This window comes from Gobio gobio (genome assembly GCF_949357685.1).
Source record: "Gobio gobio genome assembly, chromosome: 4".
Taxonomy (NCBI): Eukaryota; Metazoa; Chordata; class Actinopteri; order Cypriniformes; family Gobionidae; genus Gobio; species Gobio gobio.
This window is the reverse complement of record NC_137100.1, coordinates 34,357,012-34,917,683: the sequence shown is the minus strand read 5'-3', so window position 1 is coordinate 34,917,683 and position 560,672 is coordinate 34,357,012. Positions and strand designations below refer to the sequence as shown.

Here is a 560,672-nt window from a genome sequence, read left to right as displayed (position 1 = left end):
TATGTCTATAGGCTCATATTTTATTTATTTGAATTTGAGTCTGACTAAGACGTGGTGGGACCACCACTACCGCCTACCACCTGAGACTGAAAAGTAGAGACTAGCTAGTCAATACATATGTAGACTTGCCTACACTTAAATAGCCTGCGCATACATAGTAGCATTTCATCTTTTATAAAATTAGATTTTGGCCAAATGTATTTTATTTTACAACCGGAAAGACAGAGTGTCCAACTGCCCATTATTATAGCTACAACAAACTAGTTTGAAACCTGCTGATAAAAATAGTTACGCCGGCGCCGTTTTAATGACGGAAAAATTGCACATTTGCACACATTCGCTGGTCAAAACCCCCTTAACTGCATAGCATTTGAGTTTGACTTTTGTAAAATGTTAACAATATATTGATAAGTAATACAACATCTGAACAACATATAATTTGTTTTTTGTTCGCCCCGCGCTATTTCATACTGGAACTTACACAAAGCGACTGTGATCCTCGTCGTCAGGCCCGTGCACAGACCTTTTGAGGGGCATGTGCTGAAACTGAAAAAGGGAGACTGATGGTGAACGGGAATATGGTTTGTGTAACATTAGCAACACATTATTAGCTGTTTTATAACGTAGTCAAGCAAAAGGCTAATTATATGAATTACTTGTAGAGATCGATAAACGCATTTCCATTCAGATACATCGACTTGTACACGAGCCTGTATTATTCACTATTCCACTTCTTCTGAATCAGTTTCTGGTTCAAACATATATGGTGGAATTAAACCAGTATTGCCACTTTGTTGCCCTCTGTTCACCCACCCATAACACTTTATTATCAAACACACATGACATGCTTTATTCAATTTTTTTTTAAAATATTTTCACTATTTTTATTGGGGGAAAAAAATGCCTTTTTGAATTTCTGTGTGATGGGAAAATGAAGTAGAGCAAGTTCGGCAAAACGCGGATTCGAACCGTGATCAATTTGCGTCAAAACTTCAAGCCATGTACTTTACCCCTGCACTATCACAGATATCATTTACATGGTGTCTTCTGCATTTCTGACTGACCCAACCAGACTTTCTGTGAAAAAGACGGCCTATTTGCACTTAATGTAACGACAACATTACTGTAACCATGTTTTACTACACATGTGAAAACGAGAGAGTATAGAGATTCATAAATTAGCGAATATGTGCATATATCAACAACGTAAATGAATTAAACATGCGACCATGATATTATTACATGTTAACAAATTAATTGTATTAGCAATCATAAATCCAAGAACAAATTTCTAAGAGATAGGCCTATATTTGACATAGATGACGAGGATCACTCAGTCACTTTGTGTAAGTTCCAGTAGGAAACAGCGCGGGCGCTCTTGGCGGTCTATGGGCGCACCTTTGCTTATTTATGATTTTTCGGTGGCAAAAACAAATTAAATGTGGTTGTATTACTTATCAATATATTATTAACATTTTACAAAAGTCAAACTCAAATGCAGTTACCAAAACTATTGATTTATTGAAGCAGGAACAAAAAACACTACCACCAAAAAAAGGGCACTTCGGAGTGTAAGGGCAAAAGGGGCATGTGCTCTGCACAGGTTGAGCCCTACCTGTGCACGTGCCTGCTCGTCGTCACCTAGGTAACATATCTTTGATTCATGATTGCTGATGATACACTTGATTTATTAACATTTAATCGTGTTAAGGTAATAATATAAAATGATGGTTATTATTCAAGGCTGTTAATATGCACACATTATTCGTTATCTAGCTATTTTTTTATCTACAGTGTTCTATACTCTCTCTGCTTGTCTTGTATAAATGTAGTAAAACATGGTTTGTTGTAGTAGTAACAAAAAAAAAAATACAGAATCAGATCAATGTGAAATATTTATATTTTATCATGTAGAATGCAATATATATATTTGGACGGTAAGATTTTTAAATGTTTTTAAAAGAGTCTCTTCTGCTCTCCAAAGGCTTCATTTATTTGATCCAAAATACAGCAAAAACAGTAATATTTTGAAATATTTTTACAATTTAAAATAACTGTTTTCTATTTGAGTATATTTTAAAATGTCTTTTTTTTCTGTGACCAAAGCTACTCTTCAGTGTCACGTGGTCCTTCAGAAATCTTTTTTAATTTGCTTTTCACGGCAACTGTACTTTTCACTCTATTTTTTTTTTCAGTGCTGGGTTATTTTAGGGAAAGTGTAGTGAATAAGAGACCTTCAAGAGACCAAACATCCCTGGTCCTCCACAGTATCAAGTTTTTGTCAGGTAGGCAGATCAGATACATGTTGGATATGCTATAGTAACGATGTGGCTATAGTTTCTTATAATCTGGAATTGTGTTGGACATAATTATTTAAATTATATTTCAAAATAGTTTGTCAAAAATACTTGGCTCATACTCATACTACTCTACCTTCCCCTCTTCTCAATGTCATGCATAAACATGTTAACCAAATAATACAAATTAGCCTATAACACTAAACAGAATAGCTAAAAATATATTTGTGTGTATTTTATTTATGTTATTATGGTTGTTACTAATAGTAAATAAATCTAAAGCTTTTGAGACTATTATTTTGCATTATTGATTTTGTCATGAAGATATGACCATTTCTTCCATTTATGTAGGCTTAATAAATAATCTTATATATATATATATATATATATATATATATATATATATATATATATATATATATATATATATATATATATATATATATATATATATATATATATATATATATATATATAATAAAAAAAGGGGTGCCCTTTTTCAGTTTCAACAAATGCCCCTCAAAAGGTCTGTGCACGGCCCTGTAGCCACTGATCTATATACTGTAAAGCTTTCAGCAGCAATGACGTGCAAATTCAAAGAAGAGAGCCAATCAAAAGCATCAGAATAGCAATGCTTTACTAAACGGGAGACATGGAAATTAAACGGTGCACATCAAAAATAGGCAAAGCAACAAATTTATATTATTCAACATAGCTTTTTACATAAAATATTCAGATGTAACCCCCTTTGTAATCGTTAACATTTTCATGAGTAACTGTAAATTAATTACACATTGTTTAATCAGTAACTGTAACAGACTACAGTTACATTTATTTTGCAATTAAATTATGTAACTCTTACATGTAACTAGTTCGTCCCCAACACTGACTGTATATGCAGAGGGATGCACTATAAAATGTTATGGGTGTGAACTGAAAAGAAAGATGCATTTGTATTTACTGGTTAATCTGCCCTCTAATTTGGAAGTCATTCTTGGTTATTCTAAACAAATTATTTAATTAAGCAGTTATATTGTGAAACATCATGCTGTCAGCTGTCATATTCCATCAACACATGAAACAAAAAAACAACACAGAAAGGTACATAACTATGTGGAGCGTATCTGGGTCAAAGACTGGGAGAAGTGGCCAGAAATTAATTCTGTTACAAGAAAAGAGTGAATAAGAAAAGTGATAGGGAGTGGGGAGTATCTATCTGGTCCGGAGGGAAAACTCCAGATACTGCTCTTCTCGAAACGTATCAGCTAGGCTACATCCGAAATTGCACACTCTCTGAGTAGGTACTTCTTGAATAAGTAATTGCTTTGTGACTGCTAAAAAACACAGTACATTTTACATAGTATGTAATCTGGACATACTACATTCACCATGTTGTCATTGTCATGTGACTTACAGCATCAGTTGTGTTGATTCACTGCCATTCACTACTCCTCTCCCGTGGCCTCATGGGACAGTAAAGTGTCCTTTATATGTGCACTTCAGAATCTTGCTGGAAGTAGTAGTAGTAAACATGTCCATGTCATCACTAAATCTTTCTTGAAAAGGATAGTTTAAATGGAAAAAAAGAGAACATTCTGTCAATTTACTCATCCTTAGTATTTCTTAGTAGAAAAGTAGTGTTTGGCGTGGTGGATATGACCAGTGTTGGGCACGTTACTTTAAAAAAGTAATTAGTTATAGTTACTAGTTACTTCTTACAAATAGTAACTGAGTTAGTAACTGAGTTACATCATTATAAAAGGAACTAATTACCAGGAAAGTAACTACTGAGTTACTTTTTTTTTTTTTTTTTTTCTCAAAACTTGGATGCCCCCAATATTAAATATGTTAAATGAATGAATCGGACACTAAATAGAATAAATTATTATTATAAAACATTGTACATTAATGTACACTATTGTAATGTTGCTGTGGGACAATGTGACAGGCACCTATCAAATGCAATACATTATTGTAAACATTATCAGTAGGCCTTCTATAGTGTAAATATTGTGTAATTATTATCAGTAGACCTACTATAGTGTAAATATTGTATAAATATTATCAGTACTATACTACTCCTTTGGTAGTGGAGCTCACGTTATCACCTGGGTTTTTAGCCAGTAATTTTGTGGCGGCATGTGATGTGAGGCGCTTCATTAGATTAGAATTACTTGCCACCGACGTGGAGAGACTCTTTCTTCCTTGGCATAAGTTTCACGTTACATAAACATTCTTACCTTTCACCTCGACGAGGGAAAAGTAGCACTTATACTTCCAGTTAGCGAAAGCTACATTTTAAGTCGTTGGACTTTTAGTGTGTGTGACTGTGCATTGCATATGCGTGTGTGTGTGTGTGTGTGTGTGTGTGAACTCAACCTATCAACCTCAACCTTGTCTCCCACCCACCAATCAATCATCATCAGTTATGTGTACCACCCCACCCACTCCCCAACACGCATGGCATTCACGCCTGCACACACACACACACACACACACACACACAAACAGGGGGGTTTTTGTGAAATGTGGGGACATTCCATAGGCGTAATGGTTTTTATAACGTACAAACCGTATTTTCTATCCCCTTACACTGCCCCTGTCCCTAAACCTACCCATCACAGGAAACTGCGCAGTTTACTTTCTGTGAAAAAGAAAACCTCATCCTGTATGATTTATAAGCATTTTGAAAAGTGAGGACATGGGGAACGTCCTCATATTTCACCCTCTTTTTGTAATACCTATGTCATACCCATGCCATTATACACATTTGTGTCCAGATATTACTTACTTACTTACACACACACACACACACACACACAACACACACAACACACACAACACACACAACACACACAACACACACACAGCAGGAACCAATCAGCTGTTCCCTATCAGCCTGTGCCATCTAGAGTTTACATTTACATTTAGTCATTTAGCAGACGCTTTTATCCAAAGCGACTTACAAATGAGAGCAATAGAAGCAACTACAACAGTCAGAGGCTACAGTATGCAAGTGCTGTAACAAGTCTCAGTTAATCTAACACAGAACACACAGGATTTTTTTTTTTTTTTTTTTTTTTTTTTAATAAATAATTTAGACAGACAGAAAAATGAATAGAATGTTAAGTGCTATTCTTGATTGGTCAGGTGCTGCTGGAAGAGATGCGTCTTTAGATGTTTTTTGAAAATGGCTACAGACTCGGCTGCTCGAATTGAGATAGGCAGGTCATTCCACCAGGTGGGGGCAGTCCAGGAAAAGGTCCGTGACAGTGATTTCATGCCTCTCTGGTATGGCACCACAAGGCGTCGTTCACTGGTAGAACGCAAACTCCTGGAGGGTGTGTATGTCTGAACAAGCGAGTTAAGGTATATTGGTGCAGAGCCAGTGGTTGCTTTGAAGGCGAGTACCAGTGCCTTGAATTTGATGCGAGCGGCTTTTGGTAGCCAGTGGAGTCTGATGAAGAGAGGCGTGACGTGCGCTCTCTTCGGCTCGTTAAAGATCACCCTCGCCGCTGCATTCTGGATCAGTTGCAAGGGTTTGATAGTGCATGCCGGAAGGCCCGCTAGAAGAGCATTACAGTAGTCCAGTCTGGAGAGAACAAGAGCTTGGACCAAGAGTTGTGTGGTCAGCTCAGATAGGAAGGGTCTAATCTTCCTAATGTTGTATAATGCAAATCTGCAGGACCGGGTTGTTGCAGTAATGTGGTCAGTGAATTTTAGCTGATCATCGATCACAACTCCAAGATTCCTGGCTGTCCTGGACGGAGTTATGGTTGATGATCCTAGCTGAAAGGAGAGATTGTGATGAAGTGCTGGGTTGGCTGAGACCACAAGCAGTTCAGTCTTTGCAAGGTTGAGTTGCAGGTGATGCTCCTTCATCCAGGCAGAAATGTCTGTTAGGCAGGCAGCAATACGAACAACAACCGTGGGATCATCTGGTTGAAATGAGAAGTAGAGTTGAGTGTCGTCTGCATAGCAGTGATAGGAAAAGCCATGTTTCTGAATGACCGATCCCAGTGATGACATGTAGATGGAGAAGAGAAGTGGTCCAAGCACTGAGCCCTGTGGAACTCCAGTGGCTAGATGATGTGACTTAGACACTTCACCTCTCCATGACACCCTGAAGGACCTACCTGAGAGGTAAGACTTGAGCCACTGGAGAGCAGTTCCTGAGATGCCCATCTTCATGAGAGTTGACAGGAGGATCTGGTGGTTAGAGTTGGTTAGAGTTGAATTACTTATTCAGTAGCCTACCTTGCGAAAATATTCATAGAGCATTCCAAATTTGCTTGTACACTGTAACAAATTCCTGTAGTTTTTACAGCAAAATTTTACAGAATATTACTGTTTAAGTATTTTACAAGATGTAGCTGTTGTGTCAGGGTTTGTTGAAGGGAAAGGAGCGAGGACTCAGAGATGCAGAGGATAATGGGCTTTTTAATGATAATAACAAAATAAAACAAGATGAAACAAAACTACCCCGAGGGGGAAAAACTGACTTGACTTGACTTGACTTGACTTGACTTGACTTGACTTGACTTGACTTGACTTGACTTGACTTGACTTGACTTGACTTGACTTGAGCAGGAAAACATGAGGTACATTTGACGACGATTCCACACTGGACTGCAAACACAAGGAGATTAAATAGGGAACAAACAAAAGAGGGTAACGAGGGAAGACAGGTGGGGCAAATGAACCAATAATCAGGAAACAAGGTGGGCGGGGTCAGACAATAGACATGAGCACATGGCACCAAGAAACACTTGACAAGACATGTGCTCACACCAAACGTGACATGAACATGCAGCTAATGAAAACTCATCAGCTGCATGTTCACACAAAACATGACAACGTGAAAGCACGCAGCCAGTGAAAAACACCAACTACGTGCCACACAACATAAGACAAAACATAACATGAAAGCACACGGCCGATGTAAATATGAACCGTGTGCTACCTAGAACAACACACAGACAGAAGAGCACACGCTCACATGACAAGACAGAGCGCACAAGAACGAGCGAATGCTCATTCCGTGCGCTCGTGACAAAACAAACACGCGGAGCATGAATGTCCGAATCCCAAAACAAAACTGAAACCCAAACTGGGATCCGAACACCACGCCCGCACACAAAACACAAGGACAGAAGAGCACGCAGCTCGAGCATGCTCAAAGCTGCGCGCTCACACAAGACAAACAATACAGGAGTGTTAGGGCTCTGTCACAAAACCATGAATAAACTAGACCGAAGTGACAGAACCCTGACATGTAGTTCATAATGCATTATGATCAAATTACGTTTTTTACAGTTGTTAACAGTATATTTCCATGTCAACTAATTAATTTACAAGGAGGTGTTGTTACTCTACCTTATGAATTTTCACAATAACTTGGGGTGTGGCATTATGGGATTGCGCAGGCTTTGTTCAAATTTGAAATCCAGTTGACTAGAGCAGCGCGAGAACGATTGAAGATCAGAGTCATTATTCATAATTACTGGTAAGTTCTTTAGAAATATACTCTTTTATAGTTATTTCATTTAATGTATAAACAATATCATGTCTCAATAGCGTGCTAACATGACATTTAGCTATATGTAAAAGTTGACAAATCCAATGTTTCCCCATACATAACGTTAGTAAAGAAATGTGTCATTTAGCCTACTTTAAGATTTTTGTTTCAGGTGCGAGGCTTTTTGACGGGGTACGCCATGGTGAGACGAACAAGGTAAAAACATCAACGAAAGCGTTGTGTTATATAATTTTAACGTGGATGAAAGCTGCAGTTTGCTATGGTTTCATTTCGCTATGCATTCAGTTAATTGAACTTGTTATAGAGAAAGCATTCATTCGCTGCTTTAACAGGCATAACATTTCTGAAAGGAGACAAAATGCCTATATGCGTGCGGTAAGCTTTGGCTGATGAAAAACATCAGAAAATGCGACCAATGTATGATTAAATGCTGCATTTAATTTTCTGTAGGTGCAAAGAATAGCAGCTGATGTGGAGAAAAGTTGGACACTACAAGACTTTTTAGGTAGTGTATAGGATAATATTATTAATTCTACTGTAAATCATTTAATAAGCTGTTGTATTTTAGATTACATTTTATATAAAAATTCTGTTGTATTGTAGGTTACATTATGCTTATATTTATTCATTTCAGGTGAACCCAGCAGATATTTGGTTGTGACTTCATACCTAAACTTCGTGGCTGGATTTGCACTCTTACAACCTTAGTCTGGTGTCCCGGGAGCAGGCATCTTTTGCACACTTGAATCTTGAATCTTTTCGTTACTTGGTTTAATTAGGCTACTGGTGCATTCAAATTTGTGTACAGTATGTTAAAGGGTTAGTTCACCCAAACATTTTATTTATGTCATTAATTACTCACTCTCATGTCGTTCCAAACCGATAAGACCTTTGTTCATCTTCGGAAACACAAATTAAGATCTTTTTGATGAAATCTGAGAGCTTTCTGTCCCTCCATTGACAGTCTACTCAACTACCACTTTCAAACACCAGAAAGATAGCAAAGACATAAAATAGTCCATGTGACTCCAGTGGTTTAAGCTCAATTTTATTAAGCGACTCGAGTGCTTTGTTTGCGCCCCCATTAAACTTTACGCTCTTGGCCACTACTGCAAGAGTGCGAAGGCAACACCGTCCCTTGCTAGGCTGATCACTTTCGTAGAGATGGCAGCAGTTAAACCAAATTCTGTAATTGATTTACAAAAAAACCTTTCACAATGCGTTCGCTGGAAGAAAAAAAAAGCCCTTTTTTTGTGTCGATACTGAAGTTTTGTGGACAACAACGGGGGGTAAGAGACTTCAAACATCTAACTGAAAAATGCAAACGTCATGAAAGTAGCTGCAGCCATCTTGATAATAGCATGAAACTAACGTTTTTGGGCAGAGTTAGCAGAGTTTCTCTTTAATGCTTGAATTTAGTCAACATGCTTCTTGGTACTGCTTTGTATTTATTTGACCTTTTATAAAGGGAATTTTTTATTGAATATATTATTAAATATAGGCTAACCTTCAGCTTTCATTTAATATTCTTAAATTTGATAAATAAATTACAGCTTTATTCCAAAATTGATTAAATTAATTATTTTCCTCAAAATTCTACAAACAATACCCCATAATGACAACGTGAAAGAAGTTTGTTTGAAAACTTTGCAAATGTATTAAAAAAACTAAACAAAACAAAAAATGACATGTACATAAATATTCACAGCCTTTTCCATGGCACTCAAAATTGAGCTCAGGTGCATCCTGTTTCCACTGATCATCCTTGAGATGTTTCTACAACTTGATTGGAGTCTACCTGTGGTAAATTCAGTTGATTGGACATAATTTGGAAAGGCACATGTGACGATCACACAAGTATGTTAATTGTACTTTAGGTATATTCAAAATTATTGGTTTCATTTTGAATGTGTTATTGTGTTATTTTGGAAAAAGAAACATTCAGAAGGGTTTTATTTTAATGTGATTCCTTGTAAAAATAAAAAAAAGAGAAGTGTGCAATGCTATTCCTGACCGTTAGGGGCAGAGTCGAGCGAACGGTGTTAAGCTGTGCGAGTCGTGAGTTTGTCATTACTCCAGAGAGCTTGAACGTGACACACTGTCTCCTCGTTTCTCTCCTGTGTGTTACAGGAGAATAATCTGTTCCTTTCGGGTGCCGTCGCCACGGTACCCGTTACAGATTTTTGGTGGCCCGTACGGGGAATGACAGTAGATGCGCAGGCTACAAGCACGACCAGAATCAGCAGTTGACATGTTCCAAGAGCTGACATCTCTTCAGGCTTGAAGTGAGAGGAAGATTGGGTGATGCATGGATCCTGCTTTCACCAGAACGAGTACCGGTGAGGTGACGATTGTTCTGCACACGTGAAACCAGACCAGCAGAGGCGAGTGAAAGTGTGACCAAGACGAGCAACCGACAGTGGGGAAGAGAGAAAAGCAGTCATGGCGGATGTCGAGAGAAAAGGCTTGGTGTGGAGCATCAAGAAAAGTCTACTCATGCTGACGTCCGACGAACTTTTCCAACTAGCCCAGAGAGTTGGTCCGGTGCCAGGGAAGGACTCATCCAAACTTCAGGTTGGCGAAGAAGAGAGTTGCTTTGAGTACATTCTAACTTTTATGAACAGTGACATGTTGGTGGAATCTGAGGATTCAGGTATGACAGTGCTGTTAGAGCTTAATGATACTGTGAATAATCTCATTCAGATTCGTTACGCTCAACCTAAACTAGGTATTGGGGAGAATGTGAACGAGACAATGTCAATTCCAGTACTGAGTGAGAACAGGACAGTAGGTCAACTAGCGACAGATACTGATAACTTGACAACCAGTGGTTCGAATATTACTCACACAGCTGCAGTTAGTGTGCACAACCCCCCACTCACACCTACTGAAGTCAAAAGCACACAGAACGCTGACACAGAGTTACAGAGAGTGCTTTCTAGTTACGCTGAGCTTAGCAATAAAGTCATGCAATACATAAACAGCCCCACATCCTCACTCACACCCACACCTCAGCCATTACAACCTACTCAACAATATGACAACACTCCCACACCAGAACAGCAGCCACATGGAAGACACGACCGAATAATTCCCCTTCGAGACCTCTCACTGCTTCGTCGCGAGTTCAAGATCCAAGGTGGACAGATCGGCGACCAGGGCTCAGATTTAAGCTACAATAGCATATGCAGACAAATCGATGAGGGTGTTAAAGAGCGATTCAGCGAGACTGAAATATTGAGAGGTGTTCTCAGAGCCATTAAACCGGGAAACTTTAAAGACATGCTAATACACAAAGACGATCTGTCGATAGACGAGCTGAAAGGCTTTCTGCAATCCCATTTAGGTGGGCGAAGCAACACAGAACTTTTCCAAGAGCTCATGTGCACAAAACAAAACGACAGCGAGACTCCACAACAATTCTTGTATCGAGTAATAGGCCTCAAACAAAAGATCCTGTTCGCTTCAAAATACGCTGACACAGAAGTGAAGTATAATGCGAACACAGTTCAAGACGTTTTCCTTCACGCCGTGTATCAGGGTCTCAGCCATAAGCATAACGACATACGTCGAGAATTGAAACCATTTCTCTCAGATAGCAGCGTGTCTGACGAGACGATCTTAAAGCAAATGATGAAGATAACAAACATTGAGAATGAGAGACAGAGACGTTTGGGGTCGGTTGTGAAGCAGAAACAAATAAGTGTGAATAGCACAGAGCTTGAAGCGGCAGCAGTACAAGGCAGTAGTACAAAGAAAGATGTTCCAGACAAACAGTCAAAGACTGATGTACTCCAGCAGTTAACTGAGAAAGTAGAGGAGTTAATGAATAAAGTTGAATTACTGCAAAGACCCCAGCAGATTCAAAACCCAGAATGTTGCCATCATTGCCAAGTTAAAGTGGATCAAAGGAAAACCAGACCAAATAGCTGTGCTAATTGCCTCGAACAGAACCGCCCAGGTTGCCCTCATTGTTTCCACTGTGGTGAGGACGGTCACAGAGCAGTAGGCTGTATGAAAAAACCCAAGCGTCCGGAAAACTGGAGCCGGTTTCTGCCACGGGACAAGCAGTGACCGGGCTTCACGTTCAGTCCCACAGTGCTGAGGGTACCGTACGGAGCTCTGAGAGTCGTTCAGAGACAAGTTCAGTTAATCAGAGACCAAAAGAAAACAATGAACAAGTCAATAACCAACTTTCTCTCTCTTTACCCACTCAAACCAGTAGACGTCTGGCCAAGTTCATAGGAGCCAAAGCCCTCGCACGATGTGACCTCAATGGGTTGACAGTCAATGCCTTACTGGACACTGGAGCCCAGGTGAGCATGATAGATAAAAGCTGGAAAGAGAAGTATCTACCAAACACACCCATTAGGCCGCTTAGTGAAATCTTTGATGAGAGAGAAGAGCTGGAAGTGCACGCGGTGAATGGAGAAATCCTCCCTTTTGATGGCTGGGTCCTTATTGCAGTCAGTTTCAGTGGAAATGGTGCACTTAGCCAGTCGATCATGGTGCCTTTTCTCATCTGTAGCATTCCGCTTGCACAGCCACTACTTGGATTTAATGTCCTAGAGGAAGTGATTCAGAATCGAACAAAAGAACTTGTTACATTACATTACATTTACATTTAGTCATTTAGCAGACGCTTTTATCCAAAGCGACTTACAAATGAGAGCAATAGAAGCAACTACAACAGTCAGAGACTACAGTATGCAAGTGCTGTAACAAGTCTCAGTTAATCTAACACAGAACACACAGGATTTTTTTTTTTTTTTTTTTTTTTAATAAATAATTTAGACAGACAGAAAAATGAATAGAGTGTTAAGTGCTATTCTTGATTGGTCAGGTGCTGCTGGAAGAGATGCGTCTTTAGATGTTTTTTGAAAATGGCTACAGACTCGGCTGCTCGAATTGAGATAGGCAGGTCATTCCACCAGGTGGGGGCAGTCCAGGAAAAGGTCCGTGACAGTGATTTCATGCCTCTCTGGTATGGCACCACAAGGCGTCGTTCACTGGTAGAACGCAAACTCCTGGAGGGTGTGTATGTCTGAACAAGCGAGTTAAGGTATATTGGTGCAGAGCCAGTGGTTGCTTTGAAGGCGAGTACCAGTGCCTTGAATTTGATGCGAGCGGCTTTTGGTAGCCAGTGGAGTCTGATGAAGAGAGGCGTGACGTGCGCTCTCTTCGGCTCGTTAAAGATCACCCTCGCCGCTGCATTCTGGATCAGTTGCAAGGGTTTGATAGTGCATGCCGGAAGGCCCGCTAGAAGAGCATTACAGTAGTCCAGTCTGGAGAGAACAAGAGCTTGGACCAAGAGTTGTGTGGTCAGCTCAGATAGGAAGGGTCTAATCTTCCTAATGTTGTATAATGCAAATCTGCAGGACCGGGTTGTTGCAGTAATGTGGTCAGTGAATTTTAGCTGATCATCGATCACAACTCCAAGATTCCTGGCTGTCCTGGACGGAGTTATGGTTGATGATCCTAGCTGAATGGAGAGATTGTGATGAAGTGCTGGGTTGGCTGAGACCACAAGCAGTTCAGTCTTTGCAAGGTTGAGTTGCAGGTGATGCTCCTTCATCCAGGCAGAAATGTCTGTTAGGCAGGCAGCAATACGAACACCAACCGTGGGATCATCTGGTTGAAATGAGAAGTAGAGTTGAGTGTCGTCTGCATAGCAGTGATAGGAAAAGCCATGTTTCTGAATGACCGATCCCAGTGATGACATGTAGATGGAGAAGAGAAGTGGTCCAAGCACTGAGCCCTGTGGAACTCCAGTGGCTAGATGATGTGACTTAGACACTTCACCTCTCCATGACACCCTGAAGGACCTACCTGAGAGGTAAAACTTGAGCCACTGGAGAGCAGTTCCTGAGATGCCCATCTTCATGAGAGTTGACAGGAGGATCTGGTGGTTAACTGTGTCAAAAGCAGCAGACAAATCCAGTAAGATAAGTACTGTGGATCTGGAAGCCGCTCTTGCCTGCCTCAGTGCCTCCGTAACCGAGAGCAGGGCAGTCTCAGTTGAGTGGCCGCTTTTGAAGCCTGATTGGTTGATATCCAGGAGGTTGTTCTGTTCAAGAAACGTAGAGAGCTGGTTAAAAACAACTCGCTCAAGTGTCTTTGCAATGAAAGGCAGAAGGGATACCGGTCTGTAGTTTTCTAAAAGTGCTGGGTTCATAGAGTGTTTCTTAAGCAGTGGGGTTACCCGAGCCTGCTTAAATGCTGTGGGGAAGGTCCCGGTGTGATGAGAGGTGTTGACAATGTGAGTGAGTGCAGGAGTAACAGAAGAAGAAATGGCCTGAAGGAGGTGAGTGGGGATAGGGTCAAGCGGACAGGTAGTGGGGTGGTTGGAAAGGATGAGTTTGGAGACTTCAGCTTCAGAGAGCAGAGAAAAAGAGGGGAGTGTATGTGTTATGGTTGTTGAGATGTGCGTGTCGGTTTGTGGTGCGGAGAATTGGCTGCTGATGGAGGAGGTTTTTTGTGTGAAAAATGATGCAAAGTCATCAGCTGTAAGAGTTGATGAAGGAGGGGGGGGGGAGGACAGAGGAGCGAAGAGAACGTTCTGAAGAGTGCACGAGAGTCAGAGCAGTTGTGTATTTTGTTGTGATAGTATGTAGTTTTAGCAGTGGAGACGTTACTAGAGAAAGAAGCGAGAAGAGACTGATACAGGGTCAGGTCAGTAGTGTTTTTAGTTTTGCGCCACTTCCTCTGCCGCCCGGAGCGCAGAGCGATGTTCGCGGAGAACATCAGACAGCCAGGGGGCAGAGGGAGTGGTGCGGGCTGGCCTGGATGAAACGGGACAGAAGTTGTCTAAGCAAGATGTTAGAGTGGAGCAAAGAGTGTCAGTAGCACTGTTAGTGTCCAGTGTTGAGAACTGAGCTGGTGGAGGGAGTGAGGAGGAAACCATAGTGGATAGACGGGAGGGAGAGAGTGAGCGTAGATTACGCCGAAAGGTAATCAGCGGAGGAGTGTGTGTTGTGTTAGGAGTTAGTAGGAGGTTAAGAGTGATGAGAAAGTGATCTGAGGTGTGCAAAGGAGTAACTAAAGTGACGTCTGTGGAGCAGTAGCGTGTGTAGATAAGATCAAGATGGTTACCTGATTTATGAGTAGCTGTAGTAGATACTCGCTTAAGATCAAATGAGGTCAGAAGAGTGGTGAAGTCTGCAGCCTGGGGTTTATCAAGGTGAATGTTGAAGTCACCGAGCAGTACCAGAGGAGTGCCATCCTCAGGGAAGTGAGAGAGTAACATATCCAATTCCTCCAGGAAGTTACCCAGTTGACCTGGAGGACGATAAATAACTACAACATGGATTTTAGCAGGGTGAGTGACAGTGATTGAGTGCGATTCAAATGAGCAGTTGCCAGATAGAGAAGGGATGGGCTCAAATTTCCAATCCTTTGAGATGAGCAGACCAGTACCTCCGCCCCTCCCAATCTGGCGAGAGGTGTGTGAAAAAGAGAAATTATTTGAGAGGGCCGCAGGAGTGGCAGTGTCTTCTGGTTTGATCCAGGTTTCAGTTAGAGCCATGAGACTGAGATGTGAATGAGTGGAAATAGATGAAATAAAGTCTGCTTTGTTTACAGCAGACTGGCAATTCCAGAGACCAATTGGAATGGACATTAATGTAGCAGAGGAAATGGGTACACTACGCAGATTAGTAGGATTACGGCGTCTAGAATGTACAGAGCGTGATTTACGGGTGTGTGTGATAATAGTAGAGATTTGGAAGCACATTGTGAATACGGGTCAGAGAAATTAGCAGATGAAAACAGGCAAAAACACAAAAGTGGACAAAGTATATATATATAGCTATACTCAAGTGCCTTGTCGGTGTCCTTGCTCGAGTGGAGTCGCGCAGAGTAGAGTCGAATGGTCTTTACACTCTTCGGTCTTCACACGAGGAGGGCTTCACACGAGGGCTGCCGCTTCCGCTGCCGCGGAGTACTACTCAATTTATACTCGCATTAAATGTCGTTATTGAATACAGCTGGCTACTCCCAGTGAAACGCGTTAGTTCGCACGAGGTCAAACAATAACAAACCAGACTACAACAAACAGCCAACTACAGAAACAGACAGCGTTCTAAAGAACAGCTGAACTACAGATCAAATGAGGAAAATGTAAACAGAACTCACACACTAGCTGTTTTCCCTGATGTTCGATGCTTCTCTCTGACTCAAAGTAAACAATGAACGCTCTATATATCACGCTGGCTTATGGCCACGCCCAGTGAAACGCGTTAGTTCGCACGAGGTCAAACAATAACAAACCAGACTACAACAAACAGCCAACTACAGCAAACAGACAGCGTTCTAAAGAACAGCTGAACTACAGATCAAATGAGGAAAATGTAAACAGAACTCACACACTAGCTGTTTTCCCTGATGTTCGATGCTTCTCTCTGTGTGTTCGATGCTTCTCTCTCTTGTTCCAGCACTTACCACGCTTCTATCTGACGCAATATCGGTTCCTGCTGAGAAAGTTGAGCTGCTGATGAACTTCATTCAGACTGACAAACCCTCCATGTATCAGAGATTGATAAGAACTGGTAATTATGAGACTACAGTCCCAGCCGGACAAGTAGCCTGGATGAAGTGTCAGGTCCCATCCGCTGTAGACCAGTCAGACCCTCTTCTCTTGTTTGAACCTAACGAGAACAGTGGCCATCTCACCGAGCTTGAGATTGAGGAGGGCTTACTAGAACTACAGACCGCAAAGAGACCTTATGTCATAATACCAGTGAGAAATAACACGAAGCATCCTGTTACAATACCAAGGAAGACAGCCCTTGGTAGCGTCCAGACGGTGGCTAGAGTGATTGAGAACAATCCATTAGGGAGCCCCAGGCCCAGAGTAACAGTCGTTAAAGCAGCAACAGCCCCAGTTAAACAGAGTGTTCCAGCGTTATGGCAGCCCCGTGTGGACCTCAGCCACCTTAGTGATGAGGAACAAGAGAAAGTCGAGAAAATGCTGTGGGAAGAATCGGCTGCTTTTGCACAAGACAGTCATGATATTGGATGTATTCCTAGTCTACAGATGTCTATCTCACTCAAAGACGAGATTCCAGTGCAGAGAGCTTACTCTTCGGTGCCCAAACCACTGTTCAAAGAGGTGAAGGAGTATGTACAAGATCTGCTCATGAAAGGTTGGATTGTGAAGTCAAAGTCCTCTTATGCTGCTCCAGTGGTCTGCGTCCGAAAGAAAGACGGTACACTCCGCCTCTGTATCGATTATCGTCTTTTGAATCAGAAGACCATCCCTGATCGACATCCCCTACCTAGGATACAAGACCTGACTGATAGCCTCGGTGGTTATTCCTGGTTCAGCATCCTCGACCAAGGAAAGGCTTATCATCAGGGCTTTATCGCCAAGGACTCCCAGCACCTCACTGCTTTCATTACCCCCTGGGGGCTGTATGAATGGGTTCGTATCCCTTTTGGCCTCTCCAATGCCCCAGCAGCTGTCCAGAGGAGTATGGAAGAGATGTTGAGTTCCTTGAGAGATGATTGCTGTCTTCCGTACCTTGACGACGTGCTCTGCTACGCAAAAACCTTTGATGAGCATGTGGAAGGGGTCCGTAAAGTACTCCAAGCTCTTCAGCGACATGGAGCGAAATTGAGACCTGAAAAATGTGAGTTATTCCGATGAGAAGTAAGATATGTGGGTCGTCTTGTGTCAGCTCAGGGAGTGAGAATTGATCCCAAAGACCTGGATGCAGTGCGGTCGTTAGCCAGCAGGACACCACAGACAGTGGGAGATGTAAGAAAGCTCACCGGGTTCCTGGGCTATTACCGTTCCTACATTCAGGACTTCTCAAGGATAGCAAAGCCCATCTATGAGCTACTACAAGTCAAGCCAGGACAAGCAGCTGTAGCACGTGGGAAAAGTAAAGGTCCACAACTACCATCCAGAACACCTGTGGAGTGGGCCACCGAGCATCAGAAAGCCCTCGACCGACTTATATCTCTCCTCGTTAGCCCTCCCGTGCTAGCATACCCCAACTTCGACTCACCCTTTGTATTACATACCGATGCTTCAGACCAGGGGCTCGGCGCGATTCTTTATCAATATCAGAATGGCAAGTTAAGAGTCATTGGGTATGGGTCTAGGACTTTGACTGCAGCTGAGCGAAACTACCACCTGCATAGTGGAAAGCTAGAGTTCCTAGCCTTGAAGTGGGCCGTGTGTGAAAAGTTTAGGGATTACTTATTCTACGCACCCCATTTCACAATATTCACCGATAACAATCCTCTGACCTACGTTATGACTACAGCCAAGCTAAATGCAGTAGGCCATCGGTGGGTAGGAGAACTCTCCGATTTCAGATTCGACATAAAGTACAGACCAGGAAAGGCTAACATCGATGCTGATACGCTGTCGCGTCTTCCTTTAAACATTGAGGCCTATGCTGAGTCCTGTACCAAAGAGTGTACCGAAGACGTGGTTCGCGCAATATGGGATGGAAGTAAAGTAGCCAAACTGAAAGATGTACCGTGGGTGGCGGCTCTCAACATCTCTTCCCATGCCGACTTATCCCCCTCATTTGACCACTTGACTGCAATCAGCCACGATGAGCTTGTGGAGGCACAACATGCAGATGAAGCCATCGGTGAAATTATCAAGTTAAAAGAGGCGGGTACACCTTTAACTGACGAGATACGGAGAGCGACTAGTGGAGCCACTAGAAGACTATTTCATGAATGGGGAAAGTTAGTTTTGGAGAATGGTCTCTTGTACAGGCGTGCTAATGAAAGAACGCAGTTGGTGCTCCCTGCTAAGTACAAAGACATTGTCTTGAAGAAACTCCATAATGAAATGGCCCATGTCGGCACAGAAAGAGTCCTCAATCTTGCCAGAGAGAGATTTTATTGGCCCTTCATGGCTAGAGAGATCGAAGAACATATCACAAGGAAATGCCCATGCATAAAATCGAAGAAGCCAGTTACTCATGTTCGCGCCCCAATGGGTAGTATCACATCAAGCTCGCCACTGGAGTTGGTGTGTATCGACTATCTACACCTAGAGACCAGCCGTGGAGGTTACGAATATATCCTTGTGGTCGTCGATCATTTTACAAGATTCGCCCAAGCGTATCCGACAAAGAACAAGAGTGGGAAAACGGCAGCTGAGCGCATCTTTAATGATTTCGTCCTCCGCTTCGGGTACCCATCAAAGTTACACCACGACCAAGGCCGTGAATTTGAGAACGAGCTCTTTCGTACATTGCAACAGTTGTCAGGTATTCGTCATTCGAGAACATCACCATACCATCCCCAGGGGAACCCGGCGGAACGGTTTAATCGGACGATACTCCAGATGCTGAGAACGTTGTCAGAGAAAGAAAAGGAACGATGGAAAGATCAAATTCCACAAGTCATTCATGCGTACAACTGTACTCGGCACGAGTCGACAGGCTACTCCCCTTTCTTCCTTCTTTATGGTCGTCATCCTCGCCTTCCCGTTGACTTACTGTTTGGGTTGGTTGGAGAAACAGAGCCTGACTCGCCAAAGGGATATGCGAAGAAGTGGGCAAAGCAGATGTCGGAGGCTTATCGAATTGCTAACGAGAGTAGTAAACAGGCCAGTGCCAAGGGCAAAGTGCTTTACGATAAGAAAGCAAGGGGAGTGGTACTACAGTCTGGCGATAGAGTCTTGGTCAGGAACCTTGGTGAGCGTGGTGGACCAGGAAAACTACGGTCGTATTGGGAGAAATCGATCTACGTTGTGAAAGAACAGTTTGCTGATAACCCAGTATACGTAGTCTACCCTGAGTTTGGAGACAAGAGAAAGACAAGGACATTACACCGTAATCTGTTGTTATTAGCAAATGACCTTCCAGTTGAAGCTCTTCCAGGCCAAGATGCTCCTGAAAAGAGAACACAGAAAAGGAAACACCAGACTCGACGCACCAATGTCTCAGAACGTGCTAGTCTACAGGAAGTATCAGGTTCAGACTCATGACTCAGATGGTCCTCGTTATTGGTTGAGGGTACCAGTAGAAAAGATAAAGGAGATACCCGTGGTAGCCCCGCCACAACGACCAGTAACCTCTCTGAGCCAGCCAACTCCAATACCTGCTGAAGAAGAGGAGAAATTTAGGATGCACCACTTACCTGAAACGGATTTGTTACCTGAGGGAAACGTAGAGATAGAGGAACCCGGAGAAGATGAAGATCAGTTTGTTGTTGCGGGACCTGAGGAACAAGATGGATATGATGAGGATCCAGAGTTCAGTCAAGAGGAACAGTTTCCAGTCAGTGCAGTGCCAGATAACCAGACCCAGGTCAGAAGGTCAAGTCGGGAGCGACGACCTAAACAGATTTTCACATATGAGAACTTTGGTCAGCCTACACAGACAACACAGGCTACAGTTAATGTGACAAACACACACTTACAATCACCTGTTTACCCTGTACCTCAGACTACTCAACATTTGCACCCATTTATGCCTTATTCAACCCCAACATGTCCACTTAACCCTTATTCTACTCTTTACCCCCTATTTACATACATGCCTTATACGGTACCAGCCACACCATATATAATGCCAGTTCCAGTTGCTTGTTAAAAGAGGCTTTGAGTTCGATAAGTAGAGAAGAAAATGGTGGGACCCATTTCTTTCTGCTGGGAAGTGTGTGACGATCACACAAGTATGTTAATTGTACTTTAGGTATATTCAAAATTATTGGTTTCATTTTGAATATGTTATTGTGTTATTTTGGAAAAAGAAACATTCAGAAGGGTTTTATTTTAATGTGATTCCTTGTAAAAATAAAAAAAAAGAGAAGTGTGCAATGCTATTCCTGACCGTTAGGGGCAGAGTCGAGCGAACGGTGTTAAGCTGTGCGAGTCGTGAGTTTGTCATTACTCCAGAGAGCTTGAACGTGACACACTATCTCCTCGTTTCTCTCCTGTGTGTTACAGGTGGGTAAATGTATAAAAACACTTAAAAGTTGAATTTAACCATGCTGAAATGTGTTTAGACAATAAGTGAATTGTTTTAGAGAAGTGATGTTCGTCAGAGGTTGTTTTTGAGTTGATTGAAGCGAGAGAGAAAAGCTCGACCGATTAGCAGCCTACTGAAAACGCACATGTAACGTTGGTGAGCGCGTCAGTTAAAAATATACATTTTTCCTTATGCAAATGCACATGAAGGTATTCTATAAGCTTTAAAGGTGAATAAGTATTGTTTAATGTACTATATATGTGTATAGAATGTCAATTGATAATGGTTAATGTGTTAAATAAGGTTTAAAGTTATATTTGAAGTATATTAATAATTCTGAGAGTAATTTGCAGCATTGTATCAATGTGATACTGGTAAAATATTGTGAATAGAAATGTTTAATCATTTAAGAGAAGTAATTGAGGTATATTACTATGGTTTTTGTATTTCTTTTTTGATGAATAGAGTGAAATATAAAAATACAGAGTCAGTGAACATGAATGTGAAATTGAAAAGTTTATTTTATTGCAGATTGTGAATTGACATGAACACTGAAAGTCATTATAATGTTAAGAAGACATTGAAAATGTGATATGTGAAGCATAATGTGACTTTGAGAGACAGAGATTTGTTTAATGATATTGTGAATAAATTACTCCAGAGAGCTTGAACGTGACACACTGTCTCCTCGTTTCTCTCCTGTGTGTTACAGGAGAATAATCTGTTCCTTTCGGGTGCCGTCGCCACGGTACCCGTTACACACACACCTGTCTATATAAGGCCCCAAAGTTAACAGTGCATGTCAGAGCACAAAACAAGCCATGAAGTCCAAGGAATTGTCTGTAGACCTCCGAGACAGGATTGTATCAAGGCACAGATCTGGGGAAGGGTACAAAAAAAATTCAGTTGCATTGAAGGTCCCAATGAAGTCCCATCATCCATAAATGGAAGAAGTTTGGAACCACCAGGATTCTTCCTAGACCTGGCCGCCCGGCCAAACTGAGCGATCAGGGTAGAAGGGCCTTAGTCAGGGAGGTGGCTAAGAACCCGATGGTCACTTTGACAGAGCTCCAACGTTTCTCTGTGAAGAGAGGAGAATCAATCAGGATCAATCAGGCCTGTATGGTAGAGTGGCCAGACGGAAAGCAATCCTCATTAAAAGGCACCTGAAGGACTCTCAGACCATGGGAAACAAAATTATCTGGTCTAATGAAACAAAGATTAAACTCTTTGGCCTGAATGGCAATCGCCATATCTGGAGGAAACCAGGCACCACTTATCACCTGGCCAATACCATCCCTACAGTGAAGCATGGTGGTGGCAGCATCATGCTGTGGGGATGTTTTTCAGCAGCAGGAACTGGGAGACTAGTCAGGATCGAAGGAAAGATGAATCCAGCAATGTACAGAGACATCCTTGGGGAAAACCTGCTCTGAACCTCAGACTGGGGCAAAAGTTAATCTTCCAACACGACAAAGACCCCAAGCACACAGCCAAGACAACTCTGTGAATGTCCTTGAGTGGCCCAGCCAGAGCCCAGACTTGAACCCGAGTGAACATCTCTGGAGAGATCTGAAAATGGCTGTGGGTGGCTCCCCATCCAACCTGATGGAGCTTAAGAGGTCCTGCAAAGAAGAATGGGAGAAACTGCCCACAAATAGGTGTGCCAAGCTTGTAGCATCATACTCAAAAAGACTTGAGGCTGTAATTGGTGGCAAAAGTGCTTCAACAAAGTATCGAGCAAAGTCTGTGAATACCTATGTTTTTTTGTTTTTTATATATATATAAATTTGCAAAGATTTCAAACAAACTTATTTCATGTTGTCATTATGGGGTATTGTTTGTAGCATTTTGAGCATTGTGTGTCATACCGAAGGTCACATGAACTAACCTTATACATTATTGACAAATGAGAGGTCAAAAAATTATCCATGCTGATAACTTTAGAGTTGAAGACAGTGGGGCAGTGCAGGGGTGTGTGTGTGTGTGTGTGTGTGTGTGTGTGTGTGTGTGTGTGTGTGTGTGTGTGTGTGTGTGTGTGTGTGTGTGTGTGTGTGTGTGTGTGTGTGTGTGTGTGTGTGTGTGTGTGTGTGTGTGTGTGTCTGCTTTTCTGAGATCCGTTTTGAGGCTGCAGTGCTGTGCTGCACCGAATGTGGTAAGGTTTTTTTTTTTTGCCTTTCTGGACCAGTTCCCACCAATGCTGCATTTCTTCCTCATCAGACAGAGAGAGAGAGAGAGAGAGAGAGAGAGAGAGAGAGAGAGAGAGAGAGAGAGAGAGAGAGAGAGAGAGAAGAGAGAGAGAGAGAGAGAGAGAGAGAGAGAGAGAGAGAGAGAGAGAGAGAGAGAGAGAGAGAGAGAGAGAGAAGGTGTCCTCTGCTGGTGCAGCAAAGAGTCTGGCAGGGGACGAGCCTCTCAGCACTCTGGTATACCGCAGTGAGTGAGTACACACACACACACACACACACACACACACACACACACACACACATAGACACACACACACACACACACACACACACACACACACATAGACACACACACACACACACACACACACACACACACACACACACACACAGGAAGTCAGGTTCTTTATTTGGTTGAAACAATTGAAAATCTATAAATTTCAATTACTCCTTTTAAGTCTAGGGCTCAGAAGCCCGTCATCCATCTCAGTACCACACACACACACAGAGACAGAGACAGAGAGGAGAGAGAGAGAGAGAGAGAGAGAGAGAGAGAGAGAGAGAGAGAGAGAGAGAGAGAGAGAGAGAGAGAGAGAGCATCAGAAGAATACAGCTTGCGTTTGTAATAAACAGGCTCATGACTGACCTCAGATCAATGTAATTTAACACAAGCAGTGATATACTGTGTCTCTCAAACACATGATTTTAAACAAAATGCTTTATATACTAAATACGTTTTGCTACAATAGCAAACACACATGCCTGTGCTGATTACAAAGTTTCTCCATTTGAGGGAGAAGGATCTGTTCACTGTATTGAATGAAACCACCTCACGTTATCAATATTTTATTATAGACTTTTACATCCACCAGAGGGTGCTTTTCCACACATAATCATTTCCACTGATAACTGAAAAAAATCTAGATTGTGAGGTATGGTGCATTTTCTTTTTGAAACCAAACACTATAATGGAGTGGTTTAACTTATTAACTCTCACCCTCCTTTTCATAGATCTAAACTTAAATGTTTGTAATTCAAGAAAGCTTTGGAATACAGACCTAAGGTTTTTGTTTAAAGGTGCCTTGGCATAGTTGGATAATAAGAGTTCTGTACATGGAACTAACATACCATGAGCCTAAAAAAACACTGTTTCCTCCTTCATATGTAAATAGGGTGGCCATTTCCATAACATCAAAAAGGAGGACACTTTGCGGAATTTAGTGAGGCAAGAATAATTGCATAGGACTCGCAACTACAATACAATTTTGTCCATCATATCGATGGTATCATGATACAGTTTCAAAAACTGACCACTAAGATGAACCTGTCTTGCAAAGTGCACAGTGCCTGAAAACATAACATTTCTGGACTTCTGGAAATAACAGAAATGCATAAATAAACAAATAATGAATGCGAAAAATAAATAAATACACATTTCAGTTCTTAACAAAGAAGTTCACCCTCTGCAGCAGCTCTTTGTTAAGAACTGAAATGTATATTTATTTATTTTTCGCATTCATTATTTGTATATTTATGTATTTATTTTATACAGATTGCTCGACTGCATGATAGATTTTACAAAGCTGTGCAGCAGTGATTCTGTCACCCTGAGGTGATGTTGCTTCTCGAAAAAAATGACCTAAGGCAAGATGTAGGCTACCTGCGGCCTGTTGGTTACTTATATGTTTTTTCGTGCTGGCATGTCAGTCAATGGCGGCTTTCCCTTGACTACTAACATCCACTTCACAGCGTCACAGTGTGCACAATCCATGAAAAGCGTTGCAACTACTTTTTGATATAAATTCGTGCTCTTTTGTCCATTCCGAATTAATGAGGTCTGACGTTTCGGCATGATAACTAGGGCTGCACGATTAATCGAAATCGAAGCGCAATCGCGATTTGGCTCATGTGCGATTATGAAAGCAAAAGGCTGCGATTTTAATTAAATAAATAAATGCCCAGCGTCAATGAAGAGCGGCTCTGTGATCAGTAGTAAACGCTGCTGTGTCTGAAAGACTGCGAGTTTGAGTCGCTTATTATAACGCTTGAAAAAACAACACGTGTCAAACAACTTCACAAACTAGTAATGTGAAGTGTTCATAAACCTGTTGTCCAACAAAATACGTTTAATAACAGGTTTTAACTCACTTCATATAGTCAGTCGAGTGTTCGTGAGCTGACGTGGCTTCTTATCACAGAATGAAGCAGACAACGCTTTATTTTATAGGCAGTGTTAAAGTCTATGTCAATCAGCACTGCATACTTTATTATTATGAAAATACCTGAGAAGGCTTGAAGAACTCAAATTCACCATATCTTTATGCAGTAGTGTTTATTGTCCTCATGTTTAATCAGTCAAAGCGTTTCTATCTTCTTTTTAATCAGCCAACAGCGCTAGCTTAGCTTCACATTATGGATTTCCTGAAAACAAACGATAACTTCTCTAACGCAAATGTGGAGTTTCCTTTCGAACGGTCAGTTCGTACTGCGTCTTAAGACGCTATGGGATATAGGTTCTCCTATTCTCGAATACTGAAGTGTTTATAAAATCACGCAGTGCTACTGCACAGTCAAAATGGGGTCGAGACAGGCCATAGGCAGGTCGATGGCCAGTCTCGTGGTGTTAGAGCGCCACTTAAGGCTAAACCTCACGGAGATCAAGGAGGCCGATAAAACCGCCTTCCTCGACTCTCCCATCTCTCCGAACGGTCTGTTCAGTCCCGCGGTGGACGGTTTCGCGGAACGCTTCACCACGGCGCAGAAAGCGTCCCAGGCGATGAGCCACTTTCTGCCCAAAAGAGCCAGCGCCGCCTCTTCAACTCGGCCAAGAGCTCCGTACCAGCAGCAGCAACAGCAGCGTAGATCTGTGACTGCGACCGCTCCCGCGCTAGCTCCCGTGCAGCCCCGCCCACCTTATGACCAACGTCATCACCAGGCGAAGCGCTTCCCACCCAAGCGTCAGGGTCCCCGGCCTAAGATCACGCTGGACCCTGATCACAGGAAGCAGTCCTGACCGGCTGATCAGGAAGTGAGGAGGGGTGAGCTCCGCCCAAGCCGGTCCGCCCCCCAAAAGAATTCTCTCCCCGCGGCCCGTTATTGTTCCGGCCCGGGAGAAACATGTTGTATATGTGAAAAATGTGAGCAGCGAGCCCGCGCTCGCACGCCCTCCACTGCACTTTACCGCTGTTATTGCGGGTTCAATAAAAAATTCTAATGTTCAACAAATGAGTCTTCTTTCTCTTCCACACCACACGAATGTCGGCATGCAGCAAAACGCACCGCCGTTCGACACTATAAAACCCCTATGCAACTGGGCAGAGGCTTGGAAAGCAATCCCTGGTGTGTCACAGTGGGTTATAAAAACCATTCAACTAGGCTATTCGCTCCAATTCGCTCACAAACCACCGCGATTTGTGGGCATAACTTACACTTCAGTGAAGAGCAACGTAACTCACGTCCTCAAAACCGAAGTGGAAAGTCTATCGATGAAAGGAACTATAGAGGCGGTGCCTGCAGCTCAGAGCGAGTCAGGGTTTTACAGCCGCTACTTCCTGGTTCCCAAGAAAGATGGCGGCCTCAGGCCCATCTTAGACCTCAGACATCTGAACAAGGCTCTTATCAAACGGCCTTCAGAATGCTGACATTAAAACAAATCATTGCGCAAATCCACCCGATGGATTGGTTTTTCTCAGTAGATCTGAAAGATGCCTACTTTCATATCCAAATTATCCCACGTCACAGACCGTTTCTGAGATTCGCATTTGACGGGAAGGTCTACCAGTACACAGTCCTGCCATTTGGCCTGTCTCTGGCGCCCCGCACTTTCACAAAGTGTATGGATGCAGCTCTCTCCCCTTTAAGACAAATGGGAATGCGCATTCTGAACTACCTCGACGACTGGCTCATTCTGGCCCAGTCAGAGGAAGAACTACAATCTCACAAATCTGTGCTACTCAGCCATCTAGAATGCCTGGGTCTCAGAATAAACACAGCCAAGAGCTTGTTGCTTCCCAGACAGAGGATCTCTTTCCTGGGAACGATTTTAGACTCAGCCCAAATGAGGGTGTGGCTATCAAACGAACGTGCTCTGACTACACAGCAGCTCGCACACTCATTCAAAACAGGAACCAACAGACCCCTGAGAATTTTTCAGAGAATGTTAGGCCTTATGGCATCAGCTTCTCCAGTACTTCCGCTGGGTATGATGCACATGCGCCCCCTGCAGTACTGGCTGAAATCACGGGTTCCTTCCCAAGCGTGGCATTCAGGCTTTGGATCAAAGTGGGCCGCGGCTGTGTCAAAGCCCTGGCCCCGTGGTCACTTGGAAACAGTTTCCAGACGGATGGTGGTCACCACGGCCGCCTCCAACTCGGTTTGGGGCGCTCTGTACGAGTGTGAACTGGCCTTCGGCTCATGGTCGAGCACGGAGTCACGGTTGCACATAAACTGCCTAGAAATGCAGGTTAATTCGACTGAAGCGAAGGTCACCCGTAGTTTTAGCGCCATTGCACGGCCGTCTACGCAGTACTCCTTACCTTATCTCAGGGAACCAAGGTTACATAAGTAACCGAGTACGTTCCCTTTTGAACAGTCAGTTCGTACTGCGTCTTAAGACGCTATGGGTACCGCTCATTCCCCAGGTCTTAAAAAGAATCAGGGAATGCGGGCACACAGTCCTGCTAGTGGCTCCACTCTGGCAAACCCAAATCTGGTTTCCCGAGTTGATTCAGCTGCTATCAGCGTCCCCTTGGCCAGTCCCGCTGAGAAAAGATCTCCTATCTCAGGCGAACGGGACAATATGGCACCCCCGTCCCAAACTATGGGCGCTACATGTTTGGCCCCTCAAGGGGAACTCGAGAACCTCCCAGTGAGTGTCCTGAACACTATTGGTGAAGCTAGAGCCCCGTCTACTATGCCCTTAAATGGTCAGTGTTCTCTGACTGGTGTTCAGCCAGGAACCATAACCCAGTGTCATGCGAGATATCACAGATACTTGTTTTTCTACAAGAGATGTTGGATGCAGGACGCACTCCATCCACACTCAAAGTCTACACAGCAGCTATTGCCGCATCTCATACGCCTATAGCTGGCTAATCAGTAGGCAGACACGACATGGTCATAAAATTCTCAAAGGGAGCCAGGAGGCTTAACCCTCCTCGCCCTCCTACAGTGCCATCCTGGGATCTTTCATTGGTCCTACGAGCACTAAAAGGACCTCCCTTCGAACCAATGCAGACGGCTGAACTAAAACTGCTTTCACTGAAAACCGCACTGCTATTAGCATTGGCATCAGTTAAGCGTGTTGGTGACATTCAAGCGCTCTCTGTGAATGCATCGTGTCTAGAATTTGGCCCAGGTGATTCCAAAGTCATCCTCAAACCAAGACATTTATATGTGCCTAAAGTGCTTTCAACACCATTCAAAGCACAGGTAATCACTCTTTCTACTCTTCCACCCTCTGAGGATGAGAGATAGTTACACCTGCTCTGCCCTGTTAGGGCGCTCAGAGCATATTTTGAGCGGTCCTCCCACTTTAGGCAGTCGGAGCAGCTCTTTGTAAGCTTTGGTGGCCGCACTAAGGGACTTCCGGTCACCAAGCAAAGTCTAGCCAGATGGCTAGTTGACGCAATAGCGCTAGCATACGATACTATGGGCCTTCAATGTCCCATAGGTGTCAAAGCTCACTCCACCAGAGGCATGGCCTCCTCCTGGGCGTGGTCTAGTGGAGTGTCTATTGGTGACATCTGTAGATCGGCAGGCTGGTCCTCACCATCTACTTTTACCAGATTCTACAGTCTGGAAGTCCCTGCGCTGCAGGCACAGATCCTTGCTGTATAATGATAAGCATTAATGGGTAACCCGTCCTTATTAGTTAGGCATCTGGGTCTTCATATGCTCAATGCATGACTGAATATTTTTTCCCCTTAATTGCTGGCCTCTATGAGCCCAGTATGAATAGGGATATATATATATAAATATATATATCATGATGTGTCAATAACTCTAGTCTTGGGCCCCCTTATAGTGCTCAAACTGAGGGAGTACATACCATTGCGCTTCATCGCACGGCGGGATTAAATAGGCTCCCATAGCGTCTTAAGATGCAGTACGAACTGACGCTTCAGCTCTCCAGACTGCCATCACTTCCCGTGAGTGAGGTCAAAATTCAGGCCGGGTCATATATACATAGATACCTCATTAGTGCCTGCGTGGATGGGGAATCTACATATACATATCTTTGACCTGGCCGGAATTTTGACCTCACTCACGGGAAGTGATGGCAGTCTGGAGAGCTGAAGCGTTCGTCTGATATGAGGTGAAATTAATTGCATAAATACCATTCGGTTTCTCTTAGAAACCGATCGTTTCGTGTCTTAAGACATCAATGTGTCGTCACGAGCCGCAGGGTTTAAAGGGTTAGTTCACCCAAAAATGAAAATTTTGTCATTAATTACTCACCCTCATGTCGTTGGACACCCGTAAGACCTCCGTTCATATTCGGAACACAAATGAAGATATTTTAGTTGAAAGCTGATGGCTGAGAAAGGCTTCAGACAGGCCTCCATTGGCATTCAGTACATTGACACTTCCAAGATCCATGAAAGGCACTTAAAACGTCGTTACAAAGTCTATCTCACCACAGTGGCTCTACAATAATCTTACGATGCGACGACAATAGTTTTTGTGCGCAAAAAAAAAATCAAAATAACACCTTTATCCAACTTGTTCTCGACTTCCGTGTATGCCTCCACGACGCATGCGCGAGAATATGACGTAGCGCCGGTGTTCGGGAATCCATGAAATACAACTTCAGTCCCATTTTGAGCACTACGCCGAGACCTAAAGCACGATCAATGTAGAATCCAACAGCTTAGACACGCGCGTCTTCCTCTGCTCGTAAACAAATCGCTTCTGGGTCATATGTCCGAACGCCGGATCTGCGTCATATTCTCGCGCATGCGTCGTGGAGGCATACACGGAAGTCGAGAACAAGTTGGATAAAGGTGTTATTTTGATTTTTTTTTGCGCACAAAAACTAATGTCATCGCATCGTAAGATTATTGTAGAGCCACTGTGGTGAGATAGACTTTGTAACAACGTTTTAAGTGCCTTTCATGGATCTTGGAAGTGTCAATGTACTGAATGCCAATGGAGGCCTGTCTGAAGCCTTTCTCAGCCATCAGCTTTCAACTAAAATATCTTCATTTGTGTTCCGAATATGAACGGAGGTCTTACGGGTGTCCAACGACATGAGGGTGAGTAATTAATGACAAAATTTTCATTTTTGGGTGAACTAACCCTTTAATTTGAAGTTGTCTGTCCATGTTTTTTTTACTCTCATAGAATTAGACCCCATTGACAAGCATTATATGAGTGCCACACAGCAACGGTTGGAGTTAAAAATCTTCAGTTGTGTTTTACTGAAGAAACGAAGACACATACATCTTGGATGCCTTAGGGGTAAGCAGAAAAACATAAAATTTTCTTTTTGGGTGAACTATCCCTTTAACGTGGACCTGCACGGCCAAATCATCAGAACTTCTGCTGGTATTGTGAAGATTTGGACAATATAGTGAAAACAGCAGATCATGGATATAAATGTTATATTCTAGGCTGTGTAGGGGATGTGAGCACTTTACATACCCTTCCCATAGAACAGAACTGTCAACAGTCATGGCTGATGTTTATCTATAACAGGATACTGCAACAATTTAAATAAAAGTTTGCTCTGACTGGTGACAATTTCGTTAACGAAAATATGACGAAAAATGTTAATTGACAACCTTTTTTTCCTAGCCTGGATCCCAGCCAAACTTAGCCCCGCCCACAACATTTGAGGTTGGGAAGTTCGGTCTGGACTTGATCCGTTGTGGAGCAACTATGCTCGAACCAGTGCTGTTCGGACCAATCAAATTGTCAGGGCGGGCTTTATACGATGATGGACAGGTGCTCAACAGTAATCTAATTATGCACGTCACCAAAGAGCGGTTGAATTCGTTCTAATCCTAAACGGAGAACCTGTTCGTATATGATCAAAAATGATGATCGTGTTGGTAAGTACTCCGTGTATCCTTAAATTATTTTTTACAACACCGGCAAAGATCGTTTACACTCATCTTCTTCTTCTACTTCTTCCAGCGTGCGTGCAGTTGAGTTCTGTTGACAACTATGCATCACTCCGTTGCTCTGATTGGTGTAGGTCTATCCAACTGAATGCGAGGCATTTTCTTTCCTGGTTCAGTTGAAACACGCCTCATAATCACAGCCCACTGGAGCAGTATCAGACTAAAATTCTGACTAGAATCGAGTATGACAATGTCAGGCAATTTTTTTCCATGACTGAGACAAGACGAGATGACACAAACGTCCTTAAACGATTATTGTGACTATATAAACATGCAATATCATTGACGAAAAAAGTCAACGTTGACTAAAATGTAGTTTAAAAAATAAAAACTTGAACAAAAAGCACTCTTTGGTTTTGTCGGGGTAAAAAGAGAAGTGTTCGAGTGTTCGTGCTTGCGGTTGGCATATTTCAGTAATTTAAATCCCCAAATCAGAGCTTTTCTGTTAAAAGAACACATATTATATCCGGCGTTTTACTTAACATGTCTCTCTCACGCGTGCTGATGATGATGATCTGAAAACACCAATAAACAAGTAAGCTGCATTTCAGCAGTCTCCATTTGAGATTTTCTGCTTAAAGTGTCATTCAGGTGGTCTGTGTTCTGTCGCGACTCACGAGCCGCTTGTGTTGTTTGCAATTGTGTTTGCTGAATAACTGCACTTGTGTGAGCTACAGAAATGAGCCTTGCTGTGAAACAGCCAATCAGAGCAGAGCTCAACATTATTATTCATGACCCTTCCAAATAAGGCAAAAACAGACCATTTCATTCTAGGGACAAATCCTAGGGTTGTAAATGGACATATAAAACCGTATCTGGAGTATTTTTGCCCTTCCCTAAGCCACATGCCTTCTATGTAGATAACAATTTAAAATATTGTATCAATAAATTCTATGGCACCTTTAAAGTAAAAGCAGCTTAAAAAATTAAAGCAGACAACGTCATAGATGTTTAAGTTTACTGTAATGCAATTGTAACTAAACATTTTTATTTTATACAAAATATATATTTTACTAAATAAGTTGGACTTTAAAATAGCTAGAAAATCAAAGCCATATCAAACCAAGTGTTACAAATTTGAAGTTGATATCACAAAAATTGAGCCTGCTAAAAGGTTTTAAAGTACCGTTTTCATAGTAAAGCACTGTCCAATTTTAAAAGGGTCCGGTCCTTGTTTTTGTTCTTACTTTTTTTAACCATGACTAAATCAGTCTACTTTAAATATAGGATAATACAAGTTGGAAATGTATTGAAAGCACAACCAAAACTAGGAGTCCAGCATAAACTGGCACACAACCAGATTGATGGGCAGTACAGTAGGTGTAAAAAAAAGAAAGGTGCTTTTACAGCTTTTAAAACTTTTTTTTTCCTTTTTAAAATGTGTAAAAAAAATTCTATCAACATTTTAGTAAAATGTAACAAAACCAACAAGAAAATACAAAAACATTGTCGTCAACAGAGATTACAGGATTTCATTTTAAACTAAGAATAAAGGATGGATTTACTCATTTGAAAGCAATGTTATAAATAGCAAAATCGCATTGATGAACAGAGAAGCTCAAAACACTGAAGAGTTGAGGTTTAGACAATGAGATGGGCAGTAAAAAGAACAATCAATGTCCAAGTACAACATTTGTTCAATATTTTTTTCATGGAGTTTCTTTTTGATCCATCTATTCCATATATATTTCCAAAATGTTGTACTGGTTTTAAAATTGCATTGCTCTTTTAAACGAAGAGGGTTTTTTCTGCACAGGTCTGTGATCCAAATATAATGCGTTCATACACACATGCACACATGAACATTAAATACATGTGTGACTGTACAAACTGCCGTAAATCAGTGCAACAGACGACAACACAGAATGAGTGACTAAAAATTCTCAATCATACCTATAGGCAGCAATAGTCCATGAAGTCTGGTTTTATATACATATTTAAACTAGTTTTTCATATTTTAAGAATACAAAGGTTTCAATTTATGCATAAAAAATTACCTTTATCCCCCTTATGTTTTCATACATCAAAAAACATCAACAAATAAAATGTAAAAAAAAAAAAAAAATTGTAAAGATTACTACAAATGTGTCTGTACAATTCTAGATATTATGTTATTTCATACAATTGGGGAATACTGTGAGTGTGACATAATGTATTATTTCATGTATCACTCCTCACTAAAAGCCCAAGTCAGGCGTACTCTCTCACAACACTTGGCCCTTTGATCTGTGATCCTCCATCTCAAAACCCATGTCATTGTCCTGTCTCCGGAATACCCGCACAATGATATAGATGATGAGGATGAGGAGAACGAGGCCAATGGATCCACCCACAGCAATAGCCAGAATTCCAATTTCAGAGAATGAAACTAGAAGAAGAAAAGAGAGAGTATTCTTTATGCTCATTGCAGTTTATTTTATTCTACTTTATTTTATTATTGTAAATTGTATGATGTTGTTGTTATTTTTAGCAGTACTAGTCTTATTTTATTTTTTTCTGTCACTGCTTTTATTGCATATGCTGATGATTTGACAAAATTGTAAGTAAAATAATCATGCCAATAATGTGCTTTGAAACTAAAACTAAGGAGGATGAGAAAATTTGTTCAAATAAGAGATGTGGGAAATTTTATCAGAGGACGGTAAGCAAACTGAATACCACTCACTATTTTTTACTCTTATACTCTTCTTGTCTGTATCATAACACTTTCAGAGAAGTATGTCTGCTATTCTAGCCAGTTGATTAGATACTTCTGTCCTTCAGCTGCTGGGATCAAAGAAAGAACACAACATCCTGCTTATATAACCTTCACCTCTCCTGCTATACATGTTTGGAAGGGTGAGCAAATGAATGATTTTTCAAGCTCATTTTTCAAGCCACAGCATCTACTCTCACCTTTTTGAACAACTCTGAGGCTGATCTCGCCTGAGAAGCCCTGGATGTCGGGCGGATTTCGGACTTGGCAGCTGTAGGTACCATTAAAGGTGAACTGCAAATCTTTCAGCGTGATGGATGCGTCACCCTTCATTACATCACCAGACCATACAGCATGATCCTTAAACAAGCCTTCTACTGGGGGATATGCAGTTCTCTGGTAGTGAAAAATCTTTGAGAGAGAAATGTTGAAAGTTAAATAAGAAAGAAATATAGCCCACTGAAATGAGGTTAGAACTGGGGTAGTAAAGTGAAGAGAGGAACAAGCGACAAGGGGCAGGAGGAAAATGGGGATAGAAGATTTTTGAAGAGAACAAGGATTTAGGAGCACATGTCCTGTACACAGCCTCATTTCACCTAGTAATGAAAACAATTTATTCTGATATATTAGCCCTATAAAGCCTACTGTAACTAAATGATCAACATGATCAAAACATTGCTGAAAAACGTTTTGCACCTCATAAAACTTGTCCCTCAACAAAACTGCAGAGATTTGTCATAAGAATAAGCATTCAATAATCGTCTTACATAAGAAATATTGGTAACACTTTAGAATAATGGTCATTAGTTAACATTAGTTAGTGTATTAACTAACATGAACTAACCATAATCAGTACATGTGTGACTATATTTGTTCATCTTTGTTAACGTTAATTCATAAAAATACAGCTGTTCATGGTTTGTTCATGTTAGTTCACAGTGCATTAACTAATGTTAGCAAGATTTTAATAATGCATTAGTAAATGTTGAAATTAACATTAACAAAGATTAATAAACGCTTTATAAGTGCAGTTCATTATTAGTTCATGTTAACTAATGTAGTTAACTAATGTTAACTAATGACCATTATTCTAAAGTGTTACCGAAATATTATTGGGAGAAATAGAGTGACTGATATTCATATGCAATTTATGCAAATAGTCTGTTATTATAAAAATCTTACTGATTTACATTAGAAGCTATCAGACTTTCATCTTAGTATTTTTGCTCAGTTTGAATAAAATGTAGGTATTTTTTCCACCTCAGCTGTGAGATCCATATTCTTCTATAGATCACACTTTATGAGCCATAAAAGCCTGATGCATCACATTTGATACAACAAAACACATATGTAAACTTTTTTTTTTAGATTTTGGCTAAAGGCTCAATAAACAGTTCCAATTTAAAATGATAAAATAAAAAAATCTGACTATTATTTAATATGTCAGGCTTTACAGAGTTAACTCATTAACTCTCACCGATTCTGGTGTTTTCTTTCCAAGTGCCAGGAAGCTCCAGGATACAGTGATTGATTCTTCCGAGAGCGGATGGGTAGATTTAAATGTACATTTGAGCCGTACATCTGTCCCATTGGCTGCCTCCAACTCTGAAGATGTAAACACCTCCATTCCCTCCACCTGATATACACCTGATAACCATGGATTAATATGTTACTAAGAGAAGTATAACTGACACTACCACACAAACAACATTTCCAACAACATTTACATTCTCTAACCGGAACTTGCCACTAAAATCTACATTCTCTGTCACCTTCAACAAAACATAGAAAGAGAGAGCTATAATGTTATCTCAAACGAACATGACAGACAGACAGACAGACAGACAGATAGATGGCCTTCCAGCTAACAATATGCACCATCTAAATAATTTATACAGTATTAAATGTTGGCAATAATGAATCCACATCTACAGTATCATTCAGTCACATCATGGGAGATATTCTGCTCTAACTACCCTGAACTATTTATTAAGCATTAAGGTAAAGCTTTCACGGGTCCTGTTGTGATCAGGGTCTTTAACTCGGCTTAAGCTGAAACATTCAATCACGAGGTCACTCTCTACTCACTGCAGTTCTACCTATATAGTAGGCTATTTGTAATTACATTTCAATATGTAATATATTTTGTGTCTTCTTTCAATTTTAGATTTTCTTCCAGTTGTTCTACCTATCGTTAATCTTTCTTATTGCACCTGCTGTCCACTTCAAGCTGCTGTAATGCCTGCATTAACTCCCCGAGGATCAATCTAATCTCATATAATCGTATTTTACCAACGGTAGCACCGTGTAAATCTGATAAGCGTGTAATAGGAGCCGCAGAAACACTAAAAATTAGTCGTTGTTAAACCCTACCTGCTTGTTAAAGATCCGACTGGTTTACGTAACTCTGAGACTGCCTAAAGTATAAAGTGACCACATAGTTTCAAATTGAAAAAAGAAGCAGGCAGAGAATCTAAAACCACAAATAATGACTTGAAATGTTCAATATTTAATCACATTAAGCTAATCAAACATACTTTTTTTTCTTTCTGAAACTAAAGGAGTATCCAGGAAGTAGCCTACTAAACTCACCTGACAAGACAAGCGCACACAGCGCGGAAAACAGGTAAATCCAGATTCGACTCATAAGAAAAGTAGAGGAGAGCAGAGCTCCTATATATGATAGTCTACTATTCGCCTAACTATATCTAGCAACTTACTGTATTTACACTCAATATTTAAGTATTTAGTTGAACTTCGGAACTCCTGAGCACAGCGGCCATGCTAAACCGCTCACACAGTTTACACTAATATCCGTGAGTGAAAAGAGGAGGAGTTATCACATTTAAAAGGCGTAAACAAAACCCCGTAAACACGGACTACCTTGACATAAGTTTCCCACAAGTACAAGTAATCTGCCCTCTTTTATGTAGGCCTATCCAGTGCATGTCGCTGCATGTTTCTCAAAGGCAGTACATGTGGCAACATCTAATCGAAAGGTTAATTAGCACAGTCTTGTTTTATACGGGGATTAGTTAATTTGTCTTTCTCTCTCACTAATGTAGGCTACATACAGTTGTCGGTCATATGCAATTTATTGTATTCAATGCGAGAATACAACAAGATATTTCGTCTTACTCTACTTGTCATACATAGGCCTACTACTGAAATAATTTCAGTGTGAACTGTACAGCCAGAGAAAGGCAGCAAACTAAAATCAGGTGTGACATGCATTGGCTCTGCTGCCATCTTGTGGAATATTGAAGAAGTGCAGCTTCAGCCTTCTGGTTCAAGTGACGTCATTATTAAAATTATAGTGCTCTACGTAAATTATTTAGGCACATGCAAGCCTTTTCATCTTGTAGTTTTGAATGTTGTAAATAGATCTGACCTTTTCTCGTGCATAGAAAGTTCTATTTGTATTAACATATTTTTTTTATTGTATTTGCAATAATAAGCATGCACTCATAACAAATACTAATTCAGATAACTCCTTTCCATGGCAGAGTAAAGCCTTAATCACACTAGATTAGACAAATACATTCAAAATGTGGAAATCTACTGCACTCTCTCTTGCAATGCTGCATACAAAAACCTGCGGCTTACAAATTTGTGTTCTTTGAATTGTGTCAAGAGGTCAATCTGCTTATGGTCAAATGTTTCTGCAAATTTGTATTTAACAGCATTGGGACATTTTCACTGTATCGCCTCTCTGCTCAGTTGTGTTCAGCATTCCAGACCAAAGTATGTGAGTGGAGGAGTTTGAGAAGTTTTGTTGCTGTTGTTTGGAATTAACTACTAGAAACATGTTGAAAATGTTATCTCATGCGTCAGGCTCCAAACCAGCATTCACATTTGCGTTGCTTGGTAACACACAAAGCTTGATGCTTTGGCTTCTATTGACTATAGCCTGTTATTGAGATTATTTTTTGCTGGCAGACAAAAATACACAAGGTGCATCCCAATTAAAAATTCCCAAAACGTGGAATATGGCCAAAACGTAAGACAAAATTCTCATATCTTGTATAGGCTGTAGCCATTATTGCCTAAATCAATATGATTTTTGGAATAGTAGCTATAACACACTGCTTACATAGCCTACGATGTAAAGCATCAATTATAATTGTAACATTTCTACATAGTCTACATTTAATCAGTTGTGTTTATAGAAAAAAATAAGTTAGGCTCATCAAAGTTGTTTATTTGCACATTACATGGCAATTGAGTTTGTTAAAAAAGTAAAGTAGCCTACTAAAAATAAAACTTACACCTAAACAAAATCTGTTCCTCATCATTTGTTTAGTCACAATTCTGGTACAATTTGCTGTATGATATTAAAATTATTTTTAGAATTAATATGTAGATTAATAAGTAGCCTAAACCAATGTGTTTATGTCTGGAATTATTTTTAGCATTGAATTCTGGCAAAACATAGGCTACATGACACACTGTGGTAAAGCTATTTTGACTTTATACTGTACCTATACCTTGTTTTCCTATAAAGAACCAAGAATCTTTATATTTCTTTTGCTGGGGTTGGCAACCCTACTCTTGCGATATTATAACGGTTTTCAGTCAGATCTTGCCTATATTTTGCCTTCATCATGAGGCGGGACGGCGCTGCATGGGAAGTGCGTGACGATGGCTGTAGGCGGAAGTGAGGCTTCCAGAAAGTGCGAGGGCGGTTGCGCAGGGAAGTGGGGAGGCGGTTTGGTTGGATGCTATTCGGTTTACATAACCCAAACATTTACTGTGATTTCTTTATTAGTCAACGCGCTATATACCCACAGAATTAAAACAATAAACATTGTTATTATTATTATTATTATTGTGTGGACTAAGTCAGTTAAGGTTGCATTGCTTTCAAAGGGAGAAGGTGCGCGGCTGCAGAAACACTCATCTGCATCTTCCCCGGACAGTCAGTCAGTCGATTGCGGTGCTGCTGCTGTACGTGATTGAGGGAGCCCTGCCCTGCTGCACACACACCCGCAGCTCACTCACTGCAGACGGGATTTGCAAACACGGTAGCCAGGTTAGTCAAGAGGAGGTGTGCATAGAGACGGACGTGTGTGTGTGTGTGCGTGATGCACCCGGGAATGTGTTTTCCTTTTGTCCCGGCAGTTGATTCATTCTTCTTCGTTATACCATCAGCTAAATGGGATCATCATCCCTGACCCTGTCAGTACCAGTCACTAAAGCACATCTATGAAGCGTTAATCTTTACTGCACAACCTCTGCTGTGTGTTTGCTTCATCCGGGGTCCATCATCTTCGTCCTCCTCATCATCATCATCATCATCATCATCATCCTCAGGACTAAAAGCAAAACACGCGCTCTTTGTGCCGCTTTATAGCTTTTTGATATGCGTGTTTGGCACGCGCGAAACTACCCTTTCAAGTAGGCTATCTATATTTTGCTCGGAGCGAATATTATTACAGTTAGAAATTTGGACTCAGTCTGAACTTGTCAACAATTGCCATTCATTTCCATTACGTCAGCGCGGCCGCTCATTAGTATTGTTGGTTTACCAGCTGTGTTTGTGTTGTAGAGAATGAGCGCTGAGGAGAATCCCGCTGCTGAACCTGCGCCTGTGATCGACGTGCAGGGAGACGGACGCTGGATGTCACAGGTGTGCTCTATTGTGAAAGACTGTAGTCTTCTGTAATCATTGTGCATACTTGGTACATCTCAGAGCTATGCAAAATCTTTTCCTCTTTCATAACACCTCAGTCTGATTAAGGATTAGTGTAACATGCTCGGATTTGTTCTGTGTTGTTGCAGCACAACCGGTTTGTGCAGGAGTGCAAGGATGCGGAGCCTGATGTTCTGTTTGTGGGGGACTCAATGGTGCAGCTTATGCAACAGTATGAGGTGATTGTTATCTCGTTAATGAGTCAATCCATAAAAAGGAGAACTATTTGGTTGCAATTCCATTTGCTCAGTAAGATACTTCTATCCAAATACAAATCAGAATAGCAGAAGCAGTGAATCCAAGATATAAAACTATTACTGCTTCCATACTAATCTTCCAAAAATAGTAATCTTCCAGTGCACTAGAGCAGAAGTGAATATACAAAATGTTAAAAATGCACTAGACATGTAATGGTATGAACATGTATTACAATATTTTATATAAACTAGTGTATTTTTAGAAATATTTGGAAGCACTATATGACATTTCACAGCAATTCACAATATAAAAGTTAATATATTAACACAACTTTCCCATGATAATTAGGAATTTTAATTTAACCCTCTCTGGAATATTCCATTCTGATTGGTCTTTCGTGACATTCAGTGGTCAGATATTTGCTGTTTCATGCATACTGAGCTTTTTACACTGTTAAAGGGATAGTTCACCCAAAAATGAAAATTTGACATTTATCTGCTTACCCCCAGGCCATCCAAGGTGTAGGTGTCTTTGTTTCTTCAGTAGAACACAAATGGAGATTTTTAACTTCAACCGTTCCTGTGTGTCACTCATAGAATGCATGTCAATGGTGCACAGACAACTTCAAATTAATCCATGCGGCTTGTGACGACACATTAATGTCTTAAGACACGAAACGATCGGTTTGTGCGATAAACCGAACAGTATTTATATAATTTTTTACCTCAAATACAACACCATGTCCAACAGCCCTGAAAGCGCAGCACTTCCGCAAACGCCAGAAGTGCTCTCGCACTAGTGATGTTACGTTCGTGAACGAATCGTTCTTTTTGAACGAATCTTTTAGGTGAACGAATCGTTCTCGCTCAAGTAGTCCACTGACTCATATTTCTTGTTCACTGAAATTCCTCCCTCCACAGCAGCATGGCGCTATTAGCAGCGAGGAGCGAGCGCATGCGCAGCTCTGTGGACTGTTTCATCCTGTCAATGACAACTTCGAGCCAATAGCGATTCGAGTATAAGATGTGACGGAGCATATGATTTGTTGAATTCAGTGAACAAATACGCCTTTTACTGACCGAGATACTTTTGAGTCTGACTCTGAACCAAAGACTGATCTCCTTCTCGACTTGTTCGTGAACGAACTGTATTTCGTTCGTGAACTAAATGAACCAGCTATTGAACGATACTGATAGCGAACATGTAGAGCTCGGCTTGTGTAGTTAGGCATATATGCAGCAGAGAAAGACATTTGCACTTTACCATTTTAATGAAAACAGTGTAATAATGCAGGCTGATGGTTAAATGATTACTTAAGGACTGATGTATTGTGTTTGTATTATTTATTTTCAGTGTTGTTGTTGTTTTATAAAATTAATAAAAATTAATTCATTACGTTTGAGTCATGTCATGCAATTCTCCAAAAACTGTAAAACAAATAAAAAATGCGATATTATTGGAGGTAACGAACACGTCCATCACTGACCAAGTTGCTTTTTTGAGTCTGAACGAGAGAGATCTCGTTCATGAACGAATCGAACACTGGTACATCTCGTTCGTGAACGAACTGGTACATCTGGTTCATGAACGAATTGAACCACCGATACTGAACGAACACGCCCATCACTGAAGCGCTCGTATACGTCACTCATTGTTTACTGTATACGAGCGCGAGAGCACTTCTGACGTTTGCGGAAGTGCTGCGCTTTCAGGGCTGTTGGACATGGTGTTGTATTTGAGGTAAAAAATGATATAAATACTGTTCGGTTTATCGCACAAACCGATCGTTTCGTGTCTTAAGACATTAATGTGTCGTCACAAGCCGCATGGATTAATTTGAAGTGGTCTGTGCATGTTTTTTTTTACCCTAGTAGATTTAGTCACCATTGACATGCATTCTATGAGTGACACACAGCAACGGTTGAAGTTAAAAATCTCCATTTGTGTTCTACTGAAGAAACAAAGACACCTACATCTTGGATGGCCTGGGGGTAAGCAGATAAATGTCAAATTTTCATTTTTGGGTGAACTATCCCTTTAAAGACTTGGATTCCCATGCTAAACATGGACAAAGTTTCACAAAAAAAAGTTTTGATGGAGTATTTCTGTGCCAAAAATACTCCTTCCGGTTTCTCATAAGTTTCAGAAAGTTTTTTTTTCGAATATGGGTATGCAAGGACAGAAAGTCCTTGTACGGGCCATACGGGCTCTTCTCACGGAAGGGCGGGCGCGCGACTAAAGCGAGAGAGCAAATGCTCGCCCATTAACGTGCTCTGCTCGGCTTTAGGGAAGTCATCGGCTGCGCAGCAGTCACAGGACTTCACGAAATCAACAATGTCCCCAAAGTGTGTTATTGGTTGTCAGGGCAAGACAACCCTGCACAGCTTCCCTAAGAATCCAGCGTTAATGGGACAGTGGATGGAGCAGCAACGGAGCAAGTGTTTTTGTTTGTTCCTTGAATTTCGGCCACGATGGTTTATAAACCAGGTACAGTTAAACTCCGGATTTGTAGCTCGTCTAATGCTGAAAGATGGAGCGGTTAAGGTTAAGGTTTACGGTCGAACGTTGGAAGCAGGCGGTGAGTAAAACTGCATCAAATGTCTGTGTTGTTAGCTATCGACTCGTTCATTCAAATGCGCTACTATTCCATTGTTTTTCTATGGAAACCGTGCAAAACCGTTCCGTTTGCTATATATAAACCAAATTATGTTCTCATAAACCATGAGTAAACGCACACAAATGTTGTAAAACTCGCGCATGACAAGCCGCTAAGCAAATATATACAGTTACAATACATACCATTGAGACGTCCTGCTGTAGTGGTCGTTGCTGCTTCTCCTGTTCAATTTCAGCCTCCGGATCTGATTCTGGATCATATATGTATGGCTAAATCTGATTGATCTCAATGGTTTATTTAGGATAATGTTTTTTCCACGTTCAAGGATGTCACAGCTATCAGATGCTCTCAACGCAATAGAGTGCCGAAGTAATGACGTCACTTTGTAGGCCAAAACGCGGAAGTGAGTTAGCATTTTAGCCCTACGGGTTCCCTCGCCCTAAAGTCTATGGGTTTTTTGAATGGGTTTTTGCTAAATCGCCTGAAATAAGGTCTGTGGTTAACAAAGCCTCTAAATATTTTCACGTTTTGATCTATGACATAAAACACATTAGTTAAAACCTGCTTGTGATTTTTTAAAACTTTATTGTGTCTTAAAAACGATGGTTGCTAACAAGTTGCTAAAAGGGACTACATCCTTTGGCGGGGACTTTAGACGTCATCGTGACAAACAGGCAATCTCTCACTAGCCCGCGTTTCAGCCTGGTTTCATGAAGAACTTATGTGGCGTGAATAAATCGCGCTATTCGCGCTAAGTTGGATGCTTGAACATTTGGAGTTTACTCTCTTCACATGTTCGTCTCGTTGAGAAATGGCTAACATGGGCTGTGTTTACACGTCTTTTTGTGTTAAAATCTACTGTTAATGTGTGACAACTTAGTTTTAAGACTTTTTCAGTCGATAATGTAGTTGTTTAAAGCTCAAATCTGTGGTTTATTTATAAGAAGAGTGCCTATTTTAACATTTTATCTGGTGTTATCGGAGTTGTGAGCTCCGGCGGTCAGCGCTTGTTTAGCCGGCGAGAGTTGACTTTCCTCGGCTAGTCCTTCTGACGTCTGCCGCTGGCTCTGATGTCTCTGTGGCGTCTCCAGCTATAATTAGTCTTGTGGAGATTTAACGGCCCATATTTGCTCTCATGGATCTATAATTTGTTCCCTGGCAAATCGTTTAGGCTGAGTGCAAAGATAAGTTTCATTACTTGTTTATTTTTAGGCTATAACTGTACGTTACCGTCGTAAGTTAGCCGACTAGCACTGACTTTGAATGTTTGACTAAATTGTTTGCTTTATTTCATGTGTAGCTTATTATACGTTTTGTATTATTGATCATACATAAACTTGCATTTAACAAAAAGAGACTGGGTTGTGTTTCATGTCATTTAATGTTATCACAGTGATAATCATATTGTCTGAAAAAACATTAACAAAAGATAAATCTCAGAGAGGCACTCATAAACAAAATTAGTTTCTAACATTTTTGGAAAAAACGAATGGGCAATATTTCTCATGAAAAAGTGGATAAGTGTTCATACACAGCGCAGATCATAATGAGCGAGCGTGCTTTTAAATAAAGTTTGAGGAAGCTTGATGATGACGTTGATCCGCGACCATGGTGTGCTGTAGTCCGTTTATAGCCTACCGTTAGCATTTTATATCTGACGGCTTTATTTGGGCTTCAAAATGTATACATTTTGGATTAACTTGTAAAGATTATCTTGGTAGACAAAACGTGTAAGGTTCATAACTCTTTGTTGAACACAGATCTTATTTTTTGCGATTTTCCAAAAGTCTATGGGGAAAATGAATGGCTTTTTGATCGAGGGAACCCATGCGCCGCTAACTTCCGGGTTGGCCTACAAAGTGACGTCATTACTTCGGCACTCTATAGCTGCGCGGGCTCGTCATTCTTTAGCTCCGCCCACACGATACGCCCCCAGCTGCTCGGTTTTATTCGGAAAGACTCTGTAAAGCGTATCTTTCTTTTATAAATATAATAAAACCTAAAGACTTTTCGGAGATTTGAAGGATGCAATACTACTCTATAGGTACTCAAGATTGACATGAGATTGACTGAAAACACTGAAGTGTTTCACCCCCCCTTTAAGTAAGAAGTCATGACTTCCTGTTTGACTGGGCTCTTAATATAACGTGACACACAGGCCAAATTCCTATAGTCATCCATCACTATAGAAAGGACTAAGAGAATACAGTAATAATGTGTGATAAAAGGTTGTTGAGCTGCACAAATCATAAAATGGCTATAAGATAGGGTGACAGTCTCACTGTCAATTTTGCACATTTATGTGTAATAGTATAGTGTCGCAAAAATGACACTTAAATACAAGTTTACCTTTCCAAAATGAAAAAGGTACGACTCTTTTGCTTATACACTTTATTGTACACCTGATGTTTTGTGTCTGTTGCAGGTTATTGTATGGTATTAATAATAATCAGCATATAATGGGTTTTCAAATAAATGTACATATTTTGGTTTACACTTTTTATTGGTGCTGGTCTCAGGTGTGGAGGGAACTTTTCTCACCTCTCCATGCTCTGAACTTTGGGATTGGTGGAGACACAACCTGTAATGTGCTGTGGAGACTACAGAATGGAGAACTGGAGAACATAAGACCCAAGGTGAGGAAGAGTTTTTGGTTTGTTGTCAATAGTTTAAACAACATTTACCATAAAGCGATATGTGTGTTCACCAGTTGCGACTATGTCCTCATTTTGTTTTCCACAGGTGGTGGTTTTATGGGTAGGTACCAATAATCATGATCACACTGCAGATCAAGTTGCAGGAGGAATACTGGCCATTGCACAGTTACTTCTGTCTCACCTCCCCAAGTCCAAAATTATTGTTTTGGTGAGTTACCTAAAGCTATAAGTCTATAATTCTTGATGTGAGATTTGTGGTGTTGTAATGAATGTGTATACAGAGTTTCAACTCTCAGCAATTCAGTTTCAGGTCATTTTTGTCAAAGCTGATTAGTCGCGCCTCCTGTCATTCAGGGCCTGTTGCCAAGGGGAGAGTTTCCTAACCCTCTGAGGGAGAAAAATGCATCGGTGAACAATTTACTCCGTGTGTCTCTTCCTCAACTCGGCCCTGTTCAGTTACTTGATGTGGGAGGTAGTTTTGTCCACTCAGATGGGACAATTTCCTCTCGAGACATGTTCGACTTCCTGCATCTGACCGCTGGTGCATACAGGACCATATCGACGACTCTCCATGAGCTGCTGCTTCAACTGCTGGAGGAAACGCCTCAGGAGAGGCGGGCCTCACTGGTTTAAGAAGGGCACCACATTGGTCAATCACTGGAGAGGCAGGGTTAAGAAATGAAGGGCAGGGTTGATGAAAAGTGCAAAAAGAACAGTAAGACGGTGGCCGATTTTATATGAAAAGTATAAACTGTGTATATGTATCTAAGATGCATAATAGACAACAGTAAGAGAATGAAGAATAGATAAGAAATATTTGTGACAAGAAATAGTTTTTCTTAGGACATGTTGCTTAGCGGTGGGACTGGAATCTCTTCAAAATCCCATTGTCACAGTCTGAACAACCTTTAATAGTAGCACTTACTCTGCCAGCATCTCTGTGCCTTCATACATGCACTCGGTCACACTCACAGCGGTGTTATGATGACAGATACATGATTCAGTTCTCACAAGAGAAATCATGCCTTTGAAATATCTGCTTATGTCTTATTCCCATTTTTAAATTTGTTTGGTTTTTTTTGGCACAGAAGCATCTGAAACTTCATCTTTTGCCCTTTCATATTCCCAATAACAAACATATGATATAATGATATATTAGAGTAAGACTGGAGTGATCTAACCATATCATTCCTTGTGTATGGGTTTGTAAGTCTGAGTTTGAGAAAGCTCCTCCTCTTAAGGGTCTAATGCACAACCACTAGGTTTTCAGTGTTAATTTTTATCTCACTTGCATCCATGTTTTTGTGTATATGTCCAAGCGATCTGTAAAATATTATGTGAAGAGTTGAGTATGGTATAGCAAGTGGGCAATATAGTGATAAATACATTGTGTGGGTGTGGGTGTGTGTGTGTGTGTGTGTGTGTGCGTGTGTGTGCGCGCGCGCGCGCGCGTGTGTGTCTATGTATGTATATATAAAAATATAATCTGTTAGTATTAATGTACTCTGTGCAAGTGCTTATGTAGCTGGTGCTGGTGTATGTGAATGTTTTTGTGTTCGAGTGTAAGAGACCAACATCTATAACTATTTGTATGGTCCGCAAAGCGTGCACTATTGCTGCGGCACAACTGCCACATAATGCTTCAGATCCAAGCATTCCAATAAATTAACAGGGATCTAATTCATGTGTGTAAACTTTCTTTCACATTCACATGCTGTATATATGTGATGCTTATTTCAGTTTCTTACAGCATTTGTACAGTATGCTAGCATAATTCTAAAACTAATCCTGTGGATCTGCATTCAACCCAATAAGCTCTAAATCAGAAAAAACAGAGTTTCTGCATCCTAGTTCAATCTGTTATTTTTTTGAGTCTGCTTGAATATTCAGTGATTGATCTTTCTCAAATAAAAGAATGTAAGATCACAGATGCACTATATAACAAGAAAAGACACGGGAGGACCATGTATCATGCTGGAGGCAAATACAGTTCGTTACAATTCGAATCTGTTCCAGCCATAGACTGCATATGCAAAATTGCATAGCATATGCAAAAAATAATAACCCCATTCAACCTGTAGAGGGAGACATAGCACACCAACCTGTGAAAATAATAACCTAGTACTGCAGAATTATGTAGATAACCTAATAGCTACTGTTTATTAGTTATGGGCATTTCGGCTCTTTTTCGTGAGCCGGCTCGTTTGACTCAGCTCACTGAAAAAAGCCGGCTCTTTTGTCTCACAAACGGCTCTTTAAAAAAATAAATATTTTAACGATGACTTTGACTATGATAGGTGTGAAAAAATTCTAATTAAGTTATTAAATGAAATCATACTCACAATGTCTCACAATTTCTTTAAAAATGCATTGATTTGTTATGAAAAAAAGAATAGGGGTGTGAGTGTGGCACAAAGTATAAAGCAGGTTAGTTGTAACACACACACATGCCAGGATGACGAAACTTAGTGTATTTAGGCCTATTAGTTGCCATATCAACATTATATAGGGAAAAAATTGCGTCAAAATTAAAAAAAAATCTTTGGAAGATATCACTGAAAGTAGGCTACATTTCAATTGCGTTCATTTTTTTATCTCTGTTTTTTTGTGTTTATTTAAAATTAGACAAATCTGATATTATTTTAATCTTATATCTGTTATTTAACAGTTGAGATCATTCTTTAATGCTGATCTAACAGCAGAAGACACAAGCCGGGGTTAATTCCAGTTATGCAGGCGGGGCATGTTGTCACACCGAGCCCGTATTAGAACTGTTCTGTTATATTCTCTACTTTTATGAATTCTATTGAGAAACCATGAGAAAAATGTGAATAAAGACTGAGAGTCAATGTTGAGAAATGCTTAATTATTATTATTTTTAACTATGCTGTATGTTTTGAGGTGTGTTTGTTGTCAAACTCAAAAATGTGTTTATTTTTAATAATTAAAAAATGCCATTATTTTATTTGAAAAAAATAATTATTTTATCTTCTTGACAAAATATTTGAGTTTGTCTTAGATATTTTTTGTATTATATCAGGTAACATTTTAAGCTGTCATTTGGTTATGTTACAATGTACCCCTAACATATTACAATGTAGGCTACAATGTTACAATGTATGGGGCATAGTTTCGAGTGGCTGATGCGGTTTCTTCTCTCAGTAATTATTTGTCCTGTTTTCGAGAAGAACAGATTATTTATATACAGAGTCTATTATTTTGAATACAATTAAAATAATTCATTATTTCATTATCACATAATGAAAAAAAAAGAGTCGGCTCTTCAGATATGCGAGCCAGCTCCCGACGTTCACCTAGGCCTACTCATTCGCAAACGTCCCATCACTACTGTTTATAATCTTTTACATCTAAAAGTATAAATTAAATGATGGGCGATAAATGTAAAGTCTGCAAAATGAGAAAACAAAAAACGGGTTATTGAGAAGTAGCCTAACTGGAAATCAGTTCACAAGGTAGGCAAAAGGGCAATGACATGCTCTGCTTGAAATACATCTATTTTGGGTTCTGATATGACAAGGATTCATCAGCTTGCATGAACAGTGATAAGTTACTACTGATGATGACAAGCTCATTGAGCTCTGTTCTGATGATACAGACTTAACCCACATAGATAAACTCGTTTTTTGTATGTTGCATATAGCCTAGTGCTCTCAGAACTTGTTTGACCCTCTCTGTTACGAGAGGAGGTGGTTAAAAGGGCTATATGCAACTTTTCCCCCAAAATAAACGTAACAATAGCCTTTTTATTTTACCATTTATGACTCAAACATCTCCTGATGAGCATACTGACACCTTGTCCGCTCACAGTGGGTGCACCTATAAGCCTGTATCCTATTTTTCCTATTTTCTGGCGGGTCGTCTTTTCCCGCGCTGTCTGCGGATGTGACGTCACCACCGCTGTGAGAGCGAGCAGAAAATGAGAGCAGTTCTGTTTTTTGGCCACAGGTGTTAGTCGCGAGTTTAAATTTCAGAAAAACGCATATAGCCCCTTTAAGTCTATTAAAAAAAGTTAAATCGCTACACTGAGTTGATATTTGTTCATAAAGAGAGTGCTTCAAAGACTTACACATGCATTTTGACAATAAAAAACTGTGTTTTAACTGTCACCGTCCCGCTGGCGGGATGCCTGGCACTCTTTTTTTGATCGCCTTTTTTTTCGTGTGAAAACCGTTTTGAAATTGGATGTTGCATTACCATGGAAACGGTACTTTAAATTCTTCTAGTGGGCTCCTCCCCTTGTGGGCGGTGTCATGTTTCATATTACAACATTTATTTTACCTACTTTATAATCAAAATCTTTTGTAATCTTGACAAAACACATATCGTCGGGAAGGTCTGAGGCTCAAAGTTCCATATTTGGTGACTGTTTTGTGATGGAAGTGACATTTGGACAGAAATTTACAGGAAAATGCATAAAAAAAAATGGAATTTGGATGACACCCGGTGGCTATTTTTGGTATAGCGCCTAAACAAAATCTCAAGGGAACTTCAAGGTTTGGTACCTAACTACCTATATCAACTTCGAATTTGGAACACAACTTGGTTAGACATATGGCTTTGATTTTATAGTAATTTTAGATAAAATTTTTATTATAAAATATATATTTTATATAAAATAAAAATATTTAGTACAGTATTTTTTATTTACAGTAAATTTAAACGTCCCTAACTTTTTCATACTTTCATATTTTAAATTTATTTTCAAGTCAGAAATAATCTGCCGAGTGTCTTCTTTAAAACACTACCAAGGGTCTATTTTCCAAAGCATTCTTGAATTACAGAATTAAGTTTGGGTAGTGCATTTTCATGTGTATTCTCAAAAAGGGGGCGACAGTTAAGGGGTTAATGTATATGTTTTATATGTATTTTTTTATTTTTTATTTAAAGAATTCCTTATTTAAAATTTAAGTCCAGCACTTGTGTAGCGTAGCAGGAAGTTTAGTCAAGGTTTTAGGACAGTATATAAAATAAATTTTAGTGGACATGTTCACATTTCTGTAAATAGAAATCAGTATTATGGTTAATTTATGAATACTAAATTGAAATGTCCTTAGTTTTCAGTCAAAATGCAACTTAGCATAAGCTAATCAAGGTAATTTTACTCAAGAATGTGACCAGTTGAGTAAATCATGGGACAAAGATAACATATTGATCAATGACCCCTGACTGGTGATGGACTTTTCCCCATGACAACAGTTGATAAAATTTGATTTGGAGCAGGAGGTGGAGATCAAGGTTTGCTACACGTTGCCAAATCTGTTATGACACCGAGATGTAATCACAGATTGGTTCTGTTCAATAACAAACTGCTTAATCACAAGCTAATAAATGCCATGTTCTGCAACAAGCATAAAAACAACCTAATATTGCTATACCTGTCTTTAATTGCTGAATCACTTTTAATTGACATTATTGAATAGAGTTTCTAAAGTAGAGTTTTTAGATGCAATTAAACATCTGATTCACAGTGGTTTATCAAAGCAATATCTGAAAAATGACATTCAGAAGATATTTTCTACATTTCAATTAAAAGATTTTATCTGACAGAAATAATAGCATGGAATATCGTACATGTGATTTGTTTTGTGAGCATTGACTTGTCTACAGATATCTAGGCATCTCTTATTGCACCTTCCCTTTGAACCTCTGATGTGTAAGAGGACAGGGTTCCAACTCGACACGCACTGTTCCTGCCCTATATAAGACCTTTGCCTCTGCTGTCTGTCCTCGAACATTCAGAGAAGCATCACTCAGGTAAGAGCTCAAACCAGCAGGAGAGGAGGATTGGATCAAGATTATTCACAATACAGAGGGCAGGAGTAAAGATAGAAACAAAGAGAACTTAGATATTAGCAAAGACACATTGATAATATTATAATATTGCTCTTTTCTATTTTTTATTATATAGACCTTGGTCAAAAGTCCTTTGATGGTAGAATATGTGTATTCTCTTTCAGAGCTCAACCATGACATTTGTGGCTCTTGCACTGACTCTCCTCTTGGCTGTGGGTAAGTAACACGCCTTGCTTCACATTTGGCTTAAATGTCATCAAATTTTTCTTTAGTGTTAAAGTTCAAACAATCATGAAGTTGATGATTTTGTTGACGCTTTGTATTAATGGTCACAATTGTTTATACACCATATGTATCTTCACAAAAAGCTTGAGATAGTCTTTACTGTGGTTTATGAAGCTTTTCCTGTGTCTCCATAGGTTCCCAGGCCCAGCTGGACCTCACTCCCATCAGGTCAGCAGCCTCGGTGTACCTGACCCAGGTCAAGGATCAGGCTCAGGTGTTACTCGACAATTTGGACGGAACCGACTATGAGCAATACAAGTAAGAGACATGTGTCTCTCACTCTTTTGTCCTTTGCTTTTTCATGTCTTAATATTCTGTTCATGGTTTTTTTTTACTTCTCCCAAATGTCTTTTCGAAATACAGTATCATGTCTTCTGTATCTCTCTTTTTTATTTTTATCAAATCAGTTATTTATATAGTTCTTTATACAGTACAGGATGTTTTCCAAATCAGTTTCACACACTCAGGAAAATAAGAGTGAATGTTGTAAAATTAATTCATTATGAAACAAATTTCATTTCAGCTGTAAAGTTAATTCTATAACTGTGTCAGTGCTGCAAAGCTCAGTCATAATGGCCCGGTTTCACAGACAGGGTTTAGACTAAGCCAGGATTAGGCCTTAGTTCAATTAGGACATTTAAGTAACTTTTATAAACGTGCCCAAGAAAAAAACATTACTGGTGTGCATCTTGAGATAAAACAATGCCACTGACATATTTTAAGATTTGTCAGTGCAAGATTCTTTCAGTTAAAACAGCTCAAACATGCATTTTAGTCTAGGATTAGCTTAAGCATTGTCTGTGAAACCGGGGGTATGAAAAGTTAAATTGAGCTATAAGCAGCTCTTCAAAGGCGACAGTGGCAAGAACCCAGGGCCAAGGAATCAAAGCTTCATTAGGTGACACTAGTATACTGGAGATAAACCGTGGGAGAAACCAGGTTGTCAGGCCAGTTCTCCTCTGGCCTAAGTGAATGAGCACAGTGTGATTTATGATTCCAGGATTTGACCTCCAGCTTTAACTGAAGCGGTTTGTGTTTAAGTTTTCTAAATATATGTTCTGTTTTCTTCAGGGTGCAACTTTCAGAGAGCCTGACTAAGCTTCAAGAATATGCCCAAACCACCTCCCAGACACTGACCCCCTACGCTGAGAACTTCGCCAAGCAGTTCCAGGAGAACACCAAGCAGCTGCGCGAGCGCCTCTTGACCGACATTGAAGACATCCGATCCAAGCTGGAGCCCCACCACGCCGAGCTGTACCAGGTGCTGCAGAAGCACTTTGATGAATATCGTGACAAGCTGGAGCCCCTCTACCAGGAGTATGCCACCCTGAACCGTGAAAATGCTGAGCAGATGCGTGCCAAGCTGCAACCCCTGTTGAATGACATAAAGCAGATGCTTGAGAGCAACGTTGAGGAGACCAAGTCCAAGATTGTGCCGATGGTTGAGGCTGTACGCACTAAGCTGACCGAGCGTCTGGAGGACCTGAGGACCATGGCTGCCCCCTATGCTGAGGAATACAAGGAACAGCTGGTGAAGGCTGTTGAGGAGGCCAGAGAGAAGATCACCCCATACACCCAGGACTTCCCAGGCCGCATAGAGCCCTACATTGAGGATGTGAGGGCCAGGATAGCACAGGTGTACGAGACCATCTCCAAGGCCGTCCAGGCATAAAAGTGCACAAGGACTTTGCACACTCAGATCCTCAGACAACAGCAAAGAACAAACTTTCTAGTGTTTGGCAACGTCGTAAGGATTGTAGGTGCAAGGGTTGTGTGATGAATGTTTATGCTCAAGATAAATGATCTTTGATGTAACAATGCAAACAAATAAAAAGCACAAAAATAATTTCTTTGAGTCAGTGTTTTCTTCTCTTCTGAAACATGTATATTATCATAATACATTTCTCATTTTTAACAATATTATAATTTATTTTATATCTTAACAAATCTTTTTTTTTTTAAAGGGTGACCAAGTGATTACACTCAAAGATATTAATCAATGAATTTTTCCTCTTTAATGTATAAAACTCTCCACATAAAGGCCTCTGTTGATCCTTCATTTGATAAAATACAGTTAAATATGCCAGCAACGTTTTCCAGTTAAGTAGTTCTGCATCACTTGGAAAAATTGAAGTGAAAGAAACATTTTATTCTGTTTTGGAGTTTGTGTGCATGTTACATGACCTTTAGAAAAGCTTACATAATGAGGATTATACTTCAGGTTAAAGTTTAAATCTTTGGAATAACACTGAATACTGAAAAAAGTACAATTCATATAGCAAGGATTTCCATTGATAAGCAAAGTAACAAATTAGTGTAATAACATACTGTCCTTTATAATAATAATCATCAATTCTGAGCAGGAATGGACCAATTTGTTTTCTAACATTAACCAGATAGTTATTATAGAATTATAAAAACTTAATTCACTTGGCTCAGCTATAAGTGTGATTGTTTTCTCAATCCTCATTTGGATGGGCAGAAAGGACAAGAGTTATTCTTGCTGGACTTGAGCCAAACACTGACACACTAAATGAAAGGAGAAACGACAACAGTTATTAGAACATAGACAAAGCAAGTAATGCACCTAAATGTGTATTTTGTGAACGTTACACACTCACTTCTTTGTGCATTGTATGGGAGCATTTTGTGTTGTACTGACTTCCAGTATCCACAGGATTCTGACACATCAAACAAAACTTCCGCATAGCAGACTGACAACGACATAGAAGAAAGGTTTGTTTAAATGGTTCCAAAAAACGAATGACAAAAATAATGAAACCTGTTTCAATACATTCAAATAATCTGAAAACTGAATGTTTCCTGGTTGGTTTATGGATATATAGTAAACAATACTGTAAAATATAGTAGGGCTTTGAAATGAGATTATAAAAAGAGTAATAATATTTATTGTTAGCAATAACAATTTATGTTAATATATTTCTTTTAAAGGGGTCATGAATTGAGAAGTCAACTTTCCCTTGCTTTTGATATATAAAAGGTCATGGTAATATAAGAATATCCTGTAAGGTTCAGAGCTGAAAACTTCCTTGTTAGTCAAAGAAAAGCTTTTATAGACACCAGGCCCAGCAAATCGATTTCAGAATATGCCACACCTTGATGTCATCGTGTGGTGAACCACCGCTTCAGCAGAAGAATATCAACGCCTACTTCATCACTGTCTGTTTAGCCCCGCCCACCAATTTGCGCATTTAACATAGGCCTAGTGTTAAACCATCGAGCTACAAAGCAATAAACATGGCGTTGAGGATTACAAAATATTGTGCAGTGACTGGGTTCAACAGTAATGCAACATGTAAGTGTTCATTCTAATGCCTGATCTGAAATGTAATAATTCATGTAGTCAGATGTTCTTCTGTGTGTCAGTAAATCAGACCAGTGACTAAACATCAACTTGCGTTGTTTCTCTTAGTAGGATGAAAATAATCTGCTATTTAACAGTGATTCAATTCTATAAAGAAAGCGATCAAAGAAAGCTCTCTTTGCAACCGTTTGAGCAGCGCTCGCTGGAGCTGTCAATCAAACAGGAGAGTTTATCAGTGACTCCCGTTTTATTCAACGAATCTCTTAACTATATCACGTTTGCACTGTCAGTGAAGATGAAAGCAATCGTTAGTGTACAGAAACTGAGTTGCAATGACGAGATTGCTGCTTTCATGCGCTCAACATGTGTGTGATTGGCTATAATGATCATCACTGCAACCTTTCATGCCACAATCTTAATATAATGCCATAGATCTAAATATAATGCAATAGATCTAAATATAATGCCATAGATCTAAATATGCCATAGATCTAAATATAATGCCATAGATCTAAATGTAATGCCATAGATCTAAATATAATGCCATAGATCTAAATGTAATGCAACACTTTTCACGATTAGTTAACCATGAGAGCTGTAATAGTAAAAACACGCTAAAAGAGAGAGTAATACTATTTCAAATGCAAAAACGTTAGCCAATCACAGCAGTGGGTGTTTACACTGAACTCTCACAGCAGACACGCCCATTAAAACGGAGCGTTCAGAGCAGAGGCTAAAATCAGGGTAGGAAAAATGCCTTTGTAAATTATGACAATTTTTGCTGTAAAAAGCATTCTAGCATTATAAGTGCACCCCAGGAAACATCATAAAACAATAATTTAAAAAAAAACGCCGTTCATGACCCCTTTAAATGCAAAAACATCCACATATAACGTGGGGCAATTTGTCTCACTTTTTTCCTAAGTCTTATTTTTATGACTCTGCTTTCTTATTTTAGCTGATAGCAGACATTCTGAATTAAGCATATTAGGTTTTATCGTTGTATCATTCCTCCTTGAAGGAATGAAGGGACAGTAAAATATGGCACAGCTTACGCCACTCTCCCCTATAGTCCAGAGTAGTTTGTTAAATGGGATTTAAGAAAAGGGGTTTAAAGTTGAATTCTACCTGTGGGGGTCTTGTGTGGAAAACTTGAGCAACCGGGGGACGGAAATGAGGCCGCATGGGATGCTGTGGCTGGGCTATGGGACGCTGGATCGGGCCAACTGAAGCAGGAAAGGCTCTAGATCCAGACGGAGGTGCTATAGGTCCTGGTGGCTAAAACGATAAAGTGATCAAGTTAAAAAATATACAAGCAATGCAAAGGAAGAAAAGTAACAACAAAAACAAAAGGAAGGAAGAGTGAGATGAGTGTGCCGTCACACCGGTCTTTGGTTCTGCACAAGTCTCTGTGCAACCTGCTGAGTAACATCATCCATCGACATGCCAGCCATAGTACCGCGCTCACTCTTGATTTGCTGTAGAACACGTGTTAACTGATCTCTAATACAGACATAAACAGAGAGGCCACTTTAAGAAAGCAATCCTTACTCTTTGGCAACATCAGAATCAACAAACTGTCAACAAGACAAAAAAACTAAAATTCTACTAAAATCATATTGTCTGCTAAAAATACCTTGTGCATTGTGGGAAATGCGAGCCCAGTCTCTCCAGAAGCTTGTCCAGTTTGCCTGCCGGTGCAGGATTGGAGGGGAGGGGCTGGGGGGAGGAGTTACGTGTAGACGTGGTTTGCATGAACGTTTGGGGAAGGCGCACTGCAGCTTGGGGATGAAAACTGGCACTGTGATTATTTGGTAATACAACAAAGGTGCCAGCTGAAACAACTGAGGGTGCAAGGGAGATGCCTCCGTGTGTCTGTGGAAGGATATGTGGGGCTGGCGTGACGGGAGCATAGGATGACGTTTGAGGCCGGCAGATGGTTTGCATAGGTATTTGAGGGGCAGGTGCATGAGTTGTCATAGGGACATAAATGTTTGGGACGTGTGCAGATTGTGGACCTATAGTGACGGGTGCATATGGTGTGTTTTGAGGAGACGGGGCTGAAAGTGGCGGTGTGGCTCTTTGCGGTGGTGTGACCGAGGGGTGGAATTGGGGATGAACTATGGGAGGAGAATGTGTGGTAGTTGGTGGACCACTGTTGAAAATTGGATGAGAAGCAGGATTCTGAAGTGGACTGATTATCATCTCCAACTTCGGAAAGCCAAAGATAAAAGAAAATGACACAAAAATATACATTACTTTCATCAGTTTTTAACTATGAAAAATAATTATAATACAATTAAACTGTGTTATGCCTAAGCAGCAACTCTACAGAACATGCAGTTCTGTTATAAAAGATGATGCGCCACCATATTAGAGGTAGTTGGTATGTTATATTTACATAATCATGCAGAAATGCTTATTTTTAATAAACCAGTATATTTTACGAATAAAAAGATAAAGTACTTTTAATTACGAACTTGAATAAAGCAAACCAAAAGATATATAGATACAAGATATATACATACAATTAGTCAAGAGTCACATTATATTCACAAAACATATTCAAAATATAAATATGACTGGATGGGCGATGTTCGAACCATGGTAAAATAGCCATTCTGCCAGTTTATCAACTAAAATTAACTAGTCCAAAATGTAAAAGTTTGGATTCAATAAGATTTTTTTTGTAAGAAATTAACACTTCTATTCAGCAAGGGTGAATTAGTTTCATCAAAATTACTAGATTTATGAGATTAAAGGTTGCAAGATTTCTATTTAAAAAAATAAATGCTGTTCATTTGAACATTCGATTTATCAAAGAATCCTGGGCAAAAAAAAAACACATTCAACACCGATCTTCAACATTGACGATAATAAGAAATGTTTCTTAAACACCAAATTAGCATATCAGAATTATTTCTGAAGAATCATGTGACACGGAGGACTAAAAGTCTTTGAAACCCAAACTTTTGAATAGTAGTGCACCTCTAGCCCTAGGCCATAATGAATAAATTGACACTCACTGTAGGCACTGCTGGAAGTAATGGGATCAGGACTGAGGGCAAACTGTCCAACTGTTCACCTCTCTGCAGGAGTTGATGGTTTTCATTAAACTTATTCTATGAAAGAAAAAAACGAAAGACAGAGTGAGAGAAGCTGCAAACTCCCTACACCTGTAATCCACTGGTATTAGCTCCTCCCCTCACCTTTAGTCCAACCAGACTGCCACGGACCATTGCTACATTGTGCTCCCACTTCTGCTGCTGCTGCAGGTGCTGCTGGGAAGGATTCAATCTGTCCAGAATAAGCACAAATCCCTAAGAAATCATATCACCTTCATGCATGTGGACACACTGCGTGTGCATACCCGTCAACAAACATTCATTCACACACAGTACCTGAGAAAATTAAGATATTTTTCAGCGTCTACAATCCAGTCCTCCACTTGAGAAAGCGCAAGCTCTTTCTGCATCTCAAGTGCAGCTATCTGCTCACACATGAACCAATACACAGTCAGACAATGACATACATGATTCATTACTCTATCTGTGAGTTTTCTAGAAGAGACATGTGCTGTGAAGATTTACCTCATCCTGAAGAACGGTCTGACTGGCTTGCTCTGCCTGTCTGCAGAGCGTTTCCATTTCTACCCTCAAGTCAGCTATTTCCTGCTCCCAGGAGAGCCTGCACAAACACAAGCACAAAAAAACAGATAAACACACAGATCCAGAGGTATTTGGGTGTTTCTCAATTGACGTTTTGAATATTTTACTTCTCTTGACTCTGTTCCTCGATCAGCATCTTGAGTTTCTTTTCTGTGTCCTCCAGCTCCTGAGCCAATCTAAACAAATACATATCTTTTTAAATTCAATAAATAATATCTATCCAATATTATATATTACCGTTTATTGTATACTATTGTTTAAAAGTTTATGGTCAGTACAATTAAAGGGTTAATTCACCCAAAAGAAAATGTTGATGCGTACGGCAATCCACCGGAAGAGAGTTATTTTTGTCTATAAAGTTTTAAATATGGATATTTTTCTTACACAAACGTGCCACTTCGCTTCAGAAGGCCTTTATTAACCTCTTAGAGCTGTGTGGAGCAGTTATTTGATGGATAGATGTACTTTTATGGACTTTATTAACGAGGCAACAATTCACTGCCATTATAATGCTTGGATTAGCCCGGACTTTTATAACTCTGATTGCTTTCGTCTGAAAGAAGAATATCATATACACCTAGGATGACTTGAGGGTGAGTAAATCATGAGCTAATTTTCATTTTTGGGTGAACGAACCCTTTAAATGCATAAAAGAATGCATAAAACTGATCAAAAGTGACAGTAACGACATCTATAATGTTACAAAAGATTTCCCTTTCAAATTAATGCTGTTCTTTTGAACTATCTATTCATCAAAGGAAAAAAAAATCAAGCAGAACAATTGTTTTCAACATTGATAAGAAATGTTTCTTGAGCACCAAATCAACAAAATAGAGTGAACATTACAGACATTTCAATTATATTGTATGTTCTGCCCACAGCAGACAGCTGAATTTCACATATATTTGAATGTTAGTTTACCTTGTTTTCTCCTCTTCCATTCGATCTTTCTCTGCAGTAAGCTCTTGCCGTTTTACCGTGAAGTTTTTCCGTGTGGTCTTGCTACTATTCAGCTCCAATTTAATTTGTAAAGACTCAATTTTTTCAATAAAACCCTGTACAAATGATTTTAAAAAAAGCTATGTTTAAATACCAATGAAAATCAGGCTTAAAAAGTATAGTAATACCAGAATTTTTTAAAAGAGCACTGCACAAAGTATTACCATTATCTATCGAGGGAGATTTTAAGTACCTTTCTTGCTATTCAAATGACCATGTGTACATATCAGAACCTGTACTATTATATTGTTGTTTCTGTGATGTACAGATGTGATGCTAAACCTGGTACTGATGATTTCTGTCATCTCTTGTCTTTTCCTGACTGTGGACACAGATGGTGTGCTCCTCCTGCTCTGCTGCATGCTGCTTCACAAGAGCCTCATACTGCTCATTCAACTCAATACTGCAGTCTTCTAAAGCACGCTAAAGAAAGGGAAATATATAAAGATATATAAGAAATATATACACTGGAGTCTGAATGTCTGAGACTATTAAATGACAATTAAAATATATCACAGTTAATCATACTTTAAAAGTATATTCAAGTAATATTTTGTTCCTATTTCAAGGTCACTAATTTATGGCATTGTCTATTTGTACTCCATCCTCTGTACAAAAGGATACTCTAACTTCCATTGAAAGGATGCTCTTTAAAATACTGTTAATTCATTCAAATGTATTAATGTTTGTTGTCTTAATATTATGTAATGAAACATTTGAATTAAAGTAATATTAGAAAAATACAAAACAGAAATACTTTCCAAAAACATCTGCAAGACATTTGTAAACTCCACAAACAGTAAAAAAAAGTGCAGGGTTCCAATGCTGAATTGTTTCCCAATTCATATTTGCTAGAAAACTAGTATGACATTTGTGCAACAAATCTCTTGAAAGAACAATAACAAGGTTATTCTGTCCAGCAGTACAAGGCTAATGTGTCTCTCTCTCACACACACACACACACACACACACACACACACACACACACACACACACACACACACACACACACACACACACACACACACACACACACACACACACACACACACACACACACACACACACACACACACACGTTGGTTTCAAGTTCAACATTATGCAACCCTGTGTAAAATTTAAAGCAAATAATGTTTTCAGAATTTCAAATAGCAAAATCCCCTTTTAATCATCTTTCATAATTGTGAGCAAACTTGGTGCTTACTAGTATAACTTGTACACACACACCATGGTCATGAAGAAAACCTGCAGTAGGGTACTGAAAACTTACCATATCTGATTCCCAGTCCTCATTTGTGTTTGTAGATCTTTCCTCTGTCCAGTCCTCAGTCTATGGTGGAGATAACTCCAATTAATAAATCAAACTACATTTAGATGATAACTTTTGTGAGATGTGTCATTAGGAGGTTTTTTTCAGACCTGTACTGTTTGGCTCTGTGTATCATTGCTGTGTGTAAAAGTGCTGTAATCTTGCTCTTCAGCATACTGGTTGAATACTGTTGGGAAGCTGCTCTCAGTGGCCCAGGGCCCGGCTGACGAACTCCATAGTGAAGGATCAGGCGGAATCACTGCAGAAACGGGGTCCCTGCCAAGAGAACAGGGACAACCGTGATGATGAACCGTCCCAACTAGAAACACTTTCAAATACACTTTAAGCTGTTTTGTACTTACTGAAGTAAGTCTTCATCTAAAGCCGAACTCCACTCGGTGTGCATTTCACTTTCCATTTAACGTTACAGGCAAACCCAGCGACAAAATACTCTGGATCTAAAAAACGTCATTCAGATTTTAAACGTTAGCATAAGTATTTTTATGAACTTAATTTACACATGACAACACTGATTTTAAATGACGAAGGTTGTATTTCCAGTGAAATATGAGCGCCAAAAGCAGAGTTAACGAAAGAGCACATACATGAAACCGAAACTCACACTAAACATTAAAAGAGCTGGTCGTGGTGCGCAAATAAGTAACAGAATACGCAGAGTATATGTAATGTAAATACATTAAGAGAATAATGATATTTTTTAAAAGGCAAAGACAACTGGCGCAACTTTCATGACATCATCTAAACCGGTTTTACTTCCGGTGTTACAATATATCTAGTTCCTGAAATATTTGGTTCCATATTTAGTTCCTGTAATATTTTGGGTGGAATTTCCCATTATAGTAGTATACTTTTAGATTATTCCCAGCCAGGGGTATATGGAGAGATTTTAATGTTGTTTGCAACAAAAAAAATTGACATAAAAGTAAGTGTGCATTTACTTTAATAATTCGTCTTGATATCAATATGAGAAAACATTTGTAGTTTGGTGTTGATAAAGGGTACGTGATTGGGGCCGTGGAGGTTGGAAAATTGATGCTATCAAAATAATCACGAAATTAAGGATGACACAGAATAACACCAGCCTAGTCATATACTTTTTATTAGGCCACAGATATTTTGTAGATGTTTATTTCAGGCATTGTTGTAAACACTGCAGTAGTCACCAAATGACAATGAAGGAAGTCGACTAATCAAACTCACTCATGTTTGCATTACCTATTTATCTGAAAGCCTGTAATCAATCAGACAAAAACAGCTAAAACCATTTATTCAACAACATTCTTCAAAATATATTCTTTTGTGTTAAGCAGAACAAAGAAACTCATACAGGTTTTGGGACAACTGTGAGTAACGGTGAGTAATTTGTGACAGAATTTTCATTTTTGGGTGAACTATCCCTTTAACTTAGAGTCAGTCTACTCAGAGTTGATTGAACTAGCTCAATTCAGCTGTTCTGAAACCCAAAACTCAGAGTTCCCCATCTCAAGGTAAGTCAACTCAGAGTTCAAGTTTAAACTCAGAGTTGGTGGAACCTCCTTATTGAAACGGGCCCCTGGATCAATAAACCAGTAAACACTTGCGATTTGAGGAGCGTACACTATTTATGTTTCGCAAGGCTCTAGTTTGCGCGTTTGACGCGCCCACAATAGAGAGAAATCACAAATATTCATATAAATGACACTCAGTGTATTTATTTCAGGAACGGAATACTACACATAGCAGTAAACATGCCATATTGGCTTTACCACTATATTGCTTTACTGATGAAATCGACTGAAATATGTAATAAATACTGAAATAAAATGTATTGGCAACAGCAAGTTAACATTTATAGGCTCTATAATATAACAAATACAATACATAAAAGGTCATTGACGTAACATGAATGTTTAGAGTTTGGACAGATTATTAAGTGTTTACTGTAAAATAGCCTAGTGCCAGATCAATAAAGCTTTTTTTTGTCATGCACAAGATCATAAAAATCATGTTATCTGTTAAGAGTGGACATTATATTAAAGTTAATACAATAGTTGCTTAGTAAATCTGTGATCAGATATGATTCTAAAATCTGTAAGATAAAAGAAAAAAACATCCACGAGCATGCTGATAACAGGGAGAATCATAGTGACCAGATACTGGCCCACACTGCATGAATATGGTAAAGGTGACGAGCTTACTGACTAGAAGCAGGAACTATTTTTCACCAGTGCATAGAAACACCTTGGAAATGCCAGGTATGTGATGTTCACTTACTTATTCTGATTTATTTCCAGGTATAACTGTGCACTCAAAATGTGCCTTTGTGCCATTTATATTGTTAACTATTTTCTAAATAAACTTGGCATTGAAAAGGGTCACATGTGACATAAACGTTTGCCTTTTTTTTCTTTTTTGCATTGATTTTATCTCGCATTCAATGATTTTTTCTTGGTAGAGTGTGCAGACTTTTTTGTGCTCTTCTAAATAAACACCATATATATATATGGTTTGGTTTCTTACAAACGTTATTAACATGGCTATAATTCTGTATGATTGAACAAATTATGTATAATTATTCATAAGTATGTAGTGTCATAACTACATCTCTGACGTTTATAACAAACCAAACAGTTTGAAAATCGGTAGAAAATTGAGCAAGTTATGGTTATTTAAAAAGTACATGCACCATTATAAAACAATGTAACGAGTGAGCGAGCTGACTGTGACAAGATGGCCGCCAGGTGTGGACGTCGACCTCCATTGGCCAGCAGTGGGGACGAGACATCTAGCTTTTATTATGTATATCTATGATCTTAGCCATAGAAACAGAGCACCACGCGTCATAATCTGAAGACCACGCCCACCGGGGGGGAAAAACAATCGAACGCTCTCCATTGACTTTGCATTGCGTGAAGCGGCCTCCTTGTCATTTCGGACTTATAACAAAAAACAGAACAATGTCTAAAAGAGGATATGTGACAAAGTGTACAGCAAACAAGCTAAACAAAACCCACAACCAAAAACCCAGAAGTTTTTATAAGCTGTTGACCCAAAAAACGAGTGTTTGAGGACAAAAAGGTGGATACAGGCCATTGAGACAGAGCGTGACACGTTATATTACACTGAGAAGTACACACAGCGACAGGAAATATAATATATAAACCTGACATTTGGATATTTGACATAACAGTGACAAAATGTTTACTGCACACATAGGCATACTGAGTGTCAGGATCCCAAAATTGACCCATTCTTCCTGCTGAAGTGTCACGTTTTTTGGGTGGACAGCTTATAAAAACTTATTTCTGTGTTTTTTAGCTTGTTTGCTGTACACTTTGTCACATATCAGCTTTTAGACATTGTTCTGTTTTTTGTTATAAGTCTGAAATGACAAGGATGCAGCCTCACGCAATGCAAAGTCAATGGAGAGTGTTGGATTGCTCATCTCAAATACCCAGCCAGCAATAGACGTCAGGGCTGTGTTTGGACGGCTATTTGTTTAGGTAGAAAGATGTCTGCAAAATCGAATTCTTTGTCAGAAATATAATAACATAATCAGTTGTCTTGTGGTCCGTATTCGGGTCGAATGTGGCTAAAGCTGAGGACATGCTTATCGTCTGTGAAACATTCTAAGACTGAATTCAACACACATAAAGCCTAGCCAAATCTGGCAACCATTAGGCTACTGGGTCAGAGCTGGCTCACTTTTGGTGAGCAGCTGCAAGAACATGGCCGATTGAGCCAACACTGGCTACTTGGGCTGGTTTCCTGCATTTGCAAATAATAATAAATAAATAACTTGCATACTGTTTGTATTTAAATAATTATTGATTCAGAAGATTTTCCAAACATTTAAGAAATTAATTAATTCATAAGCCAATGCATGCTCCCATAAGAAGGAACTGATTTTTCTGATCAGTTAATTCTGTTCATGATTTGACATAGACTCCTCTCCAAGATACCCTGAAGTGCTAGTTTTATATACTCAAAACAGTAAAGTGCAGTTCCCATAATGTGCCCAAAGTAAAGAAGCAGAATTTGGTCCAGCAGAATTAGAACACCAGCCACGGGTTGAAGCTTGACTTAAAATTTGCTCAGCAGTCAGTGGGTGAAGAGAGAGGGAGCATTGTTTGTCTCTGAAGAAATGTGGATATAAAAAATAAATAGGAAGGAATAGTTCTCTACAGCATTGTACTTTATGCAAATGAGGTGCGACTCAGTGAGAGTTGAGATAGTAATCTGCTGCCTGATACTGATGGAAAGTTTAGAGTATAGGAACACCTTATAGAAATTAACAGCACAGTGACCTGCAAATATTGAATTGCTGTCCGTATGAACAGAGCTCTTCTGTACAATAAGTAAATGCAATTAAGGAAGACTGCTTTTTGCTTTCCCTTCTGCTTTATTTGACATTTTGCAAAGTGTGCAATATGTTTTTTTTTTATGGTCATCAAGTTATAGTTATAACTCTTCCCGCTGCTTCCTGTTTTTGTCTTGTCTGGGACTTAAACTGCACTGCTGGATGTAAATCCAAGTAAACCATCATCAAGGGATGTGGAGAAATGTGGTCTGACTTGGGACAGAAAAGGAAGTGCTGAAGAGAAAAGAAAAGCAACACTTTATCGTTTTAACATCGTCAACACAACTACATTCAGTATTTAGCATCACCACTTCTCAGAGGGTGTGATACATGATTCTTGTTACTGTGCGTAGCCTATACCATTAAGTGTTTGAGAGTGATGGAGCTGCAGCAGCGTTTTTCTGTGTGCATAAATGAATATGAAGAGGCTGAAGGAGATGCAAGAAACAAGGAGACACAGAAAAATAATGCTGTTAAAACAGAAGACCTTTATCAAACTCTTCAGTACCAGGTCCCACCTACGGACCAAGGAACTATTAACTGTACGGCACTGTTCTCAGGTAAGACAACAGAGGATGGGTGGATGAAATTCACAGAGCAAAATGTTATGTAATTTACAATCAGTGTTTTTGTATTAATCTTTATTCATCTCTGTTTAACAGAGTGTTATGAAAGGAAGTGCGTGTTTTTGCTGTTTGCTGTGAACATTCTTATCTCAACCATCATCCTTACCCTTGTGGGCCTAAATTGTAAGTTTCATGACACAGCATTTGAAATGTAATGGTAATCGAGAAAAAAATGGTTTGTGACAGCAGTAATGAGTACATTTGAATGTAGTTCGACCAAATATTTATGAATAACATTGGTTTTCTCCCATCTTAGACTCTCACAACAAAGAAACACAACCAATAAAAGGACAAAAAGGTTAGTTTACATTTTATTAACTGGTGAGAACTAATTTTGCTCACTTCAGCCTGTATGTGTGAAATATTCTTCATTGTCAGATTCTATCAGATGTGTTACATTTATGTGTAAAAATGCTCACACATTTGATTGTTCTTAATTTTGGCTGTTGTGTGCATCATCTTATGAGCTAAAACTGAACTGTTAAAATTGCTCTTGTGTGGTTTTGTTCTAAAACTGTCATGGCATGGCAGAAAAGTAATACTAATACAAAGCAATTTCTGTTAACTAACATACGTAATACTGAATGTTCTTTGTTATCTTTCAGAAGTGTGGCTTCTCCATGACAATGTGTTTTATTTGTTCTGGAGTGACAACAGTGACTGCTACACTGCTGAGAGCTTCTGCTCTAAGAGGAATGCCAGCCTTGCTGTGTTATCTGTGCATAACAAGGTACAGCAACTATTCATCCACTTCTCTCTCTCTTTCTCTCTCTGTTTTCTGCATGAGTACACTATATTGGTTTAATTGATCTTATTTAGGAGAAGACAATGCATTAACAAACAATACCAGCAGTACAGTGCAATAAAAACTATATTTAACAATGCATATAACAACAAATGTAATAAATGTAAAAAAAATAATAAAAAAAAATCCAACATGAAATAATAAAGTTAACATTACTGTACATGAGAGTAAAAGTAGTATAAAATATTATATACGGAGCTTATGAAGATCAGGGTAATTTTACCACTTAAATTGGTTATTATTTATTATATGGTTAATATAGCTGAGTGTGTGTAGTAGAGAGGGTCTGAGAGTGGCTTAAAGTATACTATATTACTAAATTTGTTGAAATTTAAATGAATTAAAAGTGAACTTTTTATTTGAACACATTTTGCTGAGTGTTGTGTGTGTGTGTTCATGGGCAGGTCTGGTTGATGTCTAGAACCAATGGAAAGACATTTCTGGTGTCAAAAGCTCCATCAGACGGATCTGGAGGAAGTGCTTCTTCATTTGGGGTAAAATTCGCTTTTTAACATTTTAAACCATTAAGATATTAATGAAAATTTTTCCTGAACAGGCACTTTCCAAAATTAGACAGTTGAAAAGCTTTTAATGCTGTTGAAAGGTTGTAAAATTCTAGATTTTCGAAAACAAATGGCTGTATACTGTATAATGTATCTATGGTTTATGTGTGTGAGAGAAAAAAGTATGTGTAGAAAAGATGATAAATTAAATAATAAAAAAAATAATGTTTTTTGTTCAAATTTATTTGTAAGTATTATTAAGTTATTATTAAGTTTTCTAATATCAATTATATGTGTTTCAGATTTCAATTCACATTCTGTGAACATCATTTTGATACATTTCTGTAAAAATATATTTCTGTTCTGGTTGTGTCTCAGGATGATGCTGATGATGATGAGTGTGGCATCATGACCTCTGATGTTGATACGGATCATGGAGATGGATTTGTGTGTGAGAGAGTATGAGGGAACTCACTTCTTCACTGAAGAAGGCCTGAGAGCCAAAACTTTTCCACATGTGTAAATTAAAACAACAGAAAAACACTGAATTCTGAGTACGAATTACAGTTGAATTTTTGAGTAGTTAGCATATTCTGAGCTTTTGCAGACTTTGAACTTTCATGAATTTAACTTGAGATTCACATTGTCTTATTCTTCCGTACTTCTGCCCCCTACCCCTTTTCTGATGATACTTCAAGCAGCACTTGTCCTCACAACTCCAGCAGTTTGCAGTGATCTAGATCTGTGTGCCATCATTGGCCAGGGATTTTGAATTTAAGGTGATTTAATTTAAGCCATTTGAATTGAATGTGTGTATAGGACAGTTCATGGGCCAAAGATCAGCTTCCATGAGCAAATATTCATGTTGTAGGCTACTTGATCCATATTGGTTTTATTATTGAAATAATATTTTTTACATTCAGTTTATACATTTATTTTTCAGTTATGTTTTACTTAGGCTACATTGAACTTTTCATATTGTTTCTTGCTGAATTTTACTATCCCTGAATAACCTCATTTATAATGTTTAATGCTTTATTAATTGCTAAGAATATATTATCTTCAGAAATTAAAGATATGAGGTTGTCTTTCAGTTTTATAATGCAGTGGTTCTTGCTTTAAAAACACGATGAATTTGTTAGGTAAATTGAATCATGCAGACATGAGGGACTATGATTATTCAATAAAATCAGTTAATTTCATATGCTCACTTGGTTTACCGTCTTTTTCTCCTCTCCTCAGAGTTATCTTTATAAAAGTGGTATTTCTTCGAGGGAAATGGCTACCACTGCAGTGACAAGAAGTGAACCTCTTTACCGCTGTCTAGGATATGAATAAAACGAATATAAAATATCTAAAAAATATAAACGGATTACATCAACTGGCTGACTGCTTTATGCAAACACCTGAAAGAAGTCAGCAGCAAGTCCTAGGCGTATGAGAATTTTATCCTGAGTTTTAGCGCCCCCTTCCTGCAATGTTTTGAAGTGCTAAACTGTTTTAACCGTTGTTGCAATTGAATAATAACAAAACGTAAATCTAACTAGTAATATCAAGCTAGTATTCTCACTTTAATGTTTAATTAAAATAATGTTATTATAGCCATTATATTTGTTCACTGTCTTCATCCTTGCCATAACTGAGCACGTTAACTGGTGATCAGAAGAATCAAACAAACAGACCATTATTCAGGTATGCTAACGTTACATCAAAGAAACGTCTTACTTTATACAAATATCCTTGTACAAACTAAAATCTAACTTAAAATCTTTTTGTTGTTGTCTGTTTCGTTGCACCAGAAACAAATATTGTTCTTTCATAAGAAGTTGCTAGCTGCCAGCGCTAAATATCAAACAATTACCAGCCATTTATAATGTAACATTTATAGTTATTGATCAAACAGCAATACGCTTCATGAGTAGGCCTAAACGATTGTAGTCTTTGCGCTGTAGGGATGGACTCAGGAGATTCTCTGTCACGGTGGCTGAACTCTGATATTTTCATCGTGTTTGTGGTGTTGCTGTTGCTCCTATTGCTGGTCATCTTTGCTGTATGCTGGCTCATGAGACGACATCAAAGAAGACCAACAGAGTACTAAAACATACACAAACTAATATGCCTATTTCACAGATATGTTTACCATTAACACAATATCAATCCCACCGCACCCTGTATCACAGGTGCTCATTCCTGTTCTTGATCATCCTGCAGTTCAGAGCCAGTAACCTACTGGTCCAACACTATCTGTTTGTAATTTTCAAGTAACGTTAATCCTAATTAGCTAGTTCAGATGTATTTGAATATAACTTGAGCTTAACTTTGAAGTAAGGTAGATCTTCAGGAACAGGATTGAGCACCCCTGCTATATATCATGCCAATCATCTCTAACATGTCTGATCTCGCTTTCTACTTCTAAAGGAAAATGGCCGAAATAGAGATTATCCCAGTTGATGCTGCAAACTTGGGAAACTCGGCCAGATTCACCCTGAAGATTGTGACTGAGCAGACACATGCAACAGAGCTTGTGGAGATGTTAACTCATAGAGGTCACTCTGTTGAGGTTTCAGATCGCCATAGTAACCCCTGTGTCTCTGCTGTTACAGAAGATGACAGCGATCAAGATTACACCGATGCGCTAAAATATATATAAATCTGTGTAGTTTCGATTTTTTTGTGATTTAAAAAAAATAAATAATAACGTTTAGTTATGTTTAGTTAATTATAAATATAGAACTATGTAAACAAGTGAATTTGTTATTTTGTATGCTACAAGAACATGGACTGAAAGAAATATGAATTTTTAATTATTGGACACATATTGGTTTCCCTGCGACCCTACACAGGACAAGTGGTTTGGAAAATGGATGGATGAATCTACTCAGTCTAAATACTTACTGCACACACACACATATATATATATATATAAATACACTCACCTAAAGGATTATTAGGAACACCATACTAATACTGTGTTTGACCCCCTTTCGCCTTCAGTACTGCCTTAATTCTACGTGGCATTGATTCAACAAGGTGCTGGAAGCATTCTTTAGAAATGTTGGCCCATATTGATAGGATAGCATCTTGCAGTTGATGGAGATTTGTGGGATGTACATCCAGGGCACGAAGCTCCCGTTCCACCACATCGCAAAGATGCTCTATTGGGTTGAGATCTGGTGACTGTGGGGGCCATTTTAGTACAGTGAACTCATTGTCATGTTCAAGAAACCAATTTGAAAAGATTCGAGCTTTGTGACATGTTGCATTATCCTGCTGGAAGTAGCCATCAGAGGATGGGTACATGGTGGTCATAAAGGGATGGACATGGTCAGAAACAATGCTCAGGTAGGCCGTGGCATTTAAACGATGCCAAGTGTGCCAAGAAAACATCCCCCACACCATTACACCACCACCAGCAGCCTGCACAGTGGTAACAAGGCATGATGGATCCATGTTCTCATTCTGTTTACGCCAAATTCTGACTCTACCATCTGAATGTCTCAACAGAAATCGAGACTCAGCAGACCAGGCAACATTTTTCCAGTCTTCAACTGTCCAATTTTGGTGAGCTCGTGCAAATTGTAGCCTCTTTTTCCTATTTGTAGTGGAGATGAGTGGTACCCGGTGGGGTCTTCTGCTGTTGTAGCCCATCCGCCTCAAGGTTGTGCGTGTTGTGGCTTCACAAATGCTTTGCTGCATACCTCGGTTGTAACGAGTGATTATTTCAGTCAAAGTTGCTCTGCTATCAGCTTGAATCAGTCGGCCCATTCTCCTCTGACCTCTAGCATCAACAAGGCATTTTCGCCCACAGGACTGCCGCATACTGGATGTTTTTCCTTTTTCACACCATTCTTTGTAAACCCTAGAAATGGTTGTGCGTGAAAATCCCAGTAACTGAGCAGATTGTGAAATACTCAGACCGGCCCGTCTGGCACCAACAACCATGCCACGCTCAAAATAGCTTAAATCACCTTTCTTTCCCATTCTGACATTCAGTTTGGAGTTCAGGAGATTGTCTTGACCAGGACCACACCCCTAAATGCATTGAAGCAACTGCCATGTGATTGGTTGATTAGATAATTGCATTAATGAGAAATTGAACAGGTGTTCCTAATAATCCTTTAGGTGAGTGTATGTATGTATGTATGTGTATATATATATATATATATGTATATGTATATATATGTATATATATATATATGTATATATATGTATATATATATATATATATATATATATATATATATATATATATATATATATATATATATATATATATATATATATATATATATATATGTATATATATGTATATATATATATATATATATATATATATATATGTATATATATGTATATATATATATATATATATATATATATATATATATGCGTGTGTGTGTGTGTGTGTGTGTGTGTGTATATATATATATCTAACTTGAACATGACAAAATGAGGCTGTAAAATGTACAATGTCAAATTTTGTTTGAGGATTTAATTGCCAATCAATACACACACAATCAAACAAATGTATTCAACTAGATTGGGATTCACAACTGACACTGGGTTTAAGATCAGCAAAGTACATGTAAAATATGAATATGAAACAATTCATCTGTGCAGAATTTGAACTGGAATTTTGTCCATTTTGTCTTTTGCTCTTTTTTTGCTTTTCAGAGGACCGTACACGCCTTTTTTCCAGTTCCTTTGGTTGCCCTCTTTTCTGAAGATTAAGTGTAAAAACAAAAACAGTTATCTAATCTGACTTGTATGATATTATTAACCATAACAAATTAGCAACATACTAACTTACCTTGCTTCCGTTTACTTTTCTGGTGGGAAAAAAAAAGAATAATGTTATCAGCATGTGAACCAAATAATGTTTATGAGTTCTAAAATATTAAAACATATTCTTACAAATGCACACACTAATGTGCATGCCCCCACATGTAAACATGCATTAATGTAGAAAATGAAAACTTTTAAGTAAGGAAAAAAATGTGTGATCGTAACAAACAAAATTAAGCGGAGATAAAAAAACAAAAACAATCTTCATGTAATGCTTGCTGATGAAATGCAAACATACTTGTGATTTCATCCAATTAACGACCTCTTTATAAGCTTCTTCATTCCTTTTACACTCTAGTAATCCTTTATCTTCAAAGAACAGACAGTCCACTGTAAGTGTATTCTCCCTTTCCACAAATTTATTGCTGTCTGACACAAAGCACTCAGGGTCAAATGTGTGATGAAGCGCCACTAAAATGGCTGGCTTATTCCCTATGGAGAGTAAGCAAGAGTAGACAATTTTCAGTCCAATATATGTAATTTTATACACAGGAATGTAATGCAATATCTTCTGTAAACCATGTCTTACCTTCAATGTCTCTGACGGTGGCGTCAATGTCAGTTCCAGTGCGAGAAACAATTGGAAAGAAAACTAAAGTTATAGCCTTGTCAGAATGGCTATCCTTTTTCAAATTGATTTTCTTTGAAATCTTTTTCTTGAATATATCAGCAATGTTTTTGACACTGTCAGGAGCTTCCATTGTATATTTAACTAGAGAAAAAACATGAAAACATAAAATTCAAAGCAACTGCAAACTGAATCCCACACAACTGCATTTAAAGTATTGTGTTATTATGTAGATAATTGTGTGATACAAATTTAAAGGCTTTTAAATGTCTTCAAACTTTTATAAGAAGCTGATAGTTATATGACAAGTAAAATCAGATGTGAAATAACCAAAAAATAAATGAAATGTATGACACGTGAAATGTACTATATCCTACTTGCAGTCAAACACACTGCTGTGTTCAATTGACACTAAATGTTATTTTGGACCTTATTGGCCTTAAATGGGATATTCACCTAAAAATTTTAATTCTGTTATTATTCACCTTCATGTTGTTCTGCTTTGTAACTTTGCGAAATGTTATTAAACCATAGTAAATCACACAGCTTTATTTAGAGCAGTTTATCTTGATTCAAACGAGACAACACACAATATAACGTGATGTTTAGATCTAGAAAAAATCCTCACAGAGGGACATGACATGCTGCGTGGCTATAGCTATACTTCCAGGATCCGATCGCATCGCGATTATAGACGCAGTGTTTTCAAATGTCATTTGAAAGTTCAATGGAATTTGGATCTCATATATGGTGCGGGTATAGGGACAAGGGGCGTTGCTAGACATAAAGCTCTACTGGGGCACAGGCCCCCATTACTTTTTTTCTTGAAAGCCTGCTAGAAGTGTGTCACACAATGCACTAGGGCTAGGATTTACAAATTTCCTTCGCTTAACCCACTATTCCTACACTGCAACAAGTACTGGGAAAGGTAAACGTGTAGAGATATTAATAGGCCTATTTATGAAAATATTTATCTAAGTATCTTCTACATACTTTACATGAACATTCTCAACATGCTTTATGGCATAAAAGGCATACACTATACATGGAAATAATAAAACCGGAGAGAACTTTCTTGCAGATTTGCATTCTTCTACATTACACAATGATAATAATGACTAATTAAATCTTTTCAATACATTTCTCAAAAGCCAGGGAGGCGCTGGCCCATGATTGGCCCAGCCTCCTCCTTTATGCTTTTCCCATAAAGGAATTTTTTTTTTTTTCAGATTGCTCTGATTCCCCAGGTGATCAAGCGAACCAGGGAGGACAAACACAAGGTTCTCCTGGTGGCTCCTCTTTGGAGGACCCAACCATGGTTCTCAGAGCTGTCTCGGTTATCGCCCCTGAGGCCATGGCCGATCCCTCTGAGACGGGACCTCCTCTCCCAAGCGAGAGGGATAATTTGGCACCCCAGACCCGAGCTGTGGGACCTTCATGTGTGGTTTCTCAACGGGAGCCATTTAAAAACACTATTTCTCAGGCCAGAGCTCCGTCTACGAGACACCTCTATGCCTCAAAGTGGGCCGTCTTTGCCTCCTGGAGCAAAACTTGGGGCGGTGACCCTCTAAACTGTGACATATCTCAGATATTGTCATTCCTTCAAGACTTAATGGATAGAGGCCATTCCCCCTCTACTTTTAAAGTCTATGTTGCGGCTATAGCTGCTTCACACACTCCTATAGCAGGGCAGTCTATAGGAGGAAACAATCTTGTTGTTCGCTTCCTCAAGGGCTCCAGGAGGCTAAACCCTCCTCGTCCCCTCACGGTCCCTACTTGGGACCTGTCTGTGGTTCTCAGGGGCCTTAAAAGTCCTCCATTTGAACCTATCCAGACTGCTGACCTTCGACCCCTGCCGCTAAAAACCGCCTTGCTGCTAGCGCTGGCATCGGTAAAGCGCGTTGGAGAGATGCAGGCGCTCTCTGTGAGCCCCTTGTGTCTTGAGTTTGGGCCTAACGACTCTATGGTCATCCTGAAACCTAGACATGGATACGTTCCAAAAATCCTATCTACCCTTTTTAGGGCGCAGATGGTAGTTCTCTCCGCCCTTCCTCCTTCTCAGGATGAACAGGAGTTGAACCTTCTCTGTCCTGTCAGAGCCCTGAGGGCCTACATTGATCGCTCCGTCTCTTTTCGACAGGCGGAGCAGCTCTTGTTTGCTTTGGTGGCCACACGAAAGGTCTTCCGGTCACAAAGCTTAGACTATCTAGATGGAACGTTGACGCCACAGCTCTTGCATACTCCTCCTTGGGCCGTCAATGTCCCTTGAGAGTCAAAGCACACTCCACGAGAGGCATGGCCTCCTCATGGGCATGGTCATCTGGCATTTCCATTGATGACATCTGTGTGGCGGCCGGCTGGGCCTCACCGTCCACATTTGATAGATTTTATAATCTAGAGGTCCCTGCGCTTCAATCGCAGGTCCTTTCTGCATGAACTGTTGCACTCACATGTCTTTTGTTATATCCCCAACTTGGTCTGGGAGTAACGAACAACGCAGTACTCGCTCCGTATCTAAGGGAACCGAGTACGCTACTACGTTGTATATAGATTCAATTTCGGGATTATCAATCTAAATACATTGACAAATATAATAAAATGTTAAAATTCAAGCTTGAGATTTTACTGGGGCACAGCAGATTTATACTGGGGCACGTGCCCCAGTAAAAGGGGGTCTAGCAATGCCCCTGGTAGGGACAATGGCACTCATTTATCAAAAGTGCGTACACCAAATTTCCAGCGTACACCTGGCGTACACCCAAAACCACGTTGACTTTGAGATTTATCAATAAGGACGTTGGCGTACTGCACGCTCAAATCCTACGCCAGCTCAGGAGGTGGTGTACGCACGTTTTGAGTAAGTGCGAAAATGCGCAGAAAAACAATTCCTAACACCACAAAACGCACTGACAAAGATATGCTATTTTATGACCCACTGTAAAAAAATGCACGGGAATTCATAACGATATGCATTATATGCAGCCTAGCTCCATTCTTCGTGAAAGATAAAGATAGAAATGCGCACAGGACACAAAAACCTTGCAAGAATGATATACGATCCGCCTAATCCCGGCCAAATCACAGAGATGCCGATTCGTACGGGACTAATGTTATCACGGGACCTCGGTGTTTGGCAAAATATTGTAGGTCATTTGCAGGGGAATATTTACTCTACATATTACAGACATGGCCGATTCGCACGGGATTAAGATCACAGACATTCTCTGCAATTATTACAAATCACCAGAGGTCCCCACATATAATCCTGTGCGAATAGGGATATAGTAATTATAAACTTCAGTGTTTATTTTTGTGCAACATGGACTTCAATGTTTAATTTGTGTGACTTTACCAAAGCATTTGATTTGTAGGCATATGTATCCCTCCAGTTGCGAGCCTGTGCGCTTTACCTGACGGTTCAAGGTTAGGCCCGGCAGCTGCGCACGGACTGGGACTGAAAATAATTCAGACTGACAAAATAATAAAAATGACATTCTTCTTTTAAATAATAATAAAATAAATAATAATAATAACAACATTCTTCTTCTAAATAACAATAAGCGTCATTAATAATACAAATCATAATAATAAGATTCTTACAAATTGTCATGCAATTATATTAATGTGAATGAATGGTACTCCACATCACATCATCATCATCACTATTGTACAACCCAATACATGTGACGTGATACGAAATTAAATGCATATTATTTCACAACACATGCTGTAAAATAATGAATTGTGATAGGTAATTTCTCATCCAAACAGCTATTTAATCTGGATTTCCACCGTACACCTTTTTGTGGGCGCCTTTAATCCCACTCTTTAAACTCCCAAATAAAACAATTTAGTTTTTTTCCCACTTCCCTGGTAATGGTCTCGATCTCCACGTCAGAGAAGTCTCGCTTCTTTGCCGTCTTCCGTGTGTCCATGGCGTAAAATGAGGGCGTGGGGGAGGCAGAGACTTGAATATATAGGGGCGTGTTATTCTAATGACGATCCTTTTCAGCCGCGGCATTTATCAAGGGCAGGTATTGCGTACGCCTGGATTTCAGAGGTGCGCACAGCTTCATAAATCAGGCGGTGATCAGGCGGCATCATCATCATGTCAAGCATGAATTATAACAAAATAAATCAATAAATTCCATAACTTTTTCAGGGGTTTTCTCAACAGTGTTGTGACATACTGTAAGAACCTCCAAACATGATCAAAATCTTGTTAGTTTTTTTTTCAAAATTTTAAAGGTTTTCTATCAAATGAGACAATGTACTTGATGATGCCTTGTTTTTTTTTTTTTTGTATAGTTGCTAAAAGGAAGCCATTACTTTTAAGTATGCCACTTAAAATCATGTAAAATCATTAAAAAAATGATCATTCATCCATGCAACATCAAGCAATGTATTGAACAGTTTTTGAACAGGTGAAATAACTGGAAGTGGCTGACACCGCAAGCCTTGCACAAGTTTAAAATGGCTGCTCCCACTCTTATGTTAAAAATATGGGTCTTAGAATATCATAAAATGTTGCGTTTGAATCAGGTCTATTGGAGTAGAATTGGCTAGGTGGCATCAAGATTAAACTAAATAAATCCATGGGTTCAGTGTCAGCCCCATCTGAATTTGCCCCATTGGCAAAAAAAAACATGATTATAATTGAACCATGTAGCGATTATACATCCATCCATTTAGCATTGTAGTATTGTATTTAAGAACGTTGCTGCATCACAATTCACCTACTATGTCCTAAAAATATGTACTGTTTTTGTTAAGAAAAAGTACATGCTTTTGAGCGTGTAGCAGAAGAGTAGGCAAGCTTTGGAACATACTACTTCGTCATAATTGCGTTTTTAACAGAAAGCTCTGTCGCTTAGTTAAAGGTAGGGTAGGTAAGAATGATCTAAAACTCTTTTGTCCAAATTTGTTTAAACTTTCTTTATATGTCAATACATAATTAAAATTGAAGTACTCTGAAAAAGAGAGTGACTCTAGACTTTTTAATCTGCAATAAACACCACTCATTATTTTCGTTCGGGCCGAAACAAGTGATTGGCTTGGGCGCCTGTCACTCTCTCTCGCTACCATGGCTACCGCCGCTTTTGCTACAGGATCTGCCCACATGCGCGCACCCCACTGTTGCCAAGTCGGGCTACTTCAAACACTGTTGCCGCGGGCTGTTTTTCAGGTCCGCGGGTTGAAGCGACCCCAATTATGTGATATTGCCCCGGGATTTGCGAATTTGAGCAGGCAGCCCTACCAAAAAGACACATATTTTACCCCCCAAATGCGATTTTTACTGGAGAAACACGATTGGGCTTGTTTTGGGCTAGTTTTGAGTAGCAATTGGGCGGATTTTGTTGTGAAAACCTGGCAACCCTGGCGCACCCGTTTGATTTGAGGAGTTCAAGAGGCTGTATTTCTGCTGGACAGGTAATCTTTCATTTTGATTATAATTTTTTTTGGTTTATGTTTTCATGAAGCATGTCTCACTAGCACACGTAGCTGCCTAATATAGCTAACATAACATTACTTAGCATATGTTATACACTTAGCGAACCATTAGTAGAGATGATAAATACTCAATATGCTTAGCTCAAGTTGATCGCTGTAGTGTTGTATTTCGCAAAATGTAACTTTAGATAACAAAATGCATGTGTAAAAGCTAGTACACCGCATCCAGGAACTTTTTTTAGAACTAAGTTAGCTTTAGCTACTACCCTCTGTCTAAACTCTTTTACCATGTTCACCGGGAACTTTACCTGCACGTTTATTTCGGCCCTTGGTTTGTTTTTATATACTCTACCAATGTTTACTGATGTTTTTATCTTGTATCTGTGTGTGTCGTAGACTCTGTGTTGTGTGTGTATTTTAAACTTTACCAGTATCGTTATTCTAGCTTGATAGTGAGTACTAAAAGACATCTTATTTGTTTATATTCATAATGATAAAGTTAGATTTTTGTGATGTGATTCTGACATGATGTCACTACATGCACTTCTTCTCCGCTCGCCTCAGGTAAATAATGCGTCTTTCAGCTGAGCTGATCGCTGTCGGCGTAGCGCGTTCATGTGTTTTGGGGGCGTGGCTTTGGAAAGAGCCCAGAAGGGAGAAGGTGGAGTGAATGGAAATAATGAGCTGTCTTTAAAACAGTCGTGAGAGGTCTACAGACAATCAATTTTTATACTTTCTTTTTCAGAGTACTTACATTTTAATTATGTATTGATTTATAAAGAAAGTTTAAACAAATTTGGAAAAAAAGTTTTTTAACCAAATCTTACCTACCCTTCCTTTAGGTGCATCCTGTCACAGTTTAAACTGCCCTGCTTTTTTTTTTTTGGAAACCGATTTTGTGAGGAAATAGTTGATCATTTAATGAATGATCGACTGATTCGACTGCCTGTCCACAAGACATGTTTTAGTCTACTTTTGTTGTAAATTTTGTTACGCTTACAAATACTTTTGTTGGGAACTAAGTAGATTTTACTATGATAAAAAGGTTATTTGAAAAGAGAAGGCAGAGATGGGAATGTTGCGACAGGTAGGACTCATTTACGGCATTACCATAGCATTTAATAGTAATATTGAGTGATATTGTATATTTTCTAAAGAAAGTAAAATGTAAAAAGTAGCCTACCTACATTTTCTTTTTATGGCTTTCAGGTTTTACCAGTTATGATAAGACTTGAATTGTAATGACTGTTATAACTGCATGTATGCATATGATGCTGATATTATTCATTTGAATGAATAAAGAGAAAATGAATGATTTAATAATAGCTAAATATTGTGTTATATTGTATATTGTTTAATGAAAATAAAAAAATGGCATGTCTTTATATCTGTTAGACTTGTATTGTAATGATTTAGGACTGCTGTGTGCCTAATAAAGATTATATAACGCTTTTTATGAATGAAGGTAAAAAAAATACATATAATTTTAATGAATTAAATATGTATTAAATTACAATTAAGTTTTAGTGAAATCTTAAATGTAGTTTTATGTGCCCTGCAGAGATTCATTTCAGCTAATAGAGCTAATAAAGATATAACACCAAATGTAGAATATTTATTCACAAGATCAACGCGCTAATCCACAAGAAACCGATTAACATAAACTGCGATTAACTGTCATAAAACTTTGAGCGGCGGGCACTGACGTCATTGTCATTACATAGGCTATCACATGATCCAAGTTAGCCGTTACACTTTCTCCAATGTTAAAACCCCAGAGACCCTCTCATCTCCCCAATAATAAGACAGCCTGCATCTCAATGTGCATACTATCCTTCCTAAATAGTATGTGACATTAGTCATTTTCAATACTATTTAGGGCGGATAGGGTGGATAGTATACACATTGGGTTGCAGGGAATGGCTGCATCCGACATCACATACTCTCATTTTACACATTTTGAGCAGGTAGGCCTACTTATTTTGAATAAGTAATAACTTCACGGTCGCTAAAAAATATTTTCTATATACACTGAACAAAAATAAACTCAACACTTGTTTTTGCCCCCATTTTTCATGAGCTGAACTCAAAGATCTGAAACTTTTTCTATGTAGCCTACACAATAGGCCTATTTCTCTCAAATATTGTTCACAAATCTGTCTAAATCGGTGTTAGAGAGCACTTCTCCTTTGCCGAGATAATCCATCCACCTCACAGGTGTGGCATATCAAGATGCAGATTAGACAGCATGATTATTGCACAGGTGTGCCTTAGGCTGGCCACAATAAAACCGTTTTCAGAACTTCTTTGTACTATAGTACAAAAAAAAAAGTATAGGCTACTTTGTGCAAACATCGTTATATTCCCCACCACTACAGTAGCCTACACAATCAAAGCGGGCGGTCCAGTGTCATTCTGCCAAACAACTTGTTTTACAGGCCTACATTATGAACAACATAGGCTAAGTGTATTTTTTAGGTGAACTGTCCCTTTTACACTAAAAGATTGAGAATAGTCATTATTATATAATAACCAATGTGTGACTTACTCGTAGGCAGCATTGTCATTTTCTGAAGTGTAGAGATGGAAATGTTAGCTGCTGAAAGAAAATGCGACATTAATCAGAACAATTGTGTGTTGTGGATTTTGTATGTCGCTGCTAAATTGCGACTCTAGTAAAGAAAACGGACATGCCTATAAACTTTCTTGTAAAAACGATTCTGACAGATTATCTCACTCGTTTGCATATTGTCATATTCGTCAAATGTTACATTTCCCCTACCTTTCTTGTTCTGTTGAATGTTATTGTTCATACAAATCCGTCCGGTGAATGCTTTGGCAGAATGTGAAAGTGAAAGCGAGAAAGAAAGCTAGATAGCCTACAGAGGGCTATTGACGTCACTTTCCCCTCAGCCGGGACTGAGTGGCAACAGGGATTGTTTTTAAAATCACTTAAATTAAAAGTTGTTCTTTTTTTAAGCTTAATACATGTTAATGTGTTATTTAATTGAAGTGTCAATGAAATGTTATTTCATAGAGACATCAGTATATTAGTATCAGTGATAGCCTACTGGCCTTAATTAAAAGATGCCATTAAATAAAATGGTATGCATTGTAGGCTACTTTATGTGTTTCTCATGCCAACAATGTTAGTAAAATGATCAAATGCATTCAGTGGCACTCTTATTTCTCTTATTTTCACTGGAAAAAAATTGGCTAGTGGAAATTCTGATTGGCTGGTAACTTTAGAAAGTTATCAGCCACATTGGCTGGTGATCAAAAAAGTTAATTTAGAAACCTGCGGGCAAACAGGTGAGCTAACAAGATAGGCTACTTGACGAGACACACCTGAACTGAACTAAAACTATCACTTAGAAACCATAGTAACATGGCATTAGCTATTATTCACATTATTTATGAAATGCATATCTGATATAAAAAAATTGGATGACTAATTTCCTACTACTTAATTAGGAACCAGATATTCTAATTATTGGACCAAAAACCTCCACACGTAATAACCTCTACCACTTGATGGATGTCTGTCAATTCTTCGTCATCATTTAGGAGCCTGGGTGTGCTCTTTGACTACTACATTTGTAAAGAGTGCTAGATAAATGAATGTGACTTGATTTAATGTATTTATAGGTAACACATTATATTATTGACAGTTTATTGTATGGGTCTTTGTTTTCAAATGGATCATGTGGATCATGGGGCTTGCATGTTTGGCGGAAGAGGAGCGGGAGACGGGTGGTCGAGTCCTTTCTCTTGCCCTTTATACAGACTTTTTGGACCCCATTCTATATCCTGAAGCTCGCTCCTTGATTTCTTCAGACAAAAATGAGAAACTCATGCTGTCTGTGTCTGATTCTGAGGAGTTGGATGCAGATAGACAGGCGGGAGCATCAGCAAAGCAGTCCTCTAAGTCACGTTTGAGGAGCTGCACAATGTTGTTACTCATGCTGTGGTAAAGTTAAACCTGGAGACAGGCCACACAGTCTAAACTAAATTACTGCTTCTTCTAACACCTGGCCAGGAGCAACCTCCCCGCCACCATCTCCCGCTCAGTAGAACCTTCACACTGAGGTGTCTAGGTCTTGGAGGAATCCATACTCGGCGCCAGGGCTACTTCAGCATACTCTACGGTGCAGGTGCTTAAGGCTCTCCTCCTGAACTCCCCAATCTCACTTTCTGGCCTGTTCGACAATGCAATGCAACACTGTCGTTGACAGATACCAGGACGCTAAGAGACAGCTGGCACAGCCATCCCAGGAAAGACAGATGTTTACCCTAAAGTTTCTCAGGTTCGCTTTCGAGGATGAAGCATAACAGTTTTGAGTTCTTCCCTTTGGCTTAGCTCTATCCCCTCACACATTCACCAATGCTGCTCTTGCTCCTTTGTGACTCTAGGGCATCTGTGTGCTCAACTAGATATGATTGGCTGAGGTGTAGAAACTCCATTTGAGTCAGTTCATTGTAAGAATGAGTACACCAAAGCAACACTTGGCATATCATCAGAAGAACGAAATGACACAGAGAAAACAATTTGGACAATGTTTTTAAAAGTTATGTTTTTTTTTTTCCTTCCAAAAATCTTTATAACTCTGGAACACTAGGTGGCGCTGTGTTGAAACTTCTCACCTTTAGGGCATGCTGTCAACGATCCCTACCTAATTTTGTGCCGATATGTCAAAACATTTAAAATATATTGCATATTCCTCAGATTCGACATGACACAAGGTATCCATAGACATGATTTTCAGACAAACTGTTCAAAAGTTATTAGCAAAGTTGCTAATTTTTATATCTCACGATCTGAAGGAGGCAGTGTACCTGTTGCATTTCCTATCAGATCATGTTTCCGATAAATTATACCATTGATCAAAGTTTGGTGATACAGCCTCTGAGTCTGAACCAATTTTGGGTCAACATATTTAAGTTCACAACATAACTTTTGAACCAAGATGAATAAAAAAAATGTTTATTGACTGTTTATTCATTTCTGTGCAGCTCGGTCTAAAGATCATCTGAGCCAATTCTCATAAGAATTGGACCACATTTTGAAGGAGTAGCAAAAACACTGAATACTGAATACTCAAAATGGCCACCACTGTAATTGGTGGAGTCTTAATGTAAAATGTTGAATGTGATCAGCGTGATGGGATGAATCAGGTAGGCTACAAAGTTTCATTTTTGTAGATCAAAGGTTTCGAAAGTTATAACCGTTTCAAATTTTTTTTTTTTTTTTTACTGGTGGTGCATTATAGACCAGAGACCCCAAAATTGGTCAGATAACTATTCATTACCATCAAGTGTGCCAAATTTCATTACAGTTCTCAGGACTGCAATACACTCCCTTTGGGGAGGAAGAATAAGAATATTAACATATACAATAGGGGCCAAGCCCTTATCTCTCTGTAATAAAGTGAAATTAAATAGGCCTACATAAAATATACGTATTATTTAACCGTTTAATTATTTGCAGGTCTGCGTACTAAAGCTTCCGTTTAACTGTTTTTACTCATTTTAGGAATGCTGAATCTGAATTTTTTTTTTTTGCAAATGAGATGATAAAATGCATGCAAACATTTAGTCTAGAACTACAATAACAATTTAATTTAGACAGTGCACACTGCACCTTACTCGCGATTTCTCTTGGGGACAGGAGAGCCAATGAATAGGCCTACATGGTAAAAATGAACTCAGTAAATTTTAAATGCGTTATAATATATATAATATATACTTACTAATTACTCAAAGTGTAGTTTTTAAAAAGTAGATTACATAACTCGCGTAAATCCCTGAATATTACACATCATCTGAGACTGTCACAAATGGCGCTGCGGCGTTTGGATACTATTGAAAAGAAAAACAGTAGCTATGTTGTTGATGTTTTACTCCACACTAACCACACGGTGTCCTCAGAGGCCTAGCATTGGCACACAGACAGACTGAACGCATGTGAACGTTACTGTCTTTCCGTGCGAGGGATGATGTTGTTGTTGGGTTTTTTTCATAGGGCAATGGCCGCCTCAGAGTCTCGGAAACGCCGACCGGTCTGTATGTCGACACACGCAAACGCACGCGCGGCCACGTTCACACTCCTATTATGATCAAGCATCTTGGCAGGTGGTTTATCCTTGAAAGTCATTTCAGAGGCGGGTGTCTGTCTAGACTTCAGCCACACAAGCACATGCTCGCACGCGCACACACAAGCCTTTTTCAACATGGACGACAATCTGATAATAAAAAAGACACGGTACACTTATTTTAGTTCTCTCATTCTTTTTTCATTTTTCCATAAATTGGAGTGACATTGTCTTAATCACAGGCAATACTCATTGAGGAATTTCTGAATTTAACAGACATTTCTACTATATCCATACCATACAGTCTCCCATGCCCACCCGAGCCCAGTATTTCCCCTTATTCACAGAACTATACAGTAGCCCACAGCCTAATAACTCTCTTATTAAAACCCCTTTATACACAATTGTCATTGAATGTTTCATAGCATTAGATATACAGAAGAACAGATCAACGTTGTAACTTTACACAGACCCCTGATTGTGCATATCAGACCCTTTTCCCAATAATTTGCAGGTATTATAGACAATAAAGGATTACTTTTCTTTCTTTTTTTAGTTTCTTTTTTCTGGACTATACAGATAGTCCTTACCTACAGTATACATATGACCTTGGCTGTATTTCTACATCACTTAATACCATGTTAATGTTTTCTGGAAAGAAAGTCTGCAGGGACATACAATTTTATACACCAAACCACTCTATAAAATTGTCAGTCTGAAGAAAGAAAAAAAAATCCCACTGCTAGAATGCAGAATCTTGAAACTTCCCACTGATCTAGAATAAAAAGCATCTTTTACAGCTGCCGTGTATTAAATAAGACATAATAAAGACAATAAGGCAATCAAAATATAGTAAAGAAAAGACATGGAGCAAAATAGAATAGCCAAACACACTTTGCAGTTGGACTGGACCGACAGAAACAGACAAACAAGCACACACAAACACGATTTGATGCAGTCTTTGTTTTTGTAATGATCTACCCATGAGGTGGATTTAAAAAGGCATAAGTCCTGCTCAGGATTAGAAGTAAACACAGAGGTTCAAACTTTTAAGGGGACATTATTAAGCCCACCTCTCATTATAATCACCACCTGTTGTTGTTCTGTTTAAATCCTTAGTACAGATTATGAAGTATGCGAACGTTTCAGTTGGGAGGTATGCATGTTGGGTCATTCCACGAAATCGGTGCCTTTTCAACTTAGAAAAATTAAAATATAAAATAAGTTTAATCTATGTTTTAAAAATATCCATGAAATGAAGACAGCTTAAAATGACAATAAATTCTATTGTGCCATCTCAGGCTACGAAATTTTTTATTTTATGACTATTTATCTACCTCATGTTTTGATATTTTTGTCATCCCTGTTACAGACACAAGCGTTACTATATACAATAGTTTTAATTAGAAATATGTTATAGTTTTAACGTATTTGAGCAGTATTTTAGTCCCTCTTTTCAGTTGGATTGTTTCAAATTTTGGATAATTTTTTTCAATCTTATATTTGTCATTCAGATGACCAAGAATTTACTAATTTTAGAGGATGATCACATGCCAATTAAGAAAAATATATATTTTTACAAGAGAGATATTAAAAGAAGGGCTTTGTTCAAAATACAATGTTGATAGGTTTACAATGGAAAAACTGGGAAGGCCATTTCAAATATAATTTTAATATTTTTTATGAAATTAATGACGGTAACAGGATTGACATCATGGTAACAGGACTGACCAGAGTAACAGGGATGACAGGACACACATTCTTCAGCATACACTGCACAAATTTGTTTACATAATATTGTAAACTTTTTAAATTGCATTATATTTTTTGCACTTACTTGGCATAGCTGTATTAGTGAAGCACATTACATTTCAAAGATATCTAAAATTTTGACTACCATAGTAGGAAAAAAATATGGAGGGCGAGATCTGCTTGGTTACAAACATTCTTCCAATATCATTTGTTTTTCTGCTGCACTTAATGGCATACTACTATCATCTGAAAAAGTGCATTAAAGTGCAAATATAAAATAAAATTTAAATCACACAAATGTTAAAACTATTTAAACAGTTAATACTTTAATTACCAATAATACTAATACCAACAATTCTAACTAAAAATGTAACTGATCCTCATATACCACCCACTCTGAATAATATAGGCATTAGCTCAATAATACACGCAGGATGACATTTAAAAATGTTTGCATTTTACACAGATAAACTTTAAAAACAGTGTGGCTTAGGTGACACATTGCATGTCATCCCTGTTACCCACATGTCACAACCTGTTACTAGAAAAGTAACAGGGCTGACGGTAACAGGTTTGACAAATTCAAGCTAATTTGCTAACTGCTAGCTAATAGTCAATACCACAAAAGCACATGGTGTAAACTTTGAAGCGATATTACTTGTAGATATTGATTTCATTATGTTAAATAAATAATAATTTTAATTTATACTTTAAAAATGGTAACAGGTTTGACATTGCATGATGTCCCCACCTCAGTCAACCCTCATAAATCATCAAAAATAGAACATTATAAAAGAGAGAGAGAAAATTACTTTTGTTTTAACTGTTGGAATAATGATGAGAGATGATGTAACTTCCTGGAAGTGATGTCACTGGAATGTACAATTGTTTTTTAGGGGTTTTTGGTGAGGGTAACAGGAATGACATGGAATCAAGGGACAACGATAAAATGATTTATATGTTAAAAAAAAAAAAGTATACTTATGCCCAAACACTGCTTAACAATAAGAATATACTTATAGCTATATGCAAATGTGATTTTAGAATAATTTTGCCTTCAGTTTGCAAATTAAATGTCCTGCTGAAAAAGAACAATCATATCGAGGGACATGGCAAAAACCTTACCCTTATCATCTTAGAAGCAATTTTAATTACTTAAAATAATATTTAATTGACTTTCATTTGATGTAATATTGAGGAAACAATACATAGTATTATTATGTTTTTAAATCACAAATTTATGTTTTGTTATAATAATTCTATGTCTGATTATTTCTTAGGGACACAAAAGGCACCGATTTCGTGGAATGACCCTGTTATCTGTAATCATTGACAACCACTGTATAAGTGATGTGGAAGATGAATATTAACACTGTAAGGAAATGTCACCTCTATTAAACAATTCAAAATACTGCACTGAATGTCACATGTCTTGCGTATAAATTAACCTGTATATAATAAGCATAACCTAAGGAATCTTTTATTTGTACATGATAGACAAGGCATTCATAAGCACTATAAGGCTTCATGTTGATTCCTGGTAACTGAAGGCAGCTGTTCTGTACTATGTGAGATAAGAGTTTACATTAGCAAATAAGTGATAAAAAAATATGCAGATTGTGCAGGCAAAAGAGAAAAATATTGGTTACTAAAAATCTGGTCTTAAAAAGCATGTTTCGCTTATTTTCCTCAGTGCATGATCAATAGAGTTAGGAATTTGGCACTAAAACAGGATCATTTCTATACACGAATTGTAAAAGTCAAAAGAGCTGTTTTGACTTTTACAATCATTTAAAAAAGAACATGCTACGTTAAGACAGGCACCACTGTCTAGATGGTATGAAAAGACCCTGTTCCCTTGTAACTGAACAAAATAATCAAAAGGAAACTGGAGCACATTCACTATTACAGGGCAAGTGTGTGTGTGTTTGTGTGTGTGTGTGTTTGTGTGTGTGTGTGTGTGTGTGTGTGTGTGTGTGTGTGTGTGTGTGTGTGTGTGTGTGTGTAAAAAGTAAGTTGCAGAAGTGTAAAAACCAGTCAGAGTATCGTTAACAGGTCAGACAGAGAAATTTGATGGATATCTACTGTCTGGCCAGGTATGTATGTTTTAAATTTATATAGCAGTTCAGTCTGCTGTTAACAGAGCTACATTTGAGAGAGGCACAGTTTGAAATCTTAATGTGAGTGTATGATCGTAGTAAGGATGAGAAATACTACAATAATACACTACCCTGGTTATATGACTAAGGACAATAGGCCATGGACACACACACGCACACACACACACGCACACACACAAGCAGTTTCAGTTATATTGATCAGACCCCTATCAGTCATCAGATTTTGTGCTCCCAGCCATCTGATGCCACCATGCTCAGATTAATAGAAGAAAAAGTGAATGATATAAATGTGTAAGTGTTTATCTGTTGAGGAGCAGATGCATTTACTAAAGTTTAAATCACACAGTGCTATATGCAATCAGTTTTGATCTCCCTCTGTGTGTGTGTGTGTGTGTGTGTGTGTGTGTGTGTGTGTGTGTGTGTGTGTGTGTGTGTGTGTGTGTGTGTGTGTGTGTGTGTGTCCAAATCTTTTTTTAGTGAACTGAGGCACAGTATGGCTGAGGCTGGGATGACTGATTACACACACACATACACAAATACAGCACAGTAAGGCAATCTGAATACACAAACCATAGCAAATAAAGCTCTTCCATCTATCCAATAGTTTTTCTTCACTCTCTTATACTGTAACTGTTTTTCGACTTTGTTCAGCATGGCGAACACAAAGAAATGGGAAAGCAAAACAAACAAACAAAAAAAGATATATATAAAACATTTTTCTTTTACAAAGCACATTGAGACCTGTGTAAAAATGGCTACAATCAAAAATGAGGCACTTTTATAAAAAATGTTGTATTGATAGATAGATAGATAGATAGATAGATAGATAGATAGATAGATAGATAGATAGATAGATAGATAGATAGATAGATAGATAGATAGATAGATAGATAGATAGATAGATAGATAGATAGATAGATAGATAGATAGATAGATAGATAGATAGATAGATAGATAGATAGATAGATAGATAGAATTTATTCTCAGTAATATTATGTCTGCTATATATTTTTCATCTATCGTTATACTATTTAACATCTCTTAGAATAATTTAAAGTTTGTGGTAAAGGAAAAAAGGAATTTCATTGGCTCCTGGTTGGCAGTGGCCCTTCATAAGTGATTGAAGGACACGTCCATTTCAGTGATCTCTGGTGGAAATGACCGTTAGTCTTTTGGCACAAATTTATTTTGACTGAACCAATGGCAACTGATGAGAGTAAATGTTGTATATGAGGCAAGGGCAGTTGAGTGTCCACTGCTGAGGGATGTGGGCAATTGCACCGTTTTTCAGATCACATCAGGTGTACAGACAGACAAACGCATTCACGCAGGAAGGACAAGTGCTGACTGGACTGAATGCAGGAGCACATTAACAATCTGCAAAAAGAAAAAGATACTCAGTTAGGCACCATAAATGTTGAATGCAAGGATGCACTGATTAAAACTGACAGTAAAGACAATTATAATACACCAATAGATTTCTACTGTATTTCAAGCTATTTTTTTCTTTGTATTCATCAAAGAATCCTGAAAAATTGTTTCATGATTTTCACAAAAATATTAAGGAGCACAACCGTTTTCAACATTGAGAATAATAATAAATGTTTCTTGAGCAGAAAAATCAGTATTTTAGAATGATTTCTGATGGATCATGTGACACTGAAGACTGGAGTAATGATGCTGAAAATTCAGCTTTGCCATCACAGGAATAAATTACAGTTTTTCCTGTATTTTACTAGATCAACAGTTGGGTATATTTTCAGACAGGACGGTTATGCAATGTTTTTAAGATGTGTTGAAAAACCTCAACCTTTACAAACGTGTGAACAGCTAGATACACTCAGATTCATTCTTCCCAATATTTTTTCTACTAACAAACTTCGCCACAAAGTTTTCACTTTAATTAATTTGCGCCATAAACATTGGGTTTATGTTTATATATTTATATGACTGTTTCAAATCTCAAGGCAGCAAACACAAATTGATGTGTTTTCTCAGAGTTGCCTTCAGATTTGAGATGTCTTGGTCATTGGAGGACACTGGTGCCAGCTCATACTCTTAGTCTCAATGTTATAACAAACAGCATACCAGAGGATAACACAGTCACAGAGGCACCAAACCACTTTCAGTTTAGTCTACAGACAGGAGACAGTGAGAAAAGACTCACACACTTGAACAATTTCTTAAGGAAACTGAATAGACAGTAATGATAATAGTGTCACTAGAAACTGTAATCACTTAGATTGTTTTATTTTGTTTATTCAAAAGTCTCTGTTATTTTTGTATTCTTCTCTATTCTCAGTATAAAAACATAATTGAACAGGTCCCATGGGATTTTCAATTTTTTTCTTCACTGCACATGTTTAAAGAACATCAAAGTACTCTATTTCTGTACTTTTTACTGCCAGTATTGCAATGTGTGCATTTACACATATTCCCGGCACCCACACGCACACACATCTGTCTATATGCACAAATAGGCCAGAAAGGGTCACAGTCAAATATGTAGTGCAGTATGTTAATGGCCATCACTCCAATGAGAGGCAACTCACACACAATCAACACACTGCAAATGCAATACACTGTGTTCACACTGCAAACATTCCTCCCTGTGAAAGTCAGAAACTCACATACACGTCAATGATTCCACCCTGTCTAAATGTGCATGAATGCATACTGCATTGAAATTCTCAGGAAACTGTGCTAGAGAGACTGTCCTTGAGAATTCAGGAAATTTCAATTGCAATTATAATTCCATTTGAAGAGGTTAACGCTGAAGTTTCAAGAAGATTTCATATTGTATCTCACATTTTACAAAGTACCAGGCCTGTAACTTCCATAAAGTGGTAAAAATGTGTCTTTTTCGAGGGCTTATTCTTAAACTGTTACCTCAATATAAACGAGTGGTCTTGCAACATACAAACTATTATTTATCATTACTTACTTACCCCTAAGACTAAGCATGACATTATTTAAATCCGGTAAAGGTCTTTAGATTCTAGTACATTTTTACCACCCTGATTGAACTTCTAGTTATTAACAATTTAATTTGAGGTAATTCAGGAAAAATAGGCACTGCCTTTCCTTTATAGTTACTTTTGCAAGTAATTTTGTGAAAATAAAGTTTGTAATTATCCTCTTTCTTGCCTATGATACATTAGAAGTCTATGAAGATTAAGAATCAAGTTAATGCAATCATAAAAGTTTCTGAATATAGTCTCTGCTCACTGTCAAAATTCGAACAGAATCATTATGAATTGTATTTTTTTATTATTTTATTTTAAATGGATTTAACTGAAAACCAAAATTGGTTCACTGTCAAGGCAATAATTCAAACCCCTGACATTTGATCATTTAAAAAGGAATGGTGATGAATGGGGACATAAAGTTTGGCTGATATTCTGATTACAGACAAACATTTAACAGTGTCAAATATAACAAATAATCTGTTTTCAACTCAAGTTCAGCATCCTGTAAATAACAGCAGTAGTGGGTCGTGGGGACAAACATGTTTGTAATTTTATTACGGTATGTTCCCTTATGATAAACTGCGAAAAACTGTAATAGATCTCCTAGGGCATTTCATGTAATTTTACAGTAAAATACTGTTAAATGTAAAGATTCTGCACTTTAAAAAAGCCATAGCATTTACCGTAAAAACTGGCAGCTGTGTACTTTACCGTAAAATATATGGATGAAATATTTTAATGTTAATTTTAAAAAGTCAAGGGTCAAGTGCAACGCAAACACTGATCACCATAATAGTGTCTCAAATGAAATATTTTCAGTAAAACATCAACAAAAACCTCTGTTAATTCTCCATAAAAGCTTTCGTAGATGTATGACAAAAAATAAAGTCCAACTGGTTTGTAAGAAGTGAAGCTGATAATGCTGCTTGTGGAGTTGTTTAATCATCCTCTGCTGAGATCTTGAAAGATTTAATGTCTTCTTTTATCTTGGAAGTCAGTTAGTTCTTGTGTTTCTGCTCGCCTCTTCTCTTTTTTTTTGTTCTTGTTGTTCCTCTAAATGGACATTTCCAGAATTCCCTGTGTGGCACTTCACATTTGACGTTATTTCATTTAAATAATTATGTTTATTCTTAGTTTTTGTTATCAGTTATGAACATTATGGTTTTCTGTTACATCTTATGTTGTTTAATGAATATTTATTGCATTACTTTAGAGTCATGTGTGTCGCCATGATGGTGTTTTGTATTTATGTGTGTGACACTCAGCACCTTCTTTATATTCATGCATGGTGCACATTTGGGGACAGTTAATTTAACTCCATTTAGGGTTCATTTGTCATGGTAATTTTCTCCAAACCATGTGAGAGCGGTGTCAGTAGACTGACAGCAATATTGTAACAGTGGCCACTGTCTTGTATTCCAAATATTCATTGCTTGATGACATCATTAATCCAAGATGGCTGACAGCAATAGCCATGTGCCAAATGCCCCAGGCATATCTGTGAAAAACTTTTATACAAGGAGGTCGATTGAGCTAAAAAAAAATATTAGTTTTTACAGTATAGTATGATGAATAAGTTAGTATTTTATAAACTAAAATTTAGAGTAAAATGTCGTTTTTATACACCAAAAACTAACTGTCCACGCATTTGGACGTCATAAAACAGTGGAGTCAGATTTCATAAAGTCTGATTTCTGTAACCTGCTAGTATATCTGTTCTATTTTTGCAAATATGTTTTGTATTGTCTTATATTGTAATACAACAGACATTTAACTAATATATCAACATAAATAACCATTTAAAATGACATATTACAGCATTAAATGGCAACTTTACACATACATACCGAGACAAATTTGCATTTTGCCTTCCAAAAAGGGACAGCACAGGTCAAGCATTCAGTACAGAATAATATAGAATATCCCAGAGGACAGTGTGTGTGTGACAGTGACCGCACTGATGAGGTGTATGGGCCAGCAAAGCTCAGTCCATATTGCTACTAGGTTTCCCCATATATGTAACTACCATTACAGTTCCTACAATATGTGTTTTATCGTTGTTATATTGTAATATTAGCATTTTTAATAACTGAGCTGATATACATAGCATAACATGACACAAAAAAAACCACAATGTTCCATATTGTTATCTGTGGCTTTTTGTCCTATTTTACGCCTTTGTTGCATGGTGTACACATACGTGGACGGTTAAATAATTTTTAAATAAAACTGAATGTTGTAAAAATTTTAATGGATTTCAATTTTAGCATCATATTAAAGTAATAAAAAGAATCTTAAAAAAATCTAGATAATGTTTTTCATAATTCATGCATGAAAGGGTTAATACCTCAGCTATAGTGGAAAGCTAATTGTGGTGAACTTTCATTTATCATGTGGTTTTCTCTTTTACCACCTGTATAATTATGATGGTTATCAGTATATGTGACCTGTTCTGGCAAAATGAGTGGCAATGAGCAAATTTTCAAAAATGAGTTTTTTATTTTCAGCAATTTCACATCAGATGTTTTTCCCCAACAGTTAAAAACATCGCGCACGCTTCGGATCTGTCAGTCAACGCGAGTCATTTTTATGGACAACAGAAAGGTACTCCTCTCAGAAAACTTATAAATAAAGATTTTTGATGTTTAATTGCTATTTGGAGTATTGAGATCGCTAGACAGCGGCTTAATGAACTCACTTTTGTGAAAACCTCAAAATACACCAAAATCAAAAATTTTCACTTGTTTTGCCTGTATCTCGTATTTATCCTGTGTGCATTCCGATTCATTTTTCCAGCACCAGTCACATTATATAAAGGTATAAAGCATATTCTAGTACTTTAGTGGGATGGTGTATTAACATTATATAATTTATAATTAAATGTACGTTTTTTTTACTGTAAATTTCAGTCCAGTAAAACCTAAAATGTTGCTACCGTACTGGCAACCACAGCTGATTTTTTTGTCCAATTGAAATCCCATTGACAATATTTTACCGTACATTTAAGTCGCGTAAAACCTAAAAGTTTGCTATCGTATTTTTTCGTACCGTAAATTACATAATTTAAATAATTACAAAACTTTTTCTTTTTACAGTGCACAACTAACTTTATAAATTTATAAAAAATATGCACACAGTGTGACTCCCAATGCCTCATAAAATAACTTGGAACTTGAAAGAGGGGTGAAACGTCTTGAGTAAAAGAGAAACACATCCAGTTGACTAGGCCATTTTACTCTGATCTGGATCACAACATCCCCATATTTTCTCTCCATCCCAAACTGGTGGCTCCCTCCTCTTCTCTCAAACAGACCAGCACAGTCATGACTCATTGCCAAAGAGAGAGAACAGACATGAGAGAGACACATTCAAAGAGACTGGGAGAAATGTGTGTGTGTGTGTGTGTGTGTGTATGTTAGTGGAGAGAGAGAGAGAGAGAGAGAGAGAGAGAGAGAGAGAGAGAGGAGAGGGGGGGGGGGACAAGCAGAGAGCTGTTACCATGCATTTGGATCTGTTTATGTACTTTGGAAGGTGTGTGTAAGGAAAAATTGTGATAGGGAATGTTGTATGGATCTGTGAGAGAGGACTTGCAAAACAGAGTGTGACTTAAGTTTGAAAGACCAAGAGAGAGAGAGAGAGAGAGAGAGAGAGAGAGAGAGACAGGTCATTGAGTGTGTTTGAGTACATGTGCATTGAGCCAACTATATTACGGCTAGATTGGTGTTTACAGCAGCAGCATTTAAAATGCCTATTTATTCACTACCGTTTATAAGTTTGGGGTCAGTAAGATTAAAAAAAACTTAATACTTAAAACTTTTATTCAGCAAGGATGCACTGCATTGATCAAAGATGACAGTAGAAACATCTATTTCAAATATATGTAACATTTCAAATAAATCTCAAATAAACACTATTCTTTTGAACTTGCTATTCATCAAAGAATCGTGTGGACAGAAAACAAGATGCACAATTTGTTATGCGACATCATTGTCAAGACACATTTCTAAATTCCACTTTCTAAATAACAGAAAATATTTCAGTGATGTACAGAAAAGGCAGAAAAATATTGCTCAAAATAACATTGTCTCTATCAGTAACAATATTTTATCTAACAATAGAAATGCTCGTTTGTGATTGGTATCCCATCTCATGGTTCTTGGATGAGCCCAACACATTTTTCTGTATATGTGTGTGAACTGGCCAGCTGCCACCTTCACTTTACTGTATGAAATCCCATAGACTCTCTAGAGCAATGAAATGAATCCAAGTTCAGTAGTCTAAACACATGCATTACAATTCTCTCTTTCTCATCCTCTAAACTATCAGGCTAACTATGCCTATACCCACTCCTGCTCAGAGTGCATACGCATGAGTGAGTGTTTGTGTGTGACAGTGTGTGTGTGTGGATGGTTTGTTAACAGCAGACAGATCAATTGGCTCTGCTTTCGGTACACCCACTTTAGTTAACCATAATCTCCCGGCAGACAAGCACCTACCCACACACATATAACCATATGCACACACACACACACACACACACACACACACACACACACACACACACACACACACACACACACACACACACACACACACACACACACACACACACACACACACATACACACACACACACATTATATGTACACATTTTATAACGTAAATAGTAACATATTTCCCTCTGTCGATCTCTTATGATCTTATCACTTGAGTGTCTAGACTGAAATTGAATCTTAGGATTTCAAAAGGTGAGTTCACAAATTCATTGGCCAATGATGGAAGGCGAATTCATTGGACCATCACAGAAGGCACATGTACAAATTCTTAAATCCTCCTAGATAACCTTAAATTATTTAGAACAAAATATTTACACATTTACATCCTGGCTTTACTTTTTACTGGCTTTTAAATAAACCTAAACCATGGGATGCTGGCTGCTGGTTGCTGGTCACCAGTATGGGAAGAGGGAATGCTGGTGGACCAGCTACACCAGCTCAGTATTGCTTGAGAACTGCATAACTATGGTGGTCCACCAGCTAGACCAGCAATACCAGCTCTAACCATCATAAACCAGCCTGGACCAACTTGGAATTCATGCTGGTTTGTGCTGGATTTTTCAGCAGGTAAGACCTTGATCAGCTGGTTCAGGTGTTCGATAAGGTAAAGTGTATGATTTTCCCCCACCCAAACCCTTTAAGTGCAATCCAGGGGCGTAGGAATGACTTTGATATTGGGGGGGACATTTGGGCCACTATGAATCAACGTCCATCCCACCACCATAATAGTAACATACAGTATGGTGACGTTGTACAACATGTATGGAATCACAAACAGCAAATAAATAAACAAAATTATCCAATCTGTTTATAAATAGAGATGTATTCAGTTCAAAGGTTAGAAATATCATGAATGGCTGCAACAAACAGTAATGGTGTATCAGGATGTCCTAATGATATGCTATAACATAAATATTTAACATGGTGTATTATAACTATCATGAACTAAATATTAACACCAATTTATTTCATTAAAGGTGTCATGAACTGGCTTTTTTAATTTTTTATACTGTTGTCTGAGGTCAACTTATGACGTTTGTTTGTTTTTTGTTTGTTTTTTGTTTTGAGGCTCTCTGAAAAACACTCGGATTTGATGGGCGTGCTGCACTGAACACTTGAAAGTAAACGCCCACGGCTAGGATTGGATAAGATTTGCATATTTAATGAGCTTCAGCTACCGTCTGTCCCAGGAATCGTCTGGGGGAAATGCTCAGAGGACTCGCAAAATGTCAAACAAACACAATGATTAAATCACATACACACACACTAGGGTTGTGCCAATAGACGATAGTATCGTGTATCGACGATAGGCAGAGATCGCCGAAAGCTGAAGCTGTTGGCGATTTCAAGACGATATTTGGCTCGCTCGCCATGAATGTAATTTAAAAAATTTATTTTTCATTATTAAATAAAAATATTATGATCATAGTTATTATTATTATCATCATTACATTAATTGTACTTATTCAGCGTAGCCTTATTCACATCAACATCAAGGTGTTGCACTCGCAGGCTATGTGCCGCATACTGCGAGTGCAACACCACACGCTTTTAAAATCTTTTTGATCAAGCAAGGTGATCAACCTAGCCCTACATTCACAAATTCACATGAGCCATGGCGAAAACTGTATCATCATCATCAGGCTAAAGCATTTTGTTTTGTTTTGTTTTTCATAAATGTAAATTTATTTTATACTTATAATAATACAATAACAAATTGCTATATTATAATTATAGGCTATATAGATCCGAACAGAAAAATCAGTCAAAAAGTAAAAGCTGCTTTATTTCAAACGACTTAACAACTGAACAATAATGAACAAAAAATATTGCACATAGGCCGTTAAGATAAGATTTCTTGTTAAAGTGCAGTGAAATACTTAAATGTCAGCAGACAATGTATTTTTAGAGTAAAAAAAAAAGCGGTCATTTGAACTCCTCGAACGAACGTTTAAAAAACAATATGAAAAATCAAAATTGAATAGCTCCATAAGGGATTGAGAAAAGTGCACGCAATGAGTAATTAGCTGGGTTAGAAAAATAACGAAATTATAGTTTTTTTTTTAAAAGTAGAAAATAATATTTATGTAAAGAGATATATATTAAAATAAAAAGTGCTTAAAGGAACACAACTCTTCTTTAGTGGAAGGAAGCTTTTTTCCCTCACATGGAATATAGAAAGCGCGGATGCATTAGTTGGGTTAGTAAAATAACGAAATTATAGTGTTTATATCGAGTCTATAAAACATGAAAGAACAACAAATATATCGGTGAGAACATTCATTTAAACAGCATAGCCTACACACAGGGACATTTGACTGCAAATCACATTTTTCACAATATTGATTCTTCTTGAAATCGTAATGCAATGGACTGTGGCCTACATTAAATCTTTAAATAAAAGGTTTACACAGTCATATATAATAAACGAGCTTGTACAGCGACAGGAAATAAAAATGAATGCAAAAAACCTGCCTACCATGAGCTTCACTCATGAACCGCTCAGCGGTAAAATGGCATGCGCTCAAATCCCGCTCCGACATGACATTTCTCTGTATTCTACTGTAATAGTAGGAGCATGGCTATGGTTAACGTACACGCCCCTCGGTTAATGTGAAGGGGTGTCCCGTAATGAAATTAATGTGCGCAGGTGATGCGTGTGAATCCTGATTATATAAGTAGTGTGTGTGCCGCTCAAGAGACGCTCACTTGTGGGAAACGCTAACCGGCCGCTCGGGACAATTAGTGTCTCCGGCGGTGAAGATAGTCAGCTAACCGCATTTATAACGCGACAGGGGCTATTCGAATTTAATGTTTTAAGTTTTAGATTATGCAATGCACCAAGCACATTCCAGCGCCTTATGGATTTGGTGTTGGCGGATTTGCAGTGGACGACTTGCCTTGTTAATTTAGATGATATTATTGTCTTTGGCAGGACATTTGGAGAACATCTACAACGGCTTGATGAGGTCCTCTGTAAATTACGCCAAGCTAACCTGAAGGTTAAGCCTTCAAAATGCGCATTGTTTTCCACTCAGGTTCGCTATTTAGGACACGTTATATCAGCAGACGGAGTACGTGCAGATCCAGCTAAAATTGATGCAGTGAGGCAATGGCCCGTACCGGTAGATCAATCTGAGGTGCAAAGTTTTGTGGGTTTGGCATCATATTATCTGCGTTTTATTAAGGGGTTTGCTGAAATTGCGCGACCATTACACCGCCTCACAGAGAAAGGTCGAAAATTTAAGTGGGACGATGAGTGTCAACGGGCGTTTTTGCAGCTCAAAACAGCCCTTGTGATCACTCCAGTCCTCGCATATCCCGACCCGCATAAGGCATTCATTTTGGACACTGATACAAGTGATGGGGGGATCGGTGCAGTTTTGTCACAGGAGATGGATGGCTTAGAGCGGGTTGTGGCGTATGCGAGCCGAGCGTTAACGAAACAGGAGCGCAAGTATGCCACTACAAAAAAAGAGTTACTTAGTTTGGTTGTATTTACTAAATACTTCAAACATTATTTGCTGGGAAAAGAGTTTGTATTGCGAACGGACCACAGCTCTTTAAGGTGGCTTCATAATTTTCAGGGCTGGAGGGACAGCTGCCTAGATGGGTCGAACAGTTGGCCAGTTTTCAATATACCACTGTGCACCGCCCCGGGAAAAAGCATGTTAACACGGATGCGCTTTCATGATTGCCATCATTTCGTGCTAAGCGAGAAGATTCTGTAGATCCGCGTCTGGATGGTAGCGTTTCTGTCTGCGTTGTGCGTAAATCGGCTCCTTCTGAAGAAGTTGAGGTTGACGATGAGTTGGTAGGGGCACAGAAGACAGATGCCGTTTTACAGCTCGTAGTTCAGTTGTGGTCGCGAGGGGAGGAGGGGCTTGCGGAGGCACAGTCTAGTGCGGAGGTGAGGGGATTTTTGCCTGTGTGGAATCAATTGGCGTTTGAGCGAGGTCGGTTGGTGCACCAACCACCCTTGAATACTGATGCAGCTTCAAAAATTCAGGTGATCCTTCCAAAGGTGATGATTCCAGATTGATGATTCGGCAACAGGTGGCCATCTTGGGGTGCAGAAATTACAGGCAAAAATAAAATATCTGTTTTATTGGCCTGGGTGGTTTGAGGATGTAAGGAAATGGTGTAGAGAATGTACTGAATGTGCTTCTCGTAAGTCTTCAGGTCTAAATGTTCGTGCCCCCTTACAGCTTTCTTATGTTTCTCGGCCCTTTGAACGGGTAGCGGTAGACATTTTGGGGCCCTTGCCCTTGTCTGCGGAGAAGAATATTTACTTTTCGAAGTGGACCGAAGCGTTTGCCCTCCCAAATCAAGAGGCAGTATCTATAGCTAAGGTTTTTGTGCAGGAGTGGGTGTGTAGATTTGGGGTCCCACGCAGTATTCACTCTGATCAAGGTCGTAACTTTGAATCAACATTGATGGCGGAATTATGTCGTCTGTTGCAGATGCATAAAACAAGGACGACAGCGTATCATACGCAATCGAATGGAATGGTTGAGCGGTTTAACCGGACCCTGCTTTCCATGCTGTCGTTGTTTGTAGATAGTAACCAACTGAATTGGGACACACTCCTGCCTTATGTCATGATGGCTTATAGGAGCAGCATGCATGCTACTACAAAATTTTCACCATATAAGGTTCTTTTTGGACGAGAAATTGTTTTGCCTGTTGCTGTTGTTCTGGCAGTGGGGGAGATGGAACATTTTGATTCCGTAAGTGATTATGTGGTGAAAATAGCTGAAAGCCTGTCTACGGTAGCAGAAGCTGTGAAGACACACCAATTTAAAGCATCAGGACGGCAGAAACAATGTTTTGATTCAAAGGTTTCTCATCAGTTTTATACAGAAGGAGAATTGGTGTGGGTAAATAATATGGCACGTAAGCGGGGGCTATGTCCAAAATTACAAAGGCATTTTGTGGGGCCGTTTGTTGTCATTGAGCGAGTTACGGATGTTCTGTATCGAATAGCCCCACCGGAGAAAGGGTCTGAGCGAGTTGTACTTTTTAATACAATGTGTCTTGTATTCATATGTCATATGTCTCTAATTCCTTTGTAGGGATGCCCGAAAAGCAGAGTGGTGGGGAGGATCGAAGGCCTCCGGACTCTGCGCTGCCTCCGGACTCTGCGCTGCCTCCGGACTCTGTGCTGCCTCCTGACTCTGTGCTGTCTCCAGACTCTGTGCTGCCCTCTGCCCCTACTTTTCTATCTGTCCCTAGGCTGAATATGACTGCTTCTCTCTCTGGTGATGGACCTATGTAGTCGGTAGCCTGCGAGTCGCGGGCTGTGGCACAAAACAAACTGGTTGAGGGACGGTTGTCGCGGGCCAGGAAGTTACCAGCCTGGTTGCTGGATTATGAGCTATCTGCTTGACTCGAGGACGAGTCCTTTTTGCCTGGGGGGGGGGGGGGGGGGGGGGTGGTGATGTAGTGTAATAGTAGGAGCATGGCTATGGTTAACGTACACGCCCCTCGGTTAATGTGAAGGGGTGTCCCGTAATGAAATTAATGTGCGTGGGTGATGCATGTGAATCCTGATTATATAAGTAGTGTGTGAGTGCCGCTCAAGAGGCGTGTGGGCTGAGTTTTGTGTGGGGAGAGCTCTCCCTTGTGGGAAACGCTAACCGGCCGCTCGGGACAATTAGTGTCTCCGACGGTGAAGATAGTCAGCTAGCGGGGGGGGCAAATGTGTTAGATAGTTAGGAGTTGAATCGCTGGCTAGGAGAGCTCCCAAGGACACCGAGAGAACTGTTGAGTGACCCGAAACCCAGAAACCGGGCTGTGGATGATGCGAACCTGAGACCAATCTGCCTACTGTGTGACGTAATTGACAAGGGGAACCCCAGAGTGCCTTCCCTGTTGACGTGAGCTCGCTTACGTGTGACTGCGCCGACTGACACAAGGGGGGTAACGTGTTTTATGAGGTTGTGTTGTATTTTAACAATTAATAAAGTATTGTGTGTAAACTACCATCCTGGTGTAGTGTCCTCTACTCTCCTGGTTTCATCCAGCTGTTACACTACTATAGCCTACTTGTAGTCATTAATACACGTAATTAGTTTCAGTTTAAATATGATAATGTTATTTTTAAATTTAATTTACCCTGAAAAGTGAACAGGACACATGCATAATGTCAGAAGATGGGGGTCCTCAATAAGTTCAATAACACTTTAAAGCCTTTCTTTAAAGTGAATTTCGTTTTGTATAAATTGTATCTTAATTTTAATCTATGTTTTATCAACCAAATTGCCCGGATGTAATAAATAATAAGCAAATAGCCTATGACAGACAATGACATGGAGGCGGAGACTGCGGCGCAGCGTGAACAACAGCTTAAATGAACAACTAGAAAAGAAAAAAAACTTTAGTCAGGGGCAGCCCTTCCTATTTATTTCAGATAGATCTATATTTGATCCAGCATGTCACAAAGGGAGTTCTGGTTTGAGCGCGCGGTGCTGAGCGGAATGAGCTTCAGAAATGAACAGAATCTTCAGTATAAGGCGCTCTCCACTGGAGGAAATATTACCGCTCTTTCAACGCACACACCACAACAGTCACAATATGACCTCATGTATGTTTTAAAAACATAATTCAACTTATAAATAATATTTTTTAATGGGCCACTTAAAATGTTTATTACAAATAAATTATTAAATTCTAAAAATGAATCAAATGAACAAAAATTTGCATTGCATTTGCAATCCTTTGAAACCACCCCACTTCCCGCGCCCCTGATGATATCTGTCCTCTGGAACGCTATCGCTTTTCATTTAAAACGGTTTATTTAAAACAATTATTTTTTTCAAATAGATGGAATTCGAAATACAGGCCTGCCCGTAATAAAAGCCTGCTTCAAATAAAAGCCGGTGACCTTCTGCAGTTCAGGTAAATAAAGGCCCTGGCTTTTATTTGAGGAAATACGATAATTGCTCAGCCCCGACGCGATAAGATCGTGTATCGGCGATCTCACAGGCTGACAATATGGCGATTGGAAAATTAGGCATATCACCCAACACTAACGCCCACGCACACACTCTCGGGGACACACACTCACACACACACACACACACATTCACTCACTCACTCACTCGCGCCGACACACACACTCATTCACTCACTCGCGCAGACACACACACACACACACACACACACACACTCACTCACTCGCACACACACACACACACACACACACACTCACTCACTCACTCACTAGCGTCGCGCGGACACACACACTAGCATGGACGCAGAGACACACACACTCGCGCCTGGCCCATAACGTTACAAGAGCAAACCAATTCAATAACACCTTCTCCACCCTGTGACAGTGTGCTAAGGTATGTAATCAATAGATTTCAAACGATCTGTAATGTTATGCAAAACTAACACATATGTCGTTAGAGTCGGTGGGCGGGGCTACAGAAGCATATTTATCTGTAGAGGCGTCTAGGTCCTATTACGTAAGAGATCCACATATTCTGAGGGCTCTCGTTTTCTGGGCCTGCTGTCAATAAAAGCTTTTCTTTGACTAACAAGGAAGTTTTCAGCTCTGAAACTTACAGGATATTCTTATATTACCATGACCTTTTATATATCAAAATCTCAAGAGAAAGTTGATTTCTCAGTTCATCACCCCTTTAAAACAGCTGGCATGGCAGTAATAACTAGAGCTGCAGCAGAAGCAAATGGTTGGTTGAGGGCCTGTGACTGTCACTCTAGATTTTACACCTTTGCAGACTTCGACCCTAACGAGTGTGTGTATGTGTGTGTGATACTATTAAAGGCTTGGAGAGAACAGGAGCTGAGCTTTGGCTGACATGCAGAGACAGAGAGAAAGAAAGACAAGCAGGGGGGAGAAAACGAACAACACTCTCATTAGTATCACTAAGGAAACGAAACGGATGAGTCTTCCTTTGACGTAGGACAAATCAAAAGTCCAAAATAAGCATCAATTCCTCTCTTACTTGAATTGGAATAAACCAGGCCTAAAACTTCAAACTATATCCTTCAAATGGTCAAGCATGTATATTAACAGTAGACTCAAAAACAACTGCATTAAGTTCAAAGGCCAGAGTCTCAAGAGTCAGTCGCAGACCGTTAAGCCCAATTTATACTTTTGCGTTGAGTGTACGTCGTGTGTTGCATGCGTAGCCTATGATGTACTCTGACGCGCACCTCTCCAAAAATTTAACAACGAGTCAATTCTACGCGGACCGCAAGCGCTGTAATCGGTCTGCCAGAACCCCTCCCTCAGGGGTACAGATGCTCCCTCTGCATGTGTAACTGCACGTCGACGCGGACAAGGACGAAGAAGTATAAATGAAAATCAACGTGTAGCCCGCGGCGTAGAGGCTTCGGCGCAGGTCCGACGCAGAAATATAAATCAGCCTTTAGTCAGTGGATCATTTTAATATGCTGTGCTTCAGGAAAACAAAGACATTCTCATGATAATTGCAGCAGAGATGGCTAGGATGAAATATATATGATTTTCAGTAAATAACTTATTTCTTAATTTTCACTAGATGTTGCATTTTCAACACAATAACAAAGGCGTAGCTTGATGACGCTGTGAAGGAGAGAGGAATGATGGGATGTGTCATCTTCACCTGCACTGCCAATGGAAATCAATCCGATGGGGCACACAAATCATGTTCATGAATAAGGTAATGAAATAAAGATTGTATGTCATTCTAATGAATTAGCCGCAAGTAACGTAATGTTTAATGCTTAATTACTACTACATGTCACTTTATTTGTCAGATGAAATGGTGGGGTAACGCAGTGCAGTGTTCAAAACATTCATATTAAAAGTATATTTGAACATACCCACATAATTTTCAAAAAGGCTGACTTACTATTCAGGGCTCTAGATCAGAGATACCCAAACTAGGGCCCGCGGGCCAAAGTTGGCCCATGATGTACTTTGATGTGGCCCACCATGTCATGAGGTGAAAAATGTATTTAAATTTTTTTGTTTGTTTGTTTATTATGTGTTATGTAATAGATCATGTGCATTCAGCAACAAAATAAACCCTGACAGGGTGCAACAATATTAAAGTAATATTAATACTGAACTGAAGCTCTCTGATAAAAACTGGATTAGTTAGGCAGGTTGCTTAGTGTTTTAAAATTATGAAATCATAAATCAGGGGAACCAAGGCTAACCACTTTAAAAAATAACATAAAAGTTTGATATAATGCAACTTTTACTTTCGGCCCACAGACTTCACATTGTAAAAAGTTTGGGCACCTCTGCTGACTCATTCTTCCTACTGATGCGACTAACTTTCTCAGTTTGTCGCACCCTTTTTTTTATATTAATCATAATGACCTTGAATGTTGATGAATTGTTCTCTTAATTTATATATGTTGTATTGAAGTAAAGATTGACAGCGACTAAAAGCTTGTTTCCAACAACAAGCATACATTTAAAAGAAAACATTACTAAAATATTATCATAACATATATAACAAAAGTATGTTGTGATTGTGCCATGGGTGTTATTTTATTCAAGTATTATTTCCATGGCGACTCGTCATGCTTTTCACGTGACACACTGCAGCCACAATAGTGCTGTAATAGTTGAATCGCTTTTATTTAGTTTTTCTTTTTATTCAAATTATTTACAAACTTGTTGGCTATGTCATCAACTACCTGATATTCGATTCTCAAATACATGTAAGTGAATGTGTTTTGTTGTTGAAAACCCTTTATAATGATCATGTTAGTTGATCTATGAAGTGCGATAGGTGCTGCCATGTTGTTTGTGCTGCAATTCAGAGAATCAGATTTACAACACGTCAATTCATCCACTTCTCCCAAAATACATAAGAGTAGGTGGTCAGTGAAGTGGGAGAATAGAGTAAATGTTATAGTTAAATATATAGTTTTGCAGCTATAACAGCTTCAACTCTTCTGGGAAGGCTTTCCACAAGGTTTAGGAGTGTGTTTATTGGAATTTTTGAAGCGCATTTGTGAGGTCAGGCACTGATGTTGGACGAGAAGACCTGGCTCGCAGTCTCTGCTCTAATTCATCCCAAAGGTTTTCTATCGGGTTGAGGTCAGGCCTCTGTGCATGCCAGTCAAGTTCCTCCACAACAAATTCGCTCATCCATGTCTTTATGGACCTTGCTTTGTGCACTGGTGCACAGTCATGTTGGAACAGGAAGGGGCCATCTCCAAACTGTTCCCACAAAGTTAGGAGCATGAAATGTCTTGGTATGCTGAAGCATTAAGAGTTCCTTTCACTGGAACTAAGGGACCAAGCCCAACCCCTGAAAAACAAGCCCACACCCTAATAATAGATTAACGGGTTGAAGGTCCAAATTGCAGTCTCAATGCAGCTTCAAAGAGCACTACACGATCCCAGCCGAGGAAATAAGGGTCTAGTGAAATGATCTGCCATTTTCAACAAAGTTTTTTTCAAAACACCGGGCCGGTACTTCATGAATGTACTTCAGAGGTATTCAATCTAAATCCAAACAGTCTGCTTTATTACAACACAACGATTATCTAATCAAAATAAAATATGTTTTGAAATCGAATGCGTTTCTGATTTGCGTATTATTTTTTTGTCGGCTGCATGACGATACAGTTTGCTTTCTCACATCACTAGTTGTTAAATTGTTTTAACTGCTTGAGGTACTGTTAATGTTAGCGTCCTCTCAGTCTCGATGTCAAGGTACAAACATACTGCTGTTCTTTCCCTGCTAATGCAGCATCTAGTCAACAAATGAATTACTTTATAATGATTTGGCAACATGTACTGAAGTGTTCTGTATTCATACCGTTTCGCTGTCAGTGTTTTAAACGCGCATCTGATGTGTCAGCGCTCTCTGTGCAGCCTCACGTGCCAATATAAACAACACGAAGCTTCAGTGATAGTTGTTATTTCGCCTCTAGAGGCCGCTCTCATGCTATATAATGCCAGCAGACCCTTCTCAACACTCTCGTACAGTGTAATGACAGCGCACCCTTCTCAGCCATTCCAGCAATGGACGCAACCTGGAAAAACTATTGGTATGGATTTTTGCCGATAACCTATCAGTATCAGTTATCGGTACCAATTAATCGGCAAAACTGATGAATCGGTCGACCTCTAGTGCTTAGGTTCATTGTCCTGTTGGAAGATGAACCGTTGCCCCAGTCTGAGGTCCAGAGTGCTCTGGAGCAGGTTTTCATCAAGGATGTCTCTGTACATTGCTGCATTCATTTTGACTAGTCTCCAAGTTCTTGCCGCTGAAATCCCCACAGCATGATGCTGCAGCCACCATGCTTCACTGTAGGGATGGTATTGGCCAGGTGATGAGCGGTGCCTGGTTTCCTCCATAAATGACGCTCTCCATTCAGGCCAAAGAGAGAAATCTTTGTTTCATCAGACCAGATCATTTTGTTTCTCATGGTCCAAGAGTCCTTCAGGTGCCTTTTGGCAAACTCCAGGCGGGCTGTCATGTGCCGTCTGGCCACTCTACCATAGAGGCCTGATAGGTGGAGTGCTGCAGTGATGGTTGATCTTCTGGAAGGTTCTCCTCTCTCTACAGAGAATCGCTGGAGCTATGTCAGAGTGGCTATCAGGTTGTTGGTCACCTCCCTGACTAAGGCCCTTCTCCCCCGATCGCTCCTGGTGGTTCCAGATTTGATGGAGCCCACTGTTCTCATTGGGACCGCCAATGCTGCAAAGATTTTTCTGTACCCTTTCCCAGATCTGTGCCTCAATTCAATCCTGTCTCGGAGGTCTACAGACAATTCCTTGGACTTCATGGCTTGGTTTGTGCTCTGACATGCACTGTTAACTGTGAGACCTTATATAGACAGGGTCCATATAATTTCCAAATCATGTCCAATCAAACGAATTTACCACTGGTAGAAACATCTCAAGGGCTGTGTCTGAAAACCTAGGCAGCTGACTCATTGCCTCGCTAACTTATCAGACAATGGCTTGTAAGGCAGCGTTTGTGCATGAAGGCACCTCACAAAACTAATTTCAGACAAACTTCTTAGGCAGTGTAACAGTTTAATGATCTACAGCTAAATAGAGAGAGCTTAGGTGAGAACTAAACAAATATTTAATTACTACATTTGTAATTTCTCGCTAGAAATGACATCAGAAGTAGAAAATGTTGGTAAAAAAACGTACATTTACACACAAACTGACCAGCAAACGCAACTTTCGGATGCCATCTTTTTTTTCCAGCTCAACTGTCACAGAATGGGAAGCACAGGATTGTGGGATATCAAAGGCAGCGAAGGATACAAATATGCTGCCTTCAAAAATCGATCAAATGAAGGTATCTCTGGAGACAGGAAGTGAAGCTAACATTAGATTCGGACGTGCCTTGGCAGCCAGGACAGTCTGGATCAGGAATTTTAAGTCTTTTAGATGCCAAAGACCCCCAAATATGATCATCATCAAGTGAGTTCGGTTTTTTTTTTGTATATATATAAACCTAATACGGTAGCAATTTATATTATAAATTGATCTAAAATATAATTTGGAAAATATTTTCTATTAAGCTACATTATAATGTTTTTTTTCTACTTATAGTACTGTACTGTTAGAGGCACTATTTATTTACTAATTTATTTACTTATTTGTTATAATTTATTTACTTTTTACATTTTTAACACTGTTCTTTAAACTCTTTAAAAAGTGTTAAAATGTACTAATAAGTCATGAAAGTTTTCTAAGAATTCTAAAACCTTTTATTTAAATATTGTAACAATTATGACACGATAGTTCGTAATAACTACACTATTTGTACTGAGATGCAGAATAGGCCTTTGAATAAAATTACACTGTTCCTTTATTCAGTGGATTTTGCTTCATCGGTTCCAATTAGGTTGCAGGATCAAACTACAAAAACCCTCTAATACAGTTCATATAATGAAACATAACAACCCCCAAAAAAACTGAAACCACAAGACGCAAAATCAGCACATGGAAGCAGCTTACGAAAGGAGAGAAATTTGAGAGATCTGAGCTTTAACAACAAATATGCATGCAGACAAAATATAGCGATTCTAAACTTTAGCCCTATGAGAGGTGTGTTACTGGGAAAAGATACATTTGAGGAAAAAGTGGATTTTTTTTCTAAATTTTTTTTTACTAATGATAATTCCACTTGGGTAATGTAATGAATCACTGCACATACACAAAAAGACACACATACATTGCCATGCAATAATACTGTTGTGAGTAAATGCCCTCCTTCAGGTCCACTGTAAAGGAATGTATTCTCCTCAGGGCTGCTGATGGGTCAGCTAGATTACAGCTCCTCTGACCTACAACAACCTGCTTGTCTAGACAGCTTTGGGTTGGAGCAGATTCCCCTCTTCTTAGCACCACTGTGGTGACTGGGTTTGTATGAGGTAAAGCCTTCAGAACGTCACTTTGAGTCACACAATACCTGCATTGACGCTCTGACTCCTTATCTGTCTCTGTTAATCTTTCTCCCTCAATCTAGTCTCAACCTTACTGTCTTTCTGATGCCACATACTCTCTGTTAGTCTATTAATTTGTTCTCTGGTGTCATCTTTCTTTCAACCACTAAAAACATTTCTTTGTCTTTCATACTACTCTCGTCTTATACAATTTCCTGCACTCGTTTTTGAATCACCCCTGCTCACTTTCAAGTAGTTTACGTAAGATGGTTTTAAGGATGCTCATCGAGCCTAGACTGAACTAAATTGCAAATTTAAGGATAGTACCTACATTTTTTCTTTCTTTTTTTAAAGTTTTGGATGAGGCTAAATCTTTGTTCAGCAAATCTGAGGTATGTGAGTTATGGAAGATTGGACTCTTGGTCAAAATAATTAGTAGTACATGCACTGCAAAACACACTCAGAACACTTTAGCAACCACATAGAAAAGCCCAAGTAACACCCAAGCATTGTGATAGCAACTTCTGCATGGGCAAGCACCACTCACTTTTTCTACAGAAAACATAAAAATCTAATTGCAGTGTGCCATTTCTTTGCCACTTGCTGCACCAGATGGAATTGCAAACGAAATGGCTGTTTACAAAACACGTCCTCCATCTGCTATTGTTTGGGGAAAAAAGGTAATCCCGTCCCTTAAAACCATTGGTTGAGTCAATGTTGCCATGGTTGGCTCATCAAACAATCAGAGCAATGTTGAACACATCACAGAGCCATAGTGTTTAAACTTTCTGAGGAAATCAATACAATCAGCTATGATAGGAGAAAGCATTTGACATCAAAACTTTGCATACAGAAGCCTAATTGAGAGAACAGTCAACTTTGTGCCGAGAGCAATCAAGAAAGTGCAGGGTTGAGATGAGAACCACTGGATTACACTGACCTAAAGCCTGTCATAAGAGCAAAAGAATCCACTCATCTGACTAGTTGTTTAAGACAGTTATACGCACCCATTCTGTGGTCAATTGCATGTCACAGAGCGTAAAGTGAATTACATACAAAAATCATGTCCTTAGTCCCAATTTCTAGCTGAAACATTTAATAAAGGTTAGCTGTTAAAAGTAGTCCATTCTTGCAGAGCCAGTCAATATATTACCAATAGAGGGATATAGAAGGTCAAGATAAATAACTTAAAAGAAAGAAAGGAGAAAGAAAATGAGAAAAGAGAAGTGAGATGAGTAGAAGCAGAACCACATTCAGGAACATTTTCAGCAAGACTGAAGTTAAATAGCCATAATTATCTACAATCACAGTGAGTTAAATATATATGCGGATACAGGGCTGCTCAGAGGTATCCCTTATAAACACTTAGATAAGCCACAAATATGCTATATTCTCAATCCACACACATCAGAGGCACACACACACACATATGTCTGTACTCACACTGCCCTTATCAGGCATTCATAAACTGTAACAAACACACACTCAAAACCAACAACCTAAATGATCTGTGGTTATTACTACAATGCAAAATCTGTCAGATTCTTCTCTACTCTATTCCACCAACACTTCACAAATGAAAACAGGCAAAGAGAAGTCAAAATACAGAACTAGGCCTCTTACAATATTTACTATTGTTCTATAACAAAAGAAAGAGAGGAGTGAGGCCCAAAAATAACCCTTGATAAGCCCATTACCATCACTGTGAGCCTCAGCAGGAAAGATTTTGTCATTTCCAACACAAATACACTGAATAACAAATGATTACATGAGTCTAGAATGAATGTATGTTAGAATCATATGCCGTATGGAATATTGTTACTTTATAATCACTGTTATTATATTAAGGTTCCGTTAGAAGTGAGACCATTGATCATGTTCAGCATTGGTTAGGATAGAAAACCAGAGATTAATACTTTGAAAAACTAAACGGTAACAGTATAGAAAGGCAAACGTGAATTGGGCTTCAGTAAGGAAGCAAATCAAATGTAGTAGTGTACAATGCTTTTACCTGTGCTGTCCTTCCTGCTGTTCTGATGAACTCTCAGTTCATCTGATTTGATAAAATCAATGCTGGCATATGTGTTGATGCTGGAGGTGGTGTTTCCTCCTGCGCCACCCAATCCCCCAGTCAACCCTCCTACTACAGGAGAGAAAAATGAGTGAGGTCCAGAAGGTCCATCCACACTGGTTTGATTCTCCTTACTGACTAAGTCTAAATCAATGTAGTTCAAGCCTTGCTCAAGGGTTAAGGAAGATGCCTGAGCAGCAGGAAGAGTTGCCACTCCAGGGCTGGCACACTGTGGAGAGGGTGGCTGATTATTAGACCAAAGGTTGCTCTCTAATCCTTGCTGTCGTGGTGGACCACAATGTGGTGTTTCAGGAAAAGGAGAAGGAGAAGCAGAGGGGGAGAGGGGGAGATTTGGAGGTGCTATGAATGTCTCAGAGCGATGCCGCCTTCTTGCTGATGATTCCACCCTCACTAGACGGGCACCCTGATCCACATTTGAAAAAGCTTTGGGTGAAGGATAATTCATGTTATGCTCCTGCTCCATGGAGGACGGCAGAGGTGTTTGGCCAGGTTTAGGGGACATGGATTTTTTATCTGTATCCAATCCAAATTTCATCTCAGTATAGTCTGTGAAAGGAGCAGCAGTGACATCTGTAGATGTCAAGCCTTTCATGCTGCTCTTCCTGAGTCCCATTTCCACTTCTTGTTTTACTTGAGGAGTTCTGCTGATCTCCTCTCTGACCTTTGGGGCAGGTTTAAAAGAAGAGAGAGGAGTGAGAGAAGAGGGTGAGTTACCTAAGTCCATGTTCACATATTCAGAGGATAAAGAGATAGAGGTGGAGAGGGGTGCTGAGAAGCTCCGGGGAAGGTTGGCAGATCCACCTTGACATGGTTGTGGTCGGTGAAAGGCTCTTTGATGTCCTTGTGCCATGGAGTTCCCTGGCTCAGCTGTAGTCCTCCCCTTGTTATGTCCTCCTCGCTCACCCTGATAAACAATGCTCACATACTCTCCAGGGCTCTGGGATGCAGTTGGGAGCAAAGTCTCCCTGACTCTCGGCAACGTATTGGCTTTGGACATATCCACAAAAAAGTTGGACAACTTGTCCTTTCTTGGCTGTAAATGACCCTGTTTCGGAAAACCTGGCCCACGTTTCTGCTGGTGATGGTGTTGGGCTGAAACTTTGGGGTGAGCTCCCCCTACCCTGTGTCCTGTGGTCAGTCTGGTTGCTCTTCCCACTCCACCAACAGACAGAGACAACGATCTGTCTTCAAGGCTTTCACTGCTAGCTGAACTAGAGGAGAAAGAGGACGAAGACAGAGAGAGTTGTCCACCACCACCTGAGCCCACAGGTGTGTCCCCTCCACAATGGTAACCAACCTTTCCTCCTGCTTCACCTCTACCCATACAAACCCTGTCCAGATCATCTTCAAAACGGGTTGAGAGGGCAGTGTGTTTATATGAACGTGGCAGAGAAAAATAAGAATAGACCATCTTTGGCTGCAGTGGTTGCTGCTCTGGGTGTGATGGAGGAGTACTGCAAGCTGACCTGGCACTAATAGGTGACATGTTCATATAGTCGCTGCCTGCTCGACTCTCCATGCTGCCCCTGCTTCCCCAAATGCATCCACTAAGGCCATGTAAGTCCGGTGAACAGCTACTGTTCGGAGACATCATCATGTAGCCCTCATTAATGGGTAGGCGGATGTGCTGGGGGGGTGAGACACTACTATTGGGGGTCATGGCCATGTATTCATCTCCACCTTTTGGCACTACATCTGAACCAGAAACTGATAGTGACAATGAAGCAGGAGGAGCTGTAACACCTGGTAACATGGACATGTAGCCACTGTCAATTGAGGAGTCTTCAGGCCCCCCTTTAGTACTGACACCTTTATCTGCTGAGTTTTCCTGCACCAATGATGTGGTAGCTGAACCCCCTGAGCCTCGGCGTGAAGTGAAAGACTCTCTACTTGCACTGCGTGACATCACTGCATAGTCCTCTTCATCCTCTTCTTCCTCCTCTCTGCGGTGTGGGACCAAACGCTCCTGGGTAGATGTGGGGGGTAAGGAAGCCCGCTTGCTGAGCAGCCTGCGGTCAGCCTCACACTCGCGACTAGATGAACGACGAAGAACCCTGCGTCCATGAACACGTTTGTGACACCCTTCCCTGTGACCCATCAGGATATAACTGGCTCTACCTTCAACAAGGGCACCAGGGATCCCTGCAGCTAGCAGGGAGTGCTCTCCGGGGCTGGAGCCATACTCATCTGAGGACCCATAATCACTGGGTGATCCTGACATGGACACTCTCTGAGGAATTCGAGCATAAGTGCAGATGGGAACTGTCCCAAAGGCAGCTCCACCTAACCCACATTCTGACCCATGACCAGAGCTAGATGAGAGGCTGGGAGCTGGGGAAGGTGCAGGGTTAGGGGTGTATCGTGCTAGGCTGAGGGTGATCTTCGCTGGAGTTGGTGCTCGTGTGGGTTTAGGCCTCAAGGTTGGGGTAGTTGAGCAGGATGAACCATTGAGACTCGGACTTGTGCTGAGTGCCGTTGCTCTGCCCCCTCCATCCTCTGTACGAGCACCAATGCTGGCTGTCCGTGACCTAGAGAATCCATGCCGTGGAGTAGGAGACGTGTTGGTGTTCGAGACTCCAGGGGTTTCTGTTCTAGCACGTCTGGAAAAACCAACCTGGGAAGGGGGTAGATTTGGGTGGTGTCGTCTAGAAGGTACACTGATAGGGTTAGAGGCAGTTCCTCCTCCACAGCTCACACCAACAGTTTGGGATTTGCTTCTTTGACGAAATTCTTCACTCAGAGCCTTCATGGCCTCAAGAAGGGTCTCATGCATGTTCTGTGCCACCACTGAATCCTCTACTTGCATCCAGAATTCTCCAGGGCCTGTCATGGCAGAACGACCAACTTCAATGAAAAAAAAGTTCTCTGAGTGGCCACAGCGTCGAACATTCATCAGCTGGAGGACCACAGCTGCAACATCAGAGTTGAGTTTGACAAAGTTGACTGTTTTGTCTGTCAAGCAAAGTCTGTAGATTCCAACTAGATTCCTGGCCTGACCCAAACCTTTTGGCCAGACTTTAACTTGCCAGACCTCCTTAAAGGCAGGGCCAGGGGAAGGCAGTCCACAGTCTCCTCCACTGCCACACTCATCAGGAGTCTTACCTACAGATACAAAATAAAAGACAGGAACACAATAGAAAAGTTAAATAAACATGCATAGATTTAAAGAAATTGTAAAGTATAGTAGGCCTACTTTGTTGATTGTGTCTATAGACATAATTTAAATATTAGATCATTTCCAATTCAGAATTGTCACAAAAAAAATGTATACGTCTCCACGGCACACTATTAGCAGAAGGAAGCTTTGTCTTATTAAACCACACTAATTTAAAAAAGATGTTGGTCACATCATAAAGTTTGGGGTAGAATTTTATGAGTGGAAAAAAGTATTTTTATACGATTAGAATTAAAGTCATGAAATATACTATATTTCACTATATTTTCACAATATTTAGAGCAAAATGTTAAGATGATGATGTTGCTTTTCTAACCCAAAACTGTAATAATGGCTTGAAAATTACAGCCAATTTCCAACAGTAAAATACTGTTTTTTCAATAAACAGTTCAGTTATGTAAATTTACAGCTAATGGTCCGTAATTTAAGCACTTGCAGTAAATTTACAGCATTTAACAGTAAACCTGTTTGTTCCTGAGAAAAACGGCCTCACGCTGTAAAAAGCAGCACACAGGGCGGGACATCTTCAACACGATCGAGCCTTCGTTTTCAGAAAGCGGTTAACGGCAACGGAATCTCTTCAAAACTCTTACTGCCTGCATTTACTTTGCCACAGAAGGAAACTTTCCAAGGTCAGTTTATTTCTTTGTTGTTAGTTTATTATGTTGCATCCAACTAGTAAAATCGCGCTTTTCATTATAGATTTTTGACTGTACTACTTGCCGCGAATCGTGTGTAGCAGACAGACAAACAGTTCTTAACAGGTGAGGCATTTCACTAACGTTAGTCAGTATTCTCCAAACTCAGATTTTAACGCTAGATTTGCTAAATAGGTTTAGGAATAATTTGGCAGGCTTAAAACTATCTTGTGTGTAACTATGAAACTATTTTATTGATAATGTGTCCATGTATTTTTACGTTTATGTGCGAATGCATGTCAGAACTGTAAGTGTGTGCGTTTGTATGGGATAAAGAGCGAGAAAAAGAGACTAACTTATGCGTTCCATGGGTAATAAAACATGAAAATAGTTTAAAAAAAAATTAAGAAAATGTTTTATTCTGTTTGTTATATATATTTGCTTGATCAATTTCTTTGTGGGTTTTTGGTTATTTTGCTTTTCTAGGCTCTAAGGACCTTTGAGATAACTGAAATCATTTGGCGAAGTGATATGGAACTGTAATGCGGTCAAATCCTCAAGATGCCTGTAACTACTTGGACCTGCCCGGAACAGCTGTAGAACAGGTAGTGAAAGTGGTTTGGTTTTCTTTTATATGGACCCTTAAATTGATTTACATTAATTTTCAATTTAGAGTCAAGATCAGAGTCATGTATTCTTGCAAACTTTGTTCTGGTATTTTTCAAAAATCAGTATCGGTTCTGCATAAGAACCGGTTCTCGGTTCCCAACCCTAGTAACGCATTGTCTTTTTTTTGTGTTAAGGTTAAGGTTCACACACTAGTTCTTCTCGTTGGACATTGCAATTTACACTTTTCTCTTCAACATTGTTTTTTCCTCTTAAAAATGTTATCATACTGTTTAAAAATATAGTGCCGTATAGTTTCAAAAATAAAGATTCTCATTATTTACTTACCATAATGCCACCCAAGGTGTATATGACTTTATTCATCAGAACACAAATGCACATTTTTAATCTGGAGGAAATTGCGTACAATGCAAGAAAATGGGTTCCACCATTGTGATTAATGTAAGAAACAAATCAATAAGTAAACATTCTCAACTTTAAACTATGCTTCGGGCCAAGGCTCTGATACTGTTTGAAATGTCTTAACTTTCATGTGACATTCATTCTTCTATTACAATCAAAGCATAATTTTCTACTTTTCACATGAGCATACCAACATACTTGCATTACACAGCTATTGTCTTTATACACAGCTTTTATACACCTCTTGTTTGCTACATAAGGCATTAATTGATCAGTTTGTGCATGCATTACTTTTGGACTTTCCAAATTATTTCAGCCTTTCATTTTCATTATATGCATCTACAGATCTCAAATTTCCTTCTAAAAATGTTTGTGTTCTGCTGAGGAAAGGCAATTGTGCACATCTGGGATAGCTTCAGGGTAAATTAATTAATTTATTTTTGATTAAATAAATGGTGTTGTTAAAGCAAGTGCATTATTATGTAATGTAGTATTTATTTATATTGTAGAAATATAGCTGTAACCTTTGCTGCAAGTACAGTGTAAAACGGTATTGAAATGGTATAATTACAGTAAATGGCTGGAACCACAGCTGCCAGTACTTTACTGTGAAATTACAGTAAAGCTGCAAAATGAACAACAAGAATTTGTACTGTTGAATTACGGTAAACAGCTGGAACCACAGTTGCCAGTATTGTACTGTAAAATTACAGCACAGCTGTAAAATGGAAAACTGTTGAAACTGTAAAATTACGGTAAATGGCTGCGACTACAGCTGCCATTATTTTACTGTACATTTTTTACAGTGAATACATACATACAAATACATATGCAATTCACAAATGATTTAGTTTTATTCGGAACAAGCTTCTTAGTGTATAATAATGGTTGTACAAATACCGGTAATAAATGAGTGTGAATTTTATATTATAGGCCTACACTCATTTATTACCGGTACAACCATAATGTAATAATAATAATAATAATGTACAACCATTATTATACATTAAGAAGCTTGTTCCGAATAAAACTATTTTATATTATACACTCATTTATTACCGGTATTTGTAGGCCTACTTAACCATTATTATACACTAAGAAGCTTGTTCCGAATAAAACATATAGGCTAATATAAAAATATTTTGCTGCTGTTTGCCAATTTACTGACAAATGTTGCACATTTCGTAGCGTGCTTGTAAAAACGGAGAAAGAGCTCTCCGTGCAGTTGCTGCATGGATACTAACAGTAGGTACAGCAAAGTGAATAGCCTTTAAATACGGACGCGAATGAGGAAGGTTTATAGAATCGCTTGCTCGGCAACTAATGGCTCCATATCATCACACTGATGGCCTGCTGTTCAACCCGGTGATCGGTTCATTCAGCGGCGGGGTGGGGGTGGGGGGTGGGGGGATCATGTTTTACCAAAACACGAGGGATGGGGCAAGAGAATACCCGTATTCCAATAAACACGCACGGCTGCCGCGGCTCCCCTCCCCGGCAGAATCGCTATGACAGAAATGTAGGTTACACGTACATGCACAAATGTGTAGAAAAACAAAAACAGTCCTGAGCGCTGCAGCAGCACTGCACAATGCGCCACTCTCGCACTACGCACTATAGTAGTTCTATCTAGTGATAAGAGCATTTGAATATTTAATATTTTACACATCGATTTTCTATTAATAATTCAATTAAAATCTAATTATGAATGTGTCTATTTTTGGATGCATTGAAGGGTTCTACAAAGCATTCACCGTTATCAATCTGGTCATTTTAATAATACCGCGTGCGTCCACATTTCCAGGTGTGGTGGCTACATTAAACAGACGGGTGGGGTAGAACGTGCATTTGAATCCAAACAGCTTTGCAAATATAGATCCGCTGAAGCCAAGGGGACTCCCCATCATCAACACGCAAGCTGATGGGCAGATTAAGAAACTACAACCATCAAGGTCTATATGATGCAGCATAGGCTATATGTGAAAGACAGGTCATCCACGAATTCGACTCAAGGGTGCAACATCATTTCTGACTCACAGTTAGATTGTAGATCCAGCATGGCCTGGTACCATTCGTTTTGGACCTCCTCAGTGTCCGCGGCTATGGCAAAGCTCTCCCCGCGGGTATACAGCACTATCATGTGCTTGTTCTTTGAATCTGCCCGTTTGTTGATGTTGAAGCAAGAGTCTAGGTTCACTGCTTTCTTTGGGACTGGTGACTTGCTTCGGAATTTCTTTTCGTTTTCATAATATTCGAGTCTGGCCGGGCCCTGATCCGATGCAGCCCGGAGCACGAAAAAGCGCCGGTGCATAGATTTCTGCTTGCGGAGATAACCGCTTTTCCGCACGTCCTCGTAGCTCTGCTGCTCCATCGCCGCCTGGTTCTCCATTGCTGGGCGAGTTTCTTGTTTGTTTCTATCCTGCAAAGCCTGCCTAAAATCTGTGGTATGTTTTACATTCGTCCATGATAGCAGCAGTTCTCTTCTTTCTCATCATGCAATCACGCGCCCTCGAGGAGAGCCCAAATAAGCGCTTGAGATTGTTTTCCTCCTGGTCCAGCTTGTATGGTTGTGTGCACCCAAGCTCCACTGACAGGCGTGCACATGCGGCATGCGACGTCTGCACTAGCATGCAGTTCTAGCATGCAGTTCTGCTGTGTATCATCATTGCAAGCGTACCAAATTGTTTACTGTACAGCTCTACCTCGCACACTCGGATGCCACCCTCTGCCTGCACGTCTATGAGACTCTGGTAAACCCGTTAATGCCAGTGCATGTGGTGTACACAGAGCGGAACTGAGTCTGCACTGATTTCAGTGTTGTCTGGATATGGATTCGTTGAAAGATACAGTTAAACATCCTTTAGGTTTACCTAATTAACACATTTCTTGTGCCAGATTTTCTATTCCACATTAAAATGTTTCTTTAAATTGCCAGTTTGGATATGGCAGTTTAGGGGGAATTATTTTTAGAACTATTTTGAAAGGATAAATATTCACATGAATCTGCTTTTCACGTAGTATTGCATTTTTTAATTATTAAATGCGGAATCCCCCTCTCTACTGTCATTGGCAAGTCTCTTGCGCTAGTGCACCATTCATGGTGAGGCGTTTGCGACACCTGTTGGTTGCCTTTTGCAATGTTTTTGTGTCAGTGCATTAAGGCGAAACACATTTGACAGTTTTCACCTGTATCAAGAAATTAGATTAATTCTGAAATCTGAAATGCATATAAATAATATATTTACAACAGGAATATGATTTTTTTTAATATATAATATTTCAGCCACAAACGATCAGTTTAGTAAGAGAGGATAAACCAAGACTCAGCAAGGTTCCCTAATTTCCCTGTCAATATTCGAGGCGCCTCCAACACACAGTCTATGATTTTCCTGTTGTAGTCCTGCAGAAATTACAACAAATGTGTTTGTTTTAACTGTGTATTAGAACTTAAACTGTAATAAAATAATGAGATCTTAATGTGGCATTCATAAATTAATGCCACAAAAGTTCTTCAGGTGCAGTTGATAGCCTGCCTTTAAAGAGGACGAAACATCCACAGAAATCCATTTTTACTTAGCCTACATTATTTTAACACATAGTTTTTTTATTTTACATAGGGCTGTTAAACAACATAATGGTGCTGCAACTTTCCTACCCCATCTTTAATCACAAACAAAGCAATTCGGCATGCTCTTTCAAGCCTTCAGCTTTTTGGTCTCTTTATTTTTCTCCGTCCTCTATTACTTTTAGGGTGCTCGGCTGTGTACACAGTTGTTGACAGACACAATAACGTACTCAGTTACCCTCGGTTCCCTGAGATAAAGGAACAAGTACTGCGTCGCTAGGTGCTTGAGGGGAAAACTCCTTTTCCTCGAGATACTGAAGCCTTTATAAAATCACGCAGTGCTACTGCACAGCCATAACAGTGCTGAGGACTCTCGCATGCTATTGGCTGGCCAGTGGGAACTGCACGAACCAATGGCAGAGCGGCGCAATTGGGGCATCTGCTTATAAAAGACGCTCGCTTGCCATAGAATTCCGTTTATATCGACTGAAGCGACGTCGTTGGCGCCATAGCCATAGACGTCGTTCCTTTATCTCTGGGAACCAAGGTTACGTTAAGTAACCGAGTACGTTCCCTTTCGAATGGTCAGTCGTACTGCGTCACTAGACGCTTGGGTAACCTATCCAATCCCGCCGTGCTATGATACGCACAACGACATGTACCCCCTCAAGCTGGGGCGCTATCTTAAGGGCCCCAAACTAGAGTTATTGACATATTGTGATATATCCCCATGCAAAACTGGGCTCGTAGAGGCCAGCCACAATCATAATGAAGGGATCTGTATTAAGCACTGGAGCATTGGTGAAAAAGGCCCCCGAAGTGCTAATTCATGAAGGGACGGGCTCACAGAGGCCGCCTTAACTCCTATTATACAGCAAGGATTTGTGCCTGCAGTGCAGGGACCTCCAGGCTGAAAAATCTGGTAAATATAGACGGTGAGGACCAGCCTGCTGCTCTACAGATATCTCCAATGGATACTCCACTGGACCACGCCCAGGAAGAGGCCATGCCTCTGGTGGAATGAGCCTTGACGCCTATGGGGTCCTGCATCCAATTGCTCTTGCAGAAAAATGAGAATCTGTGATACTTTGCATGATAATGGATGCACTGCGTTTAGCGAGCGCAGTTTGTCTTCTGCCCATATAGGAGGAGACGTCTCACCAGCTGGTTGAGCCGTCTCAACCTGAGCCCGCCATGGCGGTTTTTGTAGGAAACCACTGTCGTTTTGTCCATACGGACTAGGACATGGTGACCCGAAAGACGTGGTAGGAAGATCTTGAGGGCTAGCACTACTGCCAGCATTTCTAGGCAGTTGATGTGCAACCGTGACTCCGTGCTCGACCACGAGCCGAAGGCCAGTTCGCCCTGAAAGGTTCTCAGAGGTCTGTTGGTTCCCGTTTTGAAGGAGCGTGCAAGCTGCTGGATAGTCAGAGTGCGCTCGTTTGATAGCCACACCCTCATCTGGGCTGAGTCTAAAATCGCCCCCAGGAAAGAGATTATCTGCCTGGAAAGCATTGAGCTCTTGGGTGTATTTATTCTGAGACCCAGGCATTCTAGATGGCTAAGCAGCACAGATTTGTGAGATTCTAGTTCTATCTTTGACTGGGCCAGAATGAGCCTGTTGTCGAGGTAGTTCAAAATATGCATTCCCATTTGTCTCAAAGGGGAGAGAGCTGCATCCATGCACTTTGTGAAAGTGCCGGGGGCCAGAGATAGACTGAGTGGCAGGACTGTGTACTGGAAGACCTTCCCGTCGAACGCGAATCTCAAGAACGGTCTGTGATGGGGAATAACTTGGATATGAAAGTAAGCATCTTTCAGATCCACTGAGAAAAACTAGTCCATCAGGGCGAACTTGCGCGATGATCTGTCTCAGCGTTAACATTCTGATTATAATTTATTACATTTATATAGCACTTTTCTAGGCACTCAAAGCGCTTTACATATAGAAGGGGGGAATCTCCTCAAGGGCTGTTTGACAAGGACCCTGTTCAGATGTCTGAGGTCTAGAATGGGCCTGAGGCCGCCATATTTTTTGGGAATAAGGAAGTAGCAGCTGTAAAAGCCTGACTAGCTCTGGGCTGGAGGCACTCGACACTTCGGCTTTGAGGATGTGAGACACGTTGCTCTCCACTGAAGTATGTATTATGCCCGCGAAGCGGGGTAGTTTGCGAGCGAATTGGAGCGAGTAACCACTTTGTATTTTGTTTATAACCCATTGTGACACACCAGGGATGGCCTTCCAAGACTCGGTCCGGTTGCACAGGGATTTTATTGTGTCGAGTGACTGCACACTGCCGACCCTAGTGTGGTGCGGAAGAGGAATAATGCTCTTTTTTGTTGAGTATTTATATTTTTAATTGGGTTCGCTATTACAGTGGTCGAGTGTAAAGCCGGGTGCACACTGTGCGATTTTGGCCACGATTTGGCGGTCTGAGACAAATTTTGAAATCCTAAAAGATTTCTCTGATCCTAGGCTAAAATCTGAAGTCTTTGATCCTTAGTTTGACATGTGCACCGACAACCGATTAATGACCGTTGCGATAAAATTTTACCTCAGACAAAATTCTGGCAGTGTCAGAAGATTTGAGGCGCAATCCTGCAGTGTGACTTCTCCTAGGATGACCGTCAAATCAAGAACCAATAGGAGCGCAGAACCTGATGACGCATTTCGTGCGACAACATCAAATCACAACAGGGAACATGTCGAAAAGAGTCAGGTGAATAAAAAATGCCACCGCTTGTTTTTGTTGTTTGCTGAATGCTACCATTGTGTCTGTGAATGCAGCTCACCATTACCGAACGTGTCACGGATTGATGACGTAAAACTCAGTCCGTACGAGTCTCTTGCTTGCGTCCGTTGCGTACGACTGACTGTCGTACAGTCTGACATAATGACAACTGAGATCCTACAGTGTGACATGTATTACATCGGGGATCATGTTCGTACAGTCTGACAAGCAACATTCGCAGAGGATTTTGAAAAATCGCACAGTGTGCAGGACCCTTAAGGGAGCGCGCATTAGAGCGGGCTTGCTGCTTACACTTGCAACACACACAACAACAACAACATTTTCTTCCCTGGCCGGAACTGGAACGGGCTGCTGGGAGGAAACTTTCTCAGTGGGACCCAATCCTCCTCTCTTCCTGTTCTGCCGATCAGGAAGTTAACTCGTTAAGGTTTTTCAACTTTCAACGATTTATATGTGTGTTTACATATATGCATAAATACTACATTTGCAGTGTGTGTTTATATAAAAATGTATACTATATAAATTAAAATTAAAACTATACATGAATTCCAAGTGATGTAAGTCACACGTCATTAAAATAAATGTGAAATAAATTGTGAACTTTTAAAACTTAGTAAGCTTCAAAACAATAGTCTTTTAAACACTTTAGACATTATACTAACTAACGTTGTAACTACATGTCAAATTAATAATTAACAAGGAAAACTACAAGGTACTACAACCACTGGAACGGAAACAAGAACAATACGAGTAAACATACAAAACAACAGTGTACAAGTAACAACAGTTAATCTGTATTTGTGACATGTGGTAACATGTGATCCACATGTAAAAGCCATTACAACATGTGGAAACATTTTCCACATGTTGGTAACATGTTTGTGGTGACATGTTTCCCATGTGAAATTCATGTGGTATTTCTGTAAGGGGCGGCCAATGGCACGGAGTCATCGTGTTCTCGTGGGTCGTCATCAGACCCACCGAATGAGACCAGGCCCTCGGCGTTAAGCGGAGGGTGCAGGTCCGATCAAGAAAACATCACCGGAGAGATCATGCCTCTCTGAGGCGAGAGCGAGACACGCGGGCACTGGGCCGACGTGAGCTTGCTGGCCTCCGAATACTCTGTACTCTGGCCTCCGAATACCTCTGACTCCACCGTGGTTCGGATGGGAAAGGGAACGGGAGAGCGCGAGGGGCGAGGTCGTCCTTTAAAAAGCGAGCTATCCGTGAACGGAGACAGGAAATGGGCATACTCTCGCAGTGAGAGCAGCCGGACCCAGTGAGAGCGGCATCCGCGTGGGCCTTGACCAGACAGATCACACACTCGCCGTGGCCATCCTCTTCATTCAGGTCAAAACTGCATGTGCCACACATGTGAAGGAAAATAATCTGAATTCTATGGCAAGCGAGCATGTTTTATAGGCAGATGCCCCGCCCACTTTGCAGGCTCTGCTCAGTTTCACGAGCACCGATTGGTTCGCACAGTTACACCACTCTGCCATAGAGACAGAGCGTATTTAGGCCACGCCCACACCGGGGGGGGGGGGGGGGGACAACAATCCAACGCTCTCCATTGACTTTGCATTGCGTGAGGCTGCATCCTTGTCATTTCGGACTTATAACAAAACACAGAACAAAAAATGTCTAAAAGCTGATATGTGACAAAGTGTACAGCAAACAAGCTAAAAAACACAGAAATAAGTTTTTATAAGCTGTCGACCCAAAAAAATTAGAGTTTAAGGAGACAAATGTGGATAAAGGCAGTAAAACGTGACGCTTCAGCAGGAAGAATAGGTACATTTTGGGATCCTGACTTTTTTGTTATAAGTCCGAAATGACAAGGAGGCCGCTTCACGCAATGCAAAGTCAATGGAGAGCGTTCGATTGGTGGGCGTGGTCTTCAGATTATGACGCGTGTTGCTCTGTCTCTATCGGGTCCTGCAGTTCCCACTGGCCAGCCAATAGTGCTCAGATGGCTGTGCAGTGGCTCCCCCCAAAGCGTCTAGCGACACTACAACCGTGCGTTGAACCGTTCGAAAGGGAACCTCCAAACCCACGAAAAAGCTAGTTTATGTATGGCGCGCTCAGCTTCCGGCTTCCCTTATATGGACTTGCAAACTGTGAACGTACAAAAGGCAGAACGCCTCTTCTGATTGCAGGTCTGATTGACCGAACGAAGAATGTGACAGCGTTCACTTTTGATTTTACAGTTTTCAGAGGCTGTCACGGATCTCAAGTCAGTTATTAGGATCATGTTTTTCTTTCTTTCTTTCAAAATCACCTAAACGCAATTTATCATGATTTTTTATACCTATAATAACATTGCAGACAACTTTGTGAAAATTTGTAACAAGATATATATATCGGATTTCTGACAGTAAATTTCCTTTACGGACAACTGTGTCTTATTCCGGAGTTTTGTTCAATTCGGTTATATTGGACATTTTACCAGGGTTGACGACAGTGAATTATGTGGGGGGGGGGGGGGGTTATGTATTTTGTTAGGTTTTTTTTTTAAAGGGTTAAATGGCCTCGATTAAAAAAATTGAAATATTCAATTTTATTGTTGTTTAAATGCACCCAACGAAGGGAATGATTTGGTTGGCCACCTACTAAAGGTTCGCCACTTCAGGGTTATCCAACGAACGGTGCGCTTCGTCTCTTCTGAAGATATTAGAATATTGTCGAAAAGTTATTTTAAACGAGAAAGGAAATGGAGGTAAACGGTGGTCCTGAGGTATCGTTCTCGTTTCAAGATGAACTGACTGCGACCCTTCAAAACGCGCTCGGTGTTGCGGTAGAGATCGCCGTTGCGGAGATCACCAGACTGCTTGACAGAGCGCTCAGAGATGTGCAGGGCAAGATTCAAGAAGCTCTGCGGGACAACATCGCGCTCAAGTTTAGGCTGCAAACAGCTGAAACGCAACTTTCTACTGTGTGTGGTTGCCTGGAGCAACAGCCACAGAGACTCGAAGGTTTTCCCATCGGTTGTAGCAATCAGTTGGTTACAAACCCTCCCATCACCTGCAGGGTTCAGCGTGGGGGTCGGCAGTTAAATACCCTCAACGTCGGACAACCAACCGAGTCCACTGTGGACTCAAAACATGATTATGAGGTATGTGGATCCAAGGAAACTAATATATTCCAGCGAGGATTAATCTTTGGGAACCCAAATGGAGGCGCGGTCGCTCAGACTTTAAACTCGGATTCACTTGAGGAATCAACGCACTATAGATTAGATGAGACAAATGGTAAGCTATTTGATTTTTAAAGACGAATGCATTAATTAAAGTTTTAAATCACTTAAAATGACCGTCTGTCAATAGCGCAATAACAGCACGCCTTTGTAACTACTAGCCCATTTTTACTTCATGTTTACTCTTTCCTTTTTCATGTAACCCCACGTGGGTTGTTATTAGCCATAACAGTGTTGCGGTCTCAGTAGTGGCACCCATGTACACCTTATGACAGTGTTCAAGTTATAAAAATAGATAAATAAAAACACTGTTAATTGATTTACTAAGTAATACTTTATATACGTACCATAACTTTTAAATGGTTTAACATCACATTATATGCAATTTTGCTGTGTGACATCACCTATGATTATATTTTATTTTATTTAGTTTTGTTTCTTATTTTTGTTAGTAGTAATGTACATAAGAGGTTTTATGGGTATTTTCTGTTACTGAATGTTTATTGCATTTTGTGTGTGTGTGTGTGTGTGTGTGTGTGTGTGTGTGTGTGTGTGTGTGTGTGTGTGTGTGTGTGTGTGTGTGTGTGTGTGTGTGTGTGTGTGTGTGTGTGTGTGTGTGTGTGTTGATTTCCTTAGTCAAATATTGGCCATGTTTTATGGACAGTTAACTAAAAATACATGAGAATCGGCACACTGCTGCTCCCAAAGATTTATTCAAATGAACAACGTTTCGATGTTACATTGTAAGGTAAAAAGCTAATTTTGATATTGGTTTATGAACATTATATTGCTTAATGAAATATACTGTTATACAGGCACCAATATGTCGTCCTGTAATACCTCCAACATTGTCACAGAATTTTTTTGTGGTGAATTTCTGGCAACCACAGCTGCCAATTTTTCATTGCATTTAAAGCATAAGCGACTGTGTTTACATGAATACTCATCAAGACAGCCATTTTGACATAACTGTGTGTATTTGACAGTTTGAGTGTGTAACACGACACACAAAAAAAAGAATGGCTTGTGCGCACGTTTTGGTGTGTGTGTGTGTGTGTGTGTGTGTGTCAGACAGCAGACAGCACGAGACTGCAAGGAGGGTTTTGTTTCGCAAGTTATTGCATTTAATAACTCTTTTTAAAGTCAAGCAAGTCACATAAGTAACAGTCGTGTGCCCAGTCTATTCTCTGCTATAGGCGTCGACCTAAAATGTACACTTTTCACAATGTTGAAGTAGCATATTAAAATCATTCAGATAATGCGTGCCATTGCGATATGTACATTTGCGATATTTCGATAATTTCGATATATTGTGCAGCCCTAATTGCTATTGTGCGTAGTTTGGACAGGATTGATGAAATTGAATGAGTCACTCCCTTTTCAGACATCAAGAATGATCAACACAATATGGCCAAAACAGACCAGGCATGTGCTGGGACAGTTACAAGTGGGAGGTCATCTCTTGAAGTGGCTGTAAAGGTGGAGAAAGATGAGAGTTATGATGACCCAATCCCAGGGTCCCTCTCTGTAGTGGAGGAGCCCAACTCAGACAGCCTTTCTCTGGCTCAGTCTCGACTATTGGAAGACTGGAGACCTGAGCCATTGCACTCAGAGAGCTGCCAATCAAACATGCACTGCCAGTCCACCAACCAACACCTAGGTTAGTACTGTATATAAATATTATGCCATGCTAGTAGATTGATATTAATTTGCACAGTACAATTACAACACAGGTATACACCATATTACAAGATTTTTACATGTAGTTTTCTCTTTTCTCTGCCTCTAGACCTAGATTTCCTGTCATCCTCAAGCTCAGGCCAACAAACCCACTTCCCAAAGCATCACAACAACCATTATAAGAGTCCCGGGCGCCTTGTGTTTCCCCCCGGCCGTAGCCCTTATCATTGTAGCCTATGCGGGCGAGACTTCAACCGTAAACACCATCTCAAGATCCATCAGAGGATCCATACAGGAGAGAGGCCATACACTTGCTCTATCTGCAGCGCACGCTTCCGTCACGCATTGACACTCAAGCGCCACTTCCGCCTTCATACGGGAGAGAAACCTTATGTTTGCGGTCAGTGTGGAAAAAAGTTTCGAAATGATGGTGGATTGAAGGTTCATCAATGTTCATGACAACAGTTGTATAAATGCACTATTTATGGTAGTCTTGTGTAGGAGGATGAATAACCGAAAGGTTATTAAAGGGATAGTTCTCCTAAAAAAATTAAATCTGTCAACATTCACACTCATGGTGGGGTGACTGGTTAATCTTCAAAATTAGGGATGCACCGCTGTATCGCCTGGCGGCCAATTTTGATCAATTTATTAATTTACTGCATTTAAAAATGCCTGTATATTTTACATTTAATTACTTTATTTCTGTACCTGAAAACTACGGTTAGATCTACCGGAAAAACACTGTTTATTTCATATGAATCTTTTGTTCTGTTGTATTTATGTTGGTATATGGAATGTTAAATGGATCCAATCCATGTTAGAAATTATGTTGCAGCAATAAACTAGCTAGTATACCTTAATGCATGTGTTTTTTAACTTTGCTAGTTTAAAACATGACTGAAACACTAATGGCAAATTTTAAGAGCAAGTGACACATATCGGTATCGGAATTGGCCAATAGTTGTTCGTTAAAATCGGTTTCAGCCACAAAAACAATCCTGTCGGTGCACCCCAATTAAAAACACAACTTAAGATATTTTCAATGAAACCTGTTCTTGTCCCTCTATTTAACTTCCAGGTGACCAAAACATAGAAGATCCAAAATCGAATCCATATGAATCAAGCAGTTTAAACCAAGTCTTGTGAAGAGATATGACCGCTTTATATGATGAACAGATTTAATTTGGTGGAATGAAATGAGCGCAAGTAAATAATCTCAGAATTTTTTTGTTTTAGTTGAATGATCCCTTTAAGATAATATTCCTGCATTCATCCCTGAAATGACTGTCCCTGCTTTGAATGAAAAACGTCTATCAAATGAATATCCATTATACCTTAATGCCTTTGAAAAATATCTTTCTTTCCCTAAGATTTAAAGTGTCTGACAATAGGCCCTGAATCTGGGCAGTACTTTAGTCTTTAATATGACGAGTTTGATTGAATCTCCACTCCAGAAATATTGGATCCAATCTTTTTACCATATTTCATCAGAAGACAGAAAAATGTAGTTTTTCTGATACCCAAAACCAGTTAACAGAGAATCTTATCTGATACCCCAAATCAGTTAAAAAAATCAGTATTTTGTCTGGTCCACAAAGCTATATTAACTAAAAGTCTGTCTAAGAGTTTGACAGAGGTGTGAAATTGTAGAAAGCAGGAAATGTGATTAAAAAAAAAGATCAGTTTATTGAAAAATCTAACTTGCGTATGTTTCAATGCTCAGACTTCCTCTGAACTGCATCCCTAATTCATCCGTACTTTGTCTGACCAGCACAAATTATACCAAACCAAAAGCAATGGAAAATTACTGCTTCACATCATTGTTGTGTGATGTTAAAAAACTTGAAATAGAGACAATCTACTATCTCTAACTAAACTATACAAATATCCCTTGAAACCACACAATCATAAAATTAAACAGCAATAAAAAGCAGTAAAATAATAAGTCATATAAAATGAACAAATTGATTGAACATTTGATTAAATGGAATAATAAAATGAGCAGGAAGGTGGCTGGCCGCACACTGGATTCAATACAGACTAAAAAAGTCTGATTGAGAAAAATGTTTTGATTGACTTTTTTAGTCTGTATTGAATCCAGTGTGCGGCCAGCCACCTTCCTGCTTGTTTTATAGATTATCTTGGCTCCACGCACCTAGGAAAAAAAGACTCTTTTTGTCAATTCAGAGCACAACAATTTTTTTCAGTTTACATTAAATGGAATAATTAAATTATGATTGATTCTAAATTATAATTATTTTTTTTAAATCTGATGTATGGTCGCTCTTTTAAAGCTACACAGACAGGTTGAATCGTAAATACTTGAAAATCATGTATGTATCGTTCTATATTGTACCATGAGCTGTCATTTTAAATGATAATATTGCTGGCATTTTTAGGTATAAAAGAAGTAGTGGCACAGTGGGAAGAGGTGATGTACAGTCAGTTTCACTAATAACAATATTTTACACTGACACAAGTCTGCTAGTGTCAACCAGTGCTACTTTGTTGAAGTTGTGTTTTATAGGTTTAAGTAATAATTTCCATACTTGAGTTGTTATGCCTGTTAACCAAAGTCCAGGTGAAATGTGAGGCGAGGCATAGATTCAAAGCACAGGGGAAATGGGGTCAATGCTATATTATATTTCTTTTATAGTCTGAATCCGTTTGTGAAATTAACATTTATTTTTCGCTTCTGGAAATCTTGGATTTGCATTTTAGAAAATAGTTTCCAAATCTGAATGAATCTCTGTTCATGATTGTGGCGATAAAAATCTCTGTCTTTCTGCTGTCTGCTTTGTGCAAGTTAGTGACCAGTAGTTTGCTGTATTCATGCTACAATCATCTTGTAAGCAGATGAAACAGAACCTGTAATAGCATGATGTGCATGTTACAAACTTGCATCCTTTTTCATGCATAATCAGATTGTGACACTTGGGACAGGCTCTGAACATTGGACAACCAAGCACTTTACTCTTTGGATCTGATACCACTTCACAGGTTAGCAGTGTGGAGACGAGGGGGCACAGCTTGTTGGTGCAGGCAGCAGAAGTGCAGGGGTAGAGGCAGGAGCCACATAGGAGCTGAGGGCTCAGGCATCGAGTACACTGAAGCAGTTCACTAGTAGTACACCCTTTTATACATGCAGGTTGCAGTGCAGAGGAACAAATCGGGCACTTTGGAAAAATGTAAGATATGAGTGCTAATTAATAAACATTTTCTACTTCTTGACATTGATGGGTTTGGTTCAGTCTGTAGTTAATGACAATTCAATTAAGTTAATATGCAGTGCTCACTGTGTTTGTGGGATCCGGGTTTTTTCCTTCTTTTTGAAAAGTGTTGACGGATTGGTTATCCATTACTGATAGTGATTGAGAGGGAGGAGAAAGCGCCTTCACAGACCAGAGAGAAGATGCAATGACAGATTTGATCAGTTTAATCCAGTGACTTAACCAATAGTGTTGCACGAGGCTAAACTGTTTTACTGCTTTTAAGGATATTTATATATTCGACTGGTATGATGCAACATTATAGTTATAAGCTTATAACAGAATGTCTTTAACATAAAAGTGTTCTCACCTTTACAATGTTTCCCTCCTGGCCAAGATCATTAGACAGATTGTGCACCTGTGAATTTCCTACAGAACAGCGATTGGCAATTTTTAGGGCTTTACAACATCTGAAATGTGATTATACGATTGACTGAAGCATTGGTTAGGCATGTTGCGTCATACTTTTCTCAGGACAAAGTGAAAGTGAAAGTCATTTTTTTCGATGATTGTGAATATATTTCTAAACAAACTTGCTTATAATCATTTATACATTTTGAATGGTAAAGTAATAAACAAAACAATTACCAGCTCCCATCGTGGTCTTTCTTCTTGCACCCCACCGTATAACTGTTTGTCTCACACTTATCGGTTCTTCCTTATTTGTGTTTATACCTGGGTTTTTCACAAATGTTTTCCTGGTTCTTCGTTTCATCTGATCTTTTTGAGTGAGATTATTAAAAAAATAATTTTCTCTGTAAATATCAACGCTGTGTTGTCGATCCGTTGTTCTGTGTAGAAATGAAAGTGTTTCGTTTACAGGAGCAACCCACAGCTGAGTTCTGGAAAGTCCTGGAGTTCACACTAATGAAGGTTTAGGACATGATAATCATATTTTTAGTGCTTTGAAATCTTTTGTCTATTTGTAAATTAAAAGAGGGTCAATAATAAATTCCATAATTTGTGTGAGCTTCATGAAAGACAAATATTGTTTCGGTTTCTTTTTAACATGAAAACCAGCTTTAAATCAGATAAAATGTAAGTGAATTGACTTAAACTATGAGTTATAAATGTATAGTTTATAATAACAAAGATGTTTTTAGCTGGTCAGAACTTCACTATAATGTAAATACATAAAACATTTTTTCAAATACTTTTTATACTATTTCAAAAACCATTTAGACTTAAAGGGTTAGTTCATCCAAAAATGAAAATTCTGTCATTTATTACTTACCCTCGTGTCTTTCGACACCCGTAAGACCTCCGTTCATCTTCGGAACACAAATTAAGATATTTTAGTTGAAATCCATTGGCACAATGCACTTTACACTCTCAAGACCCATAAAAGGTACTAAAGACGTCGTTACAAAGTCCATCTCACAACAGTGCAAGTTCTACAATAATGTTATGAATCGACGAGAATAGTTTTTGTACGCAAAAAAAACCTAAATAACGACTTATATAGTGATGACCGATTTCAGAAAACACTGATTCATAACTCACTGATTCATAACGCTTCGAAGCTTCATGATGCAGTGTTTTGAAATCGGTCATCATTATATAAGTCGTTATTTTGGGGGGGGTTTTCCGCACAAAAACTATTCTCGTCGCTTCATAAAGTTATTCTAGAACCACTGTTGTGAGATGGACTATGTAACGACGTCTTTAGTACCTTTTATGGGTCTTGAGAGTGTAAAGTACATTGTGCCAATGGAGGCCTTTCTGAGCCATCGGATTTCAACTAAAATATCTTCATTTGTGTTCCGAAGATGAACGGAGGTCTTAAGGATGTCGAACGACATGAGGGTAAGTAATTAATGACTGAATTTTCATTTTTGGGTGAACTAACCCTTTAAGCTTTAAACTTTAAATAGTGAGTTTTGTTACTGTAGTTGTTAGGCTCTTTTGTTTATATAAAGCTTTAAACCGAGAGGTAACCTGCCAAACAGGTTTTCTTTGCACAGAGCATACCTGTACTGAAAAGTCGAACATTTGTTTCTGTAAAATTCTTTACTCACACAATTAAACACTTGAAAACAAGCAGTACATTTGTTTAATATTTAAAGCTACCAGCTTGAAGCCACTAGACATTAATTTCCAAAAAAGAATACAAAACAATAAAAAGCTAATGTAACAATTTATAAACAAGGCTGTTTGTTTGTGCATCATTAAGAATAGCCATTATTTTGTAGGCACCGAAAGCTAAATATTTAGCCTGCCACCATGCACACAGTGTGGGGAACACATATGTAATAAAATTCATCCTCTTATACACCAGTTCATCGAGCTTCACCCACCCCAGTAAACAATGATATATGCGTGGAGGAGACTACAAATCTGGTTCTAATCCCCTGTCTTGAGCTGAAACTCCATTGTCTGATGGTCCTTCTGTGGGGAAGTAAATATTGACCTCTTTTAAATCCTAAATAGGTCACTTTTTTCTCTCTCTCTCTCTGTGTGCGTGTATGTATGTGTGTATGTGTGTGTGTGTGTGTGTGTGTGTGTGTGTATCTGCACCATTGCAATGTGTATGCACCTAGGTGTGTGCAAACAAGCATGCATATTGTATGCTTGTGATTCTGTCTGTCAATTTCTGCCTTTTTAGACTTCACACTATAAATCACGACAAAGGTTTGCATTCTCCCTAAGGTCTGAACCCAAACTGTCTAATGTGTTCAGCGTGTCTTTGATCTCCCTATAGTCCTGCCAGCGAGCACCGCTATAGCCAGTCACAACACAAGAAGGCCTCAGATGACTAGATTCCATATGATGTGGCATTAACTGTTTGCAAAGCCAGCTCTCACTCAGTACTTCTGCACATCAATTTGGTCTCTGTGAAGATAAGAAGACACTGATTAAGTGGAAATAATGGATGCTGAATGTAAGATGCTGTAACAAACAACTTAAGGAACTAAGGAAGGGAAGGTTTCCCCAAAAATGACAATTCTGACAAATCATTTACCCAAATGTTGTTACATTGGGCCCCAGTTTTCTTTTATTACATGGACAACTTTGATTTTAAATATCTTATTTTGTGTGGGTGAGTAAATTATATAATTTTCGGGTGATCTATCCCTTTAAGTAACATACAGAGACTATATTTGTGTATGTCACAAAAGAAAGTGAGAAGTTAGTTGGATGTATTTAACAGTTAGTATTAGTCACCTTATCTTTATGGCTCCTCTGGTGAGCCCTGAACTGCTCAGGGTTTGTGAACATTTTTTGGCAGAATGGGCAGACTAAATCTGGTACCCGTCCGACTGAATCTGGAGAGTTCAATTGTTCTTCCAGGTGGTCTGTCTTTGTCCAGTGCTTCTGCTTATCTGTGTGCACCATGCTAATAACCGAAGGCCTGCCGCTTCTCACCACCGCTGTGTTGCTCAGAGATCCAGAACCAGATTCTAACCTGGAACCGCAATCTGATCGCAAACCAGCTTCTGGTTTCATAGCACAGGACCTTACATTATCGAACCTCTGTGGCGCCTCTGAGGTGTAGTTGTGTTGAGGCCTCTCCTCCTTGCCTGAGACTGAGGTGTGTGGGTCTCTGGGGAAAGAAAATGCTGTAACTCTACTTCTGTCCTCGTTGTTTCGACCTCCTGTCTCAATCCTCTGGTTCTTCCTCTCATTCCCAGATTGAGAGGGCCTTTTCTGCAATCCAGAACATTCCTGTCCCCCCTCTGCGTTAAAGCTCACCAGCCCTGCACTCCAGCTTTCTAATGGAGGCACAGACAGCTGCTGAATGCAGTGGTGGAGAGAAGGGTAGTCCACGTATTTAAACTTGGGCACCTTTTCCTTAGGACTGGCGGGTCTATAGTTTGGTGCCTTTGCCAACAAGCTGGATCCCAGCCAACCGTTCAGTGGAGGCACAGAAAGCTGTTGGATGCACTGGTGCAGGGAAGGGAAATCCACATACTGGAAACGAGGCACCTTGCGAGGAACATCACAGAGGTCGTCTTTTCTCACACGCATTTGTGTGGAGGTCTCTGGGTCACCCTGCTCCTTCCTGACTGCTTTATCCTTGGTGTCGCACTCTGCAGAGGCAGAGCACTTGGGATTTCCACCTCCATCTGGAGGCAGGTGCCTCCTGCCCTCCATTCCTCTATTAGTACAATGGTGCTTTTGTCTCCTGTGACCACAAAGAGATATACAATGTTATGAAGTCTCCAAATCATTTGTTCAAGATTGGACTATTCCTTGTTAAAGGAATATTCTGGGTTCAATACAAGTTAAGCTGAGTAGGCAGCATGTATGGCATAAATGTGCAGTCACTAGCAAAATTTCAGCATTAAAAGGTTTCAAAAAAGGTAGCGATGCATAGTCACTTTCAAATTTACAAAGTTTGATTACCACAAAAAATATTTAAAAAATGCATTTTACAATGAGGCCTTCAATTAACATTGAATGTTAAAGTGGCTTAGAACAAATAATGAATACAATTTTATTTTAAAAACCCACTAATTAAAACTTGCTAATTTAAACTATAAAATTGTTCTCAGCATTTTTACAGTCATTTATGGATTAAGGGACGTTGTCATCGCAAAAAAGTTTTCAAAAACTGGATATAACTTCGCAAAAAAGGTTAGCATGTTCTGTTTTCACAAAATCGTGTTAACATGCATTTTATTTATGTTTTGTGGCTGTTCTGTTGAAAATTTTAGGCACGCATGCTTTGATGTGTGAAACAGGCTTCCACATGCATACTGGGACCAGACCCTTTAAAAGAATACAGCTCACCTTCACTGCACTCCTGAGGGGGTGTGGATTTCACGCTGTGTGGGTAGGTGGGTGGGATTGCTCTCCAAAGGCCAGGCTGGGAAAATTATAATAAAATAAAAAAAACATGTTTAAAAACAACTGTGAGATGGCAGGACACATATGAGTGTGAGTAGAACGTGTCTGTGTGCATTTGTGAGGGGAGAGATGGTCTGAGTTGCTCCTGTAGCCCTGTGCCATGGGTATAAATAGCTCTGCAGGTATGGAGTAAAGGAGAAAAGTAGGTCAGCTTCAGACTGATCGCCTTCTCCAGGGGGCCCAAAACAAAATATCTGTCACACACGCACACACACACACACACACACACACACAACACTACAATCTTCTCTTTCTGTATTCACAATGGTCAAAACCACACAAAAGCCTATAAGAGCAGCAGGCACGTGCAGAGGGGGGGGCTTTGGGTGCTCGAGCCCCTGCCCTTTTTCAAAATTAAGCAAAAGTGCCCCTCTCAGACAAATATCAATGATAATATCGTGGTCAATAAAACTAAATAAATGTGATTATTATAACATGACATTGATGACAATGTATACAATAGTAATGAACGGCTCAAAAGTCGGACAATTTCCGTTGAGGCGTTGCCATAACGCGTTGCTATGGGTTGCGTGCGTTTTGATTGACAGCTGATTTTCCTCTGTTCGGAAGCGGCTCTCGAGCCAAATATGGTCCTTTCAGAGAGCGTGTGGCCTTACGGGAAAAAAAGTAAACCAATATTTTTTTTCATCCAGAGCTAATGTGTTGATTTAATTACAAATCTATTTATTATATATTTTAAAGTATTACACAATTCACCAATGCCCGTTTGTCATGTATACACCAACCAATCGTGATCTGGCAAAGCAAGTTCAAATTCCATTGGGCATGTGAAGTGGAGCGGTAATTTTCTGTTCTTATTCATAAATCGGTTGAAAACAGACGAACTAACGTTTCGGGCTTTCGGTACGGTGCGCGCGTGTACAGAACGGTTATGAATGTAATCTATAACAGTTAACAGTCGGCTTGTTTAAAGCGCGGAACACACTTCAATCCGAGTTCCAACACGAACATATTAAGTATTCAGTCCATTTTATCACGAAATTCAAACGATAAATGCCATTTTAACGCTCTATTATGTGACGTGACTGATACGCGTATCTGTTCAACTTCAAGCGGCAGCGCGCGGCGCGCGAGTGAACGCGATCATCTCTTCTAAAGAAATGAATATTTAAAGGTATGTTGAGGATACATTATAACTTCCTGAAACGTATCATATGTTGTGTAATCGCTTCATCGGTGTTTCAACCGCGGAAAGACAATAAAACAGCTTGTAAACAAACAATGTCATGTAGAATCACATTTACCTCAGAAGTCATTCAGTGTCCACAGCTGTGAGTTCACTAGAGAGATTAACTCTTTCACTGAATACATGCACTAGATATATTCGTTATATTAGCCTATATATATTCATTATATACCACTTAGCCTGTTAGTGATGTCTTGTTTATTTAATGTATGTTTAAATAAACCTGTCATGAAAATTACAGCCACTAAATGATTATATTTCAACAAATAAATCAAAAAATAATAATAATTAGATTTAGATATTAATGCAAAAACTGCCTTATGTGAAGCTTATGAGTGTTGATTATTATATCTAAAAATAAATAGCAAATTAATTTAGGCTAATAGTTTGGGCTCTGTTGTTAATCTTTAATAGCAATATGTAAGGGCTCCCTATATAGTTTACAGCATTATCTTTAAGAAACTTTTAGTTATAACTGAATTAATTTAAGGACAGACACAATTTTTTTTTATTAAACCACTGTTGAATAAAAATTAATAAAACGCAATTTTGTAAAACTGCTGTACCGAATCCGTACCGAACCGTAACTTCAAAACCGAGGTACGTACCGAACCGTCAGTTTTGTGTACCGTTACACCCCTAATATAATATATTTACATATTGCCCCTTTTTTACATTTGAGCCCCTGCCTCTGAAGAACTCTCTGCACGGCCCTGAAGAGCAGCCCAGCCTGACTTCAGATAACAACACACACCTTTTGAAATTGACACTGGCTCACTCCCCATGTGTAATCAACAGGTGAAGAGATGTAGTTTTACCACCTGGTCAGCCCACAGGCTATGCGTAAATGGATTTTTGTTCTTCTTTTTTTTCTTCTGATCTCTCACAACCACACCCCAAGCGTTATCTATATGAATCTACCTAGTCTGCTGAGTGAAATTGAGTTTATTGAAGGCTGTGGTCAATATAGAGATCGAAGAGCTGCTTTAGGTTTCAGACACACGCGCGTGTGTGTGTGTGTGTGTGTGTGTGTGTGTGTGTGTGACACAAATGATAAAACAATTAAAAGAGGTAAGTTTTTTTTAAACATTTTATATACATATAAAACGATCAAAACATACCTATTTACTAATTTCTTATTTAATTTGTGTCAAAACAGAGAAAATAAAAACATGTAGCGACATGTACAAAGAGACGTGCATCTTAAAAACTTTCGATACCAAGTTACCTTCTTAAATAGCAATTGGATACATTTAACATTTCGTTCTTCTCTTTCATATCTCTAAAAACCCCCGAACATTGCTTGGCACAGAGACAAAAACACACACAGAACCCGCCCTGGAACCGTGCCGGGCGTGGGGGATAATAATCGTGCTCCACATTCACACTCGCTGTGTTGTTCATGAGGAACTGGGTCACGCGCCGTGGCCTACATTTTTAAGGTTTGTTGTCTTCGTTTTTTCCCCTCCCCACATTTATTTGGGCTGGCCCCGCCCTCGCTGGCTGAGCAGTGCAACGGGGGTTGGGGAAGAGCGACGGTTCGCACAGTTTGAAGCTGAGAGCCCGAGCGCTGCCAAGCAGTTAGATGCGCCCTCGCAAAATGTAGACAAACAGAGCATTCACACGCGCGTGACAGCAGAACAGAGCGCGAGCCAACGAGAAATATGCGCGTGCAGACTCAACGAGCTAATACAGAAAGATGCGCCTGTCTGTCTATATACATATTATTGGGACTTCTTATCAAGCCACAGATTCCCCTGTACAATATTACACCTGTCATGGATAGCACAAAAGAAAATAAGCTCGTTCAGACAAACCTGAGTAAAGTAACGGTGACGCAACAATTCAGATATGAGCAAATATCAGGTTTTAACAAATGTATACAATATAATTCACAGGGTTTACCTTATGTTACCGTACTCCGTGGAAGTCCGTGAAGTGCATGTCAAGTGAGTTCTCCGTCGATTTAATCGGAATTGTTTTGGTCTTATTTCAAAGAATAAAGACCCTTATTGTTTACACATTAGCTACTTGAAATAAAACAAGCAAATTATTGCTCTAAGGTCAAATTAAGGCGTTTGGTTTCCTGACGGACCTTTTCAACTTCTTCCATTTTGAAAACAATGACCAAGACAGCACAATCTTATTTATCCTGTGTTCGTATCACCGACACTTTACCAGAGACAGTTCCTTAATGTGTAAAATGTGGTTTGGCTCTAGGAGCCGCTATTCGGATTCTGATAGAGGGAGACGAAAGCCAATCATAGTTTGGTCACGCTTCACGACACACCCATGGACACGTTTCTTTGTCCAATCAACTAGGGGTTTTTTTGATACGTGGGCGGAGCTAACATGTCCTAGTTCCAGGCGAATTATAATTCAGCTCAGACTCCGTTTACTCGAGTCACCCGAGCGCGAGTTGACACCCAATCCTCCGCGCGTCTTTATCAATCAGTCATATTAGCCTTGACATATGCACGCAAAACAGAGATGTCTTTCCTTCTTTTATCACCGCACGGGTGTACAACTTGATTAAACGTTTACAATAATAATAATAATCCATTAACACTTAACACTAGGTTCTTTTGTTTCTTGTGTGTTGACATCCTCATTATACCTGTAGATCTTGTTCAATGTGGGAGAAACATCCGTGTTTGTACATTATTGCTACTCTGATGTGCTGGAAGATGTCATCTGAAACTGTCCAAATGAACAAAATATGTGATGACTAAGAAAATCTTATAACCTTTATGTTATTGATCTTTTTCCTTCAGCTACTTGTGTTATAATTCAAATATTTACATTTCATAATTCTATGAAGGTAAGGGTTATAGCCTACTGAGGATTCACTTACAGATATAGAGCTAAATAAGCACATGCACCAAGAAAGAATCTGCACACTCACTAAAACCAGCTTTTATTTACATAAGCACAGACAAGAAGATAAAATGGTGAGATTTGCAAATGAAATTCAGCTACATCCTGCTGTGACTGTAGCTCCCCTGATTGTGGTTTAGGTATCAGGTGACAGAACGTCATCCTGGACAGCCACAGGCGCCAGAACCCTCCTATCTTAATGAAGATATCCAGACCACACATTTAAAATTCTCTCTGTCATGTTAATCTTTCCAATAATGCTACTTTCGGGGCACATATATTTACTGAGTGTATATGAGCTGGCAAAATAGTGTTGAGAAAATCTTTAGATAAATCTCTGATACGTCTTCTCTTTGGTAATATTTCAGGACTCTAAAGCGGGGTTTGACATCAGGATATTATGCATGGAATGTCCTGAGTATCGAGATAATGTGCCATGCTATTATAAACCTGACAATTTGTGCCTCAGCTCACGAGTTTCCTTTTTAAAGTATCTCTTACTCTTTCTTAACTCAATGAAGACAATTGAGGTAAGCTACTCAAAGGATACCAAGTAATTGTCTGCCATATAATCTTGGGTTTGAAAGATGTTTTCTTGGCCATGAAAACTGCTCTGAATGCATTTCACTTTCTATAAAGGCCGAACAGAGCCACATGAAATGAAACATTTTCGAAAAGAAAATGTGAAGAATGCGAAGAAGTTTGAACTAACACCTATAGTTATTAAAGCAGGATATTCCTAGCAAATAAACTCAACACAGTATTTTAAATACATTTCAACACATGGATATTATTGCTGTTATTTCCACTGAATTATAACTAAATTGTCAGGTGCCATTATAAACAGGCACCATCAATTTGTTGCTTTAGTTTGTTTCACATTTGTTTAATAAACAATGAAATAAAGAACAGAATGCTCTTTGTAGAAGTGGATTAACTGGAGGGCTCAAATAACTGCAGAGATGAATGAGGCATGTGCTGCTGTTCTCATTTTCATGTCTTGGTGAGCTGTGATCTCAGCAGTGTCTTTCATTTAGTATTGGATAAACTGCATTATAAATGCATTTCAGTTTAGAAAGAAAAAAGTTCTCTGTGACCATCCATAGCAGTTGGTACAGGCCATCTTGTTGGTTTTGATGGACTGGCGTTCAGAGGTCAAGAGTTTGTGCTTCTTGTCTGATGTCCTTGTGAGGTTTTCCACTCTTTTTAGGTATGAATCGAGTAGAAAAAGGGTAGTAGAGGGGTTTTTGAACACCTCAATCCACTCCTTTCATCCCCTTGCCCCACTTTCTCCTAAATTCGATAGGCTGGTGCAGAAACATGAGCATCGCAACCTATTGGAAGGCACAGAAACAGAAAAGCATGAGTACAAAAGTTTGAACAACCTTAAGTGCTTAAAGGGACAGACACCTAAAATATGCTCTCATCATTTACTCCCTCTCATGTTTCCAAACCTGTATGATTTTCTTTCTTCTGTGGAACACAAAAAAATTTAGAAGGAACAAGGAACATTACAAGGAACATTTTATATGATATATAAATGGGGGGGGGGGTGGGGTGCATGCAGGTTTGGAACGACATCAGGGTGAGTAAATGAACTTTCATTTTTGGGTAAACTATCATTCCAGGTACTCTTACATGACATGTACATTAGAACATCAGTGAACTGTAAACACTTGAATTCATCCATTAGGCAGAAAACTAAAATCATCCAAACAAATAAATACATCAAATGTGACTGAAATCATTGAAAAGTCTGTTCTCTACCTCAGTTCCCCATGTTCTTCTGTCGATCCAGGAATTTCTGCCGCCTGTCAGTTGGAATCTCATCCAAGCTGATACCATGGTTACTCGCCCTGTTTGGCAACATAAAGAAATATATCAAAACATTAAGTTTAGATTACTACTAACATCATAGACATCATCTTAAAGATGTACATGAAGACAGAAGTGGTTTCTTTCTCACCCAGGAGTACGGTCTGGCGGTACAGGTAGTGCCTTGTTAAATCCATCTCTTCCAACCAACCAATATGTTTCCTCTACACCTTTACCCTGTTGGAGAATGACAGGAGCTCATATGACAGGCTTCAAGAGGCACTTAGTGCGGTACTGTATAATGTAGTGCATGTTCCCAGGGTATTTCTTGGGAGTTGTTAAAAATAAAATAAAACACTCTCTTCAAACACATTTTTACCCTCAGATTAGTTTATTGAATTTGTTTACCAACAATGTCCAATGGCAGACATACGTGCAACGGTGAAGAATTGTTATTTTTATCTGAACTTTTATAGTTTCTTTTCCATCACATTTCAAACGATGTACCCTGTGTAATACCATTCTGTGGTGAAAATCACGGTGATGGAAATTTTAATAAAAAAAAAAGATTAAAAAAGTCTCATTCCTTTTGTTCATGTATAACTAGCATTCATAGTGGTATTTGCCTTGCTTTTGTTTCATCACACATCACATGTCTCAAGTGTCCAAATAAAGCTTTGAAAAAAAGTAAAACTTCTGATAAATCTGTATGGGGGACAAACTTGTCTGTTGTGATGGAAATGACGCCAGAACTTTTTCTGATATTTATTTCACACAACAAATATTGAACTGATGATTATTTTACTTTCTGTTTAGAATATAGTTAGGAATATAGTCATTTTAATTACTATATTATATATTTTAGAATATATACAATTCCTATTTTCATATTATATACTGTATTTGAATAAAAATCAACTGACACTTTTCTGTGTGTGTGTGTTCATGTTTTTATATCCTGGTGGGGACAACCTGAATGCACACTGACTCATGGGAACTTGTGTCACCGTGGAGACCTAACTTGAGGTCCCCATGAGGAAACAAGCTTATAAATCATACACAATGAGTTTTTTGGAAAATGTAAAAATGCATAATTTTTTTGTATTGGGTAGGTTTAGTGTAAGGGGATAGAATATACAGTTTGTACAGTATAAAAACCATTACATCTACGGAGAGTCCCTGAAAAGATAGTAAACCAGACATGTGACGTCTGTGTGTGTCTCTGTGTATGTGTGTCTACCTTGAGCTCTGTTCTGCCTCTAGAATCTATTTTATAGCCAAGTTTGAGGCTGTTCAGGACATCAACAGTACTCTGGTTGACATGAATTCTGTAAGCTGTAGAAACAGGGAGAGCAGAAAAATTAATATTTTTCATTTAATTTATTAAATAATAAATACAAATAAATTGTTAGAAATTCATCACTTGATCATCGCCCACACTGTTTTCTTGTGAGTTTATACAGACTCAGGACATCAACAACATTATGCAGAGTTCCACTTAAGGTAATGATGCTCCCTGAGAAACCAGCACTAGATGGCAGTACGTCTCTAACTGTTAAAACGCATTCACGGTTCACTTTCAATCTGACGCACTGAACATGTTACATCACTCGAGACGTTCTGTCACTGTACCCTTCAGTCAGATTATCTGGCCAACTGAGTTCTAGTCATTTCATTGTGTAGGTGAAATCACACAGCACTAAACGCGTGCCCTTTGTGGCCTAATCTATGATAAAACATCTTTAATCTTTTTAAACAACCTGATTTTCAAACAAAGCCTTCTTGTACAATATGATAATATTTACAGTAATTCGGAGGTAGCCCAATTCAATTCAAAGTTTAAAAAAAAGTCAATTTATTTAATAAAAAATTCAGTAAAATCAATGATATTGTGAAATATTATTAAAATATTATATGAACTTTTTTTTTTATTCCTGTGTTTATTATTTATGTTAAATCTGAATTTTCAGCATCATTACTCCAGTCTTCAGTGTCAGATGATCCTTCAGAAATCATTATGATATGTTGATTTGCTGCTCAATAAACATTCATTATTATAAGCAATGTTGAAAACAGTTGTTCTCTTAAACAGGATTTATTGAAGAATGGAAAGACAAATGAACAGCATTTTTTAAAATAGAAATATTTTGTAACATTATAAATGTCCTTGCTTTCACTTTTGATCAGTTGAATGCATCTTTGCTTAATAAAAGTATTGATTTGTTTTCTTTGAAATCTTTTCAATGGTAGTGCATTAGCAATTCTTTAATCATATTTCACACACTTCTTCCATGTTCTTCAGCATGAAACGTGAAGTAAATGTTCTTGGATAAATGCGACAGAAGGTCTGATTAAAGGTGAGACAGTTCAGGGTGATAGCGGAGGCTGAGTTCTAAGAGGACATTAGCTTTAAAGCAGAATTTTCTTTCTAATTTGGCTTATACTCTTAAGAGATTACAGGGAACTCTGTACTTTAAGCCCTCTGAGCTTCTCACTGACATGCACTCACTGATCAGCACACACACACAAAGTACTAACTACTGATCCTTACAGCCAAAGACAAATTCGTGGAATCACGACTTCAGAGACAGTCACAAAAGCTTAAATTGTTAGCATCAGACACATGCTGATGTATATACATATACAACTCAAAAGTTTTAGGTGTACTCACGCAACCCTGTGGATTCCATTCGGGAAGCTGTGTTTACTGTGTCCCCGAACAGACAGTACCGAGGCATCTTCAACCCAACTACACCCGCCACCACTGGACCTGTCGAACACACATCAATATTAAGTTAGCACATTAGCGACCAGAGCTGGGTAGATAACTTACAAATTGTAATCAGTTACTGATTACAAATTACATTACAAAAATTGTAGTTAGTAACATGATCCATTACATTACATATTTAAGGTTATATAATCAGACTACTTTTGGATTACTTTTAGATTACTTTTAACCTAACTTGTTTATCACATTGATTTACAAATAGAATCTCAGGGGGGTATTTGAAAATTGTACATTTTAATGTTTTCGAAAGACAAAAATCTTCCAAAGATATTACTACATGGTTAAATAACTTACTGAAACTGAGTGATAATTCAAATAATAATCAATGTGTTAATCAGGAGTTGATTAGATATGCAATGTTGCAATGTTGAGAAAACGCTTGTTAAAAGTTAAATGATTTCTGTAAATCCAGTGATCAATTGCTGTTTGTGTCTCGGTTTTCAGTAATAGGCACATGACTAGTGGCTGGTCTGTGTGTGCAATTCAACGAACCTGGAAGACCTTCTGAACGTATACAAACAGTAGACGTTTTAAAAAAGGAAATTTAAAAGATAAAAAGTATTTGGGAGAATCAATGAATTATGAACATTTGACTGCCATTGTGAGAATAACATGTAATCATGTAATCAATAAAAAAGTAACTGTAGTCTGAATAAGAGTATTTTAAAAAGTAATGTAATTTCATTACATTCATTCATTTTTGGAATCTGATTATGTAATCCAAATGACATGTAATCAGTCACTACCCAGCACTGTTAGCGACTGCTTCAAATTTCAAGAGTTACATATCGTTGTGTCAGTCACACCTGTGCAAGCACCATGTGATCTCTGTTGAGTTGTGGGCCAGTGCCATGCTTACTAATTGGATGAATCTGTTAATTGGATGATGCCTTGGATTTACATTTCACTTGTTCTAGGAATACACAGCCATCAGAGGATCAACTGTAAAACGTATTTACATTTAGCACTATGTTCAGTTTGGTGAAGACTCTATGATAATTATAGCTGAGGGAAATTATATGGTTGATTTTGAACTTTGTGAGAAGGGCATAACGTGCTAGTAAAGTGCTTTACAGAAAACTGTTATTTTAAATGTGTGATAATATTTCACAATATTGCTGTTTGAACTGTGTTTTTGATAAAAAACAATGTACTCTTGAGATTTCTCACAAGAACATAAAAAAAATGTCCCATTGAAGCACTCCGACATGTAGTAGCGAGTTTGAGTCCTGGCTCAGGTGTCTTTCCTGATCCTATTCCCCTCTGTCTGCCACGTAGCTTCCTGTCTCTACTATCCTATCTCAATAAAGGCAAAAACAGCAAAAACAAAATCTCTTTTGAACATTATTGGTGTAGGTGTTTGTGTGCATTGTGCTTTTCTTACCAGAATGGAGTCCAATGCGGATTTTGACTTTAACGTCTGGCATATGCCTCATTTGAAATGTTCCGATGCAGTGCAGAATGTCCAGAGACATGTTGGCCATCTCTGCTGCGTGACGGTTACCATTACGGTTCGGAACCCCTGATGCCACCATGTACGCATCACCAATAGTCTCTACCTGTTAATATATATATCATATAAAATGTTCCTTGTAAAAATTCTAAACTGTTTGTATGTGCAATAGATATGACCTCAAATTATATCGTGTTGTATAAATCTTTTTATTTATTTAAATGTATTCCTTATTCTTACCAAAGATATACACTCTAAAAAATGTGTGTTCTATATGGCACCAAAAATGGTTCTTGGCTCGTAATCATAGGGGAACCTTTTTAAGTGCTATATAGCACCAATTTTGATGCTTCAGTGATTCTTCAGAGGTTTTTCACCGGTTCTTTGACTAAGGTGCTATATAGCACCTCTGAAGAACCGCTGAAGAACCACTGAAGCACCAAAATTGGTGCTATATAGCACTAAAAAAGGTTCCCCTATGATTACGAGCCAAGAACCATTTTTGGTGCCATATAGAACCTTTTTTTTTTAGAGTGTACCTTTTTATGCACTTTCGGAAAAAATGTCAATCAATATGGGCATACATTTTTTAAAAGCGTAAAAATGTACCGTTTAGGTACTAATATGTACACTTTAGGTACTTATATGTACCTTTAGGACATTATTATGCACCCTTTAGAGCTAAATAAGGTACTAAGGTGTACTTTTTGAAAGGGAACCGCCCCAGTGACAGCTTTTGTACCTGTAGCAAAAAACATTCTAAATCTGATATTATGAGATCAGCATCATGAAAGAATCTACTCAATTTCTACAACAGTATAAGTGAAACGAATGCAGACCTTGTAGACATCGTGGATAGCGATGATTCCATCGAAGAGTGTGTAGAGGTCGTTAAGCAGATCGACCACTTCGATAGGTTCACTCAGAGCAGAGATGGTGGTGAAACCCACAATATCACTGAAATACAGTGTGACGTCAGAAAAGTGCTCCGGTTTCACTGGCTTCCCTGTCTTTAATGCCAAGGCCACAGACCTGAAAGACAGAATGGCATTATAAGAAACAAGAAGAGATTGGGAAAATAAGGGTGAAATGTAAGCATCTGAAGTGGGACTCACTTGGGCAGCATCTGGGCTAGGAGAGCATCCGTTTTCTGACGCTCTACCTCTAGTTCTTCAGTCCTCTCTCGGATCAGATCCTCCAGGTTTGAGGAGTACTGCTCCAGCATCCTTAACATTGAGTCAATTATATTTGTCTTCTTCCCCTTGTTCACATTCTTAAACTGCAAGTTAGAAAGAAAGAGACAGAGAACAGTACTTTTTCTCCCCTATGTTTTATGTGGTGAATATTTTTTGTTCAGTTTATCTTCCTGAAAAAAGGACTGTTTGTTTGTTGGCTTTCTTTTTTAATGTCATGCCAGCTTCTTATAGAAAATATCTTACAATTTTACCTTTTAAATGTATATCATCTGCTTTATTTTAAAATCATTTAGTAGTATACTAGCATACATATGTGACCACAAAGCTAACACACATGGACTACAAAACACAAATCTCTTACATTAATTTCAATTTCAATTATTGTATTGTATTTTTTATTTTTTATTTTTTTTCAAATGAAAAGCTCCTCAGCCACATCTGAGTTAAAGGTCCCATGACATGACATTTTCATTTTATGAGGTATTTCAACATTAATATGAGTTCCCCTAGCCTGAATATTGTCCCCAAGTGGATAGAAATGTTGATCGGTGTAAAACCGAGTTCTGGCTGTCTTTCTCTGCCTTTGAGAAAATGACAGGCCAGACTAGCCAATCCTGAAGTCTCCTGTTTTGACGTCCACACAGGAACGGTAACCTCCCTTTCCTCCACCCAGAGAATCTGTCACGCCCATGCAAGCGCTATATTTGTCCTCGAGAGATCATGGCTTGTGAAAGAGTGAATGCTGGCAGTTTCTCAGTGTTTGGATGTACAAATGAAAACAGAAGTCTTTTTTCAGTTCCTTCTGATCTGTGATCAGTGATTTCTTACGTGTAGCTAATTATTTATTATTCGTGCACACACTGCGGCTTCTCTCTCTCCCGACAGAACGGTGTTTTCGTGTTTTCTATCTTGTGAGTCAGTGTTTTTGTACGTCCTCGTCGCGTCTATCTGTTCTACAATGTGCATACAGTCATGAGTTTCTGCTCAACATCGGCAGACTCACATCTCTTTAGAGATAAACCTCACGCACGTCGAGGCTCGGGCTGCACTGACCGGTCGGCCTTCAACATCCCCGACCCCCATTACTGCATCTGGCCCACAGCGGAGGCACCAAACGCGGCGCGAGATTAAGCGGAAGGGGGGTAAGCGTGAGGGTATCCGGCTAGGCTAGCCAGCTATCCCCACAATAAACTGGATTACATTCGATTACTGCTGTTGTGTCTTTGTTTGCGCTGTGTACTCAATGCGCGTCACTGACGCTTTTCATATGATTGGAACATATCTAAAAATAATGCTATAATCAACACTTACTAACTCATTCATCTCGCTGTAATGGTACATTGCATGTGTTACAAAGTTGGTAGAATAATGATGAAGACGGACTCGGCGTTACTGGGACTCGTGTTTATTCAGAACTCTCAGATACAAACACAATAAACTCGCGCTGACAGACAGCGCTCTCATAACTCAGTAGTTACTATAAATAACTTTGTTAGCAATCGCTCCGTCTCTGTGATGTCCGGTTCACGAACGAATCATTCTTTTGAATCGGTTCTTTTTAGTGAACCGAACCAGTTCACCAAATCGGACTGAATCGTTCTAAACGGTTCGCGTCTCGAGTCAGCGCTGATCCATAATTTACTAAAGTTACTAACTTTCTGACATGAGTGACAGCCCCTCCGACTAGAAATAAACTAATAACCTGAAGTATATTCTAGTAACTACAACAGTTCACCGAACTGAGACATGCTGAGAACTGATGAGAAGTGAACTCAGGTCCATCCGTCTCTCTGGCAGCAGCTCGTGTGTCGTAGACCTCGTTAAACCACGCCCCCTCCGCTCATTTCAAATGCAAAGATGTCAGCCAATCACAACAGTGGGCATTTTTACTGAAGTCTCACAGCAGACACGCCTCTTGAAACAGGGCATTCAGCCACAGGGCAAACAGCAGTATAGACAAAATGCCTTTTATTTCTAAATTATGACATTTTATGATGTAAAAATCATACTAACAATATAAGTGCACCTCAGGAAACATTATAAAATAATAGAAAAATGCCATGCCATGGGATCTTTAAGAATGTCTTTGTGTGTGTCCTGGTAACATAATGTCCCCACAAAGATGGCAATATCCAAAATTCTTATCCTTGTGGGGACATTTTTTGGTTCCCCATGAGGAAATCAGTTTATAAATCACACTAAGTGATGTTTGTGTGTGTGTGTGTGTGTGTGTGTGTGTGTGTATGTGTGTGTGAGGATCTTCAATTTAAAGATCTTCAGACACAGGTTTCATGAGAATTTGTGTGTGTGTGTGTGTGCACACATGAGAGAGATAAAGAAGGTGTACCTGTTTGAAGATCTCCTCAAATGTGGGTCTCTTGTCAGGCTCCTCACTCCAGGCCTGCTTCATGATCTGAATCACCTCCAGCGGAGCTTCATCCACAGACACAGTGGGTCTGCACAGCGGTGGAGGAGAGCGCACTTTATCCATGATTTCTGCACACAGAGATACAAAACTGAATTGCTCCAAAATAAATATGCTATCTTCAGCTTTTCCATTAATTAGGTAAACATGAAAAAATTAAAATCGACATGGTAAGTGATTATGTAGTGGTACTTGATGGTGTCTGACCTTCAGGAGGCATATCCAACATGCAAAAAGGTGCGCAGCGAGAGATCACCTCCTGCATGATAATAGCAAAGCTGTATACATCTGCTGCATACGTCCCCTTCTTCTTCAGATTAGGATTCCGCAGGATCTCTGGAGCCGTCCATAATTGATCTGTATCAAAGATACAGAGATCAGAGTCAATCAGAAAGACTGAATACATAAAAGAGGAGCCTCTATATCCTGGTTCTCATTACATTCCACTTGTATTATACGTACCCTCCGGTTTGCTGTCCTCCAAGATGATGTTTTGACAGTTGATAATTTCGTTGAAGCCATAATCTGTAACCTTCAGAACAAACCGGCCATCTACCACACAATTTCTTGATTTCAGGCGTCCATGAATAATCTCACGATTATGCAAGTACTTCATTCCCTGACGGGATAAAGAGGTAAAGAAGGCATTAAGAGGAAAGTGACAGAGATGTATGAGAAGATGGAAGCAGATGACATCTTTGACAGTTCATTGCTTAACAGCCAGTCATTCTTTACCACATGTCCATCCATATCTCCATCTTATCTGTTCATCTATGCATTCATTCAAACTTTTCCTTACGTCGCTTCAAGTCCTCACCCTGATCAGATCAAGAAGGAGAGAGGATTTGAACATCCAGTCCAGTCTCATTTCCTCGTTGTTGAGCAGGTCTTCCAGGCTGCCTCTGGTGCAGTGCTCCGTAACAATGCCAAATATGCCAGTATCCAAGAACAGACCCAGAAACAAGTTCAGATTCTCATGGCGCATGTCTCTCAGCTAGAGAGAGAGAGAGAGAGAGAGAGAGAGAGAGAGAGAGAGAGAGAGAGAGAGAGAGAGAGAAAGGGCAAACAGAAGCAAAAAGAGGGTACAGAAGGTAAGTAGCATTCAGTTTTCCATTCAAAACCTGTCCACAACTTATTATCTAATTTTCATTTATTTTCGCTCACTTTCTCTCTCTTACCTTGATAAAGATGGCCTGTGTGCTCTCATTGATTTCTGAAACAGAATCTTCATAGGGGCATTTCTTCAGCCAGACCCAGTCACCCTGAAAACACAGAATAATACAATTTAACACCATTTGCATAAACATAGCTGTGCCTTAAGAACTAGAATGACTAACTAGCAGTTAGTTAGGGGTAATCAGTCCCACTTTTCGGTATCAAATTAGATCAATATGTCTTTATGTATCTCGAAAAAGTCATGAACAGTCATAAAGAAAATTAAAGCTGCAAGCAGCGATGAAGGGCCCTCGCATCCGGGGCCACCGCTACCCAGTGGCCTTAGTGGCCCCAGCGAATAGTGAGCAAGATGCATTTAAGCGGGTAAATATAGGAGAAATACAGCAAAGTCATTTTGATGTGCCACTCTTCCTTCTGCCAGCAGGTGGAACTTTGACTATAACTGAATATTGCCATGTAGATGTCTTCAGGTCAGGACTATTATCAAACATGTGAAGTTTGGGGCAGATCGGACATTGTATGCCTGAGTTACAACAGCTTCCTGTTTCGTGGCGTTAATCGCATACCTTAACACTTAGCCAAGTGTTGCATGATTGAATGTGTTTCTAGCATGTTTGGTACTTCATGGAATATTTAAATGAGTTTCTGGGAGTGAATTACATTGTAAAGCATGCCATTTCCTGTTGCCAGCAGGTGGCGCTATGACAAACTGAATATTGGCATGTAGATCTTCAGGCCAGGACTCTTATCAAACTTGTGAAGTTTGGGGCAGATCGGACATTGCATGCCTGACTTACAACAGCTTCCTGTGTCATGGTGAAACATCAGACTTTGACAGGCTGCCATGGACACGTCCTTCAACGAAAACTCAAGATCCTCACAATTTAGCATCGCCAAGGCCTTAAGATTAGACTGACCAATTATGATGTTGATCTGATAAAATCTCTAGGAGGTGTTTGTTAAAGTACAACGTCTGGAAATGGGGAAATTTGCAACAATTTTACAATGAAAATTAAAAATATCTCACTTCCTGTTGGTTTTCAGATTTCGTTCCAGCAGACTTTTTTGTACGTATTGGGCTGTTACATGTGAATTTCATACCTGTACGTGAAACATAGCGGGAGGGGCACTTTGTTGAAATGTTGTAGGTGGCGCTATGGAGCCATTTTACCACGCCTAATTCTAAAACTCATATGTAGAGTTTTCAGGTCAGGACTCTTATCAGACATGCAACGTTTGGGGCGTATCGGACATTGTATGCATTGTAATTGTATTTTGTAAGGCCGCCACAGACACGCCCTTCAGGGAAAACTCAAGATCTTCGCAATTTAACATCACCAAGGCCTTAAGATTAGACTGACCAAACATGATGTTGATCTGATAAAATCTCTAGGAGGAGTTTGTTAAAGTACAACGTCTGGAAATGGTAAAAACTGCAAAAATTTTGCAGAAAAAATTATAAATATCTCACTTCCTGTTGGGTTTTTAGATTTTGCACCCAGGGGCTTTTTTTGTAGGTATTGGCGCTTAATTGAAATTTTATAAAAAAAATTACAAATTTTCGCAACTTCTGACACGTGTGCAAAGTTTCGTGAGTTTGAGCATGTTTAGGCCCTCAAAATTGCGATTCTTTTGGGAGAATAATAATAATAGGCTGAGCAATTCCAATAGGGTCTTCACACCATCAGTGCTCGGGCCCTAAGAAATGATGACTAACTTGTAAGACTAGTTTTAGCAGTTTATGCAACCAGCCCCTGGCTGGTCAGCAGCATAAGGTATGTTTTTTATGCTGGGAACTGTATGCTGGTTTGCTGGTTACCAGGATGGTAAGCGGGAGAGCTGCACCAGCTCAGTTTTGTTTGAGAACAGCATCACTATGGTGGTCCACCAGCTAGACCAGCACTATACCAGCCTAAACCAGCCTGAACAAACATGCTGGTTTATGCTGGATTCTTCAGCAGGGCATGGAGTAGGAAATGGAAAACCCTGAGTAGAGCTTTAAAAACTGGAGTGATTACTTCACAGTTTGCAGCCGCTGAAGCATAACTTTCAAATTGCTCTTCCAGTTTGGTGCATTAGGCTTCCTTTGGAACTATTTTCATTAGTGGAGAAAAATATACTACAAACTAACTGGTCAAATTTTGTCTGAAACATTGGTTACCTTCTGGTATTCCATATGAATCCCTCTTGTTTGTGTGATTTTGACTTAATATAGAACCAAAACACTTTGCTGACAACTATGTCTGTACACAAAAATGCACAAATTTCACACACCTCAAATACAGCAATGTTGGACGTTTCAGGAGTTGACGTGATGTAACTGCGACCTGAAACTGAGTGTTGTGGGGTTTTAACATCTAGTTGACTCTTCACCATACTATCTTCATTCAGCTTCTACAGAGAGAATGGAGAGAAATTGATAAGGCATTATCAATTGGCATTGACAAAAATCATGATCGCAAGAGAGAGATTGAAAGAGTAATATCTACGAAAAGACTTATTCCTGTCCTATTTATTACAATCCCACTTGCAGAAGAGCACACTCTAAAATTATACAGATACACAGAAAGAGAGAAATGAAAAGTGAGCGAGACATAGACAAAGTCAATGAGCAAGACAGACACATAGCGAGAGAGAGAGGGCATTTGTGACTGACCCTCCTGCTGAGTGTGGTGTTGATGAAGACCAAGTCGTCCAGTGTCAGCACTATTTTAGAGGGGCTTCCTCCTCCAAATGCTCCTAATATCCCCACCTGCCCATGTTTCCTGGACACACACTCATATGCTTATTTGTTTATCAGTAATACTAAAAACTTGTTCAAACTCAAGCAAGTCAGTTCATATACCTTACATGGAGAAAAAGGACACCTCCACCTATCAACACAATGAGCAACAAGAGGAGGAAGAAAAGGGTTACTCCATCCATGCCTGAAACAAAAAGAAAGAATGAGATACAGAATCAGTCATGATGATTATGTTATAAAATGTAATTTAATGAAATGTGGCATAAGAAGTTCTACTTCCTCACCTCCACTACAAGCGATATAAGGGCTGAACCAACAGTTTGAGTCACTGCTCGGAGACGCTCCAGCAAAATGAATCGCTTTCCCCAAGTATTTCAACCCTCCGTATTTTGCAAACGTGTGCGGTGCTTCGAGGGCGTGCGTGCGATGTAGGCTGGAGCCAGAGCCATCTGAATCCAGGACAGCATAGCGCGCCTGCATTCCCTCTCGGTCAGTACCTGCTGATATCCGTTGGTTAAAGCCATTGAATTCAAATCCACCGGTGTTTTTAGCCAGTGCATCACCCGATACCCAGCGCCCACTCGCAGCACGGCTCTGCTCTGCAGCCATGGCTGTATAATAGAGCATGTTATATATGGTCCCAAAAAATGGAGAAACCTGCCAAGAAAGGAAAAATCCACAAAAGTAGATCAAAAAAGTTGTGTGATTCTAAGCATTTTCTCATACAAAGAAAAACTTAATAAGTGTCTGTTGATATTTTAGTAGGCCTATCACTAATATTCTGAATTCGTTTTTATATTTATATTCTCCAATTCATGATAATTTTAGTTAAAGTTTGAGTAATTGTGTTGTTTTTCTTATTTGTCATTAGTTTTTGTAAGGATGTGTATATATAGTTTTTATTTTTATTTCAGTTTGTTATTTTAGTACATCAAGTTAAACAAAAATGAAAACGAAAAGTGTTGCATAGACAGCTAGCTGTGACATTTCTTTTATATACAAATAACGAAAATGTTTTTTTATGGGTTTTAGTAAACTATCATAACCATGTTTTATGAGAATCCTTTAGAGACAAAACACCAACCTGTAAATATCTTAACATACACAAATTATGTACATATTAAATACATAATGCTACACAACTTTTTTCTGTGATAAAAAATCTAAAAAGTCACTATTGTGGCAAAGATTCTTTCTAATAACTATAGACTTTGCTTTAGCTATCCCTGTCCCTATATTGCTCGTAGCACTAGGTCTAAAATCATTTGGTAAGACAAGTTCAAACTCTGTGTGTTACCTCTTCAGCTGGTGTGCTGCTGCGTATGTCATAGGATTCCTGCGCTGTATTAAAGGCCTCATAGAAGTTTTGTTCCCCTTGGTCCATGGTAATTGTTAAGACCCCATCGTAAGCTCTTCGCAATTTGGTGTCATTGGCCAGGACTGGATAGTTCACATTTTTATACGGCAGTGAATAAAGCAGTGTGTCATATGGAATGAAGATGTATCCTCGGTCAATCATTCTCATGTCCAGTGCTGTGGTTAGCAACTGATACTGTTCATCTCCACCAATCAGAACAGAGTGCATGCACATGATGACAACTGCACTCCACCAAAAATGAAGAGGGAGGGAAAAGAATTGAGCAATAAATGAAAGAATAATTTAATGTTAATACTTATTAAGACACAATGAGACATCACAATAACACAGAATGACAAACTTTTTCCCCATTAATATTTAAAAAGTGTCTATCCTCCTAACTAATTGAAATATTGATGTACAGACATATGGATAAGATTTTCAATCCTTAATCACTGATTTAATTTATCTAAGAATAACTGAGGATATAGAAGCAGATGAAAGATGAAACCTCCAACCAAACCACTATTCAGTAATCCTCTTTGTTAGTTAAGAGTTACTTGCTGACCATTTTTAATATACATTTCTAAACATAATTCAAATATAACTCAGAACTCACCCCTCACTCGATCTGTCTCTCGTATTGCCTTTAGGGCTTGTCGTGGTCCCTCCTTGTCCGCTTCCATGGTAACAACCGTGCCAACTGGTAGACCAAGAGCACGCAGGGATGCTGCAAGTTCATGCCCAGTCGCTTCCCACATGTCGTTCTCCGCTGTTATAATCCCAACATGTGCCCAGCGGAAAAAGCGAAGCACAGAGAAGAGCACACGAGAAGACAATGGGAGTGGCCGCAGAAAGGTGGGATACATTTCCTCATTCATGTCAGCCTTCAGGCAAGCCCAGGACAGGATGCCCTTGTTCCAATTCTTTGACAGCAGTGCAGCAGCAGTGCAGTAGCCAGGGTTTGCTGGTCCAAGAAAGGCCGAACCGTAACCCTCCAGCTCGGCAAAGCGTGCCAGACCTCTGGAACTTAAGCAATCCTCATTAATTAGTGTGTAATCATACCAGTAGCCTTTGTTGAGGTCGGGGTCTTTGTTGATGCGGCTAATGGCTAATCGGGCAGCCAGGTCTGGCAGGGCTTTGGAGTACATAGGGTCGCACGCCCATGGTCCTACGATTGCAATTTTAAAGGTGGTGCCCCAGGCCTCACAGGGCAAGTATGATAGCATTACTAAAGGAAAGAGCAAACAGTTCCCCCACCAGCTGTGGCTGCGTAGCACGGAGGTCGAGGACACTGAGCTCACTGGACCATCAGGGCTTTTTGCTTTTTGCTTTGAGGTTGGTTTTTGTCGTCGCTTTCCTGTTGAAGACTGTGGTTGCCATCGTGGGTGGTGGGACCGGCAAAGAAAGCTAGAGTTTCTGTGGTCATCCATTCCCATTTTACTTCTACTGTTAAATGTCCAGGACAATGAGAAAACAGGTGGCACTGAGAGATGTTTTGTGTTTATGTGAATATTTAGTCAGCGACCGTATGAAGGCTGATAAAAACACGCTCAAAACACCCAGCTTTCGATTTGGGTTCTACCCACTGAGGGGCACTAGCCCAAAACTATTGCACAATAACCAGCCATCACTGTTTGTTATAGAGATGAAGCAAATGTGTGCAATTGTGTTTTAGAGAAACAATAAAGGTTTGGTGAAAGAGAGGGGAAAAGATAAGGGGCAGAAACAGAACAGGAAAAAAAGACAAAAGTTAGTTTTGTTTTTGTTCTTATAATTAGAATATTAATTTACAATACATTGCAGTTCTTTTCACCACTGTTAATTTATTAGTGATGCGAAAGTGTAACAGTTACATCAGCATCAGTGTCATATAATTCATTATTGTACCAAGGTCATCAGATCTAAACTAAGGTTCAAAAGTTGGGGGTCAATAAGATTTTTTTTTTCCCCCTGTGGTGAAAATATTACACATAATGTCTATGTGGTATTTTTAATACGCTTTAAGACAAACCATGTGCAAAATCATAGGTCAACATCATTGAGGAGTATTTTCTCTTTAAAACAGCAGTGAACCAAAGACTCAAAACTCAACAACAACAAAAAAACAGTTTGAAATCGCTGGTGTTTCTGACGTCACAAACTACCTTGTAACCAATCACTGGCAGGCTTTGGCATAACCGTTCTGAAGCAGGGGAATCTCAAGAGAAGCCTGGTTATCATGGTATATTTTTGTTGATATGGAAAATCGATTTTGCAATATAGCGGGTGAATTATGTATATGATGTATATTACGATGTTATGATGAACTATGCCTTTCTCCTCTGACTTGTGATGTTTAAAGCGTTTCTAAGGATACTGACTGATACTGAAAGCAGATTGAGATGGCAAACGGGAACTAATGTTACAAATAGTGTTGTAGTACTAGAGACTAGTCTTGGTCTCAAGACCGGTCTTAAGACAATTTTTTGATAGTCATGGTCTTTTCTCGGTCTCGACCACATTTGTACTTGGTCTTGTCTTGGTCTCAGACTAAGAGGACGGGATTTTGTTTCAAGGCCATTTAAGACCACAACTGCTGGGATATTACAAAATTGCCAGTGCATTGCCTGATTTATTTATTAACATCATTAATGTGATTGGATGTAAAACTTACTGCTTCAGATGCAATCAATAATTTGATTTATTTATTGTGTCGATTCAGAAATTAATTAGGGACTGTGTCAAAAATGTCACCAAAAATGTATACAAATGCTCACAAAATTCAAGATATTGTTGCAAAAAGTTATTGTATGAGATCTGGATTTAAAATATGTGATATAATTACTGCAATAATGACTGCAAACATGATATTGCTTTAACAAACATTCAATAAAAAAAATAAAAAAACATTATCCTCAACATTATTTATGCATTTGTAATTTACCAATTCAGATGCATCTTCTATCATAGATGTATCACCTCTGTAGCACATTTTGTTGTTAATGATTTCATTTGATTAGTAACAGTGACTTATTCTACTTGTATTTATTATAAGTCATTTATTAGAAATTATAAGTGGCAATGTGGACCTCTGTGAATTTAAGGAGTGCTGGTCTTGGTCTTGTTTTGGTCTCAATCCCTCAAAGTCTTGGTCTTGTCTTGGTCTCAACACTCATTGGTCTCAGATTAGGTGGTCTTGACAACAACACTTGTTACAAATGTTACAAATGTTCAAATAAATGCTGTTATTTTTAATTTTCGATTCATCAAATAAATCCCGATTTCTACAAAAATATTAAGCAGAACTGTTTTCAACATTGGTCATAATAAAGTGTAGCCTAAGTTATTCATTTAATTTATTCCTTAGAATTATTAAACAGTGTATATGTATGTATAGGGTAGAGTGGGGGAAAACGCCCCATGGGGTAAAACGCCCCCATACTGTGTTTCCCAATATAACCACTAGATAAAATTGAGATACTTTGTTGTTGCTATGGACTACATTGACCAGAGTGATGTAGAAGTTTTCACCGCAAAGCTTACACTGGTAAAGTAGCTACCTGAGAGAAAACGGATTTCACATTTTTAACAGTAAGAAAAAAAGTGTTTTAAAGCGTGTTGTTTGCAGAAGAAAAGAATTTTAGATGTTTGCAGAACATCTAAGATTTTTGCAGAAAATCTGTGATGCAGAACATCACAGTTTTATATGATATGAGAAGGGCGAGGCCTGCAGTTAGGGAGTACTTAAATAAAATATAATTATATTTTCAGAACTACAATTTTTTTCCCCAAACCTTGTCTGTGGGGTAAAACGCCCCCAGCCACTTGGGGTAAAGCACCACCAGAATCCCACTATTATCATAATTACTGTAGTAGTTCTGAACATCACACTCTTTGTTTTCCCATCAAATTTAATCTAACTAGGTGGTTGAATAAAAATATTTGGACTTTATATTTAAAAATTACCTCACATTAGCATCAGCTAGCGCCCAGTTAGCCCACTTCTTTTCTTACTTGCTGTTGAGTTACTAGCATTGTATATTAAGAATGATGAAAGTATAAAATCTTTAAATGTTTTGGGTAGATCCTTGGTAATTACACTACTAGCAGATGATACAACCTTATTTTTAAAGGAATAAGATCAAATACCTAATGCCTTAAAAGCTGTATCTTGACTATTCATGACAGTACACAAAATGTAATTTATAATATTCCAGTCAAAAATAAGATCACATACTTGGGAATAACTATTACAAAAGAGTTAAGGGACAGGGAAGAAAATAATATTCAAGTTGTTGTGCAAAAAATAAAGAAATAATGAGTAGCTGATTACAACGACATATTTCCATTTTTGGAAGAATTATTTTAACAAAAATGGAAGGGATATCAAGATTAATTTACCCAGCATATTCATTAGCAGTACCAGAAAGGTGCATTAAGGAAATAAACCAAATTAATTATAATTTTATTTGAAACAATAAGCAGCATATGATTCCAAAAGGTGATATGGTAAAATTAGCAGAAGAAGGAGGGATGAATGTAATTGATTTTGGGGCAATGAACGGAGTTATTATGTCAAGATGGTTACAAACATTTGTAAAAGATGAAACATCTTTATGGTTTAGTCTTCTTTTTCATCTTTTCCAAAGGGTAGGGGGAATTTCTTTTCTTTTAAGATGTGATTTTGAACCATTTAAACTGCCTTTTAAGTTATCTGATTTTCATATGCAGGTGTTAATATACTGGAAAATGCTGCAAGAATAATTTTACTCCACATAAGGCTATAATTTTGAATAACAAATGTATTTTACATAAGAGGAAAAATTTATTTTATAAAGACTGGATGGAAAAAGGAGTTTGGGCTGTAATACATTTAATGGACAAAGATGGTAAAACAGTGAGGCAAAAAAGTATTTAGTCAGCCACCAATTGTGCAAGTTCTCCCAATTAAAAAGATGAGAGAGACCTGTTATTTTCATCATAGGTACACTTCAACTATGAGACAGAATGAGAAAAAAAATCCAGAAAATCAAATAAGTATTTGGTCAATAACAAAAGTTAATCTCAATACTTTGTTATATACCCTTTGTTGGCAATGACAGAGGTCAAACGTTTTCTGTAGGTCTCCGCAAGGTTTTTACACACTGTTGCTGGTAGTTTGGCCCATTCCTCCATGCAGATCTCCTCTATAGCAGTGATGTTTTGGGGCTGTCGCTGGGCAACACGGATTTTCAACTCCCTCCAAAGATTTTCTATGGGATTGAGATCTGGAGACTGGCTAGGCCACTCCAGGACCTTGAAATGCTTCCTACGAAGCCACTCAAACACTGTTTGGAATCATTGTCATGCTGAAAGACCCAGCCACGTTTCATCTTCAATGCCCTTGCTGATGAAAGGAGGTTTTTACTCAAAATCTCACGATACATTTTCATTCTTTCCTTTACACGGATCAGTCGTCCTGGTCCCTTTGCAGAAAAACAGCCCCAAAGCATGATGTTTCCACCCCCATGCTTCACAGTAGGTATGGTGTTCTTTGGATGCAACTCAGCATTCTTTCTCCTCCAAACATGACAAGCTGAGTTTTTACCAAAAAGATCTATTTTGGTTTCATCTGACCATATGGCATTCTCCCAATCCTCTTCTGGATCATCCAAATGCTCTCTAGCAAACTTCAGACGAGCCTGGACATGCCCTGGCTTAAGCAGGGGGACACGTCTGGCACTGCAGGATTTGAGTCCCTGGCGGCGTAGTGTGTTACTGATGGTAGCCTTTGTTACTTTGGTCCCAGCTCTCTGCAGGTCATTCACTAGGTCCCCCCGTGTGGTTCTGGGATTTTTGTTCAATGTTCTTGTGATCATTTTGACCCCACGGGGTGAGATCTTGCGTGGAGCCCCAGATCGAGGGAGATTACTAGTGGTCTTGTATGTCTTCCATTTTCTAATAATTGCTCCCACAGTTGATTTCTTCACACCAAGCTGCTTACCTATTGCAGATTCAGTCTTCCCAGCCTGGTGCACGTCTACAATTTTGTTTCTGGTGTCCTTTGACAGCTCTTTGGTCTTGGCCATAGTGGAGTTTGGAGTCAGTTTGAGGTTGTGGACAGGTGTCTTTTATACTGATAACAAGTTCAAACAGGTGCCATTAATACAGGTAACGAGTGGAGGACAGAGGAACCTCTTAAAGAAGAAGTTACAGGTCAGTGAGAGCCAGAAATCTTGCTTTTTTGTAGGTGACCAAATACTTATTTTCCACCATAATTTGCAAATAAATTCTTTACAAATCTGACAATGTGATTTTCTGGATTTTCTTTCTTTCATTCTGACACTTCATTCTGAAGTGTACCTGAAAATTACAGGCCTCTCTCATCTTTTTAAGTGGGAGAACTTGCACAATTTGTGGCTGACTAAATACTTTTTTGCCCCACTGTATGTTAAGTTGTGATAATCTTAAAATATAGTTTCATTTGGATTGTTCTTATAGACAATATTCTTTAGTTGTCAAAGCTTTTCCTGTAGCTTTGAGAAATCTAATTAAAGGTATATTACAATATTCTTCTGTAATACCCACACCCATGGATTTATTTACTGACAAGTATAATTAATTGGATGAAAAATTTAATAAGTTTGAAACTATCAAAGTTAGAACCAGATACTTGTCATTTCCTTTGTTACCTAAAATGAAAGAAGTACATTTCAAAACGACATTTATCCATGTAACGAATTTCTAAGAGTAAGATTTAATTTGGATAGCAATGTCTGTACATTTTGTCAAAAAGATATTGCATCTCAGGAACATCTTTTTTATAATTGTACGATTGTTAAATCCTTTTGGGACAGATTGTATGAGTGGTTGGAGACAAAAAATTTAATACCTGTCTTTGATTGTCATATTGTTAAATTTGGTGTCTTTTTGGACAACAAAGACATTGAATTTTTGTGTAATAACATGATGATTGTAGCCAAATTTTACCTACACAAATGTAGATTTGTTAAAGTTTCTCCATGTTTTGAGGCATTTAAAAATTACTATTTTTTTATTTAAATCCTTAAAACAACTAAAAATGAGGAGTGCCTTAAAGCTCTCTAAATTACTGTCAATATATTATGAAATTTTATTTAATTTAATTTTTTCTTGTGTAATATGTTACTAGTATCTTGTTTACAATATGCTGCTTGATTTTATTGTTGATGTCTATCATTGATAATATGTTAATGCCTGTTTTTATTTGAAATGATTCAACAACAACAACAAAAAAAAGCATCAGCTAGCTAGTTAGCCAGCCAGTTAGCATCAGCTAACAATATTTTTCAAAAAGGTTGATTTTTAAAATGTTTAATTAATAAATATCTATACTGTTATTTTGGATTGTCTTTTTAATTTTAAGCTTAAACATGCTTGTACTCTGATTTGGCTGTAAACGTATAAAGCAAATTGCTTTATTTACATTTTTTTTTTCAAAACTAGGATCATTATTCTAGACACATTTACCATTTGTTTCACAGAAAAAGTTACACAGTCCTTAAGGGACTATAATTTCCCCCCACTCTACCAATATATATATATATATATATAGCTTGATAATTCTAGTAAAAGGAATACATTACATTTTAATATTAATTAATTGAATTAATATAAAAACAGAAGCAGTTATTTTAAATTATATATAGAGTCTATGATGCACTAAAAGTAAAACCCATATCCACCTAAAAAGTATTATGGTTTTATATCTTACTAAAGTCATAATTGCGACTTTACATCTCACAATGTGACTTAATTTCTTATTTTAAACTATCCAGAAATAACTTTTTTATCTTTTACTCTGAGGCAGAAATAGGGTTCTGGCCTGGATGATGTGTTAAGTGAGGATGAAATATACACATATATTTATATTTACTTAACCTATTTTAAAAGAATTATATCTACCTATTACTACAATTCTCAATTAAATGCTGCTTGGTTTGCTAATAAGAGTTTTGTGGTGACCAAGGTGACACTGAGAAATAAGAAGCAGGATACTGAAGTCTTCGTCAACCCTCATCTCATACTAGCCTTTCCACTGTAATCCTAGAGATCTGATCTCTGATTGCAGGATTGTTCTGGTCAGCTGACCAACCACATCCTCACCTGACTCATGTGCCATCTGTGTTTAAAGGTAGAGCTGGGGTGAAGTGTCACACAACTTGAACCAGGCTGTCTGCCCATTCCTCTCTCTCTCTCTGTCTCTATCCATTGCTCAGAAAGCAGAAAGCAGATTACAATTAAAGAGCTCTGCCTTCATTATCCCTGGCCATAATAACTGCCAAATAACGTGAGGCTTAAACAATCTTAATCTTAATCAACTATATCTCTTTAAACCATCATCACTATGTATCTATCACTATGTACCTGTTAGAAGTCTTTTCTTCTTTGATTTATTTGTTATTCTTTAACCTTTAATCCATCCTGTATTATTTTCCTCTCTACCCCTCATGTTTTAACAGTCAGGCTTTTTTTTTTCTTTCTTTGGACCTTTAGCCAGCACTGAAATAACTCAGGATTACAGAAGATTGCACGGGACCTTGTTGTCAGACTAATGCTACTCCTGTATTTGAATGATTTACAGTCTGTGATATTGGATAACTGGCATACCCCAGCAATTTTTATGTACGGCATAACAAAACAATAGTTTCATCAGATAAAATAAAATATAAATCTATTTTAAAATTGATTTTAAATATCTAAATATTCCTTGTCGTTACTAATAAGATTTATCAAGGTTGCTTTCTGCTATTACGTTCAAAGCGGATGTCCTGTTACATACTGTAAATGCGCCAATGTTATTATTATAGCTGATCATTGGCTGCTGGAAATTACTGCTTGAATCTCATGATCTGAACATGTACACATGGATCACATTTTGTGCCTTTCTGATAGATTTTAGGCAGTAACGACCTCTAAACTGCCTATGTTTTGGCATTTGTTACCTGGATATGTAATGTGTTAGTTTAAGTGGCTAAACATACAGAAACATTATAGTGAATGGACACCTGTAATATAAAACTAAGAGAAATAAAACAATGCATATATTATATTGAACAAAATTATTTAACAAACTCCGCTTATACAAAGCGCAAAAAAGACAAAGCATGAAATGCAAACAGTCTTACTAATGATAACAAACTAAGATTACTTGGCATCCCTCAGGGAAGTGTTATAATTCTCTAAGCCTCCAGGACTACTCAAGCAAATTTCATATTGAAAACTACTTTTACTCTTTGTAAAGGATTGTTTAATAGAGGAGCAAAAGATTGGCTAACCTGTGTGTGTGGCTAATTGAGAGCCATGATGAGTGCTCGTTCCATTAGAACATCATAGGAAGAGTCAGCGGGAGACCAGAACAGCCCTCCCAGAGAGGAAATAGTAATAAGAAATAACAAAATCCAATTTAAAAATGCGAAAGTCCGAATTGAAGGTGGAGAAAGGACAGATATTCCATGTAAAAACAAATAGAAGAGCAATCTTTAAAAAATGTCTTTGAAAAGAATAGTATAAAAAAGTATAGAAGTAGAAATCCACCTTTCTCTTTTTACAATGGAGAGTTGATTTTTGGTTTGTGGTCCCTGGAGATTGGAGGCCCTCTATTAGACTGAGTCCTGCCCAAACTGGAGAGCCTAATGGGGGAGGCCACTGGAACAAGAGCCTCTCTGAGTCCTGGGTCTTACTGGGAACAGGCAGATTACAGAGAGATAGCGAGAGACAAGGAACGAGCAGAGGAGAAAGGAGGGGCAGGCCAAGAAATCCAAGTGGTGACTTCTTAACCCTCTTTAGCCTATAATCCACACATACATGGCAAAAGGCATTTTGTCTCCTCAGTATGAATGTGAGCTTGTGGCCCAGAAACATATTGATTGATGATTTGAAGTAGATTGAAATATTGCAATGCACTATTCACAGTCAGCCATGATTAATATTCCAATATTAAAAAATTGTCAGACAATATAACCGAAATAAATAAGTGGTATAGCTGGTTATGTTACCTCAATATGGCAGCCACATTGTTGAGGTCAATCATCAAATTTTGTTAAGCTACTGACATGACTAAAGTTTTATTTTTCAGAGGTGCTATTGATTTATTTCGGGGGAAAAACTTCTTAAATGAGGAAAAATATGAATGTCTCTACATACATCTATGTGACAGTAAAAGAGTATCAAGTTAACTCAATGGACAGAAAGATGAACATTATGAAGATCCCCCAGCACAACTTCTGCAAGAGTTTTAAGATGATGGTGTTAAACCATTAGTGTAACGCGTCCTCATGTCACATTAAAAAATCCCAAGTGTCAGTGTCCCCCTCTTTCTTTCCTGCTCCTCCTTGAGTTTATAAGCTTGGCTAGGAATGCCCAACAGGTGAAAGGAGATTTGAGTTCCCAGGAAGCCCTAAGCCATGATACCTTTGTTCATTGTGACATTGTGTCCTATAGCACAACACTATTACTCTCTTCTTATTATAGCTTGCTTTGACATAAAAATTACATTTCAGCCTGATATTTGTGGGTCAGACATAGAAGCGCTTAAAGGCCACTGTTATTATGAGAAGCTGTGTTAAAAAAAAAAAAAAAAAAATATCAAAGGATGGAGATATATGAAACAAGAGAGAGGGAGCTGTGAAGTAGTCATTCGGAGCTTGTGCAGTGAGTGCTCTAAGGTCAAAGCCTATGAAGATTACGTCCTGACTATATCTTCCAGCAGACCTCCAGAACTGGAGCAGTTTTCTAATTTATACAAAATAATTTATACAAATTAGTTTGACTGAAATATTAAATATTGATTTGTAAATTACAAATTGCCCAAGGCAATAAAACGGTTAAATTGGAAAATTTGACATTTAGCCATAGAGCTCAGACACGTAACATTGGCTCAGCCATTGAGTCTAAAGTACAAGAAGTCACACATTGCCAGATTACAATGGTTACAATAATATGTGTAGGGATGAATGAAGGATGATTTATATTATATTTAATTATAATACATGTATGGACATTGTTATACTGTTTGGAAGTCTGGGTCAGTATGATATCCTTTAATTTTGCAACTATGCATGCAATTGATCAAAAGTGACAGTAATGCCATTTATAATGTTACAAAATATTTCGATTTCAAATAAATGAATTTGGATTCTTTTTTGTTTTCAACATAGATTATAATAAGACATGTTTCTTAAGCACCAAATCAGCATATTCAAATGATTTCGGAAGGATATGGCACTGAAGACGGAAGTAATGATGCTGAAAATTCAGCTTTGCCATCACAGGAATAAATTACATTTTAAAATTTCTCAACATTACTGTTTTTTACTGTATTTTTTATCAAATAAATGCAGGCTTTGTGAGCAGGAGGCATTAAAAAAATCATACCGACCCCAAACTTTTGAACTGTGGTGTATGCTTTGCATCATTCTTTTCCCTCAAAGTAAAGTAATGGTTTGGTCTGTTTTTGAATGTCGCTGCCTGTCACTTGATCCTGTTAAATCTTTCCTTCCCTTTTACTGGCCCAATTAATGGTACTAACAGAAAGAGGACCTCTATGCAGCCACTGGTAATATTGGCTTAGCTTTGACCACAGTCCTTTTAAACACTATGTGGTCAGCTCACATTAATCAGAAGGCTTTTGGAGCACTGGAAACAAAGTTCACCTTTTGACCCAACATGTGCTATGTGCCGGGTGGATAAGAAAGATGAAGCGCATATATAAGGCCCCATTCACATTTGTATTACCTATTAATTTACGGGTACATCAGGACGTGTTACAGCACCACAAGTGTCTTGATTAAGGCCATAAAGGTCAAGAGGTGGAAGGGACATAAACAGAAACCTTGAAGGCTTTCACTTGGTCATGACTGTTTCCTGCCCTACACTTTTAACTTGTTGCTGATTGGAACAAGTAACTGTCTGATCTTACTAGCACTAGGCCTGCTTGTGTGTGTGTCTCACGCTAGCTCATGATTGATAAGAGTCCATTTTAAGATAATCAGATTAGTCAGATTGGGTTGTGCTGTACTGAGCTTCAACCGGCAAGCCTCTTACCTCCGGTCAGAGAGAGAAAGAGAGAGATGAGGTGGGAGGAGACAGGTAGCCTCATAATTTGTCTGAAATAATTATTAGCACATTATCATAAAACTGTAAAGTTTTACAATTTATTTGTAATTATTGTGTAAAACTGCAGGGATGTTAAAAAAAAAATGTTCACCCAACAATGGAAATTCTGTAATCATTTACTCACCCTCATGTCCTTCAAAACCTGTATGAATTTCTGTCTTCTGTGGAACAACAAAGGAGTTCCTTTTCGAACAGGAATTTGCACGTCTAACAAGACACTATGGGGAACAAGGCGAAGAAGTAGAAAAGTCTGATCCTTCTCAGCCTGCCTGCTCCGCATATGTTCAGTTTTTAGAGGTTATGGAAGAAAGAGATTGAGAAAGCATGGATGAATCCAGATTCGGCCTGCATCAGCAAGCTAATTATGAAAATATTGAAAGGATGACAGACCTGGCTCTCCAGTCTACTAAACAGACCACTGCCGCAATTAGTAGATCGATGGCAGCAATGGTGGCCACGAAGAGACACCTCTGGGTGAACCTGGCTAGTATCTGGGAGAAAGAGCAGGACTTTCTTCTCAATGCACCGGTTTCGCCTTCTGAGCAGTTTGGCACATCCGTTGAGGGGGTGGGAGGCAAGTTCAAGGAGGTAAAGGCGCGCTCGGCTGCATTTAAAACCTATATAATGTGCTGGTCTGAATTCACGGCCAAGCAAACAGGGGGACCTGGCCCATCTCAGTCTGAGGACCAAAGACAGGGACAGAAGATAGCGTTGCTAATCGTCCTCCACCAAGGAGAAGAGATACAGTACAGACATGTTCAGCGCCACAGAGTCGGTAGAGGTAAATAACATCTCCCCTACTTCCCTTTGAGGGTTGCAACCCTATTCCTGGAGGTACACCAACACTACACATTTTTGAACTCTTCTAATCAAACTCACCTGATTCAACTTATCAGCTCATTAGTAGAGCTCCAAGACCATAAATGTATGGGTCAGATAAGGGAGACATCCAAAATGTGCACTGTTGATGAGCCTTCAACAACAGGGATGGAAAACACTGCCCTAGAGCTCCACATAGATGTAGGATATAGGGCTTTTTGTGAGCTCCTCTCATTTTGGAGCCATTTTGCTGAGGCCTTCGCCCTTAGAACTCCATGCACATGATAGCTTAAAGCTGCAGGCTATTGAGTCTCTGGACCCCTTTGAGGTTGAGTGTGGTCAGGCTGCCTCTCTCTCCAGAGAGTCATCATGCTAAGGCCTCTGCTCCCCAGAGCTCTGCATAAATAGTGGGTTCCATAGTATAGAGTTTAGTTTGGCCTCCTCTGACTTGGGAGAGTTGTTCTGCTGGGGACTATGATCTGTACAGACAGTGCTCTGAAGTTGTAGGCTCTTTAAGAGTCTCCTTGGTTAACCTCTTGTTCTGGAGAGTCTTCCTGCTGAGTCCTTTGCTTCCTAGAGCTCCATATAGACAGTTTCATCAAATTGGATGACTCTTTGTGAGCCTCCTTAGTGAGATTATCTTTTGTGTAAATTAGGCCTCCTCTCGCTTTCATTCTGCTGAGGCCTCCGCACTCAGAACTTCATACAGACAGCGGTACTGGTGTTGTAGTCTCTTGGGGAGCCAACTCTGTTAACTGTCTTTAGAGTTGAGTGTCGGTAGGCCTTCTCTCATTATAGAGTCGTTCTGTTGAGGCCTCTGCTCTCCAGAGCTCAGCACAAACAGTGTTAACATTATATTGGCTCTTTGGGGCCTTCTTGGATCTCTGGTGTAAAGTGATGTTAAGCCACCTCTCATTTTAGAGAGTCATTTTGCTGAGGCCTCTGTTCCTAGAGCTCTGTACAGACAGTAGCAATAAAGGTGTAGGCCTCTTCGGGTTAAATCTCTTTAGGGCTGAGAGTTGTTATGCCTCCTCTCGTTCTAGAGAGTCATCCTGCTGAGGCCTCCGCTCTCCAGGGCTCCACACAAAGTCTTTGGAAATGAGCCTCTTTGATAAGACTGTCTCTGGCATAGAGTATGGTTTGGCCTCCTCTCGGTTTAGAGAGTCATTTTTTCTGAGGCTTCTGCTCTTTGAGCTCTGTTTAACATGTATGGTTAAGTGCAGTATTACTCCCCTCGCTTTTGAGGGTTGCTATGCAGAGTACTTTGCTTTCTAATTTCAAGTTTGAAGGCCTGTGTACCCCCTTGACATGATATTCTCAGGGTTGATTTTGACTAGTACTCCCCTCATTTAGAGGGTCGTTATGCAGAGCACTCTGCTCCCTGGGGCTATGTACAGATGTTTTATCAAGTTGGTAGGCTTTTTGTTTAGCCTCCTTGATGGACCATTTCTGCTGGAGTTCTTAAATTCACTGTTGAGTTGGTTGGCCCTCTATGGGCCTCTTTGACAAGTTGATTTCAGATTGAGCTTGATCAGTACTCCCCCTGCTATAAGGGGTCATTATGCTGAGTACTCTGCAGACCGATATCAAGTTATATGACTTTCTGTGAGCCTCCTTGATAAACTTAATTCAGAGCTTGGCCAGTACTCCTCTCAGTCTAGAAAGGGTCGCTATGTAGGGTACTCCGCTACCCCAGAGCTACGTTTGATGTTCCGTGGATCCTTGGGCCCTTACAGAAATATCGTAAAGTGGCTCTGAGCCTTCTGGACAAGCTGTCTTTGTGGTTGAGTCTGTATAGTACTCCCCTCGTTTGAAATGGTCAGTATTCAGAGTACTTTGCTCCCCAGTAGGTAACAGTAACAATAGGCTTTCTTGGGCCTCTTTTATGAGTAAAAACTCAGTATCAAGTTGAAGGATTCTCTGTGAGCCTTCTTGATAAACATACTCAAATGAGTTTGGTTAGTAATACCCTCGTTTTAGAGGATCATTATATGTAGGCCGCTCCCCCAGCTATGTTTAGTGCTCTGCAGGTCCTGGAGAATCCCTTTTTGTGCTGAGTAGAGTTACTCCCCTCACTCAAAGGGTCGATATGCGCAGTCTCTGCGCTCCTGGACTTTCTTCTCTGGAATTCAGAACGGAGCCCTCTGTGAGAGTGCTGAATCTAGAGATTCTGCTTAGGCAGATAGGTTGAAGTCAACCTCCCTTTTGACTCTAGGGGTTGATGCTTTATGTCCCCCTGAAGTGACAGGCCAGGGTCTCTTTTGTCCCTGGCCATATTACCATAAAGGAATCTTTTATTAGGTGAATGATTCCAAGCCTTTGAGCTCTACCTGGGGCCAAGCCCTTACATTCGGCCCTGCCAGGTGTGTAGAGGAGAAGTGAACTTCCTCGTTTTAGGTGTGTGCAGTTTGGGCAATGGTCATAGGGAGTAATGTCACTAACAGCACTGGTGTGTACCTTTAGGGAATTTTACTCCGGCAGTTAGGCCATGAGAGCCATTATTTTAAATGCTTAGTCACAGCACATATGGCATGCATTCCCCTTAGCATGGCAGAGTGGGTATTTATTCCCCTAAAGCATCTTGTCAGATGCTGTGGGAGTTTCCATTCGAAAGGGAACTACCCTACCCTACCCCTACTAGCGTTTTTAAACAAAAATGTTGACTAAGCAGCTTTTTCCATATGATTAAAGTGAATGTGGTGACCACGGCTGTCAAGGAAAATATTTTCAGTGTATAACAACTTAAATTTAATTCTGTTCCATATATATAAAACCACAATAAAAAATGAAAAGACTGACATGTGGATGAGTATTTTCATTTTTGGGTGAATTATAAATGTAGGCTAGAGCTACATAGCCCAGTAAGTCATTTCAGAGCTGCTATGCACTAGGCTACATTCATGCAGATGTGCAGGATGGATCCTAATGCAACAAAGAAAACATGTGACACTCCAGGAGAGCTAAAACTGTCAATGGTCATATTTACCCATTGCTGACCTTCTGAACACTATCTGTCATAACACACACCTAATAAGAGCTTGTAAACCAGTGATCATGGGAGCATAGGAGAATGGCAAACATTTTTATGTAAAAAAGAAGAATTTCAGAATGCCTGTGTTTCAGATCCCCAAAAACCAAGCAGGCCTGGAGACTCTGGCAATCATGTTTTTACAATTAATGTGGTGTAAGTATTTTAAAAATCTTTCAGTAAACTCTATAGGCTAGTCTTAAATTGATTGACAAAAAAAAGCTATTTTGATATTTATCTTTCAAAATCAATGTTGTGCGAAATGTTTTGGTCCTGAAGGCATGCATATATTACAACGATTCTAATTTTGGTGTAATAGCAAATATTGATGTAAAGATGTTTATTGATATTAATATGTATTATAATGTAATCAGAATTTCATATTTGAAAAAAAAAAAAAAAAATCTGAATCCCTTCTAAATTAACCAGGGTACATTCATTAAACTTTTTCTGAAGGGTACATTCATTAACCTTTTTCTGATCATGTATAAGAATAGCAATTTTTACAATAACATGTTTACAGTAAGCTACAGTAAGCTTAACTGGGTATTTTTCATTTGGTAGGATTGTTTCATTTGTCTTTTTTATGTTAAATTTCTCATTACAGTCCAAAAACTGTGAGACTCTGCTTGTTGTCCACCACTCTACATGGACTTATCTCATTATCTTGAAAGAAGGACAGTCGAAGTGCAAAGGCTTCATTTATTTCCCCAATGCACATTTGACGCAGGCAGCGGAAGCAGAAGTGTCTACCACAATAAGGGCAGACGATGTTGGGGCAGCCTCTTCCGTTGTGTGTAAGCAGGGCCTTGCAACCTGGACAGGCCCTGAAGTATGGACATCCTCTCACTGAGCTTTGTGGGTCACTGATTTTTGTGTCGCTGAGGAGTGCAGCACGGAGCGCACAGTTCGGCAGCATGCAGGATTTGGTGGTCGAAGCGCTGCGTGGCCATTCTCTCTGACATGCCAAGCAGAACCGAAACACGCACCGGTTCGATTTAGAGCAAGACCTGCAGACCGCGCACTGACCATCCAGAATGCCGATATCAGACTGCTGACAAATGGGACACTGGAAAAGAGGAAAATTATTTGTAGGATTTGGTCACACAATAAAATAATCAGGGGCTCTACTTCACACTAAAGATTTATTTGAGTGAACATTTGCACAACTTTTACAACTTCCATAAACAATTTTTTTTTAATAAATTGACTTAATTTTATTTAATTTTAATAAATGCATTCGATATAAATTAAAGAAAATAAAGTAAAATAAAGAAAACAAACAGGATGCGCTTTCTGCCGTCTGTGTCCGTGAACTGGAGCATGTCTCAAAAATGAACCGAAACTCAGCTTATAGGCTATACTTAGCCTCACAGACATGAGAAATATACCTATACAAAGCTTGAAATGTCTACTTTAAAAACAAACCAATTCAACTATAAAACAAAAACTCTAGGATTATGTAATTCGTATGAAAGGTGCATTTCTTTCTACTGTACTGTGTACTGTGGAGATGGCGAGTCAGCATTTTCAACTTTATCTTTGCAGACTCAGAAAACCCTAGTTTATTAATAAACTATTAAAATGTCTCCTTGTTTTTTTTCACGACACATTTATTATCATTGCTTTTGGTGGTGCATTGCGGCAAACTTTATGCGTGCACTTGAACGCGGAATAAGCTATATTCCTCCATGCATCCAGTTTATATTTAAGCAGCCTAATTAAATTAATATAAATGTGCGATTAGTTGACTACTTGCTTAAAGGAATGACTACTAATGGACTATAAAAATTGTTTTTTCGGACAGGGGCATCCCTATCAATACATTTACTTAATTGCCATTATTTAACTCGTTGTTTATCCAGCTCTTCTACATTAAATTTGTTAAAATAATTAGTTGATACACTAATAAAATAAAATAATAAAATAAAGATTAAGATGCTAATCATATTTTTCTATACGTAGGAGCATTGCTTGCTCCTGTCACCACCACACAAAGCGTCTCGGGTTACTTAACTGTAACCCTAAAAAAGCGGGAACGAGATGCTGTGCTTAGCGCTATGGGAACACATCTTCGTGTGACCATCTGTGAATTATGTGTGTAAACATGCAAATATGTCTCGTCAGAGGCTATAATTAGACGTGCTGCAGGTGCACGCTCAAGTGTCACTTTGTTTGAAGAGCTGTCCAGGCACGTCCTCAGTGCGCCCTTGAAGCGCAGCATCTCGTTCCCACTTTTTCAGGGAACAGAGTTACAGTTAAGTAACCCAGAACTTACCATGTATAATACCCATGCTTCCGCACTAAAGGTGTCTGGAGCCCTCACGGTTGTGTAGTGTGTACTCACAAGCACGCGAGAAGTCTCAGACATGAGTCTGGGATGTTAACTCAAGGACATGAAAACCGGGGGTCACATTAACCTCCAAACTAGAAAGTCTGATGAATGTGTGCGGAGAGGACCACCCTGCCGCATCACAAACTTGTTGCAAGAGGGGGCCCTTTGCCAGAGCTTGGAGGAAGCGACCCCGTGGTAGAATGGGCCCTAATTCCTGGAGGTGACGCTTGACTGCGTACCTCATAGGCTAGGGCAATGGCATCTCTCAGCCAGTGTGACATTGTTTACTTAGCGGCAATCCCCCTGTTGCTGCCCTCATAACATATGAAGCGTTGCTCTGACTTGCGCCAATGGCAACTGCAGTGGAGACTGAAGAGCACGTACTGGACACAGTCAGTGAAGTTTCTCCTGCGTTGTAAATGGTGCAGGGCAGAAAGCTTCAAGAGTGACAGGGTGAACGGCCGAGAATGGAACCGTAGGCAGGTAGTCAGGATAAGGACGTAAGATAACATTCACCATTCCTGGGGCAAAGTCTAAGCAAGATGGCGAGGTTGACAGAGCTGACAAATCACCAAATCTCTTTATAGAAGTGATTGCCATCAGAAAAAAAAAACATTTTAAGGGTCAGAAGCTTGTCAGATGCTGACTCTAGAGGTTCAAAGAGGTTCCCAACAAGCCCCTCAAGGACTATAGCTAGGTCCCATGAGGGAACTTTGACGGGCGGCCACCTCTCAAAGACAACCCATTTAGTGGCTGTGGGATAATTATGTTTTATGGGACAATTATGTGTTATCTAAGAAGGTTAACTATGTTTGGTATATTACAATATGTTTGGAATCTTTTAATATGCTTGTGTAACCACTTACAGCAGAGGCCTATGGTGACTAAAGCCAGTCACCATATGAATTAACTTGAGGCACACTCTGATAGCGAAAGTATTTGAAACCTTGGACTGGCAGTGGGGGAGCGGATATGCTTGGTATGATTTTGTGTGCAGATGCCAAATAGGGGAGGTCGAGAGGAACAAAGGCAATTTGAAGGTGTGCATCGAACCAGGAGAAGGGCGTCACCAACACAAGAATAAAAACTGCATACTTAGCCTTGAGAGACATTACAGACGGCCTGTATGGCATTACTGATATTGCTGTTCTGTAATCCTGAGCTCAGAAGCTGATCTGATTTTGCTTTATTAAACTTCCAAGTTACTTTTATACTTTTACTGAATCTCTTGCGTCTACTTATTGACAAACCAAAGAACTGGGGAGGAAACGGCAATTTCCAACAATTTGGAGGGGGCACCCGGATTTGTCACGACGCTGAAGTCATCATTGGGGGGCGATCCGCTTTCAACCTCTCTGCAGAGCATCTAAAATAAGGTAAGCAGACACCTTTTTCATAAAAGATCTGCATAATTGGATATACCAAATTATCAGGTTGAGAGGGGATTGTGTACCAATGTTTATGGTCCTACAAAATCAGATCAGTTGTTAAGGTTAAAAGCCTGGCAAGGTTGGGAAAGAGTTGACCAGGCTTGGTTAAAATGTTATGAAAACTCTGTTTATCCTGTGAAACCCGGCGTGGTGAAAGATAAAGGTTAAATAAAAAAAATAAGTTGTAAAAGCCTGGCAAGGTTGGGAAAGAGTTGACCAGGCTTGGTTAAAATGTTATGAAAACTCTGTTTATCCTGTGAAACCCGGCGTGGTGAAAGATAAAGGTTAAATAAAAAAATAAGTTGTAAAAGCCTGGCAAGGTTGGGAAAGAGTTGACCAGGCTTGGTTAAAATGTTATGAAAACTCTGTTTATCCTGTGAAACCCGGCGTGGTGAAAGATAAAGGTTAAATAAAAAAAATAAGTTGTAAAAGCCTGGCAAGGTTGGGAAAGAGTTGACCAGGCTTGGTTACAAATATTATAAAAACTCTGTTTATCCTGTGAAACCCGGCGTGGTGAAAAGATAAAAGTGTCTGAAGTCTAAAGATCTCAGTGTGTGTGATAACGAGTGTGTATAATTCCGTATTTGGGAAGTTCGAGTGCTGCGCACCTTCTCTGGACCGTCACTTAAGTGTGACCTGGTAGGAACAGACGCAGTATTCGGACAGCTCAGAGAGGAAGAGAGATTGATGAGCCCTCTTGAAATGAGAGGGTCAGAGTGAATGTAATAAAACCGAGTGATTGAGTGTGTGTGAAGAGATCATAAATAAATGGTATTAGAAGCATTGCTACCAAGACAGAAAACGCGTATCAAGAATGTACCAAAGTGTTGTGTGTAGATTGTTAGGACATAGACCGGTCTATTAGATAATTCAATGAATAAGCAGGCCTGCAAACAGGGATTGATCCGGAGGATTGAACAAACTGGTGGCCACAAAAAAAAAACACTGGAGTTTTCTCTTTAGTATAAGTGGTTTGTGCAGTTCCCTGAGGAAATCCAAATAATTAACAAAAAAGATTATAGAAATATCTGATATACAGAGATAGAAATATATGGAGAGAGAGACAAGCTAGATGTAGGTACTATGACTGTATTATACATTGACCTGTTATATGAAAATACAATTTTGAAAGTCTGAAATTTTTATCTCGTTATCCCTGGGAGAAATAAAAATTGTATCCATTGCAGATATTCAGAGAATCTTTGGATTATGTTAATTAAAATCAAATTACATTTTGTTGGATGAGCAAAATTGGGTGACCAAGTTAAACAGACATTTTTAACAGACATAATATACACATTTTACAATAATGAGAGTCATTGATTTAATCCTAACAGGGTTTGAGAGAGTATAGGAATCAATATAACGAGAGATAAAACATTACAGTATATATGAGACTGAATATAAGGCAACCCAGACAGACTGAAAAGCTGCTATTTCCTGCATTCTGCAAAGAAGAACTTGCTTTATTAAAATAGCATGGGGAAACTGTTGTTATCAACCAGATGATACATCTGAGATTAAGAGACAATTAAAAGAGATGGTTAAAGAACAGTTTCAGAAACAGGCAGGAGATAGACTAGACCCCAACATGACAACAATAGAAAGCACAAAGGAAAGTGCTGAATGGAATGAGATTGACCTGAGAGAAACTTTAGGAGCAGGGGGGGGGGGTCAATTGGGAGCCCTACTGGTAGCCAGTATGGAGACGATAGAGATCAAGTTACGGTAAGAGGGTATGAACTAGACGTAGAATACGGAAACAAAAAGAATAAAAATGAGGAGGAAGAAGATAAACAGGAAAACAGCGGCCCCAGATACAACACCAGGTCTAAAACAGATAGAAAGAACGGGAATATCTTACAGACATTCAGAGGGGGTCAAGGTAAAAAATGTCAAATGATGTGCCCTTTAATTCAAGCCAGGGGCGGGGTAGGTAATGAGTACAAACCATGGGGACATTCAGACATGAATGCAGTTTTGAGTAAACTCCCTGATATAACAAAGGGAGGAAAAATGTGGTTGGCAAAAGTCATAACATTAACCTATGGAACAACCTTGGCATTAGGAGATGTTAGGGCATTGTGGGGAAACCTAATGACCCTGACTCAGGTAGAGCAAATCGAAAAACAAGCCGATACAGTCAATGAGTCCAACCATACACCCCTACAGCAACACATTACTGACATAGGGAAGGCGTTGGATACATTATATCCAATGCCCAGATGGACTTATCAAAGCATTAAGTTCAAGCTGCAAAACGGAGAGTCAGCCTCAGCATACCTACATAGGTGTGAGGCGGAGTGGGAGGGAAGAACAGGGGAAACTCCGGATGCTAAAGAAATATGCCAGGAGTTTTTTAGACAGGCAGTAATGAAGGGGGTTCCAGATGTTGGAGTCGAGGCAATGGAAAACAGTCCCGATATGGTAGGAGGGGATAATGCTACCTGGACGAGACATTTTGTGTACCATGTAGATAGAGCCATAGATAAACGAGGAAAGGAGGACACTGAGTTAGAGAAGCTTAAAACTCAGCTGTTAAAAATGCAGATAGAGGTGGAAAAAGACAAAAATAAGAAAAAACCGAAAGAGAATTCCCAGTTGCCAGTTTTTCCAGTGGCAGGGGTCCAGGAGAAGGCTGGAACACCTGCACACAATGTGCATCCTGTTACTGGGCCATACAGCCCACAAGGGTTCCCTGGGTATCCTGTCCCTGACCCAACTCCAGACTGGCCACCACCATATCAAGATTTGAGGAGGGAATTGACCTCTAGTGAGCAGGGGTGTTTTAAATGTGGAGCTTTGGATCATTGGAGGCGTGAATGCCCACAAAATGCCAGAAGGCCAAGGGGACCACCCCTTGCACAGGGACGGGCTCCTGTTAGAGGGGGACCTCAGAGGGGAAGAGGTAGGGGTACCCCAATGGAAAGAGGTTCATGGTATGGCAACCAACAGGTGCCCAGACAAAGCCCAGTCTGGGGCCCGTCAGACCGTGCGACCTATTGACGAGACCCACAGAGAACCAGTGAGGTGGCGTTGGCTGAGCCCCTCCTAACAATACTGGTGGATGACCAGCCAGTTGAGGCCCTAGTGGACACTGGGGCCACCTTCTCCACTATACAGCTACAAAGGGTGGAGAAGGGCTCACTGTCCTCACAAAGTGAGGAAGTGAGGGGGTTCTCTGGGGAAACTGAAAAATGGCCACTGACCAAACCACTACAAGTGAAGGTGGCAGGACAGAAACTACTCCATTCATTCTTATGCTCGGCTAACACGCCCTCTGCATTACTGGGGAGGGATCTTTTGATTAAATTAGGGGCTAAAATTCTCTGCAGTCCAAAGGGGATTAAACTGATATTTCCAAATTGACTGACCACAAATTGTTCCTACGAAGCTCAGGACAGTCTGGGGAGGGGTCAGTATGTGATACAGGTCGAAAAAAAGGTTGTTGACAAAGTTTATTGGATGAGGTTAACTGAGTGTTCCAAATTGACAAAACCAATTTCTGAATGGGACGAATGGATAAAGTCTGTGCACAATGTTGAAGTCCCTCCAGACCCCTGGCACTGTACCTTGTATTATGACACCGCAGACGATGAGCATTATGAGAGAGAGTACAACAATGAACTGAAAGGTAGACTGACACAAGTCAATTGTACAACTTTATTCATAGGAGAAGAAGGAGTAGCCGTAGCAGTTCAGTTAACAGAAGAACAGCAGGGGTATTTTGAAGAGGGAGACACATCCTCCCCACACGTGTCCCTGCTGCTCAATCCAACCCACGAGGCGCGAGCATTAGGCCCCATGGTAAAACGACTACAACAAACCACTGATTGGGAACCAATAGGAGACGGTTGGGAGATGTCTAGAGCCGCGGATAGTTATAAATTCCAGTTTCAGGAACACGTCGAAGCAGTATACCAAACGGAAATAGTAACTCGAACTGTTATCATAACTAACCCAGACGGTGAAGGGACCGAGCGAATGTTAAGAGACCTACCAAACACACTATGGTCGTCAGGATCTGGAGATGTAGGGAACTGGAACATAGAACCTGTATCATTTGAGATAGAAAAAGGAAGAGTAGTAAATGTTAGGCAATATCCAATCAGCAGGGAAGCCTCAGGGGGCATTAGAGAAACAATACGAGAGCTAGAAAATGCAGGAGTTCTATGTCGTACAGTTTCTGATTGGAACACCCCCATACTGCCTGTACTAAAAAAGTCGACAGGGAAGTACCGGATGGTACATGATTTGAGACGCATTAATGAGATTGTGACCACCCCCACTCTACCCACCCCGAACCCATACACCATTCTGGCTAAGTTGACACCTGAGCAAACCCATTTCACCTGTATAGATCTGGCGAATGCATTTTTCTGTGTTCCTTTGGCAGACCACTGTAAGAACCTGTTTGATTTCCGCCATGAAGGTTGTCAATATACCTACAACCGCCTCGCTCAAGGGTTTATCCTGAGTCCTGGGATATTTAATCAAGAGCTAAGGGTGCTGTTAGAAACATGTGAATTGTGTGAGGGATCCATACTGGTGCAGTATGTAGACGATCTGCTAATAGCTTCAGAATCAAACGAGCGGTGTCTACTTGATACCGAAAAAGTGCTTCAGGTATTGTCAACAGCAGGCCTAAAAGTCAGGAAGGACAAATTACAGGTCAGTAGGCCTGAGGTAATGTTCCTGGGAAAAGTGTTAGGAAGGGCTGGGACTGGTATGTCAAATGAAACAAAGCAAGCCATTCTGTCTTATCCAAAACTAACTAAAGTCAAGGACATGTTGTCATTCTTAGGTTTGGTTGGATACAGTAGACAATATGTCCAAGATTACTGAGAACGGACAGGGATACTGTATCAAAAACAACACCAACAGAGAAGAGTGTTAAGCTATGTCATAACTGGACAAAATAGAACAAAAACAACCCCCGTGCGCCAGATATGCAGCTGGGCTGTCTAAGATGATAGAAAAAACGGAACACATAGTCATGAAACACCCATTGCACATCCTCTCTACACATTCTGTAGTGTCGTTCATTCAGTCATCTGCATTCACTTTTTCAGCACAAAGACAGAGTAAGTTGATAAAAACACTCACCGCCCCACACATAGTACACAGCCACCAAGGAGTCAACATGGCTGATTTGGTGGGGGAGGGAGAACCACACGAATGTGCACCAAGATCCCTGAAGGACGAGCAACTCAGGGAGGGGTTGAGTTCAGTACCACTGACAGATCCAGACATAATCCTCTACTGTGATGGTTGCTGCTTTAGGACAGATTTGGAAACTCTGTCAGCCAGCTACGCTATAGTCCAGCAAATAGGGTTAGACTATCAAACCATAGAAGCATGCTCCCTTAAAGACCGCCCTTCTGCTCAGCGAGCTGAATTATTAGCACTAATCAGCGCCTTGCACTTGGGCAAAAAACAAGAGAGTAAACATATACTAAGATTCGGCATAGTAGTCAGGGAAAGGTTGAACGATTGAATCTGACGTTAAAAAACAAACTCGGGAAAATTTGTTCCACCACAAACCTCAACTGGGTTGATGCACTTCCACTCGCGCTCATGTCAGTCAGATGTTCCATAAACAGAACCACTGGGTTCACCCCCTTCGAAATAATGTCAGGGAGACAATTTCCAGGCCCATGGGCAAAGTTTGATACTACGTGGGCCCTGGATGCTCCTGCTCGATATTATGACAAAGTAAGTGCAGTGGTTAACATGTTTTGTCCACAGAAAAGTTGGCCACAGGACGATACCCCGGAGATTGAACCTACTACAACCGAACTGTGGGTGAGGCTGAAACAAATTAAGAGAAAATGGTCGACTCCAAGATGGAGTGATCCAATGAGAGTCACTGCTAGAACCTCACATTGTGTCCAACTGGCAGGTAAAGGAAAAACATGGTATCATTTGTCTGCTTGCATGTTCTGTCCCCCTCCTGGCAGGTCGCTCGATGCAACCAGAATTGACCTTGTGGAAGGTCAAAGAGAGGGAGAGGAGGTGACGGAGGAAATCCAGGAGGAACAGAGAGACACACAGGACAGCCAAGCAGACACCCGAACAGAAACTGAAACATCGCACACTCAGCTCTACCAGAAAACGCTTGGAGGACACTCTGCCCTCCTATTTAGGAAAGGTGATCTGTTGAATACACCAGCAGATGTACCCATAGCTCATTGCATCAGCGCTGATTACGCCTTAGGAGCAGGAGTTGCAAAACAGATTTGTGAAAAATTTGGTACTGAAGAATTAGACACGACCATAAGCCAGCCAGGACAGTGTGTCAGAACTCAACATGGTACTAAAGTAATATATCATCTAGTAACCAAGAGGTGATGCAGGGACCTGCCCACTTACCAAGACTTAGAGAACAGCCTAGAACAACTAAAACACCAATGCACGAAGAATAACGAAAGAGTGATTGCAATTCCAAAAATTGGGTGTGGGCTGGATAAACTACAGTTTGAAAAGGTAGCAGAAATACTAGAGAGGGTGTTTCATGATAAAGAAGTACAGGTGGTGGTAATCTCAAAATGAGGAAAATACATGGGGTGGTGACATGTTGGACGGTGGGTGTGTTGATCTGTGTAGGAGTAATACTGTGGGGAATAGGGGAACAGCAAAATAGACATAAGAGAGGTAACAGTCTGGTAAAACAAGGAGGAAAAAATGGAGCAAAACTAACTCTAGAGAGGGTGACGGGAAAGGACGGACTGTGGGAGTCTGACCTCTGCCAAGTGATAGATTGTGGCAAAGATCAGATGAGATGGAGGGGTTATGACATATACGGATGTTTATGGCCATCCACCTCTGCCACACCAGTACCATGGTGCCACACATGGCATGATGTAAATTGGATGACAAAACCAGGGTATACCAAGACAGTTCTCACTAACAGCCCTTTGACCAAACCAGATCACATACAGCATAGGCTGAAATTATTTCGAGGGTACCAGCGTAGTTGGGGAAATTGGAAAAACACGTTAAGGATCTCATTGAAACATGGAAATGATCAAAAAGAAACATACATAACTCTAGGTGTAGATGTCTCGGGAAGAGATCCCTTGGGAATGATAATGATAGAACTCCAGGAACCAGAACCCACCTCAGAACCAACAAGTAAAAACCTAACCAGAGGCCCTAACAAAACAATTAAAAGCATTGATTATAGCAGATTAACACCATTAGATGTGCTGACCATGGAAACAGGATATTATGACAGCAATTTGTGGTTAGAATGGGTAGTGTAGGCAGAAAGAATAGGAGGATGTTTTGTTTGTTATTTTTATAAAAAGAGCCCCTTCCCACACAATGTTTAATTATTTTTATATATTATTTTCATTTCTTATTATTATACTCATAATATTTTCAAATGTAAATAAGAGGGGACATTTGAGGGTCAGAAGCAGGTCATTATCCGTGTTACGAGATAATACAACAAGATTTAAAGGGAATGATTTGAAAGGTTATATATTTTCTAGATCACATGAATGAGGGAAAAAGCATATATGAAAGTTTATATTGGAATTTTGAAATATGATGTGAAGTTCTATGCAAGCCAAAGAGGAAGAGGATCGACGAGCACAACAGTGCTTAGCAACTGGGCTAGACTCTACTGGTGGTTTAAAAACCCGCAGTCAGCCCCAACACCAGGTAGAACTCATGGCAAGCCTAGAGTACACCTGGCAACGGTGGAGCAACCCAGATAGCGCTCCAGGCCACCGGAAGCGTCTGTGAGTTCCTCTGGCATCATGAGACATATATAACCTACTGATTAATAGTATGAGTCACTGAAAATGAATCTACTGAAGTAGTGATACCCTGGTATAATAATCGAATTGTAGTGAATGTAATGCACTGAAATTTGATGTGTGGTTGTCATCCCCTAACAGATCCATTAGATTAGGGAGGTGGGGTCTTTTACTCCTCTCTAGCCAAAAAAAAGGGGGGAGATGTTTGACCTCATACTCCAGTTAAGTCTTGTCCACATGAGGGAAGTGATTGAGAATGATGACTGGCTGGATTCAGCCATGACTTGAATGTTGAAAGAAAGGGCTGAACTTATGGGGACAGGACTTAACCAGAGGGCATAGGTATGGGACTCGCCTAAAGTCCCAAAGGGGGGATGATATGGAAAGTCATGTGGAGGAGATGTGATCTCGTTGAGATCAAGAGAGGGAATTGTGGGATAATTATGTTTTATGGGACAATTATGTGTTATCTAAGAAGGTTAACTATGTTTGGTATATTACAATATGTTTGGAATCTTTTAATATGCTTGTGTAACCACTTACAGCAGAGGCCTATGGTGACTAAAGCCAGTCACCATATGAATTAACTTGAGGCACACTCTGATAGCGAAAGTATTTGAAACCTTGGACTGGCAGTGGGGGAGCGGATATGCTTGGTATGATTTTGTGTGCAGATGCCAAATAGGGGAGGTCGAGAGGAACAAAGGCAATTTGAAGGTGTGCATCGAACCAGGAGAAGGGCGTCACCAACACAAGAATAAAAACTGCATACTTAGCCTTGAGAGACATTACAGACGGCCTGTATGGCATTACTGATATTGCTGTTCTGTAATCCTGAGCTCAGAAGCTGATCTGATTTTGCTTTATTAAACTTCCAAGTTACTTTTATACTTTTACTGAATCTCTTGCGTCTACTTATTGACAAACCAAAGAACTGGGGAGGAAACGGCAATTTCCAACATGGCATAGATTCTTCTCGTGAAAGGAGCCCTATAGCCCTGAGAATGGTCTCAACTTCGGCTGAAACCCCAGTGTCCCTCATCTGGTACCCTTCAGGGGCCAGACATGAAGATTCCACAACTCGGGCCGGGGATGAAATATTGTCCCCTGTGCTTGCGACAGAAGGTCCCTCCTGTCCGGTATTGCCCAGGGCGAGCTGTCGAGGAGGGATATTATCTGCAAGAACAAAACTTCGGCCAATGCAGCCCTATCAGTAAGAGGGAAGACATTAAAATCCTCTAGAACTGACGAAAAGTCATGTTCTGACCTAGCCTGATATTGCTTAGGGCAGGGGTTTTCAAACTTTATGATGCCAAGAACCCCCAAATATGATGAACCTTAATGAGGGACCCCCTTCCTAAAATCCATCTATATATTTGTATGTATGAAAAAACATTTAAACTGTTAGATAAACAGTAAGTGTGACATTATAAATACAACATATTGTTTCCAAACTTAAATTGGCTATTAATGTTGGATGTATAAACCTTAAGAACATTTTCAATTAAAAATTATTTGTATAAGCAACTTTCTCAATAAATGTATGAAAGCAGCATTCAAGATAAATGAGAATATAAAGAAAAACTCACTATAAAAGATACAAAACAAATATATTAAATTCTGGAAAGTATGTATACAGCGCCGGAGACTTTATCCATTTTTGCTTTGCCTTTTTATTCTCTGAAATTTTCCGGGGACCCCTTAGAACCTTCTGGAGGACCCCTGGTTGAAAACCCCTGGCTTAGGGTGTCCAAAATAGTCTTGATATGAGCGGGAGACTGCTGTGCCCACATAGTGACCGAAACCCATATGAACCCCTAGGTATGTCGTCACCTGGGCGAGAGAAAGAATGCTCAATGTGGTGCTGGCTCGTGAAAGTAAGCAAGGTGAGTGTGAAGCACCTTAACTGTGAAAAATTCACAGTGTTCGCAATCGCCCTGGTCCAATGCACGGGCAGCATGCTCTTCCAAACAAAGCAAAACTGATTGCTGTGAACACTGACGCACACTAAACGTACTTTGCATGATGCTCATAATTTTTTTGAATCAGGAAAAGACTGCATGCCGTTTCAGTAATTTCAAACAGAAGATTTAGGTAGAGAGCTCAAAGCGCACACACACACACACACACACACACACACACACACACAGTATGGCTCTGAAAATAAAGAAACCTGAGGGTGCACCTGCGGCACATCTAATTATAGCCTCTGATGAGCATGTGTTCCAGTCACATCACTGTCAGAGGCCGTCAAGTTCAAGGCCAAATTCTTTGGCGTGTTTATACATAATACACAAAGACGTGTTCCCATAGCACCAAGCGCAGCATTGAGAGTAGCTTGACCAGTGTGAATGACCAGTGTAATATGTAGCCTAATTGACACAGAAGGTGTAATTACATTCTGATGAATAAGGAATAAAGTATGATTTCCTCCAATGTACTTAAATGTAATTGAGTAAAAGGAATAAAAATATATATAAAAATACAAGTATTTCGCTTCAAAAGTAGGCCTACTTCAAGCACAATTTCCCTTAAATAATGCTCTAGTAGCCTACTTAAGTACAGTATTGGAGTACTCATGTACTTTACAACCCAAATCTGAAGCATTAACCCTAACACAGTTACATCACCAAGCTTATTCATTCAACTACAGAATCAAAACTACAAAAAATTATAAGAGCTAATCTTACTTGTAGCCTTAAGGGTATATTTTCCCCATTTTTACATCTAAAATAGAACTAAAATGATATCTATAGCTCAATGATCCTAAAAGTTTTAACCCAGGAAGGCTCTTCTAGACACTTATCAATGGAAAACTGCGTCAGAGTTAATCAGACCCCTTGACATAGTGTGCTAAATGAAGTCTAAGAGCTTAATTCCCCTCCTATACTACTCTGTGTCAGAACAAGTGCCTAAAAATAGCGTGTAGCCTACGAAAAGTCTGACGTCATGATGGATCTCAGAGCTCTTGCGCTGTCAATCTACCTTTGGAACGTTCATGGCTCAAATCCTCCTGGACCACATTCACAGATGACAAACCTGGGGGAGAGAGGGAGAGAGAGAGAGAGAGAGAGAGAGAGAGAGGGGAAAAAGTAAGACAAAGGTATTGAGAACTGTGCTGGCAGGGACGCACACGCATTACCAAGTGCACTATAAGAACATATAAGGTATAAAATAATATGCACTTCAAACATATATGTTTTTGCCAACAAGAAAATATTTTATTTCTTCCTAAAAGAGTGAATTCGAGAAGTCTGCATTATATTCAAATAGAAGAGCAAATAACTAGAAGTAAATTTAAATCAGTACATACCGGCGATTCAGTGTTCTGTCCACTTCTTTGTGAGTAGAGACACAAAACGTTTCTGTTTATTTCCAGTAAGCTTAAAGATCGAAGGGGAATACCAACACACCTGCTTCTTTCACTTTCAGTCGTTATACAGAAAATGAAATAGATACAAAAAGATACCCTATTGACAGTCTTCCAAAACATTAATTGTCATCTGAGAAAGGTAGTGTGTGTTGTTGTTTGGCTGTTTTTTTGTTTTTGGTTGTTGTTGGTTTTTTTGTGTTTTTTAACAGATGCCAGTGATTACGCGGATGTTTCATGTTTTGGGTTTATATAGCGACATCTGCTGGCCAGTGAAGGAAAGGTCTGGCTCTGGCTGGCCCTTTATATTCTATTTTATTTATATTCTGGCTCTGACCACTTATCAATGGTGTTATTGTGGATCTGTTTTACTGCAAGCTAATCTCTTTACCATATTCTAAATATGTTCTGTGGTACTTTTCCATTCTCACTTTTCAAGATTCAGTGCAGCTTTTACAACAAATCTGCAAGATACTCTTGCTTATACACATAATTAAATTAAATTACATGCAGAAGTTTACAGTCAACCAAAATCACAAATTTAATATGAATTCTCTAATTCCAAAATATTTGTCTTCATTCTCGAGAATAAAGGCCTTATTTGAATCATCATGTTTATAATTTGATCTAAATAGCCTATTTCTGCACTTCTGTCTTAAAGGGGTCCTGAATTGAGAAATCAACTTTCCCTGGAGCTTTTGATATATAAAAGGTCATGGTAATATAAGAATATCCAGTAAGTTCCAGAGCTGAAAACTTCCATGTTAGTCAAAGAAAAGCTTTTATTGACACCAGGCCCAGCAAACGATCGTTCTCAGGATGTGTCTAGATGTGTGTTGTCAGAGTGTGGCGAAACACCGCCTCAACAGAAGAAGAAGAACGCCTGATTCTCTAGCCCTGCCCACCGACTTGTGCCTGACATATAAAGAGATGAAGATAACATAGATAAATAACATTGGCCTATACGTAGAGCTAAACCGGATCGAACTTCTGAGCAATAAACTTGCCGCATAAGCTTCATTCGGATTCCAATATTATGAATGTATGGATGAACTTTATTTTTAATGAATATCCAGCCCAAGATATTAAAACATTGCGCGTTTGTTCCTTCATTTCACCACGGATTCGTTTGTAGACAAGAGACTTGTATATTTGCAGACAGGATGAGATTACATGAATGAATGAAGCAACACACTTATGTGAGTAAAACCTTTTTTTTTTTTATAAATGATAGTATTGCATTGTTACAGATCGTTTGATATCTATTGATTATGTGTACGTGTCTAACTGAACATTAGCACGCTGTCAAAGGCTGAAGAATCCTTTATTTGTGGTGTTGTTGGTTCATTGCGATTCGTGATCAGACTCTGACATGTATGGGCCAGGGCTCGCAAAGCCCAACGTCCCAGGGCTAAGTTATGTGCTTTCCAGACAGGCTACCAAAACGTAAGTCCGGCCTGCCGACAGGCTATCTTAAATAGTGAAATAACATTCCTTTCTTGATGTGCGTAGTTCCCTCTCTTGACTTGATATTTGGAGGAAAAATACAATCGAGCGCACGTGTGTGTGTGTGTACGGTTCGCGGTTATATCCATTGATCGAGCGGGCCAAGTAATACAAAATTATCATTCCAATCAATCGCGGGTGGATGAGAGATAAATCATTGTGTTTGTTTGATAAACACATTTTGCGAATCCTGTGGGACGAATCATCATTCCGGTTGCCGTTTTCCCACACGCTCTCAAAACAATTCCCACATGTACCGAGAGGAGCTGAAGCTCATTAAATATGCAAATCTTATCCAATCCTAGCAGTGGGCTTTTACTTACAAGTCTTCAGTGCGGCATGCCCATAAAAACTGAGCTTTCCAGGAGAGAGGCTCAAAAGCAGGGTTGAAAATAGCCTATTAGTTCTTCATTATGATGTTTTTGAATGTAAAAAACACGCAAACGTCATAAATTGAGCTCAGACAAACTTTTTAAAAGCAAGTTCATGCCACCTTTAAAAAGAAAAGACAAAAACAACCCTTTTGAGTAAAAAAAAAAAGATTCTCTTTGGAAATTGAGAAATACAGTGTTCAAATGTGGAAATACAGTGTTCTCCTTTTCCTTGCTCATTATTAAACCAATTATGTTTAAATTAAATGTTATTTTTAAAAGCTTATTCAGAGTTATGAAGTTTATCCACTACATGCCTAGATGTCGAAGGGTCTCAGTGTTATCCACTATCACACATGGCTCTGGCTCAGGATCATCATAGTCGTCATCGTCATCATCATCATCGTCATCGTCCTCATTGCCATAGCATTCTGGGCGCAGGCAGCGAAAGCAGAACTCCTCGTCGCAGTGGGGACAAATTATGTTAGGGCACCCCTCACCGTTGTGTGTTAGTAGGGCATGACATCCCGGACAGGCCCTGAAGTACGGGCATCCTTTCACCGAGCTTTGTGGTTCACTGATCAGTTTCGCGCTGAAGAGAGCAGCACGGAGCGCACAGTTTGGCAGCATGCATGAGTTGGTGGTCGAAGCATCGTGTGGCCACTCGCGGTGACATGCCCAGCAGAACTGAAACACGCACCTCATCGATTTAGAACAAGACCTGCAGACCGCACGCTGACCGTCCAGCTTTACGATATCAGACAGCTGACAACGAGGACACTAAAAAGTCAGACAGACAGTGAACATTCAGCCTTTAGTGACCTGAAGGATACATCAGTACTAGGTGGGGACACATGCCTTTTGTCACTAGAGCCAACCACTAAAAAGTTGAACGTTCTATATAGAATGAATGTGTGTTGTATGAATAGCCTATAATTTGGGCGTTGTACAATCTCCATGTTGTGACCTACTACCAGCGTCAGTTGCATCGCTTCACTGCCTTTCTGGAAAGGTGTGGTCTTGTGGGATATTAAAGTGTCTATCATATGCAAGCTTCAGAATCTTGCCAGAAGTAATAGGTCATCCGCATACTTTTTGCCTACTTTTTTATGAGCACTATGAATTCAGACATAGGCCTACTTCTTGTCACATACTGTTTTTTGTCTAGGCCTATAGGGAATTATGTAATTTCAGATGCAGCCATTCTCATGATAATGACAATGAAAGTACATCCAAATTTCATTCATACTACACACATTCATACTATATAGAACACACATTTAAACTAAATGTAGTACTTATACAGTATGCAGTTTCGAACACAGCCACTGTCCTTATGATTGAGTCATTGAATTATTCACTCAACTGATTAGTTCAAAAACACTGAATCATTCTGTAACAGGGCTACTGTGTGCTGGTTGGAGATGCAATGCAGTTATTAATTGTGCTGGCTTCATTGGAACTATTTTTGGGGGCTGAGCAATAAAAAAAGAAAGCAAATTTGTTTTATTTTTTATAATATTATGTATTATTATATCTAAGTGTTGAATAAAATTCACTGTATCAGTGTATAACTTGACTAGCAACATATTGTGGTACATACATATATTTTGGAAAAATAGTTTTACACTCAGTGCTGATCCCTTGAGTGCACTAAATTGAAAATGTTCTTCCTATAGGATGATGTTACAATAAGAGCAGATTGTAAAAATTCATGAAAATAAAAGCACTACCTTTGGACTGTCCATGGTTAAAATGTTCCTGTTCCACATCCACGGATGAGAAACCTGCGAACAATACAGAGAAATACTGGTCATTTAGAGTAACTGGTCATGTTGAGTGTTTAAGCCACTGGAGAACAGCATATGCAAATTCAACACAGTCACAGTTTTCAAATCAGGCAGGAAAAGGCCAATTAGTCAATGCCTATTTTTTAATACAATGAGACATTTATTCATTCCTACAGAACAAGTCAATTCACAAATGTCAATTCTATGAGCTGAATGTTCACAATGATAACAGAACATGTAGAGGGAAGTCATAGGGATAAAAAATAAAAACCAAACAAATACCTTTTTTTATCAGCAGATCATAAACACCATCTTATACACTCGTCTGTGCCTGAACCTGTATGTTCCTGTTTGTATAAGCACATGCAGCTTGAATGAAGGGGAATACCACAGAACCCTGTAACTTTCACTTTGTCTTCACTCACTAATCTCAAGCACAACCTTATATGACCTTTTTTCACTGCTTCCTAACTGATTATATGACAGGGTGGGATCACTTTAACTGACTCTAACAGTGAGTGGAAGATTTATTGTCTGTTCAGGTTACAAACTAATTTATGGTATTCACATATTTTTTCTCTTCTTTTTAATGTGATATGATCTGCATTTAGTTATAATAAAGTTTTAGTTATAGTGTTGTTGGTTTTTTTTGTCAAATTTGTATGTTAATATTCCAATCTTAAAACTAATTAATTATCATCATTTTTAATAAGATTAAAAAATACAGCTGTGCTTACAATAAAATATTTTGTAGTATTAGATATACTTGTATTGTATTTGTCAGGTTTAGATGGTTTGGCATACAAGTCTGACAGTATTATACTTCAATATTTAATTGCACTTGTCCCAAGATTCTATCACACATTTCATCTTAGCCAAAACGATCACAGACAATTTTTCACCATCAAGTTTTTATATTCTTTTGAATGTTTTTTTAAACAACGAATTTATGTATTTAACTAAATAACTTCGATTTTAATACAGTTTTTAACTGGAGCAGCCTGAGAAAGTCGACATCGCCATCTTGTGTTTACATAAACAAACGAATGACTCGAACAAACTGTAACTGTATGTTTTGGCAGGACATATTACTATAGACCTAATAACTAATTTAATCTGTCAATTCATACTTACTTTGTCTATTTGTAGCCTACTTCTGATAAACCCATGACATATCACAACCAACAATGTAGAGATAAACTGTACAAAAGGTTCGAAGTGCGTTACCAATAATAGTGATAGTGTTCTCAATAAAGTGTTCTTGATGGTGTCATAGGTGTTGCCGAATTTCAACTCCCTGCCAAATTGGTTGCCTATCATCCCACACCTAATCATAAACCTAATGGGGACTGTAATAGGCCTACTCTGGCGGGGGTCAGAATTCGGCACAGTAACATGTGGCACAACACCGTTCAAATAGCCTACTCTAAAGAGAAGACTACGGTGAAAAGTTTGCAATACTAATAATAATATATATTTAATATATTTTTTTTTAAATAAATATTTTATTCTCGCCAAGGCTGCCTTTATTTGATCATATTTTAAAATGTTTATTTCTAAACATTTTTATTACTAAATAAATTATTTTCTACGATGACAAAGATGAACATAAATACCTGCCACAAACAGTCATTCGACAGACATAACCATAGGCGTACTAAATTTTCCACATTTTACATTTATACAAAACTCATTAACACAATGGTGCATTATACGTCACTCAGGGTGGTTCCTAACACTTGTCAATCTTTACAAATTATTAGGAAATGACAGCGTTCAGGCGAGGCGCTGTTGAAGTTTGTTTGTTTGTGATTTAATATCTATGAGTAAGTCTACAATCAGTAGTCCATGGATTTTTTATTTAATTTTTTATCTTTTATCTCGTAGGTACAATAATAAATTGTTCAAACAGGGTGTCATTCAGAAGTGATAAACTTATGAATTGCAGGTCGGAACACATTCATGTATCGAATCATATTCCAAACATCGCACTTAGGCAATGGGAACAACATAATCAGGGAGATGTGGAGAGTACACACAGTAAAATAACTTCTCACTTTTAACACGAACTATGTGTTTGTTACGAGGCGGAGTAACACTTTTTAGGATCTGATGTTCTATTCCACAGACACAATAAATGTCTATGTTCTATTCTGTAATGCCGACCAATGACGGACAGACCTCAAGCGCAATGGGAGGAGCGTGCACACAAATAAGTGTTCGTGTGTGTGTGTGTGTGGAGTTTTTCCCCAACCCTATAAACTCTGGACCATATCAGAAGAAGGTCATTTCATTATATAAGTGTGACACAGGCACATAATTGTAAAGGAGTAAGATGGGAGACATTTTAGAGTGCAGCTGTTCAATGGTGTTGTGTTGCATCGGTTTCGTTACGGTTGTATATTTCCTGCTGAGGTGGTCATGGCAGTGCTGGCATGGGTTCAAGGCGTACATGATCTCTGAGATCTGGCAAACGGACTTGAGGACATATGGCCAGTGGGCTGGTAAGTCTTTCCTCACAGCTGCAGAGTGGGTTCCTTTCTCATCCTGTAATAATACAATTATCCGTTGTTTCGTAGATGCAATAGCTACAGTGGAAGGAATAATTACAACCAAGAATACTAGTGCCATGTATGCATTTCACTGTAGGCTAAATGTCTATGGCAAGCCGCCTTCACTAAATCTATTTTTGCGTTATGAATACTTTTTATTTTTAGTCACAGTAACTATACCAGTGTTCATTACAAATGACCCATTTTGCCATTTAATTATTTGTGGCTATATGCATGGCAGTTGCTGCTGGTAGGCTACCTGTTCTAGTTTTATTAGCAACTAATCATCACATACTAATTACTTATTTATTTATTAATTATATACAATTATCCAATTATTCTACACTATAATATCTTTATAAATGGTTACTGGTAGCATATATGTTCATTATTTCTTTCCTTTTTATGAATAATGACCAACTGAATTGATCACTATTCAATTCACTACTAGTACTAGCATCTAATAAGTAGTTAATAGTAAGAATAGAGTAGGATAATATATTAATCACTATGACATTACATACTAATACTTAAAACATGTACTACTTATTTTTAAGGAATTCAAATGGCTTGCCATTAAAGTCTGGCCATGAAGATTTCGCCACAGCATTTGTAAAGTTTTACAAATTAAACAACATTTTTGACATTTTTGAACATAGAAACAGACACTCTTGTGTTCTAAAATTATTCCAGTTATATTTATATACAAGCTGCCTAAACTCATTTACTCATGCTAATGTAAAGTAAAGTTGTCTGCTCTGGATTTTTTTTTTTATTAGACCAGGAAACAGGTTTTGCCACTTGTCTGTGTTAGTTAGACTTAGATGTTAGTGATTAATCTCTTGCCCCTGCTGATGATAAAAATAAATAAAAAAATCAGCATGATTTTTGTGCTGGTCCATGCCGGTTTGTACCGCTCAGCACAAGTCTTCTGCTGGACCATGCTTTAACCAGCAAAACCCTTCTGATTAGCTAGTGGACCATAGGGAGTCTGTCAGGCAAGTGAGGCAGCAGGCTCTTGCTGTAGCAGGACAGATGTTTGCGGTTAAACAGCATGAACGGGCGTCGCACCAACATCTAGTGTCCAAAACACAACATGTGGTTTTGACCTGCTTGGCTATTTTATTCTGCAGGGGTGTTCTTTTCAATTGATTGGAACAGTTAGTACTTGTTCTTTTCATTGATTGGAACAGTTAGTACTCGTTGTGCTCAGGGCATCAGCACAGCCAGAAACTCATCATTGCTGCCTTGTCAGACTTAAAATGTGTCCAGGCAGGGATTCCAGGCATAATCAAACACCTTTGAACATCAGATACTATTGAAAGACAATTATAGTGGCTAAATGTGGGTGATCTAATGATAACTGACCGCAGAACACGAAAGAGGAAAGAGAGCTGATGTTTGAAATGGACAGATTTCACAAAACTTTCCTCTGTCTCTCACAGTTGTAACTGGAGCCACATCAGGGATTGGTCGAGCATATGCTGAAGAGGTCAGTAAATAACTTTTTTTGAAAACATTTATTACGTGGGAGTGTAATAGCATCTGTTTTGATACTAAAACCTTCACTAGTACAGATCTTTGTAGTTTGTATTTAACTATTTATCCAAGATGCATAGATAGGGGTTCTTAAATATTTGACTGCGCTTAAAACACCCTTAGCCATCACTTTAAGACAAGAAGGGTCAAGTTTGCTCTATAATTGTCATTAAATTGCTATTTTAGAGCAGTGTTTGATTGTATAGGCGAATTGCCATAACAAACCAGCCTGGAAGTCTGATATCGTAGAGGATCCAGATGCACTAGTAATTTCCGTTTTCCAAAATCTGCATGGATGTGGTCAAGTATTTTATCAGATTAAAATCCAGCGCTCTCTTGGCCGTTACAGTGTTTTCTTGTCCTCAGTCAAGGAAGAGGAAAGTAGTCTGATTAACGAGAGGATGTCCATCACACTGTAACGGTATGTGACCCAGAAGATCACAATCAAACATAAACTTTAATCTTAACTTCACAGGAACATGCAGATGGGCAAATGAAACAACAGGGACTAGACAAAGACTGAGTGAATAAGAGGAACTTAAATAGTGAACACAAACAAGATAATTAAACAGACACAGCTGAAGTAAATTACCTTATAATGACAGTGACCATGGAAACAAGGAGTGGCGGGAAACTGAACAAAGGAACACTCGGGTCACAAGCTAGAGCTCTCTCGGGACTCGGGTCACGGTCTGGAGCCGTCCACTTGGCTGGAGTGGAATGGGGTAACTGTGGCAGAGTGGACTGGTATGTGGAGGGTCAGGGTTTAGGGTGAGCTGGAGTAGCCTACATGCTTTCAGGAAGGGACCAGATGATGATTGTCCTCATAAACAGCCTCAACTATGAAATCAGAACCATTTAAATAAAGGACATAATTAATGAAGTTTGTTACAGACCTATAACAATCGCCAGCAGAAAGGACATGGAATAAGTTATCGTCCAGTCCCATCCGAAAGCAGGCATTGACTATCTGATCACTCCAGCTCACCAGATAGCAATACTCACAAAATTCCTCCACATACCACTCCAAAGGACAACCTCTCTGGTGGATGGAGAAGGGGAGGTGATAATCAGGCATTTTTTGGTGTTGGTCTTGTCATCTGTAACGGTACGTGACCCAGGAACAGGCTGAAGACTCAAAAGATCACAATCAAACATGAACTTTAATCTTCACTTCACATATGCTGACGGGCAACAGAAACACAACAGTGACTAGACAAAGACTTAAATGGTGAACACAAACAAGATAATTAAACAGACACAGCTGAACTAAATAAACTCAATGATGGTGCCCATGGAAACAAGGAGTGGTGGGAAACTGAACAAAGGAAAAAAATCAAAAGGCTTGTTCGACTTCATACAGTGCTGCACAGACCGATCGGCGGCTGACTTGAAGCAGTGCATTCTGGTTAGAAATTGTCCAACTTGAGACAGCGCTGACGCCACGTGACAGTGACATCTGCCATCAAAGGCCCTGTCCCAAATGGCACACTTTATGCACTTTCGGTCTTGTGGACTTACAATGGCTGCAGCGTGCGCTTGTCCGTTAAGTCCACGAGACCTTAGGGTGTCCCATTTGTCATTTTAGGTCTCAGAAGGGTGCTCGCGAGTGCCACCTTTGCGGTCGATATGCGCCTCGATGCGCGCTTCTGCCGAGCCCGCACTTGTGTGGGTTCCGCAGCGGACTTCTTCCTGAAAGTCAAAACGTCGTTACGTCATGAAAGTGCAGACACATAGGAAGACCGCAAGGGTTTAGGGTGCCATTTAGGACAGGGCCAAAGCACCGCGAAAGCGATTCAAGAGCAGCCGGCTGGTTCATTCTGCGCAGCTTCTCCAGAGCGGCTGCAAGAGCGCTGATGACGACACAGCTGGTCCACGATTGGCCAGATTCACCGCATGACAACGAGCACGTGTTTATTCGGACACCTTCAGTTCCACTAATGCTCACAAATCAGGTTTTTTTTAACAGTAAAACCTGTTTTAATGTAGTCGTACTTTGTGTCATGTTTATCAAAAAACGGATTTAAAAAAAAAGTAGACCCCACTTCATTGATAGATTGATTGATCTTGTATAAACAGATGCTGTATTAAAAGGAACACTCCACTTTTTTTGAAAATAGGCACATTTTACAAGTCCCCTAGAGTTAAATAGTTGAGTTTTACCGTTTCTGAATCCATTCAGCCGATCTTTGTATCTGGCGGTAGCACTTTTAGCATAGCTTAGCATACATCATTGATTCTAATCAGTCCATTAGCATCTCATTCAAAAAATGACCAAAGACACTTTCAATATTTTTCCTATTTAAAACTTGACTCTTCTACAGTTACATTGTGTGCTAAGACCAACTGAAAATTAAAAGTTGTGATTTTCTACACCTATATGGCTAGGAACTACTTTCTCATTCCTGTGTAATAGTCGCGGATCTTCGCGGCAGTACCATGGCTGCAGCAGCACAATGATATTACAGCGCCTGAAAGTAGGCCCCAGCTAGGTAACTTTCAATGTGACCGGCACTAAGTTTGTGTAGTTGCAGAGAGAGTTTCAGGCTTGCAGCCGACAAATTGTGTTGTGGATTTACCTGTGTGATTAGCCATGGTTCTGTGTGTTGTAAAGGGCTGTGATAGTAAGTCGAAGGTGTATACTACCACCATGTTTCACAGAATACCAACGAATCATTGCGCCGCTGCAGCCATGGTACGGACGCGAAGATCCGCGACTATTATGCAGGAATGAGAACGTAGTTCCTAGCCATATAGGTGTAGAAAATCGCAACTTTTCATTTTCAGTTTGTCTTAGCACACGATGTAACTGTAGAAGAGTCAAGTTTTAAATAGGAAAAATATTGAAAGTGTCTTTGGTCATTTTTTGAACAAGATGCTAATGGACTGTTTAGAATCAATGATGTATGCTAAGCTATGCTAAAAGTGCTACCGCCAGATACAAAAATCGGCTGAATGGATTAAAAAACGGTAAAACTCAACTATTTAACTCTAGGGGACTTGTAAAATGAGGCTATTTTCAAAAAAATTTTAGTGTTCCTTTAAGCAGTACATAAGTATTGAATGAAAACATCTCTGAAACATCTGTGTATTAACAAATATTGCATTTATTTCACTTCAGCTTTGATAAAGTATACAAACACAGCGCGGGTGTCACTACGGCAACCAGAAAGTGTCCGATTTCACATCTCCGTTTGCAGCTCCTGCACGTGGTTACTCTTCGCCGATCGGTTGTATGCAGCCGCGACGATGTCGAACACACCTAAACACAAGCAAAACAGACTGAACATGTGTTTGCGTATCTTATCAAAGCATTGAAAGACTCCTGTGATTGACTTCCACAATGGCTTTCATTCTATGGACAAAAATTTGAAAAGGATGGCAATAAAATCACAATACTACTATTTCCTCTATATACACATGCATATACTGTTTCTTTTGTGTATTTGTATCTTAGCTTGCCAAACGAGGATTAAACATTGTTCTGATCAGTCGCTCAGAGGAAAAGCTCCGCAACGTTGCCAAAGAAATAGGTGAGCTATAAAGTGGAATTGGAAGAAAAAAAAAAGCAGCTTCTCAAAGAAGTTAAATCTGCCATCAGAACAGACACAAATCAATTTGTGTGCATTACCTTGACCACACTTTCTGAGACTTCCGAATATGACTGAAAACAGCCATAACGTTTTTAAACTGTCATGAACCATATTTGCATATATACTACCAAAAGAACTAGTTTTCTGTGAGAAAAACTGTGGTTTTATTTTTACAGAGTAAAAATAGCACAAATCATCTTTGTACTGTTTGTGTTTGTTCCAGAATCTCAGTACAAGCGACAGACACATGTGATTCAGACAGACTTTACAGAAGGCCATTGCATCTACCCAGTTATCGCACAACAGCTAGCGGGGCTGGAGATCGGAATTCTAGGTAAGATAATGATCAAGAATGATGTGTACAATGCAGTGCGGATGGTGTAAACAATGAACTGAATTTTGACAAGCCTTAGAGGGGGTCATTGCATAAATGTTTTTTATTTCTGGATCCCAAAATTCGTAATTTAGTTTTACATGACCAATTTTTTTTAAATCCTTTTTTGCTATTGTGAAGACTACACTTTAATGTAAATGAAGGAAACTGCTAAATGTAGACTATATGGCACCTAAGGTTTAAAATATATATATACATTTTATTTTTATATATAAAGTAAAGCTGCTTTGTGAAAATCACTACACAAATTAAATTGGAAATTTAAAATTAGCTTTTTTTGTGTTTGGTCATTCTTCCCCGATATTTTACTTTCATCAGCAGTTCAATAACTGGAATAATAGAATAATAACATCATGATCATCACCTATTGATTTTTAGGAGCAATAGTGCTTACCTCTGCCTCATTATTTCAGTGTAACTAGCTGGGGTAAATTTGTAAATACCACGTAGGATTTTTCTATGCATAAATATTAACACTAATGTATTAATGTAATTATCTCTGTAAAATTCACAGATGCTGTTATTTTCTTATTTTCTATGTTGTAATTTCAATTTTTCTTAGCAGAAGCTCCATGCTATCAACAAGTAGGATAATAAAATACAAATCAATAAATAGGTGAAGAGAGGTGCATAAATGATTAATGTCTTCTCTTTTCTCCATAGTGAACAATGTAGGTATGAACTATATTGGGTTTCTGGCAAATTTCCTGGATGTCCCTGATCCAGACCAGGTCTGAAACACCTTTTCTACACCACACAGCTTGACTTTATTGTAACCTGAATCCATTGTATGAGAGAGTACTTTATATAACAGACATTCTTCTGTTTCCAGAGAATCACACAAGTGATAAACTGTAACATGCTGTCTGTCACTCAGGTAAGAGAACCTGTACGTCAACCTGTTTACACATGGCCTGTCATACAATATACCTTCTTGACATGGCACTAGCATATATTGCATACATAGGTCATTCTAAAAATGGGTGCCATTTTATGTCCTACATATGCATTTAAAAAAATATACTTGATGGATATGGATATAACAATAGATGTACATTATATAGATATAATCCAGTATTGCACTGTCACTTTTCAAATAGTTTGGGGTCAGTAAGATTTATTTTTCTTACATTAAATTAAAAGTTTTATTCAGCAAGGATGCAATAAATTGATCAAAAGTGACAGTAAAACTTTTACAAAAGATTTCTATTTCAAATAAATGCTGTTCTTTTGAACTTTCTACTCAACAAATAATGGTTTCCACAAAAATATTAATTAATTGTAACTTTTTTTTTTTTTTGAGCAGCAAATCAGCATATTAGAATGATTTCTGAAGGATCATGTGACACTGAAGATTGGAATAATGATGCTGAAATTTCAGCTTTGCCATCACAGGAATAAATTACATGTATATATATATATATATATATGTGTGAGGAAAATAAGTATTTGAACACCCTGCTATTTTGCAAGTTCTCCCACTTAGAAATCATGGAGGGGTCTGAAATTGTCATCGTAGGTGCATGTCCACTGTGAGAGACATAATCTAAAAAAATAAAATCCAGAAATCACAATGTATGATTTTTTAACTATTTATTTGTATGATACAGCTGCAAATAAGTATTTGAACACCTGAGAAAATCAATGTTAATATTTGGTACAGTAGCCTTTGTTTGCAATTACAGAGGTCAAACGTTTCCTGTAGTTTTTCTCCAGGTTTGCACACACTGCAGGAGGGATTTTGGCCCACTCCTCCACACAGATCTTCTCTAGATCAGTCAGGTTTCTGGCCTGTCGCTGAGAAACACGGAGTTTGAGCTCCCTCCAAACATTCTCTATTGGGTTTAGGTCTGGAGACTGGCTAGGCCACGCCAGAACCTTGATATGCTTCTTACAGAGCCACTCCTTGGTTATCCTGGCTGTGTGCTTCGGGTCATTGTCATGTTGGAAGACCCAGCCTCGACCCATCTTCAATGCTCTAACTGAGGGAAGGAGGTTGTTCCCCAAAATCTCGCAATACATGGCCCCGGTCATCCTCTCCTTAATACAGTGCAGTCGCCCTGTCCAATGTGCAGAAAAACACCCCCAAAGCATGATGCTACCACCCCCATGCTTCACAGTAGGGATGGTGTTCTTGGGATGGTACTCATCATTCTTCTTCCTCCAAACACGTTTTGTGGAATTATGACCAAAAAGTTCTATTTTGGTCTCATCTGACCACATGACTTTCTCCCATGACTCCTCTGGATCACCCAAATGGTCATTGGCAAACTTAAGACGGGCCTAGACATGTGCTGGTTTAAGCAGGGGAACCTTCCTTGCCATGCATGATTTCAAACCATGACGTCTTAGTGTATTACCAACAGTAACCTTGGAAACGGTGGTCCCAACTCTTTTCAGGTCATTGACCAGCTCCTCCCGTGTAGTTCTGGGCTGATTTCTCACCTTTCTTAGGATCATTGAGACCCCACGAGGTGAGATCTTGCATGGAGCCCCAGTCCGAGGGAGATTGACAGTCATGTTTAGCTTCTTCCATTTTCTAATGATTGCTCCAACAGTGGACCTTTTTTCACCAAGCTGCTTGGCAATTTCCCCGTAGCCCTTTTGCAGCCTTGTGGAGGTGTACAATTTTGTCTCTAGTGTCTTTGGACAGCTCTTTGGTCTTGGCCATGTTAGTAGTTGGATTCTTACTGATTGTATGGGGTGGACATGTGTCTTTATGCAGCTAATGACCTCAAAGAGGTGCATCTAATTTAGGATAATAAATGGAGTGGAGGTGGACATTTTAAAGGCAGACTAACAGGTCTTTGAGGGTCAGAATTCTAGCTGATAGACAGGTGTTCAAATACTTTTTTGCTTCTGTATCATACAAATAAATAGTTAAAAAATCAGAAATCCAAAAAATGTTTAGATTATGACTCTCACCGTGTACATGCACCTACGATGACAATTTCAGACCCCTCCATGATTTCTAAGTGGGAGAACTTGCAAAATAGCAGGGTGTTCAAATACTTATTTTCCTCACTGTATATAAATATAAACCAGTAACTTTAAATTGTAATCATATTTAAGTTTATCCAAAGTTTTAACTGTAAATTGGTTTAATAGGCCCTCATAACATATCTTTGTTATTTTTTACATTGATCTGTGATACTGATAACAAAAAGAGTTTGGTGGCGACAACAACAGTGATATTCATGATAATGTTGTTGATTTGTAGATGAGCAGACTCATTTTGCCATGCATGGTTGAAAGGTAAACACGCAGCCGGCTCTGATCTTATCTATTACATTATGAAAACTGTGTTTATACTTTAACTGTGGGCTTGTGTTTACTCTTAGGGGGAAAGGCCTCATTATAAACATATCATCAGAGGCAGCCTCTCAGCCTCAGCCAATGGTGTCAGTGTATTCTGCCACTAAGGTACAACTTTGTTACACACAAACCAAATTGCACATGTTTCTATGTTTGAATAAAATGCAGCCTTGCACAAACAAAAACAACAACTCTAAAGTGACTAAAATGTGTCCTGCTCTTCTCTCACACCCAGATATTTGTTACATATTTCTCTCGCAGTCTGCATGCAGAATACAAGTCGAGAGGAATCACGGTTCAAGTAAGTTCAGTACTAGTAAATATCTTGTGCATACATTGTTTGCCAAACCTTGATGTTGTTTCTCTTCCTTTGTCCAGTGTGTAGCCCCGTTTATGGTCTCCACAAATATGACTCATAATGTGCCTGTGAATCCACTGGTGAAAAGTGCTGGTTCTTTTGCTAGAGATGCTCTGAACACTGTGGGTTACACAACATACACAAGTGGATGTTTAACTCATGCACTGCAGGTAAACACCACACACAAATCAGTTTGTACAGTGTTTAAAATACACACATTTCAACTGTGTGTCCTATATAAAGATACAGGGTTAATGTGTGAATGTAGAAGTCTGAATATGTTATTGAAAGATAACTTGCCATCCTTTGTTGTTTCAGCACATTGCTCTGTCTGTTTTTTTCCCGGGCTGGCTGCGTCTCTCATCCTTTTGTGTAAAACACATGGCAAAATTTGCTCGTAGCATTGAACCGAAATTAAGGGAGAGGATGGCGCAGACAAACAACAAACAGGACTGACACAAAACCGTGGACCACAGAGATTAACAAAATATAGAATCATATGCCTAATGATATTAACAATAAGAACTATAAATACAAACTGTTTCTACTGCAGTGACAGGTAATCAGATGCATTGTGACAAAAACACACATATACATTTTCTGGTAAGTTGACAGACCTAAGGTCAATGTAAAACTAACATTTATTCATGAGTGTATTTGTATAGGAATCAGCAGTCTCAAACTATTGAGCCTTTGCCCACCAGTCAGGGTAATTTTTGAAAGAGGTTGCTGTGTTTATTTGATCAAAAATTCAGTAAAACAGTAATATTGTGAAATATTATTACAATTTAATATAACTTTTCTATTTGAATATATTTTAAAATTTACATTTATTCCGGTGATGGCAAAGCTGAATTTTCAACATCAATACTCCAGTCTTTAGTGTCACATGATCCTTCAGGAATCATTGTAGTATAGAGTGCAACAGTCGGGTTCCGGAAGTTCATTTTCTCCTTAAGGAAATAGATTTTGAACCATACACCAGAAGACAGACCTACTGTGAGCTACAAGGTTGTGTATCCATGGTATTTGCTTCTGCTGAAGCCATCAGCCCATGTTTGGTTTTTATTTTATTTTTTTATAATCCTGTTTAACAGTGGAATCACTGGTGAAAAACTACATTACCCATGATGATGTACAGAGAATTACACCAATCAGAGTTGAAAAATGCGACATCGGTCTTTAGCTCCGCCCACTCCCATGTTACACTGTGAATGACGTAATCGAGCCAATTTCCCTACGCCTTCAAACTACTCAAATGTTTATAAACATGTATATTTTTCAGTAAACTTAAAATATTTTTATACATATAATCAAATTTATATTTCTCTAGCATTTTTTGATTATGCTGTTCGCAATGCTTCATGGGATTGTAGTTCTTTACCTCACTAATACTGTTAAGAACACAGTCTTGTACCTCTTGTCTGATTTAAAAATGTTTTTGTTTCAAATCAAAGTTTGTAGTGTTGTGATTCACAGCATAGCTGATTGGCTCTTAAGTCTTTAACAAAGGCTTCTTTAAAATCCGTATGGGAAAAAAAGGGGAAAAAAAACCTTCCAGAACCAGCGCCACTGAAAAAGGGGGTGGGAACTGTTGCACTCTATTCTGAAGTGTCAAATGGTCAAAAAGAGGCACAAATTCATTTTATGTGGGATCTTGTTCCATTTACCCTGCTGTTGTTTTTTTTCTGCGTTCTAAATTTGGAAATGTGAAAATGATCCATAGGACAGGACTGGAGCACATAACTACTTTATAATAACTAGTTTATATGGTCAGTTATGACTTTTACATACATAATGTAATGCTTTACCAAAATGTGACAAGAACACACTCTAGGGTGGAACAGAATTATACTTTCAGCATAAAGAATGAGGCAATGAAGGAAAAAGATGACTGAAATGTTGTGTTTAATCAATTAGTCTTATGTTCACAAACTCTACATTTAGTCATAATTGAGCTATTGTACAGTCTATACTAGTGCGGTGTAATTGCAGTACCTCCTAACCTGTTAAGCTAAATTGATAATCAAAAGATCATGATTTTATACTGTGATTGTATGAAGATTGTAAGAATTCTAAATAATCCAGATTATATGTAAACTGGATTGTGTAAAGCAATTTTTGCATACTCAAACATTTTTTTATAAATTTTTAAATATAATAATGTATGCACAAAATGGAATTATTGTACAGCTATGATAAAGGGCTGATATTCTTGGGCTTCTGCATTGTTTTTTTGTTAATGCTAACAGCTTAACACATGCACAAATGTGCAAAATATTCAAGTATTATTTCAAGCCAGTGTCCCTTTTCAGTTCCCAAAGACCAGCAGACTCAATACAAACATCATCATCAGCTCTAAACCAATCAGATGCCATTCATGATGTCTCACCTCTGCCTTTAGCCAGCCAGAACATTCAGAAGTATAAAAAGCATTTTAACTGTAAAAATTGCAAGAAACACACAAAATCAACAACAAAAGGTAAAGCAAAATGTCAGGTGAATTTCATGAGCCAAAATATGAAATCCAGACCTATTAATGAAAACCACAAGACACACTTTCATGCTTTCTCCCTGCTTTCTCTTACAAACACACACAAAAAAGTAATAATAAACAACAACATGTCTGTCTATATGATTATACAAATCACAGTAAATACACCATGAATGCACAAATCCATTGTAAGAACTCTAATCGGAAAGCTGGGAACAGCATTTCTGCCATTACACCAACAATTATCCAAACCGGTGAGGAGGACTCACTGGCCTACAAGCTCTAACTGGGTCAAAACAGGGTCAGAGGGTCTGTTTCATACGAAGAACAAGCAGAAATGATTAACAAAATGCTCCAACAGTGCATCACAATAGCAAAAAGCAAACAAGTAAATAAACAGGTTCATTTCGCCCCATATTACTGTGCAACAATAACCACGTCTCATTCAGACAAACTCTTTTCTTCATCCTAATTAAAGTCAATGCTATTTTTTCCATACGGTGTCTTGCATAAACACAAAAACATGGATCACAGGATCTGTTTAAAGATTTACACTTACTGTCTGACACTTGAATTAACATAATTAGCAATTCAAATGTACATGCAGACACTTTACACAAATACAAAACTGTTCCTGTTTCTGTTGATGAGATCAAACGGAGATGTATGAAGATTGCAAAAATAACTGCACGCTGCAACATGATTTGGCAGTTTATACCCATAAACCCAAATTCCATCTTTAAATAACATTTTATTATTATATTATGTTATTTATTTTAAATAACAATAGCACATACTCCACTCATTTATTATGGTCTTCAAAATCACCCACCATTTAAGCACCATTTGTACACTTGTATTCCACTCCCTAATATTTCTTATGTTCCTCTCTATCACACAAACACGCTTTGGTTATTGTTTCTCAGAGCTCAGTACATGTGACTGGTGTGACCCCGTGAATCAAGAGAGCTGGGCCTAGGTCTCGCGTCAATGCGTCTAGCTGCATCAGGTACTGCTGTGACAGCTCAGAACTGGAGGGAGGGTGGGGCAAGTACAGGAAGCGCACTGCCGCCGTAGAGCTGTGTTCCCTTAGCAGGGCATTCACGGCACACAGGAACTCTTCAGACACTTTTTGCCTCTCTGAGCCTTCCCCTCTAAACATGCGTGCCACGTTATCCCACGCCACAATCTTAATAGAGGCACGAATCCTCAGCTTGCCCAGCAACTCTCTAAATTGCTCCTCTTTAGCCAGCCAGCCCTGGTCTCCCAATTCAGACTCCACACAGACGAATATACGTAACCTTGCACGGCGCCACCTGCTGGCCATGTTTAACACGCACGCCATCTGAAGCAGGAAAAGACTGCACACGTCTGCATAACTGGCACTGTCTGGGGACAGTAGGTTTGTCGGCCACACATCGATGGTGTCCATGCTGTCATTTCCCCTTTTGCATGTTACACCTTTGCTCTCAGGTGGTAGCTGGAAGAAGTACCTGGCTAAACAAACATTCTTGCCCATTTTTATGGCATCAAGGATGATGCTCACATACTCCTCAGGCTGCAGCGTGCGAGGGCTCTCCGCATGGCGAACCGGTGAAAAATGAGCCTGTAAGGATGGGAGGTCAACCCCAAAATTATCCCCCTCACCCCTATCGCCCTCACAAAAGACAGGGTCCTGCAGGAAGTAGTCCTCTGGGTAGCAGTTGTCATAGAAGCCCAAGACCAGGGTATTAGGCTTCATACCTCCTGGAAAAGAAGAGAAAGTTTTTGTTGTTATAGTGGTTATTTTGACTACATTTTATTACAAAAATAAATTCTCTACATGTTAAAGTTGGCAGAGGACCGGCTGAGGAGAATTGAGAAATCACGACTTCTGGGGAAATGCAAAGCATGGCTCTACCAACATAGATTGCTGTCCAGACATGTGGCTGTTGACACTGTATGAAATCCCTATGATAAGAGTGTGGAAGGAGTGGAGAGGAAGATCAACAAGTACCTCCGAAGGTGGCTGGGAATTCATCCAAGTTTCACTTCAGTAGGCCTCTATATAAGGTCAGGACAACTACCGTTCCCCTAGTTATCTGTGGTGGAGGAATTTAAGGTGGCAAAATGTAGAATTGTAATGCCATACAGAGACACTCAGGATGAGCAAGTCAGAAATGCAGGCATTACTACAAGATCAGGACTCAAGAGGGCCGCCAATACCTCTGTTGCACAAGCTGAAAGAATGCTGAGGCTACGTGACATCATCGGAATGTCATGCACAGGGAGAGAGGGCATCGGAGCTTCCCATTTTGAACAATGACACAACAAAGACACCAAAGAGAGGAGGGCCATGATCCAGGAGCCTGGGCTAGATGGAACCTTCCCAAGAGGAAGATCACATTGATTGATCTATGGAAATTGGAGCCTATCTGTATATCCTTCCTCAAACTGATCAGTATATGACACAATCCCAAACCCAGCAAAACTGCATAAGTGGATTAAGAGAGAGGACCCATAATGCAAGCTTTGTGGGGAGAGGGGTACCATGGCACACATCCTGGTGGGTTGTAAAACAGCACTCACCCAGGGAAGGTACAGGTGGCGCCATAAGGTGCTCATGATGCTTGCTGATGCTCTGGGGCAGCAGAGATGTAAGAAACGGCAAACACATGGGAAACCAACACCATTGATCAAGTTTGTGAGAGAGGTTGAAAGAACATCAACCACATCAAAGAACTTTCTCCAGATGGCCCAAGCCTGTGAAATGAAGGTAGACTTTGGGGGTAGGCTGCAGTTCCCCCAGACAACCATATATGGTTTTATGGTCTGAGGAGAGGAAGAAGATCATCTTGATTGAACTTACAGTCCCGTGGGAAGAAGCTTGTGATCAAGCCTTTGTAACAAAGAGTGCAAAATACCAAGATCACTTGCAACAATGCCAAGAGAAAGGACGGCAGGTATGGCTGTTCCCAGTTGAGGTCGGCTGTAGAGGATTCTCGGCCCCGTCAGTATGGAGAATGATTACAGCCATTGTATTGACAGGAAAGAAGAGGAAGGTCAGTTCACAGGATGGGGTAGGCAGCAAATAGAGACTCTTGCTGGATATGGAACAGGAGAAAGGAGCAAAGATGGAAGCCAAAGGGAAAAAATGCAGTGATTTGGCCACCACTGCCGACCCGCCAACTGAAGAGGGTTTCGGTTCAGGGTCAGAACACCCAATGAACGTTGGATACCGTCTGATGACATCAACTCCTCCTGGCCAAGGCTACATTCATAAAAATTTTATTGAATTGGCAGTTTTTGATTCACTAAAAAGAACTGGCTCACAAGAGTCATCTGTTACTGAAATGGACTACACTGGTCGTGCTGTATTTTTTTGATTCACTGAAAATAACCAGTTCACAAGAGTCATTTGTTTGAAATCAGTTTACAATGGTTGTGCTGTATCTTTATGAATAAGAACCAGGTGGTTGTGCTTTATCTCTTTGAATAAGAACCAGCTCATAGGAATCTTTGTTTGTGAATCAGGCTACAGTGGTTTTGAATGTTTTTGATGTGCTAAAAAGAACCGGCTCACAAGAGTCATTTGTGTCTGAAATGGACTACACTGGTTGTGCTGTATGTTTTTGATTCACTAAAAAGAACCACCAGCATGTAGCCCATGAGGGCAAAAGTCAATGAAAAGTCGTTTCTTGCCATTATTTCACCACACACTTGACTTGACAGACTACAAAATCACACTCACAAATCAGATTAACGGTTTAAAGGAATGTGATTTATCATAAAATCTGTAAATGCCTAACCCCAAGTCTGACTGACACAAACAGTGATTATTTACAGGTAACTCAAGATTATTTTCAGCTAAACTGAAGGAAGCACTTTCTTTGAATACCTTTAAAGTTCTCTTACAAACTGCTCTAAAGGGAACATGTTGCTTTTTTCCTTCTGATTTGAGTACTTTTATGGTATTTTTAAGCAGTCTTTAAGTTTTAATTTGTGAAATAATTTGTGCTGCCATCTTGTCTAGGACTCTGTGTCTAAGATTTCACTGGCTAGGTACTTGTATTTTTGTACAATAGCAATGAAGATCAATCTAATCTAATAGATGCCTTCTGGCTCTGTGTCAAAAAGATAACCCGATCAGGAAATGTCTCACCCAGTCCAGTGATGCGGAGCAGATGTTGAGTGCCCTGCCTGACGGAGGGAGAAAGAGTCAGATCCACAAAGGCCTTCACACCCAATTTATCCACCAGACTCAACCAGAAATTATACTGCGGCTGCACCGGGTCTGAGGGCAACACGTCTGTGAGAGAGAGTTCAGAGAGATTACAATTGGTCATTTGTTCCTTTCTATTTTGACGACCAGTGTGCAACAACGTGATAAAAACGAGTAATGGTAAAACAAGATTACAGGAGGAAGAGTGGAAGACTGTTTAGTATATTAAAGGGATAGTTCAGAAAAAAATGAGAATTCTATCATAATTTAGACGTTTGCCATTAAGAAGATATTGAGTTAACGTCTCAAGAGGTTTTTTTTTCATACAATGGAAGTTGGTTATCGACATTCTTCAAAATATCTTCTATGTTCCACAGAAGAAAGAAGTCATACAGGTTTGGAACGAGTAAATCATGATAGAATTTACATTTCTGGGTGAAGTGTCCCTTGAGGTATATGAACTCTAAAATAAATAATATAAAGTCATCTATGGGGGTGGATGAGCCTGAGTTTGCAGCCAAACTGAGTGAAATGAACAGATTACAATGGAATTAGCAGAAAAATTATATTAGCTGGAAAAATGTAACCGAAACAAAACAACATGAGGTATTTTGGCGCATTTCACTTCTGTGAAAAGTGTAAAACCCCTGTGACTCTGTGGTGTTATCAAAACACGGCTCTGTTTGTTTGAGCATCCTGACCAGCCCCGCTCAGCAACAATGACCCCGTTTACATAAACTTTGGAAATGTTTTGGAATGCTGCTTTCTCCAAAAAGTCTGGACTAGTCTGGACTAAAATGCTGCTTTTTTCTTTAAGATTAAAGGGTTTGTTCACCCAAAAATGAAAATTCTGTTATTTATTACTCACCCTCATGTTGTTCCAAACCCGTAAGACCTTTGTTCACAAATTATAAGGGGAACACAAATTAAGATATTTTTGTTGAAATCCGAGAGCTTTCTGACCCCCTATACACTCTAAAAAATTATTCAGTGGCTTAGTAAATATCACAGTAATAATTAACTTTATTAACTTAATAAAATTTCTAAATATCATTTATTTGATGGTTTGAGTTGAACATACCAAAATAATTGACTAAAAATCCAACAGTTAATTTTGTCTCAAATTTACAGTTATATTTCAGTTTTTTCCACTAAAATAATTTAGTGTTCGAATAACCAATTATTTATTTCAAATATACTTAATATATTTGTGAAATTTCTATCAAAATATTTGAGAAAGGAGAATTAAATCAATCCGTTTCAAGAACCACAAATATTACTTAATTCAAATCAAGATTATTCATATTTAACACGCACTGAAGAAATTTAGTAAGTTTACTTGATTATAACACTGCACCCCTCCCTTGACGTGACGACGGCTCGACGGTTGATTGAGCTCTGCTGTTTTCTTCTCAGGAGTTCTTTCTTCTCAGCGTCGCAGAATTGGAACATTTCCTCTGTGAAATTCAGGTTTGTGTGTCTTATTTTATCTATAAAATCATTACTGAGTTAAAAAATGTTTTATTTAGTGCAAAACAACATAAGTTACAGGGACGCAATGTGAGTAAACGAGTGCTGCATTGACGCCCCTGGTGCTACTGCCTTGCTCAAAACACACGACTTTATTCCTTAAGATAATGAATATAATTAATTTGGATGATAAAATGTTCTTAAAACTGTGCACTGTTTGTTTATTGGCAGGTTATGGAGTCAGGCGCGTTGCAGCATCTTTGAGCTACGAGTGAAACGTAGGCGGTCTGAAGTTCAAAGTCCAACGCAAATAAAAAAAAAGAAGAAGTGATTTCTAAATTTACTTTGACTTGCATTTCATTGCAGACAATATGAACACAAAATATTTCATGTTTTGTCTGGTCAACTTCATGTCATTTGTAAATATGCATCCTTTCCTGTCATTCAGACCTGCAACACATTTAAAAAAAAGTTGGGACAGTAAAGCATTTACCACTTTGTAATGTTGCCATTCCTTTTCACAACACTTAAAAGACGTTTAGGGACTGAAGACACCAAGTGATGAAGTGTTTCAGGTGTAATTTTGACCCATTCTTCCTGCAAACAAGTCTTAAGGTGGGCAACAGTACGGGGTCTTCATTGTCGCATTTTTGCGCTTCAAAATGCGACACACATTCTCTATTGGAGACAGGTCGGGACTGCAGGCAGGCCAGTCAAGTACCCGTACCCTCCTCCTCCACAGCCAGGACTTTGTAATGTGTGCAGAATGTGGTTTTGCATTGTCTTGTTGACGTCCCTGGAAAAGATGTCTTCTTGAAGGCAGCATATTATGCTCCAAAATCTCTATGTACTTTTCAGCATTAATGGTGCCTTCACAGAAGTGCAAGTTACCTTTGCCAAGGGCACTGACACAACCCCATACCATGACAGACCCTGGCTTTTGGACTTGTTGCTGGTAACAGTATGGATGATCCTTTTCTTCTTTGGTCCGGAGCACACGGCGTCCATTCCTCCCAAAAAATACCTGAAATACTGATTCATCTGACCACAGTACACTTTTCCACTGTGTGATGGTCCATCCCAGATGCCTCCGAGCCCAGAGAAGTCAACGGCGCTTCTGGACACTGTTAACATAGGGCTTCCTTTTGGCACAGTACAGTTTTAACTGGCATTTGTGGATGTAACTACGTATTGTGGTACTTGACAAAGGTTTGCCAAAGTAGTCCTGAGCCCATGTGGTGATATCGCTTATAGATGAATGACGATTCTTGATGCAGTGCCGCCTGAGGGATCGGAGATCACGGTTGTTCAGCTTAGGCTTGCGCCCTTGTCCTTTACGCACTGAAATTCCTCCAGATTCCTTGAATCTTTTAATTATGTTATGCACTGTTGAATGTGAAATATCCAAATCTCTTCCTATCTTTCTTTGAGGAACATTGTTTTTAAACATTTCAATAATTTTCTCATGTATTTGTTGGCAAACTGGCGATCCTCGGCCCATCTTTGCTCCTAAAGGATTAGACCTTTCTTGGATGCTGCTTTTGTACCAAATCATAATTACAATCACCTGTTGACATCACCTGTTTCAAATCACATCATTATTTAACCATTTTACCTCATTACTAGCCCTAAATTGCTCCTGTCCCAACTTTTTTTGAAATGTGTTGCAGGTCCGAATGACAGGAAAGGATGCATATTTACAAATTACATGAAGTTGACCAGACAAAACATGAAATATTTTGTGTTCATATTGTCTGCAATGAAATACAAGTCAAAGTAAATTTAGAATTTTTTTTTTTTTTTGCGTTTTCCATACTGTCCCAACTTTTTCTGATTTGGGGTTGTAGTTGCACAGATCTAGGCCTGGGCGATATATCGCATGACATTGTTAGGCGCATCTCGTCAGTAAAGCCGGTTCCTTGATTAGTAGTAAATCGCCATCACCTGCTTTCAGATAGAGCGGCATTTACTACACAGAGCCGTAGTTCACTGACAAGCTGAGACATATCGCATTAATGATCACGGACGTATCGCCTGCGATAATTAATGCGATATGTCTCAGCTTGTCAGTGAACTACGGCTCTGTGTAGTAAATGCCGCTCTATCTGAAAGCAGGTGATGGCGATTTACTACTAATCAAGGAACCGGCTTTACTGACGAGATGCGCCTAACAATGTCATGCGATATATCGCCCAGCCCTACACAGATCAACTTAATTTTTTTACTTGCATTTGCTCAGCTCATATGGTGTATGTAATTGATTTCACTGCTTTAAAATGTACTCAATTTTATTAGTGTAAAAATGTTTCACCAAAAAAATTGAGTAAATCATAGTAAACGTTTTTAGAGTGTAGACAGCAACGTAATTTCCTCCTTCAAGGCCCAGAAATGTAGTCATTGTTAGACATTGTTGAAGTAGTCCCCGTGAATACGATGGTTCAACCTTAATGTTATGAAGCACTGAAAATACTTTTTGGGGAGAAAAAAAAAAAAAAACTTAATTCAACAATTTCTTCTCTTTTGTGTGAGTCTCCGATGCTGTTCACGTGAGCACCACGATGCATGTGTGTGATGTTGATGCAGGAGCCGGCATGAAGTATTTTTGTTTTTTCTTGTGCACAAAAAGTATTTGCGGTGCTTCACAACATTAAGGTTGAACCACTGTAGTCACATGGACCATTTTAATGATGTCTTTACTAATTTTCTGGGCCTTGAAAGTGGTAATAATGCTGCAGTCTATGAAAAAAGATCTTAATTTGCATTCTGAAGATGAACGATCGTCTTTGGAATGACTAAATAATGAGAGAAATTTTCTTTTTGGGTGAACTAACCCTTTAAGAGGAAGCTGGAGATCTTAAGTGGTAACTAGCAAGGGTAGAAACTTTTGGTCTATGGGTCTTGTGAAACTTATACCGTCATACAATTGCCTACTGAACCTAATACCCCTTTTGTCCTACCCAGATCTCCAATCTGCACATGTCCAAGAACATACAGCCCTCCTTTCTTCAGCTGGTTGACAAAGCAGATGAGCTGACAGGAGGAGCGTGGGTTCGCCACCATCAGTAAGACCTGCGGCCGCCAGAACTTCACATGATCCTTACGGGAGTCTAACATCAGAAGATACTTCCTCACCTGAAAGAACACAGAAAGACCATCTCATGAATTTAAAGTTTATTGCATTCACATGTGTTTTGTGTGTAAGTGTATGTACCTGATGGAAGATGAGTGCTTGGCTGATGTAGCCCCAGCTGCTGGTGGGAGAGCGGTAGTGCAGGATCAACAGGAGGAGCAGCAGCAGTACGATACTGGCCGATGAATACACTGGGTTTATCACAAACATCATTACCACACAGCTGACAATACCCAACAAACATGTGTGCCAAGAGAAAAATTGAAATGTTGGCCTGGAAAGAGAGAAAGGGAAAAAAATAAGTAAAATATAGAAATAAATACACTACTGTTCAAAAGTTTGGGAACATTAAGATTTTTAAAAAATGTATACTTTTATTCCAGAGTGACAGTAAACATTTCTATGCCATTCCTTTAAACTTAACACATAATATTACTGTTTTTACTGTATTTTTTTATCCAAAAAAATTGCAAACTTAGTCAGCAAAAGAGACCAAAAACAGATTACCTACCCCCAACTTTTGAAAGGTAGTGTACATTTACAAACTAAATAATTAACAAAACATGTCATTTAAGTGATTATCAAAAGATAGATTAGGTACAATTTTTAAATAAGAATCATACAATGTGAGATAAAAAGTCGTGAAGTCGCAATTACAAGAAATAAAGTTCCAAATGCAAGAGGTAGTCACATTACAACATATGAAGTCACATTGGGAGGTTTAAAGTCACAATTACCTTATAAATAGTACACACACGCGCACACACACACACACACACACACACACACACACCAGTACCTAAAGTTTGGAGCGGAGGCCCATTCCAGAGCCAGACAGGCCAAATCAACCGCAGCATACGCCAACAGGTAAAACACTGTCACGATACCAGCAATCACATTCAGCTGTCCTGCAAACAGCGTACACTACAACACACACACAAACACACTAAATCGTAACAGACAGACATACTCTTTACATCACGAGTCACAGAAATATCATCCAAAGACACATGCATATGCACAGCTCCCAGTACCTGCACCAGGCCCCAGGTGTAGAGCACAGACACCCACGGGTTCCCAGAGCTGGAGGTGACTGCAGCCGGAGCCAGAGGCAGACCTGAAACCAGATCACAACACAGATCAACAAACCCCTGACACACTCCAACTATTACACAGGATACACCATCATATCATAAGAGTCTTGTCAAACCCAACAATGTAACCTAGTTACTGTGTCAATGGGTGGTTGACAGTATGATTTTATACAGCATTTTTAGGGAATTATATCATTTTATGTCAACACTATTTTTTCAAAAAGTTAATAATACTTTTAATCAGCAAAGATGCATTAAATTGATCAAAAGAATAAGTGAGAATAAGTACTTTTACACGGTTACTAAAAATTCTATTTTGAATAAATGCTGTTCTTTTGAACTTTCTATTCATTCATTCAAAAATCCTTGATAAACAATGTACACAAAAATACTGAGCAGCACAACAGTTTTCAACATTGATTACAACAATAAATGTTTCTTGATCAGTAAATCAGCATATTAGAATGATTTCTGAAGGATCATGAGGCTGAAGACTGGAGTAATGTCTGAAAATTCAGCGTTGCCATCATAGGAATAAATTACATTTTAAAATGTACTAAATAAAAAACGTTGTTTTCAATTAATACATAATAATAATTAAGGTTTTGACTCTCTTTGGTCATTAAAAATCCCAGGATGTCCATCGATAAAGAGTAGGGGTGTAGCCCTGGCATCCCGGCCAAATTTGCCCTTTGGCCCCTTGTCCATCATGGCCTCCTAATCATCCCCATATATATATATAGACGCCGTATTGCACCAGAACGCTCACCACACACCAGCTGATTGGTGGAGAGGAGACAGAGTGATGAAGCCAATCGTATATATATATATATACGATTGGCTTCATCACTCTGTCTCCTCTCCACCAATCAGCTGGTGTGTGGTGAGCGTTCTGGTGCAATATGGCTGCCGTCGCATTATCCAGGTGGATGCTGCACATTGGTGGTGGATGAGGAGATTCCCCCCTTCTATGTAAAGCGCTTTGAGGGCCTAGAAAAGCGCTATATAAATGTAACAAATTATTATAATAATACAGTTCTCAATATTTTACTAATTAATAATGATTATTTGATAAAATAATTTTACTATATTTTTGATTAAATAATAGCAGCCTTGGTGAGCACTATTCAAAACATTTAAAAAAAAAATCTGTAGTGTATAATGATAGTCAAATAGCGCTTTAGTAAAGTTTCTAGGGAAAAGTGTGACATTAAATCATACAATAATTTAAAATGTGTAATATGAGCAATGATAAAAGAGCCACAGTAAAACAAACAGATTCTTATTCTTTTACTTTTATGCAAACAATTGAAAAATTGTGAACTGATGTTTTCTATTTGTACATGCCATATATATTTGGATAAATGTGTACTGGTGTTTTGAACAGGCTTGAATTCTGGATATCTTACATTTATGCTGTCTTACTCTTGTTTAGTCCTTAAATTGAAACTTTTAAAGATGCTTTACATAACATTTCTACAATCATTTTTTTAATTCTGTCACCACAACCCACAGTGTGAAACATTTTCTGTGATTTCTGTGAATAATTTTTTAGTATGTCATCAATAAATTCTAAATAAGAATAGATTGTTTAGTTTTGATTATGTCAAAATTAACTGATTTCAGTAGAAAATGATCGAAGGAAATGTGTATGTATGTGTTGTGATTCTTTTAGTTAAAATTGAATTTTTTACCTTCTTGCACAGAACACGAGCTCTCACACCATATAACAGCCTAGAAAATGCGACAAATTAAGCAAAACTGAAAAATATTCACTAATAATTTTTCTTAGGAACCATGAATACCATTTTCCAAGTATTGCTCACTAATGTTTTCCCATAACACTTGTGGAGATGTCAACAACCACAACACTTATCACCATCTCAGTATCAGTTTCCAGTCTGAAACCCTAAAATGCACATAAATCCACACTAACCAAAAAGCTTGTCCAGAGCAAGAGCGTGAAGGATTCGAGAAGCTCCTATCATGGAGCACATAGCAGCTGAGAGAGACGCGCAGTACACCCCAATCGTCACAAACGGAGGCCACACGTTCACCCGTTGGAACACTGCATAATCATTGATTAACAACAACCTGAGAGAGAGAAACCAAGAAAACGACAGGAGGAATAAAAGCTAGGTGAATGAGCGGGAAAACAAAGCATAGTGTAAATGCATATGGTTTTCATCATGTTTTCCATGTGACTTGAGTGTCATTAACGGCACCTGTCGCAGGTAGAGCTCAGGAGCAGGTAGAGAAGTAAGTAGACAGTGAAGGTGTATGACACCGCTATGATGGTCCCTTTAGGTATCGATACACTGGGGTTCTTCAGCTCACCTGAGGAAGAGAGACTGTTAATGACACTCATCCATTATAAGAGTTATGTTATCAGTATTGTAAAAGGCAACACAATTACATCAGCAACCAAGGGAAGAATCCAAATAAAGTAATTGCGTGAATGGTGTATGTGGTTTTGTACCCGACATGTTGGCTCCAGCCATGATGCCTGTGCAGCTGGTGAACATCACAGCAAATACAGTGGCGAAAGACATCATTGTGTTGGTACTGTAGTCCAAAGAGTAGTGCGCTACAGTGGGAGACATTTGGACAAAATTCATGCCAGTGCAGTAATTACTAGGTTGCATTTGAGGTCATCCATAATCTTCCAAGTACTCTGCTAACTATTGTGCATTTGTGATTAGAACTGTTTTATGATTTAAGTGGAAAACAACATTTTCTTACTGTACGTACATGTCTTTACTTGTACCACACCACAATAATATCAACACCACGGAAATTCATGAATAATTTGCAGTTAACATGTTTGTACATAGGTCAAAGATAACTTCCTGTTTCGGCTGTTGGTCTCTGTATTTCTGTACTTATCCATGTTATGTTAATTATAAATATCTCTTAATTAAAAACTTTAATCAAACATTCTCTAGTTTAAACTAACTAAAAGTCTTTAATTTTACATTTGATCAAATGAGTGTGTCTTTGCTGCATGAAAACTTTAATTTCTTTAAAAGAAAACATTACGGACCTCAAACTACTGAATGGCAGTATACAAAAACTCATTGCCCAAGTATAAATATCCAATAATTTGAATATTTCACTGTCCAATATACCCTTTTTTCCACGAAACGCATAATCGAACAGACAGGACTCCATAATTGTGATCAGTCTCATTTGCCTTTGAAGTATTTTGAAATATAACTGTTAAAGATACTCAATTGTCATCATTACAACCATCCACATCATTATTGCATTGATGATCATCTCACTCACGTCCAAGGTTGTTCTTTAATGTGGTGCCATTGAAGCCTGTGTAGCTGGGGTTGACAGTGACGCTGTGGTTTTTGCCGTATGTGTGTGTGATGTTGAAGCGCTGTGGACTGACAATAAGGGGGCTGATGATGATGGAGATCAGTGACACCGTCACCACCAGCAGGATGATAAAAGAGGCTTTGGCGTAGATATGAGCACCGACCAGACACACCACCAGACATAGCAACAGCACTACAGAGGCGTACAACACGGTGTACCAGTAACCCTGCGGCAACACACGCAGCCCCTGTGCCACAGTAGACCCTGGAGAGAGAAGAAAAGAGCGAAAAGCGAAGCGTCGCTGTAAAACGACTAGGTGGCTTCGGATTTAATTTGTTTAGTACAATGTGCTTCATGCAATGTTCTCTCACCTGGATCCTTCCCGAAGACATCCAGTATGGCCTCCACCAGGCCGAGAACATACACGCCACATGCACATACCTTCGCTAAGTAAAACATCAGGCCGATACTGCCTCCAAACTCTGGTCCCAGAGAACGACTGATCATGACTAAGACTAAAGAGTTAAATTTCAACAACAACAATATGTAAACACTCATGAACAACAAATTCCAATTAGAAGTGAGCATCCCTTTGCCTTACTCACTCTGAAGAGCAAAGCCCTTGAAGGGAGGAAGGCACTTGTTTGTCAAAATGTAGCCATTTGGAACGCTCTTGGCAAAGGGAGCAACGGAAGACAATGTCATTTCCTCATTACCCTTATCTTAACCCAGGTTAGATAAAGCTGGGGCCACATTAAAAGATTTTTAAAAACTTGTAAGATTTTCAAAATGTGAGAGACCACAAACATGACAATAAGAAATCATAGATTTAACCGCTTTGTTCAGGAAAGCACACCACACACACTAACAAATTCCATTCACAAATAACAAGAGTCACGCCTGTGCTGCTGTAAACACAGGAAATCTCGCAAAATCTCTCATCAAACGTGACTTTAAAATTAAACAAACATGGCGGTCGGCCGGCAAGAAGAAATGGCGCTCATAGGCCCAGTTTTACAAACAGGGCTTAGGCTAAACTAGGATTAGGCATTACTTCAATAAGGACATTTAAGTAACTTTTATAAACGTTCCCTAGAAAAAAAACATTACTGGTGTGCATCTTGGGACAAAACAATAGCAGTGACATATTTTAAGATATATCAGTGCAAGTTCCTTTCAGTTAAAACAACTCAAACATGCATTTTAGTCTGGGACTATCTTAAGCCTTGTCTGTGAAACCAGGGGATAGTGTATGGACTGCTTCTTAGAGAAAATTCACGGGGAAAAAAGGAAAATTTTTAGATGAAGTTGTGGAGACAGTGTGAAGATGGACTTTACATGTTACAGCACGAGGTGGAGGGGAGTCTCCTGTCAGCTCCCTTTTTGATTGGGTATTGTTTCTATTCACATGATAATCTCCAGAGCACTGAGTTTATGGGTTTGTCCTCGGGGTTCCCCCCACACAACAGGATTTCTGATCGTAAATATTCAACATGTCGAATATTTACGTTTCGAGCAGATTCAGTCACTCTTAACATACCACAGGAAAATCTGATAAGATAATCTGTAGAACCATCAAGATAATCAGGACTTCACCTATTGTCGGAAGGGGAGAAATCGTTCCAAAATCACTCCGATTATCTTGTGGTGTGTACCCAGCATTAAGGTTAGTGTTAGTCATTTAGTTGGGGCTAGGGATTTATCAATGAATGTTGGGGCTACTGTAAGAATGGATTTCACCTAAGAATGAACTCAAGAAATAGAATCTGCAATAAGACAATAAAACCTCACTCATCTGATCTACAGGAGATCTACAAGAAAACACAAGACCACACCTGGCCCAATCTGATCTCTTCCTCCTATCGAGTACCTGACTCCTCTCACCCTCTCCCTCCCCTCAGGGCCCAGACAATCATGCAAATCTCACAGATACTGCCACAAGCTGTTTCTTTGTGGTCAATATAAATACTTTTGGTGCGATTGGCAAAGAGGTTTCATTCCCACATCAGTAGAACAGGGGCCCGTTTCAATAAGGAGGTTCAACCAACTCTGAGTTTAAACCTGAACTCTGAGTTGACTTGCTCTGAGATGGGAAACTCTGAGTTTTGGGTTTCAGAACAGCTGAATTGAGGTAGTTCAATCAACTTTGAGTAGACTGACTCTGAGTTAAGCACTCCAACTATGAAAAGCCACGATCAATGGAGCTCCGAAATTACGATTCACCATGGCAACAGCACCCAACAAAAAGACGTTTGCATACTTCCCGGTCAATACGTAAGTTTAATTCTTAATTGTTTTAATTTTCATGGTATCCAAAAGGCAAAAAAAGAATGTGGCAGCAGCTAAAAATGAAAAATAAAAACATAATTCTATCAGGTAAAGCTATAAGCATAAAATGTTCATGGGTGTAGGTTTAATGACTTTACAAAAATTTGACATATTAAATAAATATTGTGAATAAATCAGTGTCCAATGTGCAGCAGCTTTTCCCACATAGACCCTTTTCACAGACTGTGATGACGTTTTTTAACGGTCATTAATATCGTAAATCCTGCAACGTTTTTTGTATTATTTTTTTTTTATGCATGTACATTTATAACACTAATACTTTGTATTATATTACTTTTGCATCAAATTACAAAAAAACAAGTTACCGCTGCTGTGAGGGTGTTTCTAATACAGTGTCTATGGGAGTGATGGTGAAAATTAACATCTTTCTCTCTTTTCACTGCAGTTATCAATCTCACTCTATTTTCCCCTCTTTTTGAAAGTTGTGAAATCACTATTGTGGAGTTTTTCTTTTGCTATTTGAGCAAATGGGGACACAAATATATTTTTAATGTATTCTCTCATTCACCACTATAAAAGTTAACCCAACTATGACGACTTCAGATTCAAAGAAACCCGGAAATGTGAAAAGGGTCTATGCTCTTTTCACATAATGAAATGTTCTCTAATCCCACCTGTTACATTTATTAATTAGGGTAATGACATTAACATTTGACTTCTACTCAGGCCAGCCCAACATCAGCACCACTGACCGATGAAAAGGAGATGGAGGAAGAATATTAACATCCAACAGCAAAAATAATAAAGTATTTGTAGGAAATAAAGATGTAACGGTGACGGCCCGATAAATTCAAAAATTTAAATACATTTGTTTTTGTTTTTTGTATTTCAGCTTTGTTACAAAGATGACCATAAAAATTGTAAATAAATGTATTTAACAGCTGTGGTGGTGGTTATGGCATATATCTCGTACTACCACCTGGCAGCATCCTTCCATTCCATACAGTAATCCGTTTTCAGAAAGTGTGATGATGGGAATATGAGTGCCATCAATGCGTCCAAATCCTAAAGGAATTTCTAATTATTAGGTTTCTTCAAGAGGTTTATCAAGTGAACAGCAGGATCCTTCCTGTATAAAAGGACATGCCATTTTTGTCACTCTGACAGTGTCCTCATGATGAAAATATGAGCAATGAATGAATGTTCATTGCGTGTGTTGCGTGTGACCCTTTTACACACGAAACTGCTCTACAGACAACATTTCGGTCAAACCTCTACACATCTCAGATCATTTCTTCATCACGTTTAATCTTCAACCAAAAAATGCTTTTCTTACTATGTATTTTTGTCAAGTGGCAGATAATTTAATTTGTTTTAAGTAAACTTTGCTTACTTTAGATTTAGAATAAATGTATACTTTTTTTATTTTTGTACTTGAAATACGACCAAAATACTCAGTAAGAAAAGCATTTGTGGCGTTTGAATGAATGAATTAAGTATTTAAACACTGCTGGCGCTTTAAAAAACTCTGGGTTTACCAAAGAAAACCTGCTCCTGACCAGGTTAAGTTCACAGAGTAAGTTACCCTGGTAACTGACTCTGAGTATAAGTTACCTCTCTTTTAGAAACGGGCTTGACTTAGCCTGCTTTCTCGGGTTTGACATAACTCCCATTCTGAAATAGAAAACCCAGAGTTTCCCTTATTTCAGGATTAACATACTCAGAGTTTTCACTTAACCTCATTTCTGAAACAGGCCCCAGGTCAGAATAAAGAAAACAAAGCTTGTCCCCCTGGTGTGGGAGATGCTCATAAAGATCTTTTGATAAACATTTGCCCCGAAGCTAGGCATGACCATTTGGGCACAAGAAAAGGTTCAACCAAAAGCTGCATAAATATTTGGGTGCTAAATGTTTATTGTTCTTTTGTTCTATTTGAGTATTTAAAGGGAATTGGCAAACCACTCAAGGAAGCATCTGTAATCATAACTTCCCACAATGTTGCGGTGTGTCTCTATTGCCAGGTATGACTCTTTGAAACTATTTTCATATTAACTTTGTAATTGTGTTTTATCTTTTATGCTGATCAGTTGTGTTCCATGTTTTTTTTTTATTCTATTATTTAATGTTTTTGCCTGGCTAAAACAAACATGCATCTTGATTTATCTTGTTTTATTCTGAAATCATTATTCTAGTATAGCTCGATGTGGAGTTTCGTTTGCAACGCCCCTACAAATGGTGTCCCTTTACCTAATAGAGTGTAACAGTCGGGTTCCGGAGGTAAAAACTCTTCTGATGAAGCTGCCAGCCCGCGTTATTTCAGCTTATTTTTAATGGAATTCCAGGTGAAAAACCATTACCAGAGAGTATTAAAAAAGCAACCAGCTCCAAAATAGCTCTGCCCCCCTCCCATGAAGCACTGTGAATGACGTAATTAAGCCAATCTCCTTACACTCTCAAAATACTGAAATATATATATGTTTAATTATGTCACAATATGTTTAAGTTTATTGCAAAATATCCATATATATATCCATATATATATATATATATATATATATATATATATATATATATATATATATATATATATATATATATATATATATATATATATATATATATATATATATATATATATATATATATATATATATATATATATATATATATATATATATATATATATATATATATATATATATATATATATATATATATAGATATTTTGCAATAAACTTAAACATATTGTTTTTATACATATAATCAACATTTGTAAATGAGTAGTTTTATATCCCTCCATCGTTTTTAATTTGATTATGCTGTTCGCAATGCTTCATAGGATTGAAGTTCTTTCCACTCACTAAAAAAAGTTAAGTACACAGTTATTTGTCTTTTTGTCTGATTTTCAAAAACTTTTTTGCTTCAAATCAAAGTTAGTAGTGTTGTGATTCACCTCGTAGCTGATTGGCTTGGTTCATGGCTTATAACTCTTTAACAATGACTATTTTAAAATCCCTGTGGGAGAAATTAATGAAAAAAATACTTCTAGAACCAGCGCCTCTAAAAAAGGGGCACTCTAAGGGGCACACACTGTTGCACTCTATTACTCTTCGAGGAGCAAAAACAGCGTTTGGAATTCACCCTGCAAGGTGAAGAGATATAAGATATATCTCTCACCCTCTATAAGGCAGAGAGATTGGTTAAGGATACAGTAGGCTCCGCCCCCTTCCACCGCACCATTAGTTGAAATAGCACATATAGACAGGATTGTCAATGAAATGATGAAGTAGGCCACAAACAGCATGAGGAGACCATGGAGAAGACCAGCATGACCCATAACAAAACCTGAAACATAGACACTTGTCAGAATAATTTATGTATAAAAACACACCTGGAGCTACAGAGAGGGGTTATAATGTGATACATCACCATTTGAAAACGCTTTTTGAAATCTCCTGCCATGCTCTTCTGTCTTTCCCTATGTCTGACTTACCTGTGCGAAGAAAGAGCACAATACTGAACATGGAGAGGATGGTGGGCACCATAACACCAAAGAAGGTGTCGAGTTTGCGGGGGTTTGATTTGGGGGATCCCTCTCCTGTCACTGCAGATCCACTCCTGGAATCTTCAGCATCTCCTATCATGCTGTAGACCCCGTGAACAAGAAGAGGTGAGTGCTCGTTTGCCATGGTCTGAAAAACAGGAACCTGCAGAAGAAACCGTTTTCTGTTCAGTACAAAAACAAAGTTTTTAAACTTTCTTTCAGCTATTAAAAGAGCCTTGACTGTTTTTATTATTATTGAAATATGCATATCATTAAACTACTAATCAAATGTTTCAGTCAGTAATATTTTTATTTTGCATGAGCACATTAAATCCTGGGGATAAAATCTATCATGTTTCTACAAACATATCTGTTTTCAGTATTTAAAATAAGAAATGTTTCTTGAGCATCAAATCAGCATATTAGAATGATTTCTGAAGGATCATGTGACAATGAAGACTGGAGTAATGCTGCTGAAAAATCATGCCATTACAGGAATAAATTACAAGACACTTGAAGAAACCTACCTGTAAAAGCTACCTTAAAAACTGTGTGCAAGTGTACCTAAGACATAATCAGTTTTAAACGCAAAGGGTGGACTCACCAATATTGATTTGATTTAGTTAAAAAAAAAAGTTCATTTATAAATAAAATCTATTCATATATTTGCAGGTTTCTTCAAGCGTCTTAGAGACATTGCCACAGTTTAGTCTGTCTCAGTTTTTTCGGTTTCTTCATGTAATCAAAGACAGACTCGATGATGGTGAGATCAGATCTCCATGTGGAGAATATCAGCTGTTGTCAGACTCCTTGTGCATACAAAAATCTCACTGGATTATTACAACTAATGGCAAAAGGAATGTTTGGAAATGTAAACTGATATTTCCTAATGATACACTATGGCAAAATATATAAACAACTGGCTTAAAAAACAATTTTGGGGGTGAAAATACTAACATGCCTAAGACTTTTGCACAGTACTGTATATATTCAAATAGAAAACAATCATTTTAAATTGTAATAATAGTTCACAGTATTACTGATTTTACCTTGGTGACCATAAGATTATCTTTCAAATAAAAAAAATATATCACCAACCCCAAACTTTTGAATGGTAGTGTGTATTTTTGTTGTTGTAATGTAATAATTATTTTAAAATTGGGTCAAAAAGAAGAAATAAAACAATAATAAAAAGCAGTCCCTCTTGCTAGCATGTGGTAATGTTAAGTTCATGATTGGATAAGGATTTGTTATATAGACTATTATAGGTATATGTGTTCATCTATTATTTTACAAGCATAAGTCATTAAATGTCTTCACCGTATTCAGTGGCTTAGTGTTTTGTTAATTTTCATGTCTTTTTCAGGCCTGTAAATCAGTTTTCAAATTGCCCGACATTTCAATGACAGTGGGAACCCTGAGACTAGTACAATACATTGAATGTCACATTAGATGTCTCATTGAACGTCTATGTTGCATCGTTTTAGTAGCGGAAGTAGCCTACAGGACAATGTAAACAATCCGAAATACTTTTGAAAAACAAGTGTTATGTCCCATAAAGGTAAAGAGAATAATCTGACTATAAAATACCCCGCTGCCATATAACAACAACAACAACACCACCCCCCAAGTAGTTTGAATAAACTAGCAGGCATTCATTCCAGAAAAGGCATTTGACGTTTCTAGACGAGAGGGAGACCTCCATCTCCTTAAGCAGTCACTGATGCCTGGGCGTGTAAGGTTATTATGATACATATAACGGCAAAGTACAGTAGGGAGGTGGAAAAACAAACACAACCTACCTGCCCTTTACAGCGGCGTCGCCGATTTGAGCGGTATGTGACTTCCGCTTTTAGGAAGAAACTACACAAAACCACAAGGAAACCAAACTACCCGTTTTGAGAATGTGGATGCAGGATGTCCTAAATTCGGTATGTTTCATCAGAGCATCATGTCGAGTTGGTTTCGTTTCTTTAAAGAATCGATGCGCAGGTAGAAAGTTCTCAGATCTCGTGATTAAAACCCCCGGGACATGACGGATGGTGTGACCTCAGTGGACCTGACTATGATGAACAACAGACAGCAAGACCTAATGAAAACATAAATCTATTATGTAACGGTCCAATGAGATGTGATAATCGAAACGCGTACTCCCATACGACAGCACGGCGGGACTGAGCCGCCTGCCTCTTTATTTGTTTAAAAAAAAGGGTCACGGGACAGAGGAAGTGCCCATGTGACCACGGAGATGAAGGCTGAAATATTACAAGAGGGATATGATTTTAAGTAGAACATGAGAGAACCGTGTTGTTTACTATTTGACTCGTTTTTTTTAAAGACTTAGAAGTCAGATCAGTCTTTTTTTTAAATCAGAAATCAAACCAACGGCTACCACACACACACATATCTTAATTTTATGTTGTAGTTAAGTACATTATGCGTTTAAAATGCAAACATGCAACAACAAAAAAAGTATCAAAGTAAGTAGGCTACTAGATGACTGAATTTAATAATTGTAGTCCCCCAGTCTTTCTGACTTTATTTGTCAGGTTAAAAAAAATCTATGAAGTGCTGCATTTATAGCTAAAAATAATTCGTTTCAGTTCTGATTTATGCACCAGGATGCACATTGTTGCATGACAAACAGTGAGTAAAATGTATTCTCAAAGCAGAAAATGCATAATAGTTTATTCAGTAGGCCTATACAGTTGTGGTCAGAATTATTGGCACCCCTGGTATGATCAAAGATGGCTGTAAAAATAAATCTGCATAGTTTATCCTTTTGATCTATAATATAAAAATCGAATCTTTAATTGAAGTAAAATAATGGAAAGTCGGGGGGAAATCACATTACGAAATAAATGTTTTTCTCCAAAAAACGTTGGCCACAATTATTGGCACCCCTAGAATTTTTTATGGGTAAAATATCTCTGAAGTATATTCCCATTAATATTTACATTTTGTAGCACACCAGGGTGACTAGGAAAATGAAAATATCTAGCAATGACGTCTTGTTTCACAGGAGTATAAATATGAGGAAACACAAAGGCCAAATTCCCTTAATCATCAATCACAATGAGTAAAACCGATCTGATGTGCAGCAAAAGATTGTTGAGCTTCACAAAACAGAAAGTGGCTGTAAGAAAATAGCTAAAGCGTTGAAAACCCCCATTTCCACCATCAGGGCAATAATTAAGAAGTTCCAATCAACTAAAGATGTTACAAATCTGCCTGGAAGAGAATGCGTGTCTATATCGTCCTAATGCAAGGTGAGGAGGAGAGTTTGAGAGGCCAAAGACTCTCCAAGGATCACAGATGGAGAATCTCAGAGATTAGTTGAGTCAGAAAGCATAAACAAAAAAAAACTACCTCACCACATGTTGTTTGGGAGGGTTTCAAGAAAATTCCTCCTTGCTCATCCAGAAACAAACTCCAGCATATTCAGTTTTCAGACACGACTGGAACTTCAAAGGGACCGGCTTCTATGGTCAGATGAAACTAAAAAAAGAGCTTTTTGGCAGCAAACCCACCAGATGGCTTTGGTGCAAATAGGGATAAAAAGTACCCCACGGTTAAAAAATACAGCAGGATCTTTAATGTTGTGGGTCTATTTTTTCGTTGGAGGTCCTGGACATCTTGTTCAGATACATGGTATCATGGATTCTAGCAAATACCAACAGATAAAAAAATCAAAACCTGATGGCCTCTGCTAGAAATCTTATAATGGGCCATGGTTGGATCTTCCATCAGGACAATGACCCGAAACAAACATCAAAATCAACACAAAAAATGGGTCACTGAGCACAAAATGAAGCTTCTGCCTGCCATGATAGAAAATGAGTGGGGTAAACTGAAGTGAAGAAGCACCAACATGGATCTGGAGAGATTCTGTATGGAGGAATGGTCTCTGATCTCTTGTCATGAGTTCTTCAAACTCATCAGGTATTATAGAAGAAGACTCAGAGCTGTTCTCTTGCCAAAAGGAGTTTGCAAAAAGTATTTAATAAAAGGGTGCCAATTAGGGCTGCAGCTATCGATTATTTTTGTAATCGATTAATCTAGCACTTAATCGGTCGATTAGTCGATTAATCGGATAATTTTTATATAACGAAATAATGCATAACGAAAATGAAGAGGAAAAGCAATTTAATTTATTAATATGCACAACAGGTTTCATGCTGTAATCTAGCGGTGACATCAAAGTAAATATATTTTATGTAGATTTCTACACCTGCAGCATTTACCATTAGGATACTAACAAATAATATATATGTGGTGAGCCTATTTGCCATGGTAACCTAGCAACCTGTGTGTGTGTGTGTGTGTGCGCGCGCGCGTGTGCGTTAGGCTTCATTGCAGTTTGGTACAGCAGAAATACATACATTCATTTTTAATAGAACGCTGCATTTGGCTTGCATCACTTGCATAGCGGTGCATTTAAGGTGAAGCATCTGTTCGAAAAATCGCGTCACAACATCACGTCCCGGTGTATACAGTGAACGCTGAAATTATTGTTGAGTGGCTACATAAAAGTTTAAGCTTATGTGATGCATTGCCACGATTGGTCTGACTGGCGCGAGAGAGAGAGGAGGGTGCATGTGTGTGTGTGTGTGTGTGTGTGTGTTACTGATTTTCTACTATCAGTTCTGCGCTGCTCTCGGCTCAACTCTCCGTGTCACAGAAAAAAGCTGAGCACTGAACGGATAAGTTTTCCGTATTGTTGTTTTTGAATAGTGCACAACCGCTTCAATGTTCAAACTGGCAAGGCTTTAAAAGCATTTTACTTGACAAACTTTATGAGGATGAAAGTGAAAGCGATCTGGCTTCGGGGCTTGCGCGCGCCGCGTGTGTGTGTGTGTGTGTGGCAGCTATAAAAACGGTAATCAACTTACATAAACTGTGTAAAACATGCAGTTACTATAGTGATTCTGGGCATAAAGGGCCCTATCTTGCACCCAGCGCAATTGACTTTGTACACCGACGCATGTGTCATTCCTATTTTGCACCCGCGCAAAGCACGCTTTTCCCTCCACAGAAGCACGTCACTAAACTAGTGAATGAACTTGCGCTCCCTGGGCGGTTCAGCGCAAAAAAGGAGGCGTGTTCCGGCGCAAACAATCCCTGATGCTATTTTGCTGTTCCATTAAACAATTGCGCCACTGACCAGAAAAAACCTAGTCTAAGTGGCGCGTTGCGCGTTGTTCATTATGCTATTTTAAGGGCGCATCCTTGACCATAATGTATAGCGTGCACAACGCGCATACACTTTGCTCATGTAACCTACACAGATGCAACAGTTATTTTTGCAAATCATAAATTGTTACACTAAAAAAATATTAACACATGAGATGACGGAAATCATTGTGGTGTGCCACGAAGATGTGAAAAAATAGGCTTACAAATGATTCAGGCTAATTGTAATAATTAAGGATAAGACCTGTTTGCCCAATAGTGGCAAGACATATATGTATATAAGGACATCTGACAAATTGGTTTGTCCGTCAAGAACCAGGAAAAAAAATCGACTGAAAAACTGAAAGACTGAAAAAAAAAGACTGTGAAATCACCTTTACCATAATGTACAACATTACAACTTCACTTCTCTGTCTTTCACTGCTCTTACAAGAACACCAGTCTCCTCGGCTGTGAACCGCTCCTGGCGTGCGCCTGGTAAATACGCCATAATAATAGCAATCCATAATGGAACTTGCGCACCTGCTTTTAAAGTGAATGTTGGATGACGCTCGGATTGGTTTATTCACGTTACGCCCAAACCACACCTATGAATAATGAAGCTACTTCAGACCAACCCATTTTAGATTTGCGCCGGGCGCAAGAGCCATTTATCCCGGCGGGAAAATAGCAACAGCGCCGAGACCCGCCCACAAAGTTACTTGCGCTTCGCGCTTTGACATTTGCGTTTCAGATCGTTAAAATAGGGCCCGTAGAATCTAAACTAAATTCAAAATGCATCACGCGCTATGGTGTGCTTCCTGAACATTGAACAGCGGTCAGTGTGAATCAGATCCTGCGCGTATAGTGCGCGTCATAGTAATTTAAGGAGGCTTCGAGGCAGAATTTTTGCCTCGAGGAATTTTTGTAATCGAGTTAATAGAGTAACTCGATGAATGTTTCAGCCCTAGTGCCAATAATTATGGCCAATGTGTTTTGAAGGAAAGCATTTATTTCATAATGTGATTTACCCCCCACTTTCAATTATTTTACTTAAATGAAAGGTTGGAATTTTTAAATTAAAGATAAAAAGGATAAACAATGCAGATTTATTTTTACAGCCATATTTGATAATATTTACCAGGGGTGCCAATAATTTTGACCACAACTGTATTTGAAACCCATTTAAAGGTTTTGCAGTGTAAAGTTAGCGTCAATTTGTTCTTATGCATGGAAACAGCTCGTATATTCTGGCTGTGCTGGTTGGGTCCAATTGCTAGTTGACCAAACTGTTAATGAATTAACGTTATGCGAGGAGTGTTTTGCACAACAACATATTCTTATAAAAACAAGAATATGCAGTATGTATAGGCCTTATACAATTTGCGGTAATGAACTTACGGTATTATCATACGCACTTCAAAATACAGTGAATAATTCCAGATACCTTACTATGCGAATTGTTTATATTTTTAGAATGCACAGCTTATTTTCCATTGACCAGTTAAAACTGATGACACTGAGTGCGTGTTTGCTGCATAATAAATCTGTCCAATTTTCGCATTAATCTGAACAAAAAAGGCCGACCGGCTGAATGAAAATGCAAATTCACTCTCTGACAGTAGGTGGCACTTATGGAAAATCAGAATGATCAAATACATTCGAACTTCATATTTATTAAACACTAAGCATTTGTTTACACTTGTACATTTTAATCTGGACTGAAACATGCCAGCCCAGAAAAGACAATAGTTGAAAAATGTTCTGATGCTTTATAGTTGTGTTCTTTTGCACTTGAATCTGTTTGAAACATGTTTACTTTAAAACAATTCACAATAAAAATGTGCATTGTATGTAAATGCTCCAGGTTATTAAGAGGGCAAGTTTGTTTATCGTTTCAACCTGTTTTTGTAATGTAATTCAATACCACCATAATACCGTATACCAAGTTTCCGCAATAATCATGCTTTGAAAATGTGATATTTGATACCACCACATGCCTAGACTGAATCCAAACACTGTGTGTTGAGATGTGGCCACACATAGGAGGGCCCAGCTGGGAGGAGGGGGAAGGTGGGATTGGCCACAGGAACAAAAGTGGGTGAGTGTTTGAGTCTGTGCTTTTTGAGTTGACCGAGTTCTCTGAAGCAGCATCCGCACTCGGCGCAGCGGTACGGTCTCTCTCCCGTGTGAATGCGCTGATGCTTGTGTAAGCTGTCCAAATGGCGGAAGCGTTTCTCGCAGTATCTGCAAGGATAAGGCCGCTCTCCCGTGTGTATGCGCTGGTGTGTTTTCAAGCAGTAGAAACGTCTGAATCCCCGGCCACAAATGTTGCAGCGGTGCACTTTATCAGGGCTCTCGACTGTCCCGCTGAACCTGGAGTCACTCCCCACAGGTAAAGCCAAGGCCAGCAGAGCATCGCCATCGCTCTCCGGCACTGGAGGCGAGGAGATTTGTGGTAACTCTTGCATGGAGTTGGATGAAGAGGCTACAGCTAGATTTGATGAAGGAGGCTCTAATGTGAGTGAATCAGGATCGTTCTCGATTTTAATGGTGCCCTGTTTGACATCATCAGAGTCCTCCATCACCTGTATCAGCTCCAGCTCATTAACATTCCCAGCAGGTGTGCTCATTTCAAACTCAAACTTTGTCATGTCAGACTGGTCCTCTGGTGGGTTTGCGGAAGGGCCTGAAACTTCTGGCTCTTCTCGTCTCCTCTCAGTGTCTGTTCCTGCAGAACTGTTGTCTGTAAAACAAAGAAAAGCTCACAATCATAGGAATGAAACTATACTCTGACTGACATGTTCTTAATCCTATAAAGCCTAATGTATCATATTTGATACATTCATTTTCTAAGCCCTCTAAATTATCAACATGAAACAAAAAACGTTCTAAAGTTATTTTTAGTATAATTCGTTACTTCAGGTCGTGGTACACATCTTTTTGCTGTGAAATCTTGTGATTTTTTATAAAGTAAACGTTATAACTTTTATATTGTTAGTAATTTTTCAAGATGAACCCTTACTGGACTGAAGCAATTTAGGATTACTTGATTATCTAGAAAAAAACATTGTTAAAATGTAGTCTAAGTATCAAATATAATACATCAGGCTTTTGAGAAAAGTGTATTTGTACATTTATCAATCATCATGGTTATGCATTGCGTGTATGTTTTGCCCTCACAATTAAAAAGACAGAGCTTTGATTATAAAACTAAGCTTTTAAATATAATCTTACCAAGACATTATTGGGAGATATGAGTGACAGACTGACATTTATATATGATTATATTTATATGCATGTTATGCAAGCAGTGTTATACTGTCATAAAATTCTTACTTTTCCTTGATTTACATTACAGGCCATGCAAATCTTACTTTTTGGCCTTTTAAAGAACATCTGCACCAAATGTTTTGGCTCAGTTTGGGTCTCTGAATAAAATTGTGAGCTCCATAATCTCACTATATTCAATCTTTTTTTAGAATAGTTCCACTTCAAACAGATATTTCTAACTATTGTTTCATATATCAAGTTTTAGAGGGTTAATAAACAGCTATGACCATTACTCTATATAAGGGGTTCTCAAATCCGGTCCTGGTCCTCACTGATCTGCAGAGTTTAGCTCAAACCCTGATCAAACTAACCTACCTGTGATTTCCAGTGATCCTGGAGAGGTTAGGGTTGGAGCAGGTAAACTCTGCAGAGCATTGGCCCGCCAGGGCAAGATTTGAGGAATCCTGCTCTATGGTCACACTTGTTTGGCAGTATATGTAAATGGAATAATAGAATAATAACAACAGCAGCAACAACGAACCTTTTTCACCCTCATTCGTGATGTAAAATTGGCCCTCTGTCTCATCGTCTGGTTTATAGAGAACAGCGTTATTTTCCAGAAGGGTTTGTGCAGGCGTGGGGTCACTCGAACTGTTTCCTACCGAAGACCCTCGTGTCTTTCTGCGGTTGACACACTCACGAGGCCAGTCTGACTGTACGGTGGGGAGACAGAGGCCAACGCTAGGGAGATTTTTAGGACTGTGGATTCTTCCCGGTGAGTTCCGGAAGGTCTTGCGGGAGGATTCTCTAGTCTGCGCCTGTGATGTGTGGCTTCCATCCGCAGCGCGTGAGGGAAACACAAAGTGTGCGTCGTCCGCGTTTGGGTGCACGACATTTGACCCAGGCAAGGTTCTGTTGAGAAGTAAACACTGTTTAATGTTCTTTTCAGCTGCGGTCATGTAGTAGCGCACCGCTTTCAGCTCGCTCTCGGAGATCTCTAGCCTCTCGCGCAGGCTCTGGTTCTCTCGGTGCGACTCCGCGGCAGCATTACGAGCCGCGGCCAGCTTTATGCCAACAACTCGCGCTGTTTCTTTTAACACAGATTCTACTGCGCATCTTACCGCGTTGTCGATAGTGGATGCGAGTTCGCACTTGAGAAAAGAAACGCTGATGTCCATGCTCAAAGTCATGGTTATGATCCACGGCAGTGCTTTCACTGAGACGTAATGTTACATACGTCTACTGCAGAGCTCGAAAGAGATGGTTTGGGTTTCTGTCTTAGCTAACCTTGGACTAGAATAGAACAGTTTACGGCCTCATTATCATTACTTCGACACGTTACAATGTTAAAAGCACAGAAACCTAAAGTGTTTTGTAAATCTTGCTCAAGCTGTCGCGTTCTGCTATCATCACTACTGTCGAGAAATAATGACGTCAACAACAGCATGGGATTTGTAGTTTTTATTATTTGAGCCGTTAGATGTTGTGAGAAGACATTCTGTTTTGATTTACAATATGGATGTTTTTTTTTTTAACAAGACGAACAAAAAAAAGGGAAAGAAAAAACAGACAGACCAAGGAACAGCAGGCAAAATCGTCATAGATTAACAGAAAATTTTCAACATCATGTAAAACAGGAAAAAACAAAACAGAAAAAAAGACATATAGCTACATCTAAATTTGTATTCAGATAAGATATCCAGTTTTTCCAATATGCTTCAACAATATGGATATAGTTTTAATTAAATTGTTGAATATAAAAAGTGGATACATATAAAAATGAATGCCTTTTTATTGAAATGAAAAAGTAGGCCTATCTATGTATTGGAATGATCATAGTTATTGAGAGAGGCTATGCTCCGTGATGTTGTTTGTTTTTTAAAACGATTATTTATTTATACGTTTATTTAATTAAATGCATGAAAGAACAGTAACAACAATTGTCATCATTGTCATACCACAGTAATAGGCCTACAATAATACGCCAAGATCCTTCAGTCTTTCAGTCCAGATTAAGTGCCAGTGTTCTCTTAGCTTTTATGTTTTTAGAGAACTCAATAGATTCAAAATACATTTTCATCTCAAGTTTAAATTCCGTGATGTGTTTTCTTTTGTACAGAATTATAATCAAAGAATTTGTCATGGGGACAAAGGGCAAGTGTATTTCTACTTATCTCAGAGTAGACTACCGCGTGGAATAAAACAACAACAACTACCTGTCTAAAAAGTGCATCTGGGCAATCTGTAAATTCTGTGCGTTGAAAATGTTTTGCCTACATTTTGAGTAGTGAGACAGATTAAGGTTTTGAAACTGCTGTATGACCTGCTGGACAACTTGTTTGATTAAACCCATGCACATCAGGGTTAAACATTAGAGAGAGGCTGAAGCTGAACACTTGACAAATCACTGCTACTCCATTCTAGCTTTTGGTTACAGGTTAAAGATCAACTAACAATAACTTCCTAGAACAACCAAAGTTAAACCATTTTATAGAATCCTGTCCATTTCACTTCATTTTTCAGTTTTGATAGTTGTTGGAAATTAACTAATCCTTCAAACATAAAACTTGTAATGTGGCATTTGTTCAAATAATTCTGAACCCCCTCACCCCCCACCCCCCAGCTGTAAGAAAGAGCAACAGCGTACTCTAGAGGTCGACAAATGGAATAACACAAACTCTATTTATTTCAGACCTAATGTTGTTGCACCAAAATCTGGTCTGTCTGACTCCAGAATGAGTCTTTCTCTGCCATCTGTGAATCTTAGCCCTGTTTAGGAGAGAGGAGTGTGATCATGCTCATCATATATGTTGCCAGAGGGAAGCATGTTTAAAGCTTTTAAATACATTTCTATGGTTGTATTCTTGTTGCTTATAGTCATGAAGTTAACTACATCATAGACTGGGTAAGATATTATGTGACCTATAGCGATGAATATATGTGTGGAGGATTAATGCAGAACAGTTCATGTCCATCCAACCACATACTGCTATCTTGGTTCTCTGGAAATGGTGTTGCTGGGCAACCCATCTACAGCTACTACAGTACCTTATGGGGAGTAAGGGCAGGTGGAATGTACCATTACTACAATTGGTGAGGGGAGGGATGCATGCTGAAGATAAACCACATTTTGCTGCCCTGCTCCATAATGTATGGTGCAGTTTAAAGGGTGCACAGTTATAGATGTAAATAAAAAAGCAACTGTTGATCAATCATACACAAAATCGGAGCACAGTTTTTTTTATACAGATCATTTTATACTACCAATCAGCAAGTGCACAGTAATACAAAGTATGATCTGTCTGTGCCCCTCCCCACAACGTGTAATTATGGCAGGTGTAATTAGGAGTGTGTCTCCGGTGGGTGGCAGCTTATGTCTCTAGAGAGAAAGTGCGCATTGCATTACTGTGTCCTTACAGGGGAATTTTAATTACAGCTCTAAGTCATTTGAGAAAGTGTGAGGTTGGCGAACTTGGGTAATAATAAGCTGAATGTGTTTTAAAAAATGTTGGAAATATCTTGATTATAAAAATGTGTTCAAGAATAGTATGTTTTATAAACTAACTATACGCAATCTTTTGAACTTCAGGCCTTATATGACGCATGGTTTGCGCTCAGACGGTGTTGCCATGTCCGCGTATTATACTCTAGGCTTGTTTTTTTTATTATTATTATTTTTTTTACAGTGCAATTTTTTAAATATATGGCCAGCCCTTTAAACTTATTTTCGGAATATGTAGTCACATTTTTATTGCTGGTCCTTGGCCTCCAAATCCCAATAAACTGTGACCAACTAAAAGCACTTCCAAATAGCAGCCTACCCCCAACTATTGTTGGAGCCATACTCTCTACCATGCTTCCCTCTTTCAGCGCCGCTATGTAGCCTATTTTAAGGGAAGTCGGCTTATTTTTTTGTTTTTGTTTTTCAGACCAGTTTTTTTTCCCTGCGTGATCTGGCAACACTCTGCTCAGGCGCGCATTCATGTAGTCACTGAGCACCGCGTTGGGGGAATTCTGTAGAATGTCACTATTCTCTCCAAGTCATTTATTTGTCCATTTTTGCAAACATTTAAACTTGAGATCTACATATTCTCATTTCCACATTTCATGAAAGAACTGACATTTTGCTTTAGTGGCCTAAACTCAAGTGTGTTCCAGTGCGAGGTGCTGTTCACCCCCCTGAGCCGCTGTTTGTCGGTGGAGGTCTGCGCTGCAGTGGTACATTCGCAATGAAATGGGTGTGGTTGAATCGCGCATATGTGATGCTACGTGTTTCTGGTGCAGACCGAATGATTTCATATGGGGCTGAATTGACAGCATAGTGAGCGCACATTATTTGAATTATTTAGAAAACAACTGTACTGTTGTTTATGTTGAATTCACCCCGCCTCCTATTCTGGCACAGTCACATTTGAACTGATGGATGGGTTATATGCTGCTCCGGAGAGATAGCCAAGTCGATTTTGCTTACTTTATTTTAATTTTTTGAAAGGCCACGGGGTGCCTCGCGTTTTATTGAACAGGACATTTTTGGACGCGACTGCCAAAAACGAAGAGACCAAAACGAGAAGACGGAGGAAGAAGGCATTTGTAAGGAAACAGGCGAGAATTAAGCAACGCTATTAGACAACGACGGCGTGTAGCCTACTTAATTCGAAAGCGTTACTGTATTTGGACTTGTTACATTTGTCGCTAATTATATTACTTTAGGCGTTTTTTTCTCTCTAAAAGCAAAGTGGACCGAAATCAGGAATACCGTGGAAAAGGCTTCTTCCCATCCTCCCTAAACGATCAGAGGGCGACATGGTGGCTCCATATTTTTTGATAACATCGTTTTGATTCGTTTCATACATGAAACACAGAGTCGCTGAGGCCTAACTAGCACCAGGAAAGAACCTACAGTATGCAGTCCTAATCATTTTCCAGCAGAAAAATTCCCTGCGAATTACTTCCGCCACCCACTTCAGCATTCCACTCACTTTACGCGGAGAGTGACTAAAGCCAAACAGGAAGATTAACAGGTACTATAAATTCTAAGATTCATCAGAATGGTGGGACCCAGATGAGATATGATGGAAAGTAGGAAGGGCATCAGAGTTTTAAATGATTAAAATGGCTCATGTCAATTTGTAATGTGAGGGACAACGTTATTTTCGATCATGTGGGATTTTACATGTTTTATCACCAAATTACATCAGTGGATTGTTATTCACAATCAATAGGAATATAATGGAGATTATATATAATATTATAGTTGTATTTAAAGGTACTGCTTGTTTCATTTTAGCCGCGAGTCGTGAATTGATGGAGCAAAAGCCTCATGTTCTTCAGCTGGCCGCAGCCTCCAGCGCTTTACTCACGCCACAGCTCTGATTATGGCAAGCTGTTTTAACAATTATTCCTTTAAACTAAGTGCTAAAATTAATTAATCAGCTATTTTTCTGTAATTATTTCTCCCCTCAATTTTAACCATTAATTATAGCCATTCAACATTACCGTATAATTGAATGCTATCAATTGTAACATTTAATAGCCTTTAAATGTTGTCAACTTTTAATTTAAGTGAACTTAAAACAATTTTCACATAAATCCATAGTAGTTAATGTCACATTTAGCTGTGCCTTTAATATATCAGGTCTTTGTTTTGACCCATGTAACCTTGTGCTTTAAGATTTTCAGGTAGGTCTATCAGTTAAATATACAGAAATTGAATAATCAAACATTGCATAGTCTTAACTGCATTAATTATACATTTAATATAGATTAATGCTTATTAAAGCTACACAAAGTATTCAGTCTTTTGTTATTTGATCAACATTAATGACGGACAGCAGCAGGTTTATTTTGCTGCTGTCACTTTAAAGGAATAGTTCACCCAAAAATGAAAATAATCCCATGATTTACTCACCCTCAAGCCATTCTAGGTGTATATGACTTTCTTCTTTCAGCCGAGCACAATCAGAGTTATATTAAATAATATCTAAGCTTTGAATAGTGCCCTAGTGTTTGAAGCTCCATAAAGAACATCAATCCATCATAAAAGTAATCCATACTTTTAAGTAATCCAACAGACTCGAGTGGGTTAAAAAAAAAATCCTGTGATGGGTTTTTGTAAGAAAAATATCCTATATTTTAAAACTTTATAAACTATAATCACTGGCTTCCGGCAACGGGTGCACACGTGTTCACAAGAGTTACGTGGTTTTCGCGAGAGGCATCTATTCTCACCTAAGCTTATGCTTTGCTTACATCATACATCAGGTCAGAGGTCCCCAATGTCAGCCAGATCTCGACTCATGAACGAGTGTATGACTGTTGCCGGAAGCAAGTAATTATAGTTTATAAAGTTTTAAATATGGAAATTTTTCTAACGAAAACCAATCGTTCTTTTCAGAAGGCATTTATTAAACCACAGAGTCGTATGGATTACTTTTATAATGGATGGATTCACTTTTTGGAGCTTCTCACTCTTTAATGCTTGGAAGAGCCAGGATATTATTTAATATAACTCTGCTTGTGTTCGGCTGAAAGAAGAAAGTCATACACCTAGGATGGCTTGAGGGTGAGTAAATTATGGGATAATTTAAATTTTTGAGGTGAACTATTCCTTTAAGGCTAGAACGCATTCAGGCATCAATCGCAAGAGGACTGTAACTAGCGCACTGTTTTCTTTGCACACACACAGAGCCAAGCAAGTGAATGCCTCTTCTTTTTCTTTTGAGCTTAAATGGACATGTGCACACAAAATAAAGTCAAAATACCCGTCTCGTCGAGTATCCTCGTAAGGATAGTTGGTTATGTGTTTTAAACAATTGAGAAATAAAACGGATGCATGTCATTTAATATTAGGTCTGTGAATTTGTCTTAAAGGGACAGCATCCTTATGTACCCGTAGCTGTTTGTGTCGCCAATGGTGATCAAACAACAAAGGAGTAAATTACTTTTGTAGCTTTAACAAAGATAAACTGTATTAATTAATTAATTATATTAGTTACATTTCATTTATAGTGATAACTGTTATTTTACATTTGTTTATTGAATTTCTGTACATATATATATATATATATATATATATATATATATATATATATATATATATATATATATATATATATATATATATATATATATATATAGCAGAAAAACAAAATTATATCGTGCAGCCCTAATCGTGACTAGTATCATTTTCACTAGAAACTGAATTCACTGGACACTTAGGCTACTATTCACTTCCTACTAATAGGCATTCCAGTTGTTTCTGGTACATATTTCAGTTTTTCCTATTCATTGGGTACTAATCATTTTTGTTGTTGTTGTTGTTTAATTGGGATAGTTAATAGTATCTATTCCAGCTTTACCAGTATGTATTAAAAACAAAAGTAAATAAAGAATAGGTACTAGTAATGAAATTAAAACTGGAATATATATCAGTTGTAATAGTTATATATATATATTAGTTATATATCCCAATATAAGATACTAGTACTCAATTACACACTAGCATATATTTACATAGATACAGTTAGTTATTTAAGAGCTAGGCTACATGTTAAAATGGCTTGCCATACGCATGTCAGTAGCAAGAGAAAGAGGATGTTAACCGTGCATATGTCTGTTGTTCTGGGCGTAGGACGATCTGACTGAAATATAAACGTAACCCATATGATCCAGCAAAAGGGATGCGAGGTTTAAATAGGTTGCGGTTTCCGTGAAAACAGTGGCTGCGGCCATGGTGCCAGTAAACGATAGAAATGCCGCTTTCTTTTCTCTTTTTACTCGCTGTATGCAGAGAGTGCATATGCCACACTCTGCATTAAGCTGTAGGGGTGGGCCAAGCTTGTCATTTCTTTATAGTTAATGCTATCAGAACTCCGGCTAATCCATGGACACAAATCCCCATAACCTGTGATCATTGGCGCGTTTGTGTCGGTAATGGAATGGAACGTTGGTTTAACCGAAAAATGGGTCTGTAGACCCGCCATTCTGCGGCGACGACGTGATGGTGGAAGCCGAATGCAACATGCTGTTTCCACATCTTATCTGTTTATGACGGTCTGTCTGTAAAATAGTCGTAGAAAACATTTTACCTATGTTTCATGAGGACGGAGAAAACATTTGCCTACTCCGAGGCGGTGGCCTTGTTTGGTGCTTATCAGCTGACAGACCCCTCAAATCATGTTTAATGCATGGGGTCGTATTATTTTACATAGTGCTGACAATATAACACCACTGCAAAGAAGGAAGAAAATAGTAGGTTAATAAATAGATAATGCTTGATCCTACGGTTATTTCTAACCAATTTATACCCGATTTCAAACAATACACATCAGTCAAGAAGGCATTATGGTGCACTAGTAGCCTATGGCCCAGAGGATAACTAACCCCTCTCCCCTTAACCAACTGCTCATTTCACACCTTGGTTGAAGACCTTAAAAGGTGAAGATAGGTTTTCAGTCATGTAGATTAGCCGAGATTTCTCAGATCTTAAACATTTATCTACACGAAAGGTTTTGCGTGTAAAATGTGATTAAACACCATTGCTGCTTCTTTCTCTATGATTGGCTCTGACGTAATTTTTAAATTGGGTGTTTGTAGCTTTAATGCTCTTTCTTATACATTGCTTAATTTCTTTCTTCCTGCTGTGGTGTTGTGTTTGTGTGTATTGAGGGAGGTAAATATCTAATAAGTATGTGGGGTAAAATGGTAATAACAATAATTTTTGCATTTGTGTCTCACAGCTCTCCATCAGCATTGATACAATAGCCCTACCGTGATCTGTGTGGCTATAACTGGAAAACATGCAAAGTAGAACTGTTTATACGTTCCAAAAGACAATGTGATTGGTTGATGATTTGTGTCATATTTGACTGTAAAAATGAATGCAAAAATCCTGTGTGTTTTTGCATGCCAGTTTGAATGTGTAACCTTATGTACAGTTTCAGGTCATGCAACCTTTTCTTCTCTCTCTCTGTCCGAGACGCTCACTTTTATTTAGCATCTATTATAATCCTAATTCCAGATCTTGTTTCTGTGTTTGGAATGGCTCTCTGAACATTAATCCTATTATTTTATATATTCTTAGCCAGATTACACCAGATTAAAGATTATTCCGTAATGTTAATCTAAATCCTGCAGCACATCTGTACTATGACATGAACAGTGATGAACACATATTTTATACATATTTTAGTAACAAAAATCACACACATGATACACAGAATGATACACATAATTTAGTTTTCTGGGTGGAAACTTTCCTCAAGTGATCAGTATTGTGTGCAATATGTACAGGATTATTATTTCTTGTTAACTTTTGTAAAATCTTACAACCAATTTGAGATTTATTTGAAATTTCAAATTGCATTTGGAAGACTTCTATGATGATGTTATTTTGCTGGTCAGCTTGTCAAACTTAAAGGGGTCATGAACTGAGAAATCAACTTTCCCTGGAGCTTTTGATATATAAAAGGCCATGGTAATATAAGAATATTCTGTAAATTTTGGAGCTGAAAACTTCCTTGTTAGTCAAAGAAAAGCTTTTATTGACACCAGGCCCAGCAAACGCTCGATCTCAGGATGTGTCTAGATGTGACGTCAGAGTGTGGCGAAACACCGCCTCAACAGAAGAAGAATAATGCCTGATTCTGTAGCCCCGCCCACCGACTCGTGCCTGACATGTTATAGATAAATAACATTGACCTATATCGAGCTAAACCGGATCGAACTTCCTAGCAAAAAACATGCTGCATAAGCTTAATTCGGATTCCAATATTATGAATGCATGGATGAACTTTATTTTTAATGAATATCCAGCTCACGTGGGGAAGACATTGCCAGTTTCTTCCTTCATTTCACCACGGATTCGTTTGTAAACAAGAGACTGGATTTGCAGACAGGATGAGATTACATCAATGAATGAAGCAACACACTTATGTGGTTAAAACATAATTTTTATATATATATATATATATATATATATATATATATATATATATATATATATATATATATATATATATATATATATATATATATATATATACATGATAGGATTGCATTGTTACAGATCGTTTGATATCTATTGATTATGTGTACATGTGTAACTGAACATAACTTAGCACGCTTTCACAGGCTGGAGAATCCTTTATTTGTGGTGTTGTTGGTTCATTGCGATTTATGATCAGACTCGGACATGTAGCCTATGGGCCAGGGCTCGCAAAGCCCAACGTCCCGGAGCTATGTGTTTTCCAGACGGGCTACCAAAACGTATCACCGGCCCTTCCTATCATCTTAAATAGTGAAATAACATTCCTTTCTTGATGTGCGTTGTTCACTCTATTGACGGGGGAGCCGAAGCTAATTTTAATATGCAAATGTTATCCAATCATAGCCGTGGCCGTTTACTTCCAAGTCTTCAGTCACACCCATAAAAACAGAGCGTTCCATGAGAGAGGCTCAAAACCAGGGTAGAAAATAGCCTATTACTTATTCATTATGATGTTTTTGAATGTAAAAACCACGTGAAAGTCATAAGTTGACCTCAGACAACAGTATACAAATTTTCAAAAAGCCAGTTTGTGACCCCTTTAAAAATAAAACTGGGTTTAACATGAACACTGTGTCCTCTAACGTTATTGATATGTCATGTTTTAATCTACAGGTGTCTGAGGGAGTGAGAGAGGTCAGAGGGTAAAGGTTAAAGATTATTTCAAGATGAGTGAGCTCGAGCAGCTTCGTCAGGAGGCTGAGCAACTGCGTAATCAGATCCGAGTGAGTCCCAGCACTGATACTGCTGAAATACACTGGTCTTTATTTTACACGCTCCAGGGTTTATGTTGCCATAAGGACAGTTTGCTGTAAATTTGTCATGTCAAAGTTAAATATATGTATGTGAAATTCAATTTATGACTGATCCTCCTTTTGTAACTGCTCTAAAAACTTTTGCAAACTCAGTAACTTCACATTTTGTCAAATTATGAGTGAAATAGGGTTTGTTGGACTATGACAGATGGATTTGGCTCCACTATTCTCACATATAGAGAAAACAGTGTTTGTTTTTAATGCCAGCCTCTTTGGCTATTTCCATGATGAAAGCCATACTTGAATTGAAAAAAAAATTCAAACAGAAAATAAGTTAGACACATAAGACCCATGTTTGGATTTTGCATCATTATTTGGATTAACTTGAATGAAAAGCTTTTCAAGGGTATCAACAGAATATTCTCAGAGGGCTAACAATATTAAATCTAATAAAGTACGTTTGAGAAAACAGTGTGAAAATCGAATCAATTTAAATATTTTCAGTGTTGGTGTAGTTACTGTGTTTGCCTTTTAGAGCAGTATGGGTGCCATAAACAATTTCCAGTGATGCTATTGTGGCTTCCAATGGAATTAAGTGTGCATTGAGAAATGCTGACTTGAGAAACAGGCCATACCGCCACCTGAAAATAGTGACAGCACAGTGATACAGCTAACATTGTCCATTGTCCCTCAGGATGCCAGGAAAGCATGTGGAGATTCCACACTTACTCAGGTAAGACGTAATTACACCTAGGACCTGAATGATGTGATCTCCAGAGGTCTACTGGGTTTCACTCATGTGGTATGTGTGTGTTTTGTAGATAACAGCAGGCCTGGACCCAGTGGGGAGGATACAGATGAGGACGAGGCGCACGCTGCGTGGGCATCTGGCTAAAATCTATGCCATGCACTGGGGCTCAGACTCCAGGTATCTCTATTTGCAGCCTTCTCACAACTGTGCCAAAAAAGTTAAAAGTAGCAAATGAGCATGACTCAGCGGGTCGTGACATGGCTTTGGTTTTGCACCTGTTGGCGGCAAAGAAGAAAATTAACAACACGACACACACTGACCCACATGTTAACTCATCGTTGTTAGCTAATCATCTACGGCTACCCTAGTGTCACATTTTTGTGAGCTGTTCCATACTTTCATAAGTTCCAAGGATGTGTTGCACTAGAGTGCCATCTTCAGAGTTACAACCATAAAGCCTAAATAATACTACCATTGTCCACTTTTCGCTCTCGCTTAAGGACTATTTGTGTGACGTGATTTTCATTAATATCACAATCTGCTTATGTACACTCTGTTAATCTAATTTCAAAGGCTATGCAATATAGGGCCGCAGAGGTCATCGAGGATATCTTATTTCAGAAAAGTAACAATTATAAAATTGAGTGTTATTTCTTGTGAGGCATTGTCAAGGTTTCCGAAACTGAGGACCCAGATGCAGATTGAACAACAAAGACTTTATTAACGAGACTCTAGACAGGACACAACAAGGAAGTGGTAAGGTGTGAGTTCAAACAGCAGGGCAGGGGACAGACACCATGATGACAGGCAGGGAGGACAACCACTGAGACCAGTCCAGGGAGACCATGAAATAGAGGATGCTTGGAAGGCAACACCAGGCAGATGGTGGGAAAACCCGGGCTGGAACACCAGGAAACTGAGACTTGATGTCCTCTCCCAGAATCAGCTCCAGTCTTGATAGCCAGGGATAAGACAGTGGCCAAGGGAGACTCAGGACACAGGGCAGGAACCGACACAAGACACACACACACGACAAGACAACAAGAAATAAACAAGCAAAAATAAAAACTAAGAATAGGGAAAACACAACTAAGGAAAAGAAATCTAAAAAGAAAACAAAAGAGAGATAAATAAATAATTCAAAAATAAACTATAACAAACAAGAGGAGCTAAATAAATACTAGAAATAAAAGACTGGAACTAGAAACAAAAATAAAACAAAATTGCAAACTTGCAGGAAACTAGAGAGAGAAAAATAAGACCACTAAACTAGAGGGAAACAAAATCAAAGCTAGAGAAAACCAAAAAATAAGGCTATGGAAAATAAGGCTAAGAACAATATCTTGGCAAGAGCAACAGCTATCACTAGGACAAGATAAGCCAGACAATGAATGCAAACAAACGCAACGAACCAGCAAGGACATGAGGGAAAGTAGCACAATATAAAGGGACCAGAGCACATGAGGATCAGGTGAGCACAATTAGTGAAATGAGGACTAGACAAGGACTAAACAAGGGGGCGTGGTAAAGGGAAACAAGGAGGCAGGACAAGAGGAACACACATACAAAGACACAGCCATGTGCTCAAGCACAAGACAAACAAAGAAACACTAAACAAGGACAAAACTGACAAGACTGTCAGGGCAGGATCCTGACAGGCATACATTATTGTAATTTTTTCTTACTTTGGAATGTAATAGTTGCTTTTCTGAAATGAGACAGCCTCAATGACGTATGCAGCCGACAAATGCAACTTTCGAAGGATGCAGCCTTCGAAATGAGACAGCTTTTGTGTCTGCAGGTATTTGATTTGAGTGTTTGAAAGGTCCATTAGTGCGCATGGGCCAAATGCATTTATCCGCGCTCACGGTCAAAGAAATATACTTTGAAAGTCTTTCATGCTCAACTGTGTTTGACACGGAGCGGAGTATATCTGGGCCTTAAGTAGACAATTCAACATCATTATTGTTTTGAATTGTAAATATTACCATATTCATTTTACCATAGAATGAAATTCAGCATTTTAATACAATAGTAACTAGACCCTGTATATGTTATCTACATGATATCTATAGAGATTTAATGAGGGAATTTGAGCACAGCATGCTAATTTTTAAAACACAACTATTTGTTGCTTCTCTTATATCTTGTAATATCTTGTAAATCACTTCGGAGTCCAAGGGGGACCGGATTCTGCCCTGGCTGTCAATGTGATCAACGGGGCACCGCAGACTAGTAATCAGTTGCTGCTGTGTGAAGATAGAAAAGAAAACACAGGGCCAAATTAGTGCCCTAAGCAAAAAAACCCACAAAAACCCTGGAAAATCGATTTCTGGGTAAAAATCCCAATTTGGTGCCCCCTTATGGTGCCATACTCTGCATATAGAGAGTGGCAGTACTAAGAAAACATTAACTTATAAGCAAATAACAATAAGCTTGGTGATTAAATTTTTTTTGTTCTTGCCCACTGTTACATGTCGGTCTGTTTCTGTTGTGTTCCTTTTCATGCATCACATGTTCCTTTGTTCACTTTCCCGCCTCTTGTCTGTCTCCCCGGTTAAGATTATTATTAGTTCATCTATGTCAGTGTTTAGTTATCGTCTTCTGTGTCACCTGTGCCCCTCGTTAGTCAGTCATCAGTGTTTGTATTTAAATTCCTCTTGTTCACCCAGTCTTGGTCCGGTCTATGTTATGTTAGTGCTGTTTGGTGTTCTGTTCAACGTTTATTTGTATAAAGCCTGTCTTTGTGGAAGTCCCGAATCTCCTCTTCTCTGCTGCACCATACACTCGTAACAGAAGACCGGACCTATACAGTGAAGGGACTTCATGAATATGGGCATTTCCCTGTTCCCGCTCTCTCCAGTGTCCCCAGAGGAAGGCAGTTCTGCCGGGGATCGCCTATGGGGGATTAGGCAGAACGGTCGCCCACTGGAGAGGTATGTGGAGGAATTTTTTGAGCTTGCTTATCTGGTGAACTGGCCAGATGCACCGCTTAACGCATTTTTTCTGATGGGCCTGGACAAGGACACTATTCGTTTCCTGGAACCTGCTTGTTCCTTTTCCCTAGTCGAGACAATCAATCTGATATTGTTCCTAAATTGTTCCGAGTTCGAGATTGTAGAAGAGGTTCCTAAGAATACGTGTCTTCCTCATCTAGTCCCCTCAGAAAAGCACGCTGCCTGGTCAGTTCACCCTCAGCCAGTTTCCTCCGCATATCCCTCAGTGGGCCTGCCGGTAAGGTCCTGCCTGCCCCTAAGCCCAGGCGGACGAGGAGGTCCGCCGCTAAGCCATCGATAACGGTCGTGATGGCACGGCAGAACCACTGGAGCGGTGGTTAATAGACTTTGGGAGCGATCTTACCGCTCCGTGTCTCCTGGATTCCGCTCCAGACTCACCAGTGACCGTTCCGTGTCCTGTGTACCTGTGGGTGGCACACATGTGGGTGGGGCTCTGGTTCCGTCTAGGCGCTCAAAGACTCCCGTTCCGCCAAGGCGCCCAAAGACTCCCGTACCGCCAAGGCGGCCCAAAGACCCACGGCTCACGACCCGCCCGGGGCTCCTGCTCCACCCAGGGCTCCTGCTATGCCCAGGGCTCCTGCTCTGCCCAAGGCTCCAGACCCGCCCAGGTCTTCTGATCTGCCCGCGGCTCCACCCTGGAGGCTCCCCAGCCAGTCAGACCCCAGTGCTCCCGCCTCCAGGACTCCCTCCCTCCCTCCCTCCCTCCCTCCCCATTTGGACTTCTACGGCCCCAGGACGTGCCTACCGGGAGGGGGGCGTTATGTTACATGTCGGTCTGTTTCTGTTGTGTTCCTTTTCATGCATCACATGTTCCTTTGTTCAGTTTCCCGCCTCTTGTCTGTCTCCCTGGTTAAGATCATTATTAGTTAATCTATGTCAGCTGTGTTTAGTTATCATCTTCTGTGTCACCTGTGCCCCTTGTTAGTCAGTCATCAGTGTTTGTATTTAAATTCCTCTTGTTCACCCAGTCTTTGTCCGGTCTATGTTATGTCTATGCTGTTTGGTGTTCTGTCCAATGCTTGTTTGAATAAAAGCCTATCTTTGTGGAAGTCCCGAATCTCCTCTTCTCTGCAGCACCATACACCCGTAACACCCACTAGCTAAATTAAGTTAGAATAAAGAAACGAAGAGAGTGCAACTCAAAGCTGTAAGTGTAGTTTATAAATTCATTGTTGCCTCTGTGAAGTAAATGGGTGTGTGTAGCATGAACTGTTTCAGTAAGACCATCAGCCATTTCCCTGTCTTATATTCTTTTTTTATCTATTGTTTTATCTATATATGTCTGTTTTGCCTTCTCCTCTCCTCAGGCTTCTTGTTAGTGCCTCACAGGATGGAAAACTCATAATCTGGGACAGCTACACTACAAACAAGGTCTGTAGCTCCATCGTTGTGTTACACATACAGCACATTATGGTGATGACATATGGTTATGGTAGATGTTAACTGGTAACCAAGTTTTTAAGTTAAGCTTTCCATGAATTATCACCATTGAGTAAATCAACGGCAGGTTGTCCATGTAGTAAGTGCATTATTAGGTCACATTAAAATCATCTGGTAAACAAATTATTATTACTAACGCTGCCAAAAGGTCAGTTATATATTATGTTGTAAAGATTATCAGTATGTGTGTTTTTCCTGTCATTTATCCGATGTTCAACAACCTGTTTTAACCTTTGCATGTATGCGTAATATTATAAACTTCAGATGCACGCCATCCCGTTGCGGTCATCATGGGTGATGACATGTGCGTATGCGCCATCCGGAAACTTTGTGGCCTGTGGTGGACTGGACAACATTTGCTCCATTTACAGCTTAAAGACGAGAGAGGGCAATGTTAGAGTCAGCCGGGAGCTGCCTGGCCACACAGGTTTGATAACACACACATGGCCTCATTTATAAAACGTGCGTACGGGACCCACAGATTTCAACTTAAACTCAATGGTAAAATCTAAGGCCGTTCATAATTATAAAAATGGTGTTTGACGTGGAAATGTGCTTATCGCCACGTCAGGGTGTAAGCAGACGTACGCACTTGTCTTTATGGCAGAAAGTCGCAATTAATGGCGATAAAGTAAAGGATTTGGATGTTGACTGGTGCTCTTTAATAAGTTAATGACATTAATTACAGGGCGTTTACAATTTATAGATTTCACATCTGGAAGAGAGGCATACGCATGTTCTTTGTGTGTACGTTCGTTCTCTGAATCACATATACTCACATTCGAGAAATGATTGTAAGATCAAATGTAGGGTGATTTCTACGCAACATTTTATAAATGAGGCCCACATACTCACACCTTTATTTCAAAACTAAGCAATATCATAAACATTAAGGCTCCTATTAAAATAAATATAAATCTCTGAATTTAATTTAATTGTTTTGAGTAATACAGTGGGGCAAAAAAGTCTTTAGGTCAGCCACCAATTGTCCAAGTTCTCCCACTAAAAAAGATGAGAGAGGCCTGTAATTTTCATCATAGGTACACTTCAACTATGAGACAGAATGAGAAAAAAATCCAGAAAATCACATTGTCTGATTTGTAAAGAATTTATTTGCAAATTATGGTGGAAAATAAGTATTTGGTCACCTACAAAAAAAGCAAGATTCCTGGCTCTCACTGACCTGTAACTTCTTCTTTAAGAGGTTCCTCTGTCCTCCACTCGTTACCTGTATTAATGGCACCTGTTTGAACTTGTTATCAGTATAAAAGACACCTGTCCACAACCTCAAACTGACTCCAAACTCCACTATGGCCAAGACCAAAGAGCTGTCAAAGGACACCAGAAACAAAATTGTAGACGTGCACCAGGCTGAGAAGACTGAATCTGCAATAGGTAAGCAGCTTGGTGTGAAGAAATCAACTGTGGGAGCAATTATTAGAAAATGGAAGACATACAAGACCACTGATAATCTCCCTCGATCTGGGGCTCCACGCAGATCTCACCCCGTGGGGTCAAAATGATCACAAGAACATTGAACAAAAATCCCAGAACCACACGGGGGGACCTAGTGAATGACCTGCAGAGAGCTGGGACCAAAGTAACAAAGGCTACCATCAGTAACACACTACGCCGCCAGGGACTCAAATCCTGCAGTGCCAGACGTGTCCCCCTGCTTAAGCCAGTACATGTCCGGGCCCGTTTGAAGTTTGCTAGAGAGCATTTGGATGATCCAGAAGAGGATTGGGAGAATGCCATATGGTCAGATGAAACCAAAATAGATCTTTTTGGTAAAAACTCAACTTGTCATGTTTGGAGGAGAAAGAATGCTGAGTTGCACCCAAAGAACACCATACCTACTGTGAAGCATGGGGGTGGAAACATCATGCTTTGGGGCTGTTTTTCTGCAAAGGGACCAGGACGACTGTTCCGTGTAAAGGAAAGAATGAATGGGACCATGTATCGTGAGATTTTGAGTAAAGACCTCCTTCCATCAGCAAGGGCATTGAAGATGAAACGTGGCTGGGTCTTTCAGCATGACAATGATTCCAAACAGTGTTTGAGTGGCTTCGTAAGAAGCATTTCAAGGTCCTGGAGTGGCCTAGCCAGTCTCCAGATCTCAACCCCATAGAAAATCTTTGGAGGGAGTTGAAAATCCGTGTTGCCCAGCGACAGCCCCAAAACATCACTGCTATAGAGGAGATCTGCATGGAGGAATGGGCCAAACTACCAGCAACAGTGTGTAAAAACCTTGCGGAGACTTACAGAAAACGTTTGACCTCTGTCGTTGCCAACAAAGGGTATATAGAAAAGTTTTGAGATTAACTTTTGTTATTGACCAAATACTTATTTTCCACCATAATTTGCAAATAAATTCTTTAAAAATCAGACAATGTGCTTTTCTGGATTTTTTTCTCATTCTATCTCTCATAGTTGAAGTGTACCTATGATGAAAATTACAGGCCTCTCTCATCTTTTTAAGTGGGAGAACTTTCACAATTGGTGGCTGACTAAATACTTTTTTGCCCCACTGTAGATCAGCTTTATATTTTTTTGCATGCAATTTTGTTGTTGATAGTAATCAAATTTACAGCTCATGACAATTTTTTCCAGTATGTGAAAGAAAAGGGAATCAGATGGCAGCAAGATGTTTCTTTAACCATCATGCAGTTTCAGGGTGTGACATGTTGACTTCCTGCCTGTTCATTTCCTAGGTTACCTTTCCTGTTGCCGTTTCATAGATGACAATCAAATAATCACTAGTTCAGGAGACACAAGCTGGTAAATATGAAACCCTACTCTATACTACAGTGGTTCTCAAGTGGTTTTGCATCAGGAACCAGATTTGTGGCATCCCAACATAGTACCACATTTTTTTATCGTACAAATGTAAAGAAATGTTAAAATCAAACACTGTTAATTTTAATAATGTAAATTTGATTAACCATTAATATTAAAGGGATAGTTCACCCAAAATTCTGTCATTTATTTACTCACCCTCATGTCGTTCCAAACCCATGGGACGTTCGTTAATCTTCAGAACACAAATGAAGATATTTTAAATGAAATCTGAGAGATTTCTGTTTTATTTAATCTTGCATAGTTTTGTTCATTTTGAAGATGAAGGTTACGCAACTTGTCCATGTTGGTATTGCTAGCGTTTACTAAGTGACCAATGAATTTAGTTTGGACATCGACAGCAAATGATATAGGAAGCGTTTATGCTCTCTTTTGAAAGTTGATAAGCCTGTTTATCATTATTTGAATTTCTCATTGTTTTTTCCCTGCTGCCCATGTTCCTGTGACCCACCAGTCGAGAACCACTGCTGTACTCAAACAGCCCGTTCACTTTCAGTTACAGCTTCTTTTGAATTTACACAAGAGTTCAATAACGCATGTACAGGTTGTACGTCTTAACCTTTAACATTTGTGTTTGTTCCAGTGCTCTGTGGGACATTGAGACTGGTCAGCAGACCACGCTGTTCTCGGGTCACAGTGGAGATGTGATGAGTCTGTCATTGGCTCCAGACTCACGGACCTTCATCTCGGGGGCCTGTGACGCCTCCATTAAACTCTGGGACATCAGAGACAGCATGTGCAGACAGACATTCACCGGTCATGAGTCCGACATCAACGCTGTCTGTGTGAGTAAATGCACTGCTTAAAGACATACACATAACTGATAGTGATATATCACATTTCCCTTTTCACTCATTTTCTCCTGCATCTCTCAGTTCTTTCCCAGCGGCAGTGCATTTGCAACCGGTTCCGATGACGCCACCTGCAGGCTGTTTGACCTGCGTGCAGATCAGGAGCTGTGTTTATACTCTCATGATAACATCATCTGCGGCATCACCTCTGTGGCCTTCTCCCGCTCTGGCCGCCTGCTGCTTGCCGGATACGATGACTTTAACTGCAACATCTGGGACGCCATGAAGGGAGACCGAGCAGGTGAACATGCTGGCGTTACTATCATCTGACAGTACTTGTAACCATTTGCACAGTGCTTTATTTGTAAATTGTGAGGTCCCGTAACAATCGGATGTAGGATCTAGGAGTTTAAGCGGGTTGGAGGATTGTTCAGTCTGGTTTTGGTGTGAACATAAATGGAAAAAAAAAAAGTTTAGCACCAAATGATCCGTAACGAAGCCAAATTGCTCTCGTCGCATTAATATCAACAAAGCTGTCTACAGTGCAAGCTAGTTTTGTTGCATTGTAGTGCTCATTATTTATTTAAATGCTCATTATTAACAAAAACACCATAAAAAAAAACATCGCCTTTAACATAGAGACATTATTCCCATTTTATTTATTTTTCATGAAATGTACACATCTGTTCAGAACTTTGTTATAATTTTTTTTTGATATTCAATTAATTTTATAGCAAATATCCATTAAATGTATCAAAAGTGATTGTAAAGACATTTGTTACAAAATATATTTAGCAGCACAACTGTTTTCAACATTGATATTAAGAAATGATATTGGAATGATCATGTGACACTGGAGTAATGATGCTGAAAATATAGCTTTGCCATCACAGGAATAAATTACATTTTAAAATATATTCAAATAGAATATTTACAATTGTAATACTATTTCACAATATATAAATTTATTTCCTTTTTTTTTTTAAATGCACTGACACCAAACTTTTGAATAGTGTATGTACAGGTCATAGCATCAAATTTTTTCCATGGTGCATGAGGTGGAAATCCACTAAAATGTTTGTTTTGTTCTGGCCCAATCTAAACCCTGTTGTTACACTTCAACTCTTCACACTAATTCTCTCTTACAGGAGTGCTGGCTGGCCATGACAATCGTGTGAGCTGTCTTGGGGTCACAGATGATGGCATGGCCGTGTCTACAGGTTCCTGGGACAGCTTCCTGAAGATCTGGAACTGACAACACACAGCTCACATATTCTACTCATTATTTACTCATCATACACACTGTATGTACTTTACTGTACATATGATGTACACTTGCCTACACAGACACACATGCCTGACAAAGAACTGTACATACTATATATAAATGGCAATTAGTTAATATACGTTTACACCAAATCTTTTCAGTGCCACATCATTGTATACATATACAGTTACACTATAGGTAGGTTTGGACCACGAGTTTGAAATAGGAATGTTTACACACACACACACACACACACACACACACACTTTTTCCCTTAAGCTTTGATGGACCTACACGGTACCTTTACTCACTAAGAGACACGAGTGCATTCGGAGTCATCTAATTTGAGCGTACAATCCAAAACATTTATTTAAAACACTTTTGACATACTTTTGATCATTTTGAGATTGAACCTTGGGAGTTAGGAGTAGATCCATTGAAGCGCTTTCATTTTTATTTTGACTTCCTGTCATTCTGTCTTCTATACTCTAAAATAAGCCTAAAGTACTGATGTTTCTATGAGCATGTAGACCCTGAGACAGTTACCCACCAGGAATGTCCTGGGCTGCGTTTCTCAAAAGCATTGTGAGAGAAGTTGATCGTGGAGAACATTGGTGGCTCTCAATGCTTTTGAGAAACGCAGCCCTGGTTGACACTTTATGTAGTACATGTTTTTATAGATGCGTATGCCGGCATATTCCAGTATACAAGTAAATATATGATGTTTGTCTTTCATTTTTGTTTAGATTTTACCTTTTTTTTTAAAGCTTATTTTATTAATGTTTTCCTGTGTGCCACACCCTAAGGAGAATAAAGAAAGCTAAAAAAAAAAAGTGACTACAGGTCGATCACATATTTGTGTAAATACTTATTTGAAATGGCTGAGCTTCATACTAACTGTTCTCAACTGGTTTTGCTTCAGGACCCAGACTTCACATTGGGCCTCAGGTAGTATAACTAGTTGTCCTTAAAATCAAGCATTAGAATTTTCTTTTACATAACCAGGAAAAGCACAGGCCCAGCAAGCGAAATTATGAATCCGACAATGTTGTCAAAGCATATGCAACAACATAATTTGCCATATTATTTGTAAATGATAAATTGGCACCCTAAATGCAATAGTTTGATTTGATGCACATGCTTTTAATGTCAACTTCAGAAGATAATTTTCTTTTCCCTCCCCTACCATCTATAACCCAAAGCAGAAACTTGTTGAGAACCACTGGTTTACGGTTCCTGTCGCAATGTGTTTATTGTAAAACATTTAATTGACTTGTACTTGATTTACTCCATTTGATAATTAAATAACATGTCATAAGATTATATGAACACGTGCTAGCATAATCTAAAGACATGAACAAGTTCATCAAACAAGTGGATTCAAATGTACAGTTTCAAGAAATAAAGTGAGCTTGAATGAATAAAGAAAGGAGTTACACAAGTTGTAACAGAGATCAAGTTATTTTAATTCTCAAATAATGCTGTATTGAGACATTACAGACTTGTGAATGCATTCAATCTTTAAGACTTAAAATCATCTGTCCATGAAATCAACTTAAACATTCCCTCTCCTAAACAGAAACACTAAAAATGTCTGAAACATCTACTTTTTTTTCTGAAACAAAAAAATCTTAAAAAGTAAATGAAAAGAATAATAAATCAACCCATCACAGAGGATCAACTTTGTCAAGACCTCCAAAACCAACCTTTAAACTCTCCAGGCTACTGCTATAAGATTGAACCAAAAGCAAAGTAAAATAACTACAAATGATGAACTCTTTTTCTTTGGACTAGTAAATATTTTAAAATAATAATAAAAAAAAAACATCTAAGGGATTAATTTGTATTACTAGAGAACGACTAAAGAAATGTCACTTGTTAGCATAGTGCTAATAGCACAGAGTAGTTAAATACCTCAAACACAGCAGTAAAGGCCTTAGAACGAAAACCAGACAGCTCCACGTCTCTCTAAGACCGCTACACACATGACCTGGTCAAGCTTTTTAAAGACTGACTGTTTTGAAATTATGCTTTTGTTGAATATAAAAGAGAATGGGCATTTAAATTATAACATTTGTTCAAATCTGTTGCAGACTCTAGGAAGGGGATGGAGTGTTAAATATCATCTGTACAAATGCACCTAAACAATGGATTCTGTAAAACTCTTACAAGCCTTCAATCCAACGGACCAGTTTAATAAACCAGAATAAAACAACCTGATTACATTCAATAACGTCTGCAATAAAGCCAACAACGTGTACCCCTCTGACATGTGAGATTTCACATCAATACAAGCTTTTGTACGAGATCGGGACGGTGGTCAGCTGCTGTAGAATGACTAAAATGTGGTCGTCATTTGGTCATCAGTGGCATTTACAAACATGAACGGAGTCGCATCTGTGGCTCGAGTCCAGTGATGATGCGTGTATGTTTGACCATACTGGTCCTCAATAGCTTTCGACTGGTCTTGTTTTTCCTCGCCCCCCTGCTCTCTTTCCTCTGAGGAAATAATGAACAGCACACACACGGATATACATGCAAAAATAGCTCTCCTATTCACACATGCACAGTCGCACACCCACACGCTCTCTTTTATAACACTTGCTGGGAAAAAGAGGGGAGAGAGACGAGTCTAACTGAATGTACAGCTTTGCGCTCCCAAAAAAATGCTGTTACATACATCAATGCAATTGTTTATTCATTTCTACTGATAAGGTTACGCTCATTAAATAATTTTTTGGTCAAAAATAAGAATACTTCAGGGGTTATATATATATATATATATATATATATATATATTTAGATATATATACAGACACACATTTCCATTCATCCCGACAGGCCATGGTAATCCAAATATAAACTCCATCTAATTTATAAAGCATATTTTTCCTCTATTTTTATTTTATTTATTATATCATAATTCTGCTATAAAAACATTAATTCTGTCAATCCGTTAGCATGAAAGCTTTTATACACATTTACTATTAAGCATAAAGGCAAAATCTCAGCAAATTCCAAGAGCTCTATGGATGCCGGGGACTGTTACATCAAACGCATGTGAGCAGCTCCTCACCATGACAACCTGAACCTTTTGTGAACCTCCGGCATGAAAACCAGAGGCTTTCCCTGTTTGGCAAAATGATAGAGCCACTGAAATGGGAGCACAAGCACCGCCATCACGCACTTAGGAACAAGAGCTCATCGTGTCATGTAACTGTAGGGCGTTTGAACTGTAATATGGTGTTAAATAAACATCTAAATACTGCGGAGGAACGCACTACCTTCAAACTGGAGGAATGCACTCTATATGGCATGGCTTTGTGCTAAAACAGAGTGAGAGGAGCCTGTCTTGGTGCTCTGGCTATTGTCAGTTTAAGTGCACTTTGTTGGCACAAGACCTATAAATGCGCACTGGACTATTCTCTTCCCTGAACTTCAGTTCTTATTGAAACAATCACATGCTCAACACGCTCTCTCTTTCTCTCTCTCACACACACACACACACACACACACACACACACACACACACACACACACAATCAAATCAAATACACCCAACCCTAATCCAAGGCACTGTTATTTCAGTAAACATGGCAGTTTGATTTACTAAGCAAGAAAATGCTAAAGTTCTATAGCAAGCAAGAGATGAGGGGCGAGAACAAATGAAGTAAGTCTCAGAGAGAGTGAATCAATCAATCAATCATAATGGCACATTAGTGTTCAAGTTCAGTTTGATTTCGCTCACCTACAGATGACGAAAAATCGAACTATTAATCTCTGCCTCTCTCTGATATGCAACTATTTATAATTATTTGTCTGAAGTGTTGCGCCGCAATCACTGACTGAATGTGTCATTGGCATTTAGTGCTCGTCTAGACTGTGCGACAACAGCCAATAAGTCCAGCGGGAAGGGAGGGGCAATTAGGTAACCAATGATTGTACCGCCACAAGCTACTATACAAATCAGTGCTAAAAATGCTTTAGTGTTAATAACTAGAAAAATGTTCAGGAAGGACCAAAGTGCAACAAATATTTCTGTGATTAGAGTACACAAACTTGTTAGAGTGATATAATGGTTTAATACCAACTTTGTCAAATAGGGAAAGAGAAATAAAAAGACTAGATTGTGAGGGTTCTATTCACGTAAAATGTCGATTATCTGCATGGAAATGAGTGAGAAGCTTGAGAATAATCTCTGGTCTAGTATTGCAGAGCTGAAGACAGTAACACCAGGCACAAACCCGTCACTAATCCTTAAACTATTGCTTTATACTGATCCTACTGTACCTTACCGATTAAAATTTCCCACTGATACGCTCACACACACAAACACACTTCTTTTGCACACCGTCAGATAAACAAAAGAATATTCTTCCTCCGATCCACCCAAGTCTTTGTCTAAAACATGACGTTTCTGTTGCTAAAAAATTGGTGGGGTCCAAATATTAAACATAAAAACAGTCTGATCAAATGCACACGTCCCTGATGAACTACAAGCCTGCCTAAAAAAACTACACTTCCCATAAGCAATTAAGCAATTTTGACAGCACAAACACGAAGTGTAATACGCAGTCGTGTAGTGATTGAACTCCTAAAAAAAAAAAAAATTCATGGTCCTACTGAATACAAATGAGACTTCTCTAAATACGTTGCTATGTACAATTTACATCGTGACAACTGAACTATACGTTTATGCTGCCAAAAAGTGCTTTCAACCATATCCGGAGTAACTTACTGTATCTTCCTGCCTATAATCAGAATAACCCAAGAGAAACTCCCTCATGAAACTTCGAACAAAAACGAGCACACCGCACGTATTGCAATAGAACAGCTATAGAACAGCAGATAATAAAAGTAGGAATAATACCAAATACATTTACGTACGGAGAATATTAAACTGTAGTATATATGATGATACTTCTCACATAAAAAGAAAAAAAAAACTGCTTTGAAAAGCAAAACCAGAGACTGTTGCTCCACTGTGGGTGACTTGGTCCCACCAGCAGACTAGTGGGAAAGTAAAACGCTAGGTTCTGCTTCGTAAGCAGACACCAACATTTCCATCGAACAAACAGTTTGGTGACATAGGCGTCAGATTATTGTTTATACATCAAGAAAGTGAAAACCTTCCCTCGTTCAGAAGGGAAGCCGTCTCAGAATATGTTAAAACTCATTTTTAAATCAGTTTCTAAACTTCTACATGTTGAAAGAAAACATATCACTTTTATCTGAAACTCTGAATGCAACCATTAACAAACAACTACTACATTATACAGTGGAAATGGACAATTACAGATGTTGCAGTACCACCTCACACCACTAGAGTTTCAAGTTGTTTCTGCTGCTCAAAGTAGCTTATAAAGTCTCTCAAACACACACACACCGCTGCTGCGTCACAAGACGCGCAACAATCGAACGATTCTCATAGTTTACACACATTTCTTGTAGAATAATGTACAGTTATCCTTTTTGTCTGGTCCTAAAAACGTCAGAAATATTAGCGGAGAGGAACGTTGGCCCCAGTGAGCTGAAAGCTAACCCATAAGTAGATGAACACAACATTGAGGTCAGCAGCGTGGCAGCTCACGGCAGACACACGAATGCCTTGTACAGTTGGCTCAGAGATCACAGGAGAATGGTGAAGGAGTGTCTTCAGGAAGATGTGTAAGAAGAAAATAACTCTGTGTGTGTGTGTGTGTGTTATGTCTGTAGGTTTGTGCAGGAGTGTGTGTATTTACACAGTGTGAGAGTGCATGTGGGTGTTGTTGTGTGGGAGGACTCTATCTCTTCAGTGTTTATATGTGTGCACACAGCAGAATCTATGTTTGTGTGGCGGCTCTTTCACCAGTTCATAATGCAGTTTCTGTTGAGGGTCATAAAGTAGACCTGACTGCTGCCGCCAGAACGCACTGACGCAAAAAACACCTGAAAGAAAAAGAAAACATGATTACAGTATAAAGTGGATGAATATTTTCTGTGCATTTCTACTGAATTGATATTCAGTTAATAGTAGTAAATAATATTTGAAGTAAAAAAAATAAATAATCACATTACTTAATTATAACACCCTTTAAATAACATAATTTGTTCTCTACATGATAATCTTATCACATGTATTTAGATATGTACTTAGGTAACAATTGCAAAGCTTGCAAACATCACAGAACATAGAATACATATACTATATAAACCTCATCTCCTGAGGTTAAGTCCTATTTTGTACCCCGTTTGTGTGAAGTGAAGTTCTGTGTGTGTGTGAGTGTGTGAGTGTGTGAGAGAGAGAGAGAGAGAGAGAGAGAGAGAGAGAGAGAGAGAGAGAGAGAGAGAGAGAGAGAGAGAGAGAGAGAGAGAGAGAGAGAGAGAGAGAGAGAGAGCGAGAGAGCGAGAGAGAGAAAATATCAACAGAAAATAAGCATCACCTTGTCATTTCTTTCACACAGGAACTTAAGCCTCTGAGCTCTCTTGTGCATGAAGACTCCATCCAGGTGTCCCGTCTCAACAGAACGGATCTCAATGGCTTTCTCTCCCCAGCCCATAATCTGATTAGAGCAGATGTGGGCTATATGCAAAACACAAATACAGAAACATAAGAATATTTTATCATTAACTTCATTAGTACGGTCTCTAAGGTTCATCTGCAACAAACAAATCTACTGCAGCAAAATCCTCTGCTGGATAATTTGCGTTTTTTAAACGGCTTGTGTGCTTTTATTCAGACAGGACTGTTTTCGCAATTCTGCAGTGAGAAGAATATGTCTGTGTGTGCACACTCACCCACTGATGTGGGCATTTCTCCCCACTGCAGCACCACATCTTTAATGATGCGTCCATATGTGTTGACGTAAACACCCTCATCCTCATAACACAACAGCATCTCCATCCCATCTGAATTGGGCAGGAATACAATGGCGTGAGGAGTCACCTGTGACTGGATCTACCGCAACAGCACGAGTGAAAGAGAGGAACACAAATCAAAAGAAGATTAATTTCTCTGTAAGTGTACATTAAACTTTCTTCATTTGCCAATTGATCAACAAATCACAGATCGCTCCGGTGCAATCTTCCGTATTCTTATGAAAAATCTTGGTGCATATGACAGCGTAACTCACATGTACAGGAATGTAGATGTCATAGTTGTTTCCAGAGTCAACATCAATGGCATGAAAGCCAGCACATGACCCATAGATGACTTTTAACCTCTGACCCTCTTCTACTGTGAGGTCAACCAACAGAGGTCTATGTGGCAGGTCTCCAAATGACTGGGAAGAAAGACATACGAATGAGTAGAGGCTAAAATTACAGCACATTACAAAGATCATGTGCAGTGATAAACGAACTAATTTTGCAAAAGATTCAATCCAGTGTTTGTCTGGTTTGCTGTAATATTGGAAGGCTCTTGCTACTTTCTATTACTTTTACATGCATTATAGAATACCATTTACAAGGTTGGGGTCGGTAAGATTTTTAGAAAAAAGTCTTGTGCTCTCACCAAGTCTGTTTATTTGATCAAAAATACAGAAAAATTTTTAATATTTTGAAATAGCATCATACTTTTTTTAATTACTGATTTCTATTTTAACACTGAAAACTGGAGACATTATGCTAAAAGTTCATCTTTATCATCACAGTGTCACATGACAAATCATTGTAATATGTTGAACAAAAAAACAACTTACTGACCCCAACTTTTTTTTTTACTTTGGAATGCCCAGTAAACACCATGCAAGTCGAGTACATGATAAATGAAACAATCTGTCATTAAGACAAACTTGTGGTCTACCTTGAAGGCCATGAATTTGTGGTAAGGTTTGGGAGCCCAGGCGTAAACCTCCACCGCATTCTTCAGAGCGATAACCAGAAACTTAATCCTTTCATATTTCACTGGGAAAATAAAATGTTCACAGCATGTATAATAAATGTCATGAAGTACTTTAGAAGAGTAGGAGTTCAAAGTCAAAGTCAAATGATAAAATGACCTTGTCTGAGGTCTTCTGAACTAGCCTATGTGTCTTTTTTGGTTAGCCACTAGCCAGTAGTAGTGTACACTCTCAATATTTCACATTGTGTTGAGTACATAGTAAATATTATGTGGCCATTAATCAGTATTGGCCGATAAAAGCAATTATTTCACTATCAGCCGATTGTTTAAAAAAAGGCCAATGATCAGGGCTTATTATATTGTCAATCAAATAGGGGCGGAAAAACGTGCCAGACTCATTCTCATACTTTGTAGAAAGAACATTTCTTGTGTTGGATAAGTTAACGTGACAATAACACATTATCAGTCAAAACATAAAAGCAGGCTCTATTTGACACTATGAAGACCAAACATTAGGCTGTTTAGGTAATTATGCCTCCCATACAATAATCACGAAGAGGTTTGTGCTTTGTTACTTCTGATAGGAAACAAAATGTACAGAATGTGAAAGCGGAGAGTTTATCTCACGGAATTCAAACAATAAATGTATTATTTTTGACGCTCTTAAATGTCACTGTAGCGCCTCAGTTCAAGCGGCAGTGTGGAGCGTGAGTCTTTTCTTCCACTTAATACGCGTTATAGCAAACGCAAAAATATGCTTGAACATCAAAAGATATGTTTAAAGATACAGTACAACTTAGCATTAATCATGTCTCATCTAATCACTCAATAATCATGTCTCATCTAATCACTCAATAAAACATCTTGTGAACAATGCCACTTAACATTGCATTTACCTCAGGAAAATTATCCAAGGTTCACAGTTCACTAGTTAGCTATCAAAAAACACTACAGGGGAGCTTGTTTACTTTTAATTATATATATATATATATATATATATATATATATATATATATATATTTTATTCAAACATACATACATATATACATACATACATACATACATATACATACACATATATATATATATATATATATATATATGTATGTTTGAATAAAATTGCCATGAAGACAAGTGTTTATGAAAACTACCTTATGTGCAACTGAGTTGCATACAAACATTCAAGTTTTTATTTCTGTAATTATTATTTCTGAAAATAAATACCAGTTGAATATAACAGCTGTTGTTAATTTTAACCTCTATTACAGTAATGAATCAAATGATACATTATAATACTATAAAATTCCCTATATAGTTTACAGCTTTAGTTAGGAGAGATTTTTTCCTTAAGAAAATCAAACTATTGATATCGGTCTCTGCAGATTCTGAATCATTTCGGCGGAAAAATTTTATAATCGGTGCATTTCTATAATTTAGCAGTCTAATTGTACACTTACCCACTTTGTAGTGGACACAGCCCTCCATTTCCCCTACAGTGGTCCAGCCCTGTTTCTTCTCCACCTCTGGGTCATTATGGAGGATTTTATTCCTCAGCCAGGCCAGATAATACACACGCACCTTATTCTTCTTGCCTGAGAGAGAGAGATACTGAACATGAAGATCCTCTAAATGAAGGTGTGCTTGATGTAACCACGTGTCCTGACAGAGGGATGAGTAGATGCATGTATGTATTAGAGATGTTCCGATACCCTTTTTCCCTTCACGATACCAATACCTGGGCTCAGGGTATCGGCCGATACCGAGTACTGATCCCATACACGGGTTTCCTGTTTACAAACATTACAGGGTGCGTGCGCATCCTGGAGGCAGAAAGACAGATCGCTGAGCTGGTCCGCTACTGCAACAACCTTAAGTATTGAAGCTTTCCTTATTGTTTGTATATAACTGCTAACTCAATAAAACGTGATTTTAGTTGGATCTGTTTGTCTGTCTTTAATTTTGCAGTGTTGCTGTGATACATGTATGAATGATCATGTTAGGCTAGTAATGTACTAGCCGCATCTACTGGACAGCGCGAATTTGTTTTTATTCACGTTAAGCTTGTTTACGTTACTTTACGACCTGCCACATTTCATGACTGCACATATATACACAAAATACTAAACTGTAAATAAAATATTTGACAATGGATTACGTGGGAAGCCTTAGTACCTCCGACCGTGCCGATTATATAAAAAAACGTACTCTCAGCAATGGTGAGATTTTGCCAGATCCTTACGCTATACATGACGATCTGTGGATTGTGACACTCGCTCGCTGTCTTTGTCCTCCCCCAGTTTCTCTACCTCTATGTGCGTTTCTACAGTCTATGGTCACTATATAAGGACACGAACACACAAATGTGTGTAAATGTACAGAATATATTATCCTACTGTTGTATCCGTACTAAATAGTATTCGAAAAAAGAATTAGTATGTCCCAAATCTTAGTATGTTGAAAAAAGTATTCCAAAGATTCCCGGATGGTTTACTATTTCCGGTCAGAATCCGAAGTGCAGATCGATGCGCACTCTAACGGCTGATATTGCCCACAACCCATTGCGAGATGGACGAGGATTCGATTAGAACTACAAACGCGGATAAAAAGTGTTTAAAAAACTACAAACATGACGGTTACGCGAGTCTGACGGTTAAGTGGAGAGAATTAGATAAAGTGGTTTGAGTGAGCAATTATCAGTATTTAACCTGACGAAAAGATATTTATTCAATATTATCCACATTATATTTCTCCTTCAGCAGCATTGAGAACTTTTGGAATGATACGTTTGGCCATTAACTTTGCAAACACATGAGAGGAGTCTAAAGACCCACGAAAGGCAGATCAACGAGCGACTACATTTCTCTCCGATACGGTAGGAAATTAAATTGAAAGTGGGGGATTTGAACTGTGACGATGATTGACAGGGTAGTTTAAACGGTGACGGGACTCCCGTAAGAGTGACGAAGTAGTATGTCCCAAAGCATACTCTCCTGCTACACACTCAAAAGTATGTACTTTTTCTTCACAAAAAGAGTACATACTTTTAGGACGTAGTATAAGTAGGTGAATTGGGACGCAGCCATAGTGCTAACGCTTTTTCATTTCTTCTTCGCTGCTCTAAACAGTGGTTGCTTGTGGCAACACAGCACAACTTCCTGTGTTTGCAATGCATTCTGAGCATCGAAGAAGAACCGTGCAGCAGTTAGGCGAAGCTAGCGGTCATATTAACTAACTTAGGTCTTGTTTAAGAAAATGGTATCGGATCGGTACATGGGTTCAAGTACTCGCCGATACCAATGCCAGAATTTGTTGTGGTATCGGTGATATTTCCGATACTAGTATCGGAATCGGAACAACTCTAGTATGTATAAAGTGATGAATAAGTCTGTGTAACCTGATATAGTGATGAGGAGGTTCAGCCCCTCCAGAACGTCCATCTGCTGAAACCTGCGTGAGTTGATCAGTGGATAAACTTTACCCTGGCCACTTCGATCCAGCAGCTTTAGACCGTTCTCTGTGCCTACCAGCAGATTCACACCTGACAGAAAAAACAGTTATAACACACACCTTCATGACCTATAACATGCACACAGGCAGTGTTTGGGGAGCTAATCTGAAAATATAGCTTGTCAAGCTAAGGGCTACATTGAATTTAAAGTAGTTTAGATGCAGCCAAAACTATTGCAGTTTATCAAAACTATCAGTATCTGTAGGAGTAGCAGAAACAAAATAAAACACTGTTAAATAAATAAACTGTTCAAAACGGCAGAACACTTTATGGTGTAACTTGAAATCCAGGCCAATAGCAATGTTTGGAGCTAAAAACATGACCCTATGCCAAGTTATTCCACTTTGTTATGCCAAGTTATGCACTTTGGCCAGTGGGTGGCACTGCCACCAAACTAGTCTTGCACATTCAGGGAATTAAGGCAATGACAACCGAAAGTTCATATCAGTAAACCAAAGTGCAGCACAGATATAGCCATACTTCCTGTATGAACTCATATTTTGTGCCAAATACTGTAAATAACTTTTCACTGCCAATTGACAAGCTGATGACAGCAGGATTCATTTGGAAAAGATTTGGGCAAAACATTTCAAATGGGCAGAAAGTCGAGGGCGAGGGCAGAAATCAGTTGTTGCACTGGCATCACCACAGGACCAGAGGAAATGGTTCTGTTTATAGGACACTTGCTTCAAACGTTTTAGCGAAAATGTGCATACGATTTTGAACAGTTGGTACTCAAGGGTTTGAGACTAAAATTAGAAAGGGTCATTGAGACGCTCTCATCAGCGTTCCAAATTGGGCACACTTCATACAATAACTTCACTACCAAATCCCATGTAAAATGCTTAGTGCCTGAATTTTTTACAATTCGAAATAAACCACTCAAACAGGCCAACGAGCTAAAATTACCCAAACTGACCCAATGCTACTTGAAATCAAGGACATTTAAGGAAAGTGCTCTCGATGCGCTACTGTTTTGTACGCTGAAAATCGTTTCAGCTTTAAATTGTTAAAGTCACCATGATATCAAAATGGACAATTCTTATTTTTTTATTGAATATTGCAGTATTTATTAAAAATCATTTATCCATGCACATTTTTTTTTTTTAAATGCATGTGCCCTTGTAATCCTTAAATAACTTCCCCTCCCTCTTGTAACGACTTTTCTTCTCTGATGACGCGTTTACTGGTACAAGGCAATAAACAACCTGTCACCCACATGAAATCACAGCTATGGCAAACGACAATGATCCAACCACCCAATCAATGTCCAATGAACAAAATCAAGTCTGGCCACACAGTTTCACTCAGATAAATGTCACAATAGGGAAGATAAGACTATCACATCTGTTTCATGCCGACTTAAAAAAAAAAAAAGACAGCTGAGAAACCGTCATGAAAAATGTATTAAGTTAGTATTGCAAACACCGGCAAGCACACACACACACACACACACACACACGCACACACACACACACACACACACACACACACCTTGTTCAGTTCTTACCCCAGAGAGCAGCACAGAGGATTTCAGAGTTGAATCTCTTCTTGTATTTGCGGATTTCAGGAGTGTCACTAACTGGACGAGTGTTGGTGGGATTGACATTGACCATAGAGCCTTTCCTCACCTCCAGCTTCAGCTGCTCAAAACGAGAGCCCAGACCTACATCACCCACAAACGACACAAGTAGAGAACCGAGAAGCACAGCAGTGAGTGATTGAGCCATCTGTCAGCAGCAGCTTCACAACAATCAAGCAATGATCGCAGATGATCAGTTCTTAAGACATACTTCAAAGACTTCAGTTATACAAAGACTGTACATTAATATTACTATGAATGGATAAAATAGGAGTTGAAGTGTTGTGGAGGCAGTCAAATGCAAATATGCAGTGTGACGTCACAAACGGACGGAAGAGGAAAACAAGTCGTTTTGGCAGCTTGGTTTTAATATATATATTTTTTTTTTATAGTACAATGACCTCTTGTATGCCAAACGATTAATGCTATTTGAGTACATTTATGGGACAGTTCATGTGAGACTGTAACAAATACCCAGTAATTGTCAGTCAATTTAATACCGTACCTCCAACAGACATGTTATCTCCTGTGCCCCCTGATGGCTGGTACATTCCTAGGTCCACAAAGGTAGTAAAAGAGGACTTTCCAGAGGCCTTTACCAATCCCCTGGACTGATACTGAAATTGATTGCATGATCTGAGTTAACCAATCAACTACACACATCTTGTTCAGTGTATCTGTTAATGACTCAAACAAAGTAAGAAAACATGATAAAATTATATATGGAGGAGAGAATGAAGATTTAAAAGTTAGGTGGGCAGAGCTCACATCATAGGCAGAGTCTTTCCCAGGGGAAGAGTGGGAGGCCGAGTCCGTGGGAGAGTGGGAAGGCTGAACCACATCAGGCAGGTTGGTGTATCCATTATGACTACGCTTCTCTGGAGTCTGCCAAAAACAAACACAACGAAACAAACACATATTGGCACTGGTATTAGTGGTGAACTTGCTTTCACATAGGAAAAAAACGTCCATCAAAAGCAGTAAAACCATCTTTTTACACATGCACACAAAGGCATTGAGGGGAACTAGTGATTGAAACTTTCAAACTGTAGGTAGTGAACCACTCCCCAAACATAACCCACACAGAAAACTTCATACATTTGTTATTTAAAAAAAAATAATAATAATGTTCAAGTGGGTTTATTTAGCCATTTGAATTATAGGTACAGCTGGATGTCCTCATAATAATAATCTAGGTAAAACCAGTACAACACACACAAAAAACAAAAACATCTAGGGATAGGTGATATGACCAAAATCTCATATCACGGTATGAGTAATTTTATTTCATGTTAATATTTATAACAATATAGTTAGTTATTAACCTTAAATAAGGTTATGTGGTGTGTCCCAGGCTTAAGACGGAATGCATGGATCCAATATACTTGGGTATTTTCTTTCTCAATTGTTTATGTACACTTAAGACATAAATGACTGTTTACTTGCATAGACACGGTCGCTTTGAGTATATGTATTTAACCGTTCAAGCCCAATTAGTCAGCAAAAAGCACTCAGTTCAGTTCTCATGCGCTTTATGAGCAGCGGCTTCATGTGCGCGTTCTCTGACAGTGCTGAGAAACAGTATCTCTGACAGCCTACGCATATAGCGGAATGAGTTATGTTTTGCTGCTTACTGCACTTCAGCGGTTTAAAATCACTTTACTACCACATAGTACAGCAACGTCACTTGAGCGTAACAGCGATAATAGTCCAAAATCTCTACAGGCTGACACATTTCTACCGGTTAATCGTGTCTACCAGTATATCGGCCACCCCTACACACATCTTACCCTCTGTACAAGCATGGTTTGGTCTCCGTATCCTCCAGCACGTTCTTCGTCTCCTCCTTCACCTTCCTCCTCCTCATGGACCACCATAGTGTTTACAGAGTCAGAATCTGCATCACGTGGGCTGATACAAAGGTAAAAAAAAAAAAAAAAAATGAAAACCAAACATTTAAAAAAAAAAATCATCCAGACATTTTATTAACAGACTTTGCATCTGACAGTGAAAACGTCACACATCATTGTCTCCTACCGATCAGTAGGGCTTTCCTCTTCTGCTCCCTCTCCACTCTCACTCTCTTCACTGCTTTCGCTGCTTTCTGATGAAGAGGAGTAGTCATTAGCCTTCAGCGGGGGCCGCGGCTGCTCCTCTGCCCGCTCCTTAGAGTACAGACCATGGTCCTGACACATTCACATAAAGGAGAAATCAACAGGCAAGTGAGCAACATTTCATCACATCTCGCATCTAGAGTCACCATTACATTAACATTGGATCTCCCCAGATTGAGTCGGACCATAAGATTTTGATCATGCATTCAGTCTTTCAAAAGCTATCTGGAGTGTGGAAGGTGTGGGAATGGGATCTTGGTTGGGGAGGGTGAATGCGGTTATACAAACGACTGTCCTTCTACAGACGCTGATGTTTGTGGACTGTGCTCAGCTGAAAACAGGACAGAGATTTCTGAAAAAAATAGTGAGGCGATACGGCTACGCAATGGTCTGTGATGTGTACATAGAGCGTCCTCTTTGAACAGCTCTTAAAGGGATTGTTCACCCAAAAATGAACATTCTGTTATCACTTTCTTATTTTGTGTTCCACAGAGGAAAGAAAATCATACAGGTTTGGATTGACATAAGGGTGAGAAAATTATGCCATTTTTTAGGGGGTGATATCTCTAAGACTCGACTGCAAAATGGTTTGATGTAGACACTCGTTGTCTATTTAATGCTTTTCTCATCTGCCTTTACTCATCTGAACTCTCTTCATTGGGATGCCTTTGTCAGAAAATATATAGTACTGTTCAAAAGTTTGATGTTGGTAAGATGTTTTAGAAAGAAGTCCCTTATGCTCACCAACACTGCATTTATTTGATCAAAATGTTTCTATTTTAATCATTTATAATACATACAGGAATTCCATGTAATTTAATTCTGTAATCAGTGTCACATGATCCTTCAGAAATCACTCTAATATGCTGATTTGCTGCATTTTTCAAATAATCAATGCTAAAAAAAGTTGTACTGCTTAATATTTTTGTGGAAAACATTATTTCTTTTTCCATGATTATTTCAATAGAAACTTCAATAGAACAGCATTTATTTGAAATATATTTTTTTTTTAACATACTGTATACGTTTTTCAAACAACAAACAAGCATGGACCCCAAAACTTTTGAACAGTATTGTATATGAGATTATTATTGATTCCCTTGATTAATTCATCAGCATTTCACGCACAGTTCAATTTACTCGACTGACAGATTAATATTTTTATATTTTAAACCTTATGCGATTTATGCAGTGATTAACCAGAATTACATTTTTATTATTCATCATTTTCAGCATGTAATGCAAAAACACAACATTAATTTGACATTTAGCCTCATCATGAGAAAATGTAAACATGCAAGAACATACACCGATACAGACTGATACTCATGCTGATACACAGATACTGGAACTGACCTCTCCTATTGCTCTCTTATAGCTCTGAGGGCAGGAAGAGGGAGGAAAAGAGATTTATGTGAGGAGAGAGTGATGAGAAGGATAAAGGGAGAGGAGGAAATGTAAGGAACAGAGGTTAGTGTTTAGAGGAGGGCAGAGTGTGTTCATTCTATACAAGACACAGGCAAATGATTTGGAACTATGTGCATGAGTGCGTGTATTTTAACATGCAACTCTTATTTACGTGTGTGTGTGTGTGTGTGTGTGTGTGTGTGTGCCTCTCACCGCTGGCCTGCTGGGCCTTGATGAGGTTCGTGATTCTCCTGGTTTGTGTCGGCCATCATGAGAGAGGGTAGGGGAGGAATCCATCTTGGACGAGCCTGAAATGAACCGCCAACAACATTATACACTTTATAACTGCTGCAGACAAACCCTGTTTTTCAACTGTTAATGTCCCCAGATGTTCCCAAATGGAGTTGTCAGATTTAGCCATTTCACGTTTATTAAGCAGTCCCACCAAGATTTCGTGTGAAAGTACAATTATCTGCCCCAGCACAGACACACTCGTAATTCTGCTTTTCTGCAGGACAGGTGAACATGTATTGATTAATTTGTGTGGAATTTTGATGAAATCCAAGAGCTCTCTGATCCCTCCATAGAGAGCTATTTAATTAACACTTTCAAGGCCCAGAAAGGTAGTAAAAACAGTTAAAATAGTCCATGTGACTCCAGTGGTTCAATCTTATTTTTATGAAGTGACGAGAATACTTTTGTGCGCAAAAACATACAAAAATAGCGACTTAATTTAACAACTTAGTTCTAGCATGTGTCAGTCTACTTCGCAGTTTACAAAGGTCTTATGGGTTTGGAACGACATGCGGGTGAGTAATTAAAGACAGAATTTGAATTTTTGGGTGAACTAACCCTTTAAGCAAACCTGAAATCATTGGTGATTTCAGGTTTTACTATTTGTGGAGGCAATTTTGGCAAAACATGACCCACACAACACTCACTGAGTATGCGGTGTCTCTCTAGAGAGCCGGTCTGTGGAAGGTTGGACATGATGCTCATGCTGTCTCCTCTCTCCCAGCGCTCATTGCGACTCAGATCGGGATTACTGACATGGAAAAAAACACATGGTGCAGGAGTCAGTGCGGTCATATGATTTGTGTCACTTCAGTTGAATGTGCTTGTGTGTGTGTGCATGTTACCTTGCTCGGACTGGATGTCTGATACCGGAGGAGAGATTTGTGTTCAGTGCAGTGGCTATGGAGGCTGTTCGCTGAGGAATCTAGGGGGGAGAGAAGAATTATGGGAAAATTATACATTAAATCACAATGATATTAATAAATCACTAATTACATTGTTTTTTTGCACAAGCTGTTTTAGTGCCCAATCCCAATGAGTTTTACAAAAACTGAGATAATTATTATATATTTTTTTTACATTATTCTGTCTTACTTTAGGAGGCTGTTCAATCTCGGGAAGACGGATCCAGGGTCCCCGGTCGTCTCTCATTGGTCGAGACTGGGGGGCAGGGGTCTCCGAGGTGGGGTCAGAGTTTTGACGGACTAGTTCTCTGGAGTGTAGAGGACGAGGTGTGGGTGTGGGAGAGGGATCCTGGGTGGGGAAGGCGGACATGGTCTTAGTGGGCTGATCGCAAAGAGACTGAGAGCGAGGGACAGGCGCGGCGTAAGGTTTTAATGGCACCAGGTGGGCCATCTGGAACTACGGTAGATTGCAGGGAGGATAAGAGGACAGGATAAGAGATGAGACAGAAAAAAAGTAAGTTGACGTAAGCCAAAAGGAAAGTGGGAGGGAAAAAGTTAGGCCAATTGGGCAAGGTTAGATTTTTATTTGGTAAGTGAGGATTTTTTTTTTTTGCAAAAGGGGTTTAGAGAGAGTGTTTTAGAGAGCGGAAATTAGTAAAGCAGTTTACAGGCCATCGGGGTTGGGCAGCAAGGTAGAAGATCCAGTGCAGGATATGCAAGTGAAGAGGATGTTCCCAAAAATGATGGAGGATTAAACAGGAAGCGAGTGGGCCCCACAGGAAAGGAAAAGAAAAGAAAGAAAATCATTGAACAGAGAGTAAAGTGTTAGCCAGAGCATGCATTAAAGAATAGAAATGATGGAATCCTACTGCTAATCATGGTCTTTTTTTCTTATCAAGGCTTTTTTTATGGCTAATATTAATCAATTAAAATAAAAGTACATTATGATGACATTTAATTAATAAAAATAACCAAAAATAAATATTTGCTGAAAAAACCTTAAATGTACACTACTCTTCAAAAGTTTGGGGTCAGTAAGATTTTTTTTCCCCAAGAATTTAAGGTATAAAATTTATTAAAAAAATTATAGTAAAGAAATATTTAATGTAACAACATTTATATTTCAAATAAATGCAGCTCTTTTGAACTTACTATTCATTAAAGAAACAGGAAAACAATTATCACTGTTTCCATAAAAATATGAAGCAGCATGACAAGAAGAAAATAATAGGACAATAAGAGTAAGAATTGTTTTTTGAGTAACTGTTAGCTGTTTTTAATAAGAAGAACTGTTATTGACCAGACACTTTTGAACGATAGTGTACATCACAATTCAATTACTGAAATGTACACTTATAAAACATGTCTTTAGGAAAAAAATCAATATATTGTTTTGTATTTGCATTTCCATATCATTAAACATAAGACACTAACTCGCATACAGTCTACAGCCACCCATTTCGCTTTCAAATTTTATCATTCCAAAGCTGGTGGAGTCCATGAGACTCACACAGATGTGTTCTTGTATTCTCTGTTTGTGCTATTTTTCAATGATTTCATTATTTTTATATTATTATTTTAATATATTATTTTAATTTTATATTATTATTTTACTCCTCCATGAACTGCCACCTTAACGTGGTGGAGGGGTTTGAGTACCCGAACGACCCTAGGAGCTACGTTGTCCGGGGCTATATGCCCCTGGTAGGGTCTCCCAAGGCAAACAGGTCCTAGGTGACGGGTCAGACTAAGAGCAGTTCAAAAAACCCTTATGAAGAAAATTAAAACAAGGACCGTGACGTCGCCCGGTACGGTGCAGCCGGGGCCCCACCCTGGAGCCAGGCCTGGGGTTGGGGCTCGTATGCGAGCGCCTGGTGGCCGGGCCTTCCCCCACGGGGTCCTGGGGGACTTCAACGCCCACATGGGCAATGACAGTGAAACCTGGAGGGGCGTGATTGGGAGGAACGGCCCCCCTGATCTGAACCCGAGTGGTGTTCAGTTATTGGACTTCTGTGCTAGTTACAGTTTGTCCATAACGAACACCATGTTCAAGCATAAGGGTGTCCATCAGTGCACATGGCACCAGGACACCCTAGGTCGTAGGTCAATGATCGACTTTGTGGTCGTTTCATCTGACCTGCGGCCGTATGTCTTGGACACTCGGGTGAAGAGAGGGGCGGAGCTGTCAACTGATCACCACCTGGTGGTGAGTTGGATTCGATGGCGGGGGAGGAAGCTGGATAGACTCAGTAGACCCAAACGTACTGTGAGGGTCTGCTGGGAACGTTTGGCCGAGTCTCCTGTCAGAGAGATCTTCAACTCCTGCGTCCGGCAGAGCTTCGACCAGATCCCGAGGGAGGCTGGAGATATTGAGTCCGAGTGGACCATGTTCTCCACCTCCATTGTCAAAGCGGCTGCTCGGAGCTGTGGACGCAAGGTCTCCGATGCCTGTCAAGGCGGCAATCCCCGAACCCGGTGGTGGACACCGGAAGTAAGGGATGCCGTCAAGCTGAAGAAGGAGTCCTATCGGGCCTGGCTGGCTTGTGGGACTCCTGAGGCAGCTGACAGGTACCGGCAGGCTAAACGGACTGCAGCCCGGGTGGTTGTGGAGGCAAAAACTCGGGCCTTGGAGGAGTTCGGTGAGGCCATGGAAAAGGACTATCGGCTGGCCTCGAAGAGATTCTGGCAAACCGTCCGGCGCCTCAGGAGGGGGAAGCAGTGCCCTACCAACGCTGTTTACAGTGGCGATGGGCGGCTGTTGACCTCGACTGGGGATGTTGTCGGACGGTGGAAGGAATACTTCGAGGATCTCCTCAATCCCGCCGTCACGTCTTCCATTGAAGAAGCAGAGGCTGGGGGCTCAGAGGAGGACTCGTCCATCACCCAAGCTGAAGTCACCGAGGTGGTCAAGAAACTCCTCGGTGGCAAGGCACCGGGGGTGGATGAGATCCGCCCTGAGTACCTCAAGTCTCTGGATGTTGTGGGGCTGTCTTGGCTGACACACCTCTGCAGCATCGCGTGGCGGTCGGGGACAGTGCCTCTGGGATGGCAGACCGGGGTGGTGGTCCCTCTTTTTAAGAAGGGGGACCGGAGGGTGTGTTCCAACTATAGGGGGATCACACTTCTCAGCCTCCCCGGGAAAGTCTATGCCAGGGTACTGGAGAGGAGAATTCGGCCGATAGTGGAACCTCGGATTCAGGAGGAACAGTGTGGTTTTCGTCCTGGTCGTGGAACACTGGACCAGCTCTATACCCTCTACAGGGTGCTGGAGGGTTCATGGGAGTTTGCCCAACCAGTCCACATTTGTTTTGTGGATTTGGAGAAGGCATTCGACTGTGTCCCTAGCGGCGTCCTGTGGAGGGTGCTGGGGGAATATGGGGTCCGGGGTCCTTTGCTGAGGGCTGTCCGGTCCCTGTATGACCGAAGCAGGAGTTTGGTCCGCATTGCCGGCAGTAAGTCAGACTTGTTCCCGGTGCATGTTGGACTCCGGCAGGGCTGCCCTTTGTCGCCGGTTCTGTTCATAATTTTTATGGACAGAATTTCTAGGCGCAGCCAAGGGCCGGAGGGTGTCAGGTTTGGGGACCACACGGTTTCGTCTCTGCTCTTTGCAGATGACGTTGTCGTGTTGGCCCCTTCTAACCAGGACCTTCAGCATGCACTGGGACGGTTTGCAGCCGAGTGTGAAGCGGCTGGGATGGGGATCAGCACCTCCAAATCCGAGGCCATGGTCCTCAGTCGGAAAAGGGTGGCTTGCCCACTTCAGGTTGGTGGAGAGTTCCTGCCCCAAGTGGAGGAGTTCAAGTATCTAGGGGTCTTGTTCACGAGTGAGGGCAGGATGGAACGGGAGATTGACAGACGGATCGGTGCAGCTTCTGCAGTAATGCGGTCGATGTACCGGTCTGTCGTGGTGAAGAAAGAGCTAAGCCGTAAGGCGAAGCTCTCGATTTACCGGTCAATCTACGTTCCTACTCTCACCTATGGTCATGAGCTTTGGGTCATGACCGACAGGACAAGATCCCGGATACAGGCGGCCGAAATGAGCTTTCTCCGCAGGGTGGCTGGGCGCTCCCTTAGAGATAGGGTGAGAAGCTCAGTCACCCGGGAGGAACTCGGAGTAGAGCTGCTGCTCCTCCACATCGAGAGGGGACAGCTGAGGTGGCTCGGGCATCTGTTCCGGATGCCTCCTGAACGCCTTCCCGGGAAGGTGTTTCAGGCATGTCCAACCGGGAGGAGGCCCCGGGGAAGACCAAGGACACGCTGGAGGGACTATGTCTCCCGGCTGGCCTTCGAACGCCTCGGTGTCCCCCCGGAAGAGCTAGAGGAAGTGTCTAGGGAGAGGGAAGTCTGGGCATCTCTGCTTAGACTGCTGCCCCCGCGACCCGGCACCGGATAAGCGGAAGAAGATGGATGGATGGATGGATTATTATTTTAAACAGTAGTCTTATTAATCTTAGTATTCTTGACAAATATTTATTCACACTGCATTCTAGCTGAATATGGCCGCTGAGATCTGACTGATTTACAGAGGGAATTAAATGACAGGTTGCACACCTTTCCCTGCCCACCCTGTGGTTCCACAGGTCTCTGCATAGGTGGAGTCTGTGAAGCTCCTGATTGGTTGATTGATTCTGAACGGGACTGGATGTTGGTGTCAGAGACTGTAGTGCAGATTTTGGGAGAGCCCTGTCTGTTCAGTTTACTGCGCTCCTCCACCTGAGAAACAAAGCATGAGAATTGATATTGTGACGGTTCACTTCAGAGCACTATTGTTTTCAGCAGGATGCAAGCGTACCTCTCTAGCCCAGGCTGGTTTGTTGTTCTCTAGGTTCTTGCTGTAGTGGTACATCTGTGGTTTCTTGTCTTGTTGCTGCTGCTGCTGCAGAGAGACGAGGTACGCATGCTCCTGCTGCAGCTGTCTCTGAAGTCTCTCCGACTGTCTCTGCTCCTCCAGCTGTTTACGCTTGTACTCCTACACACACATGAACAAACAATTAATAACTTATTAAATAGCAAAATGTGAAGTCATTGCACTGCAATTTGCAGGCACAGGAAATAATTAACACATAACAGCACACTGTCATATGCGCAAACACAAACAAATATGAAAACATACGCCCCTTCCCAACATGCCAGTGAAATAGTTATGAATTCATGCATAATTACATTATTTTTTAGATTATTAAAGATCATGGCTCACATTCTTTGAACATTTTGACAAGGTACAAAGTGTTTATTGTACAACTAAACAATGAAAGAAAAACATTTCCGTTAGTTGTACAATTCTTCCATCAAGAATTTAAAGTAATTGAACAATATGTAAAACAGCCTTATTGTATTGGGTTCACAGTGATGTAATTATTGTGTGTAATTATGCCATGTTGTATTTTCTTTTGATATTTTGACCTTGTAAATTGTAAATTTAAAATGAAACTAATCCAAGCAATATATGATCAAAAATTATCAAATCAACCCTTTAAATGTTATATTAAATAAAACTCACACAAAGCTGTGAAGACACACACGAGTCACGTTTGATGAGTCTCACTTCAGCAAAGGTTCTCATGTTTAAGAACAGGGGTCTAAATCACGTTTATACTTTAGTGTTGTGTTTTCATTTAGAAAAACTACCATTCAAACGTTCTGTTTTTTTAATTAATACTTTTATTCAGCAAGGATGCATTAAATGCAGTAAAGACTTTGATCAGGTTACAAAGGATTTCTATTTCAAAAAAATGCTGCTCTTTTGAATTTTCTATTAATCTAAGAATCTTGAAAACATGCATCACTGTTTCCACAAAAATATGAAGCAACAGCACTGTTTTCAACATTGATAATGATAATACATGTTACTTGATCAGCATATGAATGATTTCTGAAGGATCATGTGACACTGAAGACTGGAGGAATGAATGCTGAAAATTCAGCTTTGATCACAAAAAAAAAAAATACATATGAAAATATATATTCATGTAAAATAAGTTATTTTACAAGTGTAATGATGTTTCACAGTATAACTTGTTTTACTGTCTTTTTAATCAAATAATTTTAAATTAAATGTATTAATTTAGAATAGACAATGAAACATTTACTCATTAAGCTTCTTAAATGGTTAGTTCACCCAAAAATGAAAATAATGTAATTTATTACTCACCATCATGCCTTTCCACACACGTAAGACCTCCGTTCTTCTTCGGAACACAAATGAAGATATTTTTGTTGAAATCCGACGGCTCAGTAAGGCCTGCATAGCCAGCAATGACGTTTCCTCTCTCAAGATCCATTAATGTACTAAAACATATTTAAATCAGTTCATGTGAGTACAGTGGTTCAATAATAATATTATAAAGCAACGAGAACATTTTTGTTGCGCCAAAAAAACTAAATAACGACTTGTATAGTGATAACCGATTTCAAAACACTGCTTCAAGAAGCTTCAGAGTGTATCGAATCAGTGTGTCGAATCATGATTCGGATCACGTGTCAAACCGCCAAACTGTTGAAATCACATAACTTTGGCGCTCCGAGCCGCTGATTCGATTTGCTGATTCATAACGCTCCGAAGCTTCACGAAGCAGTGTTTTGAAATCGGCCATCACGAAGTCGTTATTTTGTTTGTTTTGGCGCACCAAAAATATTCTCGTCGCTTTATAATATTATTATTGAACCTCTGTACTCACATGAACTGATTTAAATATGTTTTTAGTACATTAGTGGATTAATGGAGAGAGGAAATGTCATTGCTGGCTATGCAGGCCTCACTGAGCCATCGGATTTCAACAAAAATATCTAAAAAATGAACGGAGGTCTTACGGGTGTGGAACGGCATGAGGGTGAGTAATAAATTACATTATTTTCATTTTTGGGTGAACTAACCCTTTAACACTAGCTTTCTTTTACTGTATTTTTCTTTAATGCAAAATTCCATAAAATTAGTTGAAGACCAAACAATAATTAAAGACCCCTGCTCCAGAACAATTCAAAACCCTTCTTCCGATTCTGAAACCAGGAGGATTCTGATCATTCAAGCATAATCGTGGGGTCCTGTAACATGAGACGCATCAAAACTGTCTGAGGACTGACAGAGGGAAAAGAACGAAAGGAGTGTTACCATTAGCAATGCCTGCTCCTGCAGTAATTGTTGCTGCAGTATCTCTAACTGCCGCTGTTCTTCCTCCAACTTATGTCTTATAAACTCCTACAGAGAGAGAGGGATGGAGAGAGAGAGAGAGAGAGAGAAATGGGGAACAGTGGAGGAGGAGGAGGAGGAGGAGGAGGAGGAGGAGGAGGAGAAGGAAGAGACGGATCAGAATAGACTGGACCAAAAGGATGGAATAAAAAGATATTTGAGGGAGTGGACAGATACACCTGTCTGTGCAGCCTCTGAAGATAGAGGCAGACATTTTAAAAGAAGTGTTTCTGATGGGCTTTTTAAAATGGCTGAAGACACCTCGACAGAGTGAAGAGATTTGTTCCACATGCTTCATTCCCTTACTGCGGTAGAGCTGTAACGTCACGCCGCTTTCATAATCTTAAAATGGCACGCAGCGAGTGTTTACAAGTAGTTCCTGTCACTCTGAGGAATGTGTTGGCTATGCGTGTGTTTCTCCTGTCATTTAGAGGAGGAAAACTGAAGGAAGTGTGATGTGAGGCATGTACATGTGAGGTCGTTTTGAAGAGTGTCCTTTGACACACTGTGCACTAATTCATGCTGATTGGTCTTTTGTGATTCTGTCAGTTTGAATTGTATTGAATGTAGGGCTGCACACGGCTCACCCACACACACACACACACACACTGCGTTTGAGAACCTGCTGCCATGGCAACCACTCTACAGACATTCCAGGGCCAGAGCTGTGCTGAGTGGAACACCCACGCTAGGCTGTGATTGGCCAGCTGGCTGCAGTTCTGTGGCTGTGATTGGTTACCTGCTCTCTCTCTGCCATCCTCCTATCCTCCTCTCGTCTCATGTCATCGAGTCTCCGGTGAGGAGCTTTATCCTGTTGCTGCCGCACCATCTCTCTCTCCTTCCTCTGTTGCTGTGCGTGTATGAGAGATAGAGAGAGAGTGTGAGTCACTTAAACATATTTGGCTGAAATAATGAGAGCCTTCCTGTTGGTAAAAATCATCTCATGCTTTTGGGAAATGAAGGGGGAGAGAATGGTGAACATAGCCAGAGAAAAGAGAGAAAGCAAAAGTGACTAAGACATTGGGCACAGTTATGGTGAGAGAGGGTGAGTATAGTGATATTTGAGAGTCAGTGCACTGCGGTGCTGTATTTAGTCGGTTAGTGGCTAGATGGTGCTGGTGTCACCCTGTACATGGCCTATACAGTATGTAACTTTGAACAGTATAATTATTCATTTGAATTTAAATATCCACTGATAGCAAGACAAAGTGTGTTCGTGAGAAATTATGGGATTTTAATAATGATGTCTAAATGATATATATATAACTGGTTTCTGTTGTAAAATACTTTAAGATGTCATGTATTCTTGTGATGGCAAAGCTGAATTTTCAGCATCATTACTCCAGTCTTCAGTGTCACATGATCTTTCAGAAATCATTCTAATATGTTGATTTGGTGCTAAAGAAACATTTCATATTATTATTAATGTTGAAAACAGTGCCGCTGCTTAACATTTTTGTGGAAACTGATTTTTTTTCTGGATTCTTTGATGAATAGTAAGTTTAAAAACAACAAAACAGCATTTATTATAAATAGAACTTTTTTTGTAATATTTATTAATTTCATAAATGTCTTTAATGTCAATTTAATGTGCCTTTGCTAAATAAAAGTTTTTTTTTTTTTTATCTTACTTACCTAAAACTTTTGAATGGCAGTGTATCATAATTTCCGGGAAATAAAAAAGCAGCTAAAACTGTTTTCAACATGATGAATGATTTCTGAAAGATCATGAGACACAGAATACAGAAGTAATGGCTGCTGAAAATTCAGATTTGCCATCACAAGAATACATTACATCTTAAAATATTTTACAACAGAAACCAGTTAATTTAGTATTAGTGTTTTACAGTATTTTTGATCAAATAAATGCAGCCTTGGTGAGATTAAGAGAACTTTTAAAAAAAAACGTAATGTTTCCAAACTTTTGATGAGAAAAGCATCTTACGCTTCAATGGAAGAACATCCTACTGATCAATGACAAATTTACTTTTATGATTAGTGAGCTAAAAATAGTGCAGAAGAGTTAAATATTAATAAAATATAAAATGTTAAATTAATATTAACTAAATACTAATAATGTTATTAATAACAATTATTATTATTATTTTATTCTATCATATACTACCATTTAAAAATGAGTGGTCAGTAAGCTTACTACATGTTTTCAAAAGAAAATATATATTTTTAAATCTTGATTCACTTGATTAAAAATACACTAACATTGTGATTTTTTATTTTCAGTTGTTGCTGATTTTGTGCTTTGGAAACATTTATTATTGACAATGTTGAAAACTTTTCTGAATAAAAGTAATAAACGTTTGAATGGCAGTGCATTACCAATTGAAAATATATTTCAGCTCAAAATATTAGTTTGCTTCAAAAAAGGATTGCAAATTTGGTCCGATTTTTTACGAGGTCTCAGACTTTTGTACCCTACTATATATAGTTAATTAAGTGCCGTATTCTATAGCCCCCAGCAAACATGTCTTGATCCCACATGGTCTTGATTTAATTGGCTTAGCTGTGAGGGGCTTGATTTTGGGAATCTATCCTAGTGTAAAAAGGCGGACATGAATATAATGGCTTATAATGCTCAGTACATAACAAATACACAGTCCTTTGTGTTGTGGCCTATTCATCACCCCATGTATCTCAGCTAGTGCAGGACTAATCAGGCAATCATGCTAATCATGTCCTTCCACAGTCATCCAGTGACAATTACCACTCAAACTAATTCAATTAAAAGTCTGACTTTGCAATGTGTGTAGAGTTCTCACCCATTTACCCGGTTTGTCTATCAAATTCACCTACATGTACTTTACAAAATTCCACAAATACCTCCCTGCATTCACTCTAATGAAGGAAGACCAGCTCCAGATAAGAGAAAAATGTTCAGCACTTCAACAAACACTGCTGTAAATCTTCTGGCTGTGATGTACGTGTTTTTTGGCAAACATTGAATATTCTAAATTGTTCTCCTCATATAAACTTTTAGCCTCTTTTAGCCCCAATTAATGAGGTGTTCTGATTTATGTTCAGTCCATCATTCACGGACAGGAGATCAAATCTAAAATACTTTAATGATTAGGTCACAACAAAAATCTTGTCATTATTTACTCATGTCATTCCAAACCTGTATCACCTTTTGTCTGTAGAACCCAAAATAATACACTGACCATGTTTTTAAATATAAATGACAGTAAATAAAGACTGGAGCTGTTACACTTCAAGGAAGGTTGCAAAAAGCTGCATAAAAGTGTATAGGGCTGGGTGATATGGCCAAAAAAAAAAGAAAATCATCTCTGTGTATTGAATGGTGATATAGATATATACACACAGTAGGGCTGCACGATTATGACAAAAATCATAATTGACGATTATTCCCTTGAAATTGTAATTGCGATTATTAATTGTGATTATTCTATAGCATTAAACCTCAAAAGTCAAATATACATTGGTTTGGTTTCTTTAAATATATGCATGGTATTATAATGTTACACTAAAAATAAAAATAAAAACAATGGGGAAAAACTTAAGATAACCTGTAGAAAGAAAAAAAAAAACACATTAAGTACACAATAATATTACATAATAATGTAAGTGTACTTTTTTTTGTAATTGTGATTACATTTTATTGAACGATTACATAATTGTGGCATTCGTAATTGTAATCACAATTACAAATTTGATTAATTGTGCAGCCCTAATACACAGTAGTGCAAAAGTCTTAGGCACCTAAGAATTTCCACCCCCAAAAATGTTTTGTTTTGTTTTGTTTTCTCCAGAAGAACTGCAGCAATGTTTTTTTTATTTTTTTTTCTTCTTCATGTAATCCCAGATGGACTGATGGTGAGACTCGTGTGGAGAATACCCGGCTGTTGTCAGACTTCTTGTGCATACAAAAAAAAAAAAATCTCACGGGATTATGAAAATGAATGGCAAAAGGAATGTTTGGAAATGTAAACTGATATTTCCTACACTACAGCAAAAGATATAAATAACTGGCCTAAAAATTTTTTTTTTGGTGAAAATACTAACATGCCTATGACTTTTGCCCAGTATTGTGTATATTATATATTATATATACAGTGAGGAAAATACACTTAGAAATCATGGAGGGGTCTGAAATTGTCATCATAGGTGCATGTCCACTGTGAGAGACATAATCTAAAAAAAACCCCCCCAGAAATCACAATGTATGATTTTTTAACTATTTAATACAACTATTTAATACAACTATATTATATTATATTATATTATATTATATTATATTATATTATATTATATTATATTATATTATATTATATTATATTATATTATATTATAATATAATATAATATAATATAATATAATATAATATAATATAATATAATATAATATAATTAATATAATATAATATAATATAATATAATATAATATAATATAATATAATATAATATAATATAATATAATATAATATAATATAATATAATATAATATAATATAATATAATATAATATAATATAATATAATATAATATAATATAATATAATATAATATAATATAATATAATATAATATAATATATATATATATATATATATATATATATATATACACATACATACACATATACATACATACACACACACATATTAGAGATGCGCAGATCAGCTCTAACATCACCCGAATTCGCTGTTTAAAAAAAAAACCCCAATCGTCACATTACAATTATTCAAATTCTCGTAAGCGAGATGATATCGTAACACGAAGTAGGGCTGCTTTTAAAAATTTTCTTCTTTGGCGAAATTTATTTAAACCAGGCAATTTAAACCTATAAAGCACACAAAGGACTGATTACTGGGACTTGAGCAAAAGCGAGAGATGAGTTTGTATTTAATTCAGATAAAGTACATCGCAAATAAAGATCTACATTTTGAGGTAATCATTCATCATAGTAACACAGCTTGTTTTATTAAGTTAAGAGCTATAAATATGATTAAAGTGTGAAATTTAAATTACGCAAGTCAGTGAAAACGCACAGCTCTGTAAGCACGAGCACTGCGCATCACACGCACACACAAGTTAGTCTTACTCTGACGCACAAACTGCCGCAAATGAAATTTAAATGTTCAGCGTCTCATCCTGAAGCTCGACACACAGTTGTCTTCATTTAAAAATGGCGAGACTAAATTATATTAACAATTCTGATGCAGGGTATCTGCAGGTTTCACCAAATCAAATTTAAGACTTTTTAAGACCTTTTTAAGACCATTATGAATTAAATTTAAGACCTATATCACGCAAAAAACAAAACAAAAAAACGTAGCAAATTAATTTATTCAAATTGAACAAAGTATTAGTAAACTTGCACTTCCTCATAGCTCAATCCTACCAGGATTAATATACAAACACACTACCGGTCAAAAGTTTGAGAATGGTAAGATTTTTAATGTTTTTACAGAAGTCTCTTCTGCTCACCAATGCTGCATTTATGTTATTAAAAATACACAAAAAAAAGCTGTAATATTTTGACAGTTCTGTTGTGACTGTTCTCTATGTGAATATATAGTAAAGTGTAATTCATTCCTGTGATCAAAGCTGAATTCATCATCATTACTCCAGTCTTCAGTGTCACATGATCCTTCACAAATCATTCTAATATGAGGATCTGATGATCAACAAACATTTATGATTATCAGTGTTGAAAACAGTTGTGTAAAAAATTTTTTGGGATTCTTTGATGAATAGAAAGTTCTAAAGAACAGCATTCATCTGAAATAGAAAGTAAATAAAAAAAATAAAAATAAAATATTTTTGAAGGATTATGTGACTCTAAAGTCTGGAGTAATGATGCTGAAAATTCAGCTTAAAAATCACAGAAATAAATTTCATTTTAAAATATATTCAAATATAAGACACATTATTTTAAACTGTTGAAAAAATATATCAATAGTAGTGCTTTTTTGGTGTATTTTGGATCAAATAAATGCAGCCTTGGTGAGCAGAAGAGACTTCTTTAAAAACATTTGAAAAACCTTACCGTGTGTGTGTGTGTGTGTGTGTGTGTGTGTGTGTGTGTGTGTGTGTGTGTGTGTGTGTGTGTGTGTATATATACACAGGGCTCTCAAGTTTTGCACTGAGTTCCGAGTGAGATTTTGTCGACAGTAGAGGGGTTTGGGTGGGGACGAGGTTCTGATCTGAAAAATTACACGCATTTCTCTATTTCAAAGATGTCAGGGAAGAGGAAAATTAATAATCCATAATAATTTGGAATATATACATTATATATATATATATATACTTCATATATTTCAAAATTTACTGTTGTAAATATAATTTATTCTGAAGCAATATTCTCACCAGTGTTCAATCAGCTTTGACATATTTAAATCTGCATATCTTTGATATTTTTAAGGGCATTTTGCCATAATCTTATTAAATATAGGCTATGCTTCAGCTTTAATTTTATATTCTTAAATTTGATCTATAAATTAAATTAGAATAAGACACTGTAGGGCTGTTGCCAATCAAATTAAATAGTTTACACTGAAACATTTTATGAGATTGTTTTAAAAAAAATTGAATATACAAATAAGAAATGTTGGAAAGAAAACGTTAAACTAAACCACCTGTAGGCGGCAGAATGTAAACGTTGTTGTTGCAGGAATATCTAAATCTTACCCGGATACAGCAATGCTATTTTCTGATTGGCTGTTCGGTAGCTATTTTTTATTTGATTGGCTGGTGCGTGGCATGGCCTTCTGAACTTTCACTTGATTCCTCTTAATAGTGGCGCAACTTGGTGGGCATTATCCTGGAAATTTCTCTGCGTGAGAAAAACAAGGTGTGGCTTGTGAGCGTGTGAACGGGTTGAAATGTGTGTGTCTCACGCCCAATGCGTAAGACTTGAGAGCCCTGTATATATATCATTTTTTGTGAGATCAAAATTACTGATTTTGTGGTGGTCATTTTCAGAAATGTGTATGTTTTTTTTCTGTCATTATTAGGATTGCTACATTTACCATATGTTAGATGCACAATAGTCACACATGGCAATAAAACAAACAAAATGCATGAATCTTGTTTGACAAAAGGACAAATAAATACAACTTAAATATACAGATACAAACAGTGCTTTAAGTTAAGGATAGGCTTCTGTTTGTTTTTCCCCGTTGTTGTGGTTTGATTAATATTAACTACACAGACAGGAGTGGGTAAAGGCTAGGCTATATTGGGTGGCTTTCACTTTAAGACCTACAGTAATGCGCCTAGAAATAGACACATTCGGTACACTCGCGCGAGCGCTGACAGGCGGCAAACGCGTGCACAGAATCCGCAGCCAGTCTGACATCTGTCCGTGTAGCGAATCAGTTCGGGGTATACATCGCTTTTTTTAGTGCTATCGTGCATGTCATACTTTTATTTGGTCATTATGCCAGATGGCAGGTAAGAAAGAATCGCTTTCACAATCGTGTGAACTATTAGAACTGAAGCTGAAGAATAAAATCTGTTTGATGTGTCTGTGGTACAATCCGAAAGAGACTCGCGCCAATAACACCAAAGCTGATTGGCTGCAATATAAGATGCATGCTGGTCTCTTTTGTAGTTGTAATACAGCAAACTATAGTTGGACTTGCGAAAGAACGAACTACAACACACACGCACACACACTCTCTCTCTAAAACGCTGCGGGAGCATTTCAATCATAGACCGTAAAAAAATATGGACGACGCGACTTCATTGACTTCCGCTGACCAAAGTTGAAGCTTTCATAGGCCCGCTCACGGCGCTGACATCTTGGGACCGAGTCTGCGCAGTAGCGATCTCGGGACCGGAGTTGCGCAGTAGAGAACAGGAAGTAGAGGCGCGATTATCAAAAGCCCGCCCACACTCTCGCAGATGCAGAACAATTCATTATGTTGGTGTGAAATAAACAGTTATGGAAGTGTAGAAATTAAAGCTAAAGCTCCAATCTCCTCCCAAAAATCCAGAAAAAAGTCCGTTAGTGCCTCAGTGACAAGTTCATTCAGAGAACCCGTCAATCTCAGCTGTCAATCATGACGTCACACCCCTCGTTTTTATAGCATCAAATAACTCACTAAAACTAAACTTATTTAAAAAACGAACACTTGAAATGAAATTATTGTAATAAAAACTGCCTAAAATGACAGAAACCATCTTTAGGAAACAATTATTTGAAGTGTAATTAAATTGTTTAGTGTGTCTCGCGCCCATTCTAATACATGGAGAGGCGGGGTTTAGGAGCTATACTGGGACCGGCCACCTGGGGGCGATCGAGGCGCGAAAGCTTCAATTTCTGACTGAAGCACTACAGGCTTGATTTCAATGAGCAAGAGGTAGCGTTACATGGACGTAGGAAAATTAAGACCCGTATAAAATTATTTAAGACCTAGAATTCAATACTTCAGCGAATTTAAGACTTTTTAAGGCCTAAAATTTTGATTTTGAAATTTAAAGACATTTAAGACTTTTTAAGGTCCCGCGGGTACCCTGTGATGCCGCTCTCTCTCCCATTGCTGAAAATGAAAGTAAAATAGTGACGTACATTCATTGCGTTTTACGGTGAAAAGAGAGTTTGTGTCTTTATTAAAATCAACATCAAATTTGTCAAAATCATCCACCCACATCCCACCCGCAACTTTTGGAATGTTTTGTTTTTTTTAATCACTTGACCTGCCCGACCCGCGGATTATCCGCAACGCCCGCGGATATAACTGTGATCCGCGCATCACTAATACATACGCATTCTATGGTGCTCTGATACTTTGGCGCTTGCGTGCAGTAGCGCTCGTTCACTGAAGTTTGTGAAGTTTAGCGGAGACTCTCTTACATAAGGCTCGTCCACTTCTGACAGCAAAGTTGGCGAAGCCGAGCTAACGTTAGTTGATAGACTTTCGCCGTATCCGGTAGGCAAAACTTCGAACACATCTTCTTTTCTTAAGAATGACTTCAGTGCCGTTCTTTTCTCAAAGAAAAGCTTAACTCCAAGTCTTCCAGAGTTGTGGCCAAAGTCGCTGTTCGTCAGCTTCTTTGTTTACGAGTAGCACGCAGAACCTCCGCAACTCTGCCGTGACGTCATTATGTTAAGCCCGCCCACCGACTCTACACACGCTGTGATTGGCCTGACCAGAGTTTGGTTTTTACAGCTCTCAGGTCTACCGAGAGTTGCTAGACTAACACTCGCGGCAAAAAAAAAATTCTGCCGAGAGGGTGCGTCTAGATTTCTAGACTATAGTTATGGAGGAAAAATGCCACATCTTAAACAGAGCAAGTATCTATCAATACACGTATACAGACCACCTTTTATGATTGTTAATCTGCTCATATAATTTCCTGTGAAAAAAATGATGATGTTCAGTGACTTTCATGTGCACATGCAAGCCTGTGTACCTCCTCTAAGCGACGCCTCTGTTCTTTCTGCTCCTCTATCCGTTTCTGCCGGTCATGCAGCAGCTGGCGTTTGTGCTCCTCTGGGTCTCTGCGCTGAGCGGCGAGCTGCGCCTGCTGTCTTTTTAAGGCCTCTGAACGCTCCTTATTCTCTTGCTGCAGCCGCAGGAAATCCCTCCGCAATGTCGACTCACCAGGAACATTCAAAATTGAGCTTCAGACAAAATTAACAGAAACAGAGGAGAGTCAGCTGATATAAACAGTTAAGGTTTGCAAGGAGGACTGCATGTTAATTTCTTTCTCTGTTAAATCAAGGGCATGTACTCATGTGCAAGTGAGTAAAGGGATTGATCCATGTTGAGTATTATGATAAAGCATTAATGGAGCATTACAAGGAATCATCTATGCACATAAAACAGTTCCCTAAACAAATCCATTAAGGGTGAAGGGTGTATTTTCCGCCCCCAAAGCTCCAAGCACAATTGCAAAAATAGTGATTGTTTCCAAATAGCAGTTGTCATGATTTGATGATCCCACCTCAAACAAAGAAATGGCTTACTTATTTCTGACTCATTCTGAAATGAACAGACAAGACTTCAAGCCAAGTGTCAAATCAGTTATCTTATAGTTCAACTCGAGTTCACCACAGTTATCTACTAGTCTCAAATCAGTTATCTAGTAGTTCAAGTCAAGCCAGTTATGTACTAGTTTCAATCCTAAGTCGGTTATCTACTTTAAGTCAATTCTCAAGGAAAACTGATTATCAAATCAAATCTCAAGTGAAATTATATCTACTAGTTTATGTGAAGTACCAGGACAGTTATCTAATAGTTTAAGTCAGTTATGTCAAGACCATTTTCTTCCCACTTTAATGCAGCTTGACCCTAGAGTTTAGCTATAGTAGCGTTTCCATCTCTGGTCTCTATACATTAAACTGTGATAGCAGTATAAAGTATGTGAATTTTATGATGTTCAAATACTTTCTCCTAAGTTAGTAAGTTAACACAAAATGTCAATAACACTGGAGAGAGCTTCTGCAGTGTTGTGTAGTGCTATGTAGGGTTGTGTAGACACAGATGCAGTGTTTACCTGGATTCTCTCTCATCTCCCCTGTTCTCATCCTCTTCATCACTACCGCTGTACTCATACTCAGTCTCCTCTGAGAGGAATCAAGACAAAATGAAAAACCGAGAGAGAGAAGAGTGCAAGAAAATAACAAGAAAGACTTTAGGCATTAATATAATATGGCTCAACACAGTTTATGCATACTGCAGCACTTTAGAGTCTAAATCATCTGCACTCTTCCTTAACTGATACTGTATGAGCTCTGATAATACTGAACTGATGAAGGCTGCTGGCTGGCTGGATGCTTCCATTTTTAGCGGTTCCTCAAACTTCATATCCAGCAAGAAACATAGTTCAAGCCCAGCTGTGCTATTTGATTACACTTCTGGCCACAGATCTCATGAGTTACTCCAAGCTACACAAAGTTATGCACAAGCACCCTATTTGTGGTCCAAAACATTGATGAGCTCTGATTTGATGGGAGTCTTGGTGACCTCACTGCAAGTAAACAAACTTTATTAAATATTCTGTCCCACCACTCCGCAAATGGGTGGACAAATTACAATCTATAGTCTAAGAGGAGCCCCTATGGCTGTCCTGACTCTGATAACAAAACTGATTTGAGTCATGAAATGTGTGGGGCTACTGTGATTAATAAAGTTATATTCTTATATTTTGTCCTTAATCATTTGTAAAGGCAACATTAAAGAAAACAAGACATGGCACACACCTTTTTCGCCGCGTTTCTTGCGTGTGCGGTCGATGTGATCTTTGAGCTGGATGCGGACCTGTCTCTCAGTGGGCTGGTCTCTGATGAATGAGTGTTTCAGTAGCTGTTCTGTGGATGGACGACTCGGATATGACTTCACCAGACAACCCTCGATAAAGTCAATAAACTTCTTAGACCTGAAAGAGACAAAAAAAACATGCAAGAAATGAATGTATTAGTGAGAAAGTCAATTCAAGGAAAAAAAAAAAAAAAGAGATTATAGAATGGTATTTTGCAGGCCAGAGAAGTAGGAAATGCCTCACATGCGCCAGGTCAGTGCAAAAAGAGTTTCTGGCCAGTTGCAATCAGTAATTTTTTAGATAGTTTTTAAATGTTTTAAAGAAACCCCAACTTTTGAACAGTGTATAATTGTATATATTCTTTCTAACACATAAAAATGTATTGCAAAAAAGAAATATTAAAGCTGCTGTCCGTAACTTTTAATTGTGTTCAAGATTTACAAAAATTATAAGATGAATCCATTTTGAATCCAAGATGACGATTTTCCAAACAGTGTTTTTGTCTTACCCTGAATAATTATGGAGTAATGGGACACTTATAATAAGTGTTTATATTGGGACTATTTCAGACCGGTCTGGTAGGAACCGCAGCGGAGGAGCACAGTCCCTGCGTGACTCGCCATAGACATAAACAGAGAGAAGTAGCTCCGGCTGCAATGTTCTTCCACAAGACGCATGCAGTTCTGTTTATTAACCGCTATAGCGCAAAAAGTTACAGACTGCAGATTTAAACAAGAAAAACTCCTCCTTGATAAGCACTGTTATAGTTTTTAATATAATTGGTTTTATAGTTTTAAAGGAAAAAAAGAATCTAAATGAAACCAAATCAGGCGCACACACGTTGAAAAGAACAACATTTAAACAGGAAGCAGAATATCTTACAAGTCATTGCTAACAAGACATTAAAACGAAACATGGCCTTTTGAATTCAACCCCAACATATGCTCCATCTTTACTTATATAACCAGCTGTTCAAGGGCAGGGTTCTGACCAGAAGGACCAAAATATCTCCAATCTGAAAACTATAGCATGGCAAGCCAATATATATGACATCTGCAACCAACAGGAAAAAAAAGACAAAAACAAAGATGAACTGAAGGTAGAAAAGATAACTAATTTTTCATCATGCAACAGAACTCTATATGTGTGAGGATGTAGGTGTGAGAGCAAACACTGCAACACCACTGTGAAAAACATTATTAAACGTGGAAACCACATACAAAAAGAGAAGCTATATGGATGGCAGCGACCATAACTTAGTATGCAGTGCATATATATATAGTCGAGGGAAAAAAGGGGAGGGAAGGAAGAAGGAAAATATAGCTTGATCTTAAAATAACAGCTAAAACAGCGTGTCCTCACCATTTCTTGGACTTCAGTTTAGGAGGAGGGTTCCGTGGGATAAGGAACAAAGCTCGCATGGGATGCATGTCACACAACGCTGAGGGAAAGAGCACAGAAATCAAACATGCTGATAAAAGACTCTTTCACCCATGTGCCCAATTATCAGACTCAAGGTGTGACAATTCATGAAACAATTCACGAAAGTAGAACAGTGACTGGGCCGCTGCTACACGCTGTCCGTGTGAGTGTGTAAGAGAGAGAATATGACTAAGTGTTGTGCTGCATAAGTTATGACAATGATCGACCTCTGTTACTCTATTACTCCTTTTGTTCAACTGGCGTAACAGGTATGGGAAAGAGGGAGGTTTAGTATTACTGTTTGTTTGAGTTGTAAAATGTGAAATGTTTTTTTTTTTAAAAACTGAAGAAAAAAAAAAAAAAATGCTTTTACACCAAGGACAACTATAATGAAAATTATAAAGTTTTAATAATCATTTTAATTCTATAAGAATAGGGAAGTCCACGTAATAAATATAATGATAACATCAGAGGAACGATATCATTGGAATCTCTTTCAGAATTGTTTTTTCCAGCTGATGAACGATAAAACTTTGACAGCCCATCAGAATCCACCCAACTCTAAATAGCTTGAGCATTCAAAGCATCAGATGACAACAGTGGCATGCGCTTATAAGAATGTTATTGCATATATCACTCCATTTGCCTTTCAGACCAGAGTATGTGAGTGGTAAAGTGAAAGCATTAACTACGCAAACTCTTTTTTACTATTGACTTAAAAACAGGAGCTGTTATTGCGATTGTAATGTGAGTGTCATGCTGCCAGTACAATGGACTGATAGTTATTTTGTTCATATTAAGGTTTGGATCCACACTGTAATGTGAGGTTGCATCTGTATACACACAGACAGTGTACTTACGAGGTGCTCCTTCAGCCATCTCTATAGCGGTGATTCCCAGAGACCAGATATCACTCTGTTGTAAAATAAAATAAAAATAGGGGGGAAATAGGTTATTTTATTCAGGCAAAGTCACAAAATAGTACAATAATGGGCAGGGATGGGCGGATTGATCAGCATATGATAGCAGGGCTGTGTGTGATCTTAACATGGCCACCATCATGAGAGAAGACCCTCTTATGGAGCTATTTCTAGACCACTGATCTTTAAAACACAAGGGCGTAGATTTGGTTTGAACATTGGGGGGTTGAACGTTGGTATGCTGTCTGGTAATTTTTTTTTTGTTGTGTATTGTTATTGGATAATTTATTTCTTCCTATCTATCTATCTATCTATCTATCTATCTATCTATCTATCTATCTATCTATCTATCTATCTATCTATCTATCTATCTATCTATCTATCTATCTATCTATCTATCTATCTATCTATCTATCTATCTATCTATCTATCTATCTATCTATCTATCTATCTATCTATCTATCTATCTATCTATCTATCTATCTATCTATCCCTAACTTACATGCTTTAACTGATTACAAATTCAACATATAAAAATATGAAAGAGACAACATTTAGACATTTATTTTAAGATTTTTACATTCCACCTTAATGCATTTTTTTTTTTAAGGGAAACACATTGGCTCTTGAACAACTGTAAATCATTGATAATTACAGACACTATTGAAAAATGAACTAGCAAAACAGACGGCTGCTTTGGTAACTTGTTATACTGATAGTTATAGCTAAATACATTGCAATGGATTAGCTAGCTAAAATATATGTGGTGTGTTCTTAGCTATTACACAATATTCTCATACCTCATTCTCAGTACATGCTTTATTTATTTTTTGCATCCCTCTCTGACCAGCAGTTAAATATAGTCCGCTGTGCAGCACTTCTCTTCATTTTTGGCGCTAACGTTAACCATGTGCTGGCGTTGTTTTGGTGAAAGTGCGACTCATTGGTTGGGCGTTACCAATCGGTTCAATGGAAGGGGATTGTTTTTTGTCTGATTTATTATGACAAACTCATATTTGATTGGGAACAAAATTATTGTTACAAAATAAATGAATTCTACATATTTTTCATTTGATCTACTGTGATTTTGATGATGAAATACTTGAGGGGGGGGGGGGGGGGGGGGTGTTGTAACTGATGGATTTGAATATTGGGGGGGTTACCTCCCCCCCCATAAACTATGCCCATGGAACATCGTAAAATATATTCGTCAAAAGTACCAAATGGAAAAACGCCTAGTGTACTTTTTTTAAAGAAATTTATTTTATTCAGCAAGGATGCATTAAACGTATTAAGGGTGCTTTCACACTAGCACTTTTGTTGCGCACCCGGGTTCAATTGACGTCAGAGTTCGGTCCGTTTGGATGATGTGAACGCTGTCTTCCGAACTCAGGTACGCACCCATGAACCGTACCCGAGTCTGCTTAAAAAAGTGGTCTGGCTCCGGTACGGTTCGCTGCTGATGTGTATGCAATCGTACTAAATCACGGAAGTGAACCGCTATTAATGACGTATGATTTTATAACAATGTGTGTATGAGTGCGTGCTTCACTCATTTTCCTGGCGAGCGTGACTGACATACTGCAAGCAGAGAGCTGTAGATCTCATTTCTGCTCATCTTCAGCGTTCTTTAGTGCAGTGTTTCCCAACCTTTTTTCGGTCATGGCACCCTTTGAAAATGTTCTCCATTTTGTGGCACCCCCTATCATACGTTACGCTAGGGGTGTAACGGTACAGATTGCTCACGGTTCGGTTTGTATCACGGTTTTAGGTTCACGGTTTCGGTACGGTTCAGTATTTGCTATGTTCAGGGAATAAAGGGACTAATGTCAAATAAAAAATAAAAAACAAATAATTTAAATACAAGCAGCAGCACAAATAAATACTATTGAGTAAAGATACTAATAAAATAAACTATGCTTTTCAGGTTTTTCAGGTATGTCTAACATTAGTTTTCAGATACAGAAATTGATCGAATGTAAAATAGCATTGCATATTTGAGTGTATAAATTAAAGATTAATCCTATTAAACTTACAAAAGCTATTCAATCAAGAGCAGTAAGTGATGTCCTTGTCTTTTGTTGTTTGACATTAAACAGACAGCAGTAAAGGCTACTGCCCCTTTAAGACCTAAAGCATGGATATGCGTCGTCTTTCTCAACTGTATAAAGTTTACTTAAGGCATATACAGACTATGTCTGCTAGAATACTCATCAAGATGGACATGTTGACATACTTTTTGTGTGAGTTTGTCCCTTTCAAGACTTGAAAGAGAACTCAATATTTGCGCACTGTGAGACGTGTGCGCGCTTTCGGATGAGTGCACAGAGACAAATTTTCTCACAGCGCGCGAGTCTTCTCATTCACGTCTTCTGGCACTACACCCGGGTGATGACGGCGGAAATTACTCGTCATATTCGAACATACGGCAGCACTCGCATGCATTGAACAAAGTTTACAAAGAGATTTTTTTTTATATATTTGAAGAACTTTTACACGGCACCCCTGCTCTCATCAGACGCGGCACCCCGGTTGGGAAACACTGCTTTAGTGCATTTGCAGTACATTCACTGCAGATAGATGCAAGTGCCATTACATACTGAAGCTTTGGTAACAAAACCAACGGTTCAAAAACAAAAATATAAAAGTGAGGTGAGCAACGCTTTGCATTTTTCCACCTTCTCGCTCGCTGTCGTTACCAAGCAACGGGGTAAACAGCTGCTGCTTTGATGACGCAAACGCACCATGGTTCGATTCAAATAATATAATATGAACACAGTCCAGCGGGGGCAGAGGGAGGGGGGAGCAATCGAACTCATGTTCGGTCCAGGCAATCGAACCAAGTGTGAAAGAACCCTAAAAGTGCCAGTACTTTTAAATCACTCAGTTAAATCAAAGATTCCTGAAAAAATGTATCACAGTTTCCACAAAAATATTAAGCAGCACAGTATTAACAATAATACGAAATTTCTTGAGCATCAAACCTGCATATTAGAATGATTTCTGAAGGATCATGGTCACACTGACTGAAGTAATGGCTGCTGAAAATTCAGCTTTGCCATCATATGAATGAATTACATTTTAAAACAATATTCACAATATTACAGTTTTTATTGTTGACCAAATAAATGCAGCCTTGGTGAGCATAAAAGACTACTTTCAAAAAAATTAAAATCTATCCAACCTATCCAAAATTTTGAACAAGGGTTTACATCTACTGTCAGAAGCTCATTTTACCCTGTAATCATAGGTGGAGTCAGGATTCTCATCACAAGCAATGACTTCTGGGGCCATCCAGTACGGAGTGCCAATGAAAGTGTTTCTTCTGCCCACTGTACGATCCAACTGTGCGCTCACCCCAAAATCCACTACAGAGAAAGTGAGAAAAGAGGAAGCCATCAGGGTCTGTATTGTTACATGACACATTTTGCTTTCAAAGTCTTATGAAACCTGTTGCGCAGACAAAATGTTTATATTCAGCTCTGCTAATTCCTTCCTTCTCAAACACACAGACACACTCTTCCACTTCTACCACACTCTCCCTCAGGTTGTGGCGTGTGAAGATATTTTTGTCGTGGTGTCAGGCCTATATTAATGAGCTTCGGTGCTTTGCTCTAGTTGTTAAAAGATAGTGTTCTCTAATCAGACAGGATATAGGCTAGACAACACACACTCAAACACACAAAACAGGGCTACACAAATCAAATACCACAGCTGCAAAGCAAATATCCCACTCACCAAGTTTAACCTCTGCGTTCTCTGTAAGCAGTACATTCTGTCCCTTGATGTCTCTGTGGATGACTTTATGAGCATGGAGGTGAGACAGACCCTGAGGAACAGAGAGACAGTGCTTAGTGGCTGTGCAACATTACATATAATTTCATCAAAAGTAAGGCTGCAGTTAGGCATCATGTAACACGCATGTAATGTGTATTGTTAAAGTTAGCATGAAATTAAAATTGTGATTGTCTTTTTTTTCTAAGTTTTGACGTTTACAGGTTGCTGGAAGGGATGCATTATTGTCCCACACAGCCGGCAGTGCACATCATCAGAAGAGATGTCAACGCGAGGGGAAGGAGTTAATGTTTTTGATTAAAGACTACGAAGGCACATGAATTTAAAAAAAGAAATGATGTGCACAGAGAAATCATAATAAACACTGCAATAAGATTTGTCAATTTGATTTTATGGTGACTTAAGGAATCTCACTCTCAGTATCTCTCTGCAGATATAAGCAATCCAGTCTTCTTTCAGAGAGTTGCCCTTTGTGTTCTTCACCAAGTCTGTCACCGAGCCGGCGCCACAAAACTCCATCACCAACTAAACAAAAACACACAAAATTTACATATATGAAACTGCAAACAGATACAGGTCCATGATCTCTAAATATCAATATTTAATGCCATTTTAGTTAACGCCAGACTATAGCTGTATTTATTTGATCACAGTGTCATGATGCAAGACTTTTAGCAGTTATGAAATCAGTTATAAGGTCAGAAGTCGCAGATTATACTGGTGATCAAGTTCAGAGGTCTGAGGAAGCACAGACCCAGAGCTGGTCATCGTGTCCGGGTGGGCTCTTCTTCACGAAGGCTCCGTAGTAGGTGGCGATGTTTCTATGGTGACTGTACTTCTTCAGCATGTTAATCTCAGCTTTAATCTCTTCCTCCTCTTCCTCAGTCACATCCATGACCTTTATGGCCGCCAGCTGACCCGTCTTTACATGACGACCCTGAGACAGAAAGAATTTCAATAGCAAGGTAGCATATAAATGACTCATTTATTAACTTTTTTTTGTTAATACACCATAATCAGAGATACCATATTTAATTTAACATGAGCAAAAATGAGAAAGTAAGGCATAGCAGTATGATGAAAACTGACAAAAATACACTGGCATTCACAAGTTTTTTTTTACTAAATTAATACTTTTATTTAGCACAAGCGCATTAAATTGATACTTCAAAGTTTGAAAATACAATTTCCAACAGATCTCCATAACCGTTTTATTAATTTGACAAAAAAAAATAGTTAAAAAGTTTGATAAGAAATCTTGTGAAAGGGATTTTATGATTAAAACAAGAACAAATATCTGCAAACATGATCATAAAAATCAACTTAATTCCGTCATTTTTATACCCAGTGAAATATTGTTCTTGTTTTAAGCATAAAATCAATTTTGTTGAGTAATGTCTTGATTTTGCATGTCAAGTAAATGTATCTTGATTTAAGGATGTTTTGAAATTTGTACAGGAAAATAAAGATCCTGAGGAAGACATTTTTTTTTTTGCAATGCATGCAATTTAATTTCGCAATTAAATTTAGGGCCTTATGAAATTGGTTTTATATAATGGTTAAATTAAATTTTACTGACATTTACTCCCCAAGTTTACTGACCTACTTTTGATCTTTTAATCCAAAATTTGACAAATTCCGTGACACTAGACTGGGTGAACCCAGCCCGATCTACCGGTGATTTGATTCGCCCTGCAGCTCACGCTGGAAACCTGTACATATTTCTATCCTGCTTCTGTTAAAATTTTGCGGGGACCAATCACAAACCGGCTTATCCACCTGGCGCACTATTTACGGGTTTAACACAAGCAGCAATCTCCCGCAGTTTCTCTTGAGGCCAATATGGAAGTAACATATACTGCAATTCATCGACATCCAGAAGGGAGCAGAATCTCATTGAGCCCCATGTTAAAATGCCCAACTTTACAGCAGAATAAAAATGTTTACAGCCTACTACAAATTGTGGTTTTGGTTTGTATGGCTAATTTTGCCCTACATGACAACTGTGAGGGGGGTGAATTTTTTTATAACTCATTCGTTTACATTATATAAAGCCTTAAAGTTCTGCATAATTAAGGGCGTGGTCACTTTGAGTGAGAGGTGGATTGGCGTTTATCTGCTGTCTGTTAGTCATCGCGTCACCTCAGCTCCACCCACGTCCAGCCTTTCTAATCCCTTTTCTGTTATCCGGGAGTGACGCGCTGCCAAGATGGCAACGGCCAGCTCGTCCCTACTTTACACTTCAAAACTGCTCATCAGAATCCTATGGGTGACGTCACGGACACTACATCCACATTTTTTTACAGTCTATGGTTTAACACAACAATGGATAGAGAAGCGATGGATCGTTGGTCTGATTGGTTGAAGGACTATCCAATTGCGTACAGAGTCATTTGAACTATGCCCGTTGATCACGCCTCTTGTGGTCTGTACGAAATGGGATAGTCCTTCAACCAATCAGAGTCATTTGAACTATGCCGTTGATCACGCCTCTTGTGCAGTAGAAAATATAGAGCAGACTCCCCAGACCAATGTTCAATCTTAAAAGATTGAGCTTTGTCTGGTGATAGCCAATTTTTATGAATGGATTCTGCGATTCCATCCACGTTTTCTGCATTGCACAAATCATAGGGCCCTAATTTAATGCCATGATATTGAATTTAAGACTTTCTGCTTAAATTTAAGACTTTTTAAGGCCTTAAATTGTGTAAGGTCAAATTAAGACTTTTTAAGACCCGTGGAAACCCTGGCATATTGATTTTTGAAGGACCATGTGACACTGAATACTGGAGTAATGGCTGCTGAAAATTCAATAAATTACAATTTTAAATAAATATATTAGAAACAGTTATTTTAAATTGTATAAATATTTTTTACAATATCACTTTGTATTTTTAATTAAAAAAAATAGACTTGGGGAGTATAAAATACTTGCATACCACAAACTTTTGAATTGTAGTGTATTTCCACACAATTTCATCAGACAAAAAGAATGTTTTTTTTTAATCAAATCCAAATAAAGGTACATTGCATATGTAGTATATTAATACATAACATAACAGTACATTAATATATATTAAAAAACTGTACATCTGTTCTTCCCCACCTTGTTCTCATTGAAATATAATTACCCTTTCAAAATGACTGTGGTAAAACCATAGTACTTTGCGAAATACCACGAAAAGAGTAGATGCATTGTATACACTGGTCTACAAACATATTCAACACAACATTAAAACTTAGCTTGGTAAACTACCTCACTGTCTACCCATAAGCTAAACACATTCATACCACATCTCTTTATAAACTGCAGTACACACTCATTATACACCATGACAAACAATATCCTCACTAAAGTCTATAAACGACACATTTTCCAAACAATACAGCTTAAAGTACAAATTACACCCTACACACTCTTTAAAGGCGGATTATGCCATACATTGCAATAATTACAGAGGCCTTTAGGGTTAAAATCCCTATCCAAGTCTGCAAGTATAATGACTTATTACACATACACACTACATGTCATGTGTGTATTTTTTTTTTCCTATGTTAAAATACTCTCTCCTATCCCAGCTTAATCTGCAGACTATAAGCAAGCCATTTGTAGACCTATTTATCCAAAAACTGTAAACATACCCGACAAACCAGAAATAGCATCACTGGTTTCAAAAAATAAAGTGAGTTTGGGTCAGGACTATATGTTTGACTGAGTTAAGGAAATCTGTTTGAAAACCACATTTATTTTTCCAATTCCATTTAGTGGCACTAGTAGTACAGAAATTACACTATTTAGCTTTAAACATTTTATTTATCTCTATTCATTCTGTTCTGTCAGCTTCCTCCCCTCGTCCAGGCGTCTTCATCTCAACAGCGAATATTGACAGGTCTGAGCACAGCTGCAATGATCTGAGGTAGTCCATGTTATTGCACCATGCTGAGAGTGCAATGACATTCTCTCACACATGCGCTCACGTACTCATGCACACAACTGCTTTAAACCACTTCTGTCCTCTGTTACTCATGTACCAGTATCTCTAATCCATCTCCCACTGAATCCACCATCACTCTCGCACTCAAACATACCTCAATTTTTCTAAGAACGCAAATAGGAGTTTTATTTATCATTTGAGAGGTCATCGATTCTTGCTGAGTAACAATAGGATAGCATTTACTCCTTACAAATATCGCCATCCCTTTTTCTCCCGCCCTCCATCTGTAGCTCACCTTGTACACTTGTCCGTAGGTGCCGTTGCCCACAACTTCCACCAGCTCAAAGATTCCTGCTGGGTCCTGACAGAGAGAAACAGTTTTTAAAATCGTGAAATCATACAATCATGCAAGACTGTAGAGGGAAATTCATTTGGATTTACTTCCGTCCAATGACAATAAAACCCCCAAATAACTTAGGCCAGAAACATACTTTACTCAAGAATGTGAACGCAGATGCCAGAACTTGACCAACATACTGTCAACAAGCAGTCTGGTTGAACATTCCTTGATATGCACTCCTACATTGGCAAAGCAAACAAACCTCAGGGGAAGGTAGAGGTACCTAGAGTTATTTAAGTCCATGCCATTAAAACTCTATTAATATTATAATTATTAATCTATTAATTGGTGTTTAAGTATTGTTGTTTAATATATAGTTATAAGACCAATTATTAGATTATGTCATCTCTAAAAAGATATGAAGTCAATAAGTAGTTACATATTGACTTCTAATCTTTTAAGAGGTGATACAAACAAAATCTAATAATTGATCTTTAACGGTCTTAACCTTTTCTCAATAAATGTTTTAAATGTATTTTTGAAACACCATTTAATTAAAAAATGGTTAATGAAACAATTAAGTAACCAGGACATTTATGAGCTATCAGAATTAATACATTTGTGTTGAAACGGCAGATTGTTCCCATATTGTGATGTACAGTTGAGTAAAACGGTGATTATTTAAAATGTAGGGCGGGACTTGGTTTTATTTATTGGTTGTTGATTGAATGGAGACATTTTTTGAACACGATCTTGCGAATGCGAACCGTAAGAAAGGGGAAGAAATAAAACATGGATAAATCATTCAAAATAACACCAATACCATGCATTTAAAAAAAAGGAGGTGAATTTTCATTTTATGCTGAACTGAAAAAAATATATATTCATGGTATTATAGTTATAGCACCCCTTGTGGCAATGCTGAGAATTAATATTGCGTTCGGACATTTCAGTATGCAGCAACATACACTTCTAGCTATGCTAGCTTTGTGTACTTGCACTGGGTGTGTTGAGCCTTATCAGTTAGAACTTCACACTCTATACCTTCTTATTCAGTCACTCTCAGTGGAAAATATCCAAACTACACGATTTGAACTAAGTCTACACTGATCAGGAAAGAAAATATTTCATGTCCTAAATCAAGCTTATTTTTGGAGATTATTTTTCTCTCTTAGACGAGCGGCTCCCATCTGGCTCAGGATGGAAATGACAGAACCATTACCTGCTCAGCCATTGAGAACAGGACAACCTTCATGTTTTTAAAAATCCCAAGGTTTAAAAAGGGAGTTTATGCAGCATTGTCGTGTATTAGGAGCCATTATGCAACTCTCAAGCAGCATTATGTACCTCTTGTGTGTGGCTTCAGCGGGGGAACGCAGCCAAAAACTAGAATGAGTAGAGGGTTAAAAACAGCCAGCGCAGCACATACACACACACAGTGTGATTCAATATGGCCTCAGTAACAGCTCTGTGGGTGGACAAGGCTAACGTTCTTAGCTCTCACACACATATACACACCACGATCATCTCACTCTCATCTGCCTCCAATAACTACAATCTTTTTCTCTCTCACTCTCTTGATCTCCCTTTTATCTTTTCCCCTCTCCATAAAGAGATCTGGAGTGGTGAGCTGTAAGTGAGCAACACGCTCTTATGTGAAACATCAGTAAGAGGTTGAATGGAAACGAAAACAAACACAAACAGGATTAAAAAACAAGAACATTTATAACATAAAATAGCACGTTATATCAAACATACTTTAGCGCTATTATAATATAGTTTACAAAGATCATCAAAGGAAATTAGTCTATACTAAAGAGAGAGAGAGAGAGAGAGAGAGAGAGAGAGAGAGAGAGAGAGAGGACATGAGAAGGGAAATTAATAAATGAGCCAATGAATAAGATGATAAACAGATAATAAGGCTTTCCCTGGAGACTGCGGGCGGGGGGGGGGGGGGGGGGTAAATCTTTTACAGGATAAATCTAATCCATCAAACGAGTCATTGTATGTCCATGCATGTGTGATGAGTGACACACAAACTGCAATGTGCCAATATGTGTTGGTGTTCATTGAACACATCAAATTTAAAAAAAATATATTTAAATTGTCTTGCAAACAGAAATTATATGAGATAAAGGATAAAAGATGAGCAAATTAGACTAGTAAGGTCTTTCACATTGGACGCGATTTTGACGCACAAATAATTCACACAATGATTTTATTTTATGATCAGCTGTTTGTGTAATGAGTGCTTCCACACCGAACGCGAATGTGCTGTGGCGAAAAAAACAATGTTTATGTTTTTAAACTCTCACAGCGACAGAAAAGGCTTAAACCAATCACATACAAGAAAACAACAAATGTCCAGATGATGTCATAAGCTATTCAATCAACATCAACCTTTGCCAGGTATCGCATTTCTCATGAGATTACAGCTGTACAGCTGCGTTTGCCTTGTCTGGCTATCACCAGCCCAAGCTCAATTTAAGATTGAACACTGGTCTGGGGAGTCTGCTCTGTATTTTCTACTGCACACGTGAGCATAAACGCACATAAATTAAATGACTGTGTACGCAATTGGATAGTCCTTCAACCAATCAGACCACAAGAGGCGAGATCAACGGGCAACGACCCATCGCTTCTCTATGCGTCATCGTGATAATCCCTCCAATAGCGGGCCAGGTGGATAAGCCAGTCTGTGATTGGTTCCCGCAAAAGTGTAACAGAAGCAGTAGAAGTGAATGTACGGGTTTCCAGACTGAGTTGCCGGGCAAAATCAATCACTGGCAGATCAGGCTGGGTTTACCCAGTCTAGTGTTAGCCCACTGTAGGCTACAGACAACGATAACATAACCTTTTAAGTTAAAACTCAAAACCTAATTCTAAACCTAATTGTGTCCACGACTATTGGAGAGTGAATGTGTTTCCGTCAGTACGATGTAACTTAAATGTTTACTTTGTGACTCAACTGGAAACATGGCAGCACCGGATCGATTGGTTCCTGAAGTTTGTGGTTTGTCATCAGATGCGGAACCGGCTATGATAAAATTTTAGCTCCTGTACAAGATTAGCATACTCCCCTTCAGACTCTCTGTTCTTTTAAGACTGGGTGCACCCAAAACCTTATTTTCAGTCTTTTAAATAAAATGAAAAGCTCGTCTTCACTGGATGATGAAGTGTCCATGTTTTCTCAGCTGTCGCCGCGAATGTTTTGGAAAGTTGGCGCTCTGAAACGTCGATGCGAACTATTAGCACACGAAATATTCACTTTTCTGCTTTGCTTTTTCGCTACATGTCCGGTGTGAAAGGGCCTTTAGACTAAAAAACAAACTGTAATTGCACAATCAATTAAAGTTCAAAGATTCAGTTTCTCTAAACCCATCTGCAAGCATACCCGGCCCAGTCTGTTATGATTGGTTATAGGGATGAAACGGTATGGAAATTTAACATCACGATTATAGTGACCCAAATTATCACGGTTATCAATATTATCACGGTTTTGTTCAAATTTATATTTGAAAATCAACAAACAAACTAAAGCAGCTCTATGCACTTTTTTAAGCAAGATTCTGTGGGATTTTCTTCCTTATAATGGCCGTCGTCAATATAGCAACGCATAAATAATAATAATTTCTCGTAAATATAATCTCTAATATTATCTCTGTAAATATATTCTCAAGCAATATTCTCATCAGTGTTCAGCAATGATGCATTTAAATCTAGCATGTTTTGTGTAAGAGCCCAAACAGTCTCCTAGAGAAATAATGCATATCCATATTTCCATATGATTTGACAGTTTATTTTATTAAATATCAAAATGACTGCATCATACCTGACACCTAGATGATCACTTTACAGCCAGTTTTATGACTTTCATTGTCTTCAAATGCTATTAAAGTTTCAAACGTGTATAACGTTACCAATGTTGTGTGTAACTTTAGAGACGGTCCCTAAATTCACCAACTTTATGCCAGTCACATCAGATGCGCTGTGGTTCTGCTGTGTTTGTTTGAAACTATTTTCGCTGCTGAAATAGAACAAAAACAGTCAACCTCTGTATGATGAGTGAATCTCTTGCGTACATCACACACACATCTGCTTTTAGTGTAGATTTCAGCGTGTGAGCGGCGCGCGCTCTGAACAAAATTCCGGATAATCTGAACGCCTCTGATTATGAGACATTGCATTCATAAACTCAATATAAACACGTGTGAGTGGTTATGTGCAACGCGATTATAACAGATGGCTTTTGAGAAGACTATAATAAGTTCAACAGCAGAGTGGCTAGTGTGCAGCCGAAATAACGTTAACTTACACCCGCAAACGGCGGTTGTTAATGGCAAACCCTGATTATTATCCCTTAAATGTCACCCTAGTCTTGTCTGAACTTGTTCGTTCGCTTCACGTTATTATTTCCCAGACGTAGTTTTGGTATTGAGGTCAAAGTCCACTTGCCTTGCGTTCGTAGTTTTGAAGTGTTTCCCTCTATTACAGCGACTTTATTCTGGCATGTTCTGCAGACAGGTGACCAATGACCATCTTCGATTAAGTTTCCCTCAGGACTTTTGTAAAAGCCAAAATATGACAACGCCTCAGATTGGGTCCTTTTAGAGGCTGAACAATCTCCAGAGTGCTGTCACTGCCTTCTGCCATTTCTTCTCATTCAGAAAACAGCGGTGCGCGCAACAGACTGACGCTGACTGGACAAGATTTACCGCGAGTTTTAAAATCGTGATAATCACATGCGGTTTTAATGATAATTAAATTTTATACGATATTACTAACCCTCACTAAATTTTACCGTGGTTTATCGTGAAACCGGTAATCGTTTCATCCCTAATTGGTTATGACAGCTAGCAGCTACACACTGCATGAAAGGTAATGTTTGAAAAAGTAAAATAGGGGTACTTTAATATACTTTAATCAGCTATCGGTGACAATTTATCTGCAAAACCCATCAATCGCTCAACCTCTACTTTAATACAAGTAGTTAGCACAGCTAGACTACTTAATATCTGCTACATAAAATACCTCAATAAAACAACTTAAGGTTGGAAAATAAAAACAGCTAGGAAATATTCAGAACGGCATGCAGCTATCTGACAGGGAGATGAAGAAGCCATTAGACACTAAAATAATGCCCTGTCAGAGACAGCCTACGGTTATCAATATTTAAGTATTACTAGATCAAGTTACATCATTAACCTGCAACCTCATGAATAGAGATACCAATAAACATTAATAAATATTTTCTCCTTGCCAATGTATGGCAAACATATGGCTTTATGCACACGATTACTTCAGCTGGTTTAGTCGACAGCTGGTTTATTTTGATCAGCCAATGACAAGCTTCTGTTACATTTTGTAAGGTATAGCAGATTTTCCTAGTCATTATGCATATTCATTAGTTTGTGTTTAACCAATTTCTTACATCATTACTATTTGATATTTTGGTTTCTGTTATAATGTTATTAGCATTTATGTCTCATTTACACAAGCAACCCAACTGTCAAATGACTGCTATTATCATTATGTAATAGACTAATTTAAATATATGATTTTACAAAATTCCGGCACCAGCTAATTGCTTCGGCTGCTGCTTCTGTGCCAATTTGTGTGTGTATTTAAAAGTGATCCTTACAAGAACTGAAACTGAGATGACCACAAGTAAACTGGAGAGCAGGTTACTCTCAAGTTCAAAAACAATACAATGAAACTACAAACCACCTCGGCCGTGCGTGGTTCTAGCTAGAGGGCCACATGCTCTTGAGATAGTCTAAATGTGTTTTGCTCACGTAAATGTGCATCTATGAGAGTGTGTGAGAGATGTGGTATGTGGGTGTTATATGTTATATAGGACAGCTATCAAACAATGAGCTTAAATGAATCATCATGCTCTTTCTCTCTCTCTAGGGGCAATATCAGACACATCACACCCTGGAAAGCCGTGCCCAGGAACTCACTGTACCAACACACAAGAGATATAGAGTTACAGCCAGAGCTCTAACGTTTATGGCAACACACGTAACTGCATAATGTCCTATTATGTTTATGTCCAGTCCACAAGGCTCAAAGCTGTTGTTTAGGAAGGTCGCACACCTCGACAAACTATTAAAAACATTTTTGTTAGTTGAAGTAAAGCTGGAAAATAAAATATAAATTAAAATTGGTAATGCTGCCTTGGCAACAAACTAAATGATTGGAGAAGTCTGCCATATGTCACCAGAGAGAAGTCGGTCATTTCACAGGAAGATAAAGTTACTGACTGTATGACATTTTGAATAATCTAATTGACAGCTAGCCTAAGTGAAATAAGTTTCAATTTAATTAATTGGAAATAAAACTAAAACTGAAATGGAAATATAATTAATTTAAACCTAAATTGTAATAAAATAAAAATGACAAAAGCACATAAAATGAAAACAGTTTCTTTGTGCATGACAGAAATGTTCCCTTATCTATATGCAGAAATTCCCCTAATTAGTGAGCATAATTAGCCCTGAGACACTGGATTAGCCACCTGCTAACATACACTAAGCTAGATGACTAGATTAGCCTTCTGCTTGAACATTAAATACACAGGGACTATTCTAGTGGACAAAATATGATAGCTATTCTGAGGCTAATGTGCCAAGTGCAAAGGTTTGGGGTCAGTAAGATTAAAAATAATAAGAACGCTTTTTATTCAGCAAAGATGCATTCAATCGAGTCAATGTGACAATCAAGACATTGATACGTAGATTTCTTTATATTCATCACAGAATCCTGCAAACAATCATTTAAAATGTAAAAATATTTCACAGTATTACAGTTTTAATGTATTTTTGATCAAATAAATGTGGCCTTGGAGAGAATTCTTTAAAAAATACCCCAAATTTATGAATGCTGGTGTATTAGGTAAGATTATTTGCTGCTAACATATAAAAGGCTGGTTTCCTGGTAAAATAGACTTTGGTAAAGGATTATCATCTTCTTGCCATGTAGTCTGGATTAATGTCAATATAATAACCTGCATACTAAGTGGGCAACTAATTTTCTCCCCCTCACAAAATGGACTCAATCGTTGCTGTAAAAATATAAAATGTATCCATTAACTGAGACTTTCCAGCATCTGGTCGTTAGGGGACGTTGAGTTTTTGTTAAATAAATAAACCAAGAAGCCATAAAAAAAAAAAAAACAGGCAGTCCACAGAATCATTCCTTTACATTTGTATTGTATGTAAGCACAATAAGAGTGATGGCCTAAATGGAAAGTTACACTAATGATTTGCAGGGCATTCCCCGTACAACAAGAGAGCTATTCTAAGATTACAGAGCAAGCCTATTCAATGTCAACACTTATTTGAAAGGTAGGCCCTCCCAAACCACAAATGTACGTGTGTGTGAGTGAGAGAGAGAGACCTAGACTTGCACACACACAAATAAATAAACACTCCAGGCCTGGATTATTAGATCACACAATACGGCCCAAGTCTCACCTGCTCGCAGGAAATAATCAATCACGAACTAGTAAACATTAAAGAGCTCGTTTATATATATATATATATATATATATATATATATATATATATATATATATATATATATATATATATATATATATATATATATATATATATATATATATATATATATATACAATCCTCATAATAATATCGACATAAATCATACTGTTGTGGATTTGTTTGGGTGTGAAGGCCTCTGGCAGGTGCAGGCAGGTGAACAACACACTCACTCACCCGCAGGGCAGCCAGGTCGATGTCATCCAGACTCCGCGTAGGTGCGTTTTCTGACATTTTTGCAACGATTTCAACGATTTTGCAATTTCAGAAGGAAATTCAAAATGCGTACTCCAAAACTGCAGCTACGACCGCACTATTTTTATTTTATCAGTATATTTCTTTCAAGGGACAGTTCATAAAAACTTGTGAGGTCCCCGGAGAAACATTTGGCTCGTCCCCGCCGCGACCAGTTTAACCGACAACAGCTGCAGGATTTCTGACCAAAAAATGTTTGTTTCTTCTTTATCGGAGAACAAAGGCTTCTTTATGGCTAAGTTATCCGGTTCTTCGGGCAAGTGTTCGAGGAATGCCTAGCGAGCATGTATCGATGATAAAGGCTGAGGTTGAGCCTATAATCCTGAAGATTGCATGGCAACATTTACACGAGCTTGAATCAGATGTGCCACACTGCGCTCCGTCTCTACACTCATTTTGGCAGCACTGCGTAAGTTAAGCCAAGCCTACCTCAGTCAAAAGCAGTAGATAATATATACACGAGCAGTATAAATCACAAAATATGTAAATAAAGAGGCAGAACTTCAAGCTAAGTCTAAAGCCGAGCTCCAAAACAGCGGCGCTCGTGATATCCGCGTCAATCTGCCACAGCCGTCATGTTACGGCGCAACCCACGCACACGCCTTAAACGGGATTTCTGTGTGGATTTCGATGTCACTGCTCGGCTCAGTTAATGTCCACAGTTTTTAAAAGTCTCTAAAATGTGTATCGGATTGAAATACACGGTCCTGGTGTCAAAAACAAGACGTGTTTACGTCGAATAAAATTCCGCCCGCCTGGCAAACTTTCATTCCCTCCTGATGTCAGTCAGCGGCACCTCCCGGTTGTGCGCAAAACCTCCGCCGATTTGTTGGAGAGAAAGAAAGGGGGAAGAACGGGAAATCATAAACAGCAGCTTGTTTCAGCCCGGACCCTTTAAGACAGCGACTCGTCACGATGCATACATAATATTATTATTATTATTATTCAGATATTCGCCAACGAGTCGCCTCGGGAATCAACTTTGTCCTTTAGCTGTATATCGTTTGTTTTGATGTGTCAGATTGAACTTCTCTCTCCTATCTTGGTATGATCCTATTCCTACTTCTGCTGTGGTCGGGCTGTGACGTCCCTCCTCTGCAAGAATACACAGCTCTCTGTTTCCAGCCACTTATTTTTTTTCCTTTGCTCCCTCCCCTGCACTTCTCACTCCCGTCTTCCTGGACTGTGGAATTGCTACGGTGCTACAACAGGGACAAACCACCCGAATAAGCTAGTTACACTGGAGACAGGTGGTACCGGGATAATACCTCCATAACTAGAGCAGAACATATGAACTAACGTTAACAAAGATTAACTAATGCTGAACAGAGGTGTTGTTCATGTTAACTAATGCATTAACTAATGTTAACTAATACAATCTTATTGTAAAGTGTTACCACGTTTTTTGTTGTTGTTGTAATTTTGGAGATTTTACATTGACTTCTATTGCTTTTTATACTAAGTTAATGATTTGTTTTTTTTCTCACCAATTTACATAAGCCTACCTCTCACACATTAAGACCTGGTTTCACAGACACCTAGATTACGCCAAGATTAGTTCAATTAGGACATTTAAGTAACTTTTTTAACGTGCCTTAAAAACATTACTGGTGTGCATTTTGAGACAAAACAATGGCAGTGACATATTTTAAGATATGTCAGTGCAAGTTATTTAAGGTTAGACCAGCTCAAACATGCCTTTTAGTCTGGGAAATCAAGGGTAAAGCTTTAATAATTCAAGACATAATTTTGTATGTTTATTAAAGGATAGTTAATCATTTTTATTTATATTCTGTCATCATTTGCCCTTGTGCCATTCTTTACTTTCTTCCGTGGAACACAAAATATAGTGGTCAACAAGTTTTCAAAGTTCTTCAAAATATCTTCTATTTTGTTCTGCAGAATAATTTTTTACAGGTTTGGAATGACACGAGTCAATTTTAGATAATTAAGTTATACAATTACATTTTTGGTTGAGATTTTTTTAAATTATTATTATTTACATTGCTTCTATAATGGTATCCCTCTAAATTTCACTTCATATACTTATGTTCTTCTGTTTCCAATATTTGCCTTGTGTTCACATTTTTTTGTTTTGTTTGCTCTTTAAAGGGACCGAGTTTAAGAAAGGTGCTGAATAAACAACCTTTGTGGGACTAATTGGTCCTCACAGTGTAGGCAAAATTACACACACACACACACACACACACACACAACACACACACACACACACACACACACACACACACACACACACACACACACACACACACACACACACACACACACACACACACAAAGCATCTGAAGATATGAAGAACTATAATAGTATATTTATTCAGATGGAGAACAGATGAAGGAAAAATAATTGATTGCTCAATTGCTTACAAACAACTGTGTGTCATTTATAGTCCAAAAATGCATGTCATACACGTAGACAAAAACACCATAAAACAGTTCTGAAAGTGAGTTTTGAAAATTACATGTGATCTAGGACCTTTATAGAAAGCATGCCATTGTAAAAACAGCAAGTCTGTCCTTCACAGCCTAGTTTTCATCTATCCTAGCTAAGGTCTATAGTAGACGTCCGGAAGTTGTGGAAACACATAGTGTTGGCAAAGATTAATTTAAGTATTAGTCTGTGAGCTCAGTATGCTTTCTAAATAAAAGCAATTGTATAGACATAACAAGTATAAAAATGTGCAAAAGCGGTTATGTTAATATCTGAACAGGTATAGAGTGATTTTAAAAAAGCATAATTGTCAGTTCATAAAGGTGATTGCTTGATGTGATTAGAATGTTACAGTACATTAATGATTGTGTCTCTAGTGGTCAAACCCTAAAACATTCTCTTCAAGTGCAGATAAAGTCACCTACAACATTCTACAGCATTACATGGGCAGATTAGTAATCATTTACAAAGTGGGGCATTGACAAAATTAGCTTTGCTTTTCTGGCCTCCAGTGTGCTCTCCACTTGTGTCGAGTCGACACCCCCTCCAAAATATAGCAAAGTGGAATCTTCTGGGCCACTGACATTATTACATAACAATAATTTCTTCTGGTTGTCATGGAGATGGGGTTGGGGGGGTGATAAATGTTGAGCTGAGACTCCCCCTGAATATCTCACCATGTTTGATGCCCCACCTGATCTCTGCTACGTAACACTCCCCCCTACCTGTTTCTAAAAAACATTACATAATTTTCCTGACCAAGTACGCCAGCACCCGCAGTTCTCCGTTTTTACGGTTTGTCTATTTGTTCCTGCTTCTTCTCGATCTTCCTTTCTTTCTTTCGCTCTCTCTATCGCTCTCTCAGCAGCCAAGACCAAGTCAGCTCTTTATACCCGTCACCATAACAACCACAAATGTTCTGACAGATTTGCTGCTACTGCATTGAGAGGTGTAGTGCACGCAAGAAAGAAATAGAGAGAGAAAAGAAGGTAAAGCAATGCTATCCACCCACACACATTCACAACAATAAATGTACGTTCTGTTCCTTGGTCATCAAAAATACACTCTCTCTCTTTTGCCTTATTTTCTCTTTTCCTTTCCTCGTTCCTCATCCCCTCCTCGATATATATGCAGCAATTTACATTCTCGGCCACCTTAAATACTCAGATCATGACATGTGTGGCCGTAATGGGCATTTGGGGAGAAGATTGATGTCATTTCATTGTTTCTTCATAAAAGTAGCCACTGCACTGTGCGATTCTCCTAGTATAAACGCGTTTATCTTCTTATATAAGATCAGCATGTGTTTCTACACTGTTTTTGGGTTAGTGTTCAGAGCTAATCATCCATTTACTAGCATTACTTTAGTCCAAACTGAAATGGACAAAAAAAGTGTGGCATTTGGCGACAGTAGCTTATAGCTTAGTCAGCAGATGTGTGATATTTTAAACTCTGAAATCCAGTTTTACTGGCACACTATTTGATGCTTTTCCCTGCTATGTCCACACGTCCATAGGAACCATTCCTTCTTTGCTTTTAAATGACGGGAGCAAGTACTCTTCGCACAGGAAATGCAGCGGGAAATGGACCAGGATGCCCCGGATGGCCTGTAGTTCTTCTCTGGCTTTCTCCGGGTCGGTAAGACTGAGATTCTCCGCGTTCATGTGCCCCGTCAACTCACGCAAGTTACGGACGGAGTCCAGTGGAAGACATTGGAAGACCTGCACAGTGAAGAAAAGGCCAACGTTTATTTTAAGGCTAAAACATTCAGAAAATCTAATCCATAACCATCGAGATCTCTGGGATTAGCATTGAGAGTGTAAATATATGGGTAATGATAGCACAGAAGTGTATGGGAGTGGTGCTATTGTCTGCAGGACTACTGCACAACCTGCAAATTACAGTAATTGCAGGTTTTGTCATAGTTTAGACCTGCATTCAATGCATTTGTATCAGTTCAAACCCAGCACAGTGACTTTTAAATGAAAACCTTTAGTTAAAAGACATCAGATTCAAAAATGGCATAGAGGGGGTGTGGAGAAATTCAGAACACAAGCTCTGTCCCTTACCTTCTCATAGATGACAGCATTTGTTCGGGCGATTTTGTTCCAGACATCGTTGAAGAAATGATCACTGATTGGATCATCAATGTCCAGAGTTGGGTCAGATTTTGCTCCAAGAAGTACACTGAGGAGAGGAGTTAAAGGGTGAATTCAGATAGTTACAGTTACACAATAGTCAAAGGCACTTCTATCTACAGTAAGGGCATTTTCACACCTATAGATCATTTGTTTTGTTCCGAAAGAGGGACTTAATTTGTTACAATGTTGCGTTTTCTTCTTGGTTCGGGTTGGCTTTCACAGGGAGACCTTTCAAAGCGTACCAAAATGTGTTTATGCAAGTCACATGCGGGTACAACTGTCCTCTTATTGGTCTGAGTTCCCTCTGCGTCATTCATCAAGATGATTGACAAGTTTGCTCCATGAGCTTATTGTGGCTTTATTTGTAACTGTCGAGACACACGTAAACACAATATTAATGTAGCCGTCATTCCCGCTGTTAAATTATATACTACACTTACACAACGCAATTACACAACATTTTAAGGTGAAGAGGAGCTCTATTGGTTTTCAACTGTGATGTGCAGACACTTCTGCTATTTATACAGCACATTTCCCGTTATGAAATATAATACCAATTGGTTCGCTGGACTGTTGGGTTGGATTGCTTTCACACCTCATGTGAACTGTCCCAGAATTCGTTTGCAATCGGGCCGAGACCGAGCGATTGTTTTGGTGCGGATCCGAGTGTGATTTCCATGTTCACATATGCCTAAACGAACTCAGGGCGAAAACGCACCAGGTTCTGAAACAAACGCTCAGGTGTGAAAACACCCTAAGCTGACAAGTACCTCTGGTACTTCTGTTGTAATAAAAATAAATTAACTCAAAAATAAGATGTTAGTTTAATGTTGTACATCTTTATTCTTAGGGGCCATTATGTATGCGTTTTGGCCCTTCATTTACACCACAACAGCGTTTTCGGGGCCTGAAAACGCAAACTTTTGAGAAAGGATTTCAAAGGCCCTGTCCCAAATGGCACACTTCATATGTACGTATGGTCCTGTGGACTTACAATGGCTGCCGCGTGTGTGTCTGTTAAGTTCATGAGACCACAGGGTATCACACTCGCAAGTGTTTGGCATTTTACGTTTCAAAAGGGTGCTCGCAAGTGTCGATATGCGCCCTTGATGTGCACTTTTGCCAAGCCCACACTGAAGCGAGCTCCACAGCAGATATCTTCCCGCGAGACAAAGCACCGTTACATCACAAAAGGGCAAGTGTTTAGAGTGCCATTTAGAATAGGGCCAAAGTGCAAGTTTGTGAAAACGCATAATCTTTACTCTATTTAATTTGATGCAAGTGTGAACTCGTGAAGCAGTGTTTTTAGTAGTTTTCACTGATCCATGTGAACCAGGATGGTTTTGACAGTGTTGTCGCCTGTACGCGAAAAACTTTAACGTTTTAAGTACATCGATGTTGTCTAAACATATTCTTAGTGTTTTTAATTATGTTTCACAAGGCAACGCTTCAATCATATCATATTGAGAGTTAATTTCAGAGCATTTTAGAAGTCAACATCAAAAATGTGTTCAACAAACTCATTTAGACTGATAGAGTGCACCCTTGGGGTGTGGAAAGCCTGCAGAAAGTCTAATAAAGCAAATAGAAATGTGAACGGTGAAAACTTTTATGTGAGGTGATTAGAGTGGAATAATTCAATCAAATCATAGGACCCAGAGAGGTCACATCCCAAGGCCAGCAGTCAAAGGTGCTGCAGACACACGCATCATTAGAAGCATCTCACTGTTTCCCTTGGCAACCAAGAGATGTTCTGGTAGCTGGCAGTATGGAACGCAGCGTGCCAACACAAATTGCTCTGCTCTAACACGCGCACACCTCTCTCTTTCACTCACACACTCCTACACAGACGGGAGAAGTTGGACAAAATAGGAAGCTGATGTGCTTTACTGCACAAACACAGATCTATCATAGCTACAGAACCATTTTCATGTAGAAGAGATGGATTACGACTATGTTAAAGGAATTTCATGGAGAGATAATGCAAAAAGATGGCTAAGTGATTGGCTTTTGACTACAAATGATATCATAGTCGTATCTCTGTCACTCATTTCCAATGAACTGTGCTTGACATAAGGTAGCATATCATGACAAATTACATAAATTAAATACTTTAATTTGTCTCAGTCATTAAGGTCAGCTATTCCTGCAGATATTTCTGCCTTACCTCATAATGAGTCACAGCAGTAAATCATGAGTTTGTGATTCGCCTTGAACGATTAATTATAAGAACTAGCCCATGAGACTCATTTGTTCAAAAGTATGGGCTCAATAAGGTTTTTTTTTTTTTGGAAATTAATCATTCTATCAACCAAGGACACATTATATTGATCAAACGTGACAAAAAAATGTTACAAAAGATTTCTATTTCAAATAATTGCTGTTCTTTTGATCTTCCTATTTATCAAAGAATGCTGGAAAAAATGTACCATGGTTTCTACAGAAATATTAAACAGCACAACGGTTTTCAATATTGATAATAAGCTTCTTGAGCACCAAATCATCATGTTAAAATGATTGCTGAAGGATCATGTGACACTGAAGACTAAAGTAATGGTAAAATTCAAAATATTACTGTTTTTACTGTATTTTTAAATCAAATAAATGCACTCTTGGTGAGCATAACAGACAAAAATATCTTAGCCCAAACCTTTAAATGGTAGTGTACACTGGTTGCACTGTGAATGTTCTTGCTTGCAGTTTGCGAAGACAGCTCAATAGTAAAATATTTTTTCTTGTCTTTATTTTTTGGTACACAGCCACGTTATCTCATCACTGTGGATTCAGACTGAAAACTCACAATGCTGTGGCGCTGTAGATTCATTGCTGGAAACACTAGTTTTCTGAGCCTCCATGCAAAGCAAATCCAAAGAAATTTTCATTCACTATGGAACTGTCCATGACTTTTGCAAGCTGTGTTTAAAATGTCCATAGAAGACATTTGATGTAAGTTTCATATATGTGTTTAATTAGCACTATTTGTTTTGGTTGGTGGTTTTCTGACTTCTTCACAGAAAGCTTGACAAATTTAAATACATGCTTTGGTGCATCTCTGTCGCTGATTTGTATACACACCTGAAACACTCCTTTCGTAAGGCGAGTGCTAGTGGTCCAGCCTGGTACTCCTCTCCATTCATGACTGAGGGAACCCTTTCCTCGTCCTCAACCAGCACTGCCAGCTCACTGTCACGACTGCCCAGCATGCTCCTGTCATTGATGTTGGCTGACCCTGATAACAACAGGAGAGGAAGGACATTTTGAAGAACTTTAGATATGGACGTACAGGTGGATTTTGGCGGATTCAGCTTCTTCATGCAAATTGTAAGTATCATGGGTCAGTGATTTCCAAATCCCATCCCAAGGTACAAATACCCCAGGGGTACTTTTTATATTTTGCTAAATAAAATAGAAAATATTTAAAGATGGTCATCAGAACGAAGTTGAGCTTTGATGATATTTAATTTCTACCATTAAAAAGCACCTTTCTGATTGGTCTTTGGCGGTTTTCAAAAGTTTAGTGTTTTTGAAATAAGTCTCTTCTGCTCAACAAGGCTGTATTTATTTGATCAAAAATACAGTAAAGCAGTAATATTTTGAAATATTATTATGATTTGACATGACTGTTAAATCTAATTTATTCCTGTGAAGGGAAATCCGAATTTTCAGCATTATTACAGTCTTCAGTGTCACATGATTCTTCAGAAAGCATTCTAATATGCTGATTTGCCGCTCAAGAAACATTTCTTATCATTATTATGATTTTAACAGTTTAAAACAGTTGCTGCTTAATATTTTTAACAGTGATGTTTTTTGATGCCTAGATTCATTTGAAAAATAAATATTTTGTAACATTACAAATGTCTCTACAGTCACTTTGTATACATTTAATGTGTCCTTGCTGAATAAAAGTTTTCATTTCTTAAAAAAAATCGAATAGTAATGTACATAAAAAAAGTGTTTGAACCATTTTCCTTGTGTCTTATTGATTAATCTGAAGCCAAATGTCTCACCAATAATGTAGCAACGGTCGTCAGCGATGAGGGCTTTGCTGTGGACGTAGATGAGCTCTGTAACAGGGCATTGGCCGAGCTGAGAGTGTGTGCGCAGACCACACAGAGAAATATACTGTGTCCATTCATCCTGCACTGATGAGAAGATGAGATGGTCATTAAAACAATAAATGGCCAACCATCAGTGTGATTGGTTAATGGGTAGAATGCTATAATGCATGGCTAAAAAAACAACATCAGATAAACTAAATCATTTAGTCATTTATAAACAGACAAATGTGAAAGTAACAGAAGGAGAACAAGACAGGATCCAAAAATGTACTCTACAAGAGTGGCAGAATTACAGACAGCTAAATATGTTTCTGCCAGATACTTACTTTGTTCCTTTAATCTTGAAAGAATGGAGTGTTCTCCTCGATTAATCGTTCTACACACAGAAAAAGTTCTGTTAGCAAAACACAATCACATATTTTGGGTGGTGAGACTGTGGGCTGGGCTGGAGTGTGTGTGTGTGTGTACCTGTAGGTGAAGTGCAGTATAGCCTGAATGGCATTTCCTCCTCCCTGACTGATGTCACCCTCAAAGCCGGGAAGCAGGGGAATTACAACAAACACCCTGTACTTCTTCCCCTCACTACAACAATTCAAACAAAGCTTACACTTCATGCTAATAAACACAGAAACACTGCTGAATACATTTTATTTTACTGAACTTGTATTATTTTCACAGAGATAACAAACCTGTGAGCCTGTAGGATCCGTTTGACAATAGCATCTCCGATGGTGTTGTGTACATTCTTCTCATCTGAGCAGCTGATGAAGAACTGATTCTAAAAAAGAGGAGGGACAGAGAGGGGTTTGTTTCATTTGTCTCACTTTTTTGCTAAACTCTGGGCATCTATTTCCAGTAAAGCTGCTTTACTAAATGTTCTACAGCCAACGACCAGGAGCCAGATTCACAAAAAATTCTTCATTTCTTAGGAAAAAAATTCATATTATTTTGATTATTCTCCTGTAATGGCTTATTCAAACCGCACCTACAGATTTTAATCATTGGCTATATTCCCAAAAAATACATGTTTACTGATCCTGATGTCATTCCAAACCTATATGGTCTATCAGATGCCTGCCATTTCGTTCTTAAAGGTCCCGTTCTTCGTGTTTTTTTGAAGCTTTGATTGTGTTTACAGTGTGCAATATAACATGTGTTCATGATTCGCATGTAAAAAAACACAGTATTTTTCACACTATTTACTTATCTGTATACCACTGTTTCCACCGTCCTAAAAACGGCTGGTGATTTCCTTGTTCTATAAAGTCCCTCCTTCAGAAACACGTAACGAGTTCTGATTGTGCAAGCGGTTCCTGTGCTGTGATTCGACCACAGCTTAGCGCACGTGAAAGCGGTTCCTGTGTTGTAATTTGACAGCAGCTTAGCGCACGTTGGAAAGGTCACGCCTCTTAACGGAGAGATGTATGCGTTCAATAATCTCTACAGCGTCCCTGGGAAAGCCAAACAAAGGTGATTTGACTCCTGGATGAAAATAACAGCGTCTCGATGACATGGCGATAAACACACTCAACGCAACAGTTCCTTTTCTCCACGCGACCGTCCGCTTCTCCACGTGGGACAGCAACAAGACCGCGCCCCCTTTGTTTCTTTGTGGGCGGAGGTTAGTCTGTTCTACTGCTCTACTGACGTAATTAAAGAAGGAAGTACCAGGATGTAGTCCAAGCCAGCCGTTCACTGTAGGCTTTGAAAGGGAACTTCTGTTAAATAAAATATCTCGCTTGGCATTGAACTTTGAGCTTTATAATTTTACAGGTATTATTTATGCTCTAACAGCAACATTACACACTAACTAAAGTTTGAACAATGGAATCGCGAAGAAGGGGACCTTTAAGAAAATAGATAATAATTGCAAATAATTGCACTTTGTAACAGTCTTATAAAATACCTAAATACATTTTAAATAATGAATAAATTCATTTTTTTTTGTAATGTCCATCTTAAAGGGATAGTTCACCCAAAAATGAAAATGTAATGTTTATCTGCTTACCCCCAGGGCATCCAAGATATAGGTGACTTTGTTTCTTCAGTAAAAGATTGGATTTTTAACTCCAACCGTTGCAGTCTGTAAGTCGTATAATGCATGTGAATGGTAACAAAATCTATGAGAGTAAAAAAAAAACATGCACAGACAAATCCAAATTAAACCCTGCGGCTTGTGACGACACATTGATGTCTTAATGCACAAAACGATCGGTTTGTGCAAGAAACCAAACAGTATTTATATACATTTTTATCTCTAATACACCCTATGTCCAACAGCCTTGAGCGCGCGATCACTTCCGGTGCACGAGGTCTCTAAAGACCTCTAAAGACATCAATGTGTCGTCACGAGCCGCAGGGTTTAATTTGGATTGTCTGTGCATGTTTTTTTTTACTCTCATAGATTTGGTTACCATTCACATGCATTATACGACTGACAGACTGCAACGGTTGGAGTTAAAAAAATCTTCATTTCTACTGAAGAAACAAAGTCACCTATATCTTGGATGCCCTGAGGGTAAGCAGATAAACATCACATTTTCATTTTTGGGTGAACTATCCCTTTAAATAATTAATATCCATTAATATCCATATTAAATAAATACAAACGTAAATTGTAGTACATAATTTAGTCTGGACAATATCAGTGTTTGTTGATGAATTTAATGTTTTTAAATACTCAAATGTAAAGGTTTTAGCTTTCAATGCTTGTTACTGTTTTTATTATTATTTCTGTATGGACATAAACATCTGGATGTGAGGAAATATCTTCCTTGTTTAGCTGACTCGCATTAGGACCCTGTTTCTGAGCATGAGGCAAGAGCAGAGGGCTATTGTGTGTTGCCAGCTGAATGCAGTAGAATCACATGATCCTAGTGGGAGAGAACACTGTAAACAACTCCACAACACTGAGACTTTGTGTGTGAACAGAGCACAGTGTCTGTTCAGCTGTGTGTGCGTGAAGTCTTATGAGTCAGTGGCAAATGTTTTTGGTAAGGTCATAGAGAGAGTGTTACCTCTAGATAAATGAAATGCTTGCTGTTCTCAATAACATGTACATAGGCATTAAGGATAGAGTGTTCACATGTGCCAGCGGACCAGCGATCGACAGAACGAAGAACCTGGGAGAAAAAGAGAGGAGAGTATGAAAGAGAAACAGACATTAATTAAATGAGGGGGGAAAGAGGAAAAGAAAAGGCAACATGTACCTGTACAGAGGCTTTTGTAGTGCCAGGGATTGTGAATGGCAACTTATCTGCTGTGTAGTGAGATTTCGGCAGCAGGTACGGGTAGAAGTCATCCTTGTACTTGTTCTTAAAGATCTTAAAAGACAAATAGAATATAAGAAGAAAAAAATCAATGATAGAAGTGTCTAGTGTGTATGTAGATTAAAAAACAATCACTAAAATTTGTCATTTGATTTCTCACCTTGGTGAAGTTCCAGCGCTGGATGAAGTGTCGTGCAAGATCTCTGGCTGCTCTCCCATGATGCACCGCACCCAGGTCTCGCCAGGGGATGCGTGGCACCAGAGTTCTGTCAACATTGTCTGAGGGGGAAAAGCAGAAGCAACATTACTGGCTATACACACATTCAATGTTCTTATTTTTGTCTTTTCTAAGCAAGAAACATCATATATATTAAAATGATAATCATAATAGGAATTCTGTCCTTTTGAACTTTCTATTCATCAAAGAATCCTGAAAAAAATATATCATGGTTTCCACAAAAATATTATGCAACACAACTGTTTTCAACATTGATACTAATAAGAAATGTTTCTTGAGCAAATCAGCATATTAGAATGATTTCTGAAGGATCATGTGACACTGACTGAAGTAATGATGCTGAAAATTCAGCTATATATAATACACATATAAAATGTTATCTAGCAGATCTTGTTTGACAACAAGCATTGCATAGCCTATCTGAGTTTCTCTTTATGTCACTGTGAACTAAGAACATTTCCCACATCTAATGCATCAAGTAATTTCCAAATTAGCTGGGTGCTCTGGCCGATAATAGCTTTATATATTTTGATCTGTGGTCTATATAAAGGCTGATCAGAAGAGCCGATCAGATGACCCAAAACTTATGAGACCATTTTCTATGCGCATCTAAAATTGCTTCACTACATTCACCGGTCTGGCAGTTCTACCAGGTGTCTGAAAAGGACAATACATTTGCAACGTCTTTGCAGAGAGCGGAGAAATTGCAACGACAGCAACCCTACAGCATGACAGCAAGAAATTAAGGCTGTACATTTTTGTGCATTTCTTTCCTTCACCGAGGTGACCTTTCATTCTTCCCTAAAAGCCCAAACTTAACATCAGATCAGTGATTGTCGTAAAATACAGTCTACTGTTGCTAAACTGCAGGATGTGCTTAATAATAAAAAGAGTTATTAAAACTGTATTAAGCAGCGAAATATATACTGTTCCCCAAACAGCTTTCTGTGAGCACAGACAAGCAAAGTGAACCAAAAAATATGGACGTAGTGTCCACGTCACTCCTGGATAACAGAAAATGGGCAAAGAGGTGGGACGTGGGTAGAGCTGAAGTGACGTGATGACTAACAGACAGCAGACACACGGCTATCCACCTGTCACTCAAAGTGGCCACGCCCTTAATTATGCAGAACTTTAAGCCTTTATATAATGTAAACGAATGAGTTATAGAAAAAAATTCACCCCCCTCACAGTTGTCATGAAGGGAAAAATTAGCTATATAGACCAAAACCACAATTTGTACCAGGCTGTAAACATGTTTTTTTTTCTGCTGTAAAGTTGGGCATTTTAACATGGAGCTCAATGAGATTCTGTTCCCTTCTGGAGCCTGTCTCTAGCGGCCAGTTGATGAATTGCAGTTTCACTGTCCCCACGACACCACTGCAAACGAAGTTTCTAAAAATGTTCACCCTGGCAGGAGTTTTCAAAAAAGTTTGTTTTAGTGTCCGGATACTGCGTTTGCACATGGACGAACGGCCAAACTGCATAGAAAAAGATGTGGTTTTGAAAATACCCATGTTCGTGTGGACAGGGCCTAAGTTGCATGCGTAACACTATATTGGATCCATGCATTAGGTCTTAAAGTGACAGCAGCCTAATATTGCTGCTGCCGTCTGTGTCATTAATGTTAATTAAACAAGAAGAGACAAACAGAAAATCATAGGATTAATCTATATTTAACTGATACAGTGAAGACTATGCAGTGATATTTTACATTTGATTACTTTCTGTTGATAAAGACTGTTCTGTTTTTCCTAATCACCTCTAAGAGAGGGAATGGAATATGTTGCACATGTTATTTGCCAATTCATGATATTCTTTTTATACTTAAAATACATTGTTGTTAAGAATAGCTAAATAACCCCAGTGGGTCTATTTGAAGCCTTCTATTTATCGTGTAGTATTATCTATTTTAGTGAACGGTATCAGTGATAGTTTCGACCAATACTGCTTCCACTGATCAATAATCGTTGATCGGCCCAAAAAACCCTGATTGGAGCACCCTTAAGTTTGTAGTTCAAAAATGTAGTTTTTAATAAAAAAGATATTTAAGTGTTAGAGGGGTGATTTAAAAAAAATATATATGTAAGTAATTATGTAAGGTCTAGTCCACTCGTACACGGGTATTTTTATAAATAGAGTTTTACCCTCCGTTAAAAAAAAAAAATCATGTCCACATGAAAACGCAAAACCGCTATGAAGCGCTGTCAAGAGCATGCCAAACCAACAGGTGGCAATATAACCCTAACCATAAAGTCATGTTGGCCAATCAGAAGCCTGGAAAAAAGGTTATTGCCGTTCCGGTTCTCAGTGGTGTAATGTAACGAAATTATAATACTTTGTTACAGTACTTGAGTATTTTTTGGGAGAATTTGTACTTTACTTGAGTTTTTATATTTCTGTCAAGTTTTACTTTTACTCCACTACATTTCCGACATAAAATGTATACTTTTCCTCCGATACATTTCCCCAAAGCATTTTTGTTACTTACTACAAAATAAATTCGGAAGACTGCAAGTAAACATGTGCAAACAAGAGCTGGCGCAACCGCGGCTGATTTCATTTTCCGTGTTGTGTCCGTTGCCATAGCGGCTGACACGTGAGGCTGCACAGAGCGGGACACTTCAAAAACAGACTTAAAACATAGACAACAAAACTGTATGTTATACACTACAGTACATGTTTTCCTGGCACCCATAAAGCAATAAATTTGTTGACTAAATGTTGTATTAATGCCATCGAGGCTGAGAGGATGCTAACATTAGTACCTCAAGCGGTTAAAACAACGTGACAAAAAACACGCAAGTTTAATGTCACGTTTGTTACCATCTAGCCTATTTGCATTATTTTATATCCATATGGACACTTTTATGCAGTCGTTTTGCAGCAAAGTGGCATATTTGAAGCTAGTGACATGAGAAAGCAAACTGTATCCTCACAGAAACATAACCAATTCAGAAATCATTCGATTTCGTTTTTTTATATATATCTGTAACATATTTTGATTAGATAACCATCAAGTGTTCTAAAGTAGAAGCAAATAAAGTGTGAAATATACATAATATACATATACTGTGTCTTTCAATGCTATGACTTGTGTGAAAATGGCCATCTTTAAGCATGAATGTTTGGATTTATGAAATGGTAACATTTTGTTTTTAACATTAACTAAGGTTGATAAAAGTATTGTTCATCAACATTTACTAATACATTTTAAAGTTGTCTCTTACATTAGATACTGTACTATGAATTAACATGAATGTTAAAACTGAACACAATCTTGCTGCTTAAACTGTGTATAGAACTATTTTTAAAACATTTGTTTGCTCCTTTTGTGTTTTGCATTAACTTGTACTTTTACTTTCAATACTTAAGTATTAAGTATAAGTATCACATACTTTAAAACTTTTACTCAAGTAATATTCTAAACAGTGACTTTAACTTCTACCAAAGTAATTTTCTTGCAAGATATCTATACTTTTACTCCAGTATGGCTTTTGAGTACTTTATACATCACAGCGATGCAACAAGCCAAAATCTCCGTCCACACGACACCACTGCAAACGGAGTTTCTAAAAATGTTGTCGTTTTCAAAAAAGTGTCTGGATACTGCGTTTGCGCGTGGACGAACGGCCAAACCGCATAGAAAAAGATGCGGTTTTGAAAATACCTGTGTTCGTGTGGACAGGGCCTTAGTCTGCATTGGACTGTGTGTGTACCTTGATAGGGCTGATCCAGCTGTGTCCAATCTCTCTTGATAAAGTTGCTGTAATCCTTTCCTAGCCACAAGAGGGCATTAAAGCTCAGATCGACTTCATCCTCACACTCTGACGCAGATGCTGTCAGAGGGACCGCAGAGCCATCCACAGTATCAGACTGAGTTAGGAAGAGGGAGAGGGGAGGTAAGAGAGAGATATTAAACAGGGAGAGATGAAGTGTATGGGATCATTTAAGGATAGCATCATATCTACTGGTCACAACTGTACCTCTGCATGATTGGCTGGTTTTGGGGGTTCCAAATCACTCAGCCTATAGTTGCTGTCATCCCACCTCCCAAACGCAAGATCCAACCCACCCACAAAGGCAACTGATTGGTCGATTGCAACCATTTTCTCATGATGGGCCCAGAGGAACACAACTGAGGACACGTGATCAGGGTGACGCATCACCTAGGGCAAAATAAATATAGAATGAATCCTCTATAACATTTCCCGGAAAAAGAACACATTAAGATTAAGCTGTTATGATGTGAAAGAATGACAAAATTGGGAGGGAGAAGAGGACAAACAGCAGTATGAGCAGAGGTGTGTAGTAAATCACACCTTAATATTGGGATGCAGGTTCATCAGCGTTCTCTTGCTGTAGCCGCTATTGATACCCAGAGCCAGTTCCACCTCCTTATACAACAACACACACACCTTCACTCCCTGTTCCTAAACATCACACACACACCGGGTAATGTTAAAGTTTATGGCCATCAACATGTTTAAATACTTACATAGTTTGACAGATGGACTGCTTTTAAAGATAGATAGGGGGGATCATTTATTAAATGTATAAAGGAATAAATGTAATGCAAAAGGGTTTTCCCCCTTACTGCTTTGCGTTTGAGAATCTTGTCCAAGCGCCAGTATGTTCCTGTAGCTGGACGTTTGAGGAAAACCTCTGGACTGAGCCTGCAGAGAGAAAACTCAAATGTCTTCACAACACTTACTTCACATCTATTTTCACATTAAATATAATATGACAACATACAGAACAATGGCAACACAATATTGTACAACTGAATCTAAGATATTCCCAGCATCCGAATATGTCTACTTCCCTAGTAGTTTGTAAAGTTTGGAGTTTGTTAAATGTGTTAATGTTTTTAAAAGAAGCATCTTATGCTCACCAAGTCTGCATTAAATTAATAAAAAATACAGTAAAAAATGTATATATATATCATTTATTCCTGTGATGGTAAATCTGAATTTACTCCAGTCTTCATTGTCACATGATGCTTCAGAAAGCTGCTTTTTTTGTGAAAACCCTGAAATGTTTTTTTATCAGGATTCTTTGATGATTAGAAAGTTCAAAAGAACAACATTTATTTGAAATACAAATCTTTTGTAACATCATAAATGTCTTTACTGTCACTTTTGATTAATTTAATGTGTCCTTGCTGAATAAAAGTCTAAACTTACTGATCCCAAACCTTTGAATGAAAGTGTATAGCATACAAGAAGCAATAAGTCACATGAGTATTATGTCCACAGGTAAAAAATACCTAGACGACCTGTGTTTCAAAGAACACATTACTATCCCATGAGGCCATAGGAGAGAAGAAATCATCATATTCGTTAATGACGGAGAATGTGATGCAACTAATATCATAAGTCACACAGCAATGCCAACATGGTGGAAGCAGTATGTCTGGATTGTATATATACCACACACGGTGAAACAAAAATAGTTTTTTTCATCAAATGTAGTATTGGCCATGTACTGTACATGTGTGTGTGTGTATGTGTGCGTGTGTGTGTGTGTGGTAGCACACTGACCACCAATCAGTGATGAAGATCTCCTCCTTGGCCTGTTCCAGTGCATCAGCCAGGTCTGAGAAATAGCCATTCCCGTTAACATACCTGTCAATCAAACAGCAAGTCATTTACTCAATACCCACTTCATTAGACTAACTAATCAATTAATCAATTTTCTTTGAACAGAAGTTCCACCAAGGACATATTACAGTATGTAAATGCACACACCACTTTGTGAGGGTTCCCGTCCTGGGTGGGGTGAAGCCTTTGAAGCGATGGGTCTGGTGGAAATCACATCGCTCAGAGAGACTCCGAATCTCATGACTCCACCACTGGGCCTGCCTGTAGCTACTACACTTAATCACCAGCTTCCTACAAAACACACACATCAGCTATGGCTGCATACACCTCTGTAAAAGTATCAGTAGTGGGAAGACTTCCTGATATTGGTCCTCAGACTCCACTGTTTTACCTGCTGAAGTTCTCGATGCAGACGCCATACTTGGTATCAGTGTAAACACGTCCAACCAACACCTGCAGCTCAGGGTCAAACAGCAGGACAAACGACACATTGCCAGGATCTCTACACAAACCAAAAACACAACAAAAATCAATTACAAAACGAGTCATTAGAATGTAACATTAAATATTAATCCACATTAAATATGAGTATTGTAATAAACAATAACAAATGCAGAGTCTATTCAGAGCAGACTCCAGCAACATTTTATACACACACACACACACACACACACACACACATACACACACACACACACACAAAGGCTATAAATCAGACAAAAAAACAATACAGAGAACAAAATAATTTTGTCAGGTTCACATTGATGTTTTTTTTTTTTTCAAGATTTCAAAAGATGCATTTCCATTTGCATAGTGCATTGCAAATTGCAAATTGCTACCCATATGCTTCCATAGCAGACTGCTTCTACAAACATTTGTGAAAAAATGAGTCGCTCTCAGGAGCTCAGTGAATTCAAGTGTGGTACCGTGATAGGTCGTCACCATGCTGAGGCGCACAGTGCGCAGAAGTCACCAACTTTCTCAATAGCTACAGACCTCCAAACTTTGTGTGGCCTTCAGATTAGCTCAAGAACAGTGTGTAGAGAGCTTCATGGAATGGGTTTCCATGGCCCAGCATCCAAGCCTTACATCACCAAGTGCAATGCAAAGCGTTAGATGCAGTGGTGTAAAGCACGCCGCCACTGGACTCTAGAGCAGTGGAGATGTGTTCGCTGGAGTGACGAATCACACTTCTCTGTCTGGCAATCCAATGGATGTGTCTGGGTTTGGCGGTTGCCAGGAGAACAGTAGGATAACCTGACTGCATTGTGCCAAGTTTGGTGGAGGGGGGATTATGGTGTGGAGTTGTTTTTTCAGGGGACAGCCTTGGCCCCTTAGTTCCTGTGAAAGTAACTCTTAATGCTTCAGCATACCAAGACATTTTGGACAATTTCATGCTCCCAACTTTGTGGGAACAGTTTGGGGCTTGCTTCCTGTTCCAACATGACTGCGCACCAGTGCACAAAGCAAGGTCCATAAAGACATGGATGATCGAGTTAGGTGTGGAGGAACTTGACTGGCCTGCACAGAGTCCTGACCTCAACCCGATAGAACATATTTGGGATAAATTAGAGTGGAGACTGCAAGCCAGGCCTTCTCGTCCAACATCAGTGCCTGAGCTCACAAATGTGCTTCTAAAAGAATGGTCAAACAATCCCATAAACACGCTCCTAAACCTTGTGGAAAGCCTTCCCAGAATAGTTGAAGCTGTTATAGCAGCAAAGGATGGGCAAACTCCATATTAAACCCTATTAACCCTATTAAACGGATTAAGAATGGGATGTCATTCAAGTTCATGTGCATGTAAAGGCAGACATCCTAAAACTTTTGGCAATATAGAGTATGTCAAACATTTAGATAAACAACATATTATGAGGAGGTCCACACCCAGATGAGGCCAGTCAACCACAGAGACAACACCTCTGATTGATCTTTATGAAGATATGTAAACAAACATGACTGAAATGTCCTTTAAACATTGGAAAGCTTCTGAGTTTGTCAGTCTCTGGCCAATATATTTTATGATGAGGGACTCAGAGTAACATGTGAAAAGTGCCGGTACGCAAGAAAAATTTAGAGTACACTACAGTTTAAAATATAGAAGTGCCTGTACTGCATACCTTTGTGTACCGGCCCACTTCGAGCACTGCCCTCAGGGCTTTTTGCTAGCACACAATAAAGGGCTGGGCAAAGTGTCACCTCTGTTTTCAAGGAAACCATTCTGTTTTCTAGAACTGTTTGGCATACAGGCATGATGCATGGTTACTGCAACTAACTTAAACAGGCTCAAGCTACAAAAGAAGAAGGAAAAATTATGAGTCATGTCGTTTGCTGACATACTTTAAAATGCTGATAAAACACTGACAGCATTCAGTGAGGCATTCAGATCCACATTAGGATTGTACTTTAATCACCTAGTGTCTGTTCTGATTAATGACACAACACAGATGACCTCTATGACTGATATAGATTCTAGTCCTATATTATCTTTACTATTATCTTTCTACGACCTTCTGTGATTTTGATGCTGGAAGTAAGCTACAAGCTGAGAGGGATCAATATTTGTTTTGAGAGACGATCCTTTCCACCCTACATTGTATAATATTGCATAAATAAAACACGCAAGATGTAGCGTCTCTCTGCTGGATGTGGTAATCAGTATTTTCTGAGGGTAAAATTAGAGGTTTGCCACATGACAATAAAGGGTTCTGGAAAATATGACTCATGCTGATGAACAATGAATAAAAAAAATGGCTGGCAAATTTAAAAAAAAGAAATAGCTTGCAAAAACAAGTGGCTGTGTGTTCTCATCCATTCACAGCTTTGATATAAAGGCATGTTGTAACATGAAACAAAAGAAAATAGCATGAAGAGGTGACAGATAACAGTACACATGTGGGTTTATTTGTTTTGTAGTGAACTCACCTGGACATGTACAGGAGGAACGAATCCTTCACCACAAGCCAGCGGCGGGACCAGCGGAAACAGAACTGATGGTGTCCGATACAGTTGAGTCCCTGGATGCGGTGACCCCCGGACCGTTTCAGAATATAGCCTTCTCTGAAAAAACAATCAAGCAAAAAAAAAAAAAAAAGTTACAGAAAAACATGTAAGCAACAATGGAATAGTACTAAAATCACAAAAGAACAAACACAGTCTGTACTCACAGGCCTTTGGGTCCAAGGTCTCTGATGAAGGACAGCGGACTGATTGCAAGGAAGTCTAACTGAGAGCATGATATAAACACACTCTTTACTATGCATGTATACAGCCACAATCCTCTAAAACTTTGTATTTGTGTATGAGCGTGTGAGAGGATCAATTTGGATACACTTTGAAGACAAAATTGTCCCCAGAATTTAACTAAATCTGACAAAAAGACATTTTGGAGACATCCAGGGGCATCCTTAAGAAAAATTACAGATCAACCAATAATACAATACCTGATACAATAACTATTATTATTATGTTGTCCAATAGCCAATATACAGAAATATGTTTAATACAGCTTTTTGACACAATAACTAAATAATTATTAGATTTAAACAATAAAAATCAGCCTGGTCTCATTGCGAAAATGTACCTCTGGCAACGTTTTTGCAAACCCCAAAATACGTACCAATATGTACATATCACTGCAGTTTCAAAGTGATATGTCCACTGGGTGCCGCCAAAAGCTTCGTTTTTTTCCCGGAACAGATGAGCGTCAATCTGACGTTTTGTGACATTGTTTTTTTAACGTACACCTACACTAAACCCTAAACCTAACCGATAGTGTTAACAAAAGCAAATGTGACAAAAATACAATAGTAACCATGTCTTGTTAAGCTTGTGTGAACTCATCTTTGAGCTCTTTTATCATGACTTGTCTTTCACGGGATTCGTACCTGAGCTTTCATTATTACAAGTACAAATCTGTACCAGCTGAGCTACTGAGCAAACTTATTATATAAAAAAAGCCGAGCATATGGAGCAGATTAAGTGACGCAAACTCCAAAATTTATTCATTTACTGGAAAAAAAAAAACTATAAAAAGTGCTTGCTGTTTTACTGCCTCTAGTGTTCATTTCACTTTGAAACTGCAGAGATATGTACTTATTGGTACGTATTTTGGCGGTTTGCAAAAACGTTGCCGGAGGTACATTTTCACAATGAGACCAGGTTGCTAAAAATATATGCATTATTATTATTATTATTCAGTAAACCCAATATTGAAGGACAGATAACTGTCAGTCAATAAAGTAGAAAAGTATTCAAAAGGTATATGAACATCGGTTAAAAACATATCCCACATACCAGTAAATTAACATTTATTTTTAAAATAATGTTTATTTCTTTTAAATTATGTTTATTTTAATTCTAAAAATTAAAAAAATATATTTTAGGGGTAGGGTAATTATACGTATTATATGTGTATGTAAGCTTCTCACCATCCCATGATAGCTCCTGTAGAAGGTGTTTTCTAGCAAGTTGTTTAAATATTCCTCCAGATATTTCTGGAAAATACAAATAAAAACACCTTGTACAACACATTGCGTACAACTTTTGGAGGGAAGTGATGCTTCGCTTTATATATATGTACCGGCTTGCTAGACGTTCTCCTGATTCTATCGGCTCCATGTAAAGTCGGCATGTCCTCTGTCAAAGATGCCAGCTGTTGTCTCTGAATGGCAAATCTAATTCAAATCAAAAGCAAAATGAAAGGAAAACACCAGGTCGAAACACCAGGCCAAACAAATGAAGCGTTGTGAATTTGCTTGTGCGTGTGCGCTCACCTCCCCAGAGGCATGAACTGCAGCAACACTTTGTGTTTGTACAGGTCTCTGTGGAGCTCCTGGAAGTGCTTGTACTTTTTTTTCACCGTCCATGTGAACTCACCATGTGTCAGACGGACTGTGTACAAAGTACACACATTTACCTACAAACGGAATATTTGGACTGTCAGGTATAACACAACAATACACTGTTAAGTAAAAACTCACAAACGCACCTTGGAGCGGGTGGTATATCGCTCCATGTTTTCCACTTTGCAGGTGATAGGCATGCCATGAATGAGAGGAGGGATGGCTCCCTCCTTCAGGTCTGCCAGATGATGTACCACGAAAAAGTCTCGCTCCTCTGATAAAGAGACACAGAAAGACAAGAATAAAGCCACTATTGCGAAAACGCTTTTTTTACTTGCCTAATTTAATAATAAAAATGTCATAATAAATGATTAGCAAAACAATATAAGTGAAAGGTCTAATTGAAAAATCATCATGAACTTCTGTTTTAATGAAAGCCGCACTTAAGATGAATTAACTCCACACGTTTGTGTAAAACCCAGTGTTATAGTCGAGACCAGCTCACTCAAGTTCGATTTAAGGCAGAGATCAGAAGAGTGTCAAGTCTGAGTCCACATGCTCCCAATTCCATAACAAAACCAAGCACCAAGGCCATAAAAATATGCTCTCGGACTCAGATCTTAAAGGGGTGGTTGATTATGAATTAACTTTTTTTAACTTTAGTTAGTGTGTAATGTAAATAACATCTGCAACGTTATGACGCTCAAAGTTCAAAGCAAAGGGAGATATTTTCTTTTACAGAAATCGCTTTTTAAGGACTACAACAAACAGCTGGTAGGGACTACACAAGATTCTTCCCGGGTTGGTGACATCACAAACCCTAAAATTAACATAAATCCTGCCCCCGGGAACACACAACAAAGGGGGTGAGGCCATGTTGAGAAGAAGAAGAGTTATTGTAGTATTTGGGAATCTGCTCAAGCTGTCACATCCGTCTTTTTACATTTATTGCAATACAGTATAACAAATGCAATAGCATGTCATTAAAGCAAGATGAAAACCAGCATATATTCAGCATATATTATCTGGCTCTGAAGGCATCTTACAACAGTTCCCACACAAGCGATTTATAAATTATCATGACAGAATATGCTAATCGATAACTTGAAGGTAGTTAACTTCATATCAGCTACATCAATTCCTCAACTAACCATTCAGAAATCCTCACCCTCAAAAAGTGACAATTTTAACATGCTATAAAAAATGAACTGGGGGATATCTTGAGCTAAAACTTCACATACACATTCCGGGGACATGAGAGACTTATTTTACATATTGTAAAAAGGGGCATTATAGGACCCTTTTAAGACATATTTTCATGGTCTTGATCTTGTTGTGGAGCATATGAACTTGGTCTTGATTCGGACTCGAATGAGCTGGTCTCGACTACAACACTGGTAAAACTTGATCATGTTCTCCAGTATGATTTAAAGTGATCCAAAGAGCATCTTGTGCTTCAATGGAAGAACATCTGACCATCTGTACAAAGAGTCACATGATCAATATCACAGATTTACTTATTTGATTAGTGACCTAGAAATAGTGCAGATTCTGAAATATTTGTATTTTATTTTACACCATAATGATTGTTTATTTTCAAGTTTAAATTGGATTTTGCATTCCAGACTTTGGCCCCTCCGTTCCTCATTGTGTTTTGAAGAACAGCCACTGTGACAGGCCTCAGTATCAACAATGTTATATCACCAGAGGTCAAAGATCAGACGAGTCACTCAGTTTCAATGTTGTGCTCAAGAAAACAATCCTACTAGAAGTATGTGAATGAGAGAAAACAGCTGTGAAGCCAGTAAATCCTCTCTCTGCATTCTACACATTTCACTATTTTTTCACAGGGAAGTACAACAACGACCCATTGTAAAACTTTCAATACCTATTCTTAAAGCATGACTGACATGTGGATGTGGCATAAATAATCTTTCGTCCTTAGAGACAAACCAGTGATTGAAAAGAAGTCTGTAGGTTAACTGTGAATTGTGACGCAAATAACTAATAACTGTTTTAGTTCTGTAATAAAATAAATACTAATAAAATGTCACAAGCATTATGCCTGTCCCCTGCAATTCCTTAGTTGCAATGACAAAATAGGCACTGAAATTATTTGATCACATTATACCTTGTTACACTTTATTTTTTTATTTTAAGGTGTCCGTTACAGTGTAATTATACAATTAAGTACTAGGTATTAGTAATTAGGGTTAGGGTTTGGTTTAGGGTTAGTTGCATGTAACTATGCATACTTGACTGTTATTACTATAGTAAATACATGTAGGGACACTGTAAAATAAAGTGTTACCAAATATTCTTACAGCTCACATTGTCATAGTCATAATCTTGATTGTCTTTATCAGAAAACAATCTGTGTCCTTGGTACATGACACTGTACCTGCACATATAAACTGTAAACTTAAACTAAACTAAATATATGTTTTAAAAATGCTGTTGTGCTCTTGGGAGAGCAGAATTCTGCCTGAATCGACCTCACCTATCAGTAATGCAGTAATATTACAATTTTAGTCGAAACAAAAAAAACCTAATTATTTTCATGTTGTTCCATTTAAAACCGATAAATGGTTAATACTAAATGTCTAAACTATTAAAACAATAAAACAGACTGAAAACTCCAATAAGTAGTTTGGAATTTGTCCATGAAGGTGTGGACACTGGACAGGCAGCAGGAAGTTATGCAAATGATTCACATGGTGAACAAGCTAAAAAGCCAATGAAAACTGTGTGCACAAGTGGTGCTCATTCCAGCACAAATGAAAAACACATGAACTAAACGATCAAGGTCTTTGGGTTTACTTGAGAGGGCAGGGGTCAAACTTTGATCTGTTAATATAAACACTATTGTATGTGATTTGTCTCACCACTGTTGTCTTTGATAGATTTCAGCTGATCTTCAGTAAGGTTGCACAGCACAGAGTCCACACATTTTCGCCACCTTTGAGCTGCATTCGTCTCAGGACTAGCCATAAGGCTTCTGGACCACCACACACCTGTGCAAACACACCAACAAACGAACACCCACGCACACAAAGAGGGGAGACAGATGAAATTCACTTTTTTTTTCCAACAATAAAATGCAAACGTAAACATGTCATAAAACTAGATACTAGAAGCGAGCAAACTATTCTCCAGATGTATCAGAACAGCTGTACAAACATAATGTACATCCTGACACCTACACTACTGTACTGGGGAACAGCAGGGATATGTGCTGGGACCCCTGCTCTTTAGGTCAGATTACATGGCTTGTCTTTTCAAGGGTGAGAAAGTTTTGCATATTCTCTGCTACTTGCCCTGATACGTGCAATTTAACTTGATCTATAAACTTGATCTTTAAAAAATTTAGCCTAACCCTAACACATGTATCAGTATTTTAACCCTGCCTGCTGCTGTTAGGTCATTTTTGACCGAAAATTTTTACTTTTTTTAAACTTTTTTTTTTACTTCATTGGAATGTAACGAAACTTGGTAAAGGTTTTGGCACTTTCAATGTGAACACAAAAAAATATAATGGACGTGATCCGAAAAGGTTAAATGGTCCTGAAAAAATCTTCACAAATGTACTGTTTTCAGTCAAAAATTGATCGCATTGGAAAGAATGGGAAGCCAATTTAATTTAAGGGAAAGCATTTGGTACTGCGCCTAAACAAAATCTTAGCTCATTCAGCCTCAAATGTAGAACAAAACTTGCTTAGATTTATGGCTTTGATTTTCTCACAGTTTTAAGGTAAAACATGTTTTGGAAATATATATATTTAAAAATAATATATTAATGCATAATAATAATCTTCTAATATTTTTTAATTTAACTTTTTTTCACTTCAGCAGCAATAACCTGCCATGTGTCTTCTTTAAGAAAGACCAAACTTAGGTCTGTGCTCCAAAGCATTAAGTGAGTAACAGGTAATAAATGGATCATAACTATTCCATAAATATAATTTTGTACCATAAATCCCCTAAAAATACAAAATATTAAATAAAAAACATTATCGAACTAAAATATAGTACAGTCATTTAATTGAACAAAAATATCTATTGGATAGCGATCTGGGCTTCCAACACACGTTTAATAGCAGGTTGTGAAGCTCCAGGAACTAAAGGATCATCTAACCGTTCATACCAGCTATATCTTCAAGATAAATCTTTTTGCTTTTTGTTATATTTGAGGTTCTTCCGATTGGAAACCAGTAGCTCCATAATCTTCTTTGTATTTCTTCTGTGGTGTATTATCTCCTTTTATTATTTGGTTCTGTTATTTGCTGTTTGTTTGTTTTTTATAAATGCCTGTTTCATATTTTGGTAATTTGTATGCAATTTAATTGAAAAACAAATTAAGCCGCATAGAATAATTTGTATGAAAAGATGTATGATTAAAACAACATTAATTCCTGTTATTACTGTACATGTATTTTATATTCACAGGTGCAGGATTTGTCTGCACTTTTGTTATTATCGTCACATAATCTGTATTCATTTAAGCACAAGTAAAAATAACTAGGACAAAAAAGCTAAAGCGCCTGTGGCTGTTGGACTCAATCCAGATGGTCTTTGGGCTGCGTTGTATTTCTAAAGTAACTTTGCCACTAAACAAAGGGGCACAACATTCAAGCAATAAAAAAAACTTCACTCCAGCTGTGGCACAGATGATTCACTAATCTATCATTAGTGAATTCTTGGGTTGAGAGTAGAAAAATAACAAGACAAAAGTGAAATAAAATTGATAACTGATTGATTTCAGCTGATGACTGGATTTTACAGCCACTGTGGAGTCATGTAGTACAGCCACTGCATCTAAAAGTGCAGTAGGTTCTACATTTGCTTTGCAACCATTAAAAAAGTATGCTCTATACATTAATTAAATTTGAACGTACAACACCCTAGGGCTGTACGATTAATCGAAAAATAACCGAAACCGACATTCAGAACCTCTAACCGACATATTTTTCCCATGTCGGTTATTTCGGTTTTCACGTGACTCCGCCCCGTCAGTCACATCAAGTGCAGTTTGCAGGCACACAGAGAGATGCAGGAGCGGTTATCTATGTTTATAGATGCCCAGAATCACTATAGTAACTGCATGTTTTACACAGTTTATACAGGTCAGTTAATTGCTGTTCTTATAGCCTATACGCGCTGCCACCGACACACACACACACACACACAGAGAGAGAGACGGCGCGCGCAAGCCCCGAAGCCGCTTTCACTTTCGTGCTCATAAAGTTTGTCAAGTATGCGTTTTAGGCTTGCCAGTTTCAACATTTAAAGCGATTGTGCACTATTCAAAAACAACGATACGTATCCGTTCAGTGCTCAGTTTCTTTCTGTGACACAGAGAGCCGAGCCGTGTCTCTGACAACACGCGCGCGCGCCCTGAAGGCAGATCTTTCACCTGCGTCACGTGAAGATCGCGCGCAGAGAGCAGCGCAGAAACGCAGTGTAAACGCTGTCCTGTGACTAAAGTTAAGTCACTAAAGTAGCTTAGAAACTCAACCGTTATAGGCATACATTTTAATACCTTTGCAGTAAGTACACACCACAGCTTAATAATGAATAGAGACGGTATGAGTAATTCACTCACAATCACTCTCTCATTGATGCATTCAGATAAATGTAATGTAGGCCTACAGTGTTAAAGGGGTGGTAAAACACATTCTTTTGAAGGCTTGACTGTGTTTGTGGGGTGCACTGTAACATGTGTTCATGCTTCGTTTAAAAAAAAAATTGCCTTATTTTTCATATATTTGACCTTTATTCTACACTGCTCTGTCCCTCCTTGTAAAACGGTCTGATGCTTTCCGGGTTGTATGAAGCCAGTCCCTCAAAAATACGCAGTGGGCTCTGATTGGTTAGCTGGCCCAGTGTGTTGTGATTCGCTAACCGCCTAGTGCACGTTTGTCGGAAACGTCACGCCCCTTACCGGAGGCTGTGCTTTGGTCAGAAACAACGGCATCAATAAAACCATATGAGCCCGAATCAGACCCAGAACATTTGAGTGAAGATGATCGAGCAGAACCTGTTCAGTCCTCAAGAGTAAAGACTGCGGATCTATAATGATCGCTACTGAATGGCACTTTAACTTTTGTATTTTTAGAATGATTATAGCCAAATATCTGTCGCAAGAACTAACCCAAAACGAACACTAAGCACTGGCTTTAACTAGTAAGTTAGCCAAATCACACACAGAACCATGTTTAGCATGCCTGTAGATAAACAATACATAAAAGCTCTAATCAAAGAATCATTTACACTAATGTCAGGTTCGCTGTTGAGATTTTAACGTTAGTGTTTGTAACGTTAGGTGTTCGTCGGATAATGTTAAGTATGAATGAGCATTTAACAGACTGGTTTGCAGAACAGTGTTGTCATCTGTTTACTTCCTTGCTACAACCTATTACAGGAAAACACATCGATGAAAAATAAATCAGACTTACAGGTTGTGGCCCGTAAACAGCTTCTGTTTGTAAATCCAGCTTTCAGGACAAGCCGTTGTGCATATCCTGTATTGAACTCGCGAAGTTTGTGGAAGATTGTGTTGTCCTCTGTGAAATGTGCAGCGCGCGCGTCGTGCATCCACGCACCGGCAGTGTTTTTTTCACGCAGCTGACGTTGTGCAAATCTGGCATTGAAATCGCGAAGACGGTGGATGTTTTCCTCTGTTAGATGTGCTGCAGGGAGCCCTGCGCGCGCCTGTTCCCCGCTGACTCAAACACACGTGCATATAACATGCTGTATGTTAAACGCTCTGCAACGCACCCCCGTCCCAAGGAAGGCTGAACAGAGCAAGTACCCCAGACCTGCAATCCGGCATCCTTGGCATCGCGGCAACAACACTCCAGCCTAACTATTCCACAACAGTGCCGCGATACAAAATGGCCTCACCCCCCCTTATTTAATATTCTCAGAGGAGGGGTTTATGTAAATATTGAGCCTGTTGATGTCACCAACCCTGGAGGAATGTCTGTAGTCGCCTGCTGGCCGTTTGCTGTAGTTCTTAGAAACTGATTTCTTTAAAAGCAAATATCTCCCTTTGCTTTAAACTTTGAACGTTGTAACTTTGCAGATGTTGTTTATGCTCAAGCAGCAACATTACACGTTAGCTAAAGTTAGAATAGTGAAATCGTGGTTTACCACCCCTTTAATTTATCTGTATCTGATGTACAACAAACAGAAATCTGCCCTATAGACAATAACTGCTGAAAGTGAACCGTTTCATTCAAGTATTTTAAAATCACAAAGAAATGCACTTTTTCATTAGTAAAAAAAAATTCCACCTTTTAATAGTAGAAAATATTTACAGTACAAACCTTATCAGGAACTTACTCAAAAACCTTATGAGGGCAAAAAAAAAGAAAGAAGCAAAATAATCGTTCATTAATCGTAACCGAGCTCAGATGTTCAATTAATCGAGGTTTTTATTTTTGGTCAAATCGTTACAGCCCTACAACACCCGCATTGTTGTCACTGTAATGTGACTTACAGTGTCAGTTGCGCCGCTTGACTGCCATTCACAACTTCTCTCCCACGGCCTCATAGGATAATTAAGTGTCCATGCACTTCAGAATCTCGCTGGAAGTAGCAAGTCATCCGGGAACTTTTCACCCGCTATTTTATGAATACTATAAATTTGGACATACTATTGGCTCACATACTATTTTTTCACCTATTATATAGTATGGAAGTAAACATATTCTTGATTCCCCACCTTGTTCCTGCAGGCACCTCAAAAGCACACAATTTAGATATCTTTCTCCCTAATCAAACCTGATTCAACCCATCAGTGCATTAGTACCCAACAAGCAATAGCCGTCATTTCACTGTCTCAGTTAACTAGATCCAATATAGTCCGGCTATGAGTAAACCATTTTGGTTACATGTCGTTTTTGCCGAAATAACTTGCGAGGTTAATGATATTCCATCATGTAAGCAAAGTCAACAATGATTACAAAGTGTTTGGTTTCATTTCTTTGACATGTTCATGTTCTAGATGACAAGTCTATTCTTGGGCTATGGTTAAACGTCCATTAAATTTTTACTGACAGCCCAAATTTTGCCTTGTTTAGCCTAGACGTCAGGGCTATTAGACGTCTTTTAAACGCACAATTGCTTGCTGGGTAGAGACTTCAACACCTGAAATAGGCGCGTCTGACAAGGCATCCATAACATTGTGGGGAACCTCCAGGAACAGGCTGTGAAATAGTGCTGTTGTAAGTAATTAACAAAGTAGAAGATACCTTAGGTAATATGACATTAACCATGTCTCTGAGATTCTGTAAAGACACTGGATATGACTCTGACATCAACACTGACACAACTGACAGACATTTTGTTTTAAAAGAAATTAATACAATTGATTAAATTAATCAAAGTGACATAAAAAAAATCTAAAAATATTTATAATTCTTTCAAACTTTCTAGTCGTCAAAGAACCCTGAAAAAAAAATCTGTTTTCAGCATTGATAGTAGGAATGTTTCTTGCGCACCAAATCAGCATATTAAAATGATTTCTGAAGGGTCATGTGACACACTAAAGACTGGAGTAATGATGCTGAACATTCAGCTTTGCCATCACAGGAATAAATTACATTAAAGGGGGGGGGAAACACTCAGTTTCAGTCAGTCTCATGTCAATCTTGAGTACCTATAGAGTAGCATTGTATCCTGCATATCTCCGAAAAGTCTTTATTTTAATCATAATTATTAAAGAAAGATGCGCTGTTCCGAGTCTTTCCGGAAAAAGCCGTGCGGCTGGGGGCGTATCATATGGGCGGAGCTAAAGAATGTCGAGCGCGCGCCGCTGTTACTGTGTTGAGAGCGTCTGAAAGCTGCGTCATCCCTAAAAGCGGGAAAAAACTTTATTCAACATAAAAAATGGCTTTTAATCGGATACATCCATACATCTATGATCCGGAATCAGACCCAGAGGCTGAAGTTGAACAGGAGCAGCAGCAAAAACGACTAGAGCAGGACATCTCTATGTGGTAACTGTTATAAGTTACACTAACTATATAATATGCTTAGCGGCTTGTGTTATTTACACATTTATACTTTAATTATATCGTGTGTGTGTGTGTGTGTGTGTGTGTGTGTGTGTGTGTGTGTGTGTGTGTGTGTGTGTGTGTGTGTGTGTGTGTGTGTGTTTACGCGTGGTTTGTGTAGACATGATTTGTAGTAAGCGGACTGGTTTTGCGCGTCAGGCTAGTGTTTACATAGAAAGACATGGAATAGTAGCGCATTTGAATGAAGAAGCGCGCTTATTTAGTTCAACATATTTCCCCATTCTTTGTGTATTGTTGTTTGGAGTGCTTTTACAATACACAAACATACACATATAGTGGCCAGCTAAACAAATGTACACACACTATAGATCGCATGCTCCATTGATCAATACGTGGTCATGTTTGGGCTACTTGATGGGCATAGGCAAAAACAGACATTTGAAGCAGTCTTACTCACTGCCTGCGGTTCCAACGTTGGGACCTTTATCGTTGGGACCGCTCCATCCTTCAGTATTAGGCGATTTGAAAATCCGGAAAAGCAAATTCCATCCACTTTTGGCGTAGGCGTAGCCTATTGCTTTCACGCGCTCTCTCTCTCTCTCTCTCTCTCTCTCTCTCTCTCTCTCTCTCTCTCTCTCTCTCTCTCTCTCTCTCTCTCTCTCGCGCTCGCGCTCTCTCGCTCTCTCTCTCTCTCTCTCTCTCTCTCTCGCGCGCGCTCTTCCGGTAGAATTGTCCGGACGGCCCATACAAGGAAATTCCGCCCTGTTGACGTCAAGCGGACCCATGATCGAAAAAAACTTTCCGAAACTTATGACTAACAGGAAGTACTAATTTTGGCAAAGAAATACTCCCATCAAACGTCCACCTTAGCTTATGAAACGGTGTCCATGTTTAGCATGGGAATCCAAGTCTTTAACAGTGCAAAAAGATCAGTATGCATGAAACAGCATTTCACCCCCTCTTTAAAATAGAAAACAGGTTTTTTAAATATTACTTATTTTACTGTATTTTTGATCAAGTAAACAAAGCCTTGGTGAGAATAATAGACTTCCCTCAAACTTTTGAAAGGTAGTGTATTATAAATTCAAATATTTGAAGTAAAAAAGGAAGAGAACAGTAGGCTAGGAGGGTATAGACCTTAATCACAACAGCGCCATCCTTGATTTTTAACGGGAATGAAAGCGAGGCTTTGAGGGATAGACATACATCTCTTCAGTGGGTTATATATTATTTAATGTGTTTTTGGATTGCTCTGCTGACAAAACAGTGCAAAAATATATTTCCAAACATTTCAGTAGACCAAAAACCCCAGACAGGATGAGCTGTGGAAAATTATGAGTGATCTAGGAGTTATACAGCTTTTTACTGCAAATCCCATTGAAAACATATAGTAAGTCTATCCCTCACAGCCTCTCTTTCATACCTGTCATGGCACTGCTCTGAATAAGGTCTATGAGAGGGTGTTGCACTGGCTGACTGTGCACACTGTTGCCAGGCAACCAGGTTCCAGGTGAAACACAAGACTCAGTGGGAGAGAGAGAAATTAAAGTTAACTAGAAAGAGGCTGGAAGAATGGGAGGGAGATATTAAAAACATCATAAACATAAAAAGACCAAACAAATCATAAAACCATGTATGAGTAAAATGATTTGACACTGTATTTCACTCTCGAGATACACTGCAGCTGTTTGCATTTGATTTCCAAATGAGCAACTCTTTTGCCTAGATATGAAAACCAAAGTTACGAATCACTTTTTAGAAGGAACTGTGTACTTAATAATATGTAATTTCCTGAAGAGCAATACCATACCTGATAACAGGCACAATTATCTTTGTGTGCTGTCAGATATGTCAAGAGATACTTGGAATGGAAATGTTTAAGTAAAATTGTGTATTGTGAAGTGTATTCATTTCATTAGGCCTAATGTAGGCCTAAGTCCAAATCAAACTAATATTCAAATGCTTGAAATGATTCAAGACCCACCCCCCCCCCCCCCCCCCCCCCACACACACACACACACCCCCCACCCCCCAGGACAGACAGGAATGTGATTATGACTGACATCTAACCAGCCGCGTATCCTGTCCCGTGGGCACACACCTATCCCAGACACTTTCCTCTTCAAAATATCTCCAAACCTGCTTCTTCCTGGTAACCCGGATGAGGGACGCGAGTGTCCGTGAGCTGTGGGCATCACGCGTTTAAGATGCACCAAATGCTGTCTGGATAGGCAGCTCACTAGTGTTTGAGACGGATCCATTTTTATGCATCAGTGATCTTTTTCACATCGTGACCATTAACATTCCTGTCTCGTGTTTGATGAGACACTTTCTTCACTCGCCAAATAAAACGAAACTCAGACAGAAATTCGAACTAGCTGCTTTATAACACCGTATTCGATTTATAACAATAAAGGGTTTCACAGAGTGTAAGGACAAGCGTAAAAAATATATTTCAAAATTCATTGTTGAAAATGCGCGTGAAGTCACATTTTCCGATGCACGCCGATCGTAATAATACCTCTTTCTAAACAAGACTTTATTAAATATTACTCACCACCAAGGAAACTGTCGCGATTAAGTGTCCGTTTTTCCCTTTGTAGTTTCGAAGGTTGTTATTTCCCAGTTAGACTCAAACTTCTGAATAACTTTTCCTCCATCATCACAACTCCCAAGGCGTAGTTTTGTTGTAACATTCAACGTAGACAAACTTGAGAGTCCGAAATTACCGTAAAGCCCCGAGAATGATCTCCAGAGATAATGAATCCATAGTGCGTATGCATCTACCGTTTACCTGCTCGTTCTGGCGCATATTTGTGGTCCGTTTAGAGAAACATTCCATAAATAGATGATCTCTGTACGTGTTGGCTGGTTTATTAGTGTGTTTGTCATTTGCGCAAACGTTCCACGACCACACCGTAATTTGCGTAGATGTGACGCGTGCAGCTGCAGTACTGATATCCTACGCAGAGAGTCCCGATACAGAATATCATCAGAGGCGCTGAAGGAGCATCTGTGCTGGTGGGACAGTGGTTTTATGAATATTCAAACAACACACGGATAATATCTACATCAGAAGAGACACACAGAGAGCTGGATCATTCACAAGAAGCAAATACACGACAGAAACCTCTGGGTATGGCAGGAAATTAACACCCTTAGTGCAGGGCTAGCAACAGTACAGGAACTCGTCATTGGGGAATTGAAAGTACCGATTACGGACAATAGAAACCATGACAACTTGAAACCATTTCACTGTGCACACACATTCTTCTACACCTTAACTTGAAAACTAAAGTTTAACTGATGCTGAAGTAAGATTGGTTCCAAAGTTCAAGATGCAATATATCCCTCTCCACTTTTATATAGCCTAGTACAGACATATACATAAACATAGGCCTACATACATTCATGGAGATGATTGTATTTGTGTTCTATATATTAGTTGTTCTGTTCATTTGTAACTATAAACCAGGTGTCTGTAGTTTAAATATTGAGACCCATATTAAGGTAACACTGCTCAGAAAAAAATAAACCAAAAGATGTCTACACCTTTGTAAATGATTTACCCCTCAGGGCCAGAGGTTATATATCTACCTTTTAAAAGAGTTCTGCCCCATAGACAGCTTTTGTACCATTTTCTTCTGCGAGTATGGTAGTAGAGATAAAAAAATTAATCTGACAAATCTTCACCTTGAATATGTCAGTTATTTTATTCTCCGTCTTAGGTGCATGTAGAAAAATCAGAACAGCACAGTGCTTAAGGATTTAAAAGCGTTCTTACAAGCAGACTTCAAACTTTCTTCTTGTGAATTTGCAGTGCATATCTTAAGACAGTGTTAATTAAGAAAATCAATTTAATCACTGCACATTTTTCACAGGCCACATTTGTGTGTGTGTGTGTGTGTGTGTGTGTGTGTGTGTGTGTGTGTGTGTGTGTGTGTGTGTGTGTGTGTGTGTGTGTGCTTAATAAACTTAATGTAAAATTGTATAAGTAAAATTAAAAGAAAGAACATTTTAAATGACAATGAAATACATAAGATAGAACAAACAAAAATGAACATGCATCTCTAATACTACAATCAATTATAAAAAAAGTGGCTGATGTAACAGAAAAAGTGGCTGATGTAACACACTGTGAACAGTAACACACACTGTAAACAGAGACAATAACCTGGGTTGGGGCATTGCAAAATGCAGACACAGTGAACTGGAGAACCATTGCATGGTATTAAATGAGCTGAACTCCTTAGCTAGTTTATTCCTTATTATTTCACTAATATTTTTTTCACAAGTATAAGCAAAATGTACATTTCTGTAAAAATCCCCCTAGTGTAAGTAATATTTAGTACAAAATGTTAATGCATGCATGGACACCCATAGTTCTTATTATCAAATATAAGACAATATCACATATCCAGTCGAACGATACTGTTCAAATCATGTACAGCTTGTTGTACTCTAACTCCAGCTGTACAAAACTTGTCCTGGTATTTATTTTATGTACCAAATAAGCAGAAAGCTATCTTCAGAGCTTCTTATCTACTCGGGTAAGTACTTTTTTTTCTCCCAAGAAAATGGGTACTCGGGTGCCTGGTTGAAGTGACCCATGAGGAAGATGGCCACTGTTCCAACAGAGAATAGCAAGAGGGCTGCCCAGAAACAAACCTTGTCAATCATCTTTCCAATCAGCACCCAACTCTCCATCTCCTAAGAAAAAAAAGTGAAACAACATGAGGAAAAAACAGATGAATGAGAAAAACTGTGTGTGAGGGGAGACGACTGCACTTAGGATGTTTATAAAAGGGTTTGCAAGGGCACAGACACACACTTACAGATCCAATGTCATTCTGCTGCTTAGTGGATTCAGCAATGAAGTTACAGGCATCCACACACTCTTTTATTTCTGGTGCTGTCTTTGCCAGACTCTTGTAAAGGTTTGCCGTATTGCTCACATCAATTTCATCCACTAGAGGGAGACATACACAAACACATTAGAAGCTACAATGAAATTGAGTGTTTTGTCACACTACACTACTAACTGTTAACGTCGGCATGAAACAAGTTCCAATAGTCTTTTCTTCCCTATTGTGATGTATAGCCGAGTGAAACGGCTCGTGGAATGAGAAATCAAGATCTGAATGCCACTTTACAGCAGTTGTGGAGGATATATATCCCTCTTGTAATCTATTCTCTTCCCAGCAAGCAATTTTGCATTTAAAAGACGTCTAATAGCCGTCCAAATACAACCCTGATGTATAGGCTAAAACCAGGCAAACTTTGGGCTGTCAGTGAAAATATAATAGATGTCTAACCATAGCCCAAGAATAGTCATCATGAACATGTCAAAGAAATGAAACCAAACACCTTGTAATCACTGTTGACTTTGCTTTACGTTGCTTGACGTTATTTTGGCAAAAACAACAAATTCAAGGTTATTTTGGCTACAAGTGGGTTACTCATACCGAACTACGCTGAACAAAATTATAAACGCAACACTTTTTGCCCCCATTTTTCACGAGCTGAACTCAAAGATCTAAGACTTTTTCTATGTACACAAAAGGGCCTATTTCTCTCAAATATTGTTCACAAATCTTTCTAAATCTGTGTTAGTGAGCACTTCTCCTTTGCCGAGATCATCCATCCACCTCACAGGTGGGGAATATCAAGATGCTGATTAGACAGCATGATTATTGCACAGGTGTGCCTTAGGCTGGCCACAATAAAAGGCCACTCTAAGTCCACATGAAGCCAGAGCTTTCCCTATCTGATCTTTTTTTTTTTTTCCTCGTTTCAAGAAATATCTGCATACACACGAGAGCAATGAAAACGACTCAAAACGATGTAGTATACATGCCAGGCCAGTATGTGGCGCTGTAATTCTGCCACAGAAATAAACTAAAAATGGAGAAGAGTATGGCTAGAAGGGGTACAAAATCTCCAAAATAGGAAGTGAGGCAAAATCTCACAATAAAATAACAATAAATAAATGTGCTACTTACCAGATGTGTTTTATTAACACCTATACCCTAAACCTACCCTTCCAATAATGCAAATACAGTAATTAAATGACGCAATATTGATGTGCGCATGCCCAGTGCACTTGCCCTGTATCCCTTTCTAGTCTTTCCAGCGCAAGACGTGGTGTGATGACATCACCGTTTCACAAAATATACGGATTGGCTGTACACACGAAAACGCAAGGGTGTCGCTTTCAGATTGATCCACTTTGGGACCCAGTTTCAAAAAATATCGGTTTCATGCTCCCAAAACGCCGGATCCGTGTGGACGAAACGCTGATACGGTACAAAATCTTTACGTATACAGCTAAACGTGTCTCTGTGTGGTCTAAAATGTGCAGTTTTATCACACAGCACTATGCCACAGATGTCGCAAGTTTTGAGGGAGTGTGAAATTGGCATGCTGATGTCAACGTTGTGGATCGAGTGGTCCATGGTGGCGGTGGGGTTATGGTATGGGCAGGCGTATGTTATGGACAACGAACACGGGTGCATTTTATTGATGGCATTTTGAATGCACAGAGATACCGTGACGAGATCCTGAGGCCCATTGTTGTGCCATTCATCCATGACCATCACCTAATGTTGCAGCATGATAATGCACGGCCCCATGTTGCAAGGATCTGTACACAATTCCTGGAAGCTGAAAACATCCCAGTTCTTGCATGGTCAGCACACTTACCTGACATGTCACACATTGAGCATGTTAGGGATGCTCTGGATAGGCGTACACGACAGCATGTTCCAGTTCCTGCAAATATCTTCGCACAGCCATTGAAGAAGAGTGGACCAATGTTCCACAGGCCACAATCAACAATCAACAACCTGATCAACTCAATGCGAAGGAGATGTGTTGCACTGCGTGAGGCAAATGGTGGTCACACCAGATACTGACTGGTTTTCGGACCCCCCCTTGCTGGGTTCTCTGAAGATGTGTTTACTGGCGCGAGCGTGGGACAACCTGTCACTCACATGAGATGCCAGCAATAGCAAACCACAACCATCCAATCAATTCCTAATGGACAAGATCAAGTCCCGCCCTACAAGAAGCCTTTTCACTTGGATATACGTCACAATAGGAAAGAAAACATTATCGCAACTATCGTGACGACTTTAAAGGTTGTGTAATTCATAAAACTGGCCACATGTATGCATCTGTAGTTCACTATATTCCAGTATAATAATGTTATGAATGCTTTAGGTAATTGAATGTTTGAATTTGTTACCAATTGAGCGCATGAGTCCATGTCTCTCTCTCTGTTTATCAAACATCATCTCACTGCGTGGCTGTTTCAAAACATATTCCTCTGCCCTCTGCATCAGCCCAAACGAACTGCGGCGCCTCTCCCTCATTTCATACGTCCCACCACCTGGCCCCTCCTCATCCACAAATGAGGTCATGCCAAGGAAACGAGGGACCACCACTAGGAAAATCTAATGGGTATAAGAGAAGTACAGTAAAAGAAGGACTACAGATTCAGTGATATTTATAATTAGGAAATATGAAATATTTAGGAGAAAACACACATAAACGCACATGTTTGATGGTGTGCGACATGTTGTGTGTACTAGGACTGCGGAGGGAGAAGTTGAGGACAATAATGCAGTTGGTCACAATCAGTGTGGTCATACACATGACGAAGATTAAATACCTAAAACAAAGCAAGAAAGAGTTGAATTAGATGATTAAAGCCAGCAAGTTGGGTTTAACATTTTTTTTACTGTCTACACACTGACACTCACTTGCCGATAAGAGGCACGGAAAGTGACGTTTCTGGAATCTTTTGAGCGATCAGGAAGAGAAACACAGTCTGAGCCAACAGTACAGAAATGGACACAGTCAACTTCTGCCCTCCAGCTTAAAGACAGAGGAGACAGAAAGAAAGACAAAAAGTGTACAGAGACAGACAGAGTGCAAAAGAGATATGACAGACAGAGGGAGTACCAACACTGTAAGACAAACAGAAAGGGGTCCTAATATTTTGAAGCATACCGTACATTAATCTCAGAATATCTGCACATGCAAACACCTTTTGCCGGTAGAAAAAAGGCCAGAACAACCAGAGAGGAGATGAGAGAGCAGGGCAGGATGATGTTGATGATATAGAAGAGTGGTTTCCGCTGGATGATGAGGTTGAAATACACCTCCTGGTACTCCAGGTCATCGGGGGAGTAACGTGGATTCAGCAGCTTACGTGCGGGCCGGTGCTTGATTGCCCATTCCCCGTTTTCTGTTAGAACATGTGAATAAAGCATTAGAAGAAAGACATGTTTTAGCCTTTAGTTAAATACGATTGTTATTTTTATTTCTTATGCATATGTTGTGATTATTTTATCATTATTTTAATACCTTTTCTATGTAAAGCACTTTGAATTACCATTGTGTATGAAATGTGCTATATAAATAAACTTGCCTAGCCTTTCCTCTTAGTATTAAATGTGATGTAAAACATACTTCGTACAGTGATGTGTTTGTTGTACACTTGAAAAGTTATATACAGTAGAATATATATACACTGATCAGGCATAACATTATGACCTAATATTGTGTTGGTCCCCCTTTTGCTGCCAAAACAACCCTGACCCGTCGAGGTATGAACTCTATTAGACCCCTGAAGGTGTGCTGTGGTATCTGGCACCAAGATGTTAGCAGCAGATCCTTTAAATCCTGTGAGTTGCGAGGTGGGGACTCCATGGATCGGACTTGTTTGTTCAGCACATCCCACAGATGCTCGATTGATTTGAGATCTGGGGAATTTGGAGGCCAAGTCAACACCTCTTAACTCGTTGTTGTGCTCCTCAAACCATTCCTGAACCATTTTTGCTTTGTGGCAGGGCACATTATCCTGCTGAAAGAGGCCACAGCCATCAGGGAATACCGTTTCCATGAAAGTGTGTACATGGTCTGCAACAATGCTTAGGTAGGTGGTACGTGTCAAAGTAACATCCACATGGATGGCTGAATCCAAGGTTTCCCAGCAGAACATTGCCAAAAGCATCACAATGTCTCCGCCGGCTTGCCTTCTTCCCATAGTGCATCCTGGTGCCATGTGTTCCCCACGTGCATCAATGAGCCTTGGCCGCCCATGACCCTGATGCCAGTTGATCACTGTTCCTTCCTTGAACCATTTTTGATAGCCATAGTCGTCTAGCCGTCTAGATAGATAGTCGTCTAGCCATCACAATTTGGCCCTTGTCAAACTCGCTCAAATCCTTACACTTGCCCATTTTTCCTGCTTCTAACACATCAACTTTGAGGACAAAATGTTCACTTACTGCCTAATATATCCCACCCACTAACTGGTGCTGTGATGAAGAGATAATCAGTGTTATTCACTTCATCTGTCATGCCTGATTGGTAAATCGGTATATATTTAAATATACATTTGACAAAGTTCTGTATGTATTTCACTATATTACAGACTCCCTATTCTGTCTGTTTTTGATTTATATTTTTGAATTATAATTGCTTTAGGAGATTCATCTTTTTTTTTTAATTGGTTCAATGAAACAAATGACAATTTTTTTTTTGTTTTTTTTTTTGAATGAATTACTCAACCGTTCAAAAATTTGAAGTCGGTAACGTTTTTGGGTAACACTCACAGTGTCCTTGTTACACATTTTACATGTACTTACTATATTAATTATGCATAATTACATGCAAACCAAACCCTAATCCTATCATAACCCTATAGTAAGTACATGTAGTAAATTATTATTACTCAGTACATAAATGTATAATTACACTGTAAAACGGACACCTTAAACTAATGTGTAACCTGTTATTGTACAATATGTGGGCTCACCAAGGCTCATGATCCTTCAGAAATCATTCTAATATACTGATTTGGTGCTCAAGAAACATTTCTTATTATTATTAACGGTAAAAAAAAAAAGTTTTCCTGTTTAATATTTTTGTGGAAAAAGAAATATATATTTTGCAGGATTCTTTGATGAATAGAAAGAATTTGAATTTGAAATAAAAATATTTAGCAACATTATAAATGTCTTAACTGTCACTTTTGATCAAATTAAGCCTGTCCTTAATGAATAAAAGTATTATTTTAAAAAATCTTAGTGACCCCAAATCGTGTGTGTGTGTGTGTGTGTGTGTGTGTCTGTGAAGAATAAATAGTAAATTGTGCACATGGCACCTGTGAAGGCCTCAGGATCGATGTCCACCCACTCAATAGGCTTCCCTGTTTCTGCATCTTCTGCCAATACCATATCAATTTCATTTGCACTGTATGTCTGAGACCTGTAGATGTAAAATAAAATATAATTTAAAATACATACATGCTAGCTTTAAATCCAAAAGTAAAAACAATTATCTAAAATATATCATGAATCTCCATGAACCCATGAGACTTGCATTTAAACCCAAATCTCACTCTGTGCCAACCTGAAGACTAGTGTGCAGTTCTGCCAGTCAAAAGGGAAGTAGGTGATCTCAATGGCACAGGTACTACGGTAGATGGCAGGGGGAAGCCAGTACATGGCGCCATCATCCGAAATCAGCACATTAGCGTAGTATGCCACATCAAACTTGCCATCAATGCTGTGAAGAGAGTAGAAAAGAGGTCACATTTTTCAAGTGACAGAGAAAACATTGGAAAACGTAATCTTTTACTGCTAACTCACTTGTTTTCCAAAACTATATCTGGTAGCCACACAGTGTTGTATGGCACACGGATCATTTCAATGCCGTGATATTCAGATTTATTCCATGCAAGACGGTAATCCTGCCATTGCTAAAGAAGAAAAGCAAGAATTGGCAGGACATAGAACAGAAGTGCAGACAGACACATGTACCGCATTATAAAACATTTTAGATTCTAACTGTGAACAAATGAATGAGCAAAAATAGGGAGGAGAAAACTGTTGAGAAAAAAGCTAAAGTAAATAGGGAAAGATGATGCAAAGGAATAAGAAAGAGCTAAAAATGTACTGCTAAATATTTTACATCTTGAAATAGCTAATTAAGATAAATGATTATAAAAGATAAATAATTTCTATAAAGCATCTTGAAGGCCATTCACACAAAACAAGTTTTTTGATTCCTATTGCACTGCGTTACTATTATTTTTATAGGCTATGTAAACACACGAGACAGACGTCTTTAAATGTATATTTTCACACATGAATAGAACGCCATGTCAAGTTTAACTTTTAATGCTGTTTTTTTCACTGAGTATCACATTTCGAGTCTGCATGAAATGGATGTTACTGATCTTATGTACAGTATATTCATTTATGTATATTCTTTTTAAGCACTTTTTAATCAAAATGTCATAATTCAGTGTTCCAGCGAAAAGTCAGACTTCTCTCTTGTGATCTAAGCCTGACTTCTATAATCATTTAAATTTGCAAAAACCCGGCCCCTTTTTGTTTGTTTTTTCATACAATGGACTGCAAGCTCTCATTCAGTATTGCCTCTATCAACAATGTATATGAAAAGATCTGTCGATACTTCTGTTACATTGCGACTTTAAACGTAAGACACGTTTTGTGTGAGCGGCCCCTGATGCATAAGATACTCACAATCTCAATCCAAACATTTGTAGTGAGAGTCTCCGCTTTTTCATTCTGTTCAGGGAAGGAAAGTTTCTAAATGTAAATAGTCTCTAGCTATTGCATTGTGCACAGTCCCTATTGAATAAATAATAAAACAAAAAAGGTCATCTAAATATTACCAAAATATTTTAATATAGTAGCAATGATGTACATGCAAATTTCTAAAACAAATGTTATATATTTTGTTATATTTCAGCTTACATTTATTTTTGCTGCTATTTATGCATAAAATTTAGATAACTGATATAATGAAATTATATATATGTTTGTTTACAAAAACTCATACTTATTACTGTTATTAGCCGGGAGATTAGTTACCAAGGAGATGAGGTTGGTGAGGGTTAACTTGACCTGAACCTTCACTTTTTCCTCAATGTTTCTTGCTGGTCGAATATTTTTATTGTAGTTCTTAAACTTATCTGCAATCAACTGCCTCTCCTCATTTCCACTGACTGCAAAGTAAAAGAAAGACAGAAATTAGCTTAACTTACTAACAAAAACATTGTTGGTAGACAAGTTGAATAAATTAGTGAAAGTGTAAAAAACTGAGTTTTATTACTAAAAGTCCAGAAATGGCCATTACAAGCAGTACCCCCGTTTAACGTAAATATATATATATATATATATATATATATATATATATATATATATATATATATATATATATATATATGTGTGTGTGTGTGTGTGTGTGTGTGTGTGTGTGTGTGTGTGTGTGTGTGTGTGTGTGTGTGTGTGTGTGTGTGTGTGTGTGTGTGTGTATGTGTGGGCATGTTTTTGTGAAATATCAGGACACAAATGTGTATAATGACATGACATAGGTATTACAAAAAGAGGGTGAAATATGAGGACGTTCCCCATGTCCTCACTTTTCAAAATGCTTATAAATCACACAGAACAAGTTTTTTTTCACAGAAAGTGAACTGCACAGTCTCCTGTGAGGGCTAGGTTTAGGGGCAGGGGCAGTGTAAGGGGATAGAAAATACGGTTTGTACGGTATAAAAACCATTACGCCTATGGAATGTCCTCACATTTCACAAAAACAAACATGTGTGTGTGTGTGTGTTACAAGACTCCAAATCATAACAGAATATTCATAATATAGCCTACATTAGCCATTTAATACTTCATTTCACTGACTCAGCAGTGTAAACCCCACACAGTGCAGTAGCTCATACTGCAGTAACCCCTAAACACAATGTTAATGTTTGTAACAGCTTTATATTACATTTATTACAAATGTATATATTATAAAATATCTACGATAAAGAAAGGACCTTTATAAAATATTTTTTATAAAGGTCCTTTCTATATGTGGATATTTTGTAATATAAAGCTGCCCGCTGTCCCAGTGCAGTGGCAAGTGTGAAAGGAGAGCCAAGTCAGTCACTCAGTTTTGAAGTAGTACACAAGAGCACGTACCTTGTAATACTAATACAGTGGCCACGAGCGCAAACGCAAATACACACGTCCTGCCGAGCCGGTCGGCCATGGCCATGGTCGCCAAAAAACGGTCTTGAAAGTTGGTAACAAAGAGACAGACACGTTACTTTCCAACAGTCAGTAACCGAGCGCTCTCTTCTTTTCGGTGCTACAGCTGTCACTGCACAAGGCTCGAGTTACAGCGCTCGAGCGCGCTCTTAAAGTCACATTCACGAATCGTCAGTGTCATAATGCCAACTTGCCAAGCAACATTGATTCTGATTATGTAACTTCTCAAGTATTACCGTAAGTGATCTCAGATATTATGAATAGAGCTAAAAACATGCAGACAGGAGCGTCAATTTAAAGTGCCAATCGTAAGACTTTGGTTCTGCGCGAGCTCATGATGATGCTGACAGTTGTGCATTTCGAGTAGCCTATCAAAATGGCTAAATGACGATACGTATGACTGTTGTTCAGCCTTAGGGAATAGTTTTTCAGTCTGAAGAAATGATAAGCAATGTTAACAGGTGTACGGGTGGGGTGGGGGGCTTAAGGGCCATAGTGTGAGCTGAGCTCCCATGCACATGGGTATAAATAACCAGTGTCTGTCTGGACAGTGTTCTGCTCTGTATATCACTGGAACAAAGTAAATGCAGGGGTTATGGAGCCAGTGGTAGTTTTGTATTATTTGCCTGTACACTCTAAGAAAAGTCTGTAAAACAATAGGCCTCAATGTGCGTTCAGTTTTTCTCGATTGTTTACACACATTTTCTGAAAGCATGCCTCATACTCTCAGAACTCTACACACAAATCAAAAAACACACAATGGGCAAAACCCCTCAATTCTTCTGCAAAATGAAACTTTACATTCAAAAAAATGTAATTTATTCTCAAAATGGTATTTTGTTTTCAAATGACACACACAAACCATCATACGAATAGAGATTTATAAGAACCAGTTGAACACTGATGTGCCCAATGTAAAACACTATGATGATTGAAAAACACTTCTCCATTCATCATTATGACTTAGGTCTTCAAGGTTCAGTGTTACACTTACTACAGACAGTACATACATAAGTGTGTTGTAAAATATTTGAGAATATTGTTTTTATACTCAGAACACACAAACACGGTAACAAATATATTTTATTTTACCCACAAAAACAATGTACACAGTGTACATCCCAACCAACACAAAGTTGCACATACAGTGGCCTACATACAAAACAACAGAAGAATTTACTGTAGACAGTTACAGTAAAAAATAAAAAAGCTATGCTGCTCCAAAACAGAAGAGCTCACCTGTTGCCCCTTTATGCTAAAGCTCTGTTTGCTAATTGTTTGCCCATGTGATGAGTCAGTGTGCATATTTGAATAGCAGTGTGTTCCTTGTGAAAACAAGAGATTTTCTGCATGAAAATTGTGCCAAATGCAGAGAATTGTGTGTAGTGTTTTGAAAAAAGTGTTTTAGAACTGCAATTTAAGTGTAAAGCAGGAATTATGCTTGTAGTTTAGCAGAATTGGTTCAGGGGGTTGGTGCATGAGTTACATGTTGTGGTCATTGTGTCTCAAGTACCAGTATTTGTGTGTAAACAATTGAGAAAAACTGTAATATGAATTCATTTTCCATAACTATTTTAACAGGTGTTTTACCCACATATTGGCATTTCTACAGAATTTTTTCTCACATTATAGGGGCCATAGGTCCTCACAATAGTAAAACCTAAGCTAAGAGAGAGAGAGTGTGCGCGTGCGTGCATGCGTGAAAGGGAACAAACAGAACTGTTAAAGTTTCTTTATGTTCCCAGCAGGTCAAAAGTTCAATGGTGAGTTATGAGAGACGTCTCAGTGGTGAGCTCATGTACAAAACTGTCCTGCGTGTCAGGTTTTAAATGATTTATGAGGTCCAGCACACACTATGATAACTGAAACTAAAGGTTGTCTGAAAACATTGTTTTTAAACATTTCAAATGATATAGCCACCATGATCTACAGGATGTTTCAATAATCTTATACACAGAGACTTTAAAAGCAGGAGAGGTCATGCTCTTTGGTGACATTTAAATTAGACAATGACATAATCATGTTGTTTATTTCATGGATTTTTGTTTTGTTTACATTCTGTATAAGCCAAATGGCACCCATGCATTGCTTGGCCAGTTGCTGGCCACCGGGCTTAAGTGGAACATGTACACAGGCTTAAGTGTTACTGGATTGCAAAGCTTGTTGGTTGGCTTACCGGAGCATGAATTCCTGTCTCCTTTATGTACTATTAATATGACCTGAAATTTAACCGTGTTGCATGTAGGTAACCGGAAACTCCACATCCGGGGAAACGTGACACACTATGAGAATGTCAAAGATGCATGTGATAATGAGCAGTGACTTTTTGTCTTAATTTTCTAAATGTGCTTTACCAAAATGTATTCATTACATTGGGACCACAGGTCTCAAAACAGATTAATCTCACCACTGAGCATGTAGCAAACACCCCAAATTGTTATACAGATAAAAAGCCTCCTGCACAAATGTTGGTATATAAGGGTTGTTTGCTTGTATCTCCACACCAGAGGTGGACAAAGTACACAACTTCATTACTTGAGTAAAAGTAAAAGTACCACTGGTCAAATATTACTCCATTACAAGTGAAAGTTGTAAAGACAGATTTTTTACTTAAGTAAAAGTACAGAAGTACTTGCTTTTAAAAGTACTTAAGTATCAAAAGTAAAAGTAAATGCATTATTTTATTATTGTTGCATTGTTGTATGAATGCACGCTGTGCCATCATGGTAGATTAAGCCAGTCAGTCATGCTCCATCTGACATGCTAGCATAGGACTACCTTGAACTCATTTAAATACTTGTTTAAAAGTTACAAAGCTCTTATCGAAGTCAAAATCATACTAGAAAAGAAAGGTTTCTACATTGTGTTTATTTGACAGGATTTTGAAAAAACATATTTCTGAAAGCACTTCAGTTAACATTATTAGCCCAACTACGTTTTTGCATGCTAACTAACGTCATCGTCGAATGTTACCTATGCGTTAGCGCTGTATCCACAAGGCTATGGCAACTTGGCGGGTAAATCCTTAAAAAATTATTTGACCGACCATACTTCATACCAGTGTTAATTTTGACAGCAAATTTTGATTTAGTGTTAGTCATAGTCTTTTGACTACATTTTAGGCATCTGAATTGTTTTAGTTTTAATCTAGTTTTAATTGACTATAGTAAGATTTTAGTAGATTCAATAGACTAAAATTCAGTACTTGTGGTCTGGCGTCTGAGAGGCAGCTTTCTGTGTGCACATCCGGATTGAATTGAGCGCTCTTTCGTGTCATCGCCCTTTTTCAGACTTATCCACGTCTGCTCTTCTGAATTTTAACTTTTAAGTATGACCATGGTTGTGCACACTGCGTCTGGGAACTGATGCCTTTTATAGGCTGTCTGCATTTTTTTTTTTAAATCACATTTTAAAGAAGAAAACAAATCATCCACTGACTTTCAAAGCAGCTACGACTTTCTACTTCGAGGACCTTAATAGAAATGTAGTGGAGTAAAAAGTACGATATTTGTCTTTCAAATGTAGTGAAGTAAAATTCATAAGTTTCCAGAAAAAATACTCAAAGTACAGATACTCAAAAATTGTACTTAAGTACAGTACTCAAGTAAATGTACACACTTCCTCAACTCCACATTTATTCTTGAAGTAAAAAAAAAATCCAGCAAATAAAAAAAAGTCCAGCAGGGGGAGCACTGCTACACTCTAAAATAAAGGTTATTTCTTTAATGGTTCTTTGTGGCACTTTAAAGGTGAACTATGTAAGATTTTTGCAGTAAAATATCCAAAAACCAATAGGCCAGTGTTATATATTTTGTTCAGTTGAGTACTTAGAATATCCCAAATGTTTCCAACTATTTGTAAATCGTGAGAAATTGCTATTTTAACCAAGGAACCGGGACGTGTGAGCTATGCGTTTGAGGGAGTCACCTGTCGATTGCGTCATATCTGCGTTACTCTCGGTTTCCGGTTTTATTTAGCAGAAACGCTGTACTCTCACTGCAGTGTGAACAAGTGTCATAGCAGCCGCCGAGCGAACGTCATAACTTCCTTTTCAACACACTCAGATATGTCTAATATGATAAACAGAGTTGCGTTACCTCATCATGACTGGAAAAGAGGAAGTGACGCCGGCGACCGTGTCATAATAAAAGCCATATTAACAGTTAGGCGACTAAGCCATAATATCAGTCCCGTTCTTCAATCGCTACTGCGGCCTTGCTCAGCTCCACAACAATCGGTCCTGCTCTGCTTCAGACTACAGCAATGTTAATAATCGCATCCATGAACATGATTTCTGCCCGAGTCCTATCCTGACTCTTTTCCATCGGCTGTGAGGTGAAAACCACATGTCCCAAGATTCTGCGCTCAAACGTGGCGTCATCAAACTACACCTTTGTTTTGATCTCTAGTGGACGGAAAAGTTATATAGTGTAGCTACACATGTGGTAAGAACAACTTGTAATAATTATATCTTTGGTTTTATTTATATATTAAATTAATTAACCAGGATTCATTTTGTGATTCCAGAAATTTTAAAGAATTTAATGTTTATTTAAACAAATCAATAGATATTTAAAATAAATATATTGCAGTTTACAACTTGCTTTTGTCTGTTTTTAGCATTTGGATTTAGAGTCGAGTTAGATTATTTTATATGAATAATAATTAGTAAATTGAAATACCTTTAAGTCAAACTGCAGCCTCCCCTTGGTTGTTTGCCAAGGCCCCCTTGTGGGCCCTGGACCCCTGGTTGAGAACCACTGCTGTATGTGTTCTTGAAATTATTGTGGTACTTTGGAGATTTAGATTGCATGATCTTCCAAACAGTGTAAAGGAGAGTTCACAAAGAAACTTTTGTTAAAAAATGATGCAGCCACTGCATTGGCTCTGACAGCAGCTGCATCAAAAACCGTAAGTGAATTATTTTATAATGCTTTATCTGTAAATGATGGTTTTATATGGATATAATGATTTCAAAACACTTACTCATATGCAATAGCAAGTGGCGTTGATACTGTTTCCTGGGCAATGATGTTAGCCAATCATAACAGTAGCCATTTACTGACAAGCCTTAAAGGATCTGTCTCTTTAAAACAGTTCATTTCAGACAGAGGGTCAATAATTTATAAATGTATAATAATTTTTCTGCTTATATTTTTGAAAAAAAAAAGAAGGTAACAACTTATTCTTTGTTATATACATGGCACATACTATAGTTATTACAAAAAATTGTGTATAATTACATACAACAAACCCTAAACCACACCCTATAATCTTAACCCAACTACATATAGTTAACTATTATTATTCAGTACGTAAATATATAATTACACTGTAACACAGACACTGTAAAATAAAGTTTAACCTGAAAGAATTGCTGTATCTTTTACCATGAAAGATTTCAACTCAGTCTCAGAAAGAAAATAAAACAGTTTTTATTGATTTGTCTTGACCTTTAGAGATAAGAATAATTTAATCATGATGAGGGAAATAACATTGATAATCTATAGAGTTTGTATATGTGAATTGATAGCTTTGATCAGATAATGTCCCATGTTTGCTTTCGTGTAAATGAACTGAGGTCTATAAATTAGAAGTTGGGTCCACCTGGGGCTTTGAAATTTATCAGCGTTCAAACCAGAGGGGTGAGGTTTTTAGGGCATGACAGCTTTTTTTTAAGGTGCTCACTGACATTTCAGGTCAGAGTGACTGTCCAGTGTTGACTTGATTAACATTGGCACTGTCGTGCAATTCAACCCCTATAAATTTACAAACATCATGGTCTCTTTAAAAAGTGTGTCAGCTTCACTAAAAGGATACTAATGTATGAATTTAAGGTAATTAAAGAATAAAAACCAACAACATTATTTAACCGCCTAACCAGAAAATTTGAATGTGACGCATTTAAATTCAACATTTGACTGGGACATTTGAATCTTTCAAACAGTGCATATTATCTGTTGAAAGAAAGACATCTCTCTCTCTCTCTCTCTCTCTCTCTTTCGCTGAGAGATGCACATATTGGACAAATAAAACCTTCCCTTGTGGACTGAGGATTTCACAATTTATTTGTGACATGCGTTGTACAAGTGTGTAGTGTCTGTGCGCTTAGTATAAAGGTTACTACAGTTTGCTTAGGGCTTGCCTAATAAGGAGTGATTTGTTGTTCCTGACTAATCTATGGACTCTCACATTGAGCAACATCATTGGAGACTGACAATACCGAGAGAGCAGGACAGGAGACGAAAGAAAGAAAAACAACAATGCAAAGATCAGCTTAGCATACATTAAGTTGGTGGACTAAACTGGAGATGCAGAAAGAGAGGAGTAACACAAAACAGGAAGTTACATAGAGATTGTTTCTTTACAGTAGTGTAAACACACGAGGGTAAGGATTCGCCTGGCAGTTTGTGTTTGAGTGAAGATTGAAACCCAGTCAAAAACACTGTGTAAAAGAAGAAAGGTACTGAGCACAGTCGTGGTGGTGTAGAGATGCTGAGGAGAGAGTGTGAGTGAATAGACTAAAAAAGAGGAAAGAGAGGCCACGCGAGGAGACGCCGCCGAGAGGAGCACAGTGGATCATTATGGGAGTCAAATTCAAGGCTTGTGTTGCTATTGTCTTCGTCATCCTTTTGTTTGGCTCCATGTGGCTATGTAAGTATTGCCATTTTTTTCTGATTTTTTCAGACTGAATGTGATATATTCGGTCAATGTAGAATTGGTAGGTCAGATTTTCTTGCACACCAAAGCTACTTTTTTTTGTTGCGGGGTCAGTTTTTTAGTTATTGTTTTCTTATTTTCATCTTAATAAAGCTTGTAATTACTGGTTTATATATTGGTTATATATAAACCAGTAATTAGCTTATTTTTCCATCTTACTGGTTTACTATTGGTTATTGGTTTCAGTATCAGAGCTGATTGACCATTACACTGTAAAAGATGTCCACCTATTTCAACTGAAAAACATAAAGGTTTACCCAAACATGGAAATTCTGTCATTAATTACTCCCCATCATGTCGTTCCAAACCCGTAAGACTTTTGTTCATCTTTGGAACACAAATTAAAATCTTTTGAAATCTGAGAGCTCTCTGTCCCTCCATTGACCGTCTACGCAACTTCCACTTTCAAACCCCATGGCATGGCATCATAAAAGTAATCCATGTGACTCCTGTGGTTTAACCTCAATTTTAATGAGTTACCCAAGTACTTTGTTTACGCAAAAACATAATTTGCACTTTATTTACAAAATATTAATCTCCAATGCTCATTCATGAGAGCACCACAACGCATGCATGTTGTGTTAACGCGAGAGCAGACATTGTTGCGTGAACTCGTTAAGATTAATATTTTGTGGTAAATTATTGGGGGGTTTTTTCACAAACAAATCACTTACGTTGCTTCGTAAAATTGAGTTTAAACTACTGGAGTCACATGGATTACTGTAATGATGTCTTTACTACCTTTCTGGGGCTGGAAAGTGGTAGTTACGTGGACTGTCAATGGAGGGACAGAAAGCTCTCAGATTTCATTAAAGCTACACTGTGTGATATTTTCTCCCATCTAGCGGTGAAAATGTATATGACCATCCAGTGAATATTAGTTTCTGTTCCTCTCAATTCCGATTTCGTTTTAACTCCTACGGTGGCCGATTTAGTCCAAGATTAACATGGCTTCTAGTTCGACCTCGTCCACATTCGACACGGTGCCATCGAGTGTTAAAACGCGAAAGGCGAAGCTTGAATTTACGGGTATGTCCATCTTTGGCTAATGTACTTTCAAGATGGAGGGGCAACATGGCGACCAGCATTTGAACCCCTCACCGTATGTATTTTCAATGGCATATTATAAACTTACGAGAATACTTTATTACTTGAAATAAGTAAATATACATTAATGAGCACATATATTTTTTAGCTGAGAATAAACTAAAAAAGTTACACAGTGTAGCTTTAAAAAGATCTTAATTTGTGTTCTTAAACTGCAATTCATCCACTGGCCACTAGAGACAGCCTCCAAAAGGAGCTTTGAGCTTTATGTTAAAATGCACAGCAGACTTTACAGCAGAAAAAAAACCTGGTATAAATTGTGGTTTTGGTCTAATTTTTAGAGGGTTTTTTATAACTCATTCATTTACATTATGTTAAGCCTTAAAGTTCTGCATAATTAAGGGCGTGGCTTAATTTTTAGATGCCAAGATGGCAACGGCCGACTTTGAGGCTTCAAAAACTCTCTTCAGAAACCTGTGTGACGTCACGGACACTACGTCCATATTTTTTAACAGTATGGTTTGGAATGAAATGAGGATGAATGAGAATTTAAATTTTTGGGATTTGGGATTGGAATTTTAACTATCCCTTCAAGTTCAGCTGCTGCCTTCAATTTTTGAGTATGGGGTTAGTGGCATCTTGTGTTGTCCCTACCAGCCGTTTGTTGTTAAAAATACATTTCTTTAAAATAAAATATCTTTTGAACTTTGAGCGTCGTAACCTTGCAGATATTGTTTATGCTCAAACAGCAACATTACACACGAACTAAAGTTTAAAAAGTGAAATCATAATCAACCACCCCTTTAAATTATTTTGATGAGTTATTGTAAACACATATGTTGTCATGACTTACTGGTCATATTTTTTTTTTTACAGTGCACTTATCAAGGAAATTAACATGAACAGAAATTTGATCTTATTTCGTATCTTAAATAATTGTACAGTTCATGAGAGAAGTAGCGGTGTCGGAATGACCAAATGTTAAATGATTCTTTGTTGAGTCTTTGTTCATGAATCGGAATGATTTAGTTCTCGAGTTCAACTCACCGGCTCGAGAAGCTGGTCTCAGCTATAATTTTGTTTTCCATGAAAAAAAGTAAGTAATAGGCTACATGTGACCTTCTGGATGCGTTTATGTGTGCATCTAATAAACTTCAACTGATTTAACTAGGTATTTTTTATGTTCTCTTCCTGTTTAAAAATATTTATTCTCTCATCCTCTGCCTCTCATTGTAGATGGGAACCTGGAGCACCACTGGGATACTTGTCCGATAGCTTACAGAATAAAAAACAAGGTAAGAATGGTGAAAAATATAAAACTGAACACAATATAACATTTTATTAAAGCTGTTAATAGGTCATTTTAGCCTGTGCGTGGTAACAGGAACTTTGCCCATTTATTGTCACTCATTTTATTGCATCCCCCTCCTTAGAAATCTGTCCTCCTTACCTCATGTTTCCATCTCTTGTCTTTTCTCAGCCTCTGCCTTTGACTATAGTTAATAGTACAGATAAAGGTGTGGCTCCACTGAGGGTGTGTCCTGGTCAGAAGTTTCAAATTGCCGATTTGCTGGCTCACCTGCAAGCAGCACCAGTCTCAACCAATGATGTGCTGCTAAAGCCGTACCTAGCAAGCTGGGATGAGCTTATCAAGTGGGTTAACATACATACACATTCTCATCATATAGCAACCAGGCTAGGCTAACCTAAATATTCCAAAGCCGTATCATACGAGCTAGAGTGCAGCACAAACAGGAACTTCAATAAACAAGAAGTTAATGCTGAGTAACAATTTTTTTAGACATTAAAAATAAATAACATTATTTTCTGTATTTTTTAGTAGCAAAGCAAAACAATAATTAACCATTGCGCGTCTCTGAGCAGTGTTTCATTCCAGAATGAAAAGTCACTCAAAAGTCACTTGTCGCCACCAACTGGAGGACTGTTGTAACTTGCAGAAAGAGTCACTAGCTGCGTCCCCTGGTTTAACCCACTAGAACACCATCAGTAGGTACTACATTTGAAGAAGAACTTATGTTGAGATCATTCAGAAAAAGTATGTTTTATATAGCTAGCATGAGTATTATTCGGTGTCTCAACATCCTGTGACAATGCTTCAGCGTCAGTTGTGACGCTTCACTGCCATTCACAACTCCTCTCCTGTGGAATAGTAAAGTGTCCATCAGCTGAAAGCTTCAGAATCTCGCCGGAAGTAGTAGGTCATCAGGGTACTTTTTACAGAATGTTTTTTGATTAGGCTAATATAGGCCTAGTTGTGTCCCAAATGACACACTAAACAGGGCTTCTCATCTGTGGCCCTCAAGGTTCACTTTCCTGAGGAGTTTAGCTTCAACCTTGATTGAACTCACCTACCTGCAACTTTCTAGTAATCCCCAGTCCTTTGTTACGGTGTTCAGGGGATTAGGGTTAGAGCAAAACTCTGCAGGAAAGTGGACCTGTACTATACTATTCACTTATACTATGCACTACATGTATCCGTCTATTTTATGAATTGATAAGGTCATTATGTCATCCAGCATCAGTGTCTGATAGCGGGAAGGACATACTACTCATTCCACATACAACACCAACTGACCAATCAAATCATCTGATAATAGTATCTATATAGAGTAGAAACATGCATGTTCAAAATATCTCTCCTCTTTTCTGTGCATTTAAGGTTTTTGGAAGCCTTGGGGCCAATGGTGGGTCTAATTTCACAAGAAATTGAGTCAAAAACCACCATCATCCGTGACCTGGCCCAAAAAGCGGAAAAAGAGGCGGAGAAGAAAATGAAGGACAGAAAAAGAATGACTCAGCAAGGAGACACAGTCATAGTGTCACCTCATAACAAATCTTCTAACTCTGAAATGGCTCACAGCCTCTCATTTGGATACACTTCTGTTCGGTCTATGATTAAATGGGAGTTGGAGAATGGTTTGGTGGATTTTCACCAGCAGACGAACTCAGGCTGCAGGACTCTGCTGCGCTTACACCGCGCTCTGCTCTGGCTGGAAAACTTCCTGCAGGAACTAGGGAAGGATGCGACTGAAGGAGAGCGTCTACGTAGCCCTTCTGACCTCTGCAAAGAGACTTACCAGCGCACGCTGGCCCACCATCACACCTGGTTTGTGAGAAAAGCAGCAGAGATGGCCTTTCTTGCTATGCCTAAACGACCTTATTTCTACAGGTTGGTGTGTGTGGGAACGCAGGCAGAAGCCACTGTGGTACTGAACAGGGTAGTGACAGCAATGAGAGAAGTGTACGAGAGAAATGAAGTTGCTCTACAGGAGCACGGCATGCTGGATCTACCCTGAGTGTGGAGAGAGAGAGAGGGAAATTAGAGTGGGACCGACCTAAAGAACAGGACACTAAAATACAAGATTAGAACTTTGAACCCTTATAAGAAAAGAATGAAGACACAGCTGGATGATCTTATTGGATTACTCAAAGAAAGGTCAATTTTCTTAAAGGATAATTAATGAAGAAATTCATGACAACTGGAATAGGCTGGAGTGGAAGAAGATTTCACCTTACTATCAAACATGTAATATTTTTTTGATGTTAAAAAAACCAATATATATATATGTATATATACTGTGAGTCAGTGCTAATGAATGACCAATGGCAATGACCAACACTTAAGGTGCTTTTTGCATAAAGAAAATATAATAAGGTACAGTTTGTTTGACATAATTTGTTGAATTACATTTAATTATTTATTTTATATCCAAGCACTTAAGAAACCTGATGAAAAAAACTTTTTTTCCTCAGCAGACATATATTTTGTATTGTAATTGTCAGTATAAGACCATTTACATAAATACAGAATATAAATCAATAATAAATATTGTTTACATAACTTTTTATAGTAACTAGGCAATTGGTAAACATGCTGTGCTCAGTGTTTGTCATCTGCTTTCCTGATATTGGAGGGAAAAAAAACAGTAGGTTTGCACCATAATAGTGCTAGTTGATTTTGAAAGATCCAGCAATGCAGGCACAGCAAAAGTGACTTGGTTATGTAAGTTGTGTTTCAACAGAAAAACATTTGAACAATCTATATGCTTATCAAATTCTTTTTTATAACTGCAACTGATACCGACTGATACCTAATGACTGTCCAGGCGATATTGAACTCTCACACACACATAGCCACATCTATTCTGGCATGATGACACGACAAACTGGATAGCAATGCAACTTCAGTTGTTTTTTAAATGGTCGGTTTACAGAAACCACTCAAGGTGCTTAAAGGGGTGGTAAAACATATTTTTTCGAAGGCTTGATTCTGTTTGTGGGCTGCACTGTAACGTGTTCATGCTTCGTTTGAAAAAAAATTGCATTATTTTTCATATATTTTACACTGCTCTGTCCCTCCTTGTAAAAACGGTCTGATGGTTTCCGGGTTCTATGAAGCCGGTCCCTCAAAAATACGCAATGGGCTCAGATTGGCTAGCTGGCCCAGTGTGTTGTGATTCGCTAACCGCCTAGTGCACGTTTTTTATCGGAAACGTCACACCCCTTACCTTTACCGGTAGACTGTGCTTTGGTAGTGTTAGAAACAATGGCGTCAATAAAACCATACCAATTTGAGCCCGAATCAGACCTAGAACATTTTAGTGAAGATGATCGAGCAGAAGCTGTTCAAGAAGGGTTGTTAAACGACGTTTCAGAATGGTTTGTTTTTTGTTGTATAGCCTACTACAGTCCTCAAAGGGATTATTTGAGTAAAGACTGCAGATCTATAGTGATCGCTACTGAATGGCACCATTACTTTTGTATTTTTATAACGATTATTGCCAAATATCTGTCGCAAGAACTACCCAAAATTGGCTTTACTATAGTAGCCAAATCAAACACAGAACCCTGTTTAGCATGCCTGTAGATAAACAAGCATGTAGATAAACAATACATAAAAGCTCTAATCAAAGAATAATTTACACTAATTCCAAGTTCGCTGTTGAGATTTTAAAAAGTTTGTAACGTAAGGTGTTTGTCGGATAACATTAAGTATGAATGAGCATTTAACTGGTTTGCAGAGCCAAACAGCGTAGTCATTTGTTTACTTCCTTGCTACAACGTAAAATTAACAATGCGATCTATTACAGGGAAACACATCGACGAAAAATAAATCACACTTACAGGTTGTGGCCCGTAAACAGCTTCTGTTTTTAAATCCATCTTTCAGGACAAGCCGTTGTGCGAATCCTGCATTGAACTCGCAAAGATTGTGGAAGCTTTCCTCCGTGAAATGTGCAGCACAGAGAGCGATATAACCATTGATCCCTAACTCCTCCGTCCGTAGGAAGGCTGGCTGAACAAAGTGGACATGCAATCCGGATGAAAACAACAGCGTTTTCGTCGGCATTGCGGCAACAACACTCCAGCTTACTAACCAGATTTGCTGTTCACAGCCCACAGCACAGCAGATAGACGGCATGTTGCAATTCAGTCCTACAAATGGCGCCCGCCCGCGCCACTGTGGGACGTCACATGAAATCTAAGAATACCACAACAACTCTTCTCCACAGCAATAAAAAATGGCCTCGCCCCCCTTATTCTCAGAGGAGGGGTTTATGTAAATATTGGGACTGGTGATGTCACCAACCCTGGAGGAATGTCTGTAGTCCCTACTGGCCGTTTGCTGTAGTCCTTAGAAATGGATTTCTTTAAAAGCAAATATCTCCCTTTGCTTTAAACTTTGAACGTTGTAACTTTGCAGATGTTGTTTATGCTCAATCAGCAACATTACACACTAGCTAAAGTTAGAATAGTGAAATCGTGTTTTACCACCCCTTTAAAATTGGCACTCTATGAAGAGCACAAAGAGGTATGGAACAGAAAGTCTGCTAAATTATATTATTTTACAATCATTTTGAACAGTAAACTAGAAAATGCACTGAAATGTATTGTTTAAAACAAACATTTCTTTCAAAATATTTGAGATTATATGATAATGAAAATATTTATGAAATGTTATCGTATTGTATTCATTCAAATGGCATGATATCAAAATGGATATTTAACCTGCATTAAGTCACAAATGCATATTTTTTCAGGAAACCAAAGCTCATGCAAATAAAGAAAAGGTCCTTAAATCAAAACTCATATTTATTGCAATGGAATTGGCCATGATTCAGATTTAGCAGAGACAGCCCTTCATAAAGTTCCTTATAATTCCACTGCATGAGCATAATTTATAAGGGCAAACCTACACACACATATTGCATTCATATTCTCATATGGACAATGGAAATACTGAGCATGCAAACGTGTGGGTGTCAGCTCTGCTCTTTATTAGTCTATTTTAATTAAACACATAGGTAATGTAAACTCATGAAACTTCGGTTTTAACCCTTTTTACCTCCAGAAATTCAGAATTGACAGAATTTCTTATGCAAATTATATTGATGAAGAGCAGACGGTGTATTTTTGTTCATTTTATTAAGTTTGTTATTTCAATACATTAAGCATATGAACATATACAGTATAAGGTGTTTATATTATTAATTGAACTAACTAGGTAATATAATTTCACCCTCAAACATTTCCGCACAGTTTGCGCAATGTCCAGTTCTGTGTGAACCTCTGAACATTGAGCCATATTGAATGAGCTGCAGTTTTGTTCTGTAATGTTGCTGGGCCTGTTCACACAACCCACTCCTTCTGTGCAAACTCATCCAAACCACAGCATTTTTTATATATACTTATTCGTATACTTCATATACGTTAGATGCATGACTTGTCATCTTGTTTTCAAAAAGCTGTTCAGTTCATTTGGTTAATATGTTCATAGGAGACATTTCATTTGTTCAGATCCCCATCTTTGCCATGATCTGTGTTATCACTGTGACGTGTAGTTTAATTATTTTGGTGTTTCAAAGGCTACAATGAGATCCAGACTATTAAAGTGACAATGAATTATTACATTCTTGGGCTAAGTCTTGTGACCTCCTTGTATGTTATAATAACCACGGCAAAGCTTAATATCTATCGTACATTCCCCAGCTGCTACATGCTTTTTCATAAAATGGTCAACAAAATAGAAAATATATGTTATTTGAAAATATATGATCTTTTCTATATTGCATGTGATTTTAAAACACACATTGCCATTCTCATCTATATATTTATCTAAATATAGGCTAAATAATAAACAATTATCTTCACGATCAGCCATTCTAAAGGTAAATAAAAACACATATTATGCAACTTTTCTCTATACACGAAATGGACAAATTAAAAATATATATTGCTTTTCAGAAGATTCCAGTGTGTTGATACAAATGCTAATATTAAATGTGTAGTTCACCCGTAGAAGCGGTTGGTGGCGTGGGGGCGCTGTTCACAAAATCTCCAAGCCTGCATGCAGCAAAATCTGCATTTACAGCTGTTTTCTTTTGCCTTTTTGTGCATGGTATTGAAAGTGAACCGAATTCTCAAAAAAAAAAAAAAACAGAACAATAATGAGAATTATGTTGATTTTTCACTCCAGAATATAGGCTACAGGGATAATTGTACAGAATCAAGTTAATGATATGTGATCTGGGGCCTGAGGTAAATGAATATTTAATTTTGTTGATGTGCAGCTTTCTCTGCAGGGTCAGATAACATACTTTGTGCACAAAAAAAATTAAATAATGCTATATACAGACATCACAGACGTAGGCTACATGTGAATAGATAGATAGATAGATAGATAGATAGATAGATAGATAGATAGATAGATAGATAGATAGATAGATAGATAGATAGATAGATAGATAGATAGATAGATAGATAGATAGATAGATAGATAGATAGATAGATAGATAGATGCTTTTGGGGAAATGCTGGTGTAGAGCACCATACCTATTTAGGATTATCCAGTGAGATTAAAGGATTAGGGCATTAGACAAAAGTGTACACACTCAAACTCTTGTCAGAGTCAATATACGACCCAGAGAAGTAGTGTGATTATTCTTATCGGTGATCCGTTCTGTGAATGACAGTAGCCTAAACATGAAACACAAGACACTTCACAGCATGGAGCATGAGGTGTATGTTCTCAGAGAGCGAGTTTTTGTGTTTAAAAACATAAAAGAGAGAAATGAGAATTTAAAAAAATAATGAGAAATGAGGTGGGTGACCATGTTTTTTTTTGTTTGGTTTTATTGACTCATGCAGGGTAAGGACTGGGGTGGATTCACTTATGTCTCCCTTATCAGCAGAAACATAAGCCTGCTGTTCCTGCTCTTAGAGCCTCTCTAAATGTCTATGAAATCACTTAAAACAAATTCCAAAAATACTCAGAAAGTAAATTGTGCACAAAGATTAACAGAGAAGAAATTAAATGAAATCAAATCAAATAAAACAAACACACACATGCAGAAATCCATACATATTCTCTCACGCACATACCAAACACACTTTTTCTATCTATTTTTCTGATCTTGAACTGAACCCAGGCCTGTTGTCATCCTCTGAGCCGGTGCAAATCAATACAAAACATCATATCCCCTCACCATGTGAGACAAATTGGATTACACATGCAAAAAAAAAGAAAGGAAAATACTGCAAAAGTTCTATTTATACAAACAAACTTAAATAGACACGCCTCATAATAAATGAAACGTGACGCATATGATATTACAGTCTGTGCCGAAACCAATAGGAATGCAGAAAGGTTTGTGAGTGTGTCTGTTTTTTGTGTGTGTGTGTGTGCTAGAGAGTAATTTAGAGCCGACGTTCATCAGTGTTTGCTACATATTGGTATAAAATATGCTCTTCTCGTATAAAGCCACAAATCAGACAGAGGAGAGGTTTGAAAACCACTCTTCACAACTGATACATGCATGCAAAAAAATCCTAGTACTCCAGAGCATGAGATCCAAAACATGAGATCTCACTCCGAACACGAGATCATGCCAGCATAGCACATTAAGTCAAAGACATCTGCTTTGAAATTATAATAATTCATTTCTGCTAAATTAATACAGATACTAATGGTTTGGAATTTTTCTCCTTAAAAAAAAAAAGATATCCCTTAATATTGTTTAATAGAATAATATATTATTTAATAATGAGCTCTGATAGCTGAGCATGCAATTTAACTTTTGTTTCAGAAAATAAATACTGTAATATCTCAACTCACACATGCAAACACACGCACACACAGATGTACACACGTGAATACACACAGAACCACAACCTTGCTAACTCTCTACAACCTCACTACAGTCTCAAATGAAAAGAAAAAATATATTTCTTTGAAATTTTGAAGTGTTATTCTCTGTGCTGTCTGTGTTGAGGATTGCGGTGTCTGGCTTATATCTCTAGCTGTGCCTTCTGTGCATAATCATACACTCTGTTGTGTGTGTGTGTGTGTCTGTCTGTGTGTAAGTGTAAAATATAGGAACACACTTTCAGCTATTTAATTTCTGGAGTTGATCCTCAGTTTGAAGGAAATGCGTCCAGCAAACTTGTCTCGTTCAGTGCCCTCAGGAATGTTGTTAGAGTTGATTTTGCACTCCACATTGACGTCCTCGTTCATGGTGATGTTGAGGAACTTAATGGCTACTAGAGGCTGAGAGTAGTTTACCTGCAGCAGAAGAAGAGCGACATGGCTGTTTTATTAAAAGTGGCCTAATTGATCTGTATTATTTTACATTTACTCAAGTTGAGATCACAAGACCAGCTGAATACAACTAGTTTTATCTCAGTTGCCTCCTGTTATTGGACACTATCGTTTACTGTGCATAGCACATTTAAGCATTGGCAACTGACAGCTTTTCCTCTTCTTTTTCTTCATTTGATGCTACATGATCCACATCACTAGGTGATCAGATGAATACCATATCAGCACAACATAAAATACTGATTGCACCTTTAAAGTCAGCATGAAATTGAAATTGTGAATGTCTTTTCTTCCATATTGTCATGTACATCTGAGTAAAACAGATTATTGAAAGAGAAAAAAACATGTAGGATGGGGACTATTCTATCCATCAATTGTTTATTGGATGGTGGTAGATCTGAATGCGATCTATAGATTGATTAAAGGGGCGGGTTTAAAGGTGCACTGTGTTTTAGCGGCATCTAGAGGTGAGGTTGTGAATTGGAACAGCCCACCGCTCACCCCTCCCTTTCGAAGCACATAGAGAAGCTACGGTGGCTGACACAGGACAAAGATGTCGTCGTCTGAGACAGCAGAGAGTAGCTAGCATTCTGTAGAGCAGTTTGTCCATTTAGGGCAACTGTAGAAACATGGCGGCGCAAAATGGCGACTTCACTGTAAGGGGACCCGCGGTGTATGTAGATAGAAAGAGCTCATTCTAAGGTAATAAAAACATAACGGTTCATTATGTAAGCTCTTTATACACTACTAAAAACAAAGTTATGTATATTATATGTGACCCTGAACCACAAAACCAGTCACAAGTCGCACGGGTATATTTGTGGCAATAGCCAACAATACATTGTATGGGTCAGAATTAGCAAATTTTTCTTTTATGCCAAAAAATCATTAGGATATTAAGTTAAGATCATGTTCCATAAAGATATTTTGTAAAATTCGCACTGTAAATATATCGAAAATGTATTATCAGTAGTAATATGCATTGCTAAGGACTTCCTTTGGACAACTTTAAAGGTGCTTTTCTCAATATTTAGATTTTTTTTTGCATCTTCAGATTCCAGATTTTCAAATATTTGTATCTCGGCCAAATTTTGTCCTATCCTAACAAACCATACATCAAGGGAAAGCGTATCTATTAAGCTTTCAGATGGTACACATGTATACATGTCAAACTATACATGTGTTTTGTGTTTCAGGGTCACATATTGCATTTCTGTCAATAGATCCACACTGCACCTTTAAGTGGACTAAATAATTGGGGAATTCCAGCATACTGTACGTCACCAGAGAAATGTAAGACATTTCACTGGAAGATCCAGTTATTGCATTTTGATTTGAAATTGTCAATAATAATAATAAAAAGGAAACGTATGCATGAATGAACATGCATTCAGAAATTCAGGTGAATTTTCATTGTATATCGACTTTAAGTACATATGTAAGATGTGTGTCTGCTTGTGTGCTTACAGGCGTATTCTCCAAGTGTGCGTGTGTGCATTGTACCTGGGATTTCTTGCCATAGTATGGATAGTACATAAGGTTGAAGGTGCCATTGGGGGGAAAGTACACCAGTTCACCAAGTTTATCTGAGTCATCCGCCTACAGAGGGAGGAAGACATTCTGTTCATCTCAGCTCAGCATTTGATCTGAGGGTATCAACCTGATTTCTAATACCAAATCTGCTATTACTGTATTAAACAAACAAACACAAAAACGAATTGCCCCTTGAGATGATCTTATGCTGGAATTATCTAGCATATGATCTGACTATGAATAATCATTTTATCTTTTGCTGCTAAAACATATAAACTTAAATAAAGATTTTAAGTTTGATAAAATTATCCAAGTCTGGCTTCTAATTTTCTCTCATTGCAGAATATCAAAGCTGTAAAATACAGCCAGGAAAATACTCTGTTAAAATGATTATTCTTTCTTCCGTCTATTATTCTTACCCACTCTTCTTTCCCAACTTTGTATCTCTGATAAGAATGGAGGGGGAGAACAGATGAGACAGAAAATAAAAAACAAATCATCCACATGAAACATAAATGAAGATGATGAGCAATGGTGTAAAACAACACACATTGAACAAACACTGAAAGCAACAATTAAATGACAACAGTACAGAACACAGGAGGAGAAATGACGTGTCCATGATGAGAAAGAGCAAGATGTGTTGTATGGGGAAAAAGGAACATATCTGCATGAGCCTGAATGGCACCATCAGATTAAACCACTGGCCAATATCCAGTCACAAACATGGCACACACTATTGAGAAAGCTCCGGGAAAGAGCATGAAAACTTCGCTCTAATGCAATACAGATCAAAGTTTGCTACCTGATAATGTGTGGCATTACAGGGAGGTAACAGCAACTAAAATTAACCTGCAGTATGTGAAGACAAACAAGCGAAACTAAAACTGTTTCATTTTCTAAAACTAAACATAATTTTCATTAATTCATCATTTTCAAATATTGCCTAAGCAACACAAATAAAATAAAGCTAAAGTTTAGCATCCAGTTGACACATGCCTGATAATACCTGCTAAATGAAGTACGCAAATGAGGTAATGGCTTAAACACGCCCACCTCTCAGTCTCTGACTGAATTTTGCATGAACTATTAAATGCTGAATGCATTCAGACTTAAAATGAATGGGAAACACTCCAATGTTACTTGTTCTCATTTCAGTTTGTTTCTTCTCATTTATTTGCATGTGAATCGGCAGCACATAGTCTGCCATGGCAGCTTTTCTCTGATTACTGGCTAATTTAATCTGGTGGCCTTGTTGAATGGCTCATGTAACTTTAATCTGAAATCAATCCCTTTCTAAAAGACTGAAGGATAAGAAGAGAGCGAGAGAGTGGGGGACTGAGACAGAGCGCTCTTACCTTGGCACCACATGTGACGTAAGGAGGCTGCCCATCTTTAGACGGCAACAGACCGATCACCTGCAAAAAAAAGAATAAAGATAGATAGATTGAGAAAAAGAAAATCCACAGATAAAAACAAAACGGAAAGGGATAAAAGGTCAAATTGGGTCTCATTACAAAGCTAAAATAACTGTGGTGAACTATTTTAAACACTGAGGCCGCTATCTTCAATTCTGTGATTTCAAATCAGACATTTATTTGTATTTGTACTGTTTGTAATATGTGTCCCTGGACCACAAAACCAGTCATAAGGGTCAATTTTTTCATAGGCCAAAATACGCTTTCCATTGATGTATGGTTTGTTAGGATAGAATTTTTTTTTGGCCGAGATACAAAAAAAAAAAAAAAATCTAAGTTGTCCAAATGAAGTCCTTAGCAATGCATATTACTACTAATACATTTGTTATATATTTATGGTAGGACATTTACAAAATATCTTCATGGAACATGATCTTTACTTGGCTATTGATCTATTTTGTGGCTATTGCCACAAATATACCCGTGCGACTTATGACTGGTTTTCTGGTCCAGGGTTACATATAAGATATTTTTGTTTTTTACATTTTTATACATTTGGCAGACGCTTTTATCCAAAGCGACTTACATTGCATTCAAGGTACACATTTTACATTTTGTTAGTTCTTGCTTTCCCTGGGAATCGAACCCATGACCTTGGCGTTCCTAGCGCCATGCTCTACTGTTTGAGCTGTAGCTTTCCTGTATCTTTCCTGGAAAGTTATATTCAATTAGATGTGCCAAAACATTCTGGCAGGGTTTGGTGGGAGAATCCGCAGGAATACTTGACTCTGATTTGTCAATTGAAGGATTAAGCGGTACAATATTTTTGCATTATAAACTGTAATTTGACCGTTTGTAAATGTTCTGACGAAAACATTTCACTCCATTCTAGTCCACGTCTTACACGGTTGAGCTTGATGATGACACAGGGCTTGCCCACGTCGTAACCATAATAACGATCTGAGATCCCAGAGCAATCCTCCAATATGGAGCGTTTGAACTGGCAGGAACGCTTGGGGAAGTTTTTCAAACTGCCGCTGTCCTCCTGGATGAAGTACTGATCTGGTTTGCACTCGTAATTCGTCTGGGCTTGGGCTGTGTCATTGTAGGCTGCATAAAATAAGCAACAGGACATGCATGACCTTCCTTCTGTGAACTTCTTGTTGAATGACATCATTTCAATAATAAAATAACCTCATGGTACTCACGAGAGAGGAAGTTATTGAGGCCCTGGATATATCTTTCCCAGGTCTCTGTGAACTCCATTGTGTAAGCGATCTCCAACTGCTCACCTTTAGGTCTGATCATCATCCCTACGAAACAACAGAGAAAGGCGAGGTACAGAGTCTGTGAGTGTGTGTATGTTTGGGTCACCGTGATTACAAAGCACATTTTCCTGGATCAACATCTTTGTTGCTTCTGGAACAACATTCCAATCAACCAATCAGATTCGAGGGACAAGTTTACAGTTTATGTCAAGTTTAGGCTTACAACCAGGGTTAGGTAACGTATGGGTAGGGATATGGTTAGGACTACATTTTCAAACAGGAACATGTCTTACTTGAAAATCACGGTGACTGACATAATCATGTTTACATATATTTAGCATTTATTATTCATCAAAAAGGCTAATGAATAGACCAATTAATGGCAACATCAGGGTGCAGTGGTTACAATTTGCTTTATTTAAGAACATATCTATAAAAGGTTTCCACAAGTCTGTGTGTATCACCTGGAGTTGAAAGTCTATCTTGGTATGTTGGTCTGTGGTCATCGAGTGTCTGCAGCATTACGTACATGGTGAGGGTAAATAATCCAGCCAGGAAAATGTAGAATGCCAGATAAAACAACAGGATCAGACCTACAAGGACACACACATTCAAATCCAAACTCTAAATAAACATACAGCACTCAAGCTCTTGGAAATTCCCCATGCATGCAAAATATGTGTCACTGGAACACTGGTCAAACTTAGCATCGAAATATACTTATTTTATGGGAATTCTGGGTGAATAATATGAACTATTAATCATTACTACTACTACTAATACTAATAATAAATTATGTCTATTCATTTCAATTGCATGCATCAATTATTGGAGTTTAAAGGAACACTCCACTATTTTAGAAAAAAGGCTCATTTTCCAACTCCCCTAGAGTTAAACAGTTTAGTTTTACCGTTTTCAAATCCATTCAGCCGATCTCCGGGTCTGGCGGTAGCACTTTGGAACTTTGCTGCCGTATCATGGGTGCAGCAGGCACAATGATATTACGCAGCGCCTGAAAATAGGCTAACTTCCGTAAATACAACAAGACAACAACCTGCTTGCACAGGGAGCCTTTTAACCATGGAGACATTTGTGAGAGACGATTCAGAAGATATTTACTTTGGTGCAGATCCTGAACCGTATCTATTTGAACCGGAATACTCGGAAGATTAGGTTGTCACCTTGGTAATGTTGATGGAGGTTGGCCTGCGTAATATCATTGCGTCTGCTGCACCCATGGTACGGCAGCAAAGTTCTTCAAGTTCCTCGCAACTTTTTGTTTTCTTAGTACAAGTTTTAAATAGGAAAAATATCGAAACTCTTTGGTCGTTTGATGCTAACGGTCTAATCAGATTCAATGATCTATGCTAAGCTATGCTAAAAGTTTTACCGCCAGACCCGGAGATCGGTTAAATGGATCCTATTTTCAAAAATAGTGGCGTGTTCCTTTAAGCATCAGAAACCCATATTTTGATGACATTAAAGGGTTAGTTCACCCAAAACTCACGTCATTCCAAACCCGTAAGACCCAACGTTATTACCTCTTTCAAGGCCCAGAAAGGTAGTAAAGACATAATTAAAATAGTCCATGTGACTACAGTAGTTCAACCTTAATGTTATGAAGTGATGAGAATACTTTTTGTGCGCAAAAATAACAGCACTGTGTTTACAACGTGAACAGCATCAGAGACTGAAACGAAAGAGAAGATATCGTTGAATAAAGTCATAATTTTTTATATATTCTTGTCGCTTCATAACATTAAAGTTGGACTATTTTAATTATGTCTTTACAACCTTTCTGGGCCTTGAAAGTGATAATAATGCTGCAGTCTATAGGGGGTCAGAGAGCTCTCGGATTTCATGAAAAATATCTTAATTTGTGTTCCGATGATGAACGAAGATCTTACGGGTTTGGAAAGACATGAGTAATTAATGACAGAATTTAAATTTTTGGGTGAACTAACCCTTTAAGCATTTTTGACAGACAGATAGCACAATGGCAATGCCCCCTAAATTTCAAGAAGTCATACGGATAATGACTTTTTGATGCCACCTACTGTCCGATCAGCACAAGCAAATTTTACACTTCTCCACATACTCCCACTTTATATGTGTACAGTATATTAGTTTTTAGCAGATCATTTTTACCATGACTACAGTAATAGCTGCAGAATACTGATTGGCTGATGGCAGCCACATTTTTATATTGTCCTCATTGATGGAATGGAACCAGTACTACATACATGCAAAATATAGATTGAACTACAGTCCTGCCATTCTTATGGTTCGCACTGTGATAGTGCCACCAAGTGGCCTTAAGTTGAGCCCTTGTATTATTACTATACCAAAGTTTGTTTACATATCTCATTTAGTTTGAGAGTTACAGCATTAAAGTAAAAGTGGCCAGAGCCAGTACATTTATTTTGGTACAGTATGGGGCAGCCAGGCTGAATGAAATGTTAACATTAATGAGTGATAAATGTTAATGTTAATTAATTAATCAATATTGACAAAGGGACTCCAAGGAATTATTCAGATCGGGCCAGCAGTCTAGAAGTAGTTTGCAAAAGTATGTCCCTATCATATCTATACATTTTGTGTCTTGACCCAATGAAAAGCACACAACTTGTTCTCCCTTATTGTAACTTCTCCTACACTTCACACTCTTTAATAAAAACATGTTTGATCAGAGTGTTTGTTTTAAGATATACAGACTTCTACATGACCAATTGACCATATAACCATATATTTTGCACTCGGTCTTGCTTCCTCTCTCTCCATCTGCTGATGTAACTGAGAAAAGAAGCAAGACTCGTGGGCTTAATCTTCTTAACTTCTCACCAGAGCACCCCAATCTCCTCTCCTCATTCATATATTTATACAGTACATTCATACACATTCACTGCAGCTCTGTCTTACACATTCATACTTTTACACACAAATGTCCCTTACAGGAAGTCTGGTAATCCTTTCTGGTCAAAGTCTAATCTCTGACAAAATTGAATTACTGCAGGGCAGATGTGGGTTAAGAGGGGTGAAATTTAAAGGGGAGGGATGGTGACAGAAGGAGGAAAAGAGGGCAGATTAAATCACAAGGAGGGTTTTCAGGGAATATACTGTATGGTTTAGAAACTCCAGAGTAGCCTATGTCTCTACACAGTCATGCAAACACTCCTGACTAGAAATAATCATAAAGATTATTGTCTGCACAACTGCGCTAAACAGGTCTCTATACAGACTGCAGCACTGTTGTAAAATAATGTGGCACCATATGGTTATTGAAGAGCTGGTCTGAGAATTGTTTTAGTCTTTGCTTATGTTAATGACAGAGGCAGCCATTTTGGATAAATAAGTATGGTTTGTGAGCCATTGATATATCGGTAATATCCATCATACGAGTACACTGTAAACCCAAATAATGAGTTATGATGTTCCCAATTTTAAGTAAGCAGAACTATCAAGTATTGAGTTTCCTCATGCATGTTAACTGCTCCTAACTTGAAGTACTTAGTTAGCTACCTCATAGATTTTGATAGCAATTAACATAACATATTTAGTTATTAACTTTTTTATTTTGAGTGCTTGCAAATCAAATGAGTTATCAGAACTCAAAAAAGTTGAATGAGATTTTTTAAAGTTAAGAAATATTTGCTAGCAATAACAAACGAATTCAGAAAATGCCAACTTGCTAACATGTAACAGTAGCATAGCACTTACTGAGTGAGTACAGCAACTTAAAACATGTAATTGACCTGCTCTCAAACCAAGCAGCATGTGCCACTTATCACCATGATGGTAACTCTCCAAAAACCCACATCAACAGAAACTCTTCTAAATTAGCATAACACATTAATCACTACTACATCTCCCTTACCATTAATATTGTTCAAATATTACATAACACTTAATTAATCAAAACATTATATAACACTTAATTTTAGCATTTACTCTCCCTTTCGAGTGCCATGGACAAAGCTGAGAAATAAAAAATCCCAGCCCAGTTTCACACTTTAAACTTTAGTCTAAATGAAAGGAAATTAGTTCATTCAACTCAAAACACTGAAACAATTCAGTTTACTTGAAATACGTCAGTGCTGTGAACGCAAAAGAAAAATCTAAATACTCAGTAACAGTTAATTTAACTGAACTAATTTGTTTATTTAAGTTTGTCCTACTCAAACCAATTAAGTATTTTGAGCATTAGGGTTTACAGTGGTTGACATGCTATAGTTAATGTCTAAAAGTTTAAAATGTATATATACTGTATTACTGCAAGTGTACAGGGTAAATGCATGACATTCACCTTTTTGCAATAGACTTAGTATGTATAATTAAATATAATTATAAAATGATTTATAATAATAATTATATACACCACCATTCAAATGTTTAGGGAAGGATTTTCTTTTTTTAATTAATTCATGAAATACATACAGAAATTGTACACAATACATATATTGAGAAATGACAACAACACATTATAGACGAACAGCTATAATGGGAGATGAAAAAGAAAGAGGAGGGGAAGAGAGAGAGAGAGAAAAACAAACAAACAAAAAGGTAGTGAAAAGAAAGATCTTGTAATTAGAATATGTCTTTAGGAAGTAGTTAGATGTTATTTTAAAGGGTATTTAGTAATTTAACAATTTTAACCCCCCTCACCCCTCAGAGCAGCGATTTTTTAAAATGTTTTTGAAAGAAGTGTTTTCTGCTCACCAAGACTGCAATAAATTGATCAAAATACATTAAAACAGTATTATTATGAAATATTATTACAATTTAAAATAACGGTTTACCGTTTTAGTTCAAATGATTTCTGAAGGATCATGTGAGTAATGGTCGATGAAAATTCAGCTTTGACATCACAGGAATAAATTACATTGTAAAATAATGGGCTGATTTGGTGCTCACGAAACATCAGTTGTGCTGCTGAAATGTTCAAAAGAACAGCATTTATATATCCTTGCTAAATAATGTACTAATCGCAAACTTTTGAACAGCAGTGTACATATGGTATTTATATTATATATCAGAAAGGTTTTGCTCAAAATAGTACAGCTTGAAGGACACTTGGACTGCCTCAAATTTTCCATTTGCCTTTGTAATAACATTGTACTTTGAAACACATTCACCAACATATTCAATAATTTATGGTTGCTATTTTGAACAGTCCAGGCTCTATCATTCCATTGAAGGGTTATGAGGGATAAGTTGGCAAACATATATGTGTGTGCTTCTGTTATGGTGGCTAGCAGGAGTGTGTACGCCTAAGGAGAGCTCATTAAGCTACAGGACACCTGAGCTTCACGCAGCGAGGCCCCTGGGGACAGTCGATCAGGTTGCCCCGGGCCGATGGAGGAGGGATACCGGATCTCTTCCCCCTGTTCTGCTGCATCCAGGAGCTCCCCGCACAGACAGGCTTTCACTGATCAATAACAGCAGTGCAATGTGAGGTTACTCTACAGGCTAGGATTACACAGGAGTGCGCGTGTTAATATGCCTGGAGAGAGTGAAAAAGAACGCAATGGATGCGTAAGAGAGAAAGCAAGCAAAGATAAGGGGAGAACGTTGCCTTATGCAGAGAGACTAGCAAAGCCCAAATGATCAGATCATTAAGCACTACTTAATCTCACAGCAGGAGAGATTTAAAATCACCTCCGTCTCTAAGGACACCAAGTTCCTGCATTATCAAACATTACTTGCTAAACTTAGTTCAAATGTGGTGCATTTTCATTAGCTGTGCTGGCTCTCCTCACGATCCGTGCATGTGTGCGTGTGGCGAATTCTGCACCGGGTGAGAGTGACACACTATCGGTGCTCTTCTGTTTCTTTATCTGTCTCTCATCATGATGAAAGCCACTCTCTCTCTTTCAACCCTCTAATTTGAACGCAACCTGAAAGACAGGAGCAAAATGTGCCGCTGTGATCTGTTCATTAATACAGACACGAACCCTACAAACAGTCTCTTTAGATCTATGCCCACCTCCTTTCTGATTCATCAATTCCAAAGGCCATCCAACCTACCAGGCCACCATACTATTAAACACAGCTTCAGAGCAACACACAGCTGTGATGTAGACAAAGGGAGCAGTCCGTCCACCGTTATTACTGAACATCATTTTCCTGTTTAGGCAGCAAGAACTTTGTAGTGGATGCAAATAAATAACTATACTGAAAAAAAAATACCTTATAGCATGCTTTAATTAACTAAATTGACTGATTTTATTGAAAGTCAAAAATATTTAACATCACTGAATCAACCAAAATCCAGGTGGATGCTGCACATTGGTGGTGCGTGAGGAGCTTCCCCCCTTCTATGTAAAGCGCCTTGAGTGCCTAGAAAAGCTATATTAATGTAACAAATTATTATTATTAAATTAAAATAAATTAGCTTACACCAACAAAGATAAGGTAAGATAAGATTTTTTTTTTTTTTAAAAGCTCTCCACGAATATTAAGGATAAAATGCAAGTAAAATTACATAATTTAATCTCCATGTATTTATTCATGATGTGTGCAGCGGTATAATAAGCGTCATTTGAACAAGAATTCTGTGACTAAATTCAACAAGAGGATCTTAAAATACAGTAAATCGTCCAGCTAGAACAGTGCTTCCCAAATGGGTTTTTGTGGGACAACTGCAATGGGAGCTAATGATAATTAAAACAATTTCTTTTTATATAAATATGTAGTTTTAAACTAAAAACAGCCTAAATGAAATACTTACTAAAAAAGATTTAATGTGCATTTAATGTGACCGTTAACCGACACCAGAGAACCGTGCTCATGCAAATGTACTGTTAAATAATTCAAATATAAACTTAAAATCGAACTTACTTCGAGTATATATTTTATGTCAAATGAGTTTGTCTGATAAAAAAAGTTTAGTTTATCCCTAAGCTAGAAAATCAGTCCTATAACATCTCCCAAACTTCTAGGCGGTTCCTTTCCAGGAACCCTTATGCTTCTTTGAAGATCTTCTGCTATCATATGCTGCAGTATGAGCTGTAATTCTCAGGAGTAGTTTAGAGATTCACTTACAGCCTTTGCAAGAGTGATGTTTAACAACAAGATAGGACACAGACTCTATATGACCCTCCAGAGGGCTGTAGTGAGATCAGGTTTAAGTGCTTTTATCGGATGTATTGACCTCTCTGTGTCCAATGGGTCCTGAAAGGAAATGTTTCAATAGAAGACACAGCTGTATGAATGTAGCTGCAGCTTCCTCCGTCCTCCATAGGTCACTATTAAGCTCCAGTAATGAGGATGTACTTTGTTAAAGAATCTAAGCATACCCAGGTTCACTCTGGTTTGGGCACAGACAAAAATAGACTAATTAAGGAGTCTTAGAGAGCACACTGGCTTAACTAGGCAGTTAGTCCTCAGAGCATCACACACACACACACACACACACACACACACACACACACACACACACACTCAAACACACGCTCTGTGAGGTGTCACACACTGAGCTCCCTAGAGCAAAATGTGCTGGCATACATGGAAGTCTTGAGGGCAGTGATCTAGCATTTCTCCAACTCAAGCACACACAAGCACACACACACACACACACACACACACACACCCATAGTATCCTAGCTGAGATGCCTGACGGGCAGTTTTAGAGTGCTGAAGCTTTAATGCCATCATTCCCTGATTAAAAGATACATTCAGTTCCAGAATTAATCTACGGCCCTTGAATAGGCTGCGTCTCCACATGATAGCCTCACCAAGGCAACCAATGAGCCTATTAGTGAAGGATTACATCTTAATTCACAAACCCCCACGCACACACTCAAAATGGCCCTTGGCTAGATTAAATCATCTCAATGTCACTGCAAAAGACAATTTGCAGCAGTATGCAATGGGCTAAAGGTGATTTATGGTTAACTTCTATTAAGTGGTTCACAAAGTTTAAACAGGTTTAAACCAAATGCCAGAATGTTCATTTGTGAAACAGTGTAAAACTGTATATAAAAAACAACAACAACTGGCAGCTGATGATGTTAAGTTTTTCATTTTATAACCTGTTTGAATGATCAAATTTGTTTTGATAAAATGTACACATAATGATACAGGTGGCACATTTGGGGCTTAAAGTTGGCCTCTCTAGCAACCGTTAGGGTAGCTCAGACCTCAGGGTAACACACGTGACGGTAAAATAATGCATAAACAGGATAAAATTCAACATAACGCCGTCCAATCTACATAACTGCTACCAAGAAAGAAACTAACCTTTATGATACGTTTGACACAATGCAGGATATTTTGCAAAAACACCATTTATACAGTATTTCACTATATTTGTTCTGCCTCGTTGAGTAATATATTGCACAACATTTTTTTGTGTATAGTCAGGTATTAAACACATGGCTACTGCAGAATTGTAACATTCTTTTGAGGTTAAAATGACTATTCTTGACAGGATGTGGTTCAGGAACTAGTGATGTGTGCAAGCCTTTAGACGTTCTGCCTGAAGTGCATTGTGTAGTTTTGCAGTGTGTCGACGCATCACACGTCTCCGCGCTGTTCATTGGCTGATGCCCCGCATTCAACACTTATATCCGCAAAGTCCAGAATAAGACAATAATCATTGAGTACAGTAACCTTGATCCATCAGTAGACATACATTTCGTTCATTTGACAAAGATAAACACATACTAAGGCTAACATATTGCGTTTACAGCTGCATAAACGCGCGGAGGAGAGGAGACGCATGTGACGCATTATAGCCCGGCAAGGCAACTTGAGTTTCAGCACCTCGGACAGCGATGTGTCTGTTCAGTGAACTTCTCAGCACTGACCGTCAGACTCAATGTGCTAATTTTAAACGCACAATTACGTGGCACTCATTTGTAGGCTATACATGCATGAGTGTAATCCTGTCAATGCAGTGCAAAACTTACCCCAACTGCTCCCGGTCCTCCCGCAGAACTCGCGCGTCCTCGGGTTCCAGAAGAACTCTTTCCACGAGCTCTTCTTTTCATCTTTTGCCATTTTCCTGGACGAAATAAATGTGCACTCACAGAGTCAACGCCTCGAGGCTAACACTCTCTTTGAGAGTAATAAAGAGCTATTCACCCCTTGAATAGAGTAGAGAAAGGGTTACAACGATCTTTAAGTCTCAATGGAAAGCGTTTTTAAATGAAAAGCTGGGTAAAAGCGATTCCCAAGGCACTCTGCCGAAACCTGAGCACTCAAGCGAGAACTGAGTGTGAGTAGATATCGCTCCTTCTGTAACGCCCGGTGTTCTGCCCACCCACCAGTGCAGTGCGCATTCCGCAGAGAGAGAGAGAGAGAGAGAGAGAGAGCAGTGCAGCATTAATGTGCCGATACTGCAGTAGCACAAGCTCTGCCTGCTCAGCCCCGAACACCTCCCCCCACCCCCACCCAAAAACAGAGCCCCTCCCTGTGCAAAACTCAAGTCACTTCTTGGCCAATGGCAACGCCATGCGGCGCACTTAGCCCCGCCCCTCAGCAAACTGACAGATTATAAAGGCTGTGATGGCAGAGACTTATGGGGGCATCCGTCAGTATCTCATGCGGCCGTTGCCAAGGAGACACTCGCGTGCCCTGCTATGGGAAAACTCAGGTGAAGTCAGGGAAAACTCCTCTCAGGATGCAATTGGTGTTTTGTGCAAAGACTCCCAATGGCCTCAGAATATCAGATGCACTGTAAAAACATAATCTTAGATCAAGTAAATGACACTACAAAAATGACCAAAGATTTACTTGACAATTGTAGATACAACTTTAAAGGTGCTCTTAGCAATGTCACGCGTTTTTTAGGCCAAAACATTTTTTGTCACATACAGCAAACATCTCCTCGCTATCCTCTAGCTGCCTGTCCCCTGAACACACTGCAAAAAAAACGCGGTCTCTGTAGTCCGCCTAAGCTCCACAAACTGCAACAAAAACAAACCGGTGCAGGCTGGACCATGAAGCACAACAAACAGTGCTCCAGCCAACAGTGTTGCCACAGTTACTTTGAAAAAGTAATCTGATTACTGATTACTCCTTTAAAAAGTAACTTAGTTACTTTACAGATTACTTGATTTTAAAAGTAACTAAGTTAGATTGCAAGTTACTTTATTACTTTACTTTATACAAGTTACCGACAACACCCCTGCCGCCTCAACATAAAAATGACAACCATTTTTGCCAACACTCACTTTATTGGAAGTGCATTTTTAACAGTGACGTTCAAAAATGTATCTCCTGACATTTTAAATTGAAATTAAAAAATATTTCCTGAAAAAAAAAACGTGTTTTAACAAAACAAATGTCTTTCTTGACTTCATAAATACTCTCCCCGGGACGCAAGAAGAAAGCAAAAATATATATTTTTTACTAAGGAAAATGACAAAAATAGTAACTCACAGTGACTTGGATAAATTACTTTAATCTGATTACTGGTTTGGAAATAGTAACGCGTTAGATTACTCGTTACTGGAAAAAAGTAGTCAGATTAGAGTAACGTGTTACTGGCATCACTGCAAGCCAATAGCCGACAAGACTGATTTGGGGGTGGAAATCATTCTTGTCGGATATTGGCTGGAGCACTGTTTGTTGTGCTTCATGGTCCAGCCTGCACCAGTTTGTTTTGTTTTGGCCTAAAAAATGCGTGACATCGCTTGGAGCACCTTTAAGCAAAACAAGTAATCTAACTTGATGCAGCTTTTGTATAACAATATAGGCTACTCTGATTGTCATTTGGCATTAGATAGATACAATTTAAGTTCAGACAGTGCTACATTGAAAATTGATTTGTGTTCAAATGTCTTCCCAGCATGCACTGGGGCATTAATACTTAAATAGCCTATGTGATGAATTCGGAGCTGCATACTATCCCTACTATTTTTTATTTTATTTTGTCATAGAAAGATATTGTAAAAGTTGTAAGAGTGATGTGAGGTTTGGCTACTTGCAAGTTTTATTTACATTGCCATTGATTTTATCATGTTCAAAACCTTGTCTTGTCAAGAATTAATTTTTTAAATGATAGCAGATTCATGGCATCTCGACATTTTACGTTCATAAGATATTTATTTTAAATACTTAATTATATAATGAAATGATAATATATAAATGAAATATTAATTTAATATACTATGAACTCAAAAAAAACATTCAAACCCTCAGTTTTATTTTTTTTTAAGTTCTACAAACATCCCAATTTTACAGTGCAGAATTAAGCAATAGCATTTTTCCTAATTCAAGGGAAATAAAAGGACTGGGAAGTGGCCAAGCAATCTTTTTATCTAAGTAAGTATATTGGCTACGTAATATTTCTGAAGCTTTGGACAGCAATTCATTAAGTATAAATCCAACACTTCAGAAGTCCAGCTTCAGAAGTCTAAATCTTCCACTCTCGATATATCACAAAAAGCATCTGTAATTAAAGTTCAGAAGACAGAGCAGGACAAACAACATCTTATGCAGGAGACTGTAGAACAACAGAACTTGTATGAGAGCTGCATCAGTGAACACATTTCTGCAACAGACTGTTGTTGTTACAGCACCTTGTTTTCATGATGCTGACACATGAGTAAGGAACAATTGCCCACAGTGAAACTGGATGCTGAAACAACAAGCCTAGAAGGTCAGGATGAAGAGAGAGTGAATGAATGAATAAAAACATTACCACATCAGGCTGTGATAGCAGATATCCAATTGATCGTATCATGAGTAGTCTGTAGGAAAAGACGACATTAAATCCATGTGGGTTGCAACAGTTTCTTTAACTCTCTGTCTCTCTCTCTGTCTCTCTCTCTGTCTCTCTCTCTGTCTCTCTCTCTCTCTCTCTCTCTCTCTCTCTCTCTCTCTCTCTCTCTCTCTCACACACACACACACACACACACACACACACACACTGTTACTTGCACACATGGTGTTATGTTCATCATATAAAATTTATTTCATGACGATATCAATGCAAATATAGCACTACAGTGATTTCCAAGGTACACCGTATCTTACCATACCAATATATTATGGCACTCATAATATGGCCACCGTTTATGTAGACACGCAAAGCCGACAGTTTCTGTAAACTAGTTTACCCGATAATACTTAAGTTACCCTTTTCATCTTAATAAATTGCCACTAGGTAATTATTATTTATTATATCTGAAGTACAAACTGGGCACAATTCAAATAGACTGGGACACAGCCCAACCTTGAACTGAATCTTTAAGGGAATCCGTCAAGAATTCCCGGCATGCATTGCACCAGCCCTCCTCTACTGTGGTCCTCCGTACTGTTAGATAAAGACTGTATTTCAAATGGCCACCTGGGTGGTGCAGTGAAACCCCGGTGTCGTGGTGACAACATGTCAAACCCTTGGCAACATCACTGCAACGTTGCCATGTGTAGTGTTGCCAGGGTGAGAACTGTACAGGTTGGCGCTGTTAACTATTAAAAAAAAAATAACAACAACTTTTAAATACAACCACAACAACAACTGAGAACCATTCAATTGCCAACAGTTACAAAAGGATCCACTCCCCGAAACTCCATTGCATGATCCCCCCCCCCAAAAAAATAAAATAAAATCATAGAGCACTCCAAAGAATGAACAAGAGAAATGAGAACACAGCAGTGCGGGATATGTAAGCAAAAGTAGAAATTCAATATAGCAGCAGAAGTACTTCAAAAATATCCAACTGATATTCCAACGAGCCAGGTGGAGTGAGTTCATGAGGGTGTGAATGTGATCAGACATAAGTTGCTTAAAGGGACTTGCATGACACTAGCTGGAAAAACACTGGTGTGTGAGTGTGTCTGAGACTGTGCCTTTAGTAGAGAGGGCTCGCCTTTCAGCGGTCCATTCAGTACAGTGTAGACGGGTAGCCACAGATAAAACTACTAAATTTCTTTATAAAACAATTAAACACCTTGTACTTTTATACATTATATGCTACAATATATTTATTGATTACAAGTATGAAAGTGGAAATAATTGCTACATAATCAATACAGTTGTACACGTTTATTTTACAGATTTGAACACTTGTGTATTTTTTTTCTTGTTTAATCTCGATGTCACGTGGTTCGCTTCTATTGTGCGGAAAATTCCAACATCGGTCTGAGGAGCGCCTCTGCATGTTCACGTTTCCCAATAGGGCGCTGCGAGTGTGTGCGTTCGCGTGTGTATGCATGTGTGCATGAGCATTGGACAGTGTGGAAGTTTTGTTTTGTCGTTTTATTCTTTAAGAGACAGGGTGACTGGATTGCTCAATCGCACTGTACTTAAGATGCAACTGACAAAGACCTTTTATATATGTCACTATATCTTATTAAACGCTATGGCAACCCCAGTTGATTGACACATGAGACTATGCTGCCAAAAAGACTCCGGATATGCTCAGGTACAGATTAAATGTAAACAGATGCATAAATATGGTGAATACAATGACACCTTGTGTTAACGGCCTGTGCATTGGTCCTCGCTCTCTTTCCTATGATGGGTTTTGTAATGAAGCTCATCCTGTGATCTTACTGGTCGCTATCTTCATCAACTGATTTGCCCTGGCAAAATATTGCAATGTGGATCTGACCTAGGAGTTATTGGTTATCTTTTTTCTTCATGGTGATTTTGTTTATGACTGGGCCAAATGATCAGTCTCCCGCTTGAACAAATATTGCTACAAAAGTCACGAAAAACTTCTGCCGAAGAGCTTTTCTTATACTCACTCCCCAGATACGCAGACACACACGTCACCACACTCAGCAAATTGGCACTCGATCAATAGGCAGTAATTAGACTTCAAATGGATCTATGACAGTACCACACAGTCCTTCATCATCATGTCTGAATGTGTAAGCAGGAGTTTGACTTTTTTCTGTGTATACATGTTGAATTTTGTGTTTTATTGACGTTTCCCTGTTATCCTTGCAATTTTGTTCTCTGTGTCTGAATTTCCTCTCGTCTCTAGTCTACATCCAACCTCATCCAAGTTCATCATTACACACACACACACAACACACACACACACACACACACACACACACACACACACACACACACACACACACACACACACACACACACACACACACACACACACACACACACACACACACACACCACACACCACACACCACACACCACACACACACACACACACACACACACACACACACACACACACACACTGACACTCTTCTGGAATGTAAAAAAACATCAGTCTAGTGGATGCCCAGGAAACAGCAGCATAACTGAGTAAATCTGGTCAGTAAAAACACACAAGCCCACAGAGTCTCAAGAGTTTATGATATGAGGAAAAGCCCCACAATGATCATTCAGCGTCTCTTCATTCTTAACGCATCAAATTTTGATCATTTCTTCGATCCTTGCAGGGAAAAAGCATGTCTATTCTCCTCGTTAATGGATTATATTTAGAGTACCAACGTTACGATGCTCCAAAGGTTTCCAGTGCGTTTCAAAAAGGTTGTAAACTCAGCAGCACAAGTTATATTTGCAGCAGCTCAGAGAGAGTTCAGACTCCAATGTCCGTGTATTGGCTGCTGCATCTATATGGCACATAAACACTGTGTGAACACATTTTTTCTCCTGCTTCTACAGAGAGATTGAATCTAAATCATGCTATTCTCTCTTGGCAAAATGCTCTCGCTTTGTTTTTCCAGTTTTATGTTAATCTCTTCACTCAAAGGCCACTTCTCTCATTTCCCCTCGAAATTCCCAGTTTGTCTTTTCACACCAAAAAGGGAAAAAAAAAGAAAAGATTTCCACTTGCCCTGTCTCTATCAGTCATGACTTTCACACTCCCTACCCTTTCCTCTCTCTACCTCGGTCAGATGGCCGTGTCCCACACCACAGCCTGCGGCCTCTGGCAGGGCGGCGTTCCAGTCTTGCGAGGCTCGGGCGTTCTCCTCCAGCTGGGTAAAATAGGCATACTGTCCTGCTTACATAAGCTCTTATCTGGCCGGCGATGAGCCTTAATCTCCTTACACAGGCAGCGCTTTCTCTCGATCACCTCCAGGAGCTTCCCGTCACGCTGGGCCGGAGCTGCGGAAGTGCCAGCTTTGCCCGCACCGATGGGGACCTGGGCCTGCGCAGCGAGCTGAGCCAGCTGCTGAAACTGGAGCTGGACCTGCTGCTGGTGCTGGTACTGCTGCTGCCGGCTCAGAGACGGACTGCAGGGAGCCTGAGACTGAACCTGCGAGAGAGCGTGGAACTACAGACAGTGCAGATGGTTGAGAGGTGAAAGGGAGAGAAAAAAATGTTGAAATGACTTTAATAAGCATAGTTCAGAGCAGATGAAATACGGTGGGCCATCACGTGACTGCTTGATATAAAGCTGCTTAGCATGTACAGTTAGCCTCTGCTGGAAGACGCCATAACTACACCATCTGGCTGCCAAAAGCGAGAGGTGCATTGAGGGTGATCAGTGCTATTTTAGTATTATTTATAAACTAGTAAATTAGCTTTTATCATTTTATTTCAATTTTAGTTTCATTTTTATAAATATTTCTATTTAGCTTTAATTGATCAGTTTTAGTTCAATAATTGTACTACATCAACTTCAACTTATTTATTTTAGTTTCTAATTTTTGTTTTCCTCTGATAATCATATTTGATTTTATTTCAGCTTTTTCAATATGAAACTATTTCAACTTTAAATAGTTTTAGTTAACATTGAGGGCGATCAAAATGTAGAGATGTATTTAGATCCTTTCACAAGCAACAAATAAACTGCAAATATTTTATTATAGTAGATATTTCACCATTTCTCTCCCTTTTTATAGGATACAGAATATATTTATCACCATGCTTCACTTTATTTTGACCATTATCAAATATCACAGTGAAAGCTGCGTTTCTTGATTTGCTGCCTGATGCATCTTCATTAGTTTTTGGCCAAGGGTCTAGGGAATAAAGGGGAGTAAACAGTTGGTAGTGCAAGTACTGCTGGCATTCCATCCAACATAAAAGGAAAATTAAATCAAGAAAACAAGAATATGCTAAGAACAGCCACTGTTTAATTAATTCCTTTCTGCAACACCTGTCAGTGATGGATGAATTGAGAGCAGGCCATATTTATATATATATGCTAAAATGATTTCACATTTGTGGAGATCCTTGAGAAAATAAATTGTTATAGTGCTTTTTTAAAGATTAAATTCATTATGATATGGCAGTTACATCAGAAATCACTAACGTCAGAATATAGATATTACGATTCAACTTAGACGTTTTATTTGCATTTTCCACTTAATATGTGTTTTTTTTGGACACTGGGTGTGTGCTTTATGCCATATCAAAGAACGCCACCAGATAGCGGCATAGCGCCAACTCTCAGCATCCATCCCATCCCCCTGCTCTGAGAGGGAAGGTCATATCAGCTCACCGAGTCAATCTCTGTGGTGTACACACACACTATGACTGTGTCAGCATGTGAACTTTTGCCAAGAGACAACAGCACACCAGGGGAATAGAACAGAGGCTTCTGTACAGCCGCTAACATTCAACAAGATTGAAAGATTCTTTGCTGCCTGTGTTGCCAGTTTCACATAAGTCTGTCTATAACACAACCCACGCGCTGCTAGAACTATAGAAGTAGTGTAATATCTTTGTCTGTTAACACACAAAACATTTGTGCATTGTGTCAGCTTTGCATGTGCGCAGTCTCTCTGGATTCTCCTTGTTACATTTCGCACATTCAACATACTGAAACTGCTGACAGAGACAGTCAGACGGCAGAATCAAAGCCTGTCACCGACGTCGTCGTAAAGAGAACACGGGCAGCGGCACTAGGTTTGAGTTTGATCAATCACAGAATGTTTGTCTGCCTGCCACAGACTGACAAAAAACACTCTCTCTTACTGCTGCACCTGTTTTCTCCGCCCGTGTGCTGCATCTGTCCCCTCTCTTTCATTCTGTCGCCTCTTTTTTCCATTCTGTGCTGCATTTTTCTCCCCCTTTCCCTCTGCTGCATTTCTCTGCCTCGCTCCCGCTCTGTATTCATCCCCCTTTTTCTCTGCACTCATTGACCCTGCAGCGTAGTGCAGTGCAGCTACAGACATGTTTGGGTGGGGATGCTGGTGACTCAATGGGCTCCGTGATTTACCTAATGACTGTCTGGAATAGCAGCCACAGGGGCACAAAACGGAATGAAATTAGTTTCAGATCACCTGCCGTAACTGTCAAGCTTGGTGTCAATTACACTTACGCATGTTAACCAGTTGAACTGAATTTAATTAATTACTGCAGTATCTACACCGACTGAGGCCCAACAAGCCTGTGCGAATTCAAAGCATTTCCTGAATACTTTGCACTGAAAAGCACAATATGCTGATACACTCATCTTGGGTTTCCTCAGAGTGTCAGGTTGGTGTACGAGGTGAATTAAAGGTCATTGCAACAGCATCCACAGTACTATAAGAAGGCCCAGGCAGAATATGCAGGCTTGTTTTCCAATTTTAGTTAAATATGGTAAATCTTCTTGTACTTTACACATTTATTAAAGTCACCAACAAATCAAATTGACAACTCTTTCTTATCGTATATTTCAGTGTTTCCCCTTCCCCTGGCAACATCATCTGATGATATGATCACAACTTCTGTTTCATGCTAACTTTTCTCTTGGCTAATGTAATTATTATTATTATTATTTTTTTTTTTTACATATTTCCAACACAGTTTTAACATTTCAAGATATATAAAACTAAGATGAGTTACAGGAATAGTTCACCCCAAAATTGTAATTCTGTTATTGTTTACTCACCCTCGTGTCATTCCAAACCTGTATGACTTTCTTTCTTCTGTGGAAGAAAGTTTTTTCTTTTTTTCCCTACCATGAAAATCAATGGGGTCCAGTGTTGTTCTGGACCACACTGACTTTCATTGTATGAACAACACCAGTTGAAACTTTCGTCAAAATACCTTCTTTGGAGTTTTGCAGAAGAAATTGCTGCAGGTCCAAAGTAATTTCATACTCAAAACCTAATGTGATAGCAGTTTTACCCAGATGTGTGTGTAAACAGGACTGGGGAAACTATAACACTGCAGGTATATAATAACTCTCTGAGTGTGTTCATGTGGAGTTAGTGACAGCTTTAATAGTGCTGGCATGACTTACCTGGTTGAGTGCTTCTCTGGCCGGCAGGCTGCTCTGCCTTTGAACGTCACCCCCTGCTTGTCTCACCCCTGATGTGGAGGAAGACCTGCCAAGGCGACCCAACTCTATAAAAGATCATAGACACAGAGTAAAGTTATTGTTTTGCAAGGTTAAGTCTCAAGAAGTCAAATCTAAAATAATGATGGAAATAGTACATCATTTGAACCTTACATAAATCATTTCTTATTGCCATCTTGCAGAAAGCAGAATTAATACGGTTCAAAATGTATATGACAGCATCCAGGAGCACGGAGGGGGAAATCACTAAGAGGGAACTATGCCCGCTGATAGCATTGTTAATTTAAAGGGAATCGTGCAAATAAGGTAATAGAGCTAACATAGACAAAAATTAAGGCTGATGCAATTTGCATGGTGCAGTTGTGGAGGATGGGATGCAGTACACCATGATCTGGCATGCTTGACGTGCATGCTGGGACTGTACAGCATCACGCCACCACTGCAATCCAGCCACCTAAATCATTCCGTAAAAATGTAGAAAGAGGGGCTCAGCTAAAAGTTCCACCTGGATATGTACTCGTTTATAACAAACTTATCCTTCATTATCATCAATTGATGAATTATTGCTGCCTTGATGAATAGAAGCAGTACACAAACTGTTTCCACAGATATTAATGAAATTCTGTCTTTAGCCTGCTTTCCACCCTACTTTCCACTAATAGCGCAACATTAATTGCGACAAGGAAATAGCGCTGACGTCTGTGAATGTGCTGCATTGTATAATGAGACTCATTTGCATTGAAAGCAGGTGTGTTTGCATTGTAAAAATGACACTGACTTAATTTAAATGTGCACTGCACAATGTAATGCATATATTGCTTGGTTAAGTTAGACTGTGTGTGGTATGTGAATTAAACGCATGATGTGCAAAGCAATATTGCATGGTTCAAGTGTTTAGTCTGTTCACTCCGAATGTATCATGGCATACAGTTATCAAATCTTAAATATCTTAAATATATATATATATATATATATATATATAGCTAACTAGTTGCGTGTGTGGGTGTGTGTGTTTGGCTTTTTCTAGCTAACATTGTGTGCCGCTTACCATGAATTTTGTTATTTTTTATTATGATTATAGCATGTTAAAGTTTTTTTAATATATATTTTCAATGACATTTTATCTATCAGATTATTCTTTAATTGGATGTTTTTCAAACAAATCAATGCACACTGATCCTAGCAGCAGTATGAGTTAGCATGAAATTACGGCCTATAAAGCAACTGACCTTTTCAATCAAGTCTACAATTTCTTTTATCTCTAACCTAAACATGCTTGATCTACAGTATATCCAGAATTTGAACTACTGAGGTCATGGCAGAAAGCCTGTGCTAATGTCATTTCAATTGGATCTCACCTCCATTGCGGCATGCTGGGAAGGTTTGGCAGGGTAAGGGCAGGCCTGCTCGTATCAGTCCTCTCAACCCTGGTGGTCCATCTGCCCCAGCCAAGCTCTCACTGTGTCTCCCTGTTGCCCGCACAGGTATTCCAGAGTGTCCGCCACCCCGCATGGCTGCTAGGTCATCCCTCTCTCTCCTCAACAGTGCATCTGCACTGCCATTCCACACACCTCCATCTTCCTCTACAGAGCATTAGAGAGAAAAACATCTACAATTAAACATCTACGGTATTTTAATAGAAAGAGTACACAATAATCATCCCTTATACTCATTCCACCCTCACTACAACCATTACTCACTCTCAGTGTCTCGGCTCCCATGACTGAATGATAATTTTCGGCGCATAGGCCAGTAAGCCTGTTCTTCTGTGAACCCCAAGGCAGCTGCGCTCTCCCAGGGAATGAACCCGGCCTTGGCCTGCAAGGCCTGGGCTACAGATCCAGTTTTATTGGGGTCTGTGTGCAAGGATGGCAACTGTGAGCCCCCGCGCAAGCTATCGTAGGCAGGTGGTCGGCGGAAGCCAACCGAGGGGTAGGTCCAGAGCAGGGGGCTGTCAGAGGGGGGAGGTTTGTAAGAAGGAAGGCCATGAGAGTGCGGGGTGTGTGACCGGTGCATGTGAGAGCGAGACGGAGGGCGCTGAGAGGAGGAAGAAGAGGAGGAAGGTGGCGTGGCTGCTGTGGACGATGACGGTTGACTCTGAGTCGGAGTGGTACTCGTGCCGGTTTGAGAAGTGTGTGTATATGTGTTTGAAGAGGGGGTCTCAGAATGACTGGATGAGGGCGTGCTTAGGTCTCTGTCTCGATCACGATCACGATCACGATCCCTCTCTCGGTCCCTTTCCCTCTCCGATTTTTCGGACTTGAGCAGAAAGCTGACAGACTTGCCCTCCTTAGGGTGCGTTTGCGTCTGGGTGGAGGACTGTCCTGACCCCTTGCCCGATGACGACATCTCTTTCTCTGGCTTGCGGTAATGGTGATAGTGGGAAGGCCTGTGATGAGGGTGGTGATGATGATGATGGTGGGAATATGGAGAGGAGGACTTCGACGACGGAGGAAGAGGAGTGGAATGACTGCGGGCTCTGAGTCCCGGTGTCGGCCCCAGCTGTCCTTCCCTCCTCTCCTTCTCTCGTTCTTTCTCGACTCCAGTGGAATCTTTGGAAGTGCTGGTGGAGCTTGTGCAGGAGGAGGTACTGGTAGATGCTGGCAGGCTGGAGGCTGATTGCACGCTGATCTTGGCTGAGCTGGTCTTGTGTTGAGCCCCTACCCCACTGGAGGCAGCGGCAGGCTGAGGAAAAGCCAGGAGAGGAGGCTTGTGTTGGAGCAAGTTAGGGAAGGGTGCCGGGATCTTACTGCAGCTAGGCTCATGTTCAGGCTTGGACCCTGGCAGCAAGAAGGGCGTGGGTGCGCGGGGAGGGTGTGGTGAGGAGGAGAGGGCTTGAGGTACAGGAGTGGAGGATGCAGAGGAGCAGGACGAAGGCAGAGGAGAGGAGTGCGAAATGGAGACGGTAGCTTTAGGCTTGGAGGAGGAACAGGCTGGAGAAGAGGAAGAGGGGCGCGGAAGTGAGGAAGAGGTGGAGGATGAGGAGGATGAGATTATGGAAGAGTGGTACGCTTTAGAGGACTTCATACGCTCATGTTTGAGCGGCAATCGGCGGTGGGCTTCTCGAGCTGTGTCGTCTGGTAAGGGGTACTTCATCTCTTCGTAAATGGCCTCTCCTTGGTCTGAGTCAGAATCAGGCGTGGTGGCGGAGGGTGTGAGTGGGTGAGGAGTTGGGGCGCTGTGAGTCTCTCGGGTGAAGACCTGGCCCACCATCTCAATGTAAACCGGCTCGTCATCTCCACCCTCGCCCCGTGGAGAGGGCTCAGAGCTCTGGAAGGGAAGGGGTGTGGTTGGGACCCGAGGGGGCGGGGGGTCAAAGGAGAGCTGTGTGCTTGGACTCCGTTTAGGCTTCAATGGAGGAACCTTCCGTCCCGACATTTCACCTGAATCAGATTTTTTCATTGCTGTTTAACAGAGAAAAGCAGAAAAAGGTGGAAAAAAAGAGTGACACAAAGGCAAAGAGAGAGGAAATGTATTACAGAGACCACATGCCAGATGACTCTTTTTACTCTTTTTAATACATGTTCCTGGTCTTATTGTAATAAAAATGGCATCACTTTTTCTCACAATGAATCAAAATGAGACTGAAATACAAAAGGAGAAGCTGCTTTCATAGATTTTATCTTATGAATTAAATAATTTCATAAGCTAGAAAAAACAATCGTTCTGCAGAACAAAGGCCCAAATTACAATTTCTGTACAGATAATAATTAAAATTATCTTTCAAATCAATTCCATAATAGTTCAATCGAAAATATATATGAATGACAGTATACAGTATACTGTCAGGAAGCAATGGATGGTTTAATAGTCAAGAATCATTAGCACTTATAATTAAGAACTAGACATGGGAGTTTTCCAGTTCAATATTCTTGGCAACAAATATTTAAAAATAATTCACTAATTTCGATGCATTTAACAACAAGTAAACATCATACTTTTGAATCTTTGCCTAACTTTTATTGTTTTCCAAGTTCTATCACTGGTACCATCTTTTTCAGTTTTACCCACCCTTAAACTAATAGTTATATTACATGTGAGTCAGACGGCCCCTTATGTTATGGCAGTTTATGAGAACTTCCTCTACACAAGAATTATCCCTGGTCAAGAATAATTTTTTTAAATACATTTTTGAATCACATGATTTGCTCACTTACCATTCCGCTTCTCTGGGTGTTTGGGTGGGTGATTGGGAGGTGGAGGTGGTGGAGTGTCAGGTGGTGCGTGGCCCCCACGGGAAGGATGCTCCTGCTGGGCCGAAGAGCTGAGACGAGTATTGGGGTGGCGTTTAGGCTTGGCTGGGGGGCAGCGGGATGGATTCGACTGGTTTTGCGGGTCTGAGTCTGGATAATATCCATTCTCCAGCTCCTCACCCTCACCGGTGCCCACAGCATGGCAGGATTGAGAGCGTGGGGCCATAGCAGCCGCACAAGAGTGAGGCGATAGGTCCTGGGACGCTGGCATCGTCATAAATCCCATTCGGAAATGGCGCCGAAATGACGCCAGATCCCGAACCTTCCCGACTGTTGCAGAGGAGGCATCTTTATAGTTAGAGCTATGGGAGATGGGAATAGAGAAAGAAAAATCAGGGAATGAGAGATGGGGTCACAAATGGAGGAAAAACATGATTTATTTCTCTGAGGAGAGATTCTTTATGAGATAAAAAAATAATACATTTGTTTCTCATTGTGCTGTAGGCCTCCCACTTTCTCCACTTTTCTCTCCTCATTTCTACTGATAAAGGCTCTATTAATAGCTCACAGTCAATTTCATTTTTGTCTCTACAGCCCCCGTTATACACTCTCATTCTCTGCTCATTTCCGGAGTTAAAACATCTCCCCTACTACTGTACAGTCAAACAGACCAATACAAATAAAACATACACTGTGTCATAACAGGGATTTTTCATTGACTTATATTGTCTTTATATTGAGTTAATGTTTTCTGTATTTTACACCTAAACCAAACCCTCAAAGACATACGTTTAGATTTTCATTAAAATAATATTCAATATGTTCATTAAGCGATTTTGCTTTGGTCCCACAAGGTGATTTCAGGTTTTACTATCCTTGTGAGGACATTTGGTTCACACAATGTAAGCAAAACCAGACCCCACACACACGCTCAGGATGAATGATGAGAGGAAACAGTTCATGCCAGCCTGTGAGAGACCCAACAGCCTCCTTCACCCTCCCATCCTCTTCTCCTCTATTGTCCTCAGGTCCCCTTCTTTCTTATTCTTTCATTGTTTTTGCCGCACTTTCTCCCTCTTCAATTCCCTTCTCTTCTTCAAGTCAGCATAAAATCCTAATTTATCCTATATATTTTCTAAATTCATATTATAGATCTTATTGTGAACGATCTACGTATATGTTTATTTCATTTAGGGTAAACGTACCTATTAAGCTCAAGTACCCATTAAGCACACTACTATCTTTGAGCTCAGATTATAAAAAGAAAACAAATATTTTTCATCCTACTTGATGTCTTAACCAATTGATGTGTTTGTTACTATATACCTCCTGTAATTTCAAGCTAATCAGTCCATTGCACACTGAGATATCTTTGTGTTCACACTGTCTGGTGGCCATTTTGAAAGCTCTCTGAAAACTTTCACCAAAAGAGTAGCCCCTTAAATGTGGACTTTTTAGATGTTTAAGCTTTTATTTTGGATAAGTATAACTTCTTACTGCAAAATTAAGAGATTAATGTTTGGACTTTTGCATTTTATATCCTGGAACCTGCATGGGTGAGGGAAATAATTACAGTTAGATCCAAAAGATAGTTTTAGCGACATACAGAACATTTTTAGCTTACTATCTGTATAAGATTGTGGGCTACACTAATATATTACTTCACAGGCATTACTGGCTTGTACTTTTAAATTCATTATATTATACATTTACAGTTTATTGATGTTCTGTGGTTTTACACTGCTGTATTTTTAAAGACTTCATATTATTGTAAGGTGAGCTTCATGCACTACTATGAAAATCACAGCTTCAGTGTGACATCAATAAGAAAAAGTATAATTTCATAGATATTTTCAATAATAGCTGTTCATATTAAAATATGTATGAATTTAATACATGACCTAGATTATGTAAAAAGCTAAATTTTATAATATTTATTAATTAAAAAAAGGTTTTCTGTTCCAATAAAGCTCAGTGTGCTCCCTTTAAGCTCGTCCACATTAAACGTAAATACTTCATAAATAGACTTTAAATATTAACTGATGGTTGTTACTTCAAGTTAATAGTTATAAAATTATTCTTTAAAAATTTTGTTTAAAATAAACAAGAATTTCCCCCCAAAAAAACATCTTGTGATCTTAATGGCAACAGGGGTGTGCTTAAAGGGTACAAACATGTCCCCATTAAGCACAGCCAGACTTTTTGCATTTAATGCTGTATATCTTAATTTAAATGCTTTTATCATTTAAAATAAAATCAAGTATTATTGTGTGAGAGATTAATTTTATTTTAACGTAACTTCTTGTACTCAAACCAATACCCTGTGCACTAAAATGTCTCAATGTAGATTTTGGTGAGCATAATAGGTACGTTTTGCCCTATTTATAATTTTTTTTTTTTTTTTTTTTAAAGTCATAACTGGACCTTCCGGTTTAACAACACACCCCTCTCTGGTGACGTATGCAGGACTTATCCGATCATTTAGTATGCTTAAACCCACCCCTGCAACCTTGATTTAATCTGCCTCCTTTTCTTTTTCAATAATCCATTACACTCTGATGTACGTCACAAAATGGAAGAAAAGATTGAACCCTTCCGTTTCATTTCGACTTTATATCCTGATTTCTTAGGGATAGTTCATGCAAATATGGTTGACCTATCCCTTTAATTTTTCCTCATGACATGTTTGCAAGCATTGTTTAATCAGCTGATATTTTGCTCTCTTCCTTTCTCTCTACCTCAACACAAAAAAGACTTTGTCCACAGGCCCTGTCCTTTCCTTTCATCCCTCTCTCTGCATCTTTTCTTATTCTCCTGAATCTACTAGTATGAACTCCCCGTTTCCAAGGCAACTAGCCTGTCATTTGTTTATTGTTTGCTGATCCCCCCCCCCCCTCTAAACAAACACATTCAGAGCACACACTGGCATATGTGCATGCACACATACACACACACACACACACACACACACACACACACACACACACACACACACACACACACACACACACACACACACGCACACGCACACACACGCTAATTCAGGTGTGGCCGAGCAGCATATTGTGGGTGGTAAATAGTGGGCTGCCATTAATACACACACACAATTAAAGAGAAATGAATCACTGATGCTGTTTTCTGGCGATGGGGTGAGTTAGAGGATTATTGGGAGATATTTAAAGACAGAGATGTTTTTCCATGTTACAGAACCACCCAGAGAAAACTGATATGGGTAAGATATTGCTTTGTTGTTGTTTTTTTTAGCTCAGGACTTAATGGAGTTTCAGCTAAGCATCAAGTGTGCTAGATGTTCTAACATTTCTTTGAATGATTAAAAAATGAGAACAGAAATGAGACAATGCTAGCAGTAAAAATATAAATCAATATTATTAACATGGATATAATTAAAACAGATAATTTTGTCTTTTCAAGCATTTGATGAGAAATGTATGATTTTTATATTAAAATTAGAAACTCAAAAAAACAGGAAAGTCTCCATTCAATCTAAAACAATTAGGGCTATTAAAGTCTCAATGGTGATCTCATTTTTTCTTCCTACAAGCATACAGTGCATCGGAAAGTATTCACAGCGCTTCACATTTTCCCCCTCAATACCACAAACAATACCCCATAATTACAATGTGAAAGAAGGTTTTTTGAAATCTTTGCAAATTCATTAAAAATATAAAACAAAACAAAAAATCACATGTACTTAAAGGGTTAGTTCACCCAAAAATGAAAATAACCCATGATTTACTCACCCTCAAGACATCCTAGGTGTATATGACATTCTTCTTTCAGATGAATAAAATTGGAGTCCAAAACTAATCCAAGCTTTATAATGGCAGTGATTGTTGTTCTGTTTTTGAAGTCCATAAAAGTGCATCTGGCCATCATATATCATGCTCCACACGGCTTACATTTTGTGAACCAAATGTCCTCACAAGGATTTAAAACTTTATAAAGTAAATTATCTAGCACCCGGCCAATCGCCTTCCGTATTCAATTTACGGAAAAAGTGTAGTGCCTCTCGCAGTTTAAAATGCTTACGCTACGTCTGACGAGCATAACTGGAGTGCAATGTCGTCAGACGTAGCATTTTGAACTGCTAGAGGCACAACACTTTTTCCGTAAGTTGAATACAGAAGGCGATCTGCCGGAAGCTAGACAATTTACTTTATAAAGTTTTAAATATGGATATTTTTCTTACACAAATGCATCGATTCGCTTGAAAAGGCCTTTATTAACCCCTGGAGCTGCGAGGAGCAGATATATGACGGATAGATGCACTTTTATGGACTTCAAAAACAGAGCAACATTCACTGCCATTATAATGCTTGGATTAGCCAGGGACTGTTTAATATAACTCAGATTTTATTCCTCTGAAAGAAGAATGTCATATACAACTTGAGGGTGAGCAAATCATGGGCTAATTTTCCTTTTTTGGTGAACTAACCCTCTAAATATTCACAGCCTTTGCCATGACACTCAAAATTGAGCTCAGGTACATCCTGTTTCCACTGATTATCCTTGAGATGTTTCTACAACTTGATTGGAATCCACCTGTGGTAAATTCAGTTGATTGGACATGATTTGGAAAAGCACACACCTGTCTATATAAGGTCCCACAGTTAACAGTGCATATCAGAGCACAAACCAAGCCATGAAGTCCAAGGAATTGTCTATAGACCTCCGAGACAGGATTGTATCAAGGCACAGATCTGAGGAAGGGTACAGAAAAATGTCTGCAGCATTGAAGGTAATGTGGCTCAGCAATGAGCTCAGTGGCTCCATCATCCGTGAATGGAGGAGGTTTGGAACTACCAGGACTCTTCCTAGAACTGTCCGCCCGGCCAAACTGAGAGATCGGGGGAGAAGGGTCTTAGTCAGGGAGGTGACCAAGAACCCGATGGTCACTTTGACAGAGCTCCAGCATTTCTCTGTGGAGAGAGGAGAAGAACAACCATCTCTGCAGCACTCCTCCAATTAGGCCTGTAGGGTAGAGTGGCCAGACGGCACATGACAGTCCGCCTGGAGTTTGCCAAAAGGCACCTGAAGGACTCTCAGACCATAAGAAACAAAATTCTCTGGTTTGATGAAACAAAGATTGAACTCTTTGGCCTGAATGGCAAGCGTCATGTCTGAAGGAAACCAGGCACCGCTCATCACATGGCCAATACCATCCCTACAGTGAAGCATGGTGGTGGCAGCATCATGCTGTGGGGATGTTTTGCAGCGGCAGGAACTGGGAGACTAGTCAGTATCGAAGGAAAGATGAATCCAGCAATGTACAGAGACATCCTTGGCGAAAACCTGCTCTGAACCTCAGATTGCGGCAAAGGTTAATCTTCCAACAGGACAACGACCCTAAGCACACAGCCAGAGTGGGTACGGGACAACTCTGAGAATCTTTGAGTGGCCCAGCCAGAGCCCAGACTTGAACCCGACTGAACATCTCTGGAGAGATCTGAAAATGACTGTGCACCAACGCTCCCCATCCAACCTGATGGAGCTTGAGAGGTCCTGCAAAGACGAATGGGAGAAACTGCCCATATAGGTGTGCCAAGCTTGTAGCATCATACTCAAAAAGACTTGAGGCTGTAATTGGTGCCAAAGGTGCTTCAACAAAGTATTGAGCAATGGCTGTAAATACTTATGTACATGTGCTTTTTTTTATTTTTATAAATTTGCAAAGATTTCAAACAAACGTTTTTCACGTTGTCAATATGGGGTGTTGTCTGTAGAATTGAGGAAAAAAATAATGTATTTAATTCATTTTGGAATAAGGCTGTAACATAACAAATTGTGGAAAAAGTGAAGTGCGGTGAATACTTTCTGGATGCACTGTAAACTGTCATACAGTGCCCTCCACTAATATTGGCACCCCTAGTAAATATGAGCAAAGAAGGCGGTGAAAATCATCAATCACAATAATTGAGCTTCACAAAACAGAAAGTGGCTGTTAGAAAATAGCTAAAGCGTTGAAAACCCCATTTCCACCATCGGGGCAATAATTAAGAAGTTCCAATCAACTAAAGATGTTACAAATCTGCCTGGAAGAGGATGCGTGTCTATATCATCCTAATGCAAGGCGAGGAGGAGAGTTTGAGTGGCCAAAGACTTTCCAAGGATCACAGATGGAGAATCGTGGAGATTAGGGTCAGAAAGTTTTAAAACATTATCAAATAGCACCTGAAGCGGCAGGTCAGATACTCTTCTTTTATACACATATCCTTTTCAATGATTCTTTTTATTATATCCATAACCTGAATAATCCAGGATAATCAAAATAAATATATCTTTCTCTGCTTTCATATGTAATCTAGAGATGATTGTAATTCTGTGTGATTTTATACTTTTATATATTTAGTTTGAGGATGATTTTGAAGTATTAAATCTAGTCTCCCCAGCTGCTCTGGGTTGACCTCCAGCCAGGATGCATGGCTCACTCTCGTGAAGGATAGCTATGGTGGAGTCGCTGTTTGGTATTGAGTGTTCTCTTGATAAACGGTCATAATCCCCTGACATTAACTAGAGTGTGATGCCCTAGTGCTTGGATGTGTGTGCGTTTTACAAGTTCTGTGCAGGTTTGTTGGAGCTATCTGATCAGGGCCTGACCCCCCTCCCAACATGCATGCGCCCTTTATGACGTCCGAGGCCAATCTTACCCTTCTGGGAGGGATGTTGCGACGAGCATGCTGACTAAACTACGCCATTCCGGCATATCTATACATGTGTGACAAATGTTTAGGCTTTTAGGTCTCTGTAGCCAATTAAGGCTTAGGCAATCTGTTATTGTTGATGTAATCAATGTCCTTGTAAACAGTATAACTGGTGGGCAAAATTCTCTGTAAGTTAGAATCTGGCCTGCGATTCTACGAGAGACTCTGACGCTGGCTTCTGCTGATGAAACTGCAAACTTTTCTTCAGTAAATATTTCTTTAATTAATCTAACTCCTGACTCTTGGTCTTCATTTTTCACAGCTGGTCCTGGGTCCTAAACTGTTACCCCAACACACCTATATCACCACAAGGTTTTTGGGAGGGTTTCAAGAAAAATCCTCCTTGCTCATCCAAAAACAAACTCCAGCATATTCAGTTGTCAGACAGAGACAGAAATTCAAATGGGACCGGCTTCTATGGTCAGATGAAACTAAAAAAGTGCTTTTTTTTGGCAGCAAACCTTCCCAATGGGTTTGCTGCAAACAGGGATAAAAAGTACATTACATTTACATTTATGCATTTAGCAGACGCTTTTATGCAAACCGACTTAAAACTGAGGTGTACAGGAAGCGATCCTTCATGAAGATAAGTATGTGTACACTGCTCAGTGTAGCACAGGCTAGAGTAGGGAGGGAAAAGGGGAAGAAAGAGGAAAAAACGTTTTTTTTTTTTTTTTTTAAATTTTATGAGGTTATGTGCTCATAAAAGTACCCCATGCCCACGGTTAAATATACAGATGGGTCTTTAATGTTGTGGGCTTATTTTTCTGCTGTAGGTCCTGGACATCTTGTTCAAGTATCATGGATTCTAGCAAATACCAACAGATAAAAAAAACGAAACCTGAGCGCTTCTGCTAGAAATCTTATAATGAGGCATGGTTGGATCTTCCATTAGGACAATGACCCAAAACAATCATCAAAATCAACACAAAAATGGTTCACTGAGCACAAAATGAAGCTTCTGCCATGACTGCCCCAGTCCTCTGACCTGAACCCTATAGAAAATGAGTGGGGTGAACTGAAGAGAAAAAGGACCAACATGGAGGTGGGAATCTGAAGGATCTGAAGAGATTCTGTATGGAGGAATGGTCTCTGATCTCTATTGTCAGGTGTTCTCAAAATTCATCAGGCATTATAGGAGAATTTGGTGCCAATAGTCAACAAAACTAATTATAATGAGATTTTCCCCCGACTTTCAATTGTTTTACTTCAGTGAAAGGTTAGAATTTTGCGCATTTTTGGAATGAAAGATCAAAAGGATAAACAATGCAGATGTATCTTCCCAGCCTTCTTTGCTCATATTTACCAAGGGTGCCAATATTAGTGGAGGGAACTGTATTAGAAATTCATGAACTTCCTCCTGTCAACTTTTAAGATGTGTAAACATTGTCCAGAGACCACCGTGTCCCCCTCCTTTGACCTTTATGAAGGTTGATGGGCACAAAGTCCAGATGGAAGCGACTCATCAATACACTGTTCTGCAGTGTGTGTGAGTGTTCATGTGTGTGTGAGTCTCTGTTGTCAGGCAGAAGGCAGAGAAGATGCTGAGCTAGTAGAGTGTGACACACACTAACAGAAAAGAACAGCACCACAGGATATGATGTGCAGGCAGGGCACAGAGCATATGAGTTGGCAATGGAGTCCTCGCAGTACAGCTTTCTTCCAGGTATAATCTGGACAAAAAGACCTGAATGCGTTTAATCATCTCACCATAAATTCCATGAAAAAAAAAAAAACAGTTTCAGCTGCACACACCATTATAATTTATTTAGAACAAACCACTGGACTGAATTATTTTCTCTCACTATGTAATGTTTTCCAAACTCAACCTAAAAAAATCCCGTATTTCACACTAGATTTGTGTATCAACTACATATGTGTCAGTTCTGGTAGTTGTTGATACAATCAGTGAAACATCCTAGTGCTGAAATGTCGCACTTTCAAAAGAAATTAGACAATTGAAACTAAATATTGATCACTACCATTCAAAAGTTTGGGGTCGTAAGATTTTTTTTATGTTTTTGAAAGAAGTCTATTATGCTCACCATGGCTGCATTTATTTGATCAAAAATACACTAAAACAGCAATACTGTGAAACATTATTATAACTAAAGTAACTGCTGGAATATATTTTTAAATGTAATTTATTCCTGTGATGACAAAGCTGAATTTCATGTCAGCATCATTACTCCAGTCTTCAGTGTCACACGATTCTTCAGAAATCCCTCTAATATGCTGATTTGGTGCTCATAAATATTTCTTATTATTATCAATGTTGAAAACAATTGCGCTACTTATTTTTGTGGAAACTGTGATACTTTTGAGGATTCTTTTCAGGAATAGAAAGTTCAAACGAACAGCATTTATTTGAAATCTTTTGCAACAACCACAGTGGTAACAACGGCACCGTCACTTTTTATCAATTTAATAAGTCTTTATTATAAATAGTATAATACTATATTTAAAAAAAAATGTTTATTACTGACCCCAAACTTTTGAACAGTATAGTGTTTACTAAAGTTTTATGATAATCAATGCACAAAATAAATGCTATGATTTGTAACCCATTTGTGCGTAAAAAAAAAAGGAATGTTTGAAAGAAAATCTGTCTTTGCCTGAAAGCGGTATGAGAGGGAATAGACAGAGTCATATGAGGTATTCTCTCATAGCTGAGGATTTTGGGTTGTTCGCTTTTATTTGACATGATGCTACACATGGCAGAATGAAAGCTCAAAGGTACGGGGAACTGAAGCGATTTATGTCTGCTCTATTTCTGTTGTTTTGCTTAAGGCTGCACAACATGTGGCTCTTACATGGCTTTCTCTGAGTCTTGAGTTTAAAGGCACATTAGAGTGCAGAATAAGTTTTCTAACATATTAAATTCACTTCACTTGATTAATTTGCTGCCACTCAAATGCAAAGAATGACAGTGAGATGCGAAAAAAGCAGAGGGGAAGAGGAAGAGATGGATAAATGAATGAGAATCATCTGCATTCAGCAGCAGAGAGGAGGAGGATGGAGAGATTGAGTGGGAGGACGAGAGAGGAAGTGGATAGATCCTCCAGACAGAAAGCGAGCATGCGTGGGTGACCTCTTGTGTATCTCTTTAGCTGGAAGAAGATTGAGATCACTGCTTAAAGATACTGTATCAAAGCATGTTTGATGTGACAGCACATGTCTGTCTGCATGTGTGAGCAGTTTAAACTAAAAGCAAGCGAGTTTGTCTGAGCTCAGGATGTGTTGTGGGTTCCGCGTGTGTCATGAATAAAGAACACAGAGCGGATGAAAAGCGCTTTGATGTCCATTTGCACAGGTGTCAGAGACAATCATCTAAATGCATTCTCCTCTTCATCCAGAAACACAGAGATGGAGAGAGAGTAATTCAAAAAGGCGTAAAGGCTGCAATCAATCCTGACCAGCTAAAAGGAATTAAAGAAGGAAAAAAGCACTCAGAAGAACACATGTAAACAAAGCATTGCAGAATATGGTAATATACAGACTTGCATATGAAACTTCATGTGTCTTAAAGGAACACGCAGACTTTTGGGGACTTTAGCTTATTCACCGTATCCCCCAGAGTTAGATAAGTCCATACATACCATTCTCATCTCCGTGCGTGCCATAACTCTGTCTGACGCACCCACCGCTAGCCTAGCTTAGCACAAAGACTGGAGGTAAACGGCTCCAGCTAGCCTACTGCTCAATAAGTGACAAAATAACGCCAACATTTTCCTATTTACATGTTGTGATGTGTATAGTTACATCGTGTACTAAGACCGACATTCCTGCGTAGTAATCAAGGAACTTTGCTGGCGTAACATTACGCAGCGTCCCCAGCATACTCTCTGTGCAAGCAGGTGGTCACGTTGGTTACGTTGACGGACGTTAGCCTATTTTCAGACGCTGCGTAATATCACTGCGCAGCTGCACCCATGGTATGGCAGCAAAGTTTCTTGATTACTACGCAGGAATGAGAGAATAGTTCCTAGCCATATCGGTCTAGAAAATCGCAACTTTTCATTTTCCGTCGGTCTTAGTACACGATGTAACTATACACATAACAACATGTAAATAGGAAAATGTTGCTGTTATTTTGTCACTTATTGAGCAGTAGGCTAGCTGGAGCCATATACTTCCAGTCTTTGTGCTAAGCTAGGCTAGCGATGGGTGCGTCAGACAGAGTTATGGCACGCACGGAGATGAGAATGGTATGTATGGACTTATCTAACTTTGGGGGATACGGTGAATAAGCTAAAGTCCCAAAAAGTCTGCGTGTTCCTTTAAAGAAGAAATGTGGATTTAGGACAGGAAATACACACACACGTCACATGTCTGGTTTACTATCTTTTCAGGGACTGTCCATAGGCATAAAGGCTTTTATACTGTACAAACTGTATATTCTATCCCCTTACACTAACCCTACCCCTAAACCTTCCCATCACAGAAAACTTTCTGCATTTTTAAATTTTCAAAAAAATATATGTATTATTAATCAGTATGTTTATTAATCCATTTCCCTTGTGGGGACTGCTGGCTGGTCCCCACAATACTGTATAATATAAACCTGTACACCCGTAAACCCGACTCCTAGTACTCCTAGTATTTAAATAGTCAAATGTACTATAACATAACATACATTTTCCTTTCTGAATTTTTATAATAAACTTTTTTATAATAAAACTTAATACATTTTTTCTGGGTTTTTCTTTTCTTTCTTTTATTTTGCCCTCAAAAGGAGTTTTTGTTTGATTTAGCTCACTTCTGGGTACAAAGTAGTTACACACATTTACAAAACATTGTTTGGGATGCATGATATTAAAGGGGCTATATGCAACTTTTTCCCCAAAATAAACGTAACAATAGCCTTTTTATTTTACCATTTATGACTCAAACATCTCCTGATGAGCATACTGACACCTTGTCCGCTCACAGTGGGTGCACCTATAAGCCTGTATCCTATTTTTCCTATTTTCTGGCGGGTCGTCTTTTCCCGCGCTGTCTGCGGATGTGACGTCACCACCGCTGCGAGAGCGAGCAGAAAATGAGAGCAGTTCTGTTTTTTGGCCACAGGTGTCAGTTGCGAGTTTAAATTTCAGAAAAACGCATATAGCCCCTTTAATACTATATCAGTATTATATATTGTAGATCGATTTGTTAGAGATTTTAAGTATCGGTCGATATTGTTTATTTTTTTGTTTATCTTTGTGATCATCTAATGCTAACTTTACAAACACTATTAAATTGAATAATGCTGTATCTTGTGTATAAATCTCAAAATGAACATCCATTTTAATGCATTATGTTGTGATGCCTAAATCTCCTTGTCACATTTAGAACAAGTGATTTTATTGTTTAGTCTTTTATTTTAATTTATTTAGATAAAATATAGAAATTTAATATCAACCATTTTTTGGTTCTCAGCCATAAAATGAAAATGATTATATCAGTGCATGATTCACCTGTTGATACATTTAAATACAGTAATTAATTAAAAAAAACATGTAATTTATTATCATTTAAAGTTAACTAATTAATGAATTAATAATTAAACGAAAAGTCTGTTCTCAAAATCTCCAGTTGCTGATCCACTGAGACACCCGAGGGTCAGGTTGTTTTGGAATATATCCTGCTCTCTCCCTCCTGTCTTTCTGTCTCTCAGACGGAAGGAAGCTCTGGATGCTTTGCATAAGATATAAAAGACAAATGTCTCTATTTCAGAGTTAAGACTTCTCTTAATCGTGTCATATTCCTCCATTTCGCTCTCTCTCTCTCTCTTCTCCTTGATAATCTTTTTCATTCTATATGCTCCTCCTCCTGTTTCACCTTTTTCTCACCTTCTTTATCACGTCAGGATTTTACTAATCTTCCTCTCACTCCCTTTTTTCTCTTACCTTTCATTTAAGCACTGCAAAGCATCTCTATAACCCCTTCTATCTTTCTGTCTACTCTCATATTGCTTTATTCTCTTACAGCAGGCTCACATATTTCTTTCTTTCTTTTTTTCTTTCTGATTATTCTCTCCATCGTTTACCTTTTCTTGCCCTCCTGATCTCTGTGTCTCCAGTCCAGTCGACTTTTGCGATACAGCAGGTTCATGTCGCCACGGGGATGCTCCTCCTCACAGCCAATAACAGCGCAGTGCAGCCACTGGCCCCGCCTCTCTATGTCACGCAGGAAATTCTCCACCGCCACATCCTGGGCGGAGCCAGAGCTCATGGTATAGAGAACCAATCAGGAGCAGGGGAAGGTATGTTAAAGCTTCCCCCGTCCCAGTTACCTGTAAAGGAGGGAAATGCAGGCTCTTGGTTACTTCACCACTGGCAAAATGGGCTTTCAATAAAACTTGACTGCCTATACAGTAGAAAGGCAAATGTTGAAATGGGTGCTACCTGACTAGAGAAAACAGAGAAAAAAGGCAGTTGTTTTCCCTTTTGCCAAATAGGTAGGAAAATTTCAACATCCATAATGAACTGAGCATGTTGCCGTGAAATTCCCCCCTGCTTTAGTAGGAAATACTTCTTGAAAACTTGTAGTCATAATGGTGTCTACTTGTTTTGTTCCTGGGTGCAAGAATACAAAGAGTACACGGGAGTAAGTCACTTTCGGTTTCCAGTAAAGGATCCAGCGCGTTATAGGCAGCGGCTAAAGGCTGCAAAGAATCATAAATATGGAGAGAACGCTGCCACTGAAAAAAAAAAAAAAAACTCCATGTTTGTAGTTAACATTTCAAACTGGATGACCACAAGCACAATGTTTTAGGCCAAATGGAGGGGGAAAACTGAAAGAAACTACAGTTCTGTCAGTTCCACCCGAAGCAAAACGCTGTTGCATACAGGTAAGAAAACTGCTGCCATTGTGTTCCATTTTTACCATAAAGCTCTTTAAAGAGTAGACAAAATATTATTTTTCGTGATAGACCTACCTTAACTATAACTGTTTTACAAAAGCACTGGAGCTGTCAAAGTTTCACGTCACTCTGCAGACTTTTGCTGCCAAATAAATGTACATTTCTCGGCTCAGGTAATACGGAGAACGAGTAAACATTGTTCATTTGCATATACATACTGACAACAATACAAAGTAAGTAAGTAAAATCAGTTATACTTTAATAGTTTGCATTTTAAATTGTATGCAAATTAATTTCAATCTTTCCCAACTGTCCAAATGAACTGAAACAAATAACACAGCACAGACATTTGGTGGAAGTGCTTCACTCAGTGTTCTCTACATCTATACTCATCATTCCCTAGTGCTGTCAATATTGCTCTTGGAAAAGGAAGACAGTTTGGACTAAGTGATCATAATAGACAGAGGGTCTAATGCTCAAGTCCCAAAAATTCAGTCCCAAAAATTAAATTCATTGTGATTCGCTAATGAATCATTTATACAAATGCATAAACCAGTTTGACTAAACTTTTCGTTAATTGAAATATAGCTAAAATAATATACAATACAAATTTTATTAAACAAAACTATTATAACTTTAAAATATTAAAAAGTATTAAATACGAAAATATAAAAATTAAAAATGAGAAATGTTGCCTTAAACAACTAACTGATATAAGTTGAAAGAACTACAAAAAATAGGCCTATATATATATATATATATATATATATATATATATATATATATATTATGAATAACACTGATAATCTCTTCATCACGGCTTCTGTTAGTTGGTGGGATATATTAGGCAGCAAGTGAACATTTTGTCCTCAAAGTTGATGTGTTAGAAGCAGGACAAATGGCCAAGTGTAAGGATTTGAGCGAGTTTGACAAGGGCCAAATTGTGATGGCTAGACGACTGGGTCAGAGCATCTCCAAAACTCCAGCTCTTGTGGGGTGTTCCCGGTCTGCAGTGGTCAGTATCTATGAAAAGTGGTCCAATGAAGGAAAGTGCTGAACCGGCGACAGGGTCATTGGGGGCCAAGGCTCACTGATGCATGTGGGGAGCAAAGGCCGATCAAACAGACGAGCTACTGTAGCTCAAATTGCTCAAGAAGTTAATGCTGGTTCTGACAGAAAGGTGCCAGAATACACAGTGCACCGCAGTTTGTTGTGTATGGGGCTGCATAGAAACCTCCGAAAGCACCAACAGTGGGCACGTGAGCATCAGAACTGGACCACGGAGTAATGGAAGAATGTGCAGACCATGTGCACCCTTTCATGGAAACGGTATTCCCTGGTGGCTGTGGCCTCTTTCAGCAGGATAATGCGCCTTGCCACAAAGCAAAAATGGTTCAGGAATGGTTTGAGGAGCACAACAATGACGGCAATATGGCCTTCAAATCATGCTGAACCAACAAGTCCGAACCCCACCTCGCAACTTACAGGACTTAAAGGATCTGCTGCTAACATCTTGATGCCAGACACCACAGCACACCTTCAGGTGTCTAGTTGAGTCCATGCCTCGAGGGATCAGGGCTGTTTTTGGTAGCAAAAGGGGACCAACACAATATTGGGAAGGTGGTCATAATGTTATGTCTGATTGGTGTAGGCTATATGAAAGAAGCGGATAACAAAATTACTAAAACCTCAACTAAAATTTAAAATACAATATTATGAAAACAACATTATTTTATTAAAATAACATGTCTATACAAATGACAGAACAAATCTGTGCTAGAATACCAACTGGAAAACACTGTTATATACATCTTAAAATACTTTTCACACTTTTGCCTTCACAGCTGTCTTGCACATTTACACATTACACATGCAATGTATAAGGAGCGAACATTTCAGGTTTTGACTTAAAAATTACCATCACTGCACTTTCATTTTTCATCTTTATCACAGCGGACTGTAAAGGGCATGCACCATCGCTCTCTCTGAGAGGAAGATCCGAGTAAGCATGAGAGGCTCAGTTGGCTGCAGGCCCCCGGGCTGCCCCGGCTGTGCCTGTGTAAATCTGTGGTCTGTAATGCAGCCTGTCACATGTAGTACACAGGCATTCTGGCAGAAGAGAGAACAAGCTAGCAAGAGAAGAAGAGAGAGAGACAGTGAGCTTGTTCGAGCTGCTTGTTGTGGGGCAGATATTGTACAGAGTGCTCTGAGTTTGAGTGCCGGGTAGTACGAGAGAGAGATCTGATTGGCTAAAAAGGATGCAGCTGTCAACTGCTGTGCTTTCCCAGTGTTTTTCCAGCACAGAGAAAAAGGGAAAGTGTGGGAGAGGAGGAGAGATAGAGACTGAGAGAGATAGAGAGCAATGATGAGAAGAAGGTGAGTAGGTTAGCCGAGTATGCTGAATGTGCAGATACGTGTACATCCAGCGCATCAGCAGTATTGCTATGTAACACGAATATAGCTGGACTTCAATGTTTTCACAGTTTTAGTGCCCTAAAGACAACAAACACATTTAATACACACACAGAAATGATTGATGTGCATCCAGGCACCCACTAACCAGCATCACTAAAATTATGCTGCATTATTTTCCTGTTTAACACTGTAAAGCTGCTTTGAAACAATCTACATTGTTAAAAGCGCTATATAAATAAAGTTGACTTGACTTGACTTGACTAACAATAAAGTCAAACATGACCAAACACACATGCAAACACGCAAGCAGATTATTTGGATCACACGTACAGTTTTACTTCTAGTCTTTGCCAAACTCAAGGAAGAGCTATGAATGAAAAATAAATGAATTTATATAATTACTCATTAAACCCATGTCTGCAAGTTAAACTTCATAGTGAACTGGGTCAAATCCTACAGTAGAGGGGAGCTAGAGATGAATACGGAGCAATGCATAGTGTCATAGATGAATACAGCTTATACTGACTCAAACTTTTTATCCACGGCAGCTTAAACTGCATCAACTGAGACACGTATACATACTTACACTTGACTGAGAAAAAGGACGACCAAGTCACAGTACGGACTGATGGATGGAGATCCTGACATATTCCGAAACATATTTATCTGTGTTAAGAGTGAGCCATACTTCCGGTTTCATTAACAGGGGTGTCCAATCCTGCTCCTTGAAGTTTCTAGTGATCCTAAAGACATTCCATGCTTCCAAATATGTTAGACCTCTTAGGTTCTGAAGTGCACATCCACTTTACTATCCCATAAGGCCACAGGAGAGGATTTGTGAATGGCAGTGCAGAGCCACAACGGACACCGTAGGTCACATGACACATAACATGGGAATGTAGTATGCATGAATTTCTTTCATTCAAACTATATAGAACATACTTTTTTAGCAGTTTCAAAGCAAGTTTCAAACCAAATGTAGCACCTAATACAGTACGCTATTTGGATGCAGTGTTTGATTTAGCTGGTTCAGATGTGTTTAATTAGCACTAGAGTTAAACTCTGCTGGAAGGTGGCCTTCAGGAGCAGGATTGGACACCCCTGGGGTCTGATGTATAAGCGTTGTGTACACACAAAAAAAAACATAGAAACAAGTTTGCACACACATATCAGGATTTCTAAAAAATAAATGTATATGTGCGCACCGACCGCACACTCTAGGCTGTGTGTAACCACTCATTTACTGGAGTGAGTGAAGTACTGAAGTCAACAGAATTTTGATATACACATTTTCGAAAAAATATTCCACCCTCAATAATGAGTTGAGCACTCAAATTAGTCATTATCTAGAAGTTAAACAAAAGTTATTATATGAATTTAGTGCATGCGCTGCTTTTGAACACTTTCTCTGTGTCATGTTTTCATGTCTTTATGATGAGGAGTGCTATAGGCGCATTATAATTCCTCTTTAAACTAGGGCTGCACGATTTGGCGATTAAAAAATATCTAATTGCGATTATTCTGGTTAAAATTGCAATTTATTTATTATTTTTACAAATGAAAAATGTGTGTATACATATATAATATTTTGTGCGCATATATTAATGACTAATAATAATTATTATGATTTTTATTTTATTATGATTTCATTATTATTGCCAAATAAAAAATAATTATTGAAATGATTAAAATAAGAAATATTACTAATACAATAACATTTTCATTATTAAACATAAAAAATTGAGAATTTAAGAATAAATATAACAATATAATAATAACAATAATAACATTTATATTTTACAGATAACTTATTTTACAAAAAACTGCAGGGTTACCCGTTCACATGCAGGCAGCCTATGACTAAAAATCACAAGAAAGGTCTAAGGATTTATTATAAAATATTATATTATTATTAGTATAAAAAATCAGTGCTTTTTATCTCTGATATCAATTTCTTCATTTTTGTCAGGAGGTATGCAAAATCAAGAACAAGTCTAAATCTTAAATATGAAAATGAGCCTCTTATGCATCCACTGTGGGGAAAAAAACTCCTGTACACTGGAGAAAAACATAAGGATTGTCATATACATTTATTTAGAGAAGTATTATTTTCCCCATTATATTTTACCCAAAATAGGATGGAGTGAGCACTGCTGCTAACTAAACACACTCATGTTTCATTCATACTGTAGGCCAGAGGGCACCCTCGTGCAGAAACACTACATATGCCTCAGAGAGCAATAATATAATGCTATAATATAATATAAAGCTAACGCTGTAGCTGAATAAAAAGAACTATATAAGATACTATAAAATAATACATTGTCTGCCTCATTCTGTGATAAGAAGCCACATCAGCTCACAAAAAGTACATTTCAAACACTCGACTGACGATATTAAGTGAGTTAAAACATGTTATTAAACATTGTCTTTTTTATTTTAATTTTTTCTCAAACGCAGGTTATAAGCGACCCAAACTCGCAGTGCCAAACCGGTTTGAATAAGTTAAAATTGGTTAAATTTGCGGATTTCTCTGGATTTAAACATTGTTGGAAACATTTGGGATAATGTATACACAAGTCAACAAGATATAACATTGTTCTAATGGTTTTTGAAATGTGGGTTTTTAATGCAAATATCTTACTTTAAGCCTTAATTTCCTACTTCTGTCTGAACATGCAGCACAGTCAGAAGGTACAGTGCATATAAAGAGTAATGTTGTGTTTGATAGCCACAACTGGTAATAAAATGAAAGGCACTGTGAAAAAGGACATCTTTTTCAAATGCCGTTCATGTATAACATGTATCAACCCCTGATTCACTTCCCCAGAAGACCTCAGTACGTACCACACCATAATCTTCCCAAAACATTTCTGTCACCACAAATCAGAAAATACATGAATGAACAGTTTAGTCTCTATCTAACGTATGCCCGTTTTCCATCTTCTCATCTTTCTCCATCCTCCCCCACACCTCCTGCCTACACACTCACTGCTGAAACAAACACAGAGTGAAATATTTGAAAGTGGCCATCATTTGCAACTCCACCAACACTGACACTACCCACCGCATGGTCCAGTCATCCATCCCACTGAAAATGGTCTTAGATGACATCATATTATAATTCTTCTGGAGATTTTGAAACTGTGAATTACACTTAAATACCAGGCTGCCATTTCTTGACCACTGTTTTATGTTTTACCTGCATAACATTAACTACCAAGTCAGCTAGAGAGGCTCACACTGTTCACTCTACATGCTCACCACCTGAACATCCATCCATCCATCCGTCTGTCTGTCTAAATTTAAAATAAAATAAAAAATGTGACAGTTATGTCAATGGCTTTGATGTCCCTCTTTTACATTATATATTACAGCTCTCTTACATCTGTGTATTACTCTTGAACCAGAAACGTATGCCAAAGGCCAACCCAACACAGGGACTGTCATACATAATCATATCAGGTATGGATTTGTACACATATTCGTGTAACACACATGAGAGCTGTGAAGGGAGTTAGACAGGTTTGTTTTGCCGTCTAATAGAGACACTTGGAAATGGAAATCAATAAAGGCTCCCTTAAGCTATAACTATGGTAAGACAGACAGATATCAAGAGAATTGTGGAAGTGTGTATATTGTTTTTTTCCTGGCAGGATTACATGAACATGCTCCCCTCAAAGTTTTTCCTCCCAAATCCAACAACAGGGCTGATGCCACAATAATAATTAGTGAACAATAATCTCCACAACATGAAATATAACTATAACACAGAGCCTGAGAAAACACAGATACTGTTACTTTACCAAAAACAGAGACCATTACAAACACGGACACAATTTCAAACTGCACAAAGCGACAGTGTCTAATACTGTAACTGATAGTGATACAACGGATCACAGGATGGCTTCTGTATATAAATACAGCACATAGAACTTTGAGCATCACTAAAAGACACATTTACTGATTTAATGAGCATATTTTATTTATCACAACATAATTAGTAAGACATGTTATAGAGGCCAATCCTATCTACATGTATTAATTTATTTATTTTTTTACTTTTTTATTTAAATATAATTTTAGTAAATACACCAAGCATCAAAAGACCATCTAATGAAAATGCTTCTGTTTTTTTTTTTTTTTTTTTTACATTTATATTTAGTCAGCATGAAATGAAAATTCACCCTACAGTATCATTTTTTAAAAATGACCTTGTCAAAGTGTGTTAACTTGATATTCAGGTGAAATATCACTCTGGTCACATATGCCGGCTTCTCCAATCAGCATAATTTAAGTGATAAGTTAATTGAAAAATCATCTTTTCAGTTTAAATGACAGCAGCACTCAAGCTGCATGAACACCACAAGTTTGTGTAAAAGCTGTTCTCCAGCATGATTTTAGCATGATCCATAGAGCATCTTGGGCTTCAATGGAAGAAGATATTGTGTCATGTGTTTGTCACATGATCAATATGTTACAGATTTACCGGTCACACTTTATATTAGGTGTCCTTAACTACTATATTACATCAAAAAATAAGTACAATGTACTTATTGTGTTCATGTTGTATAGCAAAACACTTTAGCTGCTATTGACATGGGATACGGGTAAGGTTAGGGATGGGTTTGGTTGTATGGGTAGGTTTAAGGGTGGGTAAAGGTAAGGGAGGGGAGGGGTTACCAGTGTAATGAATTACAGCTGTAATTACATGCAGGTATTTAAAAAAAATATATATATATATAAGTACAATGTTAAAACATGTATGTGCACAAGAAGTGCATTGTATCAAATTATTAATTTAAATGTTAATACATAGTTAAAGACACCTAATATAAAGTGGGACCAATTTACCTAATTTACTTAAATTAATGAAATATGTATTCTTAATTTTAGATGTACTGTATATAAATGTTGTCCACAGACATACTTAAGCACATAACATACCTTCAAGCAGTTCATTACAGGTGCAACATCCAAGACATACACACGTGTTTATATAGATGTGTGGGTCATAAGGTCAGTGATACAGATCATTAACGCTGAGCAGATGGCATCGCATCTGCACACATCATACACACACACAGAGCAATACATCCACTGCATAAATCAACAACCACAAGACAACATACATAAAGTAATACAAAAACACAGATAAATGTGTATTTGTGTGTAAATTTGGTCTTGTATTTGCATAGATTTTGCAGATCTTCCCAAAATCTATGCATGTGCGTGTGTGAACTGAAGTCACATAACCCGTCCCTCACTTATTATCCTGTCCTTTTACACTGCACCTGGCTGTTGTCATGGTGACCGGCCAGCTGTCGCTTTGGCGCCTGCTCTCCTGTCACTTCAGAAGCTCAGAGCGATCTCGTGCCGAACGACAGTGTGAATGAAAGAGGCAGACAGAGATGAATTAGACATAGAGAGAGAATCGGGGAGAGTAGATAGAAAAGGTGAAGAAAATTAGGAAGGAGGGAGGAGACCACATTTGAGAGGTTGGGGAAGGTTAAAGAGTCTGGCAGGAGGTGCTTAGAAAGACGAAAGGAATCGAGAGAGAGAGAGAGAGAGAGAGAGAGAGAGAGAGAGAGAGAGAGAGAGAGAGAGAGAGAGAGAGAGAGAGAGAGAGAGAGAGAGAGAGAGAGAGAGCGCAAAGCAAAACAGGTATGAGCAGATAGATAGATCAGAGCAGGCAGACAGACAGGAGGACAAGTGCAGAAAGATGAATGGAGGGGAATATGGAGACAATGAACGCAGGAACGAGAATGAAAAACAGGCGGAGAGAAAAGGAAGTGTGTTGTAGGGATGGGGGAGGGATGTGAAACCATGTCTCTCACACCAGTCACTGTGTGCGGTCTCCTAGCAACACTGTCTACTGCCGTCCACATCTCTCTCTGTCTGTCTCCATCTCTCGTCTTCTAGTTCAATGCTCACACTGTAGGATTCCAGTCTGTGTGAGAGCGTGTGTGTGCATGCTCGCTTCGCTTTACTTTATCAAACACACTCAATCTGTTAGGGCTTTAGCTTTGCTATTAAAACACACTCAGCAGCAACTCAACCAGACAGAACTGTCTAAAGCAGGAGAAATGATAGATGCAAGCAACGACACACCTGCTGGGAGTGTCACACACAGGGAAATCAGGTGGTACATACACCGCAGCACCTGTGTGCATGTGTTAGCAGTGTGTGTTTTATGGGACTACAGATAAAACCTATTCAGGTACTATAATCGAGACAAACAGTTGCTCAATACTGCATGGCACAATCGAACTTAACCACAAGATCCATTCAAAATTCCATTCATTCCAATAGAAATCCATGTGATTAGGAGTTTTACGTTAAGGTTCCCTGAGCAGCTTTCCCTCATTTTCAAGTTGGTTACATGAATTCTCCACACTGATCAACAGAAAACTGCTTGGTTTGAAAGTGACTTTATACAGTTCCACATTATTAAAGGGATCGATCACCCAAAAATGAAAATTCTGTCATCATTTACTCACCCTCATGTCGTTCCAAATGCGTGAGACTTTCGTTGATCTTCGGAACACAAATGAAGATCTTTTAAATGAAATCTGATATTTTTCTATCCCTCCATAGACAGCTACACAACTGACACTTTGGATGCTTAAAAAGATTCATAAAGAGAAAGTAAAATGAATCCATATGAATTGAGAGCTTTAGTCAACATTTTCTGAAGAGACTCGACTGCTTCATATGATGAACAGATTGAATTTAGGCTTTTATTCATATATAAACATTGATCAGCGAACATAAACAGAAGCTCAACCGAACCTGCTTGACTCACGAGAACAAACCCCTTGCGGACCTCATTGGTTCTTGCTGAAGCTGAAATGTGCTGCGTAACACGAGAATGAACCTCATTGTTTCTCGCACGTCAAGCGAACATACTTGAGCTTCCGTTTACCACAACTGATGTGAGTTGATTAATGTTTATATGTAAATAAAAGCCTACATTCAATCTGTTCATCATGTAAAATTGATCGTGTCTCTTCAAAAACTTTTGGTCCAAACCAATCAATTCATATTAGTTTTATGATTTCTTTATGAACTTTTTGAAGCGTCAAAGTGTCAGTTACGTAGCTGTCAACGGAGGGACAGAAGAAGTCTCCGGTTTCATCAAAATTATCTTCATTTGTGTTCCGAAGATGAGCGAAAGTCTTATGGGTTTGGAACGACATGAGGGTGAGTAATTAATGAAAAAAATAATTTTTGGGTGAATATCCCTTTAAAGGGGTCATATAATGACATTTTTGTACAAGTTAATATGATTATTTAGTGTCTGAATGAAAAGTTTGTAATATACTTTAATTAAAAATTCTCATTAGTATTGTAAGAAAACACTCATTTTACCTGGTCAAAAACAGCTAAGTTTTCAGCAAGCCATTTCAGTGCATGTGGAGATTATAAGGAGATTTAAAAAATAAAAAAAAACACTGGATGGATTTTTATCATTATAGGATGGTTATGTACAGGCACTGCCAACACACATTTCTGTACAATCAACTTGTAATAGTGCATGTACTATTATATGACCCCTTTAACAAATTTTGCCGACATTTCGTTAATGTCACCGCACCTTAATCATATACACTGCTTTGACCAAAAGAGGCACCATAAACCTAACTTAAACAAAATGTAGATTTAAATTATTATGAAAGGGAATCATAGAGCTGTCTGCTAGTTGAAATCAGATGATGGATAGCAGTTTTCTACTACATCCTTAGCAGCCTAACACTCAGAACTGACCCACAAGATGGTGAATTGCAGTGTGCAAATGTAAAAAAAAAAAAAAAAAAAATTGTAAAATGTGCAAATGCCTCAAAACAATTCTCAAAATACATTATTGCAGGTAATCGCAAGTCACAGCCAATTAGGGAATTGCTGATGTCTTTACTAACTATCACCACCTAGTAATTAAGCATACAGTATTCCACAGTTTAAAGAGGGTGTAATTCATCCTGTTTGTATCCCCCAGTAGTATAATTACAAAATCTACAGTGCAAAAAGAAAATCCCGTTAAATTTACGGTAAATAAACTGGCAGCTGTTTTTGCCCGAACTTCACAGTAAAAAATACTGACCCGTTTTACAGGATGCCTGTATATAATTTTAACCATATAGTTCATTAAATTATATAATGTTAATATACCTACTCTACCAAAATCAATCTTTTTACCTTACAAATGTACCGATAACCACCACAATAATACAGGTGGCACAAAAGAAAGCTACGTGATGGATCAGAGTTCATCATAACCGGCCTGTTCATAAAACATGGTCAATACTTGTATATAGACAGTGCACAGGGTCATATAAACAAAGACAAAACACCATCAGGGCAACACACCAAACATAAAATGTTACAAACTAATGATAACAAAAACAAGAAAGAAATTATTTATTTATAAAATTATTTATACAAAATTTTTATTACATGTATAACAGGGACTGAATGTTCTTTTACTGTAAGTTATATGCTAATTCATAGTTTTTACTTGCAAAAACCATACATTTGACAGTAAAACTACATATAAAGTGATGTAAACCATTTACATTTTTTTTCACTGTTTTTACAATAGCATTTTACTATATTTTTTACTGTATTTTTCTGTAAAAACAATTCACTTTTTTTTCAGGTTTAGGTTTGGGGGAAGTTTATTTAACTAATTACCATATAATAGGTATGCATTTGATTGTATAATTTATTGCATTTTTCCCTAATGGCTATTGTTTCGTCCTTCGTAAGATCTGAATATAATTCAGCCTTGCAAACATTTCATACATTAAATATGGATTAAATGTATTTGAAAAGACTATTTCCATAAATTACATCCATGTTTTTTTCTTTGTGGGAGGTGTGTCTTGTAGCAATAGGCTTGTGGGATCATTGCTTATAGTACTGCAAACAGACCCTTCTCAGTCATTGGCTTGGTGCTGTGTCCTTCTATGTGCATGCTCTGTTTGTTCATGGTGACACACTAACCTGCTTTGATCATGTCCTTACATATAACACTCACATGATATGCTAATAAATCATATCTACCCTCTATTTCTCTACTTCACCAACATTTGGATTTTGTTTATGAGGGGCATTGTGGAATACACCCTGAATTCTGTAGCCCATGGTTTTCCTGACTTTTTGAGTCAGTCGAAACCCTAAGATGTACTACATAAAATAACCTAAATTTAGTACCACCTAAAGAATATTTGATAATTATAATCATTTTATTTTACACATTACAATACTAATATTTATGTCTTAATTTCTTCACTTTCAAATGGTCAAACCCTTAAGCTTTTAATATTTCAAACGTTCAAGTTTTTACTTTGGTAGAATACTGGTGAAATGCTGTAAACTCAATGTCAAATGTGAGAATACGTTGCATTCCTAAATGTACACTATATTGCCAAAGTATTGGGACGGACATCCCAATACAGCTGCATCCAAGCCTTTAATTACCAAGTGCATGCGAATGTGACGCGTCAGATAAATTGCTGTAAAGAACGCTTCTCTGTCTGGCAATCTGATGGACGAGTCTGGGTTTGCCGGTTGCCAGGAGAACGGTACTTGCCTGACTGCATTGTGCCAAGTGTAAAGTTTGGTGGAGGGGGGATTATGGTTTGGGGTTGTTTTTCAGGCGTTGGCTCGGCCCCTTGGGCTCGGTTCCAGTGAAATGAACACCCAATGCTTCAGCATACCAAGACGTTTTGGACAATTTCATGCTCCCAACTTTGTGGGAACAGTTTGGGGATGGCCTCATCCTGTTCCAACATGACTGCGCACCAGTGCCCAAAGCAAGGTCCATAAAGACATGGATGAGTGAGTTTGATGTGGAGGAACTTGACTGGCCTGACCTCAACCCGATAGAACACCTTTGGGATGAATTACAGCGGAGAGGTGCCTCACAAATGTGCTTCTAGAAGAATGGTCAATAATTCTCAGAAGCACACTCCTAAACTTTGTGGAAAGCCTTCCCAGAAGAGTTTAAGCTGATATAGCTGCAAAGGATGGGATGTCATTAAAGTGAGTTGAAGCTGTTATAGCTGCAAAGGATGGGATGTCATTAAAGTTCATGTGCATGTAAAGGCAGTCGTCCCAAAACTGCACAATATGCAGAGATGGAGTTTGCTGTATTTACTGTGAACCAAACCACTCTGAGATGGACCGGACCATGAGCTGTTTGTGTATGCATTTGACACAATGGCATGCTTCACTCTGAAATATGTGGCACATCATGCCAGTTTCACAACGCACTGCAGAAGCTGTGTGAATGGAGAGCGGGAGCAGCACACACCCATTTTGCGTTCACACTGGCAGCGTTTGTCACACGCTCTGAACCGCGGCTTGTGTACTGCAAATACAGATGAGTAACGTCCATACTGTCACCTTTTCCGGTGTTCTCCTCCGCCTCCTGTCTGTCTGTCTCGCGCATTGATTTATGATGGGCAGCATCTGCTGCGAATGTGACCGCGTTCCCCTCTGTCCCAAACAGGTATGCATATAACATGCTGAAAATAGGTAGTTTACATGATAAAAGTAACATTAAAAGTTAAGATATGCCTCTAGTTTTAATCATTTAAACATGCCTTTGAAGTTTGAACTAAAATGTCTGGCAGTTATGCGTTTTTGTGTTTAACATCATTTTATTAATGTTTTTTTTCACAGCGCTGAATGTCATATGGTGATTGTGAAAACGGAACACATCACTACATGATTTCATGGTGAAATTTGTAATTTTTAATTCAGCATGAGCAGCGCATCAAAAATAGCCTCGGCGTTGAAACGACCTCCTCTGCATGCAGTAAATATGGGCGCCGAAAATATGCGCTGATTTGATTTGATTATTGTTATTACCGTGCACCCCATTCATTTATTTTTATTTTACATTAAAGATAGTAAATGATTAGCCTTTCAATCATGAACCCAGCGCAGTTCCTTCAAGAATCCTCAGGGGTTCGCTAAGCCCAGTGTGGGAAACCCTGTTCTAGGTTGCGTTTAACTCCACTTTTAGACATACACTCACAAACTTCACTTAGCACTTCCCCTCGGAGGAATCCCCACCGCCATTTTGAAGTGCATTCAAGCATTCAGCGAGTCTACTCAAACGTGATGTCACAACAGCAACTCTCAGTGCTCGTACTTAATTTACCCACACACCTTACACAATTCAAATGATGGAGGTAAAATGTTTACAGCTGTATATTGAGTTTAGAAGAGTTATACTGAGATAAAACAGCATGGCCCCATAGCAGATTCCAGAGCCACTTTTCCACTGTCTGACCAAACCGCTCTCTTTGCTCTCTTTGCTTAACCGTTTCATTCCGTACCGATCCGGCCCAGCCAGTACATATGGTGTCATTTTTCTCTGTAGGGCTGATAATGGAGCTCTTTGGAATGTAATACAAATGCATCAGTCGTTGCCTTGGAAACGCGAAGGTTTACTGGTGATATGAGATGTAAATAGCAGCTGCGTTATGGAGGATTATTCATTTGTGTTTACATCACTCAAATAGCATGATTAGTCAGCTACAGAGAAACTGGTAGCCAGGCAACAGACAAGTGACCAATTCTTAGTTGCGACATCACTAAATACATTCTACCAGCACGGTTAGCCAACAGTGCTGAGATTCCGGGCCAAGAACGGTTAATAACAGTGCCGTGCTCAAATGGAAATACAACTGGAACGTTCCTTGACGTTTTTAGAACCGTTCGGCCCGATGGTACACTGTAAAAAAAAATCAGGTCTCCAATTGAAAACTTTCTAGTGACTGATCCAATCGAAATGTTTTAGTTGGCTAAATTGAATTTCTGTGAATTACATTGCATAGAAATTCTACAGAAATTCAATTTGGCCAACTGAAAAATTTAGATGTGATCGGTCCCTAGAACAAGTTCAATTGAAGACCTGATTTTTTTTTTTTACAGTGTAGAAAAGCAACTCAAGTGATCAACTGCAAGGGATCAATGGGCACTCGTGCAGCGTATGTCTAAGTGAACAAGATGGAGGGAAGTTAGCAAGGGAAGGGCATAAAAAAAGTGTACTTAAAGGCAGCCTGTCAGTTAATGCAACATCTTAGATTTGTGCATATTTAGATTTTCAATAAGTCATACATTTATGTTTATTAAGCCATTGTCCTCATGGGAAATGTTGGCAGCTCTCCACAATGAAAGTGACTTCAGTTTTTACTATACTTGACATTTGATCCCCACAATTTAGGCACAACTTGACCCACACATAAATACACATACCTTCACCACAGACCAACAACACACTCCAATGAATATTTAATGAAGTCTGGACTAAAAATATCCTGCTTTCTCTCCATCTCTCTATCCAAATTGCTCTCTCACACATCAAACGTATGCTAAAACAAAATAGAATGGCACACAAACTGCAGTCCGTCTGTCCAGCAGAGTAACGCTCCATAGAGAGAGTAGCTGTGTCTGATTTTATGACTAATTCAATTCAATTACTACAAATAAGAAGTGTATAAAAACATCTCATGCTGAAAAAAAAGTGATTTGTAGAATGTAAAGTTTTACTCTCTACGATGCAAGATCTGTTGTTTGTATCCCTCAAATTCTGTTTAATATTAAATGTCATTGTATGTTTTTGTGAAAGCTGAGAAAAAAAAAACTGTCTGATTGCACTGTCTGGAAAACACCCATACACACAAGCAAATCACACACTGAGCACTGCAGCAGACTGCCAATTAGTGAGGAACCGTGGAGGAGCAACCGCTTCCTTACATGCAGCACTCAAAACATGTGTCCAAGTGTGTTTTGTTGAAACAAAGTGCACCATCACCACGGATTACCAGTATTTGCCTTATTCTGCAAGCTGACTAAATATATTTCCTTGTCCCGATTCTAAATCACTCCTCCCTTCCACTGCTGTTTCACTCTGTTCTGTTTTCTCCATCCAATTTTCACTCTCTCTCACTTTATTCACGGAAGCACTCACTGACCTCCTCTCCCCCTCCTCCTCGCTTCACTCCTTCCCTTGTTCTCTCTCTTTTTCTCCTAGTTTGCCCTTGGCTTCATGATGCTCACTGGAATCTGCAGTAATCAAGGTGACACGTTACATACACATGCATGTCAATACATATGCAAACGCACATATGCGCACACACATTCACACACGTGCTGCAAAAGCAGAATTGTGAAGACAGGAAAAAGTAAACACAATCTTAAATCGGAACATCTGTGTGTGTGTTTGTGTGCACCATACTGAAAAACCTTCTTAACACATACATTAAAGCCTTCTATTAAAAAAGAAAGATTTGGATTTTTAAAACGATGTGTGTTTTGGGAAGGGTACATGTCTATATATATGTACAAATATAGTGTACATGCAAGGACACACAGTCAACAGTCACACATGCAAAAGTAGGGGCAGACGGTGGAGTAATGGACCCCTTCACATGCTCATCCCTAGGGAAGACTTTGTTTTGAGTATTGCTTTGTATATGGGGTAGGTGTGCTTGTGTATTCTTGCACATCTGTTTCATGTGCTGAGTATGTAAGTGAACAAAAGACTGCTCGTCTGTGTGTGCATCTGCATGTGTGTACAGAGGTAAGATGAGGACAAGGAGGTGGGTGTTGTGATGACAGAAGCAACAATATTTTCACTGCTAGGCTCACAAAAATTAAACAATAGAAGACTGGAAAAACGCTGCCTGGTCTGATGAGGGTCTGCTGCCACATTCAGATGGTAGGATCAGAATTTGGCGTAAACAACATGAAAGCATGGACCCATATTGCCTTGTATCAACGGTTCAGGTAAGTGGTGGTGTAATGGTGTAGGGGATATTTTCTTGGCACACTTAGTACCAATTGAGCATAGTTTAAACGGCACAGCCTACATGGGTATTGTTGCTGACTGTGTCCATCTTCTGATGGCTACTTCCAGCAGGATAATGCACCAAAGCTCAAATCATCTTGAACGTTTAATGAGTTCACAATACTCAAATGGCCTCCAGTCACCAGATCTCAATCCAATGGAGCACCTTTGGGACGCGGTGGAACGGGAGATTCGCATCATTTGCAGCCGTCAAGCCTGCATGTCATGCCAATATGGACAAAAATCTCAGAGGAATGTTTCCAGCACCTTGTTGAATCTATGCCACAAAGAATTTAGGCCAAAGGGGGTCCATCCCTATACTTGCAAGATGTATTGTGTATATACACCGATCAGGCATAACACCACCACGACTAATATTGTGTTGGTCCCCCTTTTGCTGCCAAAACAGCCTGACCCGTCAAGGCATGGACTCCACAAGACCCCTGAAGGTGTGCTGTGGTATCTGGCACCAAGATGTTAGCAGCAGATCCTTTAAATCCTGTAAGTTGCGAGGTGGGGCCTCCATGGATTGGAATTGTTTGTTCAGCACATCCCACAGATGCTTGATTGAATTGAGATCTGGGGAATTTGGAGGCCAAGTCAACACCTCTAACTCGTTGTTGTGCTCCTCAAACTATTCCTGAACCATTTTTGTTTTGAGGCAGGGCACATTATCCTGCTGAAAGAGGCCACAGCCATCAGGGAATACCGTTTCCACGAAAGGGTATACATGGTCTGCAACAATGCTTAAGTAGGTTGTACATGTCAAAGTCACTTCCACGTGGATGGCAGAATCCAAGGTTTCCCAGCAGAACATTGCCCAAAGCATCACACTGCCTCCGCCGGCTTGCCTTCTTCCCTTATGCATCCTGGTGCCATGTGTTCCCCAGGTAAGCGACGCACATGCACCCGGCTATCCACGTGATGTAAAAGAAAGCGTGATTCATCACACCTTCTTCCATTGCCCCGTGGTCCAGTTCTGATGCTCACGTGCCCACCGTGGGCGCTTTCGGCAGTGGACAGGGGTCAGCATGGGCACTCTGACTGGTCTGCGGATATCAAGCCCCATATGCATTAACTTGTACAATTTGAGCTACAGTAGCTCGCCTGATCGGACCACACGGGTCAGCCTTCTATGAGCCTTGGCTGCCCATTCGCCGGTTCATCACTGTTCCTTCCTTGGACCACTTTTGATAAATACTACTGGAGACCGGGAACACGCCACAAGAGCAGCAGTTTTGGAGATGCTCTGACCCAGTCGTCTAGCCATCCCAATTTGGCCCTTGTCAAACTCGCTCAAATCCTTACGCTTGCCAATTTTTCCTGCTTCTAACACATCAACTTTGAGGGCAAAATGTTCACTTGCTGCCTAATATATCCCACCCACTAGCAGGTGCCATGATGAAGAGAGTGTGTTATTCACTTCTACAGTCATAATGTTATGCCTGATCGGTGTATATGTGTGTTATATAAGTGTGTATACGAAGTGCAAAATACATATACATTTTTATGCAACAAATATTTAAAGTACTTAGACAAATGTTTAGATCTTGCACACATTATATACGAGAAACTGAAGAAAAAAAACTTTGAGATTTATTAATAATTTTTTTAAATTATAGATAAATATAACTATATTATATATATATATATATATATATATATAGAGAGAGAGATTTAACCAGGCAAAACCATAATTTTTTAAGTACCCCTTGGGGTTACATTCACCCCTGGATCGGAATCGCCACCATAAATAAAGCAAAGCGATAACCTGCTCTGCCCCAGTTGAGAAGGACTCCCCCGGTTCACAGCAACACAGTGCCTGCTTCTGACAGATGCCAGATCCAGCCACAAGATACTCCTACAGTGAAGCAAATACCCCCAAAAATGTAGTGCAGAACACACTAATGCATACACAACTATTTCCAAAAACTCACCCGTCTTCCTTGCTAAAGCACTGGACTCTCTGACCTGAAAGCGTTTCTGTGTTACACTGCTACAGATATGACATATTGTGCAACCAAGTGGAAGACAGAGTGAAATATTTGCCTTTTTTTACGTAGCAGTAGCTATTTTGGACCTAAAACACACAACTTGTGTGGTAGTAATTCTTCTGTTGCTTTTAAATTCCTTCAGTAGAAACCAGGTCCACAAATCCAACTAAAACCATGAAAATTTAATGTCCCCCCTCTTGTTCCCTCAGTCTGTATACAAGCTATGCTCTATTGAATCTGAAACATTGATGTTGCTTGTGAGGGTCCCCGATGACGCTGGCCTCTCCTCCATATTCTTTCTCTTCCATTCGGTTTTATTTTCTGCCTGGAGCCCTGAGCAAAACATGTTCTGCACTCACCAGATCCAGTGCTCCTCTCTTTATCTACAATACCTCCAAAGACAGACTAATGGCTGGTTCACACAGAACGTGTTTTATCAAGGTCTAGAGACAAGTCTTTTAAAAGCTGAACTTCTTTTAACTTGAGCGGCATGTTTTCAAATGCCATGCCATGCCATGCCACGCGTGAGATGCTGCAAAAGACGTGAGACGCAAGTGCAATGGTTAGAGACAATCGTGCAGCGTGTTTACTTTGAAAAACAATGGAAAGGGAATGGAAAAACGTGTTGTGTGAACAGCCCCTATAGTCGTTGGATGTGTATGTGCAAGTGCGTGGACATGAAAATCCACATAGTTGTGTCGGATAAAATCCATAAAACAACCATTCTGTCTGAAAGCACTACTTCACAGTGCTACATTAAAGCAATATGCTTTACTAACCAAGTTATATTTTACATTAGTATGCTAAAGCACTTCACTAACAGAACATTACTGTGAAATACATGGATTGCTACTCTGCCAAGCATACAGTAAGCCACAGTGCCTGAAGGGTTCATTCTAATGTACACCTAACCCAGCTTTCCCTTAATATTTCTGTCTCGCGTCACATTAGCGAACATTCATCTTTATTCATCACTACTTCTTCACCCACCCTTCCTACATCTCATTTGATTCAAGCCTAAAACAGACATCATATTGGTGCTCAGATGCAAACATGCCATAAAAATTCAATTCAATCCTTTCAGGAAATCTACAGCGTAAAGCCTGAGCCTGGATCAACCAGACAGAAAGACAGACAGGACCGAAGCCCAACCCGAAAAATGAGCTTTACAAGGGAACATCTGTCAAAGTCTAATCAGGGCCACAAAAACATACAGTCTCCCCATCTGTCCAACACACTCACATATATTCTGCTCGGTTTCTACTCTGATAAATCCTCAAGTCTCTTAAGATCATTTGATGTTCTCTATAGCTTGTTCACAATTGCACTTGTTCACCATTCTCTTATTTTCCAATTACACCGTTTTTAAAACTATCTGCTCGTTATCTTATGCTTATTCACTCTCTTTCCGCTCTTTGCTCATGCCTCTCTCTCTCTCTATCCCACATGCCATAGTCATATGCTGTTTCATCAAATTTCAAAAACAAATTAATGGGAGCTGAGAGACAGGGAATTGGTGAGAGATGGAGATGGAGAGACAGCAGGTATTCTCTTACCAGCCACTAGAAGTCACTATTTATTGTGCTGTGAATTTGAGTGAAGTCACTTTAGAATTTTTTTTTTGTATTTTTTGAGAAAAATATTAAGAAAAATGTCATTTTCATTTTAATTTAATACAATTATAATACAATAGATTTATTTATATTATATTAAGTTCATTTTCTAATAGTTAATTCAGCTAAATGTTTCATTGTCCCTCCCACACTGAAATGTATTATCCTATTCTGCAAATATATGACTAATAGCTATGCAATGTAAACATCATAAACAATGTAGATACATTAAAGGCACACTATGTAATTTCCGCCGCTAGAGGTCGCTTATTGAAAACAATGGCGTAGCTTGATGACACCGTGAAGGAGCGCGGATTCATAGGAGTTGTCGTCTTCACCTCCGCTGATGGAAAGGAATCAGACGGACTAGGGGCGGAAATCTTGTTCATGGATGAGAGACACCTGCGATAAACACCAGTCTCGACTCCAGCTGAGCTTTTTATATGCTGCAATCGCCATTTCCGCTCTTTTCGTTGAGTATGTAACGCAGTGCAGTTATACATGAATTTTTTTTTTTTTTTATCAAAATACATTTGAGTGTGTTGAAAATTATGCCATAACGTTACTCTGCGCATTCGCTCGGTGGCTGGTGTGAGACACTTACTGCACTTTGCAGTAATCTAGATCGATATTAGAATATCAAATTAATAAAATGACTTGTGTTACTAAATGACATGCAATTAAATGGAATAAATTGTAAAGTTTCCGAGCAGTTGCTCACCTGTCTAATAAAATATATCTTAAAGACATTTTTTGAAACGTCAACAAATATAAATAACATTGTTCTAGTGGTTTTTGGATCATTTAATCTAAAAATCTTAAATATTGTGCCATTATTACAATTCTACACATATTATAGGCCAGTCTTAATATGCAACACTTAATTTTATACAGTGAGCATATCTGTCCTTATTCCAAAAAGGGGTGTTTGATGTGAAACAGGTTGAACTAACTATCTCTCTCTCTCTCTCTCATATATATATATATATATATATATATATATATATATATATATATATATATATATATATATATATATATATATATATATATATATATATATCACACACACACACACATAGGCTATACATATATATATAAACTCAAATCTGAGAACACACCCATCACTTAAATGCATCAGTCCCAAAAGGAAAATTCACATGGCTAGCTACAAGTAGGCTACTTGATTGATTGAGGACGATTGATCGAAGGTCTTGTCATATGCATCCTGCATATTTTCAAATAATGTTTAGTTATGAATTGTAAAAATGTCTCATAAATGGCTCATTAATTATTACCTCCTGACTAACTGATCGAATTCGTAGTATTGTTTTAGACAATACTAGTCTAAAACTAGTAAACTAGTACAACCCTGCATGTGTGAAGGCTTCCACAGCCCCCAGACAAGGTGGGGCTGGTCTCCTCATGTCTGCAGTGTAGGCTACTCCAGTCTACACCTCCTCGCCTGGCTTTCCCCGCGCTCACCCCGCCTCTCTTGCTATTAACAGGCGAAATATGTCTCCGGTGGTCATTTTAATTTAGAGCTATTAACCATTACCAGTTACACAAACCCGATCCGGAGACGTCCAGGTTCAAGCCACAGACATACACGCGCTGCCACGCCTCCCATCTACTATCACATCACGACTGTAATAAAATTGGCTGCAGTTGTAGCTTGTCGCACGTGCCATTGGCATTCTGATGCCACCTCCACGCGCGGTTCATGCAGACGTTACGTGAGACGAATATTTGTGGAGACACTCGTCGGTACAACAGGCCAGGTTACACGACTAATCACCAAAGTCTATGAATGACTAAAATATAGGGAAAAGGGTAAAAAAAAAAAAAAAATACATCCAGCATTATTTTAAATAATGACATACTTGATGGAATATCTCATAAATCACCAGTTAACGGCGCGTCCTACGCGTACAGCGAACTCTAAAACTCTCGTATGCACTCTACCTGAAGACACTCCTCGAGACGCGTCACTTTTATACGCTCAAATGAACACAAACCCGCTGCCTTTACACATGTACTCGTTTACATTGTTTTGGGACTCTGCCGGGTTTTGGGGAGGAAATATCGACGATGTAAGCACAAGTCATATGCGAGACATTTTCGTTTTAAAAATGACGTGAATTAGTGAACAAAATAGCTCCACTCCTGGTTTCACAACACAACTGTTTTCATGGATAGCTTTTGTCTTAAGAAATACAACACATGAATTAGGTAGTCAATGGAAACAAAACATATTTAGCCTATTGACAAACACGGTAATAGGCGGTTGGCCAATTCCTCTGTGGGAGATCGTATTGCTAGCCTTTCCTAGATGTTTGTAATTATATTTCCACACACAAGTCAATAACAATTGAGGTCGAATTTCGTAACAATTTGTATGATTTAAACATATCCGTCTTCAGTGTATGTACAAGAGCAAATGGTGCAAAACAGACTGACTTACATAAACGGAGTGAAGCCGAATTGCAGAGGACAAGTAGTAAAATCAGACAACAACAAATCCACGCCGGTCTGCTGACGATGACATTGCCCTCTTCATAGAGGAAAGACGGAGGTGACAGTAATTTCCAAACGTGTCATAAAAGATTAGATGGAAAAAAATGTAGCCTATATAATCGGGAAGACCGAGCATCAATGCGCTGACGGCTGGCTGCTTTTTGTAAACAACATCCTCATCCCCATTCACCCTCCGCGCGGAGCACGATGAGAAAGCGCTTCGCTATCCATGGTGCAGTTCACTGCGACGTTAGGGAAGAAAAAAAACATCCGTTCAAAGCAGGCCCATAGAACCATTCACAAATGCAATCTGTTAGTGCCAGCACACTATAACCCCGAGACGACTTCCCGGTAATGAATGCAGAGTCCGCAGATAAACAGAAATATCGGCGGTGGCGGCGCACTTCGCGCTGATATTAATATTAATACTCTTGCTTTCGAGCTCGTCGGTCACCGGAGGATAAGCAGATGCCGAGCGACTGACTCCGTTCTGATGCGCGCCTCGCTCTCCTAAAATGACGTTGTTACATGCTGCTGTTTTTGTGATGGGAGACATTTTCTGCCCCCATACTAAATATAAATTCCACCGACTGTTGTTATGCCGTTGTTACGTTTACATTATTATGCCTGCCCTTGCCTCCACCTTTCTGACAGCTGATTCGACGAACGTATTTACAATTTTGTCCGCGTTCTCCGTGTGCAGACGTAAGCAGACTGTCAGCGCGACAACATTGAAGTCATTGCTGAATATTCCATACTCTCAGATTTATCTCTTTTCACGTAAACACTTGCGATTATCTATCGTATTTAAATTTAGCACCGTGGCATTTTATGGTAGCCTAACTGCCTAGACTGCCAGATCGTGCCATCCAGGTAACAAGTTAGAACGTTCCCACAATTAACTTTCACTGTTTTACAAAGGTTATGAAAATGTTAAGATACAATGTTCTTTAAATAACATTTAAAGAACGTTCTTATAACATTATTAGGCTAATATTTGATATGCGTTTATGATGTTGTGAGAAACGTTCTTGGAACAACGTATTTTGGAACGTCTAAATGTTTTTACTTGAACGTTCTCACAAGGTTGAGAGAAAACATTCAGAGAATTTAATAACAATCTTATTTGCACTTGTTAATATTATCATTTTTGGACTATTCCAAATAAACGTTATTATAGTGTTAGGCCTATAAGTAAAACAAACAAACAAAAAAAGGTTAGGAGGATGTTGTAACATTTTAAATCATGTAATCACAACAAGAAAACTGGACATTGTAAAGTTTTAGAAACATTGCAAATCATTGTTCCCAAGAACATAAATGTATTAGCTGGGCAATCACCTATTCACTTGAACAGGTACGTTATGGCACGCATCCACAAAATCGCCTACCCATCACAGACCATTCATTCTTGATGACAGGCCTATATTTTTTCCCCAAACCTAGGCATTCTCCTTTTTTTCTCTCACTCCATCCCCACACCTCCATCACTTTATTATTAGATGCACCTCTCCTTTGTGTGCTATCCATGCCTGGAGTGAGAAAACGAGATTTGAGCAAGAGACAAGCGAGAAATATGAGAAGTGAGACTTGAAGACATGGGGTGGGGGGGTGGGGGGTACTCACACTCCAGGATGGCGGAGAGTCATCGTGTCATCACACATTTAAGTAGCGTAGCTCATGCGCATATGGCATGAGACTGCATCACAAGAATATTCGGAAAGCAATAGTATAACCATTGATCAGTAATGAATCACACATTGCCTTTGCACAATAGATAAACTTGGTATACACTGAAAATAGCATGTGCTGCCTCACTACCTCAGCTGAGTAATGGGTACAGCTTTGTGAACACTATTGGTGCCATAGATTATGAGAAACAATCTGGATTACCAAATGTCTATGACTGAGTTAAAACATAAAGAATAGAAATTTGCTAAGAGGCGAGCAAGAGCTTTCCGGGTAAACCTCACTCCTCCTCGGAGTGGTGTAAGTAGAAGCGGAGGGGTTACAGTCTGCCCATATCTGGTGAGTCCCTGCAGCTCTGAACAGAAGGTGAGCTGTGAAATCACAGGTAAGATGGCAAGTGTAAATCATAAAAAACATGATATAGTCAATAAATAATTAGTAATACCTGATGTGTATGGGAATAAATGAAAATGATAAGATGGATAAACACAATAGGACAACAGACAAGACAACGCACTACACTTGTAAACACGTGTACTTGGGGGTATATTTCGTGAAAGATATATTTCATGAAATGGGTCACACCTCAAATGACTGCTCAATTCTTCCAATTCAAATAGGAATTTAAAGGCTGCATGAAACTGAAATGGCGATAGTCACATCCGAGTACATCTGAGTGAAATCGCTTATAGGGCGGGACTTGATTTTGTCCATTGGGAATTGATTGGATCATTTGTGGTTTGCCATTGCTGTGATCTCATGTGAGTGACAGGCTGTCCCGCCCTCGCGCTTGTAAACACGTCATCAGAGAAGAGATGTTGCTGCAAGAAGGATGGGAAGTTATATAGATTAAAGATTACGCGGCACATAAAAAAAAGGATGTGCATGGATAAATCATTTATAATAAATACTGCAATATTCCATAAAAAAAAAAAATTCATGTATGAGCTTGTGGTGACTTTTCAATTTTCATTTCATGGCACATCTAGAAGCAATAACTAATTAGTGAAAAACTTTTGAGTCAGACCTTTTTGCAGAATCAGTTAAACATGCACAAAACTGGTCGGTCTAAACGATTCGTTACCAAGACAGACTGAATCGGATGTTAAATGTAACCTTTATAAATGTTCAGATGTAATCTAAATGCTGGTCTATTTTATATGTTCAATGGAAAGCTAAAAAAGTATGTCTAATCCAATAATCTATATTCAGAGCTAAATATACTTTGCCAACCTTTCACTGACACCAAATCAAAGAGCTAACCCATGCTGAGTACTTCATTTATAAAGTAAGACACCACATTGGAAAATGTATGTTAGCTGAACATTAACTTTAGCTTTGGTTGAGCACATCGTATTCTCATAATTGTGTCACGAATATGATGGGGGAAAAAATACCTGGAGAATTCATCTCAAAACAGCTGCTTGGCTTGACCATGCAAATCCAGAAGTATACGCGACCAGATGCTGCAAATCTTTGCTTCATGGGCACATTTGTCAGATGACAACTTTTGAACCAGCTGCAGCGATGTTACTGATGATCACTCTGCAACCACAAAAAAATTATGTCATTTGAAGTGCTTTATGAATAACTTCTTGGTATCTCGTAAAGCACACAACTAAAGTAGCATATGTGAGTTTATAAGGCAGCCACCAGAGAGACTGGGTTATAAATGTTCCACACCATGTACATTGATTGAATTGAGATACGTGCAGGTTACCTCACAAATTTTATTTCAAAGTTACATTGGGAAAATCTCATCCGTCTCAATCTGTCTATTACTAAGACAAGAAAAACTATGGCCTTTCACAGACAGGGTTTAGATTGAGCAAGGATTAGGACTAGTTTAATTAAGACATTAAATACCTTTTATAAATGTTATAACATTATGTACATCTTGAGACAACTTAAACCTTGTCTGTGAAACCGGGGGTATGAGTTCTCATATTTTACTTAAGTAGGCAAAAATTTTTTCACCCCTGAATGGAACATGACACTGGACAAAAGCCTTCTAATTTCACAAGCACACCATACGTGCCAATCATATTGATATGCAGTATAAAATATTTGATGCTGATGAGAGATTGATGTATAAAAAATATGGTAGCTATTGTTGATAACTTATTTCCTGTGTGCTCTTCATGAAGCAACAAGTCGCAAGCAGCACTAAGTAAAACATTTTCAAATGCAGCGGCTGAGCGCGCCTCTCAGCACGCGCGCGCACGCAGTCGCTCCTCCTACAGCTGTCCATTCCGCAGTCCGCCCGCGCGCGAGGAGCGTTCATTCAACCAAACCGCGCCGCTGGCCGTACCAAGTAGCAGAGATATTTAAAAGAAATCTCACGACCCCATGTATTGCTCGGGATTAGGAGTAGGAGTTTGTGGCGTTTTCGATGCCTATGCGTGACAACAAAGACTCGAAATGCTTTCTTCCTGGTTTACGAACGATTCGTGTTAAAGCAAAGGGTGATTTAAACGGCTTTGAGTCATGCGGACGCGGATTCATAAGTGGTTGGAGATAAACACCAGATAGCCAGTCCTGAAACTGCACACATACATGTACAATGACGCGATTAGAAGGCGAATCGTTATCTATTTGACCAATTGAACCGATCAAAGTGCAAACGAGAACCGCGAGGATTCTGTCAGAGAGGTGAGGAAGAGGAATCGTTTGCTACAGGGATCACTAAAATTGGCCACTTAATGGGCACAGATAACGGTAGGCTCACGCGAATGTCAGTACTGTAAAAGGATTTGACTGGAGAATGATATCATTTTCAAAATAATTTAAAATGCAGGTTTTGCAGCAAAGTTTAAATGTGAATGTTTGTTAGCAACAGTCTAAATATGGTTAAACATTAGGCCTAAATGTTTAAATATAATAACTTCGTTGGTCTGTCGTAACACTTTATGTTGCAAATATGCACGTACATGATATTTTCCAATAAATCCAACTGCGGAATTGCTGATGTTTAATATCGCAGTGGGGTCAGAATGTCAGATTGTCCATATTAAAACGATACTTGCTTATTCTCATATTACTCTAAAACAAGTTTTCAAATGCCACGTTTACGTTAAATACAACTATTTCATTATTAATGAAAGGCATTGTGGGATATACATGTAAATTGCCAATCTATTTGAAGTAGTGCAATCCTCTGATTGTGGTGTGATGCTGATAAACAGCATAAAAACACAGGTTGTAAAATGACGTGATGAATTAAAGTTCATCAAGATTGGCCTTTTTTATTTAATTATCTAACTGTATAGACAATGTACAGCATATACAATGTACAGCATAGGCAATGTCTGTATCAAGTTTGTTTGCATGTTATCCTGAAGGTATTTTGTTGAAGCATAAAATTCACATTTATTTGTATAAATTTAAAAATGTCACATACAGGATAAATAACATTTAGTTAAATTAAGTATATTATTTGTATATATTTTTAATTGTTCACAGTGTGTGGTAAGGTAACTTCCAGTTAACCAATTTCTTAAGTAACATCGTTCCATTCTTTTCCTGTACAAATATTGTTTATCATGTACATCCAATGTGTGCATCTTGAATCTAAAGATAACACCTATAGCTACATGTCTAAATCTATTTAAATGTAAAACTCATTAAAGTGTTCATTAAAGATTCATATTAGCTACACATAAAAATAAAAAAATCACTCACCTTTGAAACCAAGACACATATCCGAATGCAGGTCACAGCAGGCCACTAGCATCTACAGAGACACTAAACCCATAACTACAAAAGACCTGTAATATAATAATGAAACGCATCAAATGTTAGATAACAGATATTCAATTCACAGGCCATTTTTGTGTCTCCACATTTTAAATATACAAGGCATTTTAGTGACTTTGTGTGGCATATTTGTGCTAAGCTAAGGTTAATTTCTGATCTTTCTGCCTACTGAACTGTGACTGACAGATTACCCATGAAGGCATTTTCACCTTGTATGACACAGATTTACTGTGAGTGAATCTGACTGCTGATGTCTCTGACGCCTGCACAAGTTAAGGTCAATGGTTCAAATACTGTACTAGCGCCTGCAAATATTTTCCTAACCCCAAATGTATAAAAATGTTACATTTGACAAAATGTTTTTACCACTTGCTTTGGTGAATATTCTGCTAAAAAAAAACCAGTTAAACTGGAGTAAACATGTGATCAGATTCTGAAGAAGACGTGATCAGATTCAGCAGTTAAAACACTGACCAACCTTAATGTTCACACACTGACAAATAGCCTAATCAATTTCCTCTTCCTCCTCTCTTTTTATCCCATCTTTGTCAGCTTCTGAGTTAAAGAGGAAGGAGGCGAAGTCTCAATGGAAGGAGTTTATCGAGGATATCAGTGTTTTACAATTGGTGCTTTCCTTTCTGTTTTTAGGTGAGACCTGTTGCACGCGCACACACACACACACACAGAAAAAAAAAAGGAAACAAGTTACTTTTGGGTGCTATATGGTAATTTGCATGATGCTTCTCATTGCCTTGTGTGTTGTTGAGATGACATTGTAATATTACTATCAATGCTGTGTGTGTGTGTGTGTGTGTGTGTGTGTGTGTGTGTGTGTGTGTATGCAGGAGTGGCCTGTGTACTGTTGATGATCTACTTGATGTTCACCTCTCTGTGGCTCATCCCCATTCTCTACTTCTCCTGGCAGATCTATGATTGGCAAACACCTGAGAGAGGTCAACCTAGTTATACACACATTTCCATTCCTAATAGTCACAAAATGTGATGATTTACTCATCCTCAAGCCATAGGTGTATATGACATTCTTCTTTCAGACGAACACAATCTGAGTTATATTAAAATATGTCCTGGCTCTTCCAAGCATTATAATGGCAGCCCCAAAAAAGTGGATCTATCCATTATAAAAGTAATCCACACGGCTCCGGGGGGTAAATAAAGGCCATCTGAAGCAAATCGATGGGTTTTTGTAATTCTTAAAACATAAATATTTAACATATTATAAAGTAAAATATCTAGCTTATGGCAGACTGCGTCCTTATTCAACTAAGCATAACTGGCGCGACGACAACGTCGGACATAGCGCAAGCATTTTTAACTGTGAGAGGTGCTACACTTTCTTTGCAAGTTGAATACAGAAGGCGATCCACCGGAAGCTAGATATTTTACTTTATAACGTGTTAAATATGTATATTTCTCTTCAAATTTTGGGCTGCCATTATAAAGCTTGGAAGAGCCAGGACATTTTTTTATATAACTCCGATTGTATTCGTCTTAAAGAAGAATGTCATATACACCTAGGATGGCTTGAGGGTGAGTAAATCATGGGCTAATTTACATTTTTCCTATTTTCACTATCCCTTTAATATGTATTAAAAGAGCTTTAATTGTCTGATAACATTGAAAAGGTTAATGTTTTCTCTGTCCACTAGGTGGCAGAAGAACAAAGTTTGTGAGAAACTGGGAAGTATGGAAACACTTCCGAGACTATTTTCCTGTGAAGGTAAATAATACAATCATCATACCCAGTTACTGACATAAGACATCCGTTGTTCTCAAAATTTTCTCAAAATGTTGTCTCACCTTTTGAATCTTCTTTGTCTCCAACCCTTGCTGTTCTCGATATCCCTCTTTGACTTAAAATTCCTTCAGCTGGTAAAGACTGCTGAATTGAAACCCAGTAAGAACTATATTTTGGGTTGTCACCCCCATGGCATCATGTGTGTGGGAGCGTTCTCATGCTTCAGCACAGATCGTAATAGATTTGCCGATACCTTTCCTGGAATACGCCCCACACTTGCAATCCTGGCTGGACTTTTCCGCCTTCCCCTCTTCAGAGAATATGTTTTGTGTGCAGGTCAGTAAAAAATTAGCTACAGCAAAACTCAATGAGAGAGACAAGAAAACATGAAGTGTTTCTCCATCTATTTCTCATTTTCAGGTCTGTTGCCTGTCAGTAAGGAGAGTTTGAATTATTTGCTGAGCCGTACTGGTGTGGGTAACGCTCTGGTCATCATCATTGGTGGGGCAGAGGAATCACTCACCTCGTCTCCAGGAGTAAACACTGTAGTCATGAAACACAGGAAAGGCTTTGTACGACTGGCCCTTGAACATGGGTGAGAAAAAGACAAGAAGATTAACGACCAGTTGATTGAAATAAAAGCCCTAGTTTAAACCAGTGGTTCTCAACCAGGGCATTTGAGTCAAAAATGTTAAGAAAAACTAGATTCCTTTCACTGCCTAAATGATCCCATTCCTGAATGCTCTAAATCGGTGGTTCTTCCTTTCTGACCACAAAAAGTCCTAACATTTTTGACTTCATTATCAAAAATAATATCAAAGACCACCAAGATGTTTCTGGTGCTTCTGCTGTAATAACAAAGTTGCTCATTTTCAAACTCTTTTATTTACAGAAACTGTGAGTGTCAATCATAATTATAATTGAATAATTTCAGGATTTTTTAAATTATATATTTTAAAACGGCTCTGGTAATTTGCAATTACATTTGTTAAAAGGTCTCACATATAGCATCTACTAGAGTTTGACATAACTAGACAAATTTCTATTCATACTATTCAACATTTCCATGACTTTTCCAGGTATATAAATCATAAATTTCCCTCGTATAACTAGGTTGACTAGACCTCTCTAAGACCTTGAGAATTTCTTAAATAAAAATGAGTTGTTGGGGGAACAAACTAAAATACGTACAAATGACAGCACATTTTGCTATTTTATCTTATTTCAAAAGCTTGATTTTTCTTATTTGATATCATTTTAAGCTTTGGAAGTTTGCTGACTCCCCCTGGTGGGTCCTGCCCCCAGGTTGAGAACCACTGCTCTAAATAGAGGATGGCATACTTTTACTTGAAAGACAGGAGGTAGAACTTGAACAAAACAGTAATGGAGAAATCAATTGGTAAAAAAAAAATCCTGAAACCCTGAAAAATGCAGCAGTAGCAACTTGAAAGGTGAAATTCAAATGTAGACATATTAGCAGCAACTGCCAAATTAATAAATATTTTAACTTTCACATTTAACTTGACTACGTCATCATCTTGCTGTGTACTCAGGGCTGACCTGGTTCCGGTATACTCCTTTGGTGAGAACGAGCTGTTCCCACAGGTGGTTCTGCCTGAGGGCAGTGTGGGCCGACGGCTGCAGGCTCTTTTTAAGCAGATTATGGGTTTTGCTCCATGTCTCTTCACTGGTGGCCGCTGGCTGCTTCTGCCATTCAGACGTCCTGTCACAACCGTGGGTCAGTTCGAAAGACTTCTCACATTAATATTTTCTTCTCAAATGATTTTTCAGGTAGCGACACTTACCAATCTGTCTGCTGCTGAAACGCTGTTGTTGCATGATTGCTATACATCTTTTTGTCTTCCAGTGGGCCATCCCATTACAGTGCCTCAGATTGACAATCCATCTCAGGAACAGGTGGATCATTACCACAGTTTATACATGAAGGCTCTGTCTGAACTTTTCCACAGGCATAAGACCAGTTACGGACTGGCTGACACACACGAGCTGCGCTTCATATAGAAATGTTGGAATACGCAAAGTTAATGATACAACTGTCTGGAATATAATGTGGGACGGATACAAGAGGAGGAAAATGTACTTATTTTGTACTGATGTCATGTGAATGTTTTAGCCTTTTAATTCTCCAAAATGATGCTCAAAGCAGAAAATGAACCAAATGAATGAATGAATGCAATAATGCTCCATTCATATTGAGCTGTATATGTGCCTTAAAAGAACAGTCATCCAGGTTAAAAATTAAATGATTGCTCACCTTCATCACAGTTCTGTTTTGAAGTTTTCCCTGCGAAAGCACTAGAAATGTAATGTTAGTGCTCAATATGAAAATATGTATTGGGGGTGGAAGTTTAAAAAAAAGAAAAAAGGATGGATTAATTACCAGTTCAGAATTATTTTAATGTCAGAAGCATGGATGATTTATAAATGTATTATTTTGATGCTTTTAATCAAAATATTAATATTAAATGTATTTTGATGCATAAGCACAAAGTCTTAAAATATCTCCATTTATGCAAAACAGATCATAAAGCGAGCACATTTTTTTTACCACTTCTATTCATTTATTTGTTTGACAACAACATTTTATAAGAAACAATTATGTACATATACAGTATTTACATACAAAAATTGGAAGAATACTTTGTTAAATAACAAAACTTCATATACAAAAACCATTGTACCTGCTGTAGGTTCCTTTAATTGTGATATAAGACATCCCTGAATAAGCATATTGTTTTTCATAGAACACGTTTTAACATTTGTAACCAAGATGTCTTTTCTTTCTGCCAATTGGGGTAATTTATTCCAAAAACACTTAAATTGCAGTTTTCACTGTAATTCGCTATATTTTAGAACAAGCCAAAGCTTACTTGCCACAGAATTAACTCACATTTTTTACATTGAAGTACAGCCTATTTTGTTGTAAAGAGGGCTGCTAGTAATATATACCTCAATATTTTTTATTGTGCAGGTTAATGGCTGTCAAGCTTTTGAGGAACATAAGATTGTAAGAGTGCATGACCCATAAGCTTGCTTTGATTTTGATAGGAGTTCAGGACAGATGAACCGATCATACCGTCCACTTTAGACACCTGAAAGGACAAGGAGCACGATTTACACTCATTTCATCTTGCCTAGGCCTATCATTTTATCATATGCCATTTTGGTGTTTCATCTTGACCTTAAATGAATAATGCAAATTGTCATTATTTACCAATGTCATTATTTTCATTATTTACCTCATGTCCTTCCAATACTGTATGACTTTGTGTATTCTAGGAAAACAGTTAAAACATTCTTCAAAAATTTATTTTGTCTTCCACAGAATAAATTAAGTCATACAGGTTTGAAATGAGGAAATTATGACAATTTTGACTAATAATATGTTTGTGTCATCTTTTGTTGTGGTGTCTGAGAACTTGTTTGTGTTACTATTATCACTTTTGAGGAAGTGTGTTGCCTACTACCCACATGCGTGAGCGAGTGTGTTACCTGGTTTCGTGGTGTGTTCCTAAACATCGCACACAACAGTAGCGAGCTCCACATGATACACAGGTGTAGTTTGAAGGGAAGCCGCACACTGCACAGAAATGACGCTGAGGAAACTTAGAGGGCTCAGCACATGCCGTCAGATAGTTTGGACCCTCACTAACACTCAAGTCCTGAAAGAAAAGAAAAATAAGTGTAAGAGGGTGAATGGCACGAAGATATTTCTAGGATTCCCCCCAAAAAATGGCAGCCTAGTTTTTTTTTAACATCCCGTTACATTAGCCAACTGTAATAACTGACATTTATTCAAATGTTATCATCATTTATGAGTAATTTACAATTTAATTTATTAATTGTCTTACAAATAGGCACGTTCTTTAAGAAAAATATAGCTATTAAAGATGCAGCTTTTAAATTTTGCCAAATGTGATCAGTTTTTTGTTTTGTTTGAGGTTTCTTTTAAGGTTCCGTATCATTCATCATAGAAAAGAAGGTTGTGTGAGTGTTTCTCAGCACACAGCACTAACGAGTGATAGATGCGATTGAGTTACCTCCTCCTCCAGAAGCGTTTGGAAGTTTTTGCGGAACCTCTGTTTAAAATGATCACCCCTTGTCTTCTTCCTCCGCTTGCCTTGAAATCAAAATAAAGACAACACAACCGTAAACTCTAGAGTCAGATACAGTTCTTAGAGATATATTTAATACGTGCAAATGAGTGGGGACTGAATGACACAAAACACCGACTCGATTCGTTGCTCTCGTCGAACTGCGGCAGCCGCTTGACGAGCTGCGGGAGGCTCGCGTGAGGGTCGTCCTGGAAGTTGTCTTTCTCGAGCGCCTCGAGCTGGCGGGTCAAACGGCGCTGGCGCGTGGCGCTGTCCAGCACGCGCCGCTGACTGGGATCCTGCGAGCGGACTGAGGTGGACAAATCATCTGAATGTGAACTAATTTACAGCTGGATTTACAAGATTACAGAATAGGACTGATAATGTGATGCATAGCTAGGTTGTTTCACGTTACATGTTCTGCTGCAAATAATAAGAAACATAGGTCTGGAAACAGATTTACAAGTATTGCGTATATTTATTTAGGGATTTTTATTTTTATTTTTACCATGCACAATTATACATATGTTTACTTGAAAGGCACACATACCGGCTATTTTCTTCTCCGCCATGCCCGGAAGTTTAAGAGAACCACTTCTTCTGCTTGTGGTGGTTCGCAGTCTGCGTGCGCATTACTGACATCTAGCGAACTGCAGATCGTCCGGCTAAAACCGTGATTCTTTTTACAGTCTATGTTCTTGACTTTATTCGTCGGAGCCACTAGATGGCCCAATAGACTTACAAGGGGGCTGCTGAAAACTGTCTTACATTTATTGTAAATACTCTATATTGTAAGAATTACACTGCTGGATCTGCTAAAAAGAATAGGCTACACGTGCATAGCATAGGCTACACTCTCAGAAAAAGGTGCAATTCTGTCACTGGGGCGGTACCTTTTCAAAAGGTAGACTTTTGTTCCTTTTAGGTACTACACTTTAGGTACTAATATACTGTATAGGCCTACCTTTAAGGTACCAACATTCACCCTATAGGTAGGCTACAGAATTGTGGTTCCCCTATGACAGGGGTGTCCAAACAAAGTCCGGCCCGCGGGCCAAATGCGGCCCGGGGATGAATTTCAAACGGCCCGCAGCTTGGCCCACCACAGATAATTTACTAATCGTGCAGTTTCACGATGTCAACGCAAACTGGAGTACTATATTTTAGCGAAACAGCGCCAAAAGCGGAACGAAACAGCGCTAACGTTACTTAGGCTACTTGTGCTCTGCGCTGCGCAACTCGCGAGCTCTGACTCTGAACAAATGTGTTTACTTGCTCAGTGTCTCGACACACGCCCACTAAACAGCCCGTGAGAAGTGTTCGAGTTCGGCGCAGAGGTCTCCGGTACGAGCTGCAAATCTCTCTGTGATTTGATTTGATTGAAATCAAGTTAAACAGCACTGACTTAAGCCTGGCTCACACTACAGGAGTTTTAAAATCCTATCCGATTGTAAAATCTGGTTGCAGCACACACTTCAGGAGAATCTTTGCAGATTTTCTTCCCTCAAATCTTAAACTTGCTCACACTACAAGATTTGAAATTCGTGAAGCATCACACACTACAAAATGTTATTAAGATTATCTTGCCAGATTTAGCACGTCACGTGACGCGATCTCACGGGGAAGCGCATGTAAACAAAATGGATAGTGTGTCGCGGCAACTTGCTGTATTAATACTTATTCTTTGTAGCAATAAAAACAAAAGAAAATCAAAACGAGCGTGGACGAGAAAATGGTTGGGAAGACGGGATCAGCATGGATTGTCTGTTCTTCAACGAGAACTAGAGGTACGATTTTTAAACGTTTTAAAATGTTTAAAGTAGTGCGCTAGCAAGGGCTAGATTGTTTACAGTTGTTTGGCAACATGTTACCATTAGTTTATAGCGCTAACGTACTGCACACTGTTACAGTGTAGAACTGTGTTTTAGTAAAATTTAAATCAAATAGGTGTTAGAAGCAGAAGCAGGAATGTGTAGTAGCTGTAACAATGGTGATCAGCAAGTAACGTTAATTTGTTGCCTTCTTGTGCAAGATACCGACATGTAACATTAAATCGGTTGGATTGCTCCGTCTCTCAATTTCAATTTCTCTCAGATTTTGTTACTGTATCGTACTGATATGTTTTATTTTTTCAGTTGATATTATGGACTCTATACATGACACTGTACATGTTTAAAGGAATCTTAAACGATAAACGTTGAAAAGCTAACATTAACATTAATTACAGAGCATTAACTACACTAAATGTAATTGAATAGGCTAAAAATTATTATACAAACAGATTGTTAACAATGTGAGTAGGAACCAAAAGCAAAATGTCTGCTGTTTAATGATAGAAGCTCAAGACTATTCAAAATAACTAATGATGGTTCACATCAAGTGTAGCGCTAGTTATACATGATTTTGAAGTTATGTTTTGAGTTTTCGCTAGTGTCACTCAAATGTGGAAAATATATATTTATACTTATTAAGGGTTAAGATCATTAAAAGTGTGTTTTTTTTTTTTTGTATAGTTGGAGGACAGATCAGGTTTCAAAGAGCTGCTACGGGTGACATCAGATGAATTTGAAATCCTGCTAGGGAGAGTAGAACCACTGATCACCAGGCAGGACACCAAGATGAGGCGGGCAATTACAGCCAGGGAGAGGCTCTCCTTGACCCTCAGATTCTTGGCCACAGGTTTGTATTTACAAATGAACAGGTTTGTCTCTTGTGTTTTCAGTTTACAGTAATTAGGGCCCAAGCACTGAAAGCAAACAAAAACTTTAATTTAACAAACAAAAAAATGCTTTAAACATTTTTCTAAATTAACTTAACTTTATAAAATTTAATTTAATTAACTATTTAATTAACTTAATAAAGAAACTAAACGAAATATAACTACTTTGACATTAAAAACGAAACTGAACTATTTTAATGGCTGCAACGATGTGTAGGCCTAATAGGGAGGATAAAAAATAAAATAAAAATTCACTGGACTCGGGCCAATAGTTTTGGTAAGCTGTTGGACACGGCCGGGCTTGGGCCTCAACGTCTATAGCCAGGGTCTGGCTATAGGGCCTAGATTTGAGGCCCGTGCAGGGCTCTAAGACTAAAAAAACTGAACGTACCACTTGAGCCAAACTAACGGGCGTCTCCGCACATCAGCAGCAGCAGTCAGATCATATTCTTCACGAGAGAGGATCTAAATTTCAAGATGATCGCGGAATATTTGGTTTCAAAGCAATGTAAAAGCGCCTATTTAAGGGAGTTTGTCATTGTAGGCTACTGTTTTGTTGCTATGTTTTTCATTAAGAATAATAGCTAATGAACCCACAATACAAGCAACCCGCCCCTGAATTGGCAAACCGAAAGTAAACAGCGCACGGCTGCATGCGTTCAGCCGCTCAGTGCACAAGCACAGGAATGAGGGAAACGGTGAGGGACATTTTTTTTTTTACCGTCACATCTTTAACGTGTAAAAAGGATAATACATTTTGATTCTGTTATTCTATTTTCCACAATGTCAAACGAACGCAGTTTAACCCAAATTCAAGCTCAGACATGGCTTCTGCCATATAAGCTTGTGCAGCGAATATTCGAATATTCTGGTCCAGCCCTAATGCATTCTACTGCAGGTTTGAAAAGCCCAGTCTCTCAGAGGACGTAACCAGAGTCTTCAAAAAACAGAAGAGTAGGAAAGCTTCAGGCCCAGACGGCATCTCATCTGCCTGTTTGAAAGCCTGCGCTGACCAACTGGCCCCAGTCTTCACGCAGATCTTCGACAGATCATTGGAGCAGTGTGAAGTTCCCTGTTGCTTCAAACGCTCCACTATCATTCCCGTCCCCAAAAAACCCAAAATCACTGGACTTAATGACTACAGACCTGCGCTCTCACGTCTGTGGTCATGAAGTCGTTTGAAAGACTGGTTCTGGCCCACCTGAAGGACATCACTAGACCCTTGCTGGATCCTCTTCAATTTGCCTACAGAGCAAACAGGTCTGTGGATGATGCAGTCAACATGGGACTGCATTATATCCTGCAACATCTCGACAGACCTGGGACTCTAGGCATAGAGATATCTGAACATCTTTGCCAAATGAACATTTAAACAACTAAATCGGTCCAAAATCAATGAAAACAATTCATACTTACAAGTCACACAGGTCGCAGCCATCTTGTATTCCGATTCGGAATTCTTGCTCGGTGTCCTCACGGTTGTCCAAACTTCAGAGCGGCAAAATCCGTGGAAAGGGGGCGTGTTGGTGCGTGTTGCTAGGTAACGTCTGTCTTCCTAGTCGGAGCTCCGACACGGATAAATAATAGAACGCAGCATTATTTGTGGACTTCAGTTTGGCAAGGCAAGGCAAGGCAAGGCAAGTTTATTTGTGTAGCACATTTCATACACAGTGGCAATTCAAAGTGCTTTACACAGAAATGAAGTTAAAATAGTTATAAGTGAATAAAATAAAAATATATATAGTATAATAGTTATAATAGGATTTAAAAGGAAATTAAAAGGAAATAAAAATAAAGATGAAATCCCCTATCTGGGGTGGAAGAAAATGGAGAGTCAGGTTTACTTTAAATATATTTGTCAGGTAACTGTGCGTTTAGACAGTACCCTTACAGACAAATCTTCTTGGCCTAACTTGAGGGCGTTCTCTAGATGTTTTACCCATCAGAGCAGATCTAAACGGGTCTTCCTCGCACCGGAGGGAGTACTCAAAAAATATTTGTCAGGTAACTGTGCATTTAAACATTACCCTTACAGACAAATCTTCCTGGACAGGAACACCAGGGCTATCTCTACTTTGTTCGACCGTCAGAGCGGATCTACACGGTCCTTCCTCTTACCACCAAGGCTATACAGATCTATCCGTCAGAGCAGATCTAAACGGATCGTCCTCGCGCGGAGGGATTTTGATTTATCGCTCCCCCGTCTCTCAACCTCTTCCACCCAGACAGCCTTAACAAAATAAAAAATAATTAAAAATAAAAGTATAATTAAAAACTAAAAATAAAACAGGGTTAAAATGAAACGCATAATTAAAGTGCAAGCAGTTCGGACAAAGCACAGAGCTCAATGAGTAAATGCATAAGATATGGTGCAATCAGTCGGACGTACAGTGGCATAGCTCATTCAGTAAATGCACAGCTGAACAGATGTGTTTTGAGTCTGGATTTGAAAGTGGCTACTGTTGGAGCACATCTGATCTGTTCAGGAAGCTGGTTCCAGCTACGGCTGGCATAATAGCTAAACGTAGACTCTCCTTGCTTTGAGTGAACCCTTGGTATTTCTAATTGACTTGATCCTGATGATCTGAGTGATCTGTTGGGTTTGTATTTAATCAGCATATCTGCAATGTCCTAGGTCATTGAGTGATTTATATACAAGTAATAGTACTTTAAAATCGATCCTAAATGTAACTGGAAGCCAGTGTAAAGACCTGAGGACTGGTGTGATATGGTCATATTTTCAGGTTCTGGTCAAGATCCTGGCAGCAGCGTTCTGTATGAGCTGCAGCTTTCTAATGGTCTTTTTGGGAAGGCCAGTGAGAAGACCATTACAATAATCCACCCTGCTGGTGATAAAAGCATGAACGAGTTTCTCTAAGTCTTGCCTGGAAATAAAGCTTCTAATTCTTGCAATATTTTTCAGATGATAGTAAGCTGATTTAGTTATTGCTTTGACATGACTACTGAAACTCAGGTCTGACTCCAAAATCACACCAAGATTCCTGACTTGATTTTTTGATTTTAGACCTTTAGCCTCAAGATATGCGTTCACCTTGAGAATTTCATCTTTGTTTCCTAATGTAGTGATTTCAGTTTTGTCTTTGTTTAACTGAAGAAAGTTTTGGCACATCCAACTGTTAACTTCATCAATGCATTTACATAGAGAGTCAATGGGGCTGTAGTCATTTGGTGATAGGGCTAAGTAGATCTGGGTGTCGTCAGCATAGCTGTGGTAAGCCATTTTGTTATTTTTCATTATTTGGCTGAGTGGCAGCATATACAGGTTGAATAGGAGTGGTGCAAGAATTGACCCTTGTGGGACTCTGCATGTCATGGATGTCCACTCAGACTTATGGTCACCTATACTCACATAACAACCTCTCCCTTCTAAGTATGACCTGAACCATTTGAGGACCATTCCAGAAAGCCCGACCCAATTTTCTAGCCTGTCAAGGAGTATGTTGTGGTCAACAGTGTCGAATGCAGCACTGAGGTCCAGTAGTACCAGAATTGATGTTTTGCCTGTATCTGTATTGAGGCGAATATCATTTATAATCTTTATGAGCGCTGTCTCTGTGCTGTGATGCGGTCGGAAACCAGATTGAAAATTGTCAAAGTATCCGTTTGAGTTCAAGAATTTTTTCAGCTGACTGAAAACTACTTTTTCAATGATCTTGCCTATGAAGGGGAGATTTGAGATTGGTCTGTAGTTGCTCAGTATGGAGTTATCCAGATTTCTCTTTTTAAGGAGAGGCTTTACTACTGCAGTTTTAAGGGAGTTTGGAAAAGTCCCAGAAAGAAGTGAGGCGTTTACCACTTCTAGGAGATCTGCTTCTAAACAGTTAAACACACTTTTGAAAAAAGAAGTGGGGAGTGTGTCAAGGGCGCAGGTTGATGTTTTAAGGTGCTGTACCGTTTCTTCTCAAATTTGACCATCAATTGCTTCAAAATCAGTCATAATAACTTTCTGAGGGTGTGGTCTGATCTGACTCACCTCAGAGCAACTCAAGGATGTGCTGATCGCATTTCTGATATTAATGATTTTCTCGGAGAAGAAGGAAGCAAACTCACTACATTTGCTGTCTGAGAGCATTTCACTGGGAATGTGACTCGGGGGGTTTGTTAGTCTCTCAACAGTAGCAAAAAGAGTGCGTGTGTTGTTTATGTTTCTATTTATAATATTTGAAAAGAAGGTCTGTCTAGCTTTGCCTAGTTCCACATTGAAAGCACGAAGACTGTTTTTATAGATGTTGTAATGGACTACAAGTTTTGTCTTTCGCCACATGCGTTCAGATTTCCTGCATTGTCTTTTCATTAATTGCACTGCTGTTGAGTTTCTCCAAGGTGCTTTTTGTTTGCCACTCTTTTTTCCGACTTTCACAGGGGCAATATCATCAATTACACTCTTAACTTTTGAGTTAAAAGAGTCAATGAGAAGATCAACAGAGTCTGCAGATATGCTTGGTGTTAGAGATATAGCCTTCATAAACAGCACACTAGTGTTCTCATTTAAGCATCTCTTTTTGACAGAGACAGATCTAGTTTCAATGGCAGGAGAGATTGATATATCAAAGAAAATACAGAAATGATCAGACAGTGCCACATCCTTAATAACTATCGGTGAAATGTTTAGACCCTTACTGATGAGTAAATCTAGAGTGTGTCCACGATCATGTGTGGGTCCGTGTACATGTTGTGTCAAATCAAAAGTGTTAAGAACAGTCATGAGATCTTTTGTTGTACTGGATTCAGCATTGTCAATGTGAATGTTAAAATCCCCAGCAATAGCAAAACAGTCATACTCAGATGAGATTGCTGATAACAGCTCTGTAAATTCATCAATAAAGGCCGGAGAATATTTCGGAGGCCTATAAATAGTGATAAGCAGGATGTGTGGTGCACCTTTTAGCACAATGCCCAGATATTCTAGAGACAAATAGTCACCAAATGATACTTGCTTACATTGATAGACATCTTTAAATAGAGCTGCGACCCCCCCATCCCTTCTGACTGGTCTGCAGACACTCATAAAAGTGATTTGTTTTTAAGTGAACGGATGTTTAAAAGTGCTAACCCCCCCCCCCCCCAGTATTCTTAGTTTGACAAGTAACAGGCAGCAGATTAGATGGGTTTGCTATACGGCCTTAGACTTTCTATCACGTAATAGAACAGAAATAGAGAAAGATAGAGACACACTGGGCTCACGCATGTTTTGTAAACATTTGATAAGATTGCTGTTGACTTTGCGAGGACCCAGAAAACGTCACTGAGAGCTGGTATCAGTTGTTTTTGGTGCAGATGGAGGAGGGTGTGTGCCCTGGCGTTGTGACCGAAGAAATCTCACAGGAGGAGGGGCAGAGCGAGCTGGACCTACAGTCTTTGGTGGTTGTGGGGCTCAACGTTCTTTGGATGATATCTGTGGGCTCGCAGCGATCGAGTGTGATTGTCTGATTCCAGTATAAACAAAATCCATTTTCTCTGTGAAGCTCAGAAGTGGGGATGCTGTAGAGAGGAATAACATGTGTGGTGAGGGGGGCTGTTTCTCTGGTGTTACCGGAAGCTGCAATATGTTATCGTCCTGTTCAAGGAGTGACTTAGACATTTCATCCAGCCTATTGTTTATACCATGTAAATTTCCATCCATTAGCCCAAAAACCGAAAACTAATGACGTGGTCAAAAGGAATTCTGCGTGTAAGCCTTTTCAGCCTTTAGGTGAAGTTCTTTTAATTTATTGATATCTCATTTTAAATCTGACTCCATTAATAATTGTATCTGACTCCAATTCTATCTGACTCCATAAAGTGTGTTATATTTAGAGTTTATCAGCTGATTTGAAGATTAGTTGCGATTTAATTTAGATCAATGATTTTTCGTAGTATCACTTATTTTCAAATATTAATATCCTCCATGGGACACGGAATCTCAAATAGGCTAAGCGTCCGGATTTTCGCTTGCTCTAACGGTCACAGATTAGTCAGTTCTGATATTACAGAGGATTGCAGGGTGAACTATCTTACCTCTAAGTGAGTCACACATGTGCACTCATAATAAAACATGTAATTTTAGTGATAGTCACGGAAACTGCAACTTATAATAACAGTGGCAGGTCAGAAATCAGGTTTTCCCTCATGCATGGCTCAATGCTCCCGCTATGGAGTTCCCAGTATGGCCTGCCCTGGCAGAGAGATCTGCGGTAACTCCTACAAAACTCCGCATGGACATGAATAAAATAATGATTTCAGAAAGATACAGAATAAATCAAGATTAACATTTATTTCGGCCAGACAGGAAAAGTAAAAGACGTAAACAAGAATCCATGGTACACAACTGATCAGCGTAAAAACATAAAACACAATTGCAAAGCAATATGAAAATAATTTAAAAGAGTCATCATGTCTGGCACATCTACATGCAGTTTGCACGGGGGGGTCTGGCTACAGAGTATTCCCCCCAGAGAGTTAGAACATCCAGCCTTAAATACTCCAACCAGAACAAAAGGGCTGTAAATATTTGCAACACCCCCACCTGGTTTTGGGGGAGTGGATCAGATATCTTTGAAGAGACTACTCAAAGGAGAACTGAATTCTCATTAGTTTTCCAATCTTTCTAATACTACCAGTGACTGCAGTGAAACTGAGACCATTTTACCATTCGCACTGAGACCTTTAAAAAGACATCAAACATGAAAAGGATAAAACAATAGATTTACAAAATACATCATCACTGATATATCTGCATTTGGTGACTTGAAACCAGGACAAGGAGAGGGCAAAATGGGGAGGGGGGAGGAATGTTAGTCAGGGTGTTGTCACAGTTTCTGTGAGATCTTTTCCTCAAGATTAGTGACTTTTATTGTTCAATTGCTGAGGTATGTATCTCAGCTTTTGTCTTAGCACCAAAACCGACTCTTACAACCACATATAAGTTGTAAGAGTTCATCAGTCTCAGTCTCACCCCCGATGGTCCCCATTTTTACCAGATTTTTTGCATCCACAGACTCCACAGTCCGGGCTGAGATGTTACTGTTTAGTGCCTCGATCTGTGTCACTTGGAGCAGTTCTAATCCGTTACAGTCTGTCTGTGGTGAGCTTGGCCTTCAATACCATCATGCCTGATCTTCTCTCAGCTAAACTGACCCTGCTCTCCATGCCATCCTCAATCTGTCTGTAGATCTCCAGCTTCCTGACAGACCGACAACAGCCCGTGAGACTGGGGAAACTCACATCCAGGACTCTCACTACCAGCACTGCCGCCCCCCAGGGGTGTGTTCTCTCCCCACTGCTCTTCTCCCTGTACACCAATGACTGCACTTCTAAAGACCCCTCTGTGAAGCTCCTGAAATTTGCAGACGACACCACTGTCATCGGCCTCATCCAAAACGGTGATGAGTCTGCTTACAGACTGGAGGTTGAACAGCTGGCCGTCTGGTGCAGTTATAACAACCTTGAGCTCAACACGCTCAAAACGGTGGAGATGATTGTGGACTTCTGGAGGAACAGCCCAGCTCTCCCCCCACTCACCATCATGAACAGCACTGTGGAAGCAGTGGAGTCATTCAGGTTCCTGGGCACTACCATCTCTCAGGACCTGAAGTGGGACAATCACATTGACTCCATTGTGAAAAGGCCCAGCAGAGACTGTACTTCCTTCGTCAGCTGAGGAAGTTCAACCTCCCACTGGAGCTGCTGATTCAGTTCTACTCGGCTGTCATTGAGTCTGTTTTATGCACTTCCATTACTGTCTGGTTTGGTTCAGCTACCAAATCTGACATCAGGAGACTACAACACACAATCCGGACTGCAGAAAGGATTATTGGTGCCTCCCTGCCAACCCTCCAGGACCTGTACTCTTCCAGAGTGAGGAAGAGAACAGGGAAAATCATCACAGACTCCACTCACCCTGGACACCGCCTGTTTGAACTGTTACCATCAGAACGGCGACTCCGGTCACTGGCCACTAGAACATCTAGGCACAGGAACAGCCCCCCCCCCCCCCCCCCCCCCCCCCCCCCCCAAATATTGTTTTAGTGCAATATTTTCTAAACTCAGGAGATATTTATATTTATTCATACTACTCACATACTGTAAATATGTTTATAATCTGTAAATGTTTATTCTGACTAAACGTAACTGTTAACTAATATTTTTTTTCATGCTAATTTCATATTTTTATTCTTAGAATTTGTATTACTATGTTCTTGTTGTGTTTGTATTGTATATGTGCACTGGAAGCTTCAGCACCAAGAAAAATTCCTTGTGTGTGCAAGCACACTTGGCAATAAAGCTCTGTGTGTTCTGATTCTGATTCTGAAATTCTAAAAATGTACGTATGTGCTCAATTGAGTTGTATAATGTTTTTATCCGATAAAAAGAACTGTGATGTCAACATATTTAACACATAAATCCCTAAATGTGCAACAACAGCAAGAACAAAAAAAACGTACTACAATCGCCGTCAATAGCTACTTTCGTTTTATTTAGTGCGTAGCCTATGAAAGAATTTGAGTAACTTTTGTTAAAATCTACGTACACGCCTTCATTTACAACTAGGCTAATTATTAAATTATTATTCAATTAAATATTTATTTTCTGTAGCTACCGTTTATTATATCCTAAGCATGATATAAAACAGACGCATAACTGTGATTTATTAAAGGTGTTTATTAGCGCAGGAGCGTCTCATAGAATCGAAAGTGAAAGAACGATATAGGTAAGATCAGCTGAAAACGAAAGTCACTCATGACTCGGCGCTCAGACATCACACACCACTCCCAGCCTCTGCGGACGAAGAAAATCAGTGAGTCCTTCATTAATTCCAATACATTTAAAATATTCGACTGGAACTTTACCTGGGTAGGCCTATTTGTGTTTTTAAATTGCATGCATTATCACAGAACTGTAAAATGCTGCCTCCAATACGTTCTCATGAAATCCGTGTAGCACGAATTGTATTTATCGTGCGATTTATAGGCTACGCCAAAATGATTTTTTACGTGCATGTGATAGCCTACGCATTGTCACCACATCATGAGATCTGGCTGGTAGGGGAGAGCGAAGCACAACGGTTTTTGACTTTCTCCGTTTCTGTAAATCTGCGTAGGGTTCAGAACTTCAGAGTAGCTTTTTATTTTTTCCCAAATTAATTTCACACATGTCTGGTAAATATGTTGTCTTGTTTCATTAATACAGTGTATTCATTATTTATAGAAGTGAAATGTGACAACATCCCCCATAGGTGAAGGGGCACGTTTTAACATATAGCTATATCCTCCTGGGACCCAGAAAAAAAAAGTTTTTTGAATTTAGTATTTTGTCATGTCATTACATTGTTTAGAGCATAAAAACAAATGGGAAAGAAAAAAAAACATTTTTGAAAAATTATATTTTATTCATATGTTATGATATGTCCTCTGTAGTTGACACCATGGGGCCTCATTTATAAAACTTTGCGTAGGATTTGCTTCAGAAGTGGCGCACGGATGAAACATAGGACGTGCGTACAGAAATATTCGGATTTATAAAACCGTGCGCACGCACATCCTACGCAGTTTTCCCTTAATAAATCACAATCAATTCTAAGGGTGCGTTCCATTCGACCGTGAGTGGACTGCGAAGTGGACTTCAGAGGGTATTCCGCCATCTTAAGTGAGATTCCAATCCAAATGGAGCGAACATGTTCAGTCCGAAGGGCACTGCGAACGGCGCAGGGAAGAAGGGAACATCGATACATCACTTCACAGGAAGTGGAGAGCGAAAATCACCCAACTTAAAATTAAAAGTGTTGAGAAGCACCTGAGGGCTGTCATGTTTTATATTTTACTTTATTTACCTCTGGAATGTTTACTGTGCAGCTGCACTTGGGAAAGAAAGCGTACGAGATGAGACCGCTAAAGACCATTAAGAATAGCCTACATAGCCTACATAGTTAACCAAATCAAAGTATTTTCATATTGAATGAAAGGTGCAGCTTCAAATCTGTTCATAGTCAATACAGGTTATAAGTAAACTAATAAAACTAATGGACAATGTTTTGATATGTTTTAGATAGCCTATACTGTGTGTTTTTGTAAATGTAGGCTATATGCTTATTATAGGCTATGTTTTTCAATTTGAAAGTAAAGTAAATAACAATATTAATTTATGTTAGGCTATATCATAATCTGCACCCGCTGTTGCCTTTCTTTGATGACGTTGCAGGGCGTTCCAAATGAGTGATTTTTGTCAGCGAAGTCCACTTCACCTGATATACCGTGCTCAGGGAGTAGGGAGCAGAGTAGGGAGCAGTGAACAGTGCGTAGGGACCCTGTCGAATGGAATGCACCCAAATGTAGCGCAGCTTTTGCGGCTTCATGTCACGCCCATAGTTGACCATAAATAGTCCGTGAAACGCCCACAAGTTAATATTCATCGATTGCGAAATCATGGCAAATACAGAGAGGAAATGAAAAAAAAACGTAACTTCACTCAATTTGAAGTAGAAGTTATCGTTGGCGAGGTGGAAAAGAGGAGAAAAATGTTGTTTTGGAGGGCACAGTGTGGCCATTAATGCCAAAAAGGCACTTGAGTGGCAAAAGGTTGCAGACGCCGTAAAAGCTGTAGCCTCACAACCTCGGACCGTGGCCGAAATAAAAAAGAAATTGTCCGACATCAAAGATGAGGCAAAAAAGCGTCTAGCGCTCCATCGCCAGAGCGTGTCCTCGTTTGCCAGCAAGTCTTCTTGCTGTCTGAAGATGCGTTCACTCCGACTCCTTCCATTTGCCGCATCTAGAGTGCAAGATCAGCCATTGTGCGTCATTACGCATTGTGATGGGGCATTTTATTTCCATCGATTTAATTGCATCTGACAAGCTACAGATGTCGGTTATAATCTACGTGGAAATGGGAAATAGTTCAGTGCAAATGTAATGTCTTGCAGCTTTCTGAATGGTTGAGACATATACGTCATACGTTATTTGTTCAAAAATAAAACTAGAGGCATATGCATGAATACCATGATTCCGTAGCTGATGAAGAAATGTTACTATGAAAACAACTCTCCCCAGTGGACAATTAATACATCTATCTATCTATTTATCTATCTATCTATATATCTCCCTAATTATCTATCTATCAGTCAATCTAATTGCATCAATATCTGCTCCGCCAGACGGACACATTGACGAGAATATCAGTTTTGCACATTATTTCGTTCTGTTTACCATATTATTTATGAGGATGAATTGCATAACATGGCAATATTATTGCAGAACATATTTCACTTTTCTTTTTGCAAATATGTGTTAATTAGCATTTTTGTTTTCGTTTGATTTTGTTTGTTTTACACTGCAGATCGATCAAACGGGTGTTCGTGTAGGCTGTTAATTGTAAGACTTGCTTTGTGAAGTCTTCATGTTATTTATGAGAGGCAGTATTGCCATTTCTTTTACACAACGGTCTACAGTTTCAAAATGACATGAAATTGCATAGGCCTATATAGGCAAAAACAATGGGATTTATTTTTAATTCACCAATACATTTTTAGGTTTCAGTTTTTTTTTTAAACAAACTTTGTTTAAAGATGATTCTGAACTATGTTATGAAAGATATAATGAAATGTATGGATATACCATTTTACTTGCAATATGTGGGTAAAATGGCCATGCTTGGATTTTCCCATTCAATACAATGTACCTATACACTGCATCTAATTTGCATATTAATGTGTTCTTGGTGCAACATGTAATGAAAAAAGAAGTGTAATTATGGGAGTAGAACATTTTGGCAACATTTTCATAATAATATCTAATATTGCATAGGAATATTGATGTGTAATTTCTTTCCCTATTCACTTGTTATGTCTCCAAAATGCCTGATAAACATGATTTAAGTCCTGGGGCCCGTTCTTCGTACGTCACTAGCTCAGTTAGCTGGATTTGATTGTTGACGATTTGACATGATCTCGGATTGTTTGGTTCTTCGAAGCTCATCCTGGACTTGCTGTCAGGTCCGTAAGCTTAAACCTGCTCGGGAGCAGGCTTATTTCATATAAACAGGATTAGATTGCATCTTGAGGTGATACTTAAAATCTGTCCCAGCCACTGCTACTTTATTACAAGAGTGCATTACTGAACCAGGGGCAATAATAATAATTTTAAATAATAATAATAATATAAAAATGTTATATTGTATATGTATATGAGAATGTATAATGTTGTGTATAATACTATAGACAGCCACTTGATTGAGCGATTTATTTGTGATGGAATAATTACTTTATATAATTTTATTTTTATGGGTTTACACACATCACATGTTGTACAGTTACTCTGAGCCGTGCATTAAGTGATCACAGATATTATGGGAGTGGCTTGATGCAGCGCAAGAGAGGATAATTTGATCTTGACCCATAAGAAACTTGAATACTGTCACGTTACAAATCTGCTTCAAATTGAATTAAAAATTAAATTACAACATTGAAATAAAAATGTAAAGGGTGTACAAATACTGTATAAAATCGTGAATATAAATAATTGGTAATCATGTTAAAAAAAAAAAAACATTTATCATTTATCTATTATAACTTTTATGTTGGTTTGGTCGTTTGGCTGTTTCCTTATAAAGGTTCAGAAATTCGTGGGGTTTTTTTGTGTAATTTGTCAAGTTTTTTGCCAGGTGGCTTTTTAATTAGGCCTATATGATGTCATTATGTTGCTGTCTTGACGCCGGCCAATCGCTGCATTGCTGATCGTGGTTTCGAGGATCAATAGGCTTGTTTGAGATGAGCAAAATCTGCGCAGAACCGATCACCGGTGATCAGCGCGAGATGCATGCCGGTTAGAAAAGTGTCCGAGGGCGGTCCGCCTAGCTCTGATGTCATGCCGACGTATGTCAAAAAACTCTCGCGAGCGAAAGGCGGATGTGTCGGATTCTGCAGTCGAGCGCAGCTGCTCTCCACTGACTGCACTGAGCAAAAGCATGATGGGAAACGACTTGCTGACGACACAGCTTAATGCTTATTGGTTTAAACAACCGTGATGCATGGTTCTTTTTTAAAATGTTTGATTTCAAAAACTTTGGGTGTCTTGTTCATTATATTTATTTTCATATAAAAGTAACATAACTTAAATTACATCCAGTTTATCAGCAACAAAGCGCACGAGTGTGAATCCCGTGATATCCGCCTTTGATCTCGCAGGTGTCTGATCCACTACGAGAAGAGAGAACTGTCCGTCTTGCCTGCACTTTTTTCACTTCTCCCCTCACTGCAGCCGCCTAGTCTCGGCTGAATTTCAGGCGAGGCGAGGCGCATGTCAAACAAGCCTACCGCATCTGCCCTCTTCAGGGAAAAAAAGAACGCTCAGTAATCTTAGATCATTTAATCCAGATATAAGATATTTTAATCCAATCCGCAAATTCGTTTGAAGAACCAAATTAGACAGAGATCAGTTATCACGATTAAAAGATCTGGAATCTGTCAAATCATCTTAGATGTATTAAGCGAGGTACGAAGAACGGGCCCCAGGTTTAAGCTTATGGACCTGTTACAGCAAGTCCAGGATGAGCTTCGAAGAACCAAACAATCCAAGATCATGCCAAATCGTCAACAATCAAATCCAGCTAACTGAGTTAGCGAAGTACGAAGAACGGGCCCAAGGACAAGAGGCTTGTTTGAGATGAGCAAAATCTGCGCAGAACCGATCACCGGTGATCAGCGCGAGATGCATGCCGGTTAGAAATGTGATGTGATGAAATGTGATGACAACCGTGATGTATGCTTCTTTTTTAAAATGTTTGATTTTAAAACTCTGATATCCTGTTTTTATGTGTGAATATCCAAACTCTCTAACAAAGGCGATCTCTCTGTGGGTTATGTGATTGTTGTTATATTTATAAAATATATATATATAAAAACATGTATGTAGGCCTAATTAAAGTCAAAATGATTGATAAACACGTCTTTCGAATGGAAATAAATAACAAAAACTTTGGGTGTCTTGTTCATAATATTTATTTTCATATAAAAGTAACAGAACTTAAATTACATCCAGTTTATCAGCAACAAAGCGCACAATCGTGAATCCCGCGATATACACCTTTGATCTCGTAGGTGTCGGATCCACTACGAGAAGAGAGAACTGTCCGTCTTGCCTGCACTTTTTTCACTCCTCCCCTCACTGCAGCCGCCTAGTCTAGGCCACCGTGAGGCGCATCTCAAACAAGCCTATATACATATCTATGATGTTTCCTATCTGCGCAAAGCATTAAAGGTGCAGTGTGTAGGCATAATATTTACGAGGATCTATTGACAGAAATGCAAAATAATATTCGTAACTATGTTTTCAGGGGTATAAAACATATCCCTGGGGGTGGCAGTGGCTCAGTGGTTCATGTAGGTTGTCTACAAACCGGAAGATTGGTGGTTCGATCCCAGGTTCCACCTGACCAAGTGTCGAGGTGTCCATGAGCAAGACACCTAACCCCAGCTGCTCCCGACGAGCTGGATGGCGCCTTGCATGGCTGACACCACCGTCGGTGTATGAATGAGTGTGTGAATCGGTGAATGTGAGGCAAACTGTAAAGTGCTTTGGATGGTCGTAGGTCTGTTAAAAGCGCTATATAAATGCAGTCCATTTATAAAGACCTTACATAATGAACCGTAATGTTTGTATTACCTTAGAGTGAGCCATTTATATCAACATACACCACAGGTCCACTTACAGTGAAGTCGCTGTTTTGCGCCGCCATGTTTCTACAGTAGCCCTAGACGGACAAACTGCTCTACAGAACGCTAGCTACTCTCTGCTTTCTTTTGTCCTGTGTCGGCTCCGTAGCTTCTCTATGTGCTTGGAAAGGAAGGGGTGAGTGGTGGGCGGTTGCAATTCACAACCTCGCCACTAGATGGCACTCAAACGTACATATAAATATTTTGTATATTTAATATTGTATATTTAATATTGTATATTTAATATAATATATCATATTAAATAAATATTAACATATTTTGATATTAACATAATATAAACATTTTGAATAAACACAAAAACAGAAATATACAATTAACTTGTTAACAGTTGTCCGTTTAGGGCTACTGTAGAAACATGCCGGCGCAAATTGATGACTTCACTGTAAGGGGACCCGAGGTCTATGTAGATAGAAAGAGTTCATTTTAAGGTAATAAAAACATAACGGTTCATTATGTAAGCTCTTTATACACCACTGAAAACATAGTTATGTATACACTCTAAAAAAATAGGTTCTATTTGGCACCAAAAATGGTTCTTCGTCGTAATCATAGAGGAACCACTTTTGGTGCTATATAGCACCATATCTTAATTAACATGTTCTGTATATGGTAGCGGTGCTATATAGCACCTTAGTCAAAGAACCTCTGAAGAACCGCTGAAGAACCACTGAAGCACCAAAATTGGTGCTATATAGCACTTAAAAAGGATCCCCTATGATTACAAGCCAAGAACCATTTTTGGTGCCATATAGAACCTTTTTTTTTTTTAGAGTGTATTATATTACATTTCTGTCAACAGATCCTCATAAATATTACACACTGCACCTGTAATTAATTGTTTAATAAAATAAGGTTAATGCAAGTCTGTGTTCTCAAGCAAAATGTATCTAAAACACTGTCTTTATTAGAAATATTATACATTGTATCTGTTCTTAAACTGTCCCCCCCTTCCCCTTTATTTTTGACTCAGGACAGACAATGGATAATGCTCAAAACCATTTCAAGAACAATCTTCGTAGGAAAGTACCTGGTCTGAGGGAGGTCTTTTCCCCTGAGCAATGTCAAGCCATACTGTTTTTCTGCCCCATTACTTCTCGTGCAGGAACTGACATTGACGCAGCAATGAATCTCCTTAATCAAGTGCAAGGTCACTTAAGCTTAATGATAAAACTTAACGAATTAAACCAATTTTGTTTTTTATGATCCAATTAACAATCCACTTTTAACTGCCTTACAGCTTCCACGCCAGTCTTCATGGTGATACTCCATCATACGTTTGACCATGAGAAAATTGTTTCAGACAGCAACAATGCTATAAAGAGATGGAACACATTTGCAGTGGACTGTCTGTTTTATGAAAACAACTTACTGCAATGTCAGAAGAATGATGATGCAATTGATGAAATGGCACAGTACTTAAAAACAAAGGTAGGCCTGATGATCACCATGGATCCTTTTCACAAACTGTGATGATGATGCGTTTTTCTTTATCTCTTCATTTTTTTTTCTCATTTAGAAATCCGTGAAAAAGCTACCATAGATTTTTTTTATTGCAGCAATCAGGAGCTCAATAATCATATTTGCTGTAGTCTTTATAGAAGTTTAGCCATTCATGACAACTTCCGCTTCAGAGAAACACAGAAATGTGTGAAAAGGATCCAAAGTGAAATGATTAGTTGAATATGTGTTTTATAGGTAATACAAATATATTCATATATTAATTTCCTTTCCAGGATCTGACTTCATATTATTGCTTTAACAGTAAGTATTCCAAGCTTTACATTCTTAATAATTCAGTACAATTTATTATAATTATTAAAGAAAATTAAGCTATATAAACAAAAACCTATTGTAATATGTTTTATATAAGCTGTCTGTAATCTTCTTGCTGCAGATTGTGGAAAACAAAATCTATCCACAGACTGGGAAGCAGAAAATAGGCCCCTCAATGCACACTCCAGGCGTGACAAGACTATTGTTTGTGTTATTGTTGTTGTTGTTGTTGCTGCTGTTGTCATTGGTATTTTGGTAGCCCTTTTAAGTTAGTTGATCAGTTGGTTAATTAATCCAGTGCTAATTAACACTTCCTTATTTGTAATAATGAAGTATGAAATTAGCATTTTGTGATTTTCAGTAACTCTCAGCTGCTCAAATTATCCTATAATGACAACAACATATAGAAACACCACCAAAACTACACGTATCGCACACAGCATGAAGAAAATAAAATTTTAAATGTAAATGATAGGGTAACAAGTTATATGATGCTTAGAAGTGTGTATGTGAGATGTAATTCTATTGGAAAGAAGTGCATGAACTTCACCTTTTCAAGAAGTGCTTGAATAGTTGAGGCACAAACACTCAACTGTCACTTTCAAATTTGCTAATGTTGCATGTTAGATTAAAACTGTCTCTATTAAACAACAACAACAACATATAAACAGCTGTTTACCCCAGTTCGGACCAGTTTTCCATGGAAGAGACATTTCATTATTATCATTACATTTCCACTGAACGCTCATTGCTGCAAAAGTCTATTGAGTCTGCATTCCATAACATCAATTCAATTCACATTTATTTGTATAACACTTTTCACAAACATATCCTATCAAAGCAGCTTTACAGAAAATGCATGCATCTACATAAACATTTTGAGTGATCTGTTATCAGAGGTGTCTTGTGTCCAAGTTATGCATTTCAGAAATGGCAGAAAAGCAAAAGGAAAATAATTAGCATAGCTGCTGTTCATAACATTAAGCAAAGATAATTATGAGCCCTGAACATCATCAGGAAGGCTATTCCAAAGTTTAGGGGCCAATTGTGAAAACTTTCGCCCTCCTTTAATGGACTTATAGATGTCATATGTACTACCACACTGAAAAAAAATCACCCAAAAAGGTTTTCATTCATCCAATTAAAACATTATTTAGGGTAATGGTTCACATTTATATTTTATAACTTGAACCAATACAAAAATAAATAAATTGCCCTAAACAACATTTTCTATGTCGTCTTCATTTTATAATTTATTTCTATTTTATAAAACCTGACACAAAGTATATTCTTCTTGTTTAAGAGTCAATTAATTTAAACTCTATTTTTGATCTAAATAAAAATATATAGATTTAATCTTTCTCTTCTTTGATTTTTTTTTCTCTTTCCTTCAGTGATTCTGCACATTATCATCAGGTGTTCATCATTAATGTCCAATCATCACTTAATTAATCACTTAGGGCGTTTGCACACCTGAAAGTCCGCACCAAGGTCCGAACCTTAGTTCATGTTTTGATACATTTTATACATTCGGTTAGTTTTGGTCTGGTTTCACATTGCAGTTATGCGAGCGCACTAAAGAACTTTACATGACGCACTTGCGTCCACTCGTCATCATCTATGTGGGCTGCATCTGGACATTGATTGGTTTGTAAACGGACGTGCGTCTGACGTCAGCGTCTTTGACTAGAATGAATGAACGGACGCATATCATTGCCACTATTGAACAGTGCGCATTGCTTGACTATTTTTTATTCGTTACATTTAAAAGTGGACATTTCAAGCTTTATATACACATATTTCTCATGTTTGTGAGACGAGTAGCTGCTGAGTTTCGGTTTATTTGAGACGCGCTCCAGTTCATGTGCAAAGCATGTGATCGCTCCCGCGATTATTGTCTGCTATAGACTATTAGCTTCTTATTTATTAAATCCAGGCAATTATCTGATTAAACGTTGATTAAAATTAAGACACAATTTATACAAAACGAAATTCACATTAAAGAAAGGCTTTCTAAGCAAAATCATACAAAATTTAGTTCAAAATAATTTCTGACCTTCTGTCTTCTGACATATTGCGCATCTTTTCACTTTTCATAATCAATGTAGCCTAGATTGAATTTAAAAATAACATTATAATATTTAAAAATAAACAGGAACTTCCTGTAAATGGTCTGAAAGTCCAAACCATACAGAAAATGCTTTCACACTACAAACGAACCGAACCTTTGTTCAGTTTGAGCCGGACCGAGACTACCTCTTTTCGTCGGACCAAATTTTGTGTTCAAATTTTTTGTTTGACGTTGGTTGTAGCGTAAGCGTTTTGAACTGCAAGAGGCACTACACTTTCTGCGTAAGTTGAATACGGAAGGTGGTCTGCCAGAAGCTAGATATTTTACTTTATAACATTGATAATATTGATATTTTTCTTACAAAAACCCATCAATTTGCTCCAGAAGGCCTTCATTAACCCCCGGAGCCGCGTGTAGCACTTTTATAATGAATGGATGAACTTTTATGGACTTCAAAACAGAATCAGCCATTCACTACCATTTTGAAGTTTGGAAGAGCCAGGACATTTAATATTACTCCGATTGTATTTGTCTGAAAGAAGAACGTCATATACACCTAGGATGACTTGAGGGTGAGTCATGAGATCATTTTCCTTTTTGGGTGAACTATCCCTTTAAATTGTGTTTCATGATTATCCTCACCCTGCACAAACTGCATCCACACCACTGAACTACATAAATGACACAATAGTTAACATGAACTAACAAACCCTTTTTTCATTTTGGCTAATGCAAATTTCTACAAATGCCAACTTTTATAGGCTATTAAAATAAAGTGTGTAATAATAATAAAATATTATAAAGTAACTAACTAAATAAGCTGCAGTCCGTAACTTTGCGCTCTAGCGGTTAATAAACAGAAAAAAAGAAAGAAATCTGTGAGCCAACTGTAGAAGAATAAAGGAATATGGGAGTAGACAGAATAGAAGTGGTTATAGAGATGCTTTGCAGTGCTTAAATGAAAGGTAAAGGGAAAAAATGAGTGAGAGGAAGATTAGTAAAATCCTGATTTAATGAAGCTGAGAAAAAGGTGAAAGAGAGAAGAGAGAAAGACAGGAGGTATACGTAACCATAGAAACAAATGAGGAGATAAAAAGTAACCAAGGAAACCAAAACTAAAAGAGCAGAGAAACAGGAAGGGAAACGGTCTCAGGTTACATATGTTCCCTGAGAAGAGGGAACGAGACACTGCGTCAGAACGTCGCAGCAAAGCATTTCCAAGAAATCAAAACTGAAACAATTTTACCTCATATTACAAATATAAATAAAATGTATTTCTCAACATAAATTAAAATTCGAGTTCCTTATTAGGTCATTATTAGTAATATTAGGTGCAGTCATTTCCTTTATTTATTTTTTTTGGCTCAAATGTAAAAAAAATGTGTACCCTTGTTCTAGACCCTGCACACTAAAAAAAACAAGAATAAAGTATAGTGGCTAACTTTATTTATCTACAATATTTTGGTATTTTGTAGGCTAATTATCAAAAAGTGGTACTCTATTTAACAAAGACATATGTATCATTAAAGGGTTAGTTCACTCAAAAATGAAAATGATGTCATTTATTACTCACCCGTAAGACCTCCGTTCATCTTCGGAACACAAATTAAGATATTTTTGTTGAAATCCGATGGCTCAGTGAGGCCTGCATAGCCAGCAATGACATTCCCTCTCTCAAGATCCATTAATGTACTAAAAACATTTAAATCAGTCCATGTGAGTACAGTGGTTCAATATTAATATTTTAAAGCGACAAGAATATGTTTGGTGCGCCAAAAAAACCTAAATAATGACTTATGATGATATACTATTTTTGACTTACATTAAACCAGTTAATTTAGATGTTATACAATTTTTTTTTCAGTGTATAGGCAAATTTATTCTTGCACATGCATTTCCTATTTACACTTAGGAAATAGACAGTTTTTTTTTATTTTTCACATGATCAAAATCACAGAGTTTTTAGAAAAAAAATGTTAGTGTAGATGATAAAGCTTATGGATCTGTGAAACTTCAGAGACTGTGATCAACAGAGGAATGAATGTCAGTGTCACACATTAGAAGAAAGCAACACTGTTTACTTCTAAAGGGACCTGCAGAAGGAAATATGGAGAGGTAAATTACTGTTTGTTTTGTTTTACAAGCAAAGATGGATTGTTCTTCTTTGCCATCTCAATATATGTTTTATTTCTTTATATGATTGAATTATTTAGGACTGTAACATTTGTTATAAGTTAGAGATTTGATTGAACAGAGAAATACCAGATGTCCTGATAGCGGGCCTTTTTCCTTATCACATATGAGTAATAATCATAAATTCTGTTAATCTTTCAGGCACAATTGTGTATGCCTAATAAACTGACAGTTAATGATTTAAAAAAAGAACACGTTCATTGAAACAGTACACAGCAACACCTTATTATAAAACCTGCACATGGGCTGTAAAGCACATACAGTCAGGTCCATAAATATTGGGACATCGACATAATTCTAATCGTTTTGGCTCTATACACCACCACAATGGATTTGAAATGAAACAAATGTAGGTGAACAGTGTAGGAATTACAATAGTTTGTATATGTGCCTCCCAATTTTTAAGGGACCAAAAGTAATGGGACAATTGGCTGCTCAGCTGTTCCATGGCCAGGTGTGTGTTATTCCCTCATTATCCCATTTACAAGGAGCAGATAAAAGGTTCAGAGTTAATTTCAAGTGTGCTATTTGCATTTGGAAACTGTTGCTGTCAACTCTCAATTTGAGATCCAAAGAGCTGCCACTATCAGTGAAGCAAGCCATCATATAGGCTGAAAAAACAAAACAAACCCATCAGAGAGATAGGAAAAACTTTAGGTGTGGGCCCAAATCAACAGTTTGGAACATCCTTAAAAAGAAAGAACGCACCGCTCAGCAACACCAAATGACCCGGAAGACCACGGAAAACAACTGTGGCAGAGGGGGCATGGTTTAGTGAGGTCTGCACGAAGAGAGAGAGTCAGGATAGTGACGGTTAGTAAGTCGGTCAAGTGAATAATGAGAAACACCTGTGTCTATTTGCAGTGATTGGCGCGGAGAGACAGCATATAAGCCAGACGGAAACAGGCCACAAGGGAGAGAGACACCGACTGGGCACTCGTGGACTGGAGACGGACTACAGAGAGAAAAGATTGTGGTGTACAAGTTATATGGACCTGAGTTATTGAGAGCGCTGTGTGCGCACGTTTATTTTGTGTATCAAGAGTATTCAAATAAAAACCACGAGTCCCTTCCTTCTTGCTAAAACGAACATTTATTACAGTGGTGCCGAAACCCGGGAGGAAGAAGAGTGCCATCGCCAGGATGCAGAGCCCGTCAGGATCGCCGTTTGCGGACCTCATCGCATCACTTGTGGGCCTCCACCAGGAACATCATCAGGCGCTCGTGGAATGAGAGTTCCAGATCCTCTTCCACGCCCAGCAGGAGGACCGCGAGGCGTTCCGGAGCTGGATGGACCAGGAGATTCGGGCCGAGCCAAAGACATCAGCAGGCCCACCCACGCAGCTGCCTCTCACCGAAATGGGCGCCCAGGACAATCCAGAGGCGTTTCTGGACTTGTTCGAGAGGACGGCGGAGGCCAGTGGGTGGGACGAGGATCATTGGCCGCTGCGCCTAATCCCTCTCCTAACGGGGGAGGCGCAAATAGCGGCCCAGCAACTGCCGGTCCCGAATCTCCTGGTGTACCAAGACTTAAAAGAAGGCCATCCTCCAGCGGGTCGGCCTCTCCCCTGAGCAACATCGCCAGCGGTTCCGGCCGCTGGACCTGGGGGAGAGTGGCTGGCCCTTTGTACTCGCACAGCAGCTCCGGGACGCATGCCGCAAATGGCTGATGGCTGAGGGAAGCGGCACGGACAAAATTATCGACCTGGTGGTGCTGGAGCAATTCATAGCCCGACTGCCCACGAAGACAGCGCAGTGGGTCCAGTGCCACCGTCCGGAGTCGCTGGACTTGGCCATCCAACTGGTGGAGGATCAGCTGGTGGCGTGCCCTGGAGTCGGCGGACCCCTCCCTTCAGTTTCTCTCTCCACCCCTTCCCCTGTCTCTCTCGCTCTCTCTACTAGGCCGGTCCCGATGCCGCGGACTCGCCGGAGCCTGCCACCGGAAGTCCCACCCCGATGGAGGTCTGGGGGGAATAGGGAGCCTCCGAGTTCCGTTCCTGCTCTGCCCCGGGAGGCGGGGCCGACCCATCCGGGACACGTTTTTAACCTTGTTTCTTCCCTCTCTCCGCGCCAATCCCTTGACCCGCTTCCTGCCCATAGAGCAGCGGGAAGGTCCGGGCCAGCCTGTTGGCGTTGCGGGGACCTGGGCCACTTCATCGATAGGTGTCCGGTCATGGAGGTTGGAACACTGGTCCGGGTCCCAGACGCCCCACAGGCTGCCCCTCGATCAAGCTGGGTTGTACCAAATACCTGAGATTATTGAGGGGGGTACTTATCACGCTTTGGTGGATTCTGGTTGTAACCAGACCTCCATGCACCAAAGCTTGATGCAACCGGGGGCATTGGATAGTGGCCGCATGGTTACGGTATGGTGCGTGCACAGGGATGTATTGAAATATCCACTAATGACAGTCACTATTCAGTTTCGGGGTCAAAAGCATAGAGTGGAGGTGGCGGTTAGCTCGCACCTCCGGCATCTGCTAATTTTAGGGACAAATTGGCCAGGGTTTAGGTTATTATTGGAAACGTTATGTGTGGATGTCTCTTGGGAGAACAAAGAGCACGGAAGGGGTGCGGTGGTGCAGGTGGGCGAGGCTGAGCCGGGACCTCTGGGAGTGGCTGCAGGGGAAAGGAGCGCTGTTGAAAGGCTAAACCTTTCAGAGCGCGATGATTTCCCACTGGAGCAATCCCAGGATGAATCGCTAAAAAACGCATTTGATCAGGTCCAGTCCATCGACGGTCAGCCTATCCACCCTGCACGGCCGCTCTCATATCCGTATTTTGCTATTTTAAAAGATAAGTTGTATCGAGTGACCCAAGACGCTCAGACAAAGCAGGATACAACTCAGTTATTAGTACCCAAAAGCCGCCGGGAAATGCTTTTCCAGGCGGCTCATTGTAATCTGATGGCTGGGCATTTGGGGATGACCTCCACATTAAATCGTTTAATGACCCGATTTTTCCGGCCGGGCATTCACGAGAATGTGCGCAGATGGTGTGCCGCATGTCGTGAATGTCAGCTGGTAAATCCGCCGGCCGCCCCAAAAGCGCCATTGCGCCCTCTTCCTCTCATGCAGGTCCCCTTCGAGATAATTGGTATGGACCTCATCGAGCCATTAGAACGATCTGCACGAGGACATAGATTTGCATTAGTCCTGTTGGATTATACAACCCGATATCCTGAGGCAGTAGCGCTCCGCACCATTTCAGCGAAGAGTGTGGCGGATGCACTGTTTAGCTTAATCTCCCGAGTGGGAATCCCGAAAGAGATTCTCACTGATCAGGGCACGGCGTTTATGTCACGTACGTTGCGCGAGCTATACGAATTGTTGGGCATTAAATCGATTCGCACCAGCGTCTATCACCCACAAACAGACGGCTTGGTGGAACGATTTAATTGCACTTTAAAAACATTGATTCGTAAGTTCGTTCAGGATGACGCCAAAAATTGATTAGAATTGAAAGAATAGAATTGTGTCGATGTCCCAATATTTATGGACCTGACTGTATCTGTTTAATTTCCGGAAAGATTTACACATACAGAAAAATGGGAAAGAAAGAAAACTGTAGTTTTTTTTTTACCATTTCCAATAAAAGCTTGCATACTGCACAATATTACTTCTCTATTAAAGAGGGATACAATTCTTAAAAGTCATAAAACAAAAAGCCAAAAGAAGCAAATTTTTCACCTGTAATTTCATAATAAAATGTTTTATGAAATTACAGGTGAAAGTTTTGCTTCATTTTGCAGGTCCTGAAAAATGAGGGCTACAGAAACACGGAAAAAAACATTCCACAGTTCTGTGCAGAAATTAACCTGAGCGTCATAGAAGAAACTTTTGAGTTACTAATATCATGTCATCTGCTTTATGTTTATGTAGATGTTTTTACATGACCTTTACAACTCCAAGACAGTTATGCAATGCATTGATCTGGAGATTGGCTTGAGCACAGCAAAGCATTTCCAAGAAATCAAAACTGAAACAAATTTACCTCATATTACAAATAGAAATAAAATGTATTTCTCAACATAAATTAAAATTCGAGTTCCTTATTAGGTCATTATTAGACATTTTAGGTGCAGTAATTTTCTTTATTTTTTTGTCTTAAATGTAAAAAAAAATTGTACCCTTGTTCTAGACCCTGCACACTAAAAAAAACAAGAATAAAGTATAGTGGCTAACTTTATTTATCTACAATATTTTGTAGGCTAATTATCAAAAAATTGTACTCTATTTAACAAAGACACATACTGTATCATTAAAGGGTTAGTTCACTCAAAAATGAAAATGATGTCATTTATTACTCACCCGTAAGACCTCCGTTCATCTTTGGAACACAAATTAAGATATTTTTGTTGAAATCCGATGGCTCAGTGAGGCCTGCATAGCCAGCAATGACATTCCCTCTCTCAAGATCCATTAATGTACTAAAACCATTTAAATCCGTCCACAGTGGTTCGATATTAATATTATAAAGCGACAAGAATATGTTTGGTGCGCCAAAAAAACCTAAATAACGACTTATATAGTGATGATATGCTATTTTTGACTTGCATTAAACCAGTTAATTTAGATGTTATACAATGTTTTGATTTTTTTCAGTGTATAGGCAAATTTATTCTTGCACGTATTTCCTATTTACACTTAGGAAATAGACCGTTTTTTTTTATTTTTCACATGATCAAAATCACAGAGTTTTTAGATTTTTTTTTAGTGTAGATGATAAAGCTTATGGATCTGTGAAACCTACAGGTTTCAGAGACTGTGATCAACAGAGGCATGAATGTCAGTGCCACACATTAGAAGAAAGCAACACTGTTTACTTCAAAAGGGACCTGCAGAAGGAAATATGGAGAGGTTAATTACTGTTTGCTTTGTTTTATAATCAAAGACGGATTGTTCTTCTTTGCCATCTCAATATATGTTTTATTTCTTTATATGATTGACTTATTTAGGACTGTAACATTTGTTATAAGTTAGAGATTTGATTGAACAGAGAAATACCAGATGTCCTGATAGCGGGCCTTTTTCCTTATCATATGAGTAATAATCATAAATTCTGTTAATCTTTCAGGCACAATTGTGTATGCCTAATAAACTGACAGTTTATGATTTAAAAAAAGAACACGTTCATTGAAACAGTACACAGCAACACCTTATTATAAAACCTGCACATGGGCTGTAAAGCACATATCTGTTTAATTTCTGGAAAGATTTACACATACAGAAAAAGGGGAAAGAGAGAAAACTGTAGTTTTTTTTTACCATTTCCAATAAAAGCTTGCATACTGCACAATATTACTTCTCTATTAAAGAGGGATACAATTCTTAAAAGACATAAAACAAAAAGCCAAACGAAGCACATTTTTCACCTGTAATTTCATAATAAAACGTTTTATGAAATTACAGGTGAAAAATGTGCTTCTTTTTGCAGGTCCTGAAAAATGAGGGCCACAGAAACATGGAAAAACATTCCACAGTTCTGTGCAGATATGAACCTGAGCGTCATAGAAGAAACATTGGAGTTACTAATATCCCGTCATCTGCTTTATGTTTATAGATGTTTTTACATGACCTTTAAAACTCCAAGACAGTTATGCAATGTATTGATCTGGAGATTGGCTTGAACACAGCAAATCATTTCCAAGAAATCAAAACTGAAACAATTTGACCTCATATTACAAATAGAAATAAAATGTATTTCTCTACATTAATTAAAATTTGGGTTCCTTATTAGGTCATTATTAGTCATTTTAGGTGCAGTCATTTTCTTTATTTTTTTGGCTCAAATGTTAAAAAAAAATGTGGTACCCTTGTTCTGCACACTAAGAAAAACAAAAATAAAGTATAGTGGCTAACTTTATTTATTTACAATATTTTGGTATTTTGTAATTATCAAAAAATGGTACTCTATTTAACAAAGACACATACTGTATCATTAAAAGGTTAGTTCACCCAAAAATGAAAATAATGTCATTTATTACTCACCCTCCATCTCAGATTGTTTTTATTCAATGCACAAATCGTTAATACAGGTTAACACTGTTCCTAAATTCTGATTGGGTGGGCAAGGCAGACGTTTTGCCCATGCCTAGAACAAGGGGCGTCGGACCCGCAGTTTTCCCGCAGTTTTTCACAAACGCTTTAGGGATGCCACAATTCTCATTATAATATTAAACTGTTCGGTACGGCATTCACGGTTCAATACGCGCTTGTGAATTGCGTTGGGTTTTTTTTGCAGTGTGCATGTGAGTCTACGCGCTGATATGAGACACTTTAGCCGCACTACTTCCAGCCTCGCTGGTCGAGCATACGCCTCCGCCGGCCTCAGCGCTACACTCGATGGCGGTGCTTCAGGTCTTCCCGGCCAAACTCCTCCGTTCCCTGGATGAGTCTGTCCCTGATAACGAGGCTCTGAAGGATCTGCGCGGCGCCACTGACTTGGCCCTGCGCGCCACCAAGGCCATGCTCAGGTATGGCCAGCTTGACGGTGTTGGAGCGCCATTTGTGGCTCAACCTAACCGAGATGAAGGACTCGGACAAGACCGCTTCCTGGACGCGCCCATTTCGCCTTCAGGACTATTTGGTTCCTCCGTGGTTGGGTTCACGGAGCGCTTTACCGAAGCAGAGAAGGTGGATAACACCCGCTTCGGCCGGTGTACCACCTCGCTCTCTTCTAAAACGTTCCCCAGCTCCCTTCAATCAGGTGGCTGGGAACATCACATTTACAGCCAACGAGCCCGCAAGCAATCGCGCTCGCCTGTACACAAACGCCGTTTTCACGGCGACCCATATGAGTCACAAAAATAGCTTTTTCTCTGTAGGCAGTGTGCCAGCATTAAAGCATGTACCCCTACACTCAATCACTCCCCCATGTTCCCCAGCCCCTTGCACTCAGGTGGCTGGAAACACTATTCTCACAGTCAACGAGCCCGTGCTCAAACGCGCTCGCCTGTACACAAGCACCAATATTCTATGTCCCCCGGCCCCCTGCACTCAGGCGGCGGGAAACAATTCCCTCATAAGCGCCACCTTGGCGCAAAATTTCGCGCCGTGGAAGAGACAACGGTGAGAAGCGACACAAGTCACGTGCTTCGAACCGAGATATCAAAACTGTTAATAAAAGGGGCGGTGGAAGCCGTACACCCCTCACAGAGCGAGTCGGGCTTTTACAGTCGTTACTTCCTTGTACCAAAAAAGGACGGTGGTCTCAGACCCATCCTAGATCTCAGACATCTGAACAAAGCCCTTATAAAGCGCCCGTTCAGAATGTTGAGAATGAAACAAATCCTCGCGCACATTCGCCCGGGAGATTGGTTTTTCACTGTGGATCTAGAGGATGCCTTTTTCCACATACAAATAGCCCCTCATCACAGGCCATTCTTGAGATTCGCCTTCGAGGGGAAAGTATACCAATACAAGGTGCTACCTTTTGGTCTATCTCTGGCTCCCTGCACGTTTACGAAGTGCATGGAAGCGGCGCTAACCCCGCTGAGGCTTCGGGGAATGAGAATTCTCAACTATCTCGACTACTGGCTCATAATAGCTCAGTCAGAGATACAGTTATTAAACCACAGATCTTGGCTTCTCAACCATTTAGAATGCTTGGGACTCAGAATCAACGTGGCAAAGAGTTCATTGTCTCCCACACAGAAAGTTTCGTTTCTGGGAACAGTATTGGACTCACTGCAGATGAGCGTGCGACTGACGTCACAGCGCGCGCTCTCTGTTCAGAACCGAGTGGTTTCCCTCAGGTCCGGTGCACGCACTCCTCTCAAACACTTTCAGAGGATGTTGGGTCTCATGGCCCCGGCGGCGCCAGTTCTCAGACTAGGTCTGTTACACATGCGCCCCCTACAGCGCTGGCTGAATCGCCGCTTTCCAGCTCACGCATGGCTCTCGGGCCGATTGCAAATCAAGGTAGACCACAGCTGTGTGTTGGCTCTGGCCCCTTGGAAAAATCCTGTCTGGTACAAGACGGCCGTGAGTTTGGGCACTGTTACGAAGTGGAAAGTTATCTCGACAGATGCATCCAACCTAGGTTGGGGAGCCCTTCACGAGGGCAGGCCAGTCTCCGGTCTCTGGTCAGACTCGGAGAGGAGCCTTCACATAAACTGTCTAGAGATGAAAGCGGTCACGCTATCGCTAAGAGCTTTCCTTCCGTACATAAAGCACCACCATGTCCTGGTCCGAACGGACAGCAGGTCAGTGGTAGCCTATATAAATCGCCAGGGCGGTCTGAAATCTATCGATCTGCACACAATGGCGGAAGAAGTCCTAATATGGGCAGAGCACAACCTGAGCTCGCTGAGAACGACTCATGTGCCAGGCATTCTGAATTTGGGTCCGGACATGCTGTCCAGGGGCAAAGTGTCCCCAGCAGAGTGGTCTCTTCACCCACATACGATTCAGACAATTTGGGGCAGGTTTGGAGAGGCAAAAGTAGATATTTTCGCCTCACAAGACAATGCTCAATGCCGAATATATTTCTCCAAGCACAAGGATGCGTTGGCCCACGACTGGCCCAACCTTCCTCTTTATGCTTTTCCCCCAATCTCAATGTTACCTCAGGTCATAGAGAGGATCAGGGAGAGCAAATGTGCTGTGCTTTTAATAGCCCCGCTTTGGAGAAGTCAACCTTGGTTTTTACTACTGAGTCAGATGTCAGATACAGCTCCGTGGCCGATCCCGCTGAGGAGAGATCCCCGTCCCGATCTATGGGCGCTTCATGTCTGGCCCATCAACGGGTACTTGAGAACCTCTCTGAAAATGTATTGAATACTATTACTGAAGCTAGAGCCCCCGCGACCAGGCGGCTCTATTCAGGCAAATGGTCAGTCTTTTCGGACTGGTGTAAAGCGCGAAGTCTGACCCCACATGATTGTGAAGTGTCAGAAGTGCTCACTTTTTTACAAGAGCTTCTGGACGCGGGTCGTTCCCCCTCCACGCTCAAAGTTTATGTGGCCGCTATAGCAGCGTATCACATTCAAGTGAACGGACTGTCACTGGGAAAGAACGATCTTATTGTTCGCTTCCTTAAAAGGGCTAGAAGGCTTCACCCACCTCGCCCCCCCTTCAGTCCCTATATGGGACCTGTCCACGGTCCTGGATGCCATGAAGAGCTCTACATTTGAGCCTCTGCATTCGGTGAGCTTAAAGCTCCTGTCACTAAAAAACGCTTTTCTGTTAGCGATCGCGTCAGTTAAGCGAGTGGGTGATCTGCACGCGCTCTCAGTGAGCGCCTCTTGTCTGGAATTTGGGCCAAACGACTCCAAAGTCGTCCTCAAACCAAGACATGGATATGTACCTAAAGTGCTTTCAACTCCGTTCAGAGCACAGGTCATTTCACTTTCAGCACTTTCATCACCGTTAGATGAAGAAGATGCTAATTTGCTCTGTCCTGTCAGAGAGCTGAAGATATACATAGAGCGTTCCGCTGCTTACAGGCAAACTGAACAGCTCTTTGAATGCTTTGGCGGCTGCACCCGAGGGTGCGCGGTTACAAAGCAGACCTTGTCACGATGGATAGTGGATGCTATCTCACTGGCTTATGAGTCTAAAGTTCCCAGCTGCCCTTTAGGCATCAAAGCCCATTCTACTAGAGGCATGGCCTCTTCGTGGGCTTGGTCTACTGGCATTTCTCTGAATGATATCTGTGCGGCGGCAGGCTGGGCCTCTCCGTCCACTTTTATCAGATTTTATAATTTAGATGTCCCGGCCTTACAGGCTGGGCTTCTTGCTGTGTAACAGATTTAACCCCTTAAGGCTCGAAAAGTCCGGTCTGGGTGAAATATTGTATAAGTCATAAGCACATTCCTTATAGGGCTTGAATTATCTGGCCATTCACTATTCTTGGCCTGACTATGTCTGGTCTATACATATATATTAATAGACTATGTCTGGTCTATACATATATATTACTACACGTATCTCGTGTGTCATTCACATTAAGGGCCCGACTCAGGTCTGGCTCATATTGAGACTTCATGATATCATATTACGGGCCCACCTAGGTTGGCCTGGGTTTGGTGTCTCCGGGCTTTAGAGCCGTTAAGCAAGCACGGCGTTTTGCATTGGTCCCCCATAGCGTTTAGCAAACGCAATACGAGAGTACTCTTGAAAGGACCTCGGTTCCCTGTGATGAGGGAACGAGTATTGCATTTGCTTGACCGTGCTTTGCTTGCTCAGGAGTCGCTACAGTCGATTAACCTGACTAACCTTCCAAGACAGGGTCTTATATACCCTTGGCTATGCAAATTCTGTTGCCCCTTGTGGCGGGAATTTAGAAGGACCTGATTGGTCCGTCCCGCCCCGCGGTCTCGCCATAGGTTGCTGCAGTTGCAGCGGCACAGCCAATCAGCACGCAGCTGCTTCCTGCTGAGAGCTGTGCAGCTGCACTGCGTGTAGGCTATATAGTATTTTTGGATTAAAATGTGCTTCAATATCTCGAGGAAAGGAATTTCCCCATAGCGTTTAGCAAACGCAATACTCGTTCCCTCATCTCAGGGAACCGAGGTTACGTTAGTAACCGAAGCGTTATTCACAATCACGAAAGTTCATTATTTGCATGCGTTTTAAAGCCTTGCCGGTTATTCGCGTGCTTATGCACCGTTTTAACGCGCAGAACGCGCGCACTAAACGCCTGTCAAACACGTGATTACTGGACTAAGTAGTCTTACTGTGCTAATACGATCAAATACACACAAGGTTAACATAAACACAGTCGGTTATGTCTAAAGTGAAAGTAAAATCGCGTTTCTTCTGTTGAACACAGACAGTTGATGGTAGCCATTGACTTCCATATTATTTCCTACAATGGGGACTTTAATGTTAATAAAACTACAAAAGGCATAGAAAATCACTCTCTGCTCTTGACTGAAAAACATTAATACAGTAGCTTTAATAAGAATCAATGTATATTTTATAGTGAAGTCTATATAGTGTTTTATTTTTACATTTATTCATTCCGTTCATACTTAAATCCTGCTGTACAGCTCTGAGCTGCCAGTGCAAATCTTTATATATATTTATTTTATATTATACTATACACTAGGAATGTGTACAAAATTTTTTTAAGTAAAGTTTTAAGTTTCATTTAGGGTTTTCAAGTCTTTTAAGTCTTCTAAGCATTTTTTTTTTCTTTCTGTTCCTGTCGCCTAAGAATAGAATAGCAAAAAACTGATGTGACAAGCCATCAGAACCCAACCGAACACAGTGGTTAAAAAAAACCGAGTTATGTATAATATATATATTATATATCTTGTATGTTAGGCTGGTTATACCTTTTGCACCCTTCTGTCATTGTATTCATCGTTTGCATTGCTAACAAACAAACCACATCCATCCCCCACACGCCTCTGCCTAGAACCGGCCCGCATAAAGCAACAATGAAAGTGAAAGGACTTTCATTGTCAGGGACAGAGATACAGCGAGCAGGAACAGTAAGTAGACCCAATGCAGTCTGCAGCCACACAAATATGATTTTGTTTTTTATATCCGTATTTTTTATATAGCATTGCTTGTCTTTTATATTCGTACGTGTGTGAGAGAGTGTGTTCCGAGAAACATATTGTAACGTACTGCTCTGAGTCAGAAGGTTGAGGATCCAAACGCAGCTTTATTGAGAGGGTAATCCACAATCGTAGTCAAAAACAAGCAAAAGGTCATACACAGGCAAGCAGTCCACACAGGCAGGAGAGACAGGCAAAAGGGTAATCCGGGAGACAGGCAAGAAATCCAAAAACCAGAGACATGAAACCAGGGAAACGCTCAGAAATGCAGTATATACAACAAACAAGACTTAGCCATATTTAACAGAATGAACAACAGGCTTATATAGGGTGAGCCAGAGCCATAAGCCGCGTTTCCACCGAAATTACCCGGAACTATTTGTACCAGGAACTTTTTTCCCAGGAACTTTTTCTCCCCCAGACCTGCTACAATCTGCGTTTCCACCGCGGTCTAAAGTACCGGGGAGATTAGGCAAATTAGTCCGGTGACGTGGGAATGCGCGCGACTGCTTAGTTATCGACGGACAGTAATCACTTTTGCGCGATACTGTCTGCAACAATAACAAGTGTAGGTGATGCAAGCAGCGCTGCTTTTGCTGATTATGTACACACATTACCAACACTGCTTATTTAAACGTGCACTTTCACCTGGTTTGACCATTTTAATGCAAAATGGGATGATGGGCAATCCAAAATCTGAATGTGTTGCAATAGCTCAATTCCAAAACAAAACATTTTCTATAAAAGGATAATGAGGTTTCAGTCATGACAGATGTGTGAAAAGTTAATTGAATGAAAACAATAGACTGAATTAAGCAGTTGAAAGATTAGGTACTAGACTGCAAGTATTTTATTTTTTATCACAATAACATCTCTTAACATTCACAAAAAAAAAATTCACATGACTAGTATTACAACATGCTTCATTAAATGCATAATTTTAGAGAATTTGAAATGAAGCAGGACCACACTTATGGCTTCACTTAAGTTGTGGTTATAAGTTATTATACGACATTCACATACCGGTAGTTATACATTTAAAAATATAATATTTGGGTTTTCTAGATATGTTTATGTGCATATTCAGAAAGACTTGCGAGCAGCAGCCCCTTTTATTTGCTTCCTACACTATATGAATACAATTAGAATGTGGTTATATAGTTAGAATGTGGAAATTAAAGACACAGTGACATTTTACACATTTTACTTTATTTTAGACAGATTAGTTCTTACAAAATTAAAATAAAAGTGTGCAAAGACAAATAAATTACTAGAACAATAAAATGAAAATATAAAATGTGAAAACAACAATATATAAAAAAGTGTATTTTTCAGGAACCTGTCCAAGAGCTGTGCCAACACGTACAATATATAAAGTACAAATGTGGTAGTGCAAATGCTTTATTCAAGCGGCTGGTCATTGTGGCTACTTCTTGAACGACTGGACAAACTGTCCAAGAACAGACAGAAACCCGGTCTGAAAGTCCCTCTGCTGCCGTCTGCTTTCTTCCGCTTCTGACTGGTGGAATGCCAGCTCTTGCCTCCTCATCTCTCCTCGGCCTGGCCATCCAGTAACAGCTGCATATATTGGTCAGGCTGTTCTTGTCCATGCTGCAGGACGGCCGGTCAGCATCCTCCATGTCCCTCAGTGCATCAAGAAAGTCACAGTCCCTTTTCCTTTTCCCTAAGTAGAAAAATTGCACAGAAACACATGGAAATTAATACACAAGGCAACCATGAAACAATAGAAACCATCAATTAATTATTTAAAGTGTTTTCACTACAAATAATGAACAATTGTTTGCCCAGCTTGAACAATGCCCAGTGTGCAATTTTTATCATGGGCAATTTAAGTTTACAATTAAAAACAACAAAACCATTAAGGATTACACATCAGTTTTTAAATATATACACATTTTTGTCAGCTTTATAACGTACTGGTGACCGCGGGGGAAAACACGCTGGTCTCCGTTGCCTGCGATTCATCAGGGCCACTCGTTACGTCTGGAAAAGCACGTTGAAAAAAGTTACTGCAACGTGTTTAAACACTGCAACGAGTTTAATAGATGATACCAAGATGATATATTTACCTTCAACCCACTCGGATTCCTGGATGGTTTCCAACAACGCATTAGCCGAGTCTTTCGTTACCGCTGCCCTAGAAAAGGACGGTCTGTGTCCCAACAACGCGTCCAGGCGGTAGGGTTGCCACCTTTGGTGTGGCAAAATAAGGGACACCCATTCATGACCCCCCCCCCCCCCAAAAAAAAAACACGTCATGAAATGATTATTTCTACATTGACAACTTTACAGCTCAATAATAAACCATAAGAAAACATGAGATCAAGTATGTGAACTTGCAACAGAACACATTTTATATTATTTTACATTTGATTATTTTATTTATTTCTAAATAACTTTTTAGTAGCCTATTTGGTGCACTTTAAAGGGATATTTCACCCAAAATGAAAATTCTGTCATCATTTACTCGCCCTCATGATGTTCCAGACCTGTATGAGTTTCTTTATTCTGCTGAACACAAAAGAAGATATTTAGAAGAATGTTTGTAACCAGGCTTCTTTGGGGGCACCATTGACTTCCATAGTAATCTTCCTATGTGTTCAACATAAAGAAATGTATACATGTTTGGAACAACTTGGGGGTGCTTAAATGATGACAGAATTTTCATTTTTGGGTGAACTGTCCCTTTAAGCAGTCATTCTGAACCAGTAATCACTTTTTTGAATTTCAAAAATGTAATTTTTTTTTAATTAATTTACTTAAATTATGACTATATTATCATGTAATTATTTGTCCCATTTTTATCAAATTTTTTTTTAAAATGTCATAAACTTTATATGACAGGATTATTGTTTATGTATGATTATAGCGTAGCTAAATTATAAATTAATAATTACATTTATTAGGCTATAATCTATTAATTAACCTGTCTAAAAAATAATAATTTTGTCTGCAAAGCTCTGATAATATTATATTAAGATATTATCCATTAAAAAAAACTATAGGCTAACTTTAGAAGCACAGATGTGTCTGTCACCGCTGTTGCTTTAAGTCAGACAGTCTGAGACACTGAAATGCTTCTCATAAAGTGTGCAGTTGGCCTGAGGTTCATCCTGAGTTACTGGACAGACCCATTGATACCTTTTTGATATTCAGCTCTATATCTGGAGATCCTCTTGCGTTTAAACGGTGGACGCGACGCGAGCTCGACATGTTTTTAAAAAACGCGCAAGTTTACAGGCACACTCTGGCACAGCGCATGTTCTCGAGACTCCGCCGCTATGGCAACAAAGCCGCTAAAACGCAATCACGCACAAATGAGCTCCTGTACTACTTATTGTGAAATTGATTTCTTTATATTTGCTATAAGTATTCTCCACACTGCAAAATCCTTGTGTGTTTATTGAACTACGTGTGGACCTATGTAAAATACGGAACAAATCGCGTCCCGTATTGGTTTGATACGGAACGCGTCATTTTGCTTGTAAATACGGGACGATTCCGTATTTTACGGGACGGGTGGCAACCCTACCAGGCGGTCATACCACTTGTTGATACGCCGGTCGGAACCGCTCCGGTTGTTATGATCCTTTAATTTCTTGTAATCTTGTCTTAATTTCTTCAACTTCTCTCTGCACTGTTTTCCAGTGTGACTGGAACCGAGTCGATATCTTCAGGTAACGTTATACCTTTTCATTGCGGGTCGCCGTTTCCAGTTCCCGCTGGATGTCCTCCTCCGCATATATGCTCAATAAAGCCTGAACCTCGTCGTCGGTCCATCGGTCAAATTTTTTGTTGAACTCCATTGTTGCAAAAAAAATATTTACTGAACGCAAAACCCACGGAACCCACCTCGCAAAAGACTTGTAAATATGGCGGTGGAAAAAAAAATAGCTGCGAGAGCTCAACCAATCAGCATGTTCAGCGCCCAAGTCCCACCCCCGAAAGTTCGGGAACTTTTGAAAAGTCCCACCTCGCAAGCAGGGCCGTTTGGAGGGGGAAATATTTACCCGGAACTTCCTTTAGACCCTGGTTCCTGCGGTCGAAACACACCGAGTTCCCCCCCAAAGTTCCTGGTTCCGGGGTAAAGTTCCTGCGGTGGAAACGCGGCTATAGAGAGAGAGAGTTGCGACAACGGAAGTTCAAAACGCTTGATAGTCACGTGATTCATGTAGACCTCGAATAGTTCCAGAAAGTGCTTTGACGGGCAATTCAAATTGATAGTCACAGTGACAGAACTGCGCTTTTTGGTAATTAATAGTCAATAAATGCATTGATTTTCAATAATTTTATTACACATCGACATGTGTATGTAGCATGAGTATGTAGTTACAGCTATGTTGTTTTTAAAATATATATTTTTTTAATGATGAATAATCTACACAAGCAGGCTTTAATGTACAAGTTATTTTGATTAAAATGTGCTGATCATTTAAAATCTTACTGATTAAACGCCTTACCTTTTAAAAGTGCATCACAAACGGTCTGTTCTGCTGTAACTCTATGGCGCGGCTGCTACTTCCGGGAACTATTGAGAGTCTCCGCGAGCCGCCATTGCTGTAAAAAAAAAACGTTCCATTGGAGTCTATGGAGTTGTCGCAACTCTCTCTCTCTCTATGGCTCTGGGGTGAGCTAACTAGTACCCCTTTTCCACCAAAGCAGAGCCAGAGCTAGATCGGAGCCAGAGCCTAGTTTCAAATCGGTTCTTTGTGTTTCCACACCCAAAGCACCACCTCGGAGCCAGGAAAAGTGGTTCTTAAGTAGCACCAAAACATTGCTGGGCTAGAACAGGGCTAGAAGTAAGAACCGATTACGTCAGGCGCTGGGGGCGGGGTCAACAAGACGAACACAAACTTTAGATCCGCCATGTTTGAAATAGCAGCTAATGGAGCTAACAGCTGCTGCTCGTTTGTAATCTCCGTCTATACAAATTACGGCGAACTACATGAATGCGTTGGATTCGCCGTGTTTTGATGCCGATGTAGGATCGTAAAGCCATGTGAATGAATAGTAACGCAGCGTTTGCATTGTTGATGGAAGGCTTGTTCGCAGCGGTGCTGTGCAGACCGATTGGCGTATGATAACGAGTCCAGCGAGAGCATATGACTCCTTATGCTTCTGATTCACTCATGCGTTTTTTTCACTCATACGTGGATCGGTCTGCGCAGTGACGATGCATCTCGAACAAGCCTGGTGTGTTTATGTTTCCCGCAAGCTTGGTGTGTGTGTGTTTCCCGCTGCCCAGGGTTGCCAGGTTTTCACAACAAACCCACCCAATTGCTACTCAAAACAAGCCCAATCGCGTTCCAGGGGGGGATTCCCCAGTAAAAATCATATTTGGGGGTAAAATATGTGTTTTTTGGCACTAAAATTCGCATTCCCGGGGCTTAATATCACATAATTGGGGTTGCTTCATCCCGCGGACATGAAAAAACAGCCCGCGGCAAAACCACATACTTGGCAACATTGCCGCTGCCTCGCTAGCTTTGCTGAGAGAGATGAGACGTATATAGTGACGTAAGACATGGCTCTGTTGTGGCTCTCAGCCCGTGGAAAAGCAAACCGGTTCTTAGAAGGCTCCTCAGTCGAACCAACTATGAACTGGGACTAGCTCTGGCTCTGAATTAGCTCTGGCTCTGCTTTGGTGGAAAAGGGGTATAGGTAATGGGGTGCAGGTGGATGTAATCAATGGGTGTTGAAGAGTCCGGGCAAAGGATTATGGGAGATGTAGTCCTTGATGGAGTGACAGTCTGGAGTGGAGTGCCCTGGTGGTTCTCAAAGGCACTCACACTGGTGAATTGTGACATATAAACATAGCTGCTAGGTTTAATTATTGAATACCGTGTTAACACAGGGGGTATGGGATCAGATTCCTACCTTATGTATTGGGGTCATGCATAAAAAAATAATAAGCGTGAATCAAAATGTTAAAAACACGTGAAAATATAACAAATCAATTATTTAAACAAGTTTAAAATTATATTGTTTAAAACTGAATCATGAATTCAGAATGATCTGAATCGCTTACAAAATCATGTTTTCTGCTCTTATTTTCGTTTTTTTATGTCTGTGCTCTTTTCTCCTTTGCTCTTGTTTCCACATTCTGCGCTTGTGGTTTCAAATTTTGCAGTTTGAGTTTCATGTAAATTAGGGCGGGTCTTAGCATCACCATTGGTCCACTAGTTCTAGATTGAAAGCTCATCCTCAAGCCAATCAATCGAAGAGGGAAGTTTACTCCAATGCGACTCATGCCGCAGTTCAGCCAGCCTGTTGAGCTGAGTATATTGCGTTCTCTATCACTATATCTGCAAGGAAATACATTGTTGTATTGTTATGAATATAAACTTAGGACTCTATTATTTTGTATGATAGACGTTTTAGGGGGGTTTCTCGTAATTAAGGCAGTCAATTTAACGTTATCACTTACTGATGCTTGACTGGCCATCCAGCAGCCGCTGTTGAGCTACGAGTATAAGAGCTTTGTTGTGCAGCATAATAGCGTCATTCGTTATTATGGCAGTTTGGACAAGTGTGCAGATACACTCGCGATGTGTGATTGACAGCTCCGAACATTATAAAGAGAGTGTTCTTTGATCGCTTTCTGTAGTTTAATCATTTAATAAAAGATTAGTTTCATGCTTCTAACAGAAACGATGTGAAGTTTATCGTTTTAGTCACTGGCTTGATTCACTGATGCATTACGCTTAGGGCCTCAAGACAGCCAGCGGCGGGACTGACAGTATTAAACGATTTAGAAAGAAAGTCTGCGTGAACTTGAATGATTAGCTGCACATCAGAAATCACTGATCACAGATCAGGCATTAATGAACACTGTTACTCACTGTTTGTGGTGGTGCTGTCGAATCCATATGGTAAAAGTCTGTTTGTAGCCTAAAGCCCGTGCTGACATCGCGACTGATAAACTGAATCCATTCTCTCCTAATTCTCTGGGCGGGCAAAGCAGAGGAAGGGGAGGTAACCTTTCCCTGTATGACGACATATAGGGAAGATTCCTGATCGCCTCGTCTGAGCTCTCACTTTCTCAAAGGCAGAGCAGGACAACCAGAACTCGGTTTACACCTATCGAAATTTCTAGCCACTTGGGGACCATATACAGGCTTGAACTCATATTAATGTTAAAAAACCTCATAAAAAGAAAATTTCATGCAATGGGACCTTTAAGCAATGTGCTTTTATGCTAACATCCTAAAGCCATGCTAACTACAATATGACAATATAGTTTTAAAAGTAATATTGACTGAAAAGTCATTTAATTTAGGCATTTTGTGTAAAATGCGTCACACCAAAAGGGAACTGAAGCAGGAGTGCCGGATATACTTGATTTTTTGGAAAACATGAAGAGAGAAAACTCACCTTGTAACTTTCAGTGTACTTCTGAGGTGTTCTTCCTCCTGAAAGAAGAAGGACCCCCACTCCCCAGAGGTCTCCAAACAATTGGCCATTTAAAAAAAGGAATATCGCGTCACACCATATGATATCCATTTTTGGGACAAAACGTCTCAGGTTATGACTATAACCATAGTTCCCTGAGAAGGGAACGAAACACTGCGTCCACTAGGGACAGCTCTGGGAACTCCCACAGCGTGATAGCGTCTGATGCACGTATGTTAACTTAGCCGATGGCAAGAGTGAGCGTCACGGGCCGTCCAGGAAAGGATAAATACACGTCCAGGAAAGGATAAATACACATCCGGTCCGATGGCACTTCAGCTAAACTGCCGAAGCAAGGGATCACAGGGATGCAGGGAGTATGGCAAAGGGACGCAGTTTTTCGTTCCCTTCTCAGGGAACTATGGTTATAGTCATAACCTGAGAAGTTCCCTTTCGAGGGAACTTCACACTGCGTCCACTAGGGACAGCTCTGGGAATGAAATACCAAAATGCCATAATACCAAATGCCTGTCGTGTGAAACTGTGGCACATTCAAGACAGAAGCACTGAAGAACCTGGAGCACATTCCAGGTCAAGATCATAGTATCTCACAAACGTAAGAGGCGAGGACCAACCGGTCGCATCGCAGACTTCTTTGAGGGAAACCCCCCCAAAATCAAGGCCTTAGAGGCCGCCATACTCCTAGTAGAGTGGGCTCTGACAGCTAAGGGACACTGCTGACCAGAAGACCCATAAGCCAGTGAGATAGCCTCGACTATCCACTTGCTCATTGTATGTTTGGACGCAGGGAGACCTCTGTTCTGAGGTCCAAAACAAACAAACAATTGATCCGCTTTCCTCCACAGGGCATCTCTGTGGACATAAGCATCCAGTGCTCGCACTGGACATACAAGGTTAAATCTTTCCTAGTCTGGATTAACAAATGGAGGAGGACAGAGAGCTTGCAGCACTATAGGCCGTGGAACATTGGTTAACACCTTCGGAACATACCCTAATCTAGGGCAAAGGAAAGCTTTAACCATCCCTGGTGAAAACTCCAAGCACGAAGGGGATATTGATAAGGCCTGAAGGTCTCCTACTCTCTTAATAGAAGAGATGGCAAGAAGGAAGATGGTTTTTTAGAGTCAGAAAATTTTCTGAGATGATGCCAAGTGGCTCGAACGGAGCCGCAGATAAACCTTCCAACACTATAGCCAAATCCTAAGTAGGAACTCTAGTGTGCACCGCAGGCCTCAGCCTCCTAGTGCCACGAAGGAAACAAGTTACCAACAGGTTCCTCCCCACAGTAATACCATCCACATGGTCATGGTAAGCTGAAATAAATGACACATACACCTTTAGTGTAGCAGGGGACAACCCAGAAGAGAAACGCTCTTGTAGAAAATCTAGCACTGAACCAACAGGGCAGTTGACTGGATCTAATTGTCAAACTTGACACCAAGAAGTGAGCAACCTCCGCTTCAGGGCATATAGTCTCCTCGTGGACAAAGCTCTGGAGCTGAGAATGGTCTCCACTACCTCGGTAGAGAGACCAGACTCTATGAGCTCAGCCCCCTCAGCGGCCAAACCCACAGGTTCCACATTTCTGGGCGGGGGTGAAATATTGAGCCCTCCGCCTGAGATAGAAGATCCCTCCTGATCGGAATCTTCCAGGGTGAGCCATCGAGCAGTGCTACGAGGTTCGAGAACCAAATCCGGCTCGGCCAGTAAGGAGCTACTAGCAGTAGACTTATCCCCTCCCGGCGAACTTTCTCCAGAACTCCCTGGAGCAGAACAACTGGGGGAAAAGCGTACAGACGCCGCCTCGGCCACGTCTGTACCATGGCATCCAGTCCGAGAGGAGCTGGATGTGTCAACGAGAACCTGAGCGGCCTTCCATTACCGCTCCCCAGCCCGTGAGAGAGGCATCTGTCGTCAGGGTGACTCGACGACATTGTGCCCCCAACACAGGACCTTGGGACAGGAACCAGGCTTTCTTCCATATGACCAAGGCGCGGATACACCGCCGCGTGATCTTGATCATACGAAAAGGGTTCCCCCTCAGGGAAAACCCTCTGGTCCTGAGCCACCACTGTAAGGGTCTCATGTACAGCAGGCCAAAAGGAATCACGTGAGAGTGCCGACCTGGCCCACCGTATCTCTGAGGTGGATCACGAGATGTGACACTCTCTTTTTGCTGCTGCCTGTATGAAGAGCCTGACGGCTGGGGCTGAGGGTTGGTGGCGGCGCGGAAGATATTTTTTAAATGCCTCCGCTTGTTTTTCATTTTCCTGGAATCTGTCGACGACTATATTTACAGTGTCGCCGAACAGAGCAGCAGGTTCAATTGCCACATCAAGGAGGAAAGCCCTGTCTTTGTCCTTAATGTCAGACAAATTGAGCCACAGATGTCTCTCTGTCGCCTGGCTTAGACCGCCCAATAGCTCTAGCGGTCTCCTTGGTGGCTCTCAGAGATAAATCCGTGGCCCGACGCAGTTCGCGAACTGCCTCAGGTCTCTCCGTTTCACCGCCATCCAAATCCCCCAGCAGTTCAGCCTGGTACGCTTGCAATATACTCATTGTATGCAAACACGCACCAGCCTGCCCTGCTGCCGTGTACACTTTCCCCACCAGCCCTGATGTTGTTTTTAATGGTTTAGTGGGGAGCGTGGGGGCCTTCAGGGACGATGTCGAAGCAGGGGACAGATAACTCGCAAGTGTCTGATCCACTTTAGGCATCGCCCCATAACCATATTCTTTCAGCCCCCTTATATCACTATATGTTTTAACTTGAGGGCTGAAAAGACTTGATGAATATGGTTTCTTCCATGATCTACACAGCTCGCTTCAAAGTATTTGAAGACAGACGCCAACATGGCTAATTTCCTCCTGGACAGGTAAGGTTCATCTGGCTAACAATGTTTTTGAAATGGACATTTCAAATATTCATGACAGTCGAACAAAGTTATGCATGTTCGTGCAAAGTATAACGTTAGGTTAGCGCATATGGAGGAGGTGGAGCAGCCTACGTTCCTGCTGATAATTAATAATTATATTATAGCCATATAATAATTTTCAACGGCTCTGCTGCAGCCTATCTGGCAACCTCGAGTCAGGGGGGAGGGAGAGAGGGGATATACCGCTCTACAGTAATTTGAAAGTGATTGCAGTACCAGTTTTGGCCACAATCCTACATACAGTTCCTTTAAGGGTGGCGTCAAAATATTATGCCTAAACTTTTAGTCAAGCAGACTCACAAGTAGACATCTGGGTTATCAATATATAATACAATAAACATAAAATTAATTCATTTTCTTATTTTTATTCAAAATCAAAAAATTTTGAAATGTGCTTGGGACAGTCAAGCCATATGAGCTTTTTCTGGTTTGGCTGAAAACTGTGAAAAAATTAAAGATTAATCCCATGAATGCTCTGTATGTTCATATAACAGCACTTTCTGAATAATATCACCACAGTTTTTGACATATTTTTTTATAATTTACTTAACTTTGACATATTGGACCAAAAAAAGGCCATGTCATGTCAACCACCCAGATACAAATTGGCTGGGGACATGTAGTTCTCACTTATTTTTTCATAGTGATGATCAGCCAATAAAGTGATAATCAAATCAAGTGTATTTAAATCTGTTTCAGGGTGACTAAACAACACTCAGTTTGTTTAAAAAGAAGAAAGAAAATCAAAAAATGATCAAGCACCAAGTCCAACAAAATGAAATTAGTGAAGGTAAGATTTTGGAATAATAAATTATGGGGGAAACATTGTTCTTTATTGTCTTTATTATTAACTAATTACATGTCAAAAATACTATAACCTTGAACCTGAAGTTCATATTCCAAAAATACACAACAAACAAACAACACTATGTTCTCCATCTTAAAGGAAACTACTTTATAATTGAGACGGGCAAGTCTGACAATACACGGAAGCAGATTTTACATGATCTCCTTCAACAAAGACCTGGTTTGAAGGAGGTGCACAGTGTGAGCAAGTGTGATGTGATTCTGGTTTTCTGCACCATTTGTTCACGGACAGGAACTGACATTGATGCTGCACTGAATAAACTTAAATGTTCAGGTAACAAAATTTAAGCACCAGACAAGGACTTAGTAGAAATATTATGTACCCATTTATCTTATGTGTCTTTATTAGAAACAGAATTCAAACCAGCTATTTTTATGGTGCTTCATCACACACTTGAGCCAGAGAAGATCATAGAAGACAGCAGCCGATATGTGACCAGGATGAATACACTCACTGTGGACTTTCTGTTCCATGAAGATTCGGGTTTGTTGAAATGCAAAAGGAATGATGAGGCGCTGACCAAAATTGTTCAACCTTTTAAGGTATACCTCTTTGAGTTTATTTTTAACCTTGAGTTTTGTGTGTGAAAACGAATTGTGTGGATATTAATTAATAATAATACTGAACTATAATGTATAAGAAATGTGGGCACAGTAAAACACTGAGTTCTTTTCCAAGACTTGCTTGAGCAATGTACATACTGTACAGTACCCGTCTGACAATATCATTCAGCATAAACCCATAAACCCAGCATAAAATTCAGCATAAACCCAGTGACAACTGGAGATTCACCTGTAGTCAACAGCAAAAGAATAGACTGTACAGAAATTGAAATCTACAGGTAACGCTAATAAACATGGAATATACCAAGTCATGCAATGCTAATGCTGTTAACATTAACAATTTGAAAACAAAGTATAACAATAATAACTAGATAACAAAGTTTGTCAGCCAAGAAAGTTTTAAAAAGTTTTAAAAGCTTAAAGTTTGAAGATTTTCAGTTTAAAGTAGTTTAAAGTTTGACGGTTTTGAAGTCAATACAGTCTATCAGAAAATAGATAGATAGATAGATAGATAGATAGATAGATAGATAGATAGATAGATAGATAGATGGATGGATGGATGGATGGATGGATGGATGGATGGATGGACGGACGGACGGACGGACGGACGGACGGACGGACGGACGGACGGACGGACAGACAGACAGACAGACAGACAGACAGACAGACAGACAGACAGACAGACAGACAGACAGACAGACAGATAGATAGATAGATAGATAATAGATAGATAGATAGATAGATAGATAGATAGATAGATAGATAGATAGATAGATAGATAGATAGATAGATAGATAGATAGATAGATAGATAGATAGATAGATAGATAGATAGATAGATAGATAGATAGATAGATAGAAAAAGTCGCTAGATAGTGTTTATGACAGGCCAATCTCAGGAATTTGGGTATCAAAATTATTTCCGAACTTCCCAGTGGTAAACATGACATCAGAGGGCGTTCATGTGCAATGTTTACCTAGGAAACTCATATTTATGATAATTCCGATATAGCACATGAAGGCAGCATACGAGTTGTAAATTTAGCCAGCATTGGTCTGAAATATTATTAATTGGTAATTCAACAAAGTGGTCTGTTTGCAGAGATTGAACTGACATTTTTGGATTACAAAAATGAAGAATATATTGTATATTTCAAATGTTATTATTGTATGTTCTGAATGTTCAAAACATTTGATCTAATAATAATATATGCTGTTCTCCCTTTAGAAACAATGTAATTTGCATCCTATCATCAGCTGTATCTTGGCTCCCGTTTTTTGGCTGTGGCACATGGTAAGAAACTTCTAACGAGCATGAGTAGATGACGACAATTTTTATTTGGGATGCAATATCCCAATAGAACTATTTAAAGCTGCAGTGCGAAATTTTTTGGGGGTAAAAAATGTTTCAAAATCAATTTCTGAGTAAGTATACAACAAGCCAGTATTCAAAACTATCTCCTTACCTTAGCCCCATTCACAAAAGTAAGCTTGTAATAATGTGTTATAATTAGAGAAGTATGGTGGATTTCTGCAGGAAATTCAAGCATGTCTTTGTGTCATTATGCCACGTCTGTATACATAAAGAAAGAGTCCGGCTAGTAGTAGTAACGCACGTGAGGAGCGGACCGCATGTTCTTCAGCGGCTCATTTATAGCCTATTCTCACAGCAGCTGGAGTAAATAAACTTACCATTTTGATGGCGGATTGTAATCCAGAAAGGCCCAAATCAATGACAACTGCACTTTAAAAAAAAAGTCTCGTAATCATAAGGGAACCTTTTTTAGTGCTATATAGCACCAATTTTGGTGCTTCAGTGGTTCTTCAGAGGTGCTATATAGCACCTTAGTCAAAGAACCGGTGAAGAACCTCTGAAGAACCGGTGAAGAACCTCTGAAGAACCGCTGAAGAACCACTGAAGCACCAAAAATGGTGCTATATAGCACTAAAGAAGGTTCCCCTATGATTACGAGCCAAGAACTATTTTTGGTGCCATATAGAACCTTTTTTTTTTTTAGAGTGTGGAGATTCACCTGTAGTCAACAGCAAAAGAATAGACTGTACAGAAATTGAAATCTACAGGTAACGCTAATAAACATGAAATATACCAAGTCACGCAATGCTAATGCTGTTAACATTAACAGTTTGAAAACAAAGTATAACAATAATAACTAGATAAAAAAGGTTGTCAGGCCAGAAAGTTTGAAAAAGTTTTAAAAGCTTAAAGTTTGAAGATTTTCAGTTTAAAGTAGTTTAAAGTTTGACGGTTTTGAAGTCAATACAGTCTATCAGAAAATAGATAGACAGATAGACAGATAGATAGATAGATAGATAGATAGATAGATAGACAGACAGACAGACAGACAGACAGACAGACAGACAGACAGACAGACAGACAGACAGACAGACAGACAGACAGACAGACAGACAGACAGACAGACAGACAGACAGACAGACAGACAGACAGACAGACAGACAGACAGACAGACAGATAGATAGATAGATAGATAGATAGATAGATAGATAGATAGATAGATAGATAGATAGATAGATAGATAGATAGATAGATAGATAGATAGATAGATAGATAGATAGATAGATAGATAGATAGTGTTTATGACATGCCCATCTCAGGAATTTGGGTATCAAAATTATTTCCGAACTTCCCAGTGGTAAACATGACATCAGAGGGCGTTCATGTGCAATTTTTTACCTAGGAAACTCATATTTACGATAATTCCGATATAGCACGTGAAGGCAGCATAAGAGTTGTACATTTAGCCAGCATTGGTCTGAAATATTATTAATTGGTAATTCAACAAAGTGGTCTGTTTGCAGAGATTGAACTGACATTTTTGGATTACAAAAATGAAGAATATATTGTATTTTTCAAATGTTATTATTGTATGTTCTGAATGTTCAAAACATTTGATCTAATAATAATATATGCTGTTCTCCCTTTAGAAACAATGTAATTTGCATCCTATCATCAGCTGTATCTTGGCTCCCGTTTTTTGGCTGTGGCACATGGTAAGAAACTTCTAACGAGCATGAGTAGATGACGACAATTTTTATTTGGGATGCAATATCCCAATAGAACTATTTAAAGCTGCAGTGCGAATTTTTTTTTGGGTAAAAAATGTTTCAAAATCAATTTCTGAGCAAGTATACAACAAGCCAGTATTCAAAACTATCTCCTTACCTTAGCCCCATTCACAACGGTAAGCTTGTAATAATGTGTTATAATTAGAGTAGTATGGTGGATTTCTGCAGGAAATTCAAGCATGTCTTTGTGTCATTATGCCACGTCTGTATACATAAAGAAAGAGTCCGGCTAGTAGTAGTAACGCACATGAGGAGCGGACCGCATGTTCTTCAGCTGCTCATTTATAGCCTATTCTCACAGCAGCTGGAGTAAATAAACTTACCATTTTGATGGCGGATTGTAATCCAGAAAGGCCCAAATCAGTGACAACTGGAGATTCACCTGTAGTCAACAGCAAAAGAATAGACTGTACAGAAATTGAAATCTACAGGTAACGCTAATAAACATGAAATATACCAAGTCACGCAATGCTAATGCTGTTAACATTAACAATTTGAAAACAAAGTATAACAATAATAACTAGATAAAAAAGTTTGTCAGGCCAAAGTTAGATTTTTTTTTTAAAAGCTTAAAGTTTGAAGATTTTCAGTTTAAAGTAGTTTAAAGTTTGACGGTTTTTAAGTCAATACAGTCTATCAGAAAATAGATAGATAGATAGATAGATAGATAGATAGATAGATAGATAGATAGATAGATAGATAGATAGATAGATAGATAGATAGATAGATAGATAGATAGATAGATAGATAGATAGATAGATAGATAGATAGATAGATAGATAGATAGATAGATAGAAATAGTTGCTAGATTGTGTTTATGACACGCCCATCTCAGGAATTTGGGTATCAAAATTATTTCCGAACTTCCCACTGGTAAACATGACATCAGAGGGCGTTCATGTGCAATTTTTTACCTAGGAAACTCATATTTATGATAATTCCGATATAGCACGTGAAGGCAGCATAAGAGTTGTAAATTTAGCCAGCATTGGTCTGAAATATTATTAATTGGTAATTCAACAAAGTGGTCTGTTTGCAGAGATTGAACTGACATTTTTGGATTACAAAAATGAAGAATATATTGTATTTTTCAAATGTTATTATTGTATGTTCTGAATGTTCAAAACATTTGATCTAATAATAATATATGCTGTTCTCCCTTTAGAAACAATGTAATTTGCATCCTATCATCAGCTGTATCTTGGCTCCCGTTTTTTGGCTGTGGCACATGGTAAGAAACTTCTAACGAGCATGAGTAGATGACGACAATTTTTATTTGGGATGCAATATCCCAATATAACTATTTAAAGCTGCAGTGCGAAAATTTGTTTTGGTAAAAAATTATCCAAAATCAATTTCTGAGCAGGTATCCAACAAGCCAGTATTCAAAACTATCTCCTTACCTTAGCCCCATTCACAACAGTAAGCTTGTAATAATGTGTTATAATTAGAGATGTATGGTGGATTTCTGCAGGAAATTCAAGCATGTCTTTGTGTCATTATGCCACGTCTGTATACATAAAGAAAGAGTCCGGCTAGTAGTAGTAACGCACGTGTTGGGTCTGGAAACTCGCATTGACAGGGTTCAATCCGAGGGGCGGGATAAACGGTTGTCTTTCAAATTCCCTCTGCACACAATTGGATGGCGCCATGAGCGCCACAACCAACCAGAGCAAAGAAGAAGGTGAAGCCGAGCTAACGATAGTTGATTGACTTTCGCCGTATCCGGTCGGCAAAACTTCGTAGATATATTCTTTTCTTAAGTGCCGTTCTTTGTTCTTTTCTCAAAGAAAAGCTTAACTCCAAGTCTTCCAGCGTTACGGCCAAAGCCGATTCAAAAGACCGCTGTTCGTCAGCTTCTTTGTTTACGAGTAGCACGCAGAACCTCCGCAACTCTGCCTTGACGTGCCGTCATTATGTTAAGCTCGCCCACCGACTCTGCCTGACCAGAGTTAGGTTTTTCCAGCTCTCAGGTCTACCGAGAGTTGCTAGACTACACTCGTGGCAAAATAAATGTTCTGCCGCTAGGGTGCGTCTAGATTTCTAGGCTATATCAGATGAGATTATTTGGGTAAACTGGTCATCTTTTGCATTTGCAACAGTTAACTGAATTCAAGTTTGCATTTTTTTTCTACAGATAAGAAGAGGCATGCATGGAACACAAACACATGAAGAGAAAGACCATTTATTTCTTAAATGAGATCGTTACTCATTATTACATTGTCATTAACAAGAAATTATAATATGCTCTATAATGTGTTAAGCTTTTTTAATATGTGCAAATAGATAATTGTTATAATAACGTTATAGCCTGAACATCAACCTTCCGATTGAGAAATTCAGTGTTACAACTGAATTACAGTTGAATTACTTCCATTGTACTTGTGAGTGGAAATTAAACTATAACATAATAGTATATAACTGTTTTGTTAATTACTCACCCTTGTGTCATTCCAAACCAGTAAGGCCTTCGTTCATCTTCGAAACACAAATTAAGATATTTTAGATGAAATCCGATAGCGATATATATGTATGTATGTATGTATGTATGTATCCTGATTGTACCTAAGATTTTGTTTATCCGTCCTAGCCCTGAGTGCAAAGGGTTGGGTTGGGGAAAGGGGGAGGGCATGGGTAATAGTGGTCTAATAAGTTTTCTTTCTAGTATGGCAAAATGTTTTGTATGCTTTTTCAAAAATAAAAAACACTAAATTACAAAAAAAAAAGAAATCCGATAGCGATTTCTACTTAGTTTAACCCATAGAAATAAGATTTGTAAAATAAATGAATATATTTTGGTTCATAATATTTTTGACGTGAATAATAAAGCCAATTAATTTAGATACTTTTTTTCAGTGCATAATAGAATAAAAGATTTGTGCCTTTAAATAGTAAATGTTAAATGTAAATAGTACAATTAAAATTGAATTGAATAATCTTTACATATTTTAATTGAATAACTGAATAATCCTTAATCAATTATTCAATATTCAATTGGTTCACATTATGAAATAAATGTTTTTCTCCAAAACATGTTGGGAACAATTATTTGCCCCCTTTTATTAAATACTTTTTACAACCTCCTTTTTCCAAGATAACAGCTCTGAGTCTTCTTCTATAATGCCTGATGAGTTTGGAGAACACCTGACAAGAGATCAGAGACCATTCCTCCATACAGAATCTCTCCAGATCCTTCAGATTCCCAGATCCATGTTGGCGCTTCTTCTCATCTGTTTAGCCCACTCATTTTCTATAGGGTTCAGGTCAGGGACTGGGATGGCCATTGCAGATGCTTGGTTTTGTGCTCAGTGACCCATTTTTGTTTTGATTTTTATGTTTGTTTTTGGATAACTGTCCTATTGGAAGATCCAAACATGGCCCATTATAAGATTTCTAGCACAGGCTGTCAGGTTTAGATTTTTTATCTGTTGGTATTTGATCGAATCCATGATGCCATGTATCTGAACAAGATGTCCAGGACCTCTGGCAGAAAATTAGGCCCACAGCATTAAAGATCCAGCAGCGTATTTCATTTTACACATGGGGTACTTTTTTTATTCCTGTGTGCACCAAACCCATATTAAGTGTTTGCTGCCCAAAAGCTATTTTTGTTTGTTTCATCTGTCCATAGAACATTTGAAAAGTAACTGACACTACTGGAACTTCAAACGAGACAGGTTATATGGTCAGATGAAAACAAAACAAACAAAATAATTCGCTTTTAAGGCGTCAAAATGTGAAGCATGGTCAATTGCCTTCCGCGTCACAATGAAGACGCTAAAGGTACCCCTAGGCTTCATTTTTCGATGCTTGGGGTGCTCCATTGATTACGATGACAAACCTTTGGCATCATACACAGACGCATTGGGCATGGCGTATCCATCAGCGTATCCATCTGCCGAAGATCATGCACACGTTCAAATTTCAAAAATTGTGGCCCGAAGAAACGTTACGTCAGATTTTATACTGAAATTGCATTGGCTCTCGTATTTCTCGTGACCAATTTTGTCATTACGTCAGCTTTGATTGTAAAATGGCTCTTGTGTGTCTTGTGACCGATTGTGTCATGCTAAAGAGGGTGTATCATTTGAATGAGTGTGTGCATACTTTCACGGAGCGATTCATTTCAGCGATTAAAACATTTAGATCAACTTTGTTCTTTACATGAAGATATCGTATGACTTCAGAAGACTTGGATTGCAACATGAGTTAATACTTTTATACTGTTTTTGGTCAGTTTTTGCAATACATATCTGTGATTGTACTGTTATGTGTTTTATATTGTTTAGAAGTGGGTAGGTTTAGGGTAGGAGTTGGATTCGTTGCTCCAAAATATAAAATTAGCCTATAAATATTCATAAAATCATGTCTGCTTAATGCAAAAAATCAAATGCGTCTTGATCTGAGGCACTGGGCAAACAACTGAAATCAATGGAGTACCCTGCGCATCGATATAGTGACGCCTGGGTACCTTTAGCATTTTCATTGCGACACGGAAGGCACTTGACCATGCTTCAAATTTTGACACCTCGGGAGTGAGAATGGTTTGGAATGGAGCACCCTGCACATCGAAAAATTACACTAAAGAGGTACCTTGTGCGTTAAAAAGTCACGCAGAGGGATCCTGACCAAGTGTCAATGTGTGACGAGTTGGGAGTGAGAACGTGTTTTTTGTGTAAGCCTGTGCATGATTGTCCATCCATCCATTTTCCAAACCGCTTCTGGAGCCTTATCTGCTGGTCTATGCCATTGTCTCGGGCTGTATACAGGGGAACACAATGGACAGGTAGCCAGTCCATCACATAGTTATGCATGAATCTATCATCCATATTGTTATTTTTATGACATGTTGACAGAAGACATATTTTGTATAAATGTCTGAAGGCCTTAAAGCTTGATATAAACACAACTATGTATTTCTGCACAACATAAACACTTTTTTTGTTTGCTTACTGCTGCTATTTTATCCTTATAGTGGGAAGACCTTCAAGCCTCAAAAGAAATGTATTCGAACAAAGTTCAGATCTTGGCGAGATGTCCACCGTGAAGGAATTTTACATAATAGTCACAAAAGCAAAAATGACAGTAAAATTAACTCAATGCCCTCTCAGGTAATGCAATGCTAGTGCAAAGATGTATTTTCACAGAGTATTGTCTGTGCTAGGATGAATTCCTGAAGTGTGTGAAGAATAAGCAGGCTCTAATCTTTCAATGGCTGCAGTCACAGGTATCCAGATCTTCAGGATAAAGGATTCATTTTAAACACTACATGTACTGTTCTATGTTGTCCAATATAACAATTTAGAGTAAATACACAAAAATGTCAATATTATGACATTTAATAACTTAATAATACATTTATTTATGTGAAAGCAATGCGGATAAACAAGACTAATAATACTGTGACACTAATTTGGAGCAGAACTATCTGGTAAAGTAAAATGCAACTCGGTTAATTGATCTAAAGCATTTATGTTCTGAAAAAAAGAAAAGAAAGAAAAACACGCATTTAGCAATGTATTATGACACAATAGGACACATGTATCTTGCAGTGTTTTTTTATTATAATGCTGTACAGGGAGAAAATGGTAAAAGAAATGCAACCATGGCAACAGCATTACAGTATCTGTCATAATTTCCAAAGAGGGTGAAGGTGAACAGAACAGCAAATGATTAAAGGTCATAGGACTACTGGAGATCAAAGACAGGCCTGTAAATCTTAAGAAATGTAATATATTTATATACACAGTGCCAGCTCCCACCACGCGCATCACGCGCTGCGTGTAAGGCACCAAGTTAGTAAATTATGAGAGCATTTCTTGGTGTACTTTTTATTTTAATAATTAATAATACAAAATATCAAAAGACCTGGGATTCCTCTTAAGATCCATCAGTGGAAATAACGATAAAGAAGAAGAGGAACAAGAAGAGGAAGATAAGCAAGATAAAAAAAGGGGAAAAAATATGTCTCTTTCTGTCCGGACGTTATTATTTGAAATTAAAAGTTTATTTAAAAAAAAATGAATAAGAAGTGTCATAAATCTGTTTTGGATTAAGTTGTTCAAATCAATATTTCCGAGTGATATCAGATTTTGTATGTGTTGTTTATTGTACTTAGCCTACCCTGTAACTACACGAAACAAGAGGGGAACAAGAACCACTTTAATTTAAAGCCTGCAGATTCATACCCTGTAACTACACGGATAATTACCCCTTAATTAAAAAATACTTTAATGTGTTAATTTTCCTGATAGTTACCCCTTTATTCCCCCAATATTGTTCCCTTATACCTACACGTAGGCTACTTACCTTATATAGTTACACTAATTACCGACAATTATTCTGTAAATTCTCTTTACTTATGCAGTAGGCCTACTTTCCGGGCCGTAATCTAAAGCGTTACCAGAAGATCTGGCATCTGTCAAATCATCTCAGTATTAAGCGAGGTACGAAGAACGGACCCCTGGCCTGGTCCTCTCTAGTCCTTCAATGTCATCGCTCCTCCTTTTATTCTTCCGAAGCTCCTCCGTGAGAGATACAAAAACGGTGTGGCACGCAGGTGTTCCTTAGCAATCACGCCACCTACCTCACCCCGTTCTCAAGGCTCTCGGCTTCGTGCCACACCCACATTCTCTTTGAAGTATCTTTGGGGAAAATATCATATTATGAGTATTATGTGAATAAAATTGAATTTTAATTGAAGTGTACTTAATCAGGGGATTATTAGGGATCATTCCTGATTGAACCTTAATGTCTTAATAAAAGGTCACTGGAAAAGCCTATTCTGAAACTATATAATGAAATGCATTTAAAAACAATTGCCTTGTGACAAAGCTTCTCTTTACAAATAAAAGCTTCAATTTCTCGGTATAGATGAAAGAAGCTCTAATGAAACAAAAAGTGACAGTCACCTCAGTGGCCAGACCTTGGCGGTATAAAATAGAACTGCTGCAGCTTTCATTGTTCTTGGCTGTCTCCTTGCACTGAAGGTGAAAGGTCGTATAAATAATGTGTTATGTTTGTTTTCCACATTAAAATGATCTTTGGCATTGTGTGATATTTTGAAATATGAATTCTTAAACTGACCTGAATGAACACTGGATTGTTTTAGGCCAAACAGGGGATGTAAAGGGTAGATGCTTTTGTGCTGATAAAGGATTGAATAAAGTCTCTCCAAAGGCAATCGAGAAGGTTCAGATCATCTTTCCAAATCCTTCTTGTAAAAGACTGGAGATTGTGTAAGAACTTAATGCATAAATGCTTTGAATAAATATTTTGTATTATGTCACACACACGCACACACACACACACACACACACACACACACACACACACACACACACACACACACACACACACACACACACACACACACACACACACACACACACACACACACACACACACACACACACACACACACACACACAAATAGCTATCAAATAACATTGCCCATACACTCTCAGAAAAAAAGGTGCAAATGCTGTCACTGGGGCGGTACCTTTTCAAAAGGTAGACTTTTGTTCCTTTTAGGTACTACACTTTAGGTACTAATACTGTATACGTTTAAGGTGCCAATATTCACCCTTTAGGTTCAAAATTTTATATTGACTATATAGCACCAAAAGTGGTTCCCCTATTACGAGCCAAGAACCACTTTTAGTGCCATACATCACAATTTTTTTAGAGTGTAGGCCTACTGTATTTCTATCACATTACAGTCACTATATGTTGCCATCCACCTATTTTATTTGCATTTTGGGATGGAAAACGCTGATGGAAAGGTGGAGATGCGCATAAATTCTAAAAATGTGCGTATGTGCTCAATTGAGTTGTATAATGTTTTTATCCGATAAAAAGAACTGTGATGTCAACATATTTAACACATAAATCCCTCAATGTGCAACAACAACAAGAACAAAAAATTTTACTACGCTCCCCGGTCTCTACTTTCGTTTTATTTAGTGCGTAGCCTATGAAAGAGAATTTGAGTAACTTTTGTTAAAATCTATACCAAATCACGTACACGCCTTCATTTACAACTCTAGGCCTATATGCTAATTGTTAAATAATTTATTCAATTAAATATTTATTTTCCGTAGCTACCGTTTATTAAGCATGATATAAAACAGACGCATGTGCTGTAACTGTAATTTATAAAAGGTGTTTATTAGCGCAGGAGCGTCTCATAGAATCGAAAGTGAAAGAACGATATAGGTAAGATCAGCTGAAAACGAAAGTCACTCATGACTCGACGCTCAGACATCACACCACTCCCAGCCTCTACGGACGAAGAAAAACAGTGAGTCCTTCATTAATTTCCATGCATTTCAAGTATTAGACTGTAACTTTATTTTTGAATGAGGTTTTAAATTGCATGCATTATCACAGAACTGTAAACAAATGGAAGGAAATCTTAAAACAATGGCGTTTTAGCTAAACGGAAATATATAGGCCTACTGTAACATTCGTCTGTACTAACACAACATGTTTTTCTACTTTAATAGGCTGCTTTGCATATAGCCTATTTATAGACCGTTTTGACCGGTTGTGACCACATCCCAGTGCCGCCTCCAACACGTTCTCATGAAATGCGTATATAGCACGAATTATCGTTCTTGGCGTAACTTGTAATGACGGGCCTCAGTGCAAGCTTTTACGATGCCCCCCCTGGCCTGCACAGTTATGAAAGCACTTACAAACACACACACTGCGCTCGTGCACGTTGCACATTTCTCATGAAATGCGTATAGCACGAATTGTATTTGTCGTGCGATGTATAGGCTACGCCAAAATGAGTTTTTACGTGCATATGATACGCATTGTCACCACATCATGAGATCCGTGCGAAGCACGTTTTTTTTTTACTTTCTCCGTTTCTGTAAATCTGCTTAGGATGCAGAGTAGCCTATTTATTTTTTCCCAAATTAATTTCACACATGTCTGGTACAAATATGGTGTCTTGTTTCATTAATACAGTGTATTAATTTTTTTACGCCCACAGGTGGGGGGCACGTTTTAACATGACTATATGACAGTGTTAATCTGATATAATCAAAAAAAAATTCCAAGACAGACTAAAAGACAGCCTCTCCCTCCACACTCCACACACAACATGCCAGAACAGAAGCCAGACAGGCTGTTCATTTCTGAATATTCTGGTTCTTCCTCTCAGTCTTTATTCACTTGTTTCTCATGGTTTCTCAATAGAAATGCATGAAAGTTAATGTCAATTGCATCGGTAACTGTATGAAAACGCGTGACACGGTTAACACAGTTTCCTATACGTAGATGCCTCATTAGCGACTGTTTCTATGGGCTGCTACATAGATCTGTATACGTAGATACCTTATTAGCGACCGTCGTGAACGCGCTTTGTGAACATTCGAAAGTTGCCTGTGCGTCTGCAAAGCTTATACGCATGCTGCATATGAATATCTAACCCGATCTTACGGCAATTCGTACATATTTTACGAGGTGGCTAATTTGTACGAATTTGTACGACCTCACTCGTATGAATGTGTACGATTTTTGCTAATTCGTACGTATTTGATGAGTTGCCAAGAGTTGACAAATTCGTATGAATTCGTACAAATTACCTACCTCAAACCCTGCCCCTAAACCTACCCATCACTGGGGTTTAGACAAAACGTACAAATTCGTACGAGTGAGGTCGTACAAATTTGTACGAATTAGTTCCTCGTAAAATATGTAGGCCTACGAATTGGTCGTGAGATAGCTGCAATAGACTGAAGATGATTTTATAGGATTTAAATTATCATTAGGCCAATGGTAGTTAATTCTGCATATGCTAAAAAATATTACACATTGCACCTTTAAAGAATTGTTTAATAAAATAAGGTTAATGAAAGTCTGTGTCCTCAATAGGCAAAATGTATCTAAAACACTGTCTTTATTAGAAATATTATAAATTGTATCTGTTCTTAAACTGTCACCCCCCTCCCCCTCCCCATCCCCCACCCCCTCCCCCTTTATTTTGGACTCAGGACAGACGATGGATATTGTTCAATATGAATTCAAGAACAATCTTCGTAGGAAAGTACCTGGTCTGAGGGAGGTCTTTTCCCCTGAGCAATGTCAAGCCATACTGTTTTTCTGCCCCATTACTTCTCGTGCAGGAACTGACATTGACGCAGCAATGAATCGCCTTAATCAAGTGCAAGGTCACTTAAGCTTAATGATAAAACTTAATGAATTAAACCAATTTTGTTTTTTTATGATCCAATTAACAATCCACTTTTAACTGCCTTACAGCTTCCACGCCAGTCATCATGGTGATACTCCATCATACATTTGACCATGACAAATTTGTATCAGACAGCAACAATGCTATAAAGAGAGGGAACACATTTGCAGTGGACTGTCTGTTTTATGAAAACAAATTACCGAAATGTCAGAAGAATGATGATGCAATTGAGAAAACGGCACAGTACTTAAAAACAAAGGTAGGCCTGATGATCACCATGGATCCTTTTCACAAACTGTGATGATGCGTTTTTCTTTATCTCTTAATTTTTTTTCTTGTTTAGAAATCCGTGAAAAAGCTATCATAGATTTTGTTATTGCAGCAATCAGGAGCTCAATAATCATATTTGCTGTAGTCTTTATAGAAGTTTAGCCATTCATGACAACTTCCGCTCCAGAGAAACACAGAAATGTTTGAAAAGGATCCAAAGTGAAATGATTAGTTGAATATGTGTTTTATAGGTAATACAAATATATTCATATATTAATTTCCTTTCCAGGATCTGACTTCATATTATTGCTTTAACAGTAAGTATTCCAAGCTTTACATTCTTAATAATTCAGTACAATTTATTATAATTATTAAAGAAAATGAAGCTATACAAACAAAAACCTATTGTAATATGTTTTATATAAGCTGTCTGTAATTTTCTTGCTGCAGATTGTGAAAAAGGAAATCAATCCACAGACCAGGATGCAGATAATTTGCCCTTAGTCAATGAACCCCGAACTCTTGACAAGAAAGTTGTTGTTGCTGCTGCTGTTGCTGTTGCTGTTGTTGTTGTTGCTGCTGTTGTCATTGGTATTTTGGTAGCCCGTTTAAGTTAGTTGGGTGGTTGGTTAATTAATCCAGTGCTAATTAACACTGCCTCCCTCTTATTTGTAATAATGAAGAATGAAATTAGCATTTTGTGATTTTCAGTTACTGTCAGCTGCTCAAATTATCCTATAAAGACAACAACATATAGAAACACCACCAAAACTACACGTATCGCACACAGCATGAAGAAAATAAAATTTTGAATGTAAATGATAGGGTAACAAGTTATATGATGCTTAGAAGTGTGTATGTGAGATGTAATTCTATTGGAAAGAAGTGCATGAACTTCACCTTTTCAATAAGTGCTTGAATAGTTGAGGCACAAACACTCAACTGTCACTTTCAAATTTGCTAATGTTGCATGTTAGATTAAAAATGTCACTATTAAAAAAACAACAACAACATATAAACAGCTGTTTACCCCAGTTCGGACCAGTTTTCCATGGAAGAGAAATTTCATTATTATCCATTAATCATTTCCACTGAACGCTCATTGCTGCATAAACAACCAGTTACTGCATTTCTCTGTCTATTGAGTCTGCATTCCATAACATCAATTCAATTCACATTTATTTGTATAACACTTTTCGCAATACATATCCTATCAAAGTAGCTTTACAGAAAATGCATGCATCTACATAACAATTTTGAGTTATCTGTTATCAGAGGTGACTTGTGTCCAAGTTATGCATTTCAGAAATTATATTTTTTTAGGGTAATGGTTCACATTTATATTTTATAACTTGAACCAATGAAAAATAAATAACTTGCCTTAAACAACATTTTCTATGTCTATGTTTTCATTTTATAATTTATTTCTATTTTACTATTTTATAAAACCTGACACAAAGTATATTCTTCTTGTTTAAGAGTCAATTAATTTAAATTCTATTTTTGATCTGAATAAAAATATATAGATTTAATCAAAACAAAAATTCTCATTTAAAAAAAAGATGTATTAGAAATTATTTGTTGTATCAAATCAAATAGATGTAGATTAAATTAAACAGGTTTCCCATGTAATACAGAAAAATGTGAATGCTAAATTGACGCTGCCTAGTTTTCAAGTGTGTGCATACTACTGAGGCTGCGTTCTAGCCTGGTTTTACCAGACTCTCCTACATTTCATTTGTACATAGAGGCTGCGTTCCAATTCGCCTACTTATACTACGTCCTAAAAGTATGTACTCTTTTTGTGAAGAAAAAGTACATACGTTTATGTTTTTTTCCTTTCAAAGTAAAATTTCTATGATCAAGTTTTTTTGAATGACTGTCTGAACAATTATAGACAAGTTTGAAAACATTTCACAGATGTTTTAGTGCTTTAGCAGGCTACACAATGAGTCTATACAGTTTTTCAAACTTGTGGGTCTGGGGTGATTTGTGCCAAAGGGCCTGGGTTAAGTTGTGCCAATTTTGAAAGAAGTCTGTGGATGGAAAGCCCATCTTTACATTTAAAGAAAACAATGAAGAAGTCATCCCTAGAGGTGATGTGCTCAAGAAACTACCCATACCCCAAAAACTTGGTGGTACAGCCAGAAGAGATCAGAAGTTTATATTCCCGTGCAGCATTGACAAGTGTACGTAGTAAGGCCAGAGCCAGACCACCTAGATCTACATACCCACAGGAGATAATCTGGATAAGAGAGGAGATGGGCATGCCTCATCAGTGTTTGACTCAACTGCCATTTGTTTAATTTAGCTAACACTGATTTCAGTTTTGTTAATGAAGAGAAATTTTATTTCGTTTTTAAGAGGCCTAAGTCACAATGTTTAGAAATGAGCCTCGCTTTATTCTTATATGTTACATAATTGACAGGCAGCTTTCTATGTATGTCAACAGGCATTTATTGCCTAAGCCTTTTTGCCTGAAATGATTCACAATTATCATATATTGTGTATTTAAGTTTTTTGTGTTTTCCCAAAAACTACAAAATATGACTTATTCCAACAGTTTAATAGGGTGACTCCACTGTTGCATGACGTCCACATACGTGTACAGTTAGTTTCTGGTGTATAAAAACTGCATTTTACTCTAAATATTTGTTAATAAAATTCTAACATCTTCATCATACTTTACTGTACATATGAATACTTTTTTAATCTCAATTGACCTCCTTGTATAAATGGTTTTCATAGATAAGCCTGGGGCATTTGACACATGGCTATCGCTGTCAGCCATCTTGGATTAAAGATGTCATCAATCAATGAATTTTGGAATACAAGACAGTGGCCAGTGTGACTGCTGTCAATTTACTGACACTGCCCTCAAGTGGTTTGGAGAAAATTACCATTTCAAATGAATATTATACGTATTATGATGACGTATTATATTTATTATATTATATGTTATTTTTGTGATTGTTTGAGGCAGTCAGCCCTTCATCACACCTCAGATTGTTTTTAATCAATGCACAAATCGTTAAAACAGATTAACACTGTTCCTAAATTCTGATTGGGTGGGCAAGGAAGGCGTTTGCCCATGCCTAGAACCGGCCCCGCATAAAGCAACAATGAAAGTGAAAGGACTTTCATTGTCAGAGACAGAGACACAGCGAGCAGGAACAGTAAGTAGACCCAATGCAGTCTGCAGCCAAACAAATATGCTTGTGTTTTTTATATGCGTATTTTTTATATAGCATTGCTTGTCTATGTGTGTGAGAGAGTGTTTATCATTGGGTTCCGAGAAACATAAACATTGCTGCTAGGTTTAATGATTGAATACCGTGTTAACACAGACGTCATATTAAAACTACTGAGAGATGAAAGCTATGACAACTGTTAACGAGTAATATTGGTCTTATTACAAGATTTTGAGATCGTTATTTCTTTGTAAAATACATAGTTCATGTTACACGTGCAGAAAACCTACTCGGCAGGCTAGTATTTTTGGTAGCTATGAAAATGAAAGTGAATGGAATGTTATTTTAGTCTGTCATCTAGATGGCAGTAAAGAGCAACACTATACAGCAGTCTCACTGACTAAGGTGATATCATGGCCTTGTTCACATCAATGATAGAAGCAGATACAAATAGGCTGGTGACACGTAGTTCTCACTTATTTTTTCAAAGTGATGATCAGCCAATAAAGTGATAATCAAATCAAGTGTATTTAAATCTGTTTCAGGGTGACTAAACAACACTCCGTTTGTTTAAAAAGAAGAAAGAAAAGCAAAAAATGATCATGCACCAACTCCAACAAAATGAAATTACTGAAGGTAAGATTTTGGAATAATAAATTATGGGGGAAACATTATTCTTTATTGTCTTTATTATTAACTAATTACTTGTCAAAAATACTATAACCTTGAACCTGAAGTTCCAAAAATATTCCAAAAAAATAAAATACACAACAAACAAACAACACTGTGTTCTCCATCTTAAAGGAAAATACTTTATAATTGAGACGGGCAAGTCTGACAATACACGGAAGCAGATTTTACATGATCTCCTTCAACAAAGACCTGGTTTGAAGGAGGTGCACAGTGTGAGCAAGTGTGATGTGATTCTGGTTTTCTGCACCATTTGTTCACGGACAGGAACTGACATTGATGCTGCACTGAATAAACTTAAATGTTCAGGTAACTTCAAAATTTAAGCACCAGACAAGGACTTAAATATGAATGTATTTAAGTAGAAATATTATGTACCCAATAATCTTATGTGTCTTTATTAGAAACAGAATTCAAACCAGCTATTTTTATGGTGCTTCATCACACACTTGAGCCAGAGAAGATCATAGAAGACAGCAGCCGATATGTGACCAGGATGAATACACTCACTGTGGACTTTCTGTTCCATGAAGATTCGGGTTTGTTGAAATGCAAAAGGAATGATGAGGCGCTGACCAAAATTGTTCAGCCTTTTATGGTATACCTCTTTGAGTTTATTTTTAACCTTGAGTTTTGTGTGTGAAAACGAATTGTGTGGACATTAATTAATAATAACACTGAACTATAATGTATAAGAAATGTGGGCACAGTAAAACAGTTAAAAAAAAAAGTAAAAAAGTAATTTTCCCAGACTTGCTTGAGCAATGTACATACTGTACAGTACCCGTCTGACAATATCAAACCCTTAATTTTTGATGACCTTGCATTGAAAAGGGACAACACAAACATTGCCCTTTTTAATAAAAATAGCCAGCATTGGTCTGAAATATTATTAATTGATAATTCAACAAATTATCATGTCTGTTTGCAGAGATTGAACTGACATTTTTGGATTACAAAAATGAAGAATATATATATATATTGTCTTTTTCAAATGTTATTATTGTATGTTCTAAATGTTCAAAACATTTGATCTAATAATAATATATGCTGTTCTCCCTTTAGAAACAATGGCATTTGCGTCCTATCATCATCATCTGTATCTTGGCTTCCTTTAGTACTTTGCTGTGTTACATGGTTACAAGAAACTTCCAACAAGTGAGTAGATGACGACTGAATTTTTATTTGGGATGCAATATCCCAATAGAACTATTTAAAGCTGCAGTGCGTAACTTTTTTTGGTAAAAAATTATCCAAAATCAAGTTTTGAGCAAGTATACAACAAGCCAATATTCAAAACTATCTCCTTACCTTAGCCCCATTCACAACGGTAAGCTTGTAATAATGTGTTATAATTAGAGTAGTATGGTGGATTTCCGCGGGAAATTCAATCATGTCTTTGTGTCATTACGTCACGTCTGTATGCATAAAGAAAGAGTCCGGCTAGTAGTAGTAACGCACGTGAGGAGCGGACCGCATGTTCTTCAGCGGCTCATTTATAGCCTATTCTCACAGCAGCTGGAGTAAATAAATTTACCATTTTGATGGCGGATTGTAATCCAGAAAGGCCCAAATCAGTGACAACTGGAGATTCACCTGTAGTCAACAGCAAAAGAATAGACTGTACAGAAATTGAAATCTACAGGTAACGCTAATAAACATTAAATACACAGTCACGCAATGCTAATGCTGTTAACATTAACAATTTGAAAACAAAGTATAACAATAATAACTAGATAAAAAAGTTTGTCAGGCCAAAGTTAGATTTTTTTTTAAAAGCTTAAAGTTTGAAGATTTTCAGTTTAAAGTAGTTTAAAGTTTGACGGTTTTGAAGTCAATACAAAATAGATAGATAGATAGATAGATAGATAGATAGATAGATAGATAGATAGATAGATAGATAGATAGATAGATAGATAGATAGATAGATAGATAGATAGATAGATAGATAGATAGATAGATAGATGGCTAATGTGCGATTATGTGAGCGAAGAGCAGCTCTGTGATCAGTAAACACTGCTCCGTCTGAAAGCACTGTGAGATTGAGGTCGCTTATAACTTGCGTTTGAAAAAACCGTGTCAAACATCATCACAAACTAGTAATGTGAAGTGTTCATAAACCGGTTGTCCAACAAAATACGTTTATTAACATGTTAAGACTCACTTCATACCGTCAGTCGAGCTGATGTGGCTTCTTATCACATTATGACAATCAGCACTGCACACTTCATTATTATGAAAATACCAGAGAAGACTTGAAGAACTCAAATACACCATATCTTGTCGCAGAAGTATTATCTTCATGTTTAATCAGTCAGGGCGTTTCTATCTTTGTTTTATTCAGCCTACAGCGCAAGCTTCACATTAGGTATTTACTTTCCTGAAAACGAACAATTACTTCTCTGAGGCAAATGTGGAGTTTCTGCTCGAAGGCGCCCTCTGGCTTCCAGTATGAATGAAATTTTTGGGTAGAAAATAAGAAAAATAATACTTCTAAATAAATGTATATGACAATCCATATGTTTTCCTTCAATGTACAGACATATAAATTGATATCACAGATAAAAAGCACAGATTTTTATAATATTTTTGTTTTTTTTACAATAAATCCTTAGACCCTTCTAAAGATTTTCAGTCATAGGCTGTCTGCATATTAACAGGTAACCCATAATTTTTTTGTTTTCTGTAAAATATAAATATTATTATACTGTTATATTTATTCTTAAATGCTCCATTTTAATTTTTTAATAATGAATGTTATTATAAAAGTAATATTTCTTATTTTTATTTAGCAATAATAATAATAATAATCATATTAATATATAAACACAAAATGTTATACACACTTTTCATTTGTAAAAATAATTGTAAAAAAATAATCGCATTTTAAATTGCAATCGCAATTTTAACCAGAATAATCGCAATTAGATATTTTCCCCAAATCGTGCTGCCCTAATAGATAGATAGATCGATCATATGTAGTGTCCCATGCACTGACAACCATATAAACATTCCAGATAGTCCGCTTTCTGCCGATTCTGTAATTTCAGTCAAATGCAGGCTATTTTTGCGGTGTATCATACATACAATCTACGCTTCAAATGATTACTCATACATGTAAATATGCACTACATTAATGTCAAGACAAGACGACCTAGCTGTTTTGGGGAAAAAACGAATAAAACCAAACCTGCCAGCTGCCACAGCAGTAGTTCTCCCCGCCACCATGTTTAAAGTTTATCTCGGGAATTTGGGTATAATAATTATTTCCGAACTTCCCAGTGGTAAACACGACATCAGAGGGCGTTCATGTGGAATTTTTACCTAGGAAACTCGTATTTACGATAATTCCGATAGCACGTGAAGGCAGCACTAGAGTTGTAAATTTAGAGTCAGAAAAATAATAATACGTTTAAATAGGATTTCAGTAAGTTGGCTCTCTCAAACCAACTTAATAATTTGCACGGTTTGATATACGAGCGATCGTTAGATTTAATCACCGTTGGTAGCGCAATTTATTGTAATCTTTTGTTCCCAAAAGTGACAGACATGTTACTTGTTCAGATGACATTTTCCGGTCAAAATTCTTATTCCTCTTATTCTTATACTCCAAGACGTAGAATCTGTGATTCTGAAGTACAGTATCCACACCGGTGCATTGACTGGCAGCTAGCCGTACATGCTCCTCAAAAGAGATTAGATTCATCCGTACAGATGATAACTACACAGAGATGGCAACACAGATGCAAAACTTACGTTCTGCAGCTTTAATATAGACCTGTTTCATTCATATTATTGTCTGTAATTCTTTAAAAGTTTTTCTCTTAAAATAGAATGACAAAATGAGAGATTAAGATGAAGAAAGAGATGCTTAACAAATCAGAATTAAATTTGAGGGCTGATGAGATTATTTGGGTAAACTGGTTATCTTTTCATTGACAGCAGTTAACTGAATTCAAGTTTGCATTTTTTTCTACAGATAAGAAGATACATGCCATGGAACACAAACAAATGAAGAGAAAGACAATTTATTTCTTAAATGATTGTTACTCATTATCACATTGTCATTAACAAGAAATTATAATATGCTCTATAATGTTTTAAGCTTTTTTAATGCATGCAAATAGATCATTGTTATAATTTTATAGCCTGAACATCAACCTTCAGATTGAGAAATTCAGTTTTACATCTAAATTACAGTTGCATTACTTCCATTGTACTTTTAAATTAAACTAAATAAAAACATTGAAATTAAACTATAACATAACATAATATAACTGTTTTGTTAATTACTCACCCTCATGTCGTTCGAAACCCGTAAGGCCTTCGTTCATCTTCGGAACACAAATGAAGATGTTTTGGATGAAATCCGAGAGCTCTCTGACCCCCTATAGACTGCAAAGTTACTACCACTTTCAAGGCATAAGGGTAGTAAAGACATTGTTAAAAAAATCCATGTGACTACAGTGGGACTACAGCGGTTCAACCTTAATGTTATGAAGCGAATACTTTTTGTGCGCAAAAAAGAAAAACAAAAATAACATATTTATTCAACAATCTCTTCAACACCATTCTCCTATGCTATTCACGTAGTAAACAGTGCAGTACTTCCAGGTTCTACGTCAGAACGACGCCTCATTATTGGCCGACGCTGTTCACATGAGCACATGAACACATCTGTGTGATGCGGATACTGGAGCCGGCCAATAATGTTCTGGTTTGCCTGTGTTCCCTAGTTGTTAATTAATTCTATATTCATTTCCTATATAGTTTGCCCTGCACTCTAAAAAAAATAATACGGCGATCGGTCTGCACTGGTTACTTCTACTGCTTCTTAAGAACCACTTTTCCTGGTTTGGAGCTGGTGCTTTGGGTGTGGAAAGACAAATCTGAAACGAGGCTCTGGCTCCGAACTAGCACCAGCACTACCTTTGTGGAAAAGGGGTATTAAAGAGGTTCCCCTATGAATACGAGCCAAGAACCACGTTTAGTGCCATATAACACAATTTTTTTAGAGAGTGTGTATATATATGTATCCTCTCCTTCGTGTGATTGAACCACAGTGTGACAGATACTTAGCCATATAAGATATTTTTGGGTGCATATCCTATAGCCTTAGAAGAACTAGTAGGGATCATATAGTAGTATAGGCTATAAGTTTAAATATTTAACCAACAAGAGAAAAATAATTGACTTGCTTCAAGGACCCGAACTTTTCCTTCTACCATTAATTTTTAAAATTAATTTTTAATTTTATCACCATTGGTCCTTTGAGCGATTAGGTTGGGATTTTTTTAAGCAACCAGGTTGGCAATCAGGTTGATTATAATTTTTTTTTTTAATCCAGTAAATATTTTATATTTGAAGACAGAGACCTCAAGTGGCCTCAGGATTGTATAAGGTTCCTGCAGCATGTTTACCAAACAAAATGACTTATTTCATTTTTCTGTTCGTTATCGTTAATATTGTTTCACAACTATGCAGGTAAATGACTATTAAATAGAAAGCTTGTGGCCTGCAATTGTTACCTTACAGAGTGATTTATACTTAATTTAACCCATAGAAATTTCTTTTGTTAGGGGGAGATCATATTATGAAATAAATGTTTCCCTTACGAGAGTACTCTCGTATTGCGTTTTGCTAAAACGCTATGGGGGAATTCCTTTCCTCGAGATATTGAAGCAAATTTTTATCCAAAAATACCATGTACACGCAGTGCAGCTGCACAGCTCTCAGCAGGAAGCAGCTGCGTGCTGATTGGCTGTGCCGCTGCAACTGCAGCAACCTATGGCGAGACCGTGGGGCGGGACGGACCAATCAGGTCCTTCCAAATTCCCGCCACAAGGGGCAACAGAATTTGCATAGCCTAGGGTATATAAGACCCACTCTCGCAAGGTTAGTCAGATTAATTCTTCTTCAGCGACTTGCAATCGTTGAGCTCCGGATCGAAGCCCGCCGTCGACACGCACCCAGCGGAACACGCAGCCTGAGGATGTCGGATTCTCCGCCTTCAGCCTGCCTTCCAGCTGCGCCATCCGGCGTTAAAATATCCTTTATACTATGTATGTGTGTTTATGATATGTGCGTTGCTGCCAACGCCACTTCTAAGAGCTTCTAGCTCTCCACCTCTCTTCTCTCGTGCCGCCGCGTGTTTACGCCGCGAACAGAGAACATTGGTCCTCCGCCGCTTCAAATAAAGCCGAGGACAGACGGAGCGCTCCTCTTCTCTCGTTCCGTCGCGCTAAGGCGCCGCGGACAGAGAATGTGATACCCCACGGAGCTCTCCCTTTCTCTCGTTCCGTCGCGCTGAGAAGCGCCGCGGACGGAGAAGGTTTTCCCCGCTGCACTGATGACGCCGCGGGCATACAGAGTTTCACTCCTTCCTCTCTCATCCCCACCGCTTTAAATGGCCGTGGACAGAGAACATTATATCCCCGCTGCGGACATACAGAGCTCTCCCTTTCTCTCACTCCGTCGCGCTGAAACGCGCCGCGGACCGAGAAGGTTATATCCTCGCTGCGCTGATGACGCCGCAGATATATGGAGCTCTCCACGCGCCTCCCTCTCTCCTCCGCCGCTCTAAATGGCCGTGGACAGAGAATGTTATTCCCGCTGTGCTAATGGCTCCGCGTGCATACGGGGCTTTTCACTCGCTCCTTCTCTTACTCCGCCGCCCTGAAATGGCCGCTGACAGAGAATGTGATACTGCCGCCACGCGGATGGAAGATGTGCACTTCTACACACGAGTGAACTCAACATAAGCTCTCCTCACTCTTCCTTCTCTCTCGCCCCGCCGCCCTGATATGCCGCGGGCAGAGAATGCTTGAGGAGAGACATGCGAACTCAGGCTGCTGGATATACCGAGAACGCGCTTACGTCACAGCCGTTCTCGCTGCAGCGCGCGCTTGCTGCCAAAGGTAAACAGCCTTATATGGCAGCGCGCGCTCTCTGCACAGCGCGCGTTCGCTGACTAGAGCGCGTCATAACACGCGCTCTCCGTCTGAGCATAACGAGGTCATAAAATGGCTGCCAAGCTTGCGCCTTTTTTCCCTCAAATATCACTTCTCCCAGTTCCCCTATTCAGGCGGCTGGAGTGGTTCAACACTGTAGGCAATGTGTCCACTACATAGTGTGCACTCCTGCATAAGCACTGTTAATTCAGTGCCACAAATCACTCAATAAACATGATATTCTCCCAGTTCCCTTAGTTCAGGTGACTGGAGATGTAACATTGCAATAACTAGCCTGTGGCCAAACATGCTCAGTTGCACATTGACGCTGTTATGCGTTTACCACTGTGAATTCGCTCGCTGGCGTACGCCGCGAATACACTAATGTAGTGGCGCCCATTATACAGTGCGCGCCACCACACATTATTTACAATGAATCAGAGCTTTCTAGTGGCTAGGTAGACCCGCGCCTGCAGAGCACGCGCTATCCATTAGCCCTGCCGCTAACGTGCATGTGGACTAATCCGCAAGAATGCGTCCACTTTACAGTAACACTATCTAAACACAGTGTTACGAGTTCGTCTGTAGGCAGGTGCCAACATCAAAGTTGTACCCCTACACTCAAGCACTTCCTATGTTCCCCAGCTCCCTGCACTCAGGCGGCTGGAAACATTATTCCTACAATCGACGAGCCCGCAAACAAACGCGCTCGCCTGTACACATTTCCCCGGCGACACAAAGCGTTCGCCACTATTCTGCGTTCTCCGGCCCCCTGCACTCAGGCGGCTGGGAACACTATTTCCCTATTTACTATTATGAGCCCGTGAGCAACGTGCTCTTCTGTACACAAACACAATCCCCTTGGTAAGCGCCACTTCCAAGGCGACCCAATAAGGCGTGCGTCACCATTCAGTGCACGCCGCCTCTCACAGTGCTACTAGCACAATGCATCCGGGCTACCAGGTCCCTGTTACTCAGTGACCCGCCCCACAAATTAATTCAACCCTTGGCTTTGATAACAAGGTTACTCGCTACAGTTCGCTCGCAGACCACCGTGCTTTCGCACTGTGGTAGAGACAGCGGTGAGAAGTGACATGAGTCACGTGCTTCGAACCGAAATATCAAACTGTTAAATAAAGGGAGCGGTGGAAACCGTGCACCCCTCACAGAGCGAGTCAGGCTTTTACAGTCGCTACTTCCTTGTGCCAAAAGAAGGGTGGTGGTCTCAGGCCATTCTAGATTTCAGACATCTGAACAAAGCCCTTATGAAGCGCCCGTTCAGAATGTTGAGAATGAAACAAATCCTCGCGCACATCCGCCGGGTGATTGGGTTTTCACTGTGGATCTAAAGGATGCCTTTTTCCACATACAAATAGCCCCTCATTACAGGCCATTCTTGAAATTCGCCTTCGAGGGGAAAAGTTTACCAATACAAGGTGCTACCTTTTTGGTCTATCTCTGACTCCCCGCACAAAGTGCATGGAAGCGGCGCTAACCCCGCTGAGGCTTCGGGGAATGAGAATTCTCAATTATCTCGACGACTGGCTTATAATAGCTCCGTCAGAGATACAGTTATTAAACCACAGATCTGGGCTTCTCAACCATTTAGAATGCTTGGGACTCAGAATCAACGTGGCAAGAGTTTATTGTCTCCCACACAGAAAGTTTCGTTTCTGGGAACAGTATTGGACTCACTGCAGATGAGCGTGCGACTGACGTCACAGCGCGCGCTCTCTGTTCAGAACCGAGCGGTTTCCCTCAGGTCCGGTGCACGCATTCCTCTCAAACACTTTCAGAGGATGCTAGGTCTTATGGCCTCGGCGGCGCTAGTTCTCAGACTGGGTCTGTTGCACATGCGCCCCCTACAGCACTGGCTGAATCGCCACGTTCCAGCTCACGCATGGCTCTCGGGCCGATTGCAAATCAAGGTAGACCACAGCTGTGTGTTGGCTCTGGCTCCTTGGAAAAATCCCGTCTGGTACCAGACGGGCGTGAGTTTGGGCACTGTTACGAAGTGGAAAGTTATCTCGACAGATGCATCCAACCTAGGTTGGGGAGCCCTTCACGAGGGCAGGCCAGTCTCCGGTCTCTGGTCAGACTCGGAGAAGAGCCTTCATATAAACTGTCTAGAGATGAAGCGGTCACGCTATCGCTAAGAGCTTTCCTTCCGTACATAAAGCACCACCATGCCCTGGTCCTAACGGACAGCAGGTCGGTGGTAGCCTATATAAATTGCCAAGGCGGTCTGAAAATAATCGATCTGCACACAATGGCGTAAGAAGTCCTAATATGGGCAGAGCACAATACGCTGAGAGCGACTCATGTGCCAGGCATTCTGAATTTGGGTCCGGACATGCTGTCCAGGTGCAATTCAGACAATTGGGGCAGTTCTTGGAGAGGCAAAAGTGGATCTTTTCGCCTCACAAGGCTATGCTCAATGCCGAATATAATTCTCCAAGCACAAGGATGCGTTGGCCCACGAATGGCCCAACCTTCTTCTTTATGCTTTTTCCCCAATCTCAATGTTACCTCAGGTCATAGAGAGGATTAGGGAGAGCAGATGCGCTGTGCTTTAATAGCCCCGCTTTGGAGAAATCAACCTTGGTTCTCACTACTGAATCAGATGTCGGATACAGATTCGTGGCCGGTCCCGCTGAGGAGAGACCTCCTCATGCAGGCGGGACGGCAGATCTGGCATCCCCGTCCCGATCGATGGGCGCTTCATGTCAGGCCCATCAGCGGGTACATGAGAACCTCTCTGAAAAATTATTGAATACCATTACTGAAGCTAGAGCCCCCACGACCAGGCGGCTCTATTCAGACAAATGGTCAGTCTTTTCGGACTGGTGTAAAGCGCGAAGTCTGACCCCACAGGATTGTGAAGTGTCAGAAGTGCTTACATTTTACAAGAGCTTCTGGACGCGGGTCGTTCCCCCTCCACGCTCAAAATTATGTGGCTGCTATAGCAGCGTATCACATTCAAGTGAACGGACTAACATTGTTCGCTTCCTTTAAGGGGCTAGAAGGCTTCACCCACCTCGCCCCCTCTTCAGTCCTTATATGGGACTTGTCCAGTGTCTTGGATGTCATGAAGAGCTCTGCACTTGAGCCTCTGCATTCGGTGAGCTTAAGCTCCTGTCACTAAAGACCGCTTTTCTGCTGGCGATCGTCAGTTAAGCGAGTGGGTGATCTGCACGCGCTCTCTGTGAGCGCCTTCGTGTCTGGAATTGGGCCAAACGACTTCAAGTCGTCCTCAAACCAAGACATGGATATGTACCTAAGTGCTTTCAACTCCGTTCAGAGCACAGGTCATTTCACTCTCAGCACTTTCATCACCGATAGATGAAGAAGATGCTAATTTGCTCTGTCCTGTCAGAGCGCTGAGGATATACATGGAGCGTTCCGCTGCTTAGGCAACTGAACAGCTCTTTGTATGCTTTGGCGGCTGCACCTTAGGGTGCGCGGTTACAAAGCAGACCTTGTCACGATGGATAGTAGATGCTATCTCGCTGGCTTATGAGTCTAAAGATCTCAGCTGCCCTTTAGGCATTAAAGCCCATTCTACTAGAGGCATGGCCTCTTCGTGGGCTTGGTCTATTGGCATTTCTCTAAATGATATCTGTGTGGCGGCAGGCTGGGCCTCCCCGTCCACTTATCAGATTATATTTGGATGTCCCGGCCTTATAGGCTGGGCTTCTTGCTGTGTACAGTTTTAACCCCTTAAGGCTCGAAAAGTCCGGTCTGGGTTAAGTATTGTTTAAGTCATAGCACATTCCTTATACGGCTCGAATTATCTGGCCATTCATTATTCCTGGCCCGACTATGTCCGGTCTATATATTATATTACACGTATATCGTGTTCATTCTCATTAAAGGCTTGACTCAGGTCTGGCTCATTTTGGGACTTCTTGATATCATATTACGGGCCCACCTAGGTTGGCCTGGGTTTGGTGTCGTCGGCGTTAGAGCCGTTAAGCAAGCACGGCGTTTTGCATTGGTCCCCCATAGCGTTTTAGCAAAACGCAATACGAGAGTACTCTCGTAAGGGAACGTTTCGGTTACTAACGTAACCTCGGTTCCCTAAGATGAGGGAACGAGTATTGCGTTTTGCTTGCCGTGCTTGCTCACTTGCTCAGGAGTCGCTTCAGTCGATTAACCTGACTAACCTTGCGAGAGTGGGTCTTATATACCCTAGGCTATGCAAATTCTGTTGCCCCTTGTGGCGGGAATTTGGAAGGACCTGATTGGTCCGTCCCGCCCCACGGTCTCGCCATAGGTTGCTGCAGTTGCAGCGGCACAGCCAATCAGCACGCAGCTGCTTCCTGCTGAGAGCTGTGCAGCTGCACTGCGTGTACATGGTATTTTTGGATAAAAATTTGCTTCAATATCTCGAGGAAAGGAATTCCCCCATAGCGTTTTAGCAAAACGCAATACTCGTTCCCTCATCTTAGGGAACCGAGGTTACGTTAGTAACCGAAACGTTTTCTCCAAAACATGTTGGGAACAATTATTTGCCCCCTTTTATTAAATACTTTTTACAACCTCCTTTTTCCAAGATAACTGCTCTGAGTCTTCTTCTATAATGCCCGATGAGTTTGGAGAACACCTGACAAGAGATCAGAGACCATTCCTCCATACAGAATCTCTCCAGATCCTTCAGATTCCCAGATCCATGTTGGCGCTTCTTCTCTTCAGTTTAGCCCACTCATTTTCTATAGGGTTCAGGTCAGGGACTGGGATGGCCATTGCAGATGCTTGGTTTTGTGCTCAGTGACCCATTTTTGTTTTGATTTTTATGTTTGTTTTTGGATAACTGTCCTATTGGAAGATCCAAACATGGCCCATTATAAGATTTCTAGCACAGGCTGTCAGGTTTAGATTTTTTATCTGTTGGTATTTGATCGAATCCATGATGCCATGTATCTGAACAAGATGTCCAGGACCTCTGGCAGAAAATTAGGCCCACAGCATTAAAGATCCAGCAGAGTATTTCATTTTACACATGGGGTTTTTATCCCTGTGTGCACCAAACCCATATTAAGTGTTTGCTGCCCAAAACCTATTTTTTGTTGGTTTCATGGAACGTTTGAAAAGTAACTGACACTACTGGAACTTCAAACGAGACGGGTTATATGGTCAGATGAAACAAAATAATTTGCTTTTAAGGTGTCAAAATCTGAAGCATGGTCAAGTGCCTTCCGCGTCACAATGAAGACGCTAAAGGTACCCCTAGGCTTCATTTTTCGACGCTTTGGGTGCTCCATTGATTTCGATGAGAAACCTTTGGAGTCACACACAGACGCATTGGGCATGGGAACGTTATCGTCATGATTAAATTATATTGGGCTATGATTTTACCATTATGACATGTTGGAGTGTGATTCAATTTAATCAGCCAGCATAATTTTATTTACATTTATTTTATTTATGCTATTTAGACACGTTTGAACATGTAACCCAACCCCATCCCATCCCTAAACTTACCCATTTGTGTATTATATGATATTTATAATACTGCTTAATGCAAAAAATAAAATGCGTCTTGATCTGACGCATTGGGCAAACAACTGAAATCAATGGAGTACCCTGCGTATCAATATAGTGACGCCTAGGGGTACCTTTAGAGTCTTCATTGCGACGCAGAAGGCACTTGACCATGCTTCAGATTTTGATGCCTTGGGAGTGAGAATGGTTTGGAATGGAGCACCCTGCACAACCAAAAATGATGCTAAAGGGGTACCTTGTGCGTTAAAAATGACGCAGAGGGGTCCTGACCAAGCGCCAATAAGTGACAAGTTGGGAGTGAGAAAGTGTTGTTTGTGTAGGCCATGTTTATGCATGATTGTCCATCCATCCATTTTCCAAGCCGCTTCTGGAGCCTTATCTGCTGGTCTATCCCGTTGTCTCGGGCTGTATACAGGGAAACACAAACAGGTAGCCAGTCCATCACATAGTTATGCATGAATCTATCATCCATATTGTTTATTTTTATGACATGTTGACAGAAGACATATTTTGTAAATGTCTGAAGGCCTTATAGCTTGATATAAATGCAACTATGTATTTCTGCACAACATAAACACTTATTTTGTTTGCTTACTGCTGCTATTTTATCCTTATAGTTGGAAGACCTTCAAGCCTCAAAAGAATATTTAAATAAATGTATTCAAACAAAGTTCAGATCTTGGCGAGATGTCCACCGTGAAGGAATTTTACATAAGAGTCACAAAAGCAAAAATGACAGTAAAATTAACCTTAATGCCCTCTCAGGTAATGCAATGCTAGTGCAAAGATGTATTTTCACAGTATTGTCTGTGCTATGAGGATGAATTCCTGAAGTGTGTGAAGAATAAGCAGGCTCTGGAAAGAATATTTCAATGGCTGCAGTCACAGGTATCCAGATCTTCAGGATAAAGGATACATTTTAAACACTACATGTACTGTTATCCTCATCATCAAAGCTTTTATTCAGGACACATGGTCCAAAAACACAAACATAAATGTGGTATCCTGAATACTCATACAAAGAAGACGGACAGCAAGGTAGCGTGCATCAGATAGATTTACTTCCATGCATGAGACAACTCAGAGCATAACAGGCCGACAGACTCTTCTTCAGCTAGCTCTACACATCCCGTTTTAAATGTTGAACCCCTATTGCCACCTAGGGGACAATTCTAGAATGACAGAGATAACCTTCCCCATATACAACAATAAAATATACCAATACAAACACAAATAAAAACAAAAAAACAATACAATACATATCACATATTTTCATATAAACTAAAACGCCAGTGGTTCCACATTCTGGAGAAGAATCTGACTGAACTTAGTGTTGTCGTCAGTGTTAAAATTATACTGTTTGCAGAGTCAGTTAGCCTAAACATACATCTGTACATGATATTCCGCAACACTGCAGAACAGGTGGGCACACCAGCACTGACAAACATCTGACTCGCACTGTTCCAACGTGGCACCTTAAGCAGCAGCTTCATTCCATCATTATATGCTACATTGAGTTTCTGCATGCTGCTCTTTTTGTAAAGGCGCCGCAAATGGGTAGTATACATAGGGGTACAAAATGTTCTAAAAAGTGTAGTCTTCACAGATTCTCCTGAGCACATACTAAATTTGCAAATCAACATATTAGCTTGTGCATACAACATACGACACAGTCTAAAAATGTCCCTATCATCAGACAGGTAATCAGTTATGTAATGTCCTAAGTACTTAGCCTCATCACACACTTTAAGAACAATACCAGACAGGGAGAATTCAGGAAACAACAGGTTCCTGTCTAGGGTTGGGAATCGTGAGAAATTTTCCGGTTCCGGTTCTGGTTCCGGTTCCGCCTAACGATTCCGGTTCCGATTCCGGTTCCATTAAAATTATTAAGCAAATAGTGGTAAAGGAAAAGGCACAATATGCAACTCGAACAATCCTTTTTGTGTTTATTACTTGCTCTCAAATTAATTTACAGTTTGGCAATATCCAAAAAAGTCCTGTATTGAACATATTACAGTATTACAGTAAGCCATTCTTGCAACAAAACAAAAAAAGGAATTTATGGACATTAAAATTAAATGTTCAAATGAACACCTCTGAAATTGTCTTATTACATTTTCTCTCTGAAATTGTCTTATTATTACATTTTCTCTTCTCTGAATAAAACCAAGTTATAAATTATATTTATTAGTTATATTTATTAATTAGTTGTAGCCCGCCCACACTGACAATTGATTGGTTGACTTACCGAAACAGGCCAATCAGGATGCCCTCTGTCTTACATGCGCTTCATTAGGTGCACACTAGCACACACACGCAAGGTCTGCTCTCTCTCCCTCTCTGCCGTGCGCGCGTACACAGTCTGTGTCTCGCATGCGCGCTCTTGCTCGCTTGCTCTAGATTGCGGGAGAATTTAACTAATTTGCGGGCATCAGGGAGCCGCTATAAATATGCGAGACTCCCGGAACTTCCGGGAGACTTGAGATGTCTACATACTTGTGACTTTCTCTTCACCATGCAAAAATATCTGACGCAAAACCGTGAATGTGTAGTGCGAGGGCTTTCAGTGCTGAACTGCGTTAATTGGTTACACTCCTGAAAGCGGCAGGCAACGTAATTAATATTCATGATGAGGTGAGTTGTCGCTCGCTATTAAAGGATAGGCCTACGCTACCAGCGCTTCACACACACATTGCACGAGAACCGTTTTCGGAACCGAAACTTAGGAATTTCGCGCGGTTCTGGTATTTTTCAAAAATCAGTATCGGTTCTGCATAAGAACCGGTTCTCGGTTCCCAACCCTATTCCTGTCCTCCCTGCTCCCTACAACCGGTACTTCATAGTTCCCAAGAAGGATGGTGGGTTGTGTCCGATAATAGATCTCAGGCTTTTGAATCGGTCTCTGAGGAGGTTCAGGTTCAAGATGCTCACAATTCCAGCCATCGTGAGTCAGATCCAGTCCGAGGACTGGTTCGTCACGATAGATCTAAAGGACGCATACCATCATATTTCCATCCTTCCATGTCACAGGAAGTTCCTGAGGTTCGCTTTCGGGGGCGAAGCGTACCAATATCGGGTTCTTCCCTTCGGCCTGGCACTCTCCCCTCGCAGAGATGACGGTTCGGCATCGAGATGTCGTTCTGGCCCACATCAGGTGTTTGGGGCTGAGACTCAACACGAAGAAGAGCGTGTAGACGCCCTCCCAGCGGACTACGTTCCTGGGGGTTGTATGGGACTCCACGTCGGTGCGGGCACAAATGTCCCCCGCGCGCGTGGAGTCCATACTGGCGATGGTCTCCAGAGTGAAGCCAGGCCGCAGCCTCACTGTGAAGCAGTTTCAGAGACTGCTGGGGCTCATGGCAGCAGTGTCCAAAGTGATACCTTTTGACCTGCTGCACATGAGACCCCTACAGTGGTGGCTGAGGGCCAAGCAGTTTTCCCCGAGGGGAAATCCGTTTCGTATGATCAGGGTAAATGCCTTCGTTCCCTCGTCATATGGCGGAAACCTTGGTTCCTGTCCCAAGGACCAGTGCTGGGGGCATCATGTTGCTGGAGAGCCGTTTCAACAGATGCTTCTCTCACTGGCTGGGGCACGGTCATGGACGGCCGCTTTGCGAGAGGTCTGTGGGAGACCCGGCATTCTTCATGGCACATCAACTGCCTGGAGATGCTGACGGTCTACAAAGCTCTGAGGAGCTTTTTCCCGGACCTCCGCGGCCACCATGTCCTGATACGCTCAGACAACACCTCGGTTGTCGCGTGTCTCAATCACCAGGGGGGTTTGAGGTCACGCCCTCTTTACAGACTGGCGCATCAAATCCTCCTGTGGTCCCAGGGGAAACTGTCGTCTCTCAGAGCGATGTACGTCCCCGGGGACCAGAACCAGGGAGCAGACGTCCTGTCGAGGCAGAGGCTGAGGCCCGGGGAGTGGCGACTCCACCCAGAGGCGGTGGAGGCCATGTGCGAGAGATTCGGCCCAGTGGAATTGGTCTTGTTCGCGTCTCGAGAGACGTCCCACTGTCCACTGTGGTTTTCTCTCAGGCATCCAGCTCCTTTAGGGCTGGACGCCATGATGCAGACGTGGCCGAGGCTACGTCTGTACGCATTTCCCCCAATCACTCTGCTCCCGGGAGTTCTGGAGCGGGTCCGCCGGGAGGGCATCAGCCTGCTCTTAGTAGCACCCCGGGCCACTCGAGTATGGTTCTCGGACATCTCAGCTCTGCTAGACGGCTCTTCGTGGCAGATCCCTCTGAGGAGGGATCTGCTCTCGCAGGCAGGGGGCACAATATTTCACCCCCGGCCAGAGATATGGAGCCTCTGAGTCTGGCCCCTGAGGGGGCTCTGTACCTCGAGGCAGGCCTGTCAGCAGAGGTAGTCGAGACTTTACTCAGCTCCAGGGCTCCTTCCACCAGGAGACTGTACAGCCTCAAGTGGAACGTATTCTCCACTTGGTGTAGAGAGCGTGAGGTGGACCCAGTTAATTGCCCAGTAGGCTTCAGTGCTGGAGTTCCTCCAAGATCGCTTCTCCTCTGGTCTTACCCCGTCCACCCTGAAGGTGTACGTGGCTGCCCTTGGGGCTTTCCACGCACCTCTAGGTGATGGACCCTTGGGGAAGCACCACCTGGTTGTACAGTTCCTCCGTGGGGCTCGGAGGATGAGGCCTGCGGCTCACTCCAGAGTCCCAACCTGGGACCTGGCGGTGGTACTTGAAGGGTTGGCTGAGGCCCCCTTCGAGCCACTGGAGTAGGCTGAGCCAAAGAACCTGACCCTTAAGGTGGCATTTCTCCTCGCCATTACCTCTCTCAGGAGAGTGGGAGATCTCCAGGCCTTGGCGGTCACGCCGACTTGCCTGGAGTTTGCCCCTGGCGGAGTTAGGGTCATCTTACACCCTAGACCGGGCAAGGTGCCATCTCAGGTGGCACAGTCTCTGGTTCTTCAGGCTTTCCATCCTCCTCCCCACCTGACAGTGGAAGAGGGGAGACTTCACCTGCTGTGCCCTGTCAGAGCCCTAAGAATCTATCTTGAGAAGTCTTCCCAGTGGAGAGGGTCAGACCAATTGTTGGTGTGCTTTGGCTCACCCAAGAAAGGGCTGCCTGCATCGACTCAGACGATCAGTAATTGGATTGTCCAGGCTATAGCCGCGGCATATAGGGTGCGCAATTTGCCTTCACCCATGGCTGCGAGGGCCAATGATGGGAATAACGGCGTTATAAATAACGCCGTTACTAACGGCATTACTTTTTCCAGTAATGAGCAATCTAATTGATTACTCTTCTCATCTTAATAACGCCGTTACCGTTACTGCCAAAAAATGCGGCGCGTTACTATAACTGATGAAGCTGTTTTTTTTTCATCAGACCAACTAGATCTCTGAGTGAGAGGCAAATATTTTTTTTTACTGTTCTTCCTTGGTTAGTGGGCAGAGCACGAGACAAGCGCATACATTCTGACGATTGGCTGAGGTAGAGTACTATTTAAATTGTAAGCCAATCAGAGTTAGAGTTGGGCAGGTGTTCGAAAGCACGCATAGTAGTGATGGGCATTCGGCTCTTTTGACTCAGCTCACTGAAAAGAGCCGGCTCTTTTGGCTCAAAAACGGCTCTTTAAATGACTTTGACTATAATATTTCAATTTTTATTACATAATTATTTAATTTCTATAGGCTAAATTTGTAAAAAAATAGAGTCGACTCTTCAGATATGCGAGCAATTCACCTTATGCGACGTTCACCTAAAAGAGCCGGCTCTTAGAGTCGGCTCATTCGCGAATCGCGAACGACCCATCAAAAGCTCATTCGCGAACGAGTCGATCCATCATCACTAACGGTCATTCGCGAACGACCCATCATTAGTAATGCTCATGAATTGCGAACGACTCATCATAATAACGCATAGTCAGACAGGACAGGACACACAAGAAGGAAAAACACAAGCCAGTCAGTCAACGAGAGACAGGTATGGCGACGAGCCCAAATAATCCAAAAGTAGCCTTCTCTAAATGGAAGTATAGACATTACTTTTTCCTTCAAAAAATTAAAGGAACGAATGTAATCGTGAAATGCACATTATGCCCTGGGAAAAAGTGCCTATCCACGTCAGTGTCAAGTAATTCAAACTTACTCAAACATCTTTCAACGTTGCATGCTTCCACGAAATTAGTGGCCATGACTACCGAAGGAGAAGGAGACAGTGCCACAAAACCTAAGCAACTGAAGCTTGATTTTAAGGTCCCACCAAACATTTTGTCTCAGACCGAACTGAACAAACTGGTAGCTAGGTATGTAGTGGAGGATATGCTGCCATTATCTACGGTTGAGTCGGACTCATTCAGGGCACTAGTTGCCAAAATACCGGTCAGAGGAGGAGTATCCCTACCGTGTTGAAAGACGTTTTCAAACTACATAGACGCCCAATATTCTCAAATGAATGCAGAGCTCAAACAAACGTTTGAGAAGTTAGAATATGTGTCTACCACAGCAGACATATGGACTGCATGTAACAAGAGCTATCTAGGCGTAACGGCGCATTGGATAAATCCGCAGAGCATGGAGCGAGGTAAGGCAGCCCTGGCATGCAGGAGGTTCAAGGGACGCCATACATACGACAAAATTGCAACGGAGCTTGATCATATCTACTCCTCATATGGGATATCATTCAAAATCACCACAACAGTCACAGATAATGGCTCAAATTTTGTAAAGGCCTTCAAAATGTATCAGATGGACCGGGATGAGGATGATGAGGTGACGTTTACTGACATCAGTGAGGCCTGGGGGTCTATGATGGGGGTGATGAAGATGTTACTGTGATCACGTTGCCGCCACATCAGAGATGTGCGTCACACACCCTAAACCTGGTATCATGCACTGATATTGACAAGTGGTTACTGTCAACACCCGGGACAAAACCTGTTTACAGAAGTGCCATCACAAAATGCACAGGGTTGTGGAATAAGGCTAGTAGGTCAACAGTGGCTGCAGAGACTGTGCATGATGTCATTTCTAAGAAGCTGTTAGTCCCGTGCACCACAAGATGGAACTAATTTTATGATGCCCTGGCTCGTATATCTGGGATTCCTATAGTTGAGCTGAACACCATCTCATCCAAGTTTGGATTGACAGCCATCACAGAACGAGAACACCAGTTCATTAGTGTACTAAATTCCTTATATATATCTTCATATGGGTAGCATTTCTATGTGTATTACGTAGTTGTGCACGTACTGTGCGCTGACGGCAGTTCTGTCATCGCATCTTTGTTTACTTTCAGTTTCATTTCTGCCGCCGTCTTCTACCAGTGGTAAATGTGCGTGCATGAATGTAAGTTTATTCATCTTTGTATTTATCTGTTATGTCGCGATATGTTAACCCTTTCATGTCGTGACAGTATATCTGATCGTTATGACTCTGTTCATATCGTGATTTAATGTGTTTGAGGCGAGTGATGCACAGTGTAATGCATGTGTATATGTTTAGCGCCTTTTAACGTGCTGTGGACAATATTAACGTGTATAGATGATGTATACTGAGGTAAATGTTTATGTTACTGTATGCAGACAGATTCTGATATATATTTTATTTGTTTATTGCAGACTAAACCACATTTTATCACTTCTGTTTCCTAATGGCTGTATGTTTGCCATGTAAATGGTCATCCTGACGAAATATAAACCAGTCAAACGATCTTCTGTTTCCTGTCACACTTCTTACTGGAGTTCCGTAGTGGACTGGCACTCCACCTAACTTCAGAAAATAGTAGTCCTTTACATTTGGTCCTTCGAGCTGGATGCTATAGCCACTACGGTGACATGGAGCCACAGACACCACGTTATTCACCAGATACCACGCATCCTGCTCAACTGCAAGCCAGAGCTCGTCAGATACCTTCATATTTGCAGGCTTATGAGGTAGCCTTGCCCAAATCCCTTCTGCCAGTTTCTGGGCCTTACGAGCCATATCAGCAGCTAAAGACGGACCATGCAGCGGCATCGTTGACCCTCAGTGGGCAGGCCGAGCCCGCCTCGACTGGGGTACAGCCGACTAGGCACGAGTTATCATCTTTGCAGTATGGACCAGGTCCTGCCATAGTCAGTAGGGACGGTATAGATGCTGGGCTCAGTGGTCTAGTGGAGCAGCTAGATGTTATGAGATCTCCTTCCTCTTCCCGTTACACATCTCCAGTACCACATCACAGATACAACAGCCAGTCAGAGTGTGAGTCGTTAAGTAGTGGCACTGTTTCTCCCTTCGCTGGGCGAATGGAACAGGTTCAAGCTTACTCACCACCCGTCGTTAGGCCAAAGGCTACTGCAGTTCCAGCCATCCCGTTACTGGATTCGGAGCCACTCACTCCATGCCTTGGGGTACCCAGGGACGTCTCCCAGCGGTCAGGATGGTGGCAGACATCTCCGACTACAGCTCATATGGTGTACAGCACACCCACATCTCAACCCTTTATTCAGCTGCCAGCAGCGACCTATGTGAGGCAGACACCAGTGGCATGCAGTGCAACGTCCTCTTCTGCTTCCTACAACCTCATAGCATCTTTGCCGCAAACCATCACATCAGTGAAGCTACCTATATCCACGACCGTACGCAATACTCCGGTGCCACCAGTCTACCAATTACAGATCCCTGCACATAGCCAGTTACAGTACCAACCAACACCTGCGCCAGATCTGTATCAGCCTTCACCCATGGGATATTATGCACCTCAGCCCCTTAGTCAGTATTCGGTGCAGAACTAGTATCCTTCTTCAGCGGCACACACTGGGCTGTTCCCGCCATCACATGCATATCCAGTATGCCAGCCAGCACCTGCGGCACCTGCACTTCAACCAGTCCCAGTCCCATCGCTGCCAAAACTTGTAAATGACAGTGAAAGAGAGTTCACAGATCTGAAGAGTTCACAGATCTGTTTTTTTTGTTGAGATGGCGCCGCCGTGTTCGGTCGCCGTTCAGGTCGCTCCGCTAAGACTTTGCTTTTATTTATTATTCTACTCTCTTTTACTCTCTATTTTTTCCAACGGATCATCTGCTTTGATCTGTTACGACAGCAAAACACTTCTGGAATTTGGTTACCGCTACACTGACCTGTTTCAGGACACTTTCTCCAATCTTCCATCTGAGATTCGCCGGGACGCCGAGTTGAACAATGGCCACTCGAGTCGACGGCGAAGATTCAAAAAACACCGCGGGAAACGCGCTGGGATCCGCAACAGACTGAGAAAAAGAGCATTCAGTCCTCCTCTCCCGAGCATTTTGCTCGCAAATGTCCAATCCTTGGAGAATAAGATGGACGATCTTAGAGCCAGGATAAGTTTTCAACGGGACATGAGAGACTGCAACATCTATTGTCTGTCCGAAACATGGCTCACGCCAGCGGTCCCGGATACAGCCGTGACGCCGTCCGAGAACTTCTCTGTTTTTCGGATGGACAGAACAGCCGAGACCGGGAAATCTAAAGGCGGTGGAGTGTGTTTCATGATAAACAAGAAATGGTGCGATCCTAGGAACATCTCCATTCTTTCGCGATCCTGCTCGCCTCACTTGGAACATTTAACTATCATTTGCCGGCCTTTCTACCTGCCGAGGGAGTTTTCCTCGGTCATCGCCACTGCCGTTTATATTCCACCACAGGCAGACACGGGGCTGGCTTTATCTGCCCTCCATGATGTGACCAGCGGCTTCATAAACAAACACCCCGACGCTGCTTTCATCGTCGCGGGTGATTTTAACAAAGCAAACCTAAAGAAAGTATTGCCAAACTTTCACCAGCATGTCTCCTGTCCCACACGAGGAGCAAACACACTGGATCATTGCTACTCTCCGTTTAAGAACGCCTACAAAGCTCGGTCACAGCCAGCTTTTGGCAAATCGGACCATGCCGCCATTTTCCTCACACCGGAATATAAACAAAGGCTCGTTCAAGAGCCCCCGGTGAGGAGGGAAGTCAAACGCTGGTCATCCCATTCAGAGATCACGCTACAGGCAGCTCTTGATGACGTCGACTGGGACATGTTCCGCGCGAGTTCTGAAGACGTCAGCGAGTTCACAGAAGTGGCGCTCTGCTTTATTAACACACTGACAGAGCAAGCCACACAAACAATAACTATAACGTCCTTCCCTAATCAGAAACCGTGGGTGGACAGTTCAATTCGCACTGCAGTAAACTCGCGCACTACCGCTTACAATGTCGGTCTCCTAACGGGGGATATGAGGGAGTACAAAGCTTCATGTTACGCCCTCCGGCGCGCCGTTAAAGCCGCAAAACTCCGCTATAAAGACAGAGTGGAATCTCATTTCCAACTCAACGACTCCCGGCGGATGTGGCAGGGACTGAGGACCATCTGTGCTTTTGGAACTAAATCCTCTGCAGAGGTGAGAGCTGATCCGTTGCTGGTGAACGAGTTAAACTCTTTCTACGCTCGCTTTGATGGTAATCGCGGCAGCGCGACTCCGGCGAGTGACGCGTCAGAGAGAGTCCCTCAGAGCAGCAACGGTCACGTGATCTCTGTCTCGGAGGACGAGGTTCGGAGGGCACTCAAACGTGTGGATGTCAGGAAAGCTGCTGGGCCGGATGGTATTTCAGGTCGTGTTCTGCGGTCCTGTGCTGATCAGCTCGCAGGGCTCTTTACATCCATATTTAACGAGTCCCTTGCTACATCTGTTGTCCCCACCTCCTTCAAACGATCCTCCATCATCCCTGTACCTAAGATCAGTAAACCCTCTAGCCTAAATGACTATCGTCCAGTGGCTCTCACATCTTTAGTCATGAAGGTCTTTGAGAGACTCATTAAAAACAACATTTGCTCCTCCATTCCTGACACTTTGGACCCTCTTCAGTTTGCCTATCGTTCCAATAGATCGACTGAAGATGCCATTTCTCACGTCCTTCACTCCTGCCTCACTCACATCGACAGCAAAAGTGGGAACTATGTCAGGCTGCTATTTATTGACTATAGCTCAGCCTTTAACACCATAGTTCCCATTAAGCTAACACACAAACTCCTGGATCTAGGCCTGAATTCTTCTCTCTGCCTCTGGATTGAAGATTTCCTCACTGGCAGACCCCAGGCGGTGAGAGTAGGCCAGTTCACCTCCACCTCCATCACCCTGAGTGTTGGAGCTCCACAGGGCTGTGTGCTGAGTCCCCTGCTCTACTCTCTCTACACCCATGACTGTTTGTCCACACACAGCTCCACCTCGATCATCAAGTTTGCTGATGATACTGTTGTCCTGGGTCTCATCTCCAACAACAATGAGACGGCATACTTGGACGAAGTGGAGCAACTGACATCATGGTGCCAGGACAACTGTCTCTCTCTGAATGTTAACAAGACCAAAGAACTGATTGTGGACTTCAGGAAGAGACAGCATCGGTCATACTTCCCTCTCATGATCAGCGGGACACCGGTAGAGAGAGTGAGCAGCTTCAAATACCTGGGTGTGAACATCTCCGAGGATCTGACCTGGACTACACACATCCAGACACAGGTGAAAAAAGCCAGGCAAAGACTGTACCACCTGCGCCAGCTGAGGAAATTCAGGGTTTCACCAGCCATCCTGAAAACTTTCTATCGAGGGGCGATAGAAAGTGTCCTGACTCAGTGCATCACAGCGTGGTACGGGAACAGCACCAGTCACGATTGCAAAGCCCTGCAAAGAGTGGTGCGCTTATCCGAGCGCATCTCAGGCTCAGCTCTCCCGTCTCTGCAGGACATCTACACCAAACGCTGCAGAGGTAGAGCTACCAAAATCATCAGAGACATAAATCACCCTGCAAACTCTCACTTCACCCTGCTGCCATCTGGTAAGCGCTTCCGTAGCCTGATGGCAAAGACTGAAAGACTCAGGAGGAGTTTCTTCCCCCAGGCCATCAGACTCCTGAACTCAGTCACGTGACTTCACTTCACCCCGCACACGCATAAACATCCAGTTTATACATTAACATTCACATACTGCCATTGCACTGCACTTTACGTTCCTATTGTTACTGTGTAACAACCTGTAATAAACCTGTTTGCACATCATACTCCTGTTTGCACATTATACTCCGATTTGCAATTATACCTATTGCATGCACATCATACTTCTCTATATATAAATATATATATATATATATTATGTTAACCACTTATTTTTAAGTCTACAGTTTATCTCACTTATCATATCCACTTACTTTATATTTTATATTTTTATTTATTTTTTTATTTTTATCTTATTTCCTATTTTTATCTTACTTGATTTATTTATAACTCTACTTATGTTAATACTTTTTATTCTAATTTTATTCTATTTCTATTTTAATTTCCCTTGTGTTCTTGTAACTGTTATTTGCACTGTCCATGGAGCGGCCCTGTTTACATTTCACTGCCAGTTGTATATTGTGTATATAACTGTGTATGTGACAAATAAAACTCTTGAATCTTGAAGATAGCCCTCGACAATCTGCTGAACCCCCACACTGAGCTCACAGAACACTACAAATATTGTGTGCTGATGGAGCAGTTGGTTCTGGAAGAAGCTAGACTGATAGCCCAAGCGTGTCGTCACCATCCTGCACCTTACACAGCAGCTATGGCAGCTCTGCAGCGTCAATATGGCCAACCACACCAGCTAGCACAAAGCGAAGTTGCGGCTCTAATGAACTCACCAGATATCAGGGCTGGAGATTCGAAAGCATTCCAGAACTTTGCTCTAAACGTTGATCTTCTGGTGGGTATGCTTAAATCTCTGGAGGGACCACAAGGAAGAGAGCTTACCTGTACTGGTCATGTTGACAGGCTGCTTAGTAAACTCCCTAAACACTACAGGGATGGTTTCATAGAGCACCTCCAGTTACGGGGAAGACTGAGTACAGACAGTCTTAATCCATATAATTTGCATGACCTTGCGGAGTGGCTGAAGGTCAAGGCAGAGGCTCAACGGCTTTCATCGAAGATGGCTCAACGCTACCACACTGAGAAGGCTCCAGCGCCACGTAGGGAGCGTCCATCTATTATTAAGCCGCACACCCGGGCCATCTCTGTTTATCATGGTAGTAATCAGCCCAAGGAGGTTAAAGACGTACACCCTGTCATTACCGAGATTCTTCCACACCAGCAACCACTCAAGGGAACCAAGCGCCTGTGTTTATTCTGTCACAGCGAAGAGCACTACCTCTCTCAGTGCAGTAAGATTGTTGAATGCCCTCTTGAGCGACTTGTCAAGTGGATAAAGGAAGGTAAGAGATGCTGGAAATGCGGACGCACCAGCCACAATTGTAACGAGTGCACTTTGAAGAAACCATGTGGGGAATGTGGGGACGTACATCTCAGGGTTCTGCACCGCATAGCACAACAAGGCCCGAGCATCATGCTAGTGACAACATCAAGTGACCGCATCTACGTGACACCACCTAGCCATACAGGACGTGTTTTCCTCAAGGTTACCCCCGTGCTGCTGTGGAAAGGCGAAAAGTCTATACCAACCTACGCTATCCTTGATGACGGTGCACAGCGCAGCATTATTCTCCCGCGGCGGTCCAGCAGCTAGGACTAAAGGGCAAAAGGGAGGTTATGGCCCTTCGCACCATCCGCCATGATGTTACCCAGTTGGAGGGACAGTCAGTCCACTTTCAGCTCTCACCACAGTCCAGACCGAAAGAGAGGTACAACCTGGCTGGTGTATTCTCTGCACCTCTCCTGACCTTGACTGAACAGACGTACCCTACCAAGAGGCTTCAGCGGAGCTACAGTCACCTAAAGGATATTCCTCTTCCATCATTCAGTAAGATTCAGCCCCTTCTCTTAATTGGATCCGATTACCCAAGCCTAATCACTGCAAAGGAGCCCATCAGATTAGGCCCAGATGGCGGCCCAGCAGCTGTACATACGCAGCTCGGTTGGGTTCTGCAGGGACCAGACGGGCTTCTTCCGCACCAAGTGTCACCTCAGCAATGTTTGCTTACTTCCCTTTCATCAGTGCGAGATCCTATTCTCCAACAGGTCGAACAGTTGTGGCAGTTGGACATCCTTCCTTACCGCAACGAGAAGCTGGTAGTGCGTTCCCGGCAGGACCAAATAGCCATGGAGCTACTGGAGAACAGAACTCAGCGAGTGGAAGTGGATGGAATCTGGCGTTATGCTACCCCCCTCATAAGCACACCAAATGCACCACAATTGAAGGGTACCAGGGATTCAGTTTTACCCAATCTCAGGGGCACGGAGAAACGCTTGAGCAGAGATCCAGGAAAAGCTAAGGTTTATGAGGCTGAGATCCAGAAGCTCTTAGATGCAGGATATGTAGTCAAGGTCCCGCTAGAGGTTCTACATGCAGATAAGGAAACGTGGTTCATTCCACATCATCTTGTCCACCACAATGGTAAAGACAGACTTGTTTTCAACTGTTCCTTTGTCCATCAAGGTCTCTCCCTCAACCAGCAGCTCCTTCCTGGCCCTTGCCTTGGTGCTTCATTACTAGGAGTCCTGATTCGATTCCGACAGTATCCAGTCGCTATCAGCGGCGACATACGGGCAATGTTTCATCAAGTGAGACTCCTGCCAGAGGACAAACCTCTTCTGAGGTTCATTTGGCAAAACATGCGGAAAGGAGATCAGCCTGAAGTCTATCAGTGGGAAGTCTTGCCCTTCGGAACAACCTGCAGCCCATGCTGTGCGACCTTTGCGCTGCAGAAGCACGTCAGAGACCAGCAGGCCGGTGATGAAGGAGTGAGACAGTCCATAGAAAAGAGCTTCTACGTGGACAACTGCTTACAGAGCCTCCCCACTGTGGAACAAGCCAGGCAGTTAGTCAGCAAGATGAGATCCTTTCTCGCCTCTGGGGGGTTTGAAATACGGCAGTGGGCCAGCAACACCCCCTCTGTTGTTGAGCAGTTACCCGCAAATGCGAAAGCACAGAGTATAGAACTATGGCTGCAGAAGAATCATTCCGACCCTCAGGAGCCAGCTCTAGGTCTGATGTGGCACTGCCTAGATGATCGCCTGGGTTACAGACACCGCCCAACGTCAGAGTGTCTCCTGTAATGGCAAAAATTAATTCATTGACATCACTAATAAGAAACAAACCATAATCCAATTGTCTTTATAAAGAATTTTTTTCCTTGCAAGGAAGAGCCACGGTCAAACGCAGCCGCTCGAGGCTACCTTGAGTGTGAACTGGAGACACAAAGAAGCCACAAGCTTCTTATACCCCCAATGTCTAAATAACCCCCTCAGTAATTTCCCATACATCTGGCGAAACCCACTGAAGCTGAAACACAATGGTCCTTCATCTGTAACAACAGACAGAGTATCACCTACTCCTAATCAGCATAACTATTCAAACGCATAGATGCTAGTCAGGAACTCCAATTCCAAGAGCCATAAAAGATAAAAGGGACAATGTATGGCTTCCACAGGTAGGGCCTCTTTGATCTGACTCATTTAAAACACAATAGAGAAAACAGGTCTGGAAGATAAAATCTTCTGTGATTAAATTTTTCCCCAACAATTTCCCCCTTTTATCATTCTTTGATAACTTGCAAAAAAGAAAAATTTAAAATGTGTATATAATAAAAATAGAAGTAGTAATAATAAAACAATAACAATAAAACATTAAAGGAGAACAAATATATATATGAAAAGTAGTAATAAAACAATAATGATAATAAAGTAATGATAAAAAAGTTAGAAAACAATGAGAAAAAAATAAAAAATAACAGGCAAATTTAAGTCACTCATCACATTTACACTCTTCATTTCTGATTTTCGTATAAATGATCACTCTCTTAAATTTGTAAATGAAGAAAAAACATTTTAAAAGAAATAAAATTTGTTTTAGACATCTCTTCACTAATCATCTCATCAAATTCATTCATCCACTCATTGTAGTCGTCATAAACAGTCAGTTTACCCATTTGGTGAGACATGCTGGCCTTCACTGTTCTCTGTACTATTCTGGAAATGCACTGAAAAATACATGGTAAACAAAGCAATACTAGTACCACTATTGCAAAAATCGGCAATACAGTGTAACATAGCCAGTATCCCCAACCTCTCAGATTTGTTATCCACCCAAACCATGAATCATCAGCTTTCTCAGGTTCCCTTACAGCTGCTCTCATATGGTTTATAATATTTGTGATGTTGTCACTGTAATCTGGGATGTGAAAACAACATGACAGTCCCAACATTTTGCAAACGCCCCCTTTTTCTGCTGTTAACATGTCTAACATCAGTCTGTTCTGAATAACTCCATCTCTGAATTGTTTCATTTCCTCATTTACCATTGTCAAAGCATGTTCAGTGCTATTGGCTAAAGCTAACACACTCCATGCTAACCCATTAATTTTGTTTATCGTTACTGCTGTTCCCACCCCCAGGAAAATAGACCAGCCCACATTTGCCCCAGGTGTTGTCCATGGATTTGACAAGACAAAACCATTGTAACGGTCTGGCAAGGTCCCTATTTCAGAACCAATATCTCTTTTCTGTCTGGTCTTTTCTCCCTGTTCATTACCTGGAAAGTACACAGATGTCCCCACATTCATTAAAGCTGGGTAACAGCAACCTGTCCAGTCTTTTTGTGGCATGAAATGATATGTTCTGTCACCACAAACCCAAACTACCGCATGCGAAGTGTCACTTGGTTTGCTAAACGTACAGGTAAAACCTGTTGTGATACTGCCTATCACTGCTGTGCAGTTCCTTGTGGTTGAATTCTTGATGTCAATTCTGACTCTGCAGTCAGATCACCCTGCTTTCACATTCAGCTTCAGTCTCGTGAGCACACGCACACATCTCCTTGAACATGCGCATCACTCTCAATGGTGTAATCAACATGTCTGTGTGGTTGTACCGCTGCGTTCTCTTGTGAGCAGACGTTGGATGTTTTGTTGGAATCTTCCCTTGCTCGATGTCCGCTGCAGCTCTAAGCACCACCTACTGGATTCCCCCTTTGGCTGCAGGCTCGCCCATGCAGCCATTTATCATAATCATTGAAAATATTGTTGGGGTAAACAAGGCTTGCCATCACTTCTTGTCTAGACGCCATTTTGCACATTCACACATCATTCATACGTTTCCAGCCACGTCTCCACAGGTGCTTCTCCGCTGCTGTGGCAAATGCCTGCATACTCTGTAAGGAGATCAAAGCATCAGTTTCAGATAATAAAATACATTCTGGTTCCTTTGACTGCTGTGCTGCCGCGGCCTTCGCAGCCGCATCTGCTCTCATGGTTTCCTGTTGAAATAAACTCTTTGTTGTTAGTTACGCTGCGCATTTAAGTTTTAACTTGAAAGTTTCCCATAAATATACTGAAAGTATCCAATAAAATGAAAGACAAATCCGTATTTCATCTCTGTAAGCCGGGCTAAGTCAGTAATCACTGTCACTGCTCTCCCATCATGTTAGGGGTGTGTGATACCTCCAAAATCCAAACATTCCAACTTTCTGCTATCAACCGTTTGACGACACACACATCCCTAGGTCAGACCCACAGTCACTCCTCAGAGACTAAACACTTTAGAAAACATATATGAAAAACAAACAATCAGTGGTTCTTTTGATTAATCAAAATCATAACAGACCTTTTTGGCATTCACTCAAACTCAAACTAAACAATACAAATAAGTAAGATAGATAATAATCCATCTTAGCGCTTTAAATCTCTACATAAAACATCCTTCAGTTTACATTTTGTGCTTTGCCCACAGTTTCTCACTGTGCATCACATTCTTATCAACCTTCCTTCAGTCAGTCATTTCAACACAATTCTTCACAAACTACCCTACTTACTATTTCCAACAGAACCATTTTCACTCATCATAGCCCACCTCATATTTAACCATTAACAAATATAAATCTAAATTTGTTAATGTTAAATATACTTCATCAAAATGACAAAATTATCAATTTGTATTACGTTCAATCAGCTCGTTCACTCATCTTTATCTCGTGACATCATACTTAATCATACTCAATACCCAATTCTTTATCAAAATCTTTTCAGCTCCTGTTATCAATAAACAAAATTAATTAATTAATCAATTAGGATTTCTTTTAAAGTACCCTTTTCTCCATGCCCTGTCCATTAAAACTCCTCTTATATCATGTAATTTGGCAGTGATTCTTATCATCAAACTTGCCACATCAATTTATTTAACGCTGGTTAAAACCAGTCTCTATTTTAAAAAGCATTCATATTTCAATATCCATTTTAGCCTAATTTGACTTTGGTTGTTCACAATCCCTGTCAGAAATCCTAATTTTTTATTTTTATTTTCTATTTATTTTTTGTTTCCTGTATGAATCAAAATATGTCTAGAAGTTATCTAGATATTCTTTTAGAAGTTATCTTTTTGGTTCGCCCTCCGGCCTTTCGTAAATATGAGGGAGTCTCTAGATCATTTGGATAGTGACTTCAGTTAAATTGTCACTTTGTCTCTTAATTAATCCAGAGATTAATTCAAACAGTCTTCATCCATGACAAATTTGGTCATAATTACTAGTGACAGACAGAGCTGGATGTCCAATCCACTTAAAGCTCGTCCAATGTTCTGATCATCTTTTCATCAGTTTCACTCAGAATAATCAACTTCCTCTAAAGTTTTTTTTGTTTTGTTTAACTTAACCCATCTGTAATGATAAAGACACTAATTCCAGAGGTTACTGACACACTACACTCAATCATGACACATAAATATGAACTGCTCATTCTCAAGATGTGCTTTTACATGGTCTCTTAACCAGTTTCAAATATGTCTGTTCATTAGTTGTTTATTTTTAGAAAAGTCAGCTGGGTTGTTTTGTTCTGATATCATTGTTTTTGTGTAGTCTCAGCTTTAACTGAGCAATAACAGATAGAGTACAATCCCTGTTTCCAGCCTCTCTCTCTCTCTCTTAACCAGTTAATCTTTTCAACAGTCTTCTAAGACTTTAACTATAATGTTAAATTCATTAACCCTTAAGTCATTAACCCTTCACAAAGTTTAGAAATTTCATAGTGTAACTTATTGTTTCAAGTTATCTTTAGTTTAGATACCTTTGTTATTCAGACCTTCTCTTTAAACTTCAAAAGCCGTCCTCATCTTAAAGCCATCACCATGTCTCTGAATTATGCCTGCTGAAGTAAACTCATAATAACATTAGTTCCTGATCACACAGTTTTCCTGATACAAATTAATAAATTTTGTTCTGTTCTCCGCAAGGTTAAGGATGATCAGCATGGTCTCAGCTGGCTCTTGAATGCCAATCTCGTCATTGCTCTTTTCTTCAGGGTGTTTCCTGGCTCTCAATTTATGCGGTATTTGGTGAGTGGTATAGAGGGGCCAATATTAGGGCAGGGGCTGCTGTGTCCAGTCTTGACCTTGGCCCTTACGAAACACAGCTTCCCCCCCCAACAGAGATGCTGCTGGCCTCACAGACATCTGCCTCACCTCTCATACACACCTCACATAAAACCCCCTCCTCCTTTTTTTTTTTTTTTTTTTTTTTTGGGGTCCAAAGTGACTTATCGTGATTTCCCTGGCTTGGGTTGCTATCCTGTCAGGCCGTAGGAAGTCTTACCCGTCATCGGGAACAACCACATCGTGCTCAACCTCTCATCGCTTGAGATCTTTGACCCTAAACAGGATCCGATATTTTCTGGAGCCTTTTGGAAAGTGCATTCAAGAGTCATCAGAGCCATCTGGTCTGCTTTCAAATTAGCAAAAACATGGAGACAGGTTAATTACATTTACATTTACATTTACATTTAGTCATTTAGCAGACGCTTTTATCCAAAGCGACTTACAAATGAGAGCAATAGAAGCAACTACAACAGTCAGAGGCTACAGTATGCAAGTGCTGTAACAAGTCTCAGTTAATCTAACACAGAACACATAGGATTTTTTTTTTTTTTTTTTTTTTTTTTTTTTTTAAATAAATTAGACAGACAGAAAAATGAATAGAATGTTAAGTGCTATTCTTGATTGGTCAGGTGCTGTTGGAAGAGATGCGTCTTTAGATGTTTTTTGAAAATGGCTACAGACTTGCTGCTCGAATTGAGATAGGCAGGTCATTCCACCAGGTGGGGGCAGTCCAGGAAAAGGTCCGTGACAGTGATTTCATGCCTCTCTGGTATGGCACCACAAGGCGTTGTTCACTGGTAGAACGCAAACTCCTGGAGGGTGTGTATGTCTGAACAAGCGAGTTAAGGTAAATTGGTGCAGAGCCAGTGGTTGCTTTGAAGGCGAGTACCAGTGCCTTGAATTTGATGCGAGCGGCTATTGGTAGCCAGTGGAGTCTGATGAAGAGAGGCGTGACGTGCGCTCTCTTCGGCTCGTTAAAGATCACCCTCGCCGCTGCATTCTGGATCAGTTGCAAGGGTTTGATAGTGCATGCCGGAAGGCCTGCTAGAAGAGCATTACAGTAGTCCAGTCTGGAGAGAACAAGAGCTTGGACCAAGAGTTGTGTGGTCTGCTCAGATAGGAAGGCTCTAATCTTCCTAATGTTGTATAATGCAAATCTGCAGGACCGGGTTGTTGCAGTAATGTGGTCAGTGAATTTTAGCTGATCATCGATCACAACTCCAAGATTCCTGGCTGTCCTGGACGGAGTTATGGTTGATGATCCTAGCTGAATGGAGAGATTGTGATGAAGTGCTGGGTTGGCTGAGACCATAAGCAGTTCAGTCTTTGCAAGGTTGAGTTGCAGGTGATGCTCCTTCATCCAGGCAGAAATGTCTGTTAGGCAGGCAGCAGTACGAACACCAACCGTGGGATCATCTGGTTGAAATGAGAAGTAGAGTTGAGTGTCGTCTGCATAGCAGTGATAGGAAAAGCCATGTTTCTGAATGACCAATCCCAGTGATGACATGTAGATGGAGAAGAGAAGTGGTCCAAGCACTGAGCCCTGTGGAACTCCAGTGGCTAGATGATGTGACTTAGACACTTCACCTCTCCATGACACCCTGAAGGACCTACCTGAGAGGTAAGACTTGAGCCACTGGAGAGCAGTTCCTGAGATGCCCATCTTCATGAGAGTTGACAGGAGGATCTGGTGGTTAACTGTGTCAAAAGCAGCAGACAAATCCAGTAAGATAAGTACTGTGGCAGAGTCCTGCACGGGTCCATTTTTGGATACCCGCCCCCGCCCGTACCCGCAAAGTTCAGCACCGGATCCGACCCGTCACCCGTGATAATATCAAAATGAAATCCGCACCCGCCCAGACCCGTTAATATTTGGCCCGTTACCCGATCCGTGCCCGCGATAAAATCACAAACGCTAAAACCATTCCAATTAAAGTGCTTTATTTTTTATCTTGCACCTCTCACAACATCGTCATGAATGGGCTATGGAACCTGATAACTATAGCCTACGAAAATAGACCTGTTAATGGAAGAAGAAAAAAACCTGAGCCTGTCGCTCACAAACAATATATTATAGGCTAGCCTATACTTGAGCCTGCTAGCTGATGTTCGCGTTTCTCCTCGAAGTTTGCAAGCCGCGAAGCCGCTTATGATGTTATTTTCCTGATCTCTTATTACACCACACTTTCTCCACACATCCGATTTTGCCTTTAAAGACTCGTTGTCAACAATTGTATATACTCCACTCGCCAACTTTACTTTTACTTCATCCATACTCCTGCAACGCTCGCTTCAACTAGGCTACGAGAAGCATCAACAAAAGTCGCAATGTCTTTTTCTATCTTAACAAATAGCTGTATATTATGTTCACATGATGCCCTGTGCTTTTACTCATCAATATCTTCTATCATCTGTGGCACATGCTCATATATCAGCTTGAGCTGGTGTGAGTGAGTGACAATGTGAGTGAGTGCAGGAGTAACAGAAGAAGAAATGGCCTGAAGGAGGTGAGTGGGGATAGGGTCAAGCGGACAGGTAGTGGGGTGGTTGGAAAGGATGAGTTTGGAGACTTCAGCTTCAGAGAGCAGAGAAAAAGAGGGGAGTGTATGTGTTATGGTTGTTGAGATGTGCGTGTCGGTTTGTGGTGCAGAGAATTGGCTGCTGATGGAGGAGGTTTTTTGTGTGAAAAATGATGCAAAGTCATCAGCTGTAAGAGTTGATGAAGGAGGGGGGGGGGAGGACAGAGGAGCGAAGAGAACGTTCTGAAGAGTGCACGAGAGTCAGAGCAGTTGTGTATTTTGTTGTGATAGTATGTAGTTTTAGCAGTGGAGACGTTACTAGAGAAAGAAGCGAGAAGAGACTGATACAGGGTCAGGTCAGTAGTGTTTTTAGTTTTGCGCCACTTCCTCTCTGCCGCCCGGAGCCCAGAGCGATGTTCGCGGGGAACATCAGACAGCCAGGGGGCAGAGGGAGTGGTGCGGGCTGGCCTGGATGAAACGGGACAGAAGTTGTCTAAGCAAGTTGTCTAATTATAACACAACTTAATCACTAAAATCCATCATACTTCTTCAAAGCTGCCCCATAGCAGTGCTTAGATTATTTTCAGTGAATTTAGCCAAAACACCTGTCCATTCATTTTAATGTTCTGCTACATCTGTGACCAAGGCCATCAGTTCTGTACATGGTGAAGGCTAAGAGCAGACAGAAGTTACTGGTCATATCATACATTAGTCAAACATTTCAGTTCATTAAAAGTCTGTATTTTTAAAACATGTCTTATTGAACCCTTGATGGCACCTTTTTCTATCTTAACAAATAGCTGTATATTATGTTCACATGATGCCCTGTGCTTTTACTCATCAATATCTTCTATCATCTGTGGCACATGCTCATATATCAGCTTGAGCTGGTCTGGGATGAGAGAGAGACTCTGAGGCCTTCAGGGCTGGTACACTGCATTTAACCGCGGGTACCCGACCCGTTGCAGGACTCTGTACTGTGGATCTGGAAGCCGCTCTTGCCTGCCTCAGTGCCTCCGTAACTGAGAGCAGGGCAGTCTCAGTTGAGTGGCCGCTTTTGAAGCCTGATTGGTTGATATCCAGGAGGTTGTTCTGTTCAAGAAACGTAGAGAGCTGGTTAAAAACAACTCGCTCGAGTGTCTTTGCAATGAAAGGCAGAAGGGATACCGGTCTGTAGTTTTCTAAAAGTGCTGGGTTCATAGAGTGTTTCTTAAGCAGTGGGGTTACCCGAGCCTGCTTAAATGCTGTGGGGAAGGTCCCAGTGTGAAGAGAGGTGTTGACAATGTGAGTGAGTGCAGGAGTAACAGAAGAAGAAATGGCCTGAAGGAGGTGAGTGGGGATAGGGTCAAGCGGACAGGTAGTGGGGTGGTTGGAAAGGATGAGTTTGGAGACTTCAGCTTCAGAGAGCAGAGAAAAAGAGGGGAGTGTATGTGTTATGGTTGTTGAGATGTGCGTGTCGGTTTGTGGTGCGGAGAATTGGCTGCTGATGGAGGAGGTTTTTTGTGTGAAAAATGATGCAAAGTCATCAGCTGTAAGAGTTGATGAAGGAGGGGGGGGGAGGACAGAGGAGCGAAGAGAACGTTCTGAAGAGTGCACGAGAGTCAGAGCAGTTGTGTATTTTGTTGTGATAGTATGTAGTTTTAGCAGTGGAGACGTTACTAGAGAAAGAAGCGAGAAGAGACTGATACAGGGTCAGGTCAGTAGTGTTTTTAGTTTTGCGCCACTTCCTCTCTGCCGCCCGGAGCCCAGAGCGATGTTCGCGGGGAACATCAGACAGCCAGGGGGCAGAGGGAGTGGTGCGGGCTGGCCTGGATGAAACGGGACAGAAGTTGTCTAAGCAAGTTGTCTAATTATAACACAACTTAATCACTAAAATCCATCATACTTCTTCAAAGCTGCCCCATAGCAGTGCTTAGATTATTTTCAGTGAATTTAGCCAAAACACCTGTCCATTCATTTTAATGTTCTGCTACATCTGTGACCAAGGCCATCAGTTCTGTACATGGTGAAGGCTAAGAGCAGACAGAAGTTACTGGTCATATCATACATTAGTCAAACATTTCAGTTCATTAAAAGTCTGTATTTTTAAAACATGTCTTATTGAACCCTTGATGGCACCTTTTTCTATCTTAACAAATAGCTGTATATTATGTTCACATGATGCCCTGTGCTTTTACTCATCAATATCTTCTATCATCTGTGGCACATGCTCATATATCAGCTTGAGCTGGTCTGGGATGAGAGAGAGACTCTGAGGCCTTCAGGGCTGGTACACTGCATTTTCGTAAACCTTTCACTCCTCACACTAGCTCAGCGTAAGATCTGGCTTTGTTTTCAAATAAATATAAGACATTTTCCTTTTAACTCTATCCTTAGACAGAAATCACATTTTCAAGTGATCATAACTTTATATTTGTCTTTTGCCCCCAAAATAAATTCAGAAGCTAAAATTTCCACTCAGATTGAGTCTCTGTTACTCAAATTAGGCCACGTGGTGGCCGGATTGAGATTACAAATTGTTTATTTCAGCTCAGCACAGGCTTATCTTTTGAAACCAAAACATCAACTTCTAGGGTTTTCAACATTTTAACACCTATAGTTATTTCAACAACCCAAAATTCAGTCAAATCATCATTATCAGAGTTTTGCAAAGGTGAGAAGAGCAAGAACATATTTATTATATCTTTTTCATTTAACTCGGTTAATCAGGATTTATATATTTTATATATCTTTCACAACATGTTTTATCTTCTTTAACTTTAATTTTAACCTCATATTAAAATTATCTCAAATCCTTCCTTCAAAAATAATCACTAAAGAATTTATCAAGCTTATTATTTTCTCATTTTCTTAGTGTAAATCTCTGTTTTATTCTTTTTTTTTTTTTACTGATTTCGTTTACAGAATTTAGTCTGGTGGCCTGATTTGCCACACTTTCTACACCTTATGGGTGTTCAGACACAGTTATGTGCAAAATCAATGGCCCAGCTGACCACAATTAAAACACTCTCATCTTTAGCTTATGGAGCAACGTTCAGCAACCTGTGTGCTCCAAAAGTGGCAGTCTGTCTGAGAACAGAGCTCGCTCAGGGTCCAATAAAACAGACAATGGCTTGCAATTTATGGTGCTATCTGCTTTTTTCACCAACATTATTTTCAGTTACTCAATTGTATATCTCCCTTCGGGTATGGCACCTCACCCATTTTATAAATTAATGAATACGCACAAACATCTACAAATTTGAATTTTCTTGTTCTCTCTTTGTTTGTAGCCAGTCAACTTCCAATTACAATAAAAACATTTCTGCCCATTATCTTCATCAGTCCAGCAAATGTCTTTGAAGTCAGGGTTTCAGAGCGGAGCTGCTTACAGCATTTGCTCTTGTTCATCTTAAAATCTTTATACCTACTAATCAAATTACTGATCATATCACTCAAATTGTTAGCTAAAATTTTGTCAAAGTTCATACTCACCGGCGATCTTTAAACAGCTGTGGCATTTTCATTTCTCCGTTTCATTTCTCCACAGTCAATGCCTCTCACACCCAGCATTTCAGCGTCTGCTCACATTTCTCACACACGTTTTCTCACAACAGCCCATCGATTTATCCTTTTCCTTCAACTGACTCTTTCACAGTCCCAGTCCGGTCACTCAGCGGTGACACTCAAATCATGACATTTAATGAACTTCGTTTACGTTGCATGCATTTCTGGCCATATAATTTTCTCATTTGATAAAATACCGGTGTCTCTTATTCAGCTAGCTTGCTTTGGGATTTCCCCATATTGGCAGTCTGATTCTGTGGCTTTTTCGCGCGCGCGCTATTAATCTGTTGGACGTCTCCGTACAGATCTGATCTCTTCACCCAAGATCAGCCGGGCGGACACTCGCAATAGTGCCTTTTTCGGGACTGCACACAACTCAGTCCCCGGACCGCACACAACTCAGTCCCCGGACCGCACACAACTCAGTCCCCGGACTGCACACAACTCAGTCCCCCAATTCGCCCATGTGATTTCAGTTTCTATCCCATAAACAAATCAACCACGTTGCATTCGTCACAGAGTCAGACTTCCCCTATGGTTTATCCCTATCAATTCAATTTTCAATTTAACCAAATTTCTATAAAAAAACTAAAATTCCCCCTGAAAATTTTTTATTTTTATTTTTTTTGTCTCTTACCAGAAGCGCCCCGTTGCCATCGGATTCGTTTTCTCTGATTCCAGTGTCTGGACCCTCCGAACACCCCAGAGCAGTCAGCCCTTCTCCCTCAATCCTTCGGGGTAAGGCTGTGACTCTAAGTCCAGGATGATCGGTCACTGTCTGCTCTCGGGGTCCAGAAGGCACATCCAAGGAATCCCAAACTTCTGACACCAATTGTAATGGCAAAAATTAATTCATTGACATCACTAATAAGAAACAAACCATAATCCAATTGTCTTTATAAAGATTTTTTTTCCTTGCAAGGAAGAGCCACGGTCAAACGCAGCCGCTCGAGGCTACCTTGAGTGTGAACTGGAGACACAAAAAAGCCACAAACTTCTTATACCCCCAATGTCTAAATAACCCCCTCAGTAATTTCCCATACATCTGGCGAAACCCACTGAAGCTGAAACACAATGGTCCTTCATCTGTAACAACAGACAGAGTATCACCTACTCCTAATCAGCATAACTATTCAAACGCATAGATGCTAGTCAGGAACTCCAATTCCAAGAGCCATAAAAGATAAAAGGGACAATGTATGGCTTCCACAGGTAGGGCCTCTTTGATCTGACTCATTTAAAACACAATAGAGAAAACAGGTCTGGAAGATAAAATCCCCAACACTCCCAACCATGAGGCACATTTACAAAGTCCTGGCGTCCCAATATGACCCTTTGGGGTTTATCAGCCCCTTCACCACCAGGGCTAAAGTTCTAGTCCAAAAGCTCTGGGCTAAACCAAGAAGTTGGGATGATCCCAACCTTCCCACAGATCTTCTACATGAGTTACCTAACCTCACTAAGGTAGTGTTTCCCCGTTGTTACATCCCTTCACATTTCAAGGAGGAGACATCAAGATTCAGCTTGCACATTTTCAGTGATGCGGCTGAGGTGGCGTACGGAGCTGTAGCGTACCTGCTTATCGAGCAACAGGGTGAAATCCACACCTCCTTCATGATGGCCAGGTCGAGGGTAGCTCCCAAGCGGCAACTGACGATACCACGGTTGGAACTCTGTGCAGCCCTGGCGGGTGCAGGAACACCAAGTCCTGATTTTCGAAGCTCTGAAGCAGCTATCCTGAGTCAGTCTCAATCTGAGTCCTTCCCTCTGGAGTTCAAGGCTTTGGAGGCAGGTAAACCAGTTCCCCTTTCTAGTCGTTTGAACACCCTAGCCCCGGTACTCCTTCAGAAATTCTCTCTGATCAAGGGACCAATTTCAGAGGTGCTGAAACAGAGCTGAGAGAGGCCTTCAGAGGAATGGAACCTCAACTGCAGGAACGGCTGGCTGACCATCAGATTACATTCAAGATGAATCCTCCTGCGGCACCGCATTTCGGCGGCGCATGGGAGCGTGAGATAAAATCTGTGAAGTCAGCCCTGCAGGTGGTTGTAGGAAGTCAATCCCTGCCTGAAGACGTCTTGCAAACTGTGTTAGTAGAGATAGAGGGTATCCTGAATAGCAAGCCACTAGGCTACGTTTCGTCTGATGTAGCTGATATAGACCCAGTCACCCCCAATTTCCTCCTCATGGGGCAGCGGGATGCCGCGTTACCCCAAGTGGTCTACACTCCAGAACCATTGTCTAAGCGTCGATGGCGTCATGCTCAGACTATAGCTGATCACTTCTGGGTGTACTATACCAGACATTACCTCCCTAACCTTCAACCACGTCTTAAATGGCATCGTGAGACTCAGGATCTGACTGAGGGTACTGCGGTGATGGTGGTGGACTCACAACTGCCTCGTGCTCACTGGCCCATTGGTAGGATTGAGAGTCTGGTGCCCAGCGAGGATGGCCACTTTAGGTCAGCAAAGGTCAGGATAAAGGATCGCCTGTATCTTCGACCTGTGGCTAAGCTAGTTCCACTCCCAGCACTCCCGGACGATGATGATACAGATGTTAAGAACTAAGAAATTTAAATCTTCTACATATTAGCTATGCTAATCTGGGGGCGGCTGTACTAAATTCCTTATATATATCTTCATATGGGTAGCATTTCTATGTGTATTACGTAGTTGTGCACGTACTGCGCGCTGACGGCAGTTCTGTCATCGCGTCTTTGTTTACTTTCAGTTTCATTTCTGCCGCCGTCTTCTACCAGTGGTAAATGTGCGTGCATGAATGTAAGTTTATTCATCTTTGTATTTATGTTATGTCGCGATATATTAACCCTTTCATGTTGTGACAGTATATCTGATCGTTATGACTCTGTTCATATCGTGATTTAATGTGTTTGAGGCGAGTGATGCACAGTGTAATGCATGTGTATATGTTTAGCGCCTTTTAACGTGCTGTGGACAATATTAACGTGTATAGATGATGTATACTGAGGTAAATGTTTATGTTACTGTATGCAGACAGATTCTGATATATATTTTATTTGTTTATTGCAGACTAAACCACATTTTATCACTTCTGTTTCCTAATGGCTGTATGTTTGCCATGTAAATGGTCATCCTGACGAAATATAAACCAGTCAAACGATCTTCTGTTTCCTGTCACACTTCTTACCGGAGTTCCGTAGTGGACTAGCACTCCACCTAACTTCAGAAAATAGTAGTCCTTTACAATTAGGGAATACTGTACGGTCATGAAGCCACTTACAGTTGCTTTAGACATTCTACAGGGAGAAGATCATTGTTTCCATGGCACACTCCTACCCACGCTGGAGACATTGATATTCAAGACCCTGCAACTGAAGAGTGGCCTGCACATCCTAATTGATCTTCCAGAGGCAATTGTCACAGTAAGTACTTTAATTTATTTTTAGATCTTCAACACATTACCCAATAAATTCATTTTATTATATGAATGGGAAAAGAAACTCTATTCTATTCTAACCTATCCTTTACAGTTATGATACATTATGACTACAGATGATGGACCTTTAAAGCCTTGATGTAAATTCATGAATGTATAGGCATATAGGGAAATAAATAAATTTGTTCATAATGGTCTATAATGCTCTCTCTCTCTCTCTCTCTCTCTCTCTCTCTCTCTCTCTCTCTCTCTCTCTCTCTCTCTCTCTCTCTCTCTCTCAGATAATATAATATTGGTAACACTTTACATGAAGGGGTGTACATAAGGCTGACATGACACCTTCATAATCATGACATGACAGATGTTATAAATATGAAGGAGGTCTTATGCATGTTTATGACAACTGTCATTAAGTGTAATTCGCTCAATTATGACATTTTTAATGCAAATATGACATTGTTTGAGATGTCTTTGTTATGACAACTTGACATAAACCAATACATCATAACCTGTCAGTGTCTTTGTCATGACAACTTGACATTACCAAGACAACATAAATATGTCATAAACATGACATAGCAGATTAACTATCAAACTGAAGAAACCAATTAGCTTTATGGGTTAACATTACATTAAACTTTCAGGTGATTGGTTTTGACATTGGCTGTCATGAAGCCATTATAACTGTGTCATGAATGTTTTTCTTGACCTCAACTACAGTGGTACAAATTTAATTTGTCATTAAAATGTTATAATGGCTTCATGACAGCCAATGTCAAAACCAACCACATGACAGTTTAATTAAATGTTAACCCATAAAGCTAAGTGGTTTCTTAAGTCTGATAATTAATCTGCTATGTCATGTTTATGACATATTTATGACAGGTTGTGTTGTCTTAGTAAAGTCAAGTTGCCATAACAAAGACATCTCACACAATGTCATATTTGCATTAAAAATGTCATAATTAAGTGAATGACACTTAATGACATTAGTCATAAACATGCATAAAACCTCCTTTATATTCATGACATGTGTCATGTCATTATTATGACAGTGTCATGTCAGTCTTATGCACACCCCTTCAAGTAAAGTGTTAGGCCTACCATAATATTATTATAATAATTATAATAATATAATATAATTGCATTCTTAAGTATCATTTCAGGCAATCAAGACAAGATTTGCTGAGGTGCTGGAGAGCGAGTGTGCTGTCTTGGCTGCTTTGACTTTGCCCAAATTCAAACTGCGTTGGCTGCGGACACAGGACAGGAAGGACAAGGCCAAGGCAAGTCTGCTGGAAGAGTGTCGTAAAATTGTCCAAGAAGACCAGCAAGCAGGTACCAACCCACCAACACGCCACCTCAGCACAGACTCTGCCATAGAGGATGAGTTCTTTTCCTTCGAAGATGAGGATGACACCTCTGCTACTGCCGAAAGTCAAGTTGCAGACTATTTAAAATCAGGAGAACAAGGGATAGACTCTCTTAATGGTTTTGCAATGATAAAAAAATTGCACTTCGTTATAATGCAGCCACTCCATCCAGTGCCCCAGTAGAGAGACTTTTTAGCTTGGGGAAGCTAGTCTTGACTCCACTGAGGAACAGGCTCTCTGACCAGAAGTTTGAGAGGCTTTTGGTTTTGAGATACAACCACTGGTTCAATGACAAGAATGGGTGGATGGATAGCTAGATGTAGCTTGGATGAATGGGGAGAATAGAATGATGGATGGATGGATGGATGGATGGATGGATGGATGGATGGATGGATGGATAGATGGATGGATGGATGGATGGATGGATGGATGGATGGATGGAGAGAATAGAATGATGGATGGATGCATGGATGGATGGATGGATGGAGAGAATAGAATGATGGATGGATGGATGGATGGATGGAGAGAATAGAATGATGGATGGAGAGAATAGAATGATGAATGGGGAGAATAGAATGATGGATGCATGGATGGATGGATGGATGGATGGATGGATGGAGAGAATAGAATGATGAATGGGGAGAATAGAATGATGGATGGATAGATGAATGGATAGCATAATGAATGCATGGATAGATGAATGAATGAATGTGCAGGTGCTATATTTGGATACAGTATGTCTAAAGTTGTGTTGCATCTTTTTACATTTGCAGTTTTGCACTAAAAAGAGTGTATTTTTTTTGTTGTATACATTTTTGGTACATTGCTTAAAGAGCATAATTTAATTTAGATTTATTTGTTGGCTGGCTGCAGCCTCTTGAAGTAAGATTGTCAATGGCCAGAGTACGAGATTTATTTTTATGGAGATGTATTTTTTTTTTTTATGTATTACCTACCTGTTTATATCCTTCGGTATGCTATACATTGCACTTTCCAGTTACATTGAAAGCACCTAATATTGTTACACTGTTCTACTTGAAGTACAGTATTTTTGCAGTAATTTTTGTTTTATTTGCACTACAAAGAGTGTATATATTTGTTAATTCTTTTTGGTATATTGCTTAACAAGCTTAATTTAATTTTGCCCAGTTGTGGCCTGTTGAGGGGCAATAAATATCAAAAGTTCCTAAACATCTATTGTGTTATTTGCATTGATCCACTATATAAACATAATATCTACATACATGGCATTTGATTGGAGGCTAGTCTCACTTTGTCCCACAGCAAAAAAAATTTTAGATGTGTACATATGTTTCATGTTTCTGTTAATAATGTATTGTATTAAGCGTCCATTTCATTATAATATTCAGATTTATCATAAATAATTGAACATGCACATGTATTTTAAGTTCCGTTAAAGAGGGGTAGAGGTGGGGTCACATTTGAGCATTTAAAATTTAATTTTACTTGAAAGTAACGCAACAGTTACTTTCTTAAGTAACTAGTTACTTTTAAAATTTGTAACTGAGTAACTAATTTAGTTACTTTTTGGAAGAAGTAACTAGTAACTGTAACTAATTACTTTTTAAAAGTAACTTGCCCAACACTGGCGAGGGCCCATTCCACCCGGAGCATTACCTCCTCGGTGGCCCTCCTTTCTGGCGTCTCGCTTCAAGAGGATGCGAGGCGGCCGGGTGGGCCACCCCGCACACCTTCATAAGATTTTACAGTCTGCACCTCCCGGTGACGCCTAGTGCTAGAGTGCTCGCGTCCTAAGTGTGCCTGGTCTCCAGCTTCACACTAGGACGCAGGTGATGTCGGTGTGGCCTAGTGGGTATTAACATTCCCATAGTGTTGTCACTCGACGACGCAGTGCGAGTTCCCTCGAAGGGGAACGTCTCGGGTTATGACTATAACCCTTGTTCTTCAATAACTGTTGGAGACCAGCACTATATGGACAAAAAATTACTATGTTTTCCAATTTAAATATTTAGAGTACACAAAAATGTCAATATTATGACATTTAATAACTTAATAATACATGTTTATGTGAAACCAATGCAGATAAACAAGACTAATCATACTGTGACACTAATTTGGAGCAGAACTATCTGGTAGAGTAAAATGCAACTCAGTTAATTGATCTAAAGCATTTATGTTCTGAAAAAAAAGAAAAGAAAGAAAAACACACATTTAGCACTGTATTATGACACAATAGGACACATGTATCTTGCAGTGTTTTTTTATTATAATGCTGTACAGGGAGAAAATGCAACAGCATTACAGTATCTGTCATAATCTCCAAAGAGGGTGAAGGTGAACAGGACAGCAAATTATTAAAGGTCATAGGACTACTGGAGATCAAAGACAGGCCTGTAAATCTTAAGAAATGTAAATATATATATATATATATATGAACAGTCAGAAAACAGTAGCCTAGCCTATATGTTGGACATTTTTTGAAAACAACGAAATAGAAAAGTAGGCTATCACAAAGAACTGCTTTACAGTCTCAAACAGACAAAAGTGAAAGAAACCGAAGGATCGTTGTGTTAGAAAGAGGAGCTGTTCGGGTGAGTAGCAGCAGAGCAACATAAACCATAAACTTATCATAAACCGTGCCATATTAGACTTATTACTCGAATAAATTAATAGGATATACGTTTGATAAATGTAGTGTAGGCAATTTATGCATTAATTAAAAAAAGCAAAAATATCTGTTGAGGCCTATAGATTATGTCGACACATTTTAGTATTTCTGAAGACCATATAAACAAATGCACAGTGCCGCCGCTTCCACCACGCGCATCACACGCTGCGCATAGGGCACCAAGTTTGTAAATTTAGTAAATTATTAGAGCATTTCTTGGTGTACTTTTAATTTTAATAAATAATAATACAAAACATCAAAACACCTGGGATTCCTCTTAAGATCCATCAGTGGAAATAACGATAAAGAAGAAGAGGAACAAGAAGAGGAAGACAAGCAAGAGAAACAAAAAAGGGACAAAACGTGTCATTCTGTCTGTTATTATTTGAAATGAAAAGTTTATTTAAAAAAAAATTAATAAGAAGTGTCATAAATCTGTTTACAGCTCAGTTCCTTCTGTCGTGGTAAAGAAGGAGCTGAGCTGTAAGGCAAAGCTCTCGATTTACAGGTTGATCCTACTCTCACCTATAGTCATGAGCTGTGGGTCATGACCGAAAGGACAAGATCCCGGATACAGGTGGCCGAAATGAGCTTTCTCCGTAGGGTGGCTGGGCGCTCCCTTAGAGATAGGGTGAGAAGCTCGGTCACTCGGGAGGAGCTGAGAGTAGAGCCGTTGCTCCTTCACATCGAGAGGAGCCAGCTGAGGTGGCTCGGGCATCTATTTCGGATGCCTCCTGGACGCCTTCCCAGGGAGGTGTTCCAGGCACGTCCCACCGGGAGGAGGCCCCGGGGAAGACCTAGGACCCGCTGGAGGGATTATGTCTCCCGGCTGGCCTGGGAACGCCTCAGGGCTTCCCCGGAAGAGCTGGAGGAAGTGGCTAGGGAGAGGGAAGTCTGGGCGTCTTCCCAGACTTCGCGGAAGCGGAAGATGATGGATGGATGGATGGATAAATTTGTTTTGGATTAAGTTGTTCAAATAAATATTTCCGAGTGATATCAGAATTTGTATGTGTTGTTTATTGTACTTAGCCTACCCTGTAACACTAAACAAGAGGGGAACAAGAACCACTTTAATGTACAGCCTGCAGATTCATACTTACCCTGTAACTACACGGATAATTACCCCTTGATTAAAAAATACTTACAGTATAAATAATGTGTTAATTTTCCTGATAGTTACCCCTTTATTCCCCCAATATTACAAATTGTTCCCTACTTACCTTATATAGTTACACTAATTACCGAAAATTATTCTGTAAATTCTCTTTACTTACGCAGTAGGCCTACTTTCCGGGCCGTAATCTAAGCGTTACCAGAAGATCTGGCATCTGTCAAATCATCTCAGTATTAAGCGAGGTACGAAGAACGGACCCCTGGCCTGGTCCTCTCTAGTCCTTCAATGTCATCGCTCCTCCTTTTATGCTTCCGAAGCTCCTCCGTGAGAGATACAAAGGGTGCTTCTCAATATCTCTCCTCGTTTCCTCGCTCCTCCGTTCTCCATCCTATGACCCGGAAACCGACCGAGCTCAGCCATCTTGTAGGACATCTCAATTCTCTAACTGCACCGTGAGGATGGAGGAGTGAGGAGGCTTCCTGAGGAGTCATGGGCGAGGATACACAGGTGTATCCTTTGCGGAAGTGTTTTATCGACTAAATGTGACGCACGTATTAATTATCCTCCCCCTTCACATCTTGCCACAGTTTATTCATTATTATTATTATTATTATTATGTTTACATGTACAAGACACAAATGTATGTCAAATAACAACAACTGACAGTTGCAGAATTATATCAAAGCACAAGAAAATGAAAGAAACAAACTGTAATACTATAAACAACAAATAAAAGCAGTTAATAACTGGGTATAATTAGTTGTTATTAATAACTGGTAATATTAAATAAAATATGGACAAATGTGGTATTTTGTAGGGGTTGAAACTATTACAATATAAATTGTCATCTCTAATGTTCAAGAATCCCGATGTGCAAACTAAATCCAGTGGTGTAGAGTCATCATTATTTGACGACGCTTGAAGTTACGCTAAAGGGAGCAAGGATATATAATTTCACTTGATTCAATTCCTCCGTTCTCGCGTCTTTTCCTTGCGTATTTCCCTCGCATCCTGAAGGGGTGGAGATAAGACGCGAGGAAAGTAAGCTAGGAAAGGAAACGAGGATGCACAAATAAGAATTGAGAAGCACCCAAAAACGGTGTGGCACGCAGGTGTTCCTTAGCAATCACGCCACCTACCTCGCCCCATTCTCAAGGCTCTCGGCTTCGTACTGCCTGCCACACCCACATTCTCTTTGAAGTATCTTTGGGGAAAATATCATATTATTGTCACATGTCTGTCTTGTCCTGTGTAGCACATGGTGTTTTGGTTTATTTCTGTCCTGTGTGCGCCTGTCATCTGTCTTGACCTCACCCCTCGTTATCTGATTATTAGTTAATTTGCTCCACCTGTTGTCCCTTGTTACCTGCCTTGTTTGTCTGCTATTTAGTCTCCTTCCATTTTCAGTCCTGTGCGGTTATGTTGTCTATGTTACGTGTGGAGGTATTCTGGTTCCTGATTCTTGTCCCTGATCTTGGTCCCTGGTTTGTCTCTGTTTGATGTTTGATTTTTGATTTTTACCCCATAGTGGGTTTTTGTTTTGTGTTTATGTTTCTTTGGTTAATAAAATTCATGTTCACCTGCATTTTGAGTCCTCACCCCTTTTTTCACCATAGCGTTCGTGACAGAACATAACCGCCAGTAGAGGATTCAGCAGTTGTTTTTTGCCCTTTTTTCTGTTTCTCTCCATGGAACCTGTCACCCACCTAGAGGCTATGTGGTATGTGAACTCCCGTTATCTACGTCAGCAGGGAGCTGATGTGAGGAGGTTTGCTCGGGTCTTCCTCATTGAGATCGATCACTTGGACCTGAGGGAGGCAGAGACCAAGGAGGTTTTTAATCTTTGTCTGGACATGCCCCTCACTCCGGAGGAGATGGGGAGGATGGGGTTTTTTGGCTTCTGGGAGTTCATAGACTATCTTGACCCCAGCCCTCCAATGACCATTGTCCCAGTTCCGGTGGTCCCAGTTCCGGTGGTCCCTGTTCCGGTGGATCATGGTCCGGTGGATCCTGTTCCGGTGGACCTTATTCCGGTGGTCCGTGTTTCGGTGCTCCATGTTCCGGTGGTCCCTGTTCTGAAACGGAGGAGGAAGGCTGTTCTGGTGGTCCGTGTTCCACCCACGCCGACCCGGCGCCCTGCTCTGTCTGCGCCGTCCAGACACCCTGCTCTGCCTGCTCCGACCCGGCGCCCTGCTCTGCCCGCTCCGACCCGGCGCCCTGCTCTGCCCGCTCCGACCCGGCGCCCTGCTCTGTCCGCTCCGACCCGGCGCCCTGCTCTGCCCGCTCCGACCCGGCGCCCTGCTCTGCCCGCTCCGACCCGGCGCCCTGCTCTGCCCGCTCCGACCCGGCGCCCTGCTCTGCCCGCTCCGACCCGGCGCCCTGCTCTGCCCGCTCCGACCCGGCGTCCTGCTCTGCCCGCGCCGACCCGGCGTCCTGCTCTGCCCGTGCCGACCCGGCGTCCTGCTCTGTCCGAGCCGCCCAGGCGCCCTGCTCTGCCCGAGCACCCCCGGCCGCCTGAACTCTGCGGGCCGCCTGAACTCTGCGGGCCGTCTCCCCGGCCGCCTGAACTCTGCGGGCCGCCTCCCCGGCCGCCTGAACTCTGCGGGCCGCCTCCCCGGCCGCCTGAACTCTGCGGGCCGCCTCCCCGGCCGCCTGAACTCTGCGGGCCGCCTCCCCGGCCGCCTGAACTCTGCGGGCCGCCTCCCCGGCCGCCTGAACTCTGCGGGCCGTCTCCCCGGCCGCCTGAACTCTGCGGGCCGTCTCCCCGGCCGCGTGAACTCTGCGGGCCGCCTCCCCGGCCGCCTGAACGCTGCGGGCCGCCTCCCCGGCCGCCTGAACGCTGCGGGCCGCCTGAACGCTGCGGGCCGCCTCCCCGGCCGCCTGAACGCTGCGGGCCGCCTCCCCGGCCGCCTGAACTCTGTGGGCCGCCTCCCCGGCCGCCTGAACTCTGCGGGCCGCCTGAACGCTGCGGGCCGCCTCCCCGGCCGCCTGAACGCTGCGGGCCGCCTCCCCGGCCGCCTGAACTCTGTGGGCCGCACCCCCGGCCGCCTGTCCCTCCCATCCCGCCCTGGCCGTCTGTCCCTCCCGTCCCGCCCTGGTCTGTCCCTCTTTGGGTTCTGATGGAGCGTCTGGAAGCCGCTCCTTGGAGAGGGGGTAGTGTCACATGTCTGTCTTGTCCTGTGTAGCACATGGTGTTTTGGTTTATTTCTGTCCTGTGTGCGCCTGTCATCTGTCTTGACCCCACCCCTCGTTATCTGATTATTAGTTAATTTGCTCCACCTGTTGTCCCTTGTTACCTGCCTTGTTTGTCTGCTATTTAGTCTCCTTCCATTTTCAGTCCTGTGCGGTTATGTTGTCTATGTTACGTGTGGAGGTATTCTGGTTCCTGATTCTTGTCCCTGATCTCGGTCCCTGGTTTGTCTCTGTTTGATTTTTACCCCATAGTGGGTTTTTGTTTTGTGTTTATGTTTCTTTGGTTAATAAAATTCATGTTCACCTGCATTTTGAGTCCTCACCCCTTTTTTCACCATAGCGTTCGTGACAATTATGAGTGTTATTTGAATAAAATTGATTTTAATTGAAGTGTACTTAATCAGGGGATTATTAGGGATAATTCCTGATTGAACCGTAATGTCTTAATAAAAGGTCACTGGAAAAGCCTATTCTGAAACTATATAATGAAATGCATTTAAAAACAATTGCCTTGTGACAAAGCTTCTCTTTACAAATAAAAGCTTCAATTTCTCGGTATAGATGAAGGAAGCTCTAATGAAACAAAAAGTGACAGTCACCTCAGTGGCCAGACCTTGGCGGTATAAAATAGAGCTGCTAAGATCACTATTCATAATATCATCTAGACGTCGAGTCATTTTAACGATCATACAAGATCAAAAACAAAATGAAAACTGCTGCAGCTTTCATTGTTCTTGGCTGTCTCCTTGCACTGAAGGTGAAAGGTGAGCTAACTATCGTATAAATGATGTGTTATGTTTGTTTTCCACATTAAAATGATCTTTGGCATTGTGTGATATTTTGACATACGAATTCTTAAACTGACCTGAATGAACACTGGATTGTTTTAGGCCAAACAGGGGATGTAAAGGGTAGATGCTTTTGTGCTGATAAAGGATTGAATACAGTCTCTACAAAGGCAATCGAGAAGGTTCAGATCATCTTTCCAAGTCCTTCTTGTAAAAGACTGGAGATTGTGTAAGAACTTAATGCATAAATGCTTTGAATAAATATTTTGTATATGTATACACACACACACACACACACACACACACACACACACACACACACACACACACACACACACACACACACACACACACACACACACACACACACACACAAATAGCTATCAAATAACATTGCCATTTTCTCTGTGTCTTTGTTTGTGAAGTATCACTCTGATAAGAGGGGCAGGGAAGAAATGCTTGAATCCAGGGTCAAAATTTGCCAATAAGTATTTACTGAAAGCCATTCAAAAAAGGTAAGAATGCAAATCTATTTATTTACTTAATATTTAGTTAAAAACATAAACCTCAGGCCTGCACGGTACACACGATGCACTGTAATTCAAATTAATGTTAGAAAAAAAGTACTATTATTTGTGTCTTCTCTTAGCAGAAACACACAGCAGCCCGCAGTGTGAATCAAGCATAAGAGCCAAAGTCCTGATCCACCTGTGACGATTAATCTTGAAATCAGTAACTGAACCTCAAAAAATCATCTGCTTTCATACATTACACCTGAAAAGGAGACACAATTTATACTTTCATTTAATTGAAATGCTGATATACACGATGTAATCAATGTACTAGATAAAAGATTTCTGTTCACCTGATGTTTTCTTTGCTAAAATAACAGTTTTATTTTACTTTACTTTACTTTACTTTACTTTACTTTACTTTACCCTATTCTCACAATGACAGATGCTCTGAAAAAGGAATTATTGAGTACTTTCCCATCTGAGAATCAAAAAAGTACAATATCAGTTTCACTTGACTGTCTGCATTGCAAACCTTAAGTCATTACATTTATTAAAGCACATGCATGAAACAAATACTACAGTGAAAATTATTTTACAGTTCAGTACTTTTTTGAAGGGAGGCACACTTTTGTCTTGAACAATATACTTTCTCTCTCTTTTTGAGAGAGTTCATAGGTTTAGTATAAAGCAGAGCATTTCTCAGAAGTAATTTGTTCTAGAGGAAGTCTCAGGTCACATGTGGCCGCCATGTCAAATGCTACAGCAAACAGAAACACAGCGCATTAAATTTCCTGTTTACTGATCATGCTCTAAAAATATAAATGTACTGTTACAATGCTGATGCAATGCCGGGTTCTTGATCTTGTGGCATTAAGTCCTTTATTTGAAGGTAGCCTAATGTGCTTTACATTTATTTGTCTCCATTTTTTCATGAACACTATGCAGCTTTGATTTGTTATCTAAAAAAAAGAAGGGAAAAAAAACATTAATATGAGGTTACATTATTAAACAAAATAAGGAAGAGGTAAAAAACTAAACAAAAAAAGTAATTAGCAATAACTTGCAATTCAATAGGTTTAAGTGTTGGAATGCAAAAAAAAAAAGTAAAACCCCTTAACTTTCCATTCTACACATTACTAGATTCTTGAATCAAATATGGGGAAATAAGGGGAATCCTATGAGCCCATTTAGACAGGGACACACGCAATGACTTGGAACGTGTCCAAATTAGGCAAGAGCCGGTTGAAGACTTTGCTGAGTAATACTGAAACATCCTTGTCATGGCACTACAGGAGGGGATTAAAGAAGATGGTGAAATCAAATGCTAACTATTCTTCTGCTGATCGAATCACTATCTTGATGTCTATTCTGAATATTTTTCAAATTACGGTATTCGGTGGCCAGACAACGTTGTTCATGGGCAGTTTGCAGTGCTATATCTGCCCGCTCATCGGGATAACAGACGCGGGGGAACGGCACTACTCTCGTATCACAATGAGGAATCACTCGCTTTTGTTTTAAAACAAATGCAACTGACGCCATCTTGCATCTCATATAGGCCTATCGATTGTAGTGAAAATAAGCTCAAAACACTTCACATTTATAATATTGCTGAAGTATGATTACAGTTAGTTCGATTGTTTTGTACATTGTCATGGACTGCTGAATGTGATTTCATGTTGTTGATCCTGGGACAACATTCCAATCAACCAATTAGATTTTAGAGTTTATGTCAAGTTTAGAGTTTATGTCAAGTTTAGGCTTACAACCAGGGTTAGGTGCTTTTACATCAGTGTTATTCACCTATCATTTCCCTCTGATTTTAGGGATAACTTATGGGTAGGGTTATAAGGATAGGATGTTTTTCTTACTTGGCAAAAGTATAGCACAAAAGCTTTAAAATAATAATATTCAGGGAAAATTATAAAGTAACATTCACATTAACATGCCAAATATGCACACATTTCAAGATAAAGCATGCTTTTTAAAGGAAAAAATAAAATCAAAAATAGGTTTTGTACATCCATTATTGCATTAAAGCATCAAAGTTCTTTTTAAGTTTTTCAATTTAGGGTTGTTATGATGTGGCAGCATTATGTCAGTATGATGTCATTTTTGACAATGGAAATAAAAGGGAATTCCCAATGTAAGCCAATAAAAGCTTAGATTCACATTCGCATTCACATTCACATCTCGTATCACATCTTGGACAAGCATGAGGCGGACAATCTTTCTCCTGTCCTTGGTCTTCCTGATCTGCATGGCTTTCACTGAGGGTAAGAGCTTTTTCACATCTTATCTTGCTTTTCAGCATAATGTCATGACATTAAGCCTATCTTGTAGCCTATCTGCAACGTGCTTTATGAGTGCAAGTTTGACTACCTGTTTAGATCCAACATCTTTTTGCTTTTGGCATAATAGTGAGCAGATAAACATAAAAAGTCTAAACAGGTCACCTACACTCTAAAAAAAAGGTTCTATATGGCACCAAAAATGGTTCTTGGCTCGTAATCATAGGGGAACCTTTTTTAGTGCTAAAGCTCCGAGTTTGGTGCTTCAGTGGTTCTTCAGCGGTTCTTCAGAACCTTTTTTTTAGAGTGTAAATAATAAGTTAGATACTTGAGTAGCAACATCCAGATATGATAGCATCTAGTTTTATTATCTCGTTTTTATTAATATCTCTACTTTAGGCCAACGGATGTTCATAAGCAAGCGATGCCTGTGTCCCAGAAGTTCATATGACAGACTACGGCCTGAAAACATCAAGGAATGGAAAGTGCACAAACCAAGTGCATTCTGTGACACCACTGAGATTGTGTAATGCAAAGTTTTTATTCAGATTTTTATGAGGCATGTGCGTATGTATGTATGTTGATCAACAGATATTTGATCAGTGTAAACTAAATGCTCCATATTTTGCCAACAGTGTGATTTTGAAGAAACCTCATAGAAAAGTCTGCTTGAATCCTAAATCACCACTAGGACAACAACTACAAGCGAATTAAGACACTCACTGGACAGCTGAGCACCAAGTACACGTCACATCATTCATCAGATGACTAATGTTCAGGGTCTCTTGTTATGATTATTTTGAAAATGGTGTCTCTCAAAAAAAGTGATTTATTTAAAAAAAAAAAAACATCCTTCAGACTCATCAATTCAGCTTAAATTACTTTGAAGTATTGTAAAAGAAAAAAGCCTATTAAAAAATGGGGAAAAAATACTGCTTGTCAAAGAATATGTTGATGTAATATTTTGATGTTTAGTCAATGTTTGATATTGAATGTTATTTATTTTAAACAACAAAAATAACAATATTAATATATTTATTAACACACACAATGTATTTATTAACACACAATGTAATGTTTTTTTATTTATATTATTCCAAATGTTGCATTACAAATTTTATATTTTATTTTAAAACAATCTGAGTCAAGTTGAATTAAAAACTGAACATCAATTAATGTCAGAGTGTCTAGTTGGTGCCCTTTTGTTTAACAGAGATCAGCTCTGAGATTGTTTTGATTAGTTACCTAGAAATAGTCCAGAATCTGAAATATTTATTATTACTCATGTTGTTCTTTTATTTATTTTTTTGTCAGACTATGCCCCCTACTGGAACTGATTTGTAAAGGCGATACACAAACTGCATCCTACATTACATTCTCAAAACAACATGGACAAATCTCCAAACCACTTGGCAATTGTTCACAACAGAATAGCATTTCTCATTCATTTCATCAAATTGCAAACGTCTAAGTACCTGTCTCAATGTCTCAGTACATCTTTGCAAATGATTAAGTACAGGTAGCCTACATTTAGCACAATTTCCAAGTGAATAGATCTTGTTGATCTAAACTTATTGTTTGATTCTCAGTCTAATGGTCGTTCGCTCCAAAACGTATCAGCGTCATTTAATTGTATAAGTCATCACATGCACAATAGTCTGTTCAATTGTCAAAATTAGTCAAGAACATAATACCATGAATACCGTATATGAATCCCTTGGAACATTTGATACATTTATTACAGCAATTGACAGTCAGGTGAAACTAGAACTTGACTAACGAAGGAGGACTTTCACACATCTCAGATGACCAATCAAACAGTATGTTTAGTTACCTGACATGGTGCTGTCCATGACTGTGAATGCTGCCAAACATAATCTAAAGAGCTTGACCATGCAGGACCAGTACAATTTCTGAACATGGAGGCACCTGGCCAAGTAAATGAACAGGGGCAACTGCCTGCTCGAGGAAGAGGAAGAGTGAGGATGAGAGGGGGAGCCCGTGGAGGAAGAGGGGTAGAGAGGGGAAGAGAGGGGTAGAGAGGGGAAGAGAGGGGAAGAGAGGGGTGGGAAAAGGTAGACCTGGAGT

The 560,672-nt window shown here is 39.5% G+C and overlaps 28 protein-coding genes and 2 long non-coding RNA genes across 61 annotated transcripts; 13 read left to right on the top strand and 17 right to left on the bottom strand.

Moving 5' to 3' along the window:
* Positions 1-30,457: 30,457 nt before the first annotated feature.
* On the bottom strand, positions 30,458-36,611 carry mpzl2b (myelin protein zero-like 2b). 2 transcript variants are annotated; one of them, XM_079815366.1, is made up of 4 exons: positions 36,380-36,611; positions 35,265-35,434; positions 33,988-34,198; positions 30,458-33,460 (listed from the first exon to the last, which is right to left on the bottom strand). In XM_079815366.1, exons 1-4 carry the CDS (start codon positions 36,432-36,434, stop codon positions 33,297-33,299), a joined length of 600 nt encoding a protein of 199 aa, XP_079671492.1. In that variant the 5' UTR covers positions 36,435-36,611; the 3' UTR covers positions 30,458-33,296. The 2 variants fall into 2 exon arrangements, with proteins under 2 accessions (XP_079671492.1, XP_079671493.1); XM_079815367.1 differs by having other exon boundaries at positions 32,038-33,460; positions 36,508-36,609.
* Positions 36,612-38,443: 1,832 nt separating this feature from the next.
* Positions 38,444-47,804, top strand: pafah1b2 (platelet-activating factor acetylhydrolase 1b, catalytic subunit 2). 3 transcript variants are annotated; one of them, XM_079815364.1, is made up of 7 exons: positions 38,444-38,819; positions 38,939-39,184; positions 39,336-39,416; positions 39,569-39,658; positions 44,814-44,930; positions 45,037-45,159; positions 45,306-46,630. In XM_079815364.1, the coding sequence occupies exons 3-7, from the start codon at positions 39,339-39,341 to the stop codon at positions 45,582-45,584; spliced, it is 687 nt and encodes a 228-aa protein (XP_079671490.1). In that variant the 5' UTR covers positions 38,444-38,819; positions 38,939-39,184; positions 39,336-39,338; the 3' UTR covers positions 45,585-46,630. The 3 variants fall into 3 exon arrangements, with proteins under 3 accessions (XP_079671490.1, XP_079671489.1, XP_079671488.1); XM_079815363.1 differs by lacking the exon at positions 38,939-39,184 and having other exon boundaries at positions 38,456-38,819; positions 45,306-47,804; XM_079815362.1 differs by having other exon boundaries at positions 38,461-39,184.
* Positions 47,805-50,606: 2,802 nt separating this feature from the next.
* apoa1a (apolipoprotein A-Ia) lies at positions 50,607-52,871 on the top strand. Its single transcript, XM_079815360.1, has 4 exons — positions 50,607-50,726; positions 50,930-50,981; positions 51,185-51,308; positions 52,122-52,871. The coding sequence occupies exons 2-4, from the start codon at positions 50,939-50,941 to the stop codon at positions 52,720-52,722; spliced, it is 768 nt and encodes a 255-aa protein (XP_079671486.1). The 5' UTR covers positions 50,607-50,726; positions 50,930-50,938; the 3' UTR covers positions 52,723-52,871.
* Positions 52,872-52,903: 32 nt separating this feature from the next.
* On the bottom strand, positions 52,904-61,137 carry rnf214 (ring finger protein 214). Of its 2 annotated transcripts, none has more exons than XM_079815337.1 (16): positions 60,974-61,137; positions 60,714-60,809; positions 60,462-60,627; positions 60,313-60,372; positions 59,325-59,465; positions 58,965-59,098; positions 58,151-58,219; positions 57,966-58,062; positions 57,777-57,865; positions 57,585-57,672; positions 57,402-57,497; positions 56,012-56,586; positions 55,761-55,878; positions 55,504-55,653; positions 53,672-53,764; positions 52,904-53,579 (listed from the first exon to the last, which is right to left on the bottom strand). In XM_079815337.1, exons 2-16 carry the CDS (start codon positions 60,767-60,769, stop codon positions 53,517-53,519), a joined length of 1,995 nt encoding a protein of 664 aa, XP_079671463.1. In that variant the 5' UTR covers positions 60,770-60,809; positions 60,974-61,137; the 3' UTR covers positions 52,904-53,516. The 2 variants fall into 2 exon arrangements, with proteins under 2 accessions (XP_079671463.1, XP_079671464.1); XM_079815338.1 differs by having other exon boundaries at positions 60,957-61,132.
* Positions 61,138-64,842: 3,705 nt separating this feature from the next.
* On the top strand, positions 64,843-67,854 carry LOC307125493 (uncharacterized protein). The gene is made up of 6 exons (XM_079815365.1): positions 64,843-65,271; positions 65,374-65,460; positions 65,594-65,635; positions 65,943-66,067; positions 66,547-66,636; positions 67,024-67,854. The coding sequence occupies exons 1-6, from the start codon at positions 65,091-65,093 to the stop codon at positions 67,108-67,110; spliced, it is 612 nt and encodes a 203-aa protein (XP_079671491.1). The 5' UTR covers positions 64,843-65,090; the 3' UTR covers positions 67,111-67,854.
* A 745-nt stretch (positions 67,855-68,599) lies between these two features.
* On the top strand, positions 68,600-69,295 carry LOC307125403 (uncharacterized protein; the record flags this gene model as incomplete). Its single annotated transcript, XM_079815255.1, has 2 exons — positions 68,600-68,736; positions 69,064-69,295. 2 exons carry the CDS (start codon positions 68,600-68,602, stop codon positions 69,293-69,295), a joined length of 369 nt encoding a protein of 122 aa, XP_079671381.1.
* Positions 69,296-71,111: 1,816 nt separating this feature from the next.
* LOC307125489 (uncharacterized protein) lies at positions 71,112-80,360 on the bottom strand. 3 transcript variants are annotated; one of them, XM_079815357.1, is made up of 7 exons: positions 80,292-80,350; positions 80,058-80,108; positions 75,411-75,512; positions 72,020-72,202; positions 71,729-71,922; positions 71,456-71,474; positions 71,112-71,365 (listed from the first exon to the last, which is right to left on the bottom strand). In XM_079815357.1, exons 1-7 carry the CDS (start codon positions 80,320-80,322, stop codon positions 71,316-71,318), a joined length of 630 nt encoding a protein of 209 aa, XP_079671483.1. In that variant the 5' UTR covers positions 80,323-80,350; the 3' UTR covers positions 71,112-71,315. The 3 variants fall into 3 exon arrangements, with proteins under 3 accessions (XP_079671483.1, XP_079671484.1, XP_079671485.1); XM_079815358.1 differs by lacking the exon at positions 75,411-75,512 and having other exon boundaries at positions 80,292-80,360; XM_079815359.1 differs by lacking the exon at positions 75,411-75,512 and having other exon boundaries at positions 80,058-80,105; positions 80,292-80,352.
* A 19,681-nt stretch (positions 80,361-100,041) lies between these two features.
* Positions 100,042-117,713, bottom strand: LOC307125402 (insulin receptor substrate 1-B; the record flags this gene model as incomplete). The annotated part of the gene is made up of 3 exons (XM_079815254.1): positions 100,042-100,298; positions 110,402-113,584; positions 117,362-117,713. 3 exons carry the CDS (start codon positions 117,711-117,713, stop codon positions 100,042-100,044), a joined length of 3,792 nt encoding a protein of 1,263 aa, XP_079671380.1.
* A 5,811-nt stretch (positions 117,714-123,524) lies between these two features.
* LOC307125484 (uncharacterized protein) lies at positions 123,525-130,385 on the top strand. The gene is made up of 4 exons (XM_079815348.1): positions 123,525-124,893; positions 126,223-126,498; positions 126,628-127,504; positions 128,634-130,385. The coding sequence occupies exons 1-3, from the start codon at positions 124,356-124,358 to the stop codon at positions 126,975-126,977; spliced, it is 1,164 nt and encodes a 387-aa protein (XP_079671474.1). The 5' UTR covers positions 123,525-124,355; the 3' UTR covers positions 126,978-127,504; positions 128,634-130,385.
* On the bottom strand, positions 128,184-130,631 carry LOC307125499. Its single transcript, XR_013816383.1, has 5 exons — positions 130,379-130,631; positions 130,101-130,159; positions 129,818-129,913; positions 128,909-129,697; positions 128,184-128,534 (listed from the first exon to the last, which is right to left on the bottom strand). It is a non-coding gene; the product is annotated as an uncharacterized lncRNA (long non-coding RNA).
* Positions 130,632-131,788: 1,157 nt separating this feature from the next.
* On the bottom strand, positions 131,789-138,063 carry LOC307125487 (uncharacterized protein). 2 transcript variants are annotated; one of them, XM_079815354.1, is made up of 4 exons: positions 137,754-138,063; positions 134,525-134,757; positions 132,956-133,916; positions 131,789-132,622 (listed from the first exon to the last, which is right to left on the bottom strand). In XM_079815354.1, the coding sequence occupies exons 3-4, from the start codon at positions 133,883-133,885 to the stop codon at positions 132,611-132,613; spliced, it is 942 nt and encodes a 313-aa protein (XP_079671480.1). In that variant the 5' UTR covers positions 133,886-133,916; positions 134,525-134,757; positions 137,754-138,063; the 3' UTR covers positions 131,789-132,610. The 2 variants fall into 2 exon arrangements, with proteins under 2 accessions (XP_079671480.1, XP_079671479.1); XM_079815353.1 differs by having other exon boundaries at positions 134,525-134,600; positions 137,754-138,048.
* A 685-nt stretch (positions 138,064-138,748) lies between these two features.
* gucy2d (guanylate cyclase 2D, retinal) lies at positions 138,749-163,375 on the bottom strand. 4 transcript variants are annotated; one of them, XM_079815330.1, is made up of 22 exons: positions 163,219-163,375; positions 162,960-163,045; positions 161,788-161,895; positions 154,301-155,314; positions 153,622-153,923; positions 152,609-152,981; positions 152,427-152,508; positions 152,238-152,346; positions 151,856-151,975; positions 149,584-149,667; positions 149,223-149,399; positions 148,868-149,024; positions 148,613-148,762; positions 148,328-148,476; positions 145,900-146,063; positions 145,624-145,816; positions 144,716-144,890; positions 143,212-143,310; positions 141,781-141,875; positions 140,692-140,777; positions 140,493-140,581; positions 138,749-140,059 (listed from the first exon to the last, which is right to left on the bottom strand). In XM_079815330.1, exons 4-21 carry the CDS (start codon positions 155,118-155,120, stop codon positions 140,494-140,496), a joined length of 3,423 nt encoding a protein of 1,140 aa, XP_079671456.1. In that variant the 5' UTR covers positions 155,121-155,314; positions 161,788-161,895; positions 162,960-163,045; positions 163,219-163,375; the 3' UTR covers positions 138,749-140,059; position 140,493. The 4 variants fall into 4 exon arrangements, with proteins under 4 accessions (XP_079671456.1, XP_079671457.1, XP_079671455.1 ...); XM_079815331.1 differs by lacking the exon at positions 161,788-161,895; XM_079815329.1 differs by having other exon boundaries at positions 162,960-163,371.
* Positions 163,376-170,130: 6,755 nt separating this feature from the next.
* Positions 170,131-186,543, bottom strand: LOC307125496 (uncharacterized protein). The gene is made up of 2 exons (XM_079815369.1): positions 184,162-186,543; positions 170,131-170,714 (listed from the first exon to the last, which is right to left on the bottom strand). The coding sequence occupies exons 1-2, from the start codon at positions 184,174-184,176 to the stop codon at positions 170,247-170,249; spliced, it is 483 nt and encodes a 160-aa protein (XP_079671495.1). The 5' UTR covers positions 184,177-186,543; the 3' UTR covers positions 170,131-170,246.
* A 523-nt stretch (positions 186,544-187,066) lies between these two features.
* LOC307125500 lies at positions 187,067-188,632 on the bottom strand. Its single transcript, XR_013816384.1, has 3 exons — positions 188,496-188,632; positions 188,157-188,210; positions 187,067-187,203 (listed from the first exon to the last, which is right to left on the bottom strand). It is a non-coding gene; the product is annotated as an uncharacterized lncRNA (long non-coding RNA).
* A 1,836-nt stretch (positions 188,633-190,468) lies between these two features.
* Positions 190,469-202,184, top strand: hsd20b2 (hydroxysteroid (20-beta) dehydrogenase 2). The gene is made up of 11 exons (XM_079815352.1): positions 190,469-190,717; positions 192,211-192,257; positions 195,762-195,837; positions 196,121-196,231; positions 196,955-197,022; positions 197,124-197,168; positions 199,512-199,546; positions 199,633-199,714; positions 199,842-199,907; positions 199,985-200,134; positions 200,283-202,184. The coding sequence occupies exons 1-11, from the start codon at positions 190,549-190,551 to the stop codon at positions 200,418-200,420; spliced, it is 987 nt and encodes a 328-aa protein (XP_079671478.1). The 5' UTR covers positions 190,469-190,548; the 3' UTR covers positions 200,421-202,184.
* On the bottom strand, positions 202,162-223,727 carry slc12a9 (solute carrier family 12 member 9). Its single transcript, XM_079815332.1, has 14 exons — positions 223,316-223,727; positions 221,463-221,676; positions 221,180-221,314; positions 216,052-216,189; positions 215,642-215,944; positions 214,833-214,940; positions 214,579-214,690; positions 214,290-214,447; positions 212,294-212,376; positions 212,059-212,183; positions 211,341-211,533; positions 211,087-211,261; positions 206,600-206,746; positions 202,162-204,204 (listed from the first exon to the last, which is right to left on the bottom strand). Exons 2-14 carry the CDS (start codon positions 221,656-221,658, stop codon positions 203,381-203,383), a joined length of 2,697 nt encoding a protein of 898 aa, XP_079671458.1. The 5' UTR covers positions 221,659-221,676; positions 223,316-223,727; the 3' UTR covers positions 202,162-203,380.
* Positions 223,728-228,342: 4,615 nt separating this feature from the next.
* Positions 228,343-231,375, bottom strand: LOC307125480 (uncharacterized protein). Its single transcript, XM_079815341.1, has 2 exons — positions 230,500-231,375; positions 228,343-229,431 (listed from the first exon to the last, which is right to left on the bottom strand). The coding sequence occupies exons 1-2, from the start codon at positions 231,146-231,148 to the stop codon at positions 228,686-228,688; spliced, it is 1,395 nt and encodes a 464-aa protein (XP_079671467.1). The 5' UTR covers positions 231,149-231,375; the 3' UTR covers positions 228,343-228,685.
* gnb2 (guanine nucleotide binding protein (G protein), beta polypeptide 2) lies at positions 230,549-252,339 on the top strand. 3 transcript variants are annotated; one of them, XM_079815350.1, is made up of 10 exons: positions 230,549-230,862; positions 240,619-240,728; positions 241,453-241,491; positions 241,580-241,686; positions 245,834-245,897; positions 246,231-246,393; positions 248,681-248,747; positions 249,409-249,610; positions 249,701-249,917; positions 250,765-252,339. In XM_079815350.1, exons 2-10 carry the CDS (start codon positions 240,672-240,674, stop codon positions 250,869-250,871), a joined length of 1,023 nt encoding a protein of 340 aa, XP_079671476.1. In that variant the 5' UTR covers positions 230,549-230,862; positions 240,619-240,671; the 3' UTR covers positions 250,872-252,339. The 3 variants fall into 3 exon arrangements, with proteins under 3 accessions (XP_079671476.1, XP_079671477.1, XP_079671475.1); XM_079815351.1 differs by having other exon boundaries at positions 230,634-230,733; XM_079815349.1 differs by lacking the exon at positions 230,549-230,862 and adding an exon at positions 234,176-234,979.
* A 1,458-nt stretch (positions 252,340-253,797) lies between these two features.
* On the bottom strand, positions 253,798-306,233 carry mink1 (misshapen-like kinase 1). Of its 4 annotated transcripts, none has more exons than XM_079815318.1 (31): positions 305,096-306,233; positions 297,312-297,377; positions 293,836-294,018; positions 293,496-293,606; positions 293,025-293,115; positions 292,524-292,654; positions 289,227-289,281; positions 288,307-288,385; positions 286,886-287,061; positions 286,180-286,249; positions 285,094-285,304; positions 276,441-276,551; positions 275,624-275,710; positions 273,308-273,484; positions 273,067-273,228; positions 268,706-268,972; positions 268,456-268,535; positions 268,258-268,361; positions 267,530-267,624; positions 265,833-265,981; positions 265,586-265,706; positions 264,564-264,680; positions 264,301-264,412; positions 263,724-263,879; positions 262,100-262,243; positions 260,163-260,297; positions 258,667-258,767; positions 257,996-258,145; positions 257,661-257,820; positions 257,306-257,445; positions 253,798-256,811 (listed from the first exon to the last, which is right to left on the bottom strand). In XM_079815318.1, the coding sequence occupies exons 1-31, from the start codon at positions 305,150-305,152 to the stop codon at positions 256,728-256,730; spliced, it is 3,882 nt and encodes a 1,293-aa protein (XP_079671444.1). In that variant the 5' UTR covers positions 305,153-306,233; the 3' UTR covers positions 253,798-256,727. The 4 variants fall into 4 exon arrangements, with proteins under 4 accessions (XP_079671444.1, XP_079671446.1, XP_079671447.1 ...); XM_079815320.1 differs by having other exon boundaries at positions 268,706-268,864; XM_079815321.1 differs by having other exon boundaries at positions 297,312-297,370; positions 305,096-305,127.
* Positions 306,234-307,491: 1,258 nt separating this feature from the next.
* Positions 307,492-339,710, bottom strand: pld2 (phospholipase D2). Of its 2 annotated transcripts, none has more exons than XM_079815546.1 (25): positions 339,359-339,710; positions 330,667-330,795; positions 327,928-328,055; positions 327,713-327,855; positions 327,520-327,613; positions 327,368-327,433; positions 326,105-326,163; positions 325,863-325,997; positions 323,329-323,439; positions 323,085-323,228; positions 322,878-322,961; positions 321,932-322,010; positions 321,657-321,767; positions 321,321-321,503; positions 321,054-321,210; positions 317,257-317,375; positions 317,037-317,150; positions 316,845-316,949; positions 314,517-314,605; positions 314,296-314,409; positions 314,154-314,203; positions 313,777-313,911; positions 312,842-312,995; positions 309,695-309,812; positions 307,492-309,346 (listed from the first exon to the last, which is right to left on the bottom strand). In XM_079815546.1, the coding sequence occupies exons 2-25, from the start codon at positions 330,770-330,772 to the stop codon at positions 309,122-309,124; spliced, it is 2,823 nt and encodes a 940-aa protein (XP_079671672.1). In that variant the 5' UTR covers positions 330,773-330,795; positions 339,359-339,710; the 3' UTR covers positions 307,492-309,121. The 2 variants fall into 2 exon arrangements, with proteins under 2 accessions (XP_079671672.1, XP_079671673.1); XM_079815547.1 differs by having other exon boundaries at positions 321,657-321,731.
* Positions 339,711-340,467: 757 nt separating this feature from the next.
* chrne (cholinergic receptor, nicotinic, epsilon) lies at positions 340,468-350,059 on the bottom strand. Its single transcript, XM_079815314.1, has 12 exons — positions 349,818-350,059; positions 348,714-348,847; positions 348,363-348,407; positions 347,463-347,572; positions 347,224-347,379; positions 346,976-347,079; positions 344,852-345,052; positions 344,565-344,679; positions 344,359-344,473; positions 344,048-344,255; positions 341,637-341,770; positions 340,468-341,511 (listed from the first exon to the last, which is right to left on the bottom strand). Exons 1-12 carry the CDS (start codon positions 349,891-349,893, stop codon positions 341,344-341,346), a joined length of 1,566 nt encoding a protein of 521 aa, XP_079671440.1. The 5' UTR covers positions 349,894-350,059; the 3' UTR covers positions 340,468-341,343.
* A 6,016-nt stretch (positions 350,060-356,075) lies between these two features.
* gltpd2b (glycolipid transfer protein domain containing 2b) lies at positions 356,076-361,714 on the top strand. Its single transcript, XM_079815551.1, has 4 exons — positions 356,076-356,540; positions 358,890-358,948; positions 359,134-359,306; positions 360,334-361,714. The coding sequence occupies exons 1-4, from the start codon at positions 356,471-356,473 to the stop codon at positions 360,968-360,970; spliced, it is 939 nt and encodes a 312-aa protein (XP_079671677.1). The 5' UTR covers positions 356,076-356,470; the 3' UTR covers positions 360,971-361,714.
* Positions 361,715-364,102: 2,388 nt separating this feature from the next.
* Positions 364,103-380,848, bottom strand: atp1b2b (ATPase Na+/K+ transporting subunit beta 2b). 6 transcript variants are annotated; one of them, XM_079815556.1, is made up of 9 exons: positions 380,401-380,746; positions 378,533-378,661; positions 371,956-372,084; positions 371,432-371,536; positions 371,128-371,333; positions 370,164-370,223; positions 369,225-369,251; positions 368,776-368,871; positions 364,103-367,236 (listed from the first exon to the last, which is right to left on the bottom strand). In XM_079815556.1, the coding sequence occupies exons 3-9, from the start codon at positions 372,020-372,022 to the stop codon at positions 367,069-367,071; spliced, it is 729 nt and encodes a 242-aa protein (XP_079671682.1). In that variant the 5' UTR covers positions 372,023-372,084; positions 378,533-378,661; positions 380,401-380,746; the 3' UTR covers positions 364,103-367,068. The 6 variants fall into 6 exon arrangements, 5 of the variants coding, with proteins under 5 accessions (XP_079671682.1, XP_079671678.1, XP_079671680.1 ...); XR_013816397.1 differs by lacking the exon at positions 378,533-378,661 and adding an exon at positions 367,774-367,969 and having other exon boundaries at positions 365,779-367,236; positions 380,401-380,822; XM_079815552.1 differs by lacking the exon at positions 378,533-378,661 and having other exon boundaries at positions 380,401-380,848.
* A 2,541-nt stretch (positions 380,849-383,389) lies between these two features.
* On the bottom strand, positions 383,390-406,786 carry nyap1 (neuronal tyrosine phosphorylated phosphoinositide-3-kinase adaptor 1; the record flags this gene model as incomplete). The annotated part of the gene is made up of 6 exons (XM_079815550.1): positions 383,390-386,694; positions 389,599-389,702; positions 391,014-391,238; positions 391,356-393,059; positions 393,813-394,210; positions 406,602-406,786. The coding sequence occupies 6 exons, from the start codon at positions 406,784-406,786 to the stop codon at positions 386,311-386,313; spliced, it is 3,000 nt and encodes a 999-aa protein (XP_079671676.1). The 3' UTR covers positions 383,390-386,310.
* A 26,933-nt stretch (positions 406,787-433,719) lies between these two features.
* mogat3b (monoacylglycerol O-acyltransferase 3b) lies at positions 433,720-439,709 on the top strand. 3 transcript variants are annotated; one of them, XM_079814088.1, is made up of 9 exons: positions 433,743-434,227; positions 435,452-435,495; positions 435,818-435,913; positions 436,111-436,218; positions 436,933-437,003; positions 437,153-437,357; positions 437,442-437,616; positions 438,575-438,759; positions 438,889-439,588. In XM_079814088.1, exons 2-9 carry the CDS (start codon positions 435,459-435,461, stop codon positions 439,041-439,043), a joined length of 1,032 nt encoding a protein of 343 aa, XP_079670214.1. In that variant the 5' UTR covers positions 433,743-434,227; positions 435,452-435,458; the 3' UTR covers positions 439,044-439,588. The 3 variants fall into 3 exon arrangements, with proteins under 3 accessions (XP_079670215.1, XP_079670214.1, XP_079670216.1); XM_079814089.1 differs by lacking the exon at positions 435,452-435,495 and having other exon boundaries at positions 433,720-434,227; positions 438,889-439,709; XM_079814090.1 differs by lacking the exon at positions 435,452-435,495 and having other exon boundaries at positions 433,743-434,161.
* znhit1 (zinc finger, HIT-type containing 1) lies at positions 439,589-442,386 on the bottom strand. Its single transcript, XM_079814091.1, has 5 exons — positions 441,687-442,386; positions 441,276-441,446; positions 441,083-441,162; positions 440,535-440,704; positions 439,589-440,134 (listed from the first exon to the last, which is right to left on the bottom strand). The coding sequence occupies exons 1-5, from the start codon at positions 441,706-441,708 to the stop codon at positions 440,113-440,115; spliced, it is 465 nt and encodes a 154-aa protein (XP_079670217.1). The 5' UTR covers positions 441,709-442,386; the 3' UTR covers positions 439,589-440,112.
* A 10,175-nt stretch (positions 442,387-452,561) lies between these two features.
* LOC307125339 (uncharacterized protein) lies at positions 452,562-461,704 on the top strand. The gene is made up of 5 exons (XM_079815155.1): positions 452,562-452,652; positions 459,548-459,724; positions 459,815-460,005; positions 460,311-460,338; positions 460,472-461,704. The coding sequence occupies exons 1-5, from the start codon at positions 452,595-452,597 to the stop codon at positions 460,621-460,623; spliced, it is 606 nt and encodes a 201-aa protein (XP_079671281.1). The 5' UTR covers positions 452,562-452,594; the 3' UTR covers positions 460,624-461,704.
* A 14,249-nt stretch (positions 461,705-475,953) lies between these two features.
* Positions 475,954-494,126, top strand: LOC307125337 (uncharacterized protein). 8 transcript variants are annotated; one of them, XR_013816376.1, is made up of 8 exons: positions 475,954-476,057; positions 487,196-487,286; positions 487,443-487,637; positions 487,719-487,906; positions 489,155-489,220; positions 490,891-490,956; positions 493,169-493,550; positions 493,770-494,058. XR_013816376.1 is itself a non-coding variant. In XM_079815150.1 (8 exons), the coding sequence occupies exons 2-8, from the start codon at positions 487,247-487,249 to the stop codon at positions 493,229-493,231; spliced, it is 684 nt and encodes a 227-aa protein (XP_079671276.1). In that variant the 5' UTR covers positions 475,954-476,057; positions 487,196-487,246; the 3' UTR covers positions 493,232-494,059. The 8 variants fall into 8 exon arrangements, 6 of the variants coding, with proteins under 6 accessions (XP_079671276.1, XP_079671278.1, XP_079671274.1 ...); XM_079815150.1 differs by adding an exon at positions 492,197-492,262 and having other exon boundaries at positions 493,169-494,059; XM_079815148.1 differs by adding an exon at positions 492,197-492,262 and having other exon boundaries at positions 475,964-476,057; positions 487,713-487,906; positions 493,169-494,122.
* A 5,115-nt stretch (positions 494,127-499,241) lies between these two features.
* Positions 499,242-504,190, top strand: LOC307125340 (uncharacterized protein). The gene is made up of 5 exons (XM_079815156.1): positions 499,242-499,333; positions 501,039-501,215; positions 501,307-501,497; positions 501,798-501,825; positions 501,959-504,190. Exons 2-5 carry the CDS (start codon positions 501,047-501,049, stop codon positions 502,123-502,125), a joined length of 555 nt encoding a protein of 184 aa, XP_079671282.1. The 5' UTR covers positions 499,242-499,333; positions 501,039-501,046; the 3' UTR covers positions 502,126-504,190.
* Positions 504,191-504,601: 411 nt separating this feature from the next.
* LOC307124969 (uncharacterized protein) lies at positions 504,602-509,659 on the top strand. Of its 2 annotated transcripts, none has more exons than XM_079814490.1 (6): positions 504,602-504,684; positions 505,245-505,335; positions 505,504-505,698; positions 505,794-505,987; positions 506,455-506,547; positions 509,369-509,659. In XM_079814490.1, the coding sequence occupies exons 2-6, from the start codon at positions 505,296-505,298 to the stop codon at positions 509,402-509,404; spliced, it is 558 nt and encodes a 185-aa protein (XP_079670616.1). In that variant the 5' UTR covers positions 504,602-504,684; positions 505,245-505,295; the 3' UTR covers positions 509,405-509,659. The 2 variants fall into 2 exon arrangements, with proteins under 2 accessions (XP_079670616.1, XP_079670617.1); XM_079814491.1 differs by having other exon boundaries at positions 504,651-504,684; positions 505,657-505,698.
* Positions 509,660-560,672: the final 51,013 nt, after the last annotated feature.

Coding starts and splice junctions, on each gene's coding strand:
- mpzl2b (XM_079815366.1), bottom strand. CDS start 36,434: ATGAGTCGAATCTGGATTTACCTGTTTTCCGCGCTGTGTGCGCTTGTC. Junction 35,435..36,379: donor GTGTGCGCTTGTCTTGTCAG/GTGAGTTTAGTA, acceptor CATGGTTATCAG/GTGTATATCAGGTGGAGGGA. Junction 34,199..35,264: donor GAAAGAAAACACCAGAATCG/GTGAGAGTTAAT, acceptor TCTCTCTCAAAG/ATTTTTCACTACCAGAGAAC.
- pafah1b2 (XM_079815363.1), top strand. CDS start 39,339: ATGAGCGCTGAGGAGAATCCCGCTGCTGAACCTGCGCCTGTGATCGAC. Junction 39,659..44,813: donor AGCTTATGCAACAGTATGAG/GTGATTGTTATC, acceptor TGCTGGTCTCAG/GTGTGGAGGGAACTTTTCTC. Junction 44,931..45,036: donor TGGAGAACATAAGACCCAAG/GTGAGGAAGAGT, acceptor TGTTTTCCACAG/GTGGTGGTTTTATGGGTAGG.
- apoa1a (XM_079815360.1), top strand. CDS start 50,939: ATGACATTTGTGGCTCTTGCACTGACTCTCCTCTTGGCTGTGG. Junction 50,982..51,184: donor GACTCTCCTCTTGGCTGTGG/GTAAGTAACACG, acceptor GTGTCTCCATAG/GTTCCCAGGCCCAGCTGGAC. Junction 51,309..52,121: donor ACCGACTATGAGCAATACAA/GTAAGAGACATG, acceptor TGTTTTCTTCAG/GGTGCAACTTTCAGAGAGCC.
- rnf214 (XM_079815337.1), bottom strand. CDS start 60,769: ATGGAAAGTGAAATGCACACCGAGTGGAGTTCGGCTTTAGATGAAGAC. Junction 59,466..60,312: donor AGGACTGGGAATCAGATATG/GTAAGTTTTCAG, acceptor CCCTTTCTTTAG/CGTGCTTTAGAAGACTGCAG. Junction 59,099..59,324: donor ACAGAAATCATCAGTACCAG/GTTTAGCATCAC, acceptor TCATTTGTACAG/GGTTTTATTGAAAAAATTGA.
- LOC307125493 (XM_079815365.1), top strand. CDS start 65,091: ATGGAGCTGCAGCAGCGTTTTTCTGTGTGCATAAATGAATATGAAGAG. Junction 65,461..65,593: donor TACCCTTGTGGGCCTAAATT/GTAAGTTTCATG, acceptor CTCCCATCTTAG/ACTCTCACAACAAAGAAACA. Junction 65,636..65,942: donor ACCAATAAAAGGACAAAAAG/GTTAGTTTACAT, acceptor GTTATCTTTCAG/AAGTGTGGCTTCTCCATGAC.
- LOC307125489 (XM_079815357.1), bottom strand. CDS start 80,322: ATGAACAATAACATTCAACAGAACAAGAAAG. Junction 80,109..80,291: donor CATTCAACAGAACAAGAAAG/GTAGGGGAAATG, acceptor ATTTTCTTTCAG/CAGCTAACATTTCCATCTCT. Junction 71,923..72,019: donor CACCGTCAGAGACATTGAAG/GTAAGACATGGT, acceptor TACTCTCCATAG/GGAATAAGCCAGCCATTTTA.
- LOC307125484 (XM_079815348.1), top strand. CDS start 124,356: ATGGAGGTAAACGGTGGTCCTGAGGTATCGTTCTCGTTTCAAGATGAA. Junction 124,894..126,222: donor TAGATTAGATGAGACAAATG/GTAAGCTATTTG, acceptor CTCCCTTTTCAG/ACATCAAGAATGATCAACAC. Junction 126,499..126,627: donor GTCCACCAACCAACACCTAG/GTTAGTACTGTA, acceptor CTCTGCCTCTAG/ACCTAGATTTCCTGTCATCC.
- LOC307125487 (XM_079815354.1), bottom strand. CDS start 133,885: ATGGAGGGCAGGAGGCACCTGCCTCCAGATGGAGGTGGAAATCCCAAG.
- gucy2d (XM_079815328.1), bottom strand. CDS start 155,120: ATGGGAATGGATGACCACAGAAACTCTAGCTTTCTTTGCCGGTCCCAC. Junction 152,347..152,426: donor GTCCTTTTTCTCCATGTAAG/GTATATGAACTG, acceptor GTGTGTGTCCAG/GAAACATGGGCAGGTGGGGA. Junction 145,817..145,899: donor CTAGCCCAGATGCTGCCCAA/GTGAGTCCCACT, acceptor TCTGTCTTTCAG/GTCTGTGGCCTTGGCATTAA.
- hsd20b2 (XM_079815352.1), top strand. CDS start 190,549: ATGGGAGACATTTTAGAGTGCAGCTGTTCAATGGTGTTGTGTTGCATC. Junction 199,547..199,632: donor TTGCCATGCATGGTTGAAAG/GTAAACACGCAG, acceptor GTTTACTCTTAG/GGGGAAAGGCCTCATTATAA. Junction 200,135..200,282: donor GTTTAACTCATGCACTGCAG/GTAAACACCACA, acceptor TTGTTGTTTCAG/CACATTGCTCTGTCTGTTTT.
- slc12a9 (XM_079815332.1), bottom strand. CDS start 221,658: ATGGCAAACGAGCACTCACCTCTTCTTGTTCACGGGGTCTACAGCATG. Junction 212,377..214,289: donor TGCTCTGGACAAGCTTTTTG/GTTAGTGTGGAT, acceptor ATCTGGTTTCAG/GTCTGCCTCTGGCTCCGGCT. Junction 211,262..211,340: donor AAGCACTCATCTTCCATCAG/GTACATACACTT, acceptor GTGTTCTTTCAG/GTGAGGAAGTATCTTCTGAT.
- LOC307125480 (XM_079815341.1), bottom strand. CDS start 231,148: ATGACTTTGAGCATGGACATCAGCGTTTCTTTTCTCAAGTGCGAACTC. Junction 229,432..230,499: donor CACGAATGAGGGTGAAAAAG/GTTCGTTGTTGC, acceptor TTTGTTTTACAG/ACAACAGTTCTGCAGGAACA.
- gnb2 (XM_079815350.1), top strand. CDS start 240,672: ATGAGTGAGCTCGAGCAGCTTCGTCAGGAGGCTGAGCAACTGCGTAAT. Junction 245,898..246,230: donor ACAGCTACACTACAAACAAG/GTCTGTAGCTCC, acceptor TATAAACTTCAG/ATGCACGCCATCCCGTTGCG. Junction 246,394..248,680: donor GGAGCTGCCTGGCCACACAG/GTTTGATAACAC, acceptor TTCATTTCCTAG/GTTACCTTTCCTGTTGCCGT.
- mink1 (XM_079815318.1), bottom strand. CDS start 305,152: ATGTCAGAAAACGCACCTACGCGGAGTCTGGATGACATCGACCTGGCT. Junction 276,552..285,093: donor AGAGGCGTCGCTTAGAGGAG/GTACACAGGCTT, acceptor ATACACGCACAG/CAACAGAGGAAGGAGAGAGA. Junction 258,768..260,162: donor CTGTGTCCACTACAAAGTGG/GTAAGTGTACAA, acceptor TTATTTTCCCAG/TGAAATATGAAAGGATTAAG.
- pld2 (XM_079815546.1), bottom strand. CDS start 330,772: ATGGCTAGTCCTGAGACGAATGCAGCTCAAAGGTGGCGAAAATGTGTG. Junction 322,011..322,877: donor ATCTTCATCACTGATTGGTG/GTCAGTGTGCTA, acceptor TTCTCTCTGCAG/GCTCAGTCCAGAGGTTTTCC. Junction 321,504..321,656: donor ACCTGCATCCCAATATTAAG/GTGTGATTTACT, acceptor ATTTTGCCCTAG/GTGATGCGTCACCCTGATCA.
- chrne (XM_079815314.1), bottom strand. CDS start 349,893: ATGGCCATGGCCGACCGGCTCGGCAGGACGTGTGTATTTGCGTTTGCG. Junction 347,080..347,223: donor AACTGCACACTAGTCTTCAG/GTTGGCACAGAG, acceptor TTACATCTACAG/GTCTCAGACATACAGTGCAA. Junction 344,680..344,851: donor CTTTTTTCTACCGGCAAAAG/GTGTTTGCATGT, acceptor TCTGTCTTTAAG/CTGGAGGGCAGAAGTTGACT.
- gltpd2b (XM_079815551.1), top strand. CDS start 356,471: ATGGGAGTCAAATTCAAGGCTTGTGTTGCTATTGTCTTCGTCATCCTT. Junction 358,949..359,133: donor CTTACAGAATAAAAAACAAG/GTAAGAATGGTG, acceptor GTCTTTTCTCAG/CCTCTGCCTTTGACTATAGT. Junction 359,307..360,333: donor AGCTGGGATGAGCTTATCAA/GTGGGTTAACAT, acceptor TGTGCATTTAAG/GTTTTTGGAAGCCTTGGGGC.
- atp1b2b (XM_079815552.1), bottom strand. CDS start 380,491: ATGGCAAAAGATGAAAAGAAGAGCTCGTGGAAAGAGTTCTTCTGGAAC. Junction 371,334..371,431: donor CCTCAATAACTTCCTCTCTC/GTGAGTACCATG, acceptor TATTTTATGCAG/CCTACAATGACACAGCCCAA. Junction 367,237..368,775: donor ACTATGGCAAGAAATCCCAG/GTACAATGCACA, acceptor CTTCTGCTGCAG/GTAAACTACTCTCAGCCTCT.
- mogat3b (XM_079814088.1), top strand. CDS start 435,459: ATGAAGGCATTTTCACCTTGTATGACACAGATTTACT. Junction 436,219..436,932: donor TTGGCAAACACCTGAGAGAG/GTCAACCTAGTT, acceptor TCTGTCCACTAG/GTGGCAGAAGAACAAAGTTT. Junction 437,617..438,574: donor CGACTGGCCCTTGAACATGG/GTGAGAAAAAGA, acceptor CTGTGTACTCAG/GGCTGACCTGGTTCCGGTAT.
- znhit1 (XM_079814091.1), bottom strand. CDS start 441,708: ATGGCGGAGAAGAAAATAGCCG. Junction 441,447..441,686: donor GGCGGAGAAGAAAATAGCCG/GTATGTGTGCCT, acceptor TGTCCACCTCAG/TCCGCTCGCAGGATCCCAGT. Junction 441,163..441,275: donor CGACGAGAGCAACGAATCGA/GTCGGTGTTTTG, acceptor TTTGATTTCAAG/GCAAGCGGAGGAAGAAGACA.
- LOC307125339 (XM_079815155.1), top strand. CDS start 452,595: ATGACTCGGCGCTCAGACATCACACACCACTCCCAGCCTCTGCGGACG. Junction 452,653..459,547: donor TCTGCGGACGAAGAAAATCA/GTGAGTCCTTCA, acceptor TTTTTGACTCAG/GACAGACAATGGATAATGCT. Junction 460,339..460,471: donor TTCATATTATTGCTTTAACA/GTAAGTATTCCA, acceptor TTCTTGCTGCAG/ATTGTGGAAAACAAAATCTA.
- LOC307125337 (XM_079815148.1), top strand. CDS start 487,247: ATGATCAAGCACCAAGTCCAACAAAATGAAATTAGTGAAG. Junction 487,907..489,154: donor AAATTGTTCAACCTTTTAAG/GTATACCTCTTT, acceptor TTCTCCCTTTAG/AAACAATGTAATTTGCATCC. Junction 490,957..492,196: donor TTTTTTGGCTGTGGCACATG/GTAAGAAACTTC, acceptor TTCTCCCTTTAG/AAACAATGTAATTTGCATCC.
- LOC307125340 (XM_079815156.1), top strand. CDS start 501,047: ATGGATATTGTTCAATATGAATTCAAGAACAATCTTCGTAGGAAAGTA. Junction 501,216..501,306: donor TCGCCTTAATCAAGTGCAAG/GTCACTTAAGCT, acceptor ACTGCCTTACAG/CTTCCACGCCAGTCATCATG. Junction 501,498..501,797: donor CACAGTACTTAAAAACAAAG/GTAGGCCTGATG, acceptor TTTCCTTTCCAG/GATCTGACTTCATATTATTG.
- LOC307124969 (XM_079814490.1), top strand. CDS start 505,296: ATGATCATGCACCAACTCCAACAAAATGAAATTACTGAAG. Junction 505,336..505,503: donor ACAAAATGAAATTACTGAAG/GTAAGATTTTGG, acceptor TCCATCTTAAAG/GAAAATACTTTATAATTGAG. Junction 505,699..505,793: donor GAATAAACTTAAATGTTCAG/GTAACTTCAAAA, acceptor TGTCTTTATTAG/AAACAGAATTCAAACCAGCT.